The sequence below is a fragment of the Aquarana catesbeiana genome, linkage group LG12 (assembly GCF_042186555.1).
Source record: "Aquarana catesbeiana isolate 2022-GZ linkage group LG12, ASM4218655v1, whole genome shotgun sequence".
NCBI classification, from domain to species: domain Eukaryota; kingdom Metazoa; phylum Chordata; class Amphibia; order Anura; family Ranidae; genus Aquarana; species Aquarana catesbeiana.
This window is the reverse complement of record NC_133335.1, coordinates 21,429,474-21,897,269: the sequence shown is the minus strand read 5'-3', so window position 1 is coordinate 21,897,269 and position 467,796 is coordinate 21,429,474. Positions and strand designations below refer to the sequence as shown.

At 44.0% G+C, this 467,796-nt stretch overlaps 3 protein-coding genes across 4 annotated transcripts; 1 reads left to right on the top strand and 2 right to left on the bottom strand.

Moving 5' to 3' along the window:
• Positions 1-33,053: 33,053 nt before the first annotated feature.
• On the bottom strand, positions 33,054-47,448 carry TNFRSF6B (TNF receptor superfamily member 6b). Its single transcript, XM_073607373.1, has 3 exons — positions 47,206-47,448; positions 38,937-39,297; positions 33,054-35,055 (listed from the first exon to the last, which is right to left on the bottom strand). The coding sequence occupies exons 1-3, from the start codon at positions 47,224-47,226 to the stop codon at positions 34,757-34,759; spliced, it is 681 nt and encodes a 226-aa protein (XP_073463474.1). The 5' UTR covers positions 47,227-47,448; the 3' UTR covers positions 33,054-34,756.
• A 65,532-nt stretch (positions 47,449-112,980) lies between these two features.
• On the bottom strand, positions 112,981-396,410 carry RTEL1 (regulator of telomere elongation helicase 1). 2 transcript variants are annotated; one of them, XM_073607371.1, is made up of 35 exons: positions 396,187-396,410; positions 392,355-392,553; positions 378,363-378,456; positions 373,812-373,893; positions 372,016-372,076; positions 371,742-371,817; positions 368,238-368,322; positions 368,051-368,116; positions 365,247-365,400; positions 363,416-363,454; positions 359,252-359,330; positions 327,618-327,715; positions 327,456-327,511; positions 325,440-325,514; positions 323,327-323,402; positions 316,388-316,520; positions 307,264-307,377; positions 303,025-303,065; positions 297,951-298,036; positions 293,285-293,362; positions 286,215-286,292; positions 285,984-286,130; positions 284,254-284,369; positions 255,941-256,064; positions 255,597-255,771; positions 252,791-252,927; positions 252,604-252,699; positions 244,690-244,894; positions 241,734-241,856; positions 241,523-241,636; positions 205,725-205,943; positions 204,283-204,507; positions 203,596-203,667; positions 117,502-117,605; positions 112,981-113,212 (listed from the first exon to the last, which is right to left on the bottom strand). In XM_073607371.1, exons 1-35 carry the CDS (start codon positions 396,286-396,288, stop codon positions 113,120-113,122), a joined length of 3,822 nt encoding a protein of 1,273 aa, XP_073463472.1. In that variant the 5' UTR covers positions 396,289-396,410; the 3' UTR covers positions 112,981-113,119. The 2 variants fall into 2 exon arrangements, with proteins under 2 accessions (XP_073463472.1, XP_073463473.1); XM_073607372.1 differs by having other exon boundaries at positions 241,523-241,633.
• Positions 396,411-408,208: 11,798 nt separating this feature from the next.
• Positions 408,209-444,939, top strand: STMN3 (stathmin 3). Its single transcript, XM_073607370.1, has 5 exons — positions 408,209-408,510; positions 423,295-423,390; positions 434,762-434,937; positions 440,027-440,218; positions 444,616-444,939. The coding sequence occupies exons 1-5, from the start codon at positions 408,492-408,494 to the stop codon at positions 444,673-444,675; spliced, it is 543 nt and encodes a 180-aa protein (XP_073463471.1). The 5' UTR covers positions 408,209-408,491; the 3' UTR covers positions 444,676-444,939.
• The last annotated feature ends 22,857 nt before the right edge of the window (positions 444,940-467,796 follow it).

The following is a 467,796-nucleotide window of genomic DNA, read 5'->3' as shown; positions in this document are numbered from 1 at the left end:
ACACACTCATGGAATGGCACCAAACTTTGGTACGCTTTAGGAAGTTTTACAGGTTACCAGTTTAGAGTTACAAAGGAAGTCTAGTGCTAGAATTATTGCTCTCGCGCTAACGTTGGTGGCGATACCTCATGTGTGGTTCAGACGCTGTTTACATATGCGGACGAAACCTATATATGCTTTCTCTGTGCGAGCATAAGGGGACGGGGGCGCTTTAAATAAAAAAATGTATTACTGTTATTTTATTTTTTTTTACATTGTCCCTTTTAATTTTATTTTTTTATCACTTTTATTCCTATTACAAGAAATGTAAACATCCCTTGTAATAGGAATAAGGCATGACCGGTCCTCTTTATGGAGACATCTAGGGTCAATGATATCTCCTCTAACCTGGAAAGCATTAGATGAAAAAAAAAAATCTATCTCTGCTATCTAGGAAAATAAACTGGCAGTGTTTACATCTGCCAGTGCCGGAAGTGACATCATGATGTCACCTCCGGCCTCCCAGGGTAATAGAGATAGCTGGGGACTAGCCGGTCCACGGCCAACTCTATGGTAATCCAGTGCCGCCACCGGATAGTCAATCGGGTTTACCGATCGCATGGGAGAGCCCGGGAAGGCATTGGAGGGTGGCGGGAAAAAGGCAATCCAGCGGCTGAATAGCCACTAGAGTGGCTTTTACATTACAGGGAATCGCTGGCTGAAAGCAAGATAGCTGCAAACATCATTCAGATATCACCATTTCAACCTAAGGAGGTCATATGACATCCTACGGATGGGAAGTGGTTAACATTTGATTTTGGACTGAATGGATTTTCCCAAAATGAAAACTGCACTGTCAGGACCCAGTTGAGATGTTTGGAGAGGGATCACTTTGTATAAATACATAAATGGTTCATAAATTGATCTTAGGTCAAATTTGTAAGCTTAGGACAAGGGGGCATAGGTCTGGAGGAAAAGAGGTTTAACCTTTGCATATGGAAAGATTTCTTCAAGTGACCATGCTCTCCCTGAAGTAGATCTGTTGAAAGCAGAAAAATAGGCAAGCGTAAGGATTTGTGTGACCTTGAGGACCAAATTGTATTGTCCAGACCAGTGGTCTCCAAACTGTGGCCCGGGGGTCAGATGCGACCCTTTGCCTGCCTATATCTGGCCCTTGGGGCACTATTCCTCCCACTGATATGACACACTATTCTGCCAATGGGGCATCATTTTAATTTCTCCCACTGATAGCAGGAAAATCCCCCCCCCCCCCCCCCAAAAAAAAAAAGTCTGAAAGACAATAAACGGGTCCTTTGTTTAGAAAGTTTGGAGACGCCTGGTCTAGACAACAGGACTAGAATATCTCCAAAATTGCAAACATTGTAGGATGTCCCTGGTCTGCAGAGGTCAGGGCCTTCCACAAGTGGTCCAAGAAATGAAAACTAGGGAAATGGCGACAGTCATGGGATGCCAGGGTGCATTGATGTACGTAGGGAGCAAAGGCTGGCCAATGTAGTCCGATCCAATAGAAAAGCTACTGGAGCTCAAATTGCTGAGGAAGTGAATGCCGGTTCCTATAGAAAGGTGTCAGGAGACACACCGAGCATCGCAGTTGGTCGCAACCGGTCAGGGTGTCCATGCTGACCTGTGTTCACAGCCAAAAGTGCCTACAATGGGCATGCGAGCATCAGAAATGGACTATATGTACTACAGAGTAATGGAAGAACATGGCCTGGTCTGGTGAATTCAAGAATAGCTTGAGGAACATGGTGAGTTTGAGGTATTCACTTGGCCTCCAAATCTCAATCCAATCGAGCATCTATGGGATGTGCTGGATAAACAAGTCTGATCCATGGAGGCCCCATCTCACAATTTACACGACTTAAAGGATCTGCTACTGATGGCTTATTAGTCCTGGGATCAGGAAGCAACAAATGAAACCATGCTTTATAACTGTATAACTTCTGCTATCTGTACCTTTTAATTGCTTTGGAGTTGACAGAATGCAACTTTTGCATTATTGTCATGCTTCATTTTCATTTCCCCAATTTATGACCCGTTTATGTATATTTCCCCAGAGAACTACTGGAAGGAATTATTATTCATATACTTACTCTAAATTCTTTCATCCACCCTAAGGACATCCAAGAATAATATTGCAAATCCACACTAATTGTTAAGTCTTATTGTTTTAAAACAACATTTTTGAAATCGCTAAATATAACCTAAGAACACAATTGTTACTTATCTCCTAACAGGGAAGCAGCTGGTATGAAAATCCAATACCCTAAAACAGCCCTTTGCTTGCCTTTATCTGACCCTTTGGGCGCTATTCCTCCCACTGATACTAATGATGGGACACTATTCCTCCTATTGATACCAATGATGGGACACTATTCCTCCCACTGATAGCAATGATGGGACACTATTCCTCCCACTGATACTAATGATGGGACACTATTCCTCCCACTGACAGCAATGATGGGACACTATTCTTCCAATTGACACCAAAGAAGGGACACTATTCTTCCCATTGACACCAATAATGGGGCACTATTCCTCCCATTGACACCAATGACGGAGCACTGTTCTTACCATTGACACCAATGATGGAGCACTATTCCTCCCATTGACACCAATGATGGGACACTATTCCTCCCACTAATACCAATGATGGGGCACTTCTATTCCTCCCATTGACACTAATGATGGGGCACTATTCCTCCCACTGATACCAATGATGGGGACACTATTTCTCCCACTGAAAACAGGTAAATGTCCACTCCTGCTGGCCACAGTCCGACGCCCCCCCCCCCCCCCCCCCCCCCAAAAGTCTGAAGGACAATAAACTGGTCCTTTGTTTAGAAAGTTTGGAGACCCTTGGTCTAGACAACAGGACCAGAGCATTGCATCTATAAAATCGCAACTCTTGTAGGATGTCCTGGTCTGCAGAGGTCAGAGCCTTCCACAAGTGGTCCAAGAAATGAAAACTGGAGAAATGGTGAGAGTCATGGGAGGCCAAGGTGCATTCATGTACGTAGGGAGCAAAGGCTGGCCCATGTAGTCCGATCCAATAGAAAAAGATACTGGAGCTCAAATCGCTGGGGAAGGGAATGCTGGTTCCTATAGAAAGGTGTCAGGAGACACACAGAGCATCGTAGTTTGTTTTGTATGGGGTTGTGTAGCCACAAACCGGTCAGGGTGTCCATGCTGACCTGTGTTCACAGCCAAAAGTGCCTACAATGGACATGTGAGCATCAGAAATGTACTACAGAGCAATGGAAGAATGTGGCTTGGTCTGGTAAATTCAAGAATAGCTTGAGGAACATGGCGAGTTTGAGGTATTGACTTGGCCTCCAAATTCTCCAGATCTCAATCCAATCGAGCAACTATGGGATGTGCTGGATAAACAAGTCTGATCCATGGAGGCCCCACCTCACAATTTACAGGACTTAAAGGATCTGCTACTGATGGCTTATTAATTCTGGGATCAGGAAGCAACAAATGAAACCACGCTTTATAAGGGTTTTTTTAGCCTTCCTCTGGTTTAACAGTGGGTATAAGGCTCTTTATATTCAGGTGTTCAACTTACTCTTTTTTTTTTCATTTGAACGCGTGACTTTTTTCAGCCTAACTGTATAACTTCTGCTATCTGTACCTTTAATTGCTTTGGAGTTGACGGAATGCAACTTCTGCATTGTTGTCATGCTTCATTTGTATTTCACCAATTTATGACCCGTTTATGTTAAAAACAAATGGGTATTTCCTTCTGGCTCATGGCGCACGTGCCGAGAACACAATTTGCTCATGTGCTGGTCAGTAATGTGCAAAAATTTCCCCAGAAAACTACAGGAAGAAATTATTATTTATATACTCACTCTAAATTCTTTCATCCACCCTAAGGACGTCCAAGAATAATATTGCGACTCCACACTAATTGTTAAGTCTTATTGTTTTAAAACAACATTTTTGAAATCGCTAAATATAACCTAAGAACACAATTGTTACTTATCTCCTAACAGGGAAGCAGCTGGTATGAAAATCCAATACCCTAAAACAGCCCTTTGCTTGCCTTTATCTGACCCATTGGGCACTATTCCTCCCACTGATACCAATGATGGGACACTATTCCTCCCACTGATACTAATGATGGGACACTATTCCTCCCACTGATACTAATGATGGGACACTATTCCTCCCACTGATACCAATGATGGGGCACTATTCCTCCTATTGATACCAATAATGGTAGGATGTCCCTGGTCTGCAGAGGTCAGGGCTTTCCACAAGTGGTCCAAGAAATGAAAACTGGAGAAATGGCGACAGTCGTGGGAGGCCAAGGTGTATTGTTGTACGTAGGGAGCAAAGGCTGGCCCATGTAGTCTGATCCAATGGAAAAGCTACTGGAGCTCAAATTGCTAGGGAAGTGAATGCTGGTTCCTATAGAAAGTTATCAGGAGACACACAGAGCATCGTAGTTTGTTGTGTATGGGGTTGTGTAGCCGCAGACCGGTCAGGGTGTCCATGCTGACCCATGTTCACAGCCAAAAATGACTACAGTGGGCATGCGAGCATCAGAAATGGATTATAGAGCAGTGGAAGAACATGGCCTGGTCTGGTGAATTCAAGAATAGCTTGAGGAACATGGTGAGTTTGAGGTATTCACTTGGCCTCCAAATCTCAATCCAATCGAGTATTTATGGGATGTGCTGGATAAACAAGTCTGATCCATGGAGGCCCCATCTCACAATTTACAGGATTTAAAGGATCTGCTACTGATGGCTTATTAATTCTGGGATCAGGAAGCAACAAATGAAACCACGCTTTATAAGGGGTTTTTTTTGCCTTCCTCTGGTTTAACAGTGGGTATAAGGCTCTTTATATTCAAGTGTTCAAGCATTTTTTCAGCCTAACTTTATAACTTCTGCTATCTGTACCTTTAATTGCTTTGGAGTTGATGGAAGGCAACTTCTGCATCGTCATGCTTTATTTGCGTTTCCCCTATTTATGTCACGTTTATGTTAAAAACAAATGAGTATTTCCTTCTGGCTCATGGTGCACGTGCCGAGAACACAATTTGCTCATGTGCTGGTCAGTAATGTGCAAAAATTTCCCCCAGGGAACTACAGGAAGAAATTATTTTTCATATACTTACTCTAAATTCTTTCATCCACCCTAAGGATGTCCAAAAATAATATTGCAACTCCACAGTAATTGTTAAGTCTTCTTCTTTTAAAACAAAAATTTTGAAATTGCTAAATATAACCTAACAAGACAATTGTTACTTATCTCCTAACAGGGAAGCTGCTGGTATGAAAATCCAATACCCTAAAACAGCCCTTTGCTTGCCTTTATCTGACCCTTTGGGCACTATTCCTCCCACTGATACTAATGATGGGACACTATTACTCCTATTGATACCAATGATGGGGCACTATTCCTCCTATTGATACCAATGATGGGACACTATTCCTCCTCTTGATACCAATGATGGGGCACTATTCCTCCTCTTGATACCAATGATGGGACACTATTCCTTCCACTGACAGCAATTAAGGAACACTATTATTCCCATTGAGATAACTAATGGGGCACTATTCCTCCCATTGACACCAATGATGGAGCACTGTTCTAACCATTGACACCAATAATGGGGCACTATTCCTCCCATTGACACCAATGATGGAGCAGTTTTCTAACCATTGACACCAATATTGGGGCACTATTCCTCCCATTGACACCAATGATGGGGAACTATTCCTCCCATTGACACCAATGATGGAGCACTGTTCTAACCATTGACACCAATAATGGGGCACTATTCCTCCCATTGACACCAACGATGGGGAACTATTCCTCCCATTGACACCAATGATGGGACACTATTCCTCCCACTAATACCAATGATGGGGCACTATTCCTCCCATTGACACCAATGATGGGGAACTATTCCTTCCATTGACACCAATGATGGAGCACTGTTCTAACCATTGACACCAATAATGGGGCACTATTCCTCCCATTGACACCAATGATGGGACACTATTCCTCCCACTAATACCAATGATGGGGCACTATTCCTCCCATTGACACCAATGATGGGGCACTATTCCTCCCATTGACACCAATGATGGGGCACTATTCCTCCCACTGATACCAATGATGGGGCACTATTTCTCCCATTGATACCAGGAAAATGTCCACTCCTGCTGGCCACAGTCCGACCCCCCCCCCCCCCCCAAAAAAAAAGTCTGAAGCACAATAAACTGGATCCTTGATCTAGACAACAGGGCCAGAGCATCTCCAGAATTGCAACTCTTGTAGGATGTCCTGGTCTGCAGAGGTCAGAGCCTTCCACAAGTGGTCCAAGAAATGAAAACTGGAGAAATGGCGACAGTCATGGGAGGCCAAGGTGTATTGTTGTACGTAGGGAGCAAAGGCTGGCCCATGTAGTCCGATCCAATAGAAAAGCTACTGGAGCTCAAATTGCTGAGGAAGTCTATGATGGTTCCTATAGAAAGGTGTCAGGAGACACACAGTGCATCGTATTTTGTTGTGTATGGGGTTGTGTAGCCGCAGACCGGTCAGGGTGTCCATGCTGACCTGTGTTCACAGTCAAAAGTGCCTACAATGGGCATGCAAGCATCAGAAATGGATTACAGAGCAATGGAGGACCGTGACCTGGTCTGGTTAATTCAAAAATGGCTTGAGGAACACGGGGAGTTTGAGGTATTGACTTGGCCTCCAAATTCTCCAGATCTCAATCCAATCGAGCATCTTTGGAAGTGCTGGATAAGCAAGTCCGATTCATGGTGGCCCCACCTCACAACTTACAGGATTTAAAGGATCTGCTATTGATGGCTCATTATTTCTGGGATCAGGAAGCAACAAATGAAACCATGCTTTATAAGGGTTTTTTTTTGCCTTCCTCTAGTTTAACAGTGGGTATAAGGCTCTTTATATTCAAGTGTTCAACTTACTCTTTTTTTTTTTCATTTGAACTTGTGGCTTTTTTTCAGCCTAACTGTATAACTTCTGCCATCTGTACCTTTAATTTCTTTGGAGTTGAAGGAAGGCAACTTCTGCATTATTGTCATGCTTCATTTGCATTTCCCCAATTTATGACCGTTTATGTTAAAAACAAATGAGTATTTCCTTCTGGCTCATGGCGCACGTGCCGAGAACACAATTTGCTCATGTGCTGGTCAATACCATGCAAAAATTCCCCCAGTGAACTGCAGGAAGAAATTATTATTCCTATACTCACTCTAAATTCTTTCATCCACCCTAAGGACGTCCAAGAATAATATTGCGACTCCACACTAATTGTTAAGTCTTATTGTTTTAAAACAACAATTTTGAAATCGCTAAATATAACCTAAGAACACAATTGTTACTTATCTCCTAACAGGGAAGCAGCTGGTATGAAAATCCAATACCCTAAAACAGCCCTTTCCCTGCCTTTATCTGACCCTTTGGACACTATTCCTCCCACTAATACCAATGATGGGGCATTATTCCTCCCACTGACACCAATGATGGGGCACTATTTCTTCCACTGACACCAATGATGGGACACTATTCTTCCCATTGACACCAATAATGGGGCATTATTCCTCCCATTGACACCAATGATGGAGCACTGTTCTTCCCATTGACACAAATAATGGGGCACTATTGCTCCCATTGACACCATTGATGGAGCACTATTCCTCCCATTAATACCAATGATGGGGCACTATTCCTCCCATTGACGCCAATGATGCAGCACTATTCCTCCCATTGACACCAATGATGGGACACTATTCTTCCCATTGACACCAATAATGGGGCACTATTCCTCCCATTGACACCAATGATGGAGCACTGTTCTTCCCATTGACACAAATAATGGGGCACTATTGCTCCCATTGACACCATTGATGGAGCACTATTACCAATGATAGGACACTATTCCTCCAACCGACACCAATGATGGGACACTATTCCTTCCACTGATACCAATGAGGGGACACTATTTCTCCCTTTAATACCAATGATGGGGCGCTATTCCTCCCACTGACACCAATAATGGGACACTATCCCTCCCGATGCTACCACCACCATGCTTCACTGTAGCACTGATGGTATTGGCCAGGTGATGAGTTGTGACTGGTTTCCTCCAGACATGACACTTGCCATTCAGTCCAAAGAGTTCAATCTTTGTTTCATCAGACCAGAGAATTTTGTTTCTCATGATCTGAGAGTCCTTTAGGTGCCTTTTGGAAAACTCCAGGTGGGAAAGTTCTCCTCTCTCCACAGAGAAACACTGGAGCGCTGTTAGAGTGACCATCAGGTTCTTGGTCACCTCCCTGACTAAGGTCCTTCTCCCCCGGTCACTCAGTTTGGCCAGACGGGGCCCGCTCTAGGAAGAGTCCTGGTGGTTCCAAACTTCTTCCATTTACAGATGATGGAGGCCACTGTTCTCATTGGGACAATGCTGCAGAAATTTTTCTGCACCCTTCCCCAGATCTGTGCAGCCATACAATCCTGTCTCGGAGGTCTACAGACAATTCCTTGGACTTCATTATTTGGTTTGTGCTCTGATATGAATTGTTAACTGTGGGACCTTATATAGACAGGTGTGCCTTTCCAAATCATGTCCAACCAACTGAATTTACCACAGGTGGACTCCAATCAACAAAACTCTGAAGAAGGTGCTACCTTCGAAACGCGTCAACCAGCAGCGGTCTGCACATCTTCTCCGTAGGATCTGGAGACTGCCATCAGTGGATAGATCACCACTAGCCTAAAGATCATTTAAGCGTGATTTTCATCTACCCTTGTGAGTAGTGGTTTTTATGTGTTCTTTTCTAATAAACTTTTTTAAGGATAATGCACAAGGCCGGTGCGCCCTCTCTCTTTTGTTTTTTGTTGGACTCCAATCAAGTTGTAGAAACATCTCAAGTATGATCAGTGGAAACGCTAAAAATGTCCTGCTAGCAACATCTTTGGAGCGGTGAAGAAGCGGTGTATACACCGCTCCTTCACCGCTCCTGCCCATTGAAATCAATGAGGCAGCGCGGCTATACCGCCGGCATAGCGCTGCTGCAGCAGTGCTTTGCGGTGGTTTAAACCCTTTCTCTGCCGCTAGCAGGGGGCAAAACCGCCCCCCGCTAGCGGCCGAATACCGCCGCTAAAACGACAGTAAAGCGGCGCTAAAAATAGCGCCCTTTTACCGCCGATGCTGCCCCCACCCCAGCGTGAAAGGGGCCTTATATACATGGGATTTTTTTTTTTTTTTTTACGTAAATTGGCACAGATTTCAAACAAACTTCTTTCACGTTGTCAGTATGGGGTATTGTTTGTAGAATTCTGAGGAAAATAATGAATTGAATCCATTTTGGAATACGACTGTAACATAACAAAATGTGGAAAAAGTGAAGCGCTGTGAATGCTTTACGGATGCTCTGTACACATTTTAATAAAAAAAGTTAATGATACATTAAAAAGAGAAGAATTAACATTTATAAACATAGGGGTTGACCTAGCAAATTTAAAAAAATATGGTCCTGGTGGGGAGATTTGAATTATTCCTTCTATACATCTTCACCTCGTGGTGCAGAAGATGCTAAATAAGATACCAATGGCAGTTGACAGGATGTAACCCTAGGTGGTGGGTAAAGAATGGCAGATACTGTGGATGGTGGGATGTAGTCACTAGGGTGATGTGACCCGACTAGAGCGTGTTAGTCTAACATACTGTTCATGACAGGTCTATATAATTTATGGCTTGACAATCTGAGGGTCAACCGTTAAGAGACAATGTTCTACCTACGCAATCATTTGTAGATGATATTAATAAATCTATCGAATCTGTGAAGTGCTTTGTGCTGTCTATTTTTCTGTGATTTGTTATCAGATGTTGCTTCTTTCTAATACTCTTTTGTCATTGTCTATGTGTTTTTTTTTTTTGGTTTTTGTTTTTTTTTTTTTTTTTTGGGGGGGGGGTTTCTGTAAAAAATTACCTGATTAAAAAAAAAAGTTAATGATAAAAAAAAAATATTGCAACGACCACCATTTTATTATCTAGGGAAGGGGTCTCCAAAATTTCGAAACAAAGGGCCAGCCTTATAGACCCCAGATCTCTCCATAAAGAGTACCTGTCACTGCCTATTACTGTCAAAAGGGATGTCTACATTCCTTCTGACAGCAATAAAAGTGATCAGAACATCATTTTTTTAAAGGACTGTGTAAATAAATAAATAAATAAATAATAATAATAATAAAAAAAAAAACTTTAAAGCATCCCATCCCTCTGTGCTCGCGAGCAGGAGCGACCGCATACGTAAGTCGCAACCTCAAATATAAACAGTGTTCAAACCACACACGCGAGGTACCGCCGCGATTGTTAGAGCGAGAGCATCAATTCTGCAACTCTAAACTGGTAACCTGTAGAAATTTTTAAAGCGTTGCCTATGGAGATTTTTAGGAAATTTAAGGTTTTCAGATGATGGACTTTTTAGGCATAACACAATCTTATAAGAAATTGATATTGTAATAAATATCAGTTTCTTATAAGATTGTGTTATGCCTAAAAAGTCCATCATCTGAAAACCTTAAACTTCCTATATTCAAAATATCGGGACGTGGCAAATTTTAACTTAGTGCCGTATCCACAGTACCACTCTGTGGAGATACGAATTTTTAACTATTTTTATGGATATTTTTAAGTACCGTAGTTTGTCGCCATTCCACAAGCGGGCGCAATTTTAAAGCGTGACATGTTGGGTATCTATTTACTCGGCGTAACGTCATCTTTCACATTATACAAAGAAATTGAGCTGACTTTACTGTTGTTTTTTTTTTTTTTTTTTTTTTTTTTTAGTTCATGGGATTGTATTTCTTCCAAAAACTTTGCATTTGAAAGACCGCTGCGCAAATACCATGTGACATAAGATATTGCAACGATCGCCATTTTATTCTCTAGGGTCGCTGCTAAAAAAAATATATATATAATGTTTGGGGGTTCTAAGTAATTTTCTAAATGAAGGGTTAGTGTGTGGGTGTGGCGCTGTCCTAGGTCATAGAAATACCTTGTGAGTCATGTGTGACCAAATTATCATGTGTAAAATCGCATGTTGAACAAAATCGCATATAGCAAATTCAAAAAGTGAAACAATAAAAATAACCCACTGTGAATTGGGAGGAGAAAGGGCAAGATCAAAGAAAGAACATCAAAAAGTGACTATGCTAGCGGAAAATTATTCCAACCACATAAAAACCCCATAAGGTAATTAATATAAAAGTCTTTATCAAACGTGAAAATTGCTGGATGAATTGCATAAATTAATATAGTGACTAGTGCTCAGTGCAGCTTAGGTGAAAATCTTGACATCTCTGTGAATCTGGACAGGTGTTTATATTAATCTTGGTGACCAAGTGCTCGTGTCTTGTGATCATGCGGACACTCACCAGCTTCTTTAACCCCTGCGGGGGTAATACGCAGTCACAGTGTATGCCACTGTGCGGCAATCCACAGGCTGTTTCTGGGTCACGGTGACATTTTGGGCATAGGAAAAGAAAGAGGAGATTCCATAGCGTAAAACCATAAAACACTCTTTATTGAACGCAGATCACAAAGTGGTACTCACATTTAAGCAGTTTATAGTAGGCAACCAAATGTCATCAAAACAGGAGAGCGTCAGGTTTGAAATGGTAATCCTCTGGGAGATGATGCAAAGGCGTCAAATAGGCCACGCCCTACGCGTTTCGTCATAGGGACGTCTACTGCTCCAGTAGACGGCCCAGAAGACATTCAACATACTTTACAAGATGTGTTTAACAATCTTTTGGGCGAACCCGTTACCAAGTTCATAGAAATGGACAGAGCCCACCGAGCCTTGCGACCTAAGAATGCCACCTCACAACCGAGAGACATTATCTGTAGGATTAACTCCTACCCCCTGAAAGAGGACATTATGCGGCAAGCTCGCTTAGCACGCAAAGTGACTTACAAAGATGCCCATGTACAACTATACCCGGATCTCTCATGGATCACATTACAAAAACGCAGACTCCTTCAACCACTACTACGCATCTTACAAGACGAAAATATCCCCTACCGTTGGAGGTTCCCCTTCAGCCTTACAGCTAAACACCAAGGCAAATCTGCCATTCTACGTTACCCGGAGGACCTACAAGCCTTCTGCGACACCATAGGAATCTCTGTTCCCCGACTTCCAGATTGGGATCTTGTCACCACTCCACCAACACCACCCACAACCTGGCAGAAGGTTCCTTCATCCAACAGATCCCGGAACAAGGAGGCGTCTCGCAAGAGTACCAAGCACAGAAATGGCTGACCTTAGCTGTAGTGACAACACCTTAAAGTTACTTGTTGATGGACTATTCTACCATCAGATACTACTGGTGACTTAGCCCTGGACACTATAGCATACTTAGTCCCCCCCTCCCTGCGCCCCAGTTTTACATTTCAGTTTACAATATGGGCATGTCTCTGTGGAGACTCGAGAGAGTAGGAGATCCCACACCTACCCACCCCCCTCCTGGTTAAATGTTAACAGTTATAGCTGTTTTACAGTTCATGTTTCATATGACCAATTTTGGGCTCCCCTGCATCCACCCGACTGGCCCTCTAGGACCCTTGTTGGGAGGATCCCTGGAATCCCGTACCGACCTGGGCCTTTTAGCCTCCCAAGGTCGTGAGATAACAGTTGTTCGAATTTATATATGTTTAATATGTACTAACTACCTCTTTTTCTTTTCACTTTCCTTCTCACTTTTCTTTCTCCCCTTCGCCTTTTCACCATCACGTGACCCACCGCACAGTCCGCGGAATCTGCCTTGCTCTCCTCTCAAAGTATGTACACCACTGACCCACAGCTTTCGGAACCTCCTCTCCACATCAGGTAAGGCATCTTTCCCCCCTCATTTGACACCATGGCTAAGATCCTATCTTTAAACGTCCACGGCCTAAATTCCAACAAAAAGAGACACCTGGCACTGAGGGAGTTTAGACAATCTGGAGCAGACATTATTTTTGTTCAAGAGACACACTTTGACAAGGGGGGCTCATTTGCATTCGCCTCTAAACAATTCCCCCAAATATACCACTCCTCAGGTCCACATAAACGAGCAGGGGTTGCCATCCTCATTAAAAGTGGGTCTCCCTTTAATTGCACGGCTCACTACACCGACCCACATGGCCACTTTGTTATCCTTCAGGGACAATGGCAAAAACAGGCAATCACTCTTTGCACCCTCTATGCCCCCAACATTAAACAATATAACTTCCTGTCTAAAGTATTTACTCGCCTCTTTAAATCTGAGCACGAGATTCTAGTGGTGGGGGGAGACTTTAATTTAACTCATTCAACAACTGTGGATCGCCAGGTGGTGAGCCCCAGGGCGACATCGGCTCGAGCCCTGCGAGACTCGAAGCTCTTTCGCAAACTCTCTAGACGATATGCTCTTTTCGATGCCTGGAGAGCTCTCCACCCTGGTGATCGGCAATACACGTTTTACTCAGCTCCCCACCAAACACACTCCCGCATCGATTACTTCTTTGTAAATAACCTCACGCTTAGAAATACACGAGAGGCACAAATACTACCAATCTCATGGTCTGACCATGCACCTATTTTACTTAAGCTGGAACTAGGTCCCCCCAACTGTAGACCCTACAACTGGAAACTAAATACATTTCTCCTCCAGCACCTTCCATCGAAAACGGAATTAGTATCCACCTTAAAATACTATTTTGCCGAAAACAGTACCCCTGACATATCCCCTCCCACACTCTGGGAAGCCCACAAGGTGGTACTTCGAGGCAGGTGCATGGCATTATCATCTTCCATGAAAAACGATGCCCTGGCCACAAAACTTCAAACTGAAAAAGAGCTTAGAGCTTTAGAATGCCAACTGCAACGGTCCCCTACCCTATCCCTTCTTAAGAAAATCATACACTTGCGAACAACTCTGAGCGACTTAGCTATGGGGCGGGTAGAAAAGGCCATCCTTAGACTAAGACAAATGTATTATGATAAAGGCAATAAGGCACATTCCTTACTAGCGAAAAAACTACGAGATAACTCACATATGTCCACGCCACACCAAATTAAGAATAAACTAGGCTCCCTACTATCCCACCCCAAAGATATTGCCAATACCTTTGCAGACTACTACCAGGACCTCTACAATAATCCTAAGATTCCTAGTAAACCCCCTCCCCAACCTCCTCCAACGCATGCAACGTTACCTCACACAGAGCCAAACCTCTGATCTGGCAACTTTAAATATGCCGATCACCGAGGAGGAAATAGAGCAGACTATTAAAACTCTCCCGTCCCACAAAGCTCCTGGCCCAGACGGATTACCTTATGAATATTATAAGGCTTTCCTCCCCATCCTATTACCACATATGTGCAAACTTTTTAATGCCTTTTATCGAGACTCCCCCATCCCATCAGACATGCAACGATCACTTTGATCCCTAAACCAGACAAAGACCCTACCCTATGTGCTAACTATAGACCTATCGCCTTACTGAACTCGGACCTAAAAATTTTTACAAAACTGTTATCAATCCGTCTGAACATGATCCTCCCATCCCTTATCCATAAAGACCAGGTGGGCTTTGTCCCCCTCAGACAGGCAGGGGACAACACTAGGAAGGTGATTGATCTAGTGGATGTGGCGAACAGGGAGAACTCGGCGTCCTTGCTACTTAGGCTGGATGCCGAAAAGGCCTTTGACCGCCTTGGGTGGCCCTTCCTGTTCGCCACACTACAACATGCAGGGTTTCGGGGACCTTTCCTGAGAGCTATAAAACACCTCTATTCCAATCCCTCCTCACAGGTCAGGACTCCTTTTGCCCTCTCCCCCATTTTCTCAATAACAAACGGGACTCGTCAGGGATGCCCATTGTCACCCCTACTATTCGCACTCTGTGTCGAACCCTCGGCGGCCTCTATTCGAGGCAACCAGGATATCCGAGGAATTTTTAGTCAGGGGTCGGGAGTTTAAGATCTCACTGTTCCCTGACGACGTGATTCTCTCCCTGACCCAACCCAGAATTTCCCTTCCAAATCTACATGCAGAACTTGACAGATACGGAGCCCTTTCGGGCTATAAAATTAATACATCTAAGTCAGAGGCCCTCCCAATCAATATCTCAGACACGGAAACGGCACACTTGAAGGCCAACTTCACCTACCACTGGAAAACCACCTCCTTGAAATACTTAGGAGTACACATTACCCCAAAATTCAACACTTTATACCAGGAAAACTTTTCTCCCCTTTTCCGTTCCATCAGAGCTCTGCTTACAAACTGGAAAAAACATCATATCTCCCTGTTAGGTCGGATCGCATCGATTAAGATGACAATCCTCCCGAAACTACTATATCTCTTCCAAACACTACCCATCCATGTCCCACACAAACACCTGAGTAAACTCCAATCTGACCTTTTCAAATTCACCTGGAACTATAAAAGACATAGAATCCCCCAATCTGTAATGATGGCGGCGCGCTCAGATGGAGGCCTTGCCTTCCCCAACCTTATTAAATACTACCAAGCCGCCCAACTACGTGCAATAGCCTCATGGTTCACGCAAAGGTCCTATAATAGATGGACAGAAATTGAAAAAATATGGTTAGCCCCGACCCACCCAAATAGCCTACTATGGAATGCGAGGGTAGAGGTCCCCCCTGAGCGCTTACTGGGACCTATGTCCCAGCTCCGACGACTGTGGAACAAGCTATCTCGTTTACATGAGTTGTCCTCAGAAAAGTCAGTTCTAACGTCATTTGTCTGCAACCCCAAAATCCCAGATAGTCTCACTCACCAGATGTCTTATCCATGGACGTCACGGAACCTTTTCCACTACAGAAACCTAGTAGACCCTAGATCTCGCATCCTATTCTGACCTTCAGACCAAATTTGATCTACCACATCAAGCTTTTTATAGCTACCTGCAAATACGCCACTATGCCCTGTCCATATCGCCTGACCTACAGTTCTCCCCTCCAACGCCTTTTGAAAATCTAATCCTGGAGGGCACGGCCCAGAAAGGTTTAATCTCTGGCATCTACAAAATACTAAATGCCTACCCACTAGAAATTAAAGGTAAACATGCTTATATGATCAAATGGGAAAAGCCCTCAATGAGGAACTCCCTACAGAGCAATGGCAGACGATATGGACCCAGGCGGCAAAAAGCTCCCTCTGTACCCTGTACAAGGAAAACACCTATAAAATCCTCCTCTACTGGTATATGACTCCAGACACTCTCCACGCCATATACCCCTCTAGCTCCGATCACTGTTGGCGATGTCAAAAAGATAGAGGGACCCTCCTCCACATTTATTGGAACTGTCAATTGATCACCCCTTTCTGGGATGCGGTTCAGCAGTTGCTGGCTCGTCTTCTAGAAATACAGATCCCCATGGTCCCCAAATTCTTCCTCTTAGGAGTCTTACAGTTAAAGATTCCCACACCTTACAAAAAATTAACACGCCACATCCTCACAGGGGCACGTTGTCTTATTGCCCTACACTGGAAAAAAACTCTCCCCCCCACTCCTGAAGCTTTATACGCTAGAATTAAAGATGTGGAGTTGATGGAGAAGATGACGGCCAGGATACAGGACAGGTTGGAAGCACATAATAAAGTGTGGGAGCTGTGGCATCTTCGAGAGGATCCACCATGATCAAGTAAACAAGCTATTACAATGATCTTCCCCCCCTTCCCTCCTTTTCTTCCTTCCTTCTCTATCCTTTCTCTCTACCTTGAGTATTCTAGTGACTCGCACAGTTTTGAGCAGTATAGAAGGGAAAAATAAAGGGATTTGTTATATATATACTCTCTATTGTATGTTCCTTCTTTTTGCTGTTTCCTACATTTTATGTATTCCTGTAATGCAAATATTACAATAAAATGTTATTTGGAAAAAAAAAATTTTCACTAAATGTCAGTAAAAGCCTTATGCCGCTTATAACACGACCGGTTTTTCCGTCAGAATAAACTCTGACGGTCTTTCCGACGGAGTTCCGCTGAAACGGACTTGCCTACACACGATCACACCAAAGTCCGTTAGTTTAGAACGCGATGACGTCCGACGGGACTAGAAGAAGGAAGTTCAATAGCCAGTAGCCCATAGCTGCCCTTGCATCGATTTTTGGTCCGTCAGAATAGCACACAGACGAGCGGTTTTCCCTGATAGGAATTGATTCAGTCGGAAATCAATTCCTAAAAAATGTTCTATTTCTAGGTCCGTCAGAATTTTTGAAAAAAAAAAAGTCAGATGAAGCCCACACACGAGATCAGAATATCCGATGAAATAATTCCGTCGGACCTTTTTGCCCGGTCGTGTGTACGCGGCATTAGGCATGAAGGAGTTCAAGTGCGGAGAGCAAGAAGTCTCTGCGTCAGCGTTGCTCCCTGCCACCCACCATACTGCAGGAAGGCGAAGAATGGGACTGCACCGCTATATTATTTTCCTATTTTCTGCCAGTCTGAACGTGTAGATCTTCTTCCAGAGGGTTCTAAAAACACTTTTAGGTAACGGTTTGTAAACCATAAAGGCCAACGTCAGACGGTTGAGTGAAGCAGAGCGCCCTCTGCCAATAACCGCCCGTTAGAGCGCCGTGAGCAAGCGCGCAACAATTCACAAAGCGTGCTGGTGATTTATTTTGCGTACAATCGTAATCTGCTTTTGAGGACTGCGGATAATTATACTGCTGACTCAGTATTTATAAGTTATTTATAACTTACCTAGAAAACACGTCGCGTGGGCAAACTTAGTGGAGGTTTTTATTGTTTGGTTTAAGCTTTTCAATGATTTCCAAGATATTTTACAGCATTCTGTAAACAAAGAAAAGGTTATTGCTACAAGGTCACATTAACTTGTATGAATAACTTAAAGTTCATAGTACAACAAATAGATTAGGCATGTTCTCAGGTGTAGGCAGAGGGTGTTCACTGATAACATGACATGGAAAAATGCTGTCTATATATAGGGCGGGGTGAGGTCACAGCAGACCACACAATGGCAGTCTTTTTTTTTTTTTTTTTTGCAAGAGAAAATATACCTGTAAAGAAAATGTTAAAGGGGTTTGTAAAGGCAGAAGTTTTTTTTTATCTTAACCACTTCACCCCCTTCCTGACCAGAGCACTTTTTGCGATACGGCACTGCGTCGCTTTAACTGACAATTGCGCGGTCGTGCGACGTTGCACCCAAACAAAATTGACGTCTTTTTTTTCCCACAAATAGAGCTTTCTTTCTGTGGTATTTGATCACCTCTGCGTTTTTTATTTCTTGCGCTATAAACAAAAAAAAGAGCAACAATTTTGAAATAAAAAACAGCATTTTTTTTTACTTTTTGCTATAATAAATATCCCCCAACAAAATATAATATAAAAAAAATGTTTTTCCTCAGTTTAGGCCGATATTTATTCTTCTACATATTTTTAGTAAAAAAAAAAAAAAAAAAAAATCGCAATAAGCGTATATTAATTGCTTTGCACAAAAGTTATAGCGTCTACAAAATAGGGGATCGTTTATGGGATTTTTATTATTATTTTTTTTTTTTTTTACTAGTAATGGCGGCGATCTGCGATTTTTCTCGTGACATTATGGCAGACACATCGGACACTTTTGACACTATTTTGGGACCATTGTCATTTATACAGCGATCAGTGCTATAAAAATGCACTGATTACTGATTACTTTTCAAATGACACTGGCAGGGAAGGGGTTAAACACTAGGGGGCGATCAAGGGGTTAAGTGTGTCCTAGGGAATGATTCTAACTGTGGGGGGGGGGTGGGCTACCACTGACATGACAGCGATCACTGCTCCCGATGACAGGGAGCGGTGATCTCTGTCATGTTGCTAGGCAGAACAGGGAAATGCCTTGTTTACTGTTCTGCCGCTCAGTGACACGATCGCGGGACACCGGCGGACATCGAGTCGGCGGGACCCGCAGACACAGTCACGGAGCAAGCGGCGGGCACGCCCACAATGCTGCTTCTTAAAGGGGACATACCTGTACGCCCATTCACGCAACCGTGCCATTGTGCCGACGTATATTGTCGCGCACTGGTCGGCAAGCAGTTAATGCATTCTATGCATTCAGATAAAAGCGTTCTGTGTGCAGCTGCCCCTCTAACACTTACCTGAGGTTCCTCTCTGTCCACGAGTGTCTCAGCCGTCCGAGATTCTCCTGCCTGATTGGCTGAAACACAGCAGCTGTGCCATTGGCTCCCGCTGCTGTCGATCAAAGTCAGCTGGCCAATCAGGGGAGAGAGGGGGCAGAGCCAGGTTGGGGCTCTGTGTTTGAAAGGACACAAGGAGCTGTGACTTGGCTCGGGTGCCCCCATAGCAAGCTGCTTGCCATTGGGGCACTCACCAGGGGGGAGGGGCCAGGATCACAGACGATGGACCCGAGAAGAGGAGGATCCGGGCTGCTCTGTGCAAATCCATTACACAGAGCAGGTAAGTATAACATGTTCGTTATTTTTATAGGAAAAAAATGAGGCTTTACAATCACATGAAGGGGGCTTCTGACCTCCTACTTAAAATGTTAGCTGCCTGTCCCTGGTTCAACATATTAACCACTTCAGCTTCGGTAAGGTTTACCACCCCCCCCCTTCATGACCAGGCCATTTTTTGAGATACGGCACTGTGTTACTTTAACTGCTTAAGGACCGCCCTACGTACATATACTGCGGCAGGGCGGCCCTTTAGCCTGTACGTGATTTACCTTCCTGGCTCTGGGGCGCACGCGCGAGAACGCGCCGCCTGGATCCCTGGTCCTGTTGTGATTGGACACAGCGGGAGCCAATCAGTAGGTTCCGATGGCCGCCCGCGATTATTCACAGGAGTGGTAGAACGGCGATCTGCCTATGTAAACAAGGCAGACCGCTGTTCTGTGAGAGAGGAAAATGGAGAGCTTGTGTTTCTGCTAAGCAGAAACACTGATCCCTGTTTTCCTCCAGTCAGACCATTCCCCCCCCCCACAGTTAGAAAGCACTCCCTAGGAGCACACTTAACCCTTTGATCGCCCCTGATGGTAACCCCTTCCCAGCAACTCCATGACCTTAATGTGCTTCTTCTTGAGCCGCTCCTTTGTTGCCTTGGCGGTATGTTTTGGGTCATTGTCATGCTGGAAGACCCATCCACGACCCATCTTCAGTGTTCTGGCTGAGGGAAGAAGGTTCTCATCTAAGATTTTACAATAGATGGCCCCATCCATTGGCCTCTCAATGCGGTAAAGTTGGTCTGCACCTTTATCAGAGGAACAGCCCCAAAGCGTAATGTTTCCACCTCCGTGCTTGACTGTAGGGATGGTGTTCTTAGGGTCATAGTCAGCATTTTTGTTTCTCCAAACACATGAAGTAGAAGTAATGCCAAAGAGGTCAATGTTGGTCTCATCTGACCACAGCACTTTCTCCCAATCTTTCTTACCCTGTTTCCCCGTAAATAAGACCTAGCGTGATTGTCGGTGATGGCTGCAATATAAGCCCTACCCCCCAAATAAGCCCTACCCTGAAAATAAGACCTACAAGGACTTTAACTAGGGCTTATTTGGGGGGTAGGGCTTATATTGCAGCCCTCACCGACAATCACGCTAGGTCTTATTTTCGGGGAAACAGGGTAGATATGTGACTAAAAATGCAACTCAACTAGACATGTGCAATTCGTTCCGTTACTAATATGTTTTCGGACTAAATTCTGCATATTCATTCAGTCGGAAGCATCCGAATGAACGAAAGACTCTTTTGACAAATGCATACGAAAACGAGTTGTCAGAAAGTACGAAATCCTGAAAGAACAAAAATCAGAATGAACAAAAATCTGAAAGAACAAAAAAAACATTCAACCTACCAGTTTAACGAATCGATTACATTTGGATCATTTAGTTTTTTTCGTATTTGCTCTTATAATTAAATTATTAACTATTATTATTTATTATTATAAACTATTAAATTATAGGTAAAATAGCTGAAGTCAGTAAATCTTCTATTTTGCGGTCTCTACACCATCGCAGCTAATTTGGGATAGATCAGATTTACACTTTTATTGGAATTTCCTTTTGAGGGCCAGTTAACACCACATGCAGTCCAGTGCGTTTTCTGTTCTGCATCAAAAACGCATGGAAAGTAGGTTACGTGATTTCCAGTGGCATAGTTCACACCAGTGCGGTCAGTTGTAATGCATCGGAAACCGCATCAAAAACATGCATGCAGGAATGCATCCGGTACGGATCTGGAGTGCGTTTTTGTGGTGTGAACCAGCCAACCAGCCCTAAATTTGGCTAAAGTAACTCCGATGCCGCGTACACACGGGCGGACTTTTCGGCATCAAAGGTCCGACGGTCTTTCCAACGGACTTCCGACGGACTTTCCTGCACATGATCACACCAAAGTCCGACAGATTCGTACGTGATGACGTACGACCGGACAAAAGTAAGGGAGTTGATAGCCAGTAGCCAATAGCTGCCCTAGCGTCGTTTTTTGTCCGTCGGACTAGCATACATACGAGCGGATTTTTCGACCGGACACGAGTCCATCGGAAAGATTTGAAACATGTTCCAAATCTAAAGTCCATCAGATTTTCGACCGAAAAAGTCCGCTGCAGGTCCGATGAAGCCCACACACGGTCAGATTGTCCGACGGATTCGTTCCATCGGACCAGCCTGGGTGAAAAGTCCGCCCGTGCGTACGCGGCATTATGCCCTGTACACACGACCGGTTTTCCCGTTGGAATTCCATTCAAGCGGTCTTGCCTACACACGGTCACACCAAAGTCCGACTGTCCAGAACGCGGTGACGTACAACACGTACGACGGGACTAGAAAACGGAAGTTCAATAGCCAGTAGCCAACAGCTTCCGTCTCGTACTTGCTTCAGAGCATGCATCGTTTTTGGTCCGTCGGAACGGCATACAGACGAGCGGTTTTCCCGGTAGGAATTGGTTCCGTCGGAAAAATTTAGAACGTGTTCTATTTCTATGTCCGTCAGAATTTTCAACGTAAAAAGTCCAATGAGGCACACACACGATCGGTATAGACGATGAAAAGCTTCCGTCTGACTTTTTCTGTCAGACATTCCGTTCGTGTGTACGCGGCGTTAGTGATAGTCACGAATACAAATGCATCCGAAGTTATGAATGATCCGAAGTAACGAATGCTGCATTTAAACGATTGGAACAGAACAAATACGAATGATCCGAAGTAAAGAATGCCGCATCTAAACGAATGGAATGAATATGAATGCATCCGAAGTTACGAATGCCGCATGTAAACAAATGGAAAGAATACGAATGCATCCAAAGTTACAAATGATCCGAAGTAAAGAATGCCACATCTAAACGAATGGAACAAATACGAATGCATCCAACGTTACGAAAGATCCGAAGTAACGAATGCCGCATTTAAACGATTGGAACAGAACGAATACGAATGCATCCGAAGTGACAAATTATCTGAAGTAACGAGTGGAATGAATACAAATGCATCCGAAGTTACGAATGATCCGAAGTAAAGAATGCCGCATCTAAACGAATGGACAAATACGAATGCATCCGAAGTTACGAATGATCCGAAGTAACAAATGCCGATCATAACGAATGATTCAATAGATGAAAAATAAACAAACAAATTGAACAAAAACTAAACAAATTTTTCGGTAGTGCACATGTATAAACTCAACCGTGCATTTTTATCGCACGTCTAAACGTGTGTGTAGTACACACTATCAATTTTTTTTTTTTCTGTTTTAAACACACTGGTCAGTGCTCGCAGATTGAATGGCGATCGGCAAATATTTTTCTGACAATGCCCAGTCAACAGAAGCCAGAAAGGCTGCCATACACGGGCCGAATGTCCAAATGACTCCGCCGACATTCGACCCGTGTGTGTGTACGTGGCTTTGGTCTCATTGATATGGAACTTCTGACTTCACCAGACACATGCTTGTTCCTGATCAGTGACCCACAAAGTAATAAAGTCAGGTAACTGGAATTTTTTGGGAGGAGGTCTGAATAAATATTTCTCTCCATACAAGTCAGTTTATTGAGTAAAGGTACACCCTCCCCTGAAGGTTCCCTGGTATCTTCACTGCTGAGTGTTGAAGTTTCTGGGAAAACCCTACGTGTCAGAAACAGAGTTACAAAATTACTTTCTTTGCTTCGGGCGACAAACCTGTGAAGTGGAGCATTATCTGCATATCATAAGAATCCATCAACGCAGAATTCAGTAACGCGGAAATTTCAAAAAGTTTCAAATACAAAGTAATTTTTAATGCAATGCAAGAATCTGCAAGAAGAATCCATTCCTTATTAAAGTGTAGGTCTAGCCATGTTTTCTTATGCCGCGCACACACGAGCGGACTTTTCGAGCGGACTATCCGACGGACTTCCAACGGACTTTCCCAACGAACGGACTTGCCGACACACGATCGCACCAAAGTCCGACGGATTCGTACGTGATGACGTACGACCGGACTAAAATAAGGAAGTTGATAGCCAGTAGCCAATAGCTGTCCTAGCGTCGGTTTTCGTCCGTCGGACTAGCATACAGACGAGTGGATTTTTCGGTGGGAACTGGGTCCGGCGGAGTTCTGACGCAAAAGATTCGAAACATGTTCCAAATCTAAAGTCCGTCGGATTTTCGACCGAAAAAGTCCGCTGCGGGTCCGATGAAGCCCACACACACGGTCGGATTGTCCACCGGACTCGGTCCGTCGGACTGGTCCTGGTCGAAAAGTCCGCCCGTGTGTACAGGGCATTAGTTTGGATAGAATGGGAAACAATTTATCCTGTTGGAATGTGGCGATCGGTTACAACGATTTCCCCTTCTTACCGTCACAGTGACGATGGTTTAACCAGACAGGAAAGGAAGGACAATCTGTAACAGGGAGACAGGAAAAGAAAAAGGAAAAAAAAAAAAAAAAAAAAAAAGAAGCCATAAGAATTTCAACTAACTTTCCCTTAACATCCCAAATAAAGATATATCCAAAAACTGTTGAGAATAAATGGGACTTTTAAGGTATAGAAGTTGAAAAGTATTTTACCGATTGTGAATCTGTTTTAAAAAAAAAAAAAAAAAAAATGGTAACAGACACTTAACACCGTAAATAACACTTTTTTCTTTTTCTTTTTTTCTTTTTAACCACTTAGGATTGCCCCCTTCCTGACCAGACCATTTTTGGCGATACGGCACTGCTTCGCTTTAACTGACAATTGCGCGGTCGTGCGGTGTTGCACCCAAACAAAACTGACGTCCCCCCCCACAAATAGAGCTTTCTTTTGGTGGTATTTGATCACCTCTGCAGTTTTTATTTTTTGCGCTATAAACAAAAAAATATTTTGAAAAAAAAAAAAAAAAAACTATATTTTTTACTTTATGCTGTAAAACAGATCCAATAAAAAAAAAAAATGGTAAAAACATCAAATGTATTCATCAATATGTATTCTCCTACATGTTTTTAGTTTTAAAAAAATCTAAATAAGCATATATTGATTGGTTTGCACAAAAGTTATAGCATCTACAAAATAGGGGATAGATTTATGGATTTTTTTTTTTTTTTTACTAGTCATGGTGGCGATTTTTAGGGACTGTGACATTGCGACGGACAAATCGGACACCTAACTGACACTTTTTTGGGGACCAGCGACACTAAAGCCGCGTACACACGAGCGGAATGTCCGTCAGAAAAAGTCAGACGGAAGCTTTTCATGGTATATACCGATCGTGTGTGTGCCTCATCTGACTTTTTTTTTTTTCGAAAAATTCTGACGGACCTAGAAATGGAACATGTTCTAAATATTTCCGACGGAACCAATTCCTATCGGGAAAACTGCTCGTCTGTATGCTGGTCCGACGGACCAAAAACGACGTATGCTCTGAAGCAAGTACGAGACGGAAGCTATTGGCTACTGGCTATTGAACTTCCTTTTTCTAATCCCGTCGTACGTGTTGTAAGTCACCGCGTTCTGGACAGTCGGAGTTTGATCGAACCTTGGGCTGACCGTGTGTAGGCAAGACCGCTTGAATGGAATTACGTCGGAGAAACCGTCGGAGTTTATTACGACGGCAAAACCGGTCGTGTGTACGTGGCATAATACAGTGATCAGTGCTAAAACAAATGCACTGTCACTGTACTAATGACACTGGCTGGGAAGGGGTTAACGTCAGGGACGATCAAAGGGTTAAATGTGCTCCTAGGGAGTGCTTTTTTGTTTCAATTGTTTGTCTTGTATATTTGAAGAGTAAAGAACAACCAGTATAAAGCAGAGCAGAGATCAATCCTCGCTAAGCTCTCTACCTTCAAAAACCTGCATACATAGTATAAAGACACATGTAATAAAAAAGAGGGAAGAGAAACTGACCATGGTCTCCCCTATAATCCCCCACTAAGAGGGAGATCACATTTATAAAAAAAAAAAAAGGCTACTTAACTTATAGCTCCCAACTGTCCCTGATTTCGAGGGACTGTCCCTGATTTGGGGCAATGTCCCTCTGTCCCTCTTTTTCCTCCTCATTTGTCCCTCATTTTGGTCTGATCTATATAGTTGGAATAGTAGTGGTAAAAAAAAGCCCTTGTGGATTTAATTAACCTTTTTTTTTTTTATGGGTTAATTCTCCTTTAACCTCCCTGGCGGTATGATTCTGTCTGGAATTTTGTGCTGAAAGCGGTACAATTATTTTGCATGGAAATTTGATGCTATGTATTATAGGCCTGCAATTCTTAGTAATTACTTACTTAAACCTGACCAAACAAGACTCTAGTAGACATCCCAGATGTGATAAAGTTTGAAACACAAAATCATGATTTTAAATTTTTAAATAATATAATTTTATTCAATAATGTAATACAAACTAAAGAAATTTGTCAGACAAAGAAAATTCAGTAAACATCCTGAGTGTGATAAATTTTAAAGCAAGGTACAGCACACAGTCCCACGTCACAATCCGGACAAAAGAACCTGCTTTCTTTTCGGATTTTTTTTCCCTTGTCATCTCTGTGTGAACAGCAAACCACACACATCCTGGTAGGTGCTGCCTTTTTTGCGGTTGGCGGTATGTAGTCCATAAAGTGGCGACCTGTTAGGCGTTCTGGGTTGGCAACACCAACAGCACGTCGTCCAGGTCTGTTCGCATCAACTGATGGCATCTGGTGTTTGGCAAAAATCTGCTCAGCCACCTTCCAGATAAAATCTGAATGAACAAGAGGCCTGTCACTCCCTGCTCGGTACAAGATGTAAGCGTTCCAAAGGCATTGTTCCAGAAGATGTCTGAAAATCTTTTTATAATATTTTTTCTGCTGTTTCCGCATAGTCGGGTAAAAGGTCATTGCCTGATCGACTCGGTCGACACCTCCCATAGTGCAATTATAGTCTATGACGACTTGCGGCTTCAGCACATCTTTCCCACCTTTTGTGTGGACCGTGGCAGTGGAGGTATTGTGCACAGTGCTCATGAGACACACGTCCTTCTTGTCTCGCCAACGTATTGCCATCATCTTACCCTTCTGCCAGGCAACCATTTCTCCGGGTTTTAGTTTTTTTTTCCCAAACATTGATGGCATGTCACGTCTGTTAGGCCTAACTGTACCATAGGCATCCGTCTTGTTTTGGATCAAAACCTCAAACAGTTCCGGCGACGTATAGAAATTGTCCATGGTCACACAATATCCCTGGTTCAGTAATGGCTCCAGCAGTGTAAGGACAGATGATGTGGCCATCCCATAATTGCTGTACCTGGGGTTGAACTTCGTGCCTTTACCGGTGTAAATGACCGAGTTCCATATGTACCCGGTGGATGACTCGCAGAGCATGTATGATTTGATGCCAAACCGCGCTCTTTTGGATGCAATATACTGGATCCAGCTTAGGCGTCCTTTGTAGGCCATCAAACTCTCATCCACGCTGACGTCCCTTTCTGGCACGTAGGCCCGCTGGAAATTGTTCCCAATAATTTGGCATACCTCCCAGATTTTTTTTAGCTTGGGCGCAGGATGCGTGGCCTCATCAAACTCTTCATTGTTAGTGAAGTGAAAATATTTCATGATGAGGGAAAAACGGTATTCGGACATCACAGTACCAAAAAACGGAGTGGCCAATAACTTGTTGGTGGTCCAGTACCATTTCTGGCGTGGTTTCCCCACCACCCCCTGAAGAATAATGAGTCCAAGAAACAGCCAGATGTCCTCTTTAGTCACCGGTTCCCACCTTCTGCTTCGGGAAAACCTGGCATGCAGCGTAGCGGATTGCTGCTCTTGGTAGCGATTTGTCTCTAGGACAATTTTTTCAATTACCTCCTCTGTGAGTAATAATTGCAGGTATGCCAGAGGGTTGCCACGCTCAACTTCGACCTTCATCCCAGGTGATCCAGTGAAGGGAAATCTTGGGGGCGCTACCTGGTCCGTATCGCACTCAATAGGGCACCAAGTGCGCACGTCGCTGATGTCAGGTGTAGGATCATCACCGCTGTCATCGCTGTCACTTGTCAGCTCAGTGTCAGACGACAAATCTCCCCACGACTCGCTATCGCTGAGTTCTGGGAGCAACTCCGTGTCGCTGTCGCTGTCGCTGTCATTCAACTGCTCCAAAGGCGATTTTGTAGCGAAATGGCGCTTTTTGGATTCCATCTCAATATTTTATTGGAGGCAATGGGCACTGGGGCAAGGGGCACTGTATCAGTGAGATCTGAGATGATACAATGTAATCCTCTCAGATTACACTGTATCACCTCTTTTTATATGTGTGTTTTGTGTTTGAACTTTTCAACTTTGAATTTCCCGCCTAGTTCCGCTCCCGTGCGCCGCTGCTGCTCGCAGGGAACGGAACTAGGAAGTGAGATGCTGTGATCGCGCTGGCGATCACAGCGGAGCACAGCCGAGGACAGTGGAGGGCATCGCTGGAACCCAGGAGAAGGTAAGGGCTCCGCTGGATGCTCTGCACTGTTACCCCGAGCGTGACTCGGGGTTACCGCTCCTGACAGAAAAAGTCAGACCCGAGTCACGCTCGGGATTACCGCCAAGGAGGTTAAGGGGGTGTGGCAGGGGGGGGCGTGTCCTATGCCTACATGCGTTTGCTAGTAGGTGTCCCTCATTCCCATCTCAAAATGTTGGAAGGTATGCTCAACTTACCCCCATAACGCTCTAAGGAATGAATAAAGGTCATCGCAGAGAGGGCTTATCTGGACCGCTTATGGTACATAGAGGAATTATGAAATTTAACACGTCATAAGTATGTGTCCCCTCCAAAGAGATCTTAAGATTGAGAAGACAATCAGCTTATATTAAACAATTCAGATGATCTCTCCATTCTCATACTACTTATAGTCATTTATGGGGGGGGGTTCTACTCCCCAGTACTGACAATTTGTTAAACACTGGTAAGATAGGATGAAAAGAAGAAGGGGTTGGGTTAGGGACCGGTCACAGGGCCACCGGTGGGAACAAGAGACAAAAGAGCGAGTAAAGGAAGGAGAAAAAGAGAAGGTGAGTCCGTCCAGAGATCTACCACCAAGTGTTCCTGGAGTGCTCCATATGGTTGTTACCTGCAAGAAGGCAAGCCAAGGGGACCATATTTAATCAAATAGGGGCTGTTTGTCCCACAGGACGCTCACTATTTTTTTCGTTTATCATAATCCACGTGAGTTTACGTTTCATTAAAGCTATGTCTAGAGCTGGGCTTTTCCAAGTAGTCGCAATAGCGAATTTGGCTGCTAAAAACATATAATATATTAGGGTCTGTGTGTGTGTCTTGGTACATTTTCAACTGGTTTGTTTAGTAGGGCAATACTTGCACCTTCAGTAATATAGACCACAGTGACTGGAAAAATAAAGTAGTGTACCCTCATCCAAAACCGGCTCACTTTGGGACAAGTCCACCATGTGTGCAGAACCGTACCTATCTGGCCTCTTCGCTGCATTTGATTGACAGCAGCAAGAGCCAATGGCTCCTGCTGCTTCTTGAATGCTGTGTGAAGAGGAAGTAAGGGGAGATCTTTTCTTCCCTCTCTTCCCCTTCACACAGGGGAAGGGGGACACAGGGACATTGAAACCGTTTTGTACCTTAATGCAGACAATGCATTGAGGAAAAAAAAGTTTTTAGGTTTAGTAACACTTTAAGTCTCTCCAGATCTGCATGTATTATCCTTCTTGGCATTCTGCCTAGTACGGGTAGTGTTTATATCTATACTGGGTTGCAATCTGAGGTGACTTCAGCATCCTATGAGAACAAAAGATTTGTTCCTCCCATATGCAGGACCACTAAGGATAACTGGTTCCATGCCATGGATAGTGGGATACTTCAAACATGCTCACAAGCTATAGCTTTTGCTCAGAATTTTAGGACATACAGTATTTGTCACTCTCTTTTTGCAGAACCAGCGGTGCGGAGATATCAACCAGAATCATTGCTGGAGGCCATTCCAGATAGCCATTAGGCTTATAGAGCTTAGGGCTTGTTTCCTACCCAAGCAGTGACAATGCACTCAACCAGGAATTCGTAGGCTTCGGGTTTGTAGGGGGATGACATGTCTTCCATTAAGGCTGTTCTGACTCATTGTGAGGTGTAGCTAACTTCCTTATACTATTCATTTCTATTCGTAAGGTTTCAGTTGACTAAGTGCTATAATTCAAACTCTACTTTTTTCAACATCCCACCCTTGGTTTTTTTTGGGCTAGTTAGTTCCTTAGTTCCTAAACGTATCTTGCCATGGAGACTGTCAGCAAAACAGAAAATTTCCTATCAAAAACTTACCGTAATATTCCTTTCTTGATAGACTCAATGGCAGCAGGCGTTCCCTTCCAGTGTCATGGATAGGCTAGTTATGGAAGGTGGCCTAGAACTCAGCCTGAAAATTTATGGGAATGGGGTCCTATGGGGGCAGGATTGAGGGCAGAGCTTCCCAAACAAATGTTGCCATGGAGTCCATAAGGAAAGGGAGTCCCGGAGTAAAGGAATAAAAAGAATGGGCGGAGGGACGGCATGACATAGGCGGACAGCAAGACAGGCAGGGGTAGTTTAGGAATGTTGTCCTTTTAAGAAAAGGGGGGTGGTTAAGGGCTGGGAGGGGTCCTGGGGAAGTTTAGTTGGAAGGAGGAAGTAGTGACGTCAGTTGAGAGCGGAGAGGTGAGAAGCTTCCCACCCACCCTCCCGATGTTTTGGTCAGTATTACAGTGAGGCTGTCATGACAGCCCGGCAGTGGTGGGTCTTTGGAGGAAGAGAAGAAGGCTGGTATTTAACATGGTAGGGACCCATCTGTGGTATAGGGTTCTCGGGTACCTTCCGGTTAACGAGGGGTTTAACCAGGAAGGGGTAAAAATGTAGGTCACTGCGGATGTTGAGTACTGTCTCCGAGTCGTTGTCTTGCGACTGGAGGCGTAAATTTTTAAAGAAGTTTGTCGCAGTGACCAAGTTGTGTGTGTCGTTGCCCTCAAAGACCACCAGGGTATAGAGAAGTTTTGGTTGATGGTTATTTTAAATGTTATTTATTTAAGTTACGTTAATTGTTAAATAAAAGGCCGTAAGGCCATTTTACTCCAAAACCTTGTCACATCAGTTATCGGGTAATTTGGGGGTTTGGAGGTCATGGTATAATAGGTTGGGAAAAACTGGAGGTATCTGTCCTTAATATGTCAAGGAAAATTACGGTAAGTATTTGATAGGAAATTTTCTATTATATACGCATATACTGTATAGTGCATTCATAAAGTATGTAAGACCCCCTTCACCTTTTTAATTTTATTATCTTGCAGCCTGATACTACAGTTGTTTACATTCATTTTTTTTTAATTCTCATTAATCTACTATCAGTACCCCATAATGGCAAAGTGAAAACAGAATTTTAGAAATGTCTGTGAATTTATTAAAAAGAAAAAGCTGAAATATCACGTGTAGTTAGGTACAGACCCTTTACTCCGTACTTTGTTGAAGCACCTTTGGCAGCAATTACAGCCTCGAGTCTTTTTGGACATGATGCGACAAGCCTTGTACACCTGGATTGGGAGATTTTCTGCCATTGTCCTTTGCAAATCCTCTCAAGCTCAGTCAGGTTGGATGGGGACTGTCGGTGGACAGCCATTTTCAGGTCTCTCCAGAGATGTTCAATGGAGTTCAAATCAGGCCTCTGGCTGGGCCACTCAAGGACATTCACAGAGTTGTTCTAAGCCACTCCTGTATTGTCTTGGCTGTGTTCTTGGCATAAGTATTCAGAACTTTTGCAATAACAATTTAGCTCAGGTGCCTCCCATTTCTCTTGATCATTGCAGAGATGTTTCTACACCTTGTTTGGAGTATACCTGTGGTAAATCAAATTGATTGAACATGATTTGGAAAAGCACACACCTCTAGATAAAAGGCCTCATAGCCGACGATGCATACTGTATCAGAGCAAAAGCCACGAGGTCAAAGGAACTGCCTGAGGAGCTCAGAGACAGGATTTTTTGCAAGGCACAGATCTGATTGTAGCACCCTGGTTCTAAACAGGGCTGCTAATAAATCTAGTTGTGCTAGGTGTTAACTAGCCTGGCTAATTGGTAGCCTTTGATCCACTGATTTCTGCCCTAAGTCCGAGTTTAATTTGTAGTCTCTCTCTCTTCTGTCACATCCTTCTGTCTCTTCGTGTAATCCCAGACAGACTCCATGATGGTGAGATCAGGGCTCTATGGGGGCTAAACCATCATTTTCAGGACTCCTTGTTCTTCTTTACACTGAAGATAATTCTTAATGACATTGGTTGTATGTTTGGGGTGGTTGTCCTGCTGCAGAATAAATGTGAGGCCAATCACACGCCTCCCTGATGGTATGGCATGACGGATAATTATCTGCATGTATTTCTCAGCATTGAGGACACCATTGTTCCTGACCAAATCTTCCACTCCATTTGCAGAAATGCAGCCCCAAACTTACAAGGAACCTCCACCATGCTTCACAGTTGGCTCCAGACACACATTACTGTACCGCTCTCCAGCCCTTCGCCCAATAAACTGCCTCCTGCTACAGCCAAATATTTCACATTTTGACTCATCAGTCCAGAGCACTGCCAGAGTCCTGCTGCCATTTTTCTGCACCCAGTTCCTACGTTTCTGTGCATAGTTGAGTCACTTAGCCTTGTTTCCATGTCCTATGCAATAATTGGTGTACTTACAAAGTATTGACAACTAAGTTCCATCGAAACATTGACAATAAGGTCTCCTTCACACAGGCCTACTCCAGTTTAAACCTGTGCGACAGCTGTGTTTACCCGATTGGGACTGCTCCTAATCTGATTAGTTGAAGCACCAGTGCACAAAGCAAGGTCCATAAAGACATGGATGAGCGAGTTTGGGGTGGAGGAACTGTCTTTATGGACCTTGCTTTGTGCACTGGTGCACAGTCATGTTGGAACAGGAAGGGGCCATCCCCAAACTGTTCCCACAAAGTTGGGAGCATGAAATTGTCCAAAATGTCTTGGTATGCTGACACCTTAAGAGTTCCCTTCACTGGAACTAAGAGGCCAAGCCCAACCCCTGAAAAACAACCCCACACCATAATCCCCCCTCCACCAAATGATTTGGACCAGTGCACAAAGCAAGGTCCATAAAGACATGGATGAGCGAGTTTGGGGTGGAGGAACTTGACTGGCTTGCACAGAGTCCTGACCTCAACCTGATAGAACACCTTTGGGATGAATTAGAGCGGAGACTGCGAGCCAGACCTTCTCGTCCGACATCAGTGCCTGACCTCACAAATGTGCTTCTGGAAGAATGGTCAAACATTCCCATAGACACACTCCTAAACCTTGTGGACGGCCTTCCCAGAAGAGTTGAAGCTGTTATAGCGGCAAAGGATGGGCCAATTCTATATTGAACCCTACGGACTAAGACTGGGAAGTTCATGTGTGTGTAAAGGCAGGCGTCCCAATACTTTTGACAATATAGTGTATACTATTGTTTCAGTATATCCAAAGCCAAAACTTGTTTCCAGTTTTGAATAGGAAAGGGTTACAACCCCCGATTTATTTTTGCTTTTCACCATCAATACCACCAATAAAAAGGCATAAGAAAAAAGAATAAAAAAAAAGAAAAGACTCTTTATTTTTTAAAAATAACTTTTTTTGTCAGAATTTACAGAGCAAAATAATTTAAAAAATATCTCTTCTCAAACTACACGGGGTGAAAGGTATAATAAATAATTGTGAGGTGAATCCTTTTTACTTCTGTTTGTTTTTAATACTTAATACAAAAAAAGGGAAATTGTAACTAGCATTTCCTGCGAAATGTTTCAGTTCAACAATCCCTTACACAGTGACACAGTCTTGACCGATCGACAAAAGTGGAGTTAAATATGACTGAAAACACACAACAACATCATCAACATCATCCTCTTCATCATTCATCATCTTCATCATTCATCATCTTCATCAAGAACAGAGAAAGAAAGAGTCCATTTTTTTCCCATACATCATTATTCTCATTCAGAATGTTTGACGTTGTGTCATATTGCACGACTGTTAGGAACTTGGCAGTTAATAAAGACAAAAGTAAAAAAGCAGACCTAATGGATAAACAGAATGAAGGACTCCACTGGAAATGAATCAGTAGAAGTGGAGTGTGGTTGGAGGATTTGGGGTGTAAACCTTAAAGTAAACCTATAGGCAAAACTTTTTTTTTTTTTTTTTCATTTTGGATAGAGGAGGAGGGTATAACATAACCCCTGTTGGTTTATTTTTTTTTTTTTTTACATTTGTGCCCCATTGGGGAGATCTACCTTTACTTCCTGTCCCACAGCCAAAACAGGAAGTGAGAGGAAATGCCTTTGGGGACCACCAGAACTAGTGTCCCCATTGGAAGATTTCCCCTCTATACACCTTCTTTTGGGGACAACCCAAAATTTGGCATTTTCTTTTACTTTCATTTTCCATGATAATGGTAAACAAGACAAACAGAGAGGGTGAATATCCTTAATGGGGGGAAAAGACAGCAAAAAAAAAAACTATACAGGGGTCCTAATCCCTCTCCACTCTATCCAAAACTGAAAAAAAAAAAGTTTTGCCTTTAGTTCTACTTTACGTAGAACTATGGACAAAAATAAAAAATAAATAAATGTAATATATATGATGCAGTCTGTCACCAGTATTGACACAGTGAGTTTCCTGTGTCTATAGTTTTGTTGCCTTTTGATCCTACCAGTAGATCACGTAATATTTCCACTTCCTGTAACAGGCAAAGCTGTCCAGCAAAAGTGGCAGTTACAGTTGAAAGAAACCATATAACACTGCCTGTGGTGTTTTTTCCAAAAATAAAAATAGTATGTATATTTTTCCAAGTCCATTTTCTGAGTCCATCCAAAACTACCCTGTCCTTTAGGGTAACAATGTTGCAGTGAGATTTTAGTACAGAACAAACAATGTTGTCGCCCTGTTCGAGGAAGTGGAAACAATTTTTTGGATCAAATGTTAAGGGAAGGAGGGGGGGGATCAGCAATAGAAAAACTTCTGTGTCAATGCTGGTGACAGACCGCATCCTATTTGTCATTTTTAATTCTGGCCAGAGTTACACTTTAACTCACAAAGTATAAAGTTTCTGCCACACATTTTCCAGCAGCAACTGCCATCTTGCTACCTACAGAGTCTTCTTTTTTTTCCCCCTGGGTCCTCGCGTTCCTGGTTACTGGCATTGGTCCAGCCTAGATTGAACCGTTGGCACGAGCCATCTTGCTGGATAGTCAATAAACGGGACCAATACAACAGGCATGTTTTCCAGTACTCTTAGCACTATTGAAGATCTGGCAGCATGTACCTCTCTTCTCCGCTATTTATAAACCTCTTTTTCAGCACCCTCTCCAAGTGGGTCATGTTGGTCGCTTTCACAATCCTCATCAGTTGTGGAAGAAGAGCTTGACCAGGCTCTGCATTTTTTATCGTTTTCAGCAGTTGGCGGATCTGTCTAGGGGTGACCTTCTTTCTGCCAGCGTCCTGCTGGCTCACGGTATGCAGAAGCCGGAGGAAGTTTTCCAGTGTAAAATTCTGGTGTGCGACAAATTCGATCACTTCATTATCGCACTCTGGATCGTCTGTTAACAAAAATTGAGAGAGGTTAAATAATCGTCAACATTGTCGTTTTTCTCACAGTTCACATCGGGGAAAGTCAGCATTCTTTCCCCAAACAGCACAGACTGGTCAAAATATGAGTTCCTCATCAAATTCCGGGTGATCTTTCTTCCACCCGGGTGTGACGGAATGGTAACAAACCTAATAGGCAGAGAGCGGACATGCACTTCCAATGGGCACCAGAGACTCGCCAATATACTCCAACTAGACCCCATATTTACATAGTCTGGTTGAAGAAAAGACACAAGTCCATCCAGTTCAACCAATAAAAAGGGGGAAAAAATTATACAATCCTATATACACAATCCAATACCCACAGCTGATCCAGAGGAGGACAACATCCCCTAGCAAAGCATGATCCAATTTGCTCCAGCGGGGGAAATAATTCCTTCCTTTTCCCCCAAGAGGCAATCGAATATTTCCTGGATTAACTTTACCTATAAATGTTAGTATCCCGTTATATTATCTTCATTTCTGAAAGAATCCAGGCCGTAACCAATCCATAACCAAATAAATAAATTTGGACAATGTATTCTTATGAAAAAAAAAAATATTTTGTCCCACCTCACCACAACCTGTTGGGTTTACCTTTCTGCTGGTCACAAACCCTACTCCATAATCATAATTTACATGCACTGCACTGACGATGGCCAACAAGCCTACAATAGCCAACGGCTATACATAAGAGTTTTGGCACCTATACTATTAGGTTGTACCGCAAAATTGTGTGCATTCTGAATGTTCGGTTTCAGTTTTGGCAGCTGAATTTTCATTTCGATGCACCACTAATTGTGACATGTGGATACCGTCTGTTGTAGGAAATCTCTGCAGTGCTTCACACTGATTTAGTGGACGGGCTTCTGTTTTTCTTTTGGCCTACCTCAACATAACCTTCTAGGCCAGTGATGGTGAACCTTGGCACCCCAGATGTTTTGGAACTACATTTCCCATGATGCTCAACTACACTGTAGCGTGCAAGAGCATCATGGGAAATGTAGTTCCAAAACATCTGGGGTGCCAAGGTTCACCATCACTGTTCTAGGTTATAACTTCCTATAAGACACCAAGGCCAGGAGCACACTGCCAATTTTTAGTAGGACAATTCACTAATCATACACCGTTTGCAATTAATAGATATTACTACATGCTACTCATAGGTGCCTGGGCACACCTTGAACACCCTGTGTGGCGCAGATTCCCCCTGTTTAGACTCCTGATATTTCACCAAAGTCCCCTAACGGGCTCCTAAAAACTAAAAAAAGGTAAAAAAATAAATCAAACCATACAATTGTAAAAAGTAAAATAATAAAAATAAAAACCACTGACACCATCCACTGCTCTACTGACACTGTTGGTAAATATAGCGACAGCGTGAGGAGAAAAAAAAGCCGATCGCCGGCTTATGTGCAAGGGACATCGGTCCCGAAGAGGAAGAGGCAATTCTGCCTCATCTGTGCCCACCAGTACCCCCTGCCAGTGCCACCTGCCATTGTCACCTATCAATGCCCACAAGTGCCACCTATCAATGCCCACCAGTGGTGCCAATCAGTGCCACCTAGCTGTGCTGCCTATCAGTGTAACCAACCAGTGCCGATCAGTGCCCATTATTGCCACCCATCAGTGCCCATTATTGCCACCCATCAGTGCCCATTATTGCCACCCATCAGTGCCCATTATTGCCACCCATCAGTGCCCATTATTGCCACCCATCAGTGCCCATCACTGCCACCCATCAATTTCCATCACTGCCACCTATCAGTGCCCAACAGTGCCGCCTCATCAGCGTACATCAATGAAGGAGAAAAATTACCCGTTTGCAAAATTTTATAACAAAATATTAATTTTTTTTTTTTTTTTAATTCTGTCTTTTTAAATTTTTTTAACAAAAAATAAAAACCGCAGAGGTGATTAAATACCACCAAAAGAAAGCTCTATTTGTGGAAAAAAAATTATAAAAATTTTAATTTGGGTACAGTGTTGTATGACCGCACAATTGTCATTCAAAGTGCATCAGCGCTGAAAGTTAAAAATTGGTCTGGGCAGGAGGGGGGTTTAAGTGCAGAGTAAGCAAGTGGTTAAAATGTTTACCTTTACAGAAAAAATAAAAAAGGTGAACACAGTACACCTCTCACCACCCCCTTAGTCCCCGCTACACTTACCTCTGGAGATGCTAAGCTGTCAGTGCCCCCACAGCCCGTCTGAGGATTTTCTTCTTCCTCTTCTGTGTGCAGTGGTTCCACAATGGATCAGAGCAATTCACTGTGCAGGCGCTGACCAATCAGAATCACTATGATCCATCCCAGAAGTGCTGTACAGAGAGGAGCGGGGATTTTAAATCCCTGCACCACTAAACCGGCTGCAAGGGCACTGACAGCTCAACAACCTCAGAGGTAAGTATAGCGGGAACCAAGGGTGGTGGGGATGGTGTACGGTTTATTTTTTCTGTAAAGGTGAACTAACCCTTTAAGTTACTCACACCAAAAGGGAGTCATTGATTACACCTCAGTGGTGGCAGATCACGAAGGTTCCCATTTATCCAGATCTTTGTATCCCCTGGCAATTTCATAACAAATGCACTCTTTTAGTGGTGCCACTCAGACTATTAACACCTGTCCCAGATACAATGGGAATTGGAATATGTAAAAGGTTGTTTCACAAATTTTGACACCTCCAATCTTATACTTAGCCAATGTGTTGTAATGCATTTTGGATTAACACAATAGAGTTACCTGTGTGGCTTTAAGTATCGGGGAATGTTCCTAATACTCATTAGAATTTACAAAACTGTTGGAGGAGTATCAAAACGCCTTCAGCAAGCATTACAGAACAAGCCCAACTGAATGTAACTATTAGTAAATACACTTTCAATTGGACTCCAAGGATTAACCCATATACTGCAACTAGACAATAGAAAGGTATTATATCTACTAAATGCAAAAAAATGGGCGAGTATTTCTGGGCGAAACTGGGGAATACTAGAACTACCACCATAGAATATTAATAGTTCTGGTGGCCAACAGAAACTGTTCAGTATTCTTTCCAGCTGACAACAAAAATTGGACTAGTGGGTGCAAGAGGAGTCTGTGAAATAAAGGAATTTGAGGTTTCAATAAAATAGATGACTCCTACTCAATCTTAGAAATACAACTTTGGGCGCCTCTGCCAATTGGACTACCAACAGGCCTTTTTTTTTTTTCGCAGACTTCTCTTGCACTTACTGATTCCTTATACCTTCCTGAAAATCCCACAAAGAATCAAGGATGGAAACCTCCAAGGCATAGAGAGCGTCCACCTTGATCCTGCATGGTTTTCTCCACCTTGGAAGGTTGTGTGTTTCCTACCCATTTGGGTGACCACAGCCTCAGTAGATGTAAGTCATCTTTTATCTCCTCTCTTCATACTTGTGGAACCACTCTCTTTGGTTTTTACCCCCATGAACCAATTTACTACACTCAGTCTTTTCTTTTCCGGTGGCCCAATGAAGCTATACCAGAGACCTGGCCAGCTTTTCAGGACCAAACCCTTTTCAGGGCATGGTTGACCACCACAATTTAGACCTTGAAAACTGGACCAAACGCTTAAGCTGGACACAGTTGACCATCCGAGGGAGAGAGCATAACCCTGTGGCTTTCAAAGAATGAAACTGCCCAGTATGGAATCATAAAATGAGAGGCATAGACCTGCCTACAATGAATAATCCCTTCAAGACAATTAAACTGTCTGGAAGGGATTATGAAAAAAAAAAAATTCAAGGAGGCTGAGACATTTTCTGCATAATAACAGCTGTTTCCTGATTGATGCTGCTCCTGTAGCCCCGTAAACACACAGTATAGTCATAACTTACCAATAACTGTCAATTTTCTGCAGTCCTTGACGCAGTAATGAGAGTGCCAGCGGAAGCCCGGCTTGCACTCGCAGACTCTATTATGGGTGGCATTGCACTCATGTTTGACCTGTTCCCTGTCCTCGCAAATAACGTTACAAAAGCGGCATTTTTCCACATAATTCCAGTAGGCAGTGTAATGATGCTCTGGGCAAGGTTGGCAGTCCGTCCTACTCGTGGATGTGCAGTGTTTGGCCACAAAGGTCCCTCGGGGGCACTGCTGGCATGTGATGTCTTCCCCAGTCTCCTGGTCTGTCCACTTGTAGGTTGGGGTAAATGTGCAGGTCCCTTCCAGGACTAGGAGAAACAGGGCCAAAGACAGCTGAAAAACAAGAAGACAAAAAACAATCAACGAGTTTATCCCAAATAATTTCAGCAGGAGCATATATATAAAAAAACAAAAAAACAGACCACTTTAAAGTACAACTATAGGCAAACCTTTTTTTTATTTTCATTTTGGACAGAGTAAGGGAGGGTTATAACCCCTGTGAGATTTTTTCCTCCATCATCTGTGTCCCATTGGGGAGATTTCCCTTCACTTCCTGTTCCATAGCCAAACAGGAAGTGAGAGGAAAATCTCTGCAAACTAAAGGAATTCCTTGGGGACCCCCAGGTCACTAGAACTAGTGTCTCCATTGGAAGATGTCCCCCTCTATTACTTTTTTGGGGACAACCCAAAATTTGGATATTATTGCATTTACATAATTACAGCGGCGGCAGATTGCCAAGGAAAAGTAATTTTCAATAACTTTCAATTACAATGTGACTTGTGTAGCAATTGTATACTTTTCAATTACAATGTGACTTGTGTAGCAATTGTATACACTATATATATATATATATATATATATATATATATATATATATATATATATATATATATATATTTTTTTTTTTTTTTTATTTGCTATATTGTGTTTCCTGTGAAAGTGGAGTTACCCTTTAAACTGTTTATAAAGTGTGAGCTTAAGTTTGGCAGTGCATCTAAATCTGTGTGTGCATCTAACACTCTCCTCCTCTCAGACTCACAATGCTGCTGTCCAAAAGTGTCTCTGTTGCGCCTTTCGAGTGGAGGCGCTCTAATACAGGAGGTTTAAAAAAAGGTAGTAGCGTGCTGCCACCTAGTGACAACAATATGTACAAATTACAGCTGCTGCAATCACCAAATATGTTCCCACATCCACAGTACAAACAATAATGAAATATGTGATTGGGCTGCTTCAATAATATGGTGAGATGATAACTGAAAAGTGACTATAAAATGACTATATAGTTAAACATATCATAAAGATAAAGTGCCAGTGCAAAATAAATCCTTGAGCGTATAGAAAAGTAATACCAAAAAGTCCAATACAATAAAATGTGAATAATAAGGCTTCTTATAAGTTGTGCGATACAGAAAGTCTCTATTTCATACACAGTATCTCACAAAAGTGAGTACACCGTCCTCACATTTTTTGCAAATATTTTCTTCTATCTTTTCATGTGACAACACTGAAGAAATTACACTTTGCTACAATGTAAAGTAGTGAGTGTACAGCTTGTATAACAGTGTAAATTTGCTGTCCCCTCAAAATAACTCAACACACAGCCATTAATGTCTAAACCGCTGGCAACAAAAGTGAGTACACCCCTAAGTGAAAATGTCCAAATTGGGCCCAAAATGTCAGTATTTTGTGTGGCCGCCATTATTTTCCAGCACTGCCTTAACCCTCTTGGGCATGGAGTTCACCAGAGCTTCACAGGTTGTCACTGGCGTCCTCTTCCACTTCTCCATGATGACATCACGGAGCTGGTGGATGTTAGAGACCTTGCGCTCCTCCACCTTCCGCTTGAGGATGCCCAACAGATGCTCAATAGGGTTTAGGTCTGGAGATATGCTTGGCCAGTCCATCAACTTTGAGGGGACAGCAAATTTACACTGTTATACAAGTTGTACACTCACTACTTTACATTATAGCAAAGTGTCATTTCTTCAGTGTTGTCACATGAAAAGATATAAAATATTTGCAAAAATGTGTGGGGGATGTACTCACTTTTGTGAGATACTGTAGTGCTTCATAGAGGTGACACCACAGTGTTTCTTCAATTTCCAACTTGTGCTCCTTCCAGCAGGTGAAGTGCAAGCTCACCTTCATTATAGACCCCAACGGGGTCAATAAGCCATAAAAGCGGGTCAATCTGCTGGACCAAACTTTGGACCATTGAGATTCCTTCTCCAAAACGTCTCTCATCAGAATCTCATCGGTTCTAAGGGAACCTGCACATCAGAGTTTGGTCCAACGGATTGACCTGCTTTCATGCTTGATTGACCCCATTGGGGTCTATTAATGAAGGTGAGCTTGCACTTCAGCTGCTGGAAGGAGCACAAGTTGGAAATTGCGGAAACACTGTGGTGTCCTCTCTATGAAGCACTATATGAAATAGAGACTTTCTGTATTGAACAACTTATAAGAAGCCTTATGCCCTGTACACGCGAGCAGACTTTTCGACCGGACCGGTCCGACGGAACGAATCCGGCGGACAATCCGACCATGTGTGGGCTTCATCGGACCTTCAGTGGACTGTTTCTGTTGAAAATCTGACGGACTTTAGATTTAGAACATGTTTCAAATCTTTACGTCGGAACTCCGCCGGACCCAGTTCCTATCGAGAAATCAGCTTGTCTGTATGCTAGTCCAAAGGAAGAAAACCGACGCTAGGGCAACTATTTGTTTACCTTTGTTGCCAAAAAGTCCACCCGTGTGTACAGGGCATTATTATTCATATTTTATTGTATTGGACTTTTTTAGTATTACTTTTGTATTTGTTCAGGGATTTGTTTTGCACTGGCTCTTTATGATACGTTTACCTATATAAGCATTTATAGTCACTTTTCAGTTATAGCCTCACCATATTATTGAGGCAGCGCAATCACACATTCCATTATTGTTAATACAGGAGGTGTGTTACTGGCCAGATCAGCAAATGAAAACAGAGGGAGAAATAGCCTAAAAAAATAAAATATAAAAAAGTCTGACAAAAATGAATAGTGTCTCTGCATTCTTAAATGACACCTAACTACAAGAAAGCTCCTGGCTGACAAAAAAAACACAAGAATACAACATTGTGACAGAAATAAACCTTAAGCCTTGCCAGCCACAAAGATTGGCTACGTTGGAAGTCACGTGAAGAAGCTGAGTAAACAAAGAACACTTTTCCAGGTAAGTTTAGGTAATGGTGACATATGCCCTATATTGCTTAATGTTAACTTACAAACAAGTGACATTATGACATGCGATAATGTTGCTCAATCTCTCAAAGGTTGGAAGAGCTACTGACGCATGACTTTGTTCCTGTTCTATTTTAATTTGCAAAGCTCTTTTAGTAGTAGGCGAAAAAGCATGTGGATATTGTGACTTCACTTTAACTTTTTTCCTACTCCAAGCACGTGGATAGCTCTTATTACTCAGCAATTGTTCCTGCAGAAAAGTGTGCATGCGGTAAATAGTACTTTGGGACCCTCTCCTAAGCAGCATGCAGGCTGCTACACCTATAACTGTACATCCGGTGAGAATGCTGCCCCACAAAAAAAAAGAGTTTTGGGTTCTATGGCATCTCCATTGCCAAGTAGGGGATGCTAGCAAGAGATGGGTTTATACCCACCTACTATACAAAGAGTAAACCATTGTGACCCCTTTTTTTGGTGAAAGGGTAAAGGAAACTGCTTAAAAGTGTATCCAAACCCAAGAACTGTAAGAATGAAATGTAATATTTTGCAGCATACAAATCCTTAAATGTTGTGGCTGCGTTCCTATTTTTGCGTTTTCATTTTCACCTGTTGATCTTGCCAATACACATTTCTTGGGGTGGAGACAGTTCCCCACACTGGTCTCCAAGGAACAAGGGAATGGACTATCTCGGTACCAATTGGACAGAATACACAATTACGTAAAATAAGAATGTTTTATTTGTACAAACGGATAAAAACTGGATATCCAAATATAGGTGAACATCATTCACAATGTTCATACCACAAGAATGTCTATACATGTGTGTAATACTTAATGTACTCCAAAAGGTGGAGACAAGAGGTATAGTAGGTCCTCGTGGGACATGTGTTCTTCTACATGTTTTGCGGGGTTCTACCGCTTCATCAGGAGGATCATATCTGTATGGGATAACAGGATATGCATAGCCAAGGGTACAAAAAACACCCCTTCTACCCCTTTCCACATTTATTAACTGTGATTATTTCAGTGTGTGTTTTGTGTACACTAATATGCATATCCTGTTATCCCATTCCTTCCAAAGACCATTGCTCTGAGGAAGGGGGCCAGTCTCCGGAAACGTGTCGGTTGTTTCCACCAATTGTGTGATCCCATAAGGTTGGAGGGTGGACTTCTGGATTCTGTATCATGATACACTACCATTGCAACCTCACGGGATCACACAAATGGTGTTGACTTGCCATCCTTCCTCAGAGCAATGGTCTGAGGAAGGGGGCCAGTCCCCTGAAACCCGTTAGTTGTTTCTACCACTCGTGTGATCCAATGAGATTGGAGTGAGGACTTCTGGATTCTGTATCATCATAGGCTACTATTCCATTTTTGGTTTGTGAGTATTTTTTGGATCTTTTAATAAAGTGCTTGAGATAATTGCACAAGGCGTTTGTGCCCTTCTGTTTGTTTGCTCAGTACCGCTACTAGACATGTGCATAATGAAAAAATTTGTTTTGTTTCGTTTTGATTCGTTAATCTAGTTATATTGTTTAGATAAATTCGTTTGATTCGTGCAATTCGTTTTCGGAATTCGTATTTGGAATTTTTTATTGTTCTTCGAATTTTCAGATTTGTTTGATTCGAAACGATCAAATCGAAAAATTTTAGAATCGGTCGAAACAAAAATGTTATATTGTTTTCGATTCAAATGCAGCAAAGTGAACAAACAAAAGAAAAATCTTCATCAAATGATTACAATGACTTTTTAAATTAACCCTTGGCTTAACAAAAACAGCATTATTTCTAAATGGTACTCTAATAACACACAAAGTCTTTGATTTCAGCAATATATGTAGTAAGAATTCGACTGGAGTTCAATGTAAAATTCGATTTGAATTTCAGCCCGAATTTCGTTACGTTATTCGGAGCATTCGGTAAAACTTGTTTATATTGTAATTCGGGTATTGGGATATATATCCGAATCGCCGAATAACGAAAAATTTGTCCAAATGTTAATTCAGAACAAACGAACCGCACATGTCTAACCGCTACCATTATCCAGCCCGAGTTGCACAGTGGCTATGGAATTTGCATCCTTCTGAGCACTGAAGTGTTCAGTTTTTACTGGTTCTGAGTATGCAGGAAGTTAGGAGCCCAAATGAATTTTGTTTTTGTACATACCATAATATGTGGTATAATAAGTGGTATAATTGTTTTTAAATTAATATCAGAAAATCTGCCTGTGTGATCTTACTGTATTCAAAACAAAATTACTGCTTACATCTGTTGTGTTGTGTTTATTATATCTATATTTTTTTAGTACCTACAGAGGTGTTATCTGCCAAAGTAAAACATTACTGGGGGAGTTATAAGGCTACACGTCAGTAACTTTCACAAAACATTTATGGGTGATCTACAGAAGAAGGGTAAGAAGTGGTGGTCTACAGAAAAAGAGTAAGAAGCGACAGTCTACAGAAGATGGGTAAGAAGCTGTGGTCTACAGAAGGTGGGTAAGAAGCGGTGGTCTAAAGAAGAAGAGTAAGAAGCGGCAGTCTACAGAAGATGGGTAAGAAGCGGAGGTCTACAGAAGAAGGGTAGGAAGCGGTGGTCTACAGAAGAAGGGCAAAATGCGGAGGTCTACAGAAGAAGGGTAAGAAGCTGTGGTCTACAGAAGAAGGATAAGAAGCGGTGGTCTACAGAAGAAGGTTAAGAAGCGGTGGTCTACAGAAGAAGGTTAAGAAGCGGTGGTCTACAGAAGAAGGGTAAGAAGCAGTGGTCTACAGAAGAAGGGTATGAAGCGGCAGTCTACAGAAGAAGGGTGAGAAGTGATGGTCTACAGAAGAAGGGTAAGAAGCAGCGGTCTACAGAAGAGGGGTATGAAGCGTCAGTCTACAGAAGAAAAGTAAGAAGCGGGTGGTCTAAGGAAGAAGGGTAAGAAGTGGCGGTCTACAGAAAAAAAGTATGAAGCGGCAGTCTACAGAAGAAGGGTGAGAAGTGGAGGTCTACAGAAGAAGGGTAAGAAGCTGTGGTCTACAGAAGATGGGTAAGAAGTTAATGCCCTACCTGACACCTTAAGGGCTCCTCAATCTATTGATTGTTTTAAAAAAAGTCTTAAGACATTTCTTTTTAGCAAAGCATTTGGCCCTTTTTAGTTTTTTTTGTTTCACTATATAAATTGCTCATTTTGTTTTAACCTGTAGCCCTTTGAGATATTTTGATGAAAAGGGCATTATAAATAAAATGTATTATTATTATTATTAATATTATTATTAAGAAGCAGTGGTCTACAGAAGAAGAGTAAGAAGCAGTGGTCTGCAGCAAAAGAGGACTGGGGACCAATGATCTGCAGCAGAATTAGGAAGTGGTGGTCTGCAAGAGAAGAAGAATAGGGAGCAGAGATCTGCAGTAGGAGAAAGGACCAAAAATCTGCAGTAATAGAAGCGCAGCAATCCATGGTCTGCAGTAGAAGAAGAGTGGGATGTGGGGATCTGCAGGAGAAGAAGAATAGGCGGCAGTGATCTGTAGTAGAAGGGAGTACAGAGTGGTGATATGAATTAGAAGAGTTGTAGGGAGCAGTGATATGAATTAGAACAGATGTAAGAGTAATAAGCATGAGAAGTGGAGAAGAAAGCAGTTATCTGCAGTAGGAGCAGAAAGCATTATTCTGCAGTAGAAGAGGAGTACTTACTGCTTTAAAAGAGGAGTAGAGTACAATAGTGTGCAGTAGCAGTAGTAGACTGCAATAGAAGAGTAGGGAGAAGTGATCTAAGGTAGGAGCAGGGTGCATTGATCAGTAGTAGAGCAGTATGGTGCAGTGATCTGCAGTAGAATGTGGAGTAAAGAGCAGTGATCTGCAGTAGGGTTGGGGAGCAGTGATCTGCAGGAGAAACGTAGAAAGCAGTAATCTACAATAGAAGCAGAGTGCAGTGATTGGCAGAAGAAGAGGATAAGGGATCAGTGATCTACAGTAGGGGCATTGCATTGATTTGCAGAACAAAAGGGAGTGGGGAGCAATGACCTGAAGCAGAAGATGAGTAGAGAGCAGTGATCTGCAGTAGAAGAAGAGAAGGGAGCAGTGATCTGCAGTAGAAGAAGAGAAGGGAGCAGTGATCTGCAGTAGAAGAAGAGAAGGGAGCAGTGATCTGCAGTAGAAGTAGGGAGCAGTGATCTGCAGTAGAAGAAGAGAAGGGAGCAGTGATCTGCAGTAGAAGTAGGGAGCAGTGATCTGCAGTAGAAGAAGAGAAGGGAGCAGTGATCTGCAGTAGAAGTAGGGAGCAGTGATCTGCAGTAGAAGAAGAGAAGGGAGCAGTGATCTGCAGTAGAAGAAGAGAAGGGAGCAGTGATCTGCAGTAGAAGTAGGGAGCAGTGATCTGCAGTAGAAGAGAAGGGAGCAGTGATCTGCATTAGAAGTAGGGAGCGGTGATATGCAGTAGAAGAAGAGAAGGGAGCAGTGATCTGCAGTAGAAGAGAAGGGAGCAGTGATCTGCAGTAGAAGTAGGGAGCAGTGATATGCAGTAGAAGTAGGGAGCAGTGATCTGCAGTAGAAGAAGAGAAGGGAGCAGTGATCTGCAGTAGAAGTAGGGAGCAGTGATCTGCAGTAGAAGAAGAAGAAGAGAAGGGAGCAGTGATCTGCAGTAGAAGAGAAGAGAGCAGTAATCTGCGTGGAGTAGGGATTAGGGAGCAGTGATCTGCAGTAGAAGTAGGGAGCAGTGATCTGCAGTAGAAGAAGAGGATGGAGCAGTGATCTGCAGCAGAAGAGAAGGGAGCAGTAATCTGCGTGGAGTAGGGATTAGGGAGCAGTGAACTGCAGTAAAAATAGGGAGCAGCGATCTCCATTAGAAGAGCAGTAGGAAGCAGTAACGTACAGGAGAAGGGACCCCCGATGAACACAAACATTTAAATATAACATTCTGGCAAAGGTAAAAAGCTGGATAATGTAGCAAAAGAAAAAAAAAAATCTTTCCACCATGAGAAAGGAGAAAATTGCAGTAATAAGTATCTAGTGATCAAAATAAATCAGATTTGCTTACCTTTAGCCCAGAGGATTGCATATTTCTTTTTGCTATTTTTAAATGTCTCTTCTTTTCAGGGGTCTATAGGGTCTGGCAAAGAAAAAAAAACTGATTGAGTGCCCCATTGCACCACTAGGTGTCACACACATTCTCACAAATGAGCTCTGAAGATGTTGCAGCAATGACATAACTCCAGAGACTGACACAGAATCTCCTTTCAGTTTTATTTCCTATACACAGTCACCCCTCCCTTACTACATACACGCACACACGCTCGATCATTACACTCGGAGACTCACCTCTGACAAGTGCAGATTCCTGACTAAAGCAGCACACTAATATACTACAGCGATGAGTCACATGGGACTGTCCAATGGGGAAACCCCACAATGTGGGGGTCAACAAAGATCATATTTAGTTATGTAGCAAAACATGTCACCCACATTTAAATAAATATTCTAGTTTCATTACATGATCCTAAATTGTAGCGGGCAAGACATCTTAGTATTGGAGGTCCATCATGCACTAAAGATTCACACAAAGCACATATCCTATCTATGTACTTGGTAGAGCAACGAGCTAGACTTAAATGATGTTGCCCCTCCCCCTAATCATGAAGCTTTCAAGCACCCCCTAAAAACACAACCCTTCAGAAAAGCCAATACCAGGGTTTTTTTTTAACCTTTTAAGGACTATACACCTCCCCCCACCTCAATGGATTTCCCAATTATCCTTATACCCCCTTCCCTGGATAATTCAAATGATCATCATCACCAGCCCTTATTGCTACCACTTTGGCTTTAAAAGGGGTCAATAGCTTGACTTTGCTTTACCTGTGGAAAGTCCGGCACTGAATAGGTTGATTTGGGTCAGATCGGGTTCTGATCAATTTTGACCTGATAGGAATAATCCATCTATAGCGGGCAACCCATTCCATCCATATACCACACACGAGGAAGTGGATTTCAATCGATAGCTAAGAAGATATGATCATAACTTACTATTGTAAATTCTCAAACGCATTTCTCTGTGTCCACCATTTCGTAATCTGAGCGATCAAAATACAATCTGATCCATGAACAAAGAATATTTTTTCAATGAAAAACAATCGCTAATTTCCCATCCTGCCTAGGGCTAAGTTGAACATAAGGGAAGTTATAGCTATTCAGATTCAATCGGTTTGATCAACTCGCTCAATAATTAGAAAAAAATTAAAGCATGTGTGGTCACCATTAGACTTTTATCATATATAGTACAGTATATATTATTTGAAAACTGAATGCATTATGTTTATGGTTTATTTGTTTTCACAGTACAAAAATGCTTCAACAACAATATCTGTGAGGCTTCAAAAGGTCCTGACGAAGCTGTTTGTTCTGTGAAATGCGTAGACAGAATAAAGTATTGACCTCAACATTTTTGCAACTAAGCCTCTTGCACTATGTTGCTTTTTTTAACGATTTTTTTTTAAATAAGATGTTTTTTTATTGACATTTTTTTTATAAGAGCAGTAAACACAAAACATACACACAACCCATGTACATATCGGTCTAACCGTAGTGGGCAATAAGAATAATACCAACATAAACAATATGTCATTTGTATTACAACAATGGTGTAAAAACATAATATGATGTCATTTAAGATGTTTTAAGCACACAAGATTAAGACCATCAATCCATATTATCAAAAAAAAAGAAAAAAAAAAGGAAAAGAAAGAAATAAAGAAAAAGAAAGAAAAAGAAAGAAAAGGAAAAAGAAAAAAAGAGAAAAAGAGAAAGAAAGAAAGAAAGAAAGAAAGAAAGAAAGAAAGAAAGAAAGAAAGAAAGAAAGAAAGAAAGAAAGAAAGAAAGAAAGAAAGAAATATTCTGGGCATGAGATCAACCAGATGCGGTCCTTTGCTTGCTTTTATCTGGCCCTTGGGGCACTATTTCATCCACTGATACCAACAATGGAACAATGGGGCATAAATATCACCCAAATCATCCTCTCCGCTCTTCTCAAGAACTTCTTTTTTTTTAACAATCAAAGGTGCTTTATTGTCACAAAAGGGTAGAATTACAGTATACCAATTGACACGGTGCAGATCACTACATGCAAAGTAGACACAGTCACATACAGAAAACAAGATAGGTCAGGCAGAGAGCAAAACTACAGTACAGCACTCATGAGAACAGTAAGGAGGGTAGGTCCCCCAACATCTGTACTCCCATCTCAACCTCCCCAGCGACCACAGAGGATAAGGCACCAGGGATATTAGGAGGATATCCATGGAGCTCATACCTTCTCATACTTCCAAGGACAACCCCGATTCATGTATGTGATCCTATACATGGGAAAGGCAGCCTCGATCTGTGCTTCCCAGGAGGAGAGGGACGGAGGGGTAGAGGCGATCCATTTCAGGAGAATCTCTTTCTTAGCATAAAATAAAAGATAGGAGATCAGTAATTTCAGATGGTGAGAGCGTTGTGTATCCTTGTGTACCCCCAGCAGGGCAAGTTCAGGTAGAGCCTGAATGGATAGTTGTAGCCTCATATTCATTTCACTAAAAAACGCTGACCAATAGGTTGCTATGATGGGCTGTCCCAAAACATGTGGAAGAAAGTACCAACTTGAGTTTTGCATTTGGGGCATTCTCAAGACCTCCTACTCTCAAACCCTCTTGTCTCCTCCTCCCACGCTCGTCTCCAGGATTTCTCCAGAGCCTCTCCCATCCTCTGGAACTCGCTACCTCCACCGGCTATCCCCTACTCTTTCTACCTTCAGGCGATCCCTGAAAACTCATCTCTTCAGGAAATCCTATCACGTCTCCAACTAATCTTCTACCACTTCCATCATCAGCTCATTCCCCACAGTTACAAACTTTTGTAAAACCTGCCCCACCCTATTAGATTGTAAGCTCTTCTGAGCAGGGCCCTCTTAATCGTCTTGTATTTTATTGTATTATAACTGTATTGTCTCATTTTTATATTGTAAAGCGTTGCGTGTTGGCGCTATATAAATCCTGTAAAATAATAATAATAATAATAATTCCACCCCACTGAACCCTAATGACAGGGCAAAATTCCTCCCAATGACACCGATAGCGCACAATTCCTCCCAATGACACCAATGATAGGGCACAATTTCTCCCAATAACACAATTCTTCCCAATGACACTAATGATGGCGCATAATTTCTCCCAATGACACCAACAATGGGGCCCAATGATACCAATGATGGGATGCAATTCTTCAATGGCACCAAAGATAGGACACAATTCCTCCCACTGACACCAAAGATAGGACACAATTCCTCCCACTGACATCAATGATGGGGCATTGTTTTTTTTCCCACTAACATCTGCACCTTTTTCTGCTCCCAATGGCCATAGTTCAGCCCCCGAAAAGTCTTAAGGACAGCAAACTGGCCTTTTGCTTAGAAAGTTTGAAGACCTCATCTTAAGAGATCAGTGTTTAACAGCTCTACCACATGTAAGAAAAAAATTGGAATTAGAAAACATTACATAAGAACAGCTTATGATGTGCTCCTCCAGGCTATTGTAATAGTCTATTCAAAATAAGAGATGGGGGGGGGGCAAACCTGGGACCGCTAACCACATGTACCATACCTTTTCGAATTTTGCCCGGGCAGTTTCTATACTTAAAATACAAGATTAAGCACTGACTACAGTGTAAAACGCGTCAGCTTACCTGCATTTTTCTGCTGTGATATGTATTTTTGAGGATTTTCATTCAATAAAGGATAAACAACCAAATTTTTCTGAGTGTGGCTGTCCAGGACTTTTTCTCACTACTTCATTGTACAAGCATTGCCAGCACCTGTTGCTTCCAGTGGGGAGGAGATGCCTGCTACTAATCGACCTTCCTAGAGCGGTGATACCTCGCTTTCTCTACAAGTTTTTCTCTAGCTAAAGTGTCATTTATTTGCATTCTCCATTCAACCAATGTTGGTGGATGTGGAGACAACCATTTTTGGGCTGTAAGCTTACGGGCCTGAAAAAGGACCCTAAACAATAGGCGTAAAAGTGTTTTCAGGCAACGAGGGTTCATCTACCATACGTAGAAGACAGATAACTGGGTCTTCTGTAAGGTTTGCCTTAAAAAACAGAATTTATAGAGGTAATAACACCTCGCCAATAACGGTGGAGTTTGGGCTATCTCCATAACATATGAATTAAATTAGCCGGGCCTCCATTACATTTGGAACAAAGAGGGGTATCCTTGTGGTGCCATTTAAATAATTTCTCAGGAGTGTGATAATAATTGAGTTAGCTTTTGAGTGAGAGATAAGGAGACCATGGGCAGTGCGGACAGTGCCAAAATATGTTGCTTTTTAATAGTGTCTTTGATTTGTCTTTTTGGTAAAAAAAAAAAAAACTTCTTTTATATGAAATATATTGAAAAAAATAGCATTGTATTTTTATCTTTTTATATTCATTATATTTTAATATATTACATTTTTTTTTATAAATGTGTATTGTATATATTCACTATTGGAGACACAAACAAAATCCCTATATGATTATTAAGTCTTTGCATATAGCAGAGGTGTACCGCATAGATTTATTTTTCACTCTGCATAGTAAAGAAATAATAATAATGAAAAAAAAAAAAAAAAAAGTAACATTTTATAGAACTTTTTTTATTTAATTTCTCACAAATTTCCTTGCATGAATACTTTATGCTGCTGGTTAATTTTTTGGTCCATTGCCATGAGCTGGCAGTGTATCACAAAATGCGTAATGCACATTATTGCAACAGACCACACACCTACTATTAAGTTTTGTTTTAACTCTTATTTTGCATTCACATCCAAAAAACCTGACAATGTCAAAATTGTTTCACATTTAATTGCTATGACACATAACATGGTGGTGGCAGTCATATCGAAAGAATGACGCATTATAAGACTTTTCAAGGAGCTTCGAAGAACCCAATGCAACCTACTGCAATGATAAAAATGTCTAATACTTTAACTGCATTAATAATAATATTAAATAAAAAATAATACAGGTCGTCCCAAAAGTCGCCATACATAGGGAAAATGTGAAATTGTAGCTAAATTTACCTTATATTACAAAACTTTACAAAATATTCTCTGTCTTCTTTTGACAGCAGCATTTAGGGTCTCTGACTATTAAAAAAAAAAAAAAAAACTATATAAAAAAAGAAAAAAAAAGTAATGTAATATATGATATGAGTTTGTTAATTTTGTATGGAGATCCTTGGGACACCCTGTATTTTATATATATCAGTGGAAATGTTATTTTCCGTTTTTATTTCTATTTTTTTAATTTTTAACAGAGAATTTTATTCATAGAAAAGGCAATCTTTCAAATACAAATCAGAAAAAAAAGAGTATATATCGAATAGCAGCATACATGGTAAGGAGACATTCCAATGCTCACATTAATCCTTGATGATATACAGTACAGTAATATCAGTTGTCATGATAAACACAAGATAGAATCATAAATTCCAAACGGAATCATTGGAGCTATTAGGAGTATTCACCACTATAAAATGAGAGGTTGGGAGGGGGAAGATAGGGTTCGGAAAGGGTAGAAGAAGGGGGGGGGGGCAGGGGCAGCTCATGCATTAATGGCGCACGGGTAAGTGCCGGTGGACTGCGTCAAGAAAAATGGAAAATTGTATACTTACCTTTTCATAATTTTCCTTTCTGACGCATCTTCATTGCAGCACACACTGGGTTGTGACTCCGCCCCCACAATCTGACAGGATTGGTTAACTATAAATTTAAAGAAGAAGCACCCCACTTCATTCTCTGTAGCTATCATCTAAAGGAAGGGTGGGATGCTGTGTGCTGCCATGAAGATGCGTCAGGAAAGGAAAATTATGGAAAGGTAAGTATATAATTTTCCATTTTTCCTGACGCATCATGGCAGCACACACTGAGAGATAACTCACCAGTCGGGTGGGTGCAAGTAAAAGGTAGTATTTTTTTATCATATAGCTGTAGAATTGGCCCGAATAACGGATCTTCCAAAATCTACTGTTGATAATTGGGCCGAGTCCACCCTATAGTGGGACATGAACGTATGCCTGGAGGACCAGGTCGCTGCCCTGCATATTATCTCCGGCGAAACCCTGCAATATGCTGCCCATGAAGCTGCCACTGCCCTTGTTGAGTGAGCCCTAATGCCTCCAGGTACCGGCAGGTCTTGAATGTTGTAGGTTTCCTTGATGAGGCCATGATGCAATTGTACGGGATGACTCCATGTGGCCCATTCTGCTTCCATGAGGAATCACTAATAGATTATCCGTACTTCTAAAGGATAGTAGGCTGTAGCTGCCAGGTAGCAGCTAATAGTGGACTTTATACCCAAGGCGTGTGGTTGCCCCTGTTCATTAGAAAAGGTCAGAAGATTGATTTCCTGATTGTAATGAAAGGTTGATGCGACCTTGGAGTGAAGTGGTCTGAAGGTTTCAGTACCACCCTGCCTGGGTAAAAGACCATGTGAGGTTCTGTAATCATTAATGCCTGCATTTCTGAGACTCTCTTTGCTGATGTCATGGTGATGAGAAATGTTAACTTCAGAGTTAAGTCCCACAGTGAGATTGAGTCAGCTGGATGAAAGGGGAAATTTGACAGTGCATTTAGAACTACTGATAAATCCCATGCTAGAAACATTGGAGTTCTTGGAGGCCTGATTTTTATACATGCCCTCATAAACTGGATTAGAGGGGGATGTGAGGCCCATCTGAAACCCGTTTTTGCGGATAGAGCTGAAATTTGTACTTTAAGGGTACTTGAGCTTAGTCCTCTAGTTAGGCCTGCTTGAAGAAATTCCAGGGCCTGTGGTGCCTCTGGAGATAGTGGATCCCAGCTATTCTGCTGAGCCATTGATGTGAATCAATGATAGGAACACCCTGCTCAAACAATCTGCCAGCAGGTTCTGTGCTGCCGGAACATACACAGCTCATAGATCTGTTAGGAACAACTGAGCCCATTCCAGGATGGGGCGAACTTCCTCCAGTAGTGTATTGCTTCTGGTACCTCCTTGTTTCTGAATGTATGCTACTGCCACTTTGTTAGCTATTGGAATTAGGACGTTCTTCCTCCTTAAGGATGATCCAAAGGCTAGTAGGGCCTGGAAGGCTGCCCTGAGCTCGAGAATATTCGACACTAGGCTCTGCGCGTGGAATTGCCATTGACCTTGGGCTGCCTGGTTCCGGTAGTGAGCCCCCCCTCCTGCCAGGCTGGCATCTGATGTTACTACTTCTGGTTCTGGGCGAACTATAGGTCTGTCCCTCTTGAGGTTGTCGACATGCATCCACCACCAAATTGATTGCTTCACGTTCTTGAGAATGGAAATTACCTGGAGCATTGATATTCCATTCCACTGAGCGAGGAAAGAAGTCTGCACTGTTCTCATATGCCATTGTGCCCATTGAATCATTGGTAGAGTGACAGACATGGAACCTAGGATGCTCAGACAGACTCTGGAAGGGATATCGCTGTCATTAGCCTTCTTATCGTCCGGATTAAAGGAGCTACCTTTGCCTGAGGCAAGCTGACTCTGTTTGATAGGGTATCCAATTCTGCCCCTAGAAAGGTCATGATCTGTGTGGGCTGAAGATTTCTCTTTTCCCAGTTGATTAACCACCTGAAGCTCTGGAGTGTGGTGATTAATACCCCACAATGATGAATCAATGCTTCTCTGCTGTCTGCCAGGAGTAGAATGTCGTATAGATAACGATTACAGGAAGTAGAGTTTTGGTAAAGGTCCTGGGGGCAGAAGAGATGCCAAATGGGAGGCACTGAAATTGGAAATGCTGGTGGTTGACTGAAAATCGAAGACATTTCTGAAAGGCGGAGTGAATGGGTACGTGTAGGTAAGCGTCTAATAAAGCTACGGATAGCATTCAGTCTCCTGGGGGTATTTACATGTGACTCCTTGTAATCCGCACTCAGTGGGTGCCGTTCCACCTTGGGGTATTCTTGGCCTTCAGTACGTGGAACTATCTGGGATTTTGGGTTGGGAGATCCCCACCGCATGCACTTAGGTAATTATGTGAGACGGTCAGTGTTGCATATATGCAATTGGTCATGCATTTTTCCAAATTTGATATACTAAATGTAGTCTCTTTGCAGCAAACTTACCCTCTGAAGAAGACCCCAACAAAACGGTTCGAAACACGTCAGGTTCTGTCATTATTTTAGACACGTTTGCTATTTAATGCCATGTACATTTTTTGTAATTGCAATATTTGCATCTTGTGGGTATGTCCCTTTCAGAGCTCATATTTTAACCTTAATGGAAACTTTTGTATGTGAAATAAAAACTTTTATAATAATACCATTTTTTTTTAATTATTGTATCCATTTACCTCGCTGCCAAAAAAACTCTTTTGGGGGAACTTTCCCATAATATATTATTCGGGGTGTGCAGCAACTTTATCTCTCCCCATATGTGTCTTTTCCATGCTCCAGCATCCAGTCTCCTAAGTTTATTGCTAACATGATTGACTGGAGGCTCTCCATTTTGAAGGCTTTGATTTGATTTTTTTGTTGAGACCTTTTAGATTCAGCACGGGGCGCAGACCCCATTTTCTTTTTTTACCAGGAATAGGGGGGAATAATACCCCTTCCCTCTTTGGGGGGTTGGAACTTCTAGAATTGGCTCCTTCTGCTCTAACTCCACCACATATTTGAGAAGTACCCTTCTCTTGTCTGGTGATGATGGTAGTATGGTTGACTGAAAGTGATTTCCGGGTAGGTTAATTATGAAACTCCATTTGTGCCCATGCTTTATTGTGTCTTATATGTGTTCCGTCCAGACCTGTTTGAATTCCTTAAGCCTGGCTCCCACTCCCACAGGAAGGACGGGTATACCCTCAAAAAGGATTTCTGGTGTTCCCCAGTCGGAGTGGTCTTAAATTTTTGAAGCCTCAAAAAGGATGACTGTGGGTTCCTCCAGGTTCTTTTAAACTCTTTTCCTGCCCTCTATGTTTTTGCCTCTCTGTACCTTTCCGGAAGGTTACGTCTAAAAGATCCTCCTTCAGAGGATATAGCTTCGCCAGTCTATTATTAAGGTTGGATCTCTTATCTGATCTTTCCCATTCATCTTTAATGAGGTCTTCCAATTCTTCTATAAAAGGGAAGGACTCTGGTTCCCTCTTCAGGTTGGGAAAATACTTTCTGACCTTGCGGGGGACCTCTTTAGTTTCTTCCCATCCTATGGCTTCCTTCACTGATCTTACAAATGGTTCGACCAGGGTAAAGTCGAAACCCGTAGAGATCGCTGTGTCTTCATTCTCAGAAGATAACTCCGTATCTACAGAAGGATTGGGAGGTATGGAAGATGTGATTGGGCCTGCCCTGTCTGCTTCAGTGGCTGATGTCTCTAGGATAGACTCCCACACAGACTCCCTAATGAGATCCCTAACCTCTCTTGCATCTGACTCCTTCTCCCTGGTTGCTTCGTTGAAGCATGTGCGGCAGGCTAGCTTGTCTGGCAAAGCTGGAGCGCCGCATACCCAGCAGGCATTTGCTGCAGGGTGGGTATGATAGCTCCTTTTGTGACGGGGTGATAGTGACCTTCTGTGACGTGAGCGGCTATGGCGTGAGTGGCTGTGGTGTAAGTGATGGTGGTGAGATGAGGACCTTGAGCGGCTTCTCCTAGACTTCCTATGGCTTGAGGCATGGCTTGAGTGACCTTGATGCCTGGAACTCGTTGATCTTGACCTGGAAGAGCTGCCAAAAAATCACAGCGTTAGTGGTCATGCTCTCTTTTTCCTCTTTACTACTTACCCATAAAGAGGGACACCACTTACCTTTCATGCTGAGGGTGGTCTGCTTGGGCAGTGGCCTCCATGAGCAGCGTGCAGGTAAAGGTATCTAAGATAGAAAGGAAGAAAATAGTACAGATGAGAGGCAAATGAGAAACAATAGAAAGTCAGGTACAAGGTAGGGCACATACCTGAGAATAAGTGGCAGCAAGGAAAGCAAAAATCCAAAAGTAATGTTGCCGTAAGCCATCAGTGTCTCACTGACAGCATTCCAAGATTTTAAAATTGTGCGGCCGTCGCGGCGGAAATGACACGATCGCACATGTGCGGAAGCAGTCCACTGGCACCTGCGCCATCTTGGAGAAGGGCAGGGTGACCTGCCGAGCTACCTCACTTGCCCTGGCGCATGCACAGAACGGCCAGAAGGATGCAGCCGTCATGTTGAAGAGGTCTCTGCCTCTCGAGGAACTACAGGGCCCAGCAAGGCCTGGATACAGACAAATAAAGAATAAATCTGAAAGTATCTGGTGCAGGAAGTAAAGGTAGGAGGCCACTGCGATAAATAAGCTTCTTTAAGCTTGTCAATGCCAGAAGGTGTGCCCCCAAGACCACCAGATTGGGGTTCTCTCCGTAAAGGCTCCTTTAGAGGCTGCACAGGAGAGACTTTCAACCAGGAGAGGCTTAACCTGGAGGGTGACTGCGGTAAGAGGTGTGAAGTCCATCTCAATCTTGTCAGGTGTGGATAAAAAAGAGAATGAAGTGGGGTGCTTCTCCTTCTAATTTATAGTTAACCAATCCTGTCAGGTTGTTGGGGCGGAGTCACAGCCCAGTGTGTGCTGCCATGATGCGTCAGGAAAGGTTTTTATAATGTTTTTATATGTGTATACATAAATGTTGTGCCTCTAATTTCTATTTTAAACTGAATGGGTTATTTTACAAAGTGAGGGGTTCACATATACTTCATGTTTTCAGGATAGAAGAGCTCTGCTTGAACCTATAACACGTACTATTCCAAGGAATTCTAAACCATTGGGTACCCATTCGTCCCTCCGTAACAAATCGGTCTTTAATCCCCCCAATCGTGACACTAAGTACATGGAAGTTTTTAGAAACATGGTGGCTAGAGATCTTGATACACTCAAGGTCCGGAAGGCACAAGACCCAATATATATCAAAAAGGGCATCGAGTCACTTTTAGAACGGAAGGATCTTGTAATACGTCCTGCGGACAAGAGGGGTGGCCTGGTTGTTTTGAGTAAAACTTACTACAACAACGTAATGGAGAACATGCTTAATGATTATAGCACTTATGTTTTACTTAATAAAGACCCGATGTTTCAGTTTAAAGAGGAGTTACATTTTCTTGTAGAAAGAGGTAAACATATTGGAGTCCTCAATGCTAAAGAAGTTTCGTATTTAGATCCATTTTTTTGCCGTACCCCTATCATTTATTTTTTACCTAAAATACATAAAAACAGCACCAATCCTCCCGGCCGCCCAATAGTCAATGGGATAGACTCAGTCTCATCGAGACTGGGTCAATACATTGACTTTTTTCTGCAACCCATGGTTATGGGAACTCGTTCCTTTATTAAGGATACTAAACACATCATCCAAACCTTAGAAGGCCTCTCCTTTTCCTCTTCTTGTTTGTTAATAACGGCGGATGTTAGCTCCCTCTATACGATCATTAGTCATGAAGACGCATTGGCATCTGTCTGATGGGCCTTTGGAACATCGGATCTTTCCAGAAGACATAAAAATTATATCTTAGATTGTTTGAAGTTTTGCTTATCCAAAAATTATTTTTGGTACAATAGACGTTTTTTTCTTCAAACCAGGGGTGTTGCGATGGGGCCCGCTTCGCTCCCAGTGTTGCCAACCTATTCATGGCACACAGGGAGGAAGAGGTTATTTACAAGAACACACCCCCTGAACTCATATGTTACCAACATTATATTGATGACATTATTATGGTTTGGAACGGTAATAGATCTAATTTAGATGCCTTTATGCAAAAACTCGATGAGAACAATAGAAATATTGTCCTCTCTTGGAATGTAGATAAAGATCATGTCACTTTCTTAGATCTAGATATTTTTTTGAAAGACAACCAGTTGGAGTTAAAAAATCATTTTAAGCCCACGGACCGCAATGCGTACATACCCCTTGGAAGCTGTCATCATCTTCAATGGCTGTGTAAAATTCCCAAGGGTCAATTTGTACGCATTAGGCGGAACTGTACGCATGAGCACCATTACCTTGAACAATCTGAGGTCTTATCTGCCCGGTTTGTTCAAAAAGGTTATAATAAACCCGATATTGATAAACATATTGAGAATGTCCGAGTTTTAGAGAGAAAGACACTGGTATCCAACGGCCCTAGGGTCAAACAAGAAGGTTCAGGTAATATTAGAATTATCTTGGACTATAATGTTCAATATAGAAAATTTGAAAAAATTGTTCGCAAATATTGGCCCATTCTCAAACAGGAAAAAATTTTGGGCCCCGTACTCCCAGAACGTCCCCAGTTTGTCTATAAGAGGGCACTGACCTTAAGAGACAAGTTGGCCCCGGGGGTAATAGACCCACCACTCTCATTTGAAAACAGGATTTTGAATATTATGACAGGTTTTTATGCATGTGGGCGTTGCCCACCATGTAAACAAACCAAGGGTAATATTAAAAAACGTAAAGAGTTTATAGCTACAGCTACAAATAAGGTTTATCAAATCAAGGACTTTATTACATGTTCGACAACAGGAGTGGTGTATATTATGGAATGCGAATGTGGCCTACAATATGTAGGGAGAACATCTAGGTCCCTGCATATTCGCATTGGTGAACATATCACTAATATCAAGAAAGGCCTGGATTCCCATAATGTCTCCAAACATTTTAAACTCTTTCATAAACGGAGTCCTGTTAAACTAAAGTTTTGGGGAGTAGAAAAAGTAACACCCCATTGGAGGGGCGGCAATTTTATAAGACAATTGAGCCGCCGAGAGTCTTTCTGGGTGTATGAAACACATGTGGGAGTTCCGAAAGGGGCTCAATGTCGAGTTTAATTTGAATTGCTTTATTTCTGACCGGTAGTTTATTTATTTTAATTTTATATTTATTATTTTTAATTTTATTTTATTTATATATTATTTTTTTTTTTTTTTGTCATTGGTGATTGTGTACCTTTTGGGCGATTGTAAAAGGTGGCTGCAGTGACTGTTATTTTAACATTTTTTAGTATCGAGGGATGTCTGCGACTGACATCATTTTAGGTATTTATTAATTTGATTGGTTTGAGGACTACTATTATAATATTTTATAGTCCCCTTTTAGTTTTTTCTTTGAGGTTTACTATATATCATAGATGTTGGTTTCTGGGTGACCATAAGGGATCACAGGCTTTGCAGGTATAGAAGTGATCTCTTATGTATAGGGAACTGAAGATTTTTTGAGTTTGGACAGTTCCCATGGAGACCTTTCTATTATGCAGGGTGGTTGCCTTTGTGCATAGATACGTTTTTAAATATATTAAGAATGGCATTGGATTAACACCAGCGCTGTATCGTGTGGTCAGCTTCCTTCTGGTTGCTGTGACAACCACTTGTGGTTATATGTTACTTCCGTCCCAGGAGGGCGGTATTTTCTGATGCAGACTACCATGTGACCTGCCGCCGCGTCGTCATGACGCTGGATCACCATGGTAGCAAATTAAACATCCTTTGAGTGTGGCTCTTCCTCGTTCGAGGTGGGAGGCACCCTCTGACGCGGTCAGCCATGTGATCCGCCATCGTGATGTCACGGCGTAGTGATCACTATGGAGCCACAACAAAACAAACTCCCCACACGTCTGAGTGGTGCGCTCCGATTGGATGCTTACCGCTCGGCCCTCCCTAACCACACAGATGGTTTATCAGGTGTTTCTCCCGCCGTATGACGCGGCTTACGGATCGCCATGGTAACCATACCAAACACACACTTCCCATGTTTGAATGGTGCGCCCTGATTGGAGGCTTACCTTTCGTTTTTTAATTACACAGATGATTGTGATAAGGGGCTACCTATAAAAGATTTAGTGGCATCATGGGACTCCATCACCGCTGAGGAAGTCCTTTGGACGATACGCGTGCGGGAGCTTCCCTGGATGTCACTCCAGCCACCTTATCATCTTTGCTGTTACCAGTCACTTTATGCTTTTCATCCTAGCACTTGGACTAAGTGCTATTTATGTGAGTACCTGTTTTTATAATAAATGATACCTGCTTTAAGTTATACAGAGAGCACTAGATATCTTTTTTGCATTTTATGTCACGGGAGATATACAAGTTTTATCTGCGGAGGTAAAAAGGTACCCGGCTTCCATCTACAAGTTTACCTTAACCACCAGTGGTGGCGAATGCCCTTATGACCTTCCTGTTAGCTCAGGGGTTCATTATGCAAGGTGAGCAGTTTGGCTAACTAATGGTGTGAGCACGGACTAAGGAGCACTTCAGACTTTGCATAAAGCACCCTTTATTACCGCTGACGTCTCTGGTTTCCTATTTACATGTGTGTTTTTCTGCATATGAACCCATGGACTTTTTATTCGTTGATCATTTTAGTTGTTTATTATTTTAGCACTGCACTGTTCATTATATATTTGAACCTAGAAGAGGCAGACTCTTAAAAATGTGTCCAGAAGAATTAAAGTCCAACAGTAGTTTAGCCGCTTTTACCCCCTTCCTGACCAGAACACTTTTTGCGATTCGGCACTGCGTTGCTTTAACTGACAATTGCGCGGCATTGCACCCAAACAAAATTGACGTCCTTTTTTTCCCACAAATAGAGCTTTCTTTTGGTGGTATTTGATCACCTCTGCGGTTTTTATTTTTTGCACTATAAACAAAAAAAGAGAGACAATTTTGAAAAAAAACACAATATTTTTTACTTTTTGCTATAATAAATATTTTTGGTAAAATAAAATCGCAATAAGCGTATGTTGACTGCTTTGCGCAAAAGTTATATCGTCTACAAAATGGGGCATAGTTTTATGGCATTTTTATTATTTTTTTTTTTTTTTTACTAGTAATGGCTACGATCTGTGATTTTTATCGGGACTGCGACATTATGGCGGACACATCGGACACTTTTGACACATTTTTGGGACCATTGGCATTTATACAACGATCAGTGCTTTTAAAAATGAGCTGATTACTGTAAAAATGTCACTGGCAGGAAAGGGGTTAACACTAGGGGGCGATCAAGGGGTTAATTGTGTTCCCTAATGTGTGTTCTAACTGAAGAGGGGATGGGACTGTGTAGGGGAGATGACAGATCGCTGTTAATTCTCTGTATGAACAGACGATCTGTCTCTTCTCCCCTCAGAGAACTGACACACAGATCCCGGTTCTTACACACACACAGATCTCGGTTCTCGGTGTGTCAGCAGCGATCGCGGGAGCCTGGCGGGCACTCGCATCGGCTCCAGGGGAGAGCAGCAGGAGTGCCCCTAGTCGCCACAGGGCGAAGCGACGTAACATAACGTTACTTTTTTTTAATATTTAAGTCTATTGCTATCACAAGGGGTCTAACAAGACTCCTATGTGATAACAGGAGCAGGTGACATCAGGGGACTATTGGACCACACCAGTGGTTCCAGATGCGCATCTGGCCAATGGGGTAAAGCTTTGATTTGCATGGCTCTTCCCACCAGGGCCATGGATAGGGAGGTAGAGCTGGCTCTCTTGTACAGGACCCTTGCCCTATCAGTTCACTAGGCGAGAGGGGACCTCTGGGCATACACAGTAATTCCAGCGGCCATGGCTCCAAGCAATTTAATAAAAGAGAACAGAGAAGGGGCTATTTAATAATAGCCCCCTATAGTAGCCCCTATTCCCCCCACTGACACCATCAATGGGACACTATTCCTACCGCCAACACCATTGATGGGGCCCCATTCTTTCCACCGACACGATCGATGGGGCACCATTCCTGCAACTGACACCATCCATCGGGCACCATTCTTCCCGCTGACACCATCCCTGGGGCGCCATTCCTCCCATCGACACCATTCATGGGGCATCATTCCTCCCGCTGACACCATCCATGGGGCATCATTCCTCTCGCCGACACCAGCCTTGGGGAACTATTCCTGCCGCCGACACCATCCACGGGGCACTATTCATTCCATCGACACCATCCACGGGGCACCATTCCTCCCACTGACAGCATTGATGGGGCACTATTCCTCCCACTGACACCATTCATATGGTATTGTTTATGCTTACTGATGCCAACATTTTCTGCTCCCACTGGTCACAGTCTGGCCCCCCTAAAGTCTAAAGGACAGCAAACTGGCCCTTTGCTTAGAACGTTTGGAGACACTTGTTCTATATCAATCTGTCGGGGAAGGCTGGATTGCTTCCTTAGGAACCATTGACAGTAGGATGCTATCGTATATAAAATTCTGCTTCCGTATACAATGTTTGGCTCCTGCAAAACAGGGGGCCAAACGGGCATAAGTTCTGGTGTTGATCTAAATGCCCAAACAGCCAAAGTTTGGTCTCAACCTACTGTAGATTCAGATTAGACCATTGACTGTTGACTCATCCCTACTCAAAGGAGAAGGGAGCGGGGCCTCTTTGGCAGGCAGTATGGGGTCCTATGATTTATAATGGTTCCCCACTGTCCTGAAATGAGGAAATATGATGGAATTAGATATGGGAATAATTTTCTGCTAAGCAGATTTGGTTGGAAGGCTTTAGTATTGCTTTAATCCCCTTCTCACCACATCCCACATGATTATACTGTCTCTAAAATAAGTTCTGAAATTATTAACAAAGGAAATTTAGTTGCTGGGTTTTCATTTACATCAATTTACATCAATTGTAAATTTTTTTCATTTCACCTTCGTAATATCAGGAGTTGGATGCCGGGAAGAATTCACCTCCGTGCCAAATAAACAAATCTTTAATAACAGAATCCATAGCAGCGCCCTCATATCAGTTAAGCTGACGCAGAAACCGAGGTGCATGGGATCGTTTTATTTCCAAAATATCCATTTCCTTTTTTTTAATGTAAAATAGTGAAACCGCTAAGTAACTGTTCTCTGCATCACCGGCTAAGTAAGAATGCTCAGTCATTCTATTGAGCAATCAACATGATTATTTTTCTTCTCAAGAGTGCCAGGCAATTAATTGCTATTTCCGGAAATTAGGAAGCCAAAATTTCCTCCCTGTCTCGTTACGCTCATGAAAAAATTTACCATTTATGTAATAAGTTCCTGGTTGAATCTGAAAACGGACTATGGCATGTCTGTTAAACGGTATTGTCTTAAAGCTCATTCTCACCATAAGCTGCGCTTTCTTTGAGCTCTGGATGTTATAATACACTACACCACAAACGAATAAAGATGAATGAAATGTAATTTTGTGACATTGCACTAAAGATGAAAAAAGTAAGCTGTGTGAAATGCCATTAGAACGCATTGGCACTGCTCCTTTTATGGCGCACACCAATGGCCGCTGGTGTGAACAAGCCCTTAATCCCCGTCTACCAAGGGACGTTCATCAATGGCCTAGTATTAAAGGGGGTAAACTCGTTAAAGCAAGCTCATAGGCGAGAGCTATGGATTTTTATAGCCAGCTAAATGTTGGGGGTGGGGGGTGCGGGGTGAACCTCCATCTGAGTTCGCCGCAGCAAAAGCGGGAGCGGGTACCTGTCAAAACCAGGTACCAAGAAATCTCAACACCCTGCTATGTCAAGAAAAATTGGATGCCATGATCCAAAAAAAATGGTCCAATAACAAATTTAAAAAAAGATGGTCATCCTTTATTGAATGCTGTCTGACATCTTCAGAAAAAAACCTACTTAAATTCACCTTCCTTCTCATTTACCGAAAAGGGACTACCGTATTTATCGGCGTATAACACGCACTTTTTTCCCCTTAAAATCATGGGAAAATATTGGGTGAGTGTTATACGCCGATCCCCGCTAATTGTGATCTATTGGCAGCGATCGCCGCCGACATTCACATAGTGTGTCGTTTTAAATATGGCGCCGCGGTGTTCGGAGGGACTTGGCGGAGCTGAACGAGCGCTGCCGAAATCACAGTGACTGCTCGGAGCCGAGATACACATAGTCGAGTGTATTCGGCTCTTTCCGGCTCCGCTCACAGTCACGCCCAGTCCCGCCATTGGACCTGTGTTATGTCCATCATAGGGCGGGACTGTGAGCGGCGCCGGAAAGAGCCGAATACACTCGACTATGTGTATCTCGGCGGCGTTCGTTCAGCTCCGCCGAGTCCCTCCGAACTCCGCGGCGCCATATTTAAAACTACATGAAGCTATGTATATGTCGGCGGCGGCAAGCATGGTCACTGGGGGCAAGGCTGCACTGATCACTGGGGCAAAGCTGCACTGGGGCAAAGCTGCACTGACAAGGCTGCACTGGGGCAAAACTGCACTGACAAGGCTGCACTGGGGCAAAGCTGCACTGACAAGGCTGCACTGGGGCAAAGCTGCACTGACAAGGCTGCAATGGACACTGGGTCAAGGCTGCACTGACACTGAAAAGGCTGCAATGACACTAACAAGGCTGCAGATGAACACTGATGAGGCTGCATTGATGGGCATTTTAATGTAAGTTTTTTTTCCTTAAACTTCCCTCCTAAAAGTTTTTTTCCTTAAAATTCTCTCCTAAACTTAGGGTGCGTGTTATACGCCGGCGCGTGTTATATGCCGATAAATACGGTAATTTCAACCACTAAACCTCTCCATGATCAACCATACCTATCCATCTCTTAAGACCCACCTCACAGAGATCTCTCTTTCTGATACTGTTTGGATGTCTACATTGTACTTAAGATCACTATATGTTAGGACCGATACAACTAATGCCGCGTACACATGGCCGGACTTGCCAACGGGCTAAACTCCGTCGGCATTTCTGACGGAAAGATTTAGAACATGTTCTATATCTGAGTCCATCGGAAATGCTGACAGAAAAAGTCCGATGGGGCATACACACGGTCGGAATGTCCGACCAGAGGCTCCCATCGGACTTTTTCTGTCGGGAAGCCTGGCCGTGTGTACGCGGCATAACAGGTTTACATGTGGATTATTATTATTATTACTACTCTATTCAGGGTTTGGTCTGGGGTCACCGAAGGGGGACAATCTCTGGATGTCCCTATTCGGTTTCCCCTCTCCAAAACTTCCACAATATATCCTTCTCTCTTCTTCTCATCTTCTTCTCATCCCTCTTCTCTTCTAAACGTGTTTTCCACCCCTCTTCTTTTTGTAGTAATAGTTGCTAATATCATTGCCGAGATTGTATACCTTCTCTCACAACAATGTATGTAATCTACTCCTTCTCAAAACTAATGAACTATATTTGGAAAAAACAAAAAAAACAAAAAAAAAAACAAAACAGGTACCCGCCCCCCCCCCAAAAAGTGCCAAATGTGGCAGCAGAGAGGGAGAGAAGACAGACAAGCTGAGCTTCCCCTTTTGGGTGGCGCTCTGCTTTAATCACTTCAGCCCCGGAAGGATTTACCCCCTTCCTGACCAGAGCACTTTTTGCGATTCGGCACTGCGTCGCTTGAACTGACAATTGCGCGGTCATACGACATTGCACAAAAACAAAATTGACGTCCTTTTTCTCTCACAAATAGAGCTTTTTTTTTGGTGGTATTTGATCACATCTGCGGTTTTTATTTTTTGCGCTATAAACAAAAAAATAGAGAAAATTTTGAAAAAAAAGCAATAGTGTTTACTTTTTGCTATAATAAATATCCCCAAAAAATATATAAAAAACTAATTATTTTCTCAGTTTAGGTTGATATGTATTCTTCTACATATTTTTGGTAAAAAAAAAAAATCGCAATAAGCGTAAATTGATTGGTTTGCGCTAGGGGTGCAACGGATCGAAAAACTCACGGATCGGACCGATCCTTGGATCAGAGTCACGGATCGGATAATTTTCGGATCAGCAAAAAAACCCCACAAATCTTGAAAACGCTATTTTCAACATAAAACGGAGCTTATATGCATAAATACAGTATTTGTAGATCGGACGGACTGTTTAGATGTTAGATTTTAAAAGCAGCAGTAAACCTGCTGACCTTACATGGTTGCTAATGTGACAGAACACCTCTGATTTTCACATTTAACACACATTAGCAACCATGTAAGGTCAGCAGGTTTGCTGCTGCTTTTAAAATCTAACATCTAAACAGTCCGTCCGATCTACAAATAGTGTATTTATGCATATAAGCTCGGTTTTGTGCTAAAAATAGCTGTTAAATCTAAAAATTCGGTGGGTGTAACAAGGTGTCCGCTTGCCCCCCTTCTCACTCTCTCATTACAGTACTGTGCAGGAGTGTGGGGTGTAGCAAGATGGCGGCGACAAAATGTCACTTCCTGACGAGACAGCGGCCGCCTCCGGGTGTACCAAGATGGCCGCCGCTCTGGAGCTAGGCCGAAGCCGCGGCCTTTCCTATGGCCGAGGCCGCAGAGAGCTCCGTGGATCGCGGGTGTGCTGATCCGCGGAGGTTGACCCGTACGGATCACGGATCGGTGACGATCTGTTGCATCCCTAGTTTGCGCAAAAGTTATAGCGTCTACAAAATAGGGGATAGATTTATAGCATTTTTATTATTTTTTTTAATTTTAATTAGTAATGGCGGCTACCTGCGATTTTTATCGTGACTGCGACATGGCGGACACATCGGACACTTTAGACACCATTTTGGGACCATTGTCATTTATACAGTGATCATTGCTATAAAAATGCACTGATTACTGTGTAAATTACACTGGCGTTGGAGCACTTTCCTCCCACTGACACCATTGATAGGGCATTGTTTATGCTTACTGATGCCAACATTTTCTGCTCCCACTGGTCACAGTCTGGCCCCCTAAAGTCTAAAGGACAGCAAACTGGCCCTTTGCTTAGAACGCTTTGAGACACTTTTTCTATATCAATCTGTCGGGGAAGGCTGGATTGCTTCCTTACGAACCATTGACAGTAGGATGCGATCGTATATAAAATTCTGCTTCCATATACGATGTTTGGCTCCTGCAAAACAGGGGGCCAAACGGGCATAAGTTCTGGTGTTAATCTAAATGCCCAAACAGCCAAAGTTTGGTCTCAACCTACTGTAGGTTCAGATTGGACCACTGACTGTTGACTCATCCCTACTCAAAGAGGAAAGGAGCGGGGCCCTCTTTGGCAGGCAGTATGGGGCCCTATGATTTATAATGGTTCCCCACTGTCCTGAAATTAGCCAATATGATGGAATTAGATATGGGATTAATTTTCTGCTAAGCGGACTTGCTTGGAAGGCTCTGAAATAAGTTCTGAAATTATTAACAAAGGAAATTTAGTTGCTGGGTTTACATTTACATCAATTTACATCAATTGTAATTTTTTTTCATTTCACCTTCGTAATAGCAGGAGTTGGATGCCAGGAAGAATTCACCTCCGTGCCAAATAAACAAATCTTTAATAACAGAATCCATAGCAGCGCCCTCATATCAGTTAAGCTGACGCAGAAACCGAGGTGCATGGGATCGTTTTATTTCCAAAATATCCATTTCCTTTTTTTTATGTAAAATAGTGAAACCGCTAAGTAACTGTTCTCTGCATCACCGGCTAAGTAAGAATGCTCAGTCATTCTATTGAGCAATCAACATGATTTTTTATTTTCTCAAGAGTGCCAGGCAATTAATTGCTATTTTCGGAAATTAGGAAGCTGAAATTTCCTCCCGGTCACGTTATGCTCATGAAAAAAATTGACCATTTATGTAATAAGTTCCTGGTTGAAGCTGAAAATGGCCTAAGGCATGTCTGTTAAACGGTATTGTCTTAAAGCTCATTCTCACCATATACGTCAGACAAGCCGCGCTTTCTTTGAGCTCTGGATGTTATGATACACTACACCACAAACGAATAAAAATGAATGAAATGTAATTTTGTGACATTGCAATAAAGATGAAAAAAAGTAAACTGTGTGATGTGCCATTAGAACGCATTGGCACTGCTCCTTTTATGGCGCGCACCAATGGCCGCTGGTGTGAACAAGCCCTTATCCCCCGTCTACCAAGGTATGTTCATAATTGGCCTAGTATTAAAGGGGGTAAACTCGTTAAAGCAAGCTCACAGGCGAGAGCTATGGATTTTTATGGTGGAGGGGGGGGGGGGGAATGAACCTCCATCTGAGTTCACCTCAACAAACTCAGCCAGAAGTGGGAGCGGGTGCCTGTCAAAACCAGGTACCAAGAAATCTCAAAACCCTGCTATGTCAAGAAAAATTGGATGCCATGATCCAAAAAAAATGGTCCAATAACAAATTTAAAAAAAGATGGTCATCCTTTATTGAATGCTGTCTGACATCTTCAGAAAAAACCTACTTAAATTCACCTTCCTTCTCATTTACCGAAAAAGGGACTAATTTCAACCACTAAACCTCTCCATGATCAACCATACCTATCCATCTCATAAGACCCACCTCACAGAGATCTCTCTTTCTGATACTGTTTGGATGTCTACATTGTACTTAAGATCACTATATGTTAGTAGGACCGATACAACTAATGCCGCGTACACATGGCCGGACTTGCCAACGGGCTAAACTCCGTCGGCATTTCCGATGGAAAGATTTAGAACATGTTCTATATCTGAGTCCATCGGAAATGCTGACAGAAAAAGTCCGATGGGGCATACACACGGTCGGAATGTCCGACCAAAAGCTCCCATCTGACTTTTTCTGTCGGGAAGTCCGATCGTGTGTACGTGGCAGGTTTACAGGTTTACATGTGGATTATTATTATTATTACTACTGTATTCAGGGTTTGGTTTGGGGTCACCAAAGGGGGACAATCTTCGGATGTCCCTATTCGGTTTCCCCTCTCCCCTCCTCTCCAAAACTTCCACAATATATCCTTCTCTCTTCTTCTTCTCATCCCTAGCTACCCTCTTCTCTTCTAAACGTGTTTTCCACCCCTCTTCTTTTTGTAGTAATAGTTGCTATGATCATTGCCGAGATTGTATAACTTCTCTCACAACAATGTATGTAATCTACTCCTTGTCAAAACTAATGAACTATATTTGAAAAAAAAAAAAAAAAAAACAAAACAAAAAAACAGGTACTTGCTCCCCCCCCCCAAAAAAAAGCGCCAAATGTGGCAGCAGAGAGGGAGAGAAGACAGACAAGCAGAGCTTCCCCTTTTGGGTGGAGCTCTGCTTTAACCACTTGCTTACTGGGCACTTAAACCCCCCTCCTATCCAAACCAATTTTCAGCTTTCAGCGTTGACGCATTTTGAATGACAATTGCGCGGTCATACAACACTGTACCCAAATGAAATTTTTATCATTTTTTCCCCACAAATAGAGCTTTCTTTTGGTGGTATTTGATCACCTCTGCGATTTTTATTTTTTGTTAAAAAAATGTAAAAAGACTGAATTAAAAAAAAAAAATATATATATTTTTTTATATTTTGTTATAAAAAAATGAAAACAGGTAATTTTTCTCCTTCATTGATGTACGCTGATGAGGCAGCACTGATGGGCACTGATAGGCGGCAGTGATGGACACTGATGGGTGGCAGTGATGGGCACTGATGGGTGGCAGTGATGGGCACTGATGGGTGGCAATAATGGGCACTGATCTGTTACACTGATAGGCAGCACTGCTAGGTGGCACTGAATGGCACTACTGGTGGGCATTGATAGCTGGCACTTGTGGGCACTGTTAGGTGGCACTGTTAACTGGCAAAGATGAGGCAGATGTGCCTCTTCCACTTCGGGACATTTGTCCCTCTCATCTGAGCCGGTGAACGCCTTTTTTTTCTACTCACGCTATCAGCGTGAGTAGAAAAAAAAAACGATTACCGATCTTTTGTTTACATCATGTGATCAGCTGTCATTGGCTGACAGCTGATCACATGGTAAGGGGCCGGGACCGGCCCCTTACTCGGATCGGTGATCAGCCGAGTCTCAGTGACTCCGTGATCACAGCGTGCGAGCGCATGCACAGGGGGGGCCGTCATATGACGGCCTCCCGGGAATTCAGGTCCGCGCTGTGGCCGTCATTCGGCCATAGCGCGGATGGCAGGTGGTTAATCACTTCAGCCCCGGAAGGATTTACCCCCTTCCTGACCAGAGCACTTTGTGTTTCGGCACTGTGTCGCTTGAACTGACAATTGCGCGGTCGTGCGACGTTGCACCCGAACAAAATTGACACCCTTTTTCTCCCACAAATAGAGCTTTCTTTTGGTGGTATTTGATCACATCTGCGGTTTTTATTTTTTGCGCTATAAACAAAAAAATAGAGAAAATTTTGAAAAAAGCAATATTGTTTGCTTTTTTCTATAATAAATATCCCCCAAAAATATATAAAAAACTAATTATTTTCTCAGTTTAGGCCAATATGTACTCTTCTACATATTTTTGGTAAAAAAAAAAAATCGCAATAAGCGTATATTGATTGGTTTGCGCAAAAGTTATAGCGTCTACAAAACAGGGCATAGATTTATAGCATTTTTATTATTTTTTTTAATTTTAATTAGTAATGGCGGCAATCTGCGATTTTTATCGTGACTGCGACATTATGGCAGACACATCAGACACCGTTTTGGGACAATTGTCATTTATACAGTGATCAGTGCTATAAAAATGCACTGATTACTGTGTAAATGACACTGGCACTGGGGCACTATTCCTCCCACTGACACCATTGATAGGGCATTGTTTATGCTTACTGATGCCAACATTTTCTGCTCCCACTGGTCACAGTCTGGCCCCCTAAAGTCTAAAGGACAGCAAACTGGCCCTTTGCTTAGAACGCTTTGAGACACTTTTTCTATATCAATCTGCCGGGGAAGGCTGGATTGCTTCCTTAAGAACCATTGACAGTAGGATGCGATCGTATATAAAATTCTGCTTCCGTATACAATGTTTGGCTCCTGCAAAACAGGGGGCCAAACGGGCATAAGTTCTGGTGTTAATCTAAATGCCCAAACAGCCAAAGTTTGGTCTCAACCTACTGTAGATTCAGATTAGACCATTGACTGTTGACTCATCCCTACTCAAAGAGGAAAGGAGCGGGGCCCTCTTTGGCAGGCATTATGGGGCCCTATGATTTATAATGGTTCCCCACTGTCCTGAAATTAGCAAATATGATGGAATTAGATATGGGAATAATTTTCTGCTAAGCGGTCTTGCTTGGAAGGCTCTAAAATAAGTTCTGAAATTATTAACAAAGGAAATTTAGTTGCTGGGTTTACATTTACATCAATTGTAAATTATTTTCATTTCACCTTCGTAATATCAGGAGTTGGATGCCAGGAAGAATTCACCTCCGTGCCAAATAAACAAATCTTTAATAACAGAATCCATAGCAGCGCCCTCATATCAGTTAAGCTGACGCAGAAACCGAGGTGCATGGGATTGTTTTATTTCCAAAATATCCATTTCCTTTTTTTTAATGTAAAATGGTGAAACCGCTAAGTAACTGTTCTCTGCATCACCGGCTAAGTAAGAATGCTCAGTCATTCTATTGAGCAATCAACATGATTTTTTTTCTTCTCAAGAGTGCCAGGCAATTAATTGCTATTTTCGGAAATTAGGAAGCCAAAATTTCCTCCCGGTCACGTTATGCTCATGAAAAAATTTACCATTTATGTAATAAGTTCCTGGTTGAAGCTGAAAATGGCCTATGGCATGTCTGTTAAACGGTATTGCCTTAAAGCTCATTCTCACCATATGCGTCAGACAAGCTGCGCTATCTTTCAGCTCTGGATGTTTTGACACATTACACCACAAACGAATAAAGATGAATGAAATGTAATTTTGTGTGATGTGCCATTAGAACGCATTGGCACTTCTCCTTTTACGGCGCACACCAATGGCCGCTGGTGTGAACAAGCCCTTATCACCCATCTACCAAGGTACGTTCAAAAATGGCCTAGTATTAAAGGGGGTAAACTGCATGGGGGCTCAACCTGTGGCCCTCCAGCTGTGACGGAACTACAGCTCCCATCATGCCTCTGCCTTTAGAAGTCGTGCTTGCAACTGTCAGCAGTTTCCATTGCCTCGTGGGACTTATAGTTCTGCAACAGCTGGAGGGCCACAGATTGAGCACCCATGGGTTAAAGCAAGCTCACAGGCGAGAGCTATGGATTTTTAAAGCCAGCTAAATGGAGGAGGGGGGGATGAACCTCCAGTTGAGTTCACCGCAGCCAGAAGTGGGAGTGGGTACCTGTCAAAACCAGGTACCAAGAAATCTCAAAACCCTGCTATGTCAAGAAAAATCGGATGCCATGGTCCAAAAAAGAAAATGGTCCAATAACAGATTCAAAAAAAGATGGTCAACCGTTATTGAATGCTGTCTGACATCTTCAGAATAAACCTACTTAAATTCACTTTCCTTCTCATTTATCGAAAAGAGACTCATTTCAACCACCAAACCTCCCCGTGATCAACCATACCTATCCATCTCTTAAGACCCACCTCACGGAGATCTCGCTTTCTGATACTGTTTGGATGTCTTCATTGTACATAAGATCGCTATATGTTAGGACTGATACAACTTATGCCGCGTACACACAGCCGGTTTTTACGTCGGAATGAACTCTGATGATTTTTTTGACGGAGTTCCGCTGAAACAGACCTGCCTACACACGATCACACCAAAGCCCGATCGTTTAGAACGCGATGACGTACGACGGGGCTAGAAAAAGGAAGTTCAATAGCCAGTAGCCAATAGCTGCCCTTGCGTCGTTTCTGGTCCGTCGGAATAGCATACAGACGCACGGTTTTCCCGATAGGAACTGATTCCGTCTGAAAGATTTGAAACATGTTCTATTTCTAAGGTCCGTCAGAATTTTCGAAAGAAAAAAGTCAGTAGAAGCCCACACATGATCGGAATGTCCGATGCAATGATTCCGTCGGACCGAAAGTCCGGTCGTGTGTACGCGGCATTACAGGTTTACATGTGGATTATTATTATTATTACTACTCTATTCAGGGTTTGGTCTGGGGTCACCGAAGGGGGACAATCTCCGGATGTCCCTATTCGGTTTCCCCTCTCCCCTCCTCTCCACAACTTCCACAATATATCCTTCTCCCTTCTTCTTCTCATCCCTAGCTATCCTCCTCTCTTCTCTTGTAAACGTATTTTCCACCCCTCTTCTTTTTGTAGTAATAGTTGCTATTATCATTGCCGAGACTGTATACTTGTATAAAAAAAAACAGGTAAGCGCTTTCTCCTCCCCCCCAAAAGGTGCCAAATGTGGCAGCAGAGAGGGAGAGGAGGCAGACAAGCGGAGCTTCCCCTTTTGGGTGGAGCTCTGCTTCAAGTATTGCCGCAAATGTCAGAGTGAGAGCAATAAATCTTGGACCATAATTCACGGTTAACTCAAACGATAAATCACAGATACAAGCCATGTTAAGGCTTGACATGTTTGCTCTTCTATATTATTAATTTTTTTGCTCTTTTTTTTTTTGCTTTACTATATTTTAACTTGGTTTGTTTGCACTAAAATAAATTTTAGCTTATTTTCTCCTGTTCCTATTCACACTTTTAACTCCAGTGGGAAATAAATGTTATTTTAAAGTAATTGTAAAGCTTCAGATTTTTTTAAATTAAAATAATAATCATGTTATAATTACCTGCTCTGTGCAAGAGTTATGCACAGAGTAATCCCGATTCTCCTCTTCTCAGGTCCCCCACTGATGCTCTTGGCTCCCCCCCGCCCCCCAACGAGTGCCCCCATAGCAAGGTGTTTGCAATGGGCACACTTGTGCATGCTCGCTCCTGAGCTGGCTCTGCTATGGGCACACTTGTGCATGCTCGCTCCCGAGCTGGCTCTGCTATGGGGACACTTGTGCATGCTCACTCCCGAGCTGGCTCTGCTATGGGCACACTTGTGCATGCTCACTCCCGAGCCGGCTCCGCTATGGGCACACTTGTGCATGCTCGCTTCTGAGCCGGCTCTGCTATGGGCACACTTGTGCATGCTCGCTTCCAAGCCAACTCTGCTATGGGCACACTTGTGCATGCTCGCTCCCGCGCCGGCTCCGCTAGGGCCCACTTGTGCATGCTCGCTCCCGCGCCGGCTCCGCTATGGGCACACTTGTGCATGCTCGCTCCCGAGCCGGCTCTGCTATGGGCACACTTGTGCATGCTCGCTCCCGCGCCGGCTCCGCTATGGGCACACTTGTGCATGCTCGCTCCCGCGCCGGCTCCGCTAGGGCCCACTTGTGCATGCTCACTCCCGCGCCGGCTCCGCTATGGGCACACTTGTGCATGCTCGCTCCCGAGCCGGCTCTGCTATGGGCACACTTGTGCATGCTCGCTCCCGAGCCGGCTCTGCTATGGGCACACTTGTACATGCTCGCTCCCGAGCCGGCTCCGCTATGGGCACCCTTGTGCATGCTCGCTCCCGAGCCGGCTCTGCTATGGGCACACTTGTGCATGCTCGCTCCTGCGCCGGCTCTGCTATGGGCACACTTGTGAATGCTCGCTCCCGCGCCGGCTCCGCTATGGGCACACTTGTGCATGCTCGCTCCCGCGCCGGCTCCGCTATGGGCACACTTGTGCATGCTCGCTCCCGCGCCGGCTCCGCTATGGGCACACTTGTGCATGCTCGCTCCCGAGCCGGCTCTGCTATGGGCACACTTGTGCATGCTCGCTCCCGAGCCGGCTCTGCTATGGGCACACTTGTACATGCTCGCTCCCGAGCCGGCTCCGCTATGGGCACGCTTGTGCATGCTCGCTCCCGAGCCGGCTCTGCTATGGGCACACTTGTGCATGCTCGCTCCTGCGCCGGCTCTGCTATGGGCACACTTGTGAATGCTCGCTCCCGCGCCGGCTCCGCTATGGGCACACTTGTGCATGCTCGCTCCCGAGCACACAGAGCGAGGCTCGGCCCCGCCTCCGCTCCCTTCTCACTGGCTGCGACCGACAGCAGCAGGAGCCAATGGCTCCAGCAGCTGTGTCTGAGCCAATCAAGAGAGAGCTGAGAAAGCCTCTGCTCTCGTGTACATCGTTGGGTCGAAATCCGTCTCAGGTAAGCAGGGCTTTTTTTGTGGGGGGGGGAATGCAGTTCCAACACTGAATATATGTAATGGAATGGGGTGCTGAGGTGTGCTGAAGGGAATCTATTTTTGCAGGGGGGGGGGGGTGGTCCTATTGTTGCTGTTTGGTGGATCTGTTGTTGTTGAGGGTGGGTATTATGTTGTTGGGCGGTCAGTTGTTGCTGGGAGATATCTAATGTTGTGCAAGTAGTCCATTGTTGCGGGAGGGTCAATTGATGCTGGCTGTGGGGAGATCTGTTGTTGCTGCCAGGGGTCTAATGTTGCTGGGGAGGTATTTTTTTGCGGGTTGTCCATTGTTGTTGGGGGATCTATTGTTGCTGGGGGGGGGGGGGGGTCTATTTGACTGCTTTTCTTGTTATCATTAACAAATTCCATAGAAATTACTTAGCACCAGGGTGGATTTGATTTAAATCACAAGTAAAAAGGCTTGAATCATAATTTTTAAAGAGCAACTGTCATCTCTGTCCAGCAGCCACTACTCCTCCTGACCCGCTGTTGACTCACCGACAGTCCCATTCACTTTAATGGGACGGCTGGTGATGCGGCGGTGACACAACAAGGTGAGGGACGAGGCGGCAGCAGGTGAGTGGATGTCTGCTAACAGGCGCTGCCATGATGCATCTGAAATGACAGGAACTCTTTAAATGTAAGGTTCCATGCACACTGGGCTTAAAAAAAAATGTCTGTAATCTCGGGAGTAAAAAACGCTCATATAGAGCAGTTTTTCTACAAAGTTTAGACGAGTTTCTTTATTGCGAAAAAAAAAAAAGTTTAGACAAGTTTAGGAGAGTTTTACGTTTTTTCTCTGCCTCCAAGCTCCAATCAGAAACGCGAACCAGAAGGTTTTTTGTTTTTTTTTGCCTCTAAACGTTAAACTCAAAATATGCCTCTTAACGTCCTAATGTGCATGGACACAGGATAACATTGAGCTGCTTCTACAGGCAGAACACAAAACTCCTGTAGAATTAACGTTTTTTTTTTTAAGCCAGTGTGCATGGAGCCTAAGGTCTAATTTATTCCTATTTAGAAATATAAGCTGTCAGGTTAGCAAAACAGGGATATCAGAACCGATCCAATAATACAGTTTGTAGTGTACATAGATTTGCAAAATAACGGGATAAAGGAATATTCCTGAACTTTGTTTTACTTTACGTTATTTACTGTAAAATTGTGCGACTGCATAAATGCAGTGCATGTTATCTCAGCTTGCAGAGCTTGGATTCATTGAATGAGTTTACCAAAAATGTAAATATTGCAGAATATACAGCCTCATGCTACATAACTAAGCTCCTTTTCATGCTGAATAAACTCGATTATTAATGTATCTTAAATAGAAAACTATCTTTAGATAGATTTTTACTCCAAAAGTATTTTATTAAAATAAATTTGATTAAAAAAAAAAATTGGATTTAAATAAAAAAATCAGATTTAAATATCATTGGTTTTTATCCACCTTGCTTAGCACCACAAAATGATACTTGGTTCTGCATTCATATTGACACGGGTCTACTGTATTTTACACAACATTCTCTAAAAGGGGGCGGTACTGAGAGGTGGGTAGGGGGTGGAACCAAGGAACGGTACTCAGAGGTGGGTAGGGGGTGGAGAAAAGAGAATGATTCGGAGACTCTGCACCTATTCTCAGAGAAAAACAAGCCCTGCAGGTAAGTAAAAAAAAAAGGGGGGGGGAGGCTGTTGGGGGATTGGAGCTGCGCTCAGGAGGTTCCTACTTTAACCACTTACAGATTTGGCTTCTTAATGATCGGGCCATTTTTTTTGCGATACGTTGCTGCGTTGCTTTGACTAACAATTGCGCGGTGGTGCGACATTGTACCCAAACAAAATTGACGTCCTTTTTTCCCCACAAATAGAGCTTTCTTTTTGTGGTATTTGATCATCTCTGCGGTTTTTAGCATTTTCGCTATAAACAAAAAAAAGTGACAATTTTGAAAAAAACAAAATAAAATATTTTTTACTTTTTTGCTATAATAAATATCCCCAAAAATGTTTTTTTTTTTTTTAAATTTCTTCTACAGTTAAGGCCAATATATATTCTTCTACATATTTTTGGTATAAAAAAAAAAAATCGAAATAAGTGTATATTGATTGGTTTGCCGCAAAAGTTATAGGGTCTACAAACTCTGGGAAAGATTTATGGCATTTTTAAAACATTTTTTTTTTACTGGTAATAGGGGTGATCTGCGATTTTTAGCGATACTGCAACATTGCGGCGGACAGATCGGACACTCTTGACACATTTTTGGAACCATTGACATTTATACAGCGATCACTGCTATAAAAATGCACAGGTTACTGTGTAAATGTCACTGCCAGGGAAGGGGTTAACACTAGGGGGCGATCAAGGGGTTAAATATGTGTTCTAACTCGTGAGGGGATAGGACTGACTAGAGGAAGAACAAACCCCCCGTGCTCGCCCCAGGGGGAACGCCCGAAGTGGGCGTCTCACAAGTGCCGTCAAAGCCCGAAGGGGCAGTGGTTGGTGAGTGTTTATAAAACTTGATTAATCACTCCAAAATTATGCCTTATACTCTGTGTTACTTGTTATCAATATTTATATGTAATTCTGACTGTTTTACCTTATAGATACTTTACTTGGACACCTCCTGAGGAAGCGGCTTAGCCGCGAAACTGTTGAGGCTCACGTCCTTAAGTATATCAGCTTGCCTTCATTTATCCATGCGGGCTCTATATATTGCTCTTTAAGAATATATATTGTTCTGTAACAGTTCCTAAATTGTCCTGTTATCAATCTGTATTGTTTATATAGATTTTTTAGTATTTGTAACTGAATAAACTGAAATTTTATTTGTATTGTATGTTTTGATGAGGTACCGCAATAGTCCACAAATTCTTCTTTATGGTGAGGTAGGACTTGTTTGGAGTAGTCCTTGCTATTTCCTCCCCAATTTCTCCTATTACAAACCCTTTATGGATGATGGTACCTGTAAATTGAATAACTCCCCGTCCTAATCTTGTGGCATTATTTTGTAATATGACTAGAGGAAGAGACACATTGTTGTTCCTACTTGGTAAAAAAAAACAAATGATATGTCTCTTCTCTCCTGACAGAAGAGGAATTTGTGTGTTTACACACACAAATCCCTGTTCCTGCTCTTGTGCACGCGATCGCGCCCCCGCTGTGCAGCAGGCGTGCACGTGCCTGCTATCGCTCTTAAAGGTACAGACGTACCCATACGGCGATTCGCGGGAACGAACCACTTTTCCGCCGTATATTGGCGTGAGCCGGTCGGCGTGTGGTTAATGCAGAGAATACAGAAAGGTAAAAAAAAAAACCTTCTACCTTTGCAACGACTTTAAAGGGATTTATAGGAACACTTTAGATGATTTCTCCCTTTTCAAAGTGGTACTTTTCCTTTAGGACTCTGGGAAGACTGGCAATTAAAGAGCCACCTCGGTATCTGTTGTTGTCGGGGATTCCTACCAAGTCACAGCATGCTTCTGCCTTAAAAGGCAAAATCACCTGTGAATCATGCAAGACCACACAAACGTGCAGCCAACAACGTACAAATCTGTGCTGTGATCTGCTTGAAGAGAAAGCATAACAGAGAGGGAAACACCTGGATGTTTGTCCCACAGAAAATGTGCGATCGGAGCTTGTTGTCGGAAATTACGCCCGTGTGTGGGCTCCAGGGCCAGATTAAGAGCAACATGGGCCTGGTGCTAAGGATTTTGGTGGGCCTTTTTATGAAAATAAATAAAATGAAAACGCAAACAATTTTTTTGTTGAATTAAATTAAAGAGAGAGAGGGGTGTGAGAGAGTGGTTGAGAGAGGGGGGGGGGGGGGGGGGGTGATTGCGAGATAGGGGGCTGAAAAAGAGGGGATGAGAGGGAGGGGAAAAGAGAGAGAAAGGCGTTGAGAATGAGAGAGATGGGGACGAGAGAGAGGGGGTGAGAAAAAGGGGAATAGAGAGAGGGTGAAAGAGAGAGAGGGTGGTAGGAAAGAGGGGGTTGAAGGGGGCAAGAGAGAGAGAATGGGGGATGAAGGGGGTGAGAGAGAGAACAGGGTGAAAGAGAGGGGATGAAAGAGAGAGAGAGAGGGGGGGTGAGAGTGAGGGGGTGAGTCTGTGGGGGGCACAGCATAGTACATTACACGGGGGGAGGGGGAATAGCACAGTACATTACATGGTTGGCACTACACATTACATGGTGGATACATGGATACAGCACATTTAATGGTGGGCGAAGCACAGCACATTACATGGCGGGCACAGCACATTACACTGTTGGCACTGCCCAATACAGCACATTACAAGGTAGGCACAGTACATTATATGGTGGGCACAGCACATGACATGGTTGGTACTGCACAACACAGCCCATTGCATGGTGGGCACAACACAGCACATATACACGGTGGGCACAGGACCTTATATGGTGGGCACAGCACATGACATGGCGGGCACAGCTGAGCACATTACATGGTGGGCACTGCACATTACAAGTGGGCACTGCACAGCACATTATATGGTGGGCACAGCATATTATATGGTGGGTACTGCACATGGCATGGTGGGCACTGCACAGCACATGACAAGGTGGGCACTGCATGACACCACATGATATGGTGGGCACTGCATGACACAGCACAGCACATTACATTGTGAGCACAGCACATTAATTGGTGGACACAGCACATGACATGACATGACATGTGGGCATAGCGCATTCCATTATGGGTACTGCACGGCACATGCCATGATGGACAATGTATAGCACATTACATGCTGGGTACAGCAAATTACATGGTAAGCACTGCATGGCGCAGCACATGACATGGTGGGCACAACACAGCATGACAGGGTGGACACTGCACAGTATTTTACATGGTGGGCACTGCACATGACACTGTTGGCACTGCATGGCACAGCACATTACATGGTGGGTACAGTGCATTACATGGTGGGCACTGTATGGCACAGCACATGATGTGGTGGGCACAGCACATTACATGGTGGGCACTGAATGGCACAACACATTACATGGTGGGCACTGCATGGCATAGCACATTTCATGGTGGGCAATGCAACTGCACATTACATGTTAGGAACTGCACATGACATTGTGGGCACTGCTGAACAGCCCAGCACATTGCACAGTGGGCACAACGCACTACATGCTGGGCACAACACATGGCAGGGTGGGCACAGCACATGACATGGTGGGAACTGCACATGACATGGTGGGCACTGCATGGCACATCACATTACATGGTGGGCACTGTACATTACTTGGTGGGATCACTGCATGGCACAGCACATTACATGGTGGGCACTGCACATTACGTGGTGAGCACTGCAATGTACAGCACATTACATGGTGGGCACTGCAATGTACAGCACATGACATGGTGGGCACTGCACATTACATAGTGAGCACTGCAATGCACAGCAAATTACATACTGGGCACAGCACATTACATGGGGGGCACTGCAATGCACAGCACGTGACATAGTTGGCACAGCACATTACATGGGGGGCACTGCAATGCACAGCACATGACATAGTGGGCACAGCACATTACATGGGGGGCACTGCAATGCACAGCACATGACATAGTGGGCACAGCACATTACATGGGGGGCACTGCAATGCACAGCACATGACATAGTGGGCACAGCACATTACATGGGGGGGCACTGCAATGCACAGCACATGACATAGTTGGCACAGCACATTACATGGGGGGCACTGCAATGCACAGCACATGACATAGTGGGCACAGCACATTACATGGGGGGCACTGCAATGCACAGCACATGACATAGTGGGCACAGCACATTACATGGGGGGCACTGCAATGCACAGCACATGACATAGTGGGCACAGCACATTACATGGGGGGGCACTGCAATGCACAGCACATGACATAGTTGGCACAGCACATTACATGGGGGGCACTGCAATGCACAGCACATGACATAGTGGGCACAGCACATTACATGGGGGGCACTGCAATGCACAGCACATGACATAGTGGGCACAGCACATTACATGGGGGCACTGCAATGCACATGACATGACATAGTGGGCACAGCACATTACATGGGGGCACTGCAATGCACATGACATGGTGGGCACAGCACAATACATAGGGGCACTGCAATGCACATGACATGGTGGGCACAGCACATTACATGGGGGGCACTGCAATGCACATGACATGGTGGGCACTGGGCACAAGAGAGCACATTACATGGTGGGAAGCAGCAGTCTTTCCCCTAGCACAATAAAACACCTCCCTAACAAATGTACTAACCTTATCTCAACAACAGCATGGGAGATGTTCTTCCTCCCGGGCTCCTGCTGGTTAGGAGAACATCAGCGCCCCTCCCCCAGACAGCTCCCAGACACAGAGGATCTGTGTGAGTGTAACAGATCCTGTGATAGGAGTCAGGCATGGACAGAGACAGGACTTGGCTGCACTAACACTTGTCTCCTCCATGTGTACACAGAGGGCTCCTCTTCCTTCAGGAAGGCACACAGATATTCATAAGCCACTGCCATGGGCCTATATTGAGGGAGGGGCCTGGAGCTGCAGCTCCACCAGCCCCTATGTTAATCCGGCCCTGGTGGGCTCCATCTGACTTTTTCCATCGGAATTTCCGATACCCACAAAGTTTGAGAGCAGGCTATAAAATTTTCCGACAACAAAACCCGATACTTTAAATTCCGATCGTGCGTGGACAAATCCGACGCACAAAGTGCCGCGCGTGCTCAGAATAAATTAAGAGACAAAAGCTATTGGCTACTGCCCCGCTTATAGACCCGACGTACGTGTTTTTACGTCACCGCGTTCAGAGCGATCGGATTTTCCGACACCTTTGTGTGACCGTGTGTAAGCAAGACAAGTTTGAGCCAACATCCGTCGGAAAAAATCCGATGGATTTTGTTGTCGGAATGTCCGTTCAATGTCCGATCGTGTGTACGAGGCGTAACTGTGTGAGTAAAGCCCCATACACACTATCAGATTTTCTGCTGATTTTTGTCTTCAGATTTACCACATCGTGCGCTCGCCGGACAGGTAAGTCTCCTTATTAAAAGTCAGCAGATACAGTATTTGTAGCTGCTGACTTTAAAAAAAAAAAAAAAACGGCCGGAACACCACTTTAGGAGTTTCAATTTGTAATTTGGAAGAGTTTACATTTTTATTTTTTTAATTCTTTACTTTGCCGTCAAGGAAATGAACGTAAGGCCGTGAACAAAACACCACAAGAGCAAACATTGCCAAAAATTATAATAGCACATCACATCTAGGCTTGTACATAAACGGCTGACTATGTCGACTATCAAATGAACCGTCAGCAACCGCCGGCATGGATGCACATGGCAGGACGTTACTTAGAAACGCCCTGCGCATTTCCAAAACAGTTTTATAATTTTCCATTCTCACCATATACGCCAGACAAGCTGCACTTTCTTTCAGCTCAGGATGTTATGACACACTACACCACAAAAGAATAAAAAGATGAATGAAATGCAATTTTGTGACATTTCAATGAAGTTGAAAAAATAAACTGTTCGATGTGTCATTAGTGTCAAATATATTTTTATTAACAATATCAAAGAATATTTATACATAAATATTGGTAGTCAGTTATTGATGACAAAGACATCATTGAGTATTTCTTAGTCCAGTGTACAAGTTTGGTTAAATCTTGCGTGAAAGGGGACTATCATCAACCAGCAATATAATATAGTAATAAACTGTCTATAAAGACCTATAAATTAGTCTAGGAGAGACTGTAATCACTGACTATGAGGTCATATTAGAGTTCAGAAAAGCAAGGAGAAAGAAAAGAAAAGCGGAAGAAAAAAGGAAAAGAGGGATAGGACACAGTGGAAGGGAGGGGGCGTGGAGCAGACCTCGGCACGGCAACATATGCAAGGAGTATTAAAGATGAACAATTGTGTCTAATCTTGAGTGGTCAATAAAGTTTTCAAGGCGTCTGACGTTGAGTATTCAATCCAGATAAGCCATAGAGTTTTGAATTTATCAAAAGTATCGTTATCCAAGGCCAACCTCTCCTCCATGCGCATAATGTCATTCATTGTCGACACCCACAAAGTAAGTGGGGGTCTAGTGGGGGTTTTCCAAAATAAGGGTATGATCTGCCTGGCAGCCTATAGAAAAAAGCGTAGAAGGGAGCGTTTCTGTGAGGTGATGGAACCAGGAAGCATGGACAGTAATGCAATTTCTGGGGAGGGTGGTAGGGGTTGATCATAGAGACTACTGTAAATGGAGAAAACCTGGGACCAAAGTGGTTGAATAGATGAGCAGTCCCACCATATATGTAGGTAGCTTCCGTCTTCTGAGCCACACCTCCAACAGGAGGATGGGACCGAAGGGAAAATTTTGTTAAGGGATTGGGGGTCCTTGTACCATCGGGAAAGAAGCTTAAAATTTTTTTCCTGTGTATAACAGGAGATTGAGGATTTATGCGTAAAGTAATATGATTTTTGCCAATCCTCTGAATGAAGTTCCCTTCCCAGCTCCGTGGCCCACTTCTTGGTGTATGAAGGGGGTCGGTTATGTTGTAGTGTAATTTGTATCGTGTATAAGGTGGAAAGTAAGTGTCTGGGGGTTTCCGCGAGGGAACACAGTTGTTCGAATTCCGTTAAAGGTCTGTGGATTTTAAATGTGGAGAACAGGTCGGAGCAATAGGAGGATATACGGAGGGCTGTGAGCCAATTACCTTGTGTATTTGGGAGGATGGGTGCACCAGAGGTAGGGTTTACAAATGATCTCGCTACGGGCCTCGATGTGTCATTAGAACGCATTGGCACTTCTCCTTTTACGGCGCACACCAATGGCCGCTGGTGTGAACAAGCCCTTATCCCCCCGTCTACCAAGATACGTTCATAAATGGCCTAGTATTAAAGGGGTTAAAGCATGGGTGCTCAACCTGTGGCCCTCCAGCTGTGACGGAACTACAGCTCCCATCATGCCTCTGCCTTTAGGAGTCGTGCTTGGAACTGCCAGCAGCTTGCATTGCCTCGCGGGACTTATAGTTCTGCAACAGCTGGAGGGCCACAGGTTGAGCACCCATGGGTTAAAGCAAGCTCCCGGGCGAGAGCTATGGATTTTTAGAGCCAGCAAAATGCTCTTGGGTAAAAGTGATCTGGGTGGCTCTAGAGAGGTTCAATCACTTTTATGGGGCTCTGAAGGTGCAGAACACACCCACCCACCCCCACCAGCAGCGCCTGCAGTGCTTCCCAGGCCCTCCAGTTCCCAGGACTGTGGTAAACAGTCCTTTGAGAGCAAGAAGTGATCAGGGAACATGGACATGCGACTAACAAGTCCGGAAGCGGCATACATTACGTCACTTTCAAATTCACAGCTGTCATTCTCTGACCACCGTAGCTGGAGAAGCAGCCGATCAAGCATGACCTGTGCTTGATTACTGCAGTGGAGGGCAGAGGAGACATGGGGGGGGGGGGGGGGGAGAGTCTAATAGACCCCTGGTGTCTCCATATACAGTATCTCAAAAAACTGAGTACACCCCTCACATTTTTGTAAATATTTTATTCTATCTTTTCATGTGACAACACTGAAGAAATGACACTTTGCTACAATGTAAAGTAGTGAGTGTACAGCTTGTATAACAGTTTAAATTTGCTGTCCCCTCAAAATAACTCAACACACAGCCATTAATGTCTAAACCGCTGGCAACAAAAGTGAGTACACCCCTAAGTGAAAATGTCCAAATTGGGCCCAAAGTGTCAATATTTTGTGTGGCCACCATTGTTTTCCAGCATTGCCTTACTCCTCTTGGCCATGGAGATCACCAGAGCTTCACAGGCTGTCACTGGAGTCCTCTTCCACTCCTCCATGACGACATCACAGAGCTGGTGGATGTTAGAGACCTTGCGCTCCTCCACCTTCTGTTTGAGAATGCCCCACAGATGCTCAATAGGGTTTAGGTCTGGAGACATGCTTGGCCAGTCCATCACCTTTACCCTCAGATTCTTTAGCAAGGCAGCGGTTGTCTTGGAGGTGTGTTTGTAATACTGCCCTGTGGCCCAGTCTCTAAAGGGAGGGGATCATGCTCTGCTTCAGTATGTCACAGTACATGTTGGCATTCATGGTTCCCTCAATGAACTGTAGCTCCCCAGTGCAAGCAGCACTTATGCAGCCCCAGACCATGACACTCCCACCTCCATGCTTGAGCGTAGGCAAGACACACTTGTCTTTGTACTCCTCACCTGGTTGCCGCCACACATGCTTGACATCATCTGAACCAAATAAGTTTATCTTGGTCTCATCAGACCACAGGACATGGTTCCATTCATCCATGTCCTTAGTCTGCTTGTCTTCAGCAAACTGTTTGTGAGCTTTCTTGTGCATCATCTTTAGAAGAGGCTTCCTTCTGGGACGTCAGCCATGCAGACCAATTTGATGCAGTGTGCGGCGTATGGTCTGAGCACCGACAGGCTGACCCCCCCACCCCTTCAACCTCTTCAACAATGCTGGCAGCACTCATACGTCTATTTCCCAAAGAAAACCACTGGGTATGACGCTGAGCACATGCACTCAACTTCTTTGGTCGACCATGGCGAGGCCTGTTTTGAGTGGAACCTCTCCTGTTAAACCGTTGTATGGTCTTGGCCACCGTGCTGCAGCTCAGTTTCAGGGTCTTGGCAATCTTCTTATAGCCTAGGCCATCTTTATGTAGAGCAACAATTCTTTTTTTCAGATCCTCAGAGAATTCTTTGCCATGAGGTGCCATGTTGAACTTCCAGTGACCAGTATGAGAGAGTGAGAGCGATAACACCAAATTTAACACACCTGCTCCCCATTCACACCTGAGGCCTTGTAACACTAACGAGTCACATGACACCAGGGAGGGAAAATGGCTAATTGGGCCCAATTTGGACATTTTCACTTAGGGGTGTACTCACTTTTGTTGCCAGTGGTTTAGACATTAATGGCTGTGTGTTGAGTTATTTTGAGGGGACAGCAAATTTACACTGTTATACAAGCTGTACACTCACTACTTTACATTGTAGCAAAGTGTCATTTCTTCAGTGTTGTCACATGAAAAGATAGAAGAAAATATTTAGAAAAATGTGAGGGGTGTACTCACTTATGTGAGATACCGTAGAGGACCTGTCACCTACCCATGATATCACACTGGGAGCATGATAGCAATATAGTTAACCACTTAAAGACCACCCACCGCATATATACTATGGCAGGGCATGCGCACGCCCGGAGGCGTTTGCCCGCTGCACGGAGGAGGAGCCAATGCGTGTGCCAGGTGGATCCGATGTCTGCCGGCCACCAACGATGGTGGTACACAAGGCAGATCCCCTTTCTGACGGGGACAACATGGAGATCTGCTGTTCCTAGTGATCAGGAACAGCGATCTCTGTGTTGTTCCTATCAGCCCCTCCCCCATACAGTTAGAAACACACTGAGGGAACACAGTTAACCCTTTGATCGCCACTGTAGTTAACTCCTTCCCTGCCAGTATTTAGCACTGATCACTGTATTGGTGTCACTGGTCCCCAAAAAGCTTCACTTAGGGTCAGATTTGTCCGCCGCAATGTCGCAGTCATTACCAGTAAAATTAATTTAAAAAATTTAAAGTCCATAAATCTAGCCCCTAATTTGTAGACGTTATAACTTTTGTGACAACCAATCAATATACACATATTGCGATTTTTTTTTTGTTTACGTTGGACTACACTTTATGTATTTTTTCCACTGGTTTGGCTCACATTCTCCAGCGGTTTGAGTTTTTGGTTTGTTCCACCCATCACATATCATCTTTTACAGAATGGACATTTCACATGTTATACATTCATGTTTTGATCAACTAGTATTTTCTTTATCACTTCACTTATATTTACATATTTGTGTTCACTGGTTAGCGCTACATTTTTTATTATCCAGATTTATTCATGTTTGTCACATTGTGTATGTAGCTGCTTGTTTTTTAGTTATTGTGGGTTAGCGCAGTAATACCCACTCTTTCATGTATTATAGCTGAAAGTAAAAAATATTGTTTTTTTGTTTTTTTTTCAAAATTGTCAGTCTTTTTTTGTTTACAGCGCAAAGAATAAAATATGGCAAAGGTGATCAAATACCATCAAAAGACAGCTCTATTTGTGGGGAAAAAACGACATCAATTTTATTTGGGTACAGCACGACCATGCAATTGTCAGTTAAAATAACGCAGTGCTGTATCGCAGAAAATGGCCTGGTCATTAAAGGGGTAAATCCTTCCGGGGCTGAAGTGGTTAAATAAAATAAGAAAATTAAATGAAAAAAATTATTATATGAAAAAAAAATTATAAAATAAAAATAAAACAAATAAAAATAATATATTATTTTAAAGTTAAATAAAATAATTTTTGTAAAAAGTGTTTAAAAAAAAAGATAAATAATAAAAAAAAAGTTGAAAGCATTTCGTCACCCCCGTACGCATTCCAATGCAAACGTGCAGCGTACACATGTTAAAGAGGAGCTCCAGGGTCCTTCAGATAAAATTAACAGTCAGTAGCTACAAATACTGTAGCTGCTGACTTTTAATATCAGGACATTTACCTGCCCTGGAATCCAGCGGTGTCCTCATCATAGTCAATTTTTCAAATTGGCTATCGGGTGCTTCTGCTGCCATCTCCACTAAGGGAAGCTGGCAGGGAAGCCATGTGGCTTCACAGCCGGTTCCCCACTGCGAATGCGCGTAGCACGTTGTGCTCTGTGAATGGGCCGGCTGCAGGGAAAAGGAGGTGGTGGGCTAGAACCTCCAGCTGAGTTTGCGGCAGCGAACTCAGCAGGAAGTGGGAGCGGGTACCTATCAGAACCAGGTACCCGCTTCCTCCTCCCCCCCTGCAAAGGGTGCCAAATGTGGCAGCAGAGGGGGAGAGGAGGCAGACAAGCGGAGCTTTCCCTTTTGGGTGGAGCTCTGCTTTAAGTATTGCCGCAAATGTCAGAGTGAGAGCAATAAATCTTGGGTCATAATTCACGGTCACCTCTAAAATGATAACTTGTAAATTCAGGTAACCATATATTTTTCACAATTTCACAGGCGCCATCAATTTCAAGGCTTGACATGTTTATTATCTATTTATTCAACTCAACCTCAACTTCTGTATTTTAACTGGGTTACCTAGATACCTGTTGTTGTCGGGGATTCCTACCATAACAGCATGTTTCCAAGTCACAGGAATGTGCCTTAAGAGGCAAAATCACCTTGTAGTGAATCATGCAAGACCACACAAATGTGCAGCCAACAACGTACAAATCTGTGCTGTGATCCGCTTAAAGATAAAGCAGAATAGAGAGGGAGACACCTGGATGTTTGTATTATAACTGTGTGAGTAAGAGGAATACCATTGGAAGAGTTAACATTTTAATTTTTTTAATTCCTAATTTTGCAGTCAAGGAAATGTAACATAAGGCAGTGATCAAAACACCACAAAAACAAACATTGCAAGAAATTATAATAGTACATCACATCTGAGCTAGAACATAAACGGCTACTAGGTCAACTATGGGGTGAACCATCAGCACCCGCTGGCATCAATGCACATGGTGGGATGTTACTTAGAAACGCTCTGCACAGGATGTTAAAATATTAGCCAAAGTCCTTTCTCTCCGACTCAATCAAGTAATACTCTCATTGATCCACACAGACCAGGCAGGGTTCATGCCAGGCTGCAATACCTCTTTCAATTTACAGAAATTATTCATTAACTTACAGGCCACACATGAAAATGTAGGTTCCCGGGTGATAGTGACGCTAGACACGGCAAAGGCATTTGATTCAGTTGAATGGCGGTACCTGTGGAGATGCCTGAAAAGATATGGTTTTGGTCCCAAATTTCTCAGGTGGGTTCAGTTACTTTACCAGGCTCCTACAGCTAAGGTGGTGGCGAATGGATGGCCTTCTCAGGTGTTTGACCTCAGCCTAGGCACGAGACAGGGTTGTCCTCTCTCCCCACTACTTTATGCCCTAGCCGCAGAACCTTTAGCCGTGTCTATCCAAACATGCCCTGAGATTGTGGGCCTGCAGATGGGCTCCCTAATAGAAAAAATCAGTTTATATGCTGATGACACATTATTATATCTTGCTGGCTCAGGCCCTTCCCTACAAGCTGCACTCCAGCTTATTGAACGTCAATTGGATTGAAAATCAATTGGGAAAAATCCCAAATCCTCCCTATAGACAGTTTTCCACCACCAGAGTCCCAGATAGAAATCCCACTTCAAAGAGTAAACACCATTAAATATCTAGGAATTTATATATCTAGGAACCCAGCCGACTACATCTCCCTTAATATTGAACCCCTTTTTTCACTAGTTAGAGCTAAAATACGTATATGGGCTCGCCTGCCTTTAGGGATATGGGGCCGCATAAACTTGATTAAAATGGTCCTTCTTCCCAAAATACTATATGTACTATGGCACACTCCAATTTATCTCCCGTTAAAATACTTTAAATCACTTGAAGCCCTCCTTAAACCCTTCGTCTGGGGAACTAATAGACATAAACTTGCATGGCAAGCGCTCAAAACCCCAACAGATATGGGGGGCATGGCCCTACCAGAATTCAATCTTTATTATATCGCATCCCAACTGTCCCAATTATTTCACATAGACAAGACAGACAACACACGTTTCCGGGTCCTACTCTGCACGAGAGGAGCACAGCTCACTGGGGATTCGTTATATGCAATCTCGGCGGGCTACAAGGGAACTGAACCAAGAGGAGACACAAAGTCCCTGGTTTATCATTACAGACGTATCTGGGACCTCGCCTCCACCAAATTGGGGATACCTCAATATAACGACTACACACCAATATGGCATAACAGAGACATGATGGCATTTTTACATATTCCTGAACCCGAGATGTGGGAAACAAGGGGTGTCTATTATCTACACCATTTGTTCTCGAATGGAACTCTTAAAACCTATAACACACTCAAAGAGGAATTTTCACTTCAAAATTGTATGTTTTTCAGGTTTTTACAAATAAGACATGCGGCCCAAATACAATTCCCCTGCGTTTCCCCCCTGCCCGCCCTTCATCCTATTATGGCCATAGTCAAGAGCACTGATTCTCACGGATTGATATCTGCGTTTTATAACATGCTCTTGGCTCCTACCTCTTCTAAGATAGCGTTTGATCTGAAACCTCGCTGGGAGAGAGAGGTGGGTCCCATGGAGAATGAGGAGTGGGAGGAGGCCCTGGAGACCTGCAAAATGGTGTCCCCAAGACTATCAGATAGACTATCGCAGATCTATAAAACACATAGGTCCTATCTCACCCCTATCCGGGTAGCTAGCTATAAATGCAATCAGCCCACTATGTGCTCACTTTGTGGACAAGAAACGGGTAAGTTCTATCATTTAATATGAACATGTACTAAAATTCAGCAACTTTGGAAACAAGTTGTAACCTTTCTGCACTACACCATGGGTTCTCCCATAGCACTAGAACCAAAACAATGTCTTCTAGGGATACTCCCGGATACAGTAGATAAATTTACTAAAGTATTTTTACATGAAGTTTTGTTCTCGGTTAGGAAAATAATTGCAAGAAAATGGATGAGGCCCGTTCCTCCCAGTTTTGCAGAGTGGAAGATAGAAGTCAATGCCACTTTACCTTATAAAAAATACATATACATTAATAGAGGATGTGCAGCCAAATACAACAAAATTTGGGACAGTTGGCTACAAGAATCGGAAACGTGCAATTAAACACGACTCGGGTCAACACTATGAATACTCACCTGTATGATTATCTGCTCTCATTACTGTTATACCTAACAAAACTTATATAGCAATGTAACTCTGTTTATACCACCCCATGCCACTAGGTATACCTGTATCAAATGCATTATTCATCTTATAGATCTTAAACTAAGCTTTATGTATACAAATGTTCTCTCAATTATATGTACAATGCTTGTATTCAAATAAAAACCTTTGTTCAACGAAAAAAAAAAGAAACGCCCTGCACATTTCCAAAACAGTTTTATATTTTCCAAGTCGAAAGATAGAAAAGATTGAGATATCAGTCCCTATTACCATACCTGGATATTTAACCACTTCACCCCCAGAAGAATTTACCCCCTTAACCACTTGCCACCCGCCGTATAGCAAAATGACGGCAGCAAAGTGGTTGTGTTATCCTGATCGGAAGTCATATGACACGAGAGCGGTAAGGGGTGCTGAGCGTTCCATCCAGTCCCGGATAGGTGAGGAAAAAAAAGGAGAATACTGAGGTGGGTCCTCTCTTACAATTTATAGCTATTCAGACCTATCAGATTGTGAGGGGCGGAGTCACAACCCAAATGTATGCTGCTATGATGATGCAAAAGGAAACATGCTTTTGCTACTGTAAGTAAATGTCTGAGTAAAGAGTTCTTACATTTTTTGTTAGATAGAGGAGCGTCGTTGTCATGGTTTTGCAGTAATGTTTGTCTGTCAGCTTACCTCTCCTCCATTTGTTCACCTTTAGAGGCCAGCCACTCTCACCTGGCTGCTTAAATAATCTCTCCTCAAAGCATGGCTCCACCCCAGCCCCTATCAGGGAACTCTATATTAACCTGTGCACTTCAAGCCAGCCCTGCTGATCAACTATTGTGATTTGGCTTCCGTGTGCTCATTGCTCTGTGTCCTACGTCTGATACCGTTTACAGATCCTGGCTTGTTCTTGACTATTCCTGTCTGCTAGTCACCCTGACCTTTGGCTTATCTCCTTACTATCCCTTGTTGACCTGGGCTGCTGCTTCCTCTCTGTCTTCCTGTGGCCTACCGTGAGCGTGAGCTGGGAGACCCTGGGGGCCGCGACCTGGAGTCAGTTGCAGCGCAGTCCATCCTCACCACTAGAAGGTCTGGTGAACACCTGCTGGCTCTTAGGCTCCGCGCCTTGGGGAATCTTATGCGCTAGCTCCCAGTGGGATCTATGTTGTTGCTTTAGTGGACCTGCCTTCCTGAACCACCCAGAGTTCCATCCGCAGCAGTCAGCCATAGGGTCCACTACCTTGCGGTGCATTCCTGTCCCCAACGGGGTGCATCTGTCACATGGACTTAGGTGACCTGACAGTCGTTTAGTAGAAATGCCGCAGAAGTTTTGAGTGAAACACCTGTCAGCGTCTTAATCGTAAAACCTACATCAGTCCAGAAACCGTTTAATTTCGGGGATTCCCAGAAGATATGCACAAGGGTTTTACCACAGCGCCAACACGCCTCTGAAACCTGAGGATAAATCCTATGTAGCTTAGCAGGGGTTCTGTACCACCGTGTTAAGCTTATAACCTCCCTCCTGATATCTGCTTGACAGAGAAGCATTATGTGCAAAAAGTATAATTTTGTCTTTCTGAGGTTGAGAGAAGGTTACCTGCAGGTCTTTTCCATTGTTGTAAAAAAATCAAGTCGGCCATGTCAGCCTGGTTTGTCAGCAGAGCATAGAAATAGGACAGGGAGTGGAGATGGTTGAGACCCATCTAAGCAAATCTGTTCTAGAAAAGAAAGTTGCCTTAGGCTTTGATGTTCCTCGGGTAATAAACGTAGGTACGCACTCAATTGTAAGAAGTCTAAATCAGTGTGGAAGCGTGCCTCTGGTTCTCGGTTGGACATACTGTATATATATATATATATTTATATATATTCCAAAAGAGGGAGTGTCACTCATGGGTCTTGAGAGGTGAACACATAGTGAAGATTATATATAAGTATATGATCCCCTGCTGATTTTGTACATTTGCCCACTGACAAAGAAATGATCAGTCTATAATTTTAATGGTAGGTTTATTTTAACATTGAAAGACAGAATAACAAAAATATCCAGAAAAAACGCATTTCACAAAGTTTTTCATTGATTTACATTTTAATGAGTGAAATAAGTGTTTGATACCCTATCAATCAGCAAGATTGCTGGCTAACAGTTGTCTTCTACTCTTTTAAAGGGAGTGTTCCTAATCTCAGTTTGTTACCTGTATAAAAGACACCTGTCCACAGAAGCAGTCAATCAGATTTCAATCTCTCCACCATGGTCAAGACCAAAGAGCTGTCCAAGGATGTCAGGGACAAGATTGTAGACCTACACAAGGCTGGAATGGGCTACAAGACCATCGCCAAGCAGCTTGGTGAGAGGGTGACAACAGTTGGTGCGATTATTTGCAAATGGAAGAAACAAAAAATAACTGTCAATCTCCCTTGGTCTGGGGCTCCATGCAAGTTCTCACCTCGTGGAGTTTCAATGACCATTAGGATGGTGAGGAATCAGCCCAGAACTACACGGGGGAATCTTGTCAATGATCTCAAGACAGCTGGGACCATAGTCACCAAGAAAACAATTGGTAACACACTACGCCGTGAAGGACTGAAATCCTGCAGCGCCCGCAAGGTCCCACTGCTCAAGCACATGTACAGGCCCGTCTGCAGATTGTTAATGAACAACAAATGAGAACTGGGTGAAAGTGTTGTCATCAGATGAGACCAAAATCAGGAATGCTACCTATGACCCCAAGAACACCATCCTCACTGTCAAACACAGAGGTGGAAACATTATGCTTTAGGGGTGTTTTTGTGCTAAGGGGAAAGGACAACTTCACAGTATCAAAGGTATGATGGACGGGGGCCATGTACCGTCAAATCTTTGGCGAGAACCTCCTGCCCTCAGCCAGGGGATTGAAAATGGGTCGTGGATGGGAATTTCAGCATGACAATGACCCCAAACACACAGCCAAGGCAACAAAGGAGTGGCTCAAGAAGAAGCACATTAAGGTCCTGGAGTGTCCTAGCCAGTCTCCAGACCTTCATCCCATAGAAAATATGTGGAGGGGGCTGAAGGTGCGAGTTACCAAACATAAGCCTCAAAACCTTAATGACTAGAAGAGGATCTGCAAAGAGGAGTGGGACAAAATGTCTTCTGAGAAGTGTGCAAACCTGGTGGCCAACTACAAGAAACGTCTGACCCCTGTGATTGCCAACAAGAGTTTTGCCACCAAGTACTAAGTCATGTTTTGCAAAGGGGTCAAATACTTATTTCACTCATTAAAATGCAAATCAATTTATAATCTTTTTACTGGATTTTTTTGTTGTTATTGTGTCTCTCGCTGTTAAAATAAACCTATCATTAAAATTATAGACTGATTATTTCTTTGCCAGTGGGTAAATGTACAAAATCAGCAGGAGATCAAATACTTTTTCCCTCACTGCATATATATATTATATATATATATATTTTTCTTTTTATTCATTTGTGCCATCTTCTGTTTGCAAAATTAATTTAATGTTATAAGCTGCAGGAAGCATCACCATTTACATAAAAAAATACCACCTACCTTCCTTACACACCTTTAAAAACAGGCATGACTATTACAAATCCAATTCCTTTAAATAGTTTATGCTTTCAGAGTTTTATTGTTTTATTGTTGTTGAAATTGGAAGTCCAACATGCCCTCTGACTCAGCTCATTGCTGACAACCAGAGTAAAACGATACTCCAAATCGAAGTCCCCACCCTCTAGATGGATAGAGTCAAATGTAGAATATGGTTATGATTATGGAAAAACTATGACAATGTCAGAAATGACAGTAGAGAGACAGATCTGAGTACATATGGCAACTCCAGATTTTCGGTTATGACACCCAGGGCTTTTCCCGGGCCAATTTATCTTTCGGAATCTTGTTTTATGATAATCATTACCCTTAGTGTTATCACAGAATATCACATGTGATTGAGCTTGTGTTATCTCCGTCTCCTTAACTTTATGTCTCCATATATATATATACATATACATTTATATTTATATATATATATATATATATATATATATACACATATATATATATAATATATATTATATATATATATATATATATATATATATATATATATATATATATATATATATATATATATATATATATACATATACATACACACACACACACAGTATCTCACAAAGGTGAGTACACCCCTCACATTTTTGTAAATATTTTATTCTATCTTTTCATGTGACAACACTGAAGAAATTACACTTTGCTACAATGTAAAGTAGTGAGTGTACAGCTTGTATAACAGTGTAAATTTGCTGTCCCCTCAAAATAACTCAACACACAGCCATTAATGTATAAACCGCTGGCAAAAAAGTGAGTACACCCCTAAGTGAAAATGTCCAAATTGGGCCCAATTAGCCATTTTCCCTCCCCGGTGTCATGTGACTCGTTAGTGTTACAAGGCCTCAGGTGTGAATGGGGAGCAGGTGTGTTAAATTTGGTGTTATCGCTCTCACTCTCTCATACTGGTCACTGGAAGTTCAAAATGGTTCCTTAATGGCAAAGAACTCTCTGAGGATCTGAAAAAAAATTATTGTTGCTCTACATAAAGATGGCCTAGGCTATAAGAACATTGCCAAGACCCTGAAACTGAGCTGCAGCACGGTGGCCAAGACCATACAGCGGTTTAACAGGACAGGTTCCACTCAGAACAGGCCTCGTCATGGTCGACCAAAGAAGTTGAGTGCAGGTGCTCAGCATCATATCCAGAGGTTGTCTTTGGGAAATAGACATAAATAGACTCAAACATCCACCAGCTCTCTGATGTCGTCATGGAGGAGTGGAAGAGGACTCCAGTGGCAACCTGTGAAGCTCTGGTGAACTCCATGCCCAAGAGGGTTAAGGCAGTGCTGGAAAATAGTGGTGGCCACACAAAATATTGACACTTTGGCCCCAATTTGGACATTTTCACTTAGGGGTGTACTCACTTTTGTTGCCAGCGGTTTAGACATTAATGGCTGTGTGTTGAGTTATTTTGAGGGGACAGAAAATTTACACTGTTATACAAGCTGTACACTCACTACTTGTAGCAAAGTGTCATTTCTTCAGTGTTGTCACATGAAAAGATATAATAAAAGATTTACAAAAATGTGAGGGGTGTTCTCCCTTTTGTGAGATACTGGATATGCACATTTAATCTGTGTATCTGATTACCAGGAGCTACCCTTTAAATTGCAGAACATGAATATGATCTATAGAAGCACACTGTAATATATATGTATGGTATACATATATACATAAATACTATAAAGCTTGTCATTGGAGTTTGTTATAGACCTCCCAGTGTTAGTGAGGAGGTGGAGACTCAGCTCATTGCACAGATGGAAAGGACTGCAAGGGCTGGGACGGTAAAAATAATGGGAGATTTTACCGGAAATTGACTGGAGTAATGGCACTTCTGGGACTGGTAAAGGGCAAACATATAGCAGAATGACGTCGGCAAAGTGGTTTCAAACCCCTGACTGGGAGTCATATGACGTCCTCAGGATATCAAGCCAGTGCGCGCCCCCGGGGGTGCGCATCACGGCGATCGTTGTTGCGGTGTGTTAGTCTGACACACCGCAACTCCAATCTAGGTAAAGAGTCCAATCACGGCTGATCACAATGTAAACAGGAAGAGCCGGTGATCAGCTTTTCCTCACTCACGTCTGACAGACACGAGTAGAGGAGAGCCGATCTGCTGCTCTCCTGATGGGGGGGCCTGTGCTGATTGTTTATCAGTGCAGCCCCCCCTCGGATCCCACCCAGGACCACCATCATGCCGCCCAGGACCACCAGGATGGCCATCCACACTGGACCACCAGGTATGCCCCCCCTAGACCCCCAGGGAAATGCAAATCTGTGCCCAGGCAGCTGCCAATCAATCAGTGCCTCATATCAGTGCCCATCAGTGCCACGTATCAATGCCCATCAGTGCAACCCATAAGTACCCATCTTTGCAGCCTTTCAATGCCCATCAGTGCCGCCTACCAGTAGCCATCGTCGGTGCCCGTCAGTGCCCGCTCATTGGTGCCACCTCATCAGTGCCCGTCAGTGCCGCCTTATCAGTGCCCATCAGTGAAAGAGAAAACATACTTTTTAACAAAATTTTATAACAGAAACAAAAGCAAAACTTTTATTTTTTTCATAATTTTTTGTCTTTTTTTATTTGTTTAGCAAAAAATAAAAACTGCAGAGCTAATCAAATACCACCAAAAGAAAGCTCTATTTGTGGGAACAAAATGATAAAAACTTAGTTTGGGTACAGCGCAGCATGACCGCGCAATTGTCATTCAAAGTGCGACAGCGCTGAAAGCTGAAAATTGTGTCTGGGCAGGAAGGTGTATAAGTGCCCGGTATTGAAGTGGTTAAAGACAATTTTATGGTCCAGTTTATTGAGGCCCCAACTAGGAATGACGCTCTGTTGGACCTGGTAATCTCAAACCATGCAGAGCTTATTACTAATACTCATATAAAAGAACATCTGGGTAGCAGTGACCATAACATGATTTCATTTATTGTTAGCTGTAAGCAATAAACACATACGGGAAAGATAAAAACACTTAACTTTAAGAGAGCACATTTTTTCAAGGCTGAGGGCTGCTCTCCAAGACTTAGGCTGGAAATGGGAATTCTTCAAAGTGACTGTATGTAAACTCACTGCAAAGTATATTCCCATGGGCAATACGTTTAAAAGGCTAAAAAAAACCTATGTGGCTCATGGCCAAAGTTAAAAATAAAGGCTATAAATAATGAAAAAAATAGAAAATATAAGAACGAAGGAACGTCATCATCGTTTAAATGTTACAAAGAATATAACAGAATGCGTAAAAAGGAAATCAAGAGCGCAAACATTCAAAACGAACAACAGATTGCAAAAGTTAGTAGGACAAACCCCCAAAAATTATTCAAATATATTAATAGTAAAAAGGTCAGGTCTGAGGATGTAGGCCCTTTACAAAATAATCTAGAGTGGGTGACTGGGGACAAAGAGAAGGCTAATTTATTAAATACTTTCTTCAGTTCTGTTTATACAAAGGAGCATGAGGGAGCTCATGTCCATAATGGGGGTGGTAGTGACACAGCCCCAAAATGATCCACAATGGCTTAATATTTAGACAGAATAAAGGTGGATAAAGCACCTGGACTAGATAGCATCCACCCACGGATTCTAACAGAATTGAGCTCTGTCATTTCAAGGCCACTGTTTCTAATATTTAGGGACTCGTTAATGACTGGATCACTGGATTGGCGCAGGGGACTATACTGTGAGACGTCTGGCCTCCACCCATGCCAACCAGATTTTGTAGATCTTCTTTGGACAACTGCGCCCCATGTATGTCAGCTTGTAGAGAGGGAGGGTCGCATTTACTAGTTCTTTCCAGGTGGAAGTTCTAGGTGGCTCCTGTGCTTTCCATTGAAGCAAAATTGCTTTTTCTATGCAGTGTAAAAGATAAATAATTTAGTATGGGTAGTAGTGGGTAGGTTAGCACCCTTAACACATGGTGGACACAAACATAAACACATGTATTGTGTATTTCCTTGTAGTTAAGAGGGCTGGGCTGGAAGGGAGCATGTGTCTTTTAGACACATGCCCCCTTCTATGACACTGCAGAGAGAGACGTGCCTCCACTGCATCATTTTTATTGGACAGTTGAGGCTAATGGTACTTTACCAATGGTCCAAGACTCCAAGCTGTCCATGGAGCTTAGTGCTACTGACAAGGAGTGAGGAGAGGCACTGAGCGCAACCTCTCAGTCTGCTGCAAACAGAGTGTGCCAGGTCGTAGGGGCCCCAAGCTTTTACCAGTGGTGGGGTAGGACTTAGGCTACCTACCCCCCAATTGGGGTCTCTGTGACCTCAGGTCGCCGAGCTACGACCCTCAAAGCTCGATTTTTTTAATTACATTTTTTTAACCGCTTGCCAACCAGCGCACGACAATGTACGTCTGCACAATGGCACGGCTGCGCAAATCGGCGTACCTGTAGGTCCCCTTTAAATCGCGGGCAAGTGGGCGCGCGCGTGTGCCCACGGACTCAATGTCCGCCGGTGGTGTAAACAAGGCATTTCCCTGTTCTACCTAGCAACATGACAGGGATCTACTGCTCCCAGTGATCGGGAGCTGTGATCTCTGTCATGTTCTAGTGAGCCCACCCCCCCCTACAGTTAGAACACAGTTAACCCCTTGATCGCCCCCTAGTGTTTAACCCCTTCCCTGACAGTGTCATTTACAAAGTAATGAGTGCATTTTTATAGCACTGGTCACTGTATAAATGCCACTGGTCCCAAAATAGTGTCAAAAGTGTCCGATGTGTCCGCCACAATGTCACAGTCACAATAAAAATCGCAGATCGCCGCCATTACTAATAAAAAAAACACATAATAAAAAATGTCATAAATCCATCCCCCCCATAACTTTTGTGCAAACCAATCAATATACGCTTATTGCGATTTTTTTTTTACCAAAGATATGTAGAAGAATACATATCGGCTCAAACTGAGGAAGAAATTTGTTTTTTTATATATTTTTTTGGAGATATTTATTATAGCAAAAAGTAAAAAATATTATTTTATTTTTTTTCAAAATTGTCGCTCTTTTTTTGTTTATAGCGCAAAAAATAAAAACCGCAGAGGTGATCAAATTCCACCAAAAGAAAGCTCTATTTGTGGGAACAATTTTTTGTTTGGGTGCAACTTCGCACGGCCACGCAATTATCAGTTAAAGCGACGCAGTGCCGTATCGCAAAAAGTGCTCTGGAAGGGGGTAAATCCTTCCGAGGCTGAAGTGGTTAATGTTCCACCCCTGAGTGCACGTCCCTGCTAGGGGAAGTTCAACTTGGGGAATCAATGGTGGTGAAGGATCTGGGGGTTTTGGTAGATCATAAGCTCAATAATAACATGCAATGCCAACCTGCGGTTTCCAAAGCGAGCAAAGTCCTTTCTTTTACTAAGAGAGGTATGGACTCCAGAGAGAGAGATATCATTTTGCCCCCTGTACAAATCATTAGTAAGACCTCATCTGGAATATACAGTTCAGTTTTGGGCATCAGTTCTCAAAAAAGGATATCGGGGAACTGGAGACATCAGACCATTCAAAATGTTCAATATAACTGGGTACTGACATTTATAGGTAAAGTTGATCCAGGGAAAATCCGATTGCCTCTCGGGGGATCAGGAAGGAATTTTTTTTATCCTGCTGTAGCAAATTGGATCATGCTTTGCTGGGTTTTTCACCTTCCTCTGGATCAACTTTCGGTGAAGGATTGTGTATATGGGATTGTATTTGTTTTTGGTTGAACTAGATGGACTTGTGTCTTTTATTCAACCTAACTATGTAACCAAGTATATCGATATAGAACTGAAAAAACAAGAATTTTCCCCAAAGTGGGACTTTAAATGGCACTTTTAGAAATAAGAACTATCGGTGTTGATTTTAAAAGATAAAAAAAATAGTTTATTTGTACAGTATCAAAAAATTCATAAACAAATGTACATGCTCTAAAATGCTGCATGCGTTTTAACTGGTCAATAACTCTCCTCCATAATGCATAGTGACAGGGTGACAAAAGGCACTATGCATCACATACATTACAGAGGACAGTTATTGACCAGGTAAAACGCATGCAGCATTGTAGAGCATGTACATTTGTTTATGAATTTTTTGATACTGTACAAATAAACTATTTTTTTTAATCTATTAAAATCAACACCAAGATAAGTCTAAGTGCCATTTAAAGACCCACTTTGGGAAAAATTCTCGTTTTTTTTCAGTAATGCATTGGGGATGTGGCACATGAAAAACAGAATATAGCCATCACTACCTGTTTCCTATATATATATATATATATATATATATACCTTTTTGATGAATTTTTTGATACTGTATAAATAAACTATTTTTTTTTATCTGTTAAAATCAACACCAATATAAGTTTAAGTGCCATTTAAAGACCCACTTTGGGAAAAATTCTCGTTTTTTTCAGTAATGCATTAGGGATGTGGCGCATGATAAACAGAATACAGCCATCACTATCTGTTTCCTATATCTATATATACACACACACATATGCATGTGTAAATATACAGTATTAAAAATGTTATTAACTGTATATTGATAATATATCAATTAAAATCTGAAAGGAAACAGAAATAGAAAATAGGCAGAATTCGAAATTCCAATTAGGACTGGAAAGAGACGACCATTTGTATCAATTTATTTTGATAAGTTAGTTTTATGTTTTCATCTCCCCAGCTGTGTCTCTATAGAATATCTTACCGTTTTGCATGCACGGTGTATATTCAATGGGAATTTCCTCTCTAGCTTATATAGCTAAAACCACAGCTGAAGTAACTATACATTTACTCTTTTTGCAAACCAAAGGATTTTTTCTTTTTATAGCGTATTCAGCCTTTCTTGTGACAGCATAGTCAGGTAAGTGACCCACTTTTTTTCTGCTGTAGCTGTGCGCAATAAGGACAAGAAAGGGGAAGCAGACTTTTTTTTTTTTTTTTAACCAAATGCAGACTTTTTTTTTTCAATAACTACCCAGAATCTGGATATTAAAGGTAGACCTGTATGCTGAGGGCAAAGACATATTATTGCACATTAAATAACAATTGCGCGGTCATGCAATGTTGTACCCAAGCAAACTTATCATTTTTTTCACACAAATAGAGCTTTCTTTTGGTGGTATTTAATCACCACTGTGTTTTTTCTTTTTTTTGCTAAATAAACAAATACAGAAAAATTTGAAAAACAAAAACAAAACCTTTTCATAGTATGTTATAAAATTTTGGAAACAGGTAATTTTTCTCCTTCACCAATGTGCGCTGATGAGGCTGCACCGATGGGCACTGAGAGGTGGCACTGATGGGCACCGAGGAGGCGGCACTGAGGGGCAGCACTGATGGGCACTGTTAGGCGGCACTGATTGGCAGCACTAGATTGGCACGGTTTGGACTGCACTGATAATCAGGACACTGACAATCAGTGCCCTGATTATCAGTGTAGATGTCCCTTTTAGAGAAGCCGGTTATCGGCTTTCTTCTCCTCTCCTCATGCTCTCAGCATGAGGAAAGGAGTGCCGATAACAGGCTTCTATTTATATCCGTGATCAGCTGTGTCCAATCACACAGTCCAATCAATCAAGAGCTGATGGGCTCTTTACCTCAATCTGTGATCAGCAGGCTGTCATATGACGGCCTCCCAGAAATAGCCGTCCGCGCTGTAGCCGTCATTCGTGCATGACGTCATCAGGAAGCTGTCCTCCCTTCGTGGTTCAGCCGGCACACATTGCACAGTTTTGTAGTAAATAATTTATTACAATTTCATCAAAGTATACACAAATATCAACAACATATAAATATATAGTTAAAAAAAGTCGCTGTATCACATTGCATTTGTTGCCCATTAAGCTTCTAGGCCACCTTCAAGTCTTTATTTTTTCGGTGCAAGCTCCAGTTTGGAGGGTTCAACTCAAATCTTTATATAAGATGTGGGAAAGCGCTCGCTGGACGCCCACAGTACTGTTATCGCGCTGTCACTGACAGTTCTGGGCTACGGTTTTATAATCTGAAGTTGGCAGGTCGAGCTCCTGATCACAAGATTGGGAGCCCGTCTACAGTGTGAAATCCCCTTAAAGGGACGGCTCCTGCTTGCAAATAGGGCTTGAAGTGACAGCAAGACATTCTATATGATCTGTTTCACAAACAAAATTTAATTTTCTTTAAAAGACTTATTGAAAGCTTTGCAAAAGGTTGCTGTACATACTGCTCTTTTACAAAATGAACAAGAAATAAGAGATGACTCTTCACCACTAAGTAATTAAAGCTGAATTCCAGGAATTTAGACTTTCTAAAATGTGCGCCTTAACAATAGGTTAAGTCCAACGAGGTACCTTAAAAAAATTAGCCCAGAAGGCAATGTGAGAATGGGGAGATTTTTTTCCAAGTCCACTGACTCACCTATCTGTAGTGTGGATCAAAGTACTACCAATAAATATCCGCGGGGAAGAAACCCATGAGGCCGCTTCCACACGGGGCGGAGTCTGCCTGCTGAATCCACGCGCCCGACGTGCTGAAAGGGGCCGGATGCATGGATAGGAAGGGGGTGGCGCCCGTGCGCCCCTAATGGACGGGCCCCGCCACTGGTGTCAATGTAAATTGAATGACACCCCCAGATCGGTTCGCAGATCACAGCGCGAACCGTCAAATGGTGCAGGAATCGGACTGCATAGGTGTGAACACCCATGAGATCCGATTCCAGTGCGGACCAAAAAAAAAAAAGGGTCCTGCACCAGTTTGGTGCGAATGCGATGTGATTTCAGCCATACAGTTTGTATGGCTGAATTTGCATCGCACAGACCTTGCATGTGATCTGCACAGCAATGCGAATCCCATGCGATGTCTGTGAGCGCCCCAGTGTGAACCCAGCCAGATGTCAGAGTGAACCAGTGTGCGATGCGGGAACCTGCACTAAATCGCAGGATTTCCTGCATCGCACCAGTGTGAACCGGGACTTAATATATATATATCCAGCTACTGAAACTGGCTTATCTATTGCTAATTGCTGATGAATAGAGCAACATTTCAGTGATAAGTCCAGTGTTAATCTCTACCCCCATCTGAGGGAACTTGCAATCAATGCATGTGGCTTTACCATCAATCTAAATATCAGCTTAGTTGTTTTGTCTGCTACTATACACCAGGCGGAATTCCATCATGTTTGAAGCTTGCTGCTTGCTTTAACAGCTTCCAGAAATTTATCTGAAATCAGTCCTTTTTGTTTCAGCTAATTAATCTGCTATGTGTAATGGAAAAGTAAAATTGCTCTATTTTGAAAAAGATGAAAAAGCTGAAGCAGCTACATAAAAATGTGACTTAAATTTGTAAATACGAAGTGGGTAAAAATGTAGCGCTAATAAGGCTGTGTGAAACAGCTATGTTAACAACAACAAAAAAAAATTAATTGAAGACATGTGAATGTACATATATAAAATATGGACGACAAACAAACAAGTCCTATGGGAGTGATAAATCACAAGTGGATCAATAAGGAGTGATAGGTGAATCACAAATACAACGTGATAGTGATAATGGCAAAGAGTCCATCAGATGATAAACATCTACATGTAAACAGTCAAAGACGAAAAACGAAAGAGTTGGCAGCAAATATACCCAAAGGAAATGGTTATAAGGACCAAGAGTCCATTAGATTGAGGACATCTCCATATGAGCAGTCAGGGACATCAAGAGTAGTGTTGACAGCAGGTATCATAAAAAGGAAATGCATGGGTACTCTTACCGGAACGAATGGATCTGGTTGTCAGCGACACCAGATCAATCAGGCATGGATAGAGACAGCTCAAGATATCCTGGAACAGTCAGCAGGGAAACTGGAGCAGGCTTCGATATCTTCGCAAGACAGAATCCATCCAGTATGATCACCGCTAGTAGATCGACCCTTGGGCCAATGATGGCCGGACGAGTGAGATGAATGGGTTCATGTGGTCTTTCCCATCTTGGGAGACAGGTCACTTGATTGATGGTCACTTATACCAGCTAGCATATCCCTTACTCAGAGCTTCTTCTTTGACATGCCAATGAGTAAAACAGAGGCGCTTTTCCCTTAATGATGTAGCATATCTTTGACAGAGGTTGGTGTTTATCAGGGTGGTCCTGTGGGCTTTTACAGTCTATTGTTTTAGTGAAGGTTGAGATTGGCAGAAACGCCTTATTTGGTATATTCAACCTTATGAATTGCAATTTACTGTACTTTCACTTTGATAAGACTGTTAGATTGTTATTTATAAGTGTATGGAAGGAGTCATTCTTTCCGGGATTAGTTAATTTTCACAACGTTGTCGATTTTAATGGTGAAAGGTGGAGCTATATATTTATAGACTATTTTACTGTAGTATTTTTGATACTTTTGTTTAATTTTCTAACTAATAAAGAATTGAATTGGTCACACTGCATGGATTTAAAGAGGTACTTTTTTTTCCTTCATGGCTCTCTTCTCCTGGGATATTTATTGGCAGCAAGTCCAACGAGGTGCTTGGCACCTAATGAACTTATCTCTTTAATTTACATCTGACAGTTTTACTGAGCACCAGGAGCACAGCTATAGCAATACTCCAGGTGCTCTTACAGGAGAGATGCTGCTTTCTCATACAGCAGCAGCTCCGCCCCAGCCCTTCACTACCAATTCACAGAAGGCTTTGTATTTTGGGAATGGGCTCACATAATACGAAGCACTTTGCGATTGGGCAGGAAGAGGGAGGGGTGGGCAGAGTAGCTGCATACAACTCTGTAGCTGCAGGAGCTGAGACCTGAAGATATAGTGGATCTGTTGGATAGTGATAGCTATGCTCTTGGTGTTCAGGAAAAAAAAATGTAAATGAAAGAGATAAGTCCATGAGGTGGCATGCACCTTGTGGACTTTTCCCTTTAGTTTACATCTGGCAGTATTACTAAGCACCAGAGTACAGCTATGGCTATACGCCCAGTGCTCTGCCACTCTGACAGGGGAGGCACTGCTTTCTCATACAGCAGCAGCTCTGCCCACCCCCTCCCTTCTGGTGCCCATTCACAGAAGGCTTTGCTTTTTGTGAATGGGTCCACAAAATACAAAGCACTCTGTGATCGGGCAGGAGGATGGGAAAGGCAGGCAGAGCAGCTGCATACATCTCTGCAGCTGCAGGAGCTGAGGTCTGAAGGTCCAGCGTCGTTATTATAGAGAAAGATTTGCTCCCAGCACTCAGGAAAAATAAATATTGTAAATTGAAGGAATAAGTTCACAAGGTGGCATGCACCACGTTGGACTTAAACCCCTAGAAATCCATAACATTAGAAAGTGGATGAATTTCTGGAGTTCTGCTTTAACAAATTCCGATATAGTGTACTCCCAAAAAAAAAAAAAAAAAAAAAAAAAAAAACTGTAGCCACAGGGTAGTAAGACTTTCAACAATAAAAGATGGTATACATATGCATACTTAGACTGGCTGAGCATGTAGGTTTATGGCTGTATAGGAGGGAGGGGAAAAGCAGACTATCCAATCAAATCACAGGAGAAAACAAAAGTGGTTTGCTAAAACTACCCAATGCAGCAATCACTAGTTCCTCCGAGAACGTACAGATAGCCTTTTGCAGACACATCCTGGCCTCTGTATGTTGCCCCATATCAAACAATCGGATTCAAAGGTCCATTGTTTCTCATTCCCTAATGCAGGTCTTAACTTTTTGTGGTTGATATCAGAAGACAGTTTCAAAGGTCACTTGTTCCAAATTTCCTAATGCAAGTTACAGCTGGTTGATATCAGGAGACAGTTTTCACGCTAGCAGGACCTGAAGGTGGCCCTGCCCAGCTCAACATCTTAAAACAAGAAACTAAAGCAACCTGCCAAAAAAATAAATAAAAAAATCTGTGCCTGGAGGCCAATCATTCCTAGAGCAAAGAGGCAAAAAAAGCTTTTGAGCTTTGGAGTGTTGCCTCTGCAGATTAGCGCAAGTTCCCACCCTTGCATTAACCCTGGTTTCTTGGCAGGTCAACTTCTATGACTAGCATAAGTTATTAGTAGTTTGCTGAAGAACAGAGGATCAACAAAATGATTTATCTCCATTCAGAATAATTTCTGTTGCTCCACAACTAAACAATCCTGTTCCAGCCTGCAGAGGAAAATGAGCGTAATGGAATGCATCTTAGGTTCTCAAAGGACTTAGCAAAAAGTAAACTTGTCAAAAATAAAAAACATGAAACTCAGCAAATTAAACTCAAGCATGCCTTTTCGGCTACGTCTTGCCTGGAGTGTCCCAGAAACCAGTAAGCAAATATCCATTCCCTGCAGCAAAGTCAAGGCTCTTGCTCATTCCCACACACCACAATGTAATGTCAATTGACTTAAGGCCACTAAGTAGGAGTGCAGAAAGAATATGTGTATATGGGTAGGCAAGATGTCGTGACTCAAGTGACTTTAGGCTTATAGAGCAAATCAGGTTCTCCCGGCCCTCAGGACAAGACTTCAAATCAACCCGTACAAGTTAGGGCCCCATAACAAAGTGAAAACAAATCAGAAAGGGAAAATTTTCAGTAAGATGCAGCATGCAGGCGCCTTGGGGCATTTGCTTTCATCTTACCTACATAACTTTCTCTATATGACAGGTCTACATAAAGAAGGACACTGTCTGGACAAAAGTATGGGAGCTGCAGCTACCAACTTGGTTATTCACAGTGCAGGCACCAGGCCTGGCGAGAAGACCATCCTTCTCCTTATTTACACAACTTAGGCCTGTTTCGCACAGGCTTCAGATTGTATAAAAGCAGGGTGAACAGCAAGAAAGCAGACCTTTTAGCAAGCTTTGTTAAAACTTTTTAAAGGGCCATTCAGCTCCAGTTTGTAAACTTTAAACACAGATCCTAACAGGAGTGCTGATTGCCACTTTAAAACAAGCTGCTAGCAGGCTTCAGCCTGTCATAAAAGGTGTCGAAAGCCTGACGAAGCCTGCTAGCAGCTGGCCTAAAGTGGCAATCAGCACTCCCATTAAGATCTGTTTTTAGCATTTAAAAACTGGAGTTAATTGTGCTTTAGATGTGTATAGCCTAATCCGCTTCCAGATCATGCTCCAGAGGCTACTGAGAGACAGGGAGGAAGCAATGTGACTCTTCCTCGCCACCTGATTTAACCCCATTTTTGCAGACAGTTGCATCGAAGGGGGGGGGCATGCCGCTCTTCCCCATTGACTTGAATGTGTAGTGTTCAGCGGGCTTGCCGTCCGCCAATCACTACAAGTCGGGTCAACTTAGCTGCGGCTACAAAGCAAAGCATCGTGGCTGCACCATGTGAACATCTGCCACTGCTGCCTATTGCATCTTGGGGGGGCGGGGGGTTTGGTGGGCAGAAAAAACGTGTCTCAACCTTGCATTTTTGCCACCCCCCCAACCACAAGACTAAACGAAGCCTAAAAGCTTTAACAAAGCTTGCTGAAAGCTCTGTAAATGCTTTGTTCACACTGCTCTTATACAAGCTGAAAGGGGCTGTAAAGGTAAAAGTTTTTTCATCTTAATGCATTCTATGCATTCTATGCATTAAGGTGAAAAAACATCCAACAATACCGGCCCCCCCGTTTTACTTACCTGACCCCTTGAAAGTCCCGAGCTCGCCCCCGACATCCTCTTCGCCGCTCAGCCTGGCTGCTGATTGTTTACAGTGGATGGATTGAAAGCAGCGCAGCCATTGGCTCGCGCTGCTGTCAATCACATCCAATGATACGGTGCACCGGGGGCGAGGCCAAGTGATACAGTGAGCGGCTATGGCCGCCGCCTTGCGGGGGGGAGCCGAGACAGCCGCCGAGGGACCCCAGAAGACCAGGTTCGGGGCCACTCTGTGCAAAACGTGCTGCACAGTGGAGGTAAGTATAACATATTTGTTATTAAAAAAAAAAAAAAATCATCTTTAGTGATCCTTGAAGCCTGTATGAAACAGGTCTTAGGCTGGGATCGCACATATGCGGCCGCAGTTTCAGTGCGGCAGTCTGGAGCGGTTGAGGTGCGACTCAAAAAGCCGAAAGACGGCTACAGCGTGGTCGGTTTATTCTGGGTGGACGTCCGTGGGACGTCATTCCAGAATGTTGCTCCCGCGCGCCCCCAGGGACGCGCACCCGGGAACGTCCGCGACCGGACCTGTCGCATCACGGAATTTTCAGTCTTTTTTGATTTATAGTGCAAAAAATAAAAAACCCAGCGGTGATTAAATACCACCAAAAGAAAGCTCTGTTTGTGTGAAAAAAAGGACAAAAATTTCATATGGGTACAGTGTTGCATGACTGAGTAATTCAAAGTGTGAGAGCACCAAAAGCTGAAAATTGGTCTGGTTAGGAAGGGGGTTTAAGTGCCCAGTGGTCAAGTGGTTAACTGGACCCAAAATCGCACAGGACCATTTTGAAACCACACCGCAGCCGCCCTGCACATGTATGAACCGGCTCCATTGAAAGCCGGTCCGATTCACATTTTATGGGAATGGGATGTGGTTAAAATTTGCAAATATGTGAACCCAGCCTAAGGGACTCACTGACCAGTAACAGGTTTGTAGCCAGTGAAGTTGGGTCTCCTGAGCTACATGCTCAATCCATAGAGGGCTCACAAATCAAGACTGAGCATTACTGTGCCAGAGGTTGCAGTGACAGTCCCTACTCTTGTATCCAGACTGAGGCACCTTTAAGGAGACTTGTACATACCGCATTAAAGCAGATAAACAATTGCTTAAAAATACATTGTACAAACCTGTCCATCACTTATAGAATGACAATAATTCTCTGGCACTGATAAAAAAATAAAATAAAAAGCACCATTAATTTCATTGCAGGACATTGGTGTAAAAAGCATGGAACATCACACTGAATCTCAGTGAACACTGTACAGTGCACTCCATAGAAGTGGAACTGAGGACACTCCAATAAATAGCGCTGTTTGTAGAAATGTTAAAAAAAAAAAAAAAATACATAAGGTGTTTCCCGAAAATAAGCCCGGGTCTTATATTTTGGAAACAAAAGACACAGTAGGGCTTATTTTCGGGGTAGGTCTTACCATGTAATGTGCTGTCTTCTCTCCCCCTCTCTCTCCCTGCCTGTCAGGAATCCCCAGTGTGAACCAAGTTAAAATGCCTGTAAAATCCTATAATACACTCTATTACAGTATTATATAATGTACAATGTGAGTGTTTCTGTAATATAATTGTGCCAAATACCTTCGCTATAGCGCCGCTCTGCACTTCTGTGACCTGCCGGAGCTCTCTTCCCCGCAATTATATTAGAGAAACACACACATTGTACATTATATACTACTGTAATAAATTGGATTATAGGACTGTACAAGCATTTTAAACTAGGGCTTATTTTAGGGGTAGGGCTTATATTGCAGCCGTCCTGGAAAATAACGCTAGGTCTTATTTTCGGGGTAGGTCTTATTTTCGGGGAAACACAGTAGGAAGCTCATTATAGTCCATTAGCAGCATTTCAAACAACTAAAGAGAACCGGTCCTTATTTGGACATTTGTAGTCATCTGAATCTCCACACTCTTGTAAGGTTACAACAGTGCAGCTCTACTTCTTAAACCTCGACTATAGGATAGTATATATCATCATGTATAAGAGCAGTTCCGCAAGCTTTAAGCAGCTTTCTTGAAGACTTTAGAGTTCTTTCAGTTTCAGGTTTCAGGTTTTTGAATGTTAAACGCAAATCATAATGGAAATGCGGGCGATCATGGTATGCAAGCTATTAGCAGCTCTCAGTAAGTTTAAACCACTGAAAAAGAAAAACCCTGCAAGACAATAGCATAAAGTTCTAGTATGTATCGCATAGTAGCACATTATGAAATACCTTAGAACGAGGCCCCCACAGCGCACGGGAGTCCTCCGTTCCGGCAAGGAGCTCTGAATTTCTGGTACAATCTGCCGGACCTCCAGAGCGCATGCGCCACTGATGTCAGCGGCTGCATGCAGGGAGAATATCTCCTAAACCGTGCAGGTTTAGGAGATATTCATTTTACCTACAGGTAAGCCTTATTATAGACTTACCTGTAGGTAAAAATGACCAAGCAGAGTTCCAGGCAAAAATAGAACTCAGTCTCAAACAAAAGAACACAAACCCGCCCCCAGTTTTGTATTTTCTTTTTTTTTTTGTACCTTTTTGGCATGTTTTCTTCGGGACTTTCGTCCCATGTCGCTGTCGCAACGTACGTCACTTCCGCAGTTTTATCTGGCTCCTTTCCCTCCCCCTGTTGCCTTCCGGAAGCTGTATGTGTCCCAGAAGACAAGGGACCAGTGTGTGTCCCAGAAGACCAGGGACCATCCAGAAAGCGCCGCGCGACTCGCAAATGCACAGTAGGGACCCGGCTGTGAAGCCTGAAGGCTTCACTGCCGGTTTCCCCTACTTGCAATGCCGACGCCTGCACCTGAAGCCGATGGACGGATCGGCTTGGGGTGCCGACATCGCGGGCTCCCTGGACAGGTAAGTGTCCCTATATTAAAAGTCAGCAGCTACAATATTTGTAGCTGCTGACTTTTAATATTTTTTTACACCGGCTGGAACTCCGCATTAATGGAAATGCGGGCCATCACGGTATGCAACCTTCTAGCAGCTCTCAGCAAGTTTAAGCACTACCTAAAACTTGATTAAAGCCTGCTGAAGCCTGCTAGCAGCTTGTTTAAAGTGACAGCCAGCTATTTAAATTAGTTGTTGTTAAAGTTGTTGTAATGTAAACCCTTACATGTACCCAGTCAAGTGACTGGCCTCAGGTGATACACAGGGATGAAACAGATCCTCCTGCATAAGTTGTACCTGTTTATCTGCATCAATTCAAAGAGCAGAAGTTATACAGCCTGTCTGAACTTTCAGAAAGCAGGGGGCAGGGAACTGAAGTTAGACTCAACGAATTGAGCTGATTGGAGGAAAGGGACACCCACTCCTTTCCAAGGCACACAGGAACAGAGCTGAGGCTGTCAATCACAGGAGGTGTGCTGGAGCTCCCTCCCCTGTCACCCATTTATCACTTGGTGTCAGAAAAACTTGTCAGAAGTGACTCACACAGAGGAACGAGGTAGCAGACAGAAATGAGACTTAGGGCTCTGGATCGAGACAAGTACAAATTATAGAAGGATATGCTTCATTCATATTTCATGTCAGAGGTCGCCCAAAGCTTCCTGAAAGCTTCAAAAAAAAGTTCTGCTTTATATTTATAGATTATAAAAGCTAAAGAATGTGAATACAAGGCTTTAGGGATTACTTGATTCTTGGTTATTTACTTTCTGTAAATGCTGTTTGTGCACTTATTCAGTTGTTTTCACTTCCTGTCAGAGCAAAAGTGTCAGTCTGTAAGGCCACCCTGTCTCTTGCCAGTGCTGTCACATAAGAAAAGGACTGCTAATGTTACAAAGAAAAATGCTAAAGGCTTTGATAAGTGATAGTTCTACTGCCAACCAGCACCCATGATGGAGTGCTGGTGACCAGTCCTGAGCTCAGGCAGCAGACATGTTGGTCCTTACAGCCCGATACATCTGCTCTGATAGGTAGAGAATTCAACTGAACAACAGCAAACATATCCATAAGACTGCACAATTGGGAGTGGAGATTCAGATTCGTAAAAAAAAAAAAAAAGAGCCAGTTCCTGGTGGTTTCTCCTTAATTCTAAAAACAAGGCTTTCCCGCGATCATGATGCGTTTAGTCACAGAAACCAATTAGATTGTATCAGTCAGTATTCAGTCTTCTACCATCTGTGGTATCATTCCTGACCTTGATCCAAAGGTAAGAAATACTTCTGCCTTAATTCTCTCTTCTGAATTTTGCTTTGGCATTTGGGACATTTTCCAGTTTCCTGAAACAATATAAAGATAAGAATATCTGTGAGTAATTACAGTAAGATCATAGCTGTGGGGCAGAGGGGGTGGGATGAATTGAGAAAACCATGTTAGGATCTGGCTGGCAAAAACGACTTTGAGGACAAGAAGATATTCTAATGCGTATATGATTAGTATAAATGATTAGTATGATTAAATGATTAGTATAAATATAGCTAAAAAGTTCTGGTTCTTACCCACTCTATGGAAAACGTAAAAAAATGTAAAAGCGGCATCCTTGACCCACAGAGGTATGGGCGACTCCTTCCTCAAATGGATTGACACTTGTACAAAGATCCCTCAGCCACTGTGCAGTATACGGGACATGAATCACCTTCTATCCCTATAGCCCGTGGCACCCGCCAAGGATGCCCTCTATGGAATTCTATCTTTGCCCTGGAACCTTTGGCTGCATATGTTTGTTTGAAACCTGACATCAATGGAATTTAATTGGCCGCAAGATAGCAATTTTTTGCTGTACATTACTTCTCCACATATTATACTTCCCCATTTAATTTCTCTGTTGAATAGTTTGGCTTCCCTCTTGGGTCTTCATGGTAATCAGGCTAAAACCTGTACGCAAAACCTCTCCTTGGCAAACACCACTTTCCGGATGGTGTAATAGCAATCTCCTTTTAATGGTCTGCCTCCATCCCTTACTCCTCCACTTTCTCATTTCTCTTCTCTCTCAGCCTTGGAATTGCCTTTTGATCCATGATAACACTATCCCCCTCTTATCAAATACTGACGCGGATACTTGAGATGTGGAATAAGACACAGTTGGGGTGGAAAAATTCGATAAAGGTTGCCCTTCTTCCAAAACTGTTGTACCCATTATGAGTTTTGCTTGTTTTGGACTCCCTTCCCCCTGCATATTCTACACTCACTGCAGCATCTCCTCTTTAAATTTATTTGGGGCTCGGTCAGACCGAGACTGAGCAGACACCTACTTTATAGGTCAAAGACCCAGGCAGGGCTGGGGGTGCTGAATGTCACTTGTTACTGTAAAGCAGCTCAGATAGCCCCTCTAGCCAAACTGTTTGTGGGTAAGGTCGCATCTCTCTGGACCCTTATTGATATAGTGGACACAGACCCTGTCCCACTCTCATGCTTACCTTGGCTTCTGCCTCAACTATGCCCTAAACCCTGTTCTGGCCCACGCTCTAATGGTCTGAGACTCTATAAAGTATTTGGCCTGTTAGATGTCACCACATCTCCCTCTTCTTGAAAATTTTAAATGCCTTTATTCCCTCCAGGCTTGGCCCCCAGAGCTACGATTGGTGGAACAGTAATGGTCTACCGACAGTCTGGTCCTTATTGTCCTCCAGGGGTATTTTCATCTTACAACAACTTAGGGACACATATAACACTCCAGATTCCGAGAAATTTCACTGCCTCCAAATTCGTCACTTACTAAAAATCACGACTGGTCGACGACCATGACAGCATTTCAAACTAGATGTCGGACATGCCCTACGACCCAAGGTCTCATCTCTCTTAAATATTTCTCAATATTAAACAACTCTAATTACGACTGGTCGACGACCATAACAGCATTTGAAACCAGATGTCGGACATCCCCAAGACCCAAGGTCTCGTCTCTCTAATATATTCCTCAATATTAAACAACTCTAATTCACGCAACCAATCCTATTGCTCCAACTGAGAAAGAGACTTTAGTGTCATGCAAACACCCGATACTTGGAACAAAATGTGGGAGGCATTTTTCCGATCCTCATGCAATGTAATAACTCTGGAAAAACTCCTTCAAAGTTCTGTCCCGATGGTATTTCACCCCAGCTAGAATTGCCAAATGCCTCCCTGCCTATCCCTCTGCGTGCTTTCAGGGATTCTCCAACCTAGGTGACAGAAAACATAGATGGGGCACATGCCCCAAAGTCAAATGGCTGTGTATCTGGATTTATAACATAGTCAACTCGGTCCTACACCTAAGTCTGCGAAAGGATCCCTGGGAGTCACTTTTCCATAAACCAATAGAAGGTACTATGAAACAAGAGTGCACTATACTGATCCACATGCCGACCGTCAGCTACAAAACAGATTATCGCAAAAGCGCGGATACTCAGCTTCGATGAAGTGAAAAGCCTAAACGATACCCATGATAAATTCTTGCGCACATGACAACCTTGGCTGGTTCCCTTCCCATCTACACAAAAAGTGGGGGAGGATGGAGCAAAGAAATGCCCCTGGAAAGCAATAAGGAGGTTCAACAACGGTATACCTTTTTATTGTAGTCTCAATGTAGTAAGTAAAAATTGTCCAGCAGAGTGGACAATAACATCAATTGTAGAGTATTTCCCCAAATAACCCCTAATATAAAAAACACACACACATGCAATATTGACAACGTTGTCACATATAACACACCAGTACCGAAAGCTTCATGCATACATACCCATGCATACCCAGACCAATGGACCTAACAGGAGCTGCTATAAATGGAAAGATATAGCCAGGAAGCTGATCATAATGAATCTGTAAACATATGGCTTTTCTAAAACAGAACTGATATTGCTCATGACTCCTGGAATTGTAACCTAATACGGTACATAACCACAGTGAGCCTCACCCTCTTATCTTATTCTTCCACTTTCTCATTTCTCTTCTCTCTCCATCTTGGGATTGCCTTTTGGTCTATGTATACACGTAGTACTAATATTTGGTCTTACGGATGACTGCACCAGTTCATGGTTTATTGGATTGCCAAATAAGGTTTTTTCTTTTTAAAAAGATGAGTACATGTTGCACATTCTAGTACCGCTCTTCTATTTGAATACCTAACGTCCCAATGTTGTCCAGATCTCCATTTATGAACACTATTTGACGTTCAATACCTTTGTTGTTTTTCCAGCGAAATCTTCCTTCAAATTACTTTTTTTAAGTTGTCTTTTCTTTGACAGCTAACGGTACTCTCTGTTTGTTCTCTTTGTTAATGTTATTGAACAGTATCTTCGTGATATGTAAATAACCATTTTTATTCTTAATAAAATCTAACTGAAAGAATTAAAACGCTTTGGCTGGAGTTGGGCTTTAAAAAAAGCAATTAAGAACACTGTGATATTCCAGGGGGTTTCACTCAAGTGTAGTGCTTCCCAGTATACTGTCTTATGCCGTGTACACACGGGCGGACTTTTCGGCATCAAAGGTCTGGCGGTCTTTCCGACAGACTTTCCGAATGAATGGACTCGGCTGCACACGATCACACCAAAGTTCGACGGATTCGTACGTGATGACGTACGACCGGACTAAAATAAGGAAGTTCATAGCCAGTAGCTAATAGCTCCCCTAGCGTTGGTTTTCATTCGTCGGACTAGCATACAGACGAGCGGATTTCTCTATAGGAACTTGGTCCGGCGGAGCTCTGGCGTAAAGATTTGAAACATGTTCCAAATCTAAAGTCCGTCTGATTTTCGACCAAAAAGGTCCGCTGCAGGTCCGATGAAGCCCACACACGGTTTTGTTCCGTCGGACCAGTCTGGTCGAAAAGTCTGCCCGTTTGTAGATGGCATTAGGGCTTGTTGACCCACTTATATTTCCTGTGTGGGGATTTCCGCCATCAATTCAAACACGAAGAAAAATAACACCAAAACTCATGACTTCATCTCGCAGCACTGCTGCTCAGGCCTCAAGCCTAGGCCTTTGGTCTGGTCCCTCAGACCAACTATCAGCACCACTGTGCTCATGTGCAACTCTGCACCTCTTTCTCAGCTCTCTTTCTTGCAGCTCCCTACTGCTCTGGCCTTTGGGCATGAGACCTTATGCTTCCCAGGTGGAGCCCTGAACTGCAGGCAGCCCCTTTGGTTATTCTGTGATTGTGTGCACCTGCACACAAACCTGCTGGGTCTCCAGTAAAGCTTGGACACAGGGTTAGAGGCTTTGTCCCTCCCAAGACTCTTTGAAGTCTCTGGACTCAAGAAACCAATCCTGGAATTACAAAACCTGGAGAAATCTGAAAAACCAATTTTCTCCACTCATAATAGCTATTCTGGAGCCCCTCAATCTGCATCTTTGAGAATCCTGCATGCCATTTACCTTTTTTTACATTGTGGCAGGGCACAACACCTACAGATTTAAAACTGTAACTTCGAGTTTTTCACCACAAGAAAAAGTGGCTTGAAAACGGTTCAAGAAATAAGGAAAAAGACAGTCCGACAAGCAGACATCATGACAATCATGGCCATCACTAGAACGGTCTGTTCTAGTTATTATTATTATAAAAACTCAACGTTCCTATATAAAGACTAACCTTAAGGTGTTTTACCCAGCATATCTTACAACAGTAGAAGGGACATGACGTGCATTTATAAGGAACAGAGCCTCTCAAGGTACACTGCGGACACTGCGGACCTTCTGCAAAAAGGAAAGAAAACAAAAAAGAACGTTATACTGCATTAGCTGCTAGTGTAGCTAAAATGCATATCAACAAAAAAATCCAGTAAGCTCAAAATTTCTTATTGTTGGCTGACAACGCTGCCTCTGTTGCTATGAGTTCTCAGGCAGCGTTGTCAGCCTTGCCTAAGTTTCCCCTGCTGGACTACAGAACTCCGCCTATACCTGCCCCACGCCACATACATACATTAAAGAGAAACTAACCTAATTTCTATATAAATTAAAAGTCAGCAGCTACATATACTATAGCTAATGACTATTAAAAATCCAGGAAGTCACCAGTCTATACCAGTGCTGTTTTCCCACAGCCGATTTTTCTCAGGGCTGCGGGTGCCCAATGTCTCCATCTTGGTTTTGGGAGCTGGCTGTGACTTCCTGAGGAATCACAGCCGCTCCCCCACTGTGCAGACTGGTCCTGTAGCATCACCTGTCCCTGGAGACAGAGTCATAGAGTGGGGGTAAAAATCGAGGAAGTGGGAGTGGGTACCAGTCACAAAAGGTGTTAGGAGCAGGGGGGAAGATGAGCAGCATTTTCGCTTTTGAGAGAAAGCCCCCAGTTTGAAACCAGGATCTGAACCTGCAACCTTTGCCGTGTCTGCCAGAACCTCTTCTTACTGAGCCAGCTGAGATGCTGGACAGCTCCTTGGACAATCCTGCCTTGGACCTTGTTTCTGGTGAACCTTGAACTCTTTGCTGTTCCCATGAACTATCCATTTAAGCCTTTGCACTTCCTGCTTGCCAGATTATTGTGCTCTCTTCAGCCAAGCTCTCGCTGTTGGTGCTGTCCCTATCTTTGCTCCTGCTCGTTACCAATTTTTGGCCTGTTCCTCGACTAGGCTTCCGCTTGATCTCAACCTGCAACCACTTGTTACCAACCTTTGCCTTGTTCCTTGACTAGGTTTCTGCTTGATCCCAACCTGTAACCACTTGTTACTGACCTTTGGCATGTTTGTTACAACTGGAACATGGAAAAGGAGAAGAAAACTAATGCTGGGACATGCTGTAGAGAGCAACGGGAAGCTGAGGAGTATCTTTAAGCACTGTGTAAATGGAATCTATGGTGTATTTTCAGCAAGTGTTCAATGGTTATTTTTCAGGTAAAACAATTTTTGTGATTTTTTTTGCTAATTTTACAAGTTAGCTGTTACATGGTTTCAGCAGGCCTTTCTTCATTTGCATATATAGAGTTTTCAGTTAGAGAGTGCACTTTTTTCGGGAAGAAAGTTTTTGTTCACCTTGTGAGGCCTGGCCACAGTGGGCTGGGAAGAGGGATGTTCTGTTACAATGCCCAGTGTGCATCTGTGTCACTATTAAAGTGGTTGTAAAAGCTAAAGTTTTTTTTTTTTACCTTAATGCATTCTCTGCATTAAGGTAAAAAACCTTTTAGTTGCAGCTCCCTCCTAGCCCCATTCCAAATAATTGCCTAAGCCCGATCTCGATCAAGCACTGCACCCAAGAGGTGCAGTGAGAGCAGTGGGAGCCATTGGCTCCTGCTGCTGTCAATTAAATCCATTCAGGCGGGGCCGACCTGCACTGTATGCTTCAATAGACACACACAGTGCAGCTGGGGATTGAGCCCGCATGAGTGCCCCCTTAACAAACAGCTTGCTTTGGGGCACTTAGCGGGGGGGAGGAGCACCAGCAGGGGACTCCACAAAAGGAGGATCCTTGCTGCTCCTTGCAAAACCATTATACAGAGCAGGTAAGTATAACATGTTTTTAAAAAGAGACTTTACAATAATTTTACAACTATTATGGCATGCAGAGTACAGGAAAGTGAGGGACTGCAAATACTATCATCCCCGGCTAGCTCCATCCTTAAAGGAGAAGTGAAGCCAAAGCTCATTTGGCTGTGCTTCTCCTGTGGATCACAGGAGTGCAGTTCGCTCTGCACTCCTGTGACCCATTTTCAGCAGACAGCAGGCTGAAGTCCGCTGTCGGCTGACATCAGAGCCGGTCCAGGTTCGGGAAACATTGCAACCATATGGTCGGGATCCGCTCACATACCTGAACCAGCACCCGGCTCAGCCTCTCGGCTGCTGAGAGCCCGATCCGGTCTCTCCCACCCCTTCCACAGCCCAGTGCTTCAGTGAGCGCTGGAGGGGCAGAGCAGACAGCGGTGACCGACAGCCACCAAGCTCTCTGCTCGCGGAGCTCTGAGAACTGAGCGATCGGCGGTGTTTGATCACTCGGTTCTCGTCCTTAGAGCCGGCAGGGGACCGATGCTGCATCCACCTAGGTTAAGTATGATTCTAGAATAAAAAAAAAAAAAAATCATTCTCTTTTAAGAAAATGGTGCATGCGATTTAGTCATTACGTTAGTATATGTAAGATCAAATCACTAAAATCTTGTATTAGCTTTAACATATTACATTTAATTTTAAAAGCCATTTTCAATCTGCCAAGTCGGTTCCACTACACCACATCCTGTTATAGGGTGGCAACGTTTTGCCCCCGTCTCTCAACTGTTCTCCTGTGATGTCACCCTATCACTCACTCTCCTAATGGAGACCACAAGCAGCTGTGCCAGAACACACTGTCCTTGAATGCTCCACTGCTGTTACCGTCAGGAAAAAACCCACTCTGAGAAATGGCATGCTGCCATCGCTGGAATGTATAGACAGGAAGTGGCTGCAAAGAGATGTAGAAAAAGATGAAAAAAAACAAACAATTTACATAGTAGGTGAGGTTGAAAAAAAGGCACAAGTCCATCAAGTCCAACCTATGTGGGCTCGTTAATGATTAAGTTAATGATTTATGATATAGAATTCTTTAGACACGGAATATCATTCAGTTAGGATTTACAGTACTTTGTCTATGCAAGGTCATTTGCATTAAGCTGATCAAATACAGCATTTTCCTTGTCCATGTGAGACCATTGCTCTTTGTTCTGAACAGTTATGTCATTCTGCATGACTGGACGCTCTCTGAAAAGTTTACTTCTGCTTTCTTTAGAGAATTGCCTTCCTTCACCTTTTACCATAAAAAAAATGTGTTGCTCACTCCAGAGACGGGTGCCTTTACAGGAAAAGCCCAGTGAGCCTTTACCGGCCTTACAAGAAATGTGGGTCTACTATTCTTCGAAACGGCACATTTCTGTAGTAAGGCATCTCACTGTAAACTGGTTGCAACACAGGGAAAAGCAGAGAAAAACAGGATTCCCATTTATCAGCATCATTTATTGTACAAGTACAGGATGCTTGTATTTATTTTATCCATTTTTAAAATTCGACAGAATGTTTCAGGATACACAGACCATATACAGCTCTTGACCCTGAAGGGTTTTACACTATATTGCCAAAAGCATCGGGACTCCTACCTTTTTACGCACATGAACTTTAATGGCATCCCAGTCTTAGTCTGTAGGGTTCAATATTAAAGTGATTGTAAAGCTTTGTTTATTTAAAAAAGAAAAAAAACAAAAAGCAAACATGTCATACTTACCTCCACTGTGCAGCTCGTTTTGCACACTGTGGCCCTGAACACCGACTTCTGGGCTCTTCCCCGCATCAGATAACCCCCTAGGAGAAGCGCTCTCCCGGGGGATTACCTCGCGGGCGCGCTCCCGAGTCCATCATTCGGCGTCCATAGCCGCAGAATGTATGACTCGGCCCCGTCCCCCAGGTATTTGGATTTGATTGACAAGAGTGGGAGCCAATGGCTACGCTGCTATCAATCTATCCAATCAAGAGCCGAGAACCCCGGGCAGAAAAAAAAGAGCGCTTCCCTGCCGGGTGAAGTTCTAGGGCTCAGGTAAGTAAAACGGGGGGGGGGGGGGCGAACACTGCCAGGTGTTTTTTTACCTTAATGGATATCATGCATTAAGGTGAAAAAACATGAGGGTTTACAACCCCTTTAAGTTGGCCCACCCCCAAGCTATAACAGCGTCAACTCTTCCGGGAAGGTTGTCCACAAGATTTAGGAGTGTGTCTATGGGAATGTTTGACCATTCTTCCAGAAGTGCATTTGTGAGGTCAGGCACTTATGTTGAACGAGAAGGCCTGGCTCGCAGTTTCCGCTCCATTTCATCCCATAGGTGTTCTATCGGGTTAAGGTCAGGATTCTGTGAAGGCCAGTCAAGTTCTTCCACCCCAAACTCACTCATCCATGTCTTTATGGACCTTGCTTTGTGTGCTGGTGCTCAGTCATGTTGGAACAGGAAGGGGCCATCCCCAAACTGTTCCCACAAAGTTGGGAGCATGAAATTGTCCAAAATGTCTTGGTGTGCTGACGTCTTAAGAGTTCCCTTAACTGGAAGTAAGGGGCCAAGCCCAACCCCTGACAAAACTATACCATATCATAATCCCCCCTCCACCAAATGGTTTGGACCAGTGAACAAAGCAAGGTTCGATGTGTTGTGTGTTCAGAGATGGTATTCTGCATACCTTGTTGCCTTTCTATCATCTCCAACCAGTCTGCCCATTCTCCTCTGACATCAACAAGGCACCCCCCCCCTCAGCTCCCTCTTACTGGATATTTTCTCTTTTTTGAACCATTCTCTGTAAATCCTAGAGATGGTTGTGTGTGAAGATCCCAGTAGATCAGCAGTTTTTGAAATACTCATACCAGCCCGCCTGGCATCAACAACCATACCACGTTCAAAGTCACTTAAATCCCCTTTCTTCCCCATTCTGATGCTCTGTATAAACTTCAGAAAGTCTTCTTCACCATGTCTAGATGCCTAAATGCATTGAGTTGCTGCCTTGTGATTGGCTGATTAGCAATTTGTATATTAACACAAAATAAAAAAGCTTAAAGCGGAGTTCCACCGAAAAAAAAAAAAATAAAAGTCAGCAGCTACAAATACCACAGCTGCTGACTTTTAAAATATGGACACTTACCTGTCTAGGACGCCCGCGATGTCCTCACCCGAAGCCGATCTGTCCCTTCGCTCTCAGGTGGACGCGCCGGCATCTTCAGTAAGGGAATTAGGAAGTGAAGCATTGCCTTGCTGCTGTCTTCTGGTACCTGTGTGTCTCCCAGAAGACACCGGGGGGGGGGGGGCGGAGGAGGGGACATGAAGCAGATCACCGCAGAATCTGCAGCGATCTATCGCCAGAAGTGGGAGCAAATACCTGTATTAGACAGGTATCTGCTCCCCTCTTCCCCCTGAAAGGTGCCAAGTGTGACACCGGAGGGGGGGAGGAACCGGAAAAGCGGAAGTTCCATTTTTTGGCGGGACTCCGCTTTAAAGGGGAGGTCCGCCCCCAAAAAATAAAAAAATAAAAGCCAGCAGCTACACATACTGCAGCTGCTGGCTTTTAATAATAGAACACTTACCTGTCCTGGAGTCCAGCGATGTCGGCACCGCAGATGATGTTACCATCAGCTGTTGGGTGCTGCCGCCGCCATTGCGGGTGGGGGAACCCGGCAGGGTAGCCTTACGGCTTCACTCTGGGGTCCCTACTGCGAATGTGCGAGGCCCCGCTCCTCTCTCCTGCTGGTCTGGCGACAGGGGGTGGAGGAGGGAGCCCCGCGGTGATGTCATGGGACGTATCGCGGACTACCAGAAGTGGGAACAGGATACCTGTCAAATCCTGTCCCCCTCCAAAAGGTGCAAAATGTGGCACTGGACGGGGGTAGGAGACAAATGAGCCTAAGTTCCACTTTTGGGTGGAACTCCGCTTTAATGAACTACACCCCCGTAATTAGGAATAGGAGATAGATCGCCGAAATCCTGGAGAGGTTGCGAGGCCCCGGGAACAATGGCGCATTTGTGGTGGGACTGCCCAAAAATCAAAATCTTCTGGCAGGAGGTGATCAAGTTGACTGAAGTGATAACGGGTAGGGCCATCCAGTTGGACCCATGGGTCTGTTTGTTCCATGGGGCGGAGGGATGCCTTAGACGGGATAAAACCTCGCTGATCCCAGTGCTTCTAAACTCCGCAAAGAGCGTAATTCCAAAAAAATGGCAGGAAGTGGAAGGGCCTGGGATCAGAGATTGGATTTCAAGAATCAATGAAATATACATGGAAAATCTTGAGGCTTGTGGTTCCAAAGAGGGGGATCAAGAAGATAGAGGGGGTAGATGGGAAGCCTTTAAAAGATCAGAGAGCTTTGCGGAAGCCATTTTGCACTAATATACGAAGAAATCGTTCCTTTTTTCATTGGTGTCATGGAACGAGACCAGTCTGCGGGGGGGGGGGGGGAGATAGGTGGGTTGGAGTGGGGTTCACTCTGAGATTTATATGCTTGTGTACAATGTGTACATTTGGGGGATTGTTTTACCCCATCAAAAGAGGGGTTGTTTGTATATTTATAAAAAAAAAAAAAAAAAAAAAGGAATAGGAGAAATAATTACTTCCAGTCAAACCTAGACCTAATGGCATGGCGCCCGTCCCTGCTCGATAAGAGACAGATAACTCCTCTATACTCGAACAACATATAATTAAAGAGGACTAGAGATCCTCAAGGGATTCATCAATGAGGAGTAATGCAGGTAGTAAGAAAAAATGGAAATCGCTTTACTGAAATATAAACATAGGTAAAACCACAAAAACCTTCACCATTTCATAATAAAATATGACAACGTTGTCAACACCCTCGTTCTGAAGAAACTCACCTGACGAGTGAAATGCGTCAAGGTGACGCCATCACAACAGTGACTGTGATGTTTTGACTCAGACGGACCTGCCTTGCCGCCACCAGGTAATAAGCTAGGATCCTACCCGGAATGACAGGAGGAGTGTGGAGGCAGTAATCGATGTGCTGTGGAGGCTAATCCCGGAGTTGACCGGTGGATCCCTTGGTGTTGTCAAGGACTGGTGAGACCAATTGAAATTGGTAATATCCGATATTTACCTGTACCTGTTTCCATCCGACACCACTTTAACCTCCTCACTGCACACCATCTGTACCCGCGGGGAGTCCACTGCCTGTCGGCTTTGCTCTGTGCCAAGTCGGCCGTTGCTTACAGCACACAGAGCCTATTGCTTCTAGTGTGGAACTTTACTGATATCCGGCCGAGGATCCAACCCAGCATCATTCATCAGCCTTGAAACAGAGCAGGGTCCCCTTTATTTCAACCACCTCATCTATCGGCTCCTGTGTCTGACTTTGGATCCCTGGGTCTGTTTACATTACGCTGACATTTTCGGTTATATCGCGATTGTGGACCAGGGACCGCTTGTCATATTCCTACAGACCAGCCATATTCCCCCAATGGAGATTTAGATTTGAGTGTGTGTGTGGGGATGAGCATGCTTGTTGCAACTGTCAGTCTGTGTTGACAATGTTGTCATATTTCATTATGAAATGGTGATGGTTTTGTGGTTTTAGCTATGTTTATACAGTGAATATCAAAAGCCTACACAACCCTGGTAAAGGTTTCTTTGATGTAAAAAAAATGAGACAAAGATAAATCATTTCAGAACTTTTTCCACCTTTAATGTGACCTATAAACTGTACAACTCAGCTGAACAACAAACTAAAATCTTTTAGGTGGAGGGAAGTAAAAATAAAAAAAATAAAATAATATGGTTGCAGAAGTGTGCACACCCCTTACACTAATACTTTTTTGAAGCACCTTTTGATTTTATTACAGCACTCAGTGGTTTTGGGTATGAGTCTATCAGCATGGGACATCTTGACTTGGCAATATTTGCCCACTCTTCCTTGCAAAAACACCCCAAATCTGTCAGATCGCGAGGGCCTCTTCAGATCCCCTCACAGATTTTCAATGGGATTCAGGTCTGGGCTCTGGCTAGGCCATTCCAAAACTTGAATCTACTTCTGGAGAAGCCATTACTTTGTTGATTTGGATGTATGCTTTGGGTTGTTGTCATGCTGAAAGTTCCTCTACATGTTCAGCTTTCTAGCAGAAGCCTGAAGGTTTTGTGCCAGTATTGACTGTTATTTGGAACTGTTCAGAATTCCCTCTACCTTGACTAAGGCCCCTGTTCCAGCTGAAGAAAAAAAGCCCCAAAGCACGATGCTGCCACCACTATGCTTCACGGTGGGTACGGTGTTCTTTTGGTGATGTCCAGTGTTGTTTTTGCGCCAAAAATATCTTTTGGAATTATCGCCAAAAAGTTCAACCTTGGTTTCATCATTTTTCCCACATGCTTTTTGGGAGAACTCAGATGTGTTTTTGCTAAATTTAGCCGGGCTTGGATGTTTTTCTTGGTGAGGAAAGGATAGCCCAGACATATGAAGAATAGGGGAGATTGTGGTCACATGTACCACACAGCCAGTAACTGCCAGATATTCCTGCAGCTTTTTTAATGTTGCTGTAGGCCTCTTGGCATTCTCCCTGACCAGTTTTCTTCTGGTCTTTTCATCAATTTTGGAGGGACATCCAGCTGTTGGTGATGTCACTGTTGTGCCATATTTTCTTCACTTGAGAGTGATTGTCTTCACTGTGTTTCATGGTATATCTAATGCCTTGGACATTCTTTTGTAACTTTCTCTTGACTGATACCTTTTAACAATGAGATCCTTCTGAAGCTTTGGAAGCTCTCTGCGGACCATGGCTTTTGCTCAAGGATGCGACTAAGAAAATGTCAGGAAAGACCTACTAGAACAGCTGAACTTTATTTGGGGTTAATCAGAGGCACTTTAAATGATGGTAGGTGTGTACTGACTCCTATTTAACATGAGTTTGAATGTGATTGCTTAATTCTGAACATAGATACATCCCCAGTTATAAGAGGGTGTGCACACTTATGCAACCGCATTATTTTTGTTTTTTTTATTTTTACTTCCCTCCCCTAAAAGATTTCAGTTTATTTTTCAATTGAGTTGTACAGTTTATAGGTCACGTTTAAAGGTGGAAAAAGTTCTGAAATGATTTATCTTTGTCTAATTTTTTTTACATTACAGAAACATGACATTTTAACAGGAGTGTGTAGACTTTTTATATCCACTGTATTTCAATAAAGCAATTTCCATTTTTTCTTACTACCCCCATTAATCTTTATTGATGAATCCCTTATGGATCTCTAGTCCTCTTTAATTACATGATTAGCAATTTGTGTTACCAAGTAATTGAACAGGTATACCTAATAAAGTGGCCAATCGAGCTGGGGACCATAGACCACCGTAGGAACAGCAGCTTCTATTAATGAAGTGTTGATTATTGTTAGCGGTATGCTGTGCCAACCTGGTACCAATGGTTTTTATAAAAATACTGCTTTTTTATTATAAGCTGATAAATTAACAAAACATGTATTTTTTGATTATTTTACACAGCCTTTTTAACCACTTCCCGCCCGGCCTATAGCAGAATGACTGCCAGGCGGTGGTTCCATTATCCTGACCGGTCATATGACGTCTTTCAGGATAACAGCCGGCGCATGGCCGTGGGGGTACGCAGCGCAGCGATCGGTGGCGCGGCGTGTCAGTCTGACACACCGCAACACCGATCTCTGTAAAAAGCCTTTTTGACGGAGGCTCTTTACCACGTGATCAGCCATGTCCAATCACGGCTGATCACAGTGTAAAGAGGACAAACCTGTGTATTGGCTTTTCCTCACTCGCTTCTAACAGACGCAAGTAGAGGAGAGCCGACAGGCTCTCCTGACAGGGGGGGGACTGCGCTGCCCACACTGGACAACCAGGGATGCCCACAATGGATGGCCACCAGGTATGCCACCCTGGACCAACAGGGATGACAGTCCGTGCCCTGGCAGATGCCAATTAGTGCCCATCAGCAATGCTTGCCAGTGCCATCGGTGATGCCTATCAGTGCCATCTATCAGTGTCCATCAGTGCCACCTATCAGTGCCCATCATTGCTGCCTATCAGTGCCACCCATAAGCGCCCATCAGTGCAGCCTTTCAGTGTCCATCAGTGCTACATATCAGTGCCGCCTATCAGTGCTGCTTATCAGTGCCCATCATCAGTGCAACCTCATCAGTGCCGCCATAAGTGCCCGTCAGTGCAGCCTCATCAGCGCCTGTCAGTGAAGGAGAAAACGTACTTATTTACAAAATTTTATAACAGAAACAAAGAAAAAATTTTTTTTTTTCAAAATTGCTGGTCTTTTTTTATTTGTTTAGCAAAAAAAAGAAAAAAAAAACCACAAATGTGATCAAATGCCACCAAAAAAAAGAATTACCACCAAAAAAAGCATTTGTAGTAAAATGATGTTTGTGTACAGTGTAGCATGACCGCGCAATTCTCATTTAAAAAGTGACAGCGCTGAAAGCTGAGAATTGGGCAGGAAGGGGGGAAAGTTCCCTGTATTGAAGTGGTTAAACAAACTTTCAATTTTTATTTTTTGGAAACTGTACTCCCTTTCATGAAAGAGGCGCAGTGCCATTGGCAGGCTGGAGAGGTTTGTGAGGCGGGGGCTGCACTGTGACGTTATTGTGTGCCGGGGTGGGTGCTGCCGCAGGGTAAATGGTGATGCAGCGCTTCCTCCATGTCTGAGAACATTTCCTCAGTGCTTGGAAATGCATGTTTTATTTTCTGTAATTTTGCTGATGTCTTAATACATTTACATAGGTTTGGGGGCTTTCCTCCTCTATCTGAGATCAGCATTGAGCAAGAAGGATTCAAGCATAGAGAAGGCATACAGACGCAATAGACCTGCTTTATGAAAAGAGGTAATTTCCGTCTGGTGAGTTTGTTTAGCCACAAGGAAGTTTAGGAATTAGGAATGAAGCAAGGACTGGAAGCTGCATGATCTAATATTTGGATTACACTATTACACTTAAGGATTTATTTTAGGTAAACACCCACATGGCGGACGGTCTGTGACTTCATCGCACTTTATAATATGAATTATATTTATTAACAAACTGAATTTTACAATATAAACTGAATATTTATATGATACCTTTGCATTTTCTACAGCACATTCTACAGCACAACCACTTCAGCCCCGGGAGGTTTTACCCCCTTAATTACCAGAGCTTTTTTTGCGATACGGCACTGCGTTGCTTTAACTGACAATTGCGTGGTCGCGCGACGCTGTTCCCAAACAAAATTACGTCCTTTTTTTCCCCCACAAATAGAGATTTCTTTTGGAGGTATAAAATCACCTCTGCGGTTTTTATTTTTTGCACTATAAACAAAAAAAGAGAGACAATTTTGAAAACAAAAAACAATATTTTTTAGTTTTTGCTATAAATATTCCCAAAATTTTTTTTTAAAACACAAATGTCTTCATCAGTTTAGGCCGATATGTATTCTTCTACATATTTTTGGTAACAAAAATCTCAATAAGCGTATGTTGATTGGTTTGCGCAAAAGTTATAGCGTCTACAAAATAGTGGATAGATTTATGGCATTTTTTTGTAATTTTTATTTTTTTTACACTAGTAATGGTGGTGATCAGCGATTTTTATTGGGACTACGACATTTCGGTGGACAGATCCGACACTTTTTTTTGGGACCAGTGACATTTATACAGCGATCAGAGCTAAGAAAATTCGCTGATTACTGTATAAATGTCACTGGCAAGGAAGGGGTTAACATTAGGGGGCGATCAAGGGGTTAAATGTGTTCCCCTAGTGTGTGTTCTAGCTGTAGGGGGATGGGAGTGACTAGAGGAGGAGACATATCGCTGTTCCTAACTAATAGGAACTCACAAACTCAGATCCCGGCTCTGTCTCTCATGCCCACGATCGCGGGTGGCCGGCAGTCATCGCAACCGCCGGCCACACGCATCGGGTCCCCTCGCCATGCAGCGCGCGCGCCTGCTAAGGCTCTTAAAGGGGCCAACGTACCTGTACATCGTTTTGCGCAGGAGAGCCAACCTGCCGACGTATATGTAAGTGAGCCGGTCGGGAAGTAGTTAATTTTATTTTAATTATATACATTATCCATTGATTTATCTATCAGTCACATAGGGGTAAGCACTGTACATATTTTATTTTATCTTAGATTACTGTGATTCACATTATAGTTACAGCAGCTTTAGAGATTTTGGTTATAGGAATAGATAGAGTGCAGTACTTTGGTAAAAAGCATTTTGTATACCAACCTCTACAGATTGCATGTGATGACCATGATTGGCTGTCATGCATGCTTGGGAATCATGCTGAATGGTGGTGGATCATCAATTTTGGATTTACCAAAACTATGTAATATGAAGACCTTGTTAAACTATCCAATTGATGTGTACGCAAGTAGATCTAAAGGAGACTGTACAGCCAGGTTCAAAGTGCGTGGTGAGCTGTAGACCAGTGGCTGTCCACCAAGTTTTCCCCTGCTGGACTACAAAACATCTCTCCCTCTCCTCATCTCACTAACATAAGGGAGAGGAGTTTTGTAGACCAACAGGGGAGAAAGTATTCAATGTATCACTGCAATACATGCACATTTCCTCTTGTTTGATCTTGAAAAAGCTGCAAGTACAGAAAAATACCTGTTGATCTGCCAGAAATCCAGTGAGCAACTCACTTCTTGTTTGGATGTGAAAGCACTGTTTCTTCTGCAGCGTTTTCAGTCCTGCCAAGTTCTTCTCCTTGGACTATAAAATGCCTTCCTCTTGTGTTACAGAGGTGTAAAGACGTTGAGGTGTTCTGTAGTCCAGCAGGCGAGAACTTTAGGCTAGCAACACTATTTGGTATTTTAGAACTGCAGAGGCACTGTGTTTGCCGGCTAACATAGGAAGATAGGACATCATTGGATTTCTGGCAGTATTTTTTTTTAGGCTTTTCTTTTTAAGTAGAGAAATAAAGAGAAGTATGAATATAAATCACAACATCCTGTGCCTTGAAAAAGTATTCACACCCCTTGGAATTTTCTACATATTGTCATGTTACTGTGTAACCAAAAACTTAAATGTATTTTATTGAGATTTTATCTAGTAGACCAACACAAAATGACACATAATTGTGAAGTGGAAGGAATATGATAAATGGTTTTCAAAATGTTTTTAAAATAAATATGTGAAAAGTGTGGTGTGCATTTGCATTCAGCCCCCTTTACTCTGATACCCCGAACTAAAGTCTAGTGGAACCAATTGCCTTCAGAAGTCACCTAATTAGCAAATAGAGTCCACCTGTATGTAATTTAATCTCAGTATAAATACAGCTGTTCTGTGAAGACCTCAGAGGTTTGTTAGAGAACCTTAGTGAACAAACAGCATCATGAAGGCCAAGGAAGACACCAGACAGGTCAGGGATAAAGTTGTGGAGAAGTTGAAAGCAGGGTTAGGTTATAAAAAAATATCCCAAGTTTTGAACATCTCACAGAGCTCTGTTTAATCCATCATCTGAAAATGGAAAGAGTATGGCCCAACTGCAAACCTACCAAGACATGGCCGTCCACCTAAACAGACAGGCCGGGCAAGGAGAACATTAATCAGAGAAGCAGCCAAGAGGCCCATGGTAACTCAGGAGGAGCTGCAGAGATCCACAGCTCAAGTGGGAGAATCTGTCCACAGGACAACTATTAGTCGTGCTCTCCACAAATCTGGCCTTTATGGAAGAGTGGCAAGAAGAAAGTCATTGTTGAAAGAAAGCCATAAGAAGTCCCGTTTGCAGTTTGTGAAAAGCCATGTGGGGGACACAGCAAACATGTGGAAGAAGGTGCTCTGCTCAGATAAGACCAAAATTTTACTTTTTGGCCTAAAAGCAAAACGCTATGTGTGGCGGAAAACTAACACTGCATGTCACCCTGAACACACCATCCCCCACCGTGAAAAATGGTGGTGGCAGCATCATGTTGTGGGGATGATTTTCTTCAGCAGGGCCAGGGAAGCTGGTCAGAGTTGATGGAAAGATGGATGGAGCCAAATACAGGGCAATCTTAGAAGAAAACCTATTATGCTGCGTACACACGACCAGTTTTGCAGTCGGAATAAACTCCGAAGGTTTCTCCGATGGAACTCCGACGGAATTCCATTCAAGCGGTCTTGCCTACACACAGTCAACCCAAAGTCCGACCGTCAAGAACGCGGTGACGTACAGCAGGTACGATGGGACTAGAAAAAGGAAGTTCAATAGCCAGTAGCCAATAGCTTCCGTCTCGTACTTGCTTCAGAGCATGGTTCCATTTTAGTCCATCGGAACAGCAGACGAGTGGTTTTCCCGATAAGAATTGGTTCCGTCGTAAATATTTAGAACATGTTGTATTTCTAGGTCCGTCGGAATTTCCAAAAAAAAAAAAAAGTCCGATGAGGCACACACACGATCGGAATAGACGATGAAAAGCTTCCGTCTGACTTTTTCTATCGGACATTCCGCTTGTGTGTACGCGGCTTAAGAGTCTGCAAAAGACTTGAGACTGGGGTGGAGGTTAACCTTCCAGCAGGACAACGACCCTAAACATACAGCCAGAGCTACAATGGAATGGTTTAGATCAGGGGTGTCAAACTCGAATTCATCGGGGGCCGCATCACCAGTATGGTTGCCCTCAAAGAGGCCAGTTGTAGGACTATGTATCTACTCTTTACTATCATAATAGTGCCCCAGACGACGTCATTGTGTGACGAAACGCGCGTCGGGAGGAGCTGACGTGCTGACGTCTTGCGTGGACTGTTCAAAGGGACGGGTGTCCGTACAAGCCGGCCGGCTGCTTTGTTTTTATTGCTTCTTAAAATTGTAAGTGGCTTTCTTCTATTTTAATAAATGATGTGTAACAGTATTATGCTATGGTGATCCTTTCTTGTTCTGGGAACATCTGAATACCACCATATTCCATCCTGTCACGATCTTTGGCTGATGAGTTTGGCGTTCTCCATGCTGATCAACTAGAAGGGTTTTACCTGGAGTCCTCCTGTGGCCCCCCATTTGGATAAAGGCCCTGGCTGGGTATAGGTCGCAAGCGTTTATAGCTTGCCATCTGGTAAGTGAGCATTTTTTATGGTTTATCACTGGTGGTGCGGTGGAGGACGAAATTCACTACTTTGGACTGTACTGCAAATCTTTTGGCTGATCTTTGAAGCACTATTTATCCACATTCATGGACGTTGCATATTGTTTTTTACACTGCTGATTTCAATATCACTGGTGTATGTTGTTTAGTTTATTTAGCGCTGCTACTCATTGTTTATCATAAATAATTGTCTCTGCATTCAATTACTACTGGTTTTAGTAATAACTTAAGTAATAACTAGCTCTGAAAACAGAAGCCTAGGAAGAACAATAGCAAGCAGATATTCAAATGTACAATTATTGTACAATTTATTGAAAAATTAGTTTTGGTAACAGTAATTTTTTTTAAAACATACAAATATTGCCAGGCACTTCTTATTACACATATGGCAAACACAAGGCATTAACTTTCTTTAACTTTTCTGACTGGATGTCAGACACTGTTTTTCTGAGGTCAGCCCGTCATTTATTTTGCAAAAAGAGAGTAATTTCTTCTAAAAGCTCAAAAAAAAAAAATCGCTTGAGAACAGTGCTCCTACTCAGCCACCCTACTTCTGTATGGTATGGCACATCTGTATATTCCGTGTCCACCTCCTTCAAAAATTGTTGGAACTGACGATGATTCAGGCCCCATGCACAAAGAAAGTTCACTGTTTTTGTGACTGTGGACATTATGTTATCCAGTTCCAGAACCTTGCCACGCAGAGCTTCTTGGTGGATAAGGCAGTGGTAAGTTATCAGCGGCATTTGGCAGTTACTTTTTTTCATCTTCTCTTTCAACAGTCCAACCAAGCCAGTTTTCTCTCCACACATTGCAGGTGCGCCATCAGTAGTAAGCCCCACCAACTTTTCACAAGGTAACTTCATTTCATTTACGGATTCCTCCACCGCATTGAAAATATCCCTCCCAGTTGTTGTTCTTTGCATGCCGACCACATCCAAGAGCTCCTCACTGACAGACAAGTCTTCCTTCACACCTCTTACAAAAATGGCTAGATGAGCTGTATCAGTATTGTCAGTGCTTTTGTCAAAAGCTAATGAAAACGCCAGATAACTGCATGTTTCTTCAGCCAGCTGTGTTGTAGGATTCCACGCTAGGTCCCTGACTCGGTCCGTGATAATGTTTCTTGATAAGCTAAAATTGTTAAACACCTGTCTCTGCTCAGGGCACACCTGTTCACATACCTTCAGCACTGCTTTACAAATGCACCTTCTGAAAGGCACTTTGAAGCTTGCGCAATTTCTTCAGCCACAAGAAAGCTGGATTTCACTGCTGCATAATTTTTTGCTCTAATTTATGCAAAAATATTCAGGTGAGAATGCAGGCTGCCTTTTTAATTCTTTAACCTTTTGTCACTTTTCTTGGTGGCTAAGGTCAGCATATTTGGCTCCGTGTTTGGTCTTAAAGTGCAGGAGTAAATTGCATTTCTTCATCACTGCCACTGCCACGTAGCAAATAAGACATACCGGCTTCTCTCCATTAAGCACAAACATGTATTGACTTTCCCATCTCTCATGAAATTGCCTTCCCTCTGCATCAACTTTTCTTCTCTTAGACATTTTGGGGTTATTTGATTGTAGTTTATGGTCCCTATACCTCTTCAGAGTGACATGGAATTGGTCAGTATATCCAAAGTTTACCGCTCCACCTGGCATGGTATGTAACCATTGCAGTGCTGTGAAGGGCAGGTGCAGACCAGCATGAAGCCCACTCACACTTCTGTAGCAGATATTGGAAATCTTGAAAAGAGGGTCACACATCACTGGCATCATCCACAAGAAATTTATTGGAAACTGCTCAGACCAAACACCATGGTGTTCGGTCTGAGCGGTCTTCAATAAAGTTCTCTTGTGGACGATACTAGTGGTCTGCAGCCCTCCTTTTCAACTGGCATGGAATTGTATTATTTTCATAATAACTATAAGCAGATATCCAGAGCACCCCACTCCCCATACATCAGATGTCAAGAGCCCTCCCACCATCAAAAGTCAAGAGTGTGCTACGTACAGAGTGAAGGGTTCTTGAATACGCTATTTACAGAGTGAAGTCAGGAGTGCGCTACGTACAGAGTGGAGGGGTCAGGATTGTCCTATGTACAGAGTGGAGGGGTCAGGATTGCGCTACGTACAGAGTGGAGGGGTCAGGAGTGTGCTACGTACAGAGTGGAGGGGTCAGGAGTGCGCTATGTACAGAGTGGAGTGATCAGGAGTGCGCTACATACAGAGTGGAGGGGTCAGGAGTGCGCTATGTACACAGTGGAGTGATCAGGAGTGCGCTACATACAGAGTGGAGTGATCAGGAGTGCACTACGTACAGAGTGGAGTGATCAGGAATGCGCTACGTACAGAGTGGAGGGGTCAGGAGTGCGCTATGTACAGAGTGGAGTGATCATGAATGCGCTACATACAGAGTGGTTTGATCAGGAGTGTGCTACGTACAGAGTGGAGTGATCAGGAGTGTGCTACATACAGAGTGGAGGGGTCCGGAGTGCACTACGTACCGAGTGGAGGAGTCAGGAGTGCGTTATGTACAGAGTGGAGTGATCAGGAGTACACTACATACAGAGTGGAGTGATCAGGCGTTCACTACGTACAGAGTGGAGTGATCAGGAGTGCACTATGTACAGAGTGGAGGGGTCAGGACTGCGCCACGTACAGGATGGAGTGATCAGGACTGCGCCACGTACAGGATGGAGTGATCAGGACTGCACTACGTACAGAGTGGAGGGGTCAGGTGTGTGCTACGTACAGAGTGGAGTGATCATGAGTGCGCTACGTACAGTGGAGTGATCAGAAATGCGCTAGGTACAGAGTGGAGTGATCAGGAGTGCGCTACGTACAGAGTGGAGGGGTCAGGAGTGCACTACGTACAGAGTGGAGGGGTCAGGAGTGCACTACGTACAGTGTGGAGGGGTCAGGAGTGTACAATGCACAGTGTGCAACATCTCATTTCCACCCCTCCTCCTGGGTTCTGATCTCTGCACCCATCACCCTCCCATCCCCCCCACCTCAGCAGCGTCATAGGCAGAAACAGAGCGGCGTTGGAGGCGGAAACAGAGCAGCAGCGGAGGCGGAGACAGAGCGGAGGTGGGAGTGGAGGCGGACACATAGCGGAGGGGGAGATGTTTACTCTTGTTCTCTTGGAGACTGACCCGCCACGCATGCGCTAATAGGAAGCTGTAGCGCTCGTGGGACTGAGAAGGAGGATGTTTACCCTTGTTGCCTGGGATACATGGCAGAGAAAAACTAACAGCGGTGAGAAAAAGAGGTAGTGGCCAGGGTCTGCTGTGCGGGCCACATGACAAGGCCAGGCGAGCCAGATTCGGCTCGCGGGCCTTGTGTTTGCCACCTGTGGTTTAGATTAAAGCATATTCATATGTTAAAATGGCCCAGTCAAAGTCCAGACCAAAATCCAATTGAGAATCTGTGGCAAGACTTAAAAATTGCTGTTCACAGATGCTATCCATCCAATCTGACAGAGCTTGGGCTTGGGAAAATGTCACTTTCTAGATGTGCAAAGCTGATAGAGACATCCCCCAAAAGACTTTCAGCTGTAATTGCAGTGAAAGGGGGTTCTACAAAGTATTGACTCAGGGGGGCTGAATACAAATGTACGCCACACTTTTCACATATTTATTTGTAAAACATTTTGAAAACCATTTATCATTTTCCTTCCACTTTACAATTATGTGCCACTTTGTGTTGGTCTATCACATAAAAATCCCAATAAAATACATTTACGTTTTTGGTTGCAAAATGTGGAAAATTTCAAGGGGTATTAATACTTTTTCAAGGCACTGTACATGTTATTTACATTTTAGTGGAAACAGAGCAACTCTATCTATAGATATATATATATATATATATATATATATATATATATATATATATACATATATATACACACACAGTATCTCACAAAAATGAGTACACCCCTCACATTTTTGTAAATATTTTATTATATCTTTTCATGTGACAACACTGAAGAAATGACACTTTACTACGCTGTCCCCTCAAAATAAGTCAACACATAGCCATTAATGTCTAAACCGCTGGCAGCAAAAGTGAGTACACCCCTAAGTGAAAATGTCCAAATTGGGCCCAAAGTGTCAATATTTTGTGTGGCCACCACTATTTTCCAGCACGGCCGTAACCCTCTTGGGCATGGAGTTCACCAGAGCTTTACATTTTGCCACTGGAGTCCTCTTCCACTCCTCCATGACACATTACAGAGCTGGTGGATGTTGGAGAACATGCGCTCCTCAGGTTGTCTTCAGCAAACTGTTTGTGGGCTTTCTTGTGCATTATCTTTAGAAGAGGCTTCTTTCTGAAGTTTGAGATGGCTGTACAGAATGTTGTGTGAAAGTGAGACGATGGGAGTCACATCAGAGACAAAAGGAAAACATGGAATTTTCCAGAGAGATCAGCTTTTTTAACCACTTTCTGCCTGTAGGATATCATATGATCATCATCCCGATATCTTTTTTTTCTGTCGGCAAAGGCTCTCTAAAGTAAAAGCAATCCTAACAGCTAAATAGCCACCGTTCCAGGCTCTCCTGTCTCCCCGGATCGAAACTGGTGGTGCCCGTGGCTTACCATAGAGATGACCAGAGACAGGAACGTCCCCAATCATCTCTATGGTGTAAGAAACCGAGAGCAATGAGTATTGTGTCACTTCCGGTATCACCAGGATGTAAACAAGCCATTACTGGCTTGTGAAAACATCTGATCAAACTGATCTCAGTTTGATCAGATGCTTTTAAAGGCAGAGGAGAGATCTTGGGTTTAATAGACCTCAGATGTCTCAGTGAAAAGTCACTGCCCATGCTATCATAAGGGATGTGGTTCATCCCTTGTGATAGCAGTAAAGTTGATGAAATTTTTTTTTTAACCACTTCAGCCCCTGAAGAATTTACCCCCTTCCTGACCAGAGTACTTTTTGCGATTCAGCACTGCGTCATTTTAACTGACAATTGCGCGGTCGTGCGACGTTGTACACAAACAAAATTTACGTCCTTTTTTTCCCACAAATAGAGCTTTCTTTTGGTGGTATTTGATCGCCTCTGTGGTTTTTATTTTTTGCACTATAAACAAAAATTGCAATAATAAATTATTTTTTTGCTATAATAAATATCCCCCAAAAATATATAAAAAAACATTTTTTTTTCCTCAGTGTATTTCTACATATTTTTGGTAAACAAAAAAAAAAAAATCGCAATAAGCGTATATTGATTGGTTTGCGCAAAAGTTAGAGCGTCTACAAAATAGGGGATAGATTCATAGCATTTTTATTATTTTTTTTTTTTTTTTACTAGTAATGGTGGCGATCTGTGATTTTTATAGTGACTGCGACATTATGGCGGACACATCGGACAATTTTGACACATTTTTGGGACCATTGGCATTAATACAGCGATTAATGCATGTAAATCAAGTAATGGGGAGCAATAATGTGGGGCAATGTGAAGGGAGCAGTGCTTTCGGGATGATATATGAAGGGGGCAGTGCTGTAGGGGCGATATATAAGGGGGCAGTGCTGTGGGGGCAATATGTGAAGGGAGACAGTGCTGTGGGGGGGGGGGGGGGTAATGTGGTACTGTGAAAGGGGTAGTGCTTTGGGGGTGATATGTCAAGGGGACAGTGCTGTGTGTGTGGGGGGAGGTGATGTAAAGGGGGACAGTTCTGTGTGGGGGAAGCTAAAGGGGGCAGTGCTGTGTGGATGATATATGAAGGGGGCAGCGCTGTGGGGGCGATATGTTAAGGGGGCAGTGCTGTGGGGGCAATATGTGCAGGGAGACAGTGCTGTGGGTGGGGGTAATGTGAAAGGGGCAGTGCTTTGGGGGCGATGGGGTGGTGATGTAAAGGGGGACAGTGCTGTGTGGGGGAAGCTAAAGGGGGCAGTGCTATGTGGATGATATATGAAGGGGGCAGTGCTGTGTATATGGGGGGTGATGTGAAGGGAGAAAGTGCTGCGGGGGGGGATGTGAAAGGGGCAGTGGTACTATTGTCTCTTAAACGCACTGAAATATACAAATACAAATGCACCATGCAGTTTCCATGCGGCTGCATTTTTAAAAAGGTGCCAGGACCTTTTCCCCAGCAGAAAATGCAGGCACAACAGCCCATTCAAATGAATGGGCTGTTGTGCCTGCACATCTGGGCTGCGATATATAAAGAATCTGAGTCATCGCACAAAAATGCGATTCAGACCACTGCTGAAAGAAAATTTTACTAATCGGACCTAAATTTTAATTCAATACCCCTGCTATAGGGCCTCTACTTAAAAAAAATAAATAATGTTTAGCCGTTCTAAATAATTTTCTAGCAGAAAAAAAAAAAAGATGATTTTTACATGTAGGAGAGGAGTTTCAGAATTGGCCTGGGTGGGAATTAGTTCAAAAGGTAAAAACATTGGGAAATGTGCACATCCTGCACAGATGTACTATAAATATATATTTTTTTTTGCTTAGAAAGAAAGAAACTTTAATTGGAAACTGTGTCTCTTGTCTGGCTGTGCAGTGTGGAAAATATGGAGAGATCATTGATTGTAAAAAATGTAAAATCCTTTGGTAAACAAAACAAACAGTATATAATCCTGCTTGTATTTAGTTCTGCCCACGGTTTCAGTTTATCACATTCATAAGATCGCTTATACCACGTAAGTCTTTTTCACAGGTATAATAAAACAAAAAAAAACTATAGTTCCCCTGTATGCTATATAAGGCTCTTGTTATCTTGTTGCCACCAACATATCTATTATATTGCCACCTCCACCAAAGAACTAAGGGAAAAACATGAGATATGGCATATAATACTCCACACCTTATACAGAATTGATGTGCAACCGCAAAGCACAATAAACCAGCAAATACAGTATTCATTACTATACAATAGGAGATATATTAAGATGACAATCTTTTTCAAAGGACTAGGAAGGGAGGTTGTGTTTGTTCTACAGAATTTAGAGAACCTGTAATGCGTCACGGAAGAAGGTCACGGTGACATGCAGCGTTTCAGTTGTCCCGGTTTGTCCCATGGCATGTCTGGACTTTGGGTTTTCTAAAAGATATCACACAATACAACCTTCATCTGCTACACAAATTGTATTCATTGCACAACGTAAAGCACTCCACTATGCTGTTTGAAAATACCAACATAACATATGGCTATTATAAACATAATACTAAATACAAAGGCTGTACTGAAAGTAATACAAAATTGGGCATAACTTTTTTTTTATTAGCTTACACAGGTCATTCAAATTTTGCATGGCGGCAGGTCCACAAGGGGCGCCGCCTCCCCGCCCGCATTATCTGTGTGGTCACGTACTGTGCGGGGGGGCACCGGACCAACAGGTCTCTACCAGGTCCATCACTCCTTCACAAGCATGTGACCACATCCCGAGGCCCCAATTCACCAGTTTCATATTGTCCTCGGTGCACAGAGCACTGCGCCCCAAACCCTCCCACCCTGCGATACCAGGGAATCGGCATCAGCTTCCCAGCCAATCAAGAAAGGAAGAGCCAGAAACCGTAAAGAAGACCGGACCAAGAAAGGGCTGGGCACCCAAGGCAGCTGGAGGGCTCCACTGTAGGCTGAGTGCACTCTGCCCGCGCCCCCCCCCCCCCTCAAATCCTCCTGCACCAGCCGCCACTGCATAGCGGTAGAGTAACTCTTCCTCTATAATAACTGTATAATGGATTCCAAGCAGAAGCAACTTGCCACCATTGAGTTGTCAATGAAGAAGGGGTGCAGGCTGCCCAACATCCACAGACAGCTACAGAATGTTTAAGGAGAAGACACCATTGACAAAAGTCACCAATGACAACACATTGCTCTTGTTAATGGTGTCATCTCTGTAAACATTCTGTAGATTTCTGTGGATGTCGGACAGCCTGCACCCTTCCTTCATCAAGAACTCAATGACAGCACGTTGCTTCTGGAATCCATTAATCACCTGCAATGAAAAAAAAAAAAGGAGGTACTATAGGAGAAAATTCACTCTACCAACATGTGAAATTAGAATGAACTATGTAAGTTAAAAGAGAAGTAATTTTTTTTTTTCCAGAATCATACTTACATCGGTCCAATGCTGCATCTGTCCCCCGACGCATCTGAACAATCGATAATCACTGATCGCTCCGTTTTCTGTTTCAATACTTTATTTATATTTATTAATATTGTAAAAAAAGTAAAACCAACAAGATCACTGTGCAGAGCAGCGAAGAATCCTTGCATGCTCTTTATAAACAATAAGAAATGGTACATAAATGGGGGAAAACAAAAATACAAAATATCTTGGCTATTGGGTTAGGTCTTTTTTAAACCCTTAGATGAGCATCTGGCCACCTAACGAAGTAAACAGAAATAACATGTTTTGTGTTATAATATGGAATGGATATAGAACAACAGGAACATTGTAAGTACTGGGAGGTGGTCTCCATACAATCACCCCTTAAATCATAGTGTGGGCTAATATATTCAAGATTTCCAAATCGAGACCAGTCTAAAACGCAATCACCAGAAGCAAGCCCACCAGGTAGAAAAGCCCACGTCCAGCCATCACCCTTCACAAGGTAGTACTAGTTACCAAGCATTATTATGGTCCCGCAAGAGGGACTCCGGGCCCCCAAATATAAACATCACTAGCTTAAATAAGAAATAAAAGGAAAGGAAAGAAAGAGAAATGGATAACTGGACACAGAGCCACGACTGATAGAAATCAAGGAAACAAGAAAAGAGATAAGAAGTGAAAAAGAAAGGAAATGGATCCCTCCAGGGATCCTGCATGAACTCATTCAAACTATTAAGCCGCGTACACACGGTTTATACTTTTGGTCTACAAAAGTCCGACGGACGCCGACGGACTAAAGTCGGCTGACAATCCGATCGTGTGTGGGCTTCCCTGGACTTTCAGCGGACTTTTCCAGCCGCAAATCTGACGGACTTTAGATTTGAAACATGCTTCAAATCTTTACGTCGTAACTACGCCGGACCCAGAAATCCGCTCGTCTGTATGCTAGTCCGACGGACAAAAATCCACACTAGGGCAGCTATTGGCTACTGGCTATCAACTTCCTTATTTTAGTCCGGTGTACGTCATCACGTACGAATCCGTCGGACTTTTGTGTGATCGTATGTAGGCAAGTCCGTTCGTTAGAAAGTCTGCCGCAAGTCTGCCAAAAGTCTACCAAATGTCTGTCGAAAGTCTGTCGGACTTTTGTAGCCGAAAAGTCCGACCGTGTGTACGCGGCATTAGATTCATTCATTCAGGACCTGCAAGTAAGCAAGCTAGGGGGACCATATTTTGTCAAAAATGTATTGTTTAAAACACTCACAATATTTTCGTTCAGCATGATCCATGCGAGTTTTTGTTTTACTATCGCAATATCTATGACAGGGCTTTTTCACGCTGTCGTTATGGCAATTTTGGCTGCTAAAAACATAGTAAAAACAAGTAAATTAAGGTATGTGTGTGCTGTGGAACCTTTTCAACAGGTGTATTTAGTAGGGTAATATTTGCATCCTTAGTAAAGTTAACCATCGTGACTGAAAAAATAAATGTCTGAACCCTCATCCAAAAGCGACGAAGCTTAGGACATTGATCACCACACATGTACACGTGAACCTATCTGGCCACAGCCCCTGATACAGGTAGCCAAGGTGCCTGGGTACATTTTTGACAGGCGCTCTGGCACTAAATACCATCTGGCATTGATCACTCGGTTTTCAGAGCTCCATGAGCAGAGAGCTGTGGACTGTTAGCTCACTGGAGCTCTGGGCTGTGGACGGCATGGGGGCAGCCGGCTCAGAGAGCCTGAGCCGAGTGTCAGTCCAGGCACCTGGCAGATCCAGACTTTATTGTCACAATGACACGGTGCCTGGACTTACATCCAAGACATCAGCAGGGAGCGGACTTCAGCCCGCTCTCTGCTGAAAATGGGTCACAGGATTGCAAAACTAACTGCACTCCTGTGATCTATAGGAGAAGTACAGACAAATGATCTTTGGCTGGGCTTCTCCTTTAATTAAAAACTTAAAGGGACACTAAAGTTTTGTGTTTTTTCACCTTAATGCACCCTAAGGTGAAAAAATACCTGTCCGTGACCGGCCCCCCAGCCCCCCCGTTTTACTTACCCGAACCCTCAAACTTGTCCCAGGGGGACGTGCTCTCTCTCTGCAGGGGGTTCTCGGCTCTTGATTGGATAGATTGATAGCAGCGCAGCCATTGGCTCCCGCTGCTGTCAATCAAATCTAATGACGCTACCGCCGGGGGGCAAATGCTGGACTTTGGAGCACGCCCGCAAGGTAGCCCCCCGGGACAGCGCTTCTCTCAGGGGGTTATCTGATGCAGGGAGGAGCCGAGAGAGCCATGGAGGGACCCCAGAACAGCAGGTTCAGGGGCCACTCTGTACAAAATGAACTGCACAGTGGAGGTAAGTATGATATGTTTGTTAATATAAAATTAAAAAAAAAATAAACCTTTAGTGTCCCTTTAAGCCCACTTTTGCATTACTTTCCCTCTGTTGGAAGGCAACGTGGTTTAATATCATATTTCTGGAGTTTCACTCCTGGTTGATACAGACAGGTGGCCTTTGAAATGTAACAAGTTGCACATCAAAGCTTTGTAGCATATCAGATTATTCATCTGAAAGAAGCAAGGCTGAACAAAAGCTTGGCTCCTGTCCGTCCGGTGCGATAGCATGGAAATCCTTGGTTAGCCCTCTGCAAGCAAGCTTCAAAAGGACCATAGCTGACAAGATGATTGATGAATGTCCTGCTACAGAAGATCAAATGGCCAGCTAAGATTGAAGATTGACCCAGGTCACATAGACATGATACATGGACAATGCTGCCCCTAGAGGCCAATACAGCAGGATGGACAGTTATATAATATATTGAGAAGGACTGCCCCTAACTACCTTCATTCGTTAGAAACCTAAATGGGCAGGCAATGGGGTTGGGTCTGGACAGTGTATGGATGAAGTTTAAAAAGTGCACACAGGAGGGAAGTCATCCCTTTTCGCTCTTGGCTCGTGCCTGATGGCTCTCTGAGCTGCATGGCTCTCTCTGTTACCATCTCGAGCCCAGCTGATGATACCATATCTATAGGACAGCCTGCGATAAGTATATTTGATGTTTCTTGCTGTTATATGCTTTGTAATATCTTCCTTTAGTATTTTCATGTTAGCGTTTTCCTATTTGCGTGGGAAATAAATAAGATTGTTTTATTAAGGAGTGTGTTTGTTTTCACAGCTAACCTTATATTATTGTAATATTAACAGTAACATGTGATCAGTTTTAATAGACTAGCTAATTATAGGAATAGACAAGTTAATACATATATGGAATAATAGAGGGAATCCATAACCACCCTCGGATGATAATATTTAGTTTAAAAGTTATTGCACAGAATCCAAACCCTAATGTATTTTTGTCTTGAATCCCTATAAGCTAAGTCCTCAACTACAGCTAGAACTGGAAGCCTTCTCTACTGTGGACAAGATTTGCGCTGGTTCGTGAATTCTGAAGCCCTGCATGAGTGGTCCTGAAAATTCTATGAAATATTTCATCAGTGAGCGGATGCGCAAAACCTGGTGAGATTTTTGGCTAGTATATGTATATGTGTTAACGTTTATTGTATTGTTAGTGCAAATTGCTTTAGGCCTGTGTAGCCGGTCAAGAGTGCTGGTGAGTGAGGGGCTGATCACCCCTGGTTATCTGTTGTAGCCTGCAGATTGACAGGATAAATCACACAGCTTTGAGGAGAAAGTGGTAGAAATATAGATTTTTATTCTATTTTTTTTTCCCACGTGAGAGTGAAATAGCTCTCTATTCCAATAGAAGTTCAATGTGGCCTGTGTTCCGAGATAATAAGGCTAAAGTCAGTGGTAAAGCGGAGCATTGATTAAGAGTGTGCTCTGCCTTGTGTGCTGGAGAAGTGCACCTAAAATTTAGCTGTGTAAGCAACTGCTGTATAGACTGGTTAGCATATCAATAGAGGTCATTGAAGATTTTCTTAAAAAACATACCTGTGTTAAATTCAACACTGTCAGAAAATGCTTTAACGCACCAATTTATTAAGTTATTGAGACAATGTAAAATTCATAATGATCAGATAAAACATAAAAAGTCTTTGAAAAAAGGCAGGAAAGCCAAGATGGCCAATGTTGTATGCATGTTATTGAAAATGAAAGACTTTGCTATAGTGAAAGAAGGACAATGGTGTACTGAGAGAAAGCAATTATTGGAGCAGGTACAAAGTGCAACTAAGAATATATTAACGGTTGCAAAGGCAGATGCAGATGTTCATGATCACACTGAATAATTAGTGACTGAGAAATGTGTATTGGAACAGAAAATTAATGAATTAGAGGCCACACATGCTCAGTTCTTAGCCAAGATAGAGGCTCTGGAACAACGTGAAGAAAAGCCAAATGCTAGTGTTGCTGCCAGTGATTTTGTTATGGTGGGAATCAATGTTGGAGATCTGAATGAGGAGTATTTAAATAAAAGTGCAGTAACTGTGCTTGAAAGTGATTCAGGAGTTGAAACAGTGGAGACTTCTGACAAATCCATTGCTAGTGAATACTCAGACAATGAAAGTGTAGGTTATACAGCAACGTGAGTCTCCGTCGCTATATACTCAGAGTAGGGCCTATGCAGGGAGACCAGCTCGCAAGTGCTTTGTTTGTAAAAAGGGGGGGTCACATAGCTAGGTATTCTTTGGTGGCTAATAATGATATGCAAAGCAAATATCCTAAAACTACACCAAGGCATTATGAAGTTTATTCTGCGAGATGGGGTAGCAATCCAAGGCATAGAGGCCATAGTAATCAAACTCGTTTCCCTTTTAAGACCCAAATGCTGAGACTACAAACCGAAAATAGTCAATTAAGACAACAAAGGCATAACTATATAGAACAGTCGCATAAACTCGAAATGGAGATAGCCGCATGTTCATTCAAATATAGCACTGGGGGAAACAATGTTAGCAGCGCTTAGTGAGCCACACAGATGGTAAGAATTTTCTGGTTAATGTTTCTTTGCTATGAATAAGGTTCAGATATGAGTTTAAGAGATTTGCCCTCATGTTTGGAATATTATAAAGGACCTTGATATATTTTTAGTATTTTCAAGGATAAGCCTCTGGATTGTTATTTTTTCTGTTATAATTATTATGTGTTTTTTTCCCTTTCTCCTCTTATTTTTCATTAAAAAAAAAATAATAATTTTTTTAATTATTTTTTTTTTTCAATTGTAATTTTTTTTTAATTTTATTTTTGTTTATCCGTTTATTTTATTTTTGTTCAAGTGGAAAAATTGTTAGGTTTAGTCCACCTTTATTTCAAATGTCCTCAATTAGCAGCTGAATACATTTCGTTTAAGACAAGAGTTGGTAGGAAGCCATCTAGCCACTGGAGCTATTGTAGTTTTTTTTGTCATTCAGGTGGAAAAAGTCCTAAAAGGTTTAGGCTTTGTCCACCTCAAAGGGGAGTTAGTGCATAGCTCTTAAGGTATAGATAAATGCATTTTTTTTTTTTTAGCGTTTAAGTTGAGAATTTTTAAGAAGCAACATTCACCTTCATTTTTTACAAATTTTTCTTCATACCATGGGGATCCATTTTAGAGTGGGTTCATCCTAAAGAAATCATGGTTGTTTTGATAATTTGTTCAGAGTTTCAGAAGCCAGGAATACTAGGTTCCTGGGTTCCAAGGATGGAACTATAAGTAAACATAGCAAGCGAGTAGATATTGTTGATTCTGCGCTTGTTTTTCACTTCCAGAGTCCCTGGTGGAACGAGATTGGAGAGGTTTCTGGAACAGAGATGAAATATGTGTTGGCAGTTTGGTTGACAGTTTGTCTGTACAATACCACACCACAAATTTGTACTGATAAACATTCAGGAGAGAAGGGACAAACGAAAAGATTCAGATTAATAACTTGCAATATAAGATTTCTTTTTCTTATGGACAATTTAGTGCTACTGCTATCTGAAAGACTGTGCCCATCAACAAGACTGGTGAAAGGGGAGTCTCTCCTGTCATTTGTTAATGCAAACGTACTGTGAATACAAGTGCAATGGGTTGGAGGTTGGGGAAGAAATATAACCTATCCAATCCTTCAGAACAAGAAATGTAAAATATGTTTTTTTTCATGGAGGGAGGAATTGAAAGAAGGAAAGGTTTTTAAAGTGTGACATGTATTGACATAACCGAATTAATATTGTGCAGGTACCCAGGAGACTGGCACTTACGCATAAGATGTCTGTTGGCCAGGTGACACATCAATGGGGTGAAAATTTCCTCGTAGGGGTGGTGTCTCAATCTTAGCAGTCCTACAGAGAGGTTCTCGGGTACTGGACATGTGGGACACCAGAGCTGGATATGGGGGAGATATGCCTAGTTAATGTCTCACCTGAGAGGTTGTAACCTTGCACAGGCAATGCCAGTAAATACACACGGAACAAACGCTGGCTACCAGGGCACAGTATGCCTTCACCACATGGCGCTTCGACATCTCGCAGTGGTTGATAAAAGCCTATTACCCTATATGTGCTGAGTATCCACTGAATCAAGTATGGTCATTGTACCAGTGGCTTGCTTCCAGAGATGTGCGGAAGGCATTCAGGACACTTATGTCTGAGGAGTAACTGAAAGAGGAGGGATGTATTCAGCACTATATTGGGGGGGAATAGTGGCTGGGATGAGTGTTGTTAATGGAGTGGACATCGGTATCCTGAGGAACAAACTCTCAGCCATAGCTTCAGACAGTAAGCAGGGCTTTGTTACTCAGAGAGATTGGTGGCATCCTTAATAACATTCAACAAAGTCACAAAAACACCACAGGTTAAAGTGACTCTGAATTCTTTCAACCATGTTGAGAGGTTGGTAGAGAGTGTGATGGTACTGGACAGAAATCTGTCATGGGCTCCGGCGTGCACGCAGGGGCAGGTGGAGGTATCAACCAACTTCAAGCTGGAGGCAGGTTGACATTTCCTTCTGTCGGAGGCATGATGTCCTTTGTGTACCAGGTCAATACAGAAATGGTGAACGAGAAATGTTGGAAAGAAATTGCACTCTGGGTTCTGGATGGAGAGATCATTGCTGGGAAGGAAGCACCTGGGTATTATTTGGGACATAGACGAGTTTGTTTCTTTGTCCTAAAGGATACCGATGTAACGTTAGTCATGGAACTGGGGTTTTTCTTTGAACCTAACAATAGGTAGAGGTGCATGGTATACCCTGGGCATGGTCTTTGAAATCCAGGCACATGGATAGAATTGTGTGGTTTGTCATTGTTTCAGGGTTATATGTGTTAGACTCGACATTTATATAGAAGGGTCTCCCATTTATCTATGCAAGTGGAGGGACGATTTGACGGTAAGGTCTCTTCGTATAAGTTAGAGACTGCTGCCAAATCAGAGCCCTGAAATACCGATGATGTGCCAAAATAGCGGTAGGAAAGGCCATTGTGAGCAAGCCTGCCTAATCCCGACCCGTATTTACAGCAAAGAGTTATAGGAGGTTGGGAGTGGGATGCGTAATTTAATGGGTCACATATATATGCATACAGTGGGGACGGAAAGTATTCAGACCCCCTTAAATTTTTCACTCTTTGTTATATTGCAGCCATTTGCTAAAATCAAGTTATTTTTTTCCTCATTAATGTACACACAGCACCCCATATTGACAGAACACAGAATTGTTGACATTTTTGCAGATTTATTAAAAAATAAAAATAAAAAAAATAATGAAATATCGCATGGTCCTAAGTATTCAGACCCTTTGCTGTGACACTCATATTTAACGTAGGTGCTGTCCATTACTTCTGATCATCCTTGAGATGATTCTACACCTTCATTTCAGTCCAGCAGTGTTTGATTATACTGACTGGACTTGATTAGGAAAGCCACACACCTGTCTATATAAGACCTTACAGCTCACAGTGCATATCAAAGCAAATGAGAATCATGAGGTCAAAGGAACTGCCTGAAGAGCTCAGAGACAGAATTGTGGCAAGGCACAGATCTGGCCAAGGTTACAAAAAAAAATTCTGCTGCACTTAAGGTTCCTAAGAGCACAGTGGCCTCCATAATCCTATAATGGAAGACGTTTGGGATGACCAGAACCCTTCCTAGAGCTGGCCGTCCGGCCAAACTGAGCTATCGGGGGAGAAGATTCTTGGTGAGGAAGGTAGAGAAGAACCCAAAGATCACTGTGGATAAGCTCCAGAGATGCAGTCGGGAGATGGGAGAAAGTTGTAGAAAATCAACCATCACTGAAGCCCTCCACCAGTCGGGGCTTTATGGCAGAGTGGCCCGACGGAAGCCTCTCCTCAGTGCAAGACACATGAAAGCCTGCATGGAGTTTGCTAAAAAAAACACCTGAAGGACTCCAAGATGGTGAGAAATAAGATTCTCTGGTCTGATGAGACCAAGATAGAACTTTTTGGCTTTAATTCAAGCAGTATGTGTGGAGAAAACCAGGCACTGCTCATTACCTGTCCAATATAGTGAAGCATGGTGGTGGCAGCATGATGCTGTGGGGGTGTTTTTCAGCTGCAGGGACAGGATGACTGGTTGCAATCGAGGGAAAGATGAATGTGGCCAAGTAGAGGGATATCCTGGACGAAAACCTTCTCCAGCTTGCTCAGGACCTCAGACTGGGCCGAAGGTTTACCTTCCAATAAGACAATGACCCTAAGCACACAGCTAAAATAACAAAGGAGTAGCTTCACAACAACTCCGTGACTGTTCTTGAATGGCCCAGCCAGAGCCCTGACTTAAACCCTAATTGAGCATCTCCGGAGAGACCTAAAAATGGCTGTCCACCAACGTTTACCATCCAACCTGACAGAACTGGAGAGGATCTGCAAGGAGGAATGGCAGAGGATCCCCAAATCCAGGTGTGAAAAACTTGTTGCATCTTTCCCAAAAAGACTCATGGCTGTATTAGATCAAAAGGGTCCTTCTACTAAATACTGAGCAAAGGGTCTGAATACTTAGGACCATGTGATATTTCAGTTTTTCTGTCAATATGGGGTGCTGTGTGTACATTAATGAGGAAAGAAAATGAACTTAAATGATTTTAGCAAATAGCTGCAATATACCAAAGAGTGAATAATTTAAGGGGGTCTGAATACTTTCCGTCCCTACTGTATATTTTGGTAATGGGTTGATTTATGTTATGGTATAGTTTAATACATGTGTAGTTTAGGTTAGTAATATGGGTGAGTAAGGCCCTCCTCGAGACTCTGTATCTGAAAGCTGGTTAAATTATTGCTCTGAGTATGTGCTGGTGAATGGTGAGTGAATGGACACCCCTTGCCTGTAATGCACCCCATTGTGAATATACCGGAAAGGAGAAGACACAGAATGGTGACATGGAAGCTGTCGCAGAAGAATGATGGTGGTGTGTCACTCAGTGGCAAAGCGGCACATGTTGGGAAAAGCAACATGGTAAGACAGTTATGGACTGTTCCATAGGAATTGTTTCTGAAGAAATGCTGGGAAGCGCAACACATTAAGACAGTTATGGACTGTTCCATAGGAACCGTGTCTGAAGCAGGGTGATATGCACCCTTTAGGCGCAAAGCGGTATTTGTTGGAAGGCAACATGGTTAAATATCATATTTCTGGAGTTTCACTTCCTGGTTGAGGCAGACAGGTGGCCTTGGGAATGTAACAAGTTGCACATCAAAGCGTTGTAGCACATCAGAATATTCAGAGATCAAGCCTCCATCAAGGTTGAACAAAAGCTTGGCTCTTGACCGTCTGGTATAATCAAAGAGGAAAATGGCGGCCAGGATAATTGATGACGGTGGGTTACAAAGATCAAAGGATCAAATGCATTGAAGATTGACCCAGGATATGTAGAGATGATATATGGACAATGCTGCCCCTAAAGGCAATATAGCATGACGGACAGTAGTATAATATATGGAGAAGGAATGCCCCGGAACTACTTTCATTCGTTAGAAACCTAAATGGGCAGGCAATGGGGTTGGGTCTGGACGGTGTATGGATGAAGTTTAAAAAGCGCACACAGGAGGAAAGTCATCCCTTTTGCGCTCTTGGCTCGTGCCTGATTGCTCTCTCAGCCGCATGGTTCTCTCTGTTACCATCTCAAGCCCATCTGATGATACCTTATCTATAGGACAGCTTTGCAATAAGTATATTTGATGTTTCTTGTTGTATATGCTTTGTAATATCTTTCTTTAGCATTTTCATCTTAGGGTTTTTCTTAGGAAATAAATAAGACATTGTTTTATTAAGCAGTGTGTTTGTTTTCATAGCTAACCTTATATTATTGTGCTATCAACAGTAACTATCAGAGTTTTAATAGACTAGCTAACTATAGGAATAGACAAATTAATACATGTTTGGAATAAATAAAGGGTATCTGTAATCACCCTCGGATAATATTTAGTTTAGAATTTATTTCAATTAGCGATTTATTTCACCCTCTATTACAATCCTTTGTACGAAGTAACATTTCTAATGTCCATATGTAATGTGATGCAAGCAACTGCCTCGTACTGCTGTGTGCACTTGACAACTGCTCACCATAAGCCTCCTCCTAGCTGGCAGATGCTGACCATATGAAGAGATCTGAATCTTGGCTTCTACAGTATGTGTGCCAAGATGACCAATACAGTGGTAACATTCTCTGTTTTGCTCCTGCACAAACATGCATTTAAAGTACTTTCTGTGAATGGGGAGAGGCGATTGAATGGCAGGATCCTCTCCCCATTCATAGAATGTGCTGCATTCAGTGAAATCAGTGCAAAGATATTTAGGAGGCTCCATTCACACTGGGCTTAAAAAAAGTCTGTTCTCCTGGGAGTAAAAAACGCTCATATATAGCATTTTTTGTATAAAGTATAGAGGAGTCTAAGAGAGTTTTAACTTATTTCTTCCTCCAAGCTCCAATTAGAAACGTGAACCAGAAGGCTTTTTTTTCTGCCTCTAAACATTAAACTCAAAATATGCCACTTAACGTTCTAATGTGCATGGGCACAGGATAACATTGAGCTGCTTCTACAGGCAGAACACAAAATTCCTGTAGAAGCAACATTTTTTAAGCCAGTGTGCATGGAGCTGCAATGTTAGACAGAGGCAATAAACCCATAGAGTGCCAAAAGTTCAGCACTGTGAAGAGGACCTGTCATCATTGGAGAGATCATTTCTACCCCAAGCAGCAATCTTTCAGGAAATAGGATACACTCTTCATTGCAGGTAAATTATGTGACTGAACCTGGAGTTTAGTTTTATTCACATAACTTACCTGTAATGAAGAGAATCCTACATCCTGTTGGTTGCTCCTTAGTGTATAAATGTTCTTTCCAATGATGACAGGTCCTCTTCACAGCACTGAACCTCTGGAACCGCGTGCGTTAATTGCCTAAACTTCAGCTTTATACCTAAACTTTAAAGTAACAAGATCTGGTGGAGGAGAGGGACACATATATACAGCCATAGGAGCCAATCAAAATCCATCTTGTACTGGTCTTACTTCAGAGAAGTGAATTCTGATTTTTGGGCAGGATTTTTAATACAAAGAGAACTTCGGGGCGGCTTGCCCCCTCGGTCTCCCCTCTCGCCCCTTTAGGAGGCTTCCCCCGATTCGCTCCAGGGGAACACCTCTTCTTTTTGACAGAGAGACACGAGAAGATAAAAGGATAAAAGAAATAAAGCGTTACTAGATCTACTGATTACCAACAATACAGACCCCGCTTCAGTAACTAAAACTGCAGTGTTTAGCCTTGTGACACATCACAGGAAGCACCCTTATAACAGAGGACAGAATTAGAGCTAGACTTGGGAAACTTAACATTAATAAATCACCGGGACTGGATGGCTTGCACCCGAGGGTACTTGGTGAACTCAGTCAAGTAATTGCTAGACCATTGTTCCTAATTTTTACTGACCGTCTACTGACTAGAATGGTACCAGTGGATTGGAGAAAAGCCAATATAGCACCTAAATTTAAAAAGGCCCAAAATACATCCCTGGGAATTACAGACCAGTTAGCCTAACATCAATAGTATGCAACCTCTTGGAGGGGATGATAAGGGACTATATACAAGATTTTAGTAATGAAAACTATATCATTAGCAGTAATCAGCATGGATTCGTGAAGAATCGTTCTGGCCAAACCAATCTATTAACCTTCTATGAGGAGGTGAGTTGCCATCAAGATAAAGGAAGGCTGGTAGACGTGTATCTGGATTTTGCAAAAGCATTCGACACAGTTCCCCAGAAACATTTACTGTACAAATTAAGGTCCGTTGGCATGGGCCATAGGGTGAGTACATGGATTGAAAACTGGCTACAAGGGCGAGTTCAGAGGGTGGTGATAAATGGGGAGTACTCGGAATGGTCAGGGGTGGGTAGTGGGGTCCCACAGGGTTCTGTGCTGGGACCAATCCTATTTAATTTGTTAATGAACGACCTGGAGGATGGGGTAAACAGTTCAATCTCTGTATTTGCAAACGATACTAAGCTAAGCAGGGCAATAACTTCTCCGCAGGATGTGGAAACCTTGCAAGAAGATCTGAACAAATTAATGGGGTGGGCAACTACATGGCAAATGAGGTTTAATGTAGAAAAATGTAAAATAATGCATTTGGGTGGCAAAAATATGAATGAAATCTATACACTGGGGGGAGAACCTCTGGGGGAATCTAGGATGGAAAAGGACCTGGGGGTCCTAGTAGATGGTAGGCTCAGCAAAGGCATGCAATGCCAAGCTGCTGCTAAGAAAGCAAACAGAATATTGGCATGCATTAAAAAAAGGGATTAACTCCAGGGATAAAGCGATAATTCTCCCACTCTACAAGACTCTGGTCTGGCCGCACCTGGAGTATGCTGTCCAGTTCTGGGCCCCGGTCCTCAGGAAGGATGTACTGGAAATGGAGCGAGTACAGAGAAGGGCAACAAAACGAATAAAGGGTCTGGAGGACATTAGTTAGAAAGGTTGTGATGTGAGCACTGAACTTATTCTTTCTGGAGATGAGACGCTTGAGAAGGGATATGATTTCAATTTACAAATACCATACTGGTGACCCCACAATAGGGATAAAACTTTTCGCGAAAGGGAGTTTAAAAAGACACGTGGCCACTCATTAAAATTAGAAGAAAAGAGGTTTAACCGTAAACTACGTAGAGGGTTCTTTACTGTAAGAGCGGCAAGGATGTGGAATTCCCTTCCACCGGCGGTGGTCTCAACAGGGGGCATCGATCGTTTAAAAAAAAACTATTAAACACTTGAATGACCACAACATACAGGGATATACAATGTAATACTGACATATAATCACACACAGGTTGGACTTGATGGACTTGTGTCTTTTTTCAACCTCACCTACTATGTAACTATATGGCAGGTTTGTTCAAGACCAGGGGTTGTTATCCTTAGACGCCTATAAAAATATATAAATCTTGCAAGCTACTCTAGAGCAACCTGAGACTGTAATCAGCGTCAGGTATAAAGTAACCTGAGGTTACAACGTAGTGCAAATTTACAGCTGCTAAGCATTGATCACAATCCCATAATCTGTGAAAACATATATACAAAAAAACAAAAAATGCAGCGCTGTGTGATACTGAACCTTACAAATGCATAAATAGTGCCATAAACAATGCGAATCAATATTGATAAAAAATGTAACTATGAATATAAAAAAAGTGAAAAAAAATGTAGTATTATTCCTTAATATCAAGTGTCCAAAAAAAAAAAGAGATTTTTTTCTCCCAATTTACATCAATCCACAGAGACAAAAGTGCAAATTGGGGTATTATACGTATTAATGTCTGACTCTAGTGATGATAATCCTGACCAGAAGAGGGTGACTTCACATACGTGCTCCCCCCCCCGTGTGAATGCGCTCACCTCCAACAGTGTGACTGCACACTTAAGTTTGGTCCACATAAGCAGTTGAACCACTCCTGGGCTCTAAGTGAAACTGGCTCAGCAGGATCCCACAGAAAAATCCACATAAGTTGTCCTCAATTTAAAACAAGAAAGAGGCTGGATAGTGCATTATCGCTAGCTTACAAATTTATTTAGAAAACATAACATCAGGGTACTCACATATTTTTGGTGCTTCCAGCGCACCAAACTATAAAAGCATTAAGCATAGGATTCCTCTCCAAATGACTTCCAAACTTGTATGTGTCAGCAGCTTGTACAAACAAGCATGTATCTGAGCTCCTCCACCGTCCTGGCCCCTCCCCTACATGTGACGACACAGGGCTAATCACGTGTCTTCCTCAGGGGGATCTGATTGGATGGTGGAGATTACTAAACTATATACTATGTCGGCGGCCATTGAAGTGTAGCCACGATATGCGCCATTTTGTTGTAGGTGTATTCAAATGATTACCACAACCGCGGCCATATTAATGAAGCCGCAAGTCGCTACCATAGGCAACATTTTATTGTGGTTCTACCCGAAAGATAAATCACATCCGCGGCCATATAAATAAAAAACGCCAGTAACAAAGCTAATTACAAATAATATGGAAAACTTCACTAAATACAGGATGGGGAGGACACACAAGAAGGAAGCCACCTGGGGAGAAATAAATAAATACAATACATATAATATATTCCCCATTCAACAACTAGTAATTACAATAAGAGCCTGTTTATAAATCCTCTAATAACAAATATAAATGAAATTAAAACGCATCAATAACCCCCATGTAATAATTCCTCTAAATAATGCACGTAGTGTCATTGGTGGGACTTGAACCCATGACCCACTGGCTGCAAGGCAAAAGTGCTAACCACTTAGGTACTGTAGTTTACTCGTTCCCAAGTCCTCTAATAACAAATATGAATGAAATGAAACGCATCAATAACCCCCATGTAATAATCCCTCTAAAATAATGCACGTGGTGTCATGGGTGGGACTTGAACCCATGACCCCCTGACTGCAAGGCAAAAGTGCTAACCACTTAGCCACTATAGTTTACCCATTCCCAATAAATGATGCACGTTTGTTATATTTCATACATATCTGGATACATTATCATTTATTTATCAATTATATGAATATAAAATTACAAAACTATTAAAAAGCCCCCCAATGGGTAGATAAAATCAATCATCAGACTATTGACCAGTGACATAACTATTACCCATATCACAATGGAGTTAAGAAGGAAGGATACAAAAACTATCTCTAAAAAAATATATATTTATGTGCAACCATAGAAACCCATTAATCAGAGAGCCAGAAATCATCTCAACACTGGAGATCATACTCTTTGTTTAATCCCCTCAGTGATAAAGTTCCCAATTGGTGTATCCACCAGGACTCACGCTTGCTGATTTCTCTAATATATTTGCATCCTCTCTAATGATGCTTAGGGGCCTCTATCCCCCAAAATTGCATCCCCTCCGGGTTTTTGTTGTGTTTGTCCCTAAAATGAATGGATAGGTGGTGTTTGTCAAATCCATATATTTCTTACGTGTTCTTCCATTCTGACCTTGAGAGCTCTCTTTGTTCTACCGATGTAAATGAAATTGCAGGGACATTTGATGGCATAAACAACCCTTTTAGTTTCACAGGAAATAAAATCCCTGATGTTGTATGCCCGATTATTCTTGGGGTTAATAAAGGTTTTTAATTTCTTAACATTCTTTGGGACCCGGACACAGCTATAGCAACGACCACATCCATAAAAACCCTTAATGTTCCAGAACAGGTATGGATGGTGGAGGTTCTACTACGTTGTATACAATTCTGTCCTTTAGGTTAGGGGCCCTTTTATAAACAATTTTTGGATTATTGGGTAAAGAATCACATAATGATGCATCCTGCTTTAGCACCTGCCAATACTTAGTAACGATCCTTTCTACATCCTTATCCTAAATGTTATAATCCAAAACCAAACTGATCTCATCACCCATGTTCCTCTCCCTACCTGTAGCGTCCTCCAGTAATTTTTCTCTATCCATATGCCTAATTTTAATCCTCTCTCCAGGAAGTCGGCTTCATATCCTTTATCCCTTAGGCCCCTTTCACACTGAGGCGGTTTGCAGGCGGTATTGCGCTAAAAATACCGCCTGCAAACCGCCCCTAAACAGCCTCCGCTGTTTGTTCAGTGTGAAAGCCCGAGGGCTTTCACACTGAAGCGGTGCGCTGGCAGGACGGTGAAAAAAGTCCTGCAAACCGCTTCTTTGGAGCGGTGAAGGAGCGGTGTATTCACCGCTCCTAAACCGCTCCTGCCCATTGAAATCAATGGGACAGCACGGCTATACCGCGGCAATAGCGCGCTGTACGAGTAATTTTAACCCTTTTTCGGCCGCCAGCGGGGGTTAAAACCGCAACGCTAGCGGCCGAATACAGCTACAAGAACGACGGTACAGCAGCACTAAAAATAGCGCTGTTGTACCGCCGACGCCCCCACTGCCCCAGTGTGAAAGGGGCCTTAACATCTTCGTTAACTTATCAGTTTGTTTATCAAAATCTCCAATCCTCGTACAATTCCTTTTTATTCGCATGTATTGTCCCCTGGAAATGTTAACAATCCAGGGTTTGTAATGGCAACTCATCGTGGGAATGTAAGAATTCCGATCTGTATCCTTAAAATATGTAATCGTTGGGTGTTGGGTGTATTGGGTGTTACTGATCTCTAAGTCCAAAAAGTGTATCTTTTGATCACCGATTTCCCATGTCAGACTTATATTGTGTTCATTTTCATTCATTGTTAATAACAGGGATGTCCTGTCCTTATGAATTTTCAGTTAATAGTATATAACTGGAGTTCTACATGCGGTAGGTACTAAATAGTTTTCCTCATGCTTATTCAATATATTCTTACTCACTCCATATTGGACTAACTCTGCTAATTCTTTCTTATATTGGATTTGTATTCAGAATTTCATAAGTCTATCTATCTTCCAATATCTTATTAATTTCCTGTTTGTACTGGTTAGTAGATAGCACCACAATTCCCCCCCATTTGTCCGCTGGGCGAACAATATCTTTACGTTAATATTTTTTAAACTAGCGATAATGCACTATCCAGCCTCTTTCTTGTTTTAAATTGAGGACAACCTCTCTGGATTTTTCTGTAGGATCCTGCTGAGCCAGTTTCACTTAGAGCCCAGGAGTGGTTCAACTGGCTTATGTGGACCAAACTTAAGTGTGCGGTCACACTGTTGGAGGTGAGCGCATTCCCACGGCGCTTTTTTGTTTTTTGTATATATCCTTAGACGCACTCAGGGACCGGTATGGTCGTTTTCTTATGGACTGGCGCTATAGGCAGCTTTGTCGTTTTATTAGTAGTTTGCCACAAGCCATCCGACCCGCCTCCTCTGCCACTCCTTTTGAAAAGCTCTGTATGTCCTCGCCAATGATCGAGCAGAGAGGCAGAACGGCGATCTGCCTATGTAGACAAGGCAGATCGCCGTTCTGTCAGCAGGGAAGGTATGGATCCTGTGTTCCTGCAAACCAGTGACATGGATCCATGCCTCCCCTTAGTAAAAGCACCTCCCACAGTTTAGAAAAACACTGGCTGGGCACACAGTTAACCCTTTGATCGCCCCTGATGTTAACCCCTTCCCAGCCAGTGTCATTAGTGCAGTGACAGTGCATTTTTTTTTTTAGCACTGATCAGTGCTCCCCAAAAAGTGTCAAAAGTGTCAGTTATGCCACGTACACACGAGCGGACTTTTCGACCGGACTGGTCAGACGGACCGAGTCTGGCGGACAATTCGACCGTGTGTGGGCTTCATCTTACCTGCAGCGAACTTTTTCGGTCGAAAATCTGACAGACTTTAGATTTGGAACATACTTCAAATCGTTCTGATGGACTCGAGTCCGGTCGAAAAATCCGCTCGTCTATATGCTAGTCCGACGGACAAAAAACAGACGCTAGGGCAGCTATTGGCTACTGGCTATCAACTTCCTTATCCATCGGACTTTGGTCTGATCGTGTGTAGGCAAGTCCGGTCATTAAAAAGTCAGTTGAAAGTCCGTCATAACTCCGTCGAAAGTTCGTTGGACCTTTGTTGTCGAAAAGTCCGACCGCGTGTACGCGGCATTAGTGTCTGCCACCATTACTAGTAAAAAAAAATTAAATTAATAAAAATAAATAAAAATATAATGAGATTTTTTTTACCAAAAATATGTAGAATATATATTGGCCTAAATTGATGAAGAAATTAGATTTTTTACATTTTTTATTGGATATGTTTTATAGCAGAAAGTAAAAAATATTAGGTTTTTTTTTTTCAAAATTGTCTGCCTTTTTTTTTTTTGTTAATAGCGCAAAAAATAAAAAAACGCAGAGGTTATCAAATACCACCAAAAGAACAGCTCTATTTGTGTGAAAAAAAAAAAGGACATCAGTTTTATTTGTGTAAAGTGTCGCATGACCGTGCAATTGTCAGTTAAAGTAACGCAGTAATCTTACAGAGGTCAAGTGGTTATGAATTAAATAGCGTTTTCAGTTGGTGGTGCTCAGATACAGTTTAGTTCTACTTTGGGCATAAGAACACCTTATAATAAGGATGTTAATTTTTGAGGCTGATCGATGCTAAAACCCCAGATATCAGTTATATTGCGATTTTTCCAGATCTGACCAGCTTGTCATTACACATTTTTTGATCACAAGCATTTTAGGAGCACAAGCCGAATAGCATACAATTACTGAAACATCACAGCACAATCACATGCCTGGTATAATAAGGTCTGTGAATACAAGGTTCTGAGTAAATTGGCATGGTCCATCAACAGGAAAATGTACATTCAACAAATTCTTGTGAAACTTATAAGGGGAGTTGCGACCTTTATACAACATATGAGCAAATAATTGTCACGATAGCTTAAAAAAAAAACATGGAATTTTCAGGTAACAAACACGCCCCAACTGAGTATTTGGTAATGTGTGCCTCTGGCCCAGAAAGATAAACCTGAACGAATTACACCAATTTCTTTTTATGCGTACAGCAAATTTACACTGTTATACAAGCTGTACACTCACTACTTTAGAGCACTTTCACACTGGGGCGGGCGTCGGCGGTAAAGCACCGCTATTTGTAGCGGCGCTTTACCCTCGTTTTTGCTTCGCCCGCGCTGCCCTTTGATTTCAATAGGCAGGGGCGCTGTAGGAGCGGTGTATAGACTAAACATGAATTAAAAGTAATAGAACAGCCAATGTCCATAAGCCAGAAATGGAACAGTGTAACGAATAAACAAATACGTAAAGCTTAGCAACGTTGTGAGTTTGACCTGGCAACAAGTTTAAATATGGAAGTGACTAGTAGGATGTCAACTATCTAAAAGAAAGGGGAGGTAGGATGTACAGAAAAGAGTAGGATAAGGAGAGGGGAAGGGTGGCAGGGAAGTAAGAGGGGGGGAGAGAGAGTAAAGCCCCAGGTGTTTCTAGGTTTTATCAGTTAGACTAGACAGGAGATATGTTAGAGAGGATGCCTCTCATGGAAGTAAGAGGGCTTCATAAAAATTGGGTGGGAGAAAGTGTGTCACCTAAGGGGACCAAAGGGCTTCATATTTGACGACTCTGTCGGAAATGACAGTCTCATGACAGACTGACCTTGTTTTTGACTTCAAGGACACAGAGACTGGGAGTTTTCCAGGATTTGCCAATGATTTGTTTGGTCGCTGTTGTGACCGAGCTGTATTGAAAAGAGCAAGTTGAACAGGTTGGACCAAAAAGTTTGCTCTATAGGGCATAAACACAAAATATGGTGAAAGTTCCCTTGGGCGGAACAGCCTCTAAAGCAAGTGGAGTGGTATTGAGGAATATATTTGGCAACCCTGGCTGGGACCAAGTACCAACGGGTCAGGACTTTGTATTTAGTTTCAAGTGCCGCTATGTTTTGGGAGGAGGATTTTGTCGCCGTCCAAATGTGATTCCAATTTTCACCTTCTAATGTGATTTCTAAGTCTCTTTCCCATCTAGAGATGTAGGAGGGGGTGGGAAGGGATCCGATGTTAAGCAATTGGGTGTACATGCTTGTTCAAAGGACATGGAGGAGTATTTGGGAATTAAGGGTGTAAACAAATGTTTGATCTGAAGGTATCGAAAGATTTTGGAGGTTTGTAATATCATTTGACTCCCTGAGGGCCGGGAAGGGCTTTATGCCATTGGGGGTTATGAATTTATAAGCTCGGATGAGGTTAGTGGAGGACCATTTTTGGAGAGAGGACGGTGAGGTCCAGGCTGGGTAGAATGAAGGATTTATAGAAAGGAGAGCATGGGGTTATGGTGAGATTGGAGAGAATGTCTGGACCTGAGATGATCCCAAAGCGAGAGTGAGTTACGCGTAACCGGGCGGTCAGAGGGATAATACCAGAGGAGGTTAGCGACAGAAAGGGTGTCATATTTGACCAACTCCAAGGCCACTCAAATTGGTATTTCGGTGATCGAATGGTACTTGGGCAGCATAGTAGTATTTTGTGAAATGCGGAAGGCCTAAGCCACCTCTAATCTTTGGTGAGTAGAGGGTAGAGTGTGGAATTTGGGGTTTAATAATGTGCCAGATATAGAAAGATATTTGTCTCTGTAGTAAGCGGAGGTAGTAACCTGGGACTGGGAAGGGTAGAACTCAGAATAAGTATAGTATTTTGGGGAGGATCGTCATTTTTTACTGCAATTATTCTGCCCATCCAGGCTAGTGGAAGGGGAGACCATTTGGTAAGGAGGTTGGTGAGATGGGAAAGCATCGGGGATAATTGGGTGAATAAAGGTCTGATGGGTTAGCCTTCAGTTTAATACCTAGGTATGTGATATCACGGGTGGACCAAGGAAAAGGAGGGAGGCTTGGAGATGCGTTATGTCAGTGGAAGGAATGGAGATATTTAAGGCTCTAGACTTAGCCACATTAAGACCGGAGATTTTACCAAAGTCTTCTGGAAGTTTAAGGAGGTTGGGTGCAGAGGTCAGTGGAGATGACATAAAGAGGAGAACATCGTCTGCAAAATAGTCACAATTTATGGTGATGACCACCGACTTCCAACTATTTGATGTTGGGGTTATTGCGGATCAACTGAGCTAGGGGTTCGATGGCTAGGGTAAAAAGGAGCGGCGAAAGCGGACAACCCTGCCGTGTGCCTCTCTTGATCTTAAAGGACTCTGATTTGTGGCCCATATAACAAACGAAGGCTGTGGGGTCAGCATACAATGCAGAGATCCATGAAAGGAAGTGAGAGACAAATCTCCATGGTCTTAGTATAAATTGTAAGGCCAAGAGACCGTGTGGAATGCCTTTCTAATGTCCAAAGACAAGAGGCATAAGGGAATTTTGCGTTTGCGGGCTAAATGAGTCAAGATAATAGCACGGCGGATGTTGTCCCCTGCCTGCCGAATCAGAATGAAGCCTCTTTATGTATTAGGGAGCCAATGGTATGGTTGAGTCTAGAAGCTAGGATTTTGGCTAAGAGTTTGAGGTCTAGTTTGAGGAGGGATATGGGCTGATTTTTTGACCAAGAGGAGTCATCTGCTCGGGGTTTTGGAATCTTGGAGATGGCAGCTGTCAGTGTTTCAGATCTGAATGTGTGGCCAGCAAGGATGGCGTTGAATGCCTTAGCTAGTACTGGGGCAAGGAGGTCAGCAAACCGTTTAAAATATGTGGCAGAGAACCCATCAGGGCCTGGGCGATTATGGGTTTTTAGAGATTTTATAGAAAGCATAACCTCCTTGGTTTCTCGAGATTTTCGCATTGTAGAGACGAAAGGAAAGTAAAGTAGTAGTTGAGAGTAGGGATTCAGCTTGAGTGCAATCAAAAGCCTCATTGCTCGAGTAAAGGGTGCAAGATGTTTACTAAACACTTGGAGGATCTTGACAGGGTTGCTAGTATAAATATTCGGGGATAGTTTTAGTTGGGTCAGTTTAATGGTACGGTCGACATCGAAGAGATAGAGCCAGAAAAGTATCGGGTTTATTAGCTTTAGTGTAATACTTGTGGTGTGAATGGCATAGGGCCTTTTCTGCAACGTCCGTCAGGAATAAGTCAAGTTCTAGTCTAGCTTTTTCCAAAGCTTGGCGATTCGACATAGAGGGGTTTGCCTGAAATGTCATGTGGGCTTTTTTGAAAGATGTTTCTAAATGTTGTTGGGTAAGGCGTTTTTCTTTGTTCAGAAAGGATGCCTGACTAATGCAGGCCGGCTTGTGGGCTTCCCACAGTGTGAGAAGGGAGATGCTAGGAGTAGAGTTGAAGGATAATTATTCCTTGAGTGCTGTTTCTATTGTAAGGCGGTGTGATGGGTGGGATAAAATTGTATCATTGATGGTCCAGGAAGAGTCCTTTGTGGAGGGGATTAGGGAGGCTAAGGTGGTAAAAACAGCGCTATGATCTGACCAAGGGATCGGAAGAATAGTTGGAGAGAAGTAGGGGTGTGGTACCTGTGGTGAGGAAGATATGATCGATTAGAGAAAAACGTATTGTGGGGGTGAGAGTAGAATGTATAGCGACGTTGTGCTGGGTTTTGTTCACGCCACAAGGCAACTAAGGAATAGTGGTGAAGGAGATGTTGGAAGCACTAGGGAGGGGAGATTGAGGGGATTTGTCTAGTGAGGGGTATAGGGACTGTCTGGAGACCCCGCAAAGGAGGAGCGTGCTGCTTTAGTCAACAAAACCTAGCAAATGTGAAAGAAACGGTAGAGGTTTAGAGTTTGGTCATAATTAAATAACTGCCCTCCGGGTCCTTGATCTCAGCCAGGGGTGTGAAGGGAGTAGAACGATGGAAGGCTATAAGAACTCCTCTACTTTTGGAGTTAGCTAATGCTGCATATACTTGTGGATATGCTTGGTTGAAGAATTTAGGGGTGGATCGCGCACGTTTGTGTGTTAGCTTGATCGTGACCTTGTGGGGAGTTTAGAGACTTATGGAGTGAGCAGGAGGCTGATCAACGACGAGAAGAGCTGTCGTGTGGTGCGTCTGGAGGCGAAAGGTAGAGTTGTTGTAGGATAGCTTGGAGGTCTTCAGGAGATCTGCATGTGTAGTCACAGCTTTGGTACAAGACGCGTACGGGGAATGGGAAGCCCCACCTATATAGGTGATGCGGTGCTGTTGCAGAATTTGAAAATGTGGCTTCAATGCTCTCCTCTTAGCGATGGTGAGAGGGGAAAGGTCCTGGAAAAGCTGATAAGAGTGACCTTGAAAAATAAGTGTATCTTTGCTGAAGTTGTTCCTTAGTGTGAAAGAAATGTAGTTTCACAATGATTTCTTGTGGAGGGCCTTCTGGTTGTCAGAGCACAATGAACTCTGTCCATCTCCAGGCGTTCAATTGGTATATCAGGGGCTCCTGGAAGAGAGCTGTGACTGTTATGGATTATTATGGATTCTGGGAGGCCGTGGATGCGGATGTTTGATCGCCTAGCCCTGTTCCCAAAATCCTCCAGGCGTGATTGAAGTGTTAGGTTTTCTTCCCTGAGGGCTTCAAGTTCTTCAGAGTGATTATGAGTGAGTATGTCAAATTCATCTGTCCTCTAATTCTGCTATTCTGTGACTCAGTTCCCCGGTTTCTTTAGATAACTTGTCTGTGATGTGGTCAGATGCTTAGTAGATTTTTTCAATCTGTTTAAGGAGTTCTGCTGATTGTGAGTCAGTATAGGGAGACAGGGGGCTGACTCCCTGGTCTGTGTGACTCACTATTCATCTGATGCAGCTTAGCAGAACTTGGAGAGCGGAGCTGTGTGGATGAAGCCGCAGCCATCTTTGTGGAGGCCCACGCCAGTACGTCCCGGATCATTTTCGGCTTCTGTTTAGTGCGGGCGGACCAATCATGCTGGGGGGACCGGGATTATCCCTGGGTGTTTACTGAGCGGGGGGTGAGTAGTGGCCATTTCGGCTAAAGCTGATATCGGCCATTTGTCCCCTGAGCGGTGCGGAGCCTCAGGCTTGCATTACAGCCCTTATGCAAACGTGCATGCGCCTCTCCTAGGGTAAAAAATATTTTAGTAGTAACGCATTTTGGTGGCTAAAACGTTTCTCCTTCATCAGGGCGGAATTCCAGGTATGGATATTTTGTACATAGTTAGATTCGTTGCATATACCATACCTGGCAGCTGGAAATCACTGAAGTAGAAACCAATGCTCCAGTGATCTCCACTTGCTTCTGGGTCCTGCACCTAGTGGCTGCCCTGCTGCATTCTAAACTCTGGAGGTTGGTCGCTGTGTGTTTTGAATGAATGCAAAGTTTTCTCATTGAACAAGGTGGAGAGGCTCTCATCTGCTGAGGAACACCATTCAGAGGTCGATACATGTGCAGAGGAGAGGATCCGAGCCTGTGACGTTGAGCAGCCACGGTGGGGAGCGAGCGGACGCTCCCAATACATGTAACAAGCAAATTTTGTTTTTGTATCTAGTAAGTGTCCTCTTTTAGCGGGGTTTTCAATAAAAGTTTTATAGCAGAGAGCACTATGTCGGCTGTGTTTTTGATTACATGATACTTGAGTCCCTTGAAGTGGAGGAACAGCTGAATAATCTCAGAGGTCAGGACCTATCTGTGAGGGATACATTGGGTGGAGTGGAGATCGTGAAAGGGAGAAACAGCTGAGTCCCGAGAGAAAGAAAAGACATTTGGGGAGTGAAAATTAAGAGTTCATTTGAGTCTTCCGGACTCATCCTTGAGGTGAGATTAAATAGCTGGTGGTGGTTTGCACAAGCAACAGGAATTTTTGAGAAGCACTGTGATATGATAATAACACTGGAGCACTACTATCAAGATTGATATTGATTTATGGGACATTTATTATGAATTGTTTATTAATTAGAATTTTATTGCATGTATACATAGCACTAAGTATAGTATTGAATTATCACTGTAGTAGCGCTGCACTGTGTGTGTGTCTTTTTGGTACACATACACATTATATATATATATATATATATATATATATATATATATATATATATATTTAAAGTGTAGTGATTTCACTTAAAGTGTATAGATCTAAACTGTATAGATTTGGAGATCACTGGAGTAGCAGTGTAAACTTTAGTGATTTTAAGGTTCCAGAGACATGGGCCAGGTATGGTATATACATAGTTCCAAGCTGGAATATATAAAATATAATAATATAAAATATCCATACTTGGAATTCATCTTTAAGATCTAATAAGAACTTGCTGGCTGGACTCAAGAAGAGAATGTGCTATACTGATCTGTATTGGTAAAGTTTACACTAATTGAACCCGCGGTATTGGCAGTAATCTTCTGTTTTGCAAGCGTCATTGGCAATACTTTTTTTAAACTGCTTACCGACCATATAACATAGATATATGGCGACAAGGTGTCTCTGCTGTGCCATATCACATACTACCGTAGGTACGTGATCTGACACTTTCAGGTAGGGGGCACATGAGCACGCTGCCGGTGGCCCGGCCATGCTGTGATTAAAAACAGCATATGTTGAACAGCGGGGTTCCCGGAAAGTGAATTACCGCCAAGGCAGAACCCTGTCCTGTCAGCGGGGAAGTAATGGATTTTCTTTCCCCGCAAAGCAGGGAATAAAATCCATCCCTTAGTAAAAGCACTTCACTGTTTACACTAAAACACTGGCTAGGAACACATTTAACCCTTTGATCGCACTAGATGTTAACCCTTTCCCAGCCAGTGTCATTAATACAGTGACAGTGTATATTTTTAGCACTGATTACCGCAAAGTGTCAAAAGTGTCAGTTATGCCGTGTACACACGAGCGGACTTTTCAGCATCAAAGGTCCGACGGTCTTTCCGACGGACTTTTGACAGAGTTACGACGGACTTTCGAACAACCGGACTTGCCCACACACGAACGGACTAAAGTACGTTCGAAAGTCCGTTGGTTTGAACGTGATGACGTACGAAGGGGACTAGAATAAGGAAGTTCATAGCCAGTAGCCAATAGCTGCCCTTGCGTCCTTTTATGTCTGTCGGACTAGCATACAGACGAACGGATTTTTTGACCGGACTCAAGCCCGTCGGAAAGATTTGAAACATGTTCCAAATCTAAAGTCCGTCAGATTTTCAACAGAAAAAGTCAGCTGAAGGTCCGATGAAGCCCACACATGGTCGAATTGTCCCAAGGATTTGTTCCGTCAGACCAGTCCGGTCGAAAAGTCCGGTCGTGTTCACACGGCATTAGTGTCTGACTGTCCGATGCAATATCGCAGTCCCGCTATAAATTGCCGAACACTGCCATTACTAGCAAATAAATTAATAAATACAAATTTCAGTAGTTATCTCATAGTTTGTAGACACTATAACTTTTGCACAAACCAATCAATATACGCTTAATGGGTTTTTTTAACCAAAAGCATGTAGCAGAATACATATTGGCCTAAATTTATGAAGAAATTAGATTTTTTACATTTTTTATTGGGTATGTTTATAGCAGAGTAAAAAAAATATATATATATTTTTTTCAAAATTGTCGGTCTTTTTTTTGTTTATAGCACAGTGGTGATCAAATACAACCAAAAGAAAGCTCTATTTGAAGGAAAAAAAAGGACATAAATTTTGTTTAGGTACAGCGTCGCATGACCGCGCAACTGCCAGCTACAGTAACGCAGTGCTGTATCGCAAAAAACGACCTGCTCATGAAGGGGGGTAAACCTTCCAGAGGGCAAGTGGTTAAAGAATCCAAATCATTTTAATGGTTCACAATAAAACAGCCAATGTTTTATGGTAGCTAAAAAGCTTCTCCCTTCTTCGGGGCTACAAGATAGTATAGACTATAGACATAAATGTAAGATATAATATGGACAACTTAATGAAAATTCTCCATGTGAGTAATCTAGAAACTCTTAAATCTGTATATACAATCATGGACAAGTATTAATAAAATCACTGGGAAACATCACAGAACACTTTCATAAAATGATGGTAAAAAAAATTATTTTGTCATTACTGAGGTGGTTTTAAAAAATAGGGGTATAGGTTTGAGACTGGGTAATTATAGCAAATGCTGTAGCTCCTGAGCCACGTGATAAAGTATAATTAAAAGGCAAAATTTTTTTTTTCTTTTTAGTTTGTAATAGTGTGGAGATGGATTAGAACATTTGTCAGGTTTTTATTGCTGTCTGTGTCCCCGTTAGGGAGATTCCCCCTCTCTATTTGTCCTATTTACCATTATCATTGAAAGTGAAAAAGAAAATCCCAAATTGTGGGTTGTCCCCAGTACAGTAACAGAGGGGAAATCTTCCCTATGGGGACGCTACAGTAGTTCAGGTGACCTGGGGGGGCGGCAAAAGATTCCCTGATTTTGCAGGCATTTCATCTTACTTCATGTATTGGCTTTGGGACAGGAAGTGAAGGAAAATCTCCCCAATGGGACACAGATGGCAAAAAAAACCCCAAAACAACAAAGACAGGGGTTATAACCTCCTATAATCTATCCAAAATAATTTTAAAAAATGCCTATAGTTCCCCTTTAACCACATGCCCACCAGCCGCCGCAATTGTACTGCGGCAGAATGGCACGGCTGAGCGAAACGACATTATGCAATGTTGCTTCGCCCTGTGGCCACTATGGGGCGCGCCCCCCCCCCCCCCCCGTGTGCCGATGCGAGTGCCTGGCGGTCTCGACCACCGCCGGGCTCCCGCGATCGCCGCTGACACGGAGAACCCGGAACTCAGTTTCCGGTTCTCTGAGGGGAGAACAGACAGATCGTCTGTTCATACAGAGTTTGAAGAGACGATCTGTTATCTTCCCTGCACAGTCCCCATCCCCCTTCAGTTAGAACACAAACTAGGACACACTTAACCCCTTCACTGCCAGTGCCATTTTTACAGTAATCAATACATTTTTAATCACGCTGATCACTGTATTAATGTCAATGGTCCCCAAAAATGTGTCAAAATTGTCCGACGTGTCCGCCATAATGTCGCAGTCATGATAAAAATTGCAGGTTGCCGCCATTACTAGTAAAAAAAGAAATTATTAATAAAAATGCTATAAATCTATCCCCTATTTTGTAGACGCTATAACTTTTGCGCAAACCAATCAATATACACTTATTGCGTTTTTTTTTACCAAAAATATGTAGAAGAATACATATCGGCCTAAACTGAGGAAAAAAAAAATGTTTTTATATATATTTTTGGGGGATATATATTATAGCAAAAAGTTAAAAATATTGCGTTTTTTTTTTTTCTAAATTGTCGCTCTTTTTTGTTTATAGCGCAAAAAATAAAAACGGCAGAGGTGATTAGATACCACCAAAAGAAAGCTCTATTTGTGGGGAAAAAAGGACGTCAATTTTGTTTGGGTACAGCGTCGTACGACCGCGCAATTGTCATTTAAAGTGACACAGTGCCGAATCGCAAAAAGTGCTCTGGTCAGGAAGGGGGTAGAATCTTTCGGGGCTGAAGCGGTTAAATATGCTCCTGTGTTTCTGCAATGTAACAGTGCCTAAAACATAAAATCATGCAATATGACTAGATAGCGGGAACATGCAGTTACATATTAAATTGATGACATAATCTATGCCCTCAAACAATGCCGCATTCCTCAAATTGCTGACTAACATACCTAAACTCTGCCACTGTCAACTGGATAACTATGTGCATGAACAGCAGATGAATGCTGCATCAACATGGTCCTCATGCAATGCATTACTTCTAACTATGACCAAATATACTAACAGACATATCAGAATCCTGTTCTCTTTATGGCCAGTTGTACACCTCTGTACTAACCTTTCCAAGTATTGTAGGATGTCTGCAGTAAACAGGTTGCAAAACATTCCTAACACCCGGATCTCTTCCTATAGATGATCGGCTTATCTGACAGATCTTTATAATTCTTCCTTGCATGGTTGTTGACATGCAGAAGTGGGATCAGTCTTTTTTTTTTTTTTTTTTGGAGTTAAGTACATTGGAGATTAGGTTAACATATCGTTAAACATATCTTTAAACATACAAAAGTAACAAGAATGAAGTATGCATAGTGGGAATAGGAAAAACAGAATACTCCAAGTCTGTTGAAGCGTGCCATTAGGAACTATGCTCCAGCATGTGCCTAGCCTCGGGAAGTCCTTGGCGCCTATATGTTCATGTGTCTATCAAAAAGAATTGAGGTGTATGGCGCTGCACTGTAAAGTGTTCTGAGGTATAATCTGTTGAGTATTTAAGAGTGGGGTGGGGGTCAGTACACTAGGGTACCCATAAACCTAGCATCGGGTGAGGAAGGGGATTGGGGGGTGAGCGTGGGCAGGAATTGCAGCTGTTGGGGAGAAGGGAAAAAATAAAGAACAAGATATGTGAGAGGAGCAAGGGAAGAGAGGGCTTAGTCTCTTGTCTATGAACAAAGGGGAACAGCCATTAGGTGACCTCAAACATTTTTATATTATTTAAGCATTCCTGTGCATTATGGCAAGTGTTTTCATCAGAACAATCATTCTTGGTTCAAAAATACAATTTAAGGGTTAGGATAGGACAGGGGTCTCCAAACTTTCTAAACAAAGGGTCAGTTTACTGTCCTTCGGATTTTGGGGGGGGGGGGAACAGACGGACTATGGCCATTGGGAGTAGAGTAGAAAAATTCCCAATGTCAGTGGGAAAAAACAATGCCCCATCTTTGGTGTCAGTGGGAGAAATTTTGCCTGTGGCTGTAGTTTGGAGACCACCAAGAAGATGGTGAAGAGTTAGGTGCCCTTCACATTTAGTGCTAGATTTTATTTGTTTTTCCTGCCAAAAGCTCTCCACTGAGAACTACTGGTCCCAAAAACAAATATTGATGTGTCCTTACCAGAAGCATTGTGCGTGTTTCTTACTTTTAGCGAAAGGAAAGATTACAGTACTGAGTTGATGAGAGATACCCTCTTTAGTGGGATTACCAGACATTGCCCAATAATTAAGACTGACTCTTCAAATTTTGAGTATTGTTCACAGGCCAACTGTGAGATGCGAGGGGATAAAATGGTGCAACGTTGAAATTTCTACTTATTGGACCTCACCATGCTGACCGTAACCTCCATTTTTGGAAGGTAATCCCATGGTCTGTGATGTGGATCACTGTCCCCCCACCCCATTGTTTCTCTGGTTTGTGTCCATCTTCTCCCTCACTCTTCTTTCTTCATCTTCTCTCCATCTCTTACTTCTGGTTTCACTCACCTATATGTACCCCCTTGGGCTCCTTTCCTGATTTTGGATGAGAGGGTTGATTACTTTTATCTATATGCCCCTGTTTAGCAGCCATATCTACCATTATACCAAATGGACCTCAACGTTACCAACCATACCTGAGAATTGATGTCAATGCTACAGTATACTACTGTGTATTGTAACTTTTATTGCTAAAGGATCCTCGTGCATACAAGGTAAGCTCCTTGATCTAGACCTTCAGAATATGTCATTCTACCTTTTTCTTTTAATATCAACTATTTTTTATTAGAGCTCATGCTACTGTACATACAGAGCCGAAAATAAAGCAGAAATTACATGAATGTATATAGAGAACATGTATCACAGTTCTTAAAAAATGTTTTCATAAAAATCAACAGCTACTCTCCCAACTGGGAAAGACCAAATAGAAAAAATTGCTACAGAAAAAACACAATATAATAATATGCACACTTCAGCTATTCTAGAGTATATCAGCAACCCAAAACTACTTTCAGACATATATCCGAAAAAGTGTCCTCGACTGATCCTAAAGCATTACATTCAACCACGCTGTCAACCAACTCAAACTGCTAGACCACTTAATAAGAGAACCAGTTTTCCCATTTACGTTCAAATATTGGCATGATATCGGTGATAGTATGCTAAAGTCTCTCCATAATTTTTATGCCTTCCATCTCTTGTAGAACTTGGTACCAGGAAACAGTGGGGGAGCGCAAGTTTAGAACTAGTGGCTATAGAAATGCACTAAAAAGGGTGCAGGTTAATCTCTGGCAAGGGGGTTGTACATCAGGTAATGTTGCAAAGAAGAGGCACAGTGGTAAAGTCAGTGTCAGTTGCATCCCTTTGATTTGCTGCCAAATTCATTTTTAAGACTTACAATTTCAGAAGGTATGGAGAAACGTGCCCCTATCAGAACAGTCCCTAAAGCAGTGGTTCTCAACTCCTGTCCTCGGGACCCACTAACAGGCCAGGCTTCCAAGATAACTGAAATACATCACAGGTGATATCATTTGCCACTCAGTGATTGCAGTCTGCATCTCCCCAAGGTAATACTTAAAATCTGGCCTGTTAATGGGTCCTGAGGACAGGAGTTGAGAACCACTGCCCTAAAGCAAGACTCCAAAACCTCTGGGAAAATGGGATAAGATACCATCTTATATGCAGTTTAATAGGGGTAAGATACCATCTTATATGCAGTTTAATAGTTGTTTCTTTAATAGCTATAGAGCGCGTACTCTTGTGCATATTGGAAAGCATTTCTAAACAAACTTAGCAGAACATTCCAAATTGGTTTCCAAATCACATTAAACCATCGAGGAGAATTTACCCGGAAGATGCAGATCACCGATATACAGCAGGTAAAATAAGTATTGAACAGGGTAAAAGTATTGAACACGCTAATTGAAATGTATTTATTACTTCGTACAAAATCCTTTGCTGGTAATGACAGCTTCAAGACGCCTCCTGTATAGAGAAACGAGTCGCTTTGCATTGCTCAGGTGTGATTTTAGCCCATTCTTCCACACAGTCTTCAAATCGTAAAGGTTCTGTGGGCCTCTTCTATGAGCTCTGATCTTTAGTTCTTTCCATAGATTTTCTATTGGATTCAAGTCAGGTGATTGGCTGGCCCATTCTAGCAGCTTTAATTTCTTTCTTTGAATCCAACTGGGAGATTCCTTGGCTTTCTGTTTGGGATCATTGTCCACCCTCTTTTCATCTTCATCATCCTGGTAGATGGCAGCAGAATTTTATCAAGAATGTCTTGGTACATTTTTCCATTCATCCTTCCTTCAATGATATGAAGTTTGCCAGTACCATATGCTGAAAAACAGCCCCACACCATGATGTTCCCACCTCCAAACTTCACTGTTGTTATGGGGGGTGTTTTTGGGGTGATCTGCAGTGCCATTTGACCTCCAAACAAGGTGTGTATTATGGCATCCAAAGAGTTCAATTTTGGTCTCATCTGATCAGACTATATTCTCACAGTATTTCATAGGCTTGTCTAAATGCAGCAAACTTTAAACAAGCTTCAACATGCTTTTTTGTCAGCAATGGAGTCTTGTGTGGTGAGCGTGCATACAGGCGGTTGAGCGCATTACTTATTGTTTTCTTTGAAACAATTATATCTGCTAATTCCAGGCCTTTCTGAAGCTCTCCACAAGTGGTCTTTGGCTCTTAGACAACTCTTCTGATAATTCTTTTCACTTCTCAGTCAGAAATATTGTGAAGAGCACCTGGTCGTGGCTGGTTCATAGTGAAATTATGTTTTTTTTTCACTTCTTTATTATGGCCCCAACAGTGCTAACTGGAACATTCCAGTTTATAAATCCTTCTGTAACCAATGCCATCAGTATATTTTGCAACAATAAGGCTGCGAAGGTCTTGAGAGAGCTCTTTGCTTTTACCCATCATGAGATGTTTCTTGTTTCGTGTGACACCTTGGTAATGAGACGCCTTTTTATAGGCCATCAGTTGAGACTGAACCAACTGATATTAATTTGCACTGATAAGGGGCAGGATTGGTTTCTAATTACTGATAAATTTCAGCTGGTGTCTTGGCTTTCCATGCCTTTTTGCACCTCTCTTAATTCAAGTGCTCAATACTTTTTCCCTGTGTCATTACATTTTATTATACATACAGTAACTTAATTACTGAACTTATTTATTTAGTTGTTTTTTTATGTATGGATTGCATGGGTTGTTAACGACTTGTGGCAAAAATGTCACGTCAATAGCACCTTTAGAAATATATTTACCTCTAGAGGAAGGAAGAAAGGCATATACGTTCAAAATCTGAATAAGGCTTCTCTGGCCTCAGGTTATGAGAGTTTTAGAAGTGTCTGATCTACAGAAATTTAGAAAATTCTGACTGCGGAAAACCCCAATGTTGTTGAAGGTGAGAAAATGAAACTCCTTAGTCAATGATTTAAGGGTAAACAGATCTTACTTCATCCAGCATGCAAAGTTTTATCTAGAAAGATGTAGATACAGTACCCAAAGATGAAGTGGTGACACACCACTTCATTCAATGTGGTTAGAATACTGGGCTGTACAGATTTCGACCAGAGTAACCCAGAGAGGTAAAAACAGATTCACAGAGGCAATTTCAAATCTTAGTCATGGTACGTGGGTAGAGGGTGCATGCCACTGTGCCAACTGAGCAAATCTGGCCACAAGGTAATAACGCCAGAGATTGGGCAAATCTGATCCTCCTTGCGACCGAAGTCTATATACTAGTGATTTCCCAAAATGTGGTCTTTTGCCTTGCCATACAAATTTATTGATCTCTGATTGAATGGTCTTACTGGTGAAACGACAGACATAAATTGGAAGGGCTCTAAAGAAAAACAGCAATTTGGGGAGAATGGGTATGTTGACAGCAACCACCCTGCCCAGGAATGAAATATGATAGGATAGCCATAATTGCAAAAAATTGCTCGATACGGAAAAAAGGGAGAAGTTGAATCCATCACGGATACCAACAATGGTGGGTGGACAGAGATTAACCACTTCAGCCCCAGAAGATTTGGCTGCTCAATGATCAGGCCATTTTTTGCGATACGGCACTGCGTCTCTTTAACTGAGAATTGTGTGGTTGTGCGACGTTGTACAGTTACGTCGGTTCGCCCAGGGGAGCCAACCTGCCGCAGTACAACTGCGGCGGCTGGTCAGGAAGGGGTTAATTGGTAAGGCTACACACTTGGAGAGGTTAACTCCCAAAGCAGTAAGGTCATAAAAGATCTTCAAAGTTGAAACGAGATTCGGGAGGGAAACCACGGATCTGTCAGGAACATCAGAACATCATCTGCATACATGCTCAATTTATATTCATCATTTCCTTTGAGGTATCCCTTTGTGTTAGCTTTTAAACCATTAGCAAGATCCTAACGCAATGAAAAGGGGCCATTCTCTCTTTTTTGACTGTATAGACTAAAGCCTGGTACACATCATGCGTTCTTTTTTCCGTTCAACCCCAAAAAATGGACAGCTCTGGACAGAGCGGCTGTACTAACAATCCAACGTTAGTGCAGCTATCTCCCCTGCTTTTCTTTTGTGTTCTGATAGGGGGGCGGCACCCCATCAGAACACTCCAGTCAGTGCTTTCAGCTATTGACTGATCGGGAGCCAACTGCTGGTTTTGGCTGGCATCTGTCGGACTGGATGTCATACACACAGGCCGAGTGTTGGTCAGTTTTTATTGAACTGGCCAATGTCGTCCATTCGGCTCGTGTTTAGAAAACCAATAAAAATCTTTACATTTGGAAAAGCTGGTTATTACACAAGATTTCCTGGTCTATTATTCTAGAGACCAGTGGTTCTCAACATCAGTCCTCAAGTAGCCCCAACAGGCCATGTTTTGGGAATTTCTCTTAGATAAAATAGCTGTCCAAAATACCAAACCATTGACTCTGATTTAAAGCCCCTGTGCAAGATCAAGGAAAACCTGAAAACATGGCCTGTTGGGGGTACTTCAGGACTGAGGTTGAGGACCACTGCTACAGACCATAACGAAAGGACCACAAACGTTTGTCTGAGCTGCTTTAGTATCAAGGCAACCACTGAAGTTTCAAGTGAACAGCCTGTGTGAGAACCAACAAATGTCTTCCTACACATCATTTTGTGGGTCAACATTTTCCTTTCTATGATGAAATAGATGGGACAAACAAGACCCAACCGTTACGCTGCTACTACTAAGCTGGAAGGAGTGCCTACATATGCCACCAGCAAACAGGGACTCCCCATGTACATTCAAACAATGTATTTAAAACATTCATTACTCACAGTCAAAACAGTTGTTTAAACGCAGGTTGGGACATAATGAAACATAACCATATATGACTGAATTGTGTGAACATGCATGTTTATGTTGGCAATGAACACTAAAACATTTAAGATGTGTGGGTATAGAGTTTCTAGAATGCCCCTAGTTGTACGTGTTCCAAAAGAATTCAGTGGGTTCTGAATAACTTTATTTACTTTTTTTTGCCTGGTCTTCTTTCCTAGTCATTTACTTTATATGAGAGTGACACATTTCCTTCTTGTTGAGTATGCAATTCCAATATTCATGATACCAAGATTACAAAATCTTACAGTAGAAGTTTCACATTACTACAGATACGTCGCCTACAAGTTGTTGCTTTGTTCACACATTATTGTGTAAGAATTATTGTAACATAATTGTAATTATTTCTATTATGCACTGTCAAATGCCAATCGGCATTAATAGGATAAGGTGTCTGGATTTGTGTGCTTTTTTTTTATGTTCTTGTGTGTGTTCATGTAGCACAAACAAAACTTTCCTCAATAAAAATTACTTCATAAAAAAAAAAAAAAAAAATCAGCTTCCTGTTTTTTTTCTTTTTTTGTTTCTGTCAAAGCTTAATTGAACAAGCTGAAGTTAGAAGTTGATTGGCCGCCATGCACAGCTGCACCAGATTTTGCACTCTCCAGTTTTAGTAAATCAACCCCATACTGTCCTGAATAAATTACTGTATATGGTCAGGTGTTTGCTTAGGCATGGAAAATATAGTCTAAGGATAACAAAGATCCACAATCAGAAAAAAGTATTGTGTTCTGATAAGTGTATGTAGTTAATATGATCGTATTCAGTGTATTCCATTTTTTAATTTTCACATGCCTTTTTATAGTTTTCTCTACGTTTCCAAGAAGCCTGTCCGGCTAAAGCAGGGGTAGGCAACCTTGGTACTCCAGCTGTCGTCGAACTACAAGACCCATGAGGCACTGCAGGACTGATCGCCACCATCACCATTGTCATCATATAAAATAAAAGAACATGAACCCTGTATTGTATGTGTACTGGAGTGGAATAGTAGCCGGTCGCATCTGACAGAATAAGCTGCAGGGGACCAGTCACCAGTCGCAATGCTGGAAGGACCCTGCTGGAGGAGTAAGGTATGTATTAACACCTTATTTCATGCACCCCAGGGACCTCACTGCTGGGGTGGATTTATTTTTATTTACTTTTTTAGTCCTGGCATTGGGCTTTAACATGAATAACTATCTGTAGTGTCCTGGCAGATCTCGTATTTCTTTTGTAAAGTGCATTGCATGTTAATGCAATTTATCTCAGCATGCACCCCAGAAATTGTTCAGAATAGCTCCTGTAAAAGGGTTCTTTCACACCTGTGAATGCAGCTGCACTCTAATCAGATGTCTGAACCCCAGATGGGGTTCCCGCACTTAGCTAATGGCCCGTACACACGGTCCGGAAATCAGAAGAAAAAAAATACCGCTTTCGACGCGATCGTATGATAATCTGATCGTTAGTACACAGCTTTCCAGAGCCGAGCACGACAGTTCATCCAAAATTATCCAGTGGGACAAGCACGAAAATTTTTCTCGTATGATACCAGATCGTACGATTTTTGTTTAATCAGTACAGTTGTCGTCCGAAAACACGATACAAATACACTACAACACATGACATCACTTCCGATTTTTTATTCCGTCGTATCAGAATTTTCGTAACTTTAGTAAACTCTCCATATTTGATATGCGACTAGCATGCAAAAAAAAAAAAAACTGACCATCTTGCCATCCGATTTTCGGATCGTGTGTATGGGTCATAAGGGGGGCAGCCCCATTAAAAGCAATGGGAGGCTGTCGGGTCCTGCAGCTATTTGCAGTCACTCGCATGTTGGTACTTCCGACACATGTAGAAAGAAGAACAAGGGGTCCTCAGGGAGGACATAATCAATGAATTTTTGGGGGAGATCCTTCGCACCTCCTGCCAGAATTGTGTTAACCTCGGGCATGACCAAATTCTTTACAAGATGTCTCCTCTGGCACCTCCAGCAACAGTCTGAGGTCTGAGATAGTGAGGAGGGGAAAATCGGTATGAAGAACTGATGGGGTCTGCTACCATCTTGTTAAAAACTTGAAGTTCGATTCTTGTACTCTAGTGCAGGGGTCTCCAAACTTTTTAAACAAAGGGCCAGTTTACTATCCTTCAGACTTTAGAGGGGCCAGACTGTAGCCAGTAGGAGTAGAAAATGTCCTGGCGTCAGTAACGATGACCTACCTGTAAGGGCTGGGCTCAGCCCTTTCTTCTCTGAGCTGGCCGCTCAGCTGTCGGCTAATTGCCAGCTCCTATCTCTCCACAGTGACTCACCTGTTGATGATATCCTGCTCGTCAGTCCCGCCTACTTAAGCCGTCAGGCCCAGATGGTCACATCTCTAGAGATGCTCTCCTGTGTTCCTGTTAAAGACTTGCTTGGCTAACATTCGTTCCGGCTCCAGAGCCTGCTTGCTGTTCTACTACGCTCATCTCTGGCCTTCTGACGTTTTGGCTTGTCTAACGATGCGTTCCGGTTCCTGAAGTCTGACTATGTTTTGACTATGTTTACTCTTTTTTTATTATTATTAAACAAGTGAGATTTAACTGTACTTCTGTCTCAGTCTGATTCATGGTTTCTGACACTATCATTGGTGTCAGTGGGAGGAATAGTGCCCCATCATTGGTGCTAGTGGGAAGAATAGTGCCCACTCACTGATGTTAGTGGGAGGAACAGTGGATATGGAATATTTAGGAGAGAACTGAATGATGCGTGTGGTGCTCAGTTTGAAGCTGTGGAGCTTGGTGTAAGTGGAGCTGGATTAAGTGGGAGTTAAAAACAAGTGTTAGAGTATACAAGTCTTGCTGTCTGTTGGTGTGTGTTGCTGTCTGTTGGTGTGTGTTGCTGTCTGTTGGTGTGTGTTTGCTGTCTGTTGGTGTGTGTTTGCTGTCTGTTGGTGTGTGTTTGCTGTCTGTTGGTGTGTGTTTGCTGTCTGTTGGTGTGTGTTTGCTGTCTGTTGGTGTGTGTTTGCTGTCTGTTGGTGTTTGCTGGGTTGCATTTTGGGGACTTTTCCTTTTAGTTTTTAATTTGCCTTTTGCTGTCACTTTTTAAATAGCTTTTTTTTTTTTTTTTCTTGTTTCATCAGTCTATCAATTAAGGGGTGTGGTTAATTGCTCACAGGTGCCTATTTAACTTGTTGTAGGACTCAGTCTGAGCGTGCTCAGTTTGAAGCTGTGGAGCTTGGTGTAAGTGGAGCTGGATTAAGTGGGAGTTAAAAACAAGAGTTTAAAACAGGAGGTTATAACATAGTACCTGTGTAGTGTGAGTATCTGAGTGTTGTCTGAGTAGTGTGTGTGGATCGTTAGTACTTGTGTATTGTGTACCTGTGTATTGTCTTGAGTATTAGTGCCAGGAAGCTAGTTGTTAGGTAATTTGGACAGGGTAAAATCCCCAAATCCTCACCAAATTTAATAGGTACGATGCCCGGCGGGTGTGGAGAGGCGACTCTTTGTACATCTTGCCGCATGTATGCGTTCCTTGATCATCCGATCGAGGGCGAATACTGCTGTGCAAAATGTAAGCACATTGTTTCCCTGGAAGCCCAGGTTCTGAATCTGGGGAAGCAACTGTCAGCACTGAGAAGTCCCTCCATACTAAAGGTGAGCCAGGAACGTACACGGCAGGTGCCGGCAGGGGCCAGCACAGAGGCGGGTGGAGACAAAGAGGTGCAGGCACTAGCAAAGAGTAGATGGGTGACAGTCAGGAGGGGTAGAGGGGGAAGTGCCAGGGAGGCCGATCCAGGACTGGAGCATCCCAATAAGTACGCTCCATTGAGTGACATTGGTGTAACCAGTCAGGGACCAGCACTGCTGGAGATGAGGGACTCTCCTAGCTGCCAGGGGAAGAACTCCTCCAGTGAGAGTGGGGGGGCAGCAAAGGGAAAGGAAAGACAGATTCTGGTGGTAGGGGACTCAATTCTTAGAAGGACAGAGAGGGCAATCTGTAACCAAGACCTGAAACGCCGAACAGTATGTTGTCTACCGGGCGCTCGGGTTCGGCACATCACGGATCTTGTGGACAGATTACTGGGAGGGGCTGGGGAAGACCCGGCTGTCATTGTGCACGTTGGCACCAATGACAAAGTCAGAGGCAGATGGAGTGTCCTAAAGAACGATTTTAGGGAATTAGGAGCTAAATTGAGGAAAAGGACCTCCAAGGTAGTGTTCTCAGGAATACTACCGGTACATCGAGCCACACCAGAGAGGCAGAGGGAGATTAGGGAAGTAAACAAGTGGCTGAAGAGCTGGTGTAGTAAGGAGGGGTTTGGGTTCCTGGAGGACTGGGCCGACTTCTCAGTCGGTAACCGGTACTATAGAAGGGACGGACTGCACCTAAATGAGGAGGGTGCAGATCTGCTGGGAATGAAGATGGCCAAAAAGTTAGAGGGGTTTTTAAACTAGGCGATGGGGGGGAGGGTCCAGAGACAGTGATAGCCAGCGCGGAAGATATTCCAGAGGGTAGTATTGGAGGCATTAGTGGTAGGTTAACCAAAGCACAAAAACACAAGGTGAGTATAGTAGCAAGTCCAAGTTGCAATCTTGAAACACCCAATACGAGGACAATATGCGACCGGTCTAAACTATGTGGCATGTTCACCAATGCCAGGAGCCTGGCGGACAAGATGGGTGAACTAGAGATACTGTTGTACAAGGAGGATTTGGATTTTGTGGGAATTTCAGAGACCTGGTTCAACAGCTCTCATGATTGGCTGGCAAACATTCAAGGGTATACCCTATACCGCAAGGACAGAGAGGGTAAAAAAGGGGGAGGGGTATGCCTATTTATCAAGAATAATGTACAAGTGAATGTGAGAGATGACATCACTGAGGGGGCTAGGGAGGAGGTGGAATCTTTATGGGTAGAGCTCCAAAGGGATGAAGCTAAGGGGAAAATAATACTGGGAGTATGCTATAGGCCCCCTAACCTGAGGGAGGAAGTGGAGACGGATCTCCTATCACAAATTGGATTAGCAGCAAGGATGGGAAGTGTTATCATAATGGGGGATTTTAATTATCCAGACATAGACTGGGCGGAGGGAACCGCGCATTCATTTAAGGCTCGCCAGTTCCTTAGTGTCTTGCAGGACAATTTTATGGGTCAGATGGTAGACGCACCAACTAGAAATAAAACATTACTAGATCTACTGATTACCAACAATACAGACCTGATAACAGATGTGGAAATACGGGGCAATTTAGGTAACAGCGATCACAGGTCAATTAGTTTCAGTATAAATCACACAAATAGGAGACATGAAGGGAACACAAAGACACTGAATTTCAAAAGAGCCAACTTCCCTAAACTACAAACCTTGCTAAAAGGCATAAATTGGGATAAAATATTAGGAACAAAGAATACGGAGGAGAGATGGGTTTGCTTTAAGAGCATATTAAATAAGGGCATTAGCCAATGTATCCCATTGGGTAATAAATTTAAAAGAGCGAACAAACATCCTGGATGGCTTAACTCCAATGTAAAAATGCATATAAAAGCAAAGGAGAAGGCCTTCAAAAAATACAAGGTTGAGGGATCATCTACAGCATTCAGAATTTATAAAGAATGCAATAAGAAATGTAAGGGTGCAATTAGGTTGGCTAAGATAGAACATGAAAGACACATAGCGGAGGAGAGCAAAAAAAATCCCAAGAAATTCTTTAAGTATGTAAACAGTAAAAAAGGGAGGACAGACCATATTGGCCCCATAAAGAATGAGGAAGGACATCTGGTTACAAAGGATGGGGAGATGGCAAAGGTATTGAATTTATTCTTCTCCTCAGTCTTCACGAGTGAATCGGGGGGCTTCAGTAACCAAAACTGCAGTGTTTATCCTCATGACACAACACAGGAAGCACCTACATGGTTAACAGAGGACGGAATTAAAATTAGACTTGAGAAACTTAACATTAATAAATCACCGGGACCAGATGGCTTGCATCCGAGGGTACTTAGGGAACTCAGTCAGGTGATTGCCAGACCGTTGTTCCTAATTTTTACAGACAGTCTATTGACTGGAATGGTACCAGCTGATTGGAGAAAAGCCAATGTAGCACCAATATTTAAAAAGGGCCCAAAAAACATCCCTGGGAATTACAGACCAGTTAGCCTAACATCAATAGTATGTAAACTCTTGGAGGGGATGATAAGGGACTATATACAAGATTTTAGTAATAAGAATGATATCATTAGCAGTAATCAGCATGGATTCATGAAGAATCGTTCTTGCCAAACCAATCTATTAACCTTCTATGAGGAGGTGAGTTGCCATCTAGATAAAGGAAGGCCCGTAGACGTGGTGTATCTGGATTTTGCAAAAGCATTTGACACAGTTCCCCATAAACGTTTACTGTACAAAATAAGGTGCGTTGGCATGGACCATAGAGTGAGTACATGGATTGAAAACTGGCTACAAGGGCGTGTTCAGAGGGTGGTGATAAATGGGGAGTACTCAGAATGGTCAGGGGTGGGTAGTGGGGTTCCCCAGGGTTCTGTGCTGGGACCAATCCTATTTAATTTGTTCATAAATGACCTGGAGGATGGGATAAACAGTTCAATCTCTGTATTTGCAGACGATACTAAGCTAAGCAGGGCAATAACTTCTCTGTAGGATGTGGAAATCTTGCAAAAAGACTTGAACAAATTAATGGGGTGGGCGACTACATGACAAATGAGGTTCAATGTAGAAAAATGTAAAATAATGCATTTGGGTGGCAAAAATATGAATGCAATCTATACACTGGGGGGAGAACCTCTGGGGGAATCTAGGATGGAAAAGGACTTGGGGGTCCTAGTGGATGATAGGCTCAGCAATGGCATGCAATGCCAAGCTGCTGCTAATAAAGCAAACAGAATATTGGCATGCATTAAAAGGGGGATCAACTGCAGAGATAAAACGATAATTCTCCCGCTCTGCAAGACTCTGGTCCGGCCGCACCTGGAGTATGCTGTCCAGTTCTGGGCACCAGTCCTCAGGAGGGACGTACTGGAAATGGAGCGAGTACAAAGAAGGGCAACAAAGCTAATAAAGGGTCTGGAGGATCTTAGTTATGAGGAAAGGTTGCGAGCACTGAACTTATTCTCTCTGGAGAAGAGACGCTTGAGAGGGGATATGATTTCAATTTACAAATACTGTACTGGTGACCCCACAATAGGGATAAAACTTTTTCGCAGAAGAGAGTTTAATAAGACTCGTGGCCACTCATTACAATTAGAAGAAAAGAGGTTTAACCTTAAACTACGTAGAGAGTTCTTTACTGTAAGAGCGGCAAGGATGTGGAATTCCCTTCCACAGGCGGTGGTCTCAGCGGAGAGCATTGATAGCTTCAAGAAACTATTAGATAATCACCTGAATGACCGCAATATACAGGGATATGTAATGTAATACTGACACATAATCACACACATAGGTTGGACTTGATGGACTTGTGTCTTTTTTCAACCTCACCTACTATGTAACTATGTGTCAAAAGATGTATTTGGGTCGGACTACCATTTCTGTATATAGTTCAGTTTACAGTTATCAGATGGAGTGTTCAGTATAGAGCATGTTTGAGAGAGAGTCTTATTGGGTCCATGCCAGAGCATAGCTTTTAAAAGGACGATAAAGCTCATTGGAAAGGAAGGGGTGGTGTTTGGATGTTACTGGGGAGTGATCTTAGGAAATGCCAAAGGGCTCATTTACACTTTACGTTATGACTAAGGCCTTATAGGCTGAAACGTGTCAACTGTTTTTATTTGCGTTTGCGCACTATGGCTTTTCAATAAAATTAAGATTTTTTTTTAAGAGCAACAACCACAGAGAGCGTTTCATCTTTCCTACTTTACTCATTTACACTTGTTTCGACTTTAACACACATTAAATCGCTGACTGCATCAACATGCTTTTATGTTTTAAAGGGGCCCAGTAGAACCCCAACTCAGATGTACCCCCAGTCAGCAGATCCCCAGCTCATTAGTACCTCTGCTCAGCAGATCCCCATCTTATTAGTACCCTCATTCAGCAGATTCCCTGCTCAGTAGTACCACCAGTTCTGCTGATGCCCTACTTAGTAGTACCCCCAGATTTGCTGATCCTTCTCTCTCTCCGGTCCCCGTTCACCTCCTGCTACATTGCTCCCACGCTGCTCACGACATTTGACATCTGCTATTTTCTCCTGCTCTGGTTCCCCAGCTCTGATCCTCTGCTGCTCTGTCCTCTCTCTCCGGTCCCCACTCACCTATATAGTGTTCCCATGTTACAGACCACGTGTGCCATCTTCTAGTTGCTCCGCTCCAATCCAGAGGTGTGCACCAGACACTATCAGATTATATACACATGAACTGGAAGTGACTGCTGATGACCTATATCTGGTTCACTTGTTGGTTTCCCAGTGCATTGTGATCTATATCATACCTTCAAAACAAAGTGAAGCCCCTCAAAAGCTTCAGGCGCTATAAGTGAGTTTTGTCAAACTTCCATAGAGGCTTTGGAGAAGCTTTGAAGCTTCATGAAAGCAACATGGGGTATACGTTTTGAAGAAAACGAAACATGTGAACAGGACTGTAAGTTTACCATTATATTTAATGACAGGGGCTTTTATTGGCATTCAGAGGGCTTTAAAAAAGCGTGTCTAATGGCACATTTTAAAGTAAGTGTAAATGAGATCTAAGTTAGTGTGCTCACCAGAGGTCTAGTTTTAATAGCCCAGAGTGTTGTGTTAAGCTGGTGATCGATACCATTGGGAGGAAATGGGAAACTAGAAAGGTAATATAAAAAGTAAAAGAAATTAATGTTAGATTTACTGACTGAATGGGAACATACACTATATTGCCAAAAGTATTGTGACGCCTGCCTTTACAAGCACGTGAACTTTAATGGCACTCCAGTCTTAGTCCGTAGGGTTAAATATTGAGTTGGCCAATCCTTTGCAGCTATAAAAGGTTTAACTCTTCTGGGAAAGCTGTCCACAAGGTTTAGAAGTGTGTCAATGGGAATGTTTGACCATTCTTCCAGAAGAGGATTTGTAAGGTCAGGCACTGTTTTAGGACGAGAAAGGAAGGGTGACCCCCTGGAAGTCGCACATCTATGGTGTCCTGCTGCAATGAATAAAGGAGGTAACTGTAAAGGAGTGCCCAAAATGCAATAATTGAGAAATAAACCGCTTTAATAAGGGTAAGACTGATAGAACAAATCAAACGTGTTTCGGGGGACCAAGGACTCCCCCTTCTTCAGGGCTGCTATTTAAATAAAGATCCTGTTCGAGTCTATCTAGGACCTGAAGGTCCGGCCGTCGAGTGCGGTTTGAAAGGCAGCAATAAATGGAGTGGCAACCTCAGCCTGGACTCCAACCAGGCCATTCCCCCAATGCATTTCACTCCGCCCCCGGGAGCTTAGTCAGGGGGAACTGATGTTGAATGAGAAGGCCTGGCTCACAGTCTCTGCTCTAATTCATCCCAAAGGTGTTCTATTGGGTTGAGGTTAGGACTCTGTGCAGGCCAGTCAAGTTCTCCCCACCCCAAACTCATTAATCTATGTCTTTATAGATCTTGCTTTGTGCACATGAAATTGTCCAAAATGTCTTGGTATGCTGACACCTTAAGAGTTCCCTTCACTGGAACTAAGGGGCCAAGCCAAACCCCTAAAAAACAACCCCACACCATAATCCCCCCTCCACCAAATGATTTTGACCAGTGCACAAAGCATGGGATGGACCAACTCAGGATTGAACCCTACGGACTAATACTGGGATGCCATTAAAGTTCATGTGCGTGTAAAGGTACGCGTCCCAATACTTTTGGCAACATAGTGTATATAGTGGCGGGGGTTCTCAAAATTCACTACAACCGTGGAAATAAACTATTAACTATTTTCCTGTCACATACAAAGGTAAGAGAATCATGTAGACAGTAGGCTACCTGGTATGTATTTAAAATAAACAAAAGACTCTTGTGCTACTGATTGGAAACCAGACACCAAGAGACCTTGGTTGCCAAGAAAGGGTCTATTCATAATAAAGGTTTTTATGCTTACAATAATAATGAAACTCGGCAAAGTTGACGTACTCTGGTGTGAATTTTAGACCCCTTTCACACTGAGGCAGTTTTCAGGTGTTTTAGCGCTAGAAATAGCGCTTGAAAACCGCCTCCCATCCTCTGCAATGGGTGCTCTCACACTGGGGGTGGTGCACTTGCGGGACGTTCGGAAAAAGTCCTGCAAGCAGCATCTTTGGGGCGGGTTGGGAGCGCTGTATATAGTACTCCCAAAATGCCCCTGCCCATTGCAATCAATGAGCAGCGCTTTTGAAGCACCGCAACAAGGGAGTTTTTAACCCCTTCTTTGGGGTTAAAAGTGACCTGCTAGCGGCTGAAAAGCGGTGCTTTACCGCGTGTGTGAATGGGTTTTTAATGTTCCTTTTAACTGCACCAGACTACCCTGGAACCTGGCAGGGGTCAATGCAAGACAAGATGAAATCTACTGATAAGCAGGTCTATAAACCCTTTTCCTGTGTAAAAACGTGTAAAAATTTCCAATGAAATGTTGCAAATGGCTAACGAGTGTCAGCAGATTTATTGCGAAGGAGGAAGATACCGCTGGTTTTTGCAAATCATAGAATTTGCATTGGATCACTGAAGTTTTTCCAGTGAATTTCTCTTGAATTCGACGTCTGTGATACAACCCATTTTTTTGTTTTGTTTTTTTTTTTAGCTTCTTTGTACAATGAAACTGTTGAAACATGAGGACAATCGTATGTGAAAGCTCAACCTTTCAATTTCTGGCAGCCTTGGTCCAGGAGATAGATGAGAACAAAAATCGCCATAAGGAAATATTTCTTTCTGTTCCCACAAGGTCAGAACAGTCAAGTTACTATTCTTCAGTAAGGATATCTGTGGAAAAATATTACAACGTTGGCCACACACGCATCAGTTGTGCATGGACTTTCTTTAGATTTATGTTGAATCTGTTTTAAGCTTCGAGTATTTCTTTTAAACATTGAATAACCATAGGCAAGATAATAACATATTTCCATTGAATGAACAAGTATACATTAGGATCGGAAGGACATTAAAAGAACATGTATCACATAAGCATAGTCAAGTTGATATCATCAAAGAGTGTAGAAATAAACCAAGTAATGGTAAATCAAATAACCAGTAGATCACGTTAAACAATGGTGTAGAAAGCTGAAAAAACCAAGGCTCAACACATATGGCCTGAAAGTGTGGTGAATCTACTGGTAGGATTACTTTAATCTTAAGAAGGTAAGGGAGGAGGAGTAGAAAGGGCGGAGAAATATAAAAAGAGAAAAAGAAATAAACAAAAAAAGGGGGGGAGGGTATAAGAAAGAAAGGGAATTGGGGATAAGGTATATCAAGGTATATATAAGCTACTCATGAGAGGGCCCAGGGGAAGCAGTAATGGCTGTATCTGCTATAAATGGGTCAAAATCAGAAGAGAACCGTAATGCCGCGTACACACGACCGGACTTTACAGCATACTTTGTCCTGCGGACTTTGACGGACTTTCCGAATGAACGGACTTGCCTACACACGATCAACCAAAGTCCGACGGATTCGTACGTGATGGCGTACGACCGGACTAAAACAAGGAAGTTCATAGCCAGTAGCCAATAGCTGCCCTAGCGTCGGTTTTTGTCCGTCGGACTAGCATACAGACGTGCGGACTTTTCGACCGGACTCAAATCTTTTTGACGGACTCGAAACATGTTTCATTTCTAGGTCCTTCAAAGTTTTGGGGAAAAAAAGTCCGCTGGAGCCCACACACGATCGAATTGTCCGACGGACTCCGATCCGCCGGACCAAGTATGCCGTACAGTCCATTCGCGTGTACGCGGCATTAGTGTAACCAAATGGTCCACATAATAGTGTGGGTCTCACTTTTATCAGTATCCCACGCTAACAGCCGTTCAATATGTTCGATCCTATCCACTTCGCAGGCCCAATCCGCTAGAGAAGGGACCACTGGTTGACGCCAAGATCTAGCAATAACTGAACGTGCAGCAGTCAGCCAGTGGAGAATTAAGCTCTTCTTGATTTGTTTGTATGACCCCGGTAACATAGATAGGACTGTTAAGCGGGGTTCATTAGTATATTTGTCCCCTACAAGTTTGTCATACAGCTGGAGAACCTTGTCCCAAAAGGGGGTAACACGTGGGCACGTACCCCAAATGTGTGTCATGTTATCCAGGGCCTGCAAGCATCTCCAACATATATCCGAAACAATAGGATCCAGCTTGTGTAAAACAGTGGGGCACCGATACCACCTAGAAAATATACGATAATTCCGTTCTTGGGCATGAGATGATAGATAATTTAAAAGAAAGCACCATTGTTTTGCCCCATTCCATATCATCTGGAGACATGTTAATCTCCCTTTCCCATTTTGAAAGGAATCTCGGTGGGTTTGGATAAGAGACCTGAATCAGTATATGATATATCAGGGATAGTGAATGCTTAGTGAAGGGATGTGAGGTCGGGAGATATTCGGTCATTTTCTAGTGATGTCCAGTTTAGTGGAGGAGCCATGGTACCAATCGACTATTCTGATCAATGATGCAGCGTGAAAGTACAGCCGTAGGTCAGGGAGAGCAACGCCTCCTCTATTTTTAGGCAAAGCTAAAATATGAAAGCCAATCCTGGACTTCCTATGGCACCATATGAGGTCCCGAATAGCCTTGTTGATCGATTGAAAGAAACCACGAGGAGGGGGGGTTGGACTTGCCTGAAAGATGTATACAAATTTAGGCAGAAAGTCAATTTTGACGGCGTTCATTCGGCCAAACCAGATGTTCGGTTTATGAGAAGATTCAAGGCACGTTCGCAATGTTCTTATAAGGGGCGTATAGTTTAGATCTGTCAGGGAGGGCAAGGCGGTAGGGATTTGGATCCCTAAATATTTTACAGCTTTTTGTTGCCATTTGAATCCAAATAAAGATTGAACTCGGCTTGGGTAGGGAGATGTTAAGGGCCTCTGTTTTATCGTAATTTACTTTAAAGTTACTAGCCAATCCAAATTCTGTGAATGCCTCGACAATGGCTGGTATAGATGTGTGGGGCTCGGTGACGTATAATAAGAGGTCGTCAGCATAAAGGGATAATTTATAATGATGATGGCCAATAGAAAGACCCTAAATATTGGAGTTGTGTCGTATGGCTGTGGCAAGATGTTCCATAGTGAGTATGTATAGTGATGGCGACAGGGGACATCCCTGGCGGGTTCCATTACGAATCCAAATTGGGTCAGATACAGTCAGGTCCATAAATATTGGGACACCGACACAATTCTAATCTTTTTGGCTCTATACACCACCACAATGGATTTGAAATGAAACGAAGAAGATGTGCTTTAACTGCAGATTTTCTGCTTTAATTTGAAAGTATTTACATCCAAATCAGGTGAACGGTGTAGGAATTACAACAGTTTGTATATGTGCCTCTCACTTTTTAAGGGACCAAAAATAATGGGACAGATTAACAATCATCCATCAAACTTTCACTTTTTAATACTTGGTTGCAAATCCTTTGCAGTCAATTACAGCCTGAAGTCTGGAACGCATAGACATCACCAGACGCTGGGTTTCATCCCTGGTGATGCTCTGCCAGGCCTCTACTGCAACTGTCTTCAGTTCCTGCTTGTTCTTGGGGCATTTTCCCTTCAGTTTTGTCTTCAGCAAGTGAAATGCATGCTCAATCGAATTTAGGTCAGGTGATTGACTTGGCCATTGCATAACATTCCACTTCTTTCCCTTAAACTCATTGGTTGCTTTCGTAGTATGCTTCGGGTCATTGTCCATCTGCACTGTTAAGCGCCGTCCAATGAGTTCTGAAGCATTTTGCTGAATATGAGCAGATAATATTGCCCGAAACACTTCAGAATTCATCCTACTGCTTTTGTCAGCAGTCACATCGTCAATAAATACAAGAGAACCAGTTCCATTGGCAGCCATACATGCCCACGCCATGACACTACCACCACCATGCTTCACTGATGAGGTGGTATGCTTTGGATCATGAGCAGTTCCTTTCCTTCTCCATACTCTTCTCTTCCCATCACTCTGGTACAAGTTGATCTTGGTCTCATCTGTCCATAGGATGTTGTTGCAGAACTGTGAAGGCTTTTTTAGATGTTGTTTGGCAAACTCTAATCTGGCCTTCCTGTTTTTTGAGGCTCACCAATGGTTTACATCTTGTGGTGAACCCTCTGTATTCACTCTGGTGAAGTCTTCTCTTGATTGTTGACTTTGACACACATACACCTACCTCCTGGAGAGTGTTCTTGATCTGGCCAACTGTTGTGAAGGGTGTTTTCCTCACCAGGGAAAGAATTCTTCGGTCATCCACCACAGTTGTTTTCCATGGTCTTCTGGGTCTTTTGGTGTTGCTGAGCTCACCAATGCGTTCTTTCTTTTTAAGGATGTTCCAAACAGTTGATTTGGCCACACCTAATGTTTTTGCTATGTCTCTGATGGGTTTGTTTTGTTTTTTTCAGCCTATTGATGGCTTGCTTCACTGATAATGACAGCTCTTTGGATCTCATATTGAGAGTTGACTGCAACAGATTCCAAATGCAAATAGCACACTTGAAATGAACTCTGGACCTTTTATCTGCTCCTTGTAAATGGGAAAATTAGGGAATAACACACACCTGGTCATGGAACAGCCGAGCAGCCAATTGTCCCATTACTTTTGGTCCCTTAAAAAGTGGGAGGCACATATACAAACTGTTGTAATTCCTGCACTGTTCACCTGATTTAGATGTAAATACCCTCAAATTAAAGCTGAAAGTATGCAGTTAAAGCACATCTTCTTCGTTTCATTTCAAATCCATTGTGGTGGTGTATAGAGCCAAAAAGATTAGAATTGTGTCGATGTCCCAATATTTATGGACCTGACTGTAGGAGGCCATTAGATCGGATCCTTGTCGTAGGTTTCGTAGAGAGCCAGGATCTTGCATAGCATGTTGGGCCCAGGGCCCACTTGTTCAAATGTTCTCTCTAGAGATTGGCAGTGCACCCGGTCGAACGCTTTTTCAGCATCGACCGAGATCAAGCAAGCTGGCATTTGGCATTTTTGGGCATATTCCATCGGGGAAATGGTTTTAAGGATATTATCCCTGGCCTCCCTCCTGGGTGTAAAGCCCACCTGGTCAAGGTGTATCAGGTCGGGTATAGCTTCAAGAAGTAGTTTGGAGTATAAGCGAATGTCAATGTTGGTGAGAGAAATGGGGCGGAAGCTACCACATAGTGTAGGATCTTTCCTGGGTTTAGTTAAGACTATGATATGGGCTTCCAAAGCTTGTCTCGGGAAAGGAGAGTCCCTGGAGATGTCATTGTACATTTTTATAAGAAGTGGTGTAAGGGAGTCTCGGAAGGATTTATAGAAACGGGTTGAGTGACTTTCCTTAGATTTAAATTGAATTTTCGTGATTATTTTTGGGATTCTTCAGACAGCTGGTATTGCTTACCACCCTCTGAAAAGAGATCCGTGATGGCCCCTTCAGACGCCTCTTTTGCTTATTTTCTTTTATTTAACCACTTCGCATCCAGGCCAATTCTGACACTTCGCTCCTACATGTAAAAAATCATCATTTCTTTACTAAAAGATTACATAGAACCCCCAAACATTATATATGTTTTTTTAGCAGAGACCCTAGAGAATACAATGGCGGTCATTGCAACTTTTTATCCCGCACGGTATTTGCGCAGCAATTTTTCAAACGCGTTTTTTAAAAAAAAACAAAAAAAAAAACAGTTTCATGCTTTAAAAAAACAAAACAAAACAGTACAGTTAGCTACATTTTTTTGCATAATGTGAAAGATGAAGTTACCCTGAGTAAATAGATACCTAACATGTCACGCTTCAAAATTGCACACGCTCGTGGAATGGCGCATAACTTTGGTACTTAAAAATCCCCATAGGCGACGCTTTAAAATTTTTTACTGGTTACATGTTTTGAGTTAGAGGAGGTCTAGGGCTAGAATTATTGCTCTCGCTCTAACATTCGCGGCGATACCTCACATGTGTGGTTTGAACACAGTTTTCATATGTGGGCGGGACTTACGTATGCAATCGCTTCTGCGTGCGAGCACACGGGGACAGGGGCGCTTTAAAATTTTTAAATTTTTTTTATTGTTAATTTTACTTTAAAAATTGTATTTTTACACTTTAAAAAAAAAAAAAATTTTTTGATCACTTTTATTCCTATTACAAGGAATGTAAACATCCCTTGTAATAGGAATATGGCATGACAGGACCTCTTCATAGTGAGATATGGGAGACCCCACATCTCACCCACTAGGCTGGAAAGCCTAAAATAAAAACAAAAAAACGATCACCGCTTCCCAGCCGAAGCGGCGCCTTTTTTTGAATGCAGAGGCCGGGCGTGACATCATAACATTGCGCCCGGCCCCTGAACGATCATAGAGACTCCGGCGACCATCTGGTCCGCTGGAAATCTCCATGGTCAACATCCGGGGCCGGCAGATCCGCTCTCCGACTCACCGATCGCTGAGGTGAGTCGGTAGAAGCACTGGAGGGCGGCGGGAGGGGGGGGCCGTCCCCTTTCGCCGCCCGTAAGAACGATCAAGCAGCGGAACAGCCGCTATGATCATTCTTATGGTACGGAATCGCCGGCTGAAAATGCCGATATCTGAATGATGTCTGTAGCCTCAGGCATCATTCAGATATAACCCCGGAAAGTCGAGGCCGTCATATGACGGCCTAAGGATATTAAATGGTTAATTGCGGCCACACCACAACTGAGAGCCAAGCATTTGGTTTGCAGTTGCAGTGCAGGCCCATTAATCTCAATGGGCAAAGCTTGACAGGTGGTGCCACCTGTCAAACGCTGGAGCAAGAGTTAAAAATGGCGTGACCGCGACGGTCCCGTCAGGCTGTTAGAATTATGGTGGGTGGTAAATTCATGGAAGACAATAGCCAGCTGGAGAGATTCGTCCATCCATGCTGTTTAGAAGGACGGGGGAATCGAGGTATGACCAAGTTACATATTGAAGTTTTCATCATTTTCATTAAGGCCCCTTTCACACGGGACAAACTGCAGCAGCGGATCCGCCTGCTCAGCGGGTAATCTCTCCACTGATCCCCGCTGAGCAGGAGGATGATAGGTTTGTGTCCGTTACGCTGCAGAAGACCGGACATGCACACAGTCCACTATTCTCTATGGGGCGGTCAGAAGGAAACAGACTGCCTGTCCATTTCCATCCAAATGAATGGGAACATACACTATATTGCCAAAAGTATTGGGACGCTTGCCTTTACAAGCACATGAACTTTAACCACTTGCTTACAGGGCACTTAAACCCCCCTCCTATCCAGACCAATTTTCAGCTTTCAGCGCTGACGCACTTTGAATGACAATTGCGCGATCATACAACACTGTACCCAAATGAAATTTTTATCATTTTTTCACCACAAATAGAGCTTTCTTTTGGTGGTATTTGATCACCTCTGCAGTTTTTACTTTTTGTTAAAAAAATGTAAAAAACTGAATTTAAAAAAAAAAAAAAAAAAAATTATTTTTTTATATTTTGTTATAAAAAATTTAAAACAGGTAATTTTTCTCCTTCATTGATGTACGCTGATGAGGCGGCAGTGATGGTTACTGATAGGCGGCAGTGATGGGCACTGATGGGTGGCAGTGATGGGCACTGATGGGTGGCAGTGATGGGCAGCACTGCCAGGTGGCACTGATTGGCACTACAGGTGGGCATTGATAGGTGGCACTTGTGGGCATTGATAGGCGGCACTGTGGGCATTGTTAGGTGGCACTGTTAGGTGGCACTATTATGGTGGCACTGATGAGGCAGATGTGCCTCTTCTACTTGGGGACCGATGTCCCTTACATCCGAGCTGGTGATCAGGTTCTTTTTCTACTTACGCTGTCAGCAGGGAGCGTGAACAGGGGAGGCCGTCATATGACGGCCTCCCGGGAATTAAGGTCCGCGCTGTGGCCGTCATTCGGCCATAGCGCGGATGGCAGGTGGTTAATGGCATCCCAGTCTTAGTCCGTAGGGTTAAAGATTGAGTTGGCCAATCCTTTGCAGCTATAACAGCTTCAACTCTTCTGGGAAGGCTGTCCACAAGGTTTAGAAATGTGTCTATAGGAATGTTTGACCATTCTTCCAGAAGCCCATTTGTGAGGTCAGGCACTGATGTTGGACGAGAAAGGAAGGGTGACCCCCTGGAGGTCGCACATCTATGGTGTCCTGTGCAATGAATAAAGGAGATAAATGTAAAGGAGTGCCCAAAATGCAATAATTGAGAAATAAACAGCTTTAATAAGGGTAAGGCTGATAGAACAAAGCCAACGTGTTTCCGGGGGACCAAGGACTCCCCCTTCTTCAGGGCTATTTAAATAAAGATCCTGTTCGAGTCTGCCTGGGACCAGAACGTCGTGAAGGTTCGGCCGTCAAGTGCGGTTTGAGAGGCAGCAATAAATGAAGTGGCAACCTCAGCCTGGACTCCAACCGGGCCAGGCCCCCAATGCATTTCACTCCATCCGCCGGAGCTTAGTCACGGGGAACTTATGTTGGATGAGAAGTCCTGGCTCACAGTCTCTACTCTAATTCATCCCAAAGTTGTTCTATCAGGTTGAAGTCAGGACTCTGTGCAGGCCAGTCAAGTTCCCCCATCCCAAACGCACTCATCCATGTCTTTATAGTTACATAGTCCATCTAATTCAACCATAAAAAAGCAGGATCCAATTTGCTACAGCAGGAGAAAAAATTCCTTCTGGATCCCAGAGAGGCAATCGGATTTTCCCTGGATCAACTTTACCTAAAAATGTTAGTATCTACGAAATGGAAAACTACAAAAAAAAAAATGGGACTTTGAGGGCACATGAGTAGTAATACTATGAAAAAGTAGAAATTGTATTTTAAATTTTATTGGCTTAAAATTACAAAATTATACATTATACTCTAAAAACAATACGTCACACATGTAACAGCAATGTTGCGAACATATCAAGTGGATATTTCCTTGCCTGTACCATCTCTAACCCTTTACATAACGTGAACAGTCTAACATTTGATTACAAAGAGGAGAGAAACCTTCCCCAGTACGTGAACGTTGTGACTGTAGAGGCGTAGATGGGTTTGGATTGCAGGTCTGATAGTCCACTTGTTGATGTTCTCTATGTGCTTATGAACTCATGCTCAACATGTTTCGCGTTATGAAACGCTTCCTCCGGAGCTAGAGGTAGTTCTGTTAAATATGCATATAAAAAAAAAAAAAGATCTTTAACAGTATGACTATATATAATGTATATCCGACAAAATAAGATTTTAGAGTATACATATTGTAAAAATCTAACTCCCCGTGATGATCCATGGAGGCCCCCCATAAAGGGGTAATTACCTTATTCTACATCTTCTAATGGTTGTATTATAGCTAGATTGGTGTAATGCGTTATGGGACAGTATATCATTGCATATACTATCACCTTTGGGGCATGTATATGGGGGTGTCAACCCCTGAGGATATACATATACTACATTAGTTTATTATTTTTTCTCAAACCGTTCCACATAGCCATGTGGGTATCGGTTGCGGCGCTTGAGTAGCCTCCCCAATCACTGGGTTGTACCACTGGCACCCGGGAGACTGTTTTTCCTTTATGGGGGGCCTCCATTGATCATCACGGGGAGTTAAGATTTTAGAGTATACATATTGTAAAAATCTATTTTGTCGGATATACATTATATATAGTCATACTGTTAAAGATCTTTTTTTTTTTTTTTTTTTTTTTTTATTTCATATGCATATTTAACAAAACTACCTCTAGCTCCTGAGGAAGCGTTTCATAACGCGAAACATGTTGAGCACGAGTTCATAAGCACATAAAGAACATCAACAAGTGGACTATCAGACCTGCAATCCAAACCCATCTATGCCTCTACAGTCACAACGTTCACATACTGGGGAAGAGTTCTCTCCTCTTTGTAATCAAATGTTAGACTGTTCACATTATGTATAGGGTTAGAGATGGTACAGGCAAGGAAATATCCACTTGATATGTTCGCAACATTGCTGTTACATGTATGACGTATTGTTTTTAGAGTATAATGTATAATTTTGTAATTTTAAGCCAATAAAATTTAAAATACTATTTCTACTTTTTCATAGTATTACTACTCATGTGCCCTCAAAGTCCCATTTTTTTTGTAGTTTTCCATTTCGTAGATATATTGATAGGGACGTTGGCACATTTCTTATTAGTACCTACAGTGTCACCCTGTTCTGAGGTACTTACTAAACTAGGAATCCCCTTTTTGCATATAAATGTTAGAACCCAGTTATATTATGTACAATTAGGAAAGAATCCAGGCCTTTCTTAAAGCAATCTACTGAGCTAGCCAGAACCACTTCTGGAGGGAGTCTGTTCCACATTTCCACAGCTCTTACTGTGAAGAAACCTTTCAGTATTTGGAGATGAAATCTCTTTTCCTCTAGATGTAAAGAGTCCCCCCTTGTCCTCTGTGTTGACCGTAAAGTGAATAACTCAAAACCAAGTTTACTATATGGACCCCTTATACATGTTGATCATATCCCTCCTCTTCTCAAGTGTGAATAAATTCATTTCCTCTAATCTTTCCTCATAGCTGAGCTCCTCCATGCCTCTTATCAGTTTGGTTGCCCTTCTCTGCACCCCCGATATCGTTTTTGAGAACTGGTGCCCAAAACTGAACTGCATATCCCAGTTGAGGTCTTACTAATGATTTGTACAGGGGCAAAATGATATCTCTCTCTCTCTGGAGTCCATACCTCTCTTAATACAAGAAAGGACTTTGCTCGCTTTTGAACCCACAGCTTGGCATTGCATGCTATTATTGAGCTTATGATCTACCAAAACCCCCAGATCCTTCTCCACCATTGATTCCCTCAGTTGTACTCCCCTAGTATATATGATGCATGCATATTCTTAGCCCCAAAGTGCATAACTTTACATTTATCAACATTAAACCTCATCTGCCACAGTTGCCCAATTAGACAGTGCATTGAGGTCGGCTTGTAAATTAGAGACATTCTGTAAAAACGTTATTCCACTGCATAGCTTTTTAGACCTTGCTTTGCGCAGTCATGTTGGAACAGGAAGGGGCAAGCCCCAAACTTTTCCCACAAAGTTGGGATCATGAAATTGTCCAAAATGTCTTGGTATGCTGACGCCTTAAGAGTTCCCTTCACTGGAACTAAGGGGCCAAGCTCAATCCCTGAAAAACAACCCCACACCATAATCCCCCCTCCACCAAATGATTTGGACCAGTGTACAAAGCAAGTGGTGGGCCAACTCAATATTGAACCCTACGGACTAAGACTGGGATGCCATTAAAGTTCATGTGCGTGTAAAGGCAGGCGTCCCCAATACTTTTGGCAATATAGTGGCAGGGGTTCTCAAAATTCACTATAACCTTGGAAATAAACTATTACCGTATATACTCGAGTATAAGTCGATCCGAGTATAAGTCGAGGCCCTAATTTACCACAAAAAAATGGGAAAAACTTATTGACCCGAGTATAAGACGAGGGTGAGAAATGCAGCAGCTACTGTAAGTGGAAAAAGAGGGTCAACAATGCCCATCTGCAGCTGCATGCCTCACTGTGTCCTTGTCATGTGTCCTGTGCATCTGTGTCCTGTGTATATGTGCATGTGTCCCTGTGTATGTGTGCATGTGTCCTGTGTATGTGTGCATCCTACCTGTTTCCTGTTCATGCCTCCGTGTGCTGGTCTGCATCCACCGATCAGCGTGTGCTATTACTATTCGGCGGCCATTCACTGTTCAAAAGCCGCGCCTCCTCCTCGTCCGTGATAGGCAGAAAACTCCATTTCCCAACAGTCAGCCTATCACGGACATTCTCTCATCCTCATACCATGGACGAGGATGAGAGAATGTCCGTGATAGGCTGCTGGGAAATGGAGTTTTCTGCCTATCACAGACGAGAAGGTGCGGCTTTTGAACAGTGAGAGGCTGCCGAATGGTATGTAGCACACGCTGGCCGCCGTCTGCCTGCATGACATACTGATCATGTAGGCAGACGGCAGTGACTCGAGTATAACTCAATGGGGGCACTTTCAGCCCAAAAAAAAGGGCTGAAAATCTTGACTTATACTCGAATATATACGGCAACTATTTTCCTGTCACACACAAAGGTAAGAGAATCATGTAGACAGTAGGCTATCTGGTATGTATTTAAAATAAACAAAATACTTTATTGTGCTACTGATTGGAAACCAGACACCAAGAGACCTTGGTTGCCAAGAAAGGGTCTATTCATGATAAGTAAAGGTGCTTTTTATGCTTACAATAATAATGACATTCGGCAAAGTTGACATACTCTCGTGTGAATTTTATACCCCTTTCACACTGAGGCAGTTTTCAGTTTGAGTGCTAGAAATGGTGCCTGAAAACTGCCTCCCATCCTCTGCAATGGGTGCTTTCACACTAAGGAGGTGCACTTGTGGAACGTTCGGAAAAATCCTGCAAGCAGCATCTTTGGGGCGGGTTGGGATCATTGTATATTGTATATTGTACTCCCAAAATGCCCCTGCCCATTGCAATCAATGAGCAGCGCTTATGAAGCGCCTGAAAAGCGATTCAGAAGCGCCGCAACACGGGAGTTTTTAACCCCTTCTTTGGGGTTAAAAGCGCCCTGCTAGCGACTGAAAAGTGGCGCTTTAACGCAAACGCGGCCCCAGTGTGAAAGAGGTGTTAATGTACAGGTACCTTTTAACTGCACCAGACTTCCCTGGAACCTGGCAGGTGTCAATGCAGGATGAGATGAAATCTACTGATAAGAAGGTCTATAAACCTTTTTCCTGTGTAAAAATTTCCAACGAAATGTTGCAAATGGCTAACGAGTATCAACAGATTTAATTGTTAAGGAGAAAGATACCGCTGTGTTTTTGCAAATCATATATTTGCATTGGATCACTGAACTTTTTCCAGTGAATTTCTCTTGAATTCGACGTCTGCTACAACCCATTTTTTTTTTTTTTAGCTTCTTTGCATAATTAAACTCTGCTAAAACATGAGGACACTCGTATTTGAAAGCTCAACCTTTCTATTTCTGGCAGCCTTGGTCCAGGAAGAAGATGAAAACAACAAAAAAAAAAAATCGCCATAAGGAAATATTGCTTCCTGTTCCCACAAGGTCAGGACAGTCAAGTTACTATTCTTCAGTAAGGAAATCTGTGGAAAAATATTACTGTAATATTGGCCACACACGCATCAGTTGTGCATGGACTTTCTTTAGATTTAAATGGAATTTGTGATTATTTTTGGGATTCTTCAGGCAGGTGGTACTGCTTACCGCCCTCTGAAAGGAGATCCGTGATGGCCCCTTTCGTACGCCTCTTTTGCTTATTTTCTTTTATTTAATTGCGGCCGCACCCCAACTGATAGCCAAGCATTTGGTTTGCAATTGCAGTGCAGGCCCATTGATCTCAATGGGCAAAGCTTGACAGGTGGTGCCACCTGTCAAACTCTGGAGCAAGAGTTGAAAATGTCACGACCGCGGCGGTCCCGTCGGGCTGTTAGAATCACGGTGGGTGGTAAATTCATGGAAGACAATAGCCAGCTGGAGAGATTCGTCCATCCATGCGGTTTAGAAGGATGGGGATATGGAGGTATGACCAAGTTACATATTGAAGTTTTCATTAAGGCCCCTTTCACACGGGATAAACTCCAGCAGCGGATCTGCCTGCTCAGCGGGTAATCTCTCCACTGATCCCCGCTGAGCAGGAGGATGATAGGTTCGTGTCCGCTACGCTGCTGAAGACCGGACATGCACACAGCCCACTATTCTCTATGAGGCGGTCAGAAGGAAACAGACTGCCTGTCCATTTCCATCCGAATGAATGGGAACATACACTATATTGCCAAAAGTATTGGGACGCTTGCCTTTACACGCACATGAACTTTAATGGCATCCCAGTCTTAGTCCGTAGGGTTAAAGATTGAGTTGGCCAATCCTTTGCAGCTATAACCGCTTCAACTCTTCTGGGAAGGCGGTCCACAAGGTTTAGAAATGTTTCTATAGGAATGTTTGACCATTCATCCAGAAGCCCATTTGTGAGCTCAGGCACTGATGTTGGACGAGAAAGGAAGGGTGACATCTATGGTGTCCTGCTGCCATGAATAAAGGAGATAAATGTAAAGGAGTGCCCAAAATGCAATAATTGAGAAATAAACAGCTTTAATAAGGTTAAGGCTGATAGAACAAAGCCAACGTGTTTCCGGGGGGACCAAGGACTCCCCCTTCTTCAGGGCTATTTAAATAAAGATCCTGTTCGAGTCTGTCTAGGACCAGAACGTCATGAAGGTTGGGCCGTCAAGTGCGGTTTGAGAGGCAGCAATAAATGAAGTGGCAACCTAAGCCTGGACTACAACTAGGCCAGTCCCCCAATGCATTTCACTCCGTCCCCCGGAGCTTAGTCACGGGGAACTTATGTTGGATGAGAAGTCCTGGCTCACAGTCTCTACTCTAATTCATCCCAAAGTTGTAATCTCCCCACTGATCCCCGCTGAGCAGGAGGATGATAGGTTCGTGTCCACTGCTCTGCTGAAGAGCGGACATGTACACAGCCCACTATTCTCTATGGGGCAGTCAGAAGGAAACAGACCGCTTGTCCATTTCCATCCAACTGCCATACGGATGGGGAACGGATCCCCCATCTGTCTGTTATTTGGGGACAGGTACAGATTGAATGTCGGCGGGTCTCGCTGACATCCGCTGCTCCATAGACAGCAATGGATGGTTCCGATAGGGTCTGCCTGAAAAACTGACAGGCTGTCCCGATTGGTCCGTCAATGTGAAAGGGGCCTTAGAGTTCAATTTACAAATGTTTCCAGGAAAAGATTCAAACAACTTTCATCTGGAATTCACACATATTTCTAAATTGAATTTAATTGGAAGGATGAGTGAATCCTGCGTGAAGGTTGTGTGAATCTTGTGTCAAAATATTAATACATGGACCCCTTAGCATTTTTTTAATCCTACTTAGTTCCATGCCGTTGTGGAAATTTTATGAAGATGTATTTTAATATGTATTGTCATAGTGTCTCCCAGTGTTAGTTCTCCCGCAGCCTGCTCTAAAGAGCTGACTGGGGCAGACTGGCGCTGGTTGAGATCCGTTTGGTGGTGAAAAGCTCCTTGGGGATGTAGAGAAGTGTTTGCAGAGTGGGGATATGTCCACCAGCGAAGGGCCCCTGTGCGATGCACAGAACGATCGTCTGGGGGGGGGATGTGTTCGCTCTGCAAAGACATTATCGGTTTAGCGGATGTGTGCTCATGTCACCCCTGTATGCCTGATCACCACTATTTTTGGGGTGCCATGGTGTACACCTGCAGATAATCTCCCATCCACAGAGACGGTAGTATAGTCCGGGTATGCTTTGTTCTCCGAACAATGCAGAATAAGGATTCACGAACAAACAGTAAAAATGGGAGTCTGAGTCGTTGTGGTCGGGGGCGGAGTTCATCATCTCAAGCTTCCCGTTTCTAGCTGAAGATAGCTTACAGAGACAGGGGGTGGGAGATGGTACATGCTGCCCCCGCCCAGACAGACAGGGGGCGGGAGATGGTACATGCTGCCCCCGCCCAGACAGACAGGGGGCGGGAGATGGTACATGCTGCCCCCGCCCAGACACGCCCATAGGACTCCCCTAGTCATTGTTCATTGGTTGTTGTATAACCTCTCCTGTTTGAGGGAATGCCTGTGCTTGATTGGTCGATTGTGAAACCACGAGGCTTTATTGTTTATATGAATAAATGTTGGCTCTCAGGAAGAGATGAGGGCAGATGAAGGAGCGATGGAGGTAAGATGGTGATTATGATTTCTGGGGAAATGCGGGAGACATGGATTAAGATCCCAGATGCATTATACTGAAAGGGCGCGTATTAGCGTAAGATGGATTATACCAATAGACGAAATGTGCGCTTATTAGCCCAAAAGAGTATGGTGGGTTTTTCCACGACACATGCATATGTGCGGTGCTCTCTAATAAACTCGTTTCCACTGCCTAATCATACAATCATAAAATCCCAATCAATATTGAAATCCGATGCATTTCTTGCAACTACCAGACCAGATATATGGACATTGTAGTACATACATTTGTGGAGATGAATCCTTCCAGCCCGGACTGGAAAGACAACATTGATGAAATAGTACATCATATGACCAGCAGATTAGGTCAGCTTTTAGAACTGGGCTGTCCCAACATTATAGCCTTCACTGAATGCCGAAAGGAAACCCAAGTGGTACCCCATGTGGTATCGATATGTAGTAGCCAAAGACATAAGTCAAGGTCAGTGAAAATGTAGAATAAAGTGGTTGTCAACCCTTACATATACCCAGTGAAGTGACTGGCCTCAGGTTATACACAGAGAGGAAGTTAATCATCCTACATAGGCTGTACCTGTTTATCTGCAGCCTTTATCCTCTACAGATGTTCAAAGTCCAGATTTTATACAGTATTTTTGAGCTTCAGAAGGCAGCGGGCGCGGAACTGATATCACAAACGGCATAGTATAGAGCTGAGTGTAATCTGAAACCTAAGTGGAGGGGATAGACAACCCACCTGTAAACAGCCTCATAGGGAAACATGCACAGCTGAGGCTGTCAATCATCCACTGCGTGCTAGCTATGGAGAGGCTTTTCTCCTGGGTTTGTCTGTTATCCGCATAGACCAGGGGTGGGCAACCTTTCAGAGGTAGAGACCTACCTGAACAACATGAAAGAGATCGAAGGTCACCGGGATTCTGTGGCCTTTTTTTTTTTTTTAAAGAAGTTAACTACTAAGGCCTAACTAAATAGTAAGGGAAACTTAGAAAAATATAATAAAACAAATGTAACTGGAAAAATATAAACTTGGCCTACCTTAAAAGTGGACAGTGTCAGTCAGTAGATAAGTGGGCAGTGTCAGTAGAGCAGTGGACGATGTCAGTAGGGTAGTGGACAGTGTCAGTAGAACAGTGGGTGGTGTCAGTAGTTTTTTATTTTATTCTTTATTATTTTTTTGCAATTTTTAAAATTCTTTTTTTACAATTTTTTTGTTTTACGAGTTTAATTAGGGGACTTTGGTGAAATATTAGGTGTCTAAACAGACCCCTTAAGTCTCACTTGTATAACAGAGAAAGGGATTGAGGACAGAGATTTCCCAGTCCCTTACTCTGCAGCCTCAGCTGCACTGGACAGTGAATGAATGGGAAGTGCTCTGTGCCGAGCGGCTTTTTGTTTATTCAAACCGAAGCAGAGTAAACATAGTTTACTATGCTTTAGTTAGGAATAAACACAGTGATTGTTCACATTCAAAAAAGCACATAATTACTGACCCCTTCTCCCGCTCTCCATCCTGAAACAGAGAGGAGTAGAAGCTGGTAGCGCCGCAGGGGGACAGGGGAGCACACGGGGGGACGGTAGAAGAAAGGAAAACCTGGACAAGAAGAGTGGCAGGGGCAGCATTTGCCGAAATTGATCCCCTATATTTTCCTACGATAGCACCTTAAACTCACTTGGTGCCTTATCTGCAATAAATAAGCCTCAGAACCCGTGTAATTCATATGTGTTCGGGTTTAAAGGGATATGAGGTGGCAACCCTAGCTGCCCCTCCTGTCCAAGTTCTGAGACTCGGCAAGGAAGTGTCACAATCTACTCATCGCCTGCACGCAATCAACGGCTGGATCGAGATCGACGGGTTGCCGACCACCTGCAGAGACGGTCATAAGAGACACAGGCAGATAGCAAATTAATGAGAGAGGAGAAAGAAAGTAGATACTATACAAGGCTATGCTCTCTTAGTTTTTTTCAACCACTTTAAGATGTAACCAGTTTTTTTTTTTGTTTCTTAACACTCTCTAGTGGAGAGTTGGCCTAACCTTCACCAATACTTTTATATGAATCGCTTCATCGGGTTCTTGTTTTATAGCCTTGATGAAGGGGAATTTTTGGCCCCTGAAACGCACTGGCTGTCTTTTGCCTTTCTGCTGTTACGTGTGAAAGTAACACTAAAGGACTCTTGAGAAGATTGTCTGGCGCACACGTTTTTTTTTTTCTCATTTAGGGTGAACTTTATTTTTCAAGGAAGGGGGAGTTAAGACTATAACGTTTTTCAAAAGTGTAGTGGAACTGAAGGTTAAAACTGCAAGCATACTATAGTGCATGTACGTTCGATTAATGCATGCAGCACTCACAAAGCTGCACAAACCTACCTACCTGCTACAGTCCTAAAAGGAAGCGGATAAATATGCACTGGTTCCTCACTGGGATTTTCAGCTTGGCCAGAAACTTGGCAGAGGAAAGAGGAAGAGACAACAAAAGGGTGTTCAAGTTCAGATAAAGTCTTGGCACTCATTCTTATTACTAAATATAACATTAAACTTTGCCGTCTTATTTTTTACTTTTGGAGGCCAGGCGGAAATTTATAAAAACACATCTGAGAATATAAACCGCATACCTGTGAGCCTGATGGAGAATTTTCATGGAGGTGGTATCAAATAATAGCGTTTATCTTTAAAGCACATTTGTTATAATGTAAAGTAATGTAACGCATAACAACGTAATATACCAAAGTATTTGTTATAATGTAATCTGTGCTTTAATTAAAGAAAATCTGTCATCGGAGGGTATTAAATGACGTTAGCATTTTATTTACAAGAGATATTTTTTAAAAATAACATTTATTTACAATAAATACACGAAAATTCCCTGTATCCAACCTCTGTGATATTCTTCTTCGTACTGCTCCAGCCTTTGGAGCCATCTTGGGAGACTCTTAGGTCACAGTAGGGGGCCTTGCATGTTTGCAGAGCCACAACCCTTGGCCAAGATTCGAGGCGCCACATAGGGCAGCAAGGATTATCGTACCATGGCAATAAGACCATTGTTAGAAGTTGCGCTTACTTTCAGACTTGCCAGTAGAGTCCCCATTGAAACTAGCAGCCTCTGGACCCAGCTTGTGGATATCTTCAGATGCTATTGGGTCTTGCGGTGTGGGTGTTGATGATCTCCCATTGCTGCACTGGGGCATCTCTAGAGGCTTTTTCTTGCTAGCACTGCTTCCGGTTAAGTCCTCACATAGCTTGTTAAACATTTTCTTGTGAGGAACCCGGACAAACCTGTGAAATTCTAATACAGAAAAAAATATTAAAAAAAAATACTAAGTCAGTATTGTTAACATCATAACCATTCAGCAGCTCAGCTCCCACCTCCCAGCAGTAACAGGGGCTGTGGGAGAACATGACCTGCTCTTGACTGCTAAGAGAAGAACAACTTAAAGAGACACTAAAGGTTCATTTTTTATTTTATTTTTTTAAATAACAAACATATCATACTTACCTCCACTGTGCAGCTCGTTTTGCACAGAGTGGCCCCGAACCTGCTCTTCTGGGGTCCCTCGGCTCCTCCCCGCATCAGATAACCCCCTAGGTGTAGCGCTCTCCCGGGGGGTTACCTTGCAGGCGCGCTATCGAGTCCAGCATTCGGCGTCCATAGAGGCAGAATGCAAGACTTGTCCCCGCCCCCCCGGTCATTGGATTTGATTGACAGCAGCGGGAGCCAATGGCTGCGCTATCAATCTATCCAATCAACAGCCGAGAACCCCCTGGCAGAGAGACGGCGCATCCCTGTGGGACAAGTTTGAGGGTTCAGGTAAGTAAAACGGGCGGGGGGAAGAGGCTGGGGGGCCGGTCACTGACAGGTGTTTTCTCACCTTAATGCACAGAATGCATTAAGGTGAAAAAACACGAACCTTTACAACCCCTTTATTCATCAAAGCTCACAGCAGCAGTACTGAATGCACAACAGTGTCTGCCGCTAAAGAGGTCAGTGAGGGCTTGTTTTAAAGTGATTGTTATTTTTTAAAAAAATAACGGACCTCTACAAACATGTCTAAACTTACCTACTCTGTGCAATTCCAGCGGCCACGAAACTCCTATTTTCGGGTCCCCCCCGCCAGCGCTCCTGGCCCCTTTCCCTCGGGGGCACTCATGCATGCTCGCACTCGAGTCCTGCTGCTGTGTTCATTTACACAGACAGCGGCGCTGGGCCCCGCCACCCCAGCTCCCTCGTCACTGGCTTTGATTGACAGCACTGGGAGGCTCCCGATGCACCAGCAAAGCCAGCGAGACACGGAAGTGAGGGGAGAAAAGATCTGCAGACATGCACGGCGCTGGATTGAATGAGGGCTAAGGTAAGTAAAAGGAGGGGGGGGGGGGGGGATGTTGATACCTAAACATTTTTTATGTTAATGCATTGAGGTAAAAAAGGTTTAGACTTTACAACCATTTTAAGTTTACTATTTGATAAGAATATATAAATGTATAGAATAGACTGCATTCTCTCACCTCTCAGCAGAGGGTAGTGCTCTGGTTTCTCTGTAAGCAAAGATGCAATCTCGCACACCATTGTGTCATAGTTGTCCGTCTTCTTGTAGGAGGTGAGGGCTGCAGAAAAGCGCTTATAATTCTCTTCTCCCAGTGCCTCTTTCACCTGCTTCAGGTAAGTCGATATCTGCTCTTGCTGGTCTTTCTTAGGAGGGGCAGCGCTATAGTTGCTGGCAGGAGCTGTAGAAAACAATTTGAAGTATTATATTAAAACCGCTAGGTAGAGGGGTGAAGTATACATATAAATCATCTGCTAAAAATCACACGTGTCAAACACAAGGCCCTTGGGCTGAATCCGGCCCGTCCAGGCTATTTCATGTGGCTGCGGCAACCCCCTCATCTCCGCCCCTACCTTGTCTCAGTAGTTGGCAGCAGATAAGAGGACAGAACTCCTCCGCCAGATCCTGCGCTTCTCCACCGTTTTTCTTTTTTTTTTTTAAACTATTAGTGTGTATGAGGCTTTAGGCACGTGTCATCGGATATTCCAGGGAACATTTCTTTTTAGAAGCACAAAACGTCTTTCCCATCATTCCCTGCACTAGCTGAAATTTCAATTAGTCTTTTAGTGGGAGTGTCTGCAGTTGGGATCCACCCAGAGGCCTGAACCGGCAGCTGGCTATGCCTCTCAATGAGACGTTGGGAGACTGAGCCAGCCACTCCTACCCCCTGCACAGCCCTGAATGGGCAGAGCATAGCCCATGACTGACAGTCACCACTCTGCCCACAGTGGAGGGGAGAACTGAACGATCAGCAATGTTTGATCCCTCAGTTCTCAGTGCAGTACTGGTGGGGGACAGATGCAGCATCAGCTCAATGGTCAGAGCAGAGGGGAGAACTGAGTGATCAGCAGGGTTTGATCGCTCAGTTCTCAGTGCAGAGCTGGCGGGGGACAGATGCAGCATCAGATCAATGGTCAGAGCATAGGGGAGAACTGAGTGATCAGCAGTATTTGATTCCTCAGTTCTCAGTGCAGAGCTGGAAAGGGACAGATGCAGCATCAGCTCGATGGTCAGAGCAGAGGGGAGAACTGAGTGATCAGCAGGGTTTGATCGCTCAGTTCTCAGTGCAGAGCTGGCAAGGGACAGATGCAGCATCAGATCGATGCTGCATCTACCTAGGTGAGTATAAACGTGTTTTTTTTCCCAACCTCCTACTCCTCCTCCAAATTCCCCCTCTTCCCTACAACACTTACCTTTCATTGGTCCAATTCCCCTCCATTTGGTCGCTAGGACCAGGAAAAGAAAGCCCTGTGTAAACTTCCAAGCCAAATTTTCGGAGCTTACATACACCTATAGACTCCATCGATGCCACCCTGTGACAGAGCTGCCACATGGAAGAAAGGGGGTCAGCCACATCCAGTACCAGGATGTACTGTGTATTTCATTTTGCACACCGTATCTAAAGAGAGCAGTGGGGGAGGAAATGGTCGCTTTTACAGAACATTTTACAAAGTTGAGAAAGAGTCAAACTACCCGCATAGCACTGGAGTAAAACTGGCTTAAGGAAATTAAATAATTTCCCTAAGTTAATAAATATGCAATATCATTTTCCACAATCAAAAGAGAGAACTTGAAAAGATAACAATATTTATTATGTTGCATAAGTTCTTCCTGTTACAGTCTAGTAAAACATGTCGCTGTAAATATCTGATAAGAAGAAAGTTCCCAGTGGAATGCAAAAAAAAAGCCGATTCGGGTTCAGTAAAAATAAGTGATCAAAAGCAACAAATGCATGCATACATACATGCTGCACATTGCAGGAAAGAACACTTGGAAATTACTCAAAAGCCTCGATCGCTCCAATTCTCACACAGATGAGTCACCTCCCAATCATCTTTTATACTAGAATATCGCCCTAACTAAAATGATATAAGAAGAAACTAAAATGATATAATAAGAAACTAAAATTATATAATAAGAAACTAAAATGATATAATAAGAAACTAAAATGCATTGTGATATGGTGCCTTCAGGAGTCCCATAACTTACCTGTGTGCATACTAGTCCCAGTGACTCACCCAGAAGAGTGTTGTGGTCCTGAAACTAGGATGGGGAGTGAAAGTAAAAAAAAAAAAAAAAAAAAACACAATCTTTCACCACACTGGAATCATGTAGGTGTACCTGTAGCAGTTTCAAGAATGGAGAACAAAAAACCTCTTTTTAGGTTCAGCTGAACTGAATTTTTTTTCAAAGGAATAAAGAATGTTGGGAGGGGAGTGATAAATGGAGATGATGATGTTTATTCCAGCGTTCCTTTATAATACACATTAGTCACATACAGTGCCTTCACCCCCCTTGGCTTTTTGCTTATTTTGTTACATTACAGCCTTTAGTTCAATGTTTTTTTTTTAATCTGAATTATATGTGATGGATCAGAACACAATATTCTAAGTTGGTGAAATAAAATTAGAAGAATATATACATAAAACTATTTTTCAGAAAAAAAAAAACCTGATAATTGGCACGTGCGTATGTATTCACCCCCTTTGTTATGAAGCCCATAAAAAGCTCCAGTGCAACCAATTACCTTTAGGGTCGGTTCACACTGGGGCAACACGACTTCAGCGCGACTTTGTACCGCGACTTCAACGTGGCTTCAGCGCGACTTCAGCAAATTACAAGGCGACTTCGCCTGTGGCCAATCAGCTCTCTGGGAGGGAGGGGGGGAGGGAGGGGTTTTCCCTGCAAAGTCGCTTGACTTTACAGAGAGATCCGACTTGGAGGCGACTTCCATTGATTTCTATGGTACAGGTCGCCTACCAAGTCGGATCAAAGTAGTACAGGGAGTATGCTCTGAAGTCGGAGCGACTTCAGTAGCGTCTATTAAGACGCTAGCGTTCACTCCCATTGAAACTATTTCTGGGGTGACTTGGGGCGACTTGAGGGCGTACAAGTCGGATCCCAAGTCGCCCCAGTGTGAACCGAGCCTCAGAAGTCACATAATTAGTGAAATGATGTCCACCTGTGTGCAATCTAAGTGTCACATGATCTGTCATTACATAGACACACCTTTTTGAAAGGCCCCAGAGGCTGCAACACCTAAGCAAGAGGCACCACTAACCAAACACTGCCATGAAGACCAAGGAACTTCACATCACATCACCCAAAGAACACCATCCCCACAGTGAAACATGGTGGTGGCAGCATCATGCTGTGGGGATGTTTTTCAGCAGTCGGGACCGGGAAACTGGTCAGAGCTGAGGTAAGATGGATGGTGCTAAATACAGGGATATTCTTGAGCAAAACCTGTACCACTCTGTGTGTGATTTGAGGCTAGGATGGAGGTTCACCTTCCAGCAGGACAATGACCCCAACACACACTACTAAAGCAACACTTGAGTGGTTTAAGGAGAAACATGTAAATGTGTTGGAATGGCCTAGTCAAAGCCCAGACCTCAATCCAATAGAAAATCTGTGGTCAGAAACAAGCGCGAAACCATCCAACTTGATGGAGCTGGAGCAGATTTGCAAGGAGAAATGGGAAACATCCCAGTGGTAAGATGTGGCAAGCTCACAGAGACTTATCCAAAGCGACTTGGAGCTGTGATAGCCGCAAAAGGTGGCTCTACAAAGTATTGACTTTAGGGGGGTGAATATTTATGCACATTGACTTTTTCTGTTATTTTGTCCTATTTGTTGTTTGCTTCACAATAATAATAAAAAAAAAAAACATCTTCAAAGTTGTGGATGTTCTGTAAATTAAATGATGTAAATGCTCAAACAATCCATGTTAATTCCAGGTTGTGAGGCAACAAAACAAGAACAATGCCAAGGGGGGTGAATACATTTGCAAGGAACTGTATGTGAGACAGAGGAAGCCATTGTGTGCGCAAAATCAAAACTAATATACAGCAATTGAGACAGTCTGTCACTACCATTAACCACTTGGCCTCCGGAAGATTTTACCCCCTTCATGACCATGCCATTTTTTGCCTTTTGGCACTGCGTTACTTTAAGGCCCCTTTCACACTGGGGCGGTTTGCAGGCGGTATTGCGCTAAAAATACCGCCTGCAAACCGCCCCTAAACAGCCTCTGCTGTTTGTTCAGTGTGAAAGCCCGAGGGCTTTCACACTGAAGCGGTGCGCAGGCAGGGCGGTGAAAAAAGTCCTGCAAACCGCTTTTTTGGAGCGGTGTATTCACCGCTCCTGCCCATTGAAATCAATGGGACAGCGCAGCTATACCGCGGCTATAGCCGCGCTGTACGAGGGATTTTAACCCTTTTTCGGCTGCCAGCGGGGGGTTAAAACCGCCCCGCTAGCGGCCGAATACCGCTGCAAGAACGACGGTACAGCAGCGCTAAAAATAGCGCTGTTTTACCGCCGACGCCCCCACCGCCCCAGTGAGAAAGGGGCCTAACTGATAATTGCGTGATCATGCAACGCTGTACATAAATGTAATCTATATCATTTTTTTCCCCTACAAATGGAGCTTTCTTTTGGTGGTATTTGATCACCACTGGGTTTTTATTTTTGCCGCTATAAAAAACTCAAAATTTTGAAAAACAAAATATATTTTACCTTCTGCTATAACACATATCCAATAAAAAAAAATGTATAAAAAGAAAACAAAATAGAAATTTCTTCATAAATTTAGGCCAATATGTATTCTGCTACATATTTTGGTAAAAAAAAAATATTGATTGCGCCAATGGCCGAGAGCGCTGACTGTTCTAGCAAGGGGGGTCCGTAGGGGAGATCACTGTACTACGAAAAAGAACTAGTATTGTATATTAGACTTGACTCCCATGCATGCGGGGCTGTGATGTCATCCAGTAATCAAGCAAGATGGAAGAACCCAGTGCCTGTGCAGGAACTCATGAGTGTCAAACCGTTGAAAGCATAGGTGAGAGTTTTTAACTTTATTTCTGCTTTAAAGCAGTATTAAAACCAAAAAGCAAAACATTTATTATATTGTATTTGAATCCCTGCTGATTTTGTTACTTTTGCCCACTGACAAAGAAATACTTGGTCTATAATTTTAATAATGGGTTTATTTTAACAGTGAGAGACAGAACAACAAAAATATCCAGCATTTTAATGAGTGAAATAAGTATTTCTTCTCAAAAACATGACTTAGTACTTGGTGGCAAAACCCTTGTTGGCAATCACAGAGGTCAGACGTTTCTTGTAGTTGGCCACCAAGTTTGCACACATCTCAGGAGGGATTTTTTCCCACCCTTTTTTGCAGATCCTCTCCAAGTCATTAAGGTTTCGAGGCTGACGTTTGGCAACTCGAACCTTCAGCTCCCTTCACATATTTTCTATGGGATTAAGGTCTGGAGACTTGCTAGACCACTCCAGGACCTTAATGTGCTTCCTCTTGAGCCAGTCATTTGCTGCCTTGGCCATATGTTTTGTGTCAATGTCATGCTGGAATACCCATCCACAACCTATTTTCAATGCCCTGGCTGAGGGAAGGAGGTTCTCACCTAAGATTTGATGGTACATGGCCCCTCCATTGTCCCTTTGATGTGGTGAAGTTGTCCTGTCCCCTTAGCAGAAGAACACCCCCAAAGCATAATGTTTCCAAGTCCATGTTTGATGGTAGGGATGGTGTTCTTGGGGTCATAGGCAGCATTCCTCCTCCTCCAAAAATGGCAAGTTGAGCTGATGCCAAAGAGCTCGATTTTGTTCTCATTTGACCACAACACTCACCCAGTTCTCCTCTGAATCATTCTGATGTTCATTAGCAAACTTCAGACGGGCCTGTACATGTGCTTTCTTGAGCAGGGGGACCTTGCCGGCGCTGCAGGATTTCAGTCCTTCACAGTGTAGTGTGTTACCAATTGTTTTCTTGGTGACTATGGTCCCAGCTGCCATGAGATCATGGACAAGATTCTCTTGTGTAGTTCTGGGCTAATTCCTGACTATTCTCATGATCATTGATACTCCAGGTTCTCCCTCTCCCATTGGGTATTTTTTCTGTGCAACCATAGCAAATACACTCTGAGTAGGATCTACCAGAATGTTCTTCCCTCTGCCCATGTAAAACTAGCCATAGACGGCTTAAATGTCAATTAATTCCTGCTAAAACTGTCAAAATTCAAGCTGCAGGTGGCACCACCCAGCTCAAGCAAAGATGATTTAAAAATCTACTGAGCCAGGTAGAGAGTGGTGTAGGTTCTCGGACTTGTCCTGCAAATCTTGGGTGGGGAGGGCACATGGCTTTATAGTCAGGTTCTCCCCCTACAATGGGATCTCCCTTTGGGGGGGCCCCACCTAGTACTTGGAGCTGCTTAGGAAGGCATCCTGAGGAAAGGGGTCTGCCTGTTCTTTTTTTTGTTTGTTTACGAACATTTTTATTGAAAGGTATCAACAATACAAAGGGAAAAGCACAAAGAAAATATCTATTGTAAAAGTTTGGGGATAATACCTCCACTGAACCAAGTGCATAAACCGTTTAAATTTTAAATTACAAGGCTTTTATTTGTAAGCAAATCAAAAATAAAGCTTCATTCAGCACACAGAACAAAAATATAAAATAAAGTCTGCTTATCTTCAGCACAATATAAAAGTCCGCTTATCTTCAGCACAAAGAAAACCAAAGAAAAGGCACATACAGTTTGTAGCCGGGTCTTCACCCCAGAGTTTAAAAAGTCTTTGCTGAATCTTTAGCAGCTCCAAACAGGTACACAGCTCATCACAACAGGTGTAATCACCTATTCCCCCTCACCACCTCTTCACTATTTCCTGCCTTTTATGAGCTGTTTCCTGGAGGTCTTTAACCCCCTGTGTACTGAATCCCTGTGGTCAGGGGTGGAGGCTCTTTCCCACCTGAATATCACTTCAGAGCCTCCCAAATTCCGGGTCCCAAATAACTCTCTATTAAGATAGAGAACTGCGAGTCAGTCCTCTCCTGATTGACTCTACTCCTGGAATTCCTCACCCATTCGGGGTGACCCCCTGAACACTACCGTGACTCCCTTAAAGGGACCACAGCCCAAATACTGGTGCTATATAGCACCCGTCCAGGACCCATCCTTGACGTCCTGTACACTATGTTATCCAAATATCAGATTGAATATGAACAGAAAAAATATTTCTCTGCTAACATAATACTAAAGAAAAACAAATAAAATAAACCAAAATGACATCAGGTTAGAAAAATTGCTGGCTAACGGAATCAAACTTCTACATTAACTCTTAATAGACTGTATAGAAATGGGAACACACAAAAATCAATAAATAGGCTAATAAGCAGACCAGTATTCCCATTTGCAGTCAAGGATACGCATAGTGTCCATAATAGTGTGGTGTATCCTTTCAATCAGCCTTATGGACTCCGTGAGATGAAGCACCTGGGACCAAGGTACTGTTGGTGACCGCCAAATAAGAGCAATAGCCCATTGAATGGCACTAAATAATGTATGTGCCAGTTTTTGGCGAGGAGGTGGAACCTCAGGGAGATTAGCAGAAAGAAGACAAATCTTGTATGTCACAGTTATTTGAGTGGCATGTTGCCACAGTGACCGAAGAGCTCTGCAGCTCCAGAAGGTATGAAGAAGTGTACCTCTATGTGGACACTCCCAGTAGCAAGATTCAGGCAGTAGTGGATAAAATTTATGCAACTTAACTTGGGTATAGTACCAGCGTGTTTGGAGCTTAACCACAGTCTCCTTGATAGCTATGGAACGTGTGTATTTATTCATATTTGAAACCATGTCAAACCATGACTGCGGAAATCACTGTTTCCGCAGTGAAATCCTGGCCTGTCTCCCCCTCCCAGCCCTAGATAGCAGGGGACTTGGATAGGGTACCATACTCATAAGGATATCTATATAGAATAGAGATAGTCCCTCTATCTCTAGAACTATCTCTGCATAGACCCTCTAATAGAGAATACGCCTCTTCCTCTTCCAATAATGGAATGGATGAATAGAAGTGTCTGATCTGTAGATATTTTATAAAATTCAGATCTAGGGAGGGCATAATTTTGTTGGAGATAGGTAAATGAACAGGAGGAGGATTCCTTAGTGAGAGACTTCAGGGTCACCAAGCCTTTTTCAATCCACCTAGAGAATTCAGGGTCTGCAGTATATGCCAGTGGAAAAGTAGGTTCCCCCAGATATGAGGCTAAACGAGGAGACCTGGGAAGTATATTGTATTTCTCTTTACACTGCAACGATATATATATATATATATATATATATATATATATATATATATATATATATATATATATATATAAGGATTGACCCACTACTCCATTAAACGGAGTGACATCCCTCAGGCGTACAAAGCGCGACTAGGAGGCCAGGAAGGTAGTAGGGAGCCACTGAAACGCGCTCAAAGTGGAGCCACGGGATATGAATTGGTGAGGTATGGCATCGTGTCAATTGAATCAACCGTGCTGCCAGAAAGTATTTCCACAGGTCAGGGCAACCTAGGCCTCCTCTAGATTGAGATCTATACATTAATGGTCGTCCAATACGACAGACTGAATCCCCTCGATTGCTGAACGAGGAACATAAAGAGGACGGGATCTAAAATAAAAAAAATAATTTTGGGAGGATGGACAATCTTTACTGCTTGCACTCTTCCTAGAAATTAGATTTTGTAAGTGGACCACAAACTCATTGGGTCTGCCTGGTTTTGGCTGGGTGGACCACAAGTTCTTCAGTCCCCCATCAGGAGTCTTGCGCCCCGGGGGATCAGGGCTAGGGTCTCTTCTCCTCAGAGGAGGACCAAGTGTACACCATGTGCACTTTTTTATGGTTCACTTTTTTTTTTTTTGCATCTGGTGTTAGTTTTGAGTGCTCATGCAGTGTGTAAAAAGCACCAGGGATGTAACAGTTAACTTAAAAATTTTAAATGGAAACTTTCTATTCATAGTGACGAAGTATGACCTCTCCACTCCTTGGCATACATTGTTACACAGACACACGAGCCTAGAGGGTATAATTAAAAGTTGAATCACGGAGGTTCCACACATGTGCATTTCCGCTTTGTGCCAGACTAAAGGGCACTGCCAAGCTTTCCTGTTGGAAGGGCAAACACTGGGAAATCTTTACCTTGGCAGCTTCCTCTTTGCTAAATGAGGAACAAAGATATTAAGAGTGAGACTAAACATTACAACATCATTCTGTCATCTGCTGTCTAATGCAAAGTCTTATGGCTTGAGTCCATTTTATATCAGGTTTCTTTCTTTATAAACGATTTAACATAATCGCGACAGGTTGAATGTTATTCGTTTATACAGAAGAGAATGAATCAGGAACACACTGCATTATGGCCACCTCCTTTATCCTGGCAGTGCATGCGTAGTACAGTGTACGCTTTCAGCCCACTTGGGCTGGCTAGACGCCTTTGCATTGTGGTAAGGGGCATGTTAATGCATTATTCTTAACCATTAAAGCAACGTAATGCCATCGCATTGCAACAAAACGCACAATAGTACAATGCCGCATTACTGAAAAGGGTCTGGTGCATTGGCAACACATTCAAAATAAATAGTTTTACTGCAGGCAAGCGGCACAGGCAGGCCAGACAGAGCAGGGAGAAAAAACAGCCCGGTAGTAAAGTAAAATCAGCACACATTACACATCGTTAACCCCTTCCCAGCCAGCGTCATTAGTACAGTGGCAGTGGGTTAAAAATTTTCTGTCTTTTTCCGTTTATAAAATAAAAAATAAAAAGCGGAGTGGTGATCAAATACCACCAAAAGAAAGCTCGATTTGTGTGAAAAAAATGATATAAATTTAATTTGCGTAGTGTTGCGTGCATTTTTAAATGAATTAACGTAATTATTTGCATACTATTTGTTCATTTAAAACCAAGCTGAAAATAAAAAAAGTGTGGAGACTAGGGTTATCCAGATACCACTTTTTTAAGACTGAGTACAAGTACCGATACTTTTTTTTCCAAGTACTCGCTGATACCGATGCTTTAATGTCATGTGACAGTAGCACTGATAGGTGGCACTGACTGATGAGCACTGATAGGTGGCACTGACTGATGAGCACTGACAGGTGGCACTGACTGATGAGCACTGACAGGTGGCACTTATGGCCACTGAAATGCGGCACTGATTGGCAATTGCTGGCCTGGCATAAAAAAATGACATGAACGATGAGAGGAAAGGAAGGATTTTGCAATGCTATATGGCATATAGCATTGCAAAATCCTTCCTTTCCTCTCGTCATTCATGTAATTTATCATATAGTATATACTATATGCTGCGACGCATATCTTGGTACACCTTGCACTCAGCCGCAGTAAGCAGCAGTGGACATCTCGTTACACCCAGCCCAAACTATATGGGTGTAACAAGATGTCCGCTGCTGGCTTACTGCGGCCGAGTGCAGGGTGTACCAAGATGGGCGTCGGGATGTTTAACCTCTGACGGAGACATGGAGCGTCACTTCCGTTACCGCCCGCTGACTTCCGCCTCATTCCCAGGTATCGGATTAGGCATCTGGAGCATTCGTGCGAGTACAAGTACTCGCGCAGATGCCCAGTATCGGTACCGATACTAGTATTGGTATCGGGACAACCCTACTGGAGACTTTGGGGTATACGTATAAAAAAATTGTTATCTGTTCTGTGAAACTGTGTGTTCTGTGCAAATGGTGGCAAAAATCAAAGGTTATTAGTAGGGCTGAAACAACTAATCGGCATAATCGAGCATGAAAATAGTTGTCAACTATTTTCATAATCGATTAGTTGGTCAGTCGATACATTTTCTCTCAGTACACCATCCATACAGGTAAGTGCCTGAGAGCTTGTGAATGTGTAAGGAGCAATGCCTCATGGGACATGTAGTCCTAGGCAGGTGAAGGAAGTGAGTGATTCTAAAGGCAGAAGTTTTTTTTACCTTGCTACAGGGGCACTCTTTTCTATACATTGCCGCTTGCTATGGGGGCACTTTAAAGGCAGGAGGAGCCAGAAGCAAGGGTGGGGGGTGGGGGGGGGGGGGGGGGGGCTACGCTGTGCAAAACCATTACACAGAGCAGGCAAGTATGACAAGTGTCTTTAAAAAAAAAAAAAGAAAAAAAAATCCAACGTTTATAATTACCTGAAGGGCTCTGTGCAGGGGAGATCAGTATCAGAACCCAGAGAAGCTGGAGGCTCATGGACTGGAGGTAATATAAAGCATTCCGATTTAATTTAAAGTAAAAGTTTACCAGTATTGTCCAAATACCACCAAAATAAAGCTCTATTTGTGTAGGAAAAAATGATATAAATTTAATTTGCGTACAGTGTTGCATGACCGCCAGTGATGTGTTATGTTACAAAAAATAGGATTTTTATAACAGCTTACCTGTAAAATCCTTTTCTTGGAGTACATCATGGGACACGGAGCCTTAAGTAATTAATGGGTTATAGGCCACCTCCAGGTGATTGGAGACTGGTATACCCAATACAGGAAGCTCACTCCCCTATATAACCCCTCCTCCTTCCAGGAGTAACTCAGTTTCTGTAGCAAAGAAATATACTTAAACCCCATAAAAGAGGGGCGGGACCTCTGTATCCCATGATGTACTCCAAGAAAAGGATTTTACAGGTAAGCTGTTATAAAAATCCTATTTTCTTTATCGTACATCATGGAACACAGAGCCTAAGTAATAACTTAATGGGACGTCCCATAGCAATGCTATCTGAGGGGAGGGAGAGACAACCCGTAGGGCACCCCCAGGCTTGAGAACTTATACTGCTGCATGCAGCACACTGTGCCCGAAGGCGATATCCTCATACCTCCTTACATCCACCTGATAAAATTTTGTGACTGTATGCACTGAAGACCAAGTTGCAGCCTTACAGATCTGTGCCATGGAGGACTGGTGATACATTGCCCAAGAAGTACTAACCGACCTGGTAGAGTGCGACTTAACTTGAAAAGGGGGAATCTTACCCCTTAAATCATAAGTTTGAATTATAACTTGCCAAATCCACTTAGCGACTGTGGATTTTGACGCTGCCTGTCCTTTCTTAGAACCCTCTGGCAGAATAAATAAGACATCAGTCTTCCGAATCTGAGCAGTTGCTTTTAAATAGATTTTCACTGCTCTCACCACATCAAGACAATGTAGTGACTTTTCTTCCCTGGAACATGGTTTTGGAAAAAACGATGGCAGGACAATATCTTAGTTCAGGTGAAAACCTGAGACCACTTTTGGCAAAAAATCTGGACAAGGGCGTAACACCACCCTGTCCTCATGAATAATCAAATATGGCTCTTTACAAGAAAGAGCAGCCAATTCCAAAACCTTCCTTGCCGAGTATATAGCAACCAAGAACACCAGCTTCCTTGCCAGAAGGACTAAGGGAATATGCTGTATCGGTTCAAATGGCTGTTTTTGTAACACTGACAAAACTAAATTCAAGTCCCAAGGGCTCAAAGGTGATTTAACTGCCGGATTAATCCGCATCACCCCTTGCATGAAACCCCGGACTAAAGAATGCGTAGCAAGCGGTCTTTGAAATAAGATCGATAAGGCCGAGACTTGGCCCTTAATAATACTCAAGGCCAATTTAATCTCTACGCCTAATTGTAGAAAGGCAAGAATTCTGCCTATGATATATCTCTGAGGGTGCCAACTCTTGGATTCACACCAGGAAACATAAGCCTTCCAGACTCTAATGTATAGCTCTGGACACTGGCTTCCCTGCATTAATCAAAGTAGAGATAACTAACCCGGAAAGCCCATGTTTCTTCAGTATGTGGGTTTCAATAGCCAAGCCGTTAAATTTAGCGTTCTTAAGTAGGATGGAATATCGGCCCCTGTGAGAGCAGGTCTGGCCTTAGTGGAAGGGACCATGGATCCTCCACTTCCATCTTTACGATTTCTGCATACCATGACCTTCTGGGCCATGCTGGTGCTACCAGAAATACTGGCTTTCTTTCCAGCTTGATCCTGCAAAGAAGTCGAGGCAGCAACAGAATAGGGGGGAATGCATAGATCAGTGAGAACTGATCCCACAGGGTCATCAACGCATCTGTTCCGCATGCGAGTGGATCCCTTGACCTGGACACAAAGTTGACTAAGTTCATGCTGAACCTGGACGCTAGAAGATCTACGTCCGGAGTCCCCATCTTTGGCAAATAGCCCGAAAAATGTCAGGGTGAAGATACCATTCCCCTGGGAATAACAGCTGGCAACTTAAGTAGTCCGCCTGCCAATTCTCTACTCCTGGAATGAAGACTGCCGATAGGCACGGAACATTCCTTTCTGCCCAAGTTAGAATATGGTTCTCCTCTCTCTGCGCTGAGAGACTCTTGGTGCCCCCTTGGTGATTGATTTAGGCCACAGCCGTGGCATTGTCGGATTGGATCCTGACAGGATAATCCCTTAACCTGGAAGTCCAGGCTTTTCAGAGCCAGATGCACGGCTCGAATCTCTAGGATGTTGATGGGCAAGGCTCTTTTGGTTTTTGACCACTGTCCCTGGACAGTCGTTTTCTCTAGTACTGCTCCCCAGCCTGAGAGGCCGGCATCTGTCGTTACTACCTTCCAGATAATTGGTCTGAAGGATTTTTCTTTCAGCAGATTTTGGGTTAGTAACCACCAACTGAGGCTTTGGGACACTCTTGGGGACAGCCGCATTGGATCGTTTTGTTCCAAGCAGACAGGATACTGTTTTGCAACAGTCTCGAATGGAACTGGGCATAGGGAACTGCTTCGAATGAAGCCACCACCTTTCCTAACAACCTCATGCAAAGGCGAATCTAGGGATTTCTTTTCGACTTGACCATCCGCACCAGCTCTCTCCGGAGGCAAGAACACCGTTTTCTCGGCTGTGTCTTTGATCAGGCCCAAATACTCCAGCTTTCTTAGCGGTTTTAAGGAAGACTTCTCTAGGTTGAGAATCCAACCCAGACTTTCCAGGTAACTGGTTGTAATGCGTACACTTTCTCCAAGCGGGCCACTGACTGGTCTATTAACAATAGATCATCTAGGTACGCCAGGACTGTTATGCCCTGTGCCCTTAACCTAGCTAGAGGTGGGGCCAGTACTTTTGTGAACACCCGGGGTGCTGTAGCTAGCCCGAAGGGCAAGGCTACAAACTAAAAGGGCTGCTGTTCTACTTCAAATCACAGAAACCTTTGGTAAGCGGGAAATATAGGGACATGCAGATATGCATCCCTGATGTCGATGGACGCCAGAAGTTCTCTTCCCTGTAGGATAGAAACTACTGACCTGATCGACTCCATGTGAAAGGAGCGGATTTTTAGGAATTGATTTAGATTCCTTAGATCTAGAATGGGTCTGACATCTCCATTTGGTTTTGGTACCGTAAACAGGTTTGAATAATACCCCAAATCTTGCTCCTCTGTTGGGATCTATATGATCACCCCCTGAGCCAATAATCGGTCTAATGCTTGAAACAGAGATTGCCTTTTACCTGGATCTTTGGGAACGTTTGACCTCAGAAAACGAGACGGTGGAAACTGCAGAAATTCTAGTTTGTATCCTAGAGACACCGTGGAGATGACCCATCTGTCCTAAATTTCCTTTTGCCAGACTTCTGAGTATTTCAGAAGTCTTCCCCCCACTCTGGTGAGGGGGGGGCGCCTCTTCATGATGAGGCTTTAGTATTCTGCTTTGCAGATTTCCAGCCCCAGGTCTTCTTTTGTGCCTGGGTCTGACCCTGAGGTTTCCTTTAGAGTCTGACGGCGGAGGCCATGGCCACTGCCTAGAGGCGGATGCCCCTGGCGCAGAAGAAAAAGTCAGTTTAAATGAAGGACGTTTATACTTTCTTTTGACTGGCAAAGAGTACTCTTCCCACTAGAAATCGTTTGGATGTATTTATCCAAATTATCGTCAAATAGTCGCTCCCCATGAAAGGGGAAACTAGGCAGAAGCTTTTTGCAATGTGCTTCGGCTGACCAATTTTTTAACCAAAGGGTCATACACATGTGTACTAGCACAAGCGCAAGGCGGGACGCCTGGTGAATAGAGTCCTTTATGGCATCTATGGCAAAACATAAGGCCTTTGGTAGTTCAGCCAACTCACGGGCCTGTTGTGCAGGGAGCTCTTTAACCACTTCCCGCCCGCCCTATAGCGGATTGACGTCCAGGAAGTGGTTCTGTTATCCTGACTGGACGTCATATGACGTCCAGCAGGATAACATGCTGCCGCGTGCCCCCGGGGGCACGCATCGCGGCGATCGGTGGAGCGGTGTGTCAGCCTGACACACCGCTACACCGATCTTGGTAAAGAGCCTCCGGCGGAGGCTCTTTACCACGTGATCAGCCGTGTCCAATCACGCTGTCAATGGGAAGAGCCGTTGATCGACAAGACGACAGACGCGAGTAGAGGAGAGCCGATCGGCGGCTCTCCTGGCAGGGGGGGTCTGCGCTGATTGTTTATCAGCGCAGCCCCCCCTCAGATCACCACACTGGACCACCAGGGATCGCCACTAGGACCACCAGGGAATGGGCAACATGTGGATGGCCAGGTATGTACCCCATGGCCATCCACATGTGCCTAATGTGCCCAATCTGTGCCAATCAGTGCCCACAAATGGGCACTGATTGGCACCATTATGTCCAAGATTTGCCCAGCAATGCCCCCAATGTTTTATCAGTGCCACCTGTCATTGCCCATCGGTGCCACCTGTCAGTGCCCATCAGTGCCACAAATCAGTGCCACCCATAAGTACCCATCAGTGCCACCCATATGTACCAATCAATGCCACCTACGAGTGCCCATCAGTGCCGCCTACGAGTGCCCATCAGTGCCGCCTACGAGTGCCCATCAGTGCCGCCTACGAGTGCCCATCAGTGCCGCCTACGAGTGCCCATCAGTGCCGCCTACGAGTGCCCATCAGTGCCACCTATGAGTGCCCATCAGTGCCACCTATCAGTGCCCATCAGTGCCACCTATCAGTGCCCATCAGTGCCGCCTATCAGTGCCCATCAGTGCCACCTCATCAGTGCCACCTCATTGGTGCCCATCAGTGCCCCTGTATCAGTGCCCGTCAGTGCAGCCATATCAGTGCCCATCATTGAAGGAGAAAACTTACTTATTTACAAAAAAATTTAACAGAAACAAATAAAAACTTGTTTTTTTTTCGAAAATTTTCGGTCTTCTTTTATTTGTTGCGCGAAAAATAAAAACCGCAGAGGTGATCAAATACCACCAAAAGAAAGCTCTATTTGTGGGAACAAAATGATAAAAAATTTGTTTGGGTACAATGATGGATGACCGCGCAATTGTCATTCAAATTGCGAAAGCGCTGAAAGCTGAAAATTGGCCTGGGCGGGAAGGTGTCTAGTATTGAAGTGGTTAAAAGCCTCTGTGAACTGGTCATTTAGGGACGGACAGATGCCTATTGCTGCGACTGCAGGCTGAGTAACAGTCCCTGCCAAGGAAAAAGAGGATTTTAACAGGAATTCCAACTTTTTATCTGTTGGATCTTTAAGCATTTGTGCATTGTCTACTGGACAAGTTAGACTTTTATTCACACTGGAAATCACAGCGTCAACTGCTGGAACCTTCCACTTCTTGGTGAATTTCTCCTCCATGGCATAGAGAACTGAGAATCTCTTTGGGGGGAGAAAATGCTTATCTGGATGATCCCATTCAGCATAAATAAGCTTTTCTAGTAATGCATGGACCGGAAACGCATGAAAAGGCTGTAAAGGTTTTAAAGAACCCAAGGAAGAAACCGGACTTTTAGCTAACTGTTAGGGGTAACATGAAAGTGGAACGAACCATTTCCGTAAGGATTTGTACCTCAGATTGCAAAGCTGAATCATCAACTGTTTCCTCCGCAGAGGAATAATCGGCTTGTTTTTCCTCTCGATCGCCTGAGGGTTAATACCTCATCCTGTCCCCACTATTCCCTTGGTAAAGGGTCAGAGGTGGGGGAGGGGAATCTAGCACGCTTCCTATCCACTTGGATAGAGGATGCGATTAAAGCCGCTAATCTTCCTTCAAGGTCCTGCAGGGCAGAGGAAAATGCATCTTCAGTCACGTATACAGGGGCTGAAGTGTGAGAAGCAGTTGCACCACCAATTGGTTCCAAAGACTTACCCTGGCTTGCCATGTCTGGTATCTTCGGAGGGGATGACAGTATGGAGGCATGACTGGAGTTCCCAGCGCCTGGGGGTGGAATTTTTGGCACCTTAGCGGTAGTTCTGGAAATCATAGTGCTAAGCACAAAAGCAGAGGCACTTAAGAAAAAATGGTGCAGGTCCAGCCCTACAGATGCCAAGAAAGGAGCCCGTTTTTGGAATAATGCAACTCCAGCATGCCTGCATCAATGGCCAAAGAAACAAGAGCCAGGCAGGGAGAAGATGGCGAGGGCAGCAGGGGGTATGGACCAGTCATTGCTGGAGGCAGGCCAAACTGGGAGGTAAGTTACCAATAACGTGCCAGTATGCTACGAATGCCTAGACACTGACAAGTGCTCCTGGAGACTCCTGGGACTTGACGCTTTAAAGTGGTATTCTGGCTGAAATTGTAATTTTTAGATAAAAATACCACTTTACTACTCATTCTTCTTGTATTCTATTAAAGTTATTCTGTATATAAATGTCCGTTTAGCATTTTTGCAGCAGTTTTTTCTTACTTTATAAATTCCAAGCAGACCGCGGCCATCGCCTGTGTGGGCATCTGAAGCCGGATAGTATCTCTTCCTGTATTCCATGCATGCTGGCTACCCAGCATGCACCTGCCGATCTTGCGCATGCGCAGCGTGAGCAGTAGAGGTCGGGTTTCCATAGCAACGGCTATACAAATAACGTGGTGCTAGGACTCGGCGATGCCTATTGCCTCCTGGGATTATTAACACACATATCCCAGGAGACAATGCAAAGCCGGAAATGAGGCGCAGGGCAGTGGCCGCGAAGGAGGGAGTGGAAAAATAAATTTTCTACAATAACATAAGTAATCCCCACAATCCCGAAAAAAAAAAAAAATGCCAATTCATTACAACTGGACACATTAGTTAGTGCAGGATGGTGAGGGGTACAAAATGTGGGTGGAACTCTGATTTATAGTGGTTGTAAACCTTATTTAAAAAAAAAAAAATATTAAACATGGTATACTCACCTGCTGTGCAGTGATATTGCACAGACCGGTCTCTTACCTTTTCTTCTGGAGTCCCCCACGGGTGCTGTCCACTCCTTCTCCAGGTGCCATACGCTCAAGGGGTACCCACTTGGGAATGCTCCTGAACCAGGCTGTGTGCGTCCACAGTGCAACTCAGCCCCGCCCCTTGCTCACAGGATTTGACTGATGGCAGCAGAAGCCAATGGCTCCCGCTGCTGCTTGTGTGTCTGAGGCACTGCTGCACACGAGACAATGCTGGATCGAGCGAGGACTCAGGTATGTGTTTAGGGCTTGGGTTTTTGGGGGGGGCATTGTATGTTTTTTTTTTTTTTTTACCTTAATGCAGAGAATGCATTAAAAGAGAAGTATGGGATTTTGTTTTTTTTTTGGGAATCATATTTGCATAGGTGGATCGATGCTGCATCTGTCCCCGGTCGGTTCTAAGACTTAGAACTGAGCGATCAAACACCACTGATTGCTTGGTTCTCAGCGCTCCCTGAGCAAAGAGCTGGTGACTGTCAGTCACCAGCTTTCTGCTGTGCCCCCCCCCCTTCCGTGCTCACTGGAGCGGTGAGCTGTGGAGGGGCGGAAGCAGGCAGTTCAGGCTCTCAGCAGCTTGCTGAGAGGCTGAGCCGTGTGCCGGTCCAGGTACGTGGGGCAGATACTGACTTCATTGTCGCGATCTTGCCCCAGCCTGGACCGGCTCTGTGATGTCAGCAGACAGCGGGATTTAGCCTACTGTCTGCTGAAAATAGATCACAGGAGTGCAGAACAAACTGATCCACAGGAGAAGTACAGCCAAACGAGCTTTGGCTCTATTTCTACTCTAAGGCAAGAAAGCAGATAGACACTCTAAGAGGAGGGGGTTCCTTTTTATGAGTTAATCAGTAACTTGTGTAATCTGATCTCTCTTGCTAATCATATCTATGTTAAAGCGGGATTCTGGCCAGCGAAATTTTTTTTTTTAAAGTCAGCAGCTACAAACATTGTAGCTGCTGACTTTAAATAAGTACACTTACCTGTCCTGGGTGCCCGCGATGTCGGCCGCCCGAGGTCGACCCGTCCCTCGGGTCTCGACACCGCCATCCTAAGGGAAACAGGCAGTGGAGCCTTGCGGCTTTACTACCAGATTCCTACTGCGCACACGCGAGGCTCTGTGAATGGCCTCGTGGTTTTCTGGGAAAACACACAGTTCCCAGAAGGCAACGGGGCCGCTCACCGAGGAACAGGACAGGACACGCCGCGGAATAGGAAGAGGCAGATTAGGAAGACTGCCTAGCAACAAGGGTTCAGGTAAGTTTAAAAAAAATTTTTTTTTTTCAAATGTTTTTTTTATTTATTTTTTTAGGATTTTTGGTGCAATTTTTTTTTTTTTCAGGGTGGCCCTCCACTTTAAAACATAGTAGTAAGCACCTGTGTTGATGGACCCCCACCCAAATACTTATCTTGTTTTAAAAAAAAAAAAAAGTGTATACTTACCTATTTTTAGTCTGTTCCGCCCAGATGATAATTAGTGAATGGCAGCTGCGGGGGAGAGCAGGGAGTGCTGACAACGCCTGCGACATGGGAGCCTATGAGTAATGTCACGGCATTTGTTAAAATTGACAATAGTCTTTGCCCAGAGGTCACTTCATCTGTGGCCTTTCTAGAACAGAATATTTAAGACGCAAGATAATGTGCCCATTTTAAAATGTTTGTATGTTTTAATACAGTGTTGTAATAAAAATGTATATTTTATCCATTTTGAGCATGTACGCCTTTTGTACGGTACCATGAAAGTCCACAATAGCCTCTTTTCTACTTTGAAGAATGTTAGCTGGAGTTTGGCTTCAAGTTGTTGGTGCATCTAACACTCCCCTCCCCACAGACTGACAATGCAGCTGTATAAAGGTGTCTCCATTGCATTAGTGGCCACATCACTGGGGGAAAAAAAATGCAGCTGCAGCATTGTAAGGAGCAGTGCAGGATGTAAAAAAAACATTCATAATCACCTATGTGGCTGCAGCATTGGTCCAAAGCTGCACCTGTTCCCTGCCGGTGTTCTGCCGAGAAAGTTCCCCTCGGCGGATAAGGACCCCCCTCTACTGCGCAGGCGCAGCGCTTGCGCAGTAGGAGCCGGCGGAAATAGCCGAATAGAAATCAGCTGTACACGGTGCCTGTAAGAGGGCCCCTCGCGGGCTCGCTTTGCTCGCCACGCTTCGGGCACGGCCTCGCTTTGCTCAGCCCTTTTTATTCTCCCTCTAGGTCCACTTGGATGGTGGGGCTTGAACCTGGACCCGGGGCGCAGGCGCCATGTACAGCTGATTGAAGTTTTTCAGCTTCGGCTATTTTTGGCAGCTCCTAGTCGTTCGTAGTGCGCAAGCGCTGCGCCTGAGCAGTACAGGGGGGTCCTTATCCGTCGGGGGAACTTTCTCGGCAAGACACCGGCTCTAAAACCAAGACTATGACCACTGATTGCTAAGTTCTCAGTCTTTACCGAGCAGAGAGCGGTGACTGTCAGCCACCAGATCTCTGCTCTGGCCCTCCATTGCTCACTGGGAGCGGCTGTCTTAGGCTCTCTGCGACATGCTGAGAGGCTGAGCAAGCTGCTGGTCAGCATTCTGGGTGCCAGTCCAGGTACGTGGGGCAGATACTGACTTCATTGTCGCGATCTTGACCCAGCCTGGACCGGCTCTGTGATGTCAGCAGACAGCGGGATTTAGCCTACTGTCTGCTGAAAATAGATCACAGGAGTGCAGAACGAACTGATCCAGAGAAGAAGTACAGCCAAACGAGCTTTGGCTGTACTTCTACTTTAACCGCTTGACATCGGGAGGCCGTCATATGACGGCCTCGACTTTCGGGGCTTATATCTGAATGATGCCTGAGGCTACAGACATCATTCAGATACCGGCATTTTCAGCCGGCGATTCCGTACACCATAAGAATGATCATAGCGGCTGTTCCGCCGCTTGATCATTCTTGCGGGCGGCGAGAGGGGACTCCCCCCCCCTCCCGTCGCCCCTCAGCGATCGGTGAGTCGGATAGTGGATCTGCCGGCGCCGGATGTTCACCATAGAGATTTCCGGCGGACCAGATGGTCGCCGGAGTCTCTATGATCGTTCGGAGGCCGGGCGCGATGTTATGACGTCACGCCCGGCCTCTGCATTAAAAAAAACGGCGCCGCTTCGGCTGTGAAGCGGCGATCGTTTTATTTTTTTTTTTTTATTTTAGGCTTCCCAGCCTAGAGGTGAGATGTGGGGTCTTATTGACCCCATATCTCACTGTAAAGAGGACTGATCATGTCATATTCCTATTAAAAGGTATGTTTACATTCCTTGTAATAGGAATAAAAGTGATCAAAAAAAAAAAAAAAATTTTTTTAAAAGTGTCAAAATAAAAATGTTTAAGTAAAATTAACAATAAAAAAAAAAAAAAAAAATTTAAAGCGCCTCTGTCCCCGTGAGCTCGCACGCAGAAGCGAACGCATACGTAAGTCCCGCCCACATATGAAAGCGGTGTTCAAACCACACATGTGAGGTATCGCCGCGAACGTTAGAGCGAGAGCAATAATTTTGGCCCTAGACCTCCTCTGTAACTCAAAACATGTAACCAGTAAAAAATTTTAAAGCGTCGCCTATGGGGATTTTTAAGTACCAAAGTTTGGCGCCATTCCACGAGCGTGTGCAATTTTGAAGCGTGACATGTTATTTCTCTATTTACTCAGCGTAACTTCATCTTTCACACAATGCAAAAAAATTTGGCTAACTTTGCTGTTTTGTTATTAAAGCATGAAACTGTTTTCTTTTTAAAAAAAAACGCATTTGAAAAATTGCTGCGCAAATACCGTGCAAGATAAAAAGTTGCAATGACTGCCATTGTATTCTCTAGGGTCTCTGCTAAAAAAAACATATATAATGTTTGGGGGTTCTATGTAATTTTATAGCAAAGAAATTATGATTTTTGACATGTAGGAGCGAAGTGTCAGAAATGGCCTGGATGCGAAGTGGTTAAGGCAAGAAAGGAGATAGACACTAAGAGGAGGGGGTTCCTTTTATGAGTTAATCAGTAACTTGTGTAATCTGATCGCTCTTGCTAATCATATCTATGTTAAAGCGGGATTCCGTCCAGCGAAATTTTTTTCTTTAAAGTCAGCAGCTACAAACACTGTAGCTGCTGACTTTAAATAAGTAGACTTACCTGTCCTGGGTGCCCGCGATGTCGGCCGCCCGAGGCCGACCCGTCCCTCGGCTCTCGGGTCCAGGCACCTCCATCCTAACTAAGGGAAACGGCTTCACTGCCAGTTTCCTACTGCGCACACGCGATTTGCGCGGCGCTCTGTGAATGGCCCCCTGGTTTTCTAGGAACACACACAGTTCCCAGAAGGCAACGGGGCCGCTCACCGAGGAACAGGACACGCCGCGGAATAGGAAGAGGCAGATTAGGAATACTGCCTAGCAACAAGGGTTCAGGTAAGTTTAAAAAAAAAAATGTATTTCAAATGTTTTTTTTTTTTTTTTTTTTTAAGATTTTTGGTGCAATTTTTTTTTTCAGGGTGGCCCTCCACTTTAAAACATAGTAGTAAGCACCTGTGTTGATGGACCCTCGCCCAAATACTTATCTTGTTTAAAAAAAAAAAAAAAAAGAAGTGAAAAATTACCTATTTTTAGTCTGTTCCGCCCACATGATAATTAGTGAATGGCAGCTGCGATGGAGAGCAGGGAGTGCCGACAGCGCCTGTGACATGGGAGCCTATGAGTAATGTCACGGCATTTGTTAAAGTTGACAATAGTCTATGCCCAGAGGTCACTACATCTGTGGTCTTTCTAGAACAGAATATTTAAGACGCAAGATAATGTGCCCATTTTAAAATGTTTGTATGTTTTAATACAGTGTTGTAATAAAAATGTATATTTTATCCATTTTGAGCATGTAAGCCTTTTGTACGGTACCATGAAAGTCCACAATAGCCTCTTTTCTACTTTGAAGAATGTTAGCTGGAGTTTGGCTTCAAGTTGTTGGTGCATCTAACACTCCCCTCCCCACAGACTGACAATGCAGCTGTATAAAGGTGTCTCCATTGCATTAGTGGCCACATCACTGGGTGAAAATAAAGGGGGAAAAAAAGCCTAAAAAGAAAAAAGAATGCAGCTGCAGCATTGTAAGGAGCAGTGTGGGATGTAAAAAAACATTGATAATCACCTATGTGGCTGCAGCATTGGTCCAAAGCTGCACCTGTTCCCTGCCGGCTCTAAAACCAAGACTATGACCACTGATTACTAAGTTCTCAGTCTTTACCAAGCAGAGTGCGGTGACTGTCAGCCACCGGATCTCTACTCTGGCCCTCCATTGCTCACTGGGAGCGGCTGTCTTAGGCTCTCTGCGACATGCTGAGAGGCTGAGCTAGCTGCTGGTCAGCATTCTGGGTGGATCCTGACATTATTGTCGGGATGCTTCCAGAGCCTGGAAATCAGCCGACAGCACGCTTTAGCCTGCTGTAAGCTAAATCTGGGTCACCGTTTCACACCCGATATCGGTCCGAATTTTTGGCTGAATTTGTACCTGAAAACGGAACAGAAGATGCATAGGACTCCTGTGTAATCTGCACCGCAGACATCCCAGAGATGTGTGAACCGGCCCCACTGAGTCTCCCAACTGGTAAACCCACATCCAATTCGCAATAGTGTGAACCCAGCCTTAAAGTGTTACCAAAGTCAACATTTTTTTTTAAATTAAAATATCAAACATGTACTCACCTGCTCTGTGCATGTATATTGCACAGAGCAGCCCCGATCCTCCTCTTCCTGGGTCCTCCGCCGGTGCTCTTGGCTCCTCCTCTTTGTGTGTCCCCATAGCAAGCCGTTTGATATCGAGGCACATGGTGAATGCCCACTCCCAAGCTGTGTGCCTATGGAGCAGCGCCTCACAGACACAAACAGCGGGACTTAGCCCCGTCCCCGCTACCCCCTTACTGCATTCGATTAACAGCAGCAGGAGCCAAGTCCCTGTGTGGAGCGAAAGGGAGGGGACAAAAGATGCAGCCCTGCACAGCGCTGGACCTCTTCTCCCCTCTCTTCTCCTTCACACAGAGAAGGGGGAGGAGAAGAGCAATAAAACATTTTTTACCTGAATGCAAGAAGCGCATTAAGGTAAAAAAAAAAAAAAAAAAATTTTAACTTTAGCAACAATTTAAGGATTGGTAAGCTGCAATATATTACATTTTTGGTTCAATCCCGCTTTAACTGAGAAATACATGCAAAAACACAACATATTCCCTTTAAAGGAAGTCCTTATGAGTATATTACTGGCTAAATAGGACATTGTTAAAGACCTAGCAGTGTTGACTGACATCATGCTTCAGCCTCAGTCCATGTTTATCTTTCAGCCTCAGTGTATGTTTATCTTTTGCCCAAATGTGTGTAGCTACCACTGCAATGTAAGTAAATAAGTCGTAACTTTGACATTTGCAGATGCTTTTGAATAGGGTTTCCTGTCAAGTCACAGTGTTTAGAAAAAAGACCAGAACATTTAAAATTTTGACATCTTATTTACCCCCCTTGGCTTTTTACCTATTTTGTTACATTACAGCCTCTTTAGTTCAATGTTTTTTTAATCTGAATTATATGTGATGGATCAGAACACAATAGTCTAATTGGTAAAGTAAAATTAGAAAAATATATACATAAAACTATTTTTCAGAAATAAAAAACTGATAATTGGCATGTGCGTATGTATTCACCTCACCCCCTTTGTTATGAAGCCCATAAAAAGCTCTGCTGCAACCAATTACCTTCAGAAGTCACATAATTAGTGAAATGATGTCCACCTGTGTGCAATCTAAGTGTCACATGATCTGTCATTACATATACACACCTTTTTGAAAGGCCCCAGAGGCTGCAACGCCTAAGCAAGAGGCACCACTAACCAAACACTGCCATGAAGACCAAGGAACTCTCCAAACAAGTAAGAGACAATGTTGATGAGAAGTACATGTCAGCGTTAGGTAATAAAAAAATATCCAAATCTTTGATGATCCTTAGAAGCACCATCAAATCTATCATAACCAAATAAAAGAACATGGCACAACAGCAAACCTGCCAGGAGACGGCCGCACACCAAAACTCACGGACCGGGCAAGGAGGGCATTAATCAGAGAGGCAGCACAGAGACCTAAAGTAACCCTGGAGGGCTGCAGAGTTCCACAGCAGAGACTGGAATATCGACAATAAGCCGTACGCTCCATAGAGTTGGGCTTTATGGCAGAGTGGCCAGAAGAAAGACATTACTTTCAGCAAAAAACAAAATGGCACGTTTTGAGTTTGGGAAAAGGCATGTGGGAGACTCCCAAAATGTATGGAGGAAGGTGCTCTGGTCTGATGAGACTACAATTGAACTTTTTGGCCATCAAAGAAAACGCTATGTCTGGCGCAAATCCAACACATCACATAAAGAACACCATCTCCACCGTGAAACATGGTGGTGGCAGCATCATGCTGTGGGGATGTTTTTCAGCAGTCGGGATGGGGAAACTGGTCAGAGTTGAGGGAAAGATGGATGGTGCTAAATACAGGGATATTCTTGAGCAAAACCTGTACCACTCTGTGTGTGATTTGAGGCTAGGAGGGAGGTTCACATTCCAGCAGGACAATGACCCTATCCCTAGACACCGAATGCAGGACTCGGCCTCGCCCCCCCAGGGCCCGCGTCATTGGATTTGATTGACAGCAGCGGGAGCCAATGGCTGCGCTGCTATCAATCTATCCAATTAAGAGCTAAGACAACGGGGAGAGGGGAAGAGCGCGGCTCCAGTGGGGGAATACAGGACTCAGGTAAGTAAAACGGGGGCTGGTCAGAAACAGAAGTTTTTTTCCCTTAATGAAAAAAAAATAAATCACTCCTCCCTCCTTTTTCCCCCATTTTCTGCACACCCCCACCTCCCCCACACCCTTCTTCCCCTATATCCCCCCCCCTCACAACCCCCCATAACCCTTTTTTTCCCACCCCATCCACTCTTGATTCTATTAGCCACAGTATCCATTTTTTGTTGTTAATTGACATATACATTTGGTAATTAACATTTAGTGTATTTTTTAGTTGTTTTCTGATGTTATTGTTCAATGTTTTTTAGGTTATTTTTATTTATTTCAGGTACTTATATAGCGCTGTCAATTTACGCAGCGCTTTACATATTCATTGTACATTCACATCCGTCCCTACCCTCAAGGAGTTTACAATCTAAGGTCCCTAACTCACATTCATACATACTAGGGACAATTTAGACAGGATCCAATTAACCTACCAGCATGTCTTTGGAGTGTGGGAGGAAACCGGAGTACCCGGAGGAAACCCACGCAGGCACAGGGAGAACATGCAAACTCCAGGCAGGTAGTGTCGTGGTTGGGATTCGAACCAGCGACCCTTCTTACTGCTAGGTGAGAGTGCTACCCACTAGACCACTGTTCCATTTTTTGTATATTCTTATATATGCACAAGTTCCTTTACACACCCTATATATTTTTATATCTTTATATATTTCAATATACAGTATGTGGTGACATTTTTAAATCGGTCATTGTTAATTTCTTTCTTCACTGTTACCATTAGGTTTTTTTGGGGATTATGAATTGCAACTCCATGTATGTGTGTATGTGTGTATATACATTATTAATGATTATTATTTTTTTAATATATATTTTTGATTTATATTAAATTGTGTAGATATATTTTCAATGGTTATCTTCTGAGCAACGAGGGGTTAACGTCAGGTACCAAATTGTCCTGCCCCTTTGCTCCATTAAACTTCCCACCCTCTTATACTATTTAAACTTCCTGGTTGCCTCTCTCCTTGACTTTGAAAAAGCGCATGCGCACGAAACACGTCGTCAAGGCAACCAAGTAGCTTGCGGGTCACCACAGCCGACGAGGTAGTAAAGCCTTTACAACCTCCAGCAACGCTGATCGTCCTCTATGTCAGCCATCCCAGCTCTTTGGTCATCACATAACCCCAGGATACTGCCATACAGCGGTGAGCAACAACCCAAGCGTTTAGCTCTACTAGGAGAGAGCGGCATGAATCTATCTGCAGCATCTCGGTATTTCTTCCTCTTCCTGCCAGCACTCCAGCTGGTCTGGCGCTTTTAACATGTGACACACGGAGCTCGTGTTTCCATCTTCCCGCTTATTGCTGCCTCCTCCTTCCTCTCCAGCACATCCAGCCATCTCTCATACGCTGGTGAGTGGTTTGCACACTTGACTCATGGTTACACCGGAAGCCTGCTCTATTTTTTATCATTCCTTACTCCTCCTTGATTGACAACAGGATTGAATTTTATGGTTATTGATTAAACTAGGTGTACTTATGTTCAACTGCCTGTTGTGAGACTGCTTCTTCCACTAACCCATTGAGCGCTGGATTGTTTTGTTTCGTTTCATCCATACCCTCCAGCCATGGCTGCCGTCCAGCTGCACTGGGCTTACACTCCACGCCAGTGACTGTGTCCCTTTCCTATCCACACATGGCCACGTTTTAGCGCTGTTGAAATTTGTTGTTTATCTCCTGAATTCAGAGCAAGCAAGAGACCACTGTTGAGAGCAGGGGATCGTGGGATATGTGGTCCGAGTAGCCAGGATTTGCATTGGAGCCAGACTGCTGCAGACTACAAGTTCCAACCAGCTGGGAGAGAGAGAAGAATGCTGGGTGGGGAAAGAAATAGCCGGAAAGAAGTCTCTCTCTTGACCACGGCCTTCAGCTCAGAGCAGGGACCCGGCAGCTCCTGTGGGATGCAAGCAGGTGCCGCGGAGAGTCTCCAGCGAGTGAGCGAACAGATCCACCATTGCCAGCTCCCTGGTGGCTGAGCGACTATTGGGGGCCACTCTCATCATCATCTGTACAGTTACAGCAGAATCCCAGCATCACTAGGTGCATGGCCAGGCACCCATCACTTCTTGCAGATTCTTCAAGAGCCTGTTCAGAGACATCCTATTCCCTTCAGCCTTGGTATCATCAGGATTGGTGAGCGGGCAGAAGCCCACCCAGTGTACACACTACACTGCATGCAGAACACCCTTAATCCCATCTCTTTACATTTTTTTTTTTTAATGGAATTGTTCATGCTTAACTTGTTGTTTAACCCCTTATTCACCCTAAATGTACTCTAATCAGCCTTATTAACTCCTTAGTATCTTTTTCCATTCATTATTTTCCTGCTGATTTTTTTTTTCTTTTATTTAATAAACGATTAATAATGAAAACTTTTTTTGGTTTGCTTTGTTCAGTAATATTTTCGCACTTTTAACATATATTTACACATTTCACATTGTAAGGAGTGCAAAAAAAAGGAAAAATTATTTCATTTGTAAAATAACGTTTCGATGCTTTGTACCATTGCTGACAGCTGAAGTTTAAACAAAAAAGTTGTGGTAGGTATCAGTAATAGATATCAGTAATTGGTATGGGCGAGTACTAAAAAAAAAGAAAGACCCTAATATAACATAATGGTAATTCTTCTATAAAGAAATATTTACAACTTACATTATTTTTCATTACATTTCTTTACATTTGATTGAAGCAAAGAGTATTGCGTCTTATTTTATTGCCATCTTGTTTGATAACCAACTGTTCAGGGATTGTAAATTTTTAAAAATAAAAAAACTTCTTCAGAAGCGTGATCTTTATTCGAAGTGAAAAAATTGTGATTCTCATTTTATCCAGAATCGTGCAGCTCTATCACAAACAATTTGTTTTAAACATTACCACCCATGGATAATATAATTGAATATAATAAAAAACGAATGTCTCAAATATCAGTGTCTTGCAAACACAAAAGACCCCTAGGCAGATTTTGGAAAATGAAACTGAAAATGGGAAAGTGATTACAAAAGACCAATTCTCCGAAAATACGCAGGTGTTGGGAAGAAAAAAAACCATACGGGTTCGTTTATCCTTTAAGCCCCTGATGGATCCTTTGTGTAATACAAATAAAACTAAACAATTAAGTCTTTAGCTGGTAATGGGTCATTAAACAGAGGAACAACCTAAGAGAACATGTTACGGGAAAGCAGGATGTTTCTTCGAACCTCACCAAAAAAAAACACAGAACAAGCTTATCGTGGAAATCTTTCAAAAGAAAGTTTGCTTTGTGGTCAGCCCTTGAGTCTGTGTCGACCATACTTCACTGGCTAATTATTTAGCCTGTGGAATGTGACTCAAGTCTACTTAGCCAGGAATTCCTACTTGATTTGATTGTAGCCGTATTAGTGCAATTGTGACAGAGAAAATTGAGTACTGTCCGTGATACTTTTTTTATTTGCACTAACATACAATTTTTCAGGACAAGCTTTCGGGGTATGTCCCCTTCTTCAAGGTCCAAGCAGTACTGATTCACAAATTTTTAAGCAGAATGTTAAAGAATCACAATCGGACCACACTATAGAAGACCTCAATGTCTTAGTTCTTAAAGGGAATTTCAGAACTATCCAGGAAAGGAAAACGTTTGAACTAAGAATGATACTTCTTTTTGACACGAATAATAATGGCCTGAATTTAGATATTGGTTTCCTTACACATTATGCTAAAGTTTTACGACCGCTCTGTGACTAGCATCCCCCCTTGCATCCCCCCCTTGCTCTCCCTCTGTCTTATCTCACTAACTCTGCTGCTATCTTTATTACCATTGATTTGTATGTGTTTGGTTTTCTCTTTTTTTTTTTTTTTTCTTCTTTAACATTCTGCTTAAAAATTTGTGAATCAGTACTGCTTGGACCTTGAAGAAGGGGACATACCCCGAAAGCTTGTCCTGAAAAATTGTATGTTAGTGCAAATAAAAAAAGTATCACGGACAGTACTCAATTTTCCCAGGAATTCCTGGAAGTCTTAAGATGAACGCATCAGTAAAATTGACACTTCCAAAAAAAACAAATTTAGCTCAGATTATTGATGCCGATTGATCAAATGATATTAACTTAAAGGGGAACTAAAGGCAAAATGTCAGGGTGTAGGGGTCGCACTTGGGGGGCCCGTGGCTGTAGCAGTAGAGAGGTTCACAAATAATCAAAATTTAAATATACAAGCAGATCCCCATTGCGGATGACCCGGCTCACCTGAGGTGCGGGGGTCTAAGCACTAGCCGGTCTTCATCAGAGCGCCTGATAGTAGAGATGGGTTTTGCTGCATGCCAATTGCCAGGCTGTGGTTCTCTGCAGGGGGGGGGGGGGGGGTTCAGGTAACGGATGGAGCAGATAAGGAACAAGCAGACGCAAAGTTGATGAATCGTGAACTTTTTATTCTAAGCAAAAAAATTGTGATTCTCATTTTGGCCAGAATCGTGCAGCTCTAGCTGAGATCGTGTTTTTTTTTTTTTATCTCAGGCTTTCCATTCTAGAGGAGAGATGTGGGGTCTTGTAGACATCAGATCACTCTGTAGAGGACCGGTAATGCACTATTCCTATTACCAGGGATGTTTACATTCCTGGAAATAGGAATAAAATGATTAAAAAAAAAAAAAAAAAAATTTAAGGGAAAGTGTAAAATAAATAAATAAATAATAAAAAAATTGAAGCGCCCTCTTCCCCACACGCAGAAGTGAACGCATAGTTACATCGCGCCCGCATATGTAAACGGCGTTTAAACCACACGTTTTCAGTGATACCTCACATTACAGCGAGAGCAATAATTCAAGCACAAGACCTCCTCTGTAACTCTAAACGGTTAACCTGTAAAAAAAAAATTTAAAGCGGCGCCTGTGGAGATTTTTAAGTACCAAAGTTTGGAGCCATTTCACGAGTGTGCACAGATTTTTTTTTAAAATTTATTATATAATGGGAAAGATGATGTACACCGAGTATCTATTTACTCGGTGTACATCATCTTACCCATTATATAATAAATTTTAAAAAAAAATCTGGCTAACTTTAGTGGTTTTTTTTTTTTAATTGTTTTTAATTCATGAAACAAAAACGCATTTGAAAAATTGCCGTGCAAAAACTGTTTCAACAACCGCCATTTTATTCTCTAGGGTCAAACATGTTATACTTACCTCTACTGTGCAGTTCGTTTTGCACAGAGTGGCCCCAATCTACCTCTTCAGGGGTCCCTCAGTGGCGTTCCTGGCTCTTCCCCGCATCGAGTGTCCACGTTGGAGAAGCACTCTCCTTGGTGGACACCCGTGCGGGCGCGCTCCAGAGTCCTGCATCTGTGTCCATTCACACAGAATGCAGGACTTGCCCCCGCGTCATTGGATTTGATTGACAGCAGTGGGAGCCAATGGCTGCGCTGCTATCAATCTATCCAATCAGGACACGAGACACCAGCTAGAGCTGGAATGCTCGTTCCCGGTCGAAGAATGACAGCGTTCAGGTAAGTAAAACGGGGGGGCTGGAGCACCACAGAAGGTTTTTCACCATAATGCATAGAATGCATTAAGGTGAAAAACCATTAGGATTTACAACCCCTTTAAAGCAGTCTAGTGTAAACTACAAATGCCCCCACATAATGGAAATAATAAGTGTAGTCCAAATTAAAACAGCAGAAAAGAAGGGAGGGGGTGGGTGCACCACATTATCACCACAGCTACACCCCATGACACAACCAGAGCAGGTGGGGGATTAGGAGCCCAACCCTGCCTCAAATAACCTTAGAGACATAGGGGGAGAGCGGGGCTGGCAAAGGGACTCAGGCCTATAGGGGAGGAGAGGACCCCACAGGACCGACCACCCCAGGGAGTACCCATGCCGCACACCGCGTCCAGGAAGGAAAGGAGGCATCTATTTACCAGTTCAGCGGAGCGTGCAAGTAACGTTCCCATGACAGATCCATCTCTCCATCGAAGTGGGGGGGCTGTCGGCCAGGTTGACACTGATGGACACGGACTGTCCGGTAAAATGTGTCCCTTGTGAGACGCTTAACTGCCCGGGTCCAGGACTGGGCTCATCACAGCTGACCCAGCGTGGAGCTAAAGGTCTGCATGCACTCGTTGCCCAGACTGGGATGACCACTGGATCTATATCACCCACCCTGTCGCTCAGCCCAGCTGTTGACTGAAGGTCTCCACAGAAAAAAAATCTCAGAAAATGAGAAAAATGGGGTAAAAAAACCAAATGAGCTATGGAACCACAGGTCCCAGCAGTAAACTAGGTCCTCACTCCTGAAACACTGGGTAGAAAAAAAAACTAGCTTGGTTAGGGCAGAGAGGGGGTTCATACCAGCTAGGACTGCCCATAGATGGCGCTGTGTCCCACACCTGTAGGTGATGCTGTAATACCCTATGGTCAAGAGTGAAGAGAGAAGATACGCTATGTCTCTCAACGAACGTAAGAGAAAAGTGTTTGTAGTCGAAATTAGAAAAGCAGTCTAGGGCAACAACCATGGCTTTCTCCTCAGACACAGGGCAGTCAGCCTAAAAAAAGGAGGTATGCCACAAGCGGGATCGGCGAGTAAAAAAGAAAAAAAAAAAAAAAAAAAAAAAAAAGAAAAAAGTAGAATAAAGCAGCCATCACATCTAAGGATTGGTAAAATTCAATATTTTACATTTTTGGTTTTAGGTTTAGATATGCTTTAATACCTCTTCACCCCATGGCAGTAGATAGCTATAGACATTAGAGCAGTGGTCTCCGAACTGTGGCCCTTTACTTGCCTCTATCCAGCCCTTGGGGCACTATTCCTCCCACTGACACCAAGGAAGGGGGGCTATTCCTCCCACTGATATCATATATCAGATATGTGTCTGTTCATGAGTCTATAACTTTGTGATTACTTATGATAAAGAAAATATATATCTAAATATATATATATATATATATATATATATATATATAGACAGATAGATATATATATAATTTTTTGGGGGACAAACGGGGCTTTCTCGTGACCCTAAAGTCCCCTGAGAATTTTTTTAATTATTTGCATTTTAAAGGGAAAAAAAAAAAAAAAAAGAGTAAAAATCTGAACAAAAAAAAATATTTTTATTCAAGTTTGTTCAGTAACACTTTGAACACAAGTACCAAGAATGTGAGGAAAAGGTATACATTTTATGCTGCTGCTTGTGCTATTTACTGAAACATTAAAATAAAATTTTGAGCACAAAGCATGTTAAAGTTATTTACAAAAGAAATACATTATTTTTTTTGCATACATTTCATTTTTCTCATAATGCATCAGTAATTTATAGTTCTTACCGATTTAAAATAAAACAGATATACCCTAAACCACATATTTTTAACAGTAAATCCTTCAAGATAACAATGTATATGTGCTTTATTAAAAAAAAAAAAAAAAAAATGTTACCAGCAAATAAATTTAAAATAAAAACATGGAACAGGAGATGAAAATCTGGTAAATAGTGATTATACAGATTGAAATGAAAGGGTTAAGTAGTAAAAAACGAACGGGGAAAAACATGTCCTGGTTAATTAAGAGTTTATGCCAAATATACTATTCCCAGTCTAATGATTTATCATTGGGTCTACAGGTTTGTCCTGTACACCGCTTTACAGACTTCAAAACATAAGAGCGGCCATTGAAGCTTGGCCCCCCCCATCTATAACAAGGTATAAAGTGTTTAGTATTTGTTGGCCATCCTCACTTTTCATGCACATTTCTAAACCCCAGCACAGTAGTTTTCACTCTCACTTGTGTTTATATTCGCTTCTTAGCACTAGGCATTCACTTTTTTATCTTTTTCCTTGCTTAATTCCTGTTTCATTGTTTTTTTTTTCTTCTTTTATCTTGTTTTGTTCTCTGTTCTACACTCATGTTTCTTCTCTTCTCTCTTTCTTCTCCACTTTTCATTTCTCATTGATCCTTCTCTTCATCTCCTTCTTTCTTGTCTATTTTCTTTCCCCACTTTCTTTTCACCCCCCCCCCTCTTTTTCCTTTCCCCTTCTTCCCGTGTGCATCTCTTTTTCATGCTTCACTGATTTTCATGTCTTCGGGTGGGTTAGCCCAGAGAGAGAACCATCACAATGCTTGTTTGCACGTTTTTCTTTTCTTTTTCACTTTTTTTGTTTTTTTTGCTCTGGCACCTTGTGTTTTTTCCTCCCTTTTCACCCGATACTTATCTAACATGTAAACTTGTCGTTCCTGTATGCTGTCTTTCTCACGCGGTTTCCCCATTCTCATACTTCACCTTGACCTCACTCTGGAGTTTTTGTTCAAAGTTTCCCCTTTTTCTATTTGTCTCACTTTCACTACACTTGCACAGTTTCTAGTCAACAACTGTTCTTTATTTGGTGGCTCCTAACACAACTTCTATCAGCACTCTCCTATTTACACTATATTCATTTTTCATCCTTTTGATCACGTGCACGTCACACACTGTTTGTCATGACACTCATTTTATTAGAACAATCAACAAGTGATTACATGTATTATTAAATCCCTACAGTGTATTTTGGACTCTTGTTTTGGGTTCCAGTGTCCGGCCTGCCTCCTATTTTCCCCCCTCCCCCAATATCTCTCCTTGGTTCCAGAGTAAAGTGTGGCCTCTCGTAGTTCCCTTTCTTGGCGGTGTGATCGCTCACCCCACTGTTGGCGCGGGGGGGTTCCACGTTAGGCTCCTGCCGAGCGGTCTGGTTCCTTGAATGACACTCCAAGGCATACATCTGGGTGGTCCTACTTTTGTCAGTGGTAACTATTTATCATATATCCATCTATACTATCTTTGAACCTATGTGATATTGTATACACATTGTTTAGCATACTTATATACTTTATTTTTTAGAAATCTGTAATGCTTTTCCCCTGAAGAACGATACTACATATGGTCAAAACGCGTCGGAGCTTATTCAGCATGGTTTCTGTTACATATCATGCTATGTTTTAATGTATACTGTTCAGCTGTATTTTTTATGTATCCTCTGTATGTATGCCAATTTACATCACAGAGCTCATATTTTTAACAAATGGTCATGTCAATGTAACATTACCGATTGTTGTAATTAAATAATTTTTTCTAATATTTTGACTCCATTGCTGCAATTCAAACCCCCACAGGGAAATCTCCTCCATTTTTTGTAAGAGTTAACTCCCTGTGCACACAACGAAAACTTTCCTCTGTCAGCTGCAGCTCTCTCTCACTCACAAATCTGTCTGATGCCATGCAGGAGATAAGATAGCTACTGTGTTACTTGTTGTTTTGGCTTAAAATATTACATTGAATTCTCAATGAGATTGTCAGAGGGATCATTCAGTGAGAAAGACTTCTGACTAGCTCCCTGTGGTAGGATTTCACAGGCTGTGCACATTAGCTGAGCAGAAGGAGATAAGAAAAGATAAGTGCAAGATGTGCAAGACACGTCCTGTGCACAGAAGAGGGTTTTATGGACGTTTGTAAGACGCCCAAGGTAGGCAACTGGATAAAGATCGGGTTTAGTGCTACTTTAAACACAGCTGAATTCAGGGCTGAGTTTGATAGTTCTAACAACCCTCAGAATTTCTTGAAATGTCTATCCTGGTCAGCTAAGGCCCCTTTCACGCTTGTGCGACTTGTCCTGCAACTTGGGACTGCAAAGTCACATGACAAGTTGTACCCCATGATTTCAATGAGTACCATTCAAATCTGTGCAACTTCAAGTCGCACCAACTTCAAAGTAGTCCCAGTACTACTTTTGTCCGACTTTGATGCAAGTTGAGGTCCACAGACCTCAAGTTTACACAAGCATTCCCTGAAATCGTGGCAAAATCGAACGACTTTCAAGTCGCGGCAGTGTGAAAGGGGCCTAAAGCTTGCCCGCTGCATGTATCTCTCGCAGGAATTTGAAAGGACAATTTTTTCAGCTGAATTCCTACCTTTTAAGGACTCGGAGCTCATGTGGCCTCCACCTTGATTCAGGTGATGCTCTGAACCCTCAGAAAACGTTAGCTTGGAAATGCCCTGGCTGTGTGCTGTGGTAGAAGGCTCTGCTAAAAACAAGATCAGCCACAATAGCAGTGTAAATAAATAAGGCCAATATAAGATTTAGGTAACTAGAGAAATCAGTCCTAACGTTGAATTGCTCACCTTTCTCTCTCACTTCCCGTGGTATACTGTGCTCCGGTTTGTATCCGCACCCTTTTCCAGTAAATTTTTCACAGGCCAAATGAAATTCTTTCTTGTGGTGAGGCCGAATGAACTGGTAAAAGCCTGTAAACAAAAAAAGAAAAAAAAAAGAAAAGAGGTTTATCATTCTAGAATATACACTATACCAGCCTTTCTCAATTTTTTTAACACATGGAAGAAATAACTTTCTGGACTCAGGGAACCCCTGCTAATAATTACTATATCTTCCACTCATCTTACATTAGGAAGAATACTGTTTATTACAGACAGCTAAAAAGATCATTGGTGTCAGTGGTTACTCATCTGAGATGCAGAAATTGCTCATTGCTCAATGAACATCTAGCAATGTCTGGAGGAGCCCTAGGGCTCCATGGAACTCTGGTTCAGAATGGCTGCCCTGAAGGATCACTAGGGTTCCATGGAATCATGGTTGAGAATGGCTGCCCTTGAAGAAGAACCCTAGGGCTCAATGGAACCCTGGTTGAGAATGGCTGCCCTGGAGGAAACCTAGGGCTCAATGGAACCCTGGTGGAAAATGGCTGCCCTGGAGGAAACCTAGGGCTCAATGGAACCCTGGTGGAAAATGGCTGCCCTGGGGGATCCCTAGGGCTCCATGGAACCCTGGTTGAGCACGGCTACCCAGGAGGAACCCTAGGGCTCCACGGAACACTGGCTGAGAATGGTTTGACTATGCTGCCATCAATGAGTGCGGGTACCTGCCAGATCATTGGTGTCAGTGGTCACTCAGCTGAGAGGCAGAAATTGTTCACTGTGCAAGGAACACCTAGAAACGTCTAGAGGAATCCCAGGGTTCAATGGAACCCTGGTTGAGAATAGCTGCACTATACAGAATGTGAACACCCCATCAAATGATTGAGATTGGGGGTGTGGCTCAGTGAATAGTACTGTAAATGCTGCAGCAACAATTTGGAGAAGGCCCTTTGATGTTCCAATATAACTTTGCTCTGGTACACTAAGCACACTCCATAAAGACATGGTTTGAGGAGTTTGGTGTTGAGGAACTTGACTGTTCTACTCTTGACCTCAACTTTACTGAACACCTTTGGGATGAGCTGAAGTGCAAATTGTGACCCAGGTCTTCTCATTCAACATCATTACCAGATCTCAAACATTCTTCTAAATGGAAAAGAAGATTTTCACGCAATACAAAAACACTCCATAATCTTCATAAGTAGAAAGCCTTCCCAGAAGAGTGGGGGCTTTTATAGAAAAAAAGAGGGACGGAGGTACAATACAGTGTACTTACTGCTTTGTACAGTACATTTGCAAAGGTAGATGTAGCGTTCACTTTCTCATATCACTGTTCTCTTATTCACAGGCAAGATTAATATAAAAAAATACTACAATTCCCACATGTTAAATCTATCAGACATGTCTTTCTTGTAGGCCATGATATAAGAATGAGAACTGCATGCTGGTATCAGCTAGGTTAAAGTGGATGTAAACCCGATTCATGAAATTTGAGCTGGGCACATATATCTGCAGTGATTTATTTCTATCTCTCTTCAAAGCCCTGTGTCTTGTAGCTTTGTTATGCTCAGTTCCTCTGTTATCAGCCTGGTAACTTTTGACAAGCTCTCTAGACAGGAGCCTGAAGTGTGTGTTGGGGGAGGTTGCTATAAATAGATTAGCAGACTGCTAAACTATATACAGGCAACCTCTGCTGTGTGTGGGGAGGGGGGTGTGTGCCTTTCCTCCAATCAGCTGTCTCAGTGTCTAGCAATGATCCCCTCCTACAGGGGAACCAGGAAGTGACAATTCTAACAGGATGTACACTTATATAAAGCTGAAGACAGCAGATATACATGTAAAGCGTATGTAGGAAGATTGGTTTTCATATCTGTGTATCATCTGAGGCTGTTCACTTCACTGGGTATATGTGAGGGTTTACATCCACTTTAAATAAACGTGGTGTTTAAAAATTGCTGCTAGGTACAAAATTTCTACTTCCACCAAGTATCCACCCATATGTTGTTTCTGGAAGAGATGACAGCTTGCCAATTTCTCCCCCCTTGCTGGTAGCATGGTCAAAACTTGGCATCACTAATACATGAGCTGGATGCCCTTTTGCACCTTGCCCTGAGAATTGAGGCACATATATAGATACTCCTTCCTTTTGGCCATTCATAGGAAAGTAACAGGTTGTCACTCCACTGAGTCCTCTGCTACTCCATTCATGTGAAGGAGCACATCTGTAGGTATGGGGGGAGCATGTGACTATCTCCACCTCCTCCCAGCATGCAGTGCTCTGGCCTGAATGGACAATTGCCAGGCCTGAACAATGTCACGTGAGGAAAGGGAGAGGTAAAGCGCAGAGGGACAGTGGCAAAGGTGAGAATAACTAGGTGTCCTGTGAAGAGTTCTCTTTAAAGAAACAGTAATTGGGCGGCACAGTGGTTAGCACTTCTGCCTAGCAGCACTAGTATCACTGGTTCCATTCCCAACCACAGCACTACCTGCCTGGAGTTTGCATGTTCCCCCTGTGTCTGCATGGGTTTCCTCTGGGTACTATGGTTTCCTTCCACATCCCAAAGACATCCTAATAGGCCCTAGAATGTGTATGTATGAATGTGAGTTAGGGACCTTAGACTATAAGCTCCTTGAGGGCCGGGATCTGATGTAAATGTACAATATATATAAGAAGCGCTACGTAAATTGACAGCGCTATACAAGTACCTGTAATTAATAAATACATTGTGTGCTTTAATAACAAAAAAGCATAAAAAAATAAAAATGAGGCACCAGACACCATTTCTTAAAACTGGCTTCTGGAATTTCTTCAGCTCGGGTTATAAGTGATATCAAACAGAGTAGCTGGAAATTATTAACTGGACTTGGCTCACACTGTGATGTGCTACATAAAAGACAGCATGGAACACCCATGACAGCTACTTACCTCTCATCAGAGCATTCTTCCCTGGGTCCTGGCAGAACAGAGCACACAGCTTTGGAACGAGTGCCTGCAGATCATTGTCCACCTTATAGCCTGTAAGGGCTTCCATGAAAATGGCATAGTTCTCCTGACTAAGACATTGCCTGACGGAAGTCAGGAACATGTTGGCGGCACTCTTCTTCTTGCTAGGAGAACTGTCCTTTGAAATCTGTGAAAAAAGTGGAAGATTGGAGAAAGGAAATAGGAAAGCTAGTAAAAAGGACAAGTTCACCTTTTAAAAAAAAAAAAAAAAATAATAGTACCGTATTTATCGGCGTATAACACGCACTTTTTCCCCCTTAAAATCAGGGGAAAATCGTGGGTGCGTGTTATACGCTGATCCCCGCTGATTGTGAGGAGAGGAGCGAGCGGAGCCGACATACACTCCTCTCGCAGTCCCGCCCCCGACTGTGAGCAGAGCAGAGTCTAGCCGAAGTAAACTCGGCTTTGTGAATGTCGGCAGCGCTCGCTTCTCTCCTCTCGCAGTCCCGCCCCTGACTGTGAGCAGAGCCGAGTCTAGCCGAATTACACTCGACTTTGTGTATCTCGATCGGCAACAATTTTTAAAGACACAAGGCTGCAAAGACACAGGGCAGGCTGCAATGACACGGGCTGCAATGACACAGGAAAGGCTGCAATGACACGGGCTGCAATGACACGGGCTGCAATGACACAGGAAAGGCTGCAATGACACGGGCTGCAATGACACAGGCAGGGCTGCAATGACACGGGCTGCAATGACACAGGAAAGGCTGCAATGACACGGGCTGCAATGACACAGGAAAGGCTGCAATGACACGGGCTGCAATGGCACGGGCTGCAATGACACGGGCTGCAATGACACAGGAAAGGCTGCAATGTCACAGGAAAGGCTGCAGATGGACACTGATAACGCTGCATTGATGGGCATTTAAATGTAAGTTTTTTCCTTAAAATTCCCTCCTAAACTTGGGGTGCATGTTAAACGCAGGCGCGTGTTATACGCCGATAAATACGGTAAATGCACATTTTTTTTGCAGGTTAAAAAAATGTGCATTTACTATTTTTTATTTATTTATTTATTTTTTTAGGAGCCTAAAAAGCATTACACCCCTGATCAGCAGATCACTGGTGCCATGCAGGTGCCCTGCAGACTTTCCGTGTAACCTGTACAGAGAGGCAGTTTCACACTGACAGGAAGAATCAATGAACGACAAGAAGAATCAATGAGCGACAAGAGGAATCAATGAGCGACAAGAGGAATCAATGAGCGACAAGAGGAATCAATGAGCGACAAGAGGAATCAATGAGCGACAAGAGGAATCAATGAACGACAAGAAGAATCAATGAACGACAAGAAGAATCAATGAACGACAAGAAGAATCAATGAACTACCAGTGCTCATCAGCGCAATGGTAGTTCACTGAGCACTACAAACTGACAACTCCAAAGGATGTTTGTAGGTGTAGTCCATTCATTCACAGTACACTGTGAATAAATGATGTGGCCGGCCGGGTGGGGCCGTGCAAAGCCGCATTTTATTTACATTGTGGCAGCGAATGAGGGGAGAAGATCCCCCACTCACTGTCAAGGTGGGGGATCGGGGTGGTGCGGGGGCCGTACATTTTAAAATGTTACATCCTGAATATGGTGTAACATGTTACAAAAGGTGAACTTATCATTTAAAGAAGGCAATGGCAATGAAGTCACTGAAGCCCCGTACACAGGAGCAGAATGTTGGCCGACAAAAAATACCGGCCGACATTCTGTGGGATGTTCGGCCAGCTTCTGTGGGATGTGCATGCTGGAAAAACAGCAGCCGACCGACTTCCGATCAGCGCTCTCAGCCAATGGCAGAAAGCGCTGATCTGAGTGACAAACGGGGTTGATTTACCGAAACTGGAGTGCGCAAAATCTGGTGCAGCTCTGCATGGTAGCCAAACAGCACCTAACTTTATTTTGTTCAATTGAGCTTCGATTAAAAAAAAAACTGGAAGCTTGAGATGACTCCTGACCCTTGACTCTCAAGTAAATAAAATTAACTAAATAAGGAAGCAAATACAAAATCTTTATTGAACAACTTTTCACAACTTAAGTGCCCCTAAACCCAACACACTCAAGGTATAAGAAAACTGTAATAAGAGCCTGCACATTCTTGGTCATGCTGTGGCTGCAATTTACATAAACACAAGATTATAGCTTCTGGGGTTTCTTAGAAATACACTGAGGAGGCTTAAAAAAGTATAGCCAAAGCTTGTTTGGCTGTATTTGTATGGCTCACAGGAGTGCAATTCCCTTTGCATGCCTGTGACCCATTTTCAGCAGAGAGAGGGATGAAGTCCTCTGAGAGCCTGCCCTGGCCGCCCCCCACCAGAGCCCAGTGCTCAAATGAGCGAGGAGGGGGCAGAGCAGAGAGCTGTGACTGACCGTCTGCTGCTCTCTGCTCGGGGAAACTCTGAAGACCGAGTGATTGGCGGTGTTCAGCCGCTCAGTTATCAGCGCAGAGGCACCGGGGGACAGGAGCAGTACCGGATCGATGCTGCATCCACCAAGGTAAGTATCTAAAAAAAAAAAAAATAATATAATTTACTTTTTTTTTTAAGCCCCGTACACATGGGCAGAATGTCGAGAGACATTTGCCGGTACAAAAAATACCGGACGACATTCTGCTCATGTGTAAGTCGGTATCTGTCCGACGGCCAGCTTCTGTCGGACGTGCATGATGGAAAACCAGTAGCTGACCGACTCCCGATCAGTGCTCTCAGCCAATGGCAGAGATCGCTGATCGGAGTGTTCTTGCAGGGGGGGCCACCCCCCTGTCAGAACACAACAGCTCAGTGGGGGAAAATCACTGAACTAACCTTTCATGGTTAGTACAGTGGCTCCAGACCAGAGCAGACAGATTTTTTTCGTGCAACCCCTAGGGTTGCACAAAAAAATAAGTAAATGCAGTGTGTACCCAGCTTTAGGCACTACTTGCCCCTGCTGTACTTTTCTAAAACCAGTTTGAGGCCGGGATCACACTGGTACGACAAACGCTCCGACATTGGGAGCTCATGTCGCATGACGTGTGAAAATCAATGTTTCCCTATGGGAGCCGTCTTAACTGGTCCAACACAAGTCGGTCCGACTTTGAAAACGCTCCCTGTACTACTTTAGTCTGACTTTGATCCTACTACAGCCCACTGAATATCACTGAAGTTGGATCAAAGTCGGATCGCCGTCTTAACTGATCCGACTTTGGCATGCGCCTTGTGCTTTGATGATCTTAAAGGGGAACTCCACGCAAAAAAAAAGAAAAAAAAAAAAAAACAGCATGGGTTCCCTCTCCAAGACCATACCAGGCATTTCAGTTTGGCATGGATTTTAAGGGGAATCACACTCCAAAAAAAAAAAAAAAAAACGGCATGGGGTTCCCCCCAAAATCCATACCAGACCATTATCCGAGCACGCAGCCCACAGGGCACCTAGTTATTCTCACCTTTGCCACTGTCCCTCGGCGCTTTACCTCTCCCTTTCCTCACGTGACATTGTTCAGGCCTAGCAATTGTCCAATCAGCCCCCCCCTCCCGAACCATACCAGGCTGCATGCCCTCAACATAAGGGGATGGGTGCTTTTGGGAAACTACTTATATAGGCATGGGGCAGGGTCACTGGGTGAGGTCATATGGAGGCACACCCCCCGTGACGTCCCCACCCCCATCATGCATCGGGCAGGGGCCTTCATATGACGTCACCCAGTGCCCCCGCTCCATGCCAATATAAAGTAGTGGCACACCGCGCACCTAGCATTAGAGCGGGAGAGAGTATTGCGTCAACATCGGAAGAACAACAGAGGGAGAAGACAGCAGACAGAGGGAGAAGAACCGGAGAGGGGAGAGGAAGTTGGAAGAGACGCCGGAGCGGTCTTAATAAATTACTTGTGTACTGCGTTTTATTTTTGACACTTTTTTTTTTTTTTTTAGGTGAATGGGTAGGGGTACAATGTACCCCATACTCATTCACATAGAGTGGGGGGCTGGGATCTGGGGGCCCCCTTGTTAAAGGGTGCTTCCAGATTCCGATAAGCCCCCCGTCCGCAGACCCTGACAACCAACGGCCAGGGTTGTCGGGAAGAGGCCCTTGTCCCCATCAACATGGGGACAAGGTGCCTTGGGGTGGGCGTCGCAGGGCCAACCGCCTCAAAGCACACCCCCCCCCCCCCCATGTTCAGGGCATACGGCCTGGTACGGTTAAGGGGGGGGGGGGGACGCTTGCTCGTCAGTCCCCACCCCCTTTTCTGACCTGCTGGGCTGTATGCTCGGATAAAGGTCTGGTATGGATTTTGGGGGGATCCCCATGCAATTTTTTCGACGTGAGGGTTCCTCTTAAAATCCATACTAGACCGTGGAGTTCCCCCTAAAGATTCATACCAGACACAGTGCCTGGTATTGTCAGGGATCAAAGTCGGATCCCTGTTCATTGAAGTCGGACGCATGTCGGACTTCAAGTCGCAGGCGCAGACCAAAGTCGGATCCACAGTCGTATGACTATTGTGTCGCACCAGTGTGAACCCGGTTGAAAGGTTTGAAGAGGTTATGGGGTTGATTTACTAAAACCAGAGTGCAAAATCTGGTGTAGCTGTGCATAGAAACCAGTCAGCTTGTAACTTTAGCTTGTTCAATTAAGCTTTAACAATAAAGCCTAGAAGTTGATTGGTTTCTATGCAGAGCTGCACCAGATTTTGCACTCTCCAGTTTAAGTAAATCAGCCCCTACGAGTACACTTTAGGCACCCATAAGGATGAATGTCCAAACAAATCTTAATGCCTGAAACCAGTTTTGCAACTTTGACATATGTTGGTAAAACTGTACATACAGTATCTCACAAAAGTGAGTACACCCCTCACATTTTTGTAAGTATTTTATTATATCTTTTCATGTGACAACACTGAAGAAATGACACTTTGCTACAATTTGAAAGTAGTGAGTGTACAGCTTGTATAACAGTGTAAATTTGCTGTCCCCTCAAAATAACTCAACACATCACCTTTACCCTAGAATTGCCACCTCATCTCTTTAAACCCGAACACCTTTGAATTACACAGGTTCTGAGGCTAATTATATGCAGATAAGGCACCGAGTTTAATTACCAATTTAATCAGCCACAGAACCTGTGTAATTAATATGTGTTCAGGTTTAAAGGGATGAGGTGGCAACCATAGCGGCGTATGGTCTGAGCACTGACAGGCTGAATCCCCACCCCTTCATTCTCTGCAGCAATGCTGGCAGCACTCATACATCTATTTCCCAAAGACAATCTCTGGATATGACACTGAGCACCTGCACTCAACTTCTGTGGTCGACCATGGCAAGGCATGTTCTGAGTAGAACCTGTCCTGTTAAACTGCTGTATAGTCTTGTCCACCGTGCTGCAGCTCAGTTTCAGGGTCTTGGAAATCTTCTTATAACCTAGGCCATCTTTATGTAGAGCAACAATTCTTTTTTTCAGCTCCTCAGTGAGTTCTTTGCAATGAGGTGCCATGTTGAACTTCCAGTGACCAGTAAGAGAGTGAGAGCGATAACACCAAATTCGACACACCTGCTCCCCTTTCACACCAGAGACCTTGTAACACTAACAAGTCACATGACACCGGGGAGGGAAAATGGCTAATTGGGCCCAATTTGGAGATTTTCAGTTAGGGGTGTACTCACTTTTGTTGCCAGCGGTTTTTGACATTAATGGCTGTGGGTTCAGTTATTTTGAGGGGACAGCAAATTTACACTGTTATACAAGCTGTACACTCACTACTTTACATTGTAGCAAAGTGTCATTTCTTCAGTGTTGTCACATGAAAAGATAGAATAAAATATTTACCAAAATGTGAGGGGTGTACTTAGAAGCCGGTAGTTTCTATGCAGAGCTGCACCAGATTTTGCACTCTCCAGTTTTAGTAAATCAACCCCATGTACGCTTATATTATTTGTTGCTGGTACTTGTAGTAGGGCCCAAAAACAATTATATATTATATAATATGTATATATAAAAATTTTTATTCTACCTAAACTGACCCATGACCTTTGTCCCTGCCCCTAATCCTGACACTGACCTAGATCAAACCCTGATATAGCCATTTTATTTTACACAGACTTTTTGTTTACATGTTTCTTCACTAGCAAGGATAACAAGATGCAATGGGGGAGATTTACTAAAACTGGAGAGTGAAAAATCTGGTGCAACTCTGCATAGAAACCAATCAGCTCCCAGGTTTTATTGGCAAAGCTTAAAGTGATGCTTAAGTCTCGTTTTTTATTCTTTAAAAATAACAAACATGTTATACGTATCTGCTCTGTGTAGTGGTTTTGCACAGAGCAGCCCAGATCCTCCTCTTCTCGGGTGCCTCGCTGACTCTTGGCCCCTCCCTCCCGTCGAGTGCCCCTACAGCAACAGACTACCGTTGTGCAATTCTAAATGTAGACATAAGTCTTTCATTATATCAGGGTTATGTTATTATGTATATATTTTTTTAATTGCTCTTATGCATACATGTTTATACCATGTATGACTGTCAGGTTCATGTCAAACGTATGTCCTATATATTCCATCATGTTTGTGAATAAAAGTTATACTTCAACATTAACTCATCCTTTAGCCACAATTACCTCAATTAAAGTCCCGAACTCCCTCCTTTTTGTATACTATGGGTGCACCCGAGCTGAGCCGCAGCTCCCTATGTCCATTCAAACACGGAGCCGCGGTTCGCCCCCCTCTCCTTTTTGGCTAACTGACTTTGATTGATAGCAGCGGGAGCCATAGAATGTATTATGATAAAAAAAACCTACCTTCAGAATCAATTTAATTGAACGAGCTGAAGTTAGAAGCCGATTGGCTGCCTTGCTCAGCTGCACCAGATTCTGAGTGCTCCAGTTTTAGTAAATCTCCTCCAGTGCATCTTTTTACAGGGGTTGGTTATACATTTACTGGTCACTGTGATAACCAATTAAAGGCTATCACAGCGATCATGTGATTGAGAGCCAGTCCTCCCAGCTCCTGATCCGTGCTGGGTGTGCGCTATGCAGCATTCTCCCAGCACAAATCCAGGTATGCACACACACCATCCTCCAAAAGAAGAATCGCTTCAGTGGGACCACATATAGTATGTGCGTACGCTCGCTGTCATGGGGTTAAGCCGGCCATAGGCAGTTCAAATTTCTGTCGAGATTCGAAGCATGTATGGGCAGGCTCGTACTTGGGTACAACCAGCCTGTCGGATTTTACATGTGATTATCGCTAGCGGCTGTTATAGAGGCTAACAATAATCACTGTGTTCTCCTAGCAGGGGCAGCTTCCCCCGCCGGGAGAAAACAATGGCTCGGCAGGAAGGAAATTACTTTCCTACTACCCTTGGTGGCAAGAAAGAAATTCTGCCCAGCCTTGAGCCTAGTCCACGCTAGTTTTTTTTTTCGTGCAAACCCCACAGGTTACACAAAGAAAAAACTGACAGCACTGGTCGGGAGCCGCTGTACTAACCATGCGAGGTTAGTGTAGCGATCTCCCCCCCGCTGGGCTGTTGTGTTCTGACAGGGGACAGCCCCCGCCGGAACACTCCGATCAGCGCTCTTTGCCATTGGCTGAGAGCGCTGATTGGGAGATGATCGGCTACTAGTTTTCCAGCATGCAGGTCCGGCAGAAGCCGGCCAAAAGGCTGGCTTCTGTCGGACAGAACAACATATACACGGGTAGAATGTCAGCTGGTATTTTTTGTACCGGCAAAGGCCTCCTGACATTCTGCCTGTGTGTACAGGGCTTAAAGCATCCACCATCAACAGAAGTAGATGTTAATCATTTGTAAATGTAATTTAAACACAAAACAAAATGTTCTTTCAATGAGGCTATTTCGCAACTTTAGAAAACACTGACCTTGTTTTGAACAATTTTTATCTTCTTCTTTCCTCCCCTTCTCTCATCATCCAGTCTCTTATCATACTGTAGAGATAATGTGGACAGACGTGTACCCTGTAACAACAGAAAAAAAAAAGAACTAATGCCTCCTATAAAAGGTATCCAAAAATATGAGCCTATAAGAAGTCACACTCGTCATCGTCACCTTCTCATCGGAGCTCAGGTCCCCCTGAAGTCTCATTTCACTGTGATCCAGAGCATCCAGCAGACTAGCCGGACGGTGGGTGGTGACCCCTAAACTCTGTTCATACCCGTCACAAAAGTCAGACTCTTGGCTTCCTTCTAAGACATAAAAATACAAACCATACACAATTTGTTACAGAAGACAAAAACCATTCAAGTGGACCTGAAAGAAAAACGTAAATGATGCTGTAGTATGCAAATGTACCCTATCGGGTTAATTTATTAAAACTGGAGAGTGCAAAATCTGGTGCAGCTCTGCATAGAAACCAATCAGCTTCCAGGTTTTTTTGTCAAACCTTAATTAAACAAGCGTAAGTTAGAAGCTGATTGGCCATCATGCACAGTTGCACCAGATTTAGAAAATCAACCCCTATGGCTGGGAATCCTCCTGAAAAAAAAAAGCTGCATATCTACAGTATAAGATAATTTCTCCTGCAGCTTCCCGATTACTAAACCCCCCCCCCCCAGTCATCAGATCACTAATCATTAAAGGAAAATGCCAACACAAGGAAGCTAAGCCCTACCTCCAACTAGATGTTGGTCACTACAAAAAGACATAGGGATTGATTTACTAAAACTGGAGAGTGCAAAATGTGGTGCAGCTCTGCATGGCAAAAAAATCAGCTTCTAACTTCAGCTTGTTCAATTAACCACTTGCCTACCGGGCACTTTAACCCCCTTCCTGCCCAGGCCTATTTTCAGCTTTCACAGCTTGAATGACAATTGCGCAGTCCTGCAACACTGTACCCATATGAAATTTTATCATCTTTTTTCACACAAATAGAGATTTATTTGGGGGTATTTAATCTACACTGCATATTTTACGTTTTGCTTAACAAACAAAAAATATTGGCAAAAAACAAAAAACACAACATTTTTCATAGTTTGTTATAAAATTTTGCAAAACCGATAACTTTTCTCCTTTACTGATGTGCGCTGATGAGGCTGCACTGATAGGTGGCACTGATGGGTGGAGCGGATAGGTGGCCCTAACGGGCACTGGTAGGCGGAACTGATGGGGACACTGATGGGCACCAACGGTGGGCACTGACTGGCAGCAATGGTGGGCACTGTTGAGACTGCACTGATAATCAGGACATTGATAATCAGTACCGATGTCCCTTTAACAGAAGCCGGTTATCGGCTTTCTTCTTCTCAGGCTGAGGGTGAGGAAAGAAAAGCAGATAACCGGATTGTGTTATCATCCTGTGATCAGCTGTCATTGGCCCTTTACTCCGATCTGTAATCAGCCGAGTCTGAAGGACTCAGCAATCACAGAGTGAGTTACCCACATGCCTCAGGGGGCGCGGGGGCAGAGCGGTCAGGGGAGGGTGTCCATATACGCGCTCCCAGCAAAGTACGCACGCACTATAGCCGAAAGACGTGGGAAGCGGTTAAGCTTTGACAAAAAAATAAAAAAACACAAAGCTGGAAGCTGATTGGTTTCTATGCAGCGCTGCACCAGATATTTCACTCCAGTTTTAGTAAATCAACCCCAAAGTGTAAAACAAGGCATAGTAATACAGTAATAGGGAAATGAAGAGCTGCAGGGAGCCCATGCTGGAGATTAGGCCGTCTTTGTGCACAGCTTCCAGACCTTAGGTCCTCTTTAACCCCAACCCGCCACCTGGCTTATAGCAAAATGACGGCCGGGCAACATGTCGCTCGGACACACCGCATCTCCGATCATGGTAAAGAGCCTATGACGTAGGCTCTTTATAGGGTTGCCACCTCATCCCTTTAAAACCAAACACATATTAATTAAACTCACTAGGTGCCTTATCTGCATTAAATCAGCCTCAGAACCTGTGTAATTCAAAGGTGTTCGGGTTTAAAGTGGTCGTAAACCCTCTGGGACCACTTTTACCTACAGGTAAGCCTAGATTAAGGCTTACCTGTAGGTGCAACAAATATCTTCTAAACCTACACGGTTTAGGAGATATTTGCAAAAGACTGGAACCGATGTCTACGGCGCCTGCCCCGCAGACAGCGGCGCGCAGGCGCACTGAGCATGCCGCTGCTAACGGCGATCATGCCGTTAGTGGCGGCTCCCTCGCGCATGCGCAGGAGTGACGTCATCGCGGCTCCGGCCAGTCACAGCGCCAGAGCCGCGATACCCGGAAGTCACTCCGGGATAGATGGCAGCGATGAAGGAGAAGAACGAGGGTCGCTTCGGAGCTTCCATCTCAGGTAAGTTATTCATAATGAGCTAGTATGCTATGCATGAGGTAGCAACCCTAGCTCTTTACCATGTGATCAGCTGTGTCCAATCACAGCTAATCACAGTGTAAATAGGAAGTGCAGGTTATTGGCATTCCTCTACTCACACTGACAACTCTACTGAGTAGAGGAGAGCTGATAAGCAGTTTTCCCGATGGGAAGGGGGGGGGTTATGCTGATAATCAGTGCAATGTTTAGCAGTGCAGCCCCATCAGTGATGCTTGTCAGTGCCCACCATTGATGCCCATCAGTGCTCCATATCAGTGCTGCCCATCAGTGCTGCATATCAGTCCTTTTTCATTTGTTTAGCAAAAAAGCTCAGTGGTGATTAAATACCACCAAACGAAAGCTCTGTCTAAAAAAAAAAAAAAAAAAAAAAAAAAAAAAAAGGATAAAAATTTTGATTGGGTACAGCATTGCATGACCACGCAATTGTCATTCATAATGCAACAGTGCTGAAAGCTGAAAGTTGGCCTGGGCAGGAAGGGGGTAAAAGTGCCAGTATTGAAGCGGTTAAGTAATGTACAGCGAGATCATCTGACCCTTACCGCCATCTCTCTTCCGCTTTAAGCTTGGCACATGAGAGTCCAGTGCCTTCGCTTTTTTTAAGGTATCACGAAGGCTGGATGATGCACGAGAGGACTGAGAGAGCACAGAGGAGTCCAGGGATAACACAGGAGGGCCGCCATCTTTTCGGACTTTCTGGGGTCCAGGCGGCGGCATCTACATAGGAGACAAAATAGTAAGTTGCCCCTTTAAAAGAAACATTGCTTTGTATCATCACAAAAACTGAAGTTTAAATTAAATCACTTTTGAAAACTAGTGCAACTAAAAAGGTGATCATATGTTGGTTCTGCTTTTAACCAAATACTTATCCACTTGGTACACTCACAATTTTCTGTGCTACACGGAAGAACTGAGACACGTCACGGATGATATGACCGAAATTGTCATAAACACGTAGGTATGGACGGACCCAGGAGGGAAGTTGTGAGCGAGAATCGCTATTAGTGAACCTGGGCAAAAGAAAAAAAAAAATACATAGCAGATTTAATGTACAGAAAAAATACAAAATTTTGATCTCCGATTGGATGAGCGCGTGACATCACCGCCCAGCCTCTACACCCCATCCAATCAGAGAACATTTTACACCCATTCAGAAAATGCAACCTCAACAACCACACATGTAACTGGGGCATTTACATGCACAAAATAAATGCGGTAACCTACATATAAAAAAAAAAAAAAAAATCATGGATCTCTTTACTAAACAAATATGATAAAACTTTACAGCATGGCTATTCCAACTTCCAACATACAATACAATATTATTATTATTATTATTATACAGGATTTATATAGTGACAAGAGTTTGCACGACGCTTTACAAAATGAAGGCCGACATTACAGTTACAATACAATTTGGTACAGGAGGATTTAGAGGGTCCTACTCGTAAGAGCCCATTCACACAGGGACAACTTGTCAGGCGACCTAGTCGCCTGACAAGTCGCCTCCCGTTCTGTACAATGGCACCATTCTAATCGGAGCGACGCAAGTCGCTCCGACTTAGAAAAAGGTTCCTGTACGACTTTGGGGGCGACTTGGGGCGACTTGCATAGACTTCTATACAGAAGTCGTTTTGCAAGTTGCCGCGGAAGTCGTTTGCAGGTCGCCTCACTGAGGCGACCTGCAAGTCGTGTTGCCCCTGTGTGAACCGGGTCTTAGAGCTTAAAATCTAGAAGGGAAGGTCAAGTGATACAAAAGGTAATAACTGTGTGGGGTGAGCTGATTGAGAAAGTAAAAACACAGGGGTTAATTTACTAAAGGCAAATCCACTCTGTATTGCAAGTGCACTTGGAAGTGCAGTCGCTGTAGATCTGAGGGGAAGATCTGAAATGAGGGGAAACTCTGCTGATTTTATCATCCAATCACGTGCAAGCTAAAATGCATTTTTTTATTTTCCTTGCATGTCCCCCTCAGATCTACAGCGAATGCAAGTGCACGTGTGGATTTTCCTTTAGTAAATAATCCCCAATGTGTATTAGTGAGACGCAGGATAATAGGATTTTTATGACAGCTTACCTGTAAAATCCTTTTCTTGGAGTACATCATGGGACACGGAGCCATAGTTATCAACTTAATGGGTATATAGGCACCTTCAGGTAATGGACACTGGTATACCCAATACAGGAAGTTCATTCCCCTATATAACCCCTCCTCCTACCAGGAGTACCTTTAGTTTCTGTAGCAAAGCAATATATCTAAACCCCAAAAGAGGGGAGGGACCTCTGTGTCCCATGATGTACGCCAAGAAAAGGATTTTACAGGTAAGCTGTTATAAAAATCCTATTTTCTTTATCGCACATCATGGGACACAGAGACATAGTTTCTAACTTAATGGGACGTCCCATAGCAATGCTAATTGAGGGGAGGGAGGGACAACCGGCAGAGTACCCCCAGACTTGAGAACTTATACTGCTGCCTGCAGCACACTGCGCCCGAAGGTGGTATCCTCATACCTCCTTACATCCACCTGAAAATTTGGTGAATGTATCTACTGAAGACCAAGTTGCAGCCTTACAGATCTGAGCCATGGAGGCCTGGTGATGCATTGCCCAAGAAGCACTAACCGACCTGGTAGAGTGCGCCTTGACTTGAAAAAGGGGGAATCTTATCCCTTAAATCATAAGTCTGAATTATAACTTGCCGAATCCACTTAGCGACAGTGGATTTCGACGCTGCCTGTCCGTTCTTAGGACCCCCTGGCAGAATAAATAAGACATCAGTCTTCTGAATCTGAGCAGTCGTCTTTAAATAGACTTTGACCGCTCTCACCACATCAAGACAATGTAGTGACTTTTCTTCCCTGGAACATGGTTTTGGAAAAAACGATGGCAGGACAATATCTTGGTTCAGGTGAAAACCTGAGACCACTTTTGGCAAAAAATCTGGACCAGGGCGTAACACCACTCTGTCCTCATAAATAATCAAGTATGGCTCTTTAAAAGAAAGAGCAGCCAATTCCGAAACCCTCCTTGCTGAGGATATAGCAACCAAGAACATCAGCTTTCTTGTCAGAAGGACTAAGGGAATATGCTGTATCAGTTCAAATGGCTGTTTTTGTAACAAAGGTTCAAAGGTGATCCAACTGGCGGATTAATCTGCATCACCCCTTGCATAAAACCCCAGACTAAAGAATGTGTAACAAGCGGTCTTTGAAATAAGACCGATAAAGCTGAGACTCGGCCTTTAAAAAATACTCAAGGCCAACTTCATCTCTACCCCTAATTGTAGAAAAGCAAGAATTCTGCCTATTATATATCTCCGAGGGTGCCAACCCTTGGATTCACACCAGGAAACAAAAGCCCTCCAGACTCTATAATATATAGTTCAGGAAGCTGGCTTCCTTGCACTATTTAAAGTAGAGATAACTGACCCGGAAAGCCCACATTTCTTCAGAATGTTGGTTTCAATAGCCAAGCCGTTAAATTTAGCGTTCGTAAGGTAGGATGGAATATCGGCCCCTGTGAGAGTAGGTCTGCCGGAGTGGAAGGGACCATGGATCCCCCACCGCCATCTTTACGATTTACCTTCTGGGCCATGCTGGTGCTACCAGAATTATCGGCTTTCTTTCCAGCTTGATCCTGCAAAGAAGTCGAGGCAGCAACTGAATAGGGGGAAATGCGTAGATCAGTGAGAACTGATCCCACGGGGTCACCTCACCAACACATCTGTTCTGCATGCGAGTGGATCCCTTGTCCTGGACACAAAGTCGACTAACTTCATGTTGAATCTGGATGCTAGAAGATCTACGTCCGGAGTCCCCCATCTTTGGCAAACAGCCCGAAAAATGTTGGGGTGAAGAGACCATTCCCCCGGGAATAACTGCTGGCGACTCAGGTAGTCCGCCTGCCAATTCTCTACTCCTGGAAAGAAGACTGCCGACAGGCACGGGACATCACTTTTTACCCAAGATAGAATATGGTTCACCTCTGTCTGCACTGCAAGACTCTTGGTGCCCCCTTGGTGATTGATATAGGCCACCGCTGTGGCATTGTCGGATTGGATCCCGACAGGACAATCCAGTAACCTGGAAGTCCAGGCCTTAAGAGCCAGACGCACTGCCCAAATCTCTAGGTTATTGATGGGCAAGGCTCTTTCTGTTCTTGACCACTGCCCCTGGACAGTTGTCTTCTCTAGTACTACTCCCCAGCCTGAAAGGCTGGCGTCTGTCGTTACCACTTTCCAGATAGCTGGTCTGAAGGATTTTCCTTTCAGCAGATGCTGGGTTAGTAACCACCAATTGAGGCTTTAGGACACCCTTGGGGACAGCCGCATTGGCAAGTCTAAAGCTTGGATCGTTTTGTTCCAAGCAGATAGAATACTGTTTTGCAACAGTCTCGAATAGAACTGGGCATAGGGAACTGCTTCGAATGAAGCCACCATCTTTCCCAACAACCTCATGCAAAGGCGAATGGAGGGATTTCTCTCTCTCTCCATACTCTCTTATGGAGTTGATTTTTGCCTGAGGCAAGAACACCTTTTTCTGGGCTGTATCTATGATCAGACCCAAATACTCTAGCTTTTTTAGCGGTTTTAAGGAAGACTTCTCTAGGTTGAGTATCCAACCCAGACTTTTCAGGTAATTGGTTGTAATGCGTACACTTTGCTCCAAACAAGCCACTGATTGGTCTATCAGCAATAGATCGTCTAGGTACGCCAAGACTGTTATGCCTTGTGCCCTTAACCTGGCTAGAGGTGGGGCCAGTACTTTTGTGAACACCCGGGGTGCTGCGGCTAACCTGAAGGGCAAGGCTACAAACTGAAAGTGCTGCTGTTCTACTTCAAACCTCAGAAACCTTTGGCGAGCGCGAAATATAGGGATATGCATCCCTGGTGTCGATAGATGCCAGAAGTTCTCCTCCTTGTGGGATAGAAACTACTGACCTGATCAACTCCATGCAAAAGGAGCGGATCTTCAAGAACTGATTTCGATTCTTTAGATCTAGAATGGGTCTGACATCTCCATTCGGTTTTGGTACCGTAAAGAGGTTTGAATAAAACCCCAAACCTTGCTCTTCTGTGGGGATCTGTATGATCACCCCCTGAGCTAGTAATCAGTCTAATGCCTGAAACAGAGATTGCCTTTTCCCTGGAAAAAGGGGATTAAGGTCTGGAGTAAGGAGAAGATGCCTTTTCCCTGGATCTTTGGGAACGTTTGATCTCAGAAAATGAGACGGTGGAAACTCCCAAAATTCTAGTTTGTATCCTAGAGAAACCGTGTAGATGACCCATCTGTCCTAAATTTCCTCTTGCCAGACTTCTGAGTATTGCAGAAGTCCTCCCCCCACTCTGGTAAGGGGGGGGGCCTCTTCATAACGAGGCTTTAGTATTCTGCTTTGCAGATTTCCAGCCCCAGGTCTTCTTCTGTGCCTGGGCCTGACCCTGAGGTTTTCCTCTAGAGTCTAACCCTTCATCCTTTACCCACTGTTCCCTTGGTAAGGGGTCTGAGGTGGGGGAGGGGGACCTAACACGCTATTTTGGATAGCGGATGCGATTTAAATCACTAATCTTCCTCCTAGGCCCTGCAGGGTGGAGGAAAACGCATCTTCAGTCACATATACAGGGCTGAAATGTGAGAAGCAGTTGCATCACCAACTGGTACCAATGACTCACCCTGGCTTGCCATATCTGGTATCTCAGGCGAGGATGTCAGTGTGGAAACACGGCTGGAGTTCCCAGCGCCTGGGGGTGGAATTTTTGGTACCTTTGGGGTGTCTTTTTTGGAAGCCATAGTGCTGAGCACAAAAAAAAAAAAACAGAGGCACTAAGTAAATGCACAACTCGCTGAGCAAAATAGTTTAGCAAAAGACAATGCTAAGAAAGTTCAGCCTAGTTGTTATCAATGTTATTTCCTGTACTGGAATTGCCTGCACCCCTTACGTGCCCCCAGCGCTCACGTCCTGTGTGTCCGCTGCAGCAGTGAGCTGTGAGCATCTGTCTCTGTTCCAAGCGCCTGCGCCGTGTGCTCCTCGTGTACTTATGACCCGCACATGGCGCCGCGCCTTAGCCACGCCCCCCTCCGTCAATCAACGTCCCCCTCTGTTTTAATTAGCCCTAGCCTGCGCATGGCATTGATATGCTCCTTGAGCGAGAGGGGAGGCAAGGGAGGGCTGGGAGGCGGGAAGTTTAACTTTCTGCGGGGAATAGAAGAATAAACTCTAAATGAAAAGCCGCTGCAGCCGCCGCCCCCCCCCCCCCAAGGGGGGGGGGGATACAACCTACAGTTGTACCTCCCTGCCCCGGGGGGGAAATGTTCTAGATGATGATTCCCCCCTGGCTTGCTGAGACCACACACGTGCTGTTTAGCTGGGACTTCTGAGCTGACTGAGAAGCAACATACTAAGATATGCATTTACTCCCCCTAGTGGAGACTTTAGGCATGAAAACATTTTTACTTATGTAAGAAAAAAGCATAGGTGGACTTTTTACAGTTCCTAGGCTTCTTCCCTTACCTTTTCCTCGCTGAAGGATACTGCTGTAACAGACAGATCCAAACTTCACCCATCACGGCGGGCTGCGTTAGCAAACCTTCAAGGACCGGGTCCCTATTATAGGGGGTCCACTGCCTTGGACCTGTATAGCACCCCTCAGGAAAACTTTAGGTAATGTAGCATGACCAAAAAAGTCCTGGGTCCTGGGGTCCAGCCCTACAAAGAGAGGTGCTACAGGCAAAACCTTGTTGTTCTTATGCGAGGCCCGGGTACCATCCACCTTGGCCTTAGTGGTACTTTGGATGGATCCGGCCTATGGAGGCTGTTTAAATCCAGCATGGGATCCCTCCAGTTTGGAGCCCTTCAGAGCACATCTTCACTCGTGACCAACACCTTAGACACTGGCGAAAAAACTGAGGCACTCCTGGAAGGAGGAGGGGTTATATAAGGGAGTGAACGTTCTGTATTGGGCATACCAGTGTCCATCACCTGAAGGTGCCTATATACCCATTCAATTAATAACTATGGAAAGGGCACACAGGGTGCCTCCTGTACCACTGGTCCCTGGGGTCCCTCCAAGACCTTTTCTCCTCCGTCTGTTGAACTACAGGGACCGGGGACAGGATACTTGCAGCTGCCAGGGAAAAGCAGGATCTACATTTCAATAATGGGAAGATTATGCTTTTCCCCGATTATTCGCCAGAGATACAACAATGCCGCCGTTCTTTTACCAAAGCCAGACGCCGTCTCCGGGAAAAAGGTCTGAAATTCAGCTTACTATACCCGAGCAAGTTACGGGTGATCGACGGCGATCGAGCACATTTCTTTACTGACCCAGAGTCAGCGTTATCTTGGCTGGACAGTCGTAAGGGATAGCCCTGTATGTTATGCTGGAACTTGTTATACTCGACACTGCCTTTTACCTGAGAGTATTACAGACAAATCCTCTTGCTGGATCAGTGTTACAAACCGAAACCAAGTTCTTGGCACAATGAGGATCCAGTGTTCAAACAGGACCTGAGCGGTCCCCCCTGCTAATTTTTTCTTTTTTCCTTTAATTTGTTTTTCATTTTGCTTTTTCTTTCAGCTTTTTTTTTTCTTTCCTTCTGAGTTTTTAGACACATACATAGAGTCGGACTTCTCGCCTTAAAATGCAGACATAACCACTTCTAGATATACAAGGCAGAAGTCTTTTTTGTGACGCCCCCCCCCCCCTACATGTTACTCTTCCTTGCTTCAGAGGCCATCACTTTTGTCTGCATCCTCTGTTGGTGGATTCAGGAGGTGGTTGCGTCCACACCTGAACGCACGCCTCCCAGGCTTCACAAATTGCAGAAGTCTGACTGCAGTCTGTCATCAGTTCTGGACTAGCGTGTGAGTGTAGTGCACCAAATTGAGGTTGCCACTACAGTTCTAAAGTGTTCCTTAGTTTAGGGGTAAAACTATCCCCATTCTTCTCCCTGGTTTTTGGAAGAGAGATGGGGCATAGTAGGAAAGGCACATCGTGCCTGGGTCGTTTAGAAATGTTCAGGGAAAAAAACTTTGTTTCTCATTTGTTATTTTCTTTTTTGGTGTATGGTTTTGAACGAAATCCAACTGATACTAATACATGGTATGTTATATTGAGGATATTGCTGCTCATGGTTTCCTTCCTGATTCGGCTTCCCATTTATCCTAATTGGATCCCGCTGTATATATTAGATGGCTAACCCTTCTGCTGATTATTTCACTATTCTTTCCTGGAATGTCAGGGGTCTGGGATCTAAATTTAAACAAGCTCTCCATACTCTACTTATGCAAGGGGAGTGTCAATTCTCATACATAAGAACTTCCCTTGTAAAATTGAGGAAGTGCGTACTGACCCACAGGGAAAAATTTGCTATTGTGTTTACACTCTGGTCGCATAGGTATATAGTTATTAATATGTATATACCCCCGCCTTTCTCGCCTGAAATATTGTATGCGGTTATTAATAAGATTACACCTTTTTGCACCGGGAAAATATTAATAATGGGTGATTTTAATGCCATAATGTCCCCTGTCTTGGATAGACCTGCTCCACCCAAAAACCATTGCATGGACCTTTCTGCTTGGGCTCAGGCAGTGGGTCTAGAGGAGATTTGGAGGTGGAAACACCCTGCAACCAAACTCTATTTGTGTTTTTCAGCATCACACAAAACTGCATCCCGTATAGATCTGGCATTCTCAAATACCCCACTATTGGCTGATGTGCTGGAGGCATCTTACTTGCCCAGTGGATTGTCTGATCACAGCCCATTGGTAGTAACACTCTGCTCTCCTGGATCTCACAGTGCTGCATTGTGGAGGCTGGGAGCTCATTGGGTCTCTCATCCAGAACTAACTGAAACAATACCCCCCCCTGCTAGTTGAATTTTGGGAGCAGAACACAGGGTCCTCTTCCCCTGAAATTACGTGGGATGCGTTCAAGGCGTATACTAGGGGCCAATATATCTCATCTATAGCCCACATAAAAAAGCAACAAATAAAAGAGACCCAACTGTTACAGCAATCAGTGACAAATAATACTGCTGCATACAGTTCCAATCCCACACCAGCTCACTTTGATCTGCTTATGACAGCTCAGAGGGAGCTGAATTTACACATGGCAGAGGTCATACGACTTGACACACATAAAGGCAGACAGAGAACTTTTGAACAGGGCGACAAAAACGGTCGCCTGTTGGCATTATTGGCACAGAATGACCAACCACTTACACTTGTCTCCACCCTGCAGACCTCAGATGGTGGGATGGCAACATCTCCTTCGGAGGTTTTACAAACGTTTAATGCCTTTTATGATAAGTTATATGCCTCCACTCTGGCCTCTGACTTCCGGTCTGAGCAACTACGGGACCTGTTGGATCCCTTGGCGCTGGTTTGGCTCTCGGACCAGGAGTGAGAGGCATTAGTTCGGCCATTTACGATACCAGAAGTTCTGAATGCCATTCAATCTTTTCCCACTGGAAAGGCACCGGGGCCAGATGGCCTTCCAATTGATTTTTATAAAGCGCATGGAGATCTTTTGGCACCCTTATTGGCCCAGCTATATAACACCTGTTTTAAGGCTGGAAAGCTGCCTGACTCAATGTATCATGCGTATTTAACCTTAATATACAAACCCTCTAAGGACCCAACCTCTTGCGCCTCATACCGACCCATTGCATTATTAAATAACGACATTAAAATTTTGACCAAATTACTCCCACTACGTTTTTATCCCCTACTACCGTCAGTGATCGATTCAGATCAAACTGGCTTTATGCCCCGTAGATCCACTGATGTTAACCTCAGAAGATTATATACTAATATACATACCCAACATCACAATACGGGCTCCAGGACTATAGCCTCACTCGACATAGAAAAGGCTTTTGATACTGTAGAGTGGCCTTTTCTTTGGGAAACATTACGCAGAATGGGATTTCCTCTGCTGTTTATTGAATGGCTTCAGGTACTATATAAATGCCCCACTTCATCGGTGAGATTGGGGGGTGGATTGTCGGCTCCCTTTAGACTTCCAAGAGGAACAAGGCAGGGCTGTCCTCTCTCTCCGGCGTTATTTGCCTTAGCCATTGAACCTGTGGCGGAAGCACTACACTCATCCCCGCATAGAAGAGGTCTTCGTATTGGCTTGCTGGAGGAGAGGCTGGCCCTGTGATGACATGTTGCTGTTTCTTAATGATGCAGGCCCATCCTTGCAGGGTGTTCTAGATGTATTGGACACGTTTGCAGGTGTTACAGGGTTAAGGGTTAATTGGTCAAAGTCCATACTCTTTCCAATAGACCAGGCTGCCAAAACTACATCCCCCCCCAGATTGTTCCCTACAATGGGTGGAAACTTTTAAATACTTAGGGGTCCATATTTCCACTCAAGCATCAGACTTTATCTCACTTAATCTAGCCCCAGTGCTTTTAGAAACAAAGAAGAAATTTAAAACGTGGAGTAACTTGCCTCTCTCAGTTTGGGGACGAGTAAATCTCCTTAAAATGAAAATAATCCCTAAATTTACATATTTGTTCCGCCACTCCCCCTAGTGGATACCCAAATCCTTTTTTAAAAAACGGAATCAATTATTTTCATCCTTTATATGGGGCCCCTCACCACCCAGATATTGACTAGCAACTTTGATGCGGCCTACAACGCAGGGTGGTATGGCATTTCCTCATTGCTACAAATATTTCCTAGCCACTCAACTGGTGACGGCGAACTGGTGGTTGCACCCTGACAAAACGAATTCGTCCACAGTACTAGAAGCGACGATATTGGGCTCATTAGAAGCTCTGCAACTCCTTTTATTCAGAGGCCTTCGGGCCCCGTATCCTCTGACTCCCTCAATGTGTACCACCCCGCGGGCTTGGCAGGCAGGTCTGGCTATAGAGAAGTATAAAGCAAATGAGTTCTCTCCTAATACTCCGATATGGCTGAAGCCCACCTTAACTCATATGTACAAACTTCCTGACCCTTATGCATGGACCAAATATGGTATAAAAATCCTTTCCAATATAGTGTCACAAATGTCATTGTTTTCCTTTTCACACCACTCTTCTATGTACAATATACCGTATCATTATCAATTTTGCTACCACCAACTGTCCCATGCATTTGCTGCACAATTCCCTCACGCTTCCAGTGTCATGGTTCAATCGGGGTTGGAGAAGACACTAAGAACTAAATGTGCAGAAAAACCTACTTCGCAGCTATATGCGCATTTGGTGTATGTGTCCCTCCCACCGCTTGACAAGATTTGGTCTATCTGGCAGCGTGATGATATCCCCGCGCTGGATAATGATGATTGGGACGATGTCTGGGATTTTCCCTTTAAATCACTAGTTTCAATGCGAGATCGGCTTATCCAATTTAAAATAGTTCATAGAGCTTATTTTACCCCATATAGACTTTGCAAAATGAACCCTTCATGTTCGGCGGAGTGTTGGAGATGTGGCATCTCCCCAGGTGATTTTTCACACTTTTTTGGCATTGTCCACAAATCCAGCAATACTGGAGCGAGGTGCTTGACGCTGTAAATAGGGTTGCATCCACTATACTGCCCCTTGCAATGGAAATCTGTCTTTTGGGATTGATCGAAACACACATACCAACAATAGCGAAACGTACACTGGTCGGGTTACTACTCTTTTATGCCCGGAAATCCATTGCCCTGCAATGGAAAAAAACAGCCCCCCCCCTTCGTTGACACAGTGGAAAAGCCTGGTAAATAATAGTCTTCCCCTATATAAAGGATGCCCGGCAAAGTACGATAGAGTCTGGCGTGCTTGGCTGGATGAAGCAGACACAGCTGGTTGATGTCTAATATACCATGTTAGGGGTGACTATTGCCGAATATTTTGAGTCAGCTTGTAAATAAGACACTTTGCACAACATAATAGCATGCCATGTGTTGTATATGTCATACTGGATATACACCATAGTTTTTTTAGGTTGTATATGTATTGTTTGTCTTGAAAATTCAATAAAGACAATATTCAAAAAAAAAAAAAATTAATAACTATGGCTCTGTGTCCCATGATGTACAATAAAGAAAGGCTTCTTTAAAGAGTAGGGTTTTCAGGGACCCTCTAAAGATGGATAGATCAGGGGACAGCCAGACAGATGGGGGTAGCGAGTTCCATAGGATGGTAGAAGCTCGGGAGAAGTCCTGGAGGTGAACATGGGAGAAAGTGACCAGGGAGCTAGAGAGCAGGTGGTCTTGGGAGGACCGAAGAGAACAATTAGGTTGTCATTTTGAAAGCAGGTTAGTGATGTAGCTGGGGGGGGCGAGTTGTGCAAGGCTTTGTAAGTTGTTGTTAGTACTTTGAATTTTATTCATTGGGTGAGCGGAAGCCAGTGGAGGGATTGGCAGAGAGGGGTACTAGACACTGAAAGGTTGGAACTGAAGCGAACAATATACCACTATTTCCACTTGTTACATAAGTTATAGATGTCTCTTGCTTTGAAATAGCAAAATTCATACGAAGCGATCCAACACGTTTTGACCACTTGTCTTTTTCAGGGGTGCATATGGTATATTGCATGATAGATAGACCACAGAAAGCTTCTAGCCATGTAAATTAAAAAAAAAAATTGTTAACTGATGCCTTCACATGACCCACACCAAGACCCACCAAGTCAATGAACACCGGGAGACAGTCACACGAGTTGCCATTAATACCAACAATTGGAGTCAGAATATTTGTCCAGACCATCTGCACCTCATGGGTATTTAACCACTTAAGGACTAGCTTCGTTTAGGATTTTAGGTGTTTACATGTTTAAAACAGTTTTTTTTGCTAGAAAATTACTTTGGAAAAAAAAAAAAAAAAAATGTTTGGGGATTCTAACACCCTAGAGAATAAAATGGTGGTCAATGCAATACTTTTTTTCGCACCGTATTTGCACAGCGGTCTTATAAGCGCACTTTTTTTTGGAAAAAAAAAACACTTTTTTTAATAAAAAAATAAGACAGCAGTAAAGTTAGCCAATTTTTTTTTATATTGTGATATTGTTACGCCAAGTAAATTGATACCCAACATGTCACGCTTCAAAATTGCGCCCGCTCGTGGAATGGCGTCAAACTTTTACCCTTAAAAATCTCCATAGGCGAAGTTTAAAAATTTCTATAGGTTGCGTGCTTTGAGTTACAGAGGAGGTCTAGGGCTAGAATTATTGCTCTCACTCTACCGGTCGTGGCGATACCTCACATGTGTAGTCTGACCTCTGTCTGACCTCTGTTTTCATATGTGGGCGCTACTCACGTATGCGTTCGCTTCTGCGCGCGAGCTCGTCGGGACAGGGCGCTTTTTTTTGTTTTCTTATTTATTTTACTTTATTTTATTTACTTTATCACTGTTTTTAACAGAAAAAAAATTTGGATCACTTTTATTCCTATTACAAGGAATGTAAACATCCCTTGTAATAGAAAAAAGCATGGCAGGTCCTCTTAAATATGACATCTGGGGTCAAAAAGTCCTCAGATCTCATATTTGGACTTAAATGCAAAAAAAAAAAAAAAAAAAGAAAAAAAAAAAAGTCATTTGAAAAAAAATGACAACAAAAAAATATGCCTTTAAGACGTATGGGCGAAGCTGACGTTATGACGTCGCTTTCTCCCTCCTATGGTATGGAGACGGGTGGGGGCCATCTTCCCCTCACTCGTCTCCATACCACGGACGTGACAGGTCCCGATCGCCTCCGCCGCTACCAACGGCTCCAGTAAGCGGCGGAGGGCGCGGGAGAATGGCGGGAGGGGGGTGGCACCTCTCCCGCCGCCGATAATGATGATCTCGCACTATCGTACACAGAACCGCCGGCCCTAAAGATGGATACCTCGGTTGTGGCAGCAGCTGCTGCCTTTACCGAGATATACACCTTCAAAGAAATGACGTATATATACAGTGGTCGGTCGGTAAGTGGTTAAGGTCAGAAGGTTGTCAAAATAATTTTTGGGATGTTGGCAGTGTGGAATACAGTAATGCTCGGAGTTAATAAACATAGCACTTCTTTGTAATCAGTGGTTCATTATTCTCACACCGGCTGGCTTATGTATTCACAATTCTTAATCACCTCTGACTAATTGACCAATACCCGTTTTGGGAAGACACCACAGTTGTTTAAATAGCAAAATGTATAGCTCATAGAAATGACAAAGAACTTCGCTCACAAGGTAGGCATGCCATTGGGAAATACAATGTCAATTATTACCGTAGGTGTCTGCATTTTGAACATTGCTCTTTGTTAAAGTGCCACTAAAGTCTTCTATGAGCTATGCATTATGCTATTTAAACAGCTGTAGCATCTTCCCAAAAAAGGTGATATCAAACTGCAGTTTATGAGTAAGAATTGTAAATACACAAGCAAGACAGTGTGAGAATAATGAATCACTGATTGCAAAGAAGTGCTGTGTTTATTAATCACGTTCAAACCGACACTATGATATTACTAACCTATATAGGATATTTCAATGTTAACTAGGGTTGTCCCGATACCGATACTAGTATCTGTATCGGCACCGATACCGAGCATTTGCCCGAGTACTTGTACTCAGGGTAAATGCTCTCGATGCTTCCCCCGATATCTGGACAGTCAGCAGTGATCAGTGCGTGGGGGAGTTACAAGCTTCTCCCCCAGAGGCTTTCAGCTGCTTTAGTGAAATTTATACAGCGGTGATCGGTGCTTGTAACTCTCACACACACAATCACCGCTGACTGTCACCGCATCCTCCTCCATGCCGTTCTGCTGTCCCCCTCCGTTCTTCCTCCATGCCCCCTCTGTTCTGCTGTCCCCCTCCATTCTTCCTCCATGCCCTCTCCGTTCTGCTGTCCTCCTCCGTTCTTCCTCCATGCCCCCTCCGTTCTGCTGTCCCCCTCCGTTCTTCCTCCATGCCCCCTCCGTTCTGCTGTCCCCCTCCGTTCTTCCTCCATGCCCCCTCCGTTCTGCTGTCCCCCTCCGTTCTTCCTCCATGCCCCCTCTGTTCTGCTGTCCCCCTCCGTTCTTCCTCCATAAACCCCTCCGTTCTGCTGTCCCCCTCCGTTCTTCCTCCATGCCCCCTCTTTTCTGCTGTCCCCCTCCATTCTTCCTCTATGCCCCCTCCGTTCTGCTGTCCCCCTCCGTTCTTCCTCCATGCCCCCTCTTTTCCGCTGTCCCCCTCCGTTCTTCCTCCATGCCCCCTCCGTTCTGCTGTCCCCCTCCGTTCTTCCTCCATGCCCCCTCTTTTCTGCTGTCCCCCTCCGTTCTTCCTCCATGCCCCCTCCGTTCTGCTGCCCCCCTCCGTTCTTCCTCCATGCCCCCTCTTTTCTGCTGTCCCCCTCCGTTCTTCCTCCATGCCCCCTCCGTTCTGCTGCCCCCCTCCGTTCTTCCTCCATGCCTCCTCCGTTCTGCTGTCCCCCTCTGTTCTTTCTCCATGCCTCCTCCGTTCTGCTTCTGTCCCCCTCCGTTCTTCCTCCATGCCTCCTCCGTTGAGCTGTCTCCCTCCATTCTGCTTCTGTCCCCCTCCGTTCTTCCTCTGTGACCCCCTCCATTCTGCTGTCCCTCTCCATGTACTCTTCCTTTTCTGTATAGACAGAGTCACTGCCCATTCACATAACTGAAACATTGTAACCTCCTGTGATTACAATGTCTCAGTTTATGAATAGAGAGGAGCCGCTGTCTTCTCTCCATTCATTTCCAGTGCAGCTGAGGCTGCAGAGAAAGGGACTAGGAAATCTCTATCCTCGGTCTTTTCCTCTGTCTCAAGGGGGAGATATCAGAAAATATATTATTGTAAAAAATAATAAAAATGTAAATAAAAAACACACAGACACCATCCACCCCCTCCGCCCCCACCCCTAAAAAAAATTGTAAAAAAATTTAAAAAAAAAACAAAAAAAACACTGTCACGGGACATTAAAAAAAAAGTATCGGTAATCCGTATCGGTGAGTACTTGAAAAAAAGTATCGGTACTTGTACTTGATCCTAAAAAAGTGGTATCGGGACAACCCTAATGTTAACCCTTGTAATATACACATTATTCCGTAATTAAGGCTGCAAGGGGTCATAAGATAAATGAAACACCGTCTCCTATTTAGAATTGAATATATTCAAAACATCCCCTCAATCCATGCCCATATCCTGTGTTATATACCTTTCAATAGATGCAGATGCAAGAAAATACCAGTTTATCTGCCAATAATCTTGTGATCTCCTAATTTTCTGTAGTGATCACACAATACTGCCTCTGTCGCACTGAAACTCCACGCAGTGTTAGCAGCCCTGCCTGAGTTCTCCCCTACCAGACCCCTACAGAATACCTCCCACTTACATTGTAGAGATGATGAAAGGCGGTGGCATTCCGTAATGCAGGGCGCGGTGACCCGGCCAACCGGGGGGGAATTCCCACAATGACATAATAATGGGGCGCCATTAACGAAGCGGTATCTACTGCTTTAAGCATTGCGGTAAAATATCGCATTACGCTTTTCTGCCTTTTTTGGCATTCACTAAAAAAACAAAAAAAAAAACAGAATGCTGTATTTTTCCGAAAGATGCTGTATTTATCTAATGAACATAGGGTTGACAGATACCACTTTTTTTAAGACAGAGTACAAGTACCGATACTTTATTTCAAGTACTTGCCGATACCGATACTTTTTCTTAATGTCATGTGACAGTAGCACTGATGAGCACTGATAGGTGGCACTGACTGATGAGCACTAATAGGTGGCACTTATGGGCACTGAAATGCGGCACTGATTGGCAATTGCTGGCCTGGCATAATAAATGACAGGAACGATGAGAGGAAAGGATGGATTTTAAGGTCGTGTGACAGTGGAACTAATATGCAGCACTGATGGGCACTAATAGGTGGCACTGATGAGGCCTGGACTGTCATTCGTTTTTTATTTTTTGTTACAATTTTATTTTTTATAATTTATATTGTTTTTGTTATTTTTATTACAATGCTTTCTTTTTTTGGGGGGGGGGGGGGCAGAGTGGACGGTGTCAGTGTTTTTTTTAATTTTATTTTTTACTAACTTTACAATTTAACCTTTAAATATTTATTATAATTATTATTTTTTTTTATAATCAGCCCTGTTGGGGGGGGGGGGGGGTTGGTTAGATATCAGGCCCTTGACATCTCCCCTTTGAGACAGGGAAAGGGACTGGGGACACAGCTCCCCCAGTGCCTTTCTCTGCAGCCTGGGCTGCACTGAAGATGAATGGACAGGAGACAGTGGCTCCTCTCCATTCATAAATTGAAGCATCGTAATCACAGTTTACAATGCTCAGTTCTGAAAGGACAGAGTCAGCGATCACTGACTCTGTGCATTCGGAAAAGGAAGGATGACAGATTTACCGGCTCCTTCCTCCGCTCTCCATCCTAACAGATCCAGGATGAGGAGGGGGGCCCCCTAGGACAGGGAGAGAGAAATGACCACGGAGGGGGACCCGGACAGAACTAGGAGAACACAGGGGAGCCGGAGGGGGACCCAGACAGAACTAGGAGCACACAGGGGAGACGGAGGGGAGGGGGACCCGGACAGAACTAGGAGCACACAGGGGAGCCGGAGGGGGACCTGGGCAGAACTAGGAGCACAAAGGGGAGCCGGAGGGGGACCCGGACAGAACTAGGAGCACAAAGGGGAGCCGGAGGGGGACCCGGACAGAACTAGGAGCACACAGGGGAGCCCGAGGGGGACCCGGACAGAACTAGGAGCACACAGGGGAGCCGGAGTGGGACCGGGACAGAACTAGGAGCACACAGGGGAGCCGGAGGGGGACCCGGACAGAACTAGGAGCACACAGGGGAGCCGGAGCGGGACCCGGACAGAACTAGGAGCACACAGGGGAGCCGGAGGGGGACCTGGACAGAACTAGGAGCACACAGGGGAGCCGGAGAGGGACCCGGACAGAACTAGGAGCACACAGGGGAGCCCGGACAGAACCAGAAGCACACAGGGAGACCCGGTCAGAACGAGAAGCACACGGGGAGCCGGAGGGGGACCTGGACAGAACGAGGAGCACAGGGGGAGTCAGGTGGATAATCGAGGACGATCAGTACAGCGGTGGGGGGGGAGGAACAAGCACCGATCTCCCTGTATAGCTTTCATTAAAGAATCTGAGAGCCGTGGGATGGAGAGGAGGAAAAGCTGTTGTCAGAAAATATACACGGCAATCTTGGTTGTACCTCCCCCCACCGTCGCACTGATCACCTGTGAGTCTGCTTACCCAGCCAACACCCCCCCCTCCGTGCTATGCTGAGGATGCCTGGTCCGATACATCTGGTATGGGATCAGGCATCGGAGCATTTGAGTACTCTATCGGTATCGGTGCAACCCTAAATGAAAATATGCAGTATTTTATATAATGCGATATCAAGCAGGATGGATTTTTTTCACTGAGGTGACCAGAAGCTTACAAGCAGGGGGAGGAATGTAGGTCCGTACAGCATAAGGACCTGGCCAGCTGGAAGCAGTGCTGTAGGTCCAACCGTTGTACGGACCTGGCAGTGAAAGGGTTAAATAAGCCAAATACATTGCAGGTGCATGACAGGAAGCGGCGTGCAAAGTCTTAGAGCTTGTTTTATTTGTAAAGCAGCCACAGACAATAGAAAGGCCTGTTCCCTGAGAGCATGTTACAGAAAAGGACCTTTGCTATCTGTGGGGAAACAATGATCTCTCTGTTGAGGTCTGACATACCCCTTGCTGAGTCAAGGCCAGTGCTCTTCAATTGGGAAGAGCATTTGCTTTGCTGACTGCAGTTACAAGTCTGGCATAGTAGGGGGGGGGCATATTGGATCTCTGCAGAAAGACTGCCGATTCCCCACCGAGAGCAAGGATCTTGTTTTGAAGCTGCTGACAGGGGACAGGCTTTTCTATGCATTCTGTGGCTGCTTTAGGAGGAATACGAACTGTACGACATTTAATTTAGAGGATTTAAACTGAGAACTTAATTGTTCTTTACAGGAGGCAAAAAAAAAAAAAAAAGGAGAGGGATAACCTTACCAGTGAACTGCTTCTCCCTCACTGACGAGTCGCAGGCTGGGTCAAGTCCTTGACCAGGCTGTATAGCTTATTGGTGCTCTAGTCTACAGAGAGGTCCACAACCTGGCTGTGCTGTCTGGCAAAGAGTGGTTGGATCAGAAGACCAGCTTATAGTTAGGTGCAGTCGATATTCGCCACTGCAGGTTGTGCTCATCCGCAGTGGCAGGGTGGATATAAACCAATGATTAACCAGTTGACATCCGCGCTATGGCCGAATGACGGCTACAGTGCGGACCGTCATATGACGGCCTCCCCTGTGCACGCGCCCTACGGGCCGCGCGTGGAGCGCGCTGTGATCACCAAGTCACTGAGATTTGGGTGATCACCGATCCGAGTAAGGGGCCGGTCCCGGCCTCTTACCATGTGATCAGCTGTCAGCCAATGACAGCTGATCACATGATCAAAGCAAAAGCTCTGTGATCGTTTTTTTTTTCTCCTCGCGCTGACAGCGCGAGGAGAAGAAAAAAACGATCACCGTCTTATCAGCAAGGGACATCGGTCCCAAAGAGGAAGAGGCAATAATGCCTCATATGTGCCACCAGTACCCCCTGCCAGTGCCCACCAGTGCCACCTATCAATGCCCATGGGTGCCACCTATCAATGCCCACAAGTGCCACCTATCAATGCCCACTTATCAATGCCCACCAGTGGTGCCAATCAGTGCCACCTATCAGTGCTGCCTATCAGTGTAACTGATCAGTGCCCATTATCGCCACCCATCAGTGCCACCTATCGGTGCCCATTAGTGCCGCCTCATCAGCGTACATCAATGAAGGAGAAAAATTACCTTTTTTAAAATTTTATAACAGAATCTTTTTTTACATTTTTTTTTAACAAAAAATAAAAACCGGAAAGATGATCAAATACCACCAAAAGAAAGCTCTATTTGTGGGAAAAAAAATGATAAAAATTTATTTTGGGTACAGTGTTGTACGTCCGCACAAATGTCATTCAAAGTGCGTCATCGCTGAAAGCTGAAATTGGTTTGGATAGGAGGGGGGTTTAAGTGCCCTGTAAGCAAGTGGTTAAAAAAAAAATTGTTTTTTATTTAAATCAGATTTTTTTAATTTACATTTTTTTTTTTTTTGATTTATCAAATTTTAATAAAATGCTTTTGGGATAAAAATCTATCTAAAGAAGGTTTTCTATTTAAGATACATTAATAATTTAGTTTATTCAGCATGAAATGGAGCTTAGTTATGTAGCATGAGGCTGTATATTCTGCAATATTTACATTTTTGGTAAACTCATTCAATGAATCCAAGCTCTGCAAGCTGAGATAACATGCACTGCATTGATGCATTCACACAAGTTCACAGTAACCATGAGATAAAACAAAGTTCAGGCATATTCCTTTATCCCATTGTTTTGCAAATCTATGTACACTACAAACTGTATCATTGAATCGGTTCTGATATCGCTGTTTTACTAACCTGACAGCTTATAATTAGAAATAGGAAACCTTCATTTTGTTTGCACATATTAAAGATTCTAACTACCAGCAAGAATAAGTCCTTACATTTAAAGAGCCCCTGTCATTTCAGATCCATCATGGCAGCACCTGTTAGCGGGCGTCCACTCACCTGCTGTCGCCACGTCCCTCACCTTGTTGTGTGACTGCCGCATCACCAGCCGGCCCATTAAAGTAAATGGGACCATCGGTGAGTCAACAGCGGGTCAGAGGAGGAGCTGCTGCAGGACAGAGATGACAGTTGCTCTTCAAAAATGATGATTTAAATCAAGCCTTTTTACTAGTGATTTAAAATCGTCTTGATTTAAATCCACCCTGTGCAGTGGCAATGCAGGTGGAGGAGGAAGTCGAGAGGAACCTAGTTTCTTCGGTCACAGAGAGGAAGCATTCGATTGGGTGTTGGCACCCCATGTGACTCTGGTGGCCATCTTGGATCAGGCAGGGTCTATTTAAGACTCCCGCGTTTGGAGTGCATTTCGCGCGTTGAGTTGGGAAAGGGCATAGCGTCGGGGAGAGGTTCCTGAGGATTAGGGAAAGGACAGGGACACATAATCCTTCTGGAAGCCTCCCCATTTGGTTATGGGCCAGTCAGGCTGCATTCCACCCTTTAAGACAGCTGTTATTGGGAAATGCCTTAAGCCTACTTCTTCTGACACATCGCTGTTATATGCTGCGAATTCTCCCGGTTGGGTTGCCTTCACCTCGGGCCTGTTCTGTATTGCCAAACGTCAGTTACAATATTATTCTGTTTCATTGCACTGGGACTCAGTGTTTCCTGCCGCCGTACCACGCTGCACTTACCCACACATGCTGAACAGATCTTTTGGCAAGAGACATAATCATATGGCATTAGGCCTTGTATTTCAGTAAAAATTTTGAAATGCTATCTTTTTTAAAGCTCATTCCGGTAAAGTGTAATCTGGACTTGGAATGAAGTATGTGCGAACAGTTCTACAGAGCCTGAATCATTTTTTTCCTCTTTAACGTCCCACTGTAACATCATCACCAAGCATGTCCAGATTTGATAAGACCAGCTCTCTCTACCAGTAAGAAGTCACTGCCTTTTCTCAGAACCTTAAAATGTACCATTGTTCACGTCATCCAGGAAAAACAGATGGCAAAATAGGACAATTCACAAAGGATGTTTATTATTATAGAAGTAAAAAAATGACATGACTTTAATTCAGGAAATAGAAGAGGATTATCGGGTCTTGTAAAGGAGAACCAGTTGTTTTGGGTGACGGCACTTTGGCACAGGATTGAGAAGATTCCGTGCCACTGCTTTCAAAACAGGATATGGCAAATTATCTGTGAAGGGCCTAGGTTTAGTGGTAGAGATTAATTCAAGAGTTAAGTTGGGTTGGCTTAGTGTTCGTGTTAAATGAATTGTTATGTTCGGTAGAAGGTTAGGGTTTAATAAAATTAAAGTCTATATAATTCTCAACAATGAACTCCTGTTTTGCTCCCTTTTGGTCTGTACAATGTACCATTGAACATGTTTTGGTATAGCTGGTTGAGAAGTGCAATAAATCTAGTGAACTAATAACTTCCTGCGTTCTCTCTGCTACAGCTTCCCTGTTATCAGTTAGCATTGCCCCCATTTCTCTATGTGGACTAGAGAACACCAAGCACAGACAGCCAATGAAGTGACCAGAGGGCTTTGGAGGATAAGGCCCACTTCCTGCTACAGTGCCACAGGTACTCAGCAGTGTTAAGCCAGCTACACATGGATCGAAATTCAGACGATTCAGCAGGAACCCCCGAATTTCCATCCATGTATTGGCACCCTGTTTGTACAAAAAAATCGATCTATTGATGCTGGTGTACAACCAGCCTGTCAGTGCCACTGATTACAGCCGGCAATATTAATCATTGTGCTCTGCCGGCAGGGAAGGCTCCCCGCTGGCAGAACATAATAGCGCTGCGGGAGGGATTCCCCCATCAACACAGTCAGTGTTGATGGGGGAATCAATTTTCTTTCCTTGCACCCGTGGTGGATGGAAAGAAAATTGTATTATCTTTGGCCTGCCTTAGACACTCACTTCCAGAGACTCTCATATGCTCATATCTCGGACTTCACTACCACATTCTGCTGGGATCCAACAGTGAATATACTGCAAAATATGTTCTAGCATGTCACAGACGCATGTGGACTTATCTATCCCCTAGCTGGACTCACCCCCTATCCTCTTTATTATCCTTTATCCTGGTAGTATTCCTGAAATTGGCTATGATACAATTTATATTATCTCTTGCCCTGATAGGGCCCTTTCACACTGGGGCAGGGGCGGCATTGGCGGTAAAGTGCCGCTATTGTAGGCGGCGCTTTACTGTCGGTATTCAGCCGCTAGCGGGGCGGTTTTACCCCCCCCTAGCGGCCAAGAAAGGGTTTAAAACCACCGCAAAGCGCCTCTGCAGAGGCGCTTTGCCGGTGGTATAGCCGCGCTGTCCCATTGATTTCAATGGGCGGGAGTGGTGAAGGAGCGGTATACACTCCGCTCCTTCACCGCTCCGAAGATGCTGCTAGCAGGACTTTCTTTCCCGTCCTGCTAGCGCAGCGCTCCCGCGGGGCTTTCACACTGGAGAGACAGCAGCGGCACTTTCGGGTTGGTTTGCAGGCGGTATTATTAGCGCAATAGCGCCTGCAAACCGCTCCAGTGTGAAAGGGCCCATAGTGTCCAGGGGCACAGAAAGAAAAAGAAATAAGTGAAAGATGAAGGAAAGAGAAAAAAAGAGAAAGAGAAAAAAAAAAAAGAGAAAGAAAAGGAAACGCGAGAGAGAGATGGAGTGAGAGGGGAGGGAGGGGAGAGAGAGGTGGAGGGAGAGGGGAGAGGGGGAGAGAGAGAGAACGAGGGGCAGGAGATAGAGGGGGGGAGAGAGTAGGGCGAGAGAGCGAGGGGGGGGAGAGAGAGCGAGGGGGGGGAGAGAGAGCGAGGGGGGGAGAGAGAGCGAGAGAGAGAGCGAGAGAGAGAGCGAGAGAGAGAGCGAGAGAGAGAGCGAGAGAGAGAGCGAGAGAGAGAGAGAGAGAGAGAGGAGAGGGATAAAAGAGAAAGAGAGAGGGGGGAGAGAGAGAGAGATAAAAGAGAAAGAGAGAGGGGAGAGAGAGAGAGATAAAAGAGAAAGAGAGAGGGGGGAGAGAGAGAGATAAAAGAGAAAGAGAGAGGGGGGAGAGAGAGAGAGATAAAAGAGAAAGAGAGAGGGGAGAGAGAGAGAGATAAAAGAGAAAGAGAGAGGGGGGAGAGAGAGAGATAAAAGAGAAAGAGAGAGGGGGGAGGGTTGCAGGAAAGAAAATGGCATAATCTATGGCCTGCCTTGGGCCTCTTGCACATCGCTGCCTAAAAACCCATTTCTTTAGGGGGAAAGAGTGTGTGTGTGTGTGTTGAGTGAAAGTGTGTGTTATATAATCCCCTGCCTGGACTCCCTCCAACCCTATCCAAACTATAATAATTCCTCAATTGTTTTGGCATGTATACATGTATTTGACTCTGCCAACAAAGGAGAGGGAGAAAAATATTGGTTTCCATATGTTTAGCAAGTCTTACAGGAAGTTCTGTGTTGGAAATACCTCCCCCAGGGTCAGATTTTTTTATCTTACCAAAAATCGGAGGGGGAAAGTTCCTGTAAGGTTCACAATAAATGTCTGAAAGTCTTTTACATAACCAAATAACCGGTAATTTAATCCATAAAAGTGACAGCTAGGAACGTGCGACTGTTCCCATTGGTAAATCCTACACTGCACTGTGTCCCCAGAATGCAAATGAAGGACATCAGACTGATGGCACCAACAGAAAGGTATTGTTTCACAAACAACTTTGAGGAAATAGATGGAGGAAAGAAGTCACAGAAAATACCTTATCTAAGAGTAAGCATTGTAAAGAAACAATTACAGGTGGTTTTTAAAAGGCCAGTTATCCAACAACAGTCTTCCTTATAGCATTACCATGGAACTAAAGAACCAAAATAAATATAGCTAGGAGGTAGAGTGTTGTTCTGCCCCAAAAATGTTTTGTACCTAGTAATTTCTACCTAATTTTGTACACTTCCTGCAGTGCAATGTACAACCTGCACAACGTGCTGGGAAGTTTTAAATCCAACACATGTGCTCGAGTGTTACATCATCATTGGATGCCCGTTGGTGAAGCTGGAAGATGCCAGGTCTGGAAGAATGGGGAGGGGGAGCACGGATGCGGCATCACCGGAGGAGTGTACAATAGAGGGCAAAGCCAGCCAATGCATTCCTTGCATTAAGGTAAAAAATGTTTATAGGTGTCAGCATCCCCCCCCCCCTCCCTTTACTTACCTGAGTCCTCATTCGATGCCGTGCACGTCTGCAGATCTTCTCCCCCCTCACTTTTTAGGTCTCGCTTGTTTTGCTGGGTCACCGGGAGCCATCGGCTCCCACTGCTGTCAATTAAAACCAGTGACAAGGAAGCGAGGGACGTGGCCGAGTCCCCCTGTCTGAAACAGCAGCGGGACTCGAGCGTGAGCAGCTTCCCATGGGGGCACCGGACAGAGGGGAGGGGCCAGGCGTGCCGCCGGGGGGACCCAAAAAGAGGAGGTTCGTGGCAGCTCTGTGCAATTCCATAAGTATAGAGTTTGTTATTTATTTATTTTTTAAATGTAGCTCTACAATCACTTTAAAAAGAGTAACTCCACTTTTGTTGAGAAAAAAAAAAACATTGCCCTCTGGGTGATCTCTGTACATTGCAAGGATTTTAACAAACTTTGTTGTGGATTCCTACCTTTTGTTAGTTATTCTAAAGAAATCACTGTGTGCTTCTCTGTGCCCATGTGGGAAAGTGAGTCCTCAGGACTACATGTCCCACGACTCCTTTGCTGCCCCTACTGCACATGCATCCCCCGAGCATGGCATTAAAGCAGAGTGTGTATATTTAGTCCCAGCCAGGATCACAGACCTCAGAGAGGCTCCAGGGAGACCCTTCAAGGCAAATGAGCCACAGTATAAGGGGAAAATATACACATCAGACTTTCAAAAAGGTAGAGTTTGCGCTAAAGACTGCGCAAACAAGGGGACAGGAAATAGTGGTTGTATAAGCTATGCTGCTACTTTTATTTATTTTTTTTTACATTTTTCATCGAGGGTTCAGTAACACTTGAAAAACGATAACACTTTGGATCACTAGCTCAGTCGACTGAAATTGCAAGCATCTGAAATGCATTTGACTAACTGATCCTTAAAGCGTAAGGGATTTTAACAAACTTTGTTGCAGATTTCTACCTTTTTGTTATTCTGAAGAAATTCCTGTGTTTTTCTGTGCCCATGTTCTGAATGAGTCTAATGGGAGTGGCTTCATAATTATCAACCAGCTGAAGCAGCTGCAGGGCACTAATGAAGAAAGCAGCTGGGCCTGAATCCCTTTAGACATGATATCCTATTGGGAGTATCTCACCAAAAATGACATTTTTGTTGCAGAGGATGCCTGAAATCTGTGCAGACTTCTGGGAAAATCGGCGAGCCAATCACACAAGCAGGAAATTATGTTGCTGGGGAGCGTTCTGTACACATTGTGTGTACAGAACACCTCCAGGTAGCCATATTGCATTGCATTTTCAGAAAATGTCAGTGGCTGCAGATTGAAAAGGAAAGGTCATTTTTAATAACATTCAATTACAATATGACTTGTGTTGCAATTGAATACGCTATATTATTTTTCCTTTATTTGCTATTTTTTTCCCCTGTTGAAAGTGGACTTGCCCTTTAAGAAATGGCATGCAGTCATGTGTGCGTGGTGCACTTAGGCAGCGAGTGGCTGCAGGAGATCAGCAGCACTGAGATGCAACAAAAGGATGAAAAAAAGTGAAATGCCATTCACTATTAGTTTTATCATGAAAGAAAACAATAAGTCAGCCACGCTTTTACAGAATTTTCATCGGTTTTATGTTGGCGATGCCATTTGCTCCCGCTGCTGTCAATCAAACTCAATTAGCCAATCAGGAGAGAGAGAGGGGAGGGGCCAAACCGCAGCTCCATGTTTGAATGGACACGGGGAGCTGTGGCTCGGCTCGGGTGCCCCCATAGTAAGCTGCTTGCTGTGGGGGCTCTTAACAGGGGGGAAGGGCCAGGAGAGCCAAAGAAGGACCCGAGAAGAGGAGGATCAGGGCTGCCCTGTGCAAATCCTCTGCACAGACAAGTATAACATGTTTGTTATTTTAACCGCTTGCCGACCAGCCGCCGCAGTTTTACTGCAGCAGCATGGCACGGCTGCAAAAATCGCAGTCATGTTACGTCACTAGGGGCGTGCGCGCGTCCGCTGTTTGCCCCCTGAGCCGATGCAAGTGCCCGGAGGTCGCATTGACCACCGGGCTCCCGCAATCACTGGTGACACGGCGAGAACTGGGATCTCTGTGTGTAAACACAGAAATCCTGGTTCTCTGAGGGGAGAAGAGACTGATCGCGTGTTCATACAAAGTGTGAACACCGATCTCTTCCCCTAGCAAGTCCCACCCCCCTTCAGTTAGAACACGTAGCAGGGAACACAGTTAACCCCTCGACTGCCCCCTAGTGTTAACCCCTTCACTGCCAGTGACGTTTTTACAGTAATCAATGCATTTTTAGAGCACCGATCGCTGTATAAATCCCAATGGTCCCAAAAATGTGTCAAAATTGTCCGATGTGTCCACCATAATGTCGCAGTCACGATAAAAAAAAAAAAAAAATCGCAGATCGCCGCCATTACCAGTAAAAAAAAAAAAAAAATAATAATAAAAATGCTATAAATCTATCCCCTATTTTGTAGACGTTATAACTTTTGCGCAAACCAATCAATATACACTTATTGCAATTTTTATTACCAAAAATATGTAGAAGAATACATATCGGCCTAAACTGAGAAAGCTTTTTTTTAAAAAAAAAAAAAATTAAGTATATTTATTATAGCAAAAAGTACAAGATATTGTGTTTTTTTCAAAATTGTCGCTCTTGGAAGCTGATTGTTTTCAATGCAGAGATGCACCAGATTTTGCACTCTCCACTTTTAGTAAATCAATCTCAATGCACACTTCAGGAATTGAGGCAAAAATGGGATACAATGCCTCTAGATAAATGGAGGTATGCACAAATTGAACATTTTATAACGTCACTACCTAAGACATTATACAAGGGGGGCAATCTGCTGGCAAGCCCCACAGTAAATCTTGGGTGTACCATATCCTTGTAAAGGAGGCGAAACCTGAAATATCCCTGTATTTAGGAAAGCGGGAGCAGAACTTACTGCGTCCCAGAGGACAGGTTTTTTTTTTTTTTATTGGTCTGTTTCTCCACAGTTGACTTGAAAAATGCTAGAAATGTTTTTAGAACTACTGGCGAGATGGTAGGGGACTCCAGCAAAAGCACAACTGTTTGGGGCGGATGCCTCCCCTCTATGTTGGAGGGGATGCAATGCACCTGGAACCTTTGCACATATGCGGTGGAACTGCCCTAGAATAAAGGTTTTTTAGGAAAGAATAGTTTTAATTATCTAAGATATAACGGGACAGGAGATAACTATGGAGGCCCTGGAGAGTTTTATTCAACTGTAATGAGGTACCCGTGACCCAATATAAGAGGTCTCTTCTGCCTCATTAAATGCGGCTAAAGGGTTAATCCTCAGGTATTGGTGTTCACATAAAAGTCCCTACTGTGAAGGGATGGCTTCTGAAAGTAAATTGTACATGTAGTGTAAAAGAAACGATGCATAAATGGGAAAATACTTTGGAGAAATTTGAGCTATGTGGGAGAAATGGCTAACATTAAGGCCTCATTTAGACTTGCGGTTTGAGGGCCAACCGCCACCCCTCAAAGGGTTACTAAACCCTCGTTTTGTTTTTTAAACAGACATGTCATACTTACCTCCTCTGTGCAGTTGGTTTTGCACAGAGTGGCCCCGATCCTCCTCTTCTGGGGTCCCTCAGCGGTGCTGGTGGCCTCTTCCTCTTCTCAAGTGCCCCGTCGGAGAAGCACTCTCCTTTGGGACACCCATGCGGGCGCGCTCCCCAGTCCTGCTGCTGCGTCTATTGGCACAGACAGCCAGGACTCGGCCCCGCCCCCCCAGCACCCGCGTCATTGGATTGGATTGACAGCAGCTGGAGCCATAGGCTGCGCTGCTATCAATCTATCCAATCAGGACATGAGACACCGGCCGGAGCTAGTGTGCTCATTCCCGTCGCGGGAATTACGGGGCTCAGGTAAGTGAAAAGGGGGCTGCTGCATGACAGGAGGTTTTTCACCTTAATGCATAGAATGAAAATGAAAAACCTTGTGGGTTTACAACCCTTTTAAGCTGCAATTGGCAGCAGACGGGGGCGTTTTACATGCCGCAGTGCTTCATGCCCGGGGCTTTGATTAGGGAGCTAGTAATTGAAATATGGAATAACTGTATAGTTATGTATATATCCAGAGGACGGAGGTTTTTTTTTTTTTTTTTTTTTGTTCATTCATGGGGAGAGTGGTGTTTGAGTCGTTTAGTTAGGATTGATTTGAAATTTTAAGTGAAGCTAATTAAATACCACATACAAATAAAAATAATGTAAAAAAAAAATCTACACAGAGCTGAAATTTTTCAGAATGTGTTATACGTCTAGATATGAAACTGTATTTGCATAATGGCCAGCACCAGCCCAATCAATACTGTAAGATCAATAGAGGGTGAATTACGGGAAATAATAGCGGCATATACAATATAGGTTGGCTAAATTCCTTTACCTGTGATCGCACAAAAAGATGGCTCCATAGTCTTGCCGATGTCGAATGACTCTGCCAATGGCCTGGTTTACAGCACGTGAAGCCTGCTGCCGATACCAGTCCTGCCCGGACAAGTACTGTGGAGAGGAAGTAAAACAATTATCAGACTGCTAATACAATATATTATAAATTATAAAAAAAAGGGACATCGTCACCTTGCCCTATCAGTTTGAAGTGACAGCATGGGGGGGGGCTGCTGCAGTACAAACCTCCTTGTCAGGTTTGTACTGCAGCCCCTCCCCCCGCCCCCACGCTTTCCTCCTCCTCCACTCCTTTCAAGACTGAAAAAAAAAAATATACGTTGGCTGTATTTGGATTTACCCTGTTTTTTTTTTTTTGTAAAAAAAGTTCTATTATTTTTTGCTAATTATATTGGTAATAACCATAAATTGAGGTTGTCACAGTTTTGTAATGCATGCTGGGCTTTCTTATAAGAAAGCATAGCCCACATGGGTCCATATGAGCTATCAGAGGGGTGAAGATATGTCTCTTCACTAATAGTCCCCGAGTTACGAACGGGTTAGGGACTGCCGGTTTGTTCTTAAGTTGGATATGTTCGTAAGTCGGAAGCGCATGCGCAGAGACGTCGTTTTCCGATGTTCTGTCAAGTAGCCGCGCATGCGCAGACGTCGTTTTCCGAGGTGACCGCCGAACGTCACGCTGCCTCCCGCTGGTAAGTAGGAATCATTCGCAAGTCGGAGGTTCGTAACTCAGGGACTCTGCCTGTATTCGGCACGTTTTGAACAGTCCTGAACGTTGCCTATAATGAGCGATGTGACAGGGTCTCTTAAAGTAGAACTATAGGCAAACATTTTTTTTTTTTTTTTTCATTTTGGATAGAGCAAGGGTGGGTTATAACCCCCTGTCGGATTTTTTTTTTTTGCACCGTCTGTGTCCCACTGCGGAGAATTCCCTTCACTTCCTGTCCAATAGCCAAAACAGGAAGTGAAAGGAAATCACTGCAGATTTCGGGAATCCCTTGGGATCCCCAAGTCACCAGAACTAGTGCCCCCATTTGAAGATTTCCCCTTTACTACTTTTCTGGGAACAAGCCAAAACTTTGTGTTTTTTCTTTTTTACTTTCAATGATAACGGTAAACCGGACAAATAGCGAGGGTGAGTCTCCTTAACGGGGGGGTGGGGGGGGGGGGGGGGGGGCACAGACAGCAATAACAACTGACAGGGGTTCTAATCCCTATCCACTCCATCCAAAACTTAAAAGCTTTGCCTTTAGTTATACAGTACTTTAATGGTACCCATAGGCAAGAGATTACAGTCAACTAATCAGGTTATTTTTTGATAATCTTACACTGTAATCCATCTATAGCAGTGACTGTCAGTTTATGAGTGAAAGAAAACTTCAAATGCAGGCCCCTGACGTCACTAAAGGACACATAATGTTCAATATATGTAATGCTTGAGAGGACTGTCAGAGACTGCAGACCTAATAGCGGAAATGAGGGTCAGAGAGTGTGGACAGGACACATTGTTGACTGGGGATATCCTGCAGAAGACAATATAAAAATGGTAACATGTTGTATGAGGCTAGCAGAGATCAATTCCATGACCCGAATGTTCCCACTACATATTTCTGAGGCCTGAGGGTTGCACATCATATACCAAAGGGCCGCATGTGGCCCTTGGGCTGCAGGCTGGACACCGGGGATCTAAACTTTGAAAATTACAAGTACCTTCCCACTTGGTCCTGCTGTTCTCCTCATCTCATCCAGAAACTGCATCTTCAGGACCACCCGAGGGTCCATTCTTGGTGGAAAAGGAAGCCCTGTGATTATTACACCACGGCCATTGCAATCCGCAAAATCCAAGCCCTCGCTAGCCTGGAAATGGACGGAGAGGCATTAGTATAGCATGCTTAACTTGGTTATGTTTTAGCAGGTCGATGAGCATCCTGTAACACACACCTTTCCCCGACACACAGCAAGGAAGCTGGCACCTGAGCCATTGGGAGCTTGTATCCTCTCATAATACGCATCCATAATCTGGAAGACAACAAGGCAACATGTAAAAAGGACAAAAAAATGAAAACACCCACAATGCAGGCTCTAAAGCCTCATACACACCACAAGTGTGGCGAGACAGCTCCGGTCGGAGCCGCTGTACTAACAATCCAATCACAAACAAGGTCCATAAAGACATGGATGAGTGAGTTTAGGGTGGAGGAACTTGACTGGCCTGCTCAGAGTCTTGACCTCAACCCGATAGAACACCTTTGGGATGAATTACAGTGGAGCCAGGCCTCGTCCAACATCAGTGCCTAACCTCCCAAATGCACTTCTGGAAGAATGGTCAAATATTCCCATAGACACACTCCTAAACCTTGTGGACAGCCTTCCCAGAAGAGCTGAAGCTGTTATAGCGGCAAAGGGTGGGCCAACTCAGTACTGAACCCTATGGACTAAGACTGGGATGCCATAAAAGTTCATGTGTGTGTAAAAGCAGGCGTCCCAATACTTTTGGTAATATAGTGTAAGTCGAAGCAAAACTGGAGCGGCAAAAAAAGATTAGGTCTCCTCTCCCGTCAAACAGGACTGTATTGTGTGCCATAGTGGTGCAAATGTCAAGAACGCATGAACAGAAATAAAATCCTTTGGCAGGTAAAACAGATTTCATATATGTATTTCATCGGGGTATTTACAGAGTGCAATGCTGTGCTTCACAGCCATGGCAGAAATTACACCCTCATCAATCAAGACCCATTCAATTGAATAGCCCCGCTCTGCAAGCGCTACACACAAAGTACAGGGTTAAACCAGGCAATAAGGAGGCAATATGCCTGCCCACCATCTGTAAAATCTAAACACTGACTGACTATTCAGAGAGCAAAGCACATATGAACAATTCATTAATTGTTTTCAACTATTTTTAAGAATTAAAAAATAAAAAAAATAAATAAATTGCCCTGTTGAGGTACCTTTGTTGAAATATCATGGGTCTAAACAGACCCCTGATGTCTCACATTTGAGACAGGATGGGACTGAGGACAGAGATTCCTCAGTTCCTTTCTCTGCAGCCACAGCTGCACTGGACAGTGAATGAATGGGAAGTGCTCTGCGGCTCCCGTTCATTCACAAACTGAAGCCTAGTAAACAGTTTACTAAGTTTCCGTGATGAATGGACACAACAGCTGGAGGTAGAAAGAGGAGTAGTAGCTGGTAAAGCAGCAGCGGGATGCACAAGAGCCACAAGCGTCAGCAATAAGGCAAAACAGCCAGCCAGCCCTCATGCTCGGCAGGTGCACAGGTCACCCTTTTGAACGAATGGGGCTTGGGCCAGGCACAGGAGAGGCTGCTGTACTATATCAGTGGCCTTGAGCTATTTGCTTAGATTAAAAACAGGGCACTAAGCCTCTAGTAACAAAAAGAAATTGCAGACAAGCAGCTTTTGATTGGAGAAGAGACATACTTTCTCAACTGCAATAAAACAAAACGTACCTGCCTGTTTATATCGTTTTGAATGGACACCAACCTGTGCATGCAGCTTTGGCTTGGTGCCAGGAACAGCGACTCTCATACGCGGGATTCACATCCTTCCTACCAGCCAATCAACAAGCCAAAAACCTGGCACCCGGATTTTACCACGATTTTGCGGCCGGCGGTCAGAATGTTCCTATCCCTGAATGCGATTCTTCCGCATTCAGGAGAGGAAGGTTGAACCTCCCCTAACCGCAGCAGCTCCCAAACGATCCTAAAAGCCTACCCTGTTTCCCCGAAAATAAGACCTAGCGTGATTGTCGTGATGGCTGCAATATAAGCCCTACTCCCCAAATAAGCCCTACCTTGTTTCCCCGAAAATAAGCCCTATCCTGAAAATAAGACCTACAAGGACTTTAACTAGGGCTTATTTGGGGGGTAGGGCTTATATTGCAGCCATCACCGACAATCACGCTAGGTCTTATTTTCGGGGAAACAGGGTATGTGTACAGGCTTTTATGGAGTTGAGTTTAGGAGCTTTGGCAAAAAAAAACGCCAAAAGCCCCTAAACTCGAGTTTAGGAGTAGTTAGTGTACATGAAGCCCAAAAATGACTACCCACCTTGTAATAGATTTCATTGATTACTCTGATGCAACTTTGCGGTTTTCTGTTATGTATTTTTTGCCACAGATGACAACTGGGACTTTGTTCATTTGTACAGATGTTTTGACTCTCAGGTGAGTCAGGTCTAAAGTGTCCATAGCACAATATTATTCCTGCATAACATTGTTCTACCTCACTGTGCCAGACACCACCTGGCAAAACCACTTCCTCCACTACTCCCTTGCATGATCGTTACCTAGTACAGGCGACGTGGGTGTGCCGAATAACAGAAACGAAGAGACTTTAGGAAATGCGGGAGATAAGAAGACAAATAAACAGATTCTGCAGAAGACAAATCCTGAAATGAACAACATGCGCTGATGAAATACGGCATTCCAGAAACATGAGGTCCTCTTTAGAGGGAACCTGTGATGGCAGAATCATGGAAACTCCATGTTACAGAGGCAGGTTTGTGAGGAAGAGGTCTTCCCGATTGCGCTACCTAGTTATGCACTGACCTGGAACAGGAATGCAGGATATGAACTGAGATTATACAAACTTCACTAGCTGCAGGCTTGTTTTAGGTTAATATTCTCCATGAAGGGTGAAGCAACAGGTTCACCATTTACAGAGCTTCACTGATGCAGTGCATCCGGAAAGTATTCACAGCGCTTTACTTTTTCCACATTTTGTTATGTTACAGTCTTATTCCAAAATGGATTAAATTCATTTTTTTCCCTCAAAATTCTACCAACAAAACCTCATAATGACCAAGTGAAAGAAGTTTGTTTTAAATCTTTACAAATTAAGAATAAAAAAATGAAAAAAATCCCATGTACATAAGTATCATAGGCTTTGCTCAATACTTTGTTGAAGCCCCTTTGGCACCAATTACAGCCTCAAGTATTTTTGAGTATGATGCTACAAGCTTGGCACACCTATTTTTGGGCAGTTTCTCCCATTCTTCTTTGCAGGACCTCTCACACTCCGTCAGGTTGGATGGGGAGCGTCGGCGCACAGCCATTTTCAGATCTCCCCAGAGATGTCCAATCGGGTTCAAGTCTGGGCTCTGGCTGGGCCACCCAAAGACATTCACAGAGTTGTCCCTTATCCACTCTTCTGTTATCTTGGCTGTGTGCTTAGGGTTGTTGTCCTGTTGGAAGATAAACCTTCGCCCCAGTCTGAGGTCCAGATAGCTCTGGAGCAGGTTTTGATCAAGGATGTCTCTGTACATTGCTGCATTCATCTTTCCCTCGATCGTGACTGGTCTCCCAGTTCCAGCCACTGAAAAACATCCCCACAGCATGATGCTGCCACCACCATGCTTCACTGTAGGGATGGTATTAGCCAGGTGATGAGCGGTGCCTGGTTTCCTCCAGACATGACGCTTGCTATTCAGACCAAAGAGTTCAATCTTTGTTTCATCAGACCAGAGAATTTGGTTTCTCATGGTCTAAGAGTCCTTCAGGTGCCTTTTGGCAAACTCCAGGTGGGCTGTCAAGTGCCTTTTACTGAGGAGTGGCTTCCTTCTGGCCACTCTACCATACAGGCCTGATTGGTGGAGTGCTGCAGAGATGGTTGTTCTTCTGGAAGGTTCTCCTCTCTCCACAGAGAAACACTGGAGCTCTGTCAGAGTGACCATCGGGTTCTTGGTCACCTCCCTGACTAAGGCCCTTCTCCCCCGATTGCTCAGTTTGGCTGAGCGGCTCACTCTAGGAAGAGTCCTGGTGGTTCCAAACGTCTTCCATTTACGGATGATGGAGGCCACTGATGGAGGCTCATTGGGACCCTCAAAGCTGCAGACATTTTTCTGTACCCTTCCCCAGATCTGTGCGCCCATACAATCCTGTGTGAGGTCTACAGGCAATTCCTTGGTTTGTTCTCTGGCATGCATTGTTAAAGGGTAACTTTAACAATAAAGAAACAAATAAAGAAAAAATAATATAGCGCATATAATTGTGACACTAATCATTTTAGTCACATGCCTTAGGTTGTCACCTAGTGCACTGCATGGTGGCTAATCCCACATCCACCGGGACTCCTGAAGTTTTGACGGCGTTAAACAGATTATTGGTATTATCTGATATCCTGGCAATCACGTGATCTGATACCCCCACTATCCAACCCTGGCGGATCTGGCTTCCACCAGGTAGCTGCTATACTTGGCTGGCCCTTGCGGCCGAGTTCTGACCATGAATTTATACCGCGATTGTCTGTACAAGCATCTGTAGTCTCAAATTGGATAAAATTGTAGATGCATGCGGTGCCTTTGAAGAAGCAGGAATCTGTGAAACATGTCGGCCCTTTTGCATATCCAAGCACCTTGCTATTTCTTGTATACAGTATCACCTATGGTTTATGTACAATGTTGATTATGTGATTTTTTATGCCATTATGTGATAATAAATTGAATACTTTTTTAAACAAAATTTTATCAATTGCGTGTTTACCTTGGTAACAGACGTTGATGTCTCCATTAAAGATCCCACTCTCTTAGTGGAAGCAATGTCTTCCTCCTATTTTTATTTTCATTCATTACCAGGGATTTGGAGACATTTGTCTGTTTCTGGAAACAGTCCAACAACACTTTCTCCTATAGACACTAATCATATTGTAATTGAATGTTATTAAAAATTACCTTTTCATTTTTGATCTGCAGCTCTGTAATTTTCTGAGAATGTATTGCAATACGGCTACCTGGGGTTGTTCTGTACACAGAGTGTGTAGTGACCACTCCCCAGAAACATAATTTCCTGCTTGTGTGATTGGCCAATTTTCCCAGAAATCTGCACTAGGATACAAGTCAGATTTCAGGCATCCCCTGCAACAAAAATGTCATTTTTGGAGAGATACTTTCAATAGGAACACGTCGAAAAGGATGCAGGCCCAGCAGATTTCCTCATTAGTGCCCTGCTGCTGCCACAGCTGACAGTTAATTATGAAACCACTCCCATTAGACCCACTCAGTACGAAGGCACAGAGAAACACACATGGATTTCTTCAAATTAACAAAATGTAGGAATATGCAACAAAGTTTGGTAAAATCCTTGCAATGTACATAGATCACCTAGAGGGGAATGTTTTTTTCTCAACAAAAGTGGAGTCACACTTTAACTGTGGGACCTTATATAGACAGGTGTGTGCCTTTCCAAATCATGTCCAATCAACTGAATTTACAACAGGTGGACTCCAATCAAGTTGTAGAAACATCTCAAGGATGATCAGTGGATACACCTGAGCTCAATTGAGTGTCACGGCAAAGGCTGTGAATACTTATGTACACGGGATTTTTATTCCTTTTATATTTAATAAATTTGCAAAGATTTCAAACAAACTTCTTTCACGTTGTCATTATGGGGTATTGTTTGTAGAATTTTGAGGAAAATAATGAATTTAATCCATTTTGGAATAAGGCTGTAACATAACAAAATGTGGAAAAAGTGAAGCGTTGTGAATACTTTCCGGATGCACTGCACATATACCTACCATCCTTTTGCTCCCCCAGGGCTCCATTCTGCTACTGGGATTGAAAGGAAAGCCATATGTAAACTACAACTAGCGAAGAGACCCACAGGGCTATGGATTCCCTATGATAGCACCGACTGGCCCAACGTTGTCACATGGTTCTCCATACCCAAAGGTAATGTTACTTTTACTCATAGGTAAGCTAACAAATAAGCTTATCTGTAGGTAAAATTAATATCTCCCAAACGTGCACCATTTAGGATATTAATTGCTTGTTTTGAAGCCGCTGACATCACCGGCACATGCGCACTGAACTCTGAATTGAGGGCACAGGGAATGTGCCGTCAATCCAGAGCTCTGTGTCACAACCGTGGCGTCATGGCGGCTTGGCCATTCAAATGGCCTGGAGCCTGCGAACCCGGAAGGAAGACCAGGTGAAGATGGAAGCCCTGTAAGCTGTGACGGCGCGCCGCTGGAGGGCTTAGTTTTAGAGGTAAGCCTTTCATAATGTGCTAGTATGTGATGTATCCTAGCACATAACAGCATTAACTTGCAGTGGGACCAGATTTTCTTTTTTTAGTTAGACTTTTCTAATCGCTTTAAGATGCACCTTTTAGGCCTGAAGATTAGTAAAAAAAAAAAAAAAACCCAAATTTTCTGAAAGCAGAGACCCCGAAGAAACAAATACTGGTAGCTGTAATTTTTTTTTAGGGCAAATATTTATCAAAACCATAATTATCTGTTGATTAATATAAAATTAAAAAGATGAGGATACAAGGAGTAAAATATACCAAAGATGTTAAGCAATAAATATATGCGGACACCTGTGAATCAGCGATAAGCTTCCCAAAATTGTCCACAGCCAACAACTTGGTCATCAATTCAGAGTTAACCGTAATTGATGGCCCTAGCATTATTGCTCTCACTCATTCCCAGAGATACTAAATATGTGTGGTACAATTATCGCATCTGTACGAGTCAGTTTACAGGGCAGGGATGCCATGCATGCCACGTACATTGGTGGCAAGGAAAGGGTTAAAAACAAGCCAGTGGCTCACTATAAGTAAACCACGTAAACACTCTGCTTTCACATTGGGGTGTCGGCGGTAATGCGCTGCTATTTTTAGCAGCGCTATTCGGCCACTAGCGGGGTGCTCTTAACCCCCGCTAGCGGTCGAAAAAAGGGTTAAAACCGCCGCAAAGCGCCGCTGTTTGGTGGTGCTGACCATTGATTTCAATGGGCAGGGGCGCTGTAGGAGCGGTGCATACACCGCTCCTACAGCGCTGCAAAGATGCTGCTTGCAGGACTTTTTTTTTACCATCCTGCAAGCGCGCCGCTCCAGTGTGAAAGCCCTTGAGCTTTCAGACTGGAGTGAGAGGTGAGGCTCTTTACAGGCGCTATTTTTAGCGCTATAGCGCCTGTAAAGCGCCTCAGTGTGGAAGCAGCCAAAAGGCAGAGCAGGATGCTAGCAGCAAATATTTAGCTATCTCACCTCAGTAAATGTTCCTTTGCCTCTTGGCTCCACAAACATCGGTTTAACATCCTCAATTCGGGAGGAAAGTCCATTTTCCTGCAAAAGAAAAGCAGTTTGAGTTTTGTAATTAAATGTGATGAATTACGGAAGCTCGGTACTGCAGTGGTAAGCGCTGTTCTCCTAGAAAACTCAGTCCCCGCAGTTTGTGTTTTTCAGCATCCACAGATTCCCTCCTGCAATCCACAAATGGAAATGTATTGGCTCCTTGCTATGTCCATAGACTTCAGTGTAGATTATGAATATTGCAAGATTGGACTCTGAAAAAAAAAGCTTCTTGAAGTTGACCTGTGAGGCCGGCTAGGTTGAAATCTCATTCCATAATTCACGTGTATGCATACCCCAGCTGGAATGAGTCGTTATCTGTCTTGACATAAGACCTCGAATACCTTTGATACTAAAGTGATTGCTGTTGGATTCACATGGTTGTTTCTTTTCTATAATCGTTCATTTGCATAATTACCTGCTTTGCTCATCACCCACTGGACTGTTGCTGAGCGGTATGATCTTGATAATTCTAGTGTGAACAAACTTTATATATTTATGATAATAACTTGTCTTTGGTACTATTTGGTATCAGGTATAGAACTTTATATATCCTAGGAAGCGGTACTTTAAGAGGGTAGCTTATATTGTTGTTAATCCCACGTTTTATTGATGTGATAATTTATATGTATATTTAACCAATTCAGTACTGAGCACTTTCAGCCCCTTCCTGCCAGGCCAATTTTCAGCACTGTCGCACTTTGCATGACAGTTGCGCGGTTATGCAACACTATACACATACTGTATGACATTTTACAATTTTTTTTGGAAACAAATAGAGCTTTCTTATGGTGGTAAAGATGAGCTCCAGATACAAATAGCTTCAGACGTTAAATATTAGGGCACTTGCCTGTCCAGGAATACAGCGGTGTCCAATCGGCTATCGGGTGCTCGCGTCCCCATCTTGACTAAGGGAAACAGACAGTAAAGCCTTGCAGCTTCACAGCTGGTTTTCTAGTGCGCTGTGCTTTGTGAATTGGCCGGCTGCGGGGGAAGGAGGAGGGGGCCAAACTCCTGGCTGAGTTCGCCACGGAGAACTCAGCCGGAAGTGGGAACCTGTCAAATCCAGGTGCCCGCTCCCCCCTCAAAAGGTGCCTGTGACAGACCTAGCCGGGACAGAGGCTTTTGGAGGGGACTGAATGCCAGCCTTTTGCCTACTGATTATGGCCCTGGCATTTGGGGGAACGGTGCTCGTTGTGAGCTGTATGCCTGGGGAACCTGGAGGTGACATTACTTTAGATTCAGGTCCATGTCCCCCCAAGACACACAGACTCTGGGGACCCTGGATATGCCATTGTGAGTCACTAATAGGGGCACAAGGTGAATGAGAACCCCACTATGATCTGTGCTAGTCAGACTCAATGCTGTATATATGTATATATAATGTGTGCTGTCTCATGATGTTGTGTACTATTTGCTGTGCTAGTTGGGGGTGTGACTGTATTCTATTGTCTATTGTGGCTGTCTGCCTCAACTATTATGGGATGTCTAAGTGTCTGGCTGTGAGGAAAGATGGAGGGGGGATTCCTCCAGCAGCCCCCCTGTTAAGACCGTTTACTGATGAGAAGTTAAACACAGCTGACCTGTGTGTCCATTGTCATTGGACAGTTTAACCCGCCCTGTTTTCCAAGGGTGGGGGGAAGTGTTTTGAAGTGGGATCTGTATAACATGTGCTTGAATAAAGATTCATTCCTGCTTGAACCTCAAGACAGAGCCTCGTCTCGTACTTGGGGGGAGAATTATTTGTATGGGTTTGGTAGCTGTCTTTGTGTTTGGGTATGGAATGTCCTAAACGACTTTAACCCCTTTCATACTCGGGTGCCGTTACAGTGCCAAATGTGGAAGTTACATAGTTGGTTACATATTTAGTAAGGTTGAATAAACAAGTTCAACCTGAGTGAGTGTAGGTGCGTGTCTACAATTATCCCTATTTATTTAAGGTACCCATATAGCGCCGTCAATTTACGCAGCGCTCCACACATATATCGCACACTCACATTGGTCCCTACCCTCAAGGAGCCCTACCAGCATGTCTTTGGAGTGTGGGAGGAAACCGGAGTACCCGGAGGAAACCCATGCAGGCACAGGGAGAACATGCAAACTCCAGGCAGGTAGTGTCGTGGTTGGGATTTGAACCAGCAACCCTTCTTACTGCTAGGCGAGAGTGCTACCCACTACACCACCGTGATGCCAAGTGGGGGGGAGGCAGACAAGCAGAGCTTCGGCTTTTGGGTGGAGCTCCGATTTTTAATCATCACTGGGTTTTTAGATTTTTTTGCTAAACAAAAAAGACTGAAAATTTGGGGAAAAACGTTCTCTCTTAGTTTCTGTGATAACATTTTGCAAATAGGTATATTTTCTTCTTCGTCAACTGGTCCACAAAGTATTACTGTCCACATATACCCTGTTTACCACCACTGCGCCTCGGAGTATATACACAATAGTTATTAATATTATGTGATATGTGTTAATACAAATACTTAACTCTAGCTGCCACTTTATATGGAAATTTAGTATATAGTGTTTTCTTCTAAAATGTGTAAAAACAGTGTTAAACCACACATCAAATAAAACAGTGGCGCTTAATTCAACCTAGGTGCTACACTCTTACCGTGACTTATTCAGCACAAAATCAAGTGTAAATAACATCTAAACATAAATGATATAAAAACACACATATACCTTCATATATGTATAAAGTGAACTATATATATATATATATATCACACACATATACCTTCATATATGTATAAAGTGAACTATATATATATATATATATATATACACACATATACCTTCATATATGTGTAAAGTGAACACCAGGTGATAAGTGAAAATCATATAACGAGTTGAATAAATAAAATTCCACATACAAAAAATGATACCAATGTGAATCAATAATTCGCAGGAATCTGATCCAAGGCACAAAACATTCGAAAAAAATGTTCATCAAATATTTGTAATACAGTCCTTCAAAAAAAGTGATGATGTCTTCCGTTCCAACTTCCACCACACCCAGGTGTTGAGTGGACCCACTCCCAATGAAAAACTCACTCACCAGCTTCAATTGCCCCCACTTGCGTGTAAGGCTATAGTGCTTAATGTTTCCAAACAGGAAGGATTATGGTGATAAGCCAGCCATCCAAATATATATGTACAATCCGTTCCACATGTGAATAGAAGAAAAGCTCCAATAGTGTAATTCTTACAACCAGTTTATTGAACAACACACAAGCCAAATCTTCAATGGTTAAACTCACACTTTTAAAATCAAAAAAAGCAAAGTGAAACTTCCACAGCACACTGCATTCCACTGCACAGCACAGCAACTTGTATAACACTCTCTAGGGGTTGCGGTCACGGCGGACCCGAGGCATGCAGGCGTCTGCTCGCTCATCTCACCCACTCCTCGTTCGCCCCACCACTTAGGCAGGTCCCCTCTCCTGATGAGCATCGCGGTCGAGCCTATCAGGAGAGGGGACTTGTCATTGGGAGTGGGTCCACTCAACACCTGGGTGTGGTGGAAGTTGGAAGGAAGACATCATCACTTTTTTTGAAGGACTGTATCACAAATATTTAATGAACATTTTTTCCGAATGTTTTGTGCCTTGGATCAGATTCCTGCGAATTACTGATTCACATTGGTATAATTTTTTGTATGTGGAATTTTATTTATTCAACTCCTTATATGATTTTCACTTATCACCTGGTGTTCACTTTACACATATATGAAGGTATATGTGTGTATATATATATAGTTCACTTTATACATATATGAAGGTATATGTGTTTTTATATAATTTATGTTTAGATGTTATTTACACTTGATTTTGTGCTGAATAAGTCACGGTAAGAGTGTAGCACTTAGGTTGAATTAAGCGCCACTGTTTTATTCGATATGTTCTTCTTCACTGATGTGCGCTGATGAGGCTGCACTGAACATTAGTGTAAACAATGTACTGTCAGCTTTGCCAGTTGTCGGCACTCCCCATGAAAAACATACCAATTTCCTAAGAAACCCAGTGAGGAAGTTTGATGCAATCTGGTCACAATGGCTTGAGTTTATGTGCCTCACCCTGGGGTAGGCCCCATACAGCTTAAGTGCACTTGCTTGGTTTCCTTCCATTGCTTCTCCTTTTTGATATTTGTTTTTTTCTATATATTGATGTCTGGAAGTCGCTATGGGGTTGCTGCAGTGCACTTAAGTGCCTTTTATTGTCTACATATGCTCCATGGTTAGGTTTTTATTTTTCTTTCTTACCGCCCTATGTGGCATATTTTGTATGCATATACATATAACAAGAACCCTTGTAAATAAATGTAAAAAAAAAAAAAAAACACGATTTGGTCCCATTTAACTTGTTATTCTTCTAATCAAGATATATTTATTCATTATAGATTATATTAAATAATTTTTTATTTGTATATTTTTCTTTTCAAAAGCTAATACTTATCACTTCCAAAGAACGCAGAATCCATCATACCCAAGTTTTTCCTTTTCTAGACTGTAAGCTCAAATGCAGCAGTAAATAGTATGAACTTATATAAGACATTCAATCAGAGGAGCGAGCCATGTCCTCACCTTCCAGAACTCAAGGCTTTTATCCATGACAGGATAGGATGGGAAAAAGATCAGCAGCCCATGTGGAACTACACGAGCGATATTACCTATCAACCAAAACAAAGACACTTGGTGAGTTTCACTAGATCAAGAAATATAAAGAGAGTCTCAGAAATGATCTCAACTATATATATATATATATATATATATATTATATCCTATTGAGAATTCACTCTACTTCACTTAAGACTCCATAAAATGCCTTTCTGATCCCCTTTGCTGTAGATGACGCTAGAGATCACGGTGACCTGATTCACCTATTATGGCAATGCCCAAAGCTACAGGTGTACTGGAAAGGAGTAGTGGATACCCTTAATAGAGTATTTCAGACCAATGTGCCGCTAGACCCTAAGTTAGCGTTTCTCAACCAGGGTTCCTCCTGAGGTTGCTAGGGTTTCCTTGAGCAATGAGCAAAGGTGGGTTGATCTCCCACCAACTCTGACCACCAATGCAAGGAGGCAATTTTAATCTAGCTACCAGCGTAAGAGATTAGAAGTCTCATCAAGTTCCTTTTTATTTATTTTTTTTTGCCTGTGTCCCAATGGGAAGATTGTCCATCATTTCCTATCCCACAGACAGGATTAGGTTAAAGTGGTTCTAAAGGCAGAAGTTCTATGCATTAGGATAATAAAACCTTCTGTGTGCAGCAGACCCCCCCCCCCTAATATTTACTTGTGCCCCATCTCGATCCTGTGACGTTGCACAAGTGCCTCGGCTGTCCGGGACTCTCCCTCCTGATTGGCTGAGATACAGCAGTGGGCACCATTGGCTCCTGCCGCGGTCAAAGCCAGCGAGCCAATGAGGAAAGAGAGGGGGGGATTGAGCTGCAGCTTCATGTCTGAATGGACACACAGAGCAGCAGCTCGGCTTGGATGCCCCCATAGCAAGCTGCTTGCGGGGGGTGGGGGGGGGGGGTCAGAGCAGGAGGGGCCAGGAGCAGGGAGGGGCCAAGAGCGCCGGCGAAAGACCCGAAGAGAGGATCGGGGCTGATCTGTACAGCTTTTGACAGCCAATTACGAATTTTTGTCTGATGGTGAGTACCCTCTTCGCTTTCGATTTGAGACTAGCATCCAACAAAAAACTGGCGAAAATTTGTCCAATAAACTGATTGTGTGTACAAGGCTTTAGCTGTAAGTATTATCTGCTTTAGCGTAGGGACTTCCCTACATGCCCCAGATGTTCTGACTCCTGGGGGAGCTTCCGCCACATACTGTGGGAATGTCCGGCTATACACAACTACTGGTCGCAAGTGGTTAAATTCCTTCCGCCTAAGCGGTCGAAAACAGAAGTTCTCCTCCCTCCCTTCCCCCTGCAGTCTTCTGGGACACTGGCAGGTCCCAAAAGACTACATCAACCAGTCATAATGCGCAGCGGGAACCCAGTAGGGAAGACGTAAGCTGTCAAAGCCGGGGGCCCATAGTGAAGAAGCCAGCGCGAGGAACGAAGATACCGGGTGCGACCGACTAGGGTAAGCACACCGCTGGATCGCGGGACAGGTGAGTGGCTATTTTTTTAAAAAGTCAGCAGCTACAGTTTTTGTAGCTGTTGGATTTTATTTTCAAATGTGACTGGAACTCCACTTTACCTACATGCTGATACTATGTCTTGCTTGTTTATTTTGCTAACCCAATTTGTAGGTGTAACTACGTCTAAAGTGGGGTACACACTATAAGAAAATCGTACGAACATTTGTATGATTTTTCACACCAAATCGGAACCGATGAAAGAAAATTTGTACGAAAATTCTTACGAATATTCTTGTACGACAAACACTTTTTTTTGTTGTTTATTGTTTCTGATCATGCGCAGTCTTTCTTTTCTGATTTTTCTTGTACCAAAATGGTATGAAAATGGTACACTTTAAAAACGTAAATAGTTCGTCCTGTTCCCGTACAAGAAAATTTTGGAGTGTGTCCCTTCGAGAATTTTCGTACGAAAGTTCGGAATCGGCTGTCGAAAGTGGTGTACACACTATACGAAAATCGTACGAAACTTCTTTGGACGAAAATGTTCGCCCGATTTTCTTATAGTGTGTACGAGCCTTTACGGTGTGACCACTGATGTTCCTTCCTTGCCTATACTATGTCGTTTTTTTCCTTTTTCACATGATTAATTTTATGGAGCAGTTTCGGATTAATATCTATGCATAATTCTACTGTGATTGTGTCATATACCACCAGTGTAAGATTTATTTTTTTTTCCCCCATCTTTTCAATTTGAAAGTCATAAAGGAGAGCCGGCAACTCATTCTTCCGAATTAATGACTTTATTATAGCGGGCAGAGTGTACAAATTACAGCAGCTTACGCATTCCGGCAATAAGCCTTACTCATAGCCCTTATTGCTGGTACGCGTAAGCTGCTGTAATTTGTACACTCTGCCCGCTATAATAAAGTCATTAATTCAGAAGAATGAGTTGCCGGCTCTCCATTTCACCTTTTCAAGTTATGTCTCAATATATCTTTGAGTCCTATGCTCTTTCAAAGATGCCAACGTACCCCCTGACGAGACTGGTAGACCACTTTCACACTGGGGATTTTTTCAGGCGCTTTTGGGCTAAAAATAGCACCTGAAAAACGCCTCCCCTGCAGCCCGAGTGCTTTCACACTGGAGTGGTGCACTTGCAGGACGTTAGAAAAAGTCCTGCAAGCAGCATCTTTCAAGTAGTGCAGGAGCGGTGTACACACCGCTCCTCCACCGCCCCTGCCATTGGAAGCAAGGCGCTTCGGCAGTGGCGCATTTAACCCTTTGTTCGGTCGCTGGCGGGGGTTGAAAGCACCACTCTAGCGGCCGAAAAGCACCGGTAAAACAGTAAAGCGCCGCTAAAATTAGCAGTAATTTACCACTAACGCCGCGCCCCCCCCCGTGTGAAAGTAGCCTAAATGTTTGAAATTGTCTTGGACATGTGTCTTTTTTTGTGTATGTATATACCGTACTTGCTCTGGAGCGCTGCAAATTGCTCAATAAAAATTGTCCTTGATATATAAAAAAATAAATTTAAAGAGTCACACATTTTGTTAATAAGGGAAACAAAGTAGGGTCAGATTTGTGCATAAATTGAGCAAGTTAGGAGGATGCACAAGAAACATGAGATCAAAAACCCTTTTAGTGCATTATGGCCAGCTTCCAAGAAATCTACAATATATTTTTTTTTTCCATGGCCTAAGGGTGCTGCCATTGCAAAAAAAACTTTTCTAGCTTTGTTTTGCTAGTCAGTGAACAAAAATAAGAGTACGGTCAATGAACCCAAACTTTTAGCTTGCAAAATCAGTGACTGACGTAAGAGCCTAACTGTACAGACAGCATGACTGCTCATGTCTAATTTCAGCAATAACTGCAAACAAATTAGGAGGGCGATGACTGCATTGATTTACCATCCTGAAAAAAGTTAGTATTAAAAAAAAAAAAAAAAATGGAATAAAAGTTCTGCATAGCAGAGATTTGGGGAAGTGGGCCGCTGTGGGAAAAATAGGACAGCTCAGAGTTGGGCTTTAAACGGGGTCTGACTTGGGAAAAGTGCAAGAGCTGCCGTTGATGACCTGGCCCTGGATATGCTAGTTCCACTGCTGTCATACCAATCCTCGGGGCTTTAGGTAATTTCAGTCATTGACCATCACTGCGCCAGAGTAAAACCTGGATTACACTTGTGATATGCTTCTATTTAGGTAGAATAAAAAGCTACAAAATAACCTACCTGTTAAATGACACGTGCCCTTAGTGCCGGTTCACACTGGGACGACTTGTCAGGCGACTTAGCCGCCTGACAAGTAGCGTCCCGTTCTGTACAATGGAACCATTCTAATCGACTTAGAAAAAGGTTCCTGTACGACTTTGGGGGCGACTTGCATTGACTTCTATACAGAAGTCGTTTTGCAAGTCGCCGCCCCTGTCGTGTCCCGGTCGCCTGAGGCAGTCGCGCTGCCTCAGTGTGAACCGGGGCTTAAGCTTTGATCCTCCCTTGCTTAGGTTTTCTAATAAATTGCTTTTTGAATTACAAGGGACCGCAAAGCATCAGCCGACCTGTGCAATGGTGCTGAATTCCCTACAGCCATAATGTCATTTCACCAAGGTCCATAGCTCTTAGTGTTATCACACCCACCAGCTTTGCGGTCACATGAACACAGAGAAACTCAAATAAAAAAAAAAAAAAAAGATTTAGAAAGCAGAGAGGTTCAGAGCAAAGGAGAAGCATAATTTAACAAATAAGCGGTTGTGTCGCCTTTCCCTCAACTTTAAATCCTGGAATGGCTAGGCAACTAGATTTTCAGAAGGTCATCAATGACAGCTCTATATCTTTCTCATGATGGTCCAGTCACGTGATCCGGCAGCTCCGACTCCCCTGTGACAGTGATTGGCTGCTGCAGGGGAAAGCAGGGAAGTGCAGACAATGGCTGGGCCATAGGAGCTTATGGATGACACCACAGTTTTTGGAATTCACAGCCGCTGCTAAGTGCTCCATTACACCAGGGAGCTGAAGCTTCAGAATCACATGACTGGACTGAACTGGACCAGATTAAAAAAAAAAAAAAAGTACTGGATCCATTACTTGGCTATGGTGTGCAATGCACAGTTGGCCTTACTTTTCTTTTTTGTATGATGCTCTTTTTGGATCACGTATATGTCTATTATTGCCTCTTCAAATGGCATTGGGGGGGTGGTGGGGTGGGTGTATAACATGATACTTCTTTGTTTGGTGTTCCACATGACTTTGTTTTTGTACTCTCTTAAATCTTGAACTTTGAATAAAAGGATATATAGCATAATTGTATGAAACACAAAATCAACAGCATCTGTTACAAGCTTGACTTTTACAGAAGTGGAAGTTTGCAAACTTCCCGCTGTCTAGATCCACATGACATATTAGTCGTGGGATTTAATTTTGCATACAAGATGTGATTTTGCATATAGGATGTGATTTACATAAAGCCATGACTGTGCACATGTTCGAGATTTGCTCGGATCTGGATCACCCAGGATTGTGACAGCTTTACTTTAATACAATCAAATTGTTAACAAACAAAAGGGCTATTTATTACCAATTGTCATTCCAAGAGATGATAAGTAATCTGTCGAAAATCTGAAAGATAGGAAAGCAGAAATCACCATGAATGATATCTAGTCATTGGCCTTACCACAAAGCGAGTCATCTTGGAGCCAGATGAAGACAGACACAGTATGCCCCGATTTATCATTGTAGACTAATCGACTTCCTTACACAAAAAATAACTTCTTTAAAAAGTGGCTGTATACCTCAGACATGAAATATGAACAGAGCATATCCCTCTATAGTGTGTACTTGTCTCAATGCAGAGCCCCAAGTGTCATATACTCTTAGGCTGCATTCACACTTTCGCGTTACTGCTCTCAAAATTGGTTAATCGGTTTGCACGCAATTTTGCGTGTTGCACATAGGGCCTTACACTTTTTAGATTAGAGTCACAACCTTTTTACTTCATAACAAGGACATTTAAGTGTTAATTCTCCTTTTCAGAAAAGAGATGAAAAGGTAAACACCCTGCACCATCTCCACCCCCAGTCCCCGCTGTCCTGCTGTACTTTCCTCCAGTGGGGAGGGTGGTCAGTGCTGTCAGTAAGTATGGCGGTGATGGGGAGTGGGGATGGTGCAGGGCATTTACCTTTTCATCTTTGTTAAGACGCTAACGCTTTAATTTTAATAAGTAAATTTACATTTAGGCCTCATTCACATTGGGGTTTTTGCAAATGCTTTTCTCCTGGTAGGAGAAAAGCCGTTTCAAAAATGTGTTTTTGCAAACGCGTTTAGGCGCGTCTAGCGCTTAGAAGTTTATTCGTTTCGTTGGCCGGAATTATAATTTATTCTGGACATTGACATGAATAAACGTGCCTAGCGCTTAGGCATGTGTAGGCGAGTTTTGGTGTTTTTTTTTTTTTCTTAAAACTAAAAAACTCCTCTCTTGAACGCACAAGTGATGAGTTTTTTTTTTTTTTGTTTTTTTGTTTTTTCTCCCTCTAAACTCCTGTAAATGCCTGTGTGCACATGGACATACAGGCTAACATGGAGGGGCATTCAGAGTCAGGGAAAAAAACAAATACACGTCAACTGCCAGTAAAACGGGTGTTTTTGAGCTCAAGTGGGCATGAGGCCATAGAACCTCAGTAAAAAACTTAGACAGGGGTTGATTTACTAAAACTTAAATGTAGAATCTGGTGTAGCTCGGCATAGAAACCAATCGGCTTCCAAGTTTTCTTGTAAAAGCTTAATTGAACAAGCTGAAGTTAGAAGCCAATTGGTCTCTTTGCAGAGCTACACCAGATTTTGCACTCTCCAGTTTTAGTAAATCTTCCCCACAGTGATCTCGTTTCAGAAGAGTAGTTATGAGTAAAGAGAACCTGTCATCACTGGATAAAATAATATAGTATAACTGCCATTAGAAAGTCATTAGCTAGTTTCTATGCTGTAAAAACATTTTAATCATTTGTCTAGGGCAAGAAATATCTACATGAGTCAAAAACTTTCCAAGGTCCTTATCGCTATACATACTCTAATTAGGTGACTAAGAAGCCAACTCATCAGCCTGATAACCTGGAGACTAGCTGTCTCAAAATGAGATGTTAGCAATGGCAGCCAACATAATACTCTCATGACGTGTGTACTTTAAAGGGCTTGTAAAGGTAAAAAAAAAAAAAAAAGCCTTCTGTGTGCAGCAGCCCCCCTAATACTTACCTGAGGTCCCTCTCTGTTCAGCGATGTCCATGAGTGTCTCAGCCGTCCGAGATTCTCCTTCCTGATTGACTGAGACACAGCAGTGGCACCATTAGCTCCCACTGCTGTCAAAGTCAACTAGCCAATCAGGAGAGAGAGGATACGGGGCTAGGTCGGGGCGCTGTGTCTGAATGGACGCAGGGAGCTGTGACTCAGCTCGGGTACCCCCAAGGCAAGCTGCTTGCTGTGGGGGGAGCCAGGATTATAGAAGAGGGACCCGAGAAGAGGAGGATCCAGGCTGCTCTGTGCAAGTCTACTGCAACAGGGCAGGCATGTATAACATGTTTATTATTTTTATAGGGGAAAAAAACGAGACTTTACAATCACTTTAATTCAGTGGTTCTCAACCTCAGTCCTCAAGTACCCCAAACAGGCCAAGTTTTGGGAACTTCCCTCAGATAAAATAGCTCTTATCAATATCATGTCAGCGATATTGGTTTAAAGCAGCTGTGCAAAGTAAAGGAAAACATGAAAACATGGCTCATTAGGGGGTACTTGAGGACTGAGGTTGAGAACCACTGCTTTAACTCCTTGTGCACCAAAGAAGAGGCTGTATGATCCAGCAATGCTTGCATATGGATTACTGGATCAATATTGTCCATTGGGTTGTAGCTAAAGGCATTAAAGTGGTATTAAAGTCTTGTATTTTTTTTTTTTAATAATAACAAACGTGTTATGTTTACCTGCTCTGTGTAATGGTTTTGCACAGAGCAGCCCAGATCCTCCTCTTCTCGGGTCTCATGCCAACGCTCTTGGCCCCTCCCTCCTGTGCTGGGTGCCCCCTCCATCTCCTGATCCCACTGCTGCCAAAATCAGGCACGTGGGCATCGCTGGATCGAGAGGAGGCTCAAGTAAGAATTAGGAGGGGCTGCTCCCCACAGAAGGTTTTTTACCTTCAAGTATAGAATGCATGAAGGTAAAAAAACTTGTGCCTTTACAACCGCTTTAATCCCTACCGTCCCTGAAACTAGCATGTTTCCAACTCTTGCAAAAATCAACTACCTGTGCACAGAATGGGAATTCTCAAACATAAGTGGACACAGAGGAGTTGATTTACATAAAACTGGAGTGTGCAAAATCTGGGGCAGCTCTGCATAGAAACCAATCAGCTTCTAACGTCACCTTGTTCAATTAAAGCGGAACTTTAGGCTCCACAATGAAAATGGGCGGACAGGAAGGATTTTTTTATGCAGAAGAGACATGCTTTGTCTCTTTTGCATTAAAAGCTACTTAACTCCCTGTACAGTAAGCTGTGAAAGTGAAGCTCATTGCACAAATTCAGCAATTCCGAATCTGATGGAACTCCATCACATGTGAGGAAGTGACGTCATCTCGGCCCGGCCAACGTCAGCGCTGCAAGATGTCAGTGGCCGGCGGTGAGTGCAGGGGGCGGCCGATTGCCAGATTCAAGGCGAGTATAGTATAGACTTTAAAGCGGTTGTATACTTTTTTTTTTTAACTTTTACCTACAGGTAAGCCTATAATAAGGCTTACCTGTAAGTAAAAAAATATCTCCTAAACCTGTACGGTTTAGGATATATTCCCCTCGCAATGAGCTGCTGACTGCAGCGGCACATGCGCACAGGGGATTCTCGGCTGACAGCCCGGCAAACTCCGGAGCTTGCCGGACAGAAGTCTCCCATGCACATGCACGGGAGTGATAACATCGCGGCTCCAGCCACTCACAGCGCCGGAGCCGCGATACCCGGAAGACACGCCAAGGGGAAATGTCAGCTCCCTCGGCGTGGACCGGGTGAGATGCTGGCGCCTTGTTCTAAGGTAAGTATCTCATAATGAGCTAGTATGCGGTGCATACTAGCTCATTATGCCGTTTCCCTTGCAGGTGTAGGAAAAAAAAAAAAAGCCAGCGGGTATACAACCGCTTTAAGCTTTGACAAAAACCTAGAAGCCGATTGGTTACTATGTACAGCTGCACCAGATTCTGCGTGCACCAGTTTTAGTAAAGGAGAAGCCCAGCCTGAGTGTTTTAGGCTGGGCTTCTCCTAAGGGTCACAGGAGTGCAATTCGTTTTGCACTCCTGTGACCCGTTTTCAGCGGAGAGCGGTCTGAAGTCCGCTCCAGCGGAGAGCGGTTTAAAGTCCGCTCTCCGCTGACGTCAATGCAATTAGTGGAGGCACCGCATCATCCCGACTTCCGAAGTCTGGATCCGCCAGCTGCCTTGACTGATGGCAGTCTCATTGAGCCGCTGAGACAGCCGCTCCCCGCCCCTCCACAGCTCAACGCTCCAATGAGCGTGGAGGAGCAGAGCAGAAGCGATGCTGACTGACAGTCAGCATCTCTCCACTCTGGAGCGAGAGGGCATTCGGTGGCTCGATTCTCAGTGCAGAGAAGCCGGGGGGCATCGGTCTGATGCTGCACCCACCTAGGTAAGTACGAATAGGCAAAAAACTCATACTTCTCTTTTAAACCCCCCCCAAGTGTACCAGAACACAAGAGTTTTAAACAGGTTCTCTTTAAACAGGGGTCAAACCCAGCACAGCATGAGTGTGACTCTCAGACCAGGATAACAAACCTTCTGTCATACGCAGAGCTCAGCTTAGCTCCATCAGGACCCTGGGGAACAACTCCGACCCAAATCTGGTGTTTCTCGATCACGTGTGGGTTTTCTAGCGACACTTGGAAAGGTCTGAAAGCAGAAAAATACAGCTAAAAAGTTGTACATAACCAGCTACAAAGAGCAGGAGTGTGCACATTGGTATTCAGGGAGGACAGGTAAATATCAACCCTGAAATGCAACACCCCATGTCTAATTTGGCCCCTTTCCCTCATTCAGCTAATGCAGGAAAAAGAACTGCATGAGAAATTTCTTATGTTTTGCAAAGCATGGCGAGAGATGAGCCAATGGCACGCTGCTAAACCAGAAGCCTTCATTTGTTTCCTTGGCAGAGCCATGGTATGCAGTGTCACGTGGGGGATGAACAGCCTTTGATGGTGAAGATTTCTGTCAACGCTTCCAACTCCCCTGTCACGCTGTCATTTTGGAACATATCCCAAACCTCTGCCAGAGGAAGGAAACCTGGCTTGGGCATCAGCGGAGTGAGATCAAAGGAGAATAACTACAAAGGAGTTACATAAGTGGCTGACGAGAGCTTGCATTTAATGGGAACTTTGCAGTTTTTACCAACATCCCTAACAGCTTATAAAGGACTTTTCGATTTACAGCACCTACATTATATTACCACATGCATGTATTATATTTCAATATTTTAGCTTCCTAAAATATAATTGCACTTTAACCACTTAACCTCCAGAAGATTTACCTCCAGACCATTTTTTGTGATACAGCACCGTTTCACTTACCTGAACCCTGGAACTTGACCCACGGGGACACGCTCTCTCTCTGCCCGGGGTTCTCGGCTCTTGATTGGATAGATTGATAGCAGTGGAGCCATTGGCTCCCGCTGCTGCCAATCAAATCCAATGACGCAGGCTCTGGGGGGCCGGGCCGAGTCCTGCATTCGGTTTCTATGAACGCCAAATGTTGACTCGGGAGCGCACCAACAGGGTAACCCCCCGGGAGAGCGCTTCTCCCGGGGGGGGTTATCTGATGTGCGGAGGAGCCGCGAGAGCCGACGGGGGACCCCAGAAGAGGAGGTTCGGGGCCACTCTGTGCAAAACGAGCTGCATAGTGGAGGTAAGTATGATATTTTTTTTTTTTTTTTTTTAACAAACAAACCTTTAGTGTTACTTTAACAGACAATTGCACGGTCGTGCAATGCTGTACCCAAACAAAATTTATGTCATTCTTTTCCCACAAAAAGAGCTTTCTTTTGGTGGTATTTAATCACATCTGTGCTTTTAATTTTTTGCACTTTAACCCTTTCATGACTAAGCCTATTTCTGACATTTGGTGTTTACAAGTTAAAATCTGTATTTTTTGCTAGAAAATTACTTAGAACCCCCAAACATTATATTTTTTTAGCAGAGAAACTAGAGAATAAAATGGCAATTGTTGCAATATTTTATGTCACACGGTATTTGGGCTGCGGTGTTTTAAACGCAACTTTTTGGGAAAAAAAGACACTTTTATGAACTTAAAAAACGAAAACGTAAAGTTAGCCCAATTTTTTTGGGCTCAGAGCGGCGGGAGGCGGGGATGTCCCCTCCAGCTCCTTCGGGATAACAGCCGAGCGGCCTTTAGCCTCATCGGTTGCTATACCTGGAAAGCCGATCGCCCACTCTAAAAGACGGTACCTGGATGATGCCTGCACCTGCGGGCATCGTCCCGGTATAACCCCCGAAAGCCGAGGCCGCACATCTGCGTACGCTCGGCGGGAAGTGGATAAACAAAAAAAAAAAGATAATTTTGAAAAAAAATCAATAATATTCTTTACTTTCTGCTATAAAACATATCCAATAAAAAAAATCAACTTTTTTCATAAAATTTAGGCCAACATGTATTCTGCTACATATTTTTAATAAAAAAAATCTCAATAAGTGTATATTGATAGGTTTGGGCAAAGGCTATAGCATCTACAAACTATAGGATATTTTTATTTATTTTTTACTAGTATCAGTGACAATCTGACACTTTCTGAGGACCAGTGACACTAATACAATGATCAGTGCTAAAAATATGCACTGTCACTGCATTAATGACACTGGCAGAGAAGGGGTTAACATCAGGGGCGATGAAAGGCTTAATTGTGTTCCTAGCTAGTGTTTCAGCATACTGTGGGAGGTGCTTTTACTAGGGGAAGACATGGATCCATGTCCCTGCTTTGCAGAGACACAGGAGCCATGTTTTCCCTTCTGTTAGAACAGCAATCTGCCTTGTTTACATAGGCAGACCACCGCTCTGCCTCTATGCTGGATGATCGGCGGGTGCCTGCGGACATAAAGCCCGCGGTACCCGCAGATCAGCTCCCACTGTGTATAATCACCACCGGCGCCCATTCATGCCCCAGACCCGGAAGTGTTCGATCACGTACTAGGTACGTGATCTGGCGCAGCAGTGCCACCTTGCCGCCATATATCCAAGTTATATGGTCAGCAAGTGGTTAATGATGAATTACACATTTCTTTATATCCCCAAAGCCTCTGAAAACTTCCAATATAACAGGTTGCCTTTGCGAAGGATGAGCTCTGTAAAATGTTTCTGGACCCACGTAAAGTGGTATCAATGGGGTTGATTTACTAAAAGAAAATCCACTGTGCACTACAAGTGCACTCCAAGTGCAGTCGCTGTAGATCGGAGGGGAAGATCTGAAATGAGGGGAAGATCTGAATGAGATGAAGCTCTGCTGATTTATATCATCCAATCATGTGCAAGCAAAAAATAGGATTTTTATAACAGCTTACCTGTAAAATCCTTTTCTTTGAAGTACATCACGGGACACAGAGCCATAGTAATTACTATCTGGGTTATAGGCCACCTTCAGGTGATGGACACTGGCACACCCTAAACAGGAAGTTGCCTCCCTGTATAACACCTCCCACTACTGGGAGTACCTCAGTTTTTGTAGCAAAGCAATACACATGTATACCAGAAAGAAGGGAGGGACCTCTGTGTCCCGTGATGTACTTCAAAGAAAAAGGATTTTACAGGTAAGCTGTTATAAAAATCCTATTTTCTTAATCGTATATCATGGGACACAGAGCCATAGTAATTACTATGTGGGATGCCCCAGAGCAATGCCAACTGAGGGGAGGTAGACACAACAAAAGTAGGGCAACATGAGATCGGAGGACTTAAACTGCTGCCCTGCAGTACACTGCGCCCAACGGCGACATCCTCATGTCTTTTTACATCCACCTGATAGAATCTGGTAAATGTATAAACTGAAGACCAAGTTGCGGCCTTGCAGATTTGAGCCATGGAGGCTTGGTGATGCACTGCCCCGAAGCACTAACAGCCCTAGAGGAGTGCGCTTTGATTTGAGAGGGTGGAAGCTACCTCTTTAAACCATAAGCTAGAATGATTGCATGTCCAATCCATTTATAAATAGTAGATTTCGATGCTGCCTGTCCTCTTTTAGGACCTTCAGGCAACACAAACAAAACATCTGTTTTTCAAATCTGAGCAGTCGCCTTTAAGTAGACCTTGACTGCTCTCACCACATCAAGAGAATGTAGTGATTTTTCTTCCATAGAACAGGTTTCTGGAAAAAAATGAAGGTAGAACAACATCCTGGTTTAGATAAAAACCTGACACTACCTTCAGTAGAAAGTTAGGATGAAGACGCAATACTACTTTATCCTTGAATAATAATATTGCTCTTCACAAGAAAGGGCAGCCAACTCCGATACCCTTCTTGTAGAGGATATGGTTACCAGAAAAACTAGTTTCCTTGTCAAAAGGACCAAGGGAATATGTTGCATTGGCTCAAAAAGGCTGTTTTTGTAACGCCGACAGAACTAAACTCAAGTCCCAAGGGTTCAGGGGTGACCTAACCGGGGGATTAAGCCGCGTTACACCCTAAAAAAACTACGAACCAAAGAATGTGAAGCAAGTGGTCGTTGAAACAATACCGATAAGGCCAAGACCTGGCCTTTGAAAGTACTCAAGGCCAGCTTCATTTCTAACCCCATCTGCAGAAAGTCAAGGATTCTATCTAGGACATACCTCCTGGGGTGCCAACCCCTGGATTCATCCCAGGAGACATATGCCTTCCAGACTCTATAATATGTATTTCTGGAGGCCGGCTTCCTTGCATTAACCAAGGTATATACCACTGAACTTGACATCTCACGTTTCTTCAGAATGTGGGTCTCAATAGCCAAACCGTTAAATTTAGTGTTTGTAAGGTAGAATGGAATACCGGCCCTTGCGAGAGAAGGTCTTGACGTGGTGGTAGGGTCCATGGAACCCCTACCGCCATCCATAAGATCTCTGCATACCAAGATCTGCTCGGCCACAAGAATCACCGATTTCCCTTCCTGCTTGATCCTGCGAAGAAGTCGTGGACGCAGGCAGAATAGGAGGGAATGCATAAATCAGTGAGAACTGATTCCACAAGAACAGCAAGGCATCTGTTCCGCATGCTAGCGGATCCTTTGTTCTTGACACAAAGTTGTCGATTTCTTTGTTGAACCTGGACGCAAACAGATCTACGTCTGGGATCCCCCATCTTTGACATATTGACAGATAGATATCGTGGTGAAGGAACCATTCTCCCGGGAACAACTGCTGGCGACTCAAGTAGTCCGCCTGCCAATTTTCTATTCCTAGAATGAAGACTGCCGATAGGCAAAGTACATTGTTTTCTGCCCAAGATAGGATATGATTCACCTCTCTCTGGGCCGCACAACTTCTTGTGCCCCCTTGGTGATTGATATAGGCCATTGCTGTGGCATTGTCGGATTGGATCCTGACAGGACAATTCCGTAAACTGAACATTCAGACCCTCAGGACCAAGAGCTCTGCCCGAATCTCTAGAATGTTAATGGGCAAGGTCATTTCTGATCTGGACCACTTCTCTTGGACAGTTGCCTCTTCCAGGACTGCTCCCCAACCAAAAAAAGGTTGGCATATGTTGTTACCACTTCCCAGGTAACTGTAGGAAGGATTTTACCCTTTGCAGATTTTTGGTTATTAACCATAAATTGAGGCTCTGGCGCACCTTTGGAGTCAGACACACTGGGAAATCTAGAGCTTGAACCTTCTTGTTCCAAGCCAATAGGATACTGTTTTGCAGCAGTCTCGAATGAAACTGAGCATAAGGAACGGCCTCAAATGAAGCCACCATCTAGCCCAACAACCACATGCAAAGCTGAAAAGAAGGATTCATCTTGCTCTGACCACCTGAATCAGTTCCTTTATGGCGCTGATCTTTGCCTGGGGCAAGAATGCCTTTTTCTGGGTGTATCTATGATCAGACCCAAGTATTTTAGCCTTCTTCATGGTTTTAAGGAAGATTTCTCTAGGTTGAGAATCCAACCTAGGTATTCCAGGTAGTTGAATGTGGTGACCATACGTTGTTCTAAGCAGGCTACTGACTGGTCTATCAAGAGCAGATCGTCTAAGTAAACTATAATCGTTATACCTTGGGCCCTTAATCTGGCGGAGGAGGGGACAGAACCTTTGTAAACACTCAAGGTGCAGTAGCTAGACCGCAAATCAGAGCTACAAACTGAAAATTAAGATTTTCTACCTTGAAAAGTAGATATTACTGGTGAGTGGAGAAATAGGCACATGGAGGTATGCATCCTTGATGTCGATTGACGCCAGAAGTTCTCCTCCTTGTAGGATGGAGACAACTGATTGGATTGACTCCGTGCAAAAAAAGAGCGGATATTCAAGAACCGATTTAGATTTTGAGATCCAGAATGTCCATTCGGTTTTGGCACCATGAAAAAAGGTTTGAACAAAACCCCAACCTCTGCTCTTACATGGGGACCACCATGATCACTTTTTGCCAAAAGATGGTCCAATGCTTGAAAGAAAGACTTCCTTTTCTCTGAATCCTTAGGAACGTTTGATCTGAGAAAACGAGGAGACAGGAACTCTAGGAACTCTTGGAACTCCAGTTTGTACCCTGGAGCTATTGAGGAAGTCCCCCATCTGTCTCGACACTCTTCCTGCCAGACCCTTGGGAACTGCAGAAGTATTCCCCCTACTCGAGGGAGCGGGGCGCCTCCTCATAAGGAGGCTTTAGTACTTTGTAGGGTTCCTCCCCAAGACTTCTTTTGTCCCTGGGGTTGACCCAGAGGATTACCTCTTGAACTTGGCGGCGCAGGCCGTCTTGACTGCCTGGAGGCTGATGCCCCTGGCACTGGAGAAGAAGCTTGTTAAAATGAAATACATTTACTCCTTTTCTTAAATGGCAAAGGGGTCCTTTTTCCACTAGAAATTCTTTGGATGTATTACCCAAATCATCCCCAAAAAGCCGTTTCACCACAAAAAGGAGGACTAACCAGGAGCTTCTTGCATGGCGCTTAGCGAAAGGCGCGAGGCCTGAAGGACAGAATCTCTCATAGTAACTATTGCAAACATAAAGCTGCTAGTAGCTTGCCAGATCCCAGGCCTGCTGAACAGGATAACCTTGAGCACCTGTTTAAACTGGTATCTCAAGGATTGACCAATTACTGTTAACGCAGGCTGAAACACTCAACCTGCCAGAGAAAAAAGTGTTTATTAATAGGAATTTCGCCTTTTTATCCATTGGGTCCCTAAGCATTTGAGCATTGTCTGCCGGACAAGTCAAACTTTTATTCACAGAGGATATAGCAGCGTCAGTTGCTGGTATACCTCACTTTTAGTGAATTTTTTCCTCCATAGGAAAAAGTGTGAAAAACTTTTTAGGAGGGAAAAAATGCTTATCTGGGTGATCCCACTCATATACAAAAAGCTTTTTTCCAGCAATGAATGGACAGGAAAGGCATGCACAGCTTGAGGAGGCTTTAGCGAACCCAAATACTCAGTTAAGGGTACATAAATGTGGAGCGGACCATTCAGTGAGAAACTGCACCATCAATCTTACAGATTGTGAAGCTGAGCCCCCCCCGCATTTGACCCCTCAGAAGAGGAGTCATCAGCCTTACCACGGTCCCCTGAGGGAATTCATCTTCTCCCGCCCCCAGTTCCTCAGTTTGAGGGTTCTGGGTAATGGAAGGGAACCTGTCCTATTTTGTCCCACACTGGGATGCGATTAAAGCTGCTAACCTTTTTTCCAATCATATCATGGCTGAGAAAAAAGACCTCTTTAGTAATATAGACAGGGGCTGCAGTGTTGAAAACAGTTGCAAACATTTCATGGCCCTGATGCTCACTCTGACCAGCCACCCCCTCTCAGGGGAGGATGCCATTGTAGAGATGAGTAGGCTTTCCGGAGCTTGAGGGAGACCCTTTTAACCCTTTTTGGGGGTGTTTCAACCCCTTCTTCTGACCTTAGCCCGATGCACAAAAGCAGAGGTACTACCAAAAGAAATCGCATCCACTGCTTGAGCAATAGTCCAGCCACTGCCGCTGCTATTAACGCTCAGCCTGATGCTATTAGTAAATGTGCCAAGGGAATGCCTGTGTTACCAACCTCTTACATGCCCCTTTTTGCTCTTGTGTCCCTCTGGCATCTGCAGCCAGCAAAAATAGAGCTTTTAAACATACTCCCGCACTGGACGTTGCAGGACGCCAACGCCGCGCTAAGCCCTGCCCCTTTTCAAGAGTATTTTCCAGCGCGGGCCTCCGATCCGACAGGATCGGCGTGTGTGTGGGGTGATGGTGTGAAGGAGACCTGTAACAAGCTGCTGTGCAGGGGCAGTGAAAAAAACGGAGCGACATCGCCGATCGTTTTTGGCTTCACCCTTATCCAGGAAGAGGGGGAGAGCTTTGTCCAGGTGGGGGTGTTTCGTGGAAGAAAATCCCCCCAATCTTACCGGAGGTCTGAGCTGCTCGCCAGAGGGAAGCCTGCTGCTTCTGTGACACAGCGTGATCTTTGAGGAAAGCATGACAAGGTACGTGCTCTATACAGCCCCCAGTGGTGACTCTTAGGCATGACAACATTTACTTTTTTAAAGGAGACATTTCATAAGAAAATTAAAAAATTCCTTAGAAACCTCCACTTACCTTTCCCACTGCAGGGTTTTTTCTGTGGTAAAAACCAACAGACCCAATCTTCACCTCTCACGGTGGGCTCCGTTATAAAACCTTCAGGAACCGGGGACCCTCGGGGAACCCACACTCCTGGACCCGTAAAGCACCCCGCCAGTAAAAACTTTATGGCTGAAAACACCAAAGCTCTGGATCCCGGGGTCCAGCTCTCTAAAAAGAGAAGCGTTACAGGCTAAACCTCGTTTCTTCCGCCACGATACCCGGGTACCATTCAATTCGGCCTGAAAAGACACTTTTTAAATGGATCCGGCTGCATAGCTAGCCCCAGCAAGGATTACTCCAGTGGAGCTCAGCACATCACATCTTTACTCGTGACCAACACCTTAGACACTGGCGAAAAAACTGAGGTACTCCCAGTAGTGGGAGAGGTTATATAGGGAGGCAACTTCCTGTTTAGGGTGTGCCAGTGTCAATCACCTGAAGGTGGCCTATAACCCACATAGTAATTACTATGGCTCTGTGTCCCGTGATGTACGATTAAGAAATGCTTTTTTAAATTTTCCTTGCAAGGAATTGTCCCCCCCAGATCTACAGTGACTGCACTTCCAAGTGCACAGTGGATTTGCCTTTGGTAAATAAACCCCAATGTTACTGCAGTCACTCAATAGTGCTTGCCCATATTTTCTAGAATCGCTCTGCCTTTTCTTTGGTTAGTGAAGGCGCTCATTCAAAAAGTTGGCTGAATGGGCAGAGCCAAGCAAGGGCTTACTTGATATTTATATACAGTATTTGAGTACTCTGGGTTTAGAGAAGCCTTTCTCAACTTTTTCAAACACAGAGGAACCCTTAAATTAGCTTTCCGGTCTCAGGGCACCCCTGCGAATAATTACTATATCTACAACTCATGACACATTAGTGTGATGGTCAGTGGGAAGAATGCTTCTTAGTCTTGTGGTCATTGGGAAGAATTACCCCTTTACAGATAGCTAAAAAGATGAATGGAGTCAGTGGGAACTTATCTGAGAGAGACAGATATTGTTCTATTCTCTAGTTTAGAGGCTTCCATTACCCAACAAGAGCATAGGTACGCTTTAACATAGTTCACCACAATATGCAGTATGGTTTCCCCAGCAAAATAAAAACTTACATCTGCATCTCCATGGTGAAGGAAGAGAGGGGACATAGAGTTCCACTGGTCAGTATGATGCTTCGCACTCCTTGTCTCACTAGGTCGTGCATTGTGTAACCAGGACTGAAACACCAGTAACTGAGCACCTTCCCTGCAACACACATACACAGATGGAAAATAAATTAAGGGACATATTCAGTTTTCAACAGGAACTCCAGATAATCACTATATACTGAAATCAGCCACAGGAAATCTAAGGCTGGGTTCACATATGTGTGAATTAAATGCAGGTTTCTCCGCATCCAATTCGCATGACAGGTGAGTGTGTCTGGCTCGCACAGGTCTGGGGCGGCCGTGGTGCGCATTTCAAAAGGGCCCTGTACATCTTTGGGTTTGGTTAAAGAATTCAGGCAAAACATTTGGACCCGATTCAAACCCGAACCGGTGAACAGACACGGACTGGACCCCGTGCTGGGAACCGCGGCCTCACATATGTGAACCCAGCCTAAATAAATGGTTGTCAGAAATCAGCAACAGAGGTGGCTAGATCTGGGTGGCTACACTTAGTAGACCAAGACCAGACTGTGTATGCGTTAAATTAGATTTATTTACAGTGAAACAAAATCTGTCCAAATGACGGCACACAGCAAAGATAGTCAACCAAACACCCAGTGACAAAATACCTTACCAAAAGAGTGACAAAAGCCTGACTGACAACTATGTACAATGTATAGAGAATGGGGAACACAGAAAGGCAAGGAAAACTGGAGGTGCAGGGAGCAGATGGAAAGGGGAACCAAAACTTGGATCAGGAACAAGGGAGACCAGGTACTGTAAGGGAAAAAAGGTATTTGATCCCCTGCTGATTTTGTACGTTTGCCCACTGACAAAGAAATGATCAGTCTATAATTTTAATGGTAGGTTTACTTTAACAGTGAGAGACAGAATAACAAACAAAATATCCAGAAAAACTCATTTCAAAAAAAGTTATAAATTCATTTGCATTTTAATGAATGAAATAAGTATTTGACCCCTTCGTAATACATGACTTAGTATTTGGTGGCAAAATCCTTGTTGGCAATCACAGTGGTCAGACGTTTCTTGTACCAGGTTTGCACACATCTCAGGATGGATTTTGTCCCACTCCTCTTTGCAGATCCTCTCCAAGTCCAAGTAAGGTTTTGAGGCCGACGTTTGATAACTCAAACCTTCAGCTCCCTCCCCATATTTTCTATGGGATTAAGGCCTGGAGACTGGCTAGGCCACTCCAGGACCCTAATGTGTTTCTTCTTGAGCCACTCCTTCACTGCCTTGGCCGTGTGTTTTATGTTATGTTCATGCTGAAATACCCATCCACGATCAATGCCCTGGCTGGGGAAAGGAGGTTCTCACCCAAGATGTGACGGTACATGGCCCTGTCCTTTGATGCGGTGAAGTTGTCCTGTCCCCTTTGCAGAAAAACACCCCCCAAGGCATAATGTTTCCACCTCCATGTTTGACAGTGGGGATGGTGTTCTTGGGGTCATAGGCAGCATTCCTCCTCCAAACACGGCGAGTTCAGTTGATACCAAAGAACTCGATTTTGCTCTCATCTGACCACAACACTTTCACCCAACTCTCCTCTGAATCATTCAGATGTTCATTGGCAAACTTCAGGCGGGCCTGTACATGTGCTTTTTTTGAGCAGGGGGACATTGCGGGCGCTGCAAAATTTCAGTAGTGTTACCAATTGTTTTCTTGGTGACTATCAATCAGAAGAGATGATCCCCTTTATGGAGAACATTGCCGTCTGGTATAGATATATCAATGACATTTTTCTCGTATGGGATGGGCCTATTGATCAATTACAAACTTTCTTTATCAACTTAACCACAACAATTTCAATCTAACATTTACTATGACGTGGGATTGTTGTTCCATCACTTGCCTTGATGTTACCATCCACAAAGATGAGAATGGCCTACTTACCAGTAGTCTATATAGGAAACCTACGGCTGGCAACTCCATACCACACACTAGCAGCTTCCATCCACAAGCCTTAATTTCCTCTATCCCCTACAGCCAGTGTCTGAGGATAAGACGGGGAACGCTAAGACCGAAACACTTCGCTAAACGTCTGGTGTGGTTTATCTCCTCCTCTGACTGTGCATGCTTTTACGTTGGGAAGACCATACAAGGATTTTTGGGAAAGAGCTTATCGCCACATCACTTCAATGAGGACCTGCAATCCCGGTATTCCACTTGGAAGACATGTAACGGATATACACGAAGGGGTTTTTCCTAGGGTCTCCTTCCTAATCCTCAACCGCATACATTCAGGTATGCGGGGAGGGGATTGGAATAAGACTTTATTACAGCATGAACAAAGGTGGATTTTCCGCCTTAATGCGACAAAACCACCTGACCTCAATGGATTCATCTCTTTCAGACCCTTCCTGGAAGGTTTCACCTCAGGGGGGTCTGAATGGGAACCAAATGACCCCAATGAGAGATCTCTAGGACAATGACCAAACTAACTTCTACAGAAAAATGATTTATATTTTCTATGTGAACATATGTACATATAAGCCGTGCTATTGCAGTTTTTGGCATTTACCATCAGATTTTACAATTTGAAGCCCCCCTCCCCCCTTTCTCATGTCTTCCCTTCCTCTCTCCATTTCTATTAAGACGTCAGAATTTTCACATATATACTGCATAGAACTAGTTTAGATATTTTCTGTGGATGATTGTACATCTATACGTTTCTGTGTTCACAATAATTTTCTATTTCCTTCCTCCTGACTTGCCTGCTTTTAGCCATTCCAGTCTGAGTATGGATGATTTGATGCACCACAGCACCCGCCCAGTAGGTCCCTCACTCAGAACACGGGGGCCATTCACGCCATTTCATTACATCCTTTGATTGGAGTTGTACGGCCAGGTTTCCCTGGTTGCCGTGACTCCACTTGCCGGACGTATGGCGTCACGACGCCTTGTCCAGCGTCCATGTGACGCCAGACATCCTCTTTCCATCAGGAAGTCGTGGTGGAGGCGCTTTCGTGCACCGGGGACTTGAGGGGGGGGGGGGGCGCTCCTTGATCGTGAGCTCCTCCCCACGCCACCACTAGGATTGGTCCATGGGATCTCCATCAACCCCATAAAACGTTGTCCATTCCAACATCATTTTAGGCTGCACACCCAGGTCAGACAGGACTACACCTGAACTGAGCCCTAATCAAGGTAATCCTTTTGGAACCAGTTACGTTGAGGGGTTCTAATCCTACACACATATAGATACTATAAGACAAGTACCATCGCACGGGTGCATATTTATGCATATAACTCGGTGACCTGATGGTGTCCTTTTTTATGCTCTCCCTCCATAGGCCCCTTTAACATTTATTTGGGCACTCGGACTCCAAACATCTGAAGTTAGCCGTTTCTGACCTCTAGCCCTCTCCTGTTCCTGTATTATCCAGAAACAAGCTAGGTATGTATGCTCCGAACAGACACTTATATAGTCATTTCAATGCAAAGTTACCTCATTTTTGGTCCTAACACTATGTTTATATCGCCTCTTTTTTTTTTTGACTCTAGCGATATTTGTCACTTTGGGCCATACGTGTGGTATTCCCATTGGGGCAGAGTTGGAGCGCCCTCTGTGAGTGACCATCCTGGGCCTTGGGTTGCTTTTCCTGGGTGTACCCATTTCTCTGGACCCGAACTGGTTGGCTTAAGGCAGCAGCATTTTTTCCCAAATGTTTTAACATGGATGCAAGATCATTGATTTTTCTATGCAAGTTTCATGGTCAGTGGATTCACAAAAATTGTTGGACTGAATTTTTGATGTTTTTCTTGTTTTACAATGCTGTCTTTTATCACCTATAGACGTATTTACGTCCTGTGTCTAACCACAAGCCTGAAGAAGAGAACAAATATCGCTAACTTGAAATGCGTTGGGTCATCTCTGTTGCTTTATTTATCCAACAGAGCAGTGGTTGTCTCCAACTGTATTGTATCTTTGCATATCTTTGTATTTGCATCCTGTAAACTCTGTACTGTATATCCTACTTTTAACCTTTTTCAAATAAAATAATATTTTTTATATTTACGGTCTTGATCTGTAGAGGAGTAGTGCCCCTTAAAGTCACATTTAGAGGAAAATTCCCCGTTTGCAACTTATCTTGGTGACTATGGTCCCAGCTGGCTTTAGATCATTGACAAGATTCTCCAGTGTGGTTCTGGGCTGATTCCTCACCGTCCTCATGATCACTGAAACTCCATGAGGTGAGATCTTGCATGGAGCCCCAGACCGAGGGAGACTGACCGTTCTTTTATGTTTCTTCCATTTGTGAATAATCACACCAACTGTTGTCACCCTCTCACCAAGCTGCTTGCCGATGGTCTTGTAGCCCATTCCAGCCTGGTGTAGATCTACAATCTTGTCCCCAACATCCTTGGACAGCTCTTTGGTCTTGGCCATGGTGGAGAGATTGGAATTGATTGCTTCTGTGGACAGGTGTCTTTTATACAGGTAACAAGCTCAGATTAGGAGCACTCCCTTTAAGGGAGTGCTCCTAATCTCAGCTCATTACCTGTATAGAAGACACCTGAGAGCCAGAAATCTTGCTGATCGATAGGGGATCAAATACTTATTTCACACATTAAAATGCAAATCAATTTATAAACTTTTTGGAAATGCGTTTTTCTGGATATTTTTGTTGTTATTCTGTCTCTCACTGTTAAAATAAACCTACCATTAAAATGATAGACTTATCATTTTTTTGTCAGTGGGCAAAACGCACAAAATCAGCAGAGGATCAAATACTTTTTTCCCTCACTGCACAAGGCAACAGGATACAGCAAACCACTGAAGGAACAGTAACTGGTAGCACAGCAAAACACTGGAGCGAGAGGCACTAATAGGGGAGGACTTAAGACCCCTTTAACACCGAGGCGTTTTTCAGGCGCTGCAGCACTAAAAATAGCGCCTGTAAAGCGCCTGAAAAAAGCCTCAGCTGCAAACTCAGTGGGAAAGCCCGAGTGCTTTCACACTGGGGCGCTGCGCTGGCAGGGCGTCACAAAAAGTCCTACCAGCAGCTTCTTTGCAGCGGTGTAGGAGCGGTGAATACACCGCTCCTCCCCATTGAAAACAATGAGGCAGCACTGCTATACCGCCGGCAAAGCGCTGCTACAGCAGCGTTTTGCGGGCAGATTTAACCCCTTTTCGGCCGCTAGCCGGAGTTAAAACCGCCCCGCTAGCGGCCGAATAGCGCCGCTAAAACAACGGTAAAGCGGCGCTAAAAATAGCGCCGATTTACCGCTGACGCCCGGGGCGGCACAGTGTGAAGGGAGTCTAAAGCAGACCTTTGGTCATTTTTTCAACTTTCCTACTTTTTGATTAAATCTTCTGCCCTTGGTGTTTTAACTTTGGATAGTAAATCATTTTTTTTCTGCCAGTAAATATCTTGTACAGCCCACTTCCTGTTTCTTGTCTGACCATTAGCCTAGGCTTATGACATCATGCACAGCTCTCTATCTCTCCAGAGAGTTTGCCAGGAAGGAAGGGGGGATGAGTCATAAGAGGGCCAATGAAAGCTGCAGGGCTGAAGGTGTATGTATAAATCCAGGCAGTGAACAGGCAGCAGCTTCAACTGCCCATAGTTAAAATGGCTGCAGCCAGACTTAGTGGCGGGAGATTTCTGCAGCATACTTGGCAAGTACAGAACCACAGTATATATAGAATAATATACAAAGTGGTTGGAGGGAAGCTTCAGAATGGCAAAGATGTTTTTATTACAAATTATGTGAGCAGACTGCAGTTCCTCTTTAAATACCCTCCCAGCAGCCAGCATCAGGTGGAAACTGATTACTGGGATCTGCTGGCAGATACCCACTGATGGACACCGAAACTACAACCTTTCGCTCTGGGAAACACAGTGCCACCAGCAGGTGATCTAGGGCCTGACAATGGTACAAAAAAGAGACAGCTTCAACTTTTGCTAAAACACATACATACACGAAGAAGGTACAAGCTACACAGTGCCCCTGGTGGATATTGAACACTGGATCCCAGATCAGCAAGGCTATGACTGACCACTGTTGAGCTAAACTAGACTTCTGGATTGAACAAACCTTTAGAGGTGATGTAAGGTTACAGGTTTTACACTGTTACCTAGACTTCTGCTTTTAGTATACCTAGTGACAAAATTTAATTTTTGGTTTTGGACGGAGAAGAGAAGAATCAAAACTCCAGTATGGGTTTTAGTGCTGTCTGTATCCCCGCTGGAAAGATTCCCCTTCTCCATTTGCCCTGGTGACCATTGTCATCCAGATAGAAAGAGATGGGAAATCCAAACTTCTAGAGGATAATGGGAAAAGAAAAGCAAGAGGAAATCTTCCAATGGTGATAGCTCTCGAAGAGGGGATGTCTCATTATTTAGCAAAGGTTTCCTCTGACTTCCTGTTAGGTCTACAGGTTAAGAAGGGAAGAGAATTTTCCCAAAAATAGGACAAAAAAAAGGGGGGGGGGGGTAATCTGACAGGAGTGTTACCGACTCCATACTAAAACTAAAAAATCTATGGCTTAGGTATACTTTAAATAATATTGAACCCAAATGGAAATACTGCTCTATACTACGTTAAAATCCACTCAAAGATTAGATAACATCATGGTAAACTGTCACAAATTTCATTCTTCCTGGGTCCCTTTGTTCAGAACTACCCAGCATGCCTGGTCGGGGAGCACACCCTGAGCTCATCAGAAATGTTAAATTTTCAGGACTACATGTCCCGTAACTCCTTGCTGTCCCTACTGCGCATGCGTCCCCCGAGCAGTCAATCGATTGACTCAGCTGGAATCTAAGGAATTGCAACAGGCAGCAACACAAACCTTCCTAAGCATGATAGAATAATAGAGTGATTGTCCCTCTAGGGTAACTTCAGTCCAGTTCTATCACATGACCTCTGGCTCACCTCCATGCTTCCTGCTATTGCTCCACACATCTCCCCGTGGTTTTTTCTTCTGGCTGTTGTCAGGGTGGATGTGAACCTGCTCGTGCACAAGAAAATTACACAATTGGGCAATAGATATGGGAAGGGAAACTCAAATCCATTTGTAAAAGAGGTCTTCTACACTAGCAAAAGCTGAGGCTCTGTATAGCGTAGATGAGCAAGATCTAACACAGCGTGAAGGAGATAATATAAGCCTAAGCAACACATTTAAATACTAGCAGCACATTTGTTTAAAGAGGATCTTGTAGTTTGTCCATTCAGGGCAATGTGCTGAAGTCCCTCGATAGGACACCCTCCCCACCCTCTAATACTCACCTTTGCCAAGCTACCCTGCCCGTTTGTTGAAGCTTGCAGCTGCAGGAATCACCCCGGTACCGTTTTTTGGAGCAGGCGGTTGGCTCCTTAGTGATAACAACTGATGCAGCTAAAAACTGCTCGGCTGTTAGCCTAAAGGAGCGGGAGGGGACGTCCCCCCCTCCCGCCACCTTCCACCGCTCTTCCCGGGCCTCCAGTCCCACCAGGAGACTCAAGCCAAGAGCCGGCTGCCAATGGCGTCGATTTAAAAAAAAAATGACAGTATTCAGAATCGCCTTTTAGACCCCCCGATCCCCCCATAAAGAGTACTTGTCACCACCTATTACTGTCACAAGGGTGTTATTGTTGTTGCATTCCTTGTGACAGCAATAAAAGTGATCAGAATTTTTTTTTTTTTTTAAAGGGACAATGTAAAAAAAATAAATAAAAAAAAAAAAAAAAATAAAATAATGTTTAAAGTGCCCCCTTCCCCGAATGCTCGCGCAGCAAAGAAAAAGCATACGCAAGTCGCGCCCGCAAATGTAAACGGTGTTCAAATCACACATGTGAGGTATCGCTGTGATGGTCAGAGCGAGAACAATAATTCTAGCAAAAGACCTCCTCTGTAACTTTAACCTGGTAAGCGTTAACAAAAATTTAAAGCGTCGCCTATGGAGATTTTTGGTACCGTAGTTTGTCGCCATTCCACGAGTGTGCGCAATTTCAAAGCATGACATGTTGGGTATCTATTTACTCAGTGTAACATCTTTGACATTATACAAAAACAGTGGGCTCACTTTACTGTTTATTTTTTTTAATTAATGACATTTTTCCCAAAAAAGTTGTTTGAAAGACCTCTGCGCAAATACCATGTGACATAAAATATTGCAAAGATCGTCATTTGATTCTCTAGGGTCTTTGCTAAAAAAAAAAAAAATTATATATATATATATATATATATAATTTTTTTTTTTACACACACACATACATACATACATATACATATACATATACACACACATAAAATGTTTTGGGGGTTCTAACTAATTTTCTATCAAGCAATACTGACTTTAACTTGTAAGCAACAAATGTCAGAAATAGGTTTAGGCATGAAAGGGTTAAAATACTTCTTCATTCAGGTTATTCAGAGACGTTGGCAATAGCTAGTTTCTAAGTAGTACAGTTATTTCAAAGATCATCCCAAAAACAAAAATGACTTTCTACTGGGGAAACTTAAGTGTCCGATACCATGAAAACAATGCTTCCTTGTACAAGAAATGCCTATGCATGCCATGTATATTGTTTCCTTTATGTTGCAATGGAAAGACCACAAAGGAAAAGAAAAGATCATCTGTATGTTGAAAAAGTGGAAAAAAACACTCCAAAGCCCTAGATCGATATTTCCGGTGACTTTGGTCTTATTGATTTACAAAAGCTTTTTTTTTTTTTTTTTTTTTCCAGAGGGGATCTATAAACTATGGCCCTGCAGCTGCTGCGGAACTACACGTCCCATGAGGCATTGCAAAACTCTGACATTCACAGACATGACTAGTCTTGATGGGAATTGTAGTTCCTGAACAACTTTAGGGCCACAGTTTGGAGACCCCCCTGATCGACTGGCTCGGAAACGGCACTTTTCTTAAGAATGACTTTCTTCAACAGCAGTCTGACTCCAGTTACGTTTCAAAGTGAAGTTTGCTACAACCTTCTGCTGCAAAGATCTATCCTAACGGTCTTTATTCATAGAGTGAAAAGATGGTAATGGATTTAAGCACTTTACCTTGTAGTACCTCGACACCTGTTTGGTGTTGATGACAGCAGTGGAACCTTCAGGGATCTCAATATTAAATACAATCTGCAGGAAACACATAAAACAAGAGTGAGAAGACAAAAAACAAAAAACAAAAACAATGAACTGCAGATTTCCCTTTCTTCCACCTAATTATTATAATACAGGATTTATATAGCGCCAACAGTGCGCAGTGCTTTACAACATGAGGGCAGACAGTACAGTTACAATGCAATTCAATTCAATACAGATAGAATCAGAGGGTCCTGCTTGTCCTAATGGGTTTTCCACATTACCAATGGAAAGTGTCCAATCAACTCTTAAAGTGAATCTGCCCTGGCCTAACAAAAGGTAACATCACTGAAGTTCAAGCACCTACAAGTACCTGTGTTAGACATCAAACCAATCCCTGTGTCTATGTAGTTTCCCTTTGGACCCCAGGTCCTACATGGTGTCACAACAATATTCCAAATTGAGATGAGGCTAAAACCTCACCCTATGTCATTCAGCTGTCAAATACCAGAACTACAGTGGGCGGTAGAGTCCCCAACGTAAAACTTGGGTGAGAAGGGGGCGTTGCGGGATCAAATGTAATACTAAACACAGGTGCTTGCAGATACTACTGCCATTGCACTTCAGCACTTTTCCCGTCTCAGAAATATTTTAGGCCAGCACAACCCGCACTGTCACTCTCCAACAACCAGAGGGCGCCCGCTCCCCTTTTCCCAGCACCACTGCTCCCTTCCCTCTCTGTGGTCATGTTTTGGCGACATGCGGGAAGAAGAGGAAGAGAGATGAGAAGGGGGAAGGGAAAAGGGAAGGAGGAGAAGGGGAGGGAGAAGGAAGAGAGCCGGGCTGAGGACAAGATCATCATAGAGCATTGATGATAACCATACAGCGCTGTGGTCTATAGGAGAGAGAGAGATCACCATGTCCTTGGGGGCTTTCATATTGAGCTGACTTGAGACTGCACTCCCCCACCCCTTTCCCCAGTAGGTGGCACAGTTGTAAAGAGGGAAAAAAAAAAAACGCGCTACTGTATCAGTAGTAAATGATCAATTACTAAAGAGTTATAGTCCAATAAGCAGCCGCTTAATGTGAGATATACACAAAATAGACATAGAAAGAAGAAGCCATGCTAATGAAGTCCAATTAATGTAGAAACTTGATTGTAGGAATAAATATCATATCTCTAGTGGTGAAAATATGGTGGAATAATGAACCAAATTCTTCTAGTATTAACACCACGGCGAGTTCATACAGCAAAGTGTGCCACCACCTTTAGAAAAACTCGCTTACCAGATGGCAAGCAAAACCAGGCATGTGGCTATAGCCCAGCCAAGGCCTTTTCTTGCATGGAAGGTCGTGGGGATAGGCTCTGGATGGATGGCTGATAGCTATATTCAAACACCGATAATATCGCTCGACCCAGTACCATTAGTTCAGCGATAAACACAGCAGTAAACCTTGCTGTAGAAAGCCAGGCCGGTGTTGTCCCTCTATAGATCCTAATAAAGTGGCACTAGCAGAGGAGGGAAGTGATGGATCAGAGCCTGTAGAAGAAGCTCTAGTGACCAGTCTAGATGGATGAGGTAAGAATGTTGGGTAGATGGCCCTCCAAGTTTAAACCCGAACACATATAAATTACATATGAATTACATATTGCATAGTTGTCTTCCACAGGTGGTCCCTAGTGCTGGAGAACTTGGGGACCGCTGCTTTATATAATAAAAAAAATAAAATAAAAAAAAACGGTGGTTATTAAATAGCACCAAAATAAAGCGCTAAGTCTTAAAAGTGTATATAAAATTAATTTGGGTACAGTGTTGCATGGCCAACAGTCAAACTATCATAGCACTGAAACCCGAAAAATGGCCCGGTAGTGGAGGAATATTTCAGACTGGTACTTAACTTGTTAACTGGATATTGAATATGGGTTTCAAAGCTAGTGCTTGGGCTGGAGAATACATATATCGTCATCAGCTTTAAAGTAAAAGGAAGTCTTACCTGGATAATATCTGACAGTTTCTGGAGGCCAAGAGTGTTGGTGAAGATCCCAGAACCTAAAGACAAGGACATGAATACAGAAGTAGTACATTCTTTTTTGTGGACAGGGGAAACGACAAAAAGTAGGGCCAATTTGATAAGCCTGCCTGGGAAATTCCTTACTTCCGCCAACATGCTGTATGATCTGTTCCAAAAGATCCAGTAGATCCGTCTTGGTGTTGTAAGTGATTCCCGCAGATGCAAAGAGCTCAAAGATGTAACTGCAGATAGACAATACATACGGCTTTCAGAGGAAAAGAACTTCATGTCTGACCCATTACACCAAGACACATAGAACGAAATCTGAAGGTCTAAACTCAACCACAATATGCTTTGAATGTTTGTTCCAACTACAATGAGTTCCTTTATCTAAGGAAAGCCTAACTGGCCATGATATTCTATACGGTCACCACCAAATCCATTGATATCTAATAGATTATATATATTGTTGTACAAACTAGGTGTTACATTTAAGGGTAAATAATACAGACTAAACACAATGATATAACAATAGTCCTACTACATGTCCAAAGTGTAATAAGAGTCCAATCCTACAAAGTGGTGAAGACATCCAATGAAATGGCCTCCAAATTATAAGAGGTTTAAACAGACATGAAAATATAATCCATCCAATAACCTCCTCTGTGTCTCCACCCATAAAGAGTAGTTCACCTTCTACTCCACCATCTCTCCTCCAATAGTCTCCATGGGTTGTTCTTAATGAGTGCAGCAAAGTACCTTAAGGCCGGGTTCACACTAGTGTGAATTGGAAGTGGGTTTTCCGCATCCAATTCGCAATAGCAGGAGATTGCGACCGGCTCTCTATGGACCTGGGTAACAAATCTCTGCTGCGGCTCCGATGCAAATTTGCACAGGGGTCCGGTGCGTCCCTTGGTCCATTTCAGGTCCGAATTCAGCCAAAAATCTGGGCTGAAATCGGACCTGAAACGGTGAACGGGGACGCATCGGACCCCTGCTGTGAGCCGCATGCGGTAATAGTGTGAACGCAGCCTAAAACAATAAGTGGAAACCTAGTGCTCTACGTTTAAACGAATGCTTATTTAAGATAAGAGGATGGACGTATAGAAACCAATATACACTATATTGTCAAAAGTATTGGGACGGCTGCCTTTACACACATACGAACTTCAATGGCATCCCAGTCTTAGTCCGTAGGGTTCAATATTGACCTGCACCACCCTTTGCAGCTATAACAGCTTCAACTCTTCTGGAAAGGATGTCCACAAGGTTTAGGAGTGTGTCTATGGGAATGTTTGACCATTCTTCCAGAAGCGCATAGATAGATAATATATATATATATATATATATATAGATAGATAGATAGATAGATAGATAGATAGATAGATAGATAGATAGATAGATAGAGAGAGAGAGAGAGAGAGAGAGAGAGAGAGAGAGCGCGAGAGACAGAGACATACACACATACATATAAACACACACAATTACACACACAATTACATACACACATACAGTTTCTTCATTTACAAAATTACAACACTGTTTATGATGGGAAGAGAATTTAAAAAAAAAGAAATTAAATAAAAAAAATTTAAAAAAAACCCAATTACCAAATCAGATTCCACACACATTAGCTTCCTTATTCGCATTCATCTATTATATACAGTGCATTGAAAAAAGGATTTACACCCCTTGAAATTTCCCATTTTGTCATGTTACAACCAAAACTAGAAAAACTACAATTTCTGGGGAAATTGTGAAAAGTGTTCTTGCCTCTACAACTGGAGTGGGTGGAGTAACTGGGTGGAGTGGCTTGTGTAACTGTTGTGTGGTTGGAGTGGCTGGAGTAACTGTGAAAAGTGTTAAAAAGCTTAATATTTTAAAAAGTATAAATAGTAGTAAAAAAGTTGAAGTCTCATCATTAGCTGAAAGAGCTGAACATTTTTTTCAAAAATTATGATTTTTTTTTTCAAAAATGATTTTTTTTTCAAAAATGATTTTTTTTTTTTTTCAAAAATGATTTTTTTTTTCAAAAATATATATTTTTTTTTTTTCAAAAATATATATATTTTTTTTTTCAAAAATATTTTTTTTTTTTCATGGGGCGGTCATAATGTTTTGGCTGATCATGGGGTTGTCAGCTTTTGTCACCTCCCACTCTAGTTTTTAACATTTCACCATTCATTCCTAGGGGACCAATTTCGCCGCAAAAACGACAATATTTTGTGAACCATTCGGCGAAACGTTCCACAAAATAATTTTTTTTTTACATGGGGCGGTCATAATGTTTTGGCTGATCATGGGGTTGTCAGCTTTTGTCACCTCCCACTCTAGTTTTTAACATTCCGCCATTCATTCTTATGGGACCAATTTCACCGCAAAAACGACGATATTTCGTGAACCATTTGGCGAAACGTTCCACAAAGTAATAGCATACCAATTAAATGACATTGAGGCCGGATTCACACTGGTATTTTTCAGCTTTTCACAAAGTTCCACAAGGTAATAGCACACCAATTAAATGACATTGAACATTTCACCATTCATTCCTATGGGACCAATTTCGCCGCAAAAACGACGATATTTCGTGGACCATTCGGCGAAACGTTCCACAAAGTAATAGCACACCAATCGGGAACAATCCGCACGTTTCGGTATATTACTTGTCTCTGTAGTGTAAAAACTGTGGGAGGAGTCTACAAGCATTATCAAGTCTAGCAGATGAAGGTATGACCACATGCATTTGGGGTGTCTCAGCATCTTGTGTTTACAACCACTGTTTCCTAGCAACGCTCATGCCCTGTTTTTTTTTTTTTACAAATTTTTTATTTGTTTATTCAAAGGGAGAGGTCCATGGACCCAGAATACATTTACAAACATATGTTCAGCATAAGTCAAGTAAAGGTAAATGTTGTACCAGTATGTAGCAATCTGTCAAACGTCAAAGAGGATTACAATGTCTAGTTAAATAAGCCATATAGACATCCCTTATCATTTATTTTAATCAAAAAACACCCCTGTCACTGTGTATACACAGCACAAGGTAGAAAAAGAGGAAACTAGTATAGAAAGAAAGCTGAGAAACAAAACACAAACAGTAGAATACATAAGTGGGTAATAGTGGGGAAGGGGAAGAGTTAGGGAAGGGGGGGGGGGTAATGTGACATCTCAACCTATCTCTTCTTGTTTACTAGTGGGAGTATATATATTATACCTCTGGGGTGGGAGCCTGTACTTCTTTTAGGCTCCTACCGTTCTTAACCTTGATCTGCATCTGGGGAGCTGAGTAAGGTCTGGCCTTCATCTGAGTATTCAAACGTGTTCCACAGTGACCATGTCTTAGAGTATTTCTCTTGTTGGTTCCGAGCCGAAAGGATAAGGTCTTCGAATTTATTGATTTCTGTTACCTTTCTAAGCCACATCCCAACCGTCGGAGATTGTGAGGATTTCCACATAAGCGGGATGCAGGATTTGGCGGCGTTAAGGAGATGACAAATAATGGATTTTTTATAGGCTTTCACCGACCTATCTGAAACATGGAGGAGAAAAAAGGCTGGGTCGTCTGGTATTTGCTGTTCTGTAAATTTCTGTGTAATGTTTTTGACTTCTAGCCAGAATCGTTTAATTCTCGGGCATGACCAGAACACATGAAGTAATGTACCTCGTTCCTCCTGGCATCTCCAGCATCTATCTGATGATGCAGGAAATATTTTGTGTAGTTTCTCAGGCGTCCTGTACCACCTGGTCAAGATTTTAAAATTAGTTTCTTGTGTTTTCGTGCAGATAGAGGATTTGTATGTAAGCTGAATAATACGTTGTTTCTGTTGTGGACTAAAGGTGTAATTCAGGTCTCGTTCCCAGTCAGCAATGTGTTTTAGTGAGTAGGTGTCTGGTGGAGTAATTAAAAGGTTATACATGTATGAGAGTGTGTGAGATAATGTTCCTTCTGTGGAGCAGATTTCTTCCAAGGTTGTAAGGGGTCGAGCAAATTTGTTCGGTGGAGGGAGGGATCTAAAGAAATGTGTGATTTGCAGGGCATTCCAGAACTTTAGTCTAAATGTACCCGTCGGGTTTGTAAGTTCTTGTAATAAGGGCCATCTTTCCTGTACAAGAAAATGTGAAGCCTGGATACAGCCCGTAGATATTAGTTGTTTAAATTGATCTTCTTGATATCCCGGAGTGAAACAGGGATTTCCCAAAATTGGGAAGAGTGGCGAGTTTTCGGTTGAAATGGACCCTTTTTTGAACAAGAGAGAGCATACCTTCGTCGTATGACCGATGATGGGGTGGTATTTCAAATCTTTAGGTAAGGAGTCATAACACCAAGGTGCTCTAGCCAAAGGGATAGAGCTCAGATTCTGTTCAATCTGAGTCCATAGTTTTAGAGCTCCATTTCTATTCCAGTCAACCAACCTACCAAGATGGACTGCTTGATAGTATTTATGAACGTCTGGGACTGCCAGACCTCCATATTGTTTAGGCAGAATGAGTTGTGATCTCTTCAAACGGGGGGATTTGTGAGCCCATATAAATTCAAAAAACGCTTGTCGTATATGTCGAAAATATGTGGAGGGGATATGTATAGGTAGAGCCTGTAGAAGATATATAAATTTGGGCAGTATACTCATTTTCAGTATATTGCAGCGGCCGAACCACGAATGTAGGCCTGATGACCAATTTTTTAGTAATGTCCTCACCCTAGAGAGGAGTGGGGGAAAATTTAGCTCGTATACCTTAGATATGTGAGTCGGGATAATAGTACCCAGATATGTCAAAGCCGTGTCGTTCCATTTTAGTTTAAAATTTGTCTGCAGTTGCATCTTAAGCGACTGTGAAAGATTAATGCCCATTGCCTCTGATTTTTGGAAATTGATTTTAAGGTTAGAGAGGGTTCCGTATTTATTGATTTCTTTAAATAGATTTGGGAGCGATATCACAGGATTGGTAATGGAAAATAACATATCATCGGCATAAGCCGATATTTTATGTTGGGTATTCCCAATTGTTATGCCAGCAATATCTGGGTTCTTGCGCACAGCACACAGAAAGGGTTCCAATGACAGGGCGAAGAGGAGACAACGGACATCCCTGTCGTGTCCCGTTTGAAATTTGAAAGGGATCTGATAAGACTCCATTTGCTCGGACACGAGCTGAGGGTTTAGAGTATATCGATGATATCCATTGGGTCATATGGTCTCCAACCCCAATGTATCGAAGTACTGCAAGCATAAAGTTCCAATTCACCCTGTCAAAGGCCTTCTCCGCATCCGTTGCCAGAAATACACATGGAGTTCGAGACGTATTTACCCTTTGTAGCAAGTTAAGCACTTTGGTGGTATTGTCCCTGGCCTCTCTAGTAGGAACAAAACCTACTTGGTATAGATGGATTAGATGTGGCAAATGTTGTTGGATTCTGTTTGCTAGGATTTTTGTAAATAGCTTAAGGTCAATATTAAGCAGGGAGATCGGTCTATAATTTCCGCAGGCGGAGGGGTCTTTCCCTTCCTTTGGAATTACCGCAATATGGGCTTGCAATGTCTCCACAGTAAAGGGTGATGTAGGGTTTACTGAGTTAAATAATTTGACCATGTATGGACACAGCGATGGCATAAAAGTTTTGTAGTATAGGATGGTAAGTCCATCTGGTCCCGGGGCTTTCCCCTGTTTAGATGAAGCTATCGCTCCCTGTATTTCTTCAATTGTAATAGGGTCCTCTAGAGCTTCTCTATCTACCTCTGGTAACTTTGACATCTGTGAGGAGGTTAAGTATTCCTGTATGTTTTCTTGCATGGGGGGGGGGGGGTTTATCTATGTTGTATAGGTTTGAGTAGAATTTCTGAAATTCATGGGCGATATAATGAGGTTTGGAAACTTTGGTCCCCTTGGATGATAATATATGAGGAATGTATGTTGCTAACTTCTGATCTCTTAGGGATTTCGCTAGCATCTTACCGCATTTGTTACCTGATTCATAGGACATTTTCCTACATATCTGCATCGAAGCTTTAGCCGTAAATTGTAGAAGGTCATTAATTTGCGATCTGCGGGTAAGGAGGTCTGACTCTATGGAAGGGGAAGGTGATTGTTTATGTCTCGTCTCTAATAGTTTCAGGTCTTCTAACAATGAGTTAAGTTGTTGGGTCCGTTGTTTTTTAATTCTCGATCCGTGTTTAATAAGTATACCCCTTATGGCTGCTTTGTGTGCTTCCCAGATAATACCGGGGTTACAATCTGTCGTGTCATTGGTCTGGAAATAGAACTGAAGTTCTCTAGTGACTTCTGATAATACTTCGTTATCTTGTAAGAGGCTTTCATTTAGTCTCCACCCTTTAGTCTTTGAGGTTAGCGTGTCAGTGAGTGCATATAAGAGAGAGATTGGTGCGTGGTCAGACCACGTGATAGAGCCTATCGTGGCTGTTCTGACTGAGTGCAGCTGTGAGTGTGGTATGAGGAAGTAGTCTATGCGAGAGTATACCTTGTGGGGTGTTGAGTAAAAGGTATAATCTCTTTCTGTAGGGTGATTTATACGTCACACGTCTACTAATTGGGCCTGGTGTAAGGCCCGATCGATGCGTTTACGAGAGCCAGGAGGAATTGTCGAGTGTTTCGATGAGGAGTCTTCCGAGGGAATCAAAGGAATATTTAAGTCTCCTCCTATAATCAGTTGCCCTTCAGAAAAGTTCCTTAACTTCTCAATAGTCCTCTCAATAAAGATGTCCTGGTGGGAATTAGGGACGTATAAATTGGCCAAAGTCACCTTAACATTTCCAATCCTGCCTTTTATAAATAAAAAGCGCCCTGCCGGATCCTCCACAGTATCCAAGCAAGTCCATGGTACCTTACTGGAGATCAGAATAGATACTCCTTTCGATTTCGCTTCTGGATTCGGTGAGTGGTAGGCTAGGGGGAATGATCGGTTTCTAAGTATAGGCAGTTTGTCGCTTCTGAAGTGGGTCTCTTGCAGAAGAGCAATGTCTGCTCTCATGCGGTGAAGGTCTTGTAACAGCATGCGCCTTTTTTCTGGGATGTTTAATCCTTTAGTATTCAATGATGTCACATTAAGAACCTCCATGTTGATAACAAAAAGGAGGAGAGGGGAAGGAGAATGAGGGGAGGTGGGGTAGGGTATAGAGAAAAGGTTAGAACTGGGGTGACGATAGAGGCAGTGGAGAAGGATAGAGGAATAGAAAAAAAAAATAAAAATAGATAAAAAGACATTAAGAACAGCAAATATGCTAGAACGCTCGTCAGACACACTCTGACTATTGAGCGTAGGCCTATGTAGGGGAGCGGCTAGACACAGCCGGAGATAGAGCTCCAGCCACCCCCCCCTGCCCCGACCTTATTGAGTAATGAACAAATATATAACAAGTATGCTATTAACATCTCAAATTGAGAACGGTTATATTTAAACATGGGTATATAAGTCAAAGAAGCATGCAATCTGTAATTTATAGCATAAAACATAACTATAAAAGAAGAACGCTCATACAGTAGTATAGGCATCATTTACCAATACCCCCCGTCTCCCTATTCCCGCTCCCTGTGTCACAAAATGGAGGGATCCTTTTAAGTAGTTACTGAAGACTCTATACACTGAAACCTTCTCCTATAGGGGGGTGTCGCCAGACTATCATAAAACCCTTGGAAAGTTTGGCTGATGAATGGCTCTACTGACAGGGATGGGTTGGGAGGGGGAGGGAGACGGTATGGGTTAGCCAACAGTCTTCATATAAAAGGGGACGGGAGTGGGTTTTGTTCGGGGGAGTATGCTACGAAGGACCAATAGGTCAGAGATATCTTATGCTAACTCTAGATTCTAAAATCAAATGTATATCATAACAGCTGTAGATATGGATTACCGTCTAACCTATCTGGCGATATATATATAAACAGTAATTCACAAATAACTCCATTGCTAAAGAGAAAAGAGACAAACGTTCGACCTGAGATCGTAGGTATATCCATGGAGTCTTGAATTCTTGACAAATGGAAGTGTACCTACATGGAATTAACAGCTCTGCAGATTTAGTCACAGGAACCATTGTGGGTATAGTGTCATATACATCCCATGTGACAGCAGAAGGGGTATCTCAGATCGTCTCCTAACCATTGTTAGAGTAGAACCACATATGAGAACATCTGAGACATAGCAGATCTATTTCCTTGGTTCGGGTTCAGGCGGTAAATCTAGGAGAATCTCTACTGATATCCAATTAACCCCAACACCCTCAGATTACAACCAGTAGCGGGGACTGCTCAGAACGTCCGCTTCCATTAGGTGAGCAAAAGGCAAAAGAAAAAACACAAAATAAGAGAAAAAACCTGTGGTGGTGATCAATCTTCTGATGGTGAGCACGGTTCACTTACGATTCCCGAGATCTTTCTCCAGATGTGGTACGTTGTCGCCTCCGTGATCTTTGTGGGCGTGCTGAAAGGAAGCCTCTGGATCCTGCCGGGCCTGGGCGATTCCCGGGGTTCGGTAGGAGTTGGAGCCAATTAGGTAACTGTATGGGAGCCGCCTCAAGGAAGGAGAACAGGTCCGGTAAGTCGGCAGGTGTACGCAGGGTGAAGGACGCAGATTCTTTTCTGAAGGTAACCGAAAGTGGGTATCCCCATCTGTATGTGCATCCCTTTTCTCTTGCCAGATCCAGGAGAGGGCGGAGTCGGGCACGGCACTGCAAGGTAGCTCTGGAGAGATCCGGGAGGATCTTAACAAACGCCCCATCAAAGTCCACCTCTCCATGTTCCCAGGCTTTTCGGGATATCATGTCTTTCAGGGTATATTTGTGGAGGCGGCATATCACGTCTCTAGGGCGACTGGGATCTGAAGATTTCGGCCCCAGAGATCTATGGACTCTGTCCATCTCAATGACGGTCTGTGGTGAGGCCAGAACTTGCCGGAAGATGGCCGTCACTATGTCCGGGAGATTTTCAGCGCCCGTAGCTTCCGGGATGCCGCGAAGTCGCAGGTTGTTCCTGCGGCTTCTGTCCTCTAAATCTTCCATGTGTAGTTGAATAGCGATCGTTGACTCCGCTTGTTCAGCTTGTGATTGTTCTAAGGCCCCCAATCTAGCTTCTATTGTGGAGATGGAAGCTTCTCCATTATCCACTCTATCAGCCAAAGAGTGTATCTCTGTTCTCACTTCTTGTATATCTCTACGATGAGATTCCTCTACTTTCAGTATCAGTGCTTCAATATCCTGCTTCGTGGGCAAGGCCTGCAGGAGTGCTCTAAGCTCCCCATCGATGTGGGTGAAATCGTGCCGAGGGAGAGGGTCTATTGGCACTGACATTGCTGAGCCGGGTGTAGCGGGGATCCCTGAGAGGGAGGCTATACTCGGAGAGTGGCTGGGTGAGGGAGTTGTCTCTGCTAGTGACCGTCTGTTCAGGTCTGTGCCGCGTGGAGCTGCAACTATGGCGCTGGGGATGTATTAATGGCGTTCCGGAAAAAGTGGTGTATCTCACCCTGAGAGTTGCGAGGGCGACGTCCCTGAGTCGACGATCTTGTGCGGTAGCGTTTTGCGGTTAGCATACCGTTAGTAGAGGCAGCATACGGTTGGTTTCGTCGGGACAAGCAAGGGGAGGCCAGGAGCTCACAGAAAACGTGTCTTCATTCAGCCATGTCCAGGCCACGCCCCCCATGCCCTGTTTATGCTTCACAAATACTGCTCAATACACAATACACAGGACCATGATAGCTGTAGTAACTGCACTAATTCAAATGGCCGTATTTTAAAACTATAAATCCTACAGCGAAGCTCTTTATATTGTGAGAATCACAAGACCCAGACCTAGATTTTGATACATAGTATGTCTCTGAAATATTAAAAATGAAGGCACAGTCGCAGTTTAGAAATTGCCCTTCAAATTTGAAGGGGCTAGCATGTAGTTTCAATGAATGTCAATGGACGGCGTGAGTTGCAAACAAATGGTCATATCGTGAAAACTATCAGGACTATGGCTTAGCCGTGGACATGTTTAGTGGCAGCAGGATAGCTGAACGTTTTGATATAAGATTTGTGTAGGTGGGCTTGAAAATGAGGGAGTGGTGGCAGTTTAGAAATCATGTTCTGATTTTTCAGCTTTTGTCACCTCCCACTCGTTTCCCCATTCATTCCTATGGGAGCAATTTTTCGCCGCAAAAACGACGATATTTCATGAACCATTAGGCGAAACGTTCCACAAAATAATAGCACACCATTCGGGAATAATCCGCACGTTTCGGTATATTACTTGTCTATGTAGTGTAAAAACTGTGGGAGGAGTTAGGGTGGTAAATTTGGCTATAATAATAAGAATAACTAGAAAATGCATTTCCTGGGGAAAATGCGTGGGAATGCTGAATTGCTAAAACGGCCCCCAGCAAAGCTGCCCCCATCATATTGCCACCATCAAAACTGCCCCATCAAAACTGCCCTATCATATTGCCACCATCAAAACTGCCCCCATCATATTGCCCATCAAAACGGCCCCCATCAAAACTGCCCATCACATTGCCACCATCAAAACTGCCCCATCAGATTTGCCCCATCATATTACCACCATCAAAACTGCCCCATCATATTACCACCATCAAAACTGCCCCATCATATTGCCACCATCAAAACTGCCCCCATCATATTGCCATCAAACTGCCCCATTAGAATTGCCCCATCAAAATTGTCCCCATCAAAACTGCCCCATCATATTGCCACCATCAAAATTGCCACCATCAAAATTGCCCCATCAGAATTGCCCCATCAGAATTGCCCCATCAAAACTGCCCCATCATATTGCCACCATCAAAACTGCCCCATCATATTGCCACCTTTAAAACTGCTCCATTAAAATTGTCCCATCAAAACTGCCCCCATCATAGTGCCACCATCAAAACTGCCCCATCAGAATTGCCCCATCAAAACTGCCCCATCATATTGCCACCATCAAAACGGCCCCCATCATATTGCCCATCAAAACGGCCCCCATCAAAACTGCCCCATCATATTGCCACCATCAAAACTGCCCCATCAGAATTGCCCCATCATATTACCACCATCAAAACTGCCCCATCATATTGCCACCATCATATTGCCATCAAAACTGCCCCATTAGAATTGCCCCATCAAAATTGTCCCCATCAAAACTGCCCCATCATATTGCCACCATCAAAACTGCCCCAACAGAATTGCCCCATCAAAACTGCCCCATCATATTGCCACCATCAAAACTGCCCCATCAAACCTGCCCATCATATTGCCACCATCAAAACTGCCCCATCAGAATTGCCCCATCAGAATTCCCCCATCAAAACTGCCCCATCAGAATTGCCACCATCAAAACTGCCCCATCAGAATTGCTCCATCAAAATTGTCCCATCATATTGCCACCATCAGAATTGCCCCATCAAAACTGCCCCATCATATTGCCACCATCAGAATTGCCCCATCATATTACCACCATCAAAACTGCCCCCATCATATTGCCATCAAAACTGCCCCATTAGAATTGCCCCATCAAAATTGTCCCCATCAAAACTGCCCCATCATATTGCCACCATCAAAACTGCCCCATCATATTGCCACCATGAAAACTGCCCCATCATATTGCCACCATGAAAACTGCCCCATCATAATTGCCCCATCAAAACTGCCCCATCATATTCCTCTATTATAAATCAGTACATGGTGTGTCTGTCGCCTCCCCCGGGCTCTGTAATCAGAGCTGAGATGCTCCAGCCACCTCCCCCCCTGTATAACAGAAGCTTTGGTAACCATGGCAACAAAACAAACACAGTACACTCTGATTAATGGCTAAAATTTCCTGAAATGACCTCTAAACAAAAAGCTTTTTCTCAAAAACTGTAAAAGATATCAAACTGAAAAGATATAGCCAGATAGCTGAATATTTTGTGAACATTTTAAAGTTTGTTTGGCGTCTCTAGGTGAAAGTATGAAGGAGCTGAAACTTTTGGGAGCGGAAGAAGAATTTAAGGATTTCAAGCATGCTCCCATTGACTTCAATGTTAAAAAAAAGTGTTAAAAACCTTAATATTTTAAAAAGTATAAATGGAAGAAAAAAAGTTAAAAAAGAGCACACATCAGCTAAAAGAGACGAACATTTTAATAGTTGAATGGTTTTAATAGCTGAAAGTATGCAGAAGTTACGCAGAGCCAAAAAACGTACGGAATAATAAGAAGAAAAATAAATAAAATATAAAAAAAACGAATAACAATAGTGGGACTGCTAAAGCATTCCCACTAATAATATATATGTGAGATAACAGTAAGTGGTCTTGCTATGCAAGAACACTTAAATATAAATGTCTTTTATTGGGAATTTATGTGATAGACCACACAAGTGGCACATAATTGTGAAGTGGAAGGGAAAATGATAAATGGTTTACAAAATGTTTTACAAATACATATGTGAAAAGTGTGGGGTGCATTTGTATAGCGCCCCCCGGAGTCAATACTTTGTAGAAATAACCTCTCTCTGCAATTACAGCTGCAAGTCTTTTTGGGGACGTCTCTACCAGCTTTGCACGTCTAATAGAAGGACATTTGTGGCCATTCTTTGCAAAACAGCTCAAGCTCTGTCAGATTGGATGGAGAACATCTGAACATCAAATCTAAACCAGGAGTCGGCAACCTGCGGCCCCCTGCCACTAAATCTCCAGCCCGTCAGTGTCCGTGAATAATTCACGGGCGCCTGGCCCGCGGACAAGTGGTTGTCTGTTTAAAAACGTAATCTGCAAAAGTGTCTGTGTTATATATTAAAAACGCATCTATATACACCATTCAGAGCAGTACTCGGGGCGCAGGCCACCCGACGCCTCCCTCCTCTCTCCTGACTGACGTCATTCTCGGCCCCACTTACTGCAATTGTCAGACGAGGAAGAGAGACGCCGCGGATCGGCGCTCTTAATAAAGGTATATAGCTACATTTTTATTATATAACAAAGACACATTTGCAGAACACATTTTTAAACAGAGTGAATAATAGGAATACAGTCCACAGCCACCTCTCTACCCCCCCCCCATCCACAGCCACCTTTGTAACCCCCCCATCCACAGCCACCTTTGTACCCCCCCATCCACAGCCACCTCCTCTGTATCCCCCCCCATCCACAGCCACCTCCTCTGTATCCCCACTGTACACAGCCACCTCTGTACCCCCCCCCCTCATCCACAGCCACCTCTGTACCCCCCCCATCCACAGCCACCTCTGTATCCCCCCCCCCGTGTCCACAACCACCTCTGTATCCCCCCCCCCCTTGTCAACAGCCACTTCTGTTTCCCCCCCGTGACCACAGCCACCTCTGTATCTCCCCCCCCCCCCGTGTCCACAGCCACCTCTGTATCTCCCCCCCCCCCCGTGTCCACAGCCACCTCTGTATCTCCCCCCCCCCCCCCGTGTCCACAGCCACCTCTGTATCTCCCCCCCCCCCGTGTCCACAGCCACCTCTGTATATTCCCCCCCCCCCGTGTCCACAGCCACCTCTGTACCCCCTACCGTGTCCACAGCCACCTCTGTATATCCCCCCCCCCCGTGTCCACAGCCACCTCTGTACCCCCCCCACCGTGTCCACAGCCACCTCTGTATATCCCCCCCCCGTGTCCACAGCCACCTCTGTACCCCCCCACCGTGTCCACAGCCACCTCTGTATATCCCCCCCCCTGTCCACAGCCACCTCTGTACCCCCCCTACTGTGTCCGCAGCCACCTCTGTATTCCCCCCCCCCCCCCCCCCCGTGTCCACAGCCACCTCTGTATATACCCCCTAATCGGGAACACAGTTGTGTCTCTTTCTCGGGTCATTCCCAGGGAACCCAGTTAACCCTTTCATTGCCCCTGATGTTAACCCCTTCCCAGCCAGTGACATTTATATGCTTTTTTTTTTTTAGCACTGATCACTGTATTGGTGTCACTGGTCCCCCAAAAATTGTCACTTGGTGTCAGATTTGTCTGCCGCAATCCTGCTAAAAATCGCTGATTGCCGCCATTACTAGTAAAAAAATCAATAAAAATAAAAAAAATAAAAAGTCCATAAACCTATCCCACAGTTTGTAGATACTATAACTTTTGCGCAAACCAATCAACATACGCTTATTGGGATTTTTTTTTTTTTGGAAAAATATGTCGCATTTTACAAATTGGCCTAAATTGATTTTTTTACATTTTTTTATTGGAAAGTAAAAAATATTGTTCTTTTTCAAATTGTCAATCTTTTTTTTTTGTTGTTTATAGCGCACAAAATTAAAATCGCAGAGGTGATCAAATACCACCAAAAGAAAGCTCTATTTGTGAAGGAAACGAAAAAAGGACATAAACATTATCTGGGTACAGCGTCGCATGACCGCGCAATTGTCAGTTAAAAGCAACGCAGTGCCGTAACGCAAAAAATGGTCTGGTCAGGAAAAAAAAAAAAAAAACACCTTCCGGAGCTGAAGTGGTTAAAAACATTTAGGTAGGACAAAAAAAAAAAAAACAAAAGTAAAAAGTAAAATGTGCACTATTGTTTCTGGGCTGTACTACAGGTACAAACAACAAATAACATACACATATGTGGTATCGCTACGATCGCCATGAGCAGGAGAATTTATTTTGGGTTGTTCTTTGGTGGTAGGTTATGGTAATAACAAGAAGAATACAGCTACATTTAAAAAAAAAATACATTACTTTTACTATAACAAAAAAAAAAAAAAAAAATCAGGAGATATCCCTAACTATTTACCACCAAATGAAAGCCCAATTTGTCCTGAAAAAAAAAATAAATAAATAAAAAAACGTGATATAATTCACTTGGATGTACAAAGTAGTTGTGATGATATGTACAGTTTTACTAACACATGTCGAAGTTGCAAAATTGTGCTTAGGCATGAAGATTTGTTTTACCCTAATGCCCCGTAAACACGGTCGGATTTTCCGACCGTGTGTAGGCTCCATCACACATTTTCCCTCGGATTTTCCGACACACAAAGTTGGAGAGCAGGAGATAAAATTTTCCGACAACAAAATCCGTTGTCGGAATTTCCGATCGTGTGTACACAAATCCGACGGACAAAGTGCCACGCATGCTCAGAATAAATAAAGAGATGAAAGCTATTGGCCACTGCCCCGTTTATAGTCCCGACGTACGTGTTTTACGTCACCGCGTTTAGAACGATCGGATTTTCCGACAACTTTGTGTGACCGTGTGTATGCAAGACAAGTTTGAGCCAACATCCGTCGGAAAAAAACCTAGGATTTTGTTGTCGGAATGTCCGAACAAAGTCCGACCGTGTGTACGGGGCATTAGGAGTGAAGGGGTTAAGCACTGGATCATGTGTTCATACATTCCAGTGAAGTTTAATAATCTGCCTGACCTGGTAATGCTGTATAGAAAAGTTAGTAATAAATGGGCTGAACAGACTGGATTCCCGATCTTCCTTGTTATCCATTAATAAGGATTCCTCATCCATCCTTTGTGATCTCATTAATGGTCACATCTACTTCCTGCTCATACAGTCGTATCCTTTTTCCAAAATTCTCTGTCTGAGAACGTGTAGCCGCATAATACAATCCCCCACAGAGCTAGACTGACTTCATTTACACATGAAATTTAAGGACATTCGTAAGCCATGCTGGATGACAACTCGTGCGAGGAATGTAACTAATTAAAAATAGGACTTGGCCTGTATTGTCTCATTTCTAATAGAGTAAGATCTAAAAAAAAATGCAATTCTCTTTCCTGCACTACAAAAGAACGTGCCGTATATACTCGAGTATAAGCCGAGTTTTTCAGCACTTTTTTGTGCTGAAAATGCCCCCCCTCGGCTTATACTCGAGTCAAGCACTTTTCTGGTGCAGATTGACATTTTCCGTACCAAATTTGGGGCCCCGTATCTTGGGACCACTCGGTGCTAGGAACCCCAAGTTTGGTCTACAAACCCAGTAAAACTAGCACTGCAACATATCCAATGCTGAGGTTCCTAGCACCAAGTGGCCCCGAGATATGGGGGCCCAAAGTCGGTTCGGAAAATGTCATTCTCTGCTGCAGAAAAGTGCTTGACATTTTCCAAACCGACTTTGGGGTCCCGTATCTCGGGGCCACTTGGTGCTAGGAACCCCAGCTTTGGATATGTTGTTGCTTGTTTCACTGGGTTTGCAAACCAAATTTGGGGTTCCTTGCACCAAGTGGCCCCGAGATACGGGGCCCCAAAGTCGGTCAACTGTGTCCATCTGCAGCAATGTCATTTCGGGACCTTTTGGGTCCAGAGACCCCAAATTTTGGCTGCAGCTAGGGGGACATCTAGGAACCCTTAACTACCGAGTTTGAAGTTCGGGGGACCTATGGCTGCAAATGGGCACAGTGAGGCATGCAAATGGGCATTGTTGACCCTCTTGTCCACTTACAGTATCTGCACATTTCTCACCCTCGGGTTATACTCGAGTCAAAACGTTTTCCCAGTTTTTTGTGGTAAAATTAGGTGCCCCGGCTTATATTCGGGTCGGCTTATACTAGAGTATATACGGTACATTATTTTGTGTGTCATCATTCACAAATCTCATGAATTATTGCAAGGAATCTACATTTCGATTCCAGAAAGACAAAAATGTTATCAATTAATCATTTTATAAAAAAAGATAATTTGGGCTAGTGAGTTCCATATATAACATCCGCCTCCCACCTGGCCATAAAAAATTGGCCAGGCTGGGAGAGAGTTTCGCTCCCATTGCTATGCCTCTTTGTTGTAAATAGTATTAATAATGCTTAACATCAAATGATGTCAGGAACTCGAAGTGGCGATATCTGAATGATGGGTAAAGCTGCAGGCATCGTCCAGTTATCTTTTTTTTTCCAGCAGGTGATTCCTTGCAATGTAAAAGCAATCATACTGGCTGTTTAGCCGCTTGATTGCTTTTATAGGCGGCGGGAGGGGGCGTCCTACGGTTTCACCTGTGTGGTTGGGGAGCCGAAGAATGAATCCACTGGCGACTGCAGCTTACCACAGAGCTGGCTTTGGACCAGATGACCCCCGGCCATCTCTATAACCCTCGGAGGCTGGGGGCAACATCATGACGTCACTTCTGGCGCCACCAGATGTAAACACTGCCATTTTTTATTGTTGCTGGAAAGCCTGAGATCAATTTTTATTTTTTTCGATCTCAGGCTTTCCAGCATAGAGGAGAAATGTGGGAACTTACAGACCCAAGATCCCTCTGTAAAGAGGACCTATCATGTCATATTCCTATTACAAGGGATGTTTACATTCCTTGTAATAGGAATAGAAGTGATAAAAAAAATGAAATAAAAAAATAAAATAAAAGGGAAAGTGTAAAAAAATAAAAATACTTTGTAGAACCCCCTTTCTCTGCAATTACAGCTGCAAGTCTTTTTGGGGATGTCTCTACCAGCTTTGCACATCTAATAGAAGGAAATTTGTGGCCATTCTTTGCAAAACAGCTCAAGCTCTGTCAGATTGGATGGAGAACATCTGAACATCAAATCTAAACCAGGAGTTGGCAACCTGCGGCCCCCTGCCACTAAATCTCCAGCCCGTCAGTGTCCGTGATTAATTCACGGGCACCCGGCCCGCGGACAAGTGGTTGTCTGTTTAAAAATGTAATCTGCAAAAGTGTCTGTGTTATATAATAAAAATGCAGCTATATACCCCATTCAGAGCAGTGCTCGGGGCGCAGGCCACCCGACGCCTCGCCTCCTTCTCTCCTGACTGACGTCATTCTTGGCCCCACTCGCTGCAATTGTCAGACGAGGAAAAGAAAGAGGCGGCGGATCGGCGCTCTTAATAAGGTATATGGCTACATTGTTATTATATAACAGACACATTTGCAGAAGACCTTTTTAAACAGAGTGAATAATAGGAATGCAGTCCACAGCCACCTCTGTACCCCCCCATCTACAGCCACCTTTGTACACCCCCATGTCCACAGCCACTTCTGTCTCCCCCCCCCCCCGTGTCCAAAGTCACCTCTGTATCCCCCCCGTGTCCACAGCTACCTCTGTATCCCCCCCCGTGTCCACAGTAACCTCTGTAACCCCCCCCCCCGTGTCCACAGCCACGTCTGTATCCCCCCCTGTATCCCCCCTAATCAGGAACACAGTTGTGTCTCTTTCTCGGGTTGGTTTATCCCTCACGCAGTAAGAAATCATTCCCAGGGAACACAGTTAATCCTTTGGATTGCCCCTGATGATAACCCCTTCCCAGCCAGTGTCATTTATACAGTGCCAGTGCGTTTTTTTTTAGCACTGATCGCTGTATTAGTGTCACTGGTCCCCAAAAAGTGTCACTTAGTGTCAGATTTGTCCGTTGCAATGTCGCAGTCCTGCTAAAAATCGCTGATCGCCGCCATTACTAGTAAAATCAATTAAAAAATTAAACAAAAAAAGTCCACAAATCTATTGCCCCGTACACACGAGCAGATTTTCAGACGGAAAAAACTTGGATGGTTTTTCCGACGGAATTCCGCTCAATATTGCCTTGCATACACACGGTCACACAAAAGTTCTCTGAACTTTTGACCGCCAAGAACGCGCTGACGTACAACACTACGACAAGCCGAGAAAATGAAGTTCAATGCTTCCGAGCATGCGTAGGAATTTTGCGCTTCGGAATTTGTACAGGACGATCGCATTTTCGGATAGGAACTTTTCCCGACCGAAAAATAGAGAACATGCTCTCAATCTTTTGCTGGCTGTAATTCCGCCAGCAAAAGACCGATAGAGCATACACACCGTCGCATTTTCCGACAGAAAGCTCTCATCGGAGTTTTCCTGGCGGAAATTCCGATCGTGTGTACGCAGCATATCTCATAGTTTGTAGACACTATAACTTTTGCGCAAACCAATCAACATATGCTTATTGGGATTTTTTTTTTTTTTTACCAAAAAATATGTAACAAATTGGCTTAAACTGACTTTTTACATTTTTTAATTGGATATGTTTTATAGCAGAAAGTAAAAAATATTTTTTTTTCAAAATTGTCAATCATTTTTTTGTTTATAGCGCACAAAATTAAAACCGCAGAGGTGATGAAATACCACCAAAAGAAAGCTTTATTTGTGGGGGGGGGGGGACATAAACATTATTTGGGTACAGCGGCGCAATTGTCAGTTAAAAGAAACGCAGTGTCGTATCGCAAAAAATGGCCTGGTCAGGAAAAAATAAACCTTCCGGAGCTGAAGTGGTTAAACATTTAGCTAGTACAAAAAAAAAATAAAAATAAAAAAAAATAAAAGCAAAATGTGCACTATTGTTTCTGGGCTGTACTACAGGTACAAAACAACAACTGACATACACATATGTGGTATCGCTACGATCTCCAAGAGCAGGAGAATTTATTTTGGGTTGTTCTTTGGTAGGTTATGGTAATAACAAGAAGAATACAGCTACATTTAAAAAAAAAATACATTTCTTTTACTGTTTTGGCCAAGTTTTTCCTTTGATAATAAAAAAATAAAATAAAGTAAAGTAAAAAAAAAAAAAAATTCAGGAGATATCCCTAACTATTTACCACCAAATGAAAGCCCAATTTGTTCTGAAAAAAAAAAAAAAAAAAGTGATATAATTCACTTGGATGTACAAAGTAGTTGTGATGATATGTACAGTTTTACTAACACATGTCGAAGTTGCAAAATTGTGCTTAGGCATGAAGATTTGTTTTACCCTTAGTCGTGAAGGGGTTAAGCACCAGGATCATGTGTTCATACATTCCAGTGAATTTTAAAACGGACATTCGTAAGCCATGCTGGATGACAACTCGTGCGAGGAATGTAACTGTGATTAAAAATAGGACTTGGCCTGTATTGTCTCATTTCTAATAGAGTAAGATCTAAAAAAGGCAATTCTCTTCCCTGCTGTACAAAAGAACGTACATTATTTTGCGTGTCGTCATTCACAAATCCCATGAATTCTTGCAAGGAATCTACATTTCTATTCCAGGAGGACACAAATGTTATCAATTAATCATTAAAAAAAAAAAAAAGATAATTTGGGCTAGTGAGTTCCATATATAGCATCCGCCTCCCACCTGGCCATAAAAAATTGGCCAGGCTGGGAGAGAGTTTCGCTCTCATTGCTATGCCTCTTTGTTGTAAATAGTATTAATAATGCTTAACATCATATGACGTCGGGGACTCGAAGTGGCGATATCTGAGTGATGGGTGCAGCTGCAGGCATCATTCAGATATCTTTTTTTTTTTCAGCAGGTGATTCCGTGCAATGTAAAAGCAATTATAGCGGCTGTGTAGCCGCTTGATTGCTTTTATAGGTGGCGGGAAGGGGGGCGTCCTACGTTTTCACCTGTGCGGTCGGGGAGCCGAAGAACGAATCTGCTGGTGACTGCGGTTTACCATAAAGCCGGCCGTGGACCAGATGACCCCTCAGCCATTTCTATAACCCTGGGAGGCTGGGGGCGACATCCTGACGTCACTTCCGACGCCACCAGATGTAAAACACTGACTTTTTCTTTTGTTGCTGGAAAGCCATCAATTTTTTTTTTCCTATCTCCTACCTTTATTGTTTTATTTATTTTTTTTACAATCTCCCCAATATTTTTATTTTTTTAATCACTTTTATTCCTATTATGTAGACATCCCTTGTAATAGGAATAGGGCACGATAGGTCCTCTTTACAGAGGGATCTGGGGTCTGTAAGTTTATACATTTCTCTGTAAAGAGGACCTATCCTGCCCTATTCCTATTACAAGGGATGTCTACATTCCTTGTAATAGGAATAAAAGTGATTAAAAAAAAAATAAAGGGAAAAAAAAAAAATAAATAAATAAAACAATAAAAAACATTTTTTTTTTAAAGCACCCCCCATCTGCTCGAACGCACACATAGGTTTGCGCTCGCATATGTATGTGTGAGCAAGAGCAATATTTCTAGCCTAGACATCCTCTAACTCTATTATTCTACAGAATTTATATAGCGCCAACAGTTTGCGCAACGCTTAACAAGACTCTAAACTCGTAACCAGTAAAAAATTTTAAAGTGTAGCCTACGGAGATTTAAGTACCGAAGTACCGAAGTTTGGCCCTATTCCAGGAGCGTGTGCAATTTTAAAGCAAGACATGTTAGGTATCAATTTACACAGCATAACATCTTTTACATTACAGAAAAAAAAAAATGGGGGGTAAATATTGTTTTTTTTTTTTTTTTTTTAATTCATGAAAGTGTTTTTTTTTTCCACAAAAAAAAAATCAAGTTTGAACAATTGCTGCGCAAATACTGTGTGACAAAAAATTGCAACCACTGCCATTTTATTCCCTAGGGCAGTGATGGGGAACCTTGGCACCACAGATGTTTTGGAACTACATTTCCCATGATGCTCACGCACCTCTGCAGTGCAGTTGATCATCATAGGAAATAATGTAGTTCCAAAACATCTGGGGTGCCAAGATTCCCCACCACAGCCCTAGGGTCTCTGATATATAGATATATATATATAGATCTATCTATCTATCTATCTATCTATATAGATATATCTATCTATATAGATATATCTATATCTATATAGATAGATATAGAGATATAGAGATATATCTATATCTATCTATCTATCTATAAATAATTTTTTTTTTGTGTGTTCTAAGTAATTTTCTAGCAAAAACATTTTTTTTACATGTAGGAGAGAAGTGTCAGAATTGTTTTGCTTTAAACTGAACATATTTAAGAGTGTTGCGGGATTTTGTTTTATCAGATACACAATTTTAATAGTCTGTTTGTTAGACAAATATTTTTTCTCAGCTCTCATACCAGTCCCCCATTTGCTTTTATAAACATTTTATTTGTGATGAAATTAATGTTTTTTTTATCTAATGTTTGTACATTTTACCAATGTTATTAATAATATTTGTGTTACAACACTGTGTAGCTTTTTAAAACTATTTGTTATGCTGTTAAGGTGATTGGGAACCCTAAGCCCCGGTTCACACTGAAGCAGCGCGACTTGCAGCGCGACTACCTCAGGCGACCTGGACACGACAGGGGCGGCGACTTGCAAAACGACTTCTATATAGAAGTCTATGCAAGTCGCCCCCAAAGTAGTACAGGAACCTTTTTCTAAGTCGGAGCGACGCAATGGGACGCTACTTGTCAGGCGGCTAGGTCGCCTGACAAGTCGTCCTAGTGTGCACCGACCCTAAATGAAGCAGAAGAAAGTTGTGTACCAGTTGCTAAGCAATGTCTTAATATTTACCGGCTGTTATGTAATATGTGATCGCTGTTCTGAATGCTGAAGCAGAACGCTGAGACATTGGGGTTGATTTACTACAGGCAAATAGACTGTGCAGTTTGGAAAGTGCAGTTTCTCCAGAGCTTAGTAAATGAGGTAGAGCTTCACTTTGTAAAGAGTACCCAATCACGTGCAAGGAAAATTAACCACTTCATGACCGCACACCGTCGTTATATGTCAGCTGTTTGAGGAGGAATATCGTTATGGTAGCAGCTAGCTATCGTAACCCCGGTATCCTCTTCTTCCGTGAGAGGTCCGGTTTAAGATAAAAGTGGTCTCTGCGGCGGATTCGGCGCGAGATCACGGTTATCGGCGGCAGGAAAGGGGCCCTCCCTTAGGTGCCCTCCGCCGCTTAACCAGAGCCGTTGGCAGCAGCGGATGCGATCGGATCTTCACCCTCGCTGGGCATGGAGACGTGTGATGGGAAGATGGCCCCCGCCAGTCTCCATAACAGTGCAGGGCGGAAGCGACATCAAAACGTTACTTCCGCCCATAGCTTCTAAAGGGCTATTTTTTTATTTTAATGACAATTTTTTTTTTTATTATTACATTTTAGTGTAAATATGAGATCAGGGGTCTTTTTGACCCCAGATCTCATATTTAACGTGTTCCTGTCAATCTTTTATTCCATTACAAGGGACGTTTATATTCCTTGTAAAAGGAATAAAAGTGACATTTAAAAAAAAAAAAAAAAAACAGTGTAAAAAAATTAAAAATAAAAAGGTAAAATAAATAAGAAAAAAATAATTTTATAAACGCGCCCCGTCCAGACGAGCTCGCCTGCTGAAGCGAACGTACATGTGAGTAGCGTCCGCATATAAAAACAGTGTTCAAACCATGTGAGGTATCGCCGCGATCGTTAGAGCGAGAGCAATAATTCTAGCCCTAGACCTCCTCTGTAACTCAAAACAAACAGCCTGTAGAATTTTTTAAACATCGCCTATGGAGATTTTTTTAGGGGAAAAGTTTGTCGCCATTCCACGAGCGGGCGCAATTTTGAAGCGTGACATGTTGGGTATCAATTTACTCGGCGTAAACATTATCTTTCAAAGTATAAAAAAAAAAAAAAATGGGCTAACTTCACTGTTATCTTATTTTTTAATTTAAAAAAAGTGTATTTTTTTCCTTAAAAAAAAGTGCGCTTGTAAGACCGCCGCGCAAATATGGTGTGACAGAAAGTATTGCAAGGACCGCCATTTTATTCTCTAGGGTGTTAGAAAAAAAATGTATGTTTGGGGGTTCTAAGTAATTTTCTACCAAAAAAAAAAAACTGTTTTTAACTTGTAAACAACACATCTCAGTCCTTAAAGCAGAGTTCCACCCAAAAATGGAACTTTCGCTTTTCCGGTCCCCCCCCCCCCCCATCCGGTGTCACATTTGGCACCTTTCAGGGGGGGGCAAATACCTGTCAAATACAGGTATTTTACTCCCACTTCTGGGCATAGAAACCCGTGCCACCGGTGGGTGTCTACGCCACTTCCCGTCCTCCCCCCTCCCCGCTATATTAGACACACGGATCCCAGAAAACAGCAGGGACCAGTGGGATAGCGCAGCGCAGCGCATCGCGCATGCGCAGTAGGGAACCAGCAAGGCTTCACTTCCTGATTCCCTTACCAAGGATGGCGGCGGCAGCACCCAACAGCCGAGGGACAGATCGGCTTCGGGTGCCGACATCGCGGGCGCGCTGGACAGGTAAGTGTCCATATTTTAAAAGTCAGCAGCTGCAGTATTTGTAGCTGCTGACTTAAAAAAAAAAAACGGCGAAACTCCGCTTTAAGTGGTTAATAAAACAGCCTTTTTGCTTGCACATGATTGGATGATGGAAGTTAGCAGAGCTTCTGCTCATTTACTAAACTCTGGAGCAACTTCCCTTTACACAGTGCACAGTTTATCTGCCCTCAGTAAATCAACCCCAGCGTTTACTAGTTGCCATGGGAATGGTTATCGGGATTACTTGATAAAGGCATAATGATGTGCAAACTCTCCGCCTTCTACAGAAGTCCCCTTCTACGGGACAAAACGTATAAAGGGGCGGAGCTTAGCGATGCTATCACATTTACCCATTTGGTCAGCCAACCGGAAAACGTTTGTGTATGGACGGCAGTGGTCCCGATCGCTGAGGATTGCCATTACATGTTATTTTTTTTTTTTTTTTTGTGGGTATATTTCTCTCCTCTTATCTGTAACAAAAAACGGAGAGCACTAGATTCACACTTATTGTTTTGAGGTACTTTGCTGCACCCATTATTAACCAGCTGCCGAACCAGATCCCCTGAAGAAGTCACGTGTGGTGTGACGTCACGCGTAGGGACAGGATAGGCTGGATACACTGAAAGAAAGCTACGAGCTCGCCGCTCGTCGGATACAAATACCTCACCGTTCATTTTAAATGTGAGTACCTGCTGTTTTTTGCCTAATAAACGTTGTTACCTTGTAAAACGGAGTTACACTATTGGGTTCCTTTATTCCTGTTTTCAAACATCTCCTGGACCATACCTGAGGGAATCCCACCCCAGGACGGTGAGGAACACGTAGGAGCCGCTAGGTGAAAAAAAACTAAAGAACCAGTTTGGTCATATGCTGTTGCCCCATTCCTGTGAGGTAAGGGGCCACTGCTCACTGGAGTGTTTACACACGAAGCTGCATGGAATTTTGAATCACCAGGCACTTTAACTGCTACATGCGCATGCCAGCACCTTATGTCACAAGATTATATTTAAGACTATGGACGTTTTTCTTGTGTGATTCTCCCTAGTTTTTCATTTTTAATTTATTGGGACATTTAATTACCGTTTATTTTTGGAGTTATCATTTGCACATTATTTTTACATTTGTCTGCACGTCTGCACTTTATGGAAAACTTGTTGTTTCACATCATTTAGTTCAGATATCTAGGTTGCACAGTGTTGGCACTATGCACTTTGCTGATTTGTGATTGATGATTATGTAATTTCAGTATTTATTTCACTGTTTTTTTAGAACAGTCATATTTATGGTTAGTCACGGTGGTTATTTATTTATTAATTAGGCTGTTTATTTATTACCCACATCCACATATTTATTTTTATTTGTATTTTTTAGTTTGCACAGTGGGATATAGCACTTGTTTTTATACATCAGTGGCCCTCCAGGCCGGTTTCTTTACTTAATTTATTAATTAGAAGCTCATACAATAGGATTAGCGCGGCACCATCCATCTATACAAAATGCCGAACCGTATCACTTAGCTATACGGCGGCAAGGAGGCTCTACTGCACTGGATCACGTAGCTAGTACATAATCCAGCACTTTCGGGGTGGGGGTGCGCGGACACGTTCACAGCAAGAGCCGATCAGCAGGTAGTGCGAACTTAATGTAAGCTGGCACCTGCTGATCGATTGTTACACAGGCAGAACGGCAGCCTGCCTATGTAAACAAGGCAGATCACTGTTCTGTCAGCAAGGAAGGCGTGGATCCCGTGTTCCTGCAAAGCAGAGACAAGGATCTATGGCTTCCCCTAGTAAAAGCGCCTCCCACAGTTTAGTAAAACACAGGCTAGGCACACATTTATCCCTTTGATCGCGCCTAATAATAACCCCTTCCCAGCCAGTGTCATTAGTACAGTGACAGTGCATATTTTTTTTAGCAGTCATTAGTGTCACTGGTCCTCAAAAGGTGTCAGTTAGTGTCCCGACTACCCGCCACAATATCGTAGTCCCGCGATAAGTCGCTGATCTCTGCCATTACTAGTAAGAAAAAAAAAAAAAATATCCCATAGTTTGTAGACGCTATAACTTTTGCACAAACCAATCAATGTATACGCTTATTGGAATTTTTTTTTTTTTAACCAAAAATATGTAGAATAAATATTGGCCCAAATTGATTAAGAAATCATTTTTTTTATTGAATGCGTTTTATAGCAGAAAGTAACTTTTTTTGTTTATAGCGCAAAAAAAAAAAAAAAAAAAAAAAAAAACGCAGAAGGCGATCAAATACCACCAAAAGAAAACTCTATCTGTAGGGGGAAAAAAGACATCAATTTTATTTGGGTACAACGTCACACGACTGTGCAATTGTCAGTTAAAGTAACGCAGGGTCGTATTGCAAAAAATGGCCTGGTCATGAAGGGGGGGGGTAATTCTTACAGAGCTCAAGTGGTTAAAGTGTCACTAAACCCCTAAAAAAGATCAATAAATGGTGCATTACACGCTGTTCATACGCAGTCACTATGAGATTCGTTTTCTGCATCCTGCAAAAAAAAAACTGGTTGATCCTGCTGCTCTCTATCGCCCCCTTCTGTTTATGTCCCCAATTCAGCTAGGGATTTTGCAGCTGTAGTGGCAAATCTGCACATGCTCAGTTTTCAGTGAGTTTCTATGCTGAGCATTTCCTCCCTATCACATCTGAGTAGCCCATGTGACCGACCACTCCCTCCCTCCTCCATGCCCACTAACCAGCTAAACACAATGGGGGGCGGGATATTACATGTAGATTAATGGTGGCTTCACCTCCCTCTTATTCTAAGACACCGGCTGCAGGGGGCGTGACACAGCCTGCGACTGGCAGAAATTCTCCTACACAATCTTAATGCCAAAAAATAGTAAAGATTTAATTTCAAATATTAAATGTAGATTAATGGTGGCTTCACCCCCCTCTTATTCTAAGACACCTGATGCAGGGGACGTGACACAGCCTGCGACTGGCGGAAATTCTCCCAAACAATCTTAATGCCAAAAAATAATAAAGATTTAATTTCAAATATTATATTTGTACGCCAATTAAAAACAGTTTAAGATTATTTATTTTTGCTCTGTATTCCAAAGCCTTTTATTTTTATTTTTTAACATATGACCAGCAGCAGAGAACTAAAAGCTCCTCCCGCCACTGCTGGGTCACGTGACAGCTGTATATCGATTAGCAAAAAGCTACTTCGATTTTTTTTTTTCTTATTAAAATAATTACAGTGCCGTCATCCACATACAGAAGTGGAAGGGACAATAGGAATTGAAGAGTGTGTGTTTAGTATCACTTTAACAATCCATAGAGGTTATTGGAGGAGAGATGGTGGAGTACAATGTGGACTACTCATTAAGGGATAAATTTCATCAAATAAACAATTTATACTTTTCTGATAAAGAGAGAAACTATTTCTTGAATTCATTGTTTTGCTGGCAATAAAACCCCACAGGGGACATTTTTCCATTTCATATATATTCGGGGTGTGCAGCACCTTTCATCTCATTAACAGCAATGCCATTGCCTTTCTACTCCTCTTCTTCATTTAGGACATTGGGATTGATTTACCAAAACTGGAGAGTGAAAAATCTGGTGCACCTCTGCACAGAAACCAATCCGCTTCCAGGTTTTGTTTTGTCCAAGCTTCATTGAACAAGCTGAAGTTAGAAGCCGATTGGCCACCATGCACATCTGCACCAGATTTTGCACTCTCCAGTTTTAGTAAATCAACCTCCCAACGTTTGGAGGATTGGACTCGGTTATTACACTTTGGACATTGCAGTAGGATTATTGTTATACATATAAATAGTTTTATGAAACCATTTTGTTGTTGGTATTCCTTTTTCGGGGCTTATTCACATTTATTGTTATTTAGGAATAGATTCCTTTGTAGTGCTGCACATATATACAAGACATCTTCTTCAATCTAAAAGCTAATTTTTTGGGACTGTTCACACATAAAACGTGCATCAAAATGCATGAGTATGTTAAAAACATGGATGTGCATTGCTTTCACGTGCATTGATGAGCATTTAACGTGTTTCTTACCCCAACGCTTTATATTCCTGATATGTGCCTGCTGTACCATGTACTTGTATGAGAAAGTATCCTATTCTCTCTGTATTGCTTCCTTTGTGTGAAATCCCTGGTGATCCTCCTAGTCCCTCTGCTTTCCAATTAAACACTGACCACACTAAGTAGGAGGAGCGCACACTGTGGTCAGTTCTCTAGCTATACTGGGAACTCCGGCTGCTCTCCTCCAATGTTCCGACATGCCCCTGCTGCACAGCCATTCCCTGGGATGCTCAGTGTGCTGCTGCTTCTCCTCCCCTCAGCTCTTATGCAGCTGAGAACAGAGGTAATGTGATCACTTATTAAAAAAAATAAATAAATAAATTAAAAAAAAGGAAAAAATATTTAATATACAGTGGGGACAGAAAGTATTCAGACCCCCTTAAATTTTTCACTCTTTGTTATATTGCAGCCATTTGCTAAAATCATTTAAGTTCATTTTTTTCCTCATTAGTGTGCACACAGCACCCCATATTGACAGAAAAACACAGAATTGTTGACATGAAAAAAACTGAAATATCACATGGTCCTAAGTATTCAGACCCTTTGCTCAGTATTTAGTAGAAGCTCCTTTTGATCTAATACAGCCATGAGTCTTTTTGGGAAAGATGCAACAAAGTTTTTCACACCTGGATTTGGGGATCCTCTGCCATTCCTCCTTGCAGATCCTCTCCAGTTCTGTCAGGTTGGATGGTAAACGTTGGTGGACAGCCATTTTTAGGTCTCTCCAGAGATGCTCAATTGGGTTTAAGTCAGGGCTCTGGCTGGGCCATTCAAGAACAGTCACAGAGTTGTTGTGAAGCCACTCCTTCATTATTTTAGCTGTGTGCTTAGGGTCATTGTCTTGTTGGAAGGTAAACCTTCGGCCCAGTCTGAGGTCCTGAGCACTCTGGAGAAGGTTTTTGTCCAGGATATCCCTGTACTTGGCCGCATTCATCTTTCTCTCGATTGCAACCAGACGCTCTGTCCCTGCAGCTGAAAAACTCCCCACCATGCTTCACTGTTGGGACTGTATTGGACAGGTGATGAGCAGTGCCTGGTTTTCTTCACACATACCGCTTAGAATTAAAGGACAAAAAGTTCTATCTTGGTCTCATCAGACCAGAGAATCTCATTTCTCACCATCTTTGAGTCCTTCAGGTGTTTCTTTAGCAAACTCCATGCGGGCTTTCATGTGTCTTGCACTGAGGAGAGGCTTCCGTCGGGCCACTCTGCCATAAAGCCCCGACTGGTGGAGGGCTGCAGTGATGGTTGACTTTCTACAACTTTCTCCCATCTCCCGACTGCATCTCTGGAGCTCAGCCACAGTGATCTTTGGGTTCTTCTTTACCTCTCTCACCAAGGCTCTTCTCCCCCGATAGCTCAGTTTGGCCGGACGGCCAGCTCTAGGAAGGGTTCTGGTCGTCCCAAACGTCTTCCATTTAAGAATTATGGAGGCCACTGTGCTCTTAGGAATTTTAAGTGCAGCAGAATTTTTTTTTGTAACCTTGACCAGATCTGTGCCTTGCCACAATTCTGTCTCTGAGCGCTTCAGGCAGTTCCTTTGACCTCATGATTCTCATTTGCTCTGACATGCACTGTGAGCTGTAAGGCCTTATATAGACAGGTGGGTGGCTTTCCTAACCAAGTCCAATCAGTATAAGCAAACACAGCTGGACTCAAATGAAGGTGTAGAACCATCTCAAGGATGATCACATACAGGCTACAAAAAATATACCCGGACTGCACGTCGCAGTGTTGGCACTGTAGAGCTGACTCTGTGGGTTTTTTACACATGATCTGGTCATGCCCTGATGTACAGAATTACTGGTCATTAATTACAACCTTCATCACTGAACTGACCACAATTCCTATACCCCACAAGATAGGGATCTTCCTGCTTGGCTTGGTGGATGCTCTTGCTCCTTCAAGGGCAGTCCGTACACTACTAGGATTGCTTCTCTTCTATGCTAGGAAACTCATCATACTCAAGTGGAGTGCTCCCACATCTGCACTTACCCTGAATGCATGGAAATCATTAGTCAACCTTGCAGTACCCTTATACAAAGAAACATACCCCAGTAGAAAATGCCCCCTAAAGTTTCAAAAGGTCTGAAACATATGGCTAGAGTCTGAAACAACAACGGTAGCACAAGAAGAGCCTGTAGGGCAATCGGTCTGATTTGATTTACATGTGACATGATGGTTCCTATGACTGTCCCTCCAGGGGTGCATCGTGACTAACCACATGCATATAGCCACCCACTGGTTGGAGATTTTTTTTTTCCTCTTTCTATTGAATGATGCCTGTCGTATACCACATATCTATGTAAATTGCTGAGAATTTTACTCATCCTGTTAGCAGCAAGCTACGGGGTCTGTTTTGTTGTTGTTTAACTTGTTTAACTAGTTTTAGGCCAGTAGTTAATGTATGGTATGTCTAGCCTAATGTTTTATACACCTTGAGCCTGGGAATGCCCAGAGGCTCTGTTATGCAACTTATCTTTTTTTTTTTTTTTTTTTTTATTTCGGAAAAAAAGGATGATCAGAAGAAATGGGCAGCACCTGAGTTAAATATATGAGTGTCACAGCAAAGGGTCTGAATACTTAGGATCATGTGATATTTCAGTTTTTCTTTTTTAATAAATCTGCAAAAATGTCAACAATTCTGTGTTTTTCTGTCAATATGAGGTTGTGTGTACATTAATGAGGAAAAAAAATGAACTTAAAGAGGAGTTCCCACTAAAAAAAAATGTAAAAAGTCAGCAGCTACAAATACTGCAGCTGCTGACTTTTAATAAATCGGACACTTACCTGTCCCAGGGTCCAGCGATGCGGAAGGGATCGGAAGCCTCCGTTCGGTGGCGCCGGCATTGCAACTGTGGGCGCTCGGCTGTGGCTGCACAGCCGGGGCACCCACTGTGCATGCGCGAGCGGTGTCGCGCGCTGTGATTGGCCGCGCAATCATTTGGGACCGGTCATGTGTCCCAGATGATTGACAAGAGGGAGGGGGCAGAGCTGAGCACATCCTGCGCCGAGGGGAAGTGATGTCACCAGCCCAGGCACTGAAGGAGGCAGACTACGAGGGACCCCCTAGCAACAGGCATTTAGAGGCGAGTAAAAAAAAAAAAAAATATATATTTTATTTTTATTTTTATTTTTTTAGGCACATCTATGCATTTTTTTTTTTTTCCGGGTGGAACACCACTTTAAATGACTTTAGCAAATGGCTGCAATATAACAAAGAGTGAAAAATGTAAGGGGGTCTGAATACTTTCTGTCCCCGCTGTATATTAAAAAAAAAAAAAAAATTGTGTGTGTGTGTGTATATATACACACACACACATACAAAAATGTTTTGCCTTTCATTTCTAGTTTAAACTGAATGGGTTGTTTTACAAGATAAGGGTTTACATACACACGTTGATACAAGTTTTTAAATGTGCTATGGGTCATTGCAAGGGGAAAAAATAAAAAAAGCCTTTTTCCCCCCATGCATTACTTCGATGTGAATTTACATGCATTGCATTAAAATGCATACATGTAGCATTTTAACACAACATACCACTACTTGTGACACCAGCGTTGTGGTGCGACGGAATTTAAACATCGGTTCTCTATGTGTTCTTGTGCTGCAAAATGAAGGTCACTGCGGTATAATGTGAACAGGCATTAATAAATGTAGACAGTGGATGAAATTAGATAAAAAAAATATCAAATATCTATTATATAGTTAAAAACGTTGTGTCCAGTCATGAGAGTTCATCCTTGAGTGTTACAAGCAGAAAATTACCTCCCGTCTCTGGTGATCCCAGTCCCGGCAGCTGGAAGGGTAATGGCATCAATAGCGCTCTCAAGCTGTAGGAGGGCCCCTAAAAAGAAAACCATAGAAAAAGGGCAGAAATTTCACATTGAATGGTTTCAAAAGTAACGATGAACACGACTTGCCTGGCCTTCTGTAGCTTTAATCCTCCCTGAACCATTGACCACAGCAAGGATATGGCTAAGTAAAGCCTAAACTGCAGATCTGCATGCCTGTAACAGGGCAAAGGCCCATATATTAAAGTTATTAAATTCAGCTTCCAGACTACTTCCAGACCGCCCACATACTGCGGCAGGGCAGCCCAGCCGCGCGAAACACCGCGCCTGTATGTTGTTCGCGCTCCCTGGTCTGGGTCGGGGCACGCGCACCGCCAGCTACCGGCTTCCGCTGTGATTGGACACAGCGGGAGCCAATCAGCAGGTCAGGCGGCCGCGATGGCCACCCGCGATCGTTCGGGGGGGGGGGAATGACAGAACGGCGGTCTGCCTATGTAAACAAGGCAGACCGTCGTTCTGTCACAGAGGAAGACAGTGATCTGTGATTCCTACTAACCAGGAACACAGATCTCTTTGTCTAGTGTCAGCATCCCCCACACAATTAGAAAGCGCACATAGGGAACACATTTAACCCTTTGATTGCCCCTGATGTTAACCTCTTCCCCTACCAGTGTCATTCATACTGCGAGAGTGCATTTTGTCACTTAGTGTCCAATTTGTCCGCCGCAAAAAAAAAAAAAAAAAAAAAAAAAAAAAAAAAAAAAATCGCTGATCGCCGCCATCACTAGTAAAAAAAAAAAAAAAAATTAAAAGTCCCTAAATCTATCCCATAGTTTGGTAACTTTTGCGCAAGCCAATCAAAATACGCTAATTAGGATTTTTTTTTTTTTTTGCAGAATACAATTTGGCCTAAATTGATTAAGAAATTAGATTTTTTTTACATATTTTTATTGGATGATTTGTTTTATAGTAGAATTTAAAAACATTTTTTTTTTTTTTTGCAAAATTGATGCTCTTTTTTTGTTTACAGCACAAAAAAAAATAGAAACTGCAGGAGGTGATGAAATACCACCAAAAGAAAGCTCTATTTGTGGGGGAAAAAGCCATCAATTTTATTTGGGTACTGCGTCGCACAACCGTGCAATTGCCAGTTAAAGTAACATAGTGCCGTATCGCAAAAAATGGCCTGGTCATTAAGCGGGTAAATCCTCCTGGGGCTGAAGTGGTTAATGACCAGGCATCTAGTGTTTTGATCAGAAAGGACGGATCAGCAATGGCGGCCTACATATTCCTTATAGCTTACATATTCCTTGAAGTCTACCATTTCCAGAAAAATACACAGACATCTAGCACCATCTAGGGGTGGTACAAAGGAATAACTCTGAGACTGACAGCTCCCATGGTTGGGGATGAAAATAGGTCTTGAATTAGACAAACCTCACATATAAATAGAAAAATAATTTACACACAGAGGGTTCAAACCTTAGGGCCCCTTTCACATGGGCTGTCCGATCGGACCCTCCAGTCTCCCCTGTGAAGCGGCAGATGTCAGCAGACACCTGCCGCCATCCAATCCGATCCTGCCCGCAAAAAACAGACGGATGGTTGATTTCACCACAGAGAGCGGGACGGTGTCCGTATCCGCTCTGCATAGTGGAGCAGACAGGAACCTGTCATCTGTCTGCTCAGCGGAGCGATCCCCCGCTGAGCAAGCAGAATCTGCTACACGGAGGCGCCCGTTTGAAAGAGACCCAACTCAGCTTTCAGTTTAACCACTTCAGCACCAAAACAGAGTTTTTTTCCCAATGCAATTTTTTGGGAAATCGTTTTTTGCAGCTGGCAGACTTTTTCATGAAACCGTTTCGAGCCCCTGGAATGCTTTCCGAAGCGGCAGGAGGGGACAAACTCCCCCCCCCCACCGGTGTTTCTCAGGCTTACTGTTTCCGCTGGTTCACCTGAGAAATGATCTAATGGTGCGGCTCCCATAGGCGATCAAAGAGTAGATACTCTTTGATCGCCTCTATGGCCTTGGAGGACCAGACGTGATGTCATGACATCACGTCCGGTCCAGGCTGGAAGTGATTTTTTTTTTTTTTTAATGCAAAAGATCAACGCCGTTATACAGCGGCAAAGTGACACGGGTGGACAAAATCCAGTATGTGTACGTCAGCCCTTTAAGAGCTGCCAAAGGGCAAGCGCTGCACGCCGGGGGGACCCGATACACGTGGCCGGCGGGCGCAATCGCCGCCGGCCTGGAGCGCCAGCATGGCGATTTGTGTGTGTAAACACACAAACCCCTGTGCTGTCAGTGGAGAGGAGACATGTCATTTGTTCCTAGTAAAAAGGAACAACGATAGGTCTCCTCTCTTACTCAGTTCTATCCCCTCACAGTTAGAACACACTGAGGGAACACACATTAAACCCCTTGATCCCTCCTAGTGTTAACCCCTTCCCTACCAGTGACATTTACACAGTAATCAGTGCATTTTTATAGCATCGATCGCTGTATATATGTCAATGGTCCCAAAAATGTGTCAAAAGCGTCCCCGATCTGTCCGCCACAATCCTGATAAAAATCACAGATCACCGCCATTACTAGTAAAAAAAATAAAAAAATAAAAAAAAATATATATATATATGCGCCATTAATCTTTCCCATAGTTTGCAGACGCTATAACTTTTGCGCAAACCAATCAATATACGCTTATTGCGATTTTTTTTTTTTTTTTTTATGTAGAAAAATATATATTGGCATCAAACTGATGAAGAAATTAGTTTTTTTTTTAAACATTTTTGGCCATATTATAGCAAAAAGTTAAAAAAAAATTGTTTTATTTTCAAAATTGCCGCTGTTTATTTGTTAATAGCGCAAAAAATAAACACCGCAGGAGGTGATCAAATACCACCAAAAGAAAGCTCTACTTGTGTGAAAAAAAGGACGCAAATTTCGTTTGGTTACAACATTGCATGACTGCACAATTACCAGTTAAAGCGACGCAGTGCCAAATTGTAAAAAGTGCTCTGGAAGGGGGTAAAATCTTCCAGGGCTGACTGAAGTGGTTAAAAAGGTAAAGAAGAGATTTGGGGTCTTTTTTACTCCCTAGGGTCTCTGCTAAAAAAAAAAAAAAAAAAAAAAAAATGTGTATGTTTGGGGATTATACATAATTTTCTAGCAAAAAATACTAAATTTAAACTTGCAAATAAAAAGTGCTAGAGAAAACCTGGTCGGCAAGTGGTTAATGAACTTTAGTACACACACACACACACACTATATGATACCGGTTTCTTTGGTAAAATATAAAAAAGATATTACGCTGAGTAAACAGATTCCTAACATGTCATGCTCTAAAATTGTGTCCGCCTGTGGAACGGCGACAAAATACTGCCTTAGGTTGTAAGCTCCTTGAGGGTAGGGACTGATGTGAATGTACAATGTATATGTAAAGCGCTGCGTAATTTGATGGCGCTATATAAGTACCTGAAATAAATAAATAAAATACAGTACCTAAAAATCTCCATTGGCGACTCTATAAAAGCCTTTACAGGTTACCAGTTTAGAGTTACACAGGAGGTCTGGAGCTAAAATAATTGCTCTCACTCTGGCGTTCATGATGATTTTGCACATGGGTGGTGCGATCGCCGTTCACATTTGCATGCAGGACTTACGTATGCATTTGCTTTTGTGCATGAGCACGGGGGAAGAGGTGCTTTTTTATTTATTTATCCTTTTCTTTTTTAACTGTCCTTTTTTTCTGTCAACTTTATTGCTATCACAAAAGATGTACAACATCCCTTGTGATAGAATGGGCCATGACAGGTCCTCTTTATTGAGAGCTGGGGTCTGTTAGACCCCAGCTCTCTCATCTGGCCTCCGATGCAGCCGATCAGACACAGATTGGTCAGATCAGCTGCTTTACTGGCTGCAAACAGCCAGGTAAACAAATAACCGAAAACCAGAAGTGACTAAATCCTTACAGTTTCTGGGGTCACAGAGAGGGAGGGACGACGTCGGTTCCACTCTCTCTCTCTGTGATGCAACCAATGCCAGTGTATGTGCAAACCAACCCTGGCAGGTTCAAGCTTCACAAATACTTCCAAATGCCTTTCTCCCCATGTTATTCCTAAGAAAGTGCCTTACCCTTTATCTTAGCTAGGTCTTCAAGCTGTATGTTCAAGGCTGGAAACAAGAAGAATAATAACGATGTTGTAATTGATGAACTTTAGTTGACATCCATTCAGTTCAAAATTAAAGCAGCAAAAGAATTAAGCTTCAGCATCAGTCAATGCAATCCATACCCCCGATACTAGAAAAACAAAATGAACTGTATAGCCAAGGCTGCCGATAGAGGGGGTACAGACAGTGCTCCAATACTAGACCTTGGCCCAATGGGTCCGCAGGGGCTGCCTGTGGGCGGTGCCAATGCAAAGTCATCCCACAGTGCAAGAAGACACCTGCTCTGCTATCAAGCAAAAAAAAAAAATCAGAGAGAAGGGAATTTGTTTACTTGCCCACCTACTTGTAGCAGCAGCCCGGCCTGTACATGTCAGGTAGGCACCGCTACAGATCAAGCTTTAAAGAAAAAAGAAAGCAGACAGATCAGAGAATTTAACCATCCTCTCAGCATCTGTAACAATAGAGAAGAGGAGTTGGCTTTCCCTGCATGCGGTCTCAACTGCTGGAGCACTGAAATGCACTGACAGGTAGTTTGTTGAAAATACTGGTCACAGAGAGTATAAGAAGCATGCTTTACTGTATACACAGACTGATTTTACGATTGTGGGTTTAGTAACACTTTAAGCTGGCCGTAAACTGATCAAAAACTTGGCTTGTTCAGCGGGGCCCGAACGAATTTGGATCAGTGTGTGGCGGTCCCTGCTTAACAGAAGTTGATCTTTTAAAATAGACTTCTGTCAAAGAGACATGTTGGAAAATGTTTCTTGATCATTAGCTGCAGCCAATCAGCCATGTCCAACCATGTCCCAGCAGAGGGGATTTCTCCATTCACCTAGCTTCTGTGGATATAGGAATCTGCCATTTGTTTTTTTTTTCTCCATTTAGCCCGCTGGCTATTCACCTACAAATATACATCGCCCTCGACAATCCCCCCCCCCCCCCCTTCTCTGCAAGCCAAAAGCAAATTAAAACACATTAATGCCGCGTACACACGGGCGGACTTTTCGACTGGACCGAGTCCGGTGGACAATCCGACCGTGTGTGGGTTTCATCGGACCTTCAGCTGACTTTTTCGGTCGAAAATCTGACAGACTTTAGGTTTGAAACATGTTTCAAATCTTTACGTCGGAACTCCGCCGGACCCAGTTCCTGTCGAAAAGTCCGCTCGTTTGTATGCTAGTCCGACGGACGAAAACCGACGCTAGGGCAGCTATTGGCTACTGGCCATCGACTAGTCCGTTCGTACGTCATCACGTACGAATCCATCGGACTTTGGTGTGATCGTGTGTAGGCAAGTCCGTTCATTGGGAAAGTCCGTCGGACCAGTCCGGACGAAAAGTACGCTCTTGTGTACGCGTCAGAAGGCTACTTTCATACTGGGGCGGAGGGGCGTTAGCGGTAAAGCGCCACTAATATTAGCATCGCTTTACCGCTGTTATAGCGGTGCTTTTCGGCTGCTAGCGGGGCGCTTTGAACCCCCCAGCTAGCGGCCCAGTAAAGGGTCAAAAGCGCCGCTGTCGAAGCGCTTCGGCAGCGGTGCACACTGATTTCAACAGCAGGGGCGGTGGAGGAGCAGTGTGTACAGCGCTCCCACACCGCTAGAAAGATGCTACTTGCAGGACTTTTTCTAACTTCTTGCAAGCGCACCGCCCTAGTGTGAAAGCCCTCGGGCTCTCACACAAGGGGCTGCTGGGGAAGCGTTCTTCAGGCGCTTTACAGACGCTATTTTTAGCCCAAAAGCTCCTGAAAAACGCCTCCAGTGTGAAAGGGGTCTAAAGAAGACGGATCTACTCACAGGGGTTAGGCGACTCCATGTTGAACTGTGCACTGATTTGTTTCTGCTGCAAATCGTCCGTGAGTTCCCTCATCACCAAATCTAAAGCATCAATCCCAGAAGCCAAATCATACGGCGTTAGGTCAAAGGAAGCAGATTCTTCACACATTCGCTCCTAGAATGATAAAAAGGGACAGAGGAGCTGTAATTGCAAGGATAATGACAAGTGGAAAACTTTCTGTGTCCAGGATTCCTCCACCCAGCCCCCCTTCATAAAAAAAAAAAAAAAAAGAAGAAGGATAGATTTGAGTTTTCACAATTATACCCAAAAAAACTCACAAAGTCCAAAAGAAAAAACAAAAATACCTGGTGGGTTTTACTTCCTTTTTATTTCTCTGCAAAGGTAAAGCATAATGGGCTACTATGCATCGCATAGTAGCCCATTATGTGTCACTTACCTGAAAACGAAGCCTGCGATGTTGCCGCTGTCCCCGCTGGCTGGAAGCGTCCATCTTCACCCTTCTTCCTTCCGGGGCCTGTGACTGGTCGGAGTAGCATGACGTCACTCCGTGCGCGGGAGCCGCCAGTCACAGCATTATCCCTTAAGAAACGGCACGATCGTTTCTAAAGTTCAGGAGGTATTTCCAGCACCTACAGGTAAGCCTTAATACAGGCTTACCTGTAGGTAAAAGTGGTTGTACAGAGTTTACAACCACTTTAAAGAAGAACTAAAAAGCAAAGCTTTTATAATTCCTGTCACTTTTTTTGCCATCAGTGTCCCATTGAGATTTACCAATACAAAAAGAGGTCACTGCCCCCACCTATATAACTGGTCTTCGCAGCAAGGAGCACTGGAAGGGCAAAGGCATGTCAAATAAAACCAAAGAATTTGCAAGCTCAACTTACCAACCAGCCTGCGACCAACCGAATTAAACTGTCATTGCACAATGGCAGCAAAGGTGTCAGTGCGTTGCCTGACCAATATGTCAACAATACAAAAAAAAGTGCATTGTGCTGGGTGTTCAGTGTGTTCCTGCGCCTTTAAGGAGGGGTGGGCTCCCTCCAGTCATCTGCCCTTCATCTATCCATTAGAATACATGTGCTCCCACTGTGGAGACTCTTCAAAGTTAGAGTTAGGGTCTGCAGGATACAGGGTGCCTTGCCGTGGCCTGCAGCTTATGCATGTATTTGCAAATGTGTGCAACTAAACCCCTGTTTTTAACACATACTGTTAGACAGGTTAATTCGGTTGGTTGCAGGCTGGTTGGTAAATTGAGCTTGGAAATTCTTTGGTTTTATTTGCCATTGAGATTTACCTTCACTTCCTCTTTCATAGCCAAATCAGGAAGTGAGAGGGAACCCCCCCTTGTCAGGGAAGAATTTCCGAGAAGACGTGGCAAATATGCCAATATCCAATATGGCTTCACTAATGCGCATTAGGGAAGGGCATGCAATGGCTAATCTTCATGCACAACAGCGCACGCAATGCACGATAATTGCCAACGTAAACTGGCTTATATAAGGACACCAGTTCCTGTCATAAATAGCTGGATTATCATCAGCCTTGTATCCTGCGTGCTTGTGCCTTGTGCTTCTACTTGATTACATGTTACCTACCCGACTTACCCCTGACCTGCTCTGGCTTCTCTCCTGGCTCTGAATCTGGCTTGCTCCACGGACTGGCTTCTGCCTTGCTCCTGACTGACATACTGTGTTTGACCCCGGCATGATCTCGACCACGCTTCTGCCTCTGCTCCTGACGGACTTCCTGTGTTTGACCCCCGGCCTGGCTTCTGACCTTGCTTCCCGCCTTACCCATCTGTCAAGATCCGCCATCTGTGTATTGGGCAAAACGTTTGCTGCCACAGCTACAGAAGAAGCTCTGCTATCTATGTGTTGCATGAGTAGTAGCACTGACTTTTCTGTTTATACTTGAGATCCGCCAGAGAATCATCTGCTGTAAATACTTCTCTGCTCTTGGGTGTCCTCACATTTGGAATCACCAGGCAGCTTCACTTGCAGGCAACTCTTCTATCTTTGGGCATTGCACCCTCTGTCACCACCTTCAGGGGTACTCTGCACTCAGCCATATGGGAGGCCCTCTCGTCACTTCAGCCTGCAGCCAGGTACGCAACACCCCCAAAGAGATTGGAATCCCTGGTTTTCACCAGAACTAGTGTCCCCATTGAACCAATCCTCCTCTTATTACTTTACTGGGGCAACCCAGAATTTGGGTTTTTCTTTGACGCATTATACACATACATTATATATATATATATATATATATATATATATATATATATATATATATATATATATATATATATATATATATATATATATATATATATATATAAAAAAAATATATACATATACACACACTGTTTATGGCTCACATCTGTGCGGCTCTGCGGGCCGCATTTTCCGTGGGCAGCCTATCCTTCATCTGAAATGCAGGGAAAAGGTTTCTGCAGCATTTCAGAACTCACAGCCCACACAGGAAACTCAAGTGCAGTGCTGTTCCCAGTATGGGTGCGATTTCTAGTGCATGTGGTGTGCATTAGCATTAATGGCACCCGCACATGGTTCCAACGTTTTTCTGTGCGGGTGGTTGCGACGGTGGGAATAGGCATTTTCCCACAGCCGTAATCACGTGCACAGATGTGAACCTAGCCATGCCGCCAGGAAGAACGCACAAAGATGGCCCCGTGAGTTTATTTTTTTAGGGTCAAATTGAGGAAAAGAACTGTTGTGGGCAAGAAGAAGAACAGTGAAAAGTGTCAAGAACCCTGAAAGTCAAGTGGACGGAGCTGGCATTTACATACCACATTGTGAGCTTCGTCAAATATCACAACCGTGCCTTTCAGATCAATATTGTGGGCTTTACGACTCTAGAACGCAGGAAAGAAAAAAATTACTCATTTAGATTTTTTTTTTTAACACAGCAAAAAAACATTTCAGATCCTACCGATTCTGTACTTATTCTCTGATGTAGTTTTTTTTTTTTAGTACCTTAGTATCAAGAAGGTAATTATAAGGCATAAATATGATGTCCGCATGCTGCTTTAGATTTCTGGATAGGTAATAGGGACAGGCTCTGGATAAAAGGAGAAAAAGCACAATAAACATTTGTTGAAAATAAAACTGGCAAGGACAACCTAATCAATACAAATAGACTGAAATTGAGGATTCCCAACCCAACAATGCCATCGCAGACCAGTTTGAGGTTCTGAGGCAGGACTCTTTCTGGAATTACACATTACGTTTTGGCATGTTAATGCCGTGTACACACGATCTGACATTGCGACAACAAAATCCTGGTTTTCTTTCCGACGGATGTGGGCTCAAACTTGTCTTGCATACACACGGTCGCACAAATGTTGTCGGAAATTCTGATCGCCAAGAACGCGATGATGTACAACCCATACAATGAGCCGAGAAAAATGAAGTTCAATAGCCAGTGCGGCTCTTCTGCTTGATTCTGAGCATGCGTGGAACTTTGTGCGTCGGAACACGATCGGAATTTACAACGGATTTTGTTAATCGGAAAATTTGAGATCCAGCTCTCAAATTTTCGTTGTCGGAAATTCCGACAACAAATGTCCGATGGAGCCTACACATGGTTGGAATTTCCGACAACAAGCTCACGTCGAACATTTGTTGTCGGAAATTCCGATCGTGTGTACGCGGCATAAGAGACTGATGGTGATGACATTTAGTGTTACAAAGGTGTGTTTTAAATAGTTTTTATGTTGCTTTAGGTGCTTAGTGATGTTTTATTATATGCTTTGCTGTAGTTTCATGTACTTGTTTTTTTTTTTGTTTTGTTTTTTATGCGTTGTATACGTTTTTTTTTTTTTGGAAAAAGTATATTTTATATATGGGGTTATATGGGATTTCCTTTGGTTTGTTGTGGACTGCTAAAGAGTGCAGTGGTGCTGGCTGCACTTGAATGCCCAGGGACAGCTGAAGAACCAATAAAATAAACAGCAAGTGACAAGTTAATGTTTGGCTGAACCCAGAATTAATTTAAGCGGCTTTAATGGAGACTTCAGTTGGGCTTTAATCCACTTGAATAAAGGGTTAGATCAGATGAAAAAACAAAACTTAAATTGTATTTCTTTAATCACTTAAACTATAATAAGTGCAGCGCTAAGGTTGCAAAGAAAGGAAGGTGATAAAGTTATATGTAATATAAACATATACCGTATATACTCGAGTATGAGCCGAGTTTTTCAGCACTTTTTTGTGCTGAAAGTGCACCCCTCAGCTTATACTCGAAGTCAAGCACTTTTCTGGTGCAAAGAATGACATTTTCCAAACCAAATTTGGGGCCCCGTATCTTGAGACCACTTGGTGCTAGGAACCCCAAATTTGGTGTGCAACCCCAGTGGAACTAGCAAAGCTGGGGTTCTTAGCACCAAGTGGCCCCGAGATATGGGGCCCCAAAGTCGGTTTGGAAAATGTCATTCTCTGCTGCAGAAAAGTGCACTTTGGGGCCCCGTATCTCGGGTCCACTTAGGGCTATGAACCCCAGCTTTGGACATGTTGTAGTGCTAGTTCCACCGGGTTTGCACACCAAATTTGGGGTTCCTAGCACCAAGTGTCCCCGAGATACGGGGCCCCAAATTCGGTCAACTGTGTCCATCTGCAGCAATGTCATTTCGGGACCCTTTGGGTCCAGAGACCTCAAATTTTGGTTGCAGCTAGGGGGCATCTAGGAACCCTTAACTACCGAGTTTGAAGTTCGGGGGACATATGGCTGCAAATGGGCACAGTGAGGCATGCAAATGGGCACAGTGAGGCTGCAAATGGGCACAGTGAGGCTGCAAATGGGCATTGTTGACCTTCTTTTCCACTTACAGTAGCTGTGCATTTCTCACCCTAGGCTTATACTCGAGTCAATAAGTTTTCCCAGTTTTTTGTGGTAAAATCAGGTGCCTCGGGTTATATTCGGGTCAACTTATACTCGAGTATATACGGTAAGTGACATAATAGCATAGAATTATATGCGATACAAACATGTAAGTGACATAATAGCACAAACTCCAATCATAATAAATGTGAATAAATTATATAGTGTGCTAATGTAGTGACTGCACTACACCCAAAATCCACATTGAGCAGAATGATGAAATACAGTCCAATTAGGTTTGTGATCCAATGCATATGGGAAGAATTCCTGACATTACTAAGAACCTTGAAGTGAGCAAATAGAAGCAAACACCACCACCGTGAAAGAGGGAGGAGGCTTACCGGATGGTATTGACTTGGCGGGGCGATCACAAACCTGTATTTCATCATTCTGCTCAATGTGGACTTTTGGGTGTAGTGCAGTCACTACATTAGCACACTATATAATTTATTCACATTTATTATGATTGGAGTTTGTGCTATTATGTCATTTACATGTTTGTATCAAATATAATTCTATGCTATTATATCACTTATATGTTTATATTACATATAACTTTATCACGTTCCTTTCTTTGCAACCTTAGCGCTGCACTTATTATACTTTACATACATACTTAGCTTTTTTGTGTCTACAGCCATGCTGGCTGCTGGGTTGCGGAATCACAGCGCAGTATACACTTTTTAATTTTCTTTAATCACTTGCCAACCAGCAACACTGCTGGATTGGCAGGGTGATATCTCCGCCAATCACAGCAGCTGCAGCAATGGCCAAGATATTTTTTTCAAAGTGCCCCTATCCCGAATAAGAACGCGTGACAGTCCCAACCGCCAGGAAAAACGCGGATCCCACCACACATGAGCTACATTACAGCGAGAATAAAAATGCTAGCTCCAGACCTCATGTGGAACTCTAAATTGGTAACCTGTAAAGACTTTTAAAGTGTTGCCTAAGAAGATTATTTAGGTATCAAAGTTTGGCTCCGTTCCTCGGGTGTACGCAGATTTAAAGCGTGACATGTTTAATGTTTATTCACTCGGTGTAACATCATCTTTCATGTTTTCATTTAAAAAAATGGGTATTATATAGTGTTTGTGTGCACTAAAATACATTAAAGTGTATTATTTTCAAAAAAAAAAAATTGCTGCACAAATACCATGAGACTTACAAAAAAACTGCAACACCCACTAGTTTATTCTCTAGGGCAGGGGTCTCAAACTGGAGGCCCTCCAAGCTGTTGCGAAACTACAAGTCCCATCAGGCATTGCAAGGCTGACAGTTACAAGCATGACTCCCACAGGCAGAAGCATGATGGGACTTGTAGTTTTGCAACAGCTGGAGGGCCGCCAGTTTGAGCACCCTGCTCTAGGGTCTGCTAAAAAAAATAAAATAAACAACATTACTTATTTATAATGTTTGTGGATTATAAGCAATTTACTAGCAAAAAAAATGTAGATTTTCCCATGTGAGAAGTGTCAGAATTGGCCTGGTGCTGAAGGGGTTAATTAAAGCATCCTAAAAAAAAAAATTTTTACGCTTTTTTGTAATCTGTGTCTGAAGTTTAGTCGTGGGGTGAGAGGACTGAGACATTACAGCAGTACCTGTGCTTGGTGCCATTCTTCACCAGATCTTCAATGTCCAATATCTGAGTGGTCAGATCCTTCTCAGTGCTTTTCTCTGGGACAAGAAATGCAAAAGTCTGTAACAATTCTCCCACAATCTGGAAATGTCAAGCCATATGTCCTTATCTGTTTCTAGAACATTTTTTTTTTTTTCTTAGAAATTATTCTTTCGACCAAATATAACAGGACACAGTCCTTCCTTCACACCAATCTTCTAGTGGCAATCCCCTGAATCACATACATGAACACTTACCATCCACATTGTTGTAAAAGTGACAGGATCTACTGGACACCTTGGAACGGCACATATGGACCTGGAAAAACAGAGGATTTTGATATGTTGTGGTAACTGCTACATACAGTTTTGGTCTCTTGACTACCTTAGACAGACAGATCTGCTATAAGATTACAGCCCCCCATTGCTACTCTAAAGTAGCACTGCTATAGCATAGAGCCTGTTCCTGACAATGTTAGTGCCCCTATGACGAAACACATTGGGCGGAGCAGGAAGCCGTAATATCACTACGCATGCATTGCCAGGAATTATTGGATTTGTAGTTGGTAATGCCGATTTCCGATTTCCTTTTCTGTGAGCGTTTTTAACCGTTTTTATTAAACTTAGTAGCCGGATTTACACTATGGGATGTGTTATTTTTAAACCTTTACATGGTTGATGCCTGGGAGTTTGCTGTATGCTGCTGAGGAACCGCTGTGAGGAGAGTGATCATCCCAGGGGTTGCTGATCTGTGCACTTTACAGTTTAACAAGCGCTCTTTGTGACTTCTCTAGCAGAGGGTGGTGGTGGACACGTGGTGTTTTGGAGATTCGTTTTATTGATTACGGTTTCCTTTCTTTCCTATTAAGGGACAAGTGTTAGTACGCCAGTCCTGATGGACCCCAGTTTTCTGTCTGGTGGATGCATCCAGACTACCTGTTTAATGGCTTTTTTATCTCTAACCTATAGTCGCTTTCCTCGAGGAATGTATGGCATTCTTTTAAAGCCCAATAAAGGTTAGGCAATTTACATTCCTATGTGGTGGATTTATTCACTTATCTTAAAGCGTAACTCCACATTTGTTGAGAAAAAAAAAAAAAACAACATTCTCCTCTCTGGGTGATCTACTGTATGTACATTGCAAGGATTTTGACAAACTTTGCTTCAGATTCCTACCTGTTATTATTCTGAAGAAATCCCTGTGTGTTTGTCTGTGCCCATGAAGTGCAGGAGTGTGTATAATGGGAGCGGTGTCTTAAATATCAACCAGCTGCTGCACCTGCAAACCTCCAATGAGGAAAGTTGTTGGGCCTGCATCCCTTTAGATGTGATTTCCTATTGTGAGTATCTCACCAAAAATGACATTTTTGTTGTAGGGGATGCTTGAAATCTGTCTTGCATCTTAGAGCAGACTTCTGGGAAAATCAGTGAGCCAATCACACAAGCAGGAAATGGCATATCTTGGGGGGGGGGGGGGGGGCGTTCTGTACAGCATCAGTGTACAGAACGCCTCCAGGTGGCCATATTGCATTTCACAGAAAATGACAGAGCTGCAGATTGAAAAGGAAAGGTCATTTTTAAAGCGGAGGTTCACACAAAAAATTGAGCCTTCGCTTCTCGGAACCCTCCCCTCCTTCCGGTGTCACATTTGGCACCTTTCAGGGGGGAGGGGGGGGGGGTGCAGATACCTGTCTAAGACAGGTATTTACACCCACTTCCGGCATAGACTCCCACGGGAGTCTACGTCTCTTCCTGTCCCCCCCCCCCCACGCGCTGTCTGCTGGGACACACAAGAGGAGTGGGACAAAATCCCTCCTGAGATGTGTGCAAACCTGGTGGCCAACTACAAGAAACGTCTGACCTCTGTGAGTGCCAACAACAGTTTTGACACCAAGTACTAACCAAATCCCCCTTTTGGGTGAAGTTCTACTTTAAGTGTGGTTTTTAACAGACTTAGAAGACCACTGGCCATTGGGATCTTATGCTTGCAACCAAATGAATGTGCTGCAAACTTTTTAACAAACATGTAGACTGAATCAAGACATCCTCCTCACCTTGACATGATTACTTTCCTGCTTCTTCACCTCAGGGTGTATACACAGCTGTTCCCTCGAGCCCAGGACACTGACTTTGGGTCTGAAAAAAAGAAATAAATCAGGGATAATTTACAGAAACTGCATTATGTTTTGTTTTCCCCATTGTCTTTTTCTCACTTTAACCACTTCAATCCCAGGCAATTTTACCCCCTTCCTGCCCAGGCCAATTTTCATCTTTCAGCGCCGTCACACTTTGAATGACAATTGCGCGGTCATGCTACACTGTATTCATATGAATTTTTTTGTATTCTTTTTACACAAATAGAGCTTTCTTTTGGAGGTATTTTCGGGGGGGTGGGTGGGGGGGGGTTGCTAAAAGAAAAATAAATAAAAAAATGAAGAAGTTTTGCTTAGTTTCTGTCATACAATTTTGTAAATAAGTAATTTTTCTCCTTCAACAATAATGTGCACTAATGAAGTTGCACTGACGGGCAGCACTGATGAGGAGGCACTAATATGCAGCACTGATGGGCACCCCTTATAAGCACTGAGGTGAGGTTGATAAAAGACACAAGTCCATCAAGTCCAACCTATGTGTGTGATTATATGTCAGTATTACATTGTATATCCCTGTATGTTGTGGTCGTTCAGGTGCTTATCTAATAGTTTTTTTAAACCATCAATGCTCCCCGCTGAGACCACCGCCTGTGGAAGGGAATTCCACATCCTTGCCGCTCTTGCAGTAAAGAACCCTCTATGTAGTTTAAGGTTAAACCTCTTTTCTTCTCATTTTAATGAGTGGCCACATCAGTCTTGTTAAACCCCCTTCCGTGGAAAAGTTTTATTCCTATTGTGGGGTCACCAGTACAGTATTTGTAAATTGAAATCATATCCCCTCTCAAGCGTCTCTTCTCCAGAGAGAATAAGTTCAGTGCTCACAACCTTTCTTCATAACTAATATCCTCCAGACCCTTTATTAGTTTTGTTGCCCTTCTTTGTATTCGCTCTATTCCCAGTAAATCCCTCCTGAGGACTGGTGCCCAGAACTGGACAGCATACTCCAGGTGAGAAATATGAGTACATTTGTTAGAATATATAAAATTTTGCTCATACCTCTAGTACCCCAAGACATCAATTTGTATACAGAAATGCTCATCTCATGCGAACAATATTTTGCCTTGGAATTTGATATGTACAATTTTCAATAAAAATTATCGGAAAAAAGATGAAAAACCTTCTGTGTGCAGCAGCCCCCCTTATACTCACCTGAGCCCATCTCTATCCAGCGATGTTGTAGGAGTGTCTCGTCTGCCTGGGACTCCCCTCCTCATTGGCTGAGACAGCAGTGTAGAGCTATAGGCTCCTGCTGCTGTCAAAGTCAGCCATCCAATGAGGAGAGAAAGGGGGCGGGGCAGGGCCGGGCCACGGCTCCCTGTCTGAATGGATACACGGAGCTGCAGCTCGGCTCGGGTGCCCCCATAGCAATCTGCTTGCTGTGGGGGCACTCAACAGGAGGGAGGGGTCAGGAGCACCAAAGAGGGACCCAAGAAGAGGAGGATCTGGACTGCTCTGTGCAAAACCACTACACAGAGCAGGTAATTATAATAGGTTTGTGATTTTTAACAAAAAAAAAAAAAAAAACAAACACATGAGACTTTACAATCACTTTAAATCTCCAAACTTTCTGCATATGCCAGTGAGAAAATGAAAGAAAACATCTGACTTGCTGCCAGACACAAAACCTCCACTTTCTGGAAATAACACCTAGTTCCAGCACAGCATAAAATCAAAGAAAAACCTTCAAAGAGATAACCATTACAAAGATATCACAAAACAGAACATAATTATAAAGGGATCAGTACAGTGGTAGCTGCATACAAAAAAAGGCAAGCAGACAGCCAATCACTAATCTCCAGTATGGCGTATAGGCTCCCTGTGGCTGATCTTTTCTAAAGGCGCCATACAGCTAATCGCTAACCCAATACAGATTTACAATGCCTTGTTCTGCACTCTTAATTCAGGGGCAGCCATCTTGGTAGAGGCAGGGCATTTGTATTTGCCCCTCTGATGACTGTTAGAGTAATATTCTAGAAGCAGCATAAAAAGGTGGAGGAACAACAGATTGGAAAAAGTCTCAAAGAGCCCTGCACTTACAGCTTACAGATCATGTGACCGCACCGTAGGTAAAAAAAAAAAAAAAAAAAAAGGTATTTACAAAGAACTGTTTTACAAACAGTAGAGAGTATGAGGAGGGGGGAGCAATATTTTAAATCTTAGATAGATCAGCCTTCCTTTCCATTTTTAAAATTTACTTATTTCATAGAGAATTTTCTAGCAATGTTAATCTTTAAATTTTATTTGATCCTTATGCCGCATACACACGAGAAGAATGTCCAACAGAAAAAGTCAGACGGAAGCTTTTTATCGTATATTCCGATCGTGTGTAGGCCTCATCGGACTTTTTTTTTTTTTTTTCGAAAATTCTGACGGACCTAGAAATGGAACATGTTCTAAATATTTCCGACTGAACCAATTCCTAATCAGGAAAACCGCTCGTCTGCACGCTGTTCCGATGGACCAAAAACAAAGCATGCTCTGAAGCAAGTACGAGACGGAAGCTATTGGCTACTGAACTTCCTTTTTCTAGTCCCGCCGTACGTGCCGTACGTCACCGCGTTCTTGACAAAATCGGACTTTGGTGTGATCGTGTGTGCGCAAGACAGTTTCAGCGGAATTCTGTTGGAAAAACCTTCAGAGTTTATTTAGACGGGAAAACCAGTCCTGTGTACAGGTCATTAGACAAAGAACTAGTAAACACATCCAGAATTTATGTTTCACCAGACAAGTCGCGCTTCATTAAATGCAATGGAACCGTTCTAATCGGAGCGACTCAAGTTGCTCCAACTTAGAAAAAAGTTCCTGCACTTCTTGGGGGCGACTTCGGAACGACTTGCATTGACTAGGGTTGCATCGATATCGGGTGATACTAGCCATTTTCGCGAGTGTCGGTACTCGCGAAAATACTCTGATACCCGAAAGATACCCGAAGTGACGTCAACTTGGGAGCGGAACGCCGCCTCCTCCCCTCCAGCCGGCTGTCTCCTCTGGTGCAGGGCCGTCTTAATGCATGGGTCAACCTGGGCACTGCCCAGGGGCCCTAAGTGCACGGGGGGCTTCCTGCAATTCCCCCACCACTCCCGCAGTTTCCAGCTCTCCTCTAGCACTTTGCACGGTGTAAGGAGGAACCCCCGAGGCAGAGCCTATGTGGGCGGGATCTGTACTGCTCCAATCACAAGGGATGAATAGGAGAGGAGAGGTGGCGGGGTTCGGAGCAGTAGACATCCCTCCAGCACTAGCAGCTGTGGTAAGACCATGCACGGATCTAGGGAGGTATTGGGGAGAGGTGGTGTACTGGGGAAGGGTGGGTCCCCCCTTCCAAGCCTTCCACCACCCCTTGACGCTTGCCGGTAGTCTCCTATCTTGCATGGTACACATCTTAAGACACAGCACTAAGAGTTCCTCCTCCATTAAAAAAAAAAAATGGTATCGGTGCATCCCTAGCATTGACTTCTATTAAAGGGGGGTTCTGGCTGCAAATTTTTTTTCTTTAAAGTCAGCAGCTACAAACACTGTAGCTGCTGACTTTTAACAAGGACACTTACCTGTCCAGCGAGCCCACGATGTCGGCCCCCCGAGGCCGATCTGCCCACCGGATTGGGTGCAGGCACCGCCATTCCAACTAAGGGAAACTGGCAGTAGAGCCTTGCGGCTTCACTGCCCATTTCCTACTGCGCACGCGCGAGTCGCGCGGCGCTTTGTGAATGGCCCCGTTGTTTCCTGGGACACACACAGTTCCCAGAAGGCAACAGGGCCGCTCACCGAAGAGGAAGAAGCGCTGCAGAATAGGAAGAGGCAGATTAGGAAGATTGCCTAGCAACAGGGGTTTCAGGCAAGTTAAAAAAAAAAAAAATTTAAATTTTTTTTTAGAATTTGAATGCTATTTTTTATTTTAGGGTGGCCCCCACTTTAAAGAAGTCATAAGCAGGCCACCAACGAAGTCGCACTGTGCGGTGCAAATTTGAAGCCACGACAGTGTGAACCGAGCCTAAGCCCTGGTTTACACAGGGGCGGCACGACTTGCAGGTCGCCTCACCGAGGCGACCTGCACACGACTGCCACGGCGACTTGCAAAACGACTTCTGTATAGAAGTCTATGCAAGTCGCCCCAAGTAGTACAAGAACCTTTTTCTAAGTCGGAGCGACTTGCGTCGCTCCTATTAGAACGGTTCCATTGTACAGAACGGGAGGCGACTTGTCAGGCAGCTAGGTCGCCTGACAAGTCGCCCCTGTGTGAACCGGCACTTACTGTCAATGATTTCCTTCACATACAATTTAATTCTAGCTAGGATACTTCTGAGATCCAAATGCATTTAAGAGAAACAGCTTAGTATTAGTGTTCATTTTCCAGACCCCTCCCAGTTATCTCTGGTAAGCATATGACTACACACCTACTTGAAAGTCAGAGGAAGTACGATCTTCTGATGGAAATGGAAGAGAGAATATAAATACCTGTACAAGGTATGCTTGAGTTCATTGATGACTTGCGTCAGCTGGGAGTGTGTCCGGGAAGCATAGATAATCTTAGGAATATCGCTGTAATATGCTGTATTTAAACAAAAAGTAAAAAAATTAAAAAACAAAAAACGCATACACGTTACTTTGATGTTGTATAAACACACACATATGCAGTGCCTTTAAAAAGGTATTCACATCCCTTGAAATTTTCCACATTTTGTCACGATACAACCAAAAACGTAAAATGTATTTTTTGGGGGATTTAATGTGATAGACCAACACAAAGTGACACATAATTGTGAAGCAGAAGGAAAATGATAAATGGTTTTCCAAATTTTTCACAAATAAATATGTGAAAAGTGTGGGGGGTACATTTGTAGAGGTCGACCGATATATCGGCCGATATTTGGCGTTTCTTACTTAATCGGCATCGGCCGATTGTGCTGATAAAAAAGGCCGATTATAACTTCAGCTGTGACTTGCAAATGACTTCTGTAATAGAAGTTAATGCAAGTTTCCTTAAGTTATCTGTGAAGTTTTCTTCTCTCCTCCTCTGGGCAGCCTGCCAAGTCTGATAAGAAGATACATTGTATCTTTCAGGTTCTTTTTATCAATAGACTGAACTCCGTGGAGAAGTTTTCAGTTTAACCATTTAAAGACTAAATCTTTTCTGACATTTGTTGCTTACAAGTCAAAATCCTGTATTTTCTGCTAGAAAATCACTTAGAACCCCCAAACATTATATATATTTTTTTAGCAGAGACCCTAGGGAATAAAATGGTGATTGTTGCAATATTTTATGTCACACGGTATTTGCGCAGCGGTCTTTCAAACGCAATTTAAAAAAAAAAAAAAAATACAGTAATGAATTAAAAAAAAAAACCTAAGCAGTAAAGTTAGCCCATTTTTTTTCGTCCAAAAGTTTTGATTACCTGTTTTTGTGTATTTATTATTTGATAGTTTTTTTTTTTTTTTTTTTTTTCTAAATTATACATACAACTGAACTGATTGAAGGTTTGTTTTGTTTAACCACTTGAGCCCCGGACCATTATGCTGCCTAAGGACCAGAGGTCTTTTTCCAATTTGGCACTGCGTCGCTTTAACTGCTAATTGCGCGGTTATGCAATGCTGTACGCAAACGAAATTTGCGTCCTTTTCTTCCCACAAATAGAGCTTTCTTTTGATGGTATTTGATCACCTCTGCAGTTTTTATTTTTTGCGCTATAAACGGAAAAAGACCGAAAATTTTGAAAAAAAATGATATTTTCTACTTTTTGTTATAAAAAAAATCCAATAAACTCAATTTTAGTCATACATTTAGGCCAAAATGTATTCGGCCACATGTCTTTGGTAAAAAAAATGTCAATAAGTGTATATTTATTGGTTTGCGCAAAAGTTATAGCGTCTACAAACTAGGGTACATTTTCTGGAATTTACACGGCTTTTAGTTTATGACTGCCTATGTCATTTCTTGAGGTGCTAAAATGGCAGGGCAGTACAACCCCCCCCCCCCAAATGACCCCATTTTGGAAAGTAGACACCCCAAGGAAATTGCTGAGAGGCATGTTGAACCCATTGAATATTTATTTTTTTTGTCCCAAGTGATTGAATAATGACAAAAAAAAAAAAAAAAATATTTACAAAAAGTTGTCACTAAATGATATATTGCTCACACAGGCCATGGGCCTATGTGGAATTGCACCCCAAAATACATTTAGCTGCCTCTCCTGAGTATGGGGATACCACATGTGTGGGACTTTTTGGGAGCCTAGCCGCGTACGGGACCCCGAAAACCAATCACCGCCTTCAGGATTTCTAAGGGCGTAAATTTTTGATTTCACTCTTCACTGCCTATCACAGTTTCGGAGGCCATGGAATGCCCAGATGGCACAACCCCCCCCCAAATGACCCCATTTTGGAAAGTAGACACCCCAAGCTATTTGCTGAGAGGCACGTTGAGTCCATGGAATATTTTATATTTTGACACAAGTTGCGGGAAAGTGACACTTTTTTTTTTTTTGCACAAAAATGTCACTAAATGATATATTGCTCACACAGGCCATGGGCTTATGTGGAATTGCACCCCAAAATACATTTAGCTGCTTCTCCTGAGTACGGGGATACCACATGTGTGGGACTTTTTGGGAGCCTAGCCGCGTACGGGGCCCCGAAAACCAATCACCGCCTTCAGCGTTTTTAAGGGCGTGAATTTTTGATTTTACTCTTCACTGCCTATCACCGTTTCGGAGGCCATGGAATGCCCAGGTGGCACAAAACCCCCCCAAATGACCCCATTTTGGAAAGTAAACACCCCAAGCTATTTGCTGAGAGGCATGGTGAGTATTTTGCAGCTCTCATTTGTTTTTGAAAATGAAGACAGACAAGAAAAAACTTTTTTTTTTTTTTCTTTTTTCAAATTTCAAAACTTTGTGACAAAAAGTGAGGTCTGCAAAATACTCACTATACCTCTCAGCAAATAGCTTGGGGTGTCTACTTTCCAAAATGGGGTCATTTGGGGGGGGTTTGTGCCACCTGGGCATTCCATGGCCTCCGAAACTGTGATAGGCAGTGAAGAGTGAAATCAAAAATTCACGCCCTTAGAAAGCCTGAAGGCGGTGCTTGGTTTTCGGGGTCCCGTACGTGGCTAGGCTCCCAAAAAGTCTCACACATGTGGTATCCCCGTACTCAGGAGAAGCAACAGAATGTATTTTGGGGTGTAATTTCACATATTCCCATGGCATGTTTGAGCAATATATCATTAAGTGACAACTTTGTGCAAAAAAAAAAAAAAAAAAATTTGTCTCTTTCCCGCAACTTGTGTCGCAATATAAAATATTCCATGGACTCGACATGCCTCTCAGCAAATAGCTTGGGGTGTCTACTTTCCAAAATGGGGTCATTTGGGGGGGGGGGGGGGGTTGAACTGTCCTGGCATTTTATGCACAACATTTAGAAGCTTATGTCACACATCACCCACTCTTCTAACCACTTGAAGACAAAGCCCTTTCTGACACTTATTGTTTACATGAAAAAGTTTTTTTTTTTTGCAAGAAAATTACTTTGAACCCCCAAACATTATATATTTTTTTAAAGCAAATGCCCTACAGATTAAAATGGTGGGTGTTTCATTTTTTTTTTTCACACAGTATTTGCGCAGCGATTTTTCAAACGCATTTTTTGGGGAAAAAACACACTTTTTTAAATTTTAATGCACTAAAACACACTATATTGCCCAAATGTTTGATGAAATAAAAAAGATGATCTTAGGCCGAGTACATGGATACCAAACATGACATGCTTTACAATTGCGCACAAATGTGCAGTGGCAACAAAATAAATACATTTTTAAAAGCCTTTAAAAGCCTTTACAGGTTACCACTTTAGATTTGCAGAGGAGGTCTACTGCTAAAATTACTGCCCTCGATCTGACCGTCGCGGTGATACCTCACATGCATGGTGCAATTGCTGTTTACGTTTGACGACAGACCGCCGCTTGCGTTCGCCTTAGCGCAAGAGCAGGGGGCGACAGGGGTGCTTTTTTTTTTTTTTCTTTATTATTTTTTTGCTTTTTTATCTTATTTTTAAACTGTTCCTTTCATTTTTTTTTTTTTTTTTAATCATTTTTATTGTTATCTCGGGGAATGTAAATATCCCCTATGATAGCAATAGGTAGTGACAGGTACTCTTTTTTGAAAAAATTGGGGTCTATTAGACCCTAGATCTCTCCTCTGCCCTCAAAGCATCTGACCACACCAAGATCGGTGTGATAAAATGCTTCCCCAATTTCCCAATGGCGCTATTTACATCCGGCGAAATCTAAGTCATAAAATGCTCGTAGCTTCCGGTTTCTTAGGCCATAGAGATGTTTGGAGCCACTCTTGTCTCTGATCAGCTCTATGGTCAGCTGGCTGAATCACCGGCTGCATTCTCAGGTTCCCTGTTGAGACAGGAGAGCCAGAGAAAAACACGGAAGACGGTGGGGGGGGGCATTCCCTCCCACGGCTTGTAAAGGCAGTCTAGAGGCTAATTAGCCGCTAGGATTGCTTTTACATGAAAGCCGACCGCTGGCTGAAAAGAATGATACCAAGATGATACCTAAACCTGCAGGCATAATTCTGGTATAACCACTCAAAGTTGTGAATGGCGTACCTGAAGACAAAAATATGGTTAACAATAAAGCACAGTAAACAGTAAAGTATAAATAATTACATACATGAAAAACAAACATGATAAAACATAATAACAATAACAATAAAACATTGCAGAATAGAATACAGTAAAAAAAAGAGCAGAACAATAGAGAGAGAGAGAATAGAGAGAGAGAACAATAAAATGACAACTATTTTTTTTTATTTTATATATATATTTTTTTTTTTTTTACACTTTTTTTGTAACTAACTTTTATAACTGTAACCGGTTCCAGGTTCGGGTCTCTCAAAATGCGATGGCATCTTGGGGGACCCTGTGAAAGTGTGCCTAGTCTGTGGAATGCTGTACCCTACGCTAATACTCAACTAGTGAATGGTAGCGTTCAAAACATTCACCAATGCAAAGACCAGGATTGTCAGGACAGGAGGGACAATAATAGCGGGTGTCACGCCTATATCCGCGCTTGCTGCAGACACGACATCTTTTTTGGGGGGGTTCGTTGGGTAGGGGTACTCGGGAGGACATAAAAATGCCTCTCATGCAGCCGACTGCATTTGGTTGGGGATGTGAATGGGGGAAGTACGGGCGCTGCAGAAGTGGTGGGTTCCCAATTAGGATTGGCGAATGCAGCAGGAAGGGCACTATGGGCACGACGGGCCTGTGTTTGTCTTCTTGGTGGCAGCGGGACACTACTTGTGCTTGCCACCTCACCAGCTTGAACTGCACTTATGGGACTCGCCACGTCACCAAGTGTTACTGCAGCGCTGGTTTGACTACGACCGGGGTATACTAGGCCGCTGGTGCTTGCCAGTTCAATAAAAAGCTTCCAAAAAAACTGTTAGCGATCGCAGGGATCAGGCCTGACTCTGCAAACGCTGCAGTTATGCGTTTAGTGTTTTGTAAGTGACAGTGATCGATCGATACTTCACTTGGGTGGACTGGGCTGGGCCGGGCGGAGGGGCAAAACGCAGGTGCTAGCAGGTATCTGGGCTGATCCCGCTAACACTGCGTTTTTGGGAACCCTAAACTGCTGGGGACGCCAGTATAGATCTGATCGGATCAGATATTGATGCGTTCAGATACTATACCACTAAGGGAGGCGTATGCTGCGTGCGTGGGTGTTAGTGGTACTGGCGCTAACCTGACGCTGCCTGGGGCCGGTGCTTGCTAGTTCACCAAAATGCTACCAAAAAAACTGTTAGCGATCGCAGGGATCAGGCCTGACTCTGCGAACGCTGCAGTTATGCGTTTAGTGTCTTGTAAGTGACAGTGATCGATCGATACTGCACTTGGGTGGGCTGGGCTGGGCCAGGCGGAGGGGCACAACGCAGGTGCTAGCGGGTATCTGGGCTGATCTCGCTAACACTGCGTTTTTGGGAACCCTAAACTGCTGGGGACGCTAGTATAGATCTGATCGGACCAGATATTGATCCGATCAGATACTATACCACTAAGGGAGGTGTATGCTGCGTGCGTGGGTGTCAGTGGTACTGGCGCTAACCTGACGCTGCCTGGGGCTGGTGCTTGCCAGCTCACCAAAATGCTACCAAAAAAACTGTTAGCGATCGCAGGGATCAGGCCTGACTCTGCAAACGCTGCAGTTATGCGTTTAGTGTTTTGTAAGTGACAGTGATCGATCGATACTGCACTTGGGTGGGCCGGGCGGAGGGACAAAACGCAGGTGCTAGCAGGTATCTGGGCTGATCCCGCTAACACTGCGTTTTTGGGAACCCTAAACTGCTGGGGACGCTAGTATAGATCTGATCGGATCAGATATTGATCCGTACAGATACTATACCACTAAGGGAGGCGTATGCTGCGTGCGTGGGTGTTAGCGGTACTGGCGCTAATCTGACGCTGCCTGGGGCGACGCATATCACCGCCGGGCGATCAGGGGGCTAAACCTTTATTCGGTAATAAACGGCGGGTGCCCTGACACTATAAAAAATAAACAAACTAACCAGCGTCACCCGTAACAGTTATACGGTGATCAGTGGTGAAAGGGTTAACTAGGGGGCAATCAAGGGGTTAAAACACTTATTAGATAGTATATGGGGGTCCCTGACACTATAAAACGCTGACGGCGAACCTAAATATTTACCTCACTAACTAGCGTCACCAGCGACACTAATACAGCGATCAGAAAAATGATCGCTTAGTGACACTGATGACAGGGGGTGATCAAGGGGTTAAAACTTTATTAGGGGGGGTTAGGGGGGTACCCTAGACCTAAAGGGGGGTAATACTTAGGCTCGGTTCACACTGGGGCGACTTGTCAGGCGACCTAGTCGCCTGACAAGTCGCCTCCCGTTCTGTGCTATGGAACCGTTCTAATTGGAGCGACGCAAGTCGCTCCGACTTAGAAAAAGGTTCCTGTATTACTTTGGGGGCGACTTGGGGCGACTTGCATAGACTTCTATGCAGAAGTCGTCTCGCAAGTCGCCCCGCAGTCGTTTGCAGGTCGCCTCGCTGAGGCGACCTGCAAGTCGTGCCGCCCATGTGTGAACCGAGCCTCACTGTCTCAACACTGTAACTGTCACAAACTGACACCAATGCAGTAATCAGAAAAAACAAAAAAAAAAAAAAAAAAAAAAAAAACTGCTGGTGCCAGTTTGTGAGAGGGGGGGGGGGTGATTGGGGGGGGGGGGGGGGAATCGGGGTGTTTTGTGTGCCTGGCATGTTCTGCTGTGTTGTGTAGTGTTGGTGCACTCACATACCTGTCTTCTCTCCTCGGCGCTGCAACGGAATACCGAGCCGAGGAGAGATGACATCATTTCCTTTGCTGCTGTTTAGCATACAGCAGCAAAGGAAGTAATCTGATTGGCCGGCGGCGATCGCGAGGGGGGGGGCCACGAACGGATGGCCTCCCCCTCACCTCCGATCGCCGGGGGACAAAACGGGACCGCCTCGGGCACCGGGGGGGGGGTCCGATCGGACCCCCCACCCGCGGGAGGCAAATCGCGTACATGTACATGATTTTGCCTGCCCGTGCCGCCTTAAATCGGCGTGAGGCGGTCCTTAAGTGGTTAATGTTTAAATGAAAAAAAATTTCTGTATTACTTAAGGTTGCTTTCACACTGGAGCGGGCATGCGTTGATGGTAAAACGCTGTTAGTTTTAGCGGCGCTTTACCATCATTTTAGAGGCGCTATTCGGCTGCTAGCGGGGCGCTTATAACCCAGCTAGCGGCCGAGGAAGGGGTTAAATGCGCCCCTGAAGCGCCGCTGCCAAAACGCTTTGCAGGCGCTTCGGCTGCGGTGCGCATTCATTTCAATGGGCAGGAGTGGTGGAGGAGCGGTATACACCGCTCCAAAGATGCCGTTTGCAGGACTTTTTTTTACATCCTGCCAGCGCATCGCCTCAGTGTGAAAGCACTCGGGATCTCACACTGAGACTGCAGGGGAGCCGTTTTACAGGCACTTTACAGGTGCTATTTTTAGCCCAAAAGCGCCTAGAAAACGCCCCAGTGTGAAAGGGGTCTAACTGTTAGATTTTATGAGATGAAGGGAAAAAAGAAAGGAAAAAAAAAAAAAAAAAAATCGGCCAAATATATCGGCCCAAAAAAATCGGCATCACATATCGGCCATCGGCCACCGCGATTTCTAAATATCGGCATCGGCCAGAGAAAAACCCATATCGGTCGACCTCTATACATTTGTACTTAGCTGAGTCAATACTTTGTAGAACCTCCTTTCACTGCAATTACAGCTGCAAGTCTTTTTGGGGATGTCTCTACCAGCTTTGTACATCTAGAGAGTGAAATTTTTTCCCATTCTTCTTTGCAAAATATCTTAAGTTCTGTCAGATTGGATGGAGAGCGTCTGTGAACAGCAATTTTCAAGTCTTGCCACAGATTCTCAATTGGATTTAGGTCTGGACTTTGACTGGGCCATTCTAACACATGAATATGCTTTGATCTAAACCATTCCATTGTAGCTCTGGCTGTATGTTTCGGGTCGTTGTCCTGCTGGAAGGTAAACCTCCAACCCAGTCTCAAGTCTTTTGCAGACTCTAACAGATTTTCTTCTAAGATTGCTCTGTATTTGGCACCATCCATCTTCCCATCCTTCCAGCTTCCCTTTCCCTGCTGAAGAAAAGCATCCCCACAACGTGATGCTGCCACCACCATGTTTCACGGTGGGGATAGTGTGTTCAGGGTGAGGTGGACGGCCATATCTTGGTAGGTTTGCAGTTGTGCCATACTCTTTCCATTTTCAGATGATGGATCGAACAGTGCTCCGTGAGATGTTCAAAGCTTGGGTTATTTTTTTATTCATAACCAAACCCTGCTTTAAACTTCTCCACAACTGTATCCCTGACCTGTCTGGTGTGTTCCTTGGCCTTCGTGATGCGGTTTGTTCATTAAGGTTCTCTAAGAAACCTCTGAAGGCTTCACAGAACAGCTGTATTTATACTGAGATTAAATCACACTCATTCATTCATTCAAGTGGACTCTATTTACTAATTAGGTGACTTCTGAAGGCAATTGGTTCCACTAGAATTTAGTTAGGGGTATCGGAGTAAAGGGGGCTGAATACAAATGCACGCCACACTTTTCACATATTGATTTTCGTTTTTGTGTGCCTCGGTGTGAAAGGAGTCCAAGACTACATGAATGCAAGTGCCAAGACAATTGAACAAACAGGAGATTTTGGTCACCCGGGAGACACAGGTGCAAAATACAGTGCATCTGGGAAGTATTCACAGCACTTCACTTTTTCCACATTTTGTTATGTTACAGCCTTATTCCAAAATGGATTAAATTCATTATTTTCCTCAAAATTCTACAAACAATACCCCATAAAGACAACGTGAAAGACGTTTGTTTGAAATCTTGCAGATCTGAAATCTGCAAATTTATTAAAAAGAAGAAATGGAAAAATCCCATGTACATAATTATTTCACAGCCTTTGCCGTGACATTTAAAATTGAGCTCAGCTGTATCCTGTTTCCAATGATCAGACTTGAGATGTTTCTACAACTTGATTGGAGTCCACCTGTTGTAAATTCAGTTGATTGGACATGATTTGGAAAGGCACACACCTGTCTATATAAGGTCCCACAGTTAACAGTGCATGTCAGAGCACAAACCAAGCCATGAAGTTCAAGGAATTGTCTGTAGACCTCCCACACCCCCCCCCCCCAACCAACCCCCCCCCCCCCCCCCAACCAACCCCCCGCGCGCAGCCCACCGGTGCTTTTCCGGGCTCGCCAAACGGCGACCCGGAGAAAGAATGCACCGCCCGATGATCATAGAGATTTACAGTGACCAGATGGTCCCCAGTCATCTCTACAACCGTCGAAGGCACGGGCACGACGTTATGTAGTCACGTCCAGTCCACGGAAGCAAACAAAGCCCAGATCTCAGCTGGAAAGAAAGATCTGTCATTTTTTCTTTTTGATCTCAATCTTTCCAGCCTGGAGGAGAGGCTGGAAATAAAAAGGACCTGTCACGCACCAAAAATTCAAGTAAACTGAACAAAATAAAAAAACGTAAAGAGCCTCCATCCCTGTGTGCTCGCGCACAGAAGCGAACGCACACTTAAGACCCACCCACATATGTAAACGCTGTTTAAATCACACATGTGAGTTATCGCCGCGTGCGTTAGAGCGAGAGAAACAATTCTAGTACTAGACCGCAATCTTAAAGCGCGATATGTTAGGTATCTATTTACTTGGCGTAACATCGTCTTTCACATTATGCAAAAAAAAAAAATTGGGCTAACTTTACCGTTTTTGTATTTTTTAAATTCATGAAACAGTTCCCCCCCCCCCAAAAAAAAACATTATTTAAAAAAAAAAAAAAAAAAGGTTGCGCAAATACCATGTGACATAAAAAGTTGCAACAACCGGCATTGTATTCCCTAGGGTCTCTGCTAAAAAAAACATATATAATGTTTGGGGGTTCTGAGTAATTTTCTACCAAAAAAATGATGATTTTTATATGTAGGAGAGGAGTGCTGGAATAGGCCCAGTATGGAAGTGGTTAATAAATTTGCAAAGATTTTAAACAAACTTCTTTCACGTTGTCATTTTGGGGTATTCCTCTTTTGGATAAGGCTGTAATATAACAAAATGTGAAAAAAATGAAGCGCTGTGAATACTTTCCGGATGCACTGCACAGCCCGCTGCCAGCAGCCTTTCAAGGCAGTGCTTGTGTATAGGACTGATTGACCCAAACACATCATTTCAGCCATGTATGAGCGTACCACAGTCTACAGCCACCACCTCTTGCAGCCTGTCATAGAATTTGACAGCCTGCTGGCAGTGGGCTGTAAGCTATACCTGTACCACCCATGGGACCAAAAACGTGTCTTTTACACTCTATGGGCCAAAGCACCCGTGTGCATGAGGCATAGGTATAGGTCTTAAATGGGTCCTTGAATCACGCAGACTCGAAATATTGCAAAAACTACAAATGTAAATCTTGTCAAAGAACTCCCCCTGCAAACCTTAATTTGAACCACAGGGTTCACGTTCCACTTCTCTACTTACAACATATAGCACATTGCACTGTGGATAGAAGTATTCTGTTTGAAATAAAAGTATAGCTTATCCAGTAAATAAACTATACTTGTTTTAAAATTCTATTTTTTTATTACAAATAGAATAACATGAGAACACCATTGCCTTGTACACACAGTCGGATTTTCCGACGGAGAAAGTGCGACCGGATTGTGTTGTCGGAAATTCCGATCGTGTGTGGGCTCCATCGGGCTTTTTCCATCGGAATTTCCGACAAAGTTTGAGAGCAGGCTATAAAATTTTCCGACAACAAAATCCGATCCTTTAAATTCCGATCGTGTGTAGACAAATCCGACGCACAAAGTGCCACGCATGCTCAGAATAAATTAAGGAGACGAAAGCTATTGGCTACTGCCCCGTTTATAGACCTGACGTACGTGTTTTACGTCAGCGCGTTCAGAACGATCAGATTTTCCGACTTTGTGCGACTGTGTGTATGCAATTCAAGTTTGAGCCAACATCCGATGGATTTTGTTGTCGGAATGTCCGATCAATGTCCGATCGTATGTACAGGGCATAAGGCTACTTTCACACTGGCGCGGTGGTGTTAGCGGCGCTTTACCGCTGTTATAGCAGCACTTTTCGGCTGCTAGCGGGGCGCATTTAACCCACGCTAGCAGCCGAATGAAGAGTTAGAAGCACCCGCAGATCGCCACTGCCGACGCGCTTTGCAGGCACTATGGCAGAGCTGCCCATTTATTTCAAATGCAAGAGCGGTGTATACAGCGCTCCCGCACCGCCTAAAAGATGCTGCTTGTAGGAGTTTTTATTCCCGTCCTGCAAGCGCACCGCCCCAGTGTGCGAGCACTCGGGCTTTCACACTGGGGTGGCTTGAGAGACGCTATTTTTAGCGCTAAAACGCCTGAACAGCACCCCAGTGTAAAAGGGGTCATAACCACCCCCCTTTCCCTCATACTAATGTAAATGTTTCCTGTCAATATACTGCATATATATTTTATAAATACATACAGCATACATACAGTGGATATAAAAAGTCTACACACCCCTGTGTAAAATAATTTCAGAACTTTTTCCACCTTTAATGTGACCTATAAACTGTACTGTGTCAACTCAGTTGAAAAAAACAAACTGAAATCTTTCAGGGGGGAAGTAGAAATTAAAAAACAAAAATAATGTGGTTGCATAAGTGTGTACACCCTCTTATAACTGGGGATGTAGCTATGTTCAGAATTAAGCAATCACATTCAAACTCACGTTAAATAGGAGTCAGTACACACCTACCATCATTTAAAGTGTCTCTGATTAACCCCAAATAATGTTCAGCTGTTCTAGTAGGTCTTTCCTGACATTTTCTTAGTTGCATCCTACAGCAGAAGCCATGGTCCGCAGAGAGCTTCCAGAGCATCAGAGGGATCTCATTGTTAAAAAGTATTAGTCAGGAGAAGGGCACAAAATAATTTCCAAGGCATTAGATATACCATGGAACACAGTGAAGAGTCATTATCAAGTGGAGAAAATATGGCACAACAGTGACATCACCAAGAACTGGACGTCCCTCCAAAATTGATGAAAAGGCGAGAAGATAACTGGTCAGGGAGGCTGCCAAGAGATCTACAGCAACATTAAAGGAGCTGCAGGAATATCTGGCAAGTACTGGCTGTGTGGTACATAAGACAACAATCTCCCGTATTCTTTATATGTCTGGGCTATGTGGTAGAGTGGGAAGACAGAAGCCTTTTCTTACCAAGAAAAACATCCAAGCCCAGCTAAATTTAGCAAAAACACATCTGAAGTCTCCCAAAATCATGTAGGAAAATGTGTTCTGGTCTGATGAAACCAAGGTTGAACTTTTTGGCCATAATTCCAAAAGAGTTTTGGAGCAAAAACAACACTGCACATCACCAAAAGAACACCATACCCACCGTGAAGCATGGTGGTGGCAGCATCATGCCTTGGGGCTGTTTTTGTTCAGCTGGAACGGGAGCCTAAAGCCTCATACACACGGTACGATTGTTGGCCAACCAAGCGTCTGATTCTTGTCAAAAGGGGCGTGTGTCAGGATCTTGTCTCGCACACTAACGGTACACAATTGTCATGCCACAAACACGAACGTAGTGACGTATTACGAGGAATTTCAGCTCTTGAGCGCCACCCTTTGGGCCCCTTCTGCTAATTTAGTGTTTGGTGAGCATTGATTCCAAACATGCGTGTTTGTACTTTCGACTTTTATGTGATGGAATTGTGTACTGACCATAGGAAAATCTGAGGTCAAACCGCTGTCCGCCGAAAATTTACTAGCCTGCCATCCAACATTTGTTGGCCGAAAGTTGGACAACAATTGTCAAAAGGAGCGTACTAACGGTAAGATTTTAGGACAACAGTCTGTCAACAGACAATCCCCTGCCAACAATCGTACCGTGTGTACAAGGCTTAAGTGAAGGTAGAAGGAATTATGAACAGTTCCAAATACCAGTCAATATTGGCACAAAACTTTCAGGCTTCTGCTAGAAAGCTAAACATGAAGAGGAACTTCATCTTTCAGCAAGACAATGACCCAAAGTATACATCCAAATCAACAAAGGAATGGCTTCACCAGAAGAAGATTAAAGTTTTGGAATGACCCAGCCAGAGCCCAGACCCGAATCCCATTGAAAATCTGTGGGGTGATCTGAAGAGGGCTGTGCACAGGAGATGTCCTCGCAATCTGAAAGATTTGGAGTGTTTTTGCAAAGAAGAGCGGGCAAATATTGCCAAGTCAAGATGTCCCATGCTGATAGACTCATACCCCAAAAAGACTGAGTGCTGTAATAAAATCAAAAAGGTGCTTCAACAAAGTATTAGTGTAAGGGGTGTGCACACTTATGCAAACATATTATTTTATTTTTTTTATTTTTACTTCCCTCCACCTAAAAGATTTCAGTTTGTTGTTCAATTGAGTTGTACAGTTTATAGGTCACATTAAAAAGGTGGAAAAACTTCTGAAATAATTTATCTTTGTTTCCTTTTTTTACATCACAGAACTCTGACATTTTAACATGAGTGTGTAGACTTTTTTATAGCCACTGTACCTATAAGCCTAACTCAAAGAAATAAATAATATCGAAAATAAAAAATTAATATAACGATAGAGTGGGGGTGTGGTTTAATGGGGAGAGGAAGTAACCCTAAACTCTTTTTTTTTTTTTTTTTTTTTTTAGGTAAAATGGATAAAAGAAAAAAAAGGATCACCCTATCACCAAATCAAAGAGGTTATAACCCACCCCCTTTCACTTATACAGATGGGCTGTGCCTGATAATCACTCTTCGGAGGAATGGTTTGGCTAACCATAGAAAAGACAGACTGCGGTCATACCTGAGCCCTGCGGGTTTGCCTCTCCGCTTCCCCAGTCTGCAGTTGGGCGGTCTGGGAACAGTTCCCCGCCATGCATGCGCTCTTTGATCTTGTGTGCAGTGATATTGTCTCTGAAATGCTGACGCCATGCCAACGTGGCACACAGCAGGCAAAGCGTTTTTCCTGTGCCCGTTGGACTTTCCAAAACACCATTCACACCCTGGGGGGGGGTAGAGAAATAAAACATTGCTCGAATACATATAAAAGTTCTATAACATAATAAGCCATCATATGTGAGATAAACCTCTTGTTGATAAATTAGACAGATATAAATCCAAACCTATAGACTGACGCATTGTACATAAGAGGCTCCACCCCCTTATATTCTATACACACCTCTCTCCCTATATAGGAAATTCTCCTCCCCAGAGTTACTGTACATGACAAACTCCTCTCCTGACACCCTATATACAGTACATGCTTCTGTCCAGAATTACTATATATACAGGCTCCTCCTCCTCTGACCCACTATACACTGTATAGGCTCCTCCCCTCTACACACAGTACAGCTTCATCCTCTTCTATACACAGTACAGGCTTCTCTCCCCCCTATACACAGCACAAGCTCCTCCTCCCTCCTATACACAGGACAGGCTCCTCCCCCTTCTCTATACAAAGAACAGACTCCTCCTCCCCCTCTATACACAGCACAAGCTCCTCCCCCTCTATACACAGCACAAGCTCCTCCTCCCCCTATACACAGGACAGGCTCCTCCCCTGCTCTATACAAAGAACAGACTCCTCCTCCCCCTTTATACACAGCACAAGCTCCTCCTCCTCCTTATACACAGTACAGGCTCCTCACCCTTTATACATAGTAGAGTCCTCCTCCCTAAACAGTTCAGGCCCCTCCTCTTCTCTAAACAGTACAGGCTCCTCCCCCTCTATACTCGGTCCAGGCTCCTCCCCCTCTATACACGGTCCAGGCTCCTCCCCACCTCTACACGGCCCAGGCTCCTCCCCACCTCTACACGGCCCAGGCTCCTCCCCACCTCTACACGGCCCAGGCTCCTCCCCATCTATACACGGTCCAGGCTCCTCCCCATCTATACTCGGTCCAGGCTCCTCCCCACCTCTACACGGTACAGGCTCCTCCCAATCTATACATGGTCCCGGCTCTTCTCCACCTACAGTTGTGCTCATAAGTTTATATACCCTGGCAGAATTTATGATTTCTTGGCCATTTTTCAGAGAATATGAATGATAACATAAATACTTTTCTTTCACTCATGGTTAGGGTTTGGCTGAAGCCATTTATTATCAACTGCGTTTACTTTTTAAATCATAATGGCAACAGAAACAACCTAAATGACCCTGATCAAAAGTTTACATACCCCAGTTCTTAATACCGTGTATTGCCCCCTTTAACATCAATGACAGCTTGAAGTCTTTTGTGGTATTTGTGGATGAGGCTCTTTATCTTCTCAGATGGTAAAGCTGCCCATTCCTCTTGGCACAAAGCCTCCAGTTCCTGTAAATTCTTGGGCTGTCTTGCATGAACTGCAAGTTTCAGATCTCCCCAGAGTGGCTCAATGATATTGAAGTCAGGAGACTGAGATGACCACTCCAGAACCTTCACTTTATTCTGCTGTAGCCAAATGACAGATGGACTTGGCCTTGTGTTTTGGATCATTGTCATGTTGGAATGACCAAGTACGTCCCATGCTCAGCTTCCTGGCTGATGAATGCAAATCTTCCTCCAGTATTTTTTGATAACATACCGCATTCATCTTGCCATCAATTTTGACCAAATTTCCTGTGCCTTTGTAGCTCACACATCCCCAAAACATCAGCGATCCACCTCCGTGTTTCACAGTAGGAATGGTGTACCTTTCATCATAGGCCTTGTTGACTCCTCTCCAAATGTAGCGTTTATGGTTGTGGCCAAAAAGCTCAATTTTGGTCTCCCCACTCCAAATGACTTTGTGCCAGAAGGTTTGAGGCTTGTCTCTGTGCTGTTTGGTGTATTGTAAGCGGGATACTTTGTGGTATTTGCGTAGTAATGGCTTTCTTCTGGCAACTCGACCATGCAGCCCATCTGTCTTCAAGTGCATCTTGAAACAGCCACACCACATGTTTTCAGAGTCCTGTATTTCACCCGAAGTTATTTGTGGGTTTTTCTTTGCATCCCGAAAAATTTTCCTGGTAGTTGTGACTGAAATTTTAGTTGGTCTACCTGACCGTGGTTTGGTTTCAACAGAACCCCTAATTTTCCACTTCTTGATTAGAGTTTGAACACTGCTGATTGGCATTCTCAATTCCTTGGATATCTTTTTATATCTCTTTCCTGTTTTATACAGTTCAACTACCTTTTCCAGCAGATCCTTAGACCATTCTTTTGCTTTCCCCATGACTCAGAATCCAGAAACGTCAGTGCAGCACTGGATGAAAGATGCAAGGGTCTGTCAGGAGTCCAGAAACGCATTGACCTTTTATACACACATATTAATTACAGGCAAACAGATCACAGGTGAGGAAGGTTACCTTTAATAGCCATTCAAACCCCTTTGTGTCAACTTGTGTGCATGTTATCAGGCCAAAATCACCAGGGTATGTAAACTTTTGATCAGGGACATTTTGGTAGTTTCTATTGTCATTATGATTTAAAAAGAGTAAACACAGTTGACTGATAATAAATGGCTTCACCCAAACACTAACCATGAGTGAAAGAAAAGTTTTTGTGTTATTATTCTTATTCTCTGAAAAATGACCAAGAAATCATAAATTCTGCCAGGGTATGTAAACTTATGAGCACAACTGTATACACGGTCCAGGCTCCTCCCCACCTATACACAGTCCGGGCTCCTCCCCTTCTATACACAGTCCAGGCTCCTCCCCTTCTATACACATTCCAGGCTCCTCCTCCATAAACAGTGCAGGCTCCTCCCCTTCTCTATATACAGTGCAGGCTCCTCCCCCTTCTCTATATAATGTGCAGGCTCCTCCCCTTCTATACACACTCCAGGCTCCTCCTCCATAAACAGTGCAGGCTCCTCCCCTTCTCTATATACAGTGCAGGCTCCTCCCCCTTCTCTATATAATGTGCAGGATCCTCCCCCTTCTATACACACTCCAGGCTTCTCCCCTTCTCTATAGACAGTGCAGGCTCCTCCCGTTCCATACACTCCAGGCTCCTCCATAAACAGTGCAGGCTCCTCCCCTTCTCTATAGGACAGTGCATGCTCCTCCCCTTCTATACACACTTCAAGCTCCTCCTCCATAAACATTGCAGGCTCCTCCCCTTCTCTATATACAGTGCAGGCTCCTCCCCTTCTATACACACTCCAGGCTCCTCCTCCATAAACAGTGCAGGCTCCTCCCCCTTCTCTATACACAGTGCAGGCTCCTCCCCTTCTATACACACTCCAGGCTTCTCCTCCATAAACAGTGCAGACTTCTCCCCTTCTCTATAGACAGTGCATGCTCCTCCCCTTCTCTATACACAGTGCATGCCCCTTTCACTCTATGCTCCTCCCTTATACTATAGTCAATATCAAGCTCCTCCCCTTTACACCCATAAATCATGTTACTGGTCTCTCTTTAGGCTCCTCCCACAAGTACAAATTTGTCCCCAACTTCCAAGCCCCTCCCCTGTCAACATAGTGAATATCAAGCCCCTCCTCTGTCACTATAGTGAATGACAAGCTCCTCCTCTGACACTAGAACCTCCCCTCTATATTTACACCCACATTGCAGGCTATTTGTCCCACGTTAGGCCCCTCCCATAAACACAGAACTCCTCCTCCTCTAAGCCCCGCCCCTCCCGCTCTCCAGAACACCAATGGCGGCACACCTGCTGCAGACACTCGATGACCTTGTTCATATAATCCTCCTGACACTTGTACGGGGTGAACGGGAACTCCACGGGGATGCCGGCCACCTGAATCTGAGGCATGTCCGCTCCTCACCCACCCCCCCACCACGGGCCGCCGCTCCTCCTCGCCTCAGCTTCACAATTCCCGCCCGTACGTCATGACGTCAGCGGAGCACCCGCGTCCCGTTCACTGGTGACGTCACCGGAGCGCTCTCAACCTTCCTGGTAGAAACAGAGGAGAGCGACGGGGCGGAGCTGTGGGGCGGGCGGGGTGGAAGGGGGCGTGACCGTCCGGGGGGCGGGGGACACAAAGTCAGGCTCTGGGGAGGCTGGAAGCAGCCAGGCGAAGAAATTGTACAGGAACTTTGTAAAAAGCATCAGGAACACACATGTCCTTATTTAAGATTAAAAGAGTTGTAAACCCTCGTGTGTTTTTTTTTTTTTTAACCACTTAAGGACCGAGCCTCTTTCTGAGATTTGTTGTTTAGTTAAAAACAGTTTTTTTTTTTGCTAGAAAATTACTTAGAACCCCCAAACATTATACTTTTTTTTTCTAACACCCTAGAGAATAAAATGGCGGTCGTTGCAATACTTTCTGTCGCACCGTATTTGCTCAGCGGTCTTACAAGCGCACTTTTTTGAATTAAAAAATAAGACTGCGGTAAAGTTAGCCCAATTTTTTTTTTTTTTTAATATTGTGAAAGATAATGTTACGCCGAGTAAATTGATACCCAACATATCACGCTTCAAAATTGCGCCCGCTCGTGGAATGGCGACAAACTTTTACCCTCAAAAATCTCCATAGGCGACATTTAAAAAATTCTAAAGGTTGCATGTTTTGAGTTACACAGGAGGTCTAGGGCTAGAATTATTTCTCTCGCTCTACCGATCATGGCGATACCTCACATGTGTGGTTCGAACACCGTTTTCATATGCGGGCGCTACTCACGTATGCGTAAGCTTCTGCGCGCGACGGGGCGCGTTTAACCACTTAAGGACCAGCCTCATTTTGGAATTTAGGTGTTTACATGTTTAAAACAGTTTTTTTTTTTTTTTTTGCTAGAAAATTACTTAGAACCCCCAAACATTATATATTGTTTTTTTTTTCTAACACCCTAGAGCAGGGATATGCAATTAGCAGACCTCCAGCTGTTGCAAAACTACAAGTCCCATCATGCCTCTGCCTCTGGGTGTCATGCTTGTGGCTGTCAGAGTCTTGCAATGCCTCATGGGACTTGTAGTTCTGCAACAGCTGGAGGTCCGCTAATTGCATATCCCTGCCCTAGAGAATAAAATGGCGGTCATTGCAATACTTTTTTTTCACACCGTATTTGCGCAGCGGTCTTACAAGCGCACTTTTTTTGGAAAAATTTACAACAGTAAAGTTAGCCCAATTTTTTTTTTTTATATTATGTAAGATAATATTACGCCGAGTAAATTGATACCCAACATGTCACGCTTCAAAATTGCGCCCGCTCGTGGAATGGCGACAAACTTTTACCCTCAAAAATCTCCATAGGCGACGTTTAAAAAATTCTACAGGTTGCATGTTTTGCGTTACAGAGGAAGTCTAGGGCTAGAATTATTGCTCTCGCTCTACCGATCGCGGACCCCAGAAGAGGAGGATCGGGGCCGCTCATTTTGCACAGATACCTCACATGTGTGGTTTGAACACCGTTTTCATATGCGGGCGCTACTCACGTATGCGTTCGCTTCTGGGCGCAAGCTCGTTGGGACGGGGCGTTTAAAAAATATTTTATTTTTTTTCTTATTTATTTTATATGATTTTATTTATTTTTACACTGTTTAAAAAATAAATAAATTGTGGCACTTTTATTCCTATTACAAGGAATGTAGACATCCCTTAGTAATAGAAAAAAAGCATGACAGGACCTCTTAAATATGAGATCTGGGGTCAAAAAGACCTCAGATCTCATATTTACACTAAAATGCAATAAAAAAAAAAAGTCATTAAAAAAAAATGACATTGAAAAAAATGTGCCTTTAAGACGTATGGGCGGAAGTGACGTGCGGTGTCATGGAGACGAGTGGGCGCCATCTTCCCCTCACTCGTCTCCAGGCACAGCAAGGGGACAGACGCGATCACCTCCGCCGCTGCCGACGGCTCTGGTAAGAGGCGGAGGGCACCGGATCACGGCGGGAGGGGGAGCCCCTCTCCCGCCACCGATAAAAGTGATCTTGCGGCGAATCCGTCACAGGGACCACTTTTATCTTGTAGCCAACCGCCGCACGAAAACGGGGATACCGGGGGTTTTATCAGCTAGCTTTTCATTTTTTAAATTTTTTTCATTTTTACACTGTTCTTTTAATAAAAAAAAAAAACAAATTGTGTCACTTTTATTCCTATTACAAGGAATGTAAACATCCCTTGTAATAGAAAAAAAGCATGACAGGTCCTCTTAAATATGAGATCTGGGGGTCAAAAAGACCTCAGATCTCATATTTACACTAAAATGCAATAACATTTTTTATTTTTTTTTTAAATGGCCCTTTAAGAGCTGTGGGCGGAAGTGATGTTTTGATTTCGCTTCCGCCCTGCAGTGTCATGGAGACGGGCGGAGGCCATCTTCCCCTCACTCGTCTCCATGTCAGGCTAGGGAAAGGCTCCGATCGCCTCCGCCGCTGCCGATGGCTCCAGTAAGCAGCGGAGGGCACCGGAGCGCGGCGGGAGCCCCTCTTCCGCCACCAATAAAAGCGATCTCGCGGTCGATACCCGCAGAGACAACCATTATCTGAAAGCGGATCGCCGGCCGAAGAAGAGGAGCTAGCTGCTGCCATATCAATGAAATCCCTCTTCAAACTACTGATGTATAACGACAGTGGGCGGTCCCGGAAGTGGTTAAATAAGAAACATGTAATACTTACCTCCTCTGTGCAGCTCATTTTGCACAGAGTGGCCCCCGATCCTCCTCTTCTGGGGTCCCTCAGCGGCGCTGGTGGCTCCTCCCCGCATTGGGTGTCCACGTCGGAGAAGAGCTCTCCTTGGTGGAAAACCGCGCAGGGCGCGCTCCCGAGTCCCGCATCTATGTCCATTCACACAGAATGGAGGACTCGGCCCCGCCCCCCCCCAGCACCGCGTCACTGGATTTGATTGACAGCAGAGGAAGCCAATGCCTGCGCTGCTATCAATCTATCCAATCAGGACACGAGCCCTCAGCTAGTGCTGGTGTGCCTGTTTCCGGCCAGAGAAAGATCGGGGTCAGATAAGTAAAACGGGGACTGGGGGGGGGGGACAGCACCACAGAAGGTTTTTCGCCTGAATGCATTCAGTTGAAAAACCATGAGGGTTTAAAACCCCTTTAAGGAAAAAGAGGGGGGGGGGAGCGATGGAACGCATCAAAAACGCGCATGCAGAAAAGCATCTGGAACGGATCCGGACTGCGTTTCTATGGTGTGAACTGGCCCTGAGAGCAGAGTGATGTCTATGGGTGGACACAGGATGCGGCCCGCCAGGGCATTGTGCTTGTGGGGGGGCGGGGCGCAACCAGAGTGTCTCCCCTGAGTCTGATCCCCTCCCCCCCACCCTGCAGGGGCTCTGCTCCCCGTGTGATCACCGTGGAATTCGGTGGCTCCTCATGTCTACAGAGCCGCCAGTGTGTGCCCAAGCCGCTCCTGATCATTTTGCTGCTGTGTCCTTCCTCTGTAAATCACTACAATGCAGGGTTGCCAACCGTCAGTAAATTTACTGACAGTTTGTAAAACGCAGTGACTTTTACAACTGTCTGTAAATATCAAACAGGGCAGTCTGCCAAGAATCACAACATTCTTTAGCAGTGGAACTTAAATATAAACATTGTAACGATTTGTCCTTTAGATCAAAGGAATACACTTTGGTGTGTAAATGAGGGAAGTTTAACCACTTAAACACTAAACCTTTTTCTGACATTTGTTGGTTTTAAGGTCAAAATCATTTTTATTTTTTTTTGCTAGAAAATTAATTAGAACCCCCAAATATGTATATATATATATATATATATATATATATATATATATATATATATATATATATTAGTAGAGACCCTAGAGGATAAAATGGTGGTTGTTGCAATATTTTATGTCCATTGTATTTGTGCAGCGGTCTTTTAAACGCATATGTGCGTTCGGTCGGCGGGAAGGGGTTAAGACGTATGGGCGGAAGTGACGTGCGGTGTCATGGAGACGAGTGGGCGCCATCTTCCCCTCACTCGTCTCCAGGCACAGCAAGGGGACAGACGCGATCACCTCCGCCGCTGCCGACGGCTCTGGTAAGAGGCGGAGGGCACCGGATCACGGCGGGAGGGGGAGCCCCTCTCCCGCCACCGATAAAAGTGATCTTGCGGCGAATCCGTCACAGGGACCACTTTTATCTTGTAGCCAACCGCCGCACGAAAACGGGGATACCGGGGGTTTTATCAGCTAGCTTTTCATTTTTTTAATTTTTTTCATTTTTACACTGTTCTTTTAATAAAAAAAAAAAACAAATTGTGTCACTTTTATTCCTATTACAAGGAATGTAAACATCCCTTGTAATAGAAAAAAAGCATGACAGGTCCTCTTAAATATGAGATCTGGGGGTCAAAAAGACCTCAGATCTCATATTTACACTAAAATGCAATAACATTTTTTATTTTTTTTTTTTAAAGTTTATTGTGCAAAAACAGATATAAGCACAGACAGGCACAGGACAATTGCAGCATTATAATCAGGTACAGTAGACATTATGATCATTATTGTTATCATTATCATACAGCAGGTATAAACAGTCGTATAAAATCAACTCACTGTACAAATATTTTATTATTGATCTCGATGGTGCTGCATAACTTGACAACAACATTTACCATTGCACTTAGATTGTGTCTTTTGTAGTAAGGGAGCTATTGTAAAACATTGGACTTGTAACTATAGATCGGTAAGAGGGAGAACAAACATAACCTCCATTTCAAGGCACATAGGACAAGGATAGAACAATATCCTCAATGCCTACTGTATTTGCTTTTGGGCTTCACCAGGGTTCCATCACTGTTAAATGTTTAAAGAAATTATTAGACATTATTATCCACTTTCTGACTCTGTCTTTTAATTTGCCAACTTACAATTGTAATAGCCTGTCTTTGATCAACTGGGTTGGACCTAGTCCTGGTGTATCCAACCACGGCTGCCACATTGAGTAAAATTTTTATAGGACGTTTCTGTGTTGATAAGTGATCTTTTCTCGTAGTAGCATATTATTTACCAGTTCGACCCATCCCTTACCCATTGGCACCCTCAGAGTTATCCAGAGCCTCGCTATGGCTTTGCGTGCCATATATAGTAGCCGTACAATTGCCGTGTGTCCATTCGGTGAGATTGAGGGTATCTCCAAGGCACCAAGCAGACAAATAACTGGGTCTCGTGGAACTGGGGTCTGATATGCCTGGGATATTGTGGACAAAGCGTACTGCCAGTAACGGTAGAGTTTTGGACATTTCCACATCATGTGTAGCAAGTCACCATTGTGTACACAACAAATGCAGACCAATTTGATGCAGTGTGCGGCATATGGTCTGAGCACAGACAGGCTGACCCCCCCACCCCTTCAACCTCTGCAGCAATGCTGGCAGCACTCATACGTCTATTTCCCAAAGACAACCTCTGGATATGACGCTGAGCACGTGCACTCAACTTCTTTTGGTTGACCATGGCAAGGCCTGTTCTGAGTGGAACCTGTCCTATTAAACCCCTGTATGGTCTTGGCCACCGTGCTGCAGATCAGTTTCAGGGTCTTGGCAATCTTCTTATAGCCTAGGCCATCTTTATGTAGAGCAACAATTCTTTTTTTCAGATCCTCAGAGAGTTCTTTGCCATGAGGTGCCATGTTGAACTTCCAGTGACCAGTATGAGAGAGTGAGAGCGATCACACCAAATTTAACACACCTGCTCCCCATTCACACCTGAGACCTTGTAACACTAACGAGTCACATGACACCGGGGAAGGAAATGGCTAATTGGGCTCAATTTGGACATTTTCACTTAGGGGTGTACTCATTTTTGTTGCCAGTGGTTTAGAAATGAATGGCTGTGTGTTGAGTTATTTTGAGGGGACAGCAAATTTACACTGTTATACAAGCTGTACACTCACTACTTTACATTGTAGCAAAGTGTCATTTCTTCAGTGTTGTCACATGAAAAGAATAAAATATTTACAAAAATGTGAGGGCTGTACTCACTTTTGTGAGATACTGTAATATGCGGAGGAAGTGACTGGTTCGATCACATGACCCCTGATGACGTCAGACATTGCTGGTGAAACGCATTGGGTCGTCTAGTGCGTGACACGTCACTTTCCCAATTCGATTGGAACGCAGGTGGAACGCGATCGGCATGCCTGCTCGGTTCCACGGGCTTTTGAAAGTATACCTAACTGTAAGTGGATACTTTGTTTTGATTAATAAATAGTTACAAGCTACACCATGAGGAGTTCTTTGATATATGATTAAACCTTCATTGGCAGATTTTTCTTTTCTGGTGGCCGTTTTTCCATTGGAGAATACATCTCTTTGCCATCCATGCGTTTTTGACTACCTGTTATGGGTGTCATGTCGGTTTGGTGAGTAGGATGTTTGCCCATTAATCTGTGGAAGATGGCACTAAATTTTTCACATAAACAGGAATTCTTCACTCTCACTTGATTCAAGAATTTTGGTGGTGGGTTATGGACTTTATATTGCACATGTCAATACGATTTATGAGCACAGAATGGAAATATAATTTATCATATTCTATTTACTTATTTATTTCTTTTTCATTAATTCGCTATTGTCACACAGGTGGGTGGGCTCGGGGCGCAGTGATCTGTGCCCCAAGCCTACCCTTTTTTGAAGCCAATTAGAGCCTCAGGCTCTAATCATGTGCTTCTAAAAAATAAAAACTCCCATTGGAATCCATGCGTCTGGCACCCTGCATGTAAATTAGGGGCCTGGCGCCCCTGCGCCCCATATGGACAGGCCGCCACTGTGCAGGATCCTTCTGCAATCAGGACTGCGGCTGCCCTGGACCTGTGTGAACTGGCTCCATTGAGAGCCAATCACACTCGCCTATTAAGTGAATTGAAAGTGAGGAAATCTGCATCCAATTCGCATATATGTGAACCCAGGCTCAGTCTGCACTAGAAAGGCTCTGCCCCTTCCCTTCAGTGCAGCCATTCTTGTGCATGCGCAGATGTACCCCTGGGGCCCTGCCTTGCCTTCAGATCCTGGTAGAGCCCACTGGTGCATCTGCGCATGCACAAGGTGGTTTCCGCGTACGTGAAAAGGCAGGGAAGGTTTTGGGCTTCCCTGTTGCCAGTCTTTGCACATAGGTGGGAAACCCTGTGCTTATGTGGATGACCAGGGAACCTGATGGGCCACGAGGCTCTCTCGGTACCTGCACCCTGTAGCAGATCTGCACATGCGTGGGGGTTGGGGGAAACATTTTGCCTAGGTGGGAAAAGCGGAAGTGCTGCTTTGCAACACAAATAAAGTACATTGAAGAAAAAAAAAGATTGGGGGTTATTTACTAAAAGTGGTGCACACAGAATCTGGTGCAGCTCTGCATATTAACCAATCAGCTTTTAGGTTTTACTGTCAAAATGTAATTGAACAAGCTGAAGTTAGAAGTTGATTGGTTACTATGCACAGCTGCAGGGGCGTTTGCCTCAGGCAGCATTCTAAAGGGTTGGCAGAGAGCGCCCACCCCCCCACCCCCCCCCCCCCCCGGCAGAAGAGACACTAGCGAGCCGCCAGCTCGCCGAGAATGCAGGGAACCGGCGCGAACTTGGCAGAGGCGCAGATAGACTAGCCTGAGAGACACTTTAGTTTAGGAACAAGGCGGTACCGCTGGCTCCCCCTCCACCGCTGGCTGAGGCTCTATTGGCCACTAGTTGCTAGAGTCGCCTGGTGTCTAGCAACCAGTGACATCACGTCCACGACTCCCCACCCTAATGCAGAGGAAGCCCAAGGCGGCGCCAGCATGCAAAGCATAGGAGGATCTAACTTCCTTCTCCTCCACGCCTAGTGCTCTCCATGGTTCACCCACCTCCTCTATCTTCTCCGGGCCTCCAGCATGCTCTGAGGGAAGAAGGGAACTAAACTGTAAAATGAGGCGGGGCATATGCAGTGTCATCATGAGGGAGCAGAGCACAGTCACTGCAGAGCCAGACACCCATACAAACAGGAGGGATTATTGCTGGGACTTGTAGCCCTTCACTTTTGGGGGATGTGACCCCCCCAAAAGTGAAGGTTTACAAGTCCTAGCATGACTCCCTCAGAGCTGAGGATGTGCCCCCCTCAACTAGTGAAGGACTACAGGTTCCAGCATGAACCCCTGAGAGCTAAGGGGTTACATCCTTTGATCTCAGAGGTTCATGCTGGGACTTGTAGTCCTTCCCTTTTGGGGGTCACATCCTTAGATGTCAGGGGTTAATGCTGGGATCCTGCCAAAAGTGAAGGACTACAAGTTCCAGCATGAACCCCTCAGAGCTCAGGACGTGACACCCCCTCCTAAGACCTAAGGATGTGACCCCAGGGTTCATTCATGCTTGGACCACATAGCCACCAGAGACCCCGCATAACCACCAGAGACCCCATTTGTCAACCAGAGACCCCATTTGTCAACCAGAGACCCCGCACAGCCACCAGAGACCCCACACAGCCACCAGAGACCCCGCACAGCCACCAGAGACCCAGTATGGTAACCAGAGATCCCACACATCCACCAGAGACCCCATTTGGCAACCAGAGACCCCGCACAGCCACCAGAGACCCAACAGAGCCACCAGAGACCCAACAGAGCCACCAGAGACCCAACAGAGCCACCAGAGACCCCCCCACAGCCACCAGAGACCCCCCACAGCCACCAGAGACCCCCCCAGCCACCAGAGACCCCCCACACAGCCACCAGAGACCCCATTTGGCAACCAGAGACCCCGCACAGCCACCAGAGACCCCGCACAGCCACCAGAGACCCCAACACAGCCACCAGAGACCCAACACAGCCACCAGAGACCCCACCAAGCCACCAGAGACCCTGCACAGCCACCAGAGATCCAATTTGTCAACTAGAGACCCCACACAGCCACCAGAGACCCAATTTGTCAACTAGAGACCCTGCAGAGCCACCAGAGACCCAACAGAGCCACCAGAGACCCTGCACAGCCACCAGAGACCCCATTTGGCAACCAGAGACCCCCCACAGCCACCAGAGAACCCATTTGTCAACCAGAGACCCCGCATAGCCACCAGAGACCCCACAGAGCCACCAGAGACCCCACAGAGCCACCAGAGACCCCATTTGGCCACCAGAGACCGCATTTGGCCACCAGAGACCCCCCACAGCCACCAGAGACCCCCCACCGCCACCAGAGACTCTGCACAGCCACCAGAGACCCCACACAGCCACCATAGACCCAGCATGGCAACCAGAGACCCCCCCAGCCACCAGAGACCCCGCACAGCCACCAGAGACCCCGCACAGCCACCAGAGACCCCGCAGAGCCACCAGAGACCCCACACAGCCATCATAGACCCAGTATGGCAACCAGAGCCCCCCCAGCCACCAGAGACCCCCCCCAGCCACCAGAGACCCTGCACAGCCACCAGAGACCCCGCAGAGCCACCAGAGACCCCGCAGAGCCACCAGAGACCCCCACACGGCAACCAGAGACCCCCAGCCACCAGAGACCCCCCCAGCCACCAGAGACCCTGCACAGCCACCAGAGACCCCGCACAGCCACCAGAGACCCCGCGCAGCCACCAGAGACCCCGCGCAGCCACCAGAGACCCTGCGCAGCCACCAGAGACCCAACGCAGCCACCAGAGACCCAATGCAGCCACCAGAGACCCAACAGAGCCACCAGAGACCCTGCACAGCCACCAGAGACCCCATTTGGGCACCAGAGACCCAACGCAGCCATCAGAGACCCAACAGAGCCACCAGAGACCCAATGCAGCCAACAGAGACCCCTCCACAGCCACCAGAGACCCCCCACAGCCACCAGAGACCCAACGCAACCACCAGAGACCCTGCACAGCCACCAGAGACCCCGCACAGCCACCAGAGACCCCGCGCAGCCACCAGAGACCCCGCGCAGCCACCAGAGACCCTGCACAGCCACCAGAGACCCAACGCAGCCACCAGAGACCCAATGCAGCCACCAGAGACCCAACAGAGCCACCAGAGACCCTGCACAGCCACCAGAGACCCCATTTGGGCACCAGAGACCCAACGCAGCCATCAGAGACCCAACAGAGCCACCAGAGACCCAATGCAGCCAACAGAGACCCAACGCAGCCACCAGAGACCCCGCACAGCCACCAGAGACCCCGCACAGCCACCAGAGACCCAACGCAGCCACCAGAGACCCAACAGAGCCACCAGAGACCCCATTTGGGCACCAGAGACCCAACGCAGCCACCAGAGACCCAACAGAGCCACCAGAGACCCCCCACAGCCACCAGAGACCCCCCCACAGCCACCAGAGACCCCCCCCACAGCCACCAGAGACCCAACGCAGAGCCACCAGAGACCCAACGCAGAGCCACCAGAGACCCAACGCAGAGCCACCAGAGACCCAACAGAGCCACCAGAGACCCCGCACAGCCACCAGAGACCCCGCACAGCCACCAGAGACCCCACACAGCCACCAGAGACCCAACGCAGCCACCAGAGACCCTGCACAGCCACCAGAGACCCTGCACAGCCACCAGAGACCCTGCACAGCCACCAGAGACCCAACGCAGCCACCAGAGACCCAACGCAGCCACCAGAGACCCAACGCAGCCACCAGAGACCCAACGCAGTCACCAGAGACCCCCCACAGCCACCAGAGACCCCATTTGGCAACCAGAGACCCCCCCACAGCCACCAGAGACCCCCCCACAGCCACCAGAGACTCTGCACAGCCACCAGAGACCCCACACAGCCACCAGAGACCCAACACAGCCACCAGAGACCCCACCAAGCCACCAGAGACACTGCACAGCCACCAGAGACCCAATTTGTCAACCAGAGACCCCGCACAGCCACCAGAGACCCCGCACAGCCACCAGAGACCCAACGCAGCCACCAGAGACCCAACAGAGCCACCAGAGACCCTGCACAGCCACCAGAGACCCCATTTGGCCACCAGAGACCCAACGCAGCCACCAGAGACCCAACGCAGCCACCAGAGACCCCCCACAGCCACCAGAGACCCCCACAGCCACCAGAGACCCCACACAGCCACCAGAGAAACAGTATGGCAACCAGAGATCCCCCAAAGCCACCAGAGACCCCCCCACAGCCACCAGAGATCCCCCCCACAGCCACCATAGACCCCGCACAGCCCCCAGAGACCCCACACAGCCACCAGAGACCCAGTATGGCAACCAGAGATCCCACACATCCACCAGAGACCCCACACATCCACCAGAGACCCTGCACAGCCACCAGAGCGCCCGATTTTAGTTTTGCCTAGGGCAGCCCAAAGCCAAAATACACCACTGCACCAGATTCTGTGTGCATCACTTTTAGTAAATCTCCCCCATTATGTCCAATGGTAAGAGATGTAGGGGGGAGGGAGGCAGGGCAGCCTAAAATAAAGATCCTCTTTGCTGTTTTTAGAATCATTTTAGGATGCACTTCCACTTTAAAGAGGCACAAAAGAAAACAAACCCCCCCGAACAGAGGTGGAATGGAGCAGACCTAGTGATTTTTATTTTTTTGTTCTATTGTCTATTGAGAAGCAGACATAGGGGTGTCACATATTACCATTCATTCACATGCATCCTCTGATCATAGATCAGTATATGAAGACACACAACCTATGGATGCATTTTCACCATATTAGGAGGTTGGGACTGTGCAGAATTGGAAGGGGTGTGTGTGTGGGGGGGGGGGGGGGGGGGGGGAGATGTGGGGGGTCTGATCTAGGGAGCTGGGTTGGTCCATGTGGATACAATGGTGGGGGGGGGGAGTCATCAGAGCTGGGTGTGACTCTGCACTCCTTCTCCTCTCATTGTTATCCCAGCTAGAGGAAATCTATAGAAGCTGAAAGCAGAATCTCCCTCCTGTGAAAGTCACCCAGCAACCCCCTCCATCCTTATTACACACACACACCCTATATCCTCTACTGGCTCCCCCACCTCTGTCTCCTCCCTCTCCATCTCCTGGATCCCCCTTGAGCTGAGTCAGGCGTTAGCTCTCCCCCTTCCACAGCATTGCAGTAGTCAGCCACCCAACAAGCCCCTTCCTTTCTGATCATCTTCCACTCTGCATCCTTCAGCACCATGGCCAGCACCCTGTCAGGTAGGAGACTGCATCCATTCAATGGATCAGCAATGACCAAGCATTGGGTATGGGGGGGGGGGTGGGGGTGGTCAATGCATCACTGATCTTCTATATGTGCATGTCCTTTAAGGAAGGCATTGTGCACTAAAATGCATTCGTTATTCGCTGTTTTATCTCCTTTTCTGCTGCGTAGTGCATGATCGTCGCTCATTGCATTGCCTTATTAAATAAGCCTCTCTGTTTGCAATCTGCCTTGGGTGTGGTGCACTTGCAAAAAAAAAAAAAAAATGTGCATTCATCCTTTCATTTGTGCGAAAACCTCCTTTTTCTTTACTCAATATGAATACAGCATGCAATACATGAATGTGTATATGTAGCAATCTGTGCATGCACATGCGTGGTCCTTCAGATCATTTCAGTACAAGCTATAGCATTGAACGTATTTAGCAATAATTGGGTTCTATAGGGGGTTTATTAATTATTGCAATTGTCCAGTGTGTTGAAAAATATATTTTTTTGTGCTAATCATTCCCTTTTCCATGGCAGAAAGGGAATACACCTTTTCCTGTGCATGCGCTGCCTCTGAACACCAGTGGGTTCCTTAATGTGGCAGCACACTATACAATTTGATTGTACAATCTCTTTTAGGTTTACCAAATCCAAACGAGGACAAACCTTTAAGAACTCCATTTAATTCATTTCAAATCAGGGAGGCCCTTTGCACTACATAATAGTCGGTGATAGATCTAAAGGAGGATGTACAATAGGAAATGGAGTTGACTGTTCCTAAAATCAGATCTGGAAATGGAAAAACAAAATTGCAACTTGTGCTCCCTGCAAAAGGATTTTTTTTTTTTTTGTGGGAGAATAAAGAGCTGAAGGAGTCTACGCAGAGATTTTCCAGCATGCTGGGCAATCTGCATGGTCGACACCCCCTTTGGAAATCATTTGCATTCTATATGCAATACTAACCCTCAGTCTTTTTTTTCTCTTTCTCTGGAGTAAAGATATAAGCAGACTTAGCTTTTTTTGCTATTAAAATCAATTTTTTTTTTTTTTAGTTTTGCTGAAGGCATATGATGAACATGGCATGTAAACCCATGTAGCAATCCCTCGTTGCATGCACATGTGTGCCATGGCTGCATCTTATCGTACACACCTCCTCCCCTCCCTGTCTGGTTTTGCATAGTCCATGCAGACAGATTTTGTCTCTTTGTTGATCAATTGCCTGGTAACAGCAGCAGAGAATATTTAAAGACCTCTTTTTTTTTGCTGCTAATAATTGGTCCCGACACCTACGCAGCCACACAGGGTCTCAGTGCAGCAGCATGGGTGTGATTTTGGAGGAGATGGCAGTGAATTCCATGTCTATTTGTGAGTCTTATTTTTTTTGGATCCAGAAATGACACTGCAGTACTCCACAATTGCCATCACGCACCATTCTCCAGCTAGAAAATACGGCCTTGGGTTTCATATGGAAAACTGAGCTGATGCAAATTGTGGAGACTGCAGTTTCTATCCTTGGGTTACAAAGGATTGGTGCTCAGCAGGGCTGCAAAAGCAAGCAGAGACAAGCTGCACATTTTTCAGCGATGAGAGCCTGAATGTCTGCACTCATTGATGGCAGCAAAGTCAAACCATTCTCAATCAGGGTTTTATGGAGCCCCAGGGTTCCTCCAGAGCAGCCATTCTCAATCAGCGTTTTTTTTTTGGAGCCCTAGGGTTCCTCCAGAGCAGCCATTTTTCACCAGGGTTTCATGGAGTCCTAGGGTTCCTCCAGAGCAGCCATTCTTAACCAGGGTTTCATGGAACCCTAAGGTTCCTCCAGAGAAGCCGTTCTACACCAGGGTTTTATGGAGCCCTAGGGTTCCTACGGAGCAACCATTCTCCAACAGGGTTTTATGGAACCCTAGGGTTCCTCCAGAGCAGCCATTCTCCACCAGGGTTTTATGGAGCCCTAAGGTTCCTCTAGAACAGCCATTCTCAATCAAGGTTTCTTGAAGCCCTAGGGTTCCTCCAGAGCAGCCATTCTCCAACAGGGTTTTATGGAGCCCTAGGGTTCCTCCAGAGCAGCCATTCTCCACCACGGTTTTATGGAGCCCTAAGGTTTCTCTAGAACAGCCATTCTCAATCAAGGTTTCTTGAAGTCCTAGGGTTCCTCCAGAGCAGCCATTCTCCAACAGGGTTTTATGGAGCCCTAGGGTTTCTCCAGAGCAGCCATTCTCCACCAGGGTTCCATAGAGCCCTAGGGTTCCTCCAGAGCAGCCATTCTCCACCAGCGTCCCTCCAGACATTGCTAGGGGCTCACTGAGCAGGGAACAATTTCTGCCTCTCAGATGAGCAGCCCCTGACACCAATGATCATCATTTTAGCTATGTGTAAGAGGGGTTCTTCCCAAAGATCACAAATGTAATAAGCATTCTTCTTAATGAACATCAGAATATGTACAATGAGTGGTAGATATAATAATTATAAACAAGGGTTCCCTGGGACCAGAAAGTGTTCCAGAAAGTTATTTAAAGTGTTCCTCCATGTTAAAAAGGTTGAGAGACTGCTACAGAGGGGTTCCTTGAGCTGTGGCCGACTGACCGCCCATTTGATAGCACTTTCAAAGTTACAGTTCCATCGCCACTTGGCAGAGCCATGGCACCAATGATTTTTTTTAAGTGATTCTAAGGGTGATATTGTAACCACCAGTAGAAGGGAGGCATTCTTCCCACCAATGCAATAAACATTTTCCTAATGGGCTAATCTTAATAGGGGTTCCCTAAATTTGAAAATTATTAAAAGGGTTCCTTTGGTGTAAACAGGTTGAGAAAGGCTGCCTTAGTCAATGTCATACTGACATAGGTATTAACTTGTTTGCCTGAGGGACTGTTGAGGCAGCATATTTTAGTAGATTGGAAAATATTTGGTCATACCCATGCAGATCTTTGCCAGGAAAGAGAGATTAAAAAAAAAACACTCAGATAGTTGAGAACTGCTTCTGAAATGGGTCTCATACGTTACAATCTCCACTGCTCCTACCTCACAGGTTTTGGTTTTTGGGACCTCCTACATGATTCAAAGCTCCAGTCTAGAGGCCGATAGCTGTGCCCAAGCACTGTCACATGACAGAGTGGTTGGGGGAAGTGGAAAGATAGCACTTTCCACTTAGCGAAGAGTTATTTCCTGTTACCTCTATCTTAAAATATTTATGTTGATGTTGATGTAAATGATCAGGCAGGCAGCTTCTACGCCCCAGAGGATCTCCACAGTCTCCTTGGCTTGTAGTGTAATGTAACAAAAATGGAAACTGAAGCGCCACTCCACTGCTAAGAGGTCCAACTTTATTCCAATATAAGTCAGGAGGACAATCCAAAAGGTTGCAAATGTTTTTTTTTTTTTAAGGGTCCAAGAGCATCCCCCTTCTTTAGGCCTTGATTGACAACAATGTGAATAGACTAGAAACGTGTTGGCTACCTTTTGGATTGTTCTCTTGACCTTTATTGGAATAAAGCTGTATTTGGACCTATTAGAGGTGGTGTGGCGCTTCAATTTCCATTTGTGTTAGATTACACTACAAACCAAGGAGACCATGAAGATCCTCAGGGGTGTAGAACTGAACTGGATGTTTACTGTTATTTTTTTTCCAGTGTGACTGCAAGCACAGGCTGCCAAACCAGCTGCTGACGAGGCCTAGGCTTGCAATCACACTGGAAGAAAATGAAGCTAGAGGGCCAGTATGGCAGCTAGGCAAATAGCATTTTCAGAAGGAGGTCCGCAATGACATTGTGTCCTTTTAAAGGGCAAGTCCAGAAAGATAAGTTCTCAAGATCCGGGGTTGGGTGGTGAAACTGTAAATTACATTTGGGGCTACTCCCACTTCAATGTTTGCATAGGTCCAGACCTCTAGGGGACTGGCAAATGCACTTTTACTTACCTGAGCCTTCACTCCCCTTGCAGTTGGCGGTCCCCTATGCTCCAGCAGCAGACTGTCCCCCCCCCCCCCCCGATACCATTACATCTTGTGCACGGCGTCGGACCCTGTTTGTACTGAGGGGCAGACTGGACTGGTGGGCAGGGGGATGATTGCCACCCCAGGCTGCTATGATGCACTGCTTCCATTGCAGACATGTCTAAAAACTTCTTTGTGAAGAGCAGTAAAAAGTCCCCGCCGGTGTCCTACCAAGTGCGGGATGAGGACAAGGACAGAGTGCAGGCCGCCAATACCCCCCCCCCATGGATGGTGTACGCCACGTCTGAGCAGTTGCTGGCTCCGTGCCTTACCGGAAGCACTACTCCCCTGGCCAGCCCCGACCGTTGTCTGAGTGTCTGAGCAGAGGCCTGCTCCGTGCCTTACCGGAAGCTCTGGTCCCCCGGCCAGCCCCGCAGGTTTCCCCCTGCTGGCCAGTTCTGGAATCTGGAGTCAGCACAGCAGGCGCTGTCCAGCCTGACCCGCCCACTGAGCAGAGGTTATCTGGAGTGGAGCTTAAAGTGATTGTAAAGCCTCGTTTAAAAAATAAATTAAAAAAATAACAAACATGTTATACTTACCTCCTCTGTGCAGTTGGTTTTGCACAGAGCAGCTCTAATCCTCCTCTCTGCTGCTCCTGGCCCCTCCCTCCTATCGAGTGCCCCCACAGTCAGCAGCTCCCTATAGGGGCACTGGAGCGGAGTCACAGCTCTGTGTGTCCATTCAAACATGGAGCCCTGACCCAGCCCTGCCCCCTCTCTCCCCTGATTGGCAGACTGACTTTGATTGAGCCAATGGCGCCGCTGTTATGTTTCAGCCAATAAGGAGGAGTGTCCTGGGACATCGCTGGCGAGGGATGGGGCTCAGGTAAGTAATTAGGGGGGGGGGGGGTGCTGGGATGGCTGCTACACACAGAAGGTTTTTTTTATCTTAATGTATAGAATGCATTAAGATAAAAAAAAAACCTTCTGCCTTTAAAACACCTTTAAGTCTGGGATGGGGTCGGGAGGAGGCATGGAAGAGGGGGAGTGGGAGGGGGGTTGAGTCGCTGTACCAGGGGCCCATGAGTTGTACTTGCCCCCTGGGGCAAAAATTGCCAGTCAGCCCCTGTTTGTACTTGATGATGTCAGAGGACCCGCGACTGCTGGAGCATGAGTTAGTAAAAATGCTTTTCCCACTCCCCTAGATCTAAACAAGCATTTAACCCTTGCAGTGCGGGGGTAGCTCCAGAGCAAGGGAGAATCATTACTTTTCCCAGAGTTCAGCTTTAAGAGAAGTAATAAAAGGTCTGACTATTCCATACCTCCCCCAACATTTTGAGATGGGAATGAGGGACACCTACTAGCAAAGGTATGTGGGCATAGGACACTCCCCCCTGACACGCCCCTTAAAGGGGACATATCCAAAAAAAAAAGGGTTAATTAAATCCACAAGTGCTTTTTTTTTTTAAACCACCAATATTCCTTTATATTGGCTATTAAAATTGACAAATGGAGCCATTTAGAATTTGGATGCAAAGTTTAGCACTGGGAACCACTTTTTGAAAGATAAAAAGTGCATTTTATATACAACTATAAAGATCAGAGCAAAATGAGGGACATATGAGGGGGAAAGAGGGACATTGCTCCAAATCAGGGACAGTCCCTCGAAATCAGGGACAGTCCCTCGAAATCAGGGACAGCTGGGAGCTATGCTATTCTAACAGTTAGCATGATACAGTAGAAGGATCAGGCACACTTTGATGATCATGGATTACAAATAAGCACTTATTGCAAGTAAGAACTGAAAAGTGCTAGCTGGATATAATTGTGATTTAAAACAGCTTTTAAATATCCTGGCTCCTAGAATTTCCGGTGTCAGTGGAGGTCTTGCAGAAAATGTCTTTTCCCTCTGACATTCGCTTCCTGCTTTGCACCCAAGGCTGCACACATCTGTAGCCAGCTGCCCGCCTGTGTCTGGCGTGGAGTAATTAGGGATGAAGGCTGGCGTCAGGCTTCATGCCCCTGGAGGACGGAAGGTTGTACTTTGTACCAGTTTATTAGGATTGAGGAGTGGGAATAATTCGGAGTCCTCGGTGACACGTCTGAGTTTTCTGAGAATCATAGGCTTTTGTCTAGGGACTGGCAACTGTCTGGGAGGAGAAAAAGGATGATGTCTTCATGTTGGCACCAGGTGCCATCTTCCTCATGTAGAAAAGAGAGACTACGGGGTTGATTTACTAAAGGCAAACAGACTGCGCACTTTGTAAGTGCAGTTGATCCAGAGCTTAGTAAATAAGGTCAAGTTTCACTTTACAAAGAATATCCAATCACATGCAAGGAAAAAAAAATTTTTTAAAAAAATGCATTTTTGCTTGCACATAATTGGATGATGGAAGTCAGCAGAGCTTCTGTTCATTTTACTAATCTCTGGAGCAACTGCACTTGCAAAGTGCACAGTCTATTTGCCTTCAATAAAAGTGCAGCGCTGCACGTTTACCTTTATCACTATCATTGCAATTGTCTGTTTGCCGTGTTAGCTGCTGAGTTTTATTTAAGAGCGTAGCGTGGTATTATATTTGTACTTTTTCCATTTGCCTTTAGTAAATCAAAACCCCTACATCTCACACATATTTGCCATCGTCCCCAAGTTTCGGAAGCACCTGTAATTCTTTTGGAACAAGTCTCTCTGTTCCTCTTGCCTTTGCAACAATACTCCTTTCAGGACTACTACAAACATGTTTAAATTGCCCTTAAAGTGTTACTAAACCCAGGACCCTGCATTCACTATATCTGGTCTCCCACAGTACACAGAACATGGAAATGCAATCATTTTAGTAAATATAAACTGCTAAATACCTTTTCCTGACAGACTCCATGGCAGCCAACGTGTGGGTTTAGTCCCGCCTCTACTACCCTATAGGACACTACTCCCATAAATCTTTGCTCCTCACCAGCAGCCGTGTTCTTTTTTTGTCCTCCTCCAAGGACCTAGTAAAATGGTCTTTCTACCCGAAGATTATTTTCTCCCTGCGATCAGATCTGGCGAGCGATTCCTAGGTTGGGATCGCATTATTCCAATAAGCCCTAGCTACTAGCAGGGTATGGAAGGGGCATATGGAAGAGGCTCTGGAGACGGTGTAGTCCTAGCCACTGGCAGGCGAACCCCAACTGGTCATACAGCCTAGCTACTAGCAGGTGACCCTTGTTGCCCAGGAATAAGTCCGGTTTGTGCGGTGTTACCTGACCCAGGTCTCGATCGCAGCAGGAGTGGTGAGTCCGTTCCGTTTTCTCTGTTTTGGCAGCAGTTTGTGTATCCCTTCCCTGTGTTTGTCTCTGCTTGTGCCTGTGTTCTTCCCCGCACTGTCGGGTACAGTGCAGCTGGCAGACATGGCGGCTGGTTCCCTCTGCGTTCCAGCCGCCGTTCACTTCCTGGTTTCGTTTTCGCGGCCGTTCTGCGCATGCGCGGGTACGGCGCGAGAACGAGGCTTGGTTCGCGCACGCGCATAGCGGTAACTGCGCGTGCGCACTAGCGGCACGGCGGTGACGTCACAGGGGCGCCAGATTTAAATTTGGGAAAATGGTCTGCAGGCTTGGGAATGCTTTCAGACTGTCGGCAGTGTATCCCCTTGCTCTGAGTCTGCTATATCAGGTGAGGAGGCTTCTGAGGACAGGTTTTGTGGCCTGCCCTTACTGCTTTTTAATTCCTATCTGGCTGCCTTGTTGTTTCAGCCCCGATGGATCCCTCTGGGAACCCTAGCGCTTCACCGCCTGCCCCTGGCCAGCCCTCTCGCAACAGGTACTTGGTAGGGGGGGTTCCTGCCTGGGTGTTGCGGGGGGGGGGGTTATGGAACATCAGTTATCTGTTGTCTCCATTAACACAGATGGACTTGTGTTTTTCTTTTTCAGCCCTTCTAGGTCTACTCAACAACGTAGCTCGCACAGAAGTGGTTCCTCTAGATCACAGCACCGGCATTCCTCTTCCAGATCTGGACATCACGGTTCCTCCTCGAAGTCGAGACACCGTAGCCGGGAACCATCTCGCCCTTCCAAATCTCACTCCAGTCATGCAACCGAAGGAGCCTGCTGGGGGTGTAGGGCAAAGGTTCCTTTAGGCAAATCCCTCTGTGATACCTGCTATATAAAAGCAACAGGTGAAAGAGGTGGATCAGATCAGCAACTCAAGTCTCTGGTGGAGAAGATCGTGAAAGAGAATCTAAGAGAATTGGGGTCTAGCCAATCCCATGTTTCTCCTACAGAGCCTCCAGACCCACCAATCAGAGATACCCAGGCTCAGGACACTTGTGAGTCCTCTTTACCCAGTCACCTGTCTGCTGTCTCCTCGGATAGTGATTCAGAAGGAGAAGACCCTTATACTGGATTTAGTTTTGACTTACTCCCTCCTCTGATTAAAGCCATAAAGGAAACTTTAAGCTGGGAAGAGCCAGTGACGGCCCCTGCAAAACAGAGGAAGTTCTTCAAGCAGCTGAAGAAGGAACGTGTCAGCTTCCCCTTTTTCACTGAATTAGGTGAAGTTATCACGGATGAGTGGGGAAAGGTAGAGAAGAAGAACTCCCTTCTCTCTAAAATTCAGAGGCTTTATCCCTTCAAGGAAGAAGATGTTAAGCAACTGGAGTCTGCTCCGTTAGTGGATGCAGCGGTGATGAGATTGGTCAGGCATGTGACCCTCCCTCTGGAAGACACGGTCTCGTTCAGAGACGCCTTGGACAGACGGATAGACTCGGATTTGAAGAGGGTCTATCTCACAGCGGGCATGGCATGTAAACCAGCCTTGGCTCTGGCCGCCATGTCCAGGGCCATGGAGACGTGGTCAGATAGCGTGGACGAGACACTTAGAGGTGTCTCGGAGGAAGTGGCCAAGAATTCGCCCATCCAGGAATTAAGGTTAGCCTCATCCTTTCTGGGGGAGGCTTCAATCGACATTATCCGCTTGGTGGCTAGAGTTATGTTGTCTGCTGTTACTGCCAAGCGTGCCCTTTGGCTTCGCCCCTGGCTGGCAGACCCAGCATCAAAGCAGGTTTGGTGCCGTATCCCCTACGATGGGTCCTCTCTTTTCGGTAATAAATTAGACAGCGCCATAACCCGTGCCACCGGGGGTAAGTCGGGGTTCCTCCCCCAGGACAGGCGATTACAAGGTCAGAGAAGATCGTTTCCAAGGAAACAGAACCAGGATCGTGCCAGGGAAGCACGTGGATACAGGCCAGGCCGTGAGTTCTCCAGATCCTGGAAGGCCAGACAATCTTCTTTTAAGAAGACGGCTAAGACCAGTATGTCGGGTGAGAAGGAACCGACCAAGTCTTTTTGAGATGGGGCCCGCCCAGGCAGGCCAGGTGGGGGCTCGCCTCCTCCGCTTTCGGCATGTTTGGGCGGCCTCGATCCAGGACTTTTGGACCGTAAGGACGATTTCCTCAGGTCACACCTGGGTTTTCAGCAGTGCTCCCAGGCTCAGATGTGTCCCCACATCTCTTCCAGCCGCAGAAGAAAAAAGAGAAATCCTTCTAGCTTACGTGAGATCTTTGTTAGATCAAGGCGCGGCTATTCCTGTCCCAGACGACCAACGTGGCTTGGGGATGTATTCTCCTCTTTTCATGGTCCAGAAAAAGAGTGGAGCATGGCGACCTGTTATAGATTTGACGCACCTGAACCTCTTCATCAAAAAGGAAAGGTTCAAAATGGAAACCCTGTCCACAATTCGACAGTCAGTTCAACCAGGAGACTGGCTCATTTCAATAGATCTCAAGGACGCCTATTTCCACGTTCCAGTAGCAGCAGACTTTCAACGCTTTCTCCGTTTTTCCATAGGCCAACTACACTTACAGTTCACATGCCTTCCCTTCGGTCTGTCCACCTCTCCACGAGTCTTCTCGAAGGTCCTGTTGGCCGTTGTGGCTCTACTGAGAACCAGAGGGATCCGTCTTCACCACTATCTGGACGATCTCCTCCTACTGGCGCAAGACAGAGATTGCCTCCTGAAACACAGAGATACGGTCATCTCAACTCTCCAAGAATTCGGTTGGCTCCTGAACTGGGAGAAGAGCCAACTAGAGCCTTCTCAGTCTCTCGTGTTCCTCGGGGCCCTCTTCGATACAGCGAAAGGCACAATTTCCTTACCCGAGGAGAAGATCACAATAGTTCGGGACAGGATTCGCCTGGCTCTCTCCTCTTCTCATCTCCGGGCCCTCCAGTGTCTGAGAATCATAGGCACCATGGTATCCACAATTCCAATGGTGAAATGGGCTCAGTGGAGGATGCGTCCTTTCCAGAAGGGGTTTCTTCTTCAATGGTCGGGCGACAAGAATCAGCGCGTTTACATCTCTCAGACCATGAGGGGTTCCCTCCTCTGGTGGCTTCAGAAAGAGAATCTACGCAGGTGTCACTCCATCCTTCCCATCACTTGGATCACTGTGACATCAGACGCCAGCGAGAGAGGCTGGGGTGCTCATTGCCTAGCGGAAGTGGCTCAAGGTTCCTGGGAGTTCCCAGCGCGGAGATTGGTGTCAAATATCCTGGAGTTGCGTGCGGCCTTCCAGGCACTGCTGGCATTTCGTCATCTGATAGCGGGGACTTCCGTGTTACTCAGACTAGACAATACGACGGCAGTAGCCTATGTAAGGAAACAAGGGGGTACCAAGAGCCTGTCTCTGCTTCAAGAAGTGGAACCAATAATGGTCTGGGCCCAGAAGAATCTGGTCAACCTAACGGCAACCTATGTTCCAGGGATTCTCAATGTCCAAGCGGATTTTCTCTCACGAGTCCACCTGGACAACAACGAGTGGTCTCTCCACGAGGATGTGTTCAGATGGATTCTAACACTAGGGATCTCGCCAGAGGTCGATCTCTTCGCCTCCCCGTACAACAAAAAACTAACGAGGTACTATGCAAGGTTTCGAGATCCACAGGCCTACGGGATAGACGCACTGACAGAACGTTGGTGGTTCCACAGAGCCTATGCCTTCCCTCCGACACCTATCATCTTCCAGTTCCTGCGGAGGCTCAGGTGGGAGGAGGTGGAGATAATAGCCATCATTCCTTACTGGCCCAACAGGCCTTGGTTTCCTCTCCTATCACTCCTCAGCTTCCGGGAACCAGTTCCTCTTCCAGCCAGAACGGATCTACTCTTCCAAGGCACGATTCTCCATCCATGCCCAGCTCACCTACAGTTGAGGGCTTGGTTCTTGAGAGGGGTAGGTTGGAAGCACTAGGTTGCCCTAAGGAGGTTATTCCTACACTTCTGAATGCAAGAAGACAAAGCACTAACAGGGTGTATGAGCGTATCTGGTCAAGGTTCTCGATCCATATGTCATCCAGGGCCAAGTCATGTGGCGCACCTGCAGTCCAGGACATTTTGAGCTTCCTCCAATCAGGCTTGGATTTGCCCTTATCTGTCAGCTCGTTGCGAGTACAGGTTTCAGCGATCTCAGCCTTTACTGGGGTGTCCTGGGCCAGACATGCCCTTATTCAACAATTCTTCAAAGGAGCAATTAGAATGAGACCTCAGAGGAAACCCAGGTTCCCTAAATGGGATCTACCTCTAGTTCTTGAGTTCTTTTCTCAACTCGTTAAACCACTGTCTGTTAGAGATCTTACTATCAAGACTGCCTTTTTAATTGCCATCACCTCAGCCAAGAGGGTGTCCGAGATCCAGGCATTAGGGTCAAAAGAACCTTTCTTAACCTTCTTTCCAGACAGAGTGACTCTAATTCCAATGCTAGGGTCAAACCCTAAGGTCACCTCTATCTTTCACGAGAATCAAGAGATCTCACTTCCTACCTTTAGAACTGCCGGAAGTCTGGAAATACACCCACTCGATGTTGGTGTCTCCTTGAAGCAATATCTAGAAGTAACGGCTCCCTTCCGTCAATCCGATTATCTTTTTGTGTCGTTCTACGGGAAGAACAAGGGGCTCCGAGCCTCAGTCAGATCCATTGCTGCATGGATTGTACAGGCGATCCAATGGGCATATAGAGAGAAGGGCTTGGCTCCTCCAGAAGCGGTGACAGCGCACTCGACTAGAAGTCTTTCGACCTCGTGGGCAGCTTCTCGTCACGTCTCGCCTGAAGTGATTTGCAGGGCGGCTTCTTGGTCATCGATCCATACCTTCATGTCCCACTATTGTGTTGAGCCAGCTGCTCTATCCTCAGTTGATTTTGGTGTTAAAGTACTGTCGGTGGACGGTATTAAATAAATCTTTGTTTTCTTCAGCATTTTGCCCACCCGGGTGTGTACGGCGAGTTATTTCCCACACGTTGGCTGCCATGGAGTCTGTCAGGAAAACGGAAAATTCCTATCAAAATACTTACCGTAATTTTCCTTTCCTGATGGACTCCATGGCAGCAGGAGTTCCCTCCCAAATGACTGGAGTAGGCTAGTTATCGAACACGGCTGCTGGTGAGGAGCAAAGATTTATGGGAGTAGTGTCCTATAGGGTAGTAGAGGCGGGACTAAACCCACACGTTGGCTGCCATGGAGTCCATCAGGAAAGGAAAATTACGGTAAGTATTTTGATAGGAATTTTCCGTTTTCTCATGAGCAGTATATAGCAGTCTTGCGACTTCTATCAGTGTCTGGTTAAAGCTTGTAGGAGGAGTTTTCTGACTGTGCTATGAGACTGCATTACCCCTGATCCTCTGTCTGGACAGTGCTGATTGGCCCTGTGCTGATCACATGCATCCTGCCATAAAAAACCTCTCTAGCAATACACACCAAACTGAGCATGTGCAGCCTGACTCCATAGACTCTGTTATCAGGAAATTATTAGGAGTCAGTGGAAGAAGGGGAGGATCAGAGGAGACAGGATCAAACAGCCTTTTTACAAAGAGCATTAACTTCTTAGGTTCCACAATGAGTATAACAAGCATGCTTTACTGCATATACAGACTGATTTTACTGTTGTGGGTTTAGTAACACTTTAAAGTGCACCTATCATGAAAGGGGAATACTGTACTTCCATTGCTTGTGATGATAGTGGTTTGGCTGTGTCTGGCTTCAGTATATTTGAGTCAATACCTGAAAGAAGCATGCAGCCAATGAAAGTCAAAACTCCTTTTATATATATATATCTATATCTATCTATCTATCTATCTATCTATCTATCTATCTATCTATCTATCTATCTATCTATCTATCTATCTATCTATCTATCTATCTATCTCTATATATATAGATATATATAGATATATAGATATATAGATATATTAGAGTTCAATACAGAAATAAGGTGTCCCCCCCCCCAGACTCCACCACCATGTGACAATCCTGCCTAAATATTTGCCAATCAGCCACAAAACATTTTGTTGTGGGAGAAAAGCGATTGGATCACATGCTCAACCACACCTGTAGCATGGAGTCTGGTCCTTGATCCCCAGTCCAATATCTTTGCCTAGGCTCAGATAACACCATCAATGTGCTGCCGACTGCACATCGTGCCCATCAGGCTCAACCATTCCTGTAGCATGGAGTTTCGTCCTTGAGCTCTGGTCAATTATCTTTGCCTAGGCTCAGATAACATCATCAATCAGCTGCAGACTGCACATTGTATCTATCATGCCCAACCATACCTGTAGCATGGAGAACGGTCCTTGATCCCCAGTCCCGTATCTTTGCCTAGGATGGGATGATATCATCAATCAGCTGCGGACTGCACATTGTAACTTTCACACTCAACCATTCCTGTAGCATAGAGTATGGTCCTTGGGCTCCGATCCATTATCTTTGCCTAGGCTCAGATCACATCATCAATGTGCTGCAGGTTGCACATTGTATCTATCAGGCTCAACCATTCATGTAGCATGGAAACCAGTCTTTGATCCCCAGTCCAGTATCTTTGCCTAGGCTCAGATAGCATCATAAATCAGCTGCAGACTGCACATTGTAACTTTCATGTTGAACCATACCTGTAGCATTGTCCCTGGTCCTTGAGCTCCGATCCATCATCTTTGCCTAGGCTCAGATAACATCATCAATCAGCTGCAGACTGCACATTGTATCTATCAGGCCCAACCATACCTGTAGCATGGAGAACGGTCCTTGATCCCCAGTCCCGTATCTTTGCCTAGGCTGGGATGATATCATCAATCAGCTGCGGACTGCACATTATAACTTTCATGCCGAACTATACCTGTAGCATTGAGCCTTGTCCCTGAGCTCCAGTCCAGTATCTCTGCCTAAGCTTTGATGATATCATCAGCCCGCTGCAGACTATACATTGTAACCTTGTAGCACGTCACAAGGTGGGAGGCAGAAGCCGAGGCCGATTTGCGTCAGACATGTGTGAACAGGGTCATATTCTGCACAGCCACCAGGATTTTTACATGATTGTAGCATCCAGCCCAGGAAGTAGATGGTGACCCCGGATGATGTCTGAAGGCTCCATCCTTCTAGAGAGAAAAGCAGATAAAGGAATTGCAAGGGGGAGTATGGTGACCTCTATGAGAGAATATATATATATATATATATATATATATATATATATATATATATATATATATAGGTGGAAGCTTTATACTTACACTTTATTTAGCATGCATGAACTTAGCAAGAAAAAAAAAAAAGGGAGGCTAAATCTCTTTAATCCAGAGCTCCAGGCAAACAGCTAAATACACGGATGAAATACATATAGGGGAGCCAAAGGATTGTCATTTCTGTCCATCCAGTCCTGAGATTTACACAGCTTTTCCACACCTTACAGTCGGGCCTGGCAGAGGAAAGGGGAAAGATCTTTTTTTTTTGCTGCTACAGTTTCACTTTCTCTTGCAGGTATTCTCCCCTGCCAGATCTGATCTTGCTGACCTGATTTACTAAGCTACAATTCTTATTTTGTTAAATCATGTAATTATTTATTTATTGCAGCCTACAAAGAGAAGATGAAGGAACTTTCTATGCTGTCTCTGATCTGCTCTTGCTTCTACTCCCAGCCCCATCCCAACACAATCTACCAGTATGAAGGTCAGTCATTTTGTGTGTGCGAAATACCCTGCCATGATGTCATCCTGGGCACAACCATAGTAGATGATGTATTTACTACTGTGAACAAAAATATGCAATACCTGAAAAATGTTTAATTCCTTTAACCACTTACTGCAAACCGCCGTCATTGTACGTCGGTACTTTGACGTTGAATAGCGTTTTTATGGCAGCAGATAGGCGCCATAACCCCAGAATTTTCTGAAATGGCGGGCGGTCCTCTTTAGGGTAAAAGTGGTCTCCGCGGCGGATTTGCTGCGAGATCACTTTTATCGGCGGCGATAAAGACAAATTCGTTAATTCGGAAATATCCGAATTAACAAAAACCCGTTTAACTAATTTTTCCGAATATTCTTAACTTCGAAGAATTTGTAACTTTGTAAATTCATACATTCGTACATTACATTAGTAAATTTGTAAATTCGGAAGTCTGAAATAATAATTAACTAATAATATCTTAACTACTATTACTAGTAACTTTTAAGTTATAGGTATTGTAATTTCCTTTCAAATTTGGCTGTTAGTGAACGTAACACATACAAATTTATCCGACGGTAACGAATGATCCGAAATAACGAATGCCATATCCAAACGAATAGAACGTAATGAATTAATAATAATAAATAACAATAATAATAAAAACTTTTTATTATTTATTATTAATTTGTTCCATTCCATCTCCTTAGATGCAGCATTCGTTATTTCGGATAATGTGTAACTTCGGATAAATTCGTATTTGTTACGTTCACTGACAGCCAAATTTGAAAGGAAATTACAATACCTATAATTTAATAGTTAGTTACTATTTCAGATTTTTGAATTTTCGGGTTTTTGGATTTTCAAATATCGAATTTATAAATGTTACGAATTTACGAATGTACAAATGAACAAATTTACAAATGTACGAATTTATGAATTGCGATAATAACGAATGACCTGAAAAATGGAAAAAAAATTAAATAAACTAATGAAACGAAAATGAACAAACTTGTCTAATGGCCCCCTTCTTCATCCAATGACGTTGGATGAAGAAAGCGACGTTCAACAGCCTTAAAGGGGAAAAAAAAAAAAAAATTGACTTTTTTTTTCCATTTAAAACGGAGTTCCACACAAAAATGGAACTTCCATTTTAAAGCGGAGGTCCACCCTAAAAAAATAAATAAATAAATAAAAAGGCTCCTAAAAATGTGAAAAAAAATTACATTTGGCATGTCATTTTTTTGGGAAGGGAGGGAGCGGATACCCTCTTTTTAGAGGGTCCCAGCTTCCACTTCCTCCCGGTGCACCGCGGCACCTGAAGGGAGATCGGCCTCTCCCCCCCCCCCCCCTCTCGGCAATCATCTGGGACTCATCACAGGTCCCAGACGATTGCCTGGCCAGTCACGGCACGCCGAGCAGCTCGGGCATGCACAGTGGACCCTGAGACAGGCAAGTGTCCAATTATTAAAAGTCAGCAGCTGCAGTATTTGTAAAAAAAAAAAAAATATATATTTTTTTTTTTAAGCAGAACTCCACTTTAAGGGTAAATATGAAATCTGAGGTCTTTTTGACCCCAGATCTCACATTAAAGAGGACCTATCATGCTTTTTTTCTATTACAAGGAAAGTTTACATTCTTTGTAATAGGAATAAAAGTGATCCATTTTTTTTTTTAAAGGGACAGTGTAAAAATAATAAAAAGTAAAATTAAAAAAAAAATTTAAAGTGCCCCGTCCCTCCGTGCTCACGCGCAGAAGCGAATACATACATAAGTCACACCCGCCATATGTAAACGGTGTTTAAACCACACATGTGTTAGTGTGAGAGCAATAATTATAGCAAAAGACCTTTGTAACTCAAAACTGGTAACCTGTAGAAATTTTTAAACGTCGCCTATGGAGATTTTTAAGGGTCAAAGTTTGTCGCCATTCCACGAGCGGGCGCATTTTCCAAGCGTGACATGTTGGGTAATTTTTTTTTGAACTTGGGTAATTTTTGTTTTTGAACTTAATTTAAAAAAATTGCGCAAATACGGTGTGACAAAGTATTGTAACGACCGCCATTTTATTCTCTAAGGCAGGGATATGCAATTAGCGGACCTCCAGCTGTTGCAGAACTACAAGTCCCATGAGGCATAGCAAGACTCTGACAGCCACAAGCATGACACCCAGAGGCAGAGGCATGATGGGACTTGGGTTTTGCAACAGCTGGAGGTCCGCTAATTGTGAATATCCCTGCTCTAGGGCAGTGATGGTGAACCTTGGCACTCCAGATGTTTTAGAAATACATTTCCCATGATGCTCATCTACACTGCAGAGTTCATGAGCATCATGGGAAATGTAGTTCCAAAACATCTGGGGTGCCAAGGTTCACCATCACTGCTCTAGGGTGTCTGAAAAATATATATATAATGTTTGGGGGTTCTAAGTAATTTTCTAGCAAAAAAAAAATGATTTTAATTTGTAAACAACAAGTTTGAAAAATAGGCCTGGTCCTTAAGTGGTTAAATACAGAAAAATATAGATTGATCTGTCCAGTGACCTCCTAACTTCCTGTTTGGTTTGACAACACGGTGCCACGGCTGCTTTGAAATCCCCCCAGCCAGTGTTGTCGGCCCCGCCCATTGGACTACAGAAAAATGCTGCTTCCTTGGCTACTCTTGTGGGAACATTGAGAACCCAGAACCCTGAGCTGGGCTTTAAAGGGTAATTCCACTTTCCTGGGAAACAAAATAGTAAATTTAAAAAAAAATATATATATATAGCATATACAATTGCGACTCAAGTCATTTTGTAAGTAAATGTTAAAAAAAATGACCTTTCCTTTTCCCTTTTTTTTTTTTTTTTCTTTTCCTTCCTCTTTTCTGGTACAATATTTTAATTGAAATATGAAAAAGGGAAAACCAGATAACAAATTCCCACGCAGGGGAAATGGACATAAAACATAAGAAAAAGGTTCACATAAAAGTACATAATAAAACATATATTATATCTTTCCTTTTCAATCTGCAGCGCTGTCATTTTCTGTAAAATGCAATATGGCCACCTGGAGGCGTTCTGTAGACAGACTTTGTACAGAACGCCCCCCTGAAAATGCCATTTCCTGCTTGTGTGATTGGCTCACTGATTTTCCTAGAAGTCTGCACTACAAGTCAGATTTTGGGCATCCCCTGCAGCAAAAAATTTCATTTTTTTGGTGAGATACTCCAAAAGGGAATCATGTCTAAAGGGATGCAGACCCTGCAGGGGCAGCAGCTGATAATTAGAGAACCACTCCCATGCGGATTCACTGAGCACATGGACACAGACAAAAAAAAACATATCTTCAGAATTACAAAAGGTAGGAATCTGCACCAAATTTTTTTTTTAAATCAGTGCAATGTACAGAGGTCACCTGGGGGGGGTTCTCAACAAAAGTGGTGTTACTCTTTAAAGCAGGGGTCTCAAACTGGCGGTCCTCCAGCTGTTGCTGAACTACAAGTCCCATGAGCCATTGCAAGGCTGACGGTTACAAGCATGACTCCCACAGGAAGAGGCATGATGGGACTTGTATTTCCGCAACAGCTGGAGGGCCGCCAGTTTGAGACCCCTGCTTTAAAGTGACCATTTTATCAGTGGGGTTCTAAATACTGGGATATGTTTCTCAGACTCAAAGCTAAAGAAGCTGGAGGACATCCAGCGGAATATCTGCAACTTTAAAATGTATCTAAAAAAAAATGATACAGTGTAGGATATTTCTGAAACTTTGTCACAATGCTATATTTATACTGCAAAAGTTAATAAAAAGATAGAGATTACATTTATCTAAACCCAAAAGCAAATGTAATATATTGCAGCTTACTAGTCCTTAGGTGTGGTGGCTGCATTCATTTTCATTTTCCTGCTTTTTTTTTTTCCTTTATTGTTACCTGGTAGTCCTCTAACATGCTTTCTGTCCTAAGGTGATAGTTGTGTTCACTCACCATACTGTATGAGGACAATAGAAAGAAGATAGGACTATGGAACCCCACCCCTATTCTTCATAACAGGCGGGTGTGGTTCTGTAGTCCTTTAGAGATATAGTACTGTGCAAAAGTTTTAGGCAGGTCTGAAGAAATGCTGTAAAGTAAGAATGCTTTAAAAAAAAAAAAATTAAAAATAAGAGCGAGTGGCGGGACTTTATATGAAGCACACAGCAGCAATGAAGGAAGTCGAGTGACTGGGAAATAATGTTTATTTATATTGAATAATCATTATATAAAACATTTTCGGCATACAACCTCTAAGAACATTTGATCATTTTCAACATAAGTTACATAGTAATCCACAATCCAGTAGACATTCATGTATTGGAAATAGAACAAGCAATAGATATATATTTGTAAACATAGCCAAGATAAGATTAATGCCTGAATGGCCTAGATACTCTTTCTAGATTTCTCTCGAAATAAAAAAAGAGGAGGGGAAGAAAAAGGGAATTAACATGGTTAATATGATAAATTATTAAAAACATTAGTTGAACCATAGGGAATATTGGTTAATCCATGGTAAGATGATAGTAGGAATCGATGGCTCGACGCGTTTCGCGGCTTTGTAGCCGCTCATCAGGAGCATAAACCATGGGAAATATCTAGAAACAGAGAACATAATTTCTACATAGTCTCAAAAAATATTAATTGAAAAATGGGGGTAAAAACAAAGAGGAACAAGGAAAATTTTTTTAAAGGGAAGAACATAAGGGGAGCATTGTGCAAGGTTGTATGTCCAACTTACATCTGCATCCGCGCAGTGGCAATGCGGCATCACGAGTCACCAATACACCGCAGGGTCTCATGTCCGGGGGCTGTGAAGGCTTGCAGAGGTGAAAACAACCGGCACAGACAGATCCTAAGGCCGTGAATGTGGTTGAAAAGCCCTAGTGGGAGGTGGGGGTGAAGACCCCGGTGGGGGATCTAGGTGAAAAAATGTGTACAATGTGTTTAGGGTAGTAACTATAGTAACCTCTGCAAGCCTTCACGGCCCCCCCGGAGATGAGACCCTGCGGTGTATTGGCAACTCGTGGTGCCGCATTGCCGCTGCGCGGATGCAGATGTAAGTTGGACATACATACTTATTTTTAATCAATGATAAGGATGGAGGCAGTTATCCCTTTGGTTCCTGCTTCATTTAAAGCCCCAAAACCCTCTTTTCTCTCATTTTAACTTTAAAAAAAAAAAATATTTTCGGTCACAATATGTTTTATTGCGATTCAACAAGAGCAAAAAATAAGCGCATAATTGCCCAACGCACGGGCCTGACATGTAATGATAAACATAAGAGCTAGAAAGAGTCATATACATGGTGGCCAATATTAGGCAACACTGGGTCACAGGGATGGAGATTGATATGTGACAATAGGCAAAAATCGTGACCAGGGGAGTATCTATCGCAAGGCAAAAAAGGCATTTGCTTTGGGTGGCATTTTTCAGGGGGGCGGGCGGAGCCGCCCCCAGGCAGAGGGGCAGAGGCAGCTCTTTAACTATTTCATGTCCTTTCGGTGGTTATACCAGGATGATGCCTGCAGCTTCAGGCATCATCTCGGTATTGTTTTTTTTTTAGAGCTGGCGGTCAGCTCCCTTGTAATAGCAATCAGAGCGGCTTACTAGCCGCTTGATTGCTATTACGAGCAGCGAGATAGGGGTCCCCCCCTTCCTCAGCTCTCTTGTCCCACCGGGACCAGCTGGCACGTCCGCCGGCTAGCCAGACAGCCAAGCAAAGCCAGGGCCGGCTTTAATCAGCTGTTCGTAACAGTAAACCGGAGGCGATGACTTGACATCACTTCCAGTTTATTCAGAAAACATCGGCCGCCAGCTTTTCAAAATCGAAAGCATTCAAAAACACAGATCTTGGTAATTGAATGCTTTTAACCGCTTGCCGACATTTGCCGTCATTTTACTGCGGCGGGTCGGCACGATCCCGCAAACCATCGTAGCTATACGTTGGCTCACGGGATCTGGATAGCAGGCGCGCACGCGGGGGTGCCGAAGCCCGTGGCCGCGATGAGTGCCTGCCAAGAGCGATCGCGAGCACGAGGGACAGGACACAGAAGTGTGTGTAAACACACAAATCCGTGTTCTGTTCTGAGAGGAGTGACAGATCGTGTGTTCCTGTTAGCTAGGAACCACGATCTATCTGTCATTTCCTCTAGGTCAGTCCCCTCCCCCTACAGTTAAAACACACATTAGGGAACACAGTTAACCCCTTGATCGCCCCCTAGTGTTAACCCCTTCCCTGCCAGTGACATTTTTACAGTAATCAATGCATTTTTATAGCACTGATCGCTGTATAAATGCCAGTGGTCCCAAAAATGTGTCAAAATTGTCCGATTGGCCATAATGTCGCAGTCATGATAAAAATCGCAGATCGCCGCCATTACTAGTAAAAAATAAATAAAAATACTATAAATCTATCCCCTATTTTGTAGATGCTATAACTTTTGCACAAACCAATCAATATACGCTTATTGTGATTTTTTTTTTTACCAACAATATGTAGAAGAATACATATCGGCCTAAACTGAGAAAAATTTGCTTTTTTTAAAAAAAAAAAAGAAAGGAGGGGGGGATATTTATAATAGCAAAAAGTACAAAATATTGTGTTTTTTTTTTTTTTAAATTGTTGGTCTTTTTTTGTTTATAGTGCAAAAAATAAAAAACGCAGAGGTGATCGAATACCACCAAAAGAAAGCTCTATTTGTGGGAAAAAAAGGACGTCAATTTTGTTTGGGTGCAACGTCGCATGACCGCGCAATCGTCAGTTAAAGCGACGCAGTGCCGGATCGCAAAAAATTGGCCTGGTCATTCAGCAGCCAAATCTTCCGGGGCTGAATTCGTTAAAGACCCCAGATCGCTCCATAAAGAGTACCTGTCACATGCTTATTGCTGTCACAAGGATGTTTACATTCCTTGAGACAGCAATAAAAGTGATAAGAAAAAAAAAAATTAAAGCAACAGTGTAAAAATAATAAAAAGAAAATAAATTGATAATTAAAAAATAATTTAAAGTGCCCCTGTCCTCACGCGCAAAGGCGAATGCATGTGTTGGTCCCACACGCATGCAAACGGCAATCGTCCCACACATGTAAAGTATCACCATGAACGTCAGATCATGGGCAGCAGTGAGGACTGGTGCTCCATTTTTTGGGAGGGGCGGCAAACAAACCGCCCGCTCGCTCATCCACCAGCCCTGCACTTACCCCATTCAGGTCGCAGGTGGCTTCTTCTCCCGGCCAAATCCGGTAGCTTTTCATCCTGGCCAATCCAGTCTTAGGACCCGATTCCTGTCAGGATTGGCCGGGAGGAGAAGCAGAAAGACAATAGCAAATCAACATTCGCTAATGTCACAAGTGGGTGGGCTCGGGGCGCAGAGCCCAACCTTTTTTGCAGCCAATTAGAGCCTCAGGCTCTAATCATGTGCTTCACAAAAAAAAAAGAATGGATATTAGGGGGGAGGTGCCCCTGCGTCTCTTATGTGTCGGCCACCGCTGACGGGCAGTAATTCTTTATATGGCACTTGGATGAATTATGTCTCAGGGTCTGATGAGGAAGCTGCAGCTGTTTACTATGAATAGCTGCAGCTCCCCATCAGACCCTGAGACAAAAACGGTATACCGCAACTGGTGTGGGCCAAATTTAGATGGGGGGGGGGATTGCCCGATTTTAGACTTGCCTAGGGCAGCACAAAACTAAAATACACCACTAGGGCAGGGTTGCTGGTGTCTCAGGAAGGACCTACCCGAGGGAGCAAGCCCCCGGAAGGATTACAGCCGCCCAAAGACATGGGTAGGAAGAAACCCGAGGAGGAAAAAAGAAAGAAGGCAGAAGAAAAAAAAAAAGTGATCAGGAAGAATAGAGAAAAAGGAGAAAATTATTTCTCAGACTCAGAAGCACCACAGGTAATAATCATTAGACGGCCCAAGCAAGCCGTAAGAAATGCAGGGAACGTGTAGGAATTCCACGGTTCCCAAACCTTATTTAGAGTGGGAGTCGCTCAAAATGCTGGACATATACTTAATGAGCATCAGAGCAGTCATCCGCGCCCTCATCCCCTGGAAGGCAACACTTGAGGTCTTCCAGGTCTGGGCTATAGTCTGTTTAGCTGAGATAACGAGATAGGCAGCCAACTTTAGTTGGTAAGCGTAAAGGCCAAGTATGGGACAATGCAGAAGGGCCAACTGGACATCCTTGCGCACCGTGACACGGAACAGAGTTCGAAGTAGGCTAAACACCCTAGACCAAAACCCTACCAATCTCGGGCAGGACCACCACGTGTGCAACACGTCCCCCAATTTGACCAAAATTTGGAAAGCAGCTGTCACTGTACCCAGGGTAGCCGCGGGCAACCCGGGTGGGGACCCAATACCACCTCAGGAGGATCTTATAAGCAGCCTCAAGCGTATTTGTGTTGAAGGAATATTTGGCAATCATGTTTATTTTTATCAATTTACCAGTGCGCAAACTGAAGTCAAATTTATATCAAATCAATATTTGGTGTGACCACCCTTTGGCTTGAAACTAGCATCAATTCGTACACTTGTACACTTTCACAAAGTCAGGGATTTTGTAGGATTAGAGTCAGGTGTATGATTAGCCAAATATACCAAGCAGGTGCTAATGATCATCAATGTCATATGTAGGTTGTAACATTCAGTCAGTAATTGAAACAGCTGTGTAGGAGGCTTAAAACTGGGTGAGGAACAGCCAAACTCTGCTACTAAGGTGAGGTTGTGGAAGACAGTTTCAGGTCACAGGTCATACACCATGGCAAGACTGAGCACAGAAACATGACACAAGGTAGTTCTACTGCATCAGCAAGGTCTCCCACAGGCAAAGATTTCAAAGCAGACTGGGGGTTCAAGACATGCCATTCAAGCTCTTTTGAAGAAGCACAAAAAAACGTTGAAGACCGTAGACGCAGTGGTCAGCCAAGACAACAATGTACCAGATGAAAGACACATCATGCTTACTTCTCTACCACATTGGAAGATGTCCATCAGCGCCATCAGCACAGAACTGGGGGAAACCAGTGGGATACACACTTCTACTGTCCGGAGAAGTCTGGCCAGAAGTGGTCCTCATGGAAGAATAGCCACCAAAAAAAAACACCATATCTCCAACGCGGGAACAAGGCTAAGCAACTCAACTATGCAGGAAAATATAGGAACTGGGGTGCAGAAAAATGGCAGCAGGTGCTCTGGACTGATGAGTAAAAAATGTGAAATATTTGGCTGTAGCAGGAGACAGTTTGTTGGTGAAGGGCTGGAGAGAGGTACAATAATGAGTGTCTGCAGGCAACTGTGAAGCATGGTGGAGGTTCCTTGCAAGTTTGGGGCAGCATTTCTGCAAATGGAGTTGGAGATTTGGTCAGGATCAATGGTGTCCTCAATGCTGAGAAATACAGGCAGCTACTTAACTATTATGCCATACCATCAGGGAGGCGTGCGATTGGCCCCAAATATATTCTGCAGCAGGACAAGGGCCCCAATCATACAGCCAATGCCATGAAGAGCTATCTTCAGTGTAAAGAAGCTCAAGGAGTCCTGGAGGTGATGGTTTGGCCCCCACAGAGCCCTGATCTCAGCCTCATGCAGTCTGTCTGGCATGACATGAAGAGGCAGAAGGATCTGAGGCAGCCGACATCCACAGAAGATCTGTGATTAGTTCTCCAAGATGTTTGGAACAACCTACCTGCCGAGTTCCTTCAACAACTGTGTGCAAAACTACCTAGAAGAACTGATGCCGGTTTGAAGGCAAAGGGTGGTCACACCAAATATTGGTTGGATTTGGATTTTGCACTCTCTAGTTTTAGTAAATCAACCCCTGTAATTGAAAACAGGCAGAGAGCACAGGAAGTTATCAGCTGACAAGATTTCTGGCAGGATCAACTGGTATTTTTTTTAACTTAAAGCGAAGTTCCACCCAATTTTGAAGGGTGGTCTTAAATGAAAGACCACCCCTCTCCACCCCTCGTTTTTAGATATTTTAAAACAAATTTTTACTTTCTCTAGTACCTACCAATTCAGCTGGGCCGCGGCCCAGGACATCACATCCTATTCTGTGGCGAGCCCCCCGTTGTCTTCCCGGACCTGTGTGCGTCCCAGAAGACAAGCTGGCCATTCACAAAGCGCCGCGCGACTCGCGCATGTGTAGTCGGGAACCGGCCGCTAGGCTCCACTGCTGGTTTCCCTTAGTTGAAATGGCGGCGCCTGCACCTAATCCGATGGACGGATCAGCCTCGGGTGCTGACATCGCAGACTCCCTGGACAGGTAAGTGTCCTTATTAAAAAAGTCAGCAGCTACAGTGTTTGTAGCTGCTCACTTTAAAAAAAAAAAAAAATTTGCGGCTGAAACACCGCTTTAATAAACACATACTACAAAAGGCTTTTGTCTGTATAACTAATAACTAATAGAAGGTCATTGTTTGGGTTTAATTACACTTCAGGATGAACATGGCCACAAGGGGGCCGTATAGCATGCAAAAGCATACAGAGCTTGCAAAAAAATCTTCTCCTGGAGTAAGAGTTGCTGTGTACAGCTGCCCATAGTAGTCAATGACAGGATGTAGTTGTACACAGGTATATACCGGTACTTGCATAATTATACGCACAGTCCAGTCCAGGGAGCCCGCAATGTCCTCACCCAAAGCCGACCCGTCCCTCGACTCCGGCATCTTCAGTAAGGGAATCAGGAAGTGAAGCATTGCGGCTTCACAGTCTGTTTCCTACTACTCATGTGCAAGTCACGCTGTGCAATCTGAATGGTCCCTGCTGTCTTCTGGGACCTGTGTGTCTCCCAGAAGACAGCGGAAGAGGGGAAGGAGGAGGAGCCAGACATTGCACAGTTCGCCAGCACAAAGTGTGGCGATCTATGCCCGGAAGTGGGTGGATTTGACAGGTATCTGCTCCCCCCCCCCCCCCCTGAAAGGTGCCAAATGTGGCACCGGGGGGGGGGGGAATCCGATCTGTAGAAGTTCCATTTCTGGGTGGAACTCCGCTTTAACAACCAGCTATTTACAGCTTGTTATGGAGAGAAAAAAAAATGCAAAACGCATCAAAAATGCAGCACTTGCTATCTTGGTGCAAGTCCATCGAAGTCTGTTACACGCAAAATGCAATCTGCTGTGGGGAAAAAAAGTCCTTGACCCTTTCCACAAACGCACCGGCTTAAAAACGCATAGATGTGAACGTGTACCATAGCAAACCACGTTAAGTGGCCTGTAGTGTGTTTCTGCAAACTGCAAAACGTACTAAAAAACGCATAGCTGTGAACCTTAAGGAACAACTCCAGATGAATGTGACGAACTGCTATTAGTGATGCCTGATATGTCGTAACTGCGATTTCTGAATCTTTCCTTTCACAGACATGGAGGTAAAGCAGCTGAATAAGAGAGCGTCAGGGCAGAGCTTCGAGGTGATCCTGAAGTCTCCCTCAGACTTGTCCCCGGACAGTCCTCCTCTGGCCACCTCTCCCCGGAAGAAGGAAATCTCTCTGGAGGAGCTGCAGAAGAGGCTGGAGGCAGCCGAGGAGAGGAGGAAGGTATGCTGCCACTACTGCAGAATCCTAATGGGGTGGGGTGGGGACCCAAAGTCTATCATAATTATTAAGAGGGGATATTCATTCAAAATTGTTTTTTTCATTCTTATTTGGAAGAAAAATAAACACATTGCTGAGTTTTAAAGCAGGAAACGCATACAGCATGCATCTGACAACTTCTGCTTGTGCATAACATTTATTATTATTATTATCATTATACAGAATTTATACAGAGCCAAAAGTTTGCGCAGCACCCCTACCCACCTCTGAGCACCAACCTTTGGTTCCATCCCCTACCCACCTCTGAGCATCAACCCTTGGTTCCACCTTCTACCCAGTTCCCAGTATGGCCCCTTTTAGAGAATACGGAGCCAAGTATCATTTTGTTCATTTTGTAGTGCTAAGTAATTAGTATGCAATTTGGTAATGATAACAAGAAAAGCAATAAAATAGATCCTCCGCAGGCAGCAGCAATAGAACCCCCATAAACAATGGACCCCCAGCAGCAACAGCAGATCTCCCAGCAGCCAGCATCAATAGACTCTCCAGCAGCAAGCAACAATAGACCCCTCCCTAAAAAGGAGATCCCTTCCAACAATTGACCCCCCCAGTATTAACAGATCCTCCACCAGCAACAATAGATTGGCATGCAAAAATAGATCCCCTCCAGCAACAATAGATACCCCAGCAGCCAGCATCAGTAGACCCTCCATCACACCCCATCACCCCTTGCCATTGTATAAATTCAGTGTTGGAGGTGCCGGAACTGCGTTCACCCACGTTCCCCCACGTTCCCGCTGAAAAAAAGCCCTGGGTGTGTTTAACCACAGCACACCCCACAGCACATTCCTAGGATGTGATCAGGTGCAGCCGAGCCTCCTTGTCACTGTATATCTATGTTATACGGTCGTTAAGCGGTTAAATAAGGACATGCGCTTTCCGGTGCATTTTGATGCGTTTTACCGCATTCCAGTACAGTTCCGTGCGGAAAAAATGCTCTACTTTATTTTCTGGAACTGTAACGCACTGGAACTGGCCGCGTTGATGTGAACTATGCCATTGGAAACCATATAAACTGCTATCCATGCGTTTTTGATGCAGAAAAAAAACGCACTGGACTGCATGTGATGTGAACCGTCCCTTAAAGCAGAACTAAGGTCCTCAATACTTACAGTGCTATGAAAAGGTATTCATACCCCTTGAAATTTTCCACATTTTGTCAAGTTACAACCAAAAACGTAAATGTATTTTATTGGGATTTTATGTGATAGACCAACACAAAGTGGCACATAATTGTGAAGTGGAAGGAATATGATAAATGGTTTTCCAAATTCTTTACAAATAAATATGTGAAATGTGGCGAGCATTTGTATTCAGCCACCTTTACTCTGATACCCCTAACTAATATCTAGTGGAATCAATTGCCTTCAGAAGTCACCTAACCAATAAAGAGTATGGCACAACTGCAAACCTACCAAGACATGACCGTCTATCTAAACTGACAGGCCGGGCAAGGAGAACATTAATCAGAGAAGCAGCCAAGAGGTTCATGGTAATTCTGGAGGAGCTGCTGAGATCAGGTGGGAGAATCTGTCCACAGGACAACTATTAGTCGTGCTCTCCACAAATCTGGCCTTTATGGAAGAGTGACAAGAAGAAAGCCATTGTTGAAAGAAAGCGATAGGAAGTCCTGTTTGCAGTTTGCTAATAGCCATGTGGGGGACACAGCAAACATGTGGAAGAAGGTGCTCTGGTCAGATGAGACCAAAATTGAACTTTTTGGCCTAAAAGCAAAACGCTATGTGTGGCGGAAAACTAAAACTGCACATCACTCTGAACACACCATCCCCACCGTGAAACATGGTGGTGGCAGCATCACATTGTGGGGATGCTTTTCTTCAGCAGGGACAGGGAAGCTGGTCAGAGTTGATGGGAAGATGGATGGAGCCAAATACAGGACAATCTTAGAAGAAAACCTGTAATGCCGCGTACACGCGGCCGGACTTTCCGACAGAAAAAGTCAGATGGGAGCTTTTGGTCGGACATTCCGACCGTGTGTATGCCCTATCGGACTTTTTCTGTCGGCATTGCCGATGGACTCAGATATAGAACATGCTCTAAATCTTTCCGTTAGAAATGCCAACGGAGTTTAGCCCATTCGCAAGTCTGACCGTGTGCATGCGGCATTAGTGTCTGCAAAAGACTTGAGACTGGGGCGGAGGTTCACCTTCCAGCAGGACAACGACCCTAAACATATAGCCAGAGCTACAATGGAATGGTTTAGATCAAAGCATATTCATGTGTTAGAATGGCCCAGTCAAAGTCCAGACCTAAATCCAATTGAGAATCTGTGGCTAGACTTGAAAATTGCTGTTCACAGATGCTCTCCATCCAATCTGACAGAGCTTGAGATATTTTAAAAAGAAGAATGGGCAAAAATGCCACTCTCTAGATATGCAAAGCTGGGAAAAGACTTTCAGCTGTAATTGCAGTGAAAGGAGGTTCTACAAAGTATTGACTCAGCTGAACACAAATGCACACCACACTTTTCACATATTTATTTAAAAAAAAAATTGGAAAACCATTTATCCTTTTCCTTCCACTTCACAATTATGAGCCACTTTGTGTTGGTCTATCACATAAAATCCCAATAAAATACATTTACGTTTTTGGTTGTAACGTGACAAAATGTGGAAAATATCAAGGGGTATGAATACTTTTTCAAGGCACTGTACCTTAACTCCAGTGGTCCAAAACCTGCAAGATCTCTCGCTGTCACTGACACCTTACCCTGGCTTCTTCCAGGTGCCAGTCATCGTCCATCTTAAATGGCTGGCATGCGATGACGTAACTCCCGTGCATACAGAGGTGCTCGGTGAACCTGGCACACAGTCGGAATATATACTGAGCTGCAGAGCTGCCACTCAGTATGCAATAAACAGTCTGCCTGCTCATAGTTTTTTAAAGAAAGGTTTTAGTTCCACTTTAAAAAATGTTTTTTAGCCTTCCCTGACTGAGCCAAATCTTCCTTCATTTGTGTCTCACACACTCCCCCTTCCAGACACTGCAGCTCACAGTGGGAGGATTTCATCTGCAGAAAGCAGTGGGCAGGACTGGGTGTGGCCAGGTGCTGATTGACAAGATTCAGGCTTGTGAATTAGCAGTGACAATGCTGATAGCCAAGCTCCATACAACATCTTTTCCTCTTATACTGCAAGCAGACACACAGCATACATGAGAGTGGCAACTCTGCTCTGAATTCAGGAGCAGTGCAGAGTTGTGGCCACCCATCACAGGAAGTTGCATTACATGGACTTCACTGGCAGGATCAACGAGTATGGAATGTGGGAATGTGATCACTTATAAAAAAGGGAAACAAGGTATTTATAATGTTTTTTTTTTTATATCTGTACACACACATGTTTTGCCTTTCATTTCTAATTTAAATTGAATGGCTTGTTTTACGAGGTGAGGGGTTTACATGTACATACAGTGGAACCTCAGGTTACGAGCATATGCTTGTAATCCAAAGTACTCGTATATCAAAGCGAGTTTTCCCATTGAAGTCAATGGAAACAAAAATAATTTGTTCCGCACTGACTTCAATGGGATGCAATACCGCATGCGGCTAGAGGCGGGGGGGGGGGGGGCACCGGAGAGCCTCGGAAATGGACGAAAACGCCCGAGAACACTTCGGCTGAGATCGGCAAACCTCGGAAAGACTTCCTACCCGAGGTTTGCCGAGGTCAGCCGTGCTGTCCGTGCATTTCCGAACGGCGGCGATCTGCAACGTTCGGCTCTGCTCCAGCACTGCACACCGTTTTGGCCTGAATTGTGCTTGTTTTGCAAGACAACACTCGCAAACCGAGTTGCGATTTTTAAAAATACGGTGCTCGTATTACGAAACGCTTGTTAACCGCGTTACTCGCAAACCGAGGTTCCACTGTATACAGTATTTGTTACATGGGACACCATAGTTGCATTTTAAAATGAACCTGGCAAGAAAAATGCAAAATGGCGTCTCCTATAGCTACACATACTTACCCCTTCTGTTCACTACTTTATCGGCACTGTTCAGGACCAAAGACCGTTAGCCTCATTTCATTATATTTCAACACACACCAGGCAGTCCCATTGGATGGGAGGAAGTCAAACCTCTCCTAAACCCAGTGGCTGAACAAAGCATCGGGGGATCAAAGGGAAGATGGAGATATGCTGCTGATGGGGCCACCAACATCAAAATGAACTTCTTACTTTGACCTAAAATGAAATCTGCAGCCCTCCAAAACCTGTAGAACTAAGCTCCCCGGTGTATAATAGGGCACCATAAGGTACCAGACAAATGTTAAATAATTTCCTTGTGTTTTATGAGGAAAGTCATATAACAAGGAGGTTCTGTCATGTCCAAAGGCTTTATTCAATGCCTTTTTCAAGGTAGGCCCAGAAAAAACCTCTCTGAAGGAAGCGTTCATGTAGGGCATTGGCCTGTTGGTGAAAATCAACCTCATCCATGCAAATTCTGCACAGTCTCAAGTACTGCGCATAGGTAATGCTGGTAAGGGGATGGGGGTGTGCACTGGAGGTATGTATCAGCGTGTTACCCGCCGTGGGTTTTCGATATAGGTCTGTACTTAACTGGCCATCAGGATGGATTCTAATCATCAGATCCAAAAAACGAATGAAGGAATGGTCTGTGGATCAAAGGTCTACCATTTGGTGAATGGTGTAAGTAATCACCGGTGCATTGGCGGAGTTTCCTGATTGTTTTGCCAAGATAGAATGCATGGCTGACGCATGTCATCGAGAAGTTGGCCCCTCTGGTCCCACAGTCTGCAGGTGTGTGTGTGGTGAGGGCGATTCGCCATTGGGGAGACTGAACTTGGTGCTCTCTTGGATCTGGGAGGCACAACGGACATTGTCCATAGTGGGGGGTGCTTGGGTTGATGGTGGCTGCTCGTCGAATGGTCTCTCGGGGAGGTGGCTTGACGAGGGACCGGCTCAGGGGTTGATCTTGCACACAGCTTTGATTCACAGACTATTCCTTCAAATAAATTCCTTGTAATTCAGAACTTGTGTCCTTTTTCCCCATCAGTCCCAGGAAGCTCAGGTGCTGAAACAACTTGCCGAGAAGCGGGAGCACGAGCGAGACGTCCTGCACCGGGCAATAGAAGACAACAACAATTTCAGCCGAATGGCTGAGGAAAAACTCAACTACAAGATGGAGCTCAGCAAGGAGATCCGTGACGCACATCTGTCCGCTCTCAGGGAGCGCCTCCGTGAAAAGGTATGGGTCTCCTGGGAGCATAACAGGACATCCTGTAAAAAAAAATATATATATATATATATGACTAGGCTGAAAAGCATGATATAATCAAATGTTGCATAGCAAATGTGAGCAGTGCTGGGACAAGGTCATCCAGTGCCCAAGGCAAAGATGCCAATCTGCGCCCCCTCCACTCCACTTCTCCCTATTAATGATGTTCAAGCTTAGGGATCCCAGTGGGCTGACAGGAGTAGTGAGGTTGCTGTCACTACTCCTGTCAGCCTTGTAATAGAAGGAAGGTGCCCTCACCCCTACAGTAATCCTAGTTACAAGCATAGGCACATCCCTTTAGCTAACCCTGGGGTAAATGTAGAGAGGAGTAGAGGAGTTATTGTCTGTGGTAAGTTTCCTGTGACCCCCAAATCAGAAGAATTCACTTCTGGTTTAAAGCCAGCAGTCACCTAATGCTAAGCTTAACATATGGAAGTCATGGGCAAAAAGGTCAGCAATGACATTGGCAACTCCTGCGGTCACCAGAGCCGGATTTAGCCTGCCTGATCTGGGGGTGCAGTAAAAAATGTTGGGGGGCATGCGAGGTCAGCAGGGCAGTGTATAGGATGCAGTAAGGCTGTGTAGAGAGGATTAGCAGTGCAGATGATGGGGTCAGCAGTTTGTAGGGCAGTGTACAGTTATCAGGACAGAGGACAGGGGGTCAACAGGGCAGAAGACAGGGAGTTAACAAGGCGGTATGCAGTGGATCAAAAAGGCAGTGTACAGGGGTCAGCAGAGGGATAGGAAAGGGGTCAGCAGGGCAGTGTACAGAGGTCAGTAGGGCAGAGGACAGGGGTCAGCAGTGCAGTGTATAGGGGTCAGCAGTGCAGTGTACAGGGGTCAGTATGGAAAAGAAGAGGGGTCACAGGGCAGAGGAAAAGAGGTCAGCAGTGCAGAGGACAGGGATCAGTAGGGCAGTGTACAGGGGTCAGCCGTGCAATGTACAGGGGTCAGCAGTGCAGAGGACAGGGCTCAGTAGTGCAGTGTACAGGGGTCAGCAGGGCAGTGTACAGGGGTCAGCCATGCAATGTACAGGGGTCAGCAGTGCAGTGTACAGGGGTCAGCAGTGCAGTGTACAGGGGTCAGCAGGGCAGTGTACAGGGGTCAGCAGTGCAGTGTACAGGGGTCAGCAGTGCAGTGTACAGGGGTCAGCAGGGCAGTGTACAGGGGTCAGCCGTGCAATGTACAGGGGTCAGCCGTGCAGTGTACAGGGGTCAGCCATGCAATGTACAGGGGTCAGCCGTGCAGTGTACAGGGGTCAGCAGGGCAGTGTACAGGGGTCAGCCATGCAATGTACAGGGGTCAGCCGTGCAGTGTACAGGGGTCAGCAGGGCAGTGTACAGGGGTCAGTAGGGCAGTGTACAGGGGTCAGTAGGGCAGTGTACAGGGGTCAGCCATGCAATGTACAGGGGTCAGCCGTGCAGTGTACAGGGGTCAGCAGGGCAGTGTACAGGGGTCAGCAGGGCAGTGTACAGGGGTCAGCCGTGCAATGTACAGGGGTCAGCCATGCAGTGTACAGGGGTCAGCCGTGCAGTGTACAGGGGTCAGCCGGGCAGTGTACAGGGGTCAGCCGTGCAGTGTACAGGGGTCAGCCGGGCAGTGTACAGGGGTCAGCCGGGCAGTGTACAGGGGTCAGCCGGGCAGTGTACAGGGGTCAGTAGGGCAGTGTACAGGGGTCAGCCGGGCAGTGTACAGGGGTCAGCCGGGCAGTGTACAGGGGTCAGCCGGGCAGTGTACAGGGGTCAGTAGGGCAGTGTACAGGGGTCAGTAGGGCAGTGTACAGGGGTCAGCCGGGCAGTGTACAGGGGTCAGCCGTGCAGTGTACAGGGGTCAGCCGGGCAGTGTACAGGGGTCAGCCGGGCAGTGTACAGGGGTCAGCCGGGCAGTGTACAGGGGTCAGCCGGGCAGTGTACAGGGGTCAGTAGGGCAGTGTACAGGGGTCAGTAGGGCAGTGTACAGGGGTCAGCCGTGCAGTGTACAGGGGTCAGCAGGGCAGAGGACAGGGGTCAGCAGTGCAGTGTATAGGGGTCAGCAGTGCAGCGGACAGGGGTCAGTATGGAAAAGAAGAGGGGTCACAAGGGCAGAGATTTTTTTTTACTTTCACTTTCAATGATAATGGTAAACAGGAGATATAGAGAGGGTGAATCTCCTTAATGGGGGTACAGACAGCAATATAAATTGACAGAGGTTCTAATCCCTCTCCGCTCTATCCAAAACTGAAAAAAAAAAGTTTTGCCTTTAGTTATACTTTAAGGCTGTGGTATTCCAAACTGCGCCCCTTTGCTTGCCTTTTTTTCTGGCCCTTGGGACACTATACCCCCCCTCTAATATCAACAACAGGGTATTATTCCTCTCACTGACACTAATGATGAATGAGCATAAATTCTACCTCTGATACCAATGATGGGGCACTATTCCTCCCACTTATACCAATAATGGGGCACTATTCCTCCTACTTACCCCAATAATGGGGCAATATTCCTCCCACTGACACCAATGATGGGGCACTATTCCTCCCACTTACCCCAATAATGGGGCACTATTCCTCCCACTGACACCAATGATGGGGCACTATTCCTCCCACTTACCCCAATAATGGGGCACTATTCCTCCCACTGACACCAATGATGGGGCACTATGCCTCCCACTTACACCAATGATGGGACACTATTCTTCCCACTGACACCAATGATGGATGAGCATAAATTCTACCTCTGACACCAATGATGGGGCACTATTCCTCCCACTAACAATAATGGGGCACCATTCTTCCCACTTACCCCAATAATGGGGCACCATTCATCCCACTTAGCCCAATGATGGGGCACTATTCCTCACACTCACACCAATGATGGGGCACTGTTCATCCAACTGATACCAATGATGGAACACTATTCCCCACACTGACACCAATAATGAGGCACTATTCCTCCCACTGATACCAATGATGGGGCACTATTCCTCCCACTGACACCAATGATGGGGCACTATTCCTTCCACTGATACCAATGATGGAACACTATTCCCCACACTGGCACCAATAATGGGGCACTATTCTTCCCACTGATACCAATGATGGGGCACTATTCCTCCCATTAAAATCAATGATTGAGAACTTTTTCTCCTCCACCTAACCACAGGGGTACTTTGTAATTTTGTACCCCCACTGACTACCAAGCCTGAGGCATTATCAGCCCCCCACTGTCCACAGTCTGGCCCCCCTAAAGTCTGAAGGACAGTAAACTGGCCCCTTGTTTAGAAAGTTGTTTTCGTTTTAGAGTGGAGAAGTAATAGGATACCTGTCAGTTTTTATTGCCGTTTGTGCCCCGTTAGGGAATTTCACCCCATATGTCCTGTGCACTGTTACTACCGAAAGCAAAAGTGAAAGAAATTCCCAAATCTTGTTGTCACCAGAACAGGGGTTAGAGGGGAAACCTTCCAACGGGGAAACTAGTTCTGGTGACAACCAGGAATTCCTTCATTGTGGGAGGAATTTTCTCACTTCCTGCTTTGGCTAAGGAACAGGAAGTGACAAGGAAAGCCCTAAATGGGACACAGGTGGCAAAAATAAAACTGTCAGGGTTTATAACCCTCCCTTACACTATACAAAAAAATGAAAAAAAAAAAGTTTTGCTTTTAGTTCTACGTTGTTGTTTTTCTAATGCAGCTAGTATAATGCCCCGTACACACGGTCGGATTTTCCGATGGAAAAAGTGCGATCGGATTGTGTTGTCGGAAATTCCGATCGTGTGTGGGCTCCATCGGACTTTTTCCTTTCGGAATTTCCGACACACAAAGTTTGAGAGCAGGCTATAAAATTTTCCGACCACAAAATCCGATCGTTTAAATTCCGATCGTGTGTACACAAATCCGACGCACAAAGTGCCACGCATGTTCAGGATAAATTAAGAGACGAAAGCTATTGGCTACTGCCCCGTTTATAGCCCCGACGTACGTGTTTTTACGTCACCGCGTTCAGAACGATCGGATTTTCCGACAACTTTGTGCGACCGTGTGCATGCAAGACAAGTTTGTCCTAAATACCCGTCGGAAAAAAATCCGATGGATTTTGTTGTCGGAATGTCCGATCAATGTCCGATCGTGTGTACAGGGCATTAGTATGTAATTTTTGGCTTGCTCTATGTACAATAGAGAGAGGGAAGGCTGCACTAGGGGCCAATCAGCTATCCAGCATGCAGATATGCTGACAAAGAACATGCTGACAGGGGGAGAGAGCAAAGTGATAATCGTAGGTATGTATTTTGTGCTTTTGGCCTAGAGTTCCACTTTAAGGTTTTGTACCCCCCCCCCACCTCAGTCGTGCTATTTCATTCACCCTCACAGACCCCGCTGTTGTTTCCTTCCAGGAGCTGCATGCTGTTGAAGTCCGCAAGAACAAGGAGCAGCGAGAGGAAATGTCCGGATAAACGCCGCCACTGCCGCAATCTTCCATGTTGTCTCCTGGAAACAGCAAAGGAAAACTGTTTTACGTACATGTCATCTGTCACTTCATCACACAGCCCCTTCCTTCCCATCCTCCCCTCTTACCTTCATGGCCCCCCCGCCGCCGTGGGGTAACGACATCCATACGATAACGCCATCTGGATCGCACGACAGCAGATTCTCCCGGAAGGAGAACGCCCCTTGCATATCTTATTTTTAAACCATATAAAAATACGATGGTTCGACCACCTGGCGTCCCGAGTCTTTATTGTCTCCTTTCCTGTCTACCTCTCCTCATTTAACCACTTCAGCCCCCCCGGAAGGATTTACCCCCTTCCAGACCAGAGCACTTTTTTGGCGATACGGCACTGCGTCGCTTTAACTGACAATTGCGCGTCCGGGCGGCGTGGCCCCCAAACAAAATTGACGTCCTTTTTTTTCCCCCACAAATAGAGCTTTATTTTGGTGGTATTTGACCACCTCTGCGTTTTTTATTTTTTGCGCTATAAACAAAAAAAGAGCGACAATTTTGAAAAAAAAAAAAAAAAAAAGCAATATTTTTTACTTTTTGCTATAATAAATATCCCCAAAAAATATATAAAAAAACTCATTTCTTTCTTAGTTTAGGCTGATATATATTCCTCTACATATTTTTGGTAAAAAAAAAAAAAAATCGCAATAAGCATAAACTGATTGGTTTGCGCAAAAGTTATAGCGTCTACAAAATAGGGGATAGATTTATGGCATTTTTATTATTCTTTTTTTTTTATTAGTAATGGCGGCGATCTGCGATTTTTATCGTGACTGCGACATTATGGCGGACAGATCGGACACTTTTGACACTATTTTGGGACTAGTGACATTTATACAGCGATCAGTGCTATAAAAAGCCACGGGTTACTGTGTAAATGACACTGGCAAGGAAGGGGTTAAACACTAGGGGGCAATCAAGGGGTTAAGTGTGTCCTAGGGAGTGATTCTAACTGTGGGGGGGGGGGGTTGCCTCACTAGAACATGACAGAGATCACTGCTCCTGATGACAGGGAGCGGTGATCTCTGTCATGTTGCTAGGTAGAACAGGGAAATGCCTTGTTTACATAGGCATCGCCCCATTCTGCCGCTCCGTGACACGATCGCGGGTCCCCAGCGGACATCGAGTCCACGGGACCCGCGGGCACGGTCACGGAGTACGGGGCAGGTGCGCGCTCGCCCACAATGCCGCGATTTAAAGGGGACGTACCTGTACGCCTATTTGCCCAGCTGTGCCATTGTGCCAACGTATATCGCCGTGCGCTGGTCGGCATGTGGTTAACCACTTAAGGACCGGGAATATTTTTTAAACTTGTTGTTTACAGGTTAAAATCTTTTAATTGCTAGAAAATTACTTAGAACCCTCAAACATTATATATTTTTTTTTTTTCAGACACCCTAGAAAATAAAATGGCGGTCGTTGCAATACTTTCTCACACCTTATTTGCGGAGCAGTCTTACAAACGCAATTTAAAAAAAAAAATTACACTTTTTTTAATTAAATAAATAAGAAAACAGTAAAGTTAGCCCATTTTTTTAATATTGTGAAAGATAATGTTACGCCGAGTAAATTGATACCCAACATGTCACGCTTCAAAATTGCGCCCCCTCGTGGAAAATCTCCATAGGCGACGGTCAATAATGTCTACAGCTTACCAGTTTTGAGTTACAGAGGAGGTGCTAGAATTATTGCTCTCGCTCTAGCGATCGCAGCGATGCCTCACATGTGTGGTTTGAACACCGTTTCCATATGTGGGTGCGACTTACATATGGTTTTCGCTTCTGCACACGAGCTTGGCGGGACGGAGCGATTTAAATTTTTGTATTTTATTTTTCTTATTTATTTTAATTTTTTATTTTTACACTGTCCCTTAAAAAAAAAAAATTGTATCACTCTTATTCCTGTTACAAGGAATGTAAACATCCCTTGTAATAGAAAAAAAGCATGACAAGACCTCTTTAATGTGAGATCTGGGGTCAAAAAGACCTCAGATCTCACATTTACACTTAAATGCAATAAAATAAATTTAAAAAAAAATGTCCCTTTAAGGCCGTTGGGCGGAAGTGACCTTTGACATCGCTTCCGTCATCCAACGTCATTGAGTCGAGTGGGGGGCCATCATTCCCTCATTCGACACAGTGCCTCTGAGGGGAAAGGATCGTCTCCGCCGCTACCGACGGCACGGGTAAGTGGCGGAGATGACCGGAATGTGGCGGAGGGGGGGGGGTGGGCACTTCTCATGCCTCCGATAAAAGTGATCTTGCGGCGAATCCGCCACGGAGACCACTTTTAACGTAACCACTTACCGACCGGCTCCTGTACATATACGTTGGCACTTTGAAGGTGGATATCTCGGTAACGGCAGCAGCTGCTGCCACAACCGAGGTATCCATCTTTACAGGAGCCGGTCATGTTTTTGATAATGGTTTTCGATAATGGCGGCGGATTTGGCGCAAGATCACCGTTATCGGCGGCGGGAGAGGTGCCACCCCCCTCCGCCGCTTACCGGAGCCATCGGTAGCGGGGGAGGCGATCGGGACCTGTCACTTCCTCAGTATGGAGACGAGTGAGGCTAAGATGGCCCCCACCCGTCTCCATACCATAGGAGGGCGGAAGCGACGTCATAACGTCAGCTCCGCCCATTTGTCTTAAAGGCATTTTTTTTTTGGTCATTTTTTTTAAACAACTTTTTTTTTTTTTTTTTTTTGCATTTAAGTCCAAATATGAGATCTGAGGACTTTTTGACCCCATATCTCATATTTAAGAGGACCTGTCATGCTTTTTTCTATTACAAGGGATGTTTACTTTCCTTGTAATAGGAATAAAAGTGATCCAAATTTTTTTTTTTTTAAAAACAGTGAAAAAAATCATTAAAATAAAGTAAAATAAATAAGAAAAAAAAATTTTTTTTTTTAAAGCGCCCTGTCCCGACGAGCTCGCGCTCAGAAGCGAACGCATACATGAGTAGCGCCCGCATATGAAAATGGTGGTCAAACCATGTGAGGTATCACCGCGAGCGGTAAAGCGAGAGCAATAATTCTAGCCCTAGGCCTCCTCTGTAACACAAAACATGCAACCTGTAGAATTTTTTAAACGTCGCCTATGGAGATTTTTAAGTGTAAAAGTTTGATGCCATTCCACGAGCCTGCGCAATTTTGAAGCGTGACATGTTGAGTATCAATTTACTTGGCGTAACATTATATTTCACAACATAAAAAAAAAAATTGGGCTAACTTTACTGTTGTCTTATTTTTTTATTGAAAAAAAGTGAATTTTTTCCAAAAAAGGTGCGCTTATAAGACAAATACAGTGCAAAAAAAAAGTATTGCATTGACTGCCATTTTAATTCTCTAAGGTGTTAGAAAAAAAAAACAATATATAATGTTTGGGGGTTCTAAGTTATTTTCTAGCAAAAAAAACTGTTTTAAACACCTAAAATCCAAAACGAGGCTGGTCCTTAAGTGGTTAAAAGCGAACCGCCCGTCATTTCAGAAAATATCGAGGTTATGGCAGCTATGTGCTGCCATAACAACAGTATTCAACGTCAAAGTACCAACAAATAATGACGGCAGGCGGTCTGGAAGTGGTTAAAGACCGTGTTCACATTGACATATTACAGCATACACCCAGGCAAGGGTCATGTTTACCCACATGGGGATGCACAGATGTTCCGTGCATCTGCATACAGGCAGTCCCATTGATGTCTGTTGAAACATAGAAAGTTTGACACTACCTGAAATTGTAACAGTAGTAAAAGCCAAACCACATCCCACAATAAAGAAAAAGATTGGGAGGGATGCCCCAGGGGATTGTATGGGTAAGGATTTAGTTGAGAGTAAGGTGGTGAGAAAACAAGTAAAGAGAAAGGTATTCAAAATGTATTTATACAAAAATAAACATAAAAAACATTATTATAAAAACAACGATGCTGGTCATTATATACAATACGATATACAGCTATATTCTGAAGCATAAGAGAAGGTCTCCAAGTAAGAAGCCCAAATCAATCATATGGTTTTCAGAAGACCCAACATGTTTCGGGGTTAATTGCTAAATTCCTTCTTCAGTTATAATAATGGTTAAAAAAAAAAAAAATCTGCATAAAAAATAGCTGAGGAGGAAGGAGTTAAGTAGCTGTAGCAAAGTCCCAGGCCTCTTTAGGCCTAATGGTGACCTCCAGAGTTAGGGACAGCTGACATCCTTCTATGTAGAGTGGCTTACAAGGCGTGGTGGGTGTAATGCAAGGTGGATTGATGGGCGCCAGACACTTCTTGAATGCAAAGAGATTTACTGTCTCTTGAACAGAACTGTGGGAGACAGGGTTGGGGCCAGGACACCCTTAAGTAGATGCAATGTTAATTGGCAGACTCCGAGACTTTTTATAGGCAGACAGCTATACAGGGAAAGGTATCTAGCTAGACACCACGTCTGCATGTGTAGGACCGCTGTCTCCTATGGCAACTATCTTGTAACAGTTTCTAACAAAGGTTAGAAAATGAACTCTTTGACTTCTTCGACAATCTCCTATTGTAGAAATTAATTCCACTGAGCTCCCAGTCTTTCACTAGACTTCCTGATCCCCTGAGCTCTTCCAGTCTACTCACTGAGTATCTTCCTCAAGCGTCACGTCCCTGCTGGGTCTCTAGCTTGGCACTCCAGATACTTTTCAAGCGTCACCTCCACTGGCCTGCTCGGTCCCTGGCTTGGCACACAAGACTGCTCTGCAAGCGTTACCTCCGCTGGCTGGGTTCCTGGGTTGGCACTTGCTGAAGTTTTCCCAATTCATCACCGTCCCCGGTTGGTGAGAAGACTGCTCTGGTACTTGCTTCAGCTGATCACGGTGGTCCCTGGTAACAAGGTACACGGTCCCTTTGTGGCGACAGCTTCCCTTCTACCTCCGACCATGACAGGTTCTCCGGCCGGCAGAACCGTCACTTCTGGTTGGACTACGAGCCCGCAGTCCCAACCCTGTGCTACTTCTTGCTTCTGAATAGGCCTTCAGACAGCCTGGCAGCCAGATGTCCCCGGGATAGGTCTTACGTTTCTGGCCTAGCAGCCCGGGGCAATACAACACGCGTCTACCCAGACAGCCGTCCAGGTGGCACAGAACCCCGATCACCTGACTCCACCCAAATAAATAGGCTCTCCCAGCAGGCCAAGGGACCCAAGAAAATCCTTGCCCATTGGCTGAGATACCCCATTCATTCCCAATCTGTCCTTGCAATGCCCTTGTCTTGTCTAATGTCACCAGATACCCGGCCATCTAGTGACAGAAGAGAGAAGTGCAGCAACTCCAAAATTTGGGCAAAATCAATTGACCTCCTAACAATTAGCCAAGGCAACTATCACTTGGCAAATAAATTTAAGAGCAACCCTGCCTAAACATCAGGGTGCTACATCGGGCTGATAACTAAGCTGGTGTTAACTAAGGGTGAAAGTGGTTCTAAAGTCCAAACTTTTTTTTTTTTACCATAATGTAAAAAATCTAATTTCTTCATCAGTTTAGGATAATATGTATTCTGCTACATGTTTTTTGAAAAAAAATCCCAATACTATATTGATTGGTTTTCACAAAAGTTACAGCATCTACAAACTATGGTATATTTTTATTTATTTCTTACTTGTAATGGCGGCGATCAGCGACTTATAGTGGGACTGCGATATTGTGGCGGACCAATCGGACACCTAACTGACACTTTTTGGGGACCGGTAACACTAATACAGTAATCAGTGCTAAAAAATATGCACTGTAATGCCCCGTACACACGGTCGGATTTTCCGACGGAAAATGTGTGATAGGACCTTGTTGTCGGAAATTCCGACCGTGTGTAGGCTCCATCACACATTTTCCATCGGATTTTCCGACACACAAAGATTGAGAGCAGGCTATAAAATTTTCCGACAACAAAATCCGTTGTCGGAAATTCCGATCGTGTGTACACAAATCCGACGGACAAAGTGCCACGCATGCTCAGAATAAATAAAGAGACGAAAGCTATTGGCCACTGCCCCGTTTATAGTCCCGACGTACGTGTTTTACGTCACCGCGTTCAGAATGATCGGATTTTCCGACAACTTTGTGTGACCGTGTGTATGCAAGACAAGTTAGAGCCAATCCTAGGATTTTGTTGTCGGAATGTCCGAACAAAGTCCGACCGTGTGTACGGGGCATTACTAATGGCACTGGCAAAGAAAGGGTTAACATCAGGGGCGATCAAAGGGTTAAATGTGTTTCCTGGGAGTGATTACTAACTGTGAGGGGGGGGTGTGTGCTTTGACTGGGGGAGAGTAAAGATATGTGTTCCTGCTTAGCAGGAACACAGGATCAGCACATTCCCTTCTCACAACGGCGATCTGCCTTGTTTACATAGGCAGACGCTGTTCTGCTTTTCTTCTGAACGATCAGTGGGTCCCGGCGGACATCACGTCTGCCGAACCTGCTGATTGGGTCCCATCAACGTGGGAGCGGGTTGCCGGCGGCGCGCCCCACCAGACCTGGAAGTGTCAGATCACGTACCAGGTAGAGCCATTGGCTCAAATGTAGTTAAGGGGAAGCGGGGCTAAGCCCTGCTGTGTGCGTCTAGGGCGCCAAGATCGCGGGCAGGGAATCCCAGAAGAGGAGGTTCAGGGCCGCTCGGGGGAAAACCACTGCACAGAGCAGGTGAGTACAGCATGTTTATTATTTTAATTTAAAAAAAATTACCTTTATTAACACTTTAAAAGAGGTTAATTAGGAACACATTTTTTTTTTTTTTATGCTTGCAAGGTTTTGTTAAAGCCCAACTCTGGGAAACTTAAAATGATTCTTTGCAATGGGGCTGCACTGTAGGGGTTAATTGCTTGTTTAGGTCTAGGGGACATAGAAAAGATCTACTTACTCAATCCTCCACAATGATAGACCGATCCCTGCAGCATCTTCTCCCCCATGCTCCAGATGCCATCAAGACCGATATGGAAATTATAGTCGTGCATTAGACATGATGATGCCAAGGGAAAGCCAAATCAGCCAGGGGAGTGAAGGATCAGGTTGCTTTCACACTCCACTGAACAAGCAGTTAAAGCAGTAGTAAACCACTGAAGAAAAAAAAAAAACACTGCAACACAAAGGCATAATGTGCTAGTATGCATCGCATACTAGCACATTATAAAGTACTTACCTTAGAATGAAGCGCTGAGGGGGTGAGGGGGTTGACATCCTCGCTGTTTCTTCTGGGTCGCGGGCTCCGGAGCTGTGAGTGGCCGGAGCCATAAAGATGTCACTCCCGCGCATGCGCACGGGAGTCCCCCGTTCTGGCAAGTTCAGGCACGAAATGCCGGACCTTCATTGCGCATGCGCCGCTGATGTCTGTGGCTGCATGCAGGGTGAATATCTCCTAAACCGTGTAGGTTTAGGAGATATTCATTTTACCTACAGGTAAGCCTTATTATAGGCTTACCTGTAGGTAAAAATGTCCAAGTGGAGTATAAAACCGCTTTAAAGGGGGGCGTGTCTGACTTCCGGTATGTGAGGAAGCTTTTCTCCAGAGCTCCGACCGCGTTATCATCCTGACGAATCCTGACGACCTGTAGGTTGTATCATTCCACCCCAAAATAACCGGAAAGGATAACGGATAGCCTCAGGCACCCAGAGATGGTGAAATACGGGCCGAGTGTGGAACCGACGCCCGCAGAGAAGCTGGCGAAATATGCACATGAGGATTCCCAAGATGGCGCCCGGCGGGGGAAAGCGCGGCCTAGTACAGCAGCTCAGCCAGATCGTGAGTGGACCGAGGGGGATAGTGACTGGCTGGATCCGACAGACCCGCTGGCTCGTCCCCTGCCCTCTCCAGAATCGGAATCTGAGGAGAGCGGCTCCGGCACTCAGGGTGGTGAACCGACGCTGTTACAAATTATGGACACCATTAAGAGCTGCCATGCAGCTTTATCCACACAAATTGAAACTATCAGAGTGGACTTTGCACTGCTCAAAGATGATGTGCAGAAGGTACGGCAGAGAGTCACTCAAACAGAACACAGGATCAGTGCAGTGGAGGATGATCTTAACCCCCTACTGATACAAGTCAGAGATCTGTCGGCGGACAACAAGTCCCAGGAAGCCAAACTAGGAGACATTGAGGACAGGCTGAGAAGGAACAACCTTCGGTTCCTGGGATTCCCGGAAGGCACAGAAGGGAAAAACCCGGAGGAATTCCTGCTGTCTTGGCTTAAACAGGTATTTGGGGCAGAGAATTTCTCCCACTTGTTCGCTATAGAACGTGCACACAGGATCCCATTGAGAGCCCCAGTCCCTGGGAGGTATCCTAGACCTATGTTGGCACGCTTTCTGTACTTCAGGGACAAGGAAACCATCCTGAGCTAATGCATAACAATAACAGAATCTCCATTTTCCCAGATTTTTCTGCAGCCACACAGAAACAAAGGGCAGCATTTCAAAGTGTGAAACAGCGCCTGAGAGAACGCAGCTTACCATCGCCTGAGAGAACGCAGCTTACCATACAGTATGATTTACCCAGCTAAACTCCGGGTGGTTCACAAGGAACAGACACAATTCTTTATGTCACCTAAGGAGGCGAATAGATGGCTGGAATCCCTGGGACAGGGGTAAAGATGTGATGATCTAGTCGGCTAGAACTATCAGCAAAAGACACATGGGAGATATCTTGGGAAGAAGCGATAAACAGAATCCTGTTGTGCTACAATCTGTACGATATTACCAACGATCATTATACCGGATGGATGCCAGCTTACAAGATTCTGTGAACATTCAACCAGACAGGAACATTAATATGTTTTCTACAAATAACGCGGTTTAGGGGTCAAGCTCTGTGAACCTACGCATACCTATTCCTAAAGCTTCCTGACCGGCTGGTACAGGAAGAATACCCCCCCTTTAGGAAACAATTTTCTTGGAGTTAATGTTAGGGGTAAAAGTCTGTGGGAAGTTAGGGGCTACAAGCAGGGTGGGGGGACAGGGAGTTCGGATCAATTATGTTGATCGCAAAGGTGTTTTTTTTCTATTATGGTTTTTTTTTTTTCTCTTCGTTCTGGTTCTGGTGTTTTTTTATGAAACTACAGGGCATCTTGCGGAAACACTGCTGCTTAGGCAATGTGAAGCATGGTTTGGACCAGGTGCAGTGTTCGCAAGAATGGACTTCGCTCTTTTTGTTCACCTTTTTTTATTTTGGTTCTGCCGTTGTTTATGTTGCTGCAGGGTACCTTACATATTTAATGTCGCTCAGGCAATGGAAAGAAGGGTATCAGGAGGGGGAAACAAAAAAAATCTATATCTGTACTTAAGTTTATGGTATCACTTACTGGCACTCATAGATAAGAAGTATATACCTACATATTACTCTATGAAGAAAAATGTAAAGGATAAGGTGTTAAACACCCCCGAGGGGGTGGACCTGATGGGTTAATACTGCTCCACAAACAAATTTTGATGTTATTATGCCTTGTTCTTACGATGACGCAGTCCCTTAATATCCTCTCGTGAATGTGAGGGGTCTCAACTCTAAAATTAAGAGAGCTCTAGTATTTAAATACCATCCTAAAGCGAAGGCCACATATTATATTCCTCCAAGAATCACATTTAGTGGGGTCCAAGACGCTAGCCCTTCATAGGGCTTATGTGGGAAGAGCATTTCACTCTACCTACTCCAGTTACGCCAGAGGGGTTTCTGTGCTACTGGCCAAGTCCCTTCTTTACACAGTCAAAACGGTTAATCGGATCCTATGGTAGATATGTGGCGCTCGCTATAATTATTAATAACCAACCTTATACCTTAGTGGCGGTATATATACCACCCCCATTTACAATTAAGGTGTGGGAGGGAATGATGGCTGAGGTAATACAAATGGCGGAAGGTCCAATAATTTTGGCTGAGATTTAAATGCTGTGTTATCCACGGAAAAGGATAGATTCAAGATGGCTCCGGTAGGAGGCTCACCATTAGAGGCCTGTGTAAGACCATATGACTTAGTAGAAGCATGGAGGTGGAACACCCTGATGATAAAGAGTACTCATGTTTCTCCCCCACCTTTAATACACTTTCAAGGATAGATTTGTGCTTTGTGTCCAGGGACCTATTACCAAGGGTGCTGGATGTTCAATATCTGCCGAGGGCCATCTCGGATCACTCACCCATGCTTCTATCCATAGATATGGAGAAGCCAAGGGGCTATGTGGTGTGGAGGTTAGCCCCCTTGTGGCTTGATGAGGAGTGCTTCGAGAGGTCTACTGCCGACATCTATTAATAATTTCTGGTTAGAAAACAGGAATGAGGTTCCGATTGGGGTCACGTGGGATGCATTCAAAGCCACACTCCGGGATCCATATCAGGTGTAGTCAAACAACTGCAGTCAGATAAAGGTTGGAAGGTCAGAGAGGCGGAACAGAAGGGCCACTGAATCTGAAGTAGAATACATTAAAAATCCCAACTCAGACGCCTATAGGATATGGAGGGAGAACATGAGAAACCTAGATTGCTGATGATAGAAAAAACTCAGAAAAAACTACTTTACCAAAGTCAGAGGATCTTTGAATTTGGAGATAAAAACAGCAGACTAATGGCATACTTGGCGCACTCTCAGCAAGCTCAAACCTCTATCCCAAGAATATGTGACACAGATGGTAAAATCTGTACATCGCATGATGATGTCGCAGATGCATTTTTGTCATTCTACAAAAATCTTTACGAGTCGAGGGTAGACTATGGGTTGGAGGAGGTTCGGACATATCTAGCCCCAATACCCTGACAGAGCTCCACAAGGGAGGTAGCAGAAGAACTGGATGATCAACTTACAATAGATGAAGTATTGTTAGCTATAAAGTCCTGAAACCTAACAAGACCCCTGGACTGGATGGTTTCCCAGTCGAGTGGTATGGAGCATATGCGGAGACTTTGGCCCCTAAGCTGGTTGAGATGTATGAAGATGCGTTTGATAGAGGTATTTTACCAGAATCATTGAGAGAAGCACTGATAGTGCTTGATTCCCAGGCCGCACAAGGACCATAATTTATGCGAATCATATCGGCCTATATCCCTTATTAATGTCGACGCAAAAATTCTAGCTAAAATTCTAGCGAAACGTTTGAATAAAGTGATAGCATCTATTATTCATCCTGATCAGACAGGATTCATTCCTGAGAGTCAACTGCCATAAATTTGAGACGCCTTATACCATACTGCAATCAAAAGGCCCTACTCCCGACACTCGGGTGGTGGTGTCACTAGACACCCATAAGGCGTTTGATTCGATAGAATGGCCGTACCTCATAGCGGTCCTTGAGCGGTTGGGTTTCGGCCCAAGATTTGTGAAATGGGTCAGGCTCCTATATGCGGAGCCTAGGGCTAGATTGAGGGTTAACAACTCTATCACGGGAGCCTTCAACATAGCTAGGGGCACACGGCAGGGGTGCCCTTTGTCGCCCCTGCCTGTTTGCCCTGGCAATAGAGCCATTGGCGGCACTGCTGAGGGCAGATAAACAGATCAAAGGCTGCAAAATCAACGAATGGGAAGAAAAAACATCATTATTTGCAGATGATATGCTTTTATATTTAGAGGAGGTTGAGGGGTCACTACCCATAGCACTAGATAGAATATCGACTTTGGAAGATACTCCGGGTTCAAAGTGAACTGGAGTAAATCCGTAATGTTTCCCTTTGACTCTGCATATGTCCCGAAGCTCCTCCAGGGGATATCACTGGCTGTGGTCTCCAGGTTTCGATACCTGGGAGTCGAGATACAGTTACCGATAAAATCGTATGTGTCGATTAACTTGGTGCCGGTATGGAAGTGTCTGAAGGAAGGTGCACAGACCTGGGCTAAATTACCCCTAAGCCTCTTGGGCGAATCAACATATTTAAAATGATTTACCTGCCCAGGTTTCTGTACCTACTTTGGCATGCACCGGTATATATTCCTAAGAAATGGTTTATAGAAATAAATAAAACATTAGTCACTTTTCTATGGGACCTAAACCTGCCAGAATATCTATGGAAACACTTCACTTACCCATAAGGTCAGGCGGACTGCTTTTCCGAACCTCAGATATTATTACCTAGCTGCCCAATTAACACATGTGCATTGGTGGCACTTCCACGGTTGAACATAGCATCGTGGCCACTCAGGCAGCCCAGGTTTCACTCGTACGAGGCACTAATCAATGTCCTATTTAGAAATGGGCCATATCCAAACAAGGGATCTATTTTTTGAAACTCTCATATAAAATATTTCATATATGTAATAAGTTATTAGGAGGATCTAGCTTAGCAGAATCTCCTAATGCGCCGCTGTGGCATAACCCGCAGCTCTCAGAAATAGCCAAGATTCCGGATGGAGCATGTTGGGCCATCTACGGGATAAATATGCACGTCAACTGTTTAGGACTGGAATCTTTAGATCCTTTATAGATTTGAAGACGGAATATGACATACCTAATACCTTTTTTTTCAGATATCTACAGTTGAGACATGCCGTTAGGGCGCAATATGGTGGAGTTGAGGTAAATCTCTCCCCATCAGCACTGGAAAAACTCATTGCTGAAGCTGATCATACAAAATTGATCTCCAAATACTACTCAGCCCTGCTGCATCTTCTTCTTTCAGGTTGGACCAGGGTAGCTATACAGTGGAAAGCAGATATTCCATCCCTTACAGAGGAGACATGGCAGGAGGTACTGGACACTACGGTGTCATCAATGATCGCGGCTAAAGACAAAATGCTTCAAATTCAATTACCTACATAGGATGTATTACACCCCAAAAAGACTGCACAGAATGGGAGGGAGGGATTCCCCGGAGTGCCCCCGTTGCAAAGCGGAGGAGGGAGATTTCTTCCATATGGTGTGGCAATGCCCCCAGATCATGGTTTACTGGGGAAGATCCTCGCATATATGGAGGAAAAGCTGAACCTCCCTAATATATATTCTCCGGCCAGGTGTCTTCTTGGAGACCTGGAGATGGAGGATCTATCCGCATCACAGAAAAACCCTTCTGCGCATATTATTTTGTTATGCCAAGAAGGCTCTGGCCCTCAAGTGGAGGGGAGCAGAACCCTCCCTCCCTAGAGGACTGGTTGAAATTAGTTAGCAGTGCCCTTCCAATGTATAAACTCACTTACCAGGCTAGAGGAAGTAATAAAAAGTTCAATAAAATTTGGGGAAATGGATCACAAATATATCAGGAGAAATTGATGTATAAAAGTTTCTTGGTTAAAAAAAAAATGTGTATGTGAAGGTGGGATAGTAGGGTGGCATGAACCAACCTATGCTAAAGATTTAATAATAAAGCACACAGAGCTGTTGGAAATGTAAGGGACCAACCAAAGAAATAGTACAATGATACATATGAGCAATGTTTTTTTTTTTTTTTTTTTTTTGTTCTTTTTATTTAATAAAAATGCATTATTATTTGTGAGGCTGACAAATATTGGATATAGACGAATGTTTCCAGTTTACTGCATTTTGTAATATAAGCAATTGAACTGTAAAGTAAATTGTGACATAAAGATGTAAAAACCTGCGAATTTCAATAAAATTTACCTTTAAAAAAAAAAAAAAAAAACGCTTTAAAGTGTTTGTTAACCCCCCAAAAAATACAGGTCGTTAACCACATGCCGACCGGCCATAGCCGAAAGACGGCGACAGCGCGGTCGGCTTATTCTGGGTGGGCTTCCATGGACGTCCTCACAGAATGGCGCGCATCCGGGAACATCCGTGACCGCCGGGTCCGGGGACCCCTGGCGCATCATGGATCACAGTATATTGCCGCTGATAGCAGCCGTTTACCTACATGATCGCTCAGTCAAATGACGGAGCATCACTTGTAAACAAACTGGCCTCATGTTATGATGCCGGTGTTCTGACATATAGTGTCCTCCTATCAGATAGTGTCCGCCCCGTACTGCGCGAGCAGCAGGAGATGCCGAAAATGTCCGAAGTTGATCAGCTGACCATCAGCTGTACACGGCGCTCGGGCACCTGTTAGCGATGGCAGTGTAAGAGGGCCCCTCGCGGGCTCGCCACGCTTTCGGGCACGGCCTCGCTGCGCTCGGCAACTATTTATTCTAACTCTATGTCCACTTGGATAGTAGGGAATGATCCTGGACATAGGGTAAGAATAAATGCGCAGGCGCCGTATACAGCTGACGATCAGCTGTTGAACTTCGGAGACTTTTGGCGTCTCGTTTGTCCTCCGTACTGCACCTGCACAGTACAGGGCGGACACTTCTGGATAGGGGACTGTATTCGACAAGACACGGCTCCTCCCTCCCCTCTCTGTACCGATCGGTACAGTGTGAGAGGAGAGAGGGAGAGATAGCTTGCAGCGCTGTGGGCACTACAGATCCAGCCCACAGCGCTGCTCAGTGCCCATACCATGGCAATACTCTGTGGCAATACTCTGCAATACTATGGCAATACTATGGCAATACTATGGCAATACTCTGCAATACTTTGGCAATACTATGGCAATACTATGGCAATACTCTGCAATACTTTGGCAATACTATGGCAATACTCGCCAATACTCTGCCAATACTCTGCAATACTATGCCAATACTTGCCAATACTCTGCCAATACTCGCCAATACTCTGCAATAAATTTTAACAGAAACAAAGAATTTTTTTTTTCTTTTACAGAATTTTCAGTCTGTTTTGATTTATAGCACAAAAAATAAAAAACACAGCAGTGATTAAATACCACCAAAAGAAAGCTCTATTTGTGTGAAAAAAAGGACAAACATTTCAAATGGGTACAGTGTTGTATGACTGAGTAATTGTCATTCAAAGAGTGTGAGAGCACCGAAAGCTGAAAATTGGTCTGGTTAGGAAGGGGGTTTAAGTGCCCAGTGGGTAAGTGGTTAAAGCAGATTACACAGCAGAGTGCTTGTGCTGTGTAATCTGCCCCCCTCTAAACTGTAAAAATAAACTCCCTGAACCTGCCACTTCCTGTATGCCCTCTCTGTACTGACCACAAAAATCAGGGCTACTCCACCCTGACCACCATGGTGTGATCGCGTCCCATTCGCTGCTGTCCCCTCTGCTCTCCTCTCTCCCCTCCCCTTGTGTGTCTGACTCCACCCTGCTATTCTTAAGAAAACAAAACTCAAATTGTCACTGCCAGCCCCTCTATTAGAGGCTGGCATAGCACACTATGTAAGTGGTTTTAAGAAAAAAACGAGTGTTCTAAATACCGATTTTGAGCTGTCTTCAGGCTGTCACATGACTCGCGGCCGCTTTACAGCTAAGATACAGAGCTTCTGCGGAAGGAGACGAGTGGCCACGTGCAGGGGCGGACTGACCATTGAGCCACTCGGGCACGCCCGAGGGCCCTGGGCCACTAGGGGCCCCATCAGGGTTGCCAGTCTCAGTAAAACTAGGGACAGTATGTATAAATGTGTTTTTTTTTACATCTGTCTGTGTATACTGTGTGTACATGTACGTGTATACTGTGTGATTGTATACTGTGTGTGTGTGTGTATACTGTGTGGCCCCATAATTTCTGATTGCCCGGGGCCCCATAATCTCCTATTGCCCGGGGGCCCCATGAGTTATCAGTCCGCCCCTGGCCACGTGATCTCCCAGCTGACGTCAGAGGGAGATCACGGCTCCTCCTGTGGAAGACATCCATCGGAGCTGAAAAGCGGCCGCGAGTCATGTGACCGGCTGAAGACAGCTCTGAACCGGTATTTAGAACACTCGTTTTTAAAACCACTTACATAGTGTGCTATGCCAGCCTCTAATAGAGGGGCTGGCATAGTCTTACAAATATGGGTTCACAAACACTTTAACTCTCTCAGTGTGAGGATGTCAAATTTCAAAGTCGGGCTTTAACTGTCACATGCAGATGAAAGATCACACCTTTGATCTACATATGAATTAAATGGTAAATACAATGTATAGCAATACACCAATAACTCAATGACACATACAGAATATCTGCAAGTGTAAATTTTAACAGAAGCAGCTGTTTTGTGACAGCAGGGGGAGAGGAGCTGAGCACAGCAGCAGGGGGATAGGAGCTGAATGTAAGAGATGCGTCCTAAAAATGTTAAAGTATCTTAAAACATTACTCACACTTTCAAAATCGTTAGGAATTATCATAGCCCCTTGACACCATTTAAAGGGCCCTATGCATTAAGGTGAAAAAACACCTGGCAGTGACCAGCCCCAGTTTTACTTACCTGAGCCCCGTATTTCCTTTGGCGGGGACGCGCTGTCTCTCTCTGCACGGGGTCCCGGCTCTTGAGTTGGATAGATTGATAGCATCGGCAGTTATTGGCTCCCGCTGCTGTCAATCAAGTCCAATGACGCAGGGGGCGGGGCCGAGTATGGCATTCGTGTCTATGACGCAAATGCTGGATTCGGGAGCACGCCTGCAAGGTAACCCCCTTGGAGAGCGCTTCTCCTAGGGGGTTATCTGATGCAGGGAGGAGCCGCGAGAGCTTCCGGGGGACCCCAGAAATGGACGATCGGGGCCACTTTGTGCAAAACGAGCTGCACAGTGGAGGTAAGTATATGTTTGTTATTTAAAAAAAATAATAAAACAAGCCTTTACAATCACTTTACCTTTCTGCTACACAGGTATAATGACAATGGAATTCAAGTATTTATACAGTAATACCATTGGTGTAATCCAAAGCACTCGTATATCAAAGGGAGTTTCCCATAAGAAGTAATGGAAACTCAGATGATTAATTCCACAACCACCGCTGGTGTATACAGTAATGTATATGGCTAGGGGTGCGGGGGGGGCTGGTGTATGCAATACTGTATGTGGCCAGAGGTGCGGGGGGTGCTGGTGTATGCAATACTGTATGTGGCCAGAGGTGCGGGGGCGCTGGTGTATGAAGTACTGTATGTGGCCAGAGGTGCGGGGGTGCTGGTGTATGAAGTACTGTATGTGGCCAGACGTGCGGGGGCGCTGGTGTATGAAGTACTGTATGTGGCCAGAGGTGCGGGGGCACTGTGTATGCAGTACTGTATGTGGCCAGAGGTGCGGGGGCACTGGGTGTATGCAGTACTGTATGTGGCCAGAGGGGTGGGGGGCGCTGGTGTATGAAGTACTGTATGTGGCCAGAGGTGTGGGAGTGCTGGTGTATGCAGTACTGTATGTGGCCAGAGGTGTGGGAGTGCTGTGTATGAAGTACTGTATGTGGCCAGAGGTGCGGGTGTATGAAGTACTGTATGTTGCCAGACGTGCGGGGGTGCTGGTGTATGAAGTACTGTATGTGGCCAGAGGTGTGGGGGTGCTGGTGTATGAAGTACTGTATGTGGCCAGAGGTGTGGGAGTGCTGGTGTATGAAGTACTGTATGTGGCCAGAGGTGTGGGGGTGCTGTGTATGAAGTACTGTATGTGGCCAGAGGTGTGGGAGTGCTGGTGTATGAAGTACTGTATGTGGCCAGAGGTGCGGGTGTATGAAGTACTGTATGTTGCCAGACGTGCGGGGGTGCTGTGTATGAAGTACTGTATGTGGCCAGAGGTGCGGGGGCGCTGGTATATGAAGTACTGTATGTGGCCAGAGGTGCGGGGGCGCTGGTGTATGAAGTACTGTATGTGGCCAGAGTGTGTGGGGGCGCTGGTGTATGCAGTACTGTATGTGGCCAGAAGTGTGGAGGTGCTGGTGGCTCCCAGTGCTTCCTGGAGAACTCTGAGACACTCGAGAACTGTTGACACTTTTGGGTGCTCTGACGCACGGTACGCCCGTCCCACCCAGCTAGGAGTGTCTCCGAGTTCTCCAGGAAGCGCTGGGAGCCACCAGCGGTTCCCCGACCTCTGGCCACATACGGTAATATATACACCAGCAGCTTGAGTCCTGCCAGCGCTCGCAAATCAAATCAGGATTTAAAAAAAAACATAGCTCGTCTTGCGAAATGCTTGTATACTACGTTACTCGCAAACCGAGGTATCACTGTATATTCATGCCAAGCAGTGAATGAAATTCAAAACAAGCCTTCACTGACCTCTATAGCTGCACGCTCTGTGGAGGAATTAATCCTCAAAATGAACTAAGTTCCCATCCTCCCAGCAGTGACATGGCAGCTCTCCAGCCTTCTAATCTCTAATGTAAACACAGAGCGGGGGCTCTGGAAAGCTGGAGCAGGGTAAGAAAAATCACCGCTGGGGGTGGGGGGGGTGTACTGGGAAAGCTGAGCTGCTGAGTCACCCTTGTAAGTGCAACTTGTTTTCCTGTGTTAAAGGAGTTGTAAAAGTCTCAGGGGTTTTCACCCGGCCCCTGGGAGCCAGGGGGCGGGGCCGAGTCCTGCTGTCTGTATCAATAGACGCAGCAGCAGGACTTGGGAGCATGCCCACATGAGTGCCCCCATGGAAAGCGGCTCTCTGTGGGGGCACTCGATGAGGAAACCCCAGAAAAGGAGGATCGGGGCCGCAATGTGCAAAACCCTTCCACAGAGCAGGTAGGTATAACATGTTTGTTATTTGAAAAAAAAAAAAAAAACAAGCCTTTTCAATCACTTTAAGGTGTCCTGCCTTAAAGGCATAGTACACCCTTTATACTATGGGAGAGATTTACTAAAACTGGAGCACTCAGAATCTGGTGCAGCTGTGCATGGTAGCCAATCAGCTTCTAACATCAGCTTGTTCAATTAAGCAATACAACCTGGAAGCTGATTGGTTTCTATGCAGAGGTGCACCAGATTTTGCACTCATCAGTTTTAGTAAATAACCCCCCATGCTCATGCTACACCCATATTCAGGTGCAGGAGCCTCTGCAATGCACCACTGTTGCAAACTCTGCAGCCCTGAAAGCAAAAATTGAATAAATGCACATTTTGTACTTTATTAATATGGGTGAAGTTATTGCATTTTTGCAAAAAGTAGACTATGCTTTAAAGGGGGTGAAAACTCTTGTGGTTGTTTTTTTTTTTATAAAAATAACAAACATGCCTATGATTACCTGCTCTGTGCAATCATTTTGTGCACAAAGCAGCCCCGATCCTCTTTTTGTGGGGTGCCCCTCCAGCGCTCCAGGCCCCTCCTCTTCATCGGGTGCCCCCCACGGAAAGCCGATTTCCCTGGGGGCACCCGTGCTGACTCGCTCCTGAGTCCCACCCATTCATACAAACAGCTGGGCTCGGCTCCGCCCCCCAGTCACTGGATTTGATTGACAGCAGTGGGAGCCAATTCAGTGTTTTTGAGTTGATTTCATTATTGAATAATTTTATTCTTATTATTTTTGATATTTATTTATAGTTATTTATATTACAATTTATGATTTTGTGTTTCAAACATTACCATAACTGAGATGTCTACTAGACTCTTAATTTTTTAAACTTTTGCCTACAGGTAAGCCTATAATAAGGCTTACCTGTAGGTAAAAAAAAGGAGATATTCCCCTTGCAATGAGCCGCTGACTGCAGTGGCGCATGCACACAGGGGATTCTCGGCTGAAAGCCCGGCAGATGCCAGACCTTGCCGGAAAGAAGTCTCCCGCACGCACGCGCGGGAGTGACATTGCGGCTCCGGCCACTCACAGCGTCGGAGCCGCAATACCCGGAAGACACGTCGAGGGGAAATGTCAGCTCCCTTGGCGTGGACCGGGTGAGTTGCCGGCGCCTCGTTTCAAGGTAAGTATCTCATAATGAGCTAGTATGCGGTGCATACTAGCTCATTATGCCTTTTCCCTTACAGGTGTAGGGGAAAAAAAAAAAAAAGTAAAGCGGGTTTACTACCGTTTTAAGTGAGTTATTCCTAAGAATTACAGGCCTACAATATAAAACGCCAAATTTCCATGCGAAACAATTGTACCGCTTTCAGCATCAAAAATCTGACAAAATCATACCGCCAGGGAGGTTAAAGCAGGACATTCATTTTGAACACCATAGTACAGAGAAAGTTATACGTGACCCTGTTTTCACAATAGATTTTTATTGAATTGTCAAAAAAGGAAAGAAAACACAGGCCACCAAGACACGGCGTGGTAGACGGCATATGAAGAAGTTAACAAAAATGGTTACATACAGATTATGGTGTGCAGACCATAATCATACAAAGATATTGTGCCACATGGTAAGGTACCATTTGACATTCATTACAGGAAGACAAGAGCTGCTAAGTGGTCTCGATATAGGCAAGATGAGTGTAGTGTAGTGTAATGAGTGGGTTAAAGGGGTTGTAAAGTTTTTTTTTTAATAACAAAACATGCCTATACTTAAGGGTTTTGCACAGAGCAGGCCTGATCCTCCTCTTCTGCCCATAGGGGCACTCGTGCGGGCATGCGCCCGAGTCCTGCTGCTGCGTCAATTGACGCAGACAGCAGGACTCAGCCCCACCCCCGTGTCACTGAATTTGATTGACAGCAGCAGGAGCCATTGGCTCCTGCTGCTATAAATCTATCCAATGAGAACCCGAGACAGCAGCTGAAGCTCCTGTGCTCGTCCCTGTGGCTGGAACGATTGGTTCAGGTAGGTAAAAGGGGGGGGGGGGTGGGGGGGGGGGACTGCTGCACTACTGAAGGTTTTTCACCTTAATGCACTATGGTGAAAAACCTCGAGGGTTTACAACCCTTTAATACCAGCACGGTGGTTTTGGAAATAATTATTTCTTACAAGCACTTGCCAGGTTAGTGCAAGACGTCTACAACTAATGTCAAGAACTTTTATCTGCATTCCTGGTACGCCCTACACTCCCCAACTGAAGCTAGAAAATTGGGGTCTTCAAAGCTTATCCACATTTGGGATTTTCTCCAAGTTTTAGTCCTGGTGACAACAGCTTCCAGGACAAACAGAGAGGGTGGATCTACTCACTGGGGACACATACAGCCATTTAAAAAGAAATGACAGGGGTTCTAACCCTTCCTTAACGATTAAAAAAACATTTTTGTACACTTTAAATAAAACTTGTGAGAGGTGGACATATGGGAGGTACCACTTCTGATTTGTTATTGAAAGTTTACATTTCGAGGACGTCATTCTGATCCGGCTTTTAAAACCAACTCACAGACCAGGAACTGGCATACCTAAAGGGAAGTCAGGCTTTGCTGTCTATGTACGTGTCAGTGACTCACTAGGTCAGCCATTCTCAACCAGGGTTTCTCCAGAGGTTGTTAGGGGTATCTTAAACTATGGTTGATTGACCTCTCATTTGATGGTGCCTGCATAGTTCCAAGGCCAACACCACTTGGCAAAGCCAACTGTATAACACCAATGATCAATTAGCCATCTATATAAGAGGCATTCTTCCCACTGACCACCAATGTAAAGGATATTCTTCTCACTGACCACCAATGCAAGGAGCATTCTTCCCACTGACCTCCAATGTAAGAGACATTTTTCCCAATGACCATCAATGTAAGGGACATTCTTCCCACTGACCACCAATGTAAGGGACATTCTTCCCACTGACCACCAATGTAAGGGACATTCTTCCCACTGACCACCAATGTAAGGGACATTCTTCCCACTGACCACCAATGTAAGGGACATTCTTTACACTGACCACCAATGCAAGGAGCATTCTTCCCACTGACTGCCAATGTAAGGGGCATTCTCCAATTGACCCTCCATTAATTGATTTTCTCAGTCTCTCCCCGAGACCTAAAGCCTCCAGGAAACAACTTCTATGGGACAAGCTGCCTACAAACATCATATTGTGGTCACCAACGCATGCATGATACAGTCCTCAATATTTCATGTGAATGTGTGCACGTAAGTATCTATTCAGTATCTGATTTTAAAGAAGAGGTCCAGTCAAAAAAAAAAAAAAAAAATTAAAAGTCAGCAGCTACAAATACTGCAGCTGCTGACTTTTAATTGGACACTTACCTGTAGCAGGGTCCAGCGATGCGGGGGATCGAAGCCCCGCTCGTCTCCCCCTCCATTCAGCGGCACCGGCATTGCAACTGTGGACGCCGGGCTGTGGCTTCACAGCCTGGCACCCACTGCGCATGCGCGAGCAGCGCCGTGATTGGCCGCTCAGTCACCTGGGACCTGTAATGGGTCCCAGATGATTGACAGGAGAGAGGGAGCAGAGCTGAGCCCTTCCTGTGCTGAGGGGGAAGTGATGTCACCAGCCCAGGCACTGGAAGAGGCAGACTACAAGGGACCCCCTAGCAACAGGCATTTAGAGGTAAGTTAAAAAAAAAAAAAAATATCCAAATTTTTTTTGTATTTTTTTTTAGGATTTTCAATGTAGTTTTTTTTTTTTTGGGGTGGAACTTCACTTTAAGCTCTCTGGGCACCATGTTTGATACATTTTAAAGATTTTTCACATAGAATTTTCCTCGCAAATTTTTTTTTAAGAAATAGGTCACTAGGTATTTTATCAACCTTCCCAAATGACAGAGGTTCTACCCCTTCCTTACTCCATCCAACACTAAAAATAATTACATTTTGGTATGCTTTAAGTAAAACTCCTGAGGGTAGACATATGAGAGGTACCACTGCTAATTTGTTATTGAAAGTTCAGGTTTTGAGGAGGTCATTCAGAACCTGGCTTCAAAACCAAGTGACTTACAGACCAGGCACAGGCATACTTAAAAGGAAGTCTGACTTTGCTGTCAGTGACTCACTAGGTCAACCATTCTCAACCAAGGTTTCTCCAAAGGAACGCATGGGAATGGCGTTCCTTTACTTTTTCCACAGCAAGAACGCCGTTCCTATTAGCAGCAGGGCCAGACTGGCCTACCGGGATATTTCCCGTTAAGCCGCCTGCTCTGGGGCCACTTTGCTCTGTGGCTGCAGCGGTGCTGAGGGCCGATGCTGGGTGGCTCAGGTGCAGAATCCTCCCCTCTCTCCTCTTGTGTACCTCACACACTGCAATGTTTGGTGGCCGGCCACCGTAACAAAGTCCGGGAGAGCCACGCTCTGTATAATCCAGGCACAGAGTCTGCATTTGACGGGCACAGTAAGGCTGCCTTGATGGGCACAGTGAGGCTGCATTTGATGGGCACAGGTGAGTCTGCGTTGATGATGGGCACAGTAAGGCTGTGTTGCTGATGGGCACAGTGAGGCTGTGTTGCTGATGGGCACAGTGAGGCTGTGTTGCTGATGGGCACAGTGAGGCTGTGTTGCTGATAGGCACAGTGAGGCTGTGTTGCTGATGGGCACAGT

What these genes read in the sequence shown, in the direction of transcription:
- STMN3 (XM_073607370.1), top strand. An exon ending in CACAATCTACCAGTATGAAG is followed by an intron (nt 423,391 to 434,761) that starts GTCAGTCATTTT and finishes TTCCTTTCACAG; the next exon opens with ACATGGAGGTAAAGCAGCTG. An exon ending in CAGCCGAGGAGAGGAGGAAG is followed by an intron (nt 434,938 to 440,026) that starts GTATGCTGCCAC and finishes TTTCCCCATCAG; the next exon opens with TCCCAGGAAGCTCAGGTGCT.
- RTEL1 (XM_073607371.1), bottom strand. Translation starts at nt 396,288, where the DNA reads ATGCCTCAGATTCAGGTGGCCGGCATCCCCGTGGAGTTCCCGTTCACC. An exon ending in GGCAAACCCGCAGGGCTCAG is followed by an intron (nt 378,457 to 392,354) that starts GTATGACCGCAG and finishes GTTTAAATACAG; the next exon opens with CATATTACAGCGATATTCCT. An exon ending in GAGCTCCGAGTCCTTAAAAG is followed by an intron (nt 205,944 to 241,522) that starts GTAGGAATTCAG and finishes TGTTTTCTACAG; the next exon opens with CTCCTGCCAGCAACTATAGC.
- TNFRSF6B (XM_073607373.1), bottom strand. Translation starts at nt 47,226, where the DNA reads ATGCAATCCTCTGGGCTAAAG. An exon ending in TGCAATCCTCTGGGCTAAAG is followed by an intron (nt 39,298 to 47,205) that starts GTAAGCAAATCT and finishes CTTGTTTTTCAG; the next exon opens with CTGTCTTTGGCCCTGTTTCT. An exon ending in CAGAAAATTGACAGTTATTG is followed by an intron (nt 35,056 to 38,936) that starts GTAAGTTATGAC and finishes TTTTGTTAACAG; the next exon opens with ACGATCCAGAGTGCGATAAT.